Source organism: Homo sapiens, chromosome X (genome assembly GCF_000001405.40).
Source record: "Homo sapiens chromosome X, GRCh38.p14 Primary Assembly".
NCBI classification, from domain to species: Eukaryota; Metazoa; Chordata; class Mammalia; order Primates; family Hominidae; genus Homo; species Homo sapiens.
Window position 1 is genome coordinate 67953180 of NC_000023.11, and position 530899 is coordinate 68484078.

At 39.7% G+C, this 530899-nt stretch overlaps 1 protein-coding gene and 4 pseudogenes across 7 annotated transcripts, besides 4 other annotated features; 2 read left to right on the forward strand and 3 right to left on the reverse strand.

Annotated features, from left to right (window-relative positions):
- On the reverse strand, window positions 89165-480662 carry OPHN1 (oligophrenin 1). Of its 7 annotated transcripts, none has more exons than XM_011530961.2 (25): window positions 480452-480662; window positions 479688-479845; window positions 345822-345917; window positions 329877-329938; window positions 321559-321630; window positions 281308-281409; window positions 260683-260793; window positions 258929-259033; window positions 256974-257103; window positions 253394-253494; window positions 248440-248531; window positions 244007-244085; window positions 241286-241319; window positions 240711-240773; window positions 239740-239814; window positions 166069-166153; window positions 160002-160060; window positions 158675-158780; window positions 143691-143850; window positions 119973-120120; window positions 110675-110998; window positions 100466-100631; window positions 99361-99411; window positions 95237-95278; window positions 89165-93984 (listed from the first exon to the last, which is right to left on the reverse strand). In XM_011530961.2, exons 2-24 carry the CDS (start codon window positions 479839-479841, stop codon window positions 95245-95247), a joined length of 2409 nt encoding a protein of 802 aa, XP_011529263.1. In that variant the 5' UTR covers window positions 479842-479845; window positions 480452-480662; the 3' UTR covers window positions 89165-93984; window positions 95237-95244. The 7 variants fall into 7 exon arrangements, with proteins under 7 accessions (XP_011529263.1, NP_002538.1, NP_001424187.1 ...); NM_002547.3 differs by lacking the exon at window positions 480452-480662 and adding an exon at window positions 479989-480316; NM_001437258.1 differs by lacking the exons at window positions 110675-110998; window positions 480452-480662 and adding an exon at window positions 479989-480316.
- Window positions 107207-107708: an enhancer, noted in NCBI's record as "NANOG hESC enhancer chrX:67280228-67280729 (GRCh37/hg19 assembly coordinates)". NCBI's record gives its function as "activates a minimal SCP1, AML or CMV promoter by ChIP-STARR-seq in naive H9 embryonic stem cells {active_cell/tissue: H9 hESC(naive)}" and the evidence as "EXISTENCE:reporter gene assay evidence [ECO:0000049][PMID:30033119]".
- PGK1P1 (phosphoglycerate kinase 1 pseudogene 1) lies at window positions 116898-118671 on the reverse strand (annotated as a pseudogene).
- Window positions 148889-148953, reverse strand: RNU6-1225P (RNA, U6 small nuclear 1225, pseudogene; annotated as a pseudogene).
- AKIRIN1P2 (akirin 1 pseudogene 2) lies at window positions 179601-180455 on the forward strand (annotated as a pseudogene).
- Window positions 402167-402667: an enhancer, noted in NCBI's record as "H3K4me1 hESC enhancer chrX:67575188-67575688 (GRCh37/hg19 assembly coordinates)". NCBI's record gives its function as "activates a minimal SCP1, AML or CMV promoter by ChIP-STARR-seq in primed H9 embryonic stem cells {active_cell/tissue: H9 hESC(primed)}" and the evidence as "EXISTENCE:reporter gene assay evidence [ECO:0000049][PMID:30033119]".
- Window positions 402668-403168: an enhancer, noted in NCBI's record as "H3K4me1 hESC enhancer chrX:67575689-67576189 (GRCh37/hg19 assembly coordinates)". NCBI's record gives its function as "activates a minimal SCP1, AML or CMV promoter by ChIP-STARR-seq in primed H9 embryonic stem cells {active_cell/tissue: H9 hESC(primed)}" and the evidence as "EXISTENCE:reporter gene assay evidence [ECO:0000049][PMID:30033119]".
- Window positions 462148-462442: a silencer, noted in NCBI's record as "tiled region #7273; HepG2 Repressive non-DNase unmatched - State 24:Quies". NCBI's record gives its function as "represses a minimal TATA promoter and a strong SV40 promoter by Sharpr-MPRA in HepG2 cells {active_cell/tissue: HepG2}" and the evidence as "EXISTENCE:reporter gene assay evidence [ECO:0000049][PMID:27701403]".
- Window positions 521400-523012, forward strand: LOC100128467 (nuclear distribution protein nudE-like 1-like; annotated as a pseudogene).

Here is a 530899-nt window from a genome sequence, read left to right on the forward strand (position 1 = left end):
GTGATTCTCGTGCCTCAGCCTCCCAAATAGCTGGAACCACAGGCGTGCACCACCGTGCCCGGCTAATTTTTTTTTTCTTTTTTAAGTAGAGATTGGGTTTCACCATGTTGCTAGTCTCAAACTCCTGGCCTCAAGTTATCTGCTTGCCTCACCTCCCAAAGTGCTGGGTTTACAGGCCTAAGCCACCACACCTAGCCCCCTTCAACTTTTTGTTTTACATGAGTCCCAAATAATTCATAGTGTTGTGTCTTTTTTTCCACCAATACAACGCTAATTTTCACTCCAAATGTAATAGGTATTGCAGCTAACTGTTGTTTTGTCATGCAAGGATTTGGTTTCTCTGTAAAACTAGGGACTTTCCATTGCTTCCATGGGTTAAAAAAAATGCAGAAAAGTTAGAATAGCTGCCATCACTTTAGGGAGAATCTGCATATCAGCAATTGCAAAACATTGCTTGAAGTCTCCTTCAAGTCTGGATGTTCTAGCTTTACAGCTTCTTCTTTAAGGAAACATATACTCTTCTACTTTGGAAACCAGTTGCTTATTCCGACTCTTTTAGAAAGCCAAGTTGGGAACTAGCAACAGGACTATGGGAAAGGAGGCTACTTAGATCTGCCTAGTCTAGGGAAAATACAGAGTCCTCTTGGCTCTGTCAGGTTTAGCCTAGCTCACTAGGACTAGAGTTCAACAGTAAGATTTCGTCATCAGGCCTTTCATTTCCTCACACTACTCCCTCTGCATGTATTTCCCTCTTGGACTTCACAGGCTGAGAATAGGATTTTAGGATCTTGTGTGTAGGCTCTCCTCTGTTCTCTTCTCTTTTATCCTTTTCTCTTCCTTATTCCATTTCTTTCCCTTCCCTGACATCTCCTCACCTCCCCTCCCTTCCACACTTCTCCTTTCCTCATTTTTCTTCTCTTTCCTTTTGCTCTTTCACCTTTTTCTCTCTGCTCCTTTCTCTTCCATTTGTTCTGATTACAGCAGTGGCATGTTAACACATCCTTGTCTTGAATAGAGATCCTTGACTTCTTGAGACTATTCTCCAAAAATAGAACAGATTCCAAGATCCTATCACTCCCTTTCTACTCAGTACCATGGCCACATCTTTCCAACTCCTAAAAATAAATTCCCCAGTGGTAGATCCCTGCACTCTGTGGCTCAAGGAGGCAGCTGGCTAAACTGAGGTCTAAGCTAAACTTTACATTAATGAAGAATGGTCAACTGGTGAAGGAGAAAATGGATAAAATTGACTATGCCATTTTCTAAATCTGTGACCTTAGCTGTGTCACTTAACCTTTCTGGATCTTACTTTCCTCATATGATAGATGATAGATAGATAGATAGATAGATAGATAGATAGATAGATAGATTCCCTATACTTCCTGAATCTATGACCTTAGCTATGCCACTTAACTTTTCTGGATCTTACTTTCCTCATATGACAGATAGGGAAGGGGGATTTGGCAACAACAACAAAAACCTCTAAGTGGTTTTCTAACTGTAGTCTACAGATCTCTGAAGCCAGCACACTTCACTTCAATTTGTTTTTTGTTTATCTGTTGTATAAAGAGGTTCTAAGTAAAACTACATTGGAACCAAACGTATAACCACTAAAAACATTTTTAACTACTTACCCAGATAGTTTTTGAGGGCCAATCCAATCCTAACATGTTTTCATCAGGGAATAGAAGCTGATTTCAGAAGAATGAGCACATTTTTGGTTGACTTACCCAAAGGATAAATTTAATAAGTGGGAATTTCCGTCTGAGTAGCCCAGTCAAGCCATGACTGGAACGACTGGTGAGAAATATATTTGAGGGTCACTCTGTGGTCATTAACAAATCATCCTAAGCCTATGACCTCTCTTGCCCTTGTGTCATGCATTTCATAGATATTGAGCTGATCATAAGTTGTCTCCCTCACATTGGATAGTCATTTGTGAGGGCCTCATATGTGATAGGCTCATGGGTCAGGGGTAGAGGTGATATTACAAAAAGTTCATAGATTGACTCAGTTATTAGAAGAACACTTTGAGGTATCACATTCTTACTTTACAGTAAGAAAAGTAAAGCTCAGAGGGATGAAGAGATTTGCCTAAATCACATTTATTCCTTTGTAATTTATTCAACACAAAAATTCATACAACTGGTAAGTGGTGGATCTGAGATGCAAATCTATTTCTGCCTTGCCTAACAATATCATTTGTTACCTGATAAGTTCTCTGATTTTCACTTGCCTAGATCTCTTATCTATCCCTTTCTCCCTGTTCCTACAGCTACTGTCTTAATTCAGACTCTCATAATTTATCTTCTGGACCCTTCCAATTGCCCATTCCAAATGCCAAACAAGAGTTCTTGGCATCTTGTCTCTCACTTCTCCAATCTATTCTTCACCTAGTTCAGTAATCTTTATATAACAAAAAATCTAACCATGTCACTTCCCTACCTAAACATTCCCAAAATCTCCCATTGTCTTTAGAGAGAAGTCCAAACTCAACGTGAAACATAATACCACCCAGTTGTTTTAATGCCCAAAGCCTTAGAGTCATTCTTGATTTCTCTTCTTCCTTTACCACCATATCCATCAGTAAGTTCTGTCAACTGGATATTTAAAACATATTCTGAATCTGTGCACATCACACCACATTCACGGCTATGACCTCTGGCTGAGCTGCTACAATATCTGCCGCCTAGACTGTTGCAATAGCCTCCAGACTGGTCACCCTGCTTCACTCTGCCTCCTTACCATCTACTCTGCACACAATAGCCAGAGTAGTCTTTTTATTATTTTTAAATGTTTTACAGAGTATTCTTTTTAAAATGCAAGCCAGATCATGATATTCACTGGCTGAATACCTCTAATGGCTTCCTTTTAAATTCAGAGAAAATAAACTACAAGATCTTAAATAATATGCCCCCTCTTCCTGCTCTCTCTTTGCTGTTCCTCAAACACACTAAGTTTACTCCCATCTTAGGGCTTTCCCTAAGCAGTTACCTCTGCCAATAAATGGTATTATAATCTAGTGTCCTATGACTGGTTTCTTTTCATCATTTAGGTCTCAGCTTAAATGTCACTTCCTCAGAGTCCTTCCTGGACTATCCAAGTTAAGGTTCGCCCAGTCAGTCCACCATGTCACATGATTTCATTCTTTGAACGTTTTCCACTACAGAATTTGCCAGGAGTAGTTAACTATTCTTCTCTACCAGAATTTCTTCTTCCAAGCAACTGGAGACTCACTATTTATGGTTGTGTAAAGTTAGCAGATGTATTCAAGCCTGTAGTATATCAGATCCAAATATCTAACGGATGACATAGATCCAGCCATCTTCCATCACTTCCTTCTTTGCCTGGCCCACCAGGACCTTGTTATTCACTCCATAGCACCATGCCCAACCCCATAAATATAATAAGGAATACTGGACCACATTGTGGAAGAACTTCTCTACTTCTATAAGCATCCATGGGCAACACCAATATCCAGTTCAATTGATATATGTAGAAGAATGATCATGGAAAGCTGTCCCCTCCCAACTCAACAACACCCAGAAAAATGTTAAGACTTTCCAATAGGTAAATTCAGGGATACCCCTATCTTGATCCTCCAGAGGAATAGAGTAATTGTGGTGCAGTAGTAGAGAGATGTGTTTATTCTACCTCAAGTTCTTTAAGCTGGGTCATCCTATCCATCCATCATATACCCCTACATATTCTGAATCTGTGCACATCACACCACATTCACAGCTATGACCTCTGGCTGAGCTGCTACAATATCTGCCGCCTAGACTGTTGCAATAGCCTCCAGACTGGTCACCCTGCTTCACTCTGCCTCCTTACCATCTACTCTGCACACAATAGCCAGAGTAGTCTTTTTATTATTTTTAAATGTTTTACAAAGTATTCTTTTTAAAATGCAAGCCAGATCATGATATTCACTGGCTGAATACCTCTAATGACTTCCTTTTAAATTCATAAAGCAAACTTCCAGCCCAATTTGGTTCTAAGAAATCACTCAGCACTTAATACTGTCTCCTCTCCACTGTTTCTGAATTGGTCTCATGTTCTGATAACTTCAGTACCTGCTCTGGCCCTCTTCACCCGTGGTAATAAATTTCTATAACCAAAGAAACCACATCTTCTGCCAGGCTAGCCCCTTTTCATTTTCAGATAAATTGGGCTGCAAGGTTTAATTTATAAATTATGCCTGGGGCTTGGCCACATATAAAGTGATCAGCAATCTGCATAATTAACTTGACTTCCAAATCATGCTAACCTCGCATTCCCTAGAATACTATATAGCCTTATGGTCAGACTGAGCTGAGTTCAAATTCTTGCTCTGCCACTAACTAGCCATGTGCCTGTGGACAAGTGACTTAACCTCTCTGAGCCTCAATTTATTCATCTATAAGATGTGAATTCAATAGAAAAACAAAGTTGAACTGTGTTGTTATGCACTATAAGCCTTCCTTCCCCTCATGCTAACCATTGACTTGACAGCAACTCTATTTAATATACACAACTGGGTCCAGTAATGGCAACTCTCATCCAGCCCCAGGAGGCTGGTATCAAACAGACCCTGGCTCATTATTCTCCTCCATCTCTTCCCGCAATCAGTTTGTGAATTCTGAGCTCTGAAGACAATAACCCTGAATTACATCTAGGAACCAGAATTCACCCCTAACTTTCCAAATAAGACCAGCCAAAGATGCTCCTATCTCACACACAATATAAGGAAATTATCAAGGGTGACCATATCTACCATCTATTTGACAATTGTTCTTCTGACCTGTATGTATTTTTAGGTCTAGATGCTGGGACTTCAGCATGTGAGAGGCCCTGTGGCACACTGAGAAGATCATAGAAACTTTAGAGTAAGAGAGCCCTGATTAAAATCCTGTCCTAATAGCTATAGGACAAGAAGCAAGGGTAATTTCTTACCCTCTTTAAAACTTAGTTTCCTCTAAGATTCCAGTGATTTAGCCCATAATGTGTTCTTAATAAATACAAGGTTTCTCCTCATCCCTCCTCTCAAGGAGGAAATGGTTGGCATTAATCTAAATTTTGGAAGATGGGGTGATGGGAGGTGGTTGGTGAATTTGCCCTTAGAAATATAAGGAGAACTTCTGGAATTCAAAGAGGCTGCCAGAAGTATTACAATAGGAGTCAGAGTGTGAAACAAGGACCCAGGTATACACAAGACAATTAGATTCCTTTGGCCCTCTTTGCATAATTCCTTTCTGGTTTCCTTGCAGTGTCCCTTCTTTCTTTTTCCTACAGTGTTCTCTCATTTTGACTCCCTGTTTCCAAACAACACCCCGCCCTCCCCCACCCACACACACATACAATGAATAACAGTAAAACCCTACAAGCACAAAAAGTTTCTCTTGAAGAAAGCAACAAAGAGAAGGATCATCTCACTCCCAACTCTGGGAGAGTGGTGTCTTGAGAGACAGAGTGGTAGGGGAAGTTTGAAAAAGAGAAAAGCAAGCGAAGTCCTTAGGGCCTGTGACAAGGAAGAGAAGGGGAATTTGACCAAGGAAGTGGTGGCTGAGGGCAGTCAATCTGATTTAAAATATGTTGTGTCCTCCCTGCCTACCTGTGGACCACAGAGCAACAGACCAAAAGATACTCATATCTTTGGCCAGAAACCACAGTTTAACATATTTATGCATATTCATGAGGCAAAACCACTCCTCAACACACTGTATTCTTATTCCTATTGGAGTAGTAAGTACGTGTTCCTTTCCCATTTCTCCTGCTGATACCTCAGCCAATTCCTGAGCCTTTTTCCATGCTACAATTCAACCCAGAAAGACAATTTTAATTGCCAATTTATCTCAGACAACATCTCTCTACTCAGCTATAGAAGGCAACAACATTTAGTGAAAATATTTGAATAATGGGACTTTGCCTCAAATCTAAGTTTTGCTACTTAATAGGTATATAAACTTGGGCCAGATCCTTCACCTCTCTAAACCTTCATTTCTGGGTTTATAAAATTGGAATTTTGGTATATTCTTTACAGAGTTCTTGTAAGGACCGAATAAAATGGGGCTTATAAATGATTTGGCAAATGATGAATGACTGAATGAATACATGTTAATTTACCTCTCCATCACACAAAGGAGTTGTGAAACTTCAGAACACAGGCTACCATAGTTTGTGACTCAATCAGTCAAGCCCTATGGTTAAAGCATAGCATTTGCACCCAGTATACCTGGGTTTGAATCCTAACCCTATTGCTTATTAGTTTTTTCAACTCTTAAACAGGGATGATGATTATGATGATAATACTAGTAGCTATCCCATGTGAGATTTAAATGAATTAATATGTGTTAATGCTTAGAATGGTATAAAGCACATAGTATGTAATCAATAATTGTTACTGTTCTCATTCTCCTACTAGAATGTAAACTCCATAAGAGTAGGAATTTTGGTCTGCTTTATTCACCACTGTTTCCCAGCAAATGAAACATCGTGGGTACTTGGTATATATTTATTGAATGAATGAGTGAGTCAAACTCACTTAATCTCCTCCACGCCCTCCCAAGTTTGTTGACTAGATTTCAGTATTTGATACAGACTAGTAATATGAAAGTTCAGAGCAACAGAAGGCATCCCAGTCCCTAGCCCTTTTCTCACTTCCAGCTTAGCCAACATGCACCTGTCCACATCCCTCACTGGGTCCTCTTTTTGACAAGGTAGATTGCTTCTAGTTTGAGTATCAGGATATTTCAAAAGCTATTGTGTTTCCCTTTCTCTGGGTATTAACTGGGAGTTAGTAGGCTAAGACTCTGTCCTGGACATATCAATTTTAATGTCTCTCACACATGTAGCCTTTCTTAAGAAAACTGCCTTGCTGAAAGCCTTAATGAGGGGCATCGTTAGGCAGCCATGCTTTGAACTACACGATGTGCCCCCTCCCACTTCAGCCACAAATAATAGGACAAAAATAAACACTTAGCTAAGGGAAGACAATCCATACATAGTCTGACTGGTGACAAGTCATTAATGATGTAATCTAGAATTATGAGATAATCTAACACAATCACGTTCTCTCATAGGAATTTGAGTTGAGAAGTTCCTGCTGATACCTGCCATTTTGCTCTGCCTCTCCATCACTCACAGTTTCCAGAATCTGCTTCTGGCGAGGGCTTCATGAAGCTTATAATCATGATAGAAGATGAAGGGGAAACTGGTATATCACATGACAAGAGAAGGAGCAAGCAAGACAGGAGAGAGGTGCCATAATCTTTTAAACAACCAGATCTTGTGTGAACTCATTACCACTCATTACTCCAAGGAGGGCACCAAGCCATTTATGAGGAATCCACCCCATGACTAAAAGACCTCCCACCAGACCACACTTTCAACACTGGGAGTCACATTTCAACATGAGATTTGGAGGGGACAAATACCCAAACCTTATTAAGAGAAGAAAGCAGTCAGCAGCAGGAACTAAGGATGAAAGGTCATTGTGTAGACAGATTCAAAGGGCTATGGCAGGCCAAGTAATCTAGTTAGGAGAGAGTACAAAATATGAGAAAGTAAAAGCTAGTAGTAAAGCAAATGTGTAGATAAAAGGAAAATGGAGCAGATACTAGGTCATATTCATAGCAGCACACAGCAGATCATATTATCTAGTGCTTCTATAAAGAATGACTAGAGAAGGTAGTTAGAACAAAATCATCTGTTTGAAAACAACAGAGAACTGCTGAGGCAACAAAAACTAGAGGTGCTAATACTACAGAGGAAAAAGTACTTTGAAGAGGTAAGCAGAATTTGTTATCTGCTTTTATCTCGAGATAAATTTGTTTTATCCCAAATTTGTTATCCACTTTTATCTTGGGATACATGCCTATTCTGGACATGCACAGAAGAATGGGAATCCAGGATTTTCATAGTAGGGAGTTTCTTCTAGACGTGATATGGTTTGGATATTTGTCCCCTTCAGATCATGTTGAAATGTGACTCACAGTGTTGGAGGTGAGGTCTGGTGGAAGGTGTTTGGGTTATGGGGGTGGATCGCTCATAAATGGCTTCATGCCCTACCCAGAGTAACGAGTGCTAATGAGTTCGTGCAAGAGCTGTTGTTTTAAAATTATGGCACCTCCCTCCTCTCTCTCTTGTTCCCACTCTCACCATGTGACACGCCAGCTTCCTGTACAGCTTTCAAAACTGTGAGTGATGCAGAGGCAGAGCAAGATGGCATAATATAAGGCTTCACCTCTTGTCACCCCCCACCCTGTAAGGACACCAGTTTAACAATGATCTACACACACACACACACAAAAACACCTTCATCAGAACCAAAAGTCAGGAGGGCACTCACAGTACCTGGTTTTAACTTCACATCACTGAAAGAGGCACTGAAGAGGTAGAAAAAAGAGTTTTAAATTCCTAGTTCTATGCCTCCCCCACCCCCTAGTAGTGACGGCATGGTGCAGAGTATCTCACTGTGCTGAGGGAGGGACAGTGCAGTAATTGTGAGCATTGAATTCAGTGCTGTCTTGTTAGAACAGAAAGGAAAACCAGACCAAACTCAGCTGATGCCTGCCCACAAAAGAAGCATTTAAGTCAGCCCTAGCCAGAGAAAAATTGCCGATTCCGACAGTCCAATATTGACTTTCACAAGCATCACACTGTGGGCTAATGAGCTCTGGGGCTCCAAATAAACACAAAAGGCAGTCTAGGCCATAAGGACTACAACCCCTTGGTAAGTCCTAGTGCCAAACTGGGCCCAGAGACAGTGGAATGAGGGGCACAGAGCCTATTGAGAGACAAGTTGGGGCTGCTAAGACAGTGATGGCATCACCCTTCCCTAACTCCAGGCTGCATAGCTTGCAGCTCTAAAGGAGACCCTTCCTTCTGCCTGAGGAAAGGAGAGGGTAGAGTGGGGAGGACTTTGTCTTACCTCTTGGATGCCAGCTCAGCCACAGCAGGATGGGACACCAGTTAAATCCTTGAGCCCCTGTTCCAAGCCCTAGTTTCTGGACAATAATACTAGACACACACTGGGACAGAAGGGAAACCACTGCCTTAAAGGGAAAGAATCTGTCCTGGCAGCATTCATCACTGCAAACTGAAGAGCTCTTGGGCCCTGAATAATGAGCAGCCATATCCAGGTATTACATCAAGGGCTTTGGGTGAGAGCCTGAGGCTTCTGGCTTAAGGCGAGACTCAGCACATTCATGTAAGTGCTGGCTATGGGATGAGACTCCTTCTGCTTGCAAAAAGCAGAGGAAAAAGTAAAAGAGACTTTCTATTGCACCTCAGGTAACAGCTCAGCCATAGGGTGGTAGAGCACCAAGAGGGCTCTTGGGATCCCTGATTCCACGATTTGGTTCTTGGATGGTATTCTGGACCTACTCTGGGCCAGAGGGGAATCTATCATCCTGAAATGGGAGTCCCAGGCAAGGCATCATTCACCACAAGCTGATGGAAGAGCCCTTGGAAGTATTCCTTATTGGCCTGTGGTGGTGGTTCTGCCTTCAGAAAGGGGAGAAAAGAGTAGGAAGGACCGCATCTAGTGCTTTAGTGTCAGCTCAGCCATAGTACACCAGGTATACTTCTATAATTTTTGAATCTAGTCCCTGGCTTGCAGACGTCACCAATGGACCCACCTAAGGACTTGGGGAACTCACCAGTCTAAAGGGAAGGACAGGCCTGGCCAGCCTTGGAGCCTTGGAACCTGCTGGTTGTAGAGCCCCAGGACCTTGAGAAAACATAGGTGGTAACCAGGGAGTATTTACAGCAGACCTTTGGCAAGACTTGGTGCTGTGCTGGCTTCAGGTCTGAACCAGTGCAGTCTTAGTGGTGATGGCCACAGGTGTGCTTGTTTCACTCCACCCACAGGTTTAGGTGGCTCAGAACAAGGAGAGAGATGACAACTGGAAGAAAGCAAGGGAAGAGAATAAGAGTCTCGGCCTGGTAATCCAGAGACTTCTCCTGAATCCTGTCCAAGACAATCAAGAGAGTACCGCCAAGGGTCTGCAAGAACCACTGTGTTACTGGGCTGAGGGTGCCTTCTAAAGCAGATACCGTTTAGATTACAGCACCCAAGTCCTTTTGAATATCTGGAAAGCTTTCGCAAGTAGGATGAGTATAAACAAGCCAAGACAGTGAAAACAACAGTAAATACCTAACTCTTCAATTCCCAGACACTGAAGAACATCTACTAGTAGCAACACCATCCAGGAAAACATGGCTTCACCAAATGAACTGAATAAGGTGCCACAAATGAATCCTGGGAAATAGAGATAACTGACCTTTCAGATAGAATTCATAATAGCTGTTTTGAGGAAATTCCAAGAAATTAAACATAACACAGAGAAGAAATTTAGAATTCTGTGTGATAAATTTAACAAAGAGACTGAAATAATTAAAAAGAATCAAGCAGAAACTCTGGAGCTGAAAAACTGAATAGGCTTACTGAAAAATGCGTCACAGTCTCTTAATGGCAGGATGGATTAAGCAGAAGAAAAAATTAGTGAGCTTGAAGACAGGGCTATTTGAAAATGCACAGTCAGAGGAGACAAGAGGAAAAAAAGAATACCAAACAATGATGCACACTAACAGGATCTAGAAAATAGCCTCAAAAGGGCAAATCTAAGAGTTATTGGCCTTATAAAGGAGGCAGAGAAAGAGATAGGGTTAGAAAGTTTATTCAAAGGGATAATAACAGAGAACTTCTCAAACCTAGGAAAAAATATATCAATATGCAATTACAAGACAGATATAGAACACCAAGCAGATTTAACCCAAAGAAGACTACCTCAAGGCCTTTAATAATAAAACTTCCAAAGATCAAGGATAAAGAAAGGATACTAAAAGTAGCAGGACAAAAGAAACAAATAACATACAATAGAGCTCCAATATTTCTGGCAGAAGACTTTTCAGTGGAAACCTAACAGGCCAGAATAGAGTGGCATGACATATTTAAAGTACTGAAGGAAGAAAACTTTCTCCCTAGAATAGAATATCTGGCAAAAATATCCTTCAAACATGAAGGAGAAATAAAGACTTTTCCAGCCAAACAAAAGCTAAGGGATTTCACCAATATCAGACTGTCCTACAAGAAATGCTAAAGGGAGTACTTCAACCACAAAGAAAAGGACATTAATGAGCAGTAAGAAATCACCTGAAGGTAGAAAACTCACTGGTAAGTAACAGTAAGTACAGAAAAACACAGAATACTATAACACTGTAAATGTGGTGTGTAAACTATCTTATTGTAAGCAGAAAGACTAAACACTAAACCAATAAAAAATAACAACCACAACTTTTCAAGAAATAGTACATTAAGATATAAATAGAATCAACAAGAAGTAAAAAGCAAGATGATGGTGCTAAGTAGTAGATTTTTTACTAGTTTTTCTTTTGCTTCTTTATTTGTTTGTTTGTTTAGGCAAAAGGTGTTAAGTTGTTATCAGTTAAAAATAATAGGTTATAAAATAGTATTTCCCCAACCAAAAAAAGTCCATGACCAGATGGATTCGCAGCCGAATTCTACCAGAGGTAGAAGGAGGAGCTGGTACATTTCCTTCTGAAACTATTCCAATCAATAGAAAAAGAGGGAATCCTCCCTAACTCATTTTATGAGGCCAGCATCATCCTGATACCAAAGCCTGGCAGAGAAACAACAAAAAAAGAGAATTTTAGACCAATATCCCTGATGAATATCAGTGCAAAAATCCTCAATAAAATACTGGCAAACCGAAACCAGCAGCACATCAAAAAACTTATCCACCATGATCAAGTGGGCTTCATCCCTGGGATGCAAGGCTGGATCAACATACACACATCAATAAACATAATCCAGCATATAAACAGAACCAATGACAAAAACCACATGATGATCTCAATAGATGCAGAAAAGGCCTTTGACAAAATTCAACAACACTTCATGCTAAAAACTCTCAATAAATTAGGTATTGATGGGACGTATCTCAAAATAATAAGAGGTATCTATGACAAACCCACAGCCAATATCATACGGAATGGGCAAAAACTGGAAGCATTCCCTTTGAAAACTGGCACAAGACAGGGATGCCCTCTCACCACTCCTATTCAACATAGTGTTGGAAGTTCTGACCAGGGTAATCAGGCAGGAGAAGGAAATAAAGGGTATTCGATTAGGAAAAGAGGAAGTCAAATTGTCCCTGTTTGCAGATGACATGATTGTATATCTAGAAAACCCCATTGCCTCAGCCCAAAATCTCCTTAAGTTGAGAAGCAACTTCAGCAAAGTCTCAGGATAGAAAATCAATGTACAAAAATCACAAGCATTCTTATACACCAATAACAGACAAACAGAGAGCCAAATCATGAATGAACTCCCATTCACAATTGCTTCAAAGAGAATAAAATACCTAGGAAATCCACTTACAAGGGACGTGAAGGACCCCTTCAAGGAGAACTACAACCCACTGGTCAATGAAATAAAAGAGGGTACAAACAAATGGAAGAACATTCCATGCTCATGGGTAGGAAGAATCAATATCGTGAAAATGGCCATACTGCCCAAGGTAATTTATAGATTCAATGCCATCCTCATCAAGCTACCCATGACTTTCTTCACAGAATTGGAAAAAACTACTTTAAAGTTCATATGGAACCAAAAAAGAGCCCGCATTGCCAAGTCAATCCTAAGCCAAAAGAACAAAGCTGGAGGCATCACACTACCTGACATCAAACTATTCTACAAGGCTACAGTAACCAAAACAGCATGGTACTGGTACCAAAACAGAGATATAGACCAATGGAACAGAACAGAGCCCTCAGAAATAATGCTGCATATCTACAACTATCTGATCTTTGACAAACCTGACAAAAACAAGAAATGGGGAAAGGCTTCCCTATTTAATAAATGGTGCTGGGAAAACTGGCTAGCCATATGTACAAAGCTGAAACTGGATCCCTTCCTTACACCTTATACTAAAATTAATTCAAGAGGGATTAAAGACTTAAATTTTAGACCTAAAACCATAAAAACCCTAGAAGAAAACCTAGGCAATACCATTCAGGACATAGGCATGGGAAAGGACTTCATGTCTAAAACACCAAAAGCAATGGCAACAAAAGCCAAAGTTGACAAATGGGATCTAATTAAACTAAAGAGCTTCTGCACAGCAAAAGAAAATACCATCAGAGTGAACAGGCAACCTACAGAATGAGGGAAAATTTTTGAAATCTACTTATCTGACAAAGGGCTAATATCCAGAATCTACAATGAACTCAAACAAATTTACAAGAAGAAAACAAACAACCCCACCAAAAAGTGGGCAAATGATATGAACAGACATTTCTCAAAAGAAGACATTTATGCCGCCAAAAGACACATGAAAAAATGCGCATCATCACTGGCCATCAGAGAAATGCAAATCAAAACCACAATGAGATACCATCTCACACCAGTTAGAATGGTGATCATTAAAAAGTCAGGAAACAACAGGTGCTGGAGAGGATGTGGAGAAATAGGAACACTTTGACACTGTTGGTGGGACTGTAAACTAGTTCAACCATTGTGGAAGTCAGTGTGGTGATTCCTCAGGGATCTAGAACTAGAAATACCATTTGACCCAGCCATCCCATTACTGGGTATATACTCAAAGGACTATAAATCATGCTGCTATAAAGACACATGCACATGTATGTTTATTGTGGCACTATTCACAGTAGCAAAGACTTGGAACCAAGCCAAATATCCAACAATGATAGACTGGATTAAGAAAATGTGGCACATATACATCGTGGAATACTATGCAGCCATAAAAAATGATGAGTTCATGTCTTTTGTAGGGACATAGATGAAGCTGGAAACCATCATTCTCAGCAAACTATTGCAAGGACAAAAAACCAAACACCGCATGTTGTCACTCATAGGTGGGAATTGAACAACGAGAACACATGGACACAGGACATCACACACCGGGGCCTGTTGTGGGGTGGGGAGAGGGGGGAGGGATAGTATTAGGAGATATACCTAATATTAAATGAAGAGTTAATGGGTGCAGCACACCAACATGGCACATGTATACATATGTAACAAACCTGCACGTTGTGCACATATAACCTAAAACTTAAAGTATAATAAAACAATAAAATAAAATAAAATAAAATAGTATTTCCAAGCCTCATGGTAACCTCAAGCAAAAAAAAATAAAAAACATACAATGGTGCCAAAAAAACTGAAAAGTAAGAAGCTAACTTCTATCACCAGAGAAAATTATCTTCACTAAAGAAAGACAGGAAGCAAATAAAGAAAGAAACGAAAAACACAAAACAACCAGAAAACAAATAACAAAATGGCAGGAGTAACTCCTTACTTACCAACAATAGCACTGAATGTAAATGAACTAAACTCCACGTAGACAGGCTGAATAGATGAAAAAAAAAAAAGATGCATTGATTTGTTGCTTTCAAGAAACACACTTTACCTATAAAGACACCCATAGACCAAAAATAAATGGATGGAAAAAGATAGTCCATGTTAATGGAAACCCAAAAAAGTAGGAGACATTATACATATATCAGACAAAATGGATTTTAAAACAAAAACTCTAAGAAGAGATAAACAAGGTCACTATACAATGATAAAGGGGTCAATTCAGCAAGAAAGTATAACAATTTTAAATATATATGCATCCAACACTGGAGCACCCAGATATAATAAGGAATTATTATTAGAGCTAAAGAGAAAGATAGGCTCCAATGCAACAGTAGCTGGAGACTTCAACACTGCACTCTCAGCATTGGACAGATATCCAGACAGGAAATCAACAAAGAAAGATGAGATTTAATCTGCACTATAGACCAAATGGATCTAACACATATTCACAGAATATTTCATACAATGGCTACAGAATACACATTCTTTGCCTCGGCATATGGATCATTCTAAAGGATAGACCATATGTTAGGTCACAAAACAAGGTATAAAACATTCAAAAAATGTAAATAATATCAAGCATCCTCTCTGTCTATAATGGAATAAAACTAGAAATCAATAATGAGAGGAGTTTGAAAACTATAATAAATACATAAAAATCAGACAATATGTTCCTGAATGTCCAGGGAGTCAATGAACAAATTAAGAAAGAAATTTAAAAAATTCTTGAAACAAATGATAATGGAAACATAACATACCAAAACCTATGATATACAGCAAAAACAATACTGAGGTAACCTTATAGCTATGAGTACTTACATCAAAAAACAAGAAAAACTGCAAATAAAGAATCTAATGATGCGTCTCAAAGCATTTGACAAAGTTCAACATTACTTTATGATTAAAACTCTCAGCAAAATTGATATACAAGAGACATATCTTCAATGTAATAAAAGCCATCTAAGGAAAACACACAGCCAAGATAATACTGAATGGGGGAAAGCTGAAAGCATTCCCTCTGAGAACTGAAACAAGACAAGGATGCCCACTCTCAACACTTCCCTGCAACATAGTACTGGAAGTCCTCCCCAGAGCAATGAGACAATAGAAAAAAAGTGAAAGGCATCCAAATCGGTAAAGAGGAAGTGAAACTGTTACTGTTTGCTGATGATATGATTGTTTACCTAGAAAACACTAAATACTCCTCCAGAAAGCTCCTAGAACTGATAAAAGAATTCAGCAAAGTTTCCAGATACAAAGTTAATGTACACAAATCAGTAGCTCTTCCATACACCAACAGCACCAAGCTGAGAATGAAATAAAAAACTCAACTCCTTTTAAAATAGCTGCAAAAAAAAAAAAATACTTAGGAATATACCCAACCAAGGAGGTGAAAGACCTCTAAAAGGAAAACTATAAAACACTGCTGAAAGAAATCATAGATGACACAAACAAATGGAAACACAGGCCATGCTCATGGATGGGTAAAATCAATATTGTGAGAATAATCATACTGCCAAAAGCAATCTACAAATTCAATGCAATCCCCATTAAAATACCACCATCATTCTTCACAGAGTTATGAAAAACAATTCTAATATTCACATGGAACCAAGAAGAGCCCACAGAGCCAAAGAAAGACTAAGCAAAAAGAACAAATCTGGAGGCATCACACCAATTGATTTCAAACTATTTATAAGGCCTTACTCACCAAAACAGCATGGTACTGGTATAAAAATAGGCACATAGACCAACGGAACAGAATAGAGAACCCAGGACTAAACCCAAATACTTACAGCCAACTGATCTTTGACAAAGCAAACAAAAACATAAAATGGGGAAAGGACACCTTTTTAAACACAAGATGGATCAATGTCTTAAAATCTAAGACCTGAAACTATAAAAATTCTAGAAGACAACATTGAAAAACCCTTCTAGATATTGGCTTAGGCAAGAATTTCATGACCAAGAACCCAAATGCAAATGCAATAAAAACAAAGATAAATAGCTGGGACTTAATTAAACTAAAGAGCTTTTGCACAGCAAAAAGAACAGTCAGCAGAGCAAACAGACAACCCACAGAGTGGGAGAAAATCTTCACAATTTATACATCTGACAAAGGAATAATATCCAGAATCTACAATGAACTTAAACAAATCAGTAAGAAAAAAATGAACAATCCCATCAAAAAGTGGGCTAAGGACATGAATAGAAAATTCTCAAAAGAGAATACACAAATGGCCAACAAACATATGAAAAAATGTTCAGCATCACTAATGATCAGTGAAATACAAATCGAAACCTTACAATGCAATACAATGCAATACAATGCAATACAACCTTACCCCTGCAAGAATGGCCATAATCAAGAAATCAAAAAACAGTAGATGTTGGCATGGATGTGGTGATCAGGGAACACTTCTACACTGCTGGTGGGGATGTAAACTAGTACAGCCACTGTGGAAAACAGTGTGGAGATTCCTTAAAAACTAAAAGTAGAACTACCATTTGATTCAGCAATCCCACTACTGGGTATCTACCCAGAAGAAAAGAAGTCATCATGCAAAAAACATACTTGCACATACATGTTTATAGCAGCACAATTCACAATTGCAAAAATGTGGAACCAACCCAAACGCCCATCGATCAATGAGTGGATAAAGAAACTGTAATTATATACATATGAAACTGTAATATATATATGAAACTGTAATATATACGCATATGTATACACATATATATGGAATATATATATGTGTATATACACGCACACAATGGAATACTAATACTACTCAGCCATAAACAAAAATGAGTTAATGGCATTGACAGTGATCTGGATGAGATTGGAGACTATTATTTTGAGTAAACTAACTCAGGAATGGAAAATCAAACATCAAATGTTCTCACTCATAAGTGGGTGCTAAGCTATGAGGATGAAAAGGCTTAAGAATGACACAGTGAGGCCTGGGACAGTGGCTTAGGCCTGTAATCCTAGCACTTTGGGAGGCCGAAGCAGGTGGATCACAAGGTCAGGAGTTGGAGAGCAGCCTGGTCAATATAGTGAAACTCCATCTCTACTAAAAATACAAACATTAGCCAGGCATGGTGGCATATGCCTGTGGTCCCAGCTACTCAGGAGACTGAGGAAGAAGAATCAGTTGAACCTGGGAGGCGGAGCTTGCAGCGAGCCGAGATTGCACCACTGCATTTCAGCCTGGGCAAAAGAGAAACACCCTGTCTCAAAAAAAAAAAAAAAAAAAAAAAAATAGACACAATGAACTTTGGGGACTCAAGGGAAAAGGGTGGGAAAGGGGTGACAGATAAAAGACTACACATTGTGTGCAGTGTATATTGTATATTGCTCAGGTAATGGGTACACCAAAATCTCACAAATCACCACTAAAGAACTTACTTATGTCACCAAACACTGCCTGTTCCCCAATAGCCTATGAAAATTAAAAAGTTTTTAAAAAGAACTAGAAAAGCAAGAGCAATCCAGATTCAAAATTAGTAAAAGAAAAAGAAATAATAAAGATCACAGCAGAAATAAATGAAATTGAAATAAAAAATACAAAAGATCAATGAAACAAAAACTTTTTTGAAAAGTTAAATAAAATTGACAAAACTTTAGCCTGACTAAAATATCAGAAAGAAAATTGGAATAAATAGGATCAGATATGAAAAAGGAGATATTACAATTGAGGCTGCAGAAATTCAAAGGAATATTAGTGGCTAGTGGCTACTGTGAACAACTATATGTCAATAAATTGGAAAATGTAGAAAAAATGAACAAATTCATAGACACATACAACCTAACAAGATTGAACCAGGAAGAAATCCAAAACCTAAACAGACCCATAACAAGTAACAAGATTGAAGCCATAGTAAAGTCTCTGCCAGGAAAGAAATGCCCAGAACCCATTGGCTTTAATGCTGAGTTCTACCAAACATATAAAGAACTAATAGCAATTTCACTCAAACTATTCCAAAAAATAGAGGAAGAGGGAATACTTTCAAACGCATTCTATGAGGCCAATATTACACTGATATCAAAACCAGACAAAGGCATATGAAAAAAAAACCCACAGGCCAACAATATCTCTGATGAATGTTGTTATGAAAATTCTCAACAAAATACTAGCAAACTGAATTCAAGTATACATTAGAAAGATCATTCATTTTGACCAAGTGAGATTTATCTCTGGAATGTAAGGATGGTTCAACATACATAAATCTGTCAATGTGATACATCATATTGATAGAATAAAGGACAAAATCCATATGATCCTTTCAATTGTTGCTGAAAAGCATTTGATAAAATTGAATATTTCTTCATGATAAAAACCCTCAAAACTATCTCAAGGACAAAAAACCAAACACCACATGTTCTCACTCATAGATGGGAATTGAACAACGAGAACACATGGACACAGGAAGGGGAACATCACACTCTGGGGACTATTGTGAGGTGGTGGGAGGGGGGAGGGATAGCATTAGGAGATATACCTAATGCTAAATAACGAGTTAATGGGTGCAGCACACCAGCATGGCACATGTATACATATGTAACTAACCTGCACGTTGTGCACATGTACCCTAAAACTTAAAGTATAATAATAATAAAAAAATAAAAAAGAAGAAAGAAAAATAAATAAATAAATAAATAAAATAAAAAAATAAAAAACCCTCAAAACCTGGGGATAGAGGGAACATACCTCAACATAATAAAGGCCGTATATGACAGATTCATAACTAGTATCATGCTGAATGGGGAAAAATGGAAAGTCTTTTCTCTAAGATCTGGAACATGACAAGGATGCCCACTTTCACCACTGTTATTCATCATAGTACTGAAAGTCCTGGCTAGAGGAATCAGACAAGAGAAAGAAATATAGGAAATCCAAATTAGAAAGGAAGAAGTCAAGTTATCCTTGTTAGCAGATGATATTATCTTGAATTTGGAAAAATCTAAAAACACCATTAAAAAACTATTTAGACAATGGTTGAAGGATCTAGCACCAGAAATACCATTTGATCTAACAATCTCATTACTGGGTATATACGCAAAGGATTATAAATTATTCCACTATAAAGACACATGCACATGTATGTTTATTGCAGCACTATTCACATTAACAAATACTTGGAACCAACACAAATGCCCATCAGTGATAGACCAGATAAAGAAAATGTGGCACATATACACCATGGAACACTATGCAGCCATAAAAAAGGATGAGTTAATGTCCTTTGCGTGGACATGGATGAAGCTGGAAACCATCATTCTCAGCAAACTACCACAGGAACAGAAAACCAAACACCGCATGTTCTCACTCATAAGTGGGAGTTGAGAAATGAGAACACATGGACACAAGGAAGGGAACATTACACACTGGGGCCTGTCAGGGCGTACAGGGCTAGGGGAGGGATAGCAATAGGACAGATACCTAATGCAGATGATGGGTTGATGGGTGCAGCAAACCACCATGGCACATGTATACCTATGTAACAAAATTAACTACTTCTATATGACAACAGTAAATAATCTGAAAAAGCAATAAAAAAAGTAATCCCATTTACAATAGCCATACACAAAATGAAATAACCAAGAATTAACCCAAAAAGAGAAAGAACTCCACAATAAAAACATTAAAACAGTGATGAAAAAAATCGAAGAGGACATCAAAATATGAAAACATATTTCATGTTCATGAATTACAAGAATTGATATTGTTAAAATATCCATACTACCCAAAGCAATCAACAGATTCAATGAAATTCCTATTAAAATACCAATAACATTCTTCAGAGGAATAGAAAAAACAATCCTAAAATTTGTATGGAACTACAAAAGTCACAGAATAGCCAAAGCTATCCTGAGTAAGAAGACCAAAATTCGAGGAATTACATTTCCTGACTTCAAATTATACTAAAAAGATATAGTAATCAAAACAGCATGGTACTGGCATAGAAACAGACACATAGACCAATGGAACAGAATAGAGAATGCAGAAACAAATCCACACTTTTACAGTGAACTCATTTTTAACAAAGGTGCCAAGAACATACACTGGGGATAAGACAGTCTCTTCAATAAATGGTGCTAGGAAAAGTGGACATCCATATACAGAAGAATAAAACTAGACCCCTATCTCTGGCCATGTACGAAAATCAAATCAAAATGAATTAACGATTTAAATCTAGGATCTCAAACTATGAAACTACTACAAGAAAACATTGGGGAAACTCTCCATGCCATTTGTTCTGGCCAAAATTTCTTGAGCAATTTCCAACAGGCACAGGCAAACAAAGCAAAAATGGACAAATAAAATTACATCAAGTAAAAGCTTTAGCCTAGCAAAGGATACAATCAACAAAGGGAAGAGAAAACCCCCAGAATGGGAGAAAATATTTGCAAACTACCCATCTGACAAGGGATTAATAACTAGAATATAGAGGGAGCAAAAACAACTCTTTAGCAAAAAATCTAGTGCTCCAATTTAAAAAATGGGCAAAAGATTTTAATAGACATTTCTCAAAAGTAGACATGGACATGGCAAACAAGCATATGAAAAAGCATCAACATCGTTGATCATCAGAGAAATGCAAATCAAAACTACAATAAGGTATCATCTCACCCCAGTTAAAATGGCTTATATCCAAAAGACAGGCAATAACAAAGGTCGGCAAGGATGTGGAGAAAAGGAAACCTTCGTACACTTTTGATGGGAATGTAAATTAGTACAACCACTATAAAGAACAGTTTGGAACTTCCTCAGAAATCTTGAAATTGAGCTACTATATGGTTCAGCATTTTCACTGCTGAGTATATACCAAAAATAATGGAAATCAGTATATTGAAGAGATATCTGCCCTTTTGTGTCTGTTGCAGCACTCTTCACAATAACCAATAATTGGAAGCAACCCAAGTGTCCATCAACAGATGAATAGATTAAGAAAACATGGTACATATACACAATAGAATACTATTCAACCATAAAAAAGAATGAGATCCAGTCGTTTGCAACAATATGGATGGAAGTGGAGATCATTATGTTAAGTGAAATAAGCCAGGCACAGAAAGACAAACATGGCATATTCTCACATATTTGTGGGATTTAAAAATTAAAACAATTGAACTCACGGAGATAGGGAGCAGAAGGATGGTTATTAGAGACTAGGCAGAGTAGTGGGGGAATAGGGTAGGTGGAACAGTTAGTGGGTACAACAAAAATAAAAAAAATGAGTAAGACCTATTATTCAATAGTACAACAGTGTGACTATAATTAATAATAATTTAATTATACATTTTAAAAAACTAAAAGTGTAAAATTTCATTTTTTAATATAAAGGGTAAATGCTTGAGAGGATGGATATCTCATTCTCCATGATGTGATTTTTATGCATTGCATGCCTGTATTGAAACATCTCCTGTGCCCCATAAATATTTAAGCCTACCATGTACCCACAAAAATTAAAAATTAAAAAAAAATCTGTGAGCCAATATAAACCTCTTTTCTTTATAAATTACCCAGTGCCAGGTATTTCTTCATAGCAATGCTCAAGAAAGGAGAGGGAAAAGTAATAAAAAATAGATTTTAAAGAAGAATTTCTCCAGATATTTGAAATAGATAAAAAAGAATCACAAGGAAAATTTAAAACTGAAAAATATAAATCCTAAATATACAAATGAATTTGATGGGTTTAGCTGAGGATCCCTTGTACATGATATGACAACTGGATATCCATATGAGCTATAGTTTGAATGAGTTCCCTAAAGTTCATGTGTTAGAAACTCAATCTTCAACAATATTGAGAGATGAGACCTTGAAGGGATGAGGAGGTCATGAGGGTTCTGCCCTCATGAATGGATTAATGCCATTATCCCATTATCATAGGAGTGTGATAGTTATCATGGGAGTGGATTTCTGATAAAAATAATGAGTTTGGCTGCCTTTCTCTTTCTCATGCACATGCTGTCTTGCCTTTCTGCTTTCCATAATGGGATGGTGCATAAAGAAGGTCCTTGAAAGATACTGGTACCATGAAGTTGGACTTCTCAGCCTCCAGAACTGTGAGAAATAAATTTCTCTTCTTTAAACATAAATTACTCAGTCAGTGATATTCTGTTATAGTAACACAGAAAAAAATAACACAATATGCAAAAGCATACCTGACTATAAGACAAATTATTCTCATGCTGCTCTCAAGATTTTCTCCCTGTCTTTGGCTTTCAGCATTTTTACTATGATGTGTCTGTTTGTGGATATCTTTTTGTTTATCTTACTTGGAGTTTGTTGAGCTTTCTGGATGTGTAGGGAAACTCAGTAAGATTAACAACTGACTTCTCAGCAGAAATAATTGAAGCCAGAGGGATTGGGATAACATATTCAAAGGCTAAACGGGGAAAAATTGTCAGCCAAAAAATCTGTGTTCAGAAAAGCTACTTCAAAAATGAAGTCAAAATAATGACATTCCCAGGTAAACAAGTAGTGAGAATTTATTGCTAACAGACCAGTAGTGAAGCAGATTCTTCAGGCTGAGAGCAAATGGTAATTCAAACACACACACACACACACACACACACACAAATAAAAAGCACTAATAAATGTAACTATGTAAATAAAAATGATAGTATGAGTGCATATTATTTTCTTCTTTCTTCTATTGACTGATGTAAGAAAAAAATTGATAAAACTATGTATATAATGTATTCTTGGGACTGGACATGGTGGCTCACACCTATAATCCCATCACTTTGGGAGGCCAAGACAGGAGGATTGCTTGAACCCAGGAGATCAATACCAGCCTGGGCAACAAAGTGAGGCCCCATCTCTACCAAAAATCTAAAAATTAGCTGAACATGGTGGCATGCACCTGTAGCCCCCACTGCTTGGAAGGCTGAGGTGGGAGGATCATTTCAGCCCAGGAGTTTGAGGCTGCAGTGCGCCATGATCATACCACTGCACTCCAGCCTGTGTGATACAGTGAGACCCTGTCTCAAAAATAAATAAAAATAAGAAACAAAAAATAAAATGTATTGTTGGGCCTATAACATATGGAAATGTAATACATTTGACAGTTGCAGCACCAAGGAGGTGAGTGGGTGAAAAATGTGTATTGAGCTAATTAATTGTAGATGGTAACTCACATACAAAAGAACAAATGAGGAGAACAAAAATTGATAAAATTTAAAAGTTAATATAACAAAAACTAAAACTATATACTTGTTCTTCAATTCATATGAGACATAAAATTATACAAAATAACAATTATAACCAATGCAATGTTGAGTTTTAAACACTTATAGGTATAATATGTATAACAATAATACCACAAAATGGGGGAAAGTGAAACAGTGCTATGTAGGAATAACATTTTTCTATCTCGCTGGAATTAAATTGGTGTAAAACCAAGCTTAACTCTGAGAAGTGTAAATGTACATTGTAAGCTCTAGAGCAACCACTAAGGAAATAATTTAAATATGCATAGTGAAATAATCATTAAAGAAATTAAAATGCTACATTAGAAAATATTTATTTAGTTCAAGAGAAAGCAGAAAAGGAGGACTAGAGAAAAAAGGCACAAAAACATGGAACACAAAAAATAAAATGGCAGATAAAAATCCAACTACATCAATAATAACATTAAAGGTGAATGGATTAAATAATCCAGCCAAAAGGCAGAAGTTGTCAAAGTGGATAAACAAACAAAAAAATGACCCAACTATATATTGCCTGCAGGAGATACATTACAAATTCAAAGATACAAATACACTGAAGATAAAAAAGTGAAAAAGGATGTGTCACACATTTAGCAAACAAAAGAAAACTGTAGTGGCTACACTAATATCAGCAAAATAGGCTACAACAAAAAGTATTACTAGACATAAAATGTTACATTTTATAATGATAAAAGGGTTAATTCATCAATAAGATATAGCAATTATAAATATATATTCATCTAGCAATTGAGTATTAAAGTGCTTGAAGCAAAAACTGACAAAAATGAAGCAAAAAATAGGCACTTCCAATGAACTAGCTGGAGATTTCAATACTCCACTTTTAGTAATATGTATAAAACTACACAGAAGGTGACCTAAGGAAATAAAAGACTTGAACAACCCTATGAACCAACTAGAACTAACAGACATCTATAGAACACTCCACCTAACAACCAAGGTCTATATATTCTTTTCAAGTACACATAGAACATTCTATGTGATAGACAATATGCTAGGCCATAAAGTGCATACCTCAAAAAAATGTAGAACAGAAATAATACAAAGTATATTATTCAATCACAATGGAATGAAATTAGAAATCAGTGAGAAAGAAATATGGGAAATTCACAAATATGTGAAAATTAAACAATATCCTCTCGAATAACCAATAAGCCAAAAGAGAAATCAAAACAGAAATTAGAAAATATTTTCAGAGGAATGAAAATGAAGACACAACATACTTAAACTTATATGATGTGGCTAAAGCAGAACTTAGAAAACTACAGCTGTACATGACTATATTAAGAAAAAATAATTACTTCAAATCAATAACCTAATCTTCCACAAAACACACTGTAAAAAGAAATGCAGATCAAACCCAAGGCAAGAAAACAGACCAATAATACAGAATATGGAAGAAATTAACTAGTAGAACATACAAAAACAATAGAGAAAATCAATGAAATCAAAAGCTGGTTCTTGGAAATGATCAACAAAATTGAAAAAAACTTTGGTTATATTGACCAAGAAAAAAATAAAGAAGACTCAATTACTGGAACCAAAAGTAAAATAGGTGATATTACTACTGGCCTTATGGAAATGTAAAGGATTATAAAGGAGTATTATGAACAATTTTATGCCAATAAATTAGATAAATTAAATGGAAAAAATTCCTAGGAAGACACAAACTAGCAACACTGACTCAAGAAGAAATAGAAAATCTGAATAGATGTATATAACATGTGAAGGTATTGAATTAATTTTCAAAACTGCCTACAGAAAAACGCTCAGGCTCATATGGTTTTGAATTCTACCAAATGTTTTAAAAATACAGAACATCAGTGTTTCACAACAATTTTCAAAATATAGATGAGAAGGGAACACTTTCGAACTAATTCTATGAGGCCAGTATAACCTTGATACCAAAAGCAAAAACATCACAAGATATGAAAACAAAAACCAGTATCTCTTACGAATATAAGTGCAAAAACTCAACTAAATATTAATAAACTAAATCCAGCAACATATAAAAACACTGTACAATATGACCAAGTGGGCTTCATCCCAGGAATTAAAAGTTGGCTCAATATCTGAAAATCAGCTAATGTAATCCCCATATCATTAGAATAAAAAACAAAAATCACACGATCATCTCAATACCTGCAGGGAAACATTTGACAAAATCTACTACCCTTTCCTTATAAAAATACTCAATAAACTAAGAATAAAAAGGAACTTCCTCAACTAGATAAAGCACATCTATGAAAATTCCACATCTATGAAAATTCTCTCTCCTCTTTCTCCTCCTCCTCCTCCACCTCTCTCTCTTTCTCTCTCTCTCTCTCTCTTTCCTCCTGTATCCACAGCCTTTCTTTCTACTTATTTCTTTTCCTCAGCCTATAAAAAAAATCAAGTGCCTTCCATTCCTTCTAACACATAAGTCATGTCATTTCTTTGCTCAGAAACACTAATGGCTTCCCAACCCACTGCAGAGGAAAGTCAAAGTTATTACAATGTCCACAGTAACTCTCTGATCTCATCTCCTACTATGTTCCCCCTCACTCACTCCATTCTAACCACACTGTCTTGTTTTTTGGTCTTCACCAAGTATATGCCCCACTCAGGGTCTTTGCATGGATCATTCCAGGTTTTTTCTACCTGGAATTACCTTCAATACCCATGTCTTACTCTTTCACTTTCTTCCCATCTACACTCAAATGTATTCTTCTTATAGAGGACTTCCCTGGTCACTCTATTTAACATAGTACTGCACCCTCATATTTCCTCTTTTCCTTATCCAGCTTTATTTCTGTGCCTATCTCCACCACAGAAATTTGGGCTCCATGAGAATGGAGACTTTGTTTATCACTATGTGCCAGCATATTGAATAATACATGGCACTGATCAAGTAAAAGCTGACGCTGATGTCCAGAACTGATCTGATATTCACAGTTAGGCCTCACTCACAGCCAGGCCATTTTGTTATCCTGTTGGACATAAACAATGTCACAGAAAACAACCTCAGACAAGGTTACTCTGAGATTATGACAAGTGAATCAAACAAAACAAGGCTTCCTTCATAATTTTGTCTAAGTGCAGACAAAATCTAGATGACTGTGCCACCCATAAGACACCCAATCACAAAATTACCTCTGCTTACTGACAGCGTTTAATCTAAAGCTAACCTCCACTTTCTTTGACTGTCTCCAAAATAATTCAAAAAGCCCATATCCTATAATAGATTATCTTTAACATCCTCTTACTGAGACACCCAACAGTTCCCCATGGTGTATGTTTTTTCATGCTGTGATGAGCAATAAACTCAACTTGTTTAACTAAAATGTGTCCTTGGTGGTCTTTGGTTGAAGGGTCTTGACAGAATTGGAGATTCGAGTAAGGTTCAGTTGAGACTCTCACTGCCTTGGACTGGGATCCTTAGTGAGTAACAGTGTGCACATCTGAGATCCCTTGTATCTCTATATGCTTAAGTTGCCACATGCCTGTGGCTGAAAAGGAAATTTATGCTGAATTGGGCTCTTACTACTTCACTGAAGCCCATCAGGATTGGCTTTATTTTGTTTTCCTAGAAATAAATTCCTTTGAGAGATTTTTGGTTATCTGAACAGATTTTTATTATTCTTTGGTGAATTTTTCTTCTAGTATCTAATACCTGCTTGTCTAATTCATTGTCTATCTGTATGCTTGTCTAGTTTCATCAATGTTGTTTGTTTGTAAGATGAAGGGTCCACAGGGAGGGAAGGGACATTGGCTCAATAAGTCTGTCCTCAAGCTAGCCTTGGGAGCTGAGACGCTCAGAAAGTTTGTTATCAGACAAGTGCCCTTAGGACAAACTTTCCCCCAGGTCATTATAGGGCTTCTTCAGTCTTGTTTTTGTGTCCTTGAGAACTTCTGGTATTTTAGTTTTTTCTGCCCAGCATCAGGAGGTTTCTTCAGCCCCTAATCAGGGACTACTGGTCCTTTAACCAAACTCTGGAGACACAGATCATACAAGCACCATTTTTACAGACATATTGCAGTTCTCATGGGGTCTTTTTGAGCTAAAATGGCACCTCTTTCAGGAAGAACACCCATTTTATTTTTGTTTTCTCATTGTAATGTTAACTCCTTGCATACCTTTCAAACTGGCACACTCTCACCAAGAAAAATTGGGAATGATGGTGGCCACATTGGGGAGCTTTGATATGGACAAACTGTTTTTTAAAAGATGCCTTAAAACAAAAGAAAACAAAATTCTGTTTATAGTCTGCTCTGATTAACTGGTGTGAAGAGGCTTCTAAATGCAAATCAAACTAAAAAATTGCTTCCCTAAAATGTTCTTTAGTAAAACAAATGCAAAACATAAGAAACTGTCTCCTTAATCAGCACTTTCAGACAATACTTAAGATTAGCTTCTGATATTGACATACTCAATGTCCTTTCCACATTTTCATTGATTATTGAAAGTCTGAAATTGTAGATATGAGATGTAAGCAAAAACTGATTCAGAGGTTGCCCCAATATATGAACTCCAACTTTTGGCTGAACATTTTAAAGATAATGTAGATACTGGAAGATAGAAAGAACAAAACCTCATTAAAAAAAAGTGTTACCTAAAAGAGAGATTATTTGGTTTAATGTGAAAAACATCCCCTTCTTTGTTGTTTTCATACTTTGAGGTTTAATAAGTACAGGCTTTTTTATTATACAACTTGATAAAATTGTCAAGGACCCAAATTATATCAAAATGTGTATGATACTCTCTCTTTTATGCATATGCATCAAAGTATCTTTTATTGCATCTAAATTTTCTTCTCTTTCCTTACAGAAGGCAAATAATTAGCTATTTCTTCAAAGCTGGCTCCCTCTCATTTTTCTATACTATTTTCTCTTTTTCCCCTCCCTTATAGGGCTTGAAAGATTAACTGATTTAAAAATCATTCAGTTGCTAGGTGCATAGAGTAGAAATATTTAGTTTAGATAGTCAAAGTTGTTGAAAGAAAGAAAAGTAGATTGAACTATGCTTTTCATGTGTATTTATATGATAGCTTTTATAACTATAGCTATGACATCATAAGAAAATACTTCAATTTCAAGATAAAATTTTATATGACTTCATCAATAATTGAATTACAAAAAAAGTTACCATAATATTTTGGTTTGTTTAGGACAAAGGTTAAATTATTCAAATTTTGTAATAGCCCAGATTTAGTTTTGAGTTAAATTAGTTCTCAGTGTTTCTACAGTTTTTTTAAATTAAAAATTCTATTTTTAAAATTATGTTTACCAGACTACCTACAGGCTTTTCTGTGTCCCAGAACTTCTCGCTTGTAGAAAGTATCTTTCAGCAAAGGCACAGACACAGTGCTGGGCTCAGTGGGGAAGTCTGTGGTTCTGTCTCAGCAGTTGAGCAACCCAAGTGCTTATGAAGGGACTTGGAGAAAGTGACTTCTTCTCCCCCTTGCCCACCACTGCAGACACAGCTAGGGCTTCTCCCACAGGACCTCAGCCCAGGTGCACCTGTAGACAACTTTTTTGGAGCACTTCAGGATGACTGCATCCCCATGGGAGGCATAACCCCTGGGTTCACGCCTGCAAGAGAGATGTAGTTCCACTCTTTATGTACATAGAATGTTGGCATTATTTCAGATGGACAGATATATCTCTCTAATCTAATATCTGGAACAATAGGACAGGGGCATGATGGGGGAGGTGGAATGCTTTCCTTCCAGCTTGGTAGTGGAGCTGAGGGGGCTCCCTCCCTTCCTTCTGTGAAAACTGCAGCACATTTCACTAGGAGCTCCCCCAGCTACCTCTGTAAGGGCTGGGACTTTTGCCCACCATTGGGGTATTGAATATACCCATCTGCTTCAGCTACAGCCAGTTCTTACTTGTGAACACCTCCTACTTGCCTGAAGACTGAATTGTTTAATCTAGTGGAAAAAAATACTGGGGAGGAAAAAGTGCACACAATTGGGGAGTGAGACCTCTGCCATTCTGACCCCACAAGAGACAGTGAATCTGCTGTCACACCCAGTACATCACTACTACAAGCAGCATCTGACAAAGCCATTGCACAAAAATTCTCTATAACCAAGGAATTTATGCAGACTTCCACTGAAAGAACCCAGAGTCTAACCTAGGTGATCATAAACTATATATATTAATGTCACATCTTCTTCAATGGGAAAACACCCCAGCTGAAAAAAATGATTTCAAAAATAACAAGAAATAGTCTATGTAGGTGAGAAGGAAGCAGAAAAATAATTCTGGTAATATGAAAAAACAAAGCTTTACAATACCCCTGGAAGATCACATAAATTCTCTAGTGATGAATTCAAACCAGAATGAAATCTTTGAAATTCAAGACAAAGAATTCAAAAGATTGATTATAAAATTGCTCAGGGAGATCCAACAGATAGCTGAAAACCAATATAAAGAGATCAAAAAAATGGCCAGGCGTAGTGGTTCATGCCTGGAATCCCATTGCTTTGGGAGGCCAAGGTGGGAGGATCATTGGAGCCTCCAAAATAAATTTTAGAAAAATTAAAAAATTCAGAGTATGAATAAAATTTTTTCCAAAGAGATCGATTTAAAAAAAAAATAGAAATTCTGGAAATTAAAGACTGTTTTAGGGAATTACAAAATGCAGGGGAAAATTTTAACAATAGTCTAGACAAAATAAAGGAAAGAATTTCAGAGCTTGAAGACAAGTTCTTTGAATTAACCAAATAAGACAAAAATAAAAACAATAAAATAAATGAACAAAGTCTCTGAGAAATATGGGATTCTGTAAACCATCCAAACCTAAGAATCATAGATGTTCCTGAGGGAGAAGAAAAAGCCAAAATTTGAAAAACCTATTTGAGGGAATAATTGAGAAAAACTTCACTGGTCTTGCTGGAGATTTAGACATCCACATACAAACAGCTCAGAGAACTGCTGGCAGATTCATTGTAAAAAGAATCTTTACATTGAAAAAAGAATCTTTACATTGTAAAAAGAACCTTTACATTGTAAAAAGAGTCTTTGGTGGCTTAAACATCATCAAAGCATATAGTTATCAGGCTATCTAAAGTCAATGTAAAGGAATGAATTCTAAAAGCAGTGAGACAAAAGCAACAAATAACTTATAAAGAAAAACCTAGCAGACAAATAGAAGACTTCTCAGCAGAAATCTTACAAGCCAGAAAAGATTGGGGGCTTATCTTCAGTCTCTTCAAACAGAAAACCTGTCAGCCAAGAATTTTGTATTTTGCAAAACTAAGTGTCACAAATGAAGAAGAAATAAAGTCTTTCCCAGACAAAAAAAAAAAAGAAAAGAAAAAGTTGATGGAATTTGCCACCACTAAACCAAACCTACAAGAAATAATCAAAGGAGCTCTAAATATGAAAATGAAAGATTGATACACACCAATATAAAAAATGACAGGGCTTAGAAAACAGTAACACAATGGGAAAAGCAAAGGACATACATAATAGCAAACTTGATGACTGTAACAGTACCTCACATATAAAGATTAACTTTGAATGTAAATGGTATAAATGCCCCAATTAAAAGATATAGATTGATAGAATGGATTAAAAACCATAATTCAAATAGCTGCTGACTTCAAGAGAACCACTTAACTCATAGAGATTCTTACAGACCCAAGGTAAAGGAGTGGAAAAAAATATTCCATACACATGAAATCAAAATTAAGCAGAAGTATCTATTAGACAAAACAGATTTCAAATTTTAAAAAAAGACAAAGAAGGTCATTATATAATGATAAGTAAATAAATTCAACAAGAAGATATAACAATCCTAAGTATACATAAACCTAACACCAGAGTTCCAGATTTACAGGACAAATACTGCTAGACCTAAGAAAAGAGATAGATAGCAAAACAATAATAGTGGGGGACTTCAAGACTCCACTGACAACACTGGATGGATTATTGAAGCAGAAAATTAACGAATAAAAAAATGCTGGACTTAAACTTGACTCTAGTGAGGGAAGAGAGAGACACTCTCATATTGTTTTATATTGTTTTATACTGTTTTATACTCAATGCTTGTTTTAAGAAAAAAACAAGGAAGTGAAATCAAAGACAGGCAGCCCGGCGCCAGGCCCAAAACTGGATCTGGGCCTGCCTGGCCTAAACCTAGTAGTTAAAAATCAACTCATGACTTAGAAACCGATGTTATTCATAGATTCCAGATATTGTATAGAAGAACATTGTGAAACTCCCTGCCCTGTTCTGTTTCTCTCTGACCACCGGTGCATGCAGCCCCTGTCATGTACCCCTTGCTTGCTCAAATTAATCACGACCCTTTCATGAGAAATCTTTAGTGTTGCGAGCCCTTAAAAGGGACCGAAATTGTGCATTTGGAGAGCTCGGATTTTAAGGCAGTAGCTTGCCAATGCTCCTAGCTGAATAAAGCCCTTCCTTCTACAGCTCGGTGTCTGAGATGTTTTGTCTGCAGCTCGTCCTACTACACTAGAACAAATGGACCTAACAAACATTTATATAACATTCTATCAAAAAAATTGCAGAACATACATGTCACAGACGTCCATGTGAAGAGACCACCAAAGAGGCTTTGTGTCAGCAATAAAGCTTTTTAATCACCTGGGTGCAGGCAGGCTGTGTTCGAAAAAGGAGTCAGCGAAGGGAGATAGGGGTGGGGCCGTTTTATAGGATTTGGGTAGGTAGTGGAAAATTACACTCAAAGGGGGTTGTTCTCTTGTGGGCAGGGGCAGGGGTCACAAGGTGCTCAGTTGGGGAGCTTCTGAGCCAGGAGAAGGAATTTCACAATGTTAATCAATCAGTTAAGGTGGGGCAGGAACAAATTACAATGGTGGAGTGTCATCAGTTAAGGCAGGAAATGGCTATTTTCACTTCTTTTGTGATCCTTCAGTTGCTTCAGGCCATCTGGATGTATACCTGCAAGTCACAGGCGATATGATGGCTTAGCTTGGGCTCAGAGGCCTGACAATACATTCTTCTTCTCATCATCACATAGAACATTTTCCAAGATACGTCATATGATAGGTCATAAAACTAGTCTCAATAAATTTTTTAAAAATGATATCAAGTACTTTCTCAGACCACAGCAGAATAAAATTAGAAATCAATTCCAAGAGGAACTCTCAAAACTATACAAATATACAAAAATTAAACAATCTGCTCTTGAATTATCTTTGGGTCAGTGATGAAATCAAGATGAAAATTTAAACGTTTTTCAAAATCAATGATAACAGCAACATGAGTTATCAATATATTGGGGATACAGCAAAAGCACTGATAAAAGCAAAGTTCATTGTACTAAGTACCTATGTCAAAAAGACACAAAGGCTACAATTTGACAACCTAACATCACATCTCATGGAAATAGAAAATAACAAAACAAACCCAAAGTGAGCAGAAGAAAATAAATAATACCAGAGCAGGACTAAATTGAATTGAAACAAAAAAATTACAAAAAACCAACTTTTTAAAGTTTGTGTTTTGAAAAGATAAACAAAATTGATACACTACTAGCTAGATTAGCCAAGCAGAGGAGAGAAAATTCAAATAAGCTCCACTAGAAAGGAAAATGGAGACATTACAATCAATACCACAGAAATACAAAAGATCATCCAAGACTTCTATGAATACAAATTAGGGAATCTAGAGAAAATTGATAAATTCCTGGAAACACACTCCCAGGCTTGAATCAGGAGGAAATTGAAATCCTGAGCTAAACAAGAAGTAGTGAGATTGAATTAGTAATTAAAAATATTCCCACAAATAAATGCCAAGTATCAGATAGATTCACAGCCAAATTCTACCAGACAAGCTACTTACCAACACTACTGAAACTATTCCAAAAGATAAAATAGGAAGGAATCCTCCATAATCAATGTAGCCAGTATCACCCTGACACCAAAGAAGGAAAGGATACAAGAAGAAAAGAAAACCGAGATCCCTGATGAACATAGATGCAAAAATTCTCAACAAACTACTAGCAAACAAAATCCAACAACACATCAAAAAGAATTCACCATGATCAAGTGGGCTTCATTCCAGTGTGCAATGATGACTAAACATACACAAATCAACAAACGTGATTCCCCACATAAACATAATTTAAAAAACAAAAACCATATGATTTTTCAATAGATGCAGAACAAGGATTTTATGAAATCCAGCCTCTCTTCATGATAAAGACAAAAAGCCCTCAACAAATTAGGCATAGAAGGAACATATCTCAAAAACGGAAAGCCATATATGAGAAACCCACAGCCAACATCAAACCGAATGAAGAAAAGTTGAAAGCATTCCCCTTTGGAGCTGGAACAACATAAGGATGCCCACTTTCACAACTCCTATTCAACATAGTACCCGAAGTCATAGCCAGAGCAATCAGGCAAGAGAAAGAAATGAAGGGCATCCAAATGGAAAAGTGAAAATCAAACTATCTCTCCTTGCCAAAGATAAAATCTTATACCTTGAAAACCCTTAAGATTCCTCCAAAAGACTCCTAGGTTTCACATATGAATTAAGTAAAGTCTCAGTTACAAAATTCAAATACAAAAATCAGTAGCACTACTATATACAAATAACAACCATGCTGAAAATAAATCATGAACTCAATACCATTTACAATAGCTAACAATAAAACAAAATACCTAGGAATATACTTAACCAAGGACATGAAAGATCTATATAAGGAGAACAACAAAACACAGATGAAATAAATTATAGATTACAAAAACAAATGGAAAAACATTCCATGCTCATCGATTCAAAGAGTTAATATTGTGAAAATGACCATACTGCCCAAAGCAATCTAAGATTCAATGCAATTTTTATCAAAATACAAATATCATTTTTCACAGAATTAGAAAAAAAATTCTAAAATTTGTATGGAATAGAAAAGAGCGCACACAGTGAAAGTAATCCTAAGCAAAACAAACAAATAAATATGGAAGCATCACAATACCTGACTTCAAATTATGCTACACAGCTACAGTAACCAAAATAGCATGGTACTAGTATAAAAGTAGACACATAGACCAATGAAACAGAATAGAGAACCCAGAAATGAAGCTAAATGCCTACAACCAACTGATCTTCAACAAAGCAGACAAAAACATAAACAGGGAAAAGGACACACTATCCAATAAATGGTGCTGGAAAAATTGGATAGCCACATGCAGAAGAATGAAACTTGATCCACGTCTTTCACCATATACAAAAATTAACTCAAGATGGATTAAATACTTAAATCTAAGACCTGAAACCCTATCTAAAAGAAAACCTAGGTAAAACTTTTGTAGACGTTGGCCTAGGCAAAAAATTTATGAAAAAGACCCCAAAAATAAATGCAACAAAAACAAAAATAGATGAATGGGACTTAAACTAAAAAGCTTCTGCATAACAAAAGAAATAATCAACACAGTAAACAGACAACCTACAGAATGGGAGAGAATACTCACAAACTATGCATCTGAGAAAAGAGTAATATCCAGAATTTACAAGGAAGTCAAACAAATCAACAAGAATAAAAAGCAAATAATTCCATTAAAAACTGGGTAAGTGACATGAATAAATATTTCCTAAGTTATACGGATGGCCAACAAGCATACGAAACAATGCTCAACATCACTAATTACAAAAGAAATACAAATTAAAACCAAAGTGAAATACCACCTTACTCTTGTCAGAATGACCATTTTTTTTAAGTTAAAAAAAAAAAAAAGGTGTTACCACAGATGCAGAGAAAAGGCAACCATACAGGTATACACTGCTGGTGGGAATGTACAACCTCTATGGAAAGCATCATAATTTCTCAAAGAACTAAAAATAGAACTATCATTCAACCCAGCAATCCCCCACTGGATATCTATCCAAAGGAAAAATAATCGTTAAACAAAAAAAGACACTTATATGTTTATTGCAGCATAATTCACAATTGCGAAGATACAGAATTGACCTAAGTGCCTCTATATATATATATTCATATGTTGATATTTATATGTACACCTATATATGTATGTGTATATGGAGAGAGGTATATACATATAGGTACCTAAGTGCATATATATATGTGTGTGTACACCTATATATGTACACACACACACACTAAACACACACATATACACACCATGGAATACTACTAAGCCATAAAAAAGAATAAAATAAATTATTTTGCAACAACCTGCACGGACCTGGAGGCTATTATCCTAAGTGAAGTAACTCAGAAATAGAAAACCAAATATCACAGGTTCTCACTTATAAGTCAAGACTAAGCTATGGCTATACAGAGGCATACAGAGTGGGGTAATGAACACTGAAAACTCAGAAGAGGAATGGAGGAAGTGGAGTGAAGGATAAAAAAGTCACCTGTTGGGTGCAATGTACATTATTCAGATGATGGGTACACTAAAAGCCCAGAATTTACCACTGTACAATTCATCCATGTAACCCAAAACCACTTGAGCCCCTAAAGCGATTGAAATTTAAAAAAAAGAAAAAGAAATTGTATTCAACTAAATAAAATAAGGGCTATTGTTAACGGGTTTAGTTATAAAATTCATACAATGCTGCACTTCATAAAGATTTAATGTGTGAATTAAATTTTATTGTCTAGCTTTTTAACTAACTTTAAACACTTAGACCCAAGTTAATTAATAAGTAACCTTTAAATGTCAGTATAGTTTCCAAAAAGAAAAAATATATATGTGCAAAAACATATTATTAAACATAATTTATATTTGTCTTTAATTATTAAAATGCCAGTAGATAAAATATGCAAATGCTTTGGGATAACAATGCATGTATATCTAATTTTGCTTCTCAAATTTTTAAAATAACATGAGATAAATGCAGCTGGAAAAAAATAACTGGATAGTTTTTAACCTCCTGTCTTCTGGGTTTCTTTTGTGGGTAAAGAAAAAAAAAAGAACAAATTGGTTTCTACAAAGGGAGGGGGATGAAGACAGTTGGTTATTGGGTACAAAAATACAGTTTGAAGAAATAAGTTCTTTGGCCGGGCACAGTGGCTCAGGCCTGTAATCCCAGCACTTTGGGAGGCTGAGGCAGGAGGATCACTTGAGGGTAGGAGTTTGAGACCAGCCTGGCCAACATAGCAAAACCCCATCTTTACTAAAATATATTTTAAAAATTAGCCAGGTGTAATGGTGTGTGCCTGTATTCCAGCTACTTGGGAGGCTGAGTGGGGAGGATTGCTTGAGCACAGGACGTGCAGGCTGCAGTCAGCTGTGACCCCACCACTGCACTCCAGCCTGGGTGACAGAGCAAGACACTGTCTCAAAAAAAAAAAAAATGAAGAAGAAGAGAAAAAAGAAGAAGCAGAAGCAGAAGGAGGAGGAGGAGAAGGAGGAAGAGGAAGAGGGGGAGGAGGAGGAGGAAGAAGAAAAGGAGAAAGAAATGAGTTCTAGTGTTTAATAGCACAGTAAGCTAATCATAGTTAAAAACAAATTATTGCATGTTTCAAAATAGCTAGAAGTTTTGAATTGTTCCCAATGCAAAGAAATAATAAATACTTGAGGTGATGTATACCTTAATTACCCTGATTTGTTCATTACACACTGCGTGCATGTATCAAAATAATAAATACGTGCAATAATCTGTGTCAATGTTTAAAAATTAATTTAAAAATTGGTTACTTCTTTCAAACACTCCTCAGCAAATGCAAACGAATGGAAACCATAACAAACCATCTCTCAGACCACAGTGAAATCAAATTAGAACACAGGATTTTTTTAATGATCGTCATTCTAACTGGCGTGAGATGGTATCTCATTGTGATTTTGATTTGCATTTCTCTAATGACTACAGATGATGAGCTTTTTTACTATGTTTCTAGGCCACATAAATGTCTTTTTTTGAGAAGTGTCTGATCATAACCTTCACCCACTTTTTAATGGGGTTGTTTGGTTTTTTTCTGGTAAATATGTTTACGTTCTTTACATTAAAAAATCTGGAAACAACAGATGCTGGAGACAATGTGAAGAAATAGGAACGCTTTTACACTGTTGGTGGAAGTGTAAATTAGTTCAACCATTGTGGAAGACAGTGTGGTGATTCCTCAAAAATCTAGAACCAGAAATATTATTTAACTCAGCAATCCCATTATTGGGTATATACCCAAAGGATTATAAATCATTCTACTATAAAGACACAGGCACACATATGTTTATCGGAGTACTGTTCACAAGTACTTGGAACCAACACAGATGTCCATCAATGATAGACTGGATAAAGAAAATGTGGCAAATATATGCCATGGAATATAGTACAGCCATAAAAAAGGATGAGTTCATGCCTTTTACAAGGACATGGATGAAGCTGGAAACCATCATTCTCAGCAAACTACCACAGGAACAGAAAACCAAACACTGCATGTTCTCACTTACAGGTGGGAGTTGAACAATGAGAACACATGGGCAAAGGGAGGGGAACATTATGCACTGGGGCCTGTAGGGGGCTGGGAGATAGGGGAGGGTTAGCATTAGCAGAAATAACTAATGTAGATGATGGGTTGATAGGTGCAACAAACCACCATGACACCTGTACACCTATGTAACAAACCTGCATGTTCTGTACATGTACCCCAGAACTTAAAGTATAATAATAATAAAATGTCATTGCCTCAGCCATCCCCAATTCCTCTGAGTTATAGAATTCCCACATCCTCTCAGAATTTCTCCAATACCATATGTAACCAACAAAGAGGGAGTGAAGCAAGTGTCAAGCTGCTTATTAAAATATAACACTTTTTTTAAGGAACTAAGGATTAAGAAACTCAATGAAAATCGCACAACTACATGGAAACTGAACAACCTGCTCCTGAATGACAACTGTGTAAATAACAAAATTAAGTCAGAAATAAATAAGTTCTTTGAAACCAGTGAGAACAAAGGAACAATGTATCAGAATCTCTGGGACACAGCTAAAGCAGTGTTAAGAAGGAAATTTATAGCACTAAATGCCCATATCAGAAAGTGGAAAAGATATAAAATTGACACCATACCATCACAATTAAGAGAACTAGAGAAGCAAGAGCAAACAAATTCAAAAGCTAGCAGAAGACAAGAAATAACTATGATCAGAGCAGAACTGAAGGAGATAGAGACACAAAAAATCATTGAATCAAGGAGGTGTTTTTTTTTTTTTTTGAAAAGATTAACAAAATAGATAGACCACTAGCTGGAGTAATAAAGAAGAATAGAGAGAAGAATCAAATAGACACAATAAAAAATGATAAAGGGAATATCACCACTGATCCCACAGAAATAAAAACTACAATCATAGACTACTATAAACACCTCTATGCAAATAAACTAGAAAAATCTAGAAGAAATTGATAAATTCCGTGACACATACACCCTTCCAAGACTAAACCAAAAAGAAGTCAAATCCCTGAATAGACCAATATCAAGCTCTGAAATTGAGGCAGTAATTAATAGCCATCCAACCAAAAAAAAAAAAAAAAAAAAAAAAAAACCCAGGACCAGATAGATTCACAGCCGAATTCTACCAGAGGTACAAAGAGGAGGTGATACCATTCCTTCTGAAACTATTCCAAACAATAGAAAAAGAGGGACTCCTCCCTAACTCATTTTATGAGGCCAGCATCATCCTGATATCAAAACCCGGCAGAGACAAAACAAAAAAAGAAAATTTCAGGCACCACTCCTATTCAACACAGTATTGGAAGTTATGGCCAGGGCAATCAGGAAAGAGAAAGAAATAAAGGGTATTCAAATAGGAAGAGAGGAAGTCAAATTGTCTCTGTTTGCAGATGACATGATTGTATATTTAGAAAACCCCACTGTCTCAACCCAAAACCTCCTTAAGCTAATAAGCAACTTCAGCAAAGACTCAGGATACAAAATCAATGTGAAAAAAATCACAAGCATTCCTATACACTGATAATAGACAAACAGAGAGCCAAATCATGAGTGAATTCCCATTCACAATTGCTACAAAGAGAATATAATATCTAGGAATACAACTTACAAGGGACGTGAAGGACCTCTTTAAGGAGAACTACAAACCACTGCTCAAAGGAATAAGAGAGAACACAAGCAAATGGAAAAAAAATTATATTCATGGATAGGAAGAATCAATATCATAAAAATGGCCATACTGCCCAAAGTAATTTATAGATTCAATGCTATTTCCATCAAGCTACCATTTACTTTCTTTACAGAACTAGAAAAAACTACTTTCAGTTTCATATGGAACCAAAAAAAGAGCCTGTATAGCCAAGACAAACCTAAGCAAAATAACAAAACTGGAGTCATCATGCTACCTGACATCAAACTATACTACAAGGCTACAGTAACCAAAACAGCATGGTACTGGTACCAAAATAGGTATATAGACCAATGGAATAGAATGGAGACCTCAGAAATAGCACCACACATCTACAACCATCTGATCTTTGACAAACCTGCCAAAAACAAGCAATGGGGAAAGGATTCCCTATTTAATAAATGGTTCTGGGAGAACAGGCAGCCACATGCACAAAACAGAAACTGGACCCCTTTCTCACATCTTATATGAAAATTAACTCAAGATGAATTAAAGACTTAAATGTAAAACCTAAAACCATAAAAACCCTAGAAGAAATCTAGGCAATACCATTCAGGATGTAGGCACGGGCAAAGACTTCATGACTAAAACACCAAAAGCAAAGGCAACAAAAGCCAAAATTGACAAATGGGATCTAGTTAAATGAAAGAGCTTCTGCACAGCAAAAAGAAATGATCATCAGAGTGAACAGGCAACCTAGAGAATGGGAGAAAATTTTTGCAATCTATCCATCTGACAAAGGGCTAATATCCACAATCTGCAAAGAACTTAAACAAATTTACAAGAAAAAAACAAACAACCCCATCAAAAAGTGGGTGAAGGGTATGAATAGACACTTCTCAAAAGAAGACATTTATGTGGCCAACAAACATATGAGAAAAAGTTCATCATCACTTGTCATTAGAGAAATGCAAATCAAAACCAAAATGAGATACCATCTCAAGCAAATTAGAATGGCGATCACTAAAAAGTCAGGAAACAACAGATTCTGGTGAGGCTGTAGAGAAATAGGAACACTTTTACACTGTCGGTGACAGTGTAACTTAGTTCAATCATTATGGAATACAGTGTCGAGATTCCTCGTGGATCTAGAACCAGGAATAACATTTAACCCAGCAATCCCACTACTGGGTATATACCCAAAGGATTATAAATCATTCTACTATAAAGACGCATGCACATGTATGTTTATTGCAGCACAATTTACAATAGGAAAGACTTGGCACCAACCCAAATGCCCATCAGTGATATACTGGAAGAAGAAAATGTGGCACATATATACCATGGAATACTATGCAGCCATAAAAAAGAATAAGAGTTCATGTCCTTTGCAGGGACATGGATGAAGCTGGAAACCATCATTCTCAGCAAACTACCACAGAAACAGAAAACCAAACACATGTTCTCACTCATAAGTGGGAGTTGAACAATCAGAACACATGGACACAGAGAAGGGAACATCACACACTGGGGCCTGTTGGGGGGGTGAGGGACAAGGGGAGGGAAAACATTAGGACAAATACCTAATGCATGAGGTGCTTAAAACCTAGATGACGGGTTGATAGGTGCAGCAAACCACCATGGCACATGTGTTCCTATGTAATAAATCTGCACATTCTGCACATGTATCCCAGAACTTAAGGTAAAATTTAAAAAAAAATTGGTTAGTTTTTTCCCTCTATTGTAGGTTCAGGGGTATATTTGCTGGTTTGTTACATAGGTAAATTGCATGTCGCAGGGATTTGGTGTACAGATAATTGCATAGCCCATGTAATAAGCATATGCAAACTATAGAAAGCATAGTACCTGATAGGTAGTTTTTCAAAATTCACCCTCCTGCCTCCCTCCACCCTCAAGTACATTCCAGTGTCTACTGTTCCCTTCTTTGTGTCCATATGTACTCAATTTTAGCTCCCACTCATAACATGCAGTATTTGCTTTTCTGTTCCTGCATTAACTCACTTAGAATAATGGCCTCCAGCTCCCTCCATGTTGCTGCAAAGGACGTAATTTCTTTTTCATGAATGTGTAGCATTCCATGGTACACATTCCCTTTATCCAGTCTACCAGTGATGGGCATTTATGTTGATTCCATGTTTTTGCTATTGTGACTAGTGCTGCGTTGAACATACACATGCATGTGTCTTTATGGTAGAACTATTTATATTCCTTTGGGTATATACCCAATAATGAGATTGGTGTGTTGAGTAGTGGTTCCATTTTAAGTTCTTTGAAAAACTGTCAAACTGCTTTCCACAATGGATTAACTAATTTACATTCCCACCAGCGGTTTATAAGCATTCCTTTTTCTCTGCAACCATGCCAGCATCTGTTATTTTTTGACTTTTTAATAATAGCCATTCTTACTGGTGTGAGATAGTACTTTATTGTGGTTTTGATTTGCATTTCTCTAATGACTAGTGATGTTGAGCATTTTTTATATGCCTGTTGGCCACATGTATGTCTTTTGGAAAGTGTCTGTTCATGTTCTTTGCTCACTTTTAAATGGGTTGCTTTGCTTCTTGCTTATTAATTTAAGTTCTTTATGGTTTCTGGATATTAGACCTTAGTAGGATGCATAGCTTGCAAATATTTTCTCTCATTCTGTAGATTGTCTGTTTACTCTGTTCATACTTTCTTTTGCTGTGCAGAAGCTCTTTAGTTTCATTAAGTCTGTTTTTCAACTTTTGTTTTTGTTGCAATTGCTTATGCCAACTTCGTCATGAACTCTTTGCCAGGCCTATGTCCAGAATGGTATTTCCTAGGTTTTCTTCCAGGGTTTTTATAGTTGTAGATTTTACATTTAAGTCTTTAACCCATGTTGAATTGATTTTTGTAGATGGTGTAAGGAAAGGGTCAGTTTTAATCTTGCATATGGGTAGCCAGTTATCCCGGAACCATTTATTTAATAGGGAGTCCTTTCTTCATTTCTTGTTTTTGTCGACTTTGTGAAAGATCAGATGGTTGTAGATGTTCATCTTTATTTCTGGATTCTCTATTCTGTTTCATCAGTCTATCTATCTGCTTTTGTACCAGTACCATGATGTTTCAGTTACTGCAGCCTTGTGGTATAGTCTGAAGTCAGTTAATGGTGATACCTCTAGCTTTATCCTTTTTGCTTAGGCTCTTTTGCAATAGGCTCTTGGCTATTTGGGCTCTTTATTTGTTCCATATGAATTTTAAAATAGTTTTTCTAATTTTGTGAAAAACGTCATTGGTAGTTTGACAGGAATAGTATTGAATATATAACTTGTTTTGGGCAATATGACTATTTTACCAATATTGACTCTTCCTATCCTTGAGCATGAAATGTTTTTGCATTTGTTTGTGTCATCTCTATTTTCTTTCATCAATGTTTTTCATTCTCATTGTAGAGCTCTTTCACCTTCCTGGATAGCTGTATTCCTGGGCATTTTATTGTTTTGTGGTTATTGTAAATGGGATTATGTTCCTGATTTGGCACTCAACATGGATATTGTTGATGTATAGAAAGGCTACTGACTTTTCTTGCTTGCTTGCTTGCTTGCTTCTTTCTTGATTTTATTTTCTTTCTTTTTTCTTTCTCTTTCTTTCTTCTTTCTTTCTTTCATTCTCTTTCTCTCTTTCCTTCTTTCCTTTTTCTGAGACAGGGTCTCACTTTGTCACCCAGGCTGGAGTGCAGTGTCACAAACACCAATCACTGTATCCTTGACCCCCTGGGCTCAAGCAATCCTCCCGCCTCAGCCCCACCAAGTAGCTAGGACTACAGGCATGCACCACCAGACCCAGACAAATTTGGTAATTTTTGTAGAGATGGTGTTTCACCATGTTGCCCAGGCTGGAGTTCCTGAGCTCAAACAATCTGCTCACCTCAGCCTTCCAAAGTGCTGGGATTACAGGCCTGAGCTACTGCGTCTGTCCAGCTACTGACTTCTCTACTTTGATATTGTGTCCTGAAACCTTGCTAAAGTTGCTAGGAGCTTTTGGGTAGAGACTATGGGGTTTTCTAGGTAAAGAATCATATCATCTGCAAAAAGAGATAGTTTTACTTCTTCTCTTTCTGGTTGGATGCCTTTCATTTCTTTCTCTTGACTGATTGATCTGGCTAGGACTCCCAGTACTATGTTGAATAGGAGCTGTGAGAGAGGACATCCTTGTCTTGTTCCAGCTCTCAAGGGAAATGCTTTCACCTTTTCCCCATTTAGTACAATGTTGGCTGTGGGTTTGTCATAGATAGCTCTTATTATTTTGAGATATGCTCTTTCAATGTAGAATTTGTTGAGGGTTTTTAATGAACAATGAAGAGATGGTGAATTTCATCAAAAACGTTTTTTGCATCTATTGAGATAATCATGTAGTTTTTCTTGTCTTAGTTCTGTTTATGTGATTAATCACATTTATTAATTTTCATATGTTGAACCAACCTTGCATTCCATGGATAAAACCTTCTTAATCATGCTGGAATAGCTTCTTCATGTGCTGCTGGATTCAGTTTGCTAGTATTTTTTGAGGATATTTGCATCTATGTTCATTAAGGATATTAGCCAGAAGTTTTCTGTTGTTGTTATGTCTCTACCAGGTTTTGGTGTCAGAAAAATGCTTGCTTCATAGAAGGAGTTAGAGAGGAGTCCCTCCTCATTTTTTTTTTAGAATAGTTTTAGTAGGAATGGTATCAGCTCTTCTTTACATGTCTAGTGTAATTTGGCCGTGATTCCAGCTGGTTCTGAGATTTTTCTGGCTGGTACACTTTTTATTACAGACAGATTCAATTTTGGAAGCCGTTATTGGTCGGTTCAGGGTTTCAGTATCTTCCTGGTTCAATCTTGGAAAGTTATATGTTTCCAGGAATTTATCCATTTCTTATAAGTTTTCTAGTTTTTTTTTGCATAGAGATGTTCATAATACTCTCAGGGTTTTTTGTATTTCTATGGAGTTAATGATAATGTTCCCTTTGTCATTTCTGATTGCTTTATTTGGAACTTCTCCCCTTTTTTTCTTTATTAGTCTAGCTAGTGGTCTATCAATCCTATTTATTCTTTCAAAAAATCAACATAATATTGTTGATCTTTTGTATAGTTTTTTGTGTCTCAATTTCATTCAGTTCCATTCTGGTTTTGGTTATTTCTTGTCTTCTGCTAGCTTTGGAATTGGTTTGTCCTTTTTCTAGTTCCTTTAAGTATCATGCTAGGTTGTTAATTTTAGATCTTTCTAACTTCCTGATGTGGGCATTTAGTGCTGTAAACTTTCCTCTTAACAATGCTTAGGCTGTGTCCCAGAGATTCTGGTAGTTTGTATCTTTGTTCTCATTAATTTCAAAAATATTTCTTGATTTCTGCCTTAATTTCATTATTTGCTCAAAAGTCATTCTGGAGCAGGTCGTTTAATGTTCATGTAATTCTATAGTTTTGATTGATATTCTTAATATTGATTTCTATTTATTGTGCTGTGGTCTGAGAACGTGGTTGGTATGATTTTTTTAAATTTGCTAACCATTGTTTTATGGCCGATTGTGTGGTTGATTTTAGAATATGTGACATGTGCATATGAGAAAAATATATATTCTGTTCATTTTGCATGGAGAGTTCTATAGATGCCTGTTAGGTCCATTTGGTCAAGTGTCAAGTTCAGGTTCCTTGTTAGTTTTCTGCCTCAATGATCTAATGCTGTCAGTGAGGGTGTGATTATCTAAGTCTATTCATAGATCTCTAAGGTCTTGTTTTATGAATTTGGGTGCTCCTATGTTGGGTCCATATACATTTAGGATAGTTAGGATAGTTAATTCTTGTTGAATTAAACTCTTTGTCATTATTAATGCACTTCTTTGTGTTTTTCTCCATTGCTGGTTTAAAGTCTGTTTTTTTAATCTTGAAATTAGCAACCCTTGCACTTTTTTGTTTTCTGTTTGCTTGGTAGGCATTTCTCCATCCCTTTACTTTGAGTTTGTAGGTGTCATTGCTTGTCAGGTGGGTCTGTTGAAGACAGCATACAGTTGTGGCTTGCTTCTGTACACAACTTCCCACCCTGTGCCTTTTAATTGAGGCATTTAACCTGTTTACATTCAAGGTTAATATTGATATGTGCAGATTTGGTCCTCCCACCATGTTGTTGGCTGGTTGTTATGCAGACTTGATTGTGTAGTTGCTTTGTGGTGTCAATGATCTACGTATCTAAGGGTTTTTGTGGTGGCAAACCCTCATCTTCATTTTCCATATTTAACACTCCCTTGAGTACCTCTTGTAAGTCAGGTCTGATGGTAACAAATTCCCTTAGCATTTGCTTATCTGTAAAGGATTTTATTTCTCCTTTGCTTAGGAAGCATAGTTTAGTTGGATATGAAATTCTTGGTTGGAATTTCTTTTCTTTGAAAGTGCTTAATATAGGCCCCCATCTCTTTTGGCTTGTAGGATTTCTTCTGAAAGGTCCACTGTTAGCCTGATAGGCTGCCTTTTATAGGTGACTTGTCCCTTCTCTCTAGCTGCCTTTAATATTTTTTCTTTCATTTTGATGTTGGAGAATTTGATGACTATGTGTCTTGCAGATGGTCTCTTGTATCATATCTCACAGGGGTTTTCCACCTTTCCTAAATTTAAATGTTGGCCTCTCTAGCAAGGTTGGGAAATTTTTCATTGATAATATCCTCAAATATGTTTTTTGAAGTTTCTTGCTTTCACTTCTCTTTCAGAGATGCCAATGAGTTGTAAATTTGGTCTCTTTACATAATCTCATATTTCTCAGAGGTTTTGTTCATTCTTTTTTCTTTATTTTTGTCTGAGTAAATTTGAAGAACTTGTCTTCAAGCTCTATGAGTCTTTCCTCAGCTTGGTACATTCTGCTGTTAATACTTGCAATTTTGTTATGAAATTACCATAGTGAGTTTTTCAGCTCTACCAAATCAGTTTGGTACAATGGTCATTTTTCTTTTAGCTCCTGTATCATTTTATTGTGTTCATTAGCTTCTTTGGCTTGGGTTTTGAATATCTCCTGAATTTCCATGATCTTCATTCCTATTCATATTCTGAATTCTATGTCTGTCATTTCAGTCATTTCAGCCTGGTTAAGAAGCATTGCTGGGAAGGTAGTGTTGTCATTTGGAGGTAAGAAGACACTGGCTTTTAGAGTTTTCAGAGTTCTTGCACTGGTTCTTTCTCATTTATGTGGACTAACATTCCTTTCATGTTTGAAGTTGCTGTCCTTTGGATGGGGTTTTTTGCTTTTATCTTCTTTGATGTCCTTGGATGTTTGATTGTGGTATAAGGTGGGTTCAGTCAATTGGGTTCATTTATGGAAAATTTTAGGGGGCCAAGACTCAGCTGAGCACTCCTGGGCTGCACGCTCTAACACTGAGGGGCTAGTACTGAGCCCTTGGCTTTGTTCTCTGGCCCTTCAAGATTAGGAACCTGCTGTGCTGGAGAGGCTGATGTGTCTAATCCTCTCGCTACAGCACTCCGATGGAAGATGCTAGCCAAAACACTTTGTTAGGGCAGTGGCAGCAGGTTCTGTGCTCATGTGCATATGCCATTATCCACGGTGTTGCAGCAGAGTGCAAACACATCAACTGGGACAGAGCACCAGTGGAAGCAGAACAGCAGCATCCATACACGCATTTGTACCAGTGGTGGTGGCAAAAAAAAAAAAAAAGGTTACTTTAATTAAAGATAGTAACTAATGTAGATGATTGATTGTGTTGAGTACAGTACTTGAGAGTTACATGTATGAAAACAAGAAAATAGATGTGATTTTCTATTTATTTTTTAAGTTTTAAAAAGTTATTATGGTTCATTCAAATGATAGATTAATTATGGGTATTATTTTTAATCTACCAAGAAGATAATTATATTTAAAGCTATAAAGCTTTACTTTATTACCTATTTATATACTTTTATGTCTGAATATGCCTAAATGCATTTAAAAAAGGTTTATTAAAAGAGCTTTTGCTATTATTTTTAAATAAATAATGTACCAAAAGAAGAAAAATAGAATTTGGATTTTTTCTATAAAATGTCTATGTTATTTTATGCCCAAATTAGTAGAGGTTCCTTTTTGTCATTACATGATTATATTAACTCTCAGTGCTTTTAGCATAGTCTGAAATCATTTTTTTGAGATTCCCTTAGATAGCACTGACCTAGTTTTTTGTGCTCATTTTAAAAACCGCAATGAAAGACCTAAATTCACTCTTAAAATATAAGCCATTGCCAGAAATTAAATTATCTCAGATGACTAAAATAATTACTTTTACCCTGGCCTAGAAGCTGGGAGAAATCAAAAGCAAATATTTACATAGACAGTAGATGATGGTAGATATAAATATTTATATAGATAGTAGTTCACTGATATGGTTTGGATTTGTGTCCCTGCCCCAATCTCATGTCAAATTGTAATCCCCAATGCTGGAGGAGGTCCCCAGTGTTGGAGGAGGGACCTGGTTGGAGGCGATTGGATCATGCAGGCAGATTTTCCCCTTGCTGTTCTCATGATAGTGAGTTATCACAAGATTTGGTTGTTTAAAACTGTGTAGCACCACCCCTCTTTGCTCTCTTCCTTCTTCTCCAGCCATGTAGGATGTGCCTGCTTCTCCCTCACCTTCCGCCTTGAGTGAAAGTTTCCTGAGGCCTCCCCAGCCATGCTTTCTATACAGCCTGAAGAGCCATGAGCCAATTAAACCTCTTTTCTTTATAAATTACCCAGTCTCAGGTAGTTCTTTATAGCAATGCTATAAAGAACAGTCCAATACATCCACCAATTTGGAAATCTAAAATACTTTGGAAACAAAAAAGTTTTTAACCTTGATTAAAAGCAAAAAAATAAAAATAAGACAACCAGTTGAAGTACTTTTAGGTGCTTTGTTGTTTTCAAAATAGTTATTATTAACTGTGAGAGGTAAGTCTCTGATTTAAAAAAAAGGAAATGAAAAAAGTTAAGATACTCATCACACAATATAATATTTGGCTCTCTCAGGATATCCAACTGATAGCACCAAATAATTTAAAATGAATTTAGCAAAAATGTTTCATGACATTACCTATAATAACAAAGATAAGCTGGCAACAATATTAAATTATCATTGTTGGGGAAATTTTAGAGGTGTTTCAGAGCTTGTTCCAAAATATGTCCCACCTGCCAACAACGTAATTCTGGTAAAACTGGAGAGGTGAAATATGGACAGAAAACAACCTTCTGAGGGCCTATTAAACACCTTCAAAAGGACTTTATATAAATGCCTCCTGAAATAGGTTGTTAATAGGTTCTGGTTATTACTTGTTTATTCTCTGGACATTATTTGTTTATTAAAACTTTTCCTTGCTGGAGAGCTACTATCTTATTGACCACTTCCGTTTCCCAAAATGTTTAATTTCCTTTTCCAACCTGAGATACTCTCATTTATCTCTCTAATGACAGAGATGCCCATTTTACTAGTAATGTTATTAAGAAATTCTATAAATTTGGCCGTACGCGGTGGCTCACGCCTGTAATCCCAGCACTTTGGGAGGCCGAGGTGGGAGGATCACGAGGTCTGGAGATAGAGACCACCCTGACTAACACAGTGAAACCCCGTCTCTACCAAAAATACAAAAAATATTAGCCGGACGTGCTGGCGGGTGCCTGTAGTCCCAGCTACTCAGGAGAATGGCTGAACCCGGGAGGCGGAGCTTGCAGTGAGCCGAGATCGCACCACTGCACTCCAGCCTCGGCGACAGAGCGAGACTCCATTTCAAAAAAAAAAGAAAGAAAGAAATTCTATAAATTTTTGCCTTTTACCAGAATATTCGCTATTTTATCTACAGTTTTAGAAAAAATAGAAAGGACTAATAGAATTCTAAAACTGAAATTAAAAACACTCTCAGAAACCCTTGAATTCTCATGTCCTAAAGTATTACCATTACCTTTAATATACTAACAAAATTAACCTCCTCTGGGATCCACAAGTTATCTCCTCATAAAATAATAATGGTCCACACTATGCATTTGATATTACAAGCAGATATAATTAATCACTTCAAGGGACTCATATGATACCTCCACCTTTACCATCAAGTACAAGCTACATTTTCAAAACAGTCACCTAAATAGCTTCTACATGATCTGCAGCCTTGAGAGTCAATTTCTTGGAAAAGACTACAGAAAACTGTGCCCTTGAGCCCTGATGAATATGATCTTATCAGATACTGTTAACAACTGACACAGCAATAAAACTCCAAGGTATAGATTCTTAGCTTCATCATCTTTCACAGGTCAAAAATATCTGTATTTTTTTTCTCCAGACTACTAAACATTCATTACATCTAGAAATCATAAACTGAGAATTCTTAGGAATCCCCTGGAATCTACTGACTTCAGAAATAGACAGTTTCTGCCCAGGACAATGAAAAAAGATTAATTTTCTGATTCTTCAACATTTTTCCTTTCCCTCTACTACTAATCCGTCTTATTCTTCCACTTTTGTATCCTTTAAAATACTAATGGGATCTCCCTTATCATCATCCTATTACCTCCAACCACTATGATCTCCTACCACTTAAGAGAAAGCAAAACCCACTTACATATTTTTCACAGGCTATAGCTACTGCTCTGAATCTAATACTTTGCTGGACTTGTCATTCTTTATTTTACTCTCTAGACAAAAATTTAATGGCTGTTCTTTTAAATATTTCAAAAGACAAATTGCCCTTAACAAACTCCTCCTGCTACTTATGTTTTCCTCACATCATTAATCCCAAATTTAATCTTGTAAAAATTAAAGCTTGACCTCACATGGACAAAATGCTGAGGTCATTACAATCCTATAAGCAAGACCTAGTTTGTCAGAAATAGGTGCAAATGCTGAGATTTTTAAAAATTTAATTTATTATACTTAAAGTTCTGGGATACATGTGCAGGATGTGTAGGTTTGTTACATACGTATACAGGTGCCATGGTGGTTTGCTGCACCCATCAACACATCATCTACATTAGGTATTTCCCCTAATGTTATCCCTCTTCTAGCCCCTGACAGGCCCTGGTGTGTGATGTTCCCCTCCCTGTGTCCATGTGTTCTCATTGTTCAACTCTCACCTTTGAGTGAGAACATGTGGTGTTTGGTTTTCTGTTCTTGTGTTAGTTTGCTGAGAATGATGGTTTCCAGCTTCATCCACGTCCCTGCAAAAGACATAAATTCATCCTTTTTATGGCTGCATAGTATTCCATGGTTTATATGTGCCACATTTTCTTCATCCAGTTTATCACTGATGGGCATTTGAAATGGTTCCAAATCTTTGCTATTGTGAAGAGTGCCACAGTAAACATACATGTGCATGTGTCTTTATAGTAGAATGGTTATAATCCTTTGGGAGTATACACCCAGTAATGAGATTGCTGGGTCAAATGTTATTTCTGGTTCTAGATTTTTGAGGAATTGCTACACTGTCTCCACAATGGTTGAACTAATTTACCCTCTCATCAACAGTGTAAAAGCGTTCCTATTTCTCCACATCCTCTTCATCATCTGTTTTTTCCTGACTTTTTAATTATCGCCATTCTAACTGGCTTGAGATGGTATCTCATTGTGGTTTTGATTTGCATTTCTCTAATGACAAGTGATGATGAGCTTTTTTTCATATGTTTGTTGGCTGCATAAATGTTCATTAGGAGAAGTGAACTTTTTGAGAGGTGTCTCTTTGAGAGGTGACACTTTTTGAGAAGTGTCTGTTCACATCCTTTGCCCACTTTTTGATGGGGTTGTTTGTTTTTTTTCTTGTAAATTTGTTCAAGTTCCTTGTAGATTCTGGATATTAACCCTTTGTCAGATGGATAGATTGCAAAAATTCTCTCCCATTCTGTACGTTGCCTGTTCACTCTGAAGATAGTTTCTTTTGCTATACAGAAGCTCTTTCATTTAATTAGATCCCATTTGTCAATTTTGGCTTTCGTTGCCATTGCTTTTGGTATTTTAGTCATGAAGTCTTTGACCATGCATATGTCCTGAATGATATTGCCTACGTTTCCTTCTAGGGTTTTTATGGTTAGGTTTTTATGTTTCAGTCTTTAATCCATCTTGAGTTAATTTTTGTATAAGGTATAAGGAAGGGGTCCAGTTTCAGTTTTCTGCATATTCTAGCCAGTTTTCCCAATGCCATTTATTAAATAGGGTATCCTTTCCCCATTGCTTGTTTTTGTCAGGTTTGCTGATGATCACATGGTAGTAGATGTGTGGCATTATTTCTGAGGTCTCTGTTCTGTTCTATTGGTCTATATATCTGTTTTGGTACCAAGACCATGCTGTTTTGGTTACTGTAGCCTTGTAGTATAGTTTGAAGTCAGGCAGTGTGATGTATCCAGCTTTGTTCTTTTTGCTTAGGATTGTCTTGGCTATATGGGCTCTTTTATGGTTCCATATGAAATTTAAGATAGTTTTTTCTAATTATGTGAAGAAAGTAAATGGTAACTTGATGGAAATAGCATTGAATCTATAAATTACTTTGGGCAGTATGGACATTTCCATGATATTGATTCTTCCTATTCATGAGCATAAAATGTTTTTCCATTTGTTTGTGTCCTCTCTTATTTCCTTGAACACTGGTTTGTAGTTCTCCTTGAAGAGGTCCTTCACGTCCCTTGCACGTTTTATTCGTAGGTATTTTATTCTCTTTGCAGCAATTGTGAAGAGGAATTCACTCACGATTTGGCTCTCTGTTTGTCTATTATTGGTGTATAGGAATGCTTGTGATTTTTTCACATTGATTTTGTATCCTGAGACTTTGCTGAAGTTGCTTATCAGCTTAAGGAGTTTTGGGGCTGAGATGATGGGGTTTTCTAAATACACAATCATGTCATCTGCAAACAGACAATTTGACTTCCTCTCTTCCTATTTAAATACCCTTTATTTCTTTCTCTTGACTGATTGCCCTGGCCAGAATTTCCAATACTATTTTAAATAGGAGTGTTGAGAGAGGGCATCCTTGTCTTGTGCTGGTTTTCAAAGGGAATGCTTCCAGCTTTTGCCCATTCACTATGATATTGCCTGTGGGTTTGTCACAAATAGCTCGTATTATTTTGAGATATGTTCCATTGATACCTAGTTTATTGAGGGTTTTTAGCATGAAGGGTGATGAATTTTATTGAAGGCCTTTTTTGCATCTATTGAGATAATCACATGGTTTTTGTCATTGGTTCTGTTTATGTGATGGATTATGTTTATTGATTTGCATATGTTGAATCAGCCTTGGATTCCAGGGATGAAGCCGAATTGATCGTGGTGGATAAGCTTTTTGATGTGCTGCTGGATTTGGCTTGCCAGTATTTTATTGAGGCTTTTCATATCAAAGTTTATCAGGGATATTGGCCTGAAATTTTCTTTTCTTTTCTTTTCTTTTTTTTTTTTTTTTGTTATGTCTCTGCCAGGTTTTGGTATCAGGATGATGCTGGTCTGATAAAATGAGTTAGGGAAGAGTCCCTCTTATTCTATTGTTTGGAATAGCTTAAGAAGGAATGGTATCAGCTCCTCTTTGTACCTTTGGTAGAATTCGGCTGTGATTCCTTCTGGTCCTGGACTATATTTTGTTGGTAGGCTATTAATTACTGCCTCAATTTCAGACTTTGTTATTGGTGTATTCAGGGATTCGACTTCTTCCTGGTTTAGACTTGGGAGGGTGTAACACAGACTGAGATTATTCTGGCTCTGACTCAGTTTGTTCTCTTCAGACAAATAAGCTTTTTTTTTTTTTTAACAAAAACTGCTTGATTTGAAATCTGCACACATTGAGAGACACAAAATTCATTCTCTTCTATTATAACAAATGATACTTATGCTCTCAATACAAACTATGCTCCATTAGGATACTATATCTTACATGGATGTCAGGCTTACACCTGTCCACCACACACTAACTTATTCTGTGTATTAGCAGCAATTGTTAGAGATGTCTAGATACCTAAAACAGATTTCTACTCTGGGAGCCCAAAAACAAATCTAAATTCATTAACTGGGAGCAGGATAAAAGAAAAAGCACCTGGCATTCTAAAACAGACCCTGCTGGATTTGGGGACGTGTTTTCAGTGACTGGGTGTCATATCATAGCTACATGGCTTCAAGACCTGTTACAAGGACTAATAGTCATTTTGTTTCTGACAACTGCCTGTGTTACAGTTGTCTAATATATCTTATCCAGAATCTTAAACACTACTAAGCAGCCATAGTCATGTCTGATGGTTCAGAAATTAATTCCACAACAGACGGAGAACAAAGATTCACCCCAGTTTAACTATAGATGACATTCATTGGATGTTCTTCTTATTTTATCAACAAAATATTGGTAATGATGAAAATCTGCATATCATGGATTAATATCCTGCATCCTGACTTCATGTGTCTTTGGCCATAAGGGGGAACTGAGAAAGAAAATAACCAAACCCTAGCATCCAGAACTAACCCGACATTCACAGCTATATCTCAAAATTATTAAAAACTAATCTGACATTATAACCAGGCCATTTTGTCCTCCTGTTGGGCATAAACAATCTCAAAGAACACAACCTCAGACAAGGCTACTCTGAGACCACAATAGAATGAAACAAAAAAAGGGCATTTCATAATTTTGTCTAAGCAAAGACTGAAACAAAGTCATAAAATTGTCACCACTTTCTAACAGCATCCAATCTAGGCAAACCCCCATTTCCTTCCACCCTCCTTTAAATCACCCAACAAAGCCCAAATCCTATAATAGGTTCTTTCTAACACCCTCTTACTGGGACATTCCCTGGCCCCTATAGTGTTTATCCTTCCTAACTGCAAGGAGTAATAAACCCTAGCATCACATAGTAGGTTCTCAATGAATATATGTTGAAAGAAAAAATCATACAATCTTCCTTCTTTTCCCACTTCCTTTACTCAAGAAGACCTTGGAGTTGCCAAATCCAGTGGCTTTTCTTAGATTAAATCCTCTTCAACCTAACGAAACCCATCAAACTGTTGACTGCTCTCTTCCACCCTTCCTACTATCCATGATGCTACTCTTTCCAGGTCTCTTATCTTTCTAATTCCTTCGGTGCCTTCTATTGTCATTCCTTTCTTAGATATTGGAAATTTATAAGATTCTACACACTCTGCTTGGAGGATTTTATTTATTCCTAGGGCTTCAACTACCATGAATTTTGAGTGATTTCAAAATTTTTATTTCCTCCCAAGATCTTTCTTCTGCCTGCCCACTAACTCCACCTGGAGACACCAACCAACAACTGGAAAGCCATTATCCTCTTCACTTTTTTTTTTTTACAATACTTGCTTGGAATTCATTGCTTAAGAATTATATCCTTCTGTGCTGGAACATCCCTGCCTCTTACAACTCACGTCAGTTAGATACCATTACCCAATAAGGACCACCATCTAAAACATGATGTGCCACAGTCTGAATTTTGTTTTGGCTCAAGATAATTCTTTTTATAAACTCAATTCTGAAAAATAGAAATGCTGAAAATCAAACATTATCTGCAGTGGTAACAGTCTGACTTCTAAACTGCTATGTAATAGAAGAACAATAGACCTTGATATTTAAGGGAGAAATGCCCCAAAACCTTTATAAACTCCCAAATTATAAATACTTTTTAAAATTTTATTATTATTATATTTTAAGTTTTAGGGTACATGTGCACAACGTGCAAGCTTGTTACATATGTATACATGTGCCATGCTGCTGTGCTGCACCCATTAACTCGCCATTTAGCATTAGGTATCTCTCCTAATGCTATCCTTCCCCCCTCCCCCCACCCCACAACAGTCCCCGGTGTGTGATGTTCCCCTTCCTGTGTCCATGTGTTCTCATTGTTCAATTCCCACCTATGAGTGAGAACATGTGGTGTTTGGTTTTTTGTCCTTGCGATAGTTTGCTGAGAATGATGGTTTCCAGTTTCATCCATGTCCCTACAAAGGACATGAACTCATCCTTTTTTATGGCTGCATAGTATTCCATGGTGTATATGTGCCACATTTTCTTAATGCAGTCTATCGTTGTTGGACATTTGGGTTGGTTCCAAGTCTTTGCTATTGTGAATAGTGCCGCAATAAACATACATGTTCATGTGTCTTTATAGCAGCATGATTTATAATCCTTCGGGTGTATACCCAGTAATGGGATGGCTGGGTCAAATGGTATTTCCAGTTCTCGATCCCTGAGGAATCGCCACATTGATTTCCACAATGGTTGAACTAGTTTACACTCCCACCAACAGTGTAAAAGTGTTCCTATTTCTCCACATCCTCTCCAGCACCTGTTGTTTCCTGACTTTTTAATGATTGCCATTCTGACTGGTGTGAGATGGTATCTCATTGTGGTTTTGATTTGCATTTCTCTGATGGCCAGTGATGATGAGCATTTTTTCATGTGTTTTTTGGCTGCATAAATGTCTTCTTTTGAGAGTGTCTGTTCATATCCTTCGCCCACTTTTTGATGGGGTTGTTTGTTTGTTTCTTGTAAATTTGTTTGAGTTCATTGTAGATTCTGGATATTAGCCCTTTGTCAGATGAGTAGGTTGCAAAAATTTTCTCCCATTCTGTAGGTTGCCTGTTCACTCTGATGGTAGTTTCATTTGCTGTACAGAAGTTCTTTAGTTTAATCAGATCCCATTTGTCAATTTTGGCTTTTGTTGCCATTGCTTTTGGTGTTTTAGACATGAAGTCCTTGCCCATGCCTATGTCCTAAATGGTAATGCCTAGGTTTTCTTCTAGGGTTTTTATGGTTTTAGGTCTAACATGTCAGTCTTTAATCCATCTTGGATTAATTTTTGTATAAGGTGTAAGGAAGGGATCCAGTTTCAGCTTTCTACATATGGCTAACCAGTTTTCCCAGTACCATTTATTAAATAGGGAAGCCTTTCCCCGTTTCTCGTTTTTGTCAGGTTTGTCAAAGATCAGATAGTTGTAGATATGCGGTATTACTTCTGAGGGCTCTGTTCTGTTCCATTGGTCTATATCTCTGTTTTGGTACCAGTACCATGCTGTTTTGGTAACTGTAGCCTTGTAGTATAGTTTGAAGTCAGGTAGCGTGATGCCTCCAGCTTTGTTCTTTTGGCTTAGGATTGACTTGGCAATGCGGGCTCTTTTTTGGTTCCATATGAACTTTAAAGTAGTTTTTTCCAATTCTGTGAAGAAAGTCATTGGTAGCTTGATGGAGATGGCATTGAATCTATAAATTACCTTGGGCAGTATGGCCATTTTCACGATATTGATTCTTCCTACCCATGAGCATGGAATGTTCTTCCATTTCTTTGTATCCTCTTTGATTTCATTGAGCAGTGGTTTGTAGTTCTCCTTGAAGAGGTCCTTCGCATCCCTTGTAAGTTGGATTCCTAGGTATTTTATTCTCTTTGAAGCAATTGTGAATGGGAGTTCACTCATGATTTGGCTCTCTGTTTGTCTGTTATTGGTGCATAAGAATGCTTGTGATTTTTGTACATTGATTTTGTATCCTGAGACTTTGCTGAAGTTGCTTATCAGCTTAAGGAGATTTTGGGCTAAGACAATGGGATTTTATAGATAGATATACAATCATGTCATCTGCAAACAGGGACACCTTGACTTCCTCTTTTCCTAATTGAATACCCTTTATTTCCTTCTCCTGCCTGATTGCCCTGGCCAGAACTTCCAACACTATGTTGAATAGGAGTGGTGAAAGAGGGCATCCCTGTCTTGTGCCAGTTTTCAAAAGGAATGCTTCCAGTTTTTGCCCATTCAGTATGATATTGGCTGTGGGTTTGTCATAGATAGCTCTTATTTTCACATAGTCCCATATTTCTTGGAGAACAAAGCCTCCAAGAAATATGGGACTATGTGAAAAGACCAAATCTACGTCTGACTGGTGTACCTGAAAGTGATGGGGAGAATGGAACCAAGCTGGAAAACACTCTGCAGGATATTATCCAGGAGAACTTCCCCAATCTAGCAAGGCAGGCCAACATTCACATTCAAGAAATACAGAGAACGCCACAGATATACTCCTCGAGAAGAGCAACTCCAAGACACATAATTTTCAGATTCACCAAAGTTGAAATGAAGGAAAAAATGTTAATGGCTGCCAGAGAGAAAGGTCGGGTTACCCACAAAGTGAATCCCATCAGACTAAGAGCTGATCTCTCAGCAGAAACTCTACAAGACAGAAGAAAGTGGGGGCCAAAACTCAACATTCTTAAAGAAAAGAATTTTCAACCCAGAATTCCATATCTAGCCAAACTAAGCTTCATAAATGAAGGAGAAATAAAATACTTTACAGACAAGCAAATGCTGAGAGATTTTGTCACCACCAGGCCTGCCCTAAAAGAGCTCCTGAAGGAAGCACTAAACATGGAAAGGAACAACCAGTACCAGCCACTGTAAAAACATGCCAAATTGTAAAGACCATCAAGGCTAAGAAGAAACTGCATCAATTCATGAGCAAAATAGCCAGCTGACATCATAATTACAGGATCAAATTCACACATAATGATATTAACTTTGAATGTAAATGGGCTAAATGCTCCAATTAAAAGACACAGACTGGCAAATTGGATAAAGAGTCAAGACCCATCAGTGTGCTGTATTCAGGAAACCCATCTCACGTGCAGAGACACACATAGGCACAAAATAAAGGGATGGAGGAAGATCTACCAAGCAAATGGAAAACAGAAAAAGGCAGGGGTTGCAATCCTAGTCTCAGATAAAACAGACTTTCAACCAACAAAGATCAAAAGAGACGAAGGCCATTACATAATGGTAAAGGGATCAATCCAACAAGAGGAGCTAACTATCTTAAATATATATGCACCCAATACAGGAGCACCCAGATTCATAAAGCAAGTCCTTACTGACCTACAAAGAGACTTAGACTCCCACACAATAATAATGGGAGACGTTAACACTCCACTGTCAACATTAGACAGATCAAAGAGACAGAAAGTTAACAAGGATACCCAGGAATTGAACTCAGCTCTGCACCAAGCGGACCTAATAGACATCTATAGAACTCTCCACCCCAAATCAACAGAATATACATTCTTTTCAGCACCACACCACACCTACTCCAAAATTGACCACATAGTTGAAAGTAAAGCACTCCTCAGCAAATGTAAAAGAACAGAAATTATAACAAACTGTCCCTCAGACCACAGTGCAATCAAACAAGAACTCAGGATTAAGAAACTCACTCAAAACTGCTCAACTACATGGAAACTGAACAACCTGCTCCTGAATGACTACTGGGTACATAACGAAATGAAGGCAGAAATAAAGATGTTCTTTGAAACCAATGAGAACAAAGACACAACATACCAGAATCTCTGGGACACATTCAAAGCAGTGTGTAGAGGGAAATTTATAGCACTAAATGCCCACAAGAGAAAGCAGGAAAGATCTAAAATGGACACCCTAACATCACAATTAAAAGAACAAGAAAAGCAAGAGCAAACACATTCAAAAGCTAGCAGAAGGCTAGAAATAAATAAGATCAGAGCAGAACTGAAGGAAATAGAGACACAAAAAACCCTTCAAAAAATTAATGAATCCAGGAGCTGGTTTTTTGAAAAGATCAACAAAATTGATAGACTGCTAGCAAGACTAATAAAGAAGAAAAGAGAGAAGAATCAAATAGACACAATAAAAAGTGATAAAGGGGATATCACTACTGATCCCACAGAAATACAAACTACCATCAGAGAATACTATAAACACCTCTAGGCAAATAAACTAGAAAATCTAGAAGAAATGGATAAATTCCTCGACACATACATCCTTCCAAGACTAAACCAGGAAGAAGTTGAGTCTCTGAATAGACCAATAACAGGCTCTGAAATTGAGGCAATAATCAATAGCTTACCAACCGAAAAAAGTCCAGGACCAGACGGATTCACAGCCGAATTCTACCAGAGATACAAGGAGGAGCTGGTACCATTCCTTCTGAAACTATTCCAATCAATAGAAAAAGAGGGAACCCTCCCTAACTCATTTTATGAGGCCAGCATCATCCTGATACCAAAACCTGGCAGAGACACAACCAAAAAAGAGAATTTTAGACCAATATCCTTGATGAACATTGATGCAAAAATCCTCAATAACATACTGGCAAACTGAATCTGGCAACACATCAAAAAGCTTATCCACCATGATCAAGTGGGCTTCATCCCTGGGATGCAAGGCTGGTTCAACATACACAAATCAATAAATGTAATCCAGCATATAAACAGAACCAAAGACAAAAACCACATGATTATCTCAATAGATGCAGAAAAGGCCTTTGACAAAATTCAGCAACCCTTCATGCCAAAAACTCTCAATAAATTAGGTATCAATGGGACATATCCCAAATTATAAATACTAAGATGTAATATAAGATGCAAAAGAAAAAGCACCCATCGATCACTGGCTATGTGCCTGGCGTGGTGTCAAAATCTTCTATACGCACCATCTTCTTTAATCTTCATAACAACTCTATGAATCCCTAGAAGCAGTGGAACTACTTCTTAACCCTAGAGAGGTTAAGAAACTTACCCAAGGTTATATAGATAGAAAGTAGTGAAACCAGTATTTAAACCCAAGCTGTCTTGGAGGAGGCAATGATCTTTTAAACAGAATACAAAACGTGTTAGCCATTAAAAAAAATACATTAGAGCATGTTATGATTAAGGAATTCTGTTCATTAAAAGAGATCAACAATCATTACATATTTTATGCTTGTATCAAAATATTACATGTACCTCATAAATATATACAACAATTATGTATTGTTCTTCTATTACATATAGCAGTTTAGAAGTCAGACTGTTACCACTGCAGATAACGTTTGATTTTCAGCATTTCTATAAAATTTCCATAAAAATTAAAAATTTTCTTAAAACAAATTAAAGATATCAATAAGTAAAAAAGTATATATTTGCAATGCATATATTTGACAAAAGATTCATATCCAGAATACATAAAGAGCCCTTACAAATCAATGACAAAAGACATCTAAAAGACAAACAAAACAAGATGTACAATGGCCAGTCAACATATATTGAAAAGATTCTCAATTTCATTAGTCATCAGAGAAATGCAAAAGGAAACCATAATGAGAGGTCACCACATGATCACCACATTGGCTAAAATAAAAAATACCAAAATGCCAAGTGTTGGTGAGAATTTAGAGCAACTAGAACACTCATACACTGCTGGTGGAAATGCAAAGTGGTACAACCACTTTGAAAAAGTGTTTGGCAACAACTATTATATTTGAATATATGCACACAAAATGACACAGCAGTTTCATTCCTAAATATATAACAACAGAAATACATGCATGTTCACTACAAAGAATATAAAGAAATGGTTATAGCAGCATTATTCATAATTGCCAATAATTGCAAACTAATAACCATGAATAGTACAATGAATTGAATAAATAAATTTTGGTATATTTACACAATGTAATACTATACAGCAATGAGAGTTAACCAACAACAACTATTGTAACAATACGAATGGATATCACAAACATAATGTTGAGTGAAAATAATCACGAAGAGTAGATATGGTGTGATTTCATTTATATAAGTTACAAAACCAAGCAAAAGTAATCTGTGATGTTAGAAGTAAGGATAATAGTTTCTACTGGAGGGGGTGTGGTTACTGGAAGGGATCCTGGGGGTGGTCCTTCTGGGGGTGCTGCTAATGTTCTGTCTCTTGATCTGAGTGCTATTGCATGGGTGTATTCATTCTGTGAAATTCAGTGAGCTCTGCACATATGATTTGTGCATTTTTCAGTATGCATGCTATATTTCAATAAAAACAAAACAAGACAAAAAAACAAATAGTCTTCCTCTACACACCACACACTTAACCACAACACCATTCTTCCAATAAATAGAAAATGACAGAGCCAAGCTGAAATGCAGGTGCTGATCTTGCTCATTAGTAAGTAACTAATGCCAACACACCACATTTTAGTTATTTTCCTTTTTGATAGTGACAAATGACTGCAAATCACTGCAAATAGCTGAACTCTGGTTGTTGAATTTTCAAAATCAAGAGTCTTATCCCAGCCATCTGGTTAATGAGGCAGGGGTGCTGGCTTTTCTGAAACCCAAAGTAATTGTGACTATTCAATTCCAGTGACACATTGCTTGGCAGGGGCAGGAGGGAAGAGGTAGTCTGAGCTAGACATGGTTCTCTATAGAAATAGAAAGTGAAGATTGTAGAGATTCTGTAACAAGTCAACTGACTTAAAGTAGAACACAGAGAAACTTCCTTGAAGTCCATCTCCCTTGGTGGGTGGAACTCTCTTCACAGCACTTGGAGGGAGATAGATGTTAAATAAATAATCACAAAATTGAAAGCATAATTATAGATTATGAAAAGCATTATTAAGTAAATAATGGCATGATAGATCACAATGAGGAAATTGCCTGGCTTAGTTTGGGGCCTCGAGGCAAGATTCTCTGGGAAATTCACATTTAACCAGACAGCTGAAAGATAAGAAGTGACACATGCAAAGAAATAGAGGGAAAGTGTCCAAGTCAAAAGGATGTGTGCTAAGATCTTGAGAGGGAAACAGGAGAATAGGATGTTTGAGGAAAAGGAAGAAGGCCAGTGTAGCTGGAGTTTGAGTATGAGGAAAATAAGGTCGTGAGATGAGTTTAGAGAGATAATCTCTGGAGATAGTGCAGAACTTTGTAGGCCATCTTAAGGGATTTGGATTTCAAGTGAAATGGGAAACCATTAAAAGATTTAAACAGGGGAGTGGTATGATCTGATTTACATTTTTAAAAGGTCAATCTGGTTGCCCTGTGGTGAGTTTATAATAGGATGAGATGAGAGAAAATGAAGAGACCAGTTAGGAGGCTATTAAAATAGTTCAGGCAAGAGATGGTGATTGCTTAGGCTTAAATGATAGCCATGGGAAGGACAGAGTGCACATTTTTTAAATAGACTTTGCGTGAAAAGAAGTGGTGAATGAGAGAGAGGAAAATGTCCAGATGGTCTCCAGGGCTCTTGGAATGAACCATTAGGTTGATGGAGCTACCATTTCCTGAGATAAGAAAGATAAAGGAAGAGTAGATTTGGGCTAGGAGAGTAAAGAATAAATCAAGAGCTTAGTTTTGAATATGTTGAGTTTGAGATGTCAGGGAGACAATGAGATGGAGATGTCAAGCAGGTAGTTGAATTAGTATAGCTGAAGCTCAGAAGATAAGAATGAGCTAGAGAGAGAAATTGGAGAGTTTGTTGCGGGAAGTCAGGGACCCCAAATGGAGGGACCGGCTGAAGCCATGGCAGAAGAATGTAGATTGTGAAGATTTCATGGACATTTATTAGTTCCCCAAATTAATAATTTTGTAATTTCTTATGCCTGTCTTTACTACAGTCTCTAAACATAAATTGTAAAGATTTCATGGACACTTATCACTTCCCCAATCAATACCCTTGTTATTTCCTATGCCTGTCTTTACTTTAATCTCTTAATCCTGTCAGCTGAGGAGGATGTATATTGCCTCAGGACCCTGTAATAATTGCATTAACTGCACAAATTGTACAGCATGTGTGTTTGAGCAATATGAAATGTGGGCACCTTGAAAAAAGAACAGGATAACAGCAATTGTTCAGGGAATAAGGGAGATAACCTTAAACTCTGACCGCTGGTGAGCCAGGTGGAACAGAGCCATATTTCTCTTCTTTCAAAAGCAAATGGCAGAAATATCACTGAATTCTTTTTCTCAGCATGGAACATCCCTGAGAAAGAGAATGCACACCTGGGGGTGGGTCTCTAAACTGGCCCTCCTGGGCATGGTCATCTCTTATGGTCGAGACTGCAGAGGTGAAACAGACTCCAGTCTCCCATAGTGCTCCCAGGCTTATTAGGAAGAGGAAATTCCCGCCTAATAAATTTTGGTCAGACCCGTTGATCTCAAAACCCTGTCTCCTGATAAGATGTTATCAATGACAATGGTGCCCGAAACTTCATTAGCAATTTTAATTTTGCCTCAGTCCTGTGGTCCTGTGATCTCGCCCTGCCTCCACTTGCCTTGTGATATTCTATTACCTTGTAAAGTACTTGATGTCTGACCCACACCTATTCGCACACTCCCTCCCCTTTTGAAACTCCCTAATAAAAACTTGCTGGTTTTTGTGGCTTGTGGGACATCACAGAACCTACCGACATGTGATGTCTCCCCCGGATGCCCAGCTTTAAAATTTCTCTCTTTTGTACTCTGTCCCTTTATTTCTCAAGCTGGCCAACGCTTAGGGAAAATAGAAAGAACCTACACGAATAATGGGGTAGGATCCCCGATAAGAGTTGTTGGCAAAAAAAAAGGGCTGTTTAAAGCCATGAGTGTGTAAGAAGTCCTTGGGAAGATTGTTTATAGAAGAGGTAGAAGGGGCCCAGAATTGAGCCCTGAGGAAAGTTCAATATTTTTGAAGTTACAAAGAGAAAAAGGAATCAAGCTTCAGAATCAGGAGGCAGAGCAAGATGGTAGAATAGAAGGCTCTACCGATCTTCACAACAAGAAGGACACAAATTTAACAAGTATCTACACAAAAAAAGCACCTTCATGAGAACCAAAAATCAGGTGAGCACTCATAGTATAGTACCTCGTTTTAACTTCATATCACTGAAAGAGGCACTGAAGAGACAGAAAAAAAAGGTCTTGAATTGCTGGCACCACCCCTGACAGAAGCAGCATGATGCAGAGAGCATTTCTGTGTGCCGGAGGAGAGAGAGCACAGCAATTGTGAGGCATTCAACTCAGTGCTGTCCTGTTAGAGCAGAAAGGAAAACTGGACCAAACTCAGCTGATGCCCACACGTGAAGGGAGCATTTAAAGCAACCCTAGCCAGAGGGGAATTGCCAATCCCAGTGGTCCGAACTCAAGTTCCCACAAACCTTGCCACTGAGGGTTAAAGTGCTCTAGATCTCTAAATAAACGTGAAAGGCAGTATAGGCTACAAGGACTGAAACTCTTAAGCAAGTCCTAGCGCTGAACTGGGCCCAGAGACAGTGGACTGGAGGGGGCATACTAGGACACCAGCTGGGGTTGCTAAGAAAGTGCTGGCATCAGTACAAAAATTAGGCATGGTGGTGCATGCCTGTAATCCCAGCTATTCAGGAGGCTAAGGCAGGAGAATTGCTTGAACCTGGGAGGCAGAGGATGCAGTGAGCTGAGATTGCGTGACTGCACTCCAGCCAGGGTGACAGAGGGAGACTCCAGCTAAAAAAAAAAAGAAAAGAAGAGAAAAGAAAGAAAGAAAGTGCTGGCATCACTGTCCTTTAACCCCAGGCTGCACAGCTCATGGCTCCAAAAGACTGCCCTTACTTCTGCTTGAGGAGAGGGAAGAATGGGGAGAGCTTTGTCTTGAATCAGATAGCAGCTTAGGCACAGCAGGATAGGGCACCAGTCAGAGTCCTGAAGTCCCCTTTCCAGACCCTGCCTCCCGGATGACATTTCTAGACATGCCCTCGGCCAGAAGGGAACTCACTGCCTTGAAGGGAAGAACCCAGTCCTGGCAGCATTCATCACCTGCTAACTGAAGAGCCCTTGGGCCCTGAATAACCAGCAGCACTACCCAGATACTAGGTTGAGGGCTTTGGGAGAGCCTCTGAGACTTGCTGGTTTCAGGTGAGACTCAGCACATTCTCAGCTCTGGTGACTACAGAGTGAAACTCCTTCTGCTTGAGAAAACTAGAGGGAAAAGTAAAGTGGACTTTGTCTTCCACCTTTGGTACAAACTTGGCCACAAGGGGGTAGAACATCAAACAGGTTCTTGTGGTCCCCGATTCCAGTACTTGACTCTGGCATGGCATTTCTGGACCTGTCTTGGGCCACAGGGGAGTCTACTGCCCTGAACGGTGAGTCTCAGGCCAGGCAACATTCACCACAAGCTGACTTGGGAGCCCTTGGGACTAAAGGGAGTATCAGCAGTAGTCTGGCAGTACTCCGCATGGCCATGTGGTGGCAGTGGCCGCAGGATGAGGCTCCTCTGCCTTTGCAGAGGGGAGAAAAAAGTGGGAAGAGCTGTGTCTTGTTTGAGGGCCAGCTCAGTTGCAGTACAATAGAACACCAGGTAGATTTCTAAGGTTTTTGACTCTAGCCACTGACTGCCGGACAGCACCTCTGGACCCACCTGGGGCCTTGGGAACTTCATCACCCTGAAGGGAAGAACACAGGCCCGGCTAGTTTTGCCACCTGCTGGTGATAGAGCCCCAGGACTTTGAGCAAACATAGGTGGTAGCCAGGAAGTGGTAAGAGCAGGCCTTGGACAAGACCCAGAGCTGTGCTGGCTTGAGATCTGACTTAGTGCATTCGTAGTGGTGGTGGTGACAGAGGTGCTTGTGTCACTTCAACCCCAAATTTAGAAGGCTCAGAACAGAGAGAAAGACTCCATTTGATTGGGAGAAAGTAAGGGAAGAGAACAAGAGTCTCTGCCTAGCAATCCAGATAATTGCCCCAGATTGTTTCCAAGATCATCAAGGTGGTACCTCTATGAGTCTGCAAGAACCACAGCATTACTGAGCTTGGGGTGCCCCCTAAAGTAGATACAGCTTTTATCCCAATATCCAAGTCCTTTCAAATATCTAGGAGGATTTCCCAAGTAGGATCAGACTAACAGCAGATCTCTCTGAAGAATCCTTACAAGCTAGAAGAAAGCAGGGGCCAATATTCAACATTCTTAAAGAAAATAATTTTCAACCCAGAATTTCATATCCAGCCAAACTAAGCTTCATAAGCAAAGGAGAAATAAAATCATTTACAAAAAAACAAATGCTGAGGGATTTTGTCACCACCAGGCCTGCCTTACAAGAGCTCCTGAAGGAAGCACTAAATATGGAAAAGAAAAACCAGTAGCAGCCACTGCAAAAACATACCAAAATATAAAGACCAATGACACTATGAAGAAACCGCATCAACTAATGTGCAAAATAACCAGATAGCATCATGATGACAGAATCAAATTCACACATAACAATATTAACCTTAAATGCAAATGGGCTAAATGCCCCAATTAAAAGACACAGACTGCCAAATTGGATAAAAAGTCAAGACCCATTGGTGTGCTACATTCAGGAGACCCATCTCACGTGCAAAGACACATAGGCTCAAAATAAAGGAAGGGAGGAATATTCACCCAGCAAATGGAAAGCAAATAAGAGCAGGGGTTGCAATCCTAGTCTCTGATAAAACAGACTTTAAACCAACAAAGATCAAAAAAGACAAAAACGGGCATTACATAGTGGTAAAGGGATCAATGCAACAAGAAGAGCTAACTATCCTAAATATATATGCACCCGATACAGGAGCACTCAGATTCATACAACAACTTCTTAGAGACCTACAAAGAGACTTAGACTCCCACAAAATAATAGTGGGAGACTTTAACACCTCACTGTCAATATTAGACAGATCAACGAGGCAAAAAAGTAATAAAGATATTCAGGACTTGAACTCAGCTCTGGACCAAGTGGACCTAATAAACATCTACAGAACTCTCCGCCCCAAATCAACAGAATATACATTCTTCTCAGTGCCACATCACACTTATTCTAAAATCAACCACATAATTGGAAGTAAAACACTCCTCAGCAAATGTAAAACAACTGAAATCATAACAGTCTCTTAGACCACAGTGCAATCAAATTAGAACTCAGGATTAAGAAACTCACTCAGAACCTCACAACTACGTGGAAATTAAATAACCCACTCCTGAATGACTACTGGGTAAATAACAAAATTAAGGCAGAAATAAATAAGTTATTTGAAACCAATGAGAAAAAAGAGACAATATACCAGAATCTCTGGGACACAGCTAAAACAGTGTTAAAAGGGAAATTTATAGCACTAATGTGTGTGGCCAGATTTTCTTCATTTTCTTCAAACAAAACAGTATATCCTAGCAGATTGAATGCAGAAGCAGCTACAAGAATCTGGTTATTTTCTATTAAGCCCAATAATCCAGTTTTGAAAATTCAAAGATAATAACATTTATTTTACTATCTCGTATTTTTGAAAAATATAGATATTCTCCACAAAAAATGTTTTATATGTTAACACATCATTGACCTATTATTGTTAATTGTTAATTAATTTTCAAAAAATTCTCAGTTTTAATTTGCAATTTGGTAGACATCAATAGATATAAACCACAAAAACAAAGCCTCTTTGAGGTCCTCAATCATTTTTAAGAGTTTAAAGTGGTCCTGAGACCAAAAAATTTGACAGCAGTTCCTCTACACTAACCATGTCACCTCTGGTTCTTAAGCACCAGTGGTCTACAAGCATTTAAAGCCCTTCAGAGACAGGCCTAAAGCTTCCTTTCAAGTCTCATCTCCTATCACTTCTCTCCGCGTACCCTACTTGTCAGCTACATCTGCATTAGTTAACTTGCTAATCCTTCAACCTGCCAAGCCCATCCTAACCTCTATACCTAGCCTATTTGGTCCTATAAACATCACATTGTCTCTGGAGTCTTTCTTCCTGTTTGGCAAATTTAGTTGATCTCTTCTTCTTTTTCTGCAATGCAGTCTATGAGGTTGAGTTCAGAATGGCCATTAGCTCCATTTTTTAAGTAAATAAACTGAGGTCCAGAGAAAGAAAGAGACTCAACTAATTCCCATAGCAAGTGAGCAGCAGAGCTAGTGTCTAAATTCCCAGCATTATTTTTATACTTCCACTGAAGAGACTCAGAAAGTATTGGAGACACTGTAAGAAGGGGCACTTAATTGAGCTAAAACAAAGTTCTGGATTGGAACATTCTTGAAAGAAGTAACTCTTGACTTTGCCCGGGTATAAGAGCAGCCAAGCAATCCTTGCACATATTGACAGTAGATGAAAAGCAACCCATGGGAAATATCTTTGTCCTTTTTTTGCTTCTGCAAATGGTAGAGTCTATCCCACTCCAGCCAGTCATTATTCTTAAACAGAATAGCCGAGGAGCCTTCAGGCACTCTGGAGGCCACCTGAAGAGTACTGTCCTCATTTGAAGAAGGCTGCTTGAGCTGATGTTTTTGTGACACAACTGCCCACTGCCCCCACTGCCCTCAGTTGCCTCCCTAGGCTAGGATAAAAACTCTAGGCAAGGCCTTAAGCAACATTCAGACATTGGTGGAAAAATGCAACTGCCTGTTTCAGAGCACTTTGCCTTTCCTGTAATTTGTCAAATGGTGGGTATTTGGATTTTTCTTTTCAGAGAAAACTGGTTTTAAAAGCTTTTGGGAAATGCTAAGAGACAGTTTCTGCGAGGCCTCCAAATGAAGCTAACTCTAAGGGATGCTGCTTGTGCCACAGCATCTGGCTGGTTAGAAAAGGCTGCTGTCAGGGACAGAGGCCTAAGGGATATTGATGAAAATTTAATGGATGTCTGGAAATCTTGAAAACACTGCTCCACAGGAAAGCTTTTAGAATAGGGATGATCAGTTCAGTGTATCCCACGTTATTGGGGCACACCTGAGTCAAATCCTGTAATAAGGGCTTGGAACACAGAGTTGAATAAAACTCGGCTCCTTCCCGATAAATTCATGGCCTCTTCAGAAAAACAAGCAGAAATACACACAGATGCAACACAGTGTTACCAATGCTAGAATAAGTATGACTAGGGAAGGAGTGATCACAATGAAATGGAGAAGGTTTTCTTAGGGCCATGATATGTGAGCAAGCCCTTAATGTGAACAGGTGCTCATCTGTTCACAGGTCACTATAGGTTTCGGGAACCAAATATGAAAAGGATGGCAGTAGAAAAGATGAAAATATTGGTCATTTTCTGGCTATCATCCCCACCCCCAGATCCATTCCCTACCCTTCTCTTCCCTGCTCTGTTTCCCAGCAAGCTGACCTTGTAGACTGTATCAACTGGCTGCCCTTGTCTGCTGGCTTCTGGCTGGGTTTGGCTATTGGGAGGCACTGGCATATCAGAGTGGGAGGAGAGGACGGTCCTGGTATTTCTTTCCTACTCCTTCTCTGCTTTGGGCCTCATTTCTGGCACTTACTGGAATCTTCCCTGGCTACAGCTCTTAATAGAGACTTCTTCACAGTTTCAGCTCTCACTGAGCTCTGGTAATACTATCCCATGCCTTTACCCCTCCAAACCAAGGGTGTAATGGCTTCTTGCTATTATTAGACATTGAGTGCTTCATCGTCTCTTGTTGGTACCTTTAATCCTGCCCAAACTTCTGAAAACTGTCAATTTTATTTCCCACAAGGACCTTTATAAACATAAATTATAACATCCACAGGTCCAATTTTCACAGAATGTAAAGTATGTGGCTGTGGATGAGGTGATGAGGTACAGGAAGGAGCTGAGACAAGGGCTGCATAGCAAAGCGTCTTATATGACCCTTCATATGAAAAACCTTGTATAAGCTGGTCATGAGTAGCCTCTACAAATCGATTTTGTTGGAAGAGGAGAACTCCTGAAGGTGTGTTTGTCTTCCGTATAGATGATGTTCAAATTAATAGCTACCATTCTTGAACATTTATTATGTGTTAGATACCTTATTTCATTGAATTCTCACAACAATCCTCGAAGATGAGCACTTATATCAACTGTACAAGTGAAAAAATGAAGGCTCAGAGAAGAAATTTGCCCACTTATCACTAATGAATAAAAGAGAGAGGATTTGAATCCATGTCTGTCTGAGTCAAGAACTTGGGTGTTTCACAATGCCCAGTTAGATGGTGAATCTGTATACATGACTTTTAGGTATCTTTCAGCTCTAGGATTCCATACATCTGTGAGATAAGAAGCCATCTCCAACTAAGTCCACCGGCCCGTCCATTAACAAAGGGTGATGGTGGCAGACTTGTGGCCAGAGGGCTCCTTCAGCAGTGCATGCAGGGATATAAATGAGAATTCTTGGCTGGGGACAATGCTGTCCTTTCGTGCAATTATACCTCCTACTGGCCATGTCTTCCCAATGGGTGGAGAAAGAACCATATGGCTGATTAATTCTGATAGAATTCCATCTTCAGAAGTGCCATCCCCATCAGTTCCTCGGGTAGAAATCTGGCACTCCAGTAGGACTGAATGCCACCCATAGTGCCAACTCATGCATGCTGAGCACTGGCACAAGCTAGGTTGACTTGGCCACTGAATCTAGACACTAATCATAGTTTGATACCAAGCCTAAGGAAAATAAAAAGAGTCACCAACTTTGTTTTTATTCTTTTTTTTGAGACGGAGTCTCGCTCTGTCGCCCAGGCTGGGGTGCAATGGCGGCCGATCCCGGCTCACTGCAAGCTCCGCCTCCCGGGTTCAGGCCATTCTCCTGCCTCAGCCTCCTGAGTAGCTGGGACTACAGACGCCTGCCACCACGCCTGGCTAATTTTTTTGTATTTTTAGTAGAGACGGAGTTTCACCGTGTTAGCCAGGAAGGTCTCGATCTCCTGACCTCGTGATCTGCCCGCCTCGGAATCCCAAAGTGCTGGGATTACAGGCGTGAGCCACCGCTCCCGGCCATAAGAGTCACCAACTTTGAATACCTATTCCAGACAAGGCACTGAAGTATGTGTTATCACTGTCATATTACACTTGAGGAAACGAAGACTTAGAGAAGGGAATGACTTGCCAGAGTATAACAAAGCTATCAAGTGTCAGAACAGACACTGGAATCCAGGCTCTCCCTGACTACCAAAGTTCATATTCTCTGCTACCATACTATTTGGGTAGTATAATACAGTAGTTAAAAGCTCAGAATTGGCAGCTTGGGTTTTAATCTGGCTCCACCACTTCTTAGCTATATGACTTGGGCAAGTTACTTAACCTCTCTGTGCTTCAATTTCTTCATCTTTAAAATAAGAACAGGGGTTGTCATGAGGTTTAAATGCATTCATATTTGAAAAGCACTGAGAACAATGCCTGACACAGAGTGAGTGCTATATGTTTGTTAAATAGATGAAGGACCCTTTCTACCCCTTCAACATTGAATTCTTCCTTTTGCAGACCTGGAAAGGAAAAGAAAGGAACTAGCTGAGGAGAAATGCTCTCCTAAAAGGAAATAAGCTTTTCTCCTGATGCTGGAAAAAGGATAAGGCCATTGATTAACCTTTAGAAAAAGGACAACCTGTAAAGCTTGGGAAGGTTGACAGAGAAAGTACATGATGTCTGTGTCCTGGGTTGGATCCCTGTGCCCACACTCCCTTGCTCCCTCACTGCAACTGGATGTTGCTTGGACAGCTCTCTCTGACCTCCCTTCCGTCATCAGATCTGGAGACTGCTGCTGAGATAATAACAAGAATTGAGATGGTTATCTGAAAGACTGGGACCTTCACCATAGATTATGGAAGCTGGGCATAGCACTGCCTGGCTCAAAACAAAAGCTACGTCTTGGTTTCAGAAGGTAGCAAGGGAAAAGAGGGGGTTCGTGGACCACATATCCCTGACCTGGAACCAGGGAAGATATATATTATGTATAAAAATTCATATGTGTGTAGATGCCTTACAGTTTTCTGGAAGTCTGGGGCAGGGGGACAAGTGGACAATGTGGTCTCCACTTCCTGCCAAAGACACTTGCATGAGTGGGGCAAAGCTGATGGTCACCTGGAAAACCCTGGTTGCACATATGTGCCCTGTGTATTCACCATGGCCTAGGTATTGGCTATTACTCTTTACCAAGCCAGAAAGCATGAACCCTTGAATATGAGTTTTGCAGCTCTGTTTTCTCCAAGACTCTGCCACCAGCCTAGTGCTTCCAATAGACTGATTGAACACACACCCAAACACCCAACAGTTATGTTATGTTGTGAAAGTGTGATGGTTAATTTTATGTTTCAATTTAACTGTGCTATAGAGTGCCCACATTAAACATTATTTCTGGGTGTGTCTGTGAGGGTGTTTCCAGATGAGATTGGCATTTGAATCAGTGGAATCAGTAGATTCCTACCCCAATGTGGGTAGGTATGATGCAATCCGTTGAGGGCCTGAATAAAACAAAAAGGCAGCAGAAAGAGGAATTTTCCTCTTTCTCTTCTTGCCAGATTGCTTGAGTGGGGACATGGATCTTCTCCTGCCTGTTGCACTCCTGGTTCTCAGGCCCTTGGACTCAGACTGAATTACACCACCAGCTTTCTTGGATCTCCAGCTTACAGATGATAGATCATGAAACTTCTTGGCCTCCATAATTGAGTTAGCCAATTCCTTAAAATAAATTCTTTCATGTATAAATCTATCTATCTATCTAGCTATCTATCTATCTATCAATCAATCATTCTGTTGGGGTGCCACAAACTGTATATATATGCATATATATATACACACACATACACATGGTGGTTACATGGAGACATATGTATATATATGCATATATATACACATGCAAACACAAACAGAATTATGCCTCCTTTTATTTCACTTCACATTATTGTGCTTAGCAGATATTGTGTTTTTTTACAAATTGAAGGTTTGTGGCAACCCTGCATTGAACAAGTCTATCAGCACGATTTTTCCAACAGCGTGTTCACTTCGTGTCTCTGTCAAATTTTGGTAATTCTTGCAATATTTCAATTTTTTCATTATTATTATACCTGTTATGGTGATGTGTAATCAGGGATCTTTGGTGTTACTATTATAATTCTTTTGGGGTGCCACAAACCACTCTTATGTGACAGTGAGCTAAATGAGTAAATGTTGTGCTGTTCTGACTAATCTACTGACCAGCAGTTCCCTTTCTCTATCCCTTTCTTTGGGACTCCCTATGCCCTGAGGTACAACAATATTGAAATTAGTCAATTAATAACACTACCATGGCCTCTAAATGTTCAAATGAAAGGAATAATCACACGCATCTCTTAATTTAAATCGAAAGCTAGAAATAATTAAGTTTAGTGTGGAAGACATATCAAAAGCTGAAAAAGGCTGAAAGCTAGGCCTCTTGCACCAAACAGCTAAGTTATGAATGCAGCAAAAAGTTCTTAAGGGAAATTTAAAATGCTACTCCAGCGAACACACAAATGATAAGAAAGCAAAACAGCTTTATAGCTGATATGAAAAAACTTTTGGTGGTCTGGATAGAGGATCAAACCAGCCATAACATTCACTTAAGCCAAAGCCTAATCCAGAGTGAGCCCCTCTCTTCAGTTCTATGAATGCTGAGAGAGGTGAGAAAGATATAGAAGACAAGTTTGAAGTTAGCAGAGGTTGGATCATAATGTTTAAGGAAAGAAGCCATCTCCATGACATAAAAGTGAAAGGTGAAGCAGCAAGTGCTGATTTAGAAGCTGCACAAGTTATCCAGAAGATCTAGCTAAGATAATTGATAAAGGGGCTACACTAAACAACAAATTTTCAATGTAGATGAAATAGTCTTATATTGGAAGAGATGCCATGTAGCTATGTAGCTAGAGAGGAGAAGTCAATGTTTAGCTTCAAAGATCAAGCTGACTCTCTTGTTACAGGCTAATGCAGCTGATGATTTTAAGTTTAAGCCAATGCTCACTGGCCATTCTGCAAATACTAGGGCCCTTAAGAATTATGTTAAATCTACTCTGCCTATTATCTATAAATTGAACAGCAAAGTCTATATGAAAACACACCTGTTTACAGCATGGTTTACTGAATGTTTTAAACCTATTGTTGAGACTTACTGCTCAGAAGATTCCTTTCAAAATATTTCTGCCCATTGACAATGCACCTTGTCACCTAAGAGCTCTGATGGAGATGTATAAAAAGATTAATGTTGTCATCATGACTGCTAACATAACATTCATTCTGCAGCCCCTGAATCAAGGAGTAATTTTGATTTTCAATTCTTATTGTTTAAGAAATACGTTTTGTAAGGCTATAGCTGACATAAATATTAATTTCTCTGATGGACCTGGGAAAATATATTGAAAACTTTCTGGAAAGGATTCACCATTCTAGATGCCATTAACAGCATTCTTGATCCATGGGAGTAGGTCAAAATACCAACATTAACAGGAGTTTGGAAAAAGTTGATTCTGACCCTCACGGGTGACTTTGAAGGGTTCAAGACTTCAGTGGAACAAGTAATTGAAGGTGTGGTAGAAATAGCAAGAAAACTAGAATTAGAAATGAAGTCTGAAGATGTGACTGAATTGCTGCAATCTCATAATAAAAGTTTAATAGATAAGAAGTTACCTTTTATGGATGAGCAAAGAAAGTGGTTTCTTGAGATGGAATCTACTTCTGGTGAAGATGCCATGAACATTGTTGAAATGACAACAAAGAATTTAGAACATTATGTAAACTTAGTTGATAAAGTGGTGGCAAGGTAATATGATTACCTCCAAATTAGAAAGAAGTTCTACTGTGGGTAAAATGCCATCAAACAGCATTACATGCTACAGAGAAATTTTTTCTGAAAGGAAGAGTCAATTGATGTGGCAAACTTCATAGTTGTCTTATTTTAAGAAATTGACACAGCCACCCCAGCCTTCAGTAACCATTAGCCTGATCAGTCAGCAGCCATCAACCTCCACACAAGACCTTCCACCATTAAAAAGTTATGACTTGCTGAAGGCTCAGATGACTGTTAGCATTTTTTAGTTACAAAGTATTTTTAAATTATGGGATGTACATTGTTTTTCTAAACATCAGGTTATTGCACTCTTAATAGACTACAGTATAGTGTAAACATTACTTTTATATATACTGGGAAACCAAAAAATTCATGTGACTTGACTTATTGCAATATTTGCTTTATTGTGGTAGTCTGGAACCAAACCTGCAATATCTCTAAAATAGGAGATATATATATATATGTGTGTGTGTGTGTGTGTGTGTGTCCTCTTCTCTGGTTCTCTGGAAAACTGGCTAACACAGAAAAGGGAAAGCACTATTTTTGGTGTTAGACACAACTGAGGTCAAATCCCAACACCATCAATTAATATCTATGTAATCTGAAGTAAATTATTTAACTTTCCAAAGACTCAGTTTCCTCATATCTAAAATTGGATAACACTATCTCTCCCAAGGCTTTTATGAGGATTGAGAAATTAGCAGAGGTCTCTTCCCTCCTTTATTGACTATTTCTTTTCCTCAGCTGCCAATCAGCATCTTAAAGATTTTTGGGGGATTTGAAAATGTAAGTTAGTATATTTCTAATTTGAATTAAAAATCCAAAGCCCCTCCTTCCCACTAAGCCTCCATAACTCCTTCCTGAGTCACATGGGCTTTGATCTATAGAATGACCTTCTAGACCTTAGATAGATCTGAGGCACGCTCATTAATGCCCCAGTTAGTCCTATGATTATTTCACCTCCTTTGCTCTTCTGAGCATCTTCCAATGAATACACTTGTGATGGTCACATCTAGGAGTGCCTCTCACATTTCTATTGAAGATATATATTTATTACAATTATCTGGCAGATGCCCATAAAGTGTCTTGAGCAAGGAGTGTCTTTTCCAAATAACATAAAGGCTCCATATAGGCTGGAGATGGCCCTGTACCTTCCCGATTCCCAGCTTGCTTTAGGCACTGGGCACACTCTTTATAGATAGAGATTGAGATCCAGAAAGAGTATTACTTGTCCAAAGTCACATAGTCAATAAATGGAAAAAGCCAAGATAGCCATGGAGGCCTGTGAGACTCCTTAGCCTATGCAAAGATGGCATATTTTCATTACTGAAAACTTTTCTAATACCCAAAGCCCCCAAAACCCAGGGTTGAGTTGGTATTTTGGAATGCAGCTTTTCACTGGGTGTGCTATGCTGCTGAAGGTGGAGCAAAGGGAGTGTCTTAGTCTGTTTTATGTTGCTCTAACAGAATACCTGAAACTGGGTAATTTACGGTGAATGGCAATTTATTGGCACACAGTTCTGTAGGCTGGGAGGTCGAAGATCAAGGAACTGACATCTTGTGAGGATCTTCTTGCTGTGTTACCCCATGGTGAAGGTGAGAGGGCAAGAGAGGGTGACAGAGAGTAAGGAATCAAACTTACAAACTCAAGCCCTTTTATAATCAGCATTAATCCATACATGAGGGTGGAACCCTCATGAACTAAATACTTCTCATTAGGCCTCACTTCCCAACATTGCTGCACTAGAGATTAAATTTCTAACACATGCTTTTTTGTTTGTCTTGTTTCGTTTTGTTTGTGAGACAGAATCTTGCTCTGTCACCCAGGCTGGAGTGCAGTGGTGCAATCGTGGCTCACTGCAACCTCCGCCTCCCGGGTTCAAGCGATTCTCATGCCTAGGCCTCTCAAGTAGCTGGGACTACAGTTGTGTGCCACCATGCCCAGCTAATTTTTTCATATTTTTGTTACAGATGGGGTTTTGCCATGTTGGCCAGACTGGTCTCGAACTCCTGGCCTCAAGTGATCTGCCCACCTTGGCCTCCCAAAGTGCTGGGATTACAGGCCTGAGCTGCTGCACCTGGCCTAACACATGCTTTTTGGGGAACACATTCAAACCATAGCAGGCTAAGTCCCCTCCCCACTATGTCACAGTAGGAGTAGCCTACCTACTTAGCTGCCTATGCTTTATTCCCAGAGCTCAAATCCATTTAAAGGATCTTTAGACCCATTTCTTAAGATATTTTGTGATTTCTTCCTCACTTAAGGAAAAATAACATGATTTCTTGCTGAATATAAATATACCTTGGACAGTCAAGAGTCTAAGGTTAATTTCCAATTAAGTGTGAAATCAGCCAGTAGGAGGGTAGTGCTTCTGTCTCCTACAGGACCTACACACCCCCTCACTGAGTACCTTTGAAGTAACTCCCATAGCACAATTGTAATGACAGCAGGAGTACAAAATGTAGGAGAAAAAGAGGGTAAGAGTGTGGAAGAGATAGCCGCTCCCCAGGATAGCAAATGAGTTCTCAGGAGGGTGAAGGCTCCCAAGCCACACTACCAGGACCTGAACTATCATAAAAAGAAGGAACACTTCTCAGACCTCAAAATATAAGCATCTTCCAGGCCTCACTGTCGGCAAATGCACAGAGCAAAGTAGCTGGGCCTGGGTTTTGGCATTAAACTCCCACATGAAAAGAACAACGATGGAGGGAACTGGCCCAGGTATAGGAACAGCTTAGATAGGGTGGTGGGGGCAGGATGGCTAGTCACAGGGCCAAGGGACATGACATTTTCCAGTCAGACAGGTTATATCATATTGAGGAATTTAAGAATCAAGTTGTGGATAACATTTGGAAAGATCTTCTTTGGTAGAGTTCAATCCACCAGTCCTGAGTGGATAAAGAGAAGATTCCATTCCTGGATAGCAGATAAGGCAGTTGCTATCACTACCACAGTGGCTGCTGTTGCTGCCACCTACTACTACTACTACTACCACCACTACTGGTTAGTATTGAGTAGTTATTAAAGGCCAACCATGGTTATTTGGGTGAAGTAATTTGCCCATATTGATATAGCTCCCAGGTATATCAATATCAGCTGTCTCTCCCACACTCCCTTACCCTCCTTTCCTCCTACATTTTGTACTCCTGCTGTCATTACAACTGTGCTATGGGAGTTCCTTCAAAGGCACTCAGTGAGGGGGTGGGTTGGTCCTGCAGGAGACAGAAGAGAGAAGCAATATCCTGCTGGGAATTGTAATAAATTTACACATTCTGTCTCTAGGTCCCTTGTTCTTAAACCATGGAAATCCACAGTAATATGAGGAATAAGAGCAGAAGTTATAACCTGTGGACTGAGGCAAAAATGAATATAATAATGCTGCTCAAGTTCCTTCCAAAGAGGTTAGAGGCCAAGGTCTGATTGGCAGTGGCTAGTAATACACAGGGAGCAATAGAGGTACTCAGTCTCTATTAAGTCCTTCTGGATCTCAAGCCCACAAGGAGACATAATTCTGACTCCCACAGGATGATAGTAGGGGTGGGAAAGAGGTGAGGGACAGTCAGGACTGAGGTTGTCCATACTCACATCCTGATGGCTCTGGGAACTACAGTAGGATGGCACCTGCCAGCATCATGGGACCTGTATGAGAGTAGCTGAGGAAGCAGAAGCTGCAGTAATAAATCCAAGGCTGACAAGACTAGTGGAAAGTCAGTTCCCACAGGCTTGCCAAGAACTAGGAAACAGCAGGTATAGAAAAAAAACTACTGTGTAGCTCTGTTCTCCAGGACCAGAAAAGTCATCTTTTGAAGTCTTACTTCTAGGTACCTTTTTTGGGCATTCTAAGAGCCTAGGTATGCTGAGAGCCTGGGTATTCAGACTTTATAGAAGTTCAGAGAAATGCACACCAGAATAGAGAAATTCTGAGAGAGTTTCAAGATGGCTAACTAGAGGCACAGGACACCTGCCTCCTCCAAAAAGAAGAACCAAAATAGTGAGTTGATAATCAGATTCACACCTTGAATCGAATATCTAAGAGAAAATGCTGGAATTAAGCAGAGAAGTACCATATAACACCTGGGGCACTGATGAAGAAGGAGGCAAGGCAGATGGCCTGGTTAGGATAAACCAGGATCCTAGAGAGTGCCCCAGGCACAAGGGTGAGGGAGCCAGTGCCAGGAAATGGTAAGTGAGAGATCCCCAGTGGTCCACACTCACACGATGACTCCTGCAATCCTGAGCACAGACGAGTAACTCGACCCTTATGGGCCCTGGGACTGGAATAGGGAGTTCCCTGAAGCCCAAATGACATCTCCTTATATCCACCCAGAGGGCTGCAGCAGCACAATTAAGGATGAACCCATTGGGGCAGCAGGGTCCCCAGCACTCTAGCCCACATGCCATCCTGTACACTAGGAAAAGGGTGATGCAATACACTGGGGAGACTGCCCCTGGGACAAAGGGAGCCAAAGCACACACTCCCCAGAGCCTGAAACCCACCTGCCTGGGACCACTATCACTGACAGTAACCTGGCACCAACCAGCAACTGAATCACAGTACATTTGTATGTGTCCTGAGGGCAGGCTATCCCTTCCCCTGCTGCTGTCACTGCTGGTGGCAAGTGACACCCAGATGTCACCCAGATGTGTGCCCCCCAGAGCTAGAGAGCCTTCTGCCCAGGGTGGCTGCAGCAGACAGCAACCCTATTCCCTCAGCAGCAGTACTACCACACACTTGCATGCACCCTGAGGATAGATTTTACTCACCAAATGCCATCACTGCCGCCTCCATCTAAGCACACCTCCCAAGGTCTGGAGATTGCCCCATCCTGCTCACCACAGCCTGCACCTATGCACACCCCCAAGGGGTATGAAAACAGGCCTGCCCCACCTGGCACTCTCCCCCTCCCCAAGTGCCTGAGTTCATCAACTTGGGTTCTGGGGATCACTCCACCACCTCAATCTTCTGGGAAGGCATGCACTCCACAATGGGAGCCTAATAACAGGGCCAGAAAACCTGCTGCTGGTACCCGAGCATGCTGTCCAGAGGCCTGGGGATTGTTCTGCCTTATCCACCACCACTGGGATCTGCACAATCTTCCTGTGGGCCCAAGGATGGACTGGTCAGCCTGCCGCCACCAGAACTGCTGGCACCCATCCACACACTCCATTTGGGAACCTGGGGAATGGCCCACCCGGCTCAGAGCAGCCACCACTAACATTAGTGAGTGCTACCTGAGAGCCCAAGGGCTGCCCTGCCACCACAATGACCATTACCCACCCTATGCATGCTGTTCAGGGGCCCAAGGACTCACTGATCTGCCTGGCCCATGGCTGTAACTACTTGGACCCAAGCAAGCTGCCTGAGGCCCCAAAATTAGCCCACCTGGATTTGCTAACACTAACGCCCATGTATACTGCTTGGGGACCCAATGACAAGCACACTTGGCCTACTGCTGCCACCACTGGGACCTGAAGACTGGCTTACCTGGCCTCCCATCTCCAGAAGCCTCCATTAACAATTGTAGCCTAAGCTGCTGACGAAATCACAGATACCACTGACAGTGTTCATAGCCCATACAGAGACTACATGATATGGTTTGGATGTATTGTCCCCTCCAAGTCTCATGTTGAAATGTGATCCCCAGTGTTGAAGTGGGGCCTAGTAGGAGGTATCTGGGTTATGGGGGAGGATCCCTCATGTATGGCTTGGTGATAAATGAGTCCTCACTCTATTAGTTCACATGAAAGCTGGTTGTGTAAAAGAACCTGGCACCTCCTCCTCTTTCTCTCTTGCTCCCTCTCTTGCCATATGATATGCCTGCTCCCCCTTTGCCTTCTGTCATAATTGTAAGCTTCTTGAGTCCTCACTGGAGGCAGATGCCAACACCATGCTTCCTGTACAGTCTGCAGAACCATGAACCAAAATAAACCTCTTTTCCTTATAAATTACCTAAACCCAACTATTTCTTTATAGCAACACAAAATGGACTAACACACTACACTAGTGCACACACTCGGAATCAAACCTAAAGCACCATACCCAACATCATAAATACATCTACAGAAAAAGTCTTCCTCTATGAAAGCCAATACAAAAACCTGGAAGAAGCAATTGTTACACCAGTTGCACAGATATCAACAAAAGGATATAAGAAATAAAAAAAGCAAGGAAACATAACACCTCCAAAAAAAAACATAATAATGCACTAGCTAGCAACAGATTCCAATGAAAAATAAAGTCATGAAGTCCCTGAGAAAGAATTCAAGATATTGATATTAAAGAAGCTCAATGAGATACAACAGAACACAGATAAATAATATAAAGAAATCATAAAAACAATTTAAGATATGAATGAGAAATTCACCAAAGAGATAGGTATCATATAAATGAACCAAACGGAAACATTGGAACTGAAGAATTCAACAAATGGAAAAAAATACAATCTAGAGCTTCAATAAATGGAAAATACATAATCTAGAGCTTCAATAACAGACTAGATCTAGGAGAAGAATTTCAGAAATTGAAGACGGGTCTTTCAAAATAGCCCAGTTGGGCAAAAAGAAAGAGAGAGACAGGAGAAGGTTTTTGTAATATATGGGACACTGTAAAGTGACCAAATGTTGAAATTTTGGGTGTTCCAGAGATGAAGAGGAGATTAGTGGCATAGAAAACCTATTTAATGACATAATAACTGGCAATTTCCAAAGTCTAGCAAGAAATTTAGACATCTAAATACAGGAAGCTCAGAGATCCCCAAATAGATACAACCCAGAAAGGTTATCTCCCTGACACATTATACTCAAACTGTCAAAAGTCAAAGACAAAGAAGGAACTCTAAAAACAGCAAGATAAAAGTATCTAGTTGTATATGAGGGAAGCCCAACCAGACTAACAGTGAATTTCTCAGCAGAAACCTTACAGTCCAGGAGATAATGGAATGATATATTCAAAGTGCTGAAAGAAAAATATAAAAACCTGTCAGGCGAGAATACTACATCCAGCAAAGTTATCCTCCATAAATGAAAGAGAAATTAAGACTTCCTCAATAAGCAAAAACTGAAAGATTCATCATCACTAGACTAGCTCTATAAGAAATGCATAAGGGAGCCCCCTGGAATCCAAAGGTTGGTATCATGTAGACATACAAAGGTATAAAACTTACCGGTAAAGCAAACACACAAATGAGGAAGAAAATGACTCAAATGTTACCACTACAGAAAACCACCAAACCACAATGATAAAAAAGGGAGAATGAATGGAAGAAAGGATATACAAAACCATCAGATAACAACTAATAGAATGACAGGAATAAGAACTTGCATATAAATAATTACACTGAATGTAAACGGATTACATTTTCTACTTAGAAGATATAGACTGGCTGAATGGATTTAAAAACTGTCCCAACTATATGCTGTCTACAAAAAAACTGACTTCACCTGTAAAGACACATACAGACTAAAAGTAAAGGAATGGGAAGAAATATTCCATGAAAATGGAAACCAAAAATGAGCAGGTGTAGTGATACTTACATCAGATGAAACAGACTTTAAGTCAAAAACTGTAAAAAGAGACAATAGAGACCAAAAGTTCACTATATAATGATAAAGGAACCAATTCAGCAAAAGGATATGATTCTAAATACATATGTACCCAACAATGGAGCAACCAGATAGATAAAGCAATTATTATTAGATCAAAATGGAAAGATAGACTCCAATATAATCATAGTGGGGGATATCAACACCCTACTCTCAGCAACAGATCATTTAGACAGAAAATCAACAAAAAACCTTTGGATCTAAACTGCACTTTAGACCAAATGGACCTAACGGACATTTACAAGACATTTTATCCTACAACTGCAGAATACATTTGCTTTTCATCAGCATGTGGGACATTCTCCAAAACAGACCATATCTTGGGCCACAAAACAAGTCTCAACAAAATTTAAAAATCAAAATTATATCAAGTATCATCTCAGACCACAATGGAATAAAACTAGAAATCAATAACAAGAGAAACTTTGGAAATCATACAAATACGTGGAAATTAACTAATATGCTCCTGAGTGACCACTGGGTCAATGAGGAAATTAAGAAGGAAATATTAAAATTTCTAGAAACAAATGAAAATGGAAACATACCAAAACCTATGAGATACAACAAAAGCAGTGCTATGACAGAAGTTTATAACAATAAATGCCTATGTCAAAAAAGGGAAACATTTTAAATATAAACAACCTAGTGATGTACCTCAAGGAGCTAGAAAAGCAAGAACAAACCAAACCCAAAATTAGCACAAGGAAAGAAACAATAAAGGTCAGAGGAGAACTAAACAAAATAGAGACTAAAAAAGTAGAAAGGATAAACTAAATGAAAAGTTGGTTTGTTAAAAAGACACACAAAATTGATAAACCATTTGTTAGACTAACCAAAAAAAGAGAGAGGACCCAAATAAATACAAATGAAAAGGGAGACATTATAACTGATACCACAGATGTACAAAGAACAAACAATCACCAATCAACTAGAAAACCTAGAGAAAACTGATGAATTCCCAGCCACAGACAAGGTACCAGGACTGAATTAAGAAGGAATAGAAAACCTGAGCAGATCAATAACAAGATTGAATCAGAAAACAAACAAACAAACAACAACAACAAAAAAACTCCCAACAAAGAAAATCTCAGGACCTGATGGCTTCACGGACAAATTCTACCCAACTTATAAAGAAGAGCTAACACCAATTTTCCTCAAACTATCCCAAAAAAATAGAAAAGAAGAAAATTCTTTCTAACTCATTTTATAAGGCCAGCATTACACTGATACCAAAATCAGACTAAGATATAACAAAAGCATTAAACTAAGAGCCAATATCCCTGATGAATATTGACATAAAAATCCTAAACAAAATACTAGCAAATTGAATCCAACATCACATCAAAACTATAATACACCATGAACAAGTGGGATTTATCCCAGGAATACAAGGGTGGTTCAATACACACAAATCAATAAATGTGATACGTCACATCAACAGAATGAAAGACAAAATCCATATGATCATTTCAAGAGATGTAGAAAAAGTATCTGATAAAATTCAACATCTCTTCATGATACAAACTCTCAACAAACTAGGCATAGAAGGAACATACCTCAACATAATAAAACATATGTCAAACCTTCAGCTAACATCATACTGAATGGGGAAAGGCTGAAAGTCTTCCTGCAAGAACTGGAATTAAACAACGATGCCCACTTTCACCAGTCCTATTCAACATAGTATTGGAAGTCATAGCAACAACAATCAGGCAGGAGAAAGAAATAAATGGCATCCAAATTGGAAAAGAGGAAGTCTAATTGTTTAATTTGGAGATGACACAATCTTATATTTAGAAAAATTGAAAGACTCCATCGAAGTAAAAAAACCTCTTAGAACTGATAAATTCAATAAAGTTACAGGATACAAAATCAACATACAAAAGTCAGTGGTATTTCTATACACCAATAAAGAAAGAACTGAGGCTAGGCGCAGTTGCTGTAATCCCAGCACCTTGGGAGGCTGAGGAAGGCAGATGGCTTCAGCCTAGGAGTTTGAGACCAGCCTGGGCAACATGGCAAAACCCTGTCTCTACAAAAAATACAAAAAATTAGCCAGCTGTGGTGGCACATGCCTGTAGTCCCAGGTACTTGGGAGGCTGAGGCAGGAAGATTGCTTGAGCCCAGGGAGGTTGAGGCTGCAAGGAGCCATGATCACACACTGTACTCCAGCCTTGGTGACAGAGTGAGACCCTGTCGAAACGAAGAAAGCAAGAGAGAGAGAGGAGGGAGGGAGGGAGGGAGGGAGGGAAGGAAGGAAGGAAGGAAGGAAGGAAGGAAGGAAGGAAGGAAGGAAGGAAGGAAGGAAGGAAGGAAGATAGGAAGGAAAGCGAGCAAGAGAGAGAGAGAAAGGAAGAAAAAGAAGAGAAAGAAAAGAAAGAAAGGAAGAAAGAGAAAGAAAGAAAGAAAGAAAGAAAGAAAGAAAGAAAGAGAAAAAGGGAATAGCTGAAAGAAAAATCAAGGCACTATTCACAATAATCAAGATATGAAATCAACTTAAGTGTCCAGCAATGGATGAATGGATAAAACACAGTATATGTACACAATGGAATACTATTTGGCCATAACAAAATGAAATCCTTTCATTTGCAGTAACGTGGATGGAACTTGAAGTCATTATGTTAAGCCAGACAAAGTAAGACAAATATCGCATGCACTCACTCAAATGTGGGAGCTAAAAAAAGTTGATCTCATGGAGGTAGAGAGTAGAAGGATAGTTATCAAAGGCTGAGAAGGATGGTGAGGGAGAGGAGGATGAAGAGTTTGGTTAACGGGTACTAATATATGCTAGATAGAAGGAATAAGTTCTAACGTTTGATAGTAGAGTAGGGTGAGTAGTTAACTATGTATTTTCAAACAACTAAAAGTAAGGACTTGAAATGTTCTCAACACATCAAAATGATAAATGCTCAAGCTGATGGATATCCCAAATACCCTGAATTCATCATTACACATTTTATGCATGTAACAAAATATCACAGGTACCTCAAAATATGTAAAAAAAATTATGTATCAATACACAGAGAATAACCAACACTTATGTTTGAATTTTATACCAATATTAAAAACTATTAGGAAGATCCCATATATCATGGGAAGCCCCCAAGTGAAAATACTGCTCTAAAGAGGGCATTCCTGGGACCACCTCGCTTGCACTGACCGTCTCCTTTTCTTCCAGCCTCTGAGAAAAGGTCTGTCACCTTCACTTTGCATTCCATTAGCCTTATAAAACCCAGCTAGTCTCTAAATTTAAAATAATCTTTCAGTAGGCTCAGCAGTGCTGATTTGTGCTGCCAGAATGCCAGGACCCCAAGGGCAAGCTTGGAAGATTAAAGGTATGAGGAACTATGAAATCAACCTGGCTTCAATCTGTCGTCTAGGAGAATTTCCCCAGGTTGGTGGATTAAGATTTTCCCAGGTGATTAGGTAAGGGAATAGCCTGGATTTGAATCCTATATTTCACATTTCCTGACTACAAGTACTTGGACAAATGACGTAACAGTGCATGTCTTTTCACCTATAAAATGGGGCTAATACCAGTACCTACCTCATAGGAATGTTACTAAAATAGAACAAATTCAGTAAACCCATGAAAAGCACTTAGAAACACATCTATCCTGTAGTAGACACCATGTATTAGCTGTAATGGCCAAGAGATACATCAATGGGAAGCACACTTCTCATGTTGGGCCTTTGGGGAAACTGTTTCTCCCCCTTTCCCCCAGTACCTAAATAGAAGGAGACTAATTAAGTGACTGGTCACCAGCATCAAGGTACTATCTAGGAATACCATCAGCTGTTAAAGATCCCCCCTTACACTCCTGCTACCACTTCCTTTGATGTGCTGCTGAATTGTCTCTGTGTGTATTTGAGAGATGGGAGAGGTTGAACAACCCTGGGGTTTCTAACTGCCCATGTAGGTGACATATAAATGATCATTTTATCCTTCCCTAAAATTAAGGTTTCACAACCATGTGTCTTCAGACTGAAATGCAGGGCTTCTGTTGGCAGCTAATTCATGCCTGTTGTAAGCAGCTATTATGGCCCCTAAGAAGATTCTATGTCCTACTCCCCATGACTATGATTACATGGCAAAAAGAATATCGAAGATGTGACTAATGTTACTATTGACCTTAACATAGGAAGCCTATCCTGTATTATTGGGGTGAACCCAATGAAATCACCCCAATGAAGGGGCAAGGCCTTAACAGCAGAAGCAGAAGAGGGGAAGTCAGAGAGATGCAAGAGAGAGAAAGCAAAAGGACTGAAATATTGCTGGCTTTAAGATAGAGATGTCTGAGAAATGGGGACTTTAGTCACAGAACAACCAGTGAGCTTGGAAGAGAACCCCAAGCCCCAGATAACAACCACAGGCCTGGCTGATACCTTGGCTTTAGCTCAGTGAAACCATAAGCAGATAATCCAGCCATGCTATCCCAAACTTTTGACCTACAGAAATTGTGAGATAAATACATGGTGTTTTGAAAAGCTACTAAACTTGCGATCATTTGTTATAGCAGCAATAGAAGGCTAATACAATGCCTCTGGCCTCAACTTGTACATTCTTCAAATTGGGGCAAAAATACCTTGTGCTCCCTACCTCAGGGGGATATTATGAGGACAAAATAAGGGGCATTAAGGATGCTCTGCAAAGTTTGAAGTCATACACTGTTATATCCTCCAAAAGGAAAAAATAATCGGTTTCGAAGTAATTGAATCAAAGCAATTAAGAGCTGAGAGTTTGGAGTGCTGCATCTCCTCCCCTAGAGAAGCAGGGTAGCATAGGAGAAATCTGACAACCTAGGGCACAGTCTTATTTCTCAGCTATGTGATCTTGGGCAAGTTATGTCACCTTTCTGAGCCTCATTAAAATGTGGATAATCATCTTTGCTCTGACTAGATGATATGGCTGTTAAGGTTCAAATGAAGCGATCAGCATGAACATGGGATGAAAACAAAGCACCCAGATGGGAAGCCTATCAGTCCTCCCCACTGTGTGCCCTGCCACTGGAAGCAGGTATCTTGATACTGGTGATCACCCAAAAAAGTAGTGTTGAAAAACCCTTGTGCTAGTAGTACTCTGAGCACCTGTTTTCTGCCCCTGGCTCTGGTGTGTGGCCTTAAGCAAGACCCTTACCCCCCTCAGTATGTTTCTCCATCTCTAATTGATTAGGTTATAGTCAGTGGTCCTTAACTAATGGACATCAGAATCACCTGAAGATGAGTGGCAGATGCAGGGAGTGGTAGTATTCCCTGTTTTGTAAGTCCCTTTTGCCCCCTCAAAAGACCCAAGTCAGAGGAATTCATGAATCGTTCAAAGTAAAGCTTATTTAGAATACATAAATTGATTCATCAGCGTGTGATATGAAGCAGCAGCTTGTTCAAAGCAGTTTGGATGCCTTGTTATACTTTAATTAAAATACTGGCCAATTTCAAGCTGGCTACCTAGATCATGCCCCTTCTAGTTCCCTGTGATTTCCATTCATGTTGCTTTGCCATGACTGTGAACTTTCCTCCTGAATTACCCCTTCTTATGTAAACTGAATATGTGAAACTAGGGCCAGAAAAAGGCCAGTGGAGTTGCCCATGTTTTCATTACAATGTAGGCTGTGGTATAATTAACATCACAAAATAACAGAATATCAAAGCTGAAAAGATCCTTTGAGAGTACCTGGTTTAAAGGCAGAGAATTTGAGGCCTAGAGAGGGAGAGGGATTTGCTCAACATTAAGGGGAGGCAATGATAGCGCTGATTCTGGACCATGAGGGCTCCTGAAAGGAGCTCTTCCCATGGCCTCATGTTGTCTTTCCACTGCTTCTACTGCTCAGAGATTTGAAAGCCAAGTACTTTTCACTCTTCTTATTCCCCAGGCTGGTTTCACTATTCTTTGAGGTGGAGAAACTTTGTCATCAAAGCACAAGTATAAAGGAATGCAAAAAAGCAGGCAACTATGACTTAATCTTTGTACCCACTCCCAACATACCAGATCATCCTTATCCACCACTTTTGGTCTTTGTCTCACCAAAGGGACTCCTTCCTCAAGCTGCTTTGCTGTCTCAAATACCTCATATCAGTGCTTGTCATACTTTAATGTGCATAGGAGTCTCTTGGGGATCTTGTGAAAGTACAGATTCTGATTCCACATGCTGGAGTGGGTTCCGAGAATCTGCATTTCCAGTAGGCTCCCAGCTAATGCTTATGCCAAGGCTGATGACGAACCACATTTTGAGTAGCAAGACTTAAAGATGTTTATCATTCCTATTTCTAAGAATCTTCTCCATTTACCCTAGGGATTTCTTTTCTTTACTACTGGGGGCTGTGAATTGTATTAGAAATGGAAATGGGAAGGCCTCTGTAGTTTCCAGTTAACCTAGCTGTGTAATCTTGGACAAATTATTTCTCAGTTCCCTAAGCCTCAAGTTTCCTTATCTGTAAAATGGGCCTGTCACCTGTCACAAAATGATGTTGTGAAGCCTGAGGGAACTGCGAGGCCATTGTTCAAAGTAGACTGTAAATGGAGACTCCTAGGTGCAAAAGAACTCTTTACTTAGGTTTCCTTAGATTTGTAGAAGTCAACACAAGCAGTAGGTAGTGAGTGGTTCCATGTACCATCATGCCTCAATGATATGCTCAAAGATTGTTTCCATGACAAAACTGCAGATGGAGGCCACTTATATTAGACAGTCTACATACTTTATTGAAAGTCACATGAATGAGCCCCAGGATCTCGTTTGTTTTATTATTTGGATATAGCATATGTCTTTCACACAGGCAATCTTTCTAGCCCTCTACTAATGTCCTTGGCATCAAGTGCTTCATTTCCCCCAGGAAAATGAAGGCTTTTCTTTATCGAAAACTTATCTTTAAGGTATCTTGTCCTTCGCGAAGGACATGAACAGACACTTCTCAAAAGAAGACATTTATGCAGCCAAAAAACACATGAAGAAATGCTCATCATCACTGGCCATCAGAGAAATGCAAATCAAAACCACTATGAGATATCATCTCACACCAGTTAGAATGGCAATCATTAAAAAGTCAGGAAACAACAGGTGCTGGAGAGGATGCGGAGAAATAGGAACACTTTTACACTGTTGGTTGGACTGTAAACTAGTTCAACCATTGTGGAAGTCAGTGTGGCGATTCCTCAGGGATCTAGAACTAGAAATACCATTTGACCCAGCCATCCCATTACTGGGTATATACCCAAATGAGTATAAATCATGCTGCTATAAAGACACATGCACACGTATGTTTATTGCGGCACTATTCACAATAGCAAAGACTTGGAACCAACCCAAATGTCCAACAATGATAGACTGGATTAAGAAAATGTGGCACATATACACCATGGAATACTATGCAGCCATAAAAAATGATGAGTTCATATCCTTTGTAGGGACATGGATGAAATTGGAAACCATCATTCTCAGTAAACTATCGCAAGAACAAAAAACCAAACACCGCATATTCTCACTCATAGGTGGGAATTGAACAATGAGATCACATGGACACAGGAAGGGGAATATCACACTCTGGGGACTGTGGTGGGGTCGGGGGAGGGGGGAGGGATAGCACTGGGAGATATACCTAATGCTAGATGACACATTAGTGGGTGCAGCGCACCAGCATGGCACATGTATACATATGTAACTAACCTGCACAATGTGCACATGTACCCTAAAACTTAGAGTATAATAAAAAAAAGAAAAAAAAAAGAAAAAAAAAGGTATCTTGATTCTCTCTGAAATTTTTTATTATTTCTGATGTTTTTTTCCAGGCTTGTAATGTGTCAAGGCCACTTATCTGCAGCTACCTTAGAAGTAGTATAATTGATCTATGTTCTCTCAAAAGCAATTTTTTCCTAGTCACAGAACTATTTCTTCTTTTACTACTTTATTTGTTCTAGTTATTACAGAATCAAAGAACTTCTTGAAAAGAGAATACTTTCCCATGATAACCAATTACTTTAGAAATACTCTGCATGACACTATAATTGAAATTAGATGCTAAGTTTTGTCCCTCAGTGGCTGAACACCCCCAACCTTTTAAAAAACAAAAACTTCAAAAATAAAAATTCAATATTTCTTTTTGTAAGCCATCTCTTGATTTTGCTATCACCACAGAAAAATTTGTAGAGATTTGACCCCAATACATCAAGTACTGCAGAGGCACCAAGACCTTTTCTGCTTCTAAAACTGCATTTGTGGATGTCACCAGTCTCTTAGGCTGAAACTGAAACTGCCCATGCTACAACCTTGGCGAAGTATGGAGACACCTGTGAGGACCTTTTTACTTTTTGAAAAATGGCAAGCCAAGGACTTAACAACTGCCAACTAAAACACAAATCCTTCACTTCACAAAATAAAATTAGATGATCATCTTAAAAACATTACCAAATGTGCAAGCTGAATATGAAGAGAAAGCCTAACTCAGGAATATCTTCCAGCCCAGTTTGCATTTCCATATAAACTGAACCTGCACCCCCTCCCTCCTTCAAATGTTTGCCTTTCAATATTTTGTTAGGCAGGCAAGAGTCAAGAGTCATGCCAACTCTAGTAATGTGGCCTCTGTTCAAACACCTACCACAGTGTGGCAAAGGGAAAACAGCATGGGCTAAGAGTGGCCTGGATTCAAATCACAGTCCTTTTATTTACTTTCTATGTGCCCTTGAGTTGTTTACTTTAGCCCCCTGGGCCATAATTTCTTTCTCTGTAAAATGAGAATACTTGCATGAATATGAAACACTGAGCAGTTAATAAATACGTGCTTAATAAATGTTAGGTTCTTTGTTATCCCTGCCAGTTCATCACTTTCAGTTCATCCATTGCCAGATTCTCTAACTTGCTGGCCAAGGTATGTTGATAATTTCCTATAGCTGCCACTCTTCTATTATCACCCTCTTCCCATAGCCTCTGCAAAATGACTGCCCATCCATTAAGCCTAGGGCAAGCCAGTCTCATTCCATGATAGCATGCCTCGCCACAGAAGCTTTTTGCACTTTAAGTCAGAGTGCCAAAGGCAGGCGTTGAAATTCATTCTTTGGCATTCTTAAGGTATAGACCAGAGCAAAGGCAGAGCTACTCAGCCACTGCTCCCTGGCCTCCAGGCAGACTGCTGGTCCCCAGCTCTCCAAGATAGGCCCTTGATCTGTGTCCCAGGCAACACACAGCAATCTCATGACATTTCTGGGACATATTTTCTACTGGGATCACAGCAGCTTTCTAGGGCTCTCAATAATCTTCCAATGTTTGCATCGGTGATTGTGGTATTTTCCCCCAAGAAAACCAGAGTCAAACCATGTTTCTTTAAAGGGACTGTGGCCCTATTAGCCATGCTTTCATGGCCAAAATCTGCACACCTGTCTGCTTTATTCAGGATAGAGCAGGGAGGCCACAGCCCTGAAACAAGGGCTCAAAAATCACTTCCTAGGTGAGGTCAGTAAGGCCTCACAGAGACTACTATTGGGGGCAAGCAGCAGGTGAAATGATGGTCACTTGACTCTTTTACTCCTGGTTTCTTAGCAACCTGGCCTTTGAGACTGGGTACAGTGGAGTGAGTTCAACCGGGCCACCTGGATATGCCTTGATTTAGAATGGCATCAAGTTTCCACTCAATTACTTTCAAAAAGGCTCTCAGTGTACTTGGCCTTACATGTTCCTAACTCACCAATAAACCATGTTTGGAATTCAGTCTTGAAAATGACTACTGCCTTTCAGTAGCACTGTTCCAAATGCATCTCTGAGTGGGTTTGCACATGAGTGTGCATGTACTCACTCTCTATCTCTTTATCTAGGTTTATCTGTCAGTACTATAATCAGTGCACTAACAGGGCCTTGGTAGAAGAGTGCAAGTAGGAAAGCTCTTTCCCTCACACTGGGCAACATTATAATTATACAGACGCTACAGACAAGCTACGGCCCAGGCATCTGCATAGAAACAAGTACTGATGCTCTTTCCAGCAACTTCCCTTCAACAAACAGGAATTAGAAATGTCCATTCCTCAGATTTCTGCCCCATTACACCAATTTTTAGGTCCTTTCCAATAATAGAGATAGCAAATGAAAGGGACCTGGCAAGGGTTTATGTCCTAACATTTTTCACTTGGTGGCAAATATTCAAGAAAAAGGGTAAAAGCCAACCCCCAGAAATGATGGCCACTAAAGCCACAAACCACAAGGTCCCTTGCTAGATAAGTGTGATATAATGGGGAAAAAAAACTTGCATAGGAGCCTGGGACCTGAGATCTTGTACTGGTGTGATCACTACCTTGCTCTGCCTCAGTTCCCCCGACTGGAAACTGGGCAGTTGTTAGACTAAATGATTTTGAAAAGCCCTTCCAATCAAGGGCTTATATGGATTGTAAAAAGAGTATTTTACTCAAGTGCTGTGGTTCTTGACTTTTTTGGGTCACGAGCCCATTTGAAATTTAGCAGAACATTATGGACTATCTCCCCAGAAAGGGCATATTGTCATGGAATTGTGCATACCATCTCAGGGGCATCATGGAGTTTCTGAGTCCATGGACACTGGGTTAAGAACTGCTTTTTTCAGGAGATAAAAGAGTTTATGTGCAGAAGGCAAACATGAAGCAGCAGTGACAGCTGCCTGGCCTCAATCCACCTTAACAATTTTTCTAGCATTTGACCCCAAAATAGAACTCCTACAGGACCAAACACAGTCTCCTTTTTTTAAAAAGAAATGTGTTCAGCTTTTGTTTGTTTCTTGATTGCTTGACAGGAAGCTGTCAAAAAAAAGGAGAAAGAATAATCCAAATAGACCTAGGCTTTTACATGCAAAACATGCTTTGCAGATTTGTCCTAAGTGGCTGCATGTAACAGCAGGAAGGCCACCTTCCTAAGTCCACATGGAGGTGCTGTGGGGGCATCACTCATCCCACTCATAGCCTCGCAGGAGCAGACGGGCTCTTGGCAACATACTGCAGCACCAGAGCGCTGACATGGCACCAGTGTCCATATCCTCAGTAGGAGACATGTTGAGATTCTCCAATGTTCAGCAAACATTTCTATTCCCTTCCAACCAAGGTAAGCAATGGCCCCAACTCAAGTGGCCTTCAGTTCAAGGTAAGACCCCTGAGATCAGTCTTTAGCCCCAAATCTCTCAGAGTTCAATGGCCCTCTGAGGAAGCAGGAAGTTCAGGGAAGAGTTGAAAACTGAGCTCCCCTCTTCAACTCAGGTAAGTGGATATCTTGGTTTTGGCAGAGTCTGGCTTGAGGGAGTCCAGCTCTTCACAGTGTTATAGGAACTCAAAACAGACCTTCTGAGGGGATGAAGACAGAATACAAAGGAGATATAAACACCTGTCTAGGACATATGCTCCTTATTTTATGGCCTCCCAGAGAGAGTCTGAAAGTGCAAGGCTAGGAAGGAGCTGCTCTTCAACACAAAATGACTCCGCACACAAAGGTTTGAAGAAGAAAGACTCTTTCAGAACCTGGAAAGGGTCCTCTGAGGCCAAGGCTTTTAAAACCTGAAAGAGAAAGAAGAGAGTAGGGAATTAGCGAGGACTGGTCAAGTACTTAACAGCCACTGATCAGTGGGGCTTCTCTTGGTAGGTAGCTAAGCCTATAATTGGTAGCTCATCTTCTGAGCAACAGCGGATTGCTGGGCAAAGGCTCTTACAAGTCAAATCTCATGAAACAGGCCTAAGATGGTGCTATGACCAGGGCTGGACACTTTGTGCCTTTGACCTCAACTCAAACTCCCCAAAATCTACATGGAGAAATAGAAGCCTGATACTAGAACCTCTGAGATTTCTTCCCACATCATGCCCACTGCCTTTATGGTCATACAATAACTATAAACTTCCTTTTAACAGGGACTTCACCTCCATAGGGGCTGATAAGGAGAAGCTTATCTACCCACGGACCTCTGAGGACTGGCAGTGACAGGGAAAAAAAGAAGGTTAGGGAGCACATGAAAAGCCAAGCTCCAGATACTTGGATCTCATTTATGTGTGTTATCAGGTCACATCATGCCAGCAATCTGATAGTCAAACAATCAGAACTCCTATGATAGAGAAAGGAATTTCCCTGACCTCTGAGTCTCCTGTGACCTTTGCAAGTCACTTATCCCCTCTGAACTTCAGTTCCTTTATTTGTTGAGTTAGAACACATATTATCCTCCCTTCTCCTGGCATGTGATATGCATCAAATGAAATAATGAATGTGAAAGTGCTTTGCATTGGACAAACATAAAGGACTAAGAATGAAGGTTCAGGTGGGTAAGACTGAAATAATGATTTGGTCTGCAGGAATGAATCCATCTACAGACACTAAGGTAGCCTCTTGGCATCTGTTATAATATCAGAAAGCATGTTCCTGGTTTCCTTAAAGGCCCGAGAGGTGTCAGAGTTAGAAGGTTCCAACCTTCTCATTTTAGAAACTGGGAAACTGAGGCTCAGAGAAGTAAATGTACTTTCCCAAAATGTCACAGCCTAGGATTCTTAATAAATTTGATTCAAAGGCAATCTGTAAAAGCGTGCCATAGTTTGGCTAGGAGAAAAAGAAATGAAAGAGGAAGGTTACTTAAAATCACACAAAACCTTGGAATTGAAAGTCACTAAATTTAAGGGTCAGGCAGTGATAGAGTAATGAACTGAGGCGTAGAAGTGAGTTCCCACCCTTCTGATCTACATGTTATTCCAGTCCTCAAAATATCAGATCCCGTAATGAAGGCTTATGTGGAACAAGATTTTGTAATCAGGGATGGGGACTGCATACCTGTAGCCTCAACTTTCATCTCCAGGAAGTCTGCCTTGAGAACTGTGGATAAAGAAAGACGTTTCACTAAGATTCTAGAAATCAGGACTGGAAAGGTAAATTGGGGGAATGGGGGACACTTCTAGGCCAGTGCTAAAGAGGCCATTTGAAAAATGGAGAAGTGATTCAGCCCAGATGTTTCAAAACATTTAGCTCCATGCTTATAGTTGGGGCTCCTTCTCTGGCAGGCTTAAAGAGATGTGAAGACATCTTTCAGGTGCCAGAACAATTCTCTGAGTACCAGACTATGTGAAGCTTGGAGAACCCAGGGAAGCTGGCTGCAGACCACGAACTACATTCTGTGATGATCTCTAACAGGGATAAGGGTGAGGACACAGACAAGTACCATGTGAAAGATGAATCCTCCTTTGCCTAGAAGACCAAACCAACCTTGTCCAGCCTCTTGATGTGCTTGGATTAGTTCTAAATTACCCATGTCTGGGGACAGCTTGGGGAGGAGAAAATCTTGGCAAATGAAACCCACTCTAGTGTGGCCAGAGCATTACGTACAACAGCTGGTCCCCAGGGCTATGTCCTCAACCTTCTGTTTTTCTCTTCTCTCCAGTCTGTTTACACTTACTCCCTGGAGGATCTTATTCCCATCCATGGCTTCAATTGCCACCAAATACTAGGGACCTCCCCACAACAGGCTACTATTCACATTGTAGCATATGTGACTAGCCCCACTCCCCAGACTTATATAGTGGCTATACTCATATTTCTAACCCCCAAATCTATGTATACATACATCCAGCTCCAACTGCTAGCCTAAGTTGCAGTTACCCACTGAACATCTATCTCTACCTAAGTCTCAAAGTGTCTTTAAAAAATTTGTATAAATTTAACAACTGTGTCTTCAAAATCACTGTGTCCAAAATTGAGCTCAGCATCTTTCCCATAAAACCTGCTTCTCCATGATTAATTATTGTACCATCTACTTAAGTGCCCAAGTTAGACTTTTCTCTTTCTCGGTTCATCAATGTTCCATGTTTGAAAATGTAGCAAGGTCTTATTGAGTCTTTCTCAAATCTGTCCCTTCTGTTCCATTCCCACTGGGAATGCCATAGGCCAGGGCTTCCCCAACTCTTGCCAGGACAATTAGTCTCCTTAACTGGTCTCCAGTCTTTACTCTCCCATCTATCTTTCCCACTACCAAAGTGATCTTTTTACAACTTGGTCAGCTCAGAATGTGACTGTCATTCTTGAAATTCTTCCCCCCTTTCTATGACTCATCCGCATATGGACTGCAGTATAAAGACCAAGCACCTTAGTATGTTATACAATGCCTTCACGATCTGGCTCCAATCCATCTTTCTGGTCTCACCCCCAGCTAAGTTTCCCTCTTTTCACTCCCACATTCTAGCCAAAGTGGAACACTAATAACTTCTGAAACCATAAGCTGTCGGGCCTCTTTGAAATGTTCTCACCTCCTTTATGTTCTTGATGAGCCACTACTCATTTTCTTCTTAGTTATTTATGTTTAAATTGTGTAAGGGAAATGAATAAGGGGGTGATGTCATTCAAACGCTAGGCCGTAGTCAGGTATACAAATGGGGACCAAAAAGGGGCAAGACAAAGTTTAAAAAGATCATCATTTTCATTAGAGATGAGAGAAGAACTTAGCAACAATGACCATAGACGGGACTGACTATGTGACTGGTCTGAGGATCTTGATCAGAGGCCAACCTGTGGAAGCACTGATGCAAGTGGTGGTTACAAGGTGGAGGCCTAGATGGAAGGGATGCTTTCCCTATGTGGATGCTGAGTGGGAGGAGCCTGTGGGTACTCAGGATGGTAGTTCATGACATACTGGAGAGCAAGTGTACCTACTTTGGTCTTACCTACATTCCTGCCAAAATGGAATCTAGGAATAAAGAACAGGATTAAATCTAGGTTCTGGAAGCCCAGACATAGGGTGGGTAGAGTGATATTCTAGCCTGAAGTGCCTGCTTTGGCCATAGCCCTTGTAGGTTGTGCTTGATCTAAGGCTTCCTCGAGCACTGGCTGACAAAGCCCAGCCCATTGGTAGTGGCTACCAATCTTTTCACACTCTCAACACCAGTTTGGCTATAGCTTCCCTCTTGTAAGTCTACCTGCCTTAAAAGTTCTATTGGACTTTCTTCATGCTTCTTACATATTTCCTTCTCAATGCCTTGGTTTCCTGTCCAAGCTTGCAGATCAATAACTGCCCCCACAGCATTTTTTCTGTCTAGTTCTATTCTTTTTTCAAGCCCCAACTCATATATCACCTCCTCTAAAAAGCTTTCCTGTAGACATATCCAGTTCATTCCAGTTTACATCGTTCTATTTCCTTGTTATTTATTTCTCAAGTGGCTTATTCTAGGAAGGCATAGGCCACCTTATTAAGAATATTTGAGACTCTCTTCGTCTCCCTTCTTCTTTTCTTTTTCTTTTCTCAAGAGAGATATTTGATTAAGCTTACTTAAAAAACTTCTGAGGTGAAAACTTTTATCTTCATGCTATCAGTAAGAGAAATCTGGGGCCTTGATCTGACTTTCATCTGCTATGGTAGAATGAATGGTAAATTATTGTCTAAGGAGAATTTGGCCCAGCCTGAGGTTCCAGGTGGCTCACTGACAATCAGAGCTAGAATGAACTGCTGTGCAGAATCATGTCCTAGTGTGTCAGTTCCCATAGTTTTGACTAGAGGATGGAAAATCTACCCCAACTCCACTGCTGGGAAAGGTATATTGTTCTGCTTTTAACTGACCACCTAGAAGAGTTCTGCTCCTGTCACCTGTTAGGAGGAACAATTTCAAACTCTCTGATAACCAAGAAGGAACAAACTCACAAAAGAGTCCCTGAAGGCTAACCAAATATCTCTCCAGATGTTCTAGTCCAAAGGGTCCTAAATTCCAGGCCTTGGACAGTCTGTACCAGCACTTGAGAAGTTTTAATAACAAACTAATGGAAAAGAAGAAAGGGAGGGAAGGAAAAAACAAAATAAAACAAAAAAATCATATTCCCAGGCCCCACTACTAGAGATTCTGTTTTAGTGGGTCTAGAATGAAATCCAGGAATATGTGACTTTTTTCTCCATGTTTCCAGGTGACTTAGATGTGCAGCCAGTTTGAGAACCACTGCCTAAGTCCAATGTTTACCTTTGAAATGGGGGCCCTAAGGCTGTTTATCTTAGAGTGTAATATTCTACATATCCCTGTCAGCTGCCCTTTGAGTATATAATGGAATCTAAATAAGTAAAATAACAAAAAAGTAAACTAAAAAAAAAAACTAACAAAAAATATTGGGTGTAAAGTCTTTGAGATACTGCTTGGTGTGTGTTCACATGCACATGCACACACAAGTGTGCACAGACATATGTGCTTGTGAGAGAGAAAAGGGAAAGATGAGCAGAGAGAGAGATGAAGAAATGAAGAGGCAAAGAGACAACAGATACAAAGAGACACAGGAAGAGAAAAACAGAGACATATAGAGTGACATGAACAGAGAAACAGACAGATAAAGACAACTATGGGGACACAGGCAAAGAAACACAGACAGACAGAAAGAGATTGAGAATGACAGAGACACTGGCTGGGTGCAGTGGCTCACGCCTGTAATCCCAGCACTTTGGGAGGCTGAGGTGGATGGATCACCTGAGGTCAGGAGTTCGAGACCAGCCTGGCCAACATGGCAAAACCCTGTCTCTACTGAAAATACAAAAATTAGCTGGGCATGATGGCGTGCACCTGTAGTCCCAGCTACTAGGGAGGCTGAGGTGGGAGGATCACTTGAACCTGGGAGTTGGAGGTTGCAGTGAGCCAAGATCGTGCCACTGCACTCCAGCCTGGGCAACAGAGTGAGACACCATCTCAAAAAAAAAAAAAAAAGGACAGAGACACCAAGTGAGAAAAAGAATATGAGAGAAACAAATAGACACACAGGTGAACAGGTGACAGACAGATAGGGATGGAGAGACAGAATTGGGGAAGAGAAAGTGACAGACAGAGACAGAGCTGTAGAGAAACAAAAAGAGAAAGATGTTAGAGTGAGCACAATTGTATGCTAAGGATGCAGTTATTAAAAGGCGATTTGGTTTTTCTTTTGTCACCTCCATATCTTACCTTCCTGTTTTCCGGGAAGCTGTTTCAAAAAACCTGGTCCTGGAAGCCACCCTGCAAACAGAAGCCAACCAAGTCCCATAAGTTGCTTTGGTATACACGTGAGAACCAATGGCCAACAGAAAGGACAGGAGACTCTGAACCAGATGGGACACCAATGCCAGCCCCTGCCTTTGCTGGCAAAGGCCCTACACATACAAATGTGAAATGGCCCAGAGCCCATAGGCACCCCTAAGGCCATAGCTGACACTCTTTATCCCCATTGCTTCAGAATGGTCTGAGTATGTTGCTGAGTCAGGCTCTTCTTGGGGGAAATAAATGAAACCAGTCTTGATTTCAAAGTATAATTGTTGGCTTTTTGTAAATATAGTAAGCTAATTAGTCAAAGCTGTGGAGGCTTTGTTCTTCTTTTTCTCCAATTTTACAATTATGGAAAACAAGAAAGACAAGAAAAAGGAAGACCAGGAGGCAGTATACTGAGAATGGTCCCAGTCGATAAAGAGAGGACAGGCAAGCGCGTTGTGGCCAAGCAAAGCTGGTCCCTGAGCACTGCTGTGGTCCCACCCTAGCTGCTCCTTCCTTGGTTCCTTGGCTTGCGGCCCAGCCTCAGGAAGGTCTGTTGCACATCAGCTCAGCTCCCACCCTGTAAGAGACTCTCTGGAGAACCAAAGTCATTTTGAAAAAAAATTTAAATCATACCCTTTGCTTAAAATAAAAGCCTCAAGCATAAGTACAGTGAATGAATCTGTTCATTAAATTACTTTTAAAACCAGTAGAAATAACAAGAAATTTTTTTAAAAAATATCCTGAGCCAAGGAAGCTAAAATCAGAAGGTAATAATATCACCATACAGAGATAAAGGAAGCTAAGAAAAATGGGTCTCCTAGCAGGTACTAAGAATCAAAGGTTTCAGCTTTAGAGAAATCCCTCAGCTTTGAGCATTGAGTGGAATACTCCCAACAGGGCTGGCCTATGATATTTCCCTAGACTATAAAGTGAAGGATGCCCCAGGGCTGTGCACTGTATACCCTTAATATGGTGATCCTGAAAGCATTCCTAGTGGCCTAGTACAGGACTTCAGTCAACTTTGAGGTACAACCCTACTTACACAGATGATGTGATTTCCCCCGCATTGCCAGCCACAATATCTGGCTTTGGTTCTGGCTTTTGGGGAGTAGCTGCCCGGCAGGGAGGATCTGGGGGCCTCACTGGGGGGCGGATGATGGTTGGCTTTTCTCCTGGAGGCCGCACTTTGCTGAAACTGTCAGCATCCCCTGGAAGAGAAAATGATACCAGGAACTTGGATGGTTAGCCAAACAGAACACTACTCATGAGCAGGCACCCAATATGAGAGTTACCTGGGCCAACTTCCTTGGCCTCCATTTCTTCTTGGTGACTAACAACTCTGGCTATTTTTTTTTTTTTTTGTAATTTTTCTGGCAACTGTCCCTTCAGAAAGTCTATATTTGAACCCCAGCTCTGGAGTTTCAGATATCTTGGGTGTGTCATATCCATTCCCTAAGTCTCAGTTTCCCCAGCTATATAATAAAGATCCACAATATATTATCTTACAGAGATAGTGGGAGGATTAAATCAGGTACTAATATGTTTAGTGCAGGGCCAGGTACATAGTAGGTGCTTACTAAATGTCTGATGATGATGAATTTGAATTGCTTAAATTCATCATCACTGATATCCAGGTCCTTTTCACTTAGGCCTTGACTATTATAGTTGTTTTCTAACTCACTTTCCTGCCTCTGTGTCTTTAGTTTCCTTGTCAGTTAGTACAAAATAAATATAAACACTTTTTAAATAAGATGGTTCTAGTAGGACTATAGTGAAACAGGTAAACTCACACATTGCTGGTGGCAATGTGAACTGGGCTTATTTTATCTAGAGGGCATCAAGGATTCTGGAACAATGTGGATGAAGTACAAAATCATACATATGAGACGGTTCATACTCGTTGATCCAGTAATTTTGCTTTTGGGAACAGGCCCAAATGGACTAATCCAAGAGGCAAAAAAACAAAAAAACAAAACAAAACAAAAAAAACACTTAAGAAAAAGCAATTGGCACAAAAACATGCATCTTATCAGAAAAAAAATCAGACTTAACCATAAAGGCTAAACAAACAATTCAATTCATACAAGCATTTAACCAATACATATTATGTGTGAACTGCCAAAAATTTAGACCAGGTCAAAACAAAAACAGGCATACAAAATAATATCAAGTGAAAAAAAAGTCCACAGAAAGTGCTCATGGCCTGATGAAGACCATACTGAAATAGACATGTACATAACTATGCAAGGGTGTCAGTGGATCTTTATATTCATCCATTTTTTTCTACAAAAATATTTACAGTAAATGTAAAAACATACTAAATTGAATCTACATATACAACTATAAAATTTAATTTAAGTATTTTTACACTGTTTTTCTGCTCTTTAAAGACTTTCCCAACAGCTCTAAAATGTAGAAGATAAAAGTTTAAACTCCTTCACAGAAAATCAAGGCCCTCCTTGAGCTGGTCCCATATTACTGTCCCAAGCAGTAACCCTGGATTTTAACTATCAGTTCTACTCTAATCAAATTGGTCTGCCTACTGCCCCATTAAGGCAAACCCTTGACTCTTACTTCTAAGTGAGACAGAGTCTGGAGTTTTGTAGACCTGGCTTTCAGATCTTGTTCTGCTGCTTCCAGGTTGTAGGACCCTAGACAGGTACTTCACCTCTACGACTGTAAATTTCCTCATCTGCGAAATGAGTATAAAAACCCCTCCTCTTCATGCAGCCAACAGACACATTAAAAAATGTTCATCATCACTGGTCATCAGAGAAATGCAAATCAAAACCACAATGAAATACCATCTCACACCAGTTAGAATGGTGATCATTAAAAAGTCAGGAAACAACAGGTGCTAGAGAGGACGTGGAGAAATAGGAACACTTTTACACTGTTGGTGGGAGTGTAAACTAGTTCAACCATTGTGGAAGACAGTGTGGCGATTCCTCAAGGATCTAGAACTAGAAATACTATTTGACCCAGCCATCCCATTACTGGGTATATACCCAAAGGATTATAAATCATGCTACTATAAAGATACATGCACACATATGTTTACTGTGGCACTATTCACAACAGCAAAGACTTGGAACCAACCCAAATGTCCATCAATGATAGACTGGATTAAGAAAATGTGGCACATATGCACCATGGAATACTATGCAGCCATAAAAAAGGATGAGTTCTTGTCCTCTGTAGGGACATGGATGAAGCTGGAAACCATCATTCTGAGCAAACTATCTCAAGGACAGAAAACCAAACACCGCACGTTCTCACTCATAGGTGGGAATTGTACAATGAGAACACTTGGACACAGGAAGGGGAACATCACACACCAGGACCTGTCATGGGGTGGGAGGAGCGGGGAGGGATAGCATTAGCAGACATACCTAATGTAAATGATGAGTTAATGGGTGCAGCACACCAATATGGCACATATATACATATGTAACAAACCTGCACGTTGTACACATGTACTTCAGAACTTAAAATATAATTTAAAAAAAAAGAAAGAAAAACCCTCCTCACAAGGTGATTTTAAGGACTCAATTAGATGACCTATAGACAATGCCTAGTATACAGCAGAGGTAAGTAAGCGTCAGACTCTGTCCTGCTTCTTGCCCTATATGTGTCCCTATTCTTATGTCTCCTGTGTATTATAATCATTCCTCAAGACCCAGCTAAAATCTCAACCCTCTGAACACCCTAGTAGGTATATGTAATTCACATCCATGTAAATGTTCGTGAAGTTCTTATATATTAATATGTACGTTTTTTAAAAAATTCATCCATCTAGCCATTCTGGTGAGCAAGATATATATGTAAAGAAATAATGATAATACAGTGTGATTGGTGTTCTAATTAAGGAAGAAACAAAACACTATTCATGTGCACACATATGAATTGTCTCTCCATTTAGTCTGCATCTTACGTTCTGGACATGTCATTCCCCTTAACATCAGACTGGGTATACAGCATTGCAGCAGAAAAAATTAACCAAAATGATAATAATAATCCAATTCTTCTAATATACTTTATACTATTCAAAGCACTCTCCCAGACGATAACTGCTTAATGTTTACAATAAGCTTGAGAGAGATGAATAAATAGGTCTTATTATCCCCATTTTACAGAGAAGGAAACTGAGGTTCAGAAAAGTAAACTGATTCATCCACAACCATAGGTTAAATGGTAGAGTGAGGGCTGAAACCCATACCTCCTGTTTCCACACCCACTGCCTTTCCAGTTGTCTGCTGTTTTGTTATCATTGGTAATATAAAAATTATAAATTATAATAATAATAGTAATGGTAATACAATAGTACTGGCAAAATTTTTTTAGCTAACCTTTATTGAACAGTTGTTCTGTTCCAGGTACTGTGATACTGTACTCAGTGCTTTATGCACATTTTCTCATTCAACACTGGCCACAATCTTGCAAGACAGAAAGTATTATCTCCGTTCTACAGCTGAGGAAACAGAGACTCAGAGATGAAAAGTAACTTCATAGTTGATCAGTCCATCTGATTTCTGAAACCTATGTAGTCCCAACTACCACTGTTCTTCAACCCTAGTGAAACATTAGAAATATGTAAGGAGCTTTAAAATTGTAAAGTACCTGGACCCCACCCTCATACGTCCTAGTTTTATTGATTAGGATGGATCCTGAGCATGGGTATTTTTAAAAGCTTCCCAAGTGATGCTATGTGCAGCCAAGATTGAGGACCATTAAGCCATATGATGTTGCTTCCTCACTGCACCCCACAGAGTAGCAGAGCTGAGAGTGCTGCCCCATTTCCACTGGTTACTGCTGGGAGGCGGAGTTGTGGAGGGGAAGGCAGTAATTGTAAAGAAATGATATGCTGGACTGTTAGAGCTGGAAAACATGTCTACCTGAAACCATGCCTTGATGAGTGAACCAGATGACATCCCTAAAATATGAACCCTATTCATTCCCAAGTTATAGCCACATCCTAATGAACATGAACCTAGGGCCTTGGAAAACAAACATCATTAACCTCATTTCCTCTTGGGCCCTTTATTGCTACCTCCAAATGATTATTCATTACAAGTAAAGCTTTGAGGTAGCAGCAAAGGATTTTCTTGGCTGAAGACACCGATGTTGTTCTCTCTTGCCTCTAATGTGTCTCAGTCACAGTTAAGCCACAGTATCAAACTGGTGAGGCAGAAAGGGGAGAGTAATGTAACTGGTAGTCAAGAAACCTGGATTCTATGATTAATACTAAAACTAACTTTCTGTGTGACCTTCAGCGGATCATTTCCTTACCAGTATAACATGGGGATTGGACTGTTTTTCCAGATGAATGAGCCAATGATCTAAGTCTATAAGCCTCTATCTCTCCCAGCTGACTTTTTATTTTTTAAAAATATACTTCAAGTTCTAGGGTACGTGTGCACAATGTGCAGGCTCGTTACATAGGCTCGTTACATGTGCCATGCTGGCCTGCTGGACTGACTTAAATGTTAGACCCAGCTGACTTTTATAGGCTGTTTTTGAAGTACTCTACATGTACTTAACCTGCTTTAAAATAATTAATCCCTCTGTCTCTCTCTTTTTCTCTCTCTGAAACCTAAATTGAACGGTATTCAATATGGGGGTTTTGTGAGGGCTTTTGTGCCCAACCCTACACTCTAACACACACACACACACACACACACACACAAAGACACACAAATGACCCCTGCCCTCTAGGAGCTCAAAACTGAGTTGGGGGATATAAGTCATATTCATGGGAAACAAGTGTGAATACTATAAACTAGCATCCACATTAGAGGGTCAATCTTGGGTGCCAAAATATGTGAATCAAGGGAGAGCTAACTGGGGTAGGATTGTCAGAAGGCTTCATGGACAGAATGAGACTTGAGTTAGACCTTGAGGTTAGTTCGCCTCTTCCTAGGTGTTTGGCATGGTAGGGACAGGTTGTGGGTTGAAAATATAACTCTGAACTCTTTTATGCCATCTACATTTTAGGCTTGAGGCTTCTCAAAGGGCCTCGAATACAGAAGAGTAGACACCCCATCTTCCATGTCTGCCATTTCCTAAGAGGTTGTTACCTAGTAATACTACCACTTCTTAAGCCTCTATTATTTTACCAGATTCTTTGTATACCTAATCTAATTTAATCCATGCAAAATCCTTGCCTTCAATGGTGGTATTGTCCCCACTTACAGTTGAGAAAACTGGCTCAAAGAAGTAAAGCTGAACTAACTAAGATCAAGTAGCTAGTAATAGTCTCCTATGAAAGCAAAACAACTGCTATCATTTACTGAGTACTCTTGATGTGCTAGGCATGTAGAGGACTCACTTTGTTGTTATAGCAATCCTATGGGCGCAAATACTATCCTCATTATACAAATGAGAAAACTAAGGTTCAGAGAGGTTGTAACCTGCCCAAAGTCCCACAGCTAGGAAGAGGCAGAGCCAGGATTCAAACTCACATCTGGAAGATTCAGGAGCCTGAGCTTTTAACCACTAAGTCACTTGAGCCTATAGGCTTTCCACCAAGCTGTACTTCTTTTTAATTTCTTTTCAACTTTGGTCCGAAACCTGGCTTTTACTACAAACTTGATCTCCTTCTCAAGCCCCACCTGTTCCCTCTCTCTCTAATCTCTGTCAAATGACCATAACCAAAGAATCTTAACATTTGCAGAGTTCTTGGGACCTGATGGTCATCAGTATTCAACCTTAGCAACTTTTTTCCACCTTTCCTTATATTCCTCTATACCCAACCTGAAGGCACAGAGTAGGAGGAGGTTGATTCCTCTTGTAGATTCCCCCAGTCACCTAGAATTACCTCTTTTTTTCTATGACACTCCTCCATGCTCACCTTAAAGCCTTCCTGCTTCCTTAGCCATTATTTATCCTTATAAAACAATTTGGCGTTAGGCTCCAAGAAAAGTAGAGAATAAAAACCAAACAGTAGATTATTAAAGCATAAGTCCAAACAAGAAAATGTGGATAATGGCCAGCAACACCCATTACTGCAAGAGCAAGTCTGTTCCTAATACTTTTAGAGTAGATGCAAATGCCACTCATAACATTAGTCACCTCAGTGGAGAATTAATGGCTCTGTGACTGAGCAAGGCCTTACAAGCCCAAAAGCATGCCACCAGATGCAATCTTTCCTTTCCAGCCAAGACAGAGGAAAGGAGCTAAGAAGGGCCCCTCAACCCATATGTCATAAAGTCCCAGTCCATGGTGTGCTCTTCACTTTCATCTCAATACCTCAGGTAGAATGAAGGTCTCCTTGCTCCATGCTCCTACTAGAATTTCTTCTCACCCCTACTAGAACATTAATCACATTGGCTGGGACTGACTGCTTGCATGCCAGTGTCACCACAAACCTTTGGAAGGCAGAGACAATGGCTTTTCATTTTTGTCTCTCCCTTTGCATATGATTATACCTGATTAAATAAACAAATACATGTAAAGTAGATGGGATATAGCCCTCCTCCCTCTTCATTACCCAAAGGAAAGTCCTAAATCCCTTTGCGGTAGCTACATGCCTGCCCTTTGCAAAGCCAGGACACCTAAGAGGCAGTAAACTCAAATGAAGGCAGAAAAAAATAGGCTTGTATAATTTTGTACCCCCCCAAAAGTAAGTGGTCCTTAGAAAAACAGAAAGGAGAAGATGGCCAACGCTGCTGAAGAAATATGGTATAAAGAAAAAGAGTCCCAATCTTGAACCCAAGAAGCTGAGGTCAAGCCCCATCTCTGCACCTTACAACCTAGGTAACTCTGAGCAAGTTGTTTTGTGTCTGTGAGCCTCTGTTTCTCCATCTATAAAAAGGGGAGGGTAAATCATACCTCACAAGGCCTATCACAATGATTAGACGCAACAGAAGAGTGAAAGTATCAAGCTCATGTCTGGAACAGAAAAGGATCCTTGATAAAATTCCATCAGCAAACACTACTGATTCTTATTTTAAAGTTGACTGTCATGGAAAAAAGCAATTTAACATGCACCATGCTTTTGTTATTTTTAATTGCTGAGAAAAAATGTGAAGAATGTTAAGGCCACTCAAATGTTAAGTCAATGCAAGGGGTGAAGATGGGGGCAGGACTGTGGCACAGCTGGCTCACTAATGCAATGGAGCCTGTGTACTGATCCTCAGGATGGCAGGCAAAGTCCTAAACAACAGAGCTGAAATGGGGTGACAACTGCAAGGTACAGACTGGGCTGGCTGAGGTAACAGTTCCCTCCCTCTAATACTGCCATTCAGGCTACTGGCCAGTACCAGGAGCAAACAACTACCAGTTATAGCACAGGGTCAGAGCTGTGTGTGGCTTTTGCTTAACCGATAACTCTTCAGATGCCAGGGAATCTACTAGGAGAAGCAGCCAGAATCAGGAGGGGAGCAAGGAGGAAGTAAGAAGTGAATAGATAGTGTAGGTTAGGTTCAAAGAGGCAACTATACCAGAGGTTTGGGGGGTTCTCCACCAAGGCCAAAACCACCTCAGTTCTGCTTTCTGTAGCCAAAGCTGGAAGCATGGGGTTTTGAAAAAAAGCTGCATCGTGCCAGCCTGTTGCTAACTGATTGAAAGCAGAAAATGAAGCCAGGCAAAGCTGAGGCCCAGATTTAGATAGTTAGGCTGATACTGAACAAGTCAGATCAGTACTTACATTAGCTGAGACCATTAGATCAGAGTAGCTGCCGCCAGCAGCCCAGGGTAGGACTGGAGGAAGGGGAAGAGGGGAATGCCACTGGGATTGAACTTTGCAGGAGGGAGGGAAGGAGGGCTGAGTTACTGTGTGCGCTGAGCTGATAGAATCTGGCCAGTCTCAAGGCTTGGCAACAGACAAGACAAATTTTACTGTGACGAGTATAAGTTGAGTTACCCAACCTTCTACCCAGATTGATAGGAAGGTCACGACATGACTTAAAAACAGAAGCAGAGGTCTACATTAAAGTTTTCCTTTTCTTGGCTATGTCTCAGAAGAGCCAAGTCATAGTGAGAAGAGGGACAGGGGAGGGAAATCAATATCATATTTTGAATGCTGATTATACGCCAGATATTTTGTCATTCCTTTTAATCCTAGCAATAATAATTCTAACAGGTGAACTGTTTTCCCATTTTACAGATCTGGAAACCAAGGTACAAACAGCTTACATAAATTAACTGTGATCGCATGAGTGATCACATCAGCATCAGTGGATCAAACCAGAGCATTCAGAGTCAACTACTTGTGGAAATTGTACTGGACTTGTAGAAATTGTACTGGACCCCCTCCCATCCGCACACTGAATAGCTTTTACTAAATTGTGCTCTGAGACAATGCCATTGGTTCATACTGAGGTTGTTATATGAAATAATCCATGGAAGAAATTTTTCCCTGGCCTCAAAACCAGAAAAGTTATGGCTTACCTGAACAATTGGCTTGCTTTTACCTTAGGAACTTAGTTATATAACCATTGGTTTCTCTCTTTTTGTTTTCTCTAGAAAGTTTGGAACCAAACCTGTGACACTGCTCCACCAAGTGTTTAAGTATTCATGGCAAATATTTTGTATACTAACTCCATTCCTGCCATTTCCTTGCTATCCTACCTTCTCCCAACCTCCCGATTCCCATTCTGGGCCTCATGTTTTCTTATCAGTACTCTAGAATCTAAGGTAAAGGCCAGCAAACTTTTTCTGTAAAGTGTCAGACAGTTAATATTTTAGGCTGTGCAGGCCATGAAGTCTTTGTTGCTACTACTCAATTCTGCTGTTGTGGCATGAAAGCAGCCATAGACAACATGTAAATGAAGGGGTGTATTTATGTTTATGGACAAAGTTTGAATTTCACAACATTTTCATGTCAAAAAATATTATTTCCTTTTTAATTCCAAACATTAAAAAATGTAAAAAAGAATTCTTAGCTTACAGGCTATATAAAAAGAGGCAGTGCAGTGGGCCCAATCGGGTCCACAGGCCATAGTCTGCCAAGCCCTCTTATCTAAACCTCAAGAGGACAGGGACTTCATAAGTCTTATTCATTTCTATGTCTTCGGCATGTAGAATGGGGCCAGGTACATGGTCAGTACTCAATAAATATTTGTCAAATAAATTATTCTTAACCATTTTTTAAGGTTTTACATTTTGCTATATTGTGAAATTCCTTAAAGCTACAAAGTAAAAGAGCTAGGATTTAGATCCAAGCCTTTCTGATACTCAAATCCTTATTTTGTCCATTATATCTTACTATCTTCATAGAATTGTGTCCCCTAAAACTCCCCTCTGGATTAGCCCCAGTCTCTCAACATAAGTCTCAACATGCAATAGTTAATTAAATTTGCTGAAGTCAGCCACACCTTGAATTTGCAATAATTTCAAAAATCCAGAGTTTGGCAGAAGTTGTGCCCCTTTGTCCCTATTTCTCCCAAACTGGAAAGGGAGAATGAGAAAACAAGGGTTCACAGATTCATAGCTTCTTATAGGAAGGTAAAGTGATAGTTCTGCCTCAGTGGAAAGAACGCAGGCTTTGGTGCCTGTGAGACATGGTAAGATTTAGATCCCAGCTCTGCCAGTTATTAGCTGTGAATCTTTGGCAAGTCACTTATCTACAGCAGCCTCCATTTCCAAATTAAAAAAAACAAACAAACAAAAAAAAAAACAGGAATAATACATTCTTGGCCAGGTGTGGTGGCTCACGCCTGTAATCCCAGCACTTTGGGAGGCCAAGGCAGGTGGATCACCTGAGGTCGAGAGTTTGAGACCAGCCTGGCTAACATGGCAAAACCCTGTCTCTACTAAAAATACAAAAATTAGCCGGGCATGGTGGCAAGTGTCTGTAGTCCCAGCTACTCAGGAGGCTGAGGCAGGGAAATCACTTGAACCTAGGAGGCGGAGGCTGCAGTGAGCCGAGATCACGTCACTGCACTCCAGCCTGGGTGACAGAGTGAGACTCCGTCTCAAAAAAAAAAAAAAAGAAAATATTAAGAATAATACATTCTTTACAGTGGGATTGTGAGGATAAGAAATAGTATATCAGCAATTAGTACAGTGCCAGGCACATAGCACTTGGGATATAGAGGTCAACAAAACAGGTAAAAAATCCCGGCCCTCATGGAGCTTACATTCTAGTGATTATTGTGACTGATTATTGTGATCTTGCCCACTGTTCCAATATTAGTGGTAGTAAACTGGAACATATTTCCACTTAAATATATCTCCAAACTCAGAAGGATCTCAAGGTGAAAAGTAGTTAGGGTCAGCTCTGGCTCCCATGGGATTCCCAAGCACTTACCCTCCTTGTGGTGGGCCAGGGGCCGGGGAGCTGGTCTCTTTATGTGGAAAGAGGGGGTCTTGGTGGGCCCAGAGCCTGGCATGGGTCCATTGGTGGCCTTTGGGGTGATCTTGGTCCCTCCATCCTGCAGCCTAGACACCAACTTCCCCACGTCCACCTCTGGGCAGGGCTCCAACTTGCCATCCAAAATAGGCCTGCTTGGGGACTTCCTCCCAGGATCAGTTTCCCCACTCCTCTGAATAGGTAGTTTGGGGTGTTGTGGTGGCTTGGGGGGTTCTATGCTGCTGGTGATAGTACCATTCGGTGTTTGATGTTGGATTTCATCTAGGAAAAGTTGGTGCCAAGAGGGAAGATTAATGATAACTTTTAAAACCTTTTCATTTTGATACATGCATACATACTTAATTTTGAAAATTTGTATACATTTTCAAAGCAGTTATGTCACTGTGGCACAAACCAACTATATCCCACAAAATCATTCTCTACCCTTCCCAGTTCATGTAAAGCCACAGATCCAATCCAAATAGGGAATTCAAGATCCGCGTATGATTTTCACCACCACAATTCAATAAGCCACAGTAAACCAAGAGGTTTTATTAAAGGAATATGTCACTCAAAAAAGACTTAAAGTCCCCAGTCAATGGCATATTCTATTCTTTGCAAATGAAGACATCATCAGTTAATTCTTAACCACTTCTCTGAAAAGTATTTTGTTAAGGTCTCTCAAATTTTAAGTTAATCAACATAACATACTTTAACTTCGTTCTCCAACCCGGAAGGAAACCTCCAACTGTTCTTTCCCCAGCTTTTGTGGTCTACAATTTCCTCTGACATTAGTACATGTCTTTCAGTGGTTCTGAGACTTACTTAAAGCTTTTGAGACCCTAATGAGACCTAGGGACCATCTCTCTAGAAAAATTAACCCACACAAATATAGCAAAAATTTTGAAAACTAATTTTTTAGTGATTCACAGAGCCTTCTGAAGCTGTCAATAAACCCCAGATTGAGAATGCCTGCTGTAAAGAAATTGTCACCTTCCATAGTCATAAAAAACTTCGAGTGCAGTGGTTAAGAACAGAGGTTCCAATGAGAACACTTGGACACACGAAGGGGAACATCACACACCAGGGCCTGTTGTGAGGTGGGCGGAGGGGGGAGGGAAAGCATTAGGAGATATACCTAATGTAAATGATGAGTTAATGGGTGCAGCACACCAACATGGCACATGTATACATATGTAACAAACCTGCACGTTGTGCACATGTACCCTAGAACTTAAAGTATAATAATAATAAAAAAAAAGAACAGAGGTTCCGGCCAGCAAATTGAAACCTGAGATATATATCAACCAATTGCAATACATGGATCTTATTTAGATCTTGATATTTTTTTTAACAAAATGAGATAATAGGAGAATGTGGATACTGACTGGATAGCTGATCTTAAGGAATCACTGTTTTGTTTTATTTTAAGTATGATGATGATATTGCGGTTTTGCTTTTAAAAGAGTTCCTTTCTTTTAGAGATATACACTGAAACATTTACAAATGAAATGACATGATGAGTAGGTTGGGGGAACGGGTAGGGGTATAGATGAAATAAGACTTGATATATGTTTTTAAATGCTGAAATGTGGGGAGTTCAATACGTTTGTTTCCAATTTCTGTTTATGTTTGGAATTCTTCGCAATAAAATGTTAAAAGAAATGCAGGCTCTGAAGCCAGGTGGCCAGGTCTGAATCTCAGTTCTGCTTCTTACCGACTGTGAGACCTCGTACAAGTTCCCTATTCTCTCTGTACCTCAAATTTTCTCCTCAGTAAAACGGGAATAATAAAGAATACCGGTCTCATGAGGTTATGGTGAGGATTACAGGAGATGGTAGGTATACTTATTTCAGTGCCTGGCACATAACAGACACTCATTAATTGGTGGTTATTATTTACACTATTATGTGGTGGGTGGGCAGTGAGGCAAAAGTTTCCATGGGGGAAGTCTTGCTGCAAAGGTTTTTGTCCCCTAGACAGTTTTATTCTCCTTGGGAATTTGCCACCACTGATGCCACTGCCAAAGGGGCCGGAACCAAGGGGAGTTCCCCTATAGTCTCCCTAATTTTGTCCCAAAGTAGACACATAGCCCTTTATTTATTAACCCTAGCATAAGTGCAACCAGACAGAGGCCATCAAACAAAAAACTACCAAAGGCTCACAAATAATGGCATGAACATGAGCACAAGAGCGCCAAATAACTAGAGCCTCTGGCTTCCAGGACGTGCCTTGTGGCAGAGGCCATCTTTAAACACAGCACTCAGGAGTAACTCAAGCACATCTACTCTCTCCAAACAATAAAGTGCATGGTGACATAAATTCTTTCCCTCACATGCTTTAGCCCAACATCTCAGCTGCATGTTCCTATCTGAATACTTTCTTCTGGACAAGTGACTCCATCTCTGCTCTCCCTTAGGGAAATAAAGGTTGCCTGTGCCCTACAGGCCATAGAGTAACATCACCATCTCAAGAGAGCCAATCTTCATAAAGAGGACCCACATACACAGCCTCAGAGAGGCTGCTACCTTCCACTCAGGAAAGTATCTTCTGCTGGCTCGGGAAAATAGGAAATGTAATGATAGAAGCCATGATGACTTCGGAGCCAGGCCTTTCAGCAGGGAAACTATTTCTAGGTTCTGGGGTATGGTGAATAAAAATAATGATAATAGTGACAATGACAGTAATAATGAGAATAATACTGATAAAGACAACACATACCATTACTTGAGCACTTATACCATGGCAGACCCTGTTCTAAGTGCTTTACCTGGATTATCTCATGTAATCCTCAAAACAGCTCTATAAAGTAGTACATTGTTACTAGCCCCATTTTACAGATAAGGAATCTAAGACACCCGCAGTCTCCATGTCACAAAACTACTAAGTGGAAACGCCAAATTTCAAATCTTGAAGTCTGCTTCCAGAGTCTACTTACTCTTTCTGAAGAGAGTTCATTGCTCTGTCAGGTAATAAAAGTTCGGTGCCATCCCCTTTCCCTAACCAGCCACCCATTTCTACAGGAAAACACACAGACAAGTCTCAGGGACTACGAAGAACTGGGAGTGAATCAGGATGAGACAGGGAGGCCTCATAAATAGGCGTGGGGCCAACCCTTAAAGTGGAGGCCTCTCTTCCATGGGTGGGTAAGAGGTGGGGAGAAGCTTTGAGAGGATACACACTGGTACAGTAATAGAAATAAATCAATTATTATAATACATGTAGATTCATGCAAATAAGTGCTAGGAGTAAGACAGTACTAATACTGACTGCAAGGATTAGAGAGGGTCTTTATAAAACAGGTAACTTTTAAGCTGGGCCTTGAAGAATTCCAAAAGGTGGAGCAAAGTAGAAAGGGCATTCAAACAAAAAACAACTTGGAGGAGTGAAAGACCATGCTTTGCCTAAGAAAATATAATTAAAAGTTTGGTTTGGCTTGAGCATAGGGACCAATTACAGATGAAAAAGTGTGGGTAGCTGGAGGTGAGGTTGTTGCAATAAGTTGGGGCTATATCATGAAGTCCATGAATGCCATGCTCAGGAATACAAACTCTGCCTTTGAGTCACAGAAGACAATGATTTTGGGGGGCAGAGGGCTGTGGGTGGGGAGAAGTGGCATTATCAAATATGCATTTTTAAACATCCCTTTGGGTTCATTACGAAAAGTAATGAAAAATAGGCTCGTTCCAATGAAAAGTAGCTTGGACCAGAAAGACTGGTGGCAGAAAGACAAGCTAGGGGACCGCTGTTGAGAAGGATCCAAACTAGAGCTGCGTCAGAAAAGAGAGGCAGATTCAAGAGAGGTTAAAGAAGTGGAATAATCAGGGCTTAGTTATGGAGGTGTGATGGAGTCCATGACGAGGGTGAAAGGAGTCACTGACATACTATATACAAAAGGGATATCAAATTTCAGAGTGAGATAATGAGATGCTACTGGTGAGCAGGATTGGTTCCTTCTCAGAACAGTGTTCAGACAGGTTATAGGAAGTGTGATATTATAGTAAATAAATAAGCTTTAGGATAAGATAGATGAGTGCAAATTGTTCTGTCATTTAGTAGCTGTGTTAGTTGGGAAAACTACTCATCATCTTTGAGCTTCCAGTGCCTTCACTATAAAACAGAATTCAGCATACCTACCTCGCATGGGAGTGCTGAACATTAAATGAGATTATGGATTCACACTCACATAGGATGGCTAGAATAAATAAGACAGACTATACAAAGTATTGGTGAGGATGTGGTGAAATTGGAGCCTTCATTCATTGCTGGTGGGAAAGTAAAATGGTGCAGCTGAGGCCTGGTGCAGTGGCTCATGCCTGTAATCCCAGCACTTTGGGAGGCCGAGGTGGGCGAATCATGAGGTCAGGAGTTTGAGACCAGTCTGGCCAACACAGTGAAACCCCATCTCTACTAAAAATACAAAAAATTAGCCTGGTGTGGTGGTATGCACCTGTAATCCCAGCTACTCGGGAGGCTGAGGCAGGAGAATCACATGAACCTGGCAGGCGGAGGTTGCAGTGAGCTGAGATCGCGCCATTGCACTCCAGCCCAGGCGACACTGTGAGACTCCATCTCAAAAAAAAAAAAAAAAAAAAAAAGGTACAGCTGCTTTGGAAAACAGCCTGGCAATTCTTCAAAAGTTTTAATATAGACCGACCATATAACCTACAATTCCAGTCCTAGGTATATACCCAAGATAATTAAAAACAGACATCCACACAAAATCCTGTGCATGAATGTTCACAGCGGCATTATTTATAATAACCAAAAAATGAATACAATCCAAGTGTCCATCAACTGATCAATGGATAAATAAAATGTGCTACATCTATACAAAGGAATATTATTTGTCCATAAGAAAGAATGAAGTACTGATACATTCTACAATGTGGATGAACCTTGAAAATATTATGCTAAGAGTAAGACGCCACCCAAAAATGTCCACATATTCTATAATTATATTTCTATGAAATGTTCAGAATAGGCAAATCCGTAGAGGCAGAAAGTAGATCAGTAACTGTCAGAGGTTGGGGGAGAAGTAAATTTAAAAGTATTGGGATTCTGGGATGATGAATATGTTCTGGAATAAGATAGTTGCACAAAATTTACTAAAAACCATTAAACTGTACGCTTTAAAATGGTGCATTTTATGGTATGTGAATTATAGCTCAGTTTTTAAAAAAGTTAAAAATAAAAAATGTCTAGACTGGGTAACCTCATTGGAGATCTTCTGTCCCAAAGCCCTCATCACCACAGAGGGGCAAATTGAGGTCCAGAGAGGGGAAGTGACTAGCTCAAGTTATTCAGCAGGCTAGTAGCCAAGATTAAATTAGACCTTCTATCTACTGACACACAGTTCATTCATTTTTTGCACTCATTTATTAAGGAATTACTATATGCCTGGCACTGTGCCCATGCTTTGGATATAGTAAAAAAAACAAGTGGCCACTGGCATAGAGTTTATATTTGGGGAGACTGTAAATAAACAAACCCATTCTGTAAAAATGAGACTATGGAACAACAGACAGGCATCCAATGTTCCCCTCCACTTTCTCCTGAATGCCAGCTCACCTCCTCTGTCAAAGAGTTGATCCCTTAACCTAAGTGATAATCTCTTCATCATTCCTTATACATCCACTCATTCATTCTTAGAATATTTACTAAATACATGATATGTATACCAGGAGTTGTTCTAGGGCCTGGTAATCAAATAGATTTTACATTCTAATGGGAGAGAGAGATAATAAACATGTGAACAAACAGAAGCAGGGGATATGAGTTGCATTAAGCCATATAAAGGGATAGGGAGTGATTGGAGGAGGAGAAAGAACTATTTAAGTAGAATGTTAAGAAAAGGTCTCTATGAGAAGAAAGCATTTAGTAGACACCTGAATGAAAGAGTGAGCCTTGTGAAGTTCTGGAGGAAGAATGTTTAGGGCCAAGAGAGTAGCAAATGCAAAGGCCCTTAGGTAAGTTTGACACAAGTAAGGACCTGCAAGAACAATGAGATTACAGTAGAGAGCAAAAGAGACAGTGAGAGAGCAAAGTTCAGAAATGAAGGTCACAGAAATAAGCAACAGTCATATAATGAAGAATAAAATGCAAATTTTATTCTAGGTATGAAGGGAGGTTACTGAAAATTTGGCACAGAGGGAATGATGTGATCTGATTTCCATTTTTTTCATGGTTTCAATGGACACTTTTATTGTCTATTTAATGGATCATCAATTTCGTCTCCCTACCTACAAATGGAATTTCATCTTGTTTCCACGCTGAGTAGTGAAACAGTGACAAAGCTAATCAGGATAAGCTACATCAAAAGAGAACTAAGCTAACACAGCTCACTTTTTTTTTAACAGGCAAAATATGCATATATGCATTCTAGAATGCACAATGGTTTAGTCACTAAGAAATTCAAATGGGATCTTGAAGAATGTAGGCAAATCCAGGGTGCAGTAAAGATGAGCTGAGATGCTGTGCAACTGTTTAAGGGTTCCTGGCACTGCATCTCTTGGCCACTAGCTGAATCTTGACATGGAAGGTTTTAGCTAATGCCAAGTGGAGATGCAGAAAATGCTAAGTTGACTTAGGGGCTGTGCACAGGAACTAAAAGGCAGAAAAGTACTAAATATTGCCGAGAGCATCCACCCCAGGAAGGACTTTACTGTCCAGGAGCTCTAAACTGGCACCACCCGTAGTGCTCACATGTCTGATTTTATCCTCTGTGTTCCATTTGGCACAGCAAGTGGCAGTGTTTCCACCACCTATGATGGTAATGCAGCCCCTAGAAGTGGCTTTCACCACCTCATCCATGAGGGCTTTGGTTCCCTGGGCAAAAGCTTCCCATTCAAATACCCCCCACAGGACCATTCCACACAATCTGCTTAGCCCAAGTGACAGTCTCAGCATACTTCTTGCTGCTTTCAGGACCACAGTCCAAGCCCATTCAGCCAGCAGGTATGCCAGAAGCCACAGTGGCTTGGCCAGTCTTGGCATTCTCATCAAATTTCTCAGCAGTGACAAAGTCAATAGGCAAGGTAATCTTCACACCATTCTTCTCAGCTTGGGACATTAGGTCTTTGACAATCTTGGCTCCCTCTTCATCAAACAGAGAAGTGCCAGTCTCCATGTTGTTGAGCACCTTAAGGAAGGTAAAAGCCGTTCCACCACCAATAATCATCTCATTGACTTTGTCCAGCATATTATTGATCAGGTGGATCTTGTCTGCAAATTTAGCTCCACCCAGAATGGCCAGGAAGGGTCGCTATGGGCTCTCCAAGACCTTCACAAAGTAGTTCAGCTCCTTCTTCATCAAAAAACCACCAGCCTTCTGTGGCAGACTGACTCCTACCATGGAGCTGTGGGCTCTGTGAGCAGTGCCAAAAGCACCATTGACATGCACATTCCCTAGCTTGGAAAGTGAAGCTCGGAAAGCTTCTATTTTGGCGGGCTCACTTTAACCTTGTTCCCAGAGTTTTCCCTTCCCTTCTTCTTCCACATGAAAGTGGAGGTTCTCCAGCAGGATGACAGACCCAGCAGCTGGGTTGGCACAGGCTTTCTCCACTTCTGGGCCTACACAGTCTTTCAAGAACAGAACATCCTTGCCCAGCAGAGATTTGAATTCTACAGCAAATGGCTCTAAGGAGTATTGTCAGGCATAGGGACACCATCAGGCTGGCCTAGGTGGCTCATAAGGACTACTGACTTGGCTCCATTGTCCAAGCAGAATTTGATGCTTAAGACAGTAGCCTTAATCCTCTGGTTGTTTGTTATCTGGTTATTCTACACAGGAACATTGAAGTCCACTCTCATAATGACCCGCTGCCCTTTGACGTCTGGTTTGTCCAATGTCAGCTTGTTAGAAAGCGACATTTTGGAAATGGAGAGAGGTCGATGATTCAGACAGTAAGGGAGCCGGCTGCTGATGTGTGCTTGGGAAGCTTGCAGAATCCTGATTTCCATATTTTAAAGGATGTGCTGTTACTGGCTGCCGGGGAGAATGAATTACAGGCAAGGAAGAAGGCAAGCAATGATACCAGGTAAGAGATAATAGTGGCTTACAGTGATAGAAGCAGTGGGCAGTAGTAGAAGTTAGCATATAATGTGCAGGTAGAGCTGACAAGAATTGCCAATGGATTCAATATGAAGGAAAAAGGGAAAGTAGTAACCAAGGATGATTCCAAAGTTCTTGACCTTAGCAACTGGATGACTGCTGCTGCCAATTACTTAGATGGAGGAGACCAGAGTAGGAGCAGGTTAAGAAAGAGTCAGGCATCAAGTTATGTTTTGCACAGTGTAAACTGAGATGCCCATGAGTCATCCAAGGAGAACTGTTGAGCAGGAAATTTGATATGACAAAAGAGGCAAGATATCAATCTTAGATAAATTTGGAAATCATCTTTAGCATTTAAATGATATGTAAAACCATGAAATTTAATGAGATCACACAGGAAAAGAACATGATCAGAGAACAGGACTAAGAAAAAAGCTCTGGGACCTTCTAACATGTAAAGTTGGGAAGAGAAGGAAAACCAGGAGAGAAGACTGAGATGGATTATCTGGTGAGATTAAAGGAAAATCTGGTATCCTGAGAGCCAGGTGAATAAAGTGTTTCAAGAAGGAGGAGTTAGTCAACTGTGTCAGATGCTACTCACAAACTGAGTATGATGAGAACAATGTTGTAGCTATTTGGTTTGGCCTCATGGAGATTATTGGCAAACCTGACAAAAATGGTCTTAGTGGAGTAGGAGGGCAGAGGCACATTTAGAATGGGTGTAGTCTCCACACTAGCAATTATTCCACTGAAGGCATTTATTTCTTCACTTATCTATGTCTCCATTTCTTCTGTGAGGGCAAGCAATGTATCTTAATTTCACCTAGCACAGTACCTGGCACATAGTAGTTATCCAATCCGTGTTTGCTATATTTGAATTTAAAATTTCACAACATTCACCTTGCTCACCCATTTCAATATATTGGGGGCATAAATCTAAGAACACCTTGGATCCTGCACTGGCCTTATAGGGATCCTCCACGTGGTAACTTCCTTTACAAGCTCATCACCATCCTATCTGCTGTCAAAGGCTTAATCCCCTCTCTGAGCACAAACTACAAACCCTGGCTGCTTTTAAGCTCAGGAGCCAGGAAAGGTCTACTTTTATAGAGAGAAAAATGGTCATGCCACCGCTTCTGCCCTTCGATATCCTCTTTGTGTCTAATCACCATTCAGAAGCTAAAGGTGAACCTCAGTACTGACCTTCGCTTTCATCCAGGGAAGAAGTATAGAAAACCGTCCTTTCTCGCAGCAAGCGCTTTGAAATCGTGATTGGTTTGTGCCTTCTTGCTGTCACCCGAGGCGGAGGCACTGGCGGTGCAGCGCTTTCCTCAGGTGGACCTAAATAGATCTGTGGAGAAAGAAGGAAGATATCTAGAGAATAATTAGATCAAGTTTTTGTCTTCTGAATGCTACCCACCAGTTGATGCTTGTTGGCCTTATATCTAGAGTTTGTAACGTGAATACTAACATGACTCAAAGAATCAGAGATTTTCTTAATCACTCTAGCTACAGGTAAATGTTTAGGTATCTCCTACTATGCTCAAGGCACAGAACCTGGCACTTCTCAGTTTGGAAGAAAAAATGCCTATAAAAGATGGCATTAGTCCTGGATTTTCCATGTCCTTCCTGGGAGACCTTAGGCAAGTCACCTCACTTCTCTGAGCCTTGGCTTTCTCATCCGTAACATAGGGACAGCATCACCCACTTCACAGAGTGTGGTAAGAAAGAAATTAAAGGAGCTGTCAAGGTGCCTTCTATGGGTGGGGGTAGGACATGGAAGGAGACTAAACACAATTACATGCCCATATGCCTTAAATAGTTCTGAAGGGATACCAAAGAATCTGATTACATTGTTTGTCTCAAGGTAGGACTAATGATTGGCTGGGGAATACAGGGAGAACAACTGTGTTTTCCCTCCTATGTCACTTTGTTCTTTTATAATTTCATGCCATGGTACATTATCTATTCAATAAAAAGTAAAATAAAATTAAAAAGCAACAACACAGTGCCTTGGATGCTATAAGAAGTGCCGAAGGCATGCAGAAGGAGCTGTGATTAGAATTTTTATATAATGTCTCATGTGTACTTAAGGATTTTCCAGTCTCCATGGAGACCAACCTTTTAGCCCAAGTGCATACACTATGGGATGATACACATATGTGATGGAGAAAGGAGACCACTGTCTAGCCAGTGAGACTAACAAAATCAACCCCAGTGATTAGTGTAAAGAGAAATGTCAGAGCCCAATATCCCATCAGGCAAGGGTCAACACAGACTACATGGGCATGGAAATAACATGATTGAGAACACAAGGCAAGCTGTGTAAAAGGTGGACAATGATAAGAAACAATGCATGAACAATCACAAACCGTGAGTATATGCCTCATGATTGTAAGGAAGACAAAATGTAACTTAACAGCAAGCAGATTAATGTTGAGGCCATACGGTTCTAGGTCATATTCCTAATTCCACCATCATTAGTAATAATAGTCTAAAGAGCCACCATTTTGTGAGCTCAAACACTGTAGTAGTTGTTACAAATATTCCTTGCTATTTTTCGAATACATGAGGTCGTTGCACTGACTGTTTCTTCCACCCAGACTGATCTTCCTTCAGATATCCATTCTTCTAGGATTCTAATCAAACATACTCTGCTCAGTAAGCCCTTCCAGGTCAATATATTTAAAACAATGACATGCCTCCCTCTACGCAAGCATTCCTATCTTCCTTCCATTTTAATTTTTTTTCTCTTCAGCATTTCCTATCACTTTCTAACATATAACACGTTTTACTTATTGATTTTGTTTGCTGTCTGTCTCCAAGCTAGATTTTACACAACATAGAAGCATGTCTGTCATGTTCACTGCTCTATCTCCACCACCTAGAAGAGGGACTGGAATTGCTGAGGCAAAAAACAAATACATTTGCAATTCTAATGTAAAAGGCCAAACTGTCACCTGAAAATACTACTACTATTAACAGCTACTAACTACTACTACTAAAATACTACTACAAACAGCTACTATCTTATTCCGGCCAAGATAGGGCACAGAAACTAGTTTTACTCATTTAGCCTGAAACAAGTAAAAACAAAACAAAACTAGGAAAAATACATGCAACAGTAGTTTTAAAGGCATTGGAAATCCAGCAGTGAAGGACAGTGAATGCTGAGAGACTGAAAAAAACAAATGAGGTCAGCCCTATGAGTTTCCCAGCTTAGAGTTTTGCAGGCTGCAGTGCAGGAAGGGGAACCCAAGTGGAACCCAGTAGTATCCCTACGTTGAGAAGACTGAATTGGGAGTATGGGAAAGACAAGGAAGTGAGAATTTGCAAGGCAAAGTGCCAGAGAGATTTTGTACACTAAAATCTTCAAAATATTGCTGAGAAATATTAAGAAAATCTAGATAAACTGAGATATATTTTGTTTGCAGGTATAAAGACTCAATAGTGTTAAGATGTAAATTCTCACAAAATTGATCTACAGACTGAACACAACCCAAATACCAGTAAGCTTGTATGTAGACATTGACAAGCTGATTCAAAAATGTATAAGGACATGCAAAGAACCTAGAATAGCCAAAACAATCTTGAAAAAGAAAAACAAAGTTGGAAAGCTAACACTACCTGATTTCAAGTCTTATTATAAAGCTACAACAATTAAGACAGTGTGGCACTGATGTCAAGATAGGTGAATAGATCAATGGAACAAAATAGAAAGCCCAGAAATAGACCCACATCTATACAGATAAATTTATTTATTTATTTTACAAAGGCAATTCAGTGGAGAAAGGACAGCAATGGTACTGGAACAATGTGATATACATAGGCAAAAAAAAAAAAAAAAAAAAAACTTCAATTCGTATCTTATACCACAGAAGAAAACTAACTCAGAATGGGCTATAATCAAATTTAAAAGCTGAAACTATAAAATTTCGAGGAGAAAAATCTTTGTAATCTTAGGTTAGCCAAAGATATCTTAGATACAATGATTCATAAAATAATCAATAAACTGAACATCAAATTTGAAAACTCATGATTTTCTAAAAGACACTGTTAAGAATGAAAAGAAAAACCACAGACTGAGTTAAAATATTTGTAAATCATATGTCTGATAAAGAACTTGTATTATATATATATTATATAAAGAACTCCCAAAACTCAATAACTCAATAATAAGAAAACAAGTAAATCAGTTTTTAAAGAATAAGCAAAATATTTGAATAGACACTTTACCAAAGAAAACATACAAATGGCAAACATAAAAAAAGTTCAACATCATTAAGTCAATAGGGAAATGCATGCTAAAAACATGATGCGATGCCACTGAACACCTATTAGAATGGTTGAAATTTTTTAGACTGACCATACCACATGTTGAAAAGAATATGGAGGAACTGGAACTTTCACTGCTGATGGGAATGTAAAATCATACAATGTCATAGTGAATTAAAAAAAAAAACCACCCAATGAAATAGATCATCTGAATAGTCCTATAACCATTAAAAAATTTCAATTCATAGTTTAAAAACTTCCAAAGAAGAAATCTCTAGACCCAGAGAGTTTAGCTGGAGGATTCCACCAAACATATACAGAATTAACATGAGTTTTACAGTCTCTTCCAGAAAGTACAATGATACAGTTACTTAAGAAAAATGTTTTACGTTTTCTTTAAAAATTAAATGTATAATTACTATGTGACTCAGTCATTTCTACTCCTTCATGTTTACTCAAGAAAAAAGAAAACATATAGTCGTACAGACTGTACACAAATGTTTGCAGCAGACCCAAACTGAAACAACCCAAATGTCCATTAACTAGTGAATAGACAACCAAATTTTGGTATATATGATGGAATACTACTCAGTACTAAAAAGGAATGAACTATTGACTCACTATAACAACTTAAATTAATCTCAGAATAACTATGCTGAACCAAAGAAGCCAGACCAAAAGAAAAGTATATACTGCATTATTCCGTTTATACAAAACTTTAGGAAACACAAATTATACTAACAGAACTGATTAGTGGTTGCCTTAGGTGAAGAGTTTAGTGTGGGAGTGGCCTGGAGAGGGGAGGATTTTGAAGCGACCAGCCACTGAAAAGGACATACAAAGGAAAAGAAAATGAAATAGCTTGTGAACATAAAAATCAACTTCACTAATAATTATAAAACTACAATTCAAACAAGATATCACATTTTGCCTATTAGACTGATAAATTAAGAAAAATCGATATTGTCCTAAACTGACAAAGAAGTGGGTAAAAACAGTCACCTTTATAAGCTGTTATTGGGAGGATGATTTGGTTTATCCATATTGGGGGTCAATCTGGTAGTAGCAATCATGATTTTAAATAGGCAAGACCTCTGATCTCCCTACTTTTAAAACCCCTATTAAGCAGAAATCCTGACACATACACACACTGATATCTATGCAAGTTCCATGTACCATAAAAAAAATAAAACTACATAAATATCTATTAACATGGGAAAGTTACATAAATTGTGGTTCACTCACTGAGGAATATTACACAACTGTTAAAAGGTGGTGATGTAGATTTGTAAGAACTGAGGTGGAAAGATTAAATATTTTAAAGTAGCTTATGGAATAGTATATATAGTATGATGTCATTATTCAAAAATAGTTTTGTGTGTGTATGAATGCACTGTCCTTTGTCATTTATAATTGCAAAGAAAAGGGTCTAAAAGCATACACATTAAATTGTTAACAATCACAATCATAACCTCTAGGAAAGTGAATAGGATTACAGAGGAATGTCAACAGATACATTCCTGTTTTAGTCTATACACTTCTATATTATTTAAATTTTTGTGCTGAATTTTAAGTTTAGTTTGATTTTTTAAAACATAATAAAAATGAAAACAAGGACACCCTCTAAAATATTTTTTATTGTTGCTTAAGAAAGAACCTAAATTGTAGGGATCTAACACACATGAGTTCAAACCCCAGCTCTATCACTTATGGCCTCTGTCATGTTAGGCAAGTCATTTAACCTCTCTGAGCCTCAGTTGTCTAATTTGCCAAAAGAAGATCATGTCTATGAGTATAGTTGTCATGATCAACTGATAAATGTACATGAGTATTTGTCTAGCTTAAATCCCCCTTCTCTCTCTCTCTCTCCAGGGCCCTTCCATTTGGTTTTGAATACAACCTCTTAAATGGGGCCAATTCTATTTTCCAGGGGACATTTCATGACATCTGTGAAAATATTTATTGTCACAACTGTGGAAGGGGGGTTGGCATCTAGTGGGGAAAGGCAAGGAATCCTGCTAAACATCCAACAATGCCCAGGGCAGTCCCCACAACAAGAATTATTGGCCCAAAATGTCAAAATAATACCAAGGCTGAAAAATGTTGGTCTAGAATAATGAAGAGGAATAACAAATGAGAATATACTTACTTAATGCAGATGGGATTCAAGAAAATTTTAACCCTGAACTAAACTTCTAAAAAAACGTTTTGAAAACATTGAGTGGAGGAAAACAGAATACATATTTATTATGTTTATAGGCATCCATCCATGCATCTGTCCATCCAACAATCTCTTCCGATTGAACCCAAGTGAGTGTTATTAATGGAGATAAACGCATCATATATTATTTCCCTTTGCTCAGTTAGAAGACATCCTTGCTGAGCCATTCATAATATACCAGACCATAGACACCCTCCCTCACAGATGGCGTCACCTCATACTTCAGAGAAAAGGGAGGTCATTAGAAGTAAACTTCTTCAGCTGGGCGCGGTGGCTCATGTCTGTAATCTCAGCACTTTGGGAGGCTGAGGCAGGCGGATCCCTTGAGGCCAGGAGTTCAAGACAAGCCTGGCCAACATGGTGAAACCCTAGCTCTATTAATAGTACAAAAATTAGTCAGGCATGTTGCAGCATGCCTGTAATCTCAGCTACTCAGGAGGCTGAGGCAGGAGAATTGCTCAAATCTGGAAGGTGGAGGTTGCAGTGAGCCCAGATTGCACCACTGCACTCCATCCTGGACAACAGAGCAAGACTGTCTCAAAATAAATAAATAAATAAATAAATAAATAAATAAATAAATAAAGTAAACAACTTCAACTTTCTGTCCCCATACTGACAAACTCATTGACATCCACACTTATAAACCTACTTTATCTCTCCTCACTTTCTAAGGAGAATGCCTCTACCTATGCTCTGGATCCCATCTCATCTCTTCCTGTTTCTCAGGGACCTTCCTCCATCATTCATCTCCTTTCTTACAATACTGTTTCTCAAAAGCATTTAAATGAACTTAAGTCTCTCCTGTCTGAACCCAAGCTACTCTCCACTGCCATCACATTCATTTTCTTCTACACTTTCCAGACAGTTAAGTCTCCATTTCTTCATCCTCCAGTTGATCCTCAACCTTGTCTCTGCCCACATCACTCCTCTGTAACTGTTTTTACAATGATCACCACTGGCCTGCTGATTGCTGACTCCAACAGGTACTTTTTCAATTTTTATTTTGACTGTGCTCCAACATTTAACACATTTAACCAATCCATTTCTAAAAATTCCTCTCTCTTTACCTTTCTGCTTCTCTGAACACTGTCGTCTCTTTCACTGGCTCTCTCTGAAATTTAATGTTCTCCAGGATTATGTCCTCAACCTTCTAATGATCTCACTTGTCTGCACTCATTCGCTTTCTCAACCGTGTCATCCACTCACATGGCTTGCACTACCAAGTTTCTCTACTGGTTTCTATACCAATATATCTAACTAACTGCTCAATGTTGCCTTCTGGATATCCCAGAGGTATCTCAAATTCAACATTTCTAGAATTAAACACTTTCGTCCCTTAAAATTTTTTATTATCTAAAACAATGCCAATGTCCAAGCCACAAATCTGGACATTATTATCTTAAAATCCTCCCCCTCTCTCACATCCCACATCCATTTAGTCACCAAGTTCTATCAATTATACTTCCTTAATGTCTCTCTAATCTGTCCCCTCTGCTCACTACCACTGACTTGGTTGAGTCTCATCATGTCTCTCTATGATTATAATAGTCTCCTAATTGTTCCTTCTGTCTCCAGCCACTCCTGTCTTTAATCTGTCTACCCAAGTGCAGGTAGAGTGATCTTTCTCAACTCTAATCTAATTGTGTTACTCCACTGCTTAAAATGTTTCAATGACTCTTCACTGTCTTCGGGACAAAGGCCAAATTCCTTAGTTAGCACACAAAGTACTCAATAATCTGGCCACATCCTGAAATCTCCAGCCCCATCTTCCCCATCTTCCACTATTCCCCTACATTCACCCTCCACTATAGCCATGCTGAATTATTAAAGTTCTTTAGTCTCTTAGTTATTTAGTTCTTTGGTTATTTTATGGAACTTAATTTCTCTGGTGTCTCATTCCTGTATGTATCCAGAGTGATCTATACACAGAACACTTTCACTCTTACCCTTTATGGAAGAGACTGCTAATTGCTTACTGGTACCCACCTTCCCCTTCTTACTTTTACTAATGGAAGTCACTGAATGGTAGCTGGGCACCCATGCCTACCTTTCTTAGTCTCCCTTGCAGCTAGGTAAGGACATGTGATTAAGTTTTAGATAACAGAATACAAGTAGAAATAATGCATGAAAGCCTCTGGGTCATGCTTTTATGAAGAAGCTGTCTGTATTACATTCTGTCTTTTTTTCCCTTTCTCTCTGGCTAGTAAATGGGGACAAATGGAATAGCTATCTAGGATCAAGAAACTGAAGCCAAGTGGTGAGGATGGCAGAAGTATGTCATTGATCTTGGACTATTCACTGCTAGACTTTTATGTGAGAGAAAAATGAACTCCTCTCCATCATATTTAAGCCAAATAATTTGCAGTCCTCTGTTATAGGAGGACTTTTCTTACAGAAGGTTAATCAATTAATCTACTCCTCTGATTTTCAGGACTCACATCATGCATTACCCACTGTATGAAGACTTCTCTGATTCCCAATAGAGAGGTAAGTTCCCTTTCCATGGGCTCCCACAGCATCCAATGCACATCTTCACCACAGTCTTTATTACACTGCATCCTGAGTGTTAGTTGGTTCCAGATACCCCCAAGTCCCATAACTTTTCTGACAGCAGAGATTTTTTTTCGTGATTCCTCTCTAGAGACTAGGGCTGAGTAGGGCACGAGGCAAGATAAAGCAGCTCAATGACAGTTTTTAAAATGAATGGATGAATTTTGGCTACCAGGCCCTTTAGAGCATATTAAATAATAGAACTTTTTTTTTCATTTATTCCTTCACCAACTATAATTGGGAAGAGAGAGTACAAAATAGAGGTGAGAGAGTACAAAGTAGAGGTCAAAGAGTCAGGACAGAGTCAGAGTCAGTTGTGTTGGAGCTTTGCTATGTAACCAGGGGCAAGAAACTTAAACTATATGAATCTCAAACTTGAAGCTCAGTTTGCATTTTGAAAATGTCAGCTGCAAAATGAGAATAGTGATACCATCTACCTCATAGGGTTGTTGTGATGGTTGAATGAGGTAACATACAGACATACCTAGGAGATAGTGTGGATTTGGTTCCAGACCACCAGAATAAAATATGTATCACAATAAACTGAGCCACACAATTTTTTCTGGTTTCATGGTGCTTATACTATACTGTAGTCTAGTAAGTGTGCAATAGCATGATTCCTAAAAATAAGGTATACATCCCTTCATTAAAAATAATTTATTGCTAAAAAATGCTGACAATCACCAGAGCCTTTGGCAAATCATACCCTTTTTTGCTGGTGGAGGGTCTTGCTTCTATGTTGATGACTGCTGATTGATCAGGATGGTGCTTACTGAAGGCTGGAGTGGCTATGGCAATTTCTTAAAAGAAGACAACAATGAAGTTAGCTGCATCAATTGACTCTTCCTTTCACAAAAAAAAATTTCTCTGTAGCATGCCATGCTGTTTGATAGCATTTTACCCTCAGAACTTCTTTCAAAATTGGAGTCACTCCTCTCAAACCCGGCCACTGCTTTAGTAAACCAAGTTTATGCAATATTCTAAATCCTTGGTTATCATTTCCACAATGTTCACAGCATCTTCACCAGGAGTAGATTCCACCTCAAGAAACCATTTTCTTTGCTCATCCATAAAAAGTAACTTCTCATCCATTGAACTTTTATCCTCATATGGCAGCAATTCAGTCACGTCTTCAGGCTCCACTTCTAATTCTAGTTCTCTTGCTATTTCTACCACATCTACAGTTACTTCCTCCACTGAAGGGTTAAGCTCCTCAAAGTCAGCCATGAAGGTTGTAATTAACTTTTTCAAACCTCTGTTATTTTGTTGATATTTTGACCTCCTCTCATAAATTATTAATATTCTTAATGACATCTAGATTGGTGAATGCTTTCCAGAAGGTTTTAAATTTACTTTGCCCAGATTCATCAGAGGAATCACTATCTATGGGATCTAAATCCTGATGAAATCTACTTCTTAAATAATAAGACTGGAAAGTTACTTTATTCCTTGATCCATGGGCTGCAGAATGGATGTTGTATTAGTAGGCATGGAAACAACATTCATTAATCTCCTTGCACATCTCCATCAGAGCTGCTGGGTGATTACTACATTGTTAATGGGCAGTGATATTTTGAAAGAGAGCTTTTCTTTTGAGCAGTAGGTCTCAAGAGTGGGCTTAAAATATTCAGTAAAACATTCTGTAGACAGATGTGTTGTCACTTAGGCTTTGTTGTTCCACATATGGAGCATGGGCAGAGTAGATTTTGCATAATTCTTAAGGGCCCTAGGATTTACAGAATGGTCAATGAGCCTTGGCTTCACCAGCTGCATTAGTCCTTAATGAAAAGAGTCAGCCTGTCCTGTGAAACTTTGAACCCAGGCATTGACTTCTTTGCAGCTATGAAAGTCCTACATGGCATCTTCTTCCAACAGAAGGCTATTTCATGTACACTGAAAATGTGTTTTTTAGTGTTGCCACCTTCATCAATGATCTTAGCTGCATTTTCTGGATAACTTGGTACAGCTTTTACATCAGCACTTGTCGCTTCACCTTGCACTTTTATGTCATGGAACTGGTTTATTTCCTTAAACATCATGAACCAACCTCTGCTAGTTTCTTTTTTTTTTTTTTTTTTTTTTTTTTTTTGAGACGGAGTCTCGCTCTGTCGCCCAGGCCGGACTGCGGACTGCAGTGGCGCAATCTCGGCTCACTGCAAGCTCCGCTTCCCGGGTTCACGCCATTCTCCTGCCTCAGCCTCCCGAGTAGCTGGGACTACAGGCGCCCGCCACTGCGCCCGGCTAATTTTTTGTATTTTTAGTAGAGACGGGGTTTCACCTTGTTAGCCAGGATGGTCTCGATCTCCTGACCTCATGATCCACCCGCCTCGGCCTCCCAAAGTGCTGGGATTACAGGCGTGAGCCACCGCGCCCGGCCTCAACCTCTGCTAGTTTCAAACTTTTCTTTTGCAGCTTCCTTACTTCCTCAGCCTTCACAGATTGAAGAGTTACAACCTTCCTGTGGATTAGGCTTTGGCTTAAGGGAATGTTGTGGCTGGTTTGATTTTCTATCCAGACCACTAAAAGTTTCTCCCTATGAGCAATAAGGCTATTTTGGTTTCTTATCATTTGTGTGTTCACTGGAGTAGCACTTTTAATTTTCTTCAAGAATTTTTCCTTTGTATTTACAACTTGGCTAACTGTTTGGCACAAGAGGCCTAGCTTTCAGCCTATCTCAGCTTTCAACATGCCTTCCTAACTAAGCTTAATCATTTCTAGCTTTTGAGTTAACATGAGAGACATGCAACTCCTTCTTTCACTTGCATACTTAGAGGCCTTTGTCGGGTTTTTAATTGGCCTAATTCCAATATTGTTGTGTCTCAGGGAATAGGGAAGCATGAGAGGGAGAGGGATGAGGAATGGCTGATCGGCGGAGCAGTCAGAACATACAACATTTACTTATTAAGTTTGCTATCTTGTCTGGGTGTAGTTCATGGAGCCGCAAAACAATTACATAGTAACATCAAAGATCACTGAACGCATATCACCACAACAGATGTAAGAAAGAAAAAAAAGTTTGAAATACTGCAAGAATTTTCCTAATGTAACACAGAGACAAGAAGTGAGCCCATGCTGTTGGACAAATGGCTCTGATAGACTTGCTTGAAACAGGATTGCCACCAACATTCAAATTGTTTTTAAAAATAAAATATTTGCAAAGAGCAATAAAGTAAAGCACAATAAAGCAAGGTATACCTGATGTAAAGAACCTAGCCTGGAACATACTGAGCACTCAGTAAGTGGTAGTTATTGCAATTATCATGAACCCTAAAAAGAACTTAAACCTATGTTTCCTTAGAGAAAGAGAAAACACAAGACACACAAAGAGGTGGGGAGGGGGGAGGGAGAGAGGGGAGAGGGAGGAACGGGGGGAGAGGGAGGAACGGAGGGAACGGAGGGAGAGAGAGTGAAAGAGGGGGACAGGGAGAGGGAGAGGAGAGTGGTAGAGAAAGGGAGGGAGGAACAGAGAAATTTTCAGACCGGAGCAATAGGGAGTGAAGCAGTTACATGCTATGCAAATCAGGTGATATGAACTTAATTGCTCTTCAAGCTCTCTGTCAGATTAAATGATCTTATTTCCCTGCTCCAGTTATAAAAATTATTCACTTCTCATTGAAAAAAAAAACCCTTCCTCACAGGTTGTTCTTCTTCAAGAAGCTACCCAGGCCTTAAGATAGATATGGGCTCACTGACTTCTACGATTTATAATGAGAGCTGACAATTCCACCTGGACAGGGTGTTGTCCACATGCCCTGTCTCCTGAAAATATACTGAAAGGCTCATTGGTAAGGAGCTGGTTGAGAGCAGTTTTGCCAATGTGGCAGTAGGCAGAGCTCAGAGAAGGTGCTTGGTAGGCTTAAAACCACACTCTCTTTAAGTGAGAAAAGTCTAGAAAAGCAAAGGGGAAACTTCCTGTTGTGTGTCTTCTCTAAAATTAAAATGTGGCCTGAATAACCCTGCAGTCATCACGGATTGCAACATCCTTCCCAAAGCTGGCCTACAGATGCAAACATTCAAGCCAAACTTTAATGTGGAAATATTGGCAATTGCTGTAGTAAGAAGAATCCACTTACCTCTTTTTCTGGTCTGTGGCCCTCCAAAGGCCTCACTTCAAAACTCTTTTTTAACAATGGGCATTAACCTGTGTGTTACTGCTATTCCTTTTGGGAAGAGAAATGGAGCAGATTGTCATCCTTGCTCCCAGACACTCTGGTTTCTTTGCTGTTCAACATGCCAAGCACACTGCTGCCTTGGGCCTTTCTACTAGGTTTTCCCTATTCATGGAATTGCTCTTCCCAAAGATATCTACCATACTTTGTACCCTTACTTTATTCAGTTCTCTGCCTAAATAACACATTAACAGTAGCCTTGTCTGACCATCTTCCATAAAGGAACAACCCACTACCTTGCTTTACTTTTTCTTCAGAGCACTTGCCACCACCTGATGTATTGTTTATCTCCAGCAGAACATAAGACCCACAAAAAAGGGCCTTTGTTTTGTTTGTATCCCCAGAGCCTAGAACTTCACCTGTCCATAGTAAGCATTTAGTAAGTATTCATTGAATGAAGGGGTGACATTGGTACCTTAAAAACAGGATTATAAACTACAGATATAACTAGTGGAATTGGGAAGGGCAACTTGCGGAAAACTCCACAGTTTCTATTAAGAAAGGAGGAAGGAAAGAGAATATGGGCCCAAGATCTCTTAACTCACTGTTGGCAGTCCAATATTAATGAGAAAACTTTCAGAGCTGACAAGGGAGTTAGAATAGGTCCAAGAAAAGAAACCTAGCAAGCTCTACCTAATGCCCCAGTGGCTTCTTGTGTATCCATGAAAGGACTTATTCTAAGCAGGTTCTGAGAATGGAATAACAACCTACCCTTTTACAATAGCAGAAATAAAACCAGGCATGGTGGCTCAAGCCTGTAACCCCAGCACTTTGGGAGGCTGAGGCAGGAGGATCACATGAGGTCGGGAGTTCAAGACGAGCTTGGCCAACATGGTGAAACCCTGTCTCTACCAAAAATACAAAAATTAGCCGGGAGTGGTGGTGCACACCCATAATCCTGGCTACTTGGGAGGCTGAGGCAGGAGAATCGCTTAAACCTGGGAGATGGAGACTGCAGTGAGCTTAGATCACGCCACTGCACTCCAAACTGGGTGGCAGAAGTGGAGACTCTGTCTCCAAAAAAAAAAAAGCAGAAATAAATCCTAAAAGAATGGGAAACTCATAGCATATGGAGACTTTCTAAAGGGTCAAATACTAGGTGGCACAGGATGCAAAACCAGTTCCTATGCATCTCATGCAATCATTGTGAAAAGGTAGTGACAGCAGTAATAGAAGGTGGAAATGGTGGTACTAGCTGCTGACCCAGAAGACTGACTAAAATGGCTTTGATGGAATAAACTTTTTCCAAGTTCAAGCCATGGGTCAGAGTTAGTTTTAATGGTCAACTCTTCTACAATGTTTACTACATGTCAGGCACATGTCTAAGTGTTTTATGTATATTAACTCATTTATTGAGTGTTTACAAGTTCCTTTCTCTGAACACAAATTCCTTTCTCTGCAAAGACAACCTGGGCTTGAAGGACATGATTGAACAACTAGCGCATTAGGGTAACCACAAAATAAATCCCTCTATCTACCCCTTTCCACAGGATTAAGGGAGGAAAGAATAATTAGAAAGCTGAATGAATGGAAAGTTGAGAAAATTATCACTAGAACTTGACAGGGTATAGGCCTTCATTTTCCCTCCTCTGGACACTGTAGTGGTTCTTCTGTAGCTGAAAAATTAAGTAGGAATTCCTAACTCATAGACAGACTAGATCAACTCACTGGGGAGAAGACTAGAAAGAGGATGTGAGGCCAAAGGCTTGGCTGGGAATAAAGAATGTGCATTGTCCAAGGCCACCTGATAGTAAGAAGCAGGGCTATGATATGAACTCAGAAGTGTCTGACTTCAAGGCTAACACTCTTTCCACTATAAACCATAGAAGGAAACATTTTAAGTTTAAAAATAACTCCTCGGGTAGAAACAGTATCAGGCAGAACTTATTTTCCCACCCTCCAAAACTCCAGAAAAAGGACAGACTGATTTGGCTTTCTGTGGACTGGTTAAGAACAATTAGGGCTTCATGGTCTCTGATAGTGACTTCAGAAAAAAATCCCAGAAGGTGGCCAAAGTAGAGTCTGGGGGCAAACCAGTGCTTATTTGTTTTCTGGGCATATGGTTGGCACTGAGTGCCATTCTAAAGGCCTGGTCTAAGAGAACTCAATATCCGAGGAATATTATTTCATTCTGATGGGCCTTGGCTGTTGTTTTGGGTTGTATTCAGGAAGGAGCCCAACTCCTGGAATCCCTCTCCTGAAGGCTTCTGGGAACTAAATCTGGATAATTTGCTGGGCTTTGAGACACTGCCAGGAGAGCGATCACCTCCATTGGGAAGAGGGTTAATGAACTGCTTGCCTGAGTTTGGTCACATATTAACCCCCTTACGGATTCTTCTCTGTCATGTCTTTAGGTGTGAAAGAGAGAAGAAATTTAATATAAGATGGTCATTTCCAATTGCCAAAGGCCAAGAGATCCAGACCCATTCTAACTCTTGGAAATCTTGGCAGAAATGAGCAACTATCCAGATTCTTTCCAGATGTCGCTTCAGGGCTGCAAATATCAGATTGTACAAAAAAACATTTTGCCTTTCTATAAATCAAAGCTACAAGACTTGGCCCTGATGAATCCCAGCTTTCCAACTGAGTCTCCATTTACACTCTGGCTAAGGCTATGTTGAGCTTTCTGGGTTCTGGTTATATTAGCAAAAACCATACTCTTAACTACACTAGAAACAAAGGTGGCAAAGGGTCAAAAGTAATGAGCTCTTAGCATTTGGCACAGACCACATTAAACATCAAGTGTGTCACCGAGTTTGCTTAGAGTATGTAGAGAACTTTGAAAGTATCACGTCTGTTGTTACCAAGAGCCAGCTTTTTATAAAAGGGCTGTCACTAAGGCTGTCTTTGGTCTCAGCAACACATAGTCTTTAAGGCCTTTTTAGATGTAACATTCCAGAATCCTGTCTAGTCCTACTCATCCAATATACTTATGGGAAAATCGATGTCCAAAGAGGGGGAAGTGACTTGCCCAAGGCCCCAAAGCTAGTAGGTGGTAGAACTGAGACTAGAATCCAAGAGTTCTAATGCCCAATCGGGTGTCATTTCCCCTAAAAACCAGTACCTCCTGCCTGAAACAGCTGTAGACTTCCACTGATTATATCTAACCGGTCTGTAATCCGTGTTCTAATTGTCTGTTCATTCCCCTTCCCAGTTGTCTTGGGAAGAAAATATCAAGGGGGAGAGAAGATAAAGTCAGATCCTGTTAAGGACATCTCTATCTACTCAGCATGGATTGTGAGTTTTCTACTAAGAATGAGATGGCAGATTCCAAGTGCAGTTTCTTTTTAGATCAACTTAAGATGCGTTTAGGTTGGGAAATTAAAGAGTTTCTCTATCATTTAACAACCATAAACAATGGTGTAACAGCTACTAAGAAAAGCCTCTTTTGACTACAAAGACTTAGTAGATACCAAGGTATTAATAAAAGTATTAGGAGGGAATGCCACCACAAAGACAGAGCTCATCTCCTGTCAATACAGCAAAGGGGTGGTGGTATAGGGCAGGGGCAAGTACTAAAATTTAGTGGCCAATGTACTATGTACAAAGTACTTGAAACATTTATCTCAATGACTCCTCCCAAAAACTCTATGAAGTATGTCTAATTATTGGTATCATTTTTTTTTAATGAGGGAAACAAGGCTCAGGGGGGTAAACTGGCTTGTTTAGATGACCACCCAGCTAGTAAAGGATAAAGTTGGGATGTAACCCCTGGGCTGTCTAGTTTAAAGCTATTTTTCCATTCTTTCCATTATTCTCACTCTAGGGATATCTGAAGAGCTCACAGAGGTAGCCTGGACATTTTCAGAGTTCTTGGTAAGGAGTCTTAATCTAAGAAAGTAGCAATGACCCAGTTTTCACTCTCCAAATCTCAGAGCAAAGAAAAAGTCCACCCGATCTCTCATTGCTCCTCAATTGATTCCTGTTTTCTGAAATTCCTATTGGCCTATCACCAGACTGCTGAAGCTCAGTCTGCTTTAAGTCTAGCTGCCAAAGTACACCTATCTGGCCCTCTGGCACACTGGCCCCAGTCTTACTGTATTATCTAGACTCTGGTGTTCCAACCTGAGACCTCAGGCCACTCAAAGGAGAACAGCAAAGGAAAAAATATATGATACAAGAAAATCGCTGGCCATTGAGGGGAATGGACAATATGACCTTGGAGATATTTTCGATTCTCAAAAATCTCTGATTCTATATTCTTCCCCACCCACACACACTCGAAGCCTCCAAAAAGAAAATAAAAACAGATATTTGATTTTGATAGTCCATAGAAACTTAACCTCTGTAGACCGCAGTTTACCTGTAAGTAAATACTACATAAAGTTGTGAGAAATCGAGGAGATGCTTTGTGTCAAATGTATAGCACCATGTCTGACACATAGCAAGCTGTCAAAAAATGCTATCATTTTTACTGTGATAATTATTATTACAGCCCCAGCTAGAGAGAGAAAAAGGGAAGGAGTGGATATTTTCACCTCATTCTGAATCATCGGCATAATTCCCAGAATCAAAAGGGGAATCTTTTCTGCTCTCTGAACATTGGAGCAAACCTCAGATCACAACTGCATCCTACATTTATCACCCTATCTCATTGGGTTTGGACATGCTTATTCACCTCAAACAGGGCCTGACTTCACTTCAAAGCTATAAGTAACTGGGCATTTGAAGAATGTGTGAAAGACCTCCACTTAGCCAAGGTGGAAAACTTGAAGCTACGTTTTCAAAGATTCATTGTAACTAATAAATACATCTGAAATCTCCCAATCTTAATAATTCTCTGCTCAAAGATATTTTTTCTCCAGGTTACGTTTTGATCTTAATATTCAAACTTAAAGATATTTTTTCTCCAGATTCAATTGAGAATGTTTGCCAAATTCCAAGCTAAATACATATTAGATTCACATGTAGAGACTAATGAAAATATCCTTACATGTACAGATAATAAAAATGTTATTTTCAATAACCTTTAGCTTAACCTTATCATTTCAGAAATTAAATGTGAAGTAGAGTCTTGGCTTAATTAGATTCTCTCTCTTTACACATACTGACGCCCACCCCCCACCAAGTGTGTGTGTCTGTGTGTGTGTGTGTGTGTGTGTGTGTGTGTGTAGGTAGGTAGATATAGAGATACATTCTAAAATACAAATGTATAAAATATAAATCTATACAGTAAAATCTATAAAGTATAACTATATATTTACATTTACTTATATTTTAAAATATCTATCTATCTATCTTATTCCAGAAATCAGTTGGAGGGACACATTCATCTGTTCTCTTGCTACCCTCTGGTGGCAGACTGAAATTCACAAACACCACCTTTTAGAGAAAGGAGAGACAGACCAGGACTGGAAGGGTCTGTTTCCTCTAGGTTGCTAGACTGGGTGTCTGAAAAGTATATAAATCAGAGCCATTTCTTAACAGGGTCTCTTGTTTGCCTTCTCAAATCCATTACATTGCTACGACATGGGCTTTTTTCCTGGATGAGGTCCCATTTGGCCATTTGGGAACATAGGCAACACTGGAGTTCCCACAAACTCCACACTGAGAATAACCCAGCTTTCTCCGGCCAGTTTATAGGAAGAACTGCCTTCAACCATCCATGTCTGCAGAAAAGACTATACCATTCAGTCTTCCATTTCCCTGAACCATATATCTTAAGCAGTAAGACTAAAATCCATTTTGACATACACCGATAATAGATTTTCTAATTATCTCAAAAATAATCAACTATTCTCCCAGAAAACTATACTTAACACAGTTAGGCAAGATCCTTCCTGTATGATTAAAAAGCAGATGCCCACCCACTAAAAAGGAAAGACTGGAAATAAGGAGGGAACTCAAGAGTAGCTAGAATAGCTAAGTCATCATCAATGATGCAAAGAAAAGCACAGCTCACATCTCAATAAAACAGGTCCCCCTTTCCCTGAGGGGCAGCCTTAACCTGATAGACCTAAACTTAAGTCTCAGCTTTGCCACTTACTACACTCAATGCCTCCATTTCCTATCTCAGAAATGGAAATACGATCCATCATTCACAGAGTTAGAAAAAGGACTAAACGAGCTGGAAATACGCTGTCCCACACTGATTCCATGTTCACTGAATACAAATCTAAGTCTACAGGGGCAGAACCACTGCTTTCTAGCTCTTTGAGAGTGGTCTTGGGAGCAATAAAGGAGGAAAACAGCTGATGCCAGGTTGTGTAGGTGAGAAAATGAGTTTGCAAAGCACAAGTTAGACAACTGGTAAAAGTTTGTGGCTGGTATCCGAGTTCTTTTATAAACTAGTTGGGAAGAACTGTGGGGGAGAGCTGATGTTCCAAACAGTAGACAAGCAGGAATGGAGCTGCAGAAATGCAAACCTGTTACCACTACCATGGCATGCGAAAAGAGGCTTCATATAAAATGAAAAGCTTGGACCTGAAGGTCTTTAGGGCCCCTTTCCAGTTCTAAAATTCAAATGGATCTACCCTATATTTTGTCCCCTTAGGTGAAATAGCTCTGTCCTCAAAACTAAATTGCTAAGAACCGCCTTCAGAGATGACCTCTCTCTTCCCCACTAATTCCTGGCAGCTCCCCAAAACAAAATGTTCGGAAAACAGAAGTCAACCTTCCTCTGTCAGTCCAAATTACCTCTATGCCTCAAGCCAACAACATGAGGTTCAGGCACCCTGATACATACTGCTAAGTGAGATGGGAAGAGAGAGAACTTCAGAATAATTGGCAATGTTGTTCTAGGGAATCAGTGTAGAGGTAGATCTTCCCCTATTATTTACCTACTTTCCAACTTAAAAAAGAAAAAAATTAGAAAAGATCATTCAAGTTGTTAAAAAAAAATTTTAAGCAAGACTTAGTAATAGACTCCTTTAAGCATCAACTCTTCTGATTCACTTACACTGTATTTACAGACCCTGGATGCTCTTAAAAGAGAGACTGAAAGAAAGGAGTAACAAAGAAAACTTAAAACCAATGTGTTTAAGCCCTTTTCTATTAAAGAGCAAGTGTAAATGGAAAAAACACATTACTGAAATTATAATATATTTCAACTGAAAAATCATACCCCATTAACTGAACAACTTGCCAGGAACATATAATCCCTATGTGTGAAGCAGCAACAGCTCTCACACATATTATCTCTTTTAATCCCACAACCACCATGTGAGGTTACACCTACATAAGGTCTAGAATTTCTGGAACATTCTCACCCATATATCATTCTGCTATTTTTCAAAAAAGGTAACTTGATAAGTATTTAATAAACTGGGATTTCATTTCATATCTCCATGTAAGATGTTTCATTTGAAATAAATTCATAAATCAGAAAAGATCCTTGGTTACCATGTCTTTGTTTGGAAAACATGGTCAGCGTACATCTCTGGTATCACACAAAGGTCAGAACTTCGACTACTTAACACATATTAACAGGTTACAACGGTGTGAAAATCTCACTTAACAGCTGACCACTAGTTAATAGAAATGGCCTCCTATTATATCCTGGGAATAAGAGATAACTAGCATTTAATTGCTTTTCAAATCATGCCACATAATATGCTTTGGACATAGCAAAATCACACTTTTATGAACTAGATTGGGATTGAGGTCATTTGCCAACCAACACATTTTCTAATAAAATTTAAGTTGGCATTTGCCCCTAAAAATGCATAGAATAAAAACAAAAGAAAAATTATTTTGTTATACTAATGATGAGATGCTGTGTCACTCCTTTATCCACTTATAAATGAATTAGGACATTTAAGATGCAATGAATCATCATATAATGAATGTTCAGAATATGCTTCCAAGGCTCCCTACTGCCTTCAGGATAAAGACCAAACTCCTTAGCCAAGCATACAAGACCCATGATCTGACCACCAAATGCTAGGATTAGAAAATTATTTTCTATCAAAAATCTTTACTATGTGGATGACCCTTCAGCAACTCTTGCCTCAAAGTTCCTTAGCTCTCTCATCTATAATGACCCTCACCTTCACTTACTTCAGGTACCCATTTGCAAAACACATAACAAAGATCTAGAGGTGGTAAAGTATACATTTGAACTGCCTGATTTCAAATTTGAGCTCCAACATTTACTTACTCCATGACCCTGGACAAGTCACTTAACTTCTCTGTACCTTGGTTTCTTCTTATGTGAAATGAGGTGTAAATGTGCTAATATGTGTAAAATGCTTTAAATAACTTTTTTTCAAATATTAATTAACATCCCTATAAAGGTTTTGTGTGGACATGTTTTCATTTCTTTGGGATAAATGCCCAGGAGTGTAAATGATGGATCCGATAGAAGTGCATGTTTAGTTTTTAAGGAACTCCAAAACTGTTTTCCAGAGCAGCCGCCCCATTTTATATTCCTACCAGAAATGTGTGAGAGATCCAGTTTTTGTGTACCCTTGTCAGCAGTTGGTATTGCCACTATATATTTTTTTAACGTTACCTATTCTAATAGGTGTGTAGAGATCTCTCATCATGGTCTTAATTTGTATTTCCCTAATGGCTAGTGATCTTGAACATCTTTTCATATACTTAATTGCCACGCATACGTCATGTTCATGTCTTTTGCCCACTTTCTAATTAGATTGAATTTTTGTGCTGTTGAGCTTTGAGAGTTCTTTGTATAGTCTAGATATTAATCCTTTGTCAGATACGTGGTTTGCAAATATTTTCTCCAAATCTCGGTAGCTTTTTTTTCCATCTTATTAATAGGGTCATTCACAGAGCAAAAATTTTTAATTTTGATGAAGTCAATTTATTGATTTTTTTTCTTTAATGGATTATGCTTTTGGTATCATGTCTCCTCAATAAGTCCTAGGCTCTAACAGTTTTCTATATTATCTTCTACAAGTTTTAGTTTTATGATTTATATGTAAATGTATGATCCTTTGTGAGCTCATTTTTATATAAAATGAGAGGTTTAGGTTGAGGTTCACTTTCATTACCTATAGAGCTGCAATTGCTCCAATACAATTCATTGAAATGACTACCCTCTCTCCCTTGAAATGCTTTTGTACCTTCATGAAAAATAATCAGGCCATACTCTGTAGGGCTATTTGTGGATTCTCTATTCTGTTCTATTTGTTTATGTAAGAAGTAGACAAGAGGACTTATCGGGTTACCTCTGCCAATTGTACACTGTCTTGACTACTGAAGCAATACAGTAAGCATTAATATTATTAATACCTACCTCCAGTTTATTATTTTTCAAAATTGTATTAGCCCTTACAGTTCCTTTCCATTTCTACATATATGTTAGTATTATCTTGTCTTTATCTACAAAAGCTCTTGCTGGGATTTTGATATTGATTACCTTAAACTTATAATTTTTAAAGAATTGACATCTTTATCATGTTGAGTCTTCCACTCCATGAACACAGTATGTATCTCAATTTATCTAGATTTTCTTTGACTTCCTTCATATTCTCCACATTGCAGCCAGAATAAGCCTGTTAAGCCTAAATCAAATCCTGTCACTCCCATGCTCAAAACCCCCCTTCTATCTTACCCAGGCAGAGCAAATCTAAAATTCTTCCAGTGGATTATAAGACTCCACTACAGGATCTAGTCTGTCCCTCTCCATTATCTCTTCGAGCCCATCTTTTTCTATTTCATCTTTTGCTTAATCCACTCTAGCTAGTCTGGCCTCCTTGTTGTACCGTGAATATGACAGGCACACTTCTGCCTCTGGGATTTTGCACTTACCATTTCCTCAGCCTAGAATCCTTTCTCTCTGGATAGGTGAATGAATCATTCCTCTACTCCCTATCGATCTCTGCTGAAAGGTCATCTTCTCTGTGAGGCCCTCCTCATTTCCTTATTTTCTCCTTTCCTATCTGTATTTAAAATTGCAAAACCACTTTCCAACCCTTCCTATTTCCCTTCTCTGCTTTTCTCCTTAATGTTCATTACAATCTAAAATATTATATACTTTACTTACTTTGAATACTATTTGTTTACTTTTTCTAAATATAAACTCTATGAAGATGATATCTAGAGTTCCTGAAACAGTACCTGGCATAAAGTGGGTACTCGACACATATTTGTTGGATGAATCAATTGATTTATCAATTTATCACATCTGGGCTCTAGAACAGGGGTCAGCAAATTACAGCCCACAGGCCTGTTTCCCATTTTGTAAATAGAATTTTACTAGAACACATCTACAACCATCTGTTTCCATATTGTCTATGGCTGTTTTCTCACTACAATGGCAAAGCTAAGTAGTTGTGACAGAAATCCATGGCCTGCAAAGGCTTAAGTATTTATTATACGGTCCTTTAAGGAAAAGCTTTCTGATCCCTGCTTTAGATTCACATAGTCAACTGCTCGCCAGGCATTGCTCCCTGGATGTCTTTCACAAATCTCAAATGCGACCTGTTCCAAACTGAACTTTCCTCTATCTCCCTCAAACTTTCCCATTCTGAATTTCTTATATGTATAAGGACAGCCCCATCCACCCAGTCAGCCAAGTCAGAAAATCAGGATTCAGAAATCTCCCTCTCCCCCATCCTTGGTGACTTCCAGTCACCAAGTCCTGCTGCTTTTGCCTCCCTGTGCTTCTTTATTGAATTATGCTTTTCCCTAGGATGGCACTAGCTGCTATGAAGCTTATACCCCAGTGTGCAGGGCCATCTGTTGCAAGTGTACAAGAATTTGTCAATAAATATTTGTCTTAACCTCATTCTGGGCATCATTTTCTGACTCTACCTTTGTTTTACCTTTTGTACTTGACCTGATTATAATGTATGATGCCTTATATTTTATGTGCAATATAAAATATGCTACCATATATACTTTTGGAATGAGATGGGGTTCGAATAAGTGTAAGCATTGATTTCTTTTTAGTTTTGATGGAGTTCAGGACCTGCTATCCCAAAATATGGCACTTTGGCGTTTGTGGAAACAGCAGAAGCAAGAAGGTTTCTCTACCTTCTCCCCTGGAGCAGGCCATAAAAGAATTCTCTGACCTTCCTCTGAAGTAGGTCATTCCAGAGGTACCCTCCCTATAACTGAAGGAAAAGAACATCCCTATCCTCGAAGACACAGAAACACCAAGAAGAATCTGAACAAACAAGCCTTGCTAAGATCCCCCTAAGTTTATTACCATTAGATCATATCCTTCTGTCTTCTAATCACTAATCTTCACAACGATCCATTTCATCAAACTTAGTATAAAAAATGCAAGAGTTTACCTGCTTCTTTGGGTCTTCATTTCTAAAGGTTCTTGTGTCATGTAAAACTTATTAAATAAATTTGTATGCTTTTCTCTTGTTAATCGGTCTTTTGTTATAGGGATCTCAGCCATGAAACTAGCAATGGGTGAGAACATAAATATCTTCTCCCCTACAGTTTCATTGTATATAGACTACTTTTATACTATCATTTTCCTATTTACCCATCTGTCTCCATACTACACATTGTTAACACCTTAAAGGCACAGACAGTGACTTTTTCTTCTTCATTACCCCCAGTATTTAGCATGGTGTCTGAAAATAATATAGTTATAAGCTTAAGCAATGTTTGCTGAATGAATGAATTTCCCAGGGTCAGAGTTGCCATTAAATGTCATTGTGTCATAATGGGATTTCCTTTCACTGTCAACGTGAGCCAAGGAGGAAGACACAGCACTAAAAGGCAGTTGGGGGAAAGTGTCACATGTTTGGAAGACAGGTAGTGAGAATAGAAAATGCATACCTTGCCAAAGTGCTCGATTAGTATTTCCACCACTATGTTCTGGAATTTGATGTTCATCATGGCGGCCACAGTGTCCTCCTGAGCTCTCATCAGGGTGGGCCCAAAGATTACTCCCATGTTGGAGGGGGTCATAAGATTCTCTTTGCTGTGCTCACACACACTGCCAGAAGAAAAGGGGCAAGATTAACAAAATTTGCTCCAGTATCCCCTTACAACCAAGACTGTTTTAGGTGCTGTAGAGGGTAAGAGAAACTAAAATGTAGAAGGAAAGGAGCACCTAAAGTATGTATTGGAAGGCAAGATTACAAAGGAAACAATCAGCAAAGAATACAAGATAGTATAAAATTAGGAATCAAAGTGGTTAGACATAGCTAACCTAGCTAACAGCATTGAAGGAATTAAGAGACAGACAGGGATGTGGGGAGGGACTAAAGCTAGTGGGATACTATTTGGAGAGGCAGGAGGGAAGCAAGAGGACATTCAAAGCAAGAGGAACAGCCCATATAAGTATAAAGCATGTACAAAGAACCACAAAGCACATTGAGAGAATGCCTACTAGTCTCTTAAATCAGCCCCTTCCTGACCCCCGTTAGAGAAGCAAAAACCTGAAAGAGCTGAAAGGGATCATTAAGACTTGCCCTTGATCATCTTCCTTATTTTACAGATGAAAAAACATAGGCCCAAAGAAGGAAAGGAATTTGCTCGAAGTCACAGTCAATTAGCTGTAGAGTAGAACGTGCAATCCCAGATTTTCTGATCCCTAGTCACTTTCATTGCTTAAATTCCCTTTAGTGGCTTCCTACTTTGGGATAGGGCCAATTCTCTTCAAAGTGACAAATGAGGCCTTCCATAACTTGAGTAACTTGACCCCTATTTCCAATCCCTACTCACTGCTTAGGCTCTGAAGCTGGGTTTGAATCCCAACACGGCCACTTACCAGCTGCGCAACAGTGAGTTCACTCACTCTAACCTCTCTGAACTTCAGTTTTCCCACCTGGGAAAATAGCACCCACTTCAGAGAGTTGTTGAATAAATAAAGATAAATTGCTTCAGCATGGTACCTGGCACCCTGGGAAGTATCTGTTGTTATTATTACCTCTCCAGGAGCCTTCAGGTACTGCTGACCTCTGACACTCTTGTTATACTAAACTGCTTAGATTGGGGTTGTCTGGTTATACCACATTGTTTCAGACCCCCATACCTCTCTGCTCATGTCGTTCTCTCTACCTGGAATATCCCCCCTCTCCCTACATCTACAAAATGTCTATCTATCCTTGGAGATGCACATAACGTTACATCTCCTTCAGGGAGACCAGAGCCCACTGTGCTCATCTTAACTAAAACCACTGGCAAGCAGAGTAAGTTGCAATTTTCCGTTTACTTATCTGCCTCTCCTACTAAATGATAAACAACTTCCAAGTGTGTGTGCCTGCCACACAGCAGGTACTAATGAATTATTTGTAAAGGAATTGAGCTCCCTAGTGCTGTTTCAAACAGTCCTGGAGGCAGCCAAGTAAAAGGCAAGAATCTCTTTTGGTCAGTTTGGCTGTAGGAACAGCCCAACTGACTACCCGAAACACTCACTCTCCACACCTACCAAGGCTAAGGCCCAGAAGAGAATGGCAGGTTCTTAACACTGAGTGGGTAATTGAGGAGGACAGAATCCTTAGACAAATCTTAATGTGAAGTCTGTTAAGCCCTAGACAAAGCTGAGTACCATTCAGATGGAAATGAACAGCAACCATTCATAGCTTTTGATATTGCTGGGCTGGTGATGTGTTCCTTTTAACAGTTTCAATACCCCTGCAATTAATCTTTATTCTTTAGTGACGGAAGTTTTTTTCAGATATTAAAATGGAAAAGTATCTCCATGCTAACACCAAGTGACCCTAAAAGGCTAAACCACAAGGGCACTTGTGTATCTCCTTTTGTGAACTTTGAAAGGAACTGATCTTTGTTCAGTGTCCCAGCAGCTCACAGAATCATCACAACTCCAAAAAGCAGAGTATTTTAGCTTTGAAGCCTAGGTTTACCAAGAGCAAAGCACTTGGCAAGGTCATATGGCAAGGCAGAGATTCAAGCCCATATTTGTTGCTCCCCAAGTCTTATAGTTATCCCATTGCATCCCACTGCCTGCTTGTCTAACTTTTCTGGAGAAATCAAAACTCATATGTGAGCTCTTCTAAGCTAAAGCCACCTTCTGATTCTCTGAGGGAGTTACTTGGCATCCCATTTAGGATACTCTTCCTTCTTGGCCTTCTTATGAGATTTGGAAGTTCACCTATTCTTTGGGGAAATTGCTTTGCATTTAGTGTCTCTCTTTTTATTATATATTTTGAAAATCAGTATGGGGGATAAGTAACATTCCAAATTGTGGGTTAACAAGATGAATGAAACCAAAAACAAGAGTATGTGATGTTATTTGACAGCAAAGGAATCTTGAACTCTCTAGTCCACTGAGGTTGGTTGTGAGAAGCCTCCAGTACAGAATAAAATGATTCTGATTGCATGGTTTAGATTAGAGGTCATAAATTTAAATGTCTAGAGGGGCAAGGCAGGTAACTTACATGAGAGAAATGGGCCTGGTGAGAAGTGGCTGCCACATTTAAACAAGCAGACATTCTTTAGACCACCATTTTCCCGCCACTCACTTAGAGACACACCATCAACAGAATAACTTCTAGTTTTAAGAAAGGGAAATTCCTAGGTCACATCTAATGTAACTCTAATATAATATTTGTTAAAACACTTGGGAGTGGTGAGGGCTATGGCAAATTAGAAGCTTGTGCCCATTCCAAAGCAAGAAACCATTACTCAACCCCAACTGATTGCTGCCACGTGGGCATGCAGATCCAGTGTGCTAACATCCTCTTTTTTTCCTGAAATGTATATTTTGATGTGAACTATCTGGATTTTTTAAATGTTGAAGCCAAATCACTTTTTTCCCAAAACACTGCAGGACAAATAAAATATATTTCTGGTCTGGACCTTGTCAACAGATTGCCAGACTGAGACCTCTGGCAGAATGAGAGGCTATCTGTATGAACTTTTAGGTCTCGCCCAGCTTTAGCATCCAACAATTCTAAGAACTGTGTGCCCTCTGACTCCTAAACAAGGAAGCTACCTTCAATATTTTTTGGTTCTTTTACTAAAGTATTGTGTCTCTGGGCCTATCTTTTTCCATCCTTAGGTATCTGTTCCCTCATCTGTAAAATGAAGTTATTAGGTGATCTAAGGGGACTTCCAGCTCTGACAATTAAGTGAATCTCAGAAAGTAGTGCTCTCGAAAATAATTGGGGGCAAAGACAACCACACACTGTGTGTCCCCTGTTAGAAGAACATAGAACCATCTATTAAGTATGCTTGCCTTTCCCACCCTATACATACATACATACACGCACACACACGCACACACACATACACACACACACACCCCAGAAACACAAAACTAAAAAGGAAGCAGAAATCTGAACACAGAATAATGGATAATATTATTACATTATTACTCATTTCTTTTTAGATGTGATGTTATGTTTATAAACAGTTCTAATCTTTTCAAGACAAACTGAAATATTTGTGGATGAAATAATATGATGTCTTAGATTTGATTCAAAATAACATGGGAGGAGGGGAAATGGGTGGGGAAATAGATGAAACAAGATTGGCCATGTGTTGATTACAGTTGAAGGAGGGGTGATGGACACATAATACTTCCCTATACTGTTTCTTCTATTTTCATATATACTTGAAATCTTACATAATAAAAAATTCTTCAAAAGGAAAAGACAATAGTGAAGGCGAGAGTGAATCAGTGTCACAAGCAAACAGGTCCCTATCCCCAAGGATGGTGCCTTTTTTTTATTTTTTATTTTTATTTATTTATTTATTTATTTTTGAGATGGAGTCTCACTCGGTCACCCAGGCTGGAGTGCAGTGGCGCGATCTCGGCTCACTGCAACCTCCGCCTCCCGGGTTCATGCCATTCTCCTGCCTCAGCCTCCCGAGTAGCTGGGACTACAGGTGCCCGCCACCATGCCCGGCTAATTTTTTGTACTTTTAGTAGAGATGGGGTTTCACCATGTTAGCCAGGATGGTCTCAATCTCCTGACCTCGTGATCCGCCCGCCTCGGCCTTCCAAAGTGCTGGGATTACAGGCGTGAGCCACCGTGCCCAGCGAAATGGTGCCTTTTTTTAAAGGGCTGACAGCTTTGGCTTCCTCCACTGGTGTTATATTATCTGTCATTTACTTTAAATACTTCAACAAAGTCCATACGATGTCATGAATTTCATCAGTCATCAGTTACGAGCACATTATTTATGTACCACTAAGAAAGAAAAGTAATTTCATTGTCATATCATCATGTAATATTTTTGAAGACATTTTAAATAGAAAATAAACTCAACAATGAACATAATTTAACTTAAGTGACTATAATATGAGCAGCTATTACAAGTTCATGCATATGGAGGCCATGATAATTACATCAAAACTGCTGCCTGATAAGTGTAATTTTAAGAAACCATTGATTTTCAGATGTGTACAGAATTCAGATTACAATTTGAGAAAAAGTGTTATTAGAACTGATGAAATTTGGTTTATGTGCTTGTTAGTTTTCATGTATACTCTAACATGTATAACGTATTAGTTATAATTGTAGTATTCTAATTGTGAATACACGCATACTCTAGGGGTGATTAATGAGTATTTAAAGACTCAGGTAAAAGTCAGAGGGGCTCCTGTAAGTTTCAGCTAACATTATCTCCAACCAACACCAAAGGCTTTGTTAATGAGCATAACATAAGGTAAAAATGAATTATCATTGCCTAGATGTATTAAAGACATATGGACTAGCTGAAAATATTGTACAGACACTCTCAGCCCTGCATTGACAGGGTAGAAAAATATAGCAATGGTTAATCTTAACATCAGTAAGGTGAATCAACCAATCTTATGCATCTTCAGATGTGATGCAGCATATGGTGTATACAACATCACATGTGATTTGTTCCAGCCAACAAATAGTTAACTGGAATCCATCTAGCCTTTAGATATAACCTCTACTTTACAAAACATACAAGAAGTAGAGTAATTAGCTGAAATATATGACAAAGAAGAAAGCAGACAAAACTAGGAAGTAACATTCTACAGGACAATTGGTCTTCTCTTGTTGGTAAAACAGTATCATAAAAAAAGGCACTGGGCAGGGGCCATGCTAATCTTCTCTGTATCGTTCCAATTTTAGTATATGTACTGCCAAAACACTCCTCAGCAAATGCAAAATAACAGAAATCATAACAAACAGTCTCTCAGACCACAGTGCAATCAAATTAGAACTCAGGATTAACAAACTCACTCAAAACCACACAACTACATGGAAAGTGAACAGCCTGCTCCTGGGTGACTACTGGGTAAATAACAAAATTAAGGCAGAAATAAATAAGTCCTTTGAAACCAATGAGAACAAAGACACAAAATTCCAGAATCTCTGGGACACAGCTAAAGCAGTATTCGCAGGGAAATTTATAGCATTAAATGTCCACAGGAGAAAGCGGGAAAGATACAAAATCGAAACACTAACATCACAATTAAAAGAACTACAGAAGCAAGAGCAAACAAACTGAAAAGCTAGCAGAACACAAGAAATAACTAAGATCAGAGCAGAACTGAAAAAGATAGAGACACAAAAAATGCATTAAAAAAAATCAATGAATCCAGGAGCTGGTTTTTGAAAAGATTAACTAAACAGATAGACTGCTAGCCAGACTAATAAAGAAGAAAAGAGAGAAAAATCAAATAGACACAATAAAAAATGATAAAGGGGATATCACCACTGATACCACAGAAATATAAACTACCATCAGAGAATACTATAAATACCTCTACACAAATAAACTAGAAAATCTAGAAGAAATGGATAAATTCCTAGACACCTACACCCTCCCAAGACTAAACCAGGAAGAAGTTGTATCCCTGAATAGACCAATAACAAGTTCTGAAATTGAGGCAGAAATTGATAGCCTACCCACCAAAAAAACCCCAGGACCAGACGGATTCACAGCCAAGTTCTACCAGAGGTACAAAGAGGAGCTGCTACCATTCCTTCCAAAACTATTCCAAACAATAGAAAAAGAGGGAATCCTCCCTAACTCATTTTGTGAGGCCAGAATCATCCTGATACCAAAACCTGGCAGAAGACACAACAACAACAAAAACTTTCAGGCCAATATCCCTGATGAACATTGATGCGGAAATCCTCAATAAAATACTGGCAAACCGAATCCTGCAGTGCATCAAAAAGCTTATCCACCACGATCAAGTTGGCTTCATCCCTGGGATGCAAGGGTGGTTCAACATATGCAAATCAATAAATGTAATCCATCACATAAACAGAACCAATGACAAAAACCACATAATTATCTCAATAGATGCAGAAAGGGCCTTTGATAAATTTGAAAATCACTTCATGCTAAAAACTCTCAATAAACTAAGTATTGATGGAACATATCTCAAAATAATAAGAGATATTTATGACAAATCAACAGGCAATATGATAGTGAATGGGCAAAAGCTGGAAGCATTCCCTTTAAAAACCGCCACAAGACAAGCATGCCCTCTCTCACCACTCCTATTCAACATAGTATTGGAAGTTCTGTCCAGGGAAATCGGGAAAGAGAAACAGAAACAGAACCAATGACAAAAACCACAGGATTATCTCAATAGATGCAGAAAAGGCTTTTGATAAAATTCAACACCCTCCATGCTAAAACCTCTCAATAAACTAGGTGTTGATGGAACGTATCTCAAAATAGTAAGAGCTATTTATGACAAACCCACAGCCAATATTATATTGAATGGGCAAAAGCTGGAAGCATTCCCTTTGAAAATAGGCACAAGACAAGGATGCCCTCTCTCACCACTCCTATTCAACATAGTATTGGAAGTTCTGGCCAGGGCAATCAGGCAAGAGAAAGAAATAAAGGGTATTCAAACAGGAAGAGAGGAAGTCAAATTGTCTCTGTTTGCATATGACATGATTGTATATTTAGAAAACCCCATGGTCTCAGCCCAAAATCTCCTTAAGCTGATAAGCAAATTCAGCAAAGTCTCAGAAAACAAAATCAATGTGCAAAAATCACAAGCATTCCTATACACCAATAACAGAAAGCCAAATCATGAGTGAACTCTCATTCACGACTGCTACAAAGAGAATAAAATACCTAGGAATACAACATGCAAGGGACGTGAAGGGCCTCTTCAAGGAGAACTACAAACTGCCACTCAAGGAAATAAGAGAAGACACAAACAAATGGAAAAACATTCCATGCTCATGGATTGGAAGAATCAATATCATGAAAATGGCCTTACTGCCCAAAGTAATTTGTAGATTCAATGCTATCCCCATCAAGCTACCATTGACTTTCTTCACATAATTAGAAACAACTACTTTAAATTTCATATGGAACCAAAAAAGAGCCCATATAGCCAAGACAATCCTAAGCAAAAATAACAAAGCTGGAGGCATCATGCTACCTGACATCAAACTATACCACAAGGCTACAATAACCAAAACAGCATTGTCCTGGTACCAAAACAGATATATAGACCAATGGAATAGAACAGAGGCCTCAGAAATAACACCACACATCTACAACCATCTGATCTTTGACAAACCTGCCAAAAACAAGCAATAGGGAAAGGATTCCCTATGTAATAAATGGTGTTGGGAAAACTGGTTTGCCATATGCAGAAAACTGAAACTGGACCCCTTCCTTAGACCTTATAGTTAACACAAGGTGGATTAAAGACTTAAATGTAAGACGTAAAACCATAAAAACCCTAGATAAAAACATAGGCAATACCATTCAGGACATAGGCATGCGCAATGACTTCATGACTAAAACAGCAAAAGCAATGGCAACAAAAGTCAAAATTGACAAAGGGGATCTAATTAAACTAAAGAGATTCTGCACAGCAAAAGAAACTATCATCAGAGTGGACAGGCAACCTACAGAATGGGAGAAAATTTTTGCAATCTATCCATATGATAAAGGGCTAATATCCAGAATCTACAAGGAACTTAAATTTACAAGAAAAAAACAAACAACCCCATCAAAAAGTGGGCGAGGGAAATGAACAGACACTTTTCAAAAGAACACATTTATGAGGCCAAGAAACATATGAAAGAAAGCTCATCATCATTAGTCATTAGAGAAATGCAAATCAAAACTGCAATGAGATACCATCTCACGCCAGTTAGAATGGCAGTCATTAAAAAGTCAGGAAACAACAGATGCTGGAGAGGATGTGGAGAAATATGAATGCTTTTACTCTGTCGGTGGGAGCATAAATTAATTCAACCATTGTGGAAGACAGTGTGGTGATTCCTCAAGGATCTAGAACCTGAAATACCATTTGACCTGGTAATCTCATTACTGAGTATATACCCAAAGGATTATACATCATTCTACTATAAAGACACATGTACACGTATGTTTATTGCAGCACTATTCACAATAGCAAAGATTTGGAACCAACACAAATGCCCATCAGTGATAAACTGGATAAAGAAAATGTGGCACATATACACCATGGAATACTACGCAGCCATAAAAAAGGATGAGATCATGTCCTTTGCAGGGACATGGATGAAGCTGGAAACCATCATTCTCAGAAAACTAACATAGGAACAGAAAACCAAACACCACATGTTTTCACTCATAAGTGGGAGTTGAACAGTGAGAACACATGGACACAGGGAGGGGAACATCACACACTGGGGCCTGTCGGGGGGTGGGGGGCTAGGGGATGGACAGCATTAGGAGAAATACCTAATGTAGATGATGGGTTGATGGGTGCAGCAAACCACCATGGCACGGGTATACCTATGTAACAAACCTGCACGTTCTGCACATGTATCCCAGAACTTAAAGTATAATAATAATAATAATAGAAACAAGCACTGTGCTAGATTAAAAACACAATAAGGACATAAATAAAATGTGTTCCTATATTGAATACCAGATTGGACAAACACCTATAAAAGGCCACTTTTGGGTCAAATGGGAAAAAGTTAATATGGTCTGGAAAAGTCAAAATTGTTAAAATGGAAAAAGTAGACTAAAGAACAGCATAATCTCATTTTGGTAAAAAAAAATGCAAACAGGTATGTGTATACAAAAATGCATGCACACACACACACAACGAGAGAGAGAAAAAGAGGGAGAGAGAGAGAGAAGAGAGAGAGAGAGAGAGAGATCCGAAAAAACCTGAACTATATTAACAGTAATGATTATTGAATGTTGGGAATAGAAAGCTTTTCCTTTTTTTTTTTTTTTTTGCTTTTTAAAAATTTTCTAATTTATACAATGCACAGTATTGCTTCTCAAATAAGAGAAGTATTATTACAAAAGTAAAAAGAACCTAGTAAGCTAATAACCCATACCCTTCAGAATGGTAGCCCAGGCCTAAGGTTACATAGGGGTACTAGATGGTAGGATTTTATTGTCTGACTCCAATCTTATCTGCCTCCAGTGAACCTTTCATCCAAGATGTTGTCAGGCAGGGCATCTGAAAGGACAGAGAGCTGGGACTTCATTTGAGTTTGCAGAACAGGTTGTTCAAGTCTTTTTTCGTCTGCCTGCTGATAAATAGCTATAAGAATGGCAGAATTAGGCCTGGAGCTTGCTTCCATTGTAATATTCCACTGGTAGTAAGATTGCCAGGGAGGTGGCCTTAGAGTTCTCCTACTTCTGACTAATAGAAGCTACAGATACTAACCAAAAAGAACTGGATAACTGAGAACCTCAAATTGGCTAAGGTCAGTTTGGTTCTGCCTGTTATTAGCCTAGAAAACAGGCTGTCAGTGGAAACACAGTACAAAGGCATAGATGTACTCATCATATAGATGATGAAAGCAGCAGTTGACAGGCAAGATAATTATGTGCATTTTAAAAACACTTGAATTTTCTTCTCCTGTGTAAATTTCTCTATTGAAACTAAGCCTATTTTTTATTTACATTTCCCTACAATTTTCATTATAAACATTTTCAAACATACAAAACAGTTGAAAGAGTGGTACTAGGAAGACTCATACTGTCTATACCTAGACTCAAAAATTAACATATTGCCATATTTGCTTTTATTCTGTCTATATTTTTTCTTAATCCTCTGAAAGTACATTGCTTCAACCCTAAATACTTCAGCATTCATCATCAAAGAATAAGCACATTTTCCTACAAAACCACAATAACATGTTTGCATCTTAGAAAACGTAGATTCTATATCATCTAATATCTAGTCCATATTCAAATTTTCTCAAATGTTATGGGAGAAAAAGTCTTTTATAGCTGCGTTTTTCAAATTTGGATCCAAACAAAGCTCTTATACTGTATTTGTTTGTTTCTTTAGTCTCTTTATGTAGAACAGTACCTCTACCACTTTTTCCCACAACATTGACTTTTTGAAAAGTCCAAGCCTTTTCAAAAGCTTTATAGACTGTCAAATACTGTGTGTTTTTCTATACTCTTTATTTCCTGCAAATTGGAAAGAATTAATTTGATTCAGGCTACGTATTTTTGGCAAAAATATTTCACAGTTAATGTTTTATAATTTTTATTATGTCTAATTAGGAGGTACATAAGGTGGTTTGTTCCATTATTTACAATGGCACAATCTCGGCTCACTGCAACCTCTGCCTCCCAGGTTCAAGCAATTCTCCCACCTCAGCCTCCAGAGTAGTTGGGATTACAGGCATCCACCATCATGCTCAGCTAATTTTTGTGTTTTTGTGGAGACGGAGTTTCACCATGTTGGCCAGGCTGGTCTCGAACTCGTTACCTCAGGTGATCCACCCGCCTCGGCCTCCCAAAGTGCTAGGATTACAGGCCTGAGCCACTGCACTTGGCCTGTTCCGTTATTACTGATGCTAACTTTGATCAATTACTTAAGGTGGTGTCTGCCAGATAGGTTCATTGTAAAGATACATTGTTTTTTATTTGTGATTAGTAAGTAACTTGTCAGTAATACACTGGAATAATGTGAACATCCTATTCCTCAATACTCTTGCCCAATAGTTTTGATTCATGTCTAAAACAGATCACTTAGATTGCAAACTAATGATTTTTCTAATTCTGTCATTCCTCCTATGTTTATTAGCTGGTATTCCTTCTGCAATAAAGAGATTTCCTTCCTCTACCCACCTCCAGGAGTTTTGTTTTTCAACATGTAATAATCAAATACATTATTTATTGTTATTGATGTTCAGGTTGGCTCAAACATCATCAGTGTCAGCCCTTTCAAGGTTTCTACGTCCTTTGGACATGACACTATTAGTGTGACTCTGTTCTTTCTTGCTTGGTGGTACTATTTATCCAAGACTAACTTTGTATTTTCCTTGCTCCAGACATGCAATCAGCCATTTCTCTAAGCACCCCTGATTCCTTTGAAAAGGAAATGCTATTTAAAAACAAAAAACTGGGCACTAAGTGTATTCACTTCTTTTTGGGTAGAATCCCTTCGACACTGTTTCAGTGGATAAAGTTTTTTCTTCTTGTTGCTTTCTCTTTAAATCATGAATTCATATTAACATTCTTAATTTAATTTTAATGTTAAAATTTTTTTTCCTTATGTCTTTTTTATCAGTATCTCTTTTGTACACTATAAACTTAGCTTGTGATAACATTAACATATTTACTTTTTTGCTTTATCTTTATAAGATCTGTGTGTTTGTTTCAAGTTAAATTATATTACTACTATTAATAAACCTACTGAGTGTTGCTTAAAATTTTGCTCTTCTTGTTTCTAGAGTACATCTCATTAAGGATGAGTCAGAGGACTGTGTTGACACGTTAGTTGAAATAATTGCTTTCTCTCTGTAATTATGCTATCAAGTTGATAAACACTTAGGTTCATTAAAGTCATTTGCTTTTATTGGTGTTCAGTTTTACGGTTTATAATTTTTGATTTAATTTTCTTTTTTGGATATGTAAAACATTAATATGGCTTAATAGTCATAAGTATATAAGGAGGTATACTTAGAGGAATCTAGCTCTTACCCCTATCACCTCCACCCTACTTACCACACCTATCCAGTATAATAACCACTTTCATTAGTTTATTTTTATAATACATTTATTGAAATATATTTTACATATCAGAAAATTCACCTTTTTAAAGGTTATAATTAAGTGGTTTTTAGTATATTCACGGAGCCGTGCAACTGTCACCCCTTATATAATTCCAGAAATTTTCATCATTCCAAAAAGAAACCTCATACTCATTATCAATTACTCCCCATTACTTCTCATACCCCCACTTCCCAGACCTTGCCAACCACTCATCTACTTTCTTTCTCTATAGATTTGTCTACTCTGAACATTTCATATCAATGAAATCATATAAAATATGTACTTTTGTGTCTTGTTTTTTTTCACTTAGCATAATGCTTTTAGTGTTTATCCATGTTGTGGCATGTATCAGTACTTCATCCTTTTTTATGGCTGAATAATATTCCATTGCCTGTATATCACATTTTGTTTACCTATTCATTAGTTAACAGACATTTGGGTTGTTTCCACTTTTCAACAACTATGAAATAATGCTGCTATGGACATTTGTGTACAAGATTTTGTGTGGAGACATGTTTTCATTTATCTTAGGTATATACCTAGGAGTGGAGTTGCTGGATCTATGGCAACTCTACATTTAACTTTTGGAGTCATTAGTTTTTTTTAAATTTATCTTAGTGTATGCTTCATTTGACAAATTTTTTTAAATGTGTGTGTATTCTTACATATTCTTATTTTCCTCTTTTTTCTTACAAAAGAAAAGCTAGCATATTATAAACCTTGTTTTACAGCCAGAGATTTTTTATGATGTTTGTTTTACGTGCTGGAAAATTGTAATATATCCCAGAAAATCACCACAAAACAAAGTTCATAGAGATCTTCCTCATTCTTTTCTTAAATTACTGCATAATACTACACTGTTGAATACACCCTTATTTACTCGACTAGTCCCCTATTTTCAGATACTTGTGTTGTTTCCAATCTTTTGCTTTTGAAAATTGTGCTGCAATGAGAAATCTTGTGCATGTGTTGTTTGTATTGGTGGAGGTGTATCTTTAGAGTATACGCCTTAAAAAAAAAGCTAACATATCATATACCCTGTTTTACGCTGTTTTGCTGGGTCAAAGGATAACTGAATGTGTAGATTTGTTAGGTACTGCCAAATCCCCTCTTCTGGAACTGTACTGCATTAATACAATAAATGTATTAGAGGACAGTTTCCCCATAGTCTAATTAATAAGCATTAGGATTTGACAATAAATGGTAGCTCAGTATAGGTTTAATTTGTATTTTTGTTACTATGAGTGAGCTTGAGCATATTACCACATACTTAAGAGTATTTGCCATTCTATTTCTGTGATCTATTTGTTCATGTCTTCTTTTGATTTCAAGATTTTGAGGACTAAGATTCTTAAAGTAAGCCAAGCAGCCAGCCTTTGGGCAGATAGAGGCAGGCACCCTGATGCTCACTAAGCACGGGCATCCTCAATTGAGTCCTTGGGTCTCGTCACATGTTGAGACTCTCAGAAAGTCAGAGCTGAGAAAACCCTTTGAGATTAGCTGCTTCAGTCTCTTCGTGTTATAGATGCACAAACCTGTGGCCCAGAGAGTGGGAGGAACTTTCTCTAGGTCACACAGCATATTTGTGACAGATCTGGAACTTGGACTCAAAGACTCCTCCAGGGCAACTTTAAATTAACATGCAAATAGCTTCTTTGCTGATTTTTGTACATTTACTGAGATGATCACAAACTACTTTTTGGAGACCACATGCCTCTTAATGTTCTCTATTAGCTCAAATTGCAAACACTGGCAATAAATATAAAAGCCATTCTCTCTTGTTAATTCTGCTTATTACCTACATCAGTGTCCACAATATTCATTTGCTATAGAAGTGTAGAAAACAGTCTTTGAAAGTCAGAGCTGAATCAGATCTTGGAGATCTCACATATAATAGGAAAACTCGAGGTCCAGATAGGCAAAGCACTCAGGATTTATTACAGGGGGAGGCCAAAAGAGCCATTAACCTGGAAACTCACCTTCATTAAAGGCCTCAATTTTAGGTGTTTCAGAGCCTCTCCAAATGAGGTTAAAATGTATCATTACTGCATCTTTTGAGTATGCAGACAACTGCACTTGCTAAATATATACACTTAAAATACATTACAATTTTTTAATATATATACCAAGAGAGGCCTCAAGAGTGACCTGTCCCTGGTCACAAAATGAACTAATAGCAGAAAGCAGAAATGAAACTAGAGCCCAGGTCTGCTGGCTCCTGGACAGAATGCTTTCCGCCTTTTTTAAGCCAAGTAAATTCATCTTGATTCACAATATTAAATCTTCTGGCCAGGAAGCACCACTGTGGGACACAAGTGCCCCTTTCACCTGCCTATCTCAGTGCCTGTCACCAGGACTATTCTCCAGGATCCCGCTGTCTGTTACTGCCAGCCACACCATGGCAAGAAGTTGACCAGAATCTTAACAAAAAGTGCCATTTCTTGAGAGCCTCTCATGTGACATGCATTTTACCTGTGTTCATCCTAATCCACACAACTGGCCTTCATTGTAGGGATTGTGCAGATGACCAAACAGACTCAGAGAGGTTTGCCTGAGATTATACAGCAAATAAGTTGGAGAGCTTCAATTCAAAACCAGGCTCATCTGACAGCAAAGCCTGTGTCCACCCCACTCTACCTTGCTGCTACCTTTCAACTGAGACAATCCACATGCATGATGACTCTAAGAGGATATGTACATGGGTCAAGGCAAAATAGCCTTCCTCACAGAGCATTCAGCTTCCAAGGAAGCACTTAAGGGCTGGGGCTGAAAGAGCTGAGAGGCAGTTTCTGTGTAGTCCAACCACATGGGCCAGTCCTCTAATAGGAACTTTTTCTGAAAATCCAGCAGTTACTTACTTGACCAAGTGTCTTATCAGAAGTTCCAGCATCTCTCGGTTCTTTTCTGGTAGCTTATATACCAGGGAGTGAATAGCTCCTAGGCGGTAATCCAGGTTGTCAGACTCTGGGATAGAACAGTAAGAGATAAATGGTTTGGCTTTCTGGGCAACTGGATTGAGCAAAATTCTCACATATATATGCACAAACACACACACATGCACACATGCACACACACACACACACACACACACACAGAGAGAGATTCGGAGAAAGACACCCAGAGACACACACAGAGAGAGAGATAATCAATGAGATGAAAAGAGACAGAGAGATAAATAGGCACTGAAATACAATAAAAATTAGAGACCCAGAAACAAAGACAAAGACATAAAGAAAGAAAAAAGGCAGAAAAAGAGAAAAAAAACACACACAAAGAAACAGGTCTAAAAAGATGTAGAAAATAGAAGATAGAAAAGAGAAGGATGAGAAGAGAAGACTGTCTCAGAGGGAGTCAGAACTCTGAGCACAGCAGGTTGTTCCTGAAGTCTCACAGATAAACTTCCAGCTGGAAACCTATTCCCATCCACCTTCCTTGTGGTACTGAGAAGTGTGCTGCTGCCTCTGGATTCCTGTTAAAATCACTGAGAGAGCCCAGAAGTAAAGAACAAAGCTCCCTTGTTTCAACAAAGACGCATTATGATGTTAAGTCCCCTGAATCTTTTTCCTCTACACCACACAGGATATGATGCAGAATAAGGGTCACATTGAGGTGGAGAGGGGCACTCATACAGTGGCCTCAGCCAAAACTTTCAATGCTTCTTTAATCGCCAACTTTTGGGAGTGATTCTCTATGCCTTATTTCCTATGTACTGACGCCCTCTCCCTCAGTTTTCTCATCTAGAAAATGTGATGCTGGCACTAACAGATTAAGGACAATGGTTCACAACACAGTCGAAAAGCATTTGAACAGGCAAAATGCTGAAGGAAGTTGAAACGGCAACTGTCGTGTAACCATTTTTCTGTCCCCTGGTAATGTGAGCCAATGTTCTTGTTCTGATGGAAGAGGCAATGAATACATATATAAATAAAGCCTTTATATTCACACAACCCTCAAGTTAACCAATTTTCTCAAGCCCACTTAAGTAACACTAATTATGAAAAATAATAGAACTCTTGAGTTAGACAGCAAGCAAGAATACTTTCATTTGGCAGTTGTGCATAATTTGTGTATGTGTTTTAGGTTTCTGTGCCCTCAATCACTTCCCCTCAAACAATTTTCTAGGCTTATTGCAGTAAACATTAAGAAACTAGGACAACACAGTTAATTAGTAACATAAATACTTACTGGCAGCAGAGACCAGCTCTTTGTGAAGTCTATAGGTCATGACAGGTTCAGAAAGATTCCTGAAATGAATGAAAATTGTCAGTTGCTTTGGGAAGAAAGCAGCTGGGTATTGGATTCTTAGTTCTGGGGACAGCAAGGCTGAAGTTCCTGAGCCCTACAGCTTAGTGGGATTATATACATTTTTCTCTTCACCTGAAGCTTCGTCAGGGAATCCAAGTTGCTAGTAATTCAACAAAAGACCTGCAAAAGCATGGGCTGAGCCCTCTAGCAAGGTCTCCAACTAGCTCCCAGAAGTAAAAAGAGGCACAAACCAGTCCTGCAAAATTCCAGAGGGGACCCATGCTGAATGCTACCATGAATCCCTTACGATTTGATAGATCCTTAGAATTTCCGAAGTGCTTTTGCAATTGTCCTCCCAATAATCCTGTGAGGTGGAGCAGTTATTCAAATCCCCATTTACGGGAGGAGGAAACTCAGGCTCAAATGGGTTTACTCATTTAGTCAAAAAACATTCTCAGTAAACTATCGCAAGGACAAAAAACCAAACACCGCATGTTCTCACTCATAGATGGGAATTGAACAATGAGAACACATGGACACAGGAAGGGGAACATCACACTCTGGGGACTGTTGCGGGGTGGGGGGAGGGGGGAGGGATAGCATTAGGAGATATACCTAATGTTAAATGACGAGTTAATGGGTGCAGCACACCAGCATGGCACAAGTATACATATGTAACTAACCTGCACATTGTGCACATGTACCCTAAAACTTAAAGTATAATAATAATAAAAAAAAAAAGAAAAAAAAAAACATTGGCTGAGCATTTACTTGTACCTGGCATTGTGCCAGGTACTGGGGATCCAGAGATGAATAGAAATAGTCCAAACCTCCAACGAGCTAATAGTTTAGTAGAAAAGAGCACCATACACAAAATTTGCAATGCAGTGGGACAAGTACGATGACAAAATAAAGGTATATGGTAGGTGGCTCAGAGGAAGTAAGTAATCAACTAATAATTATAAGAATAGCAAACTCTGTACTGCTCTAAGTGATTTACATGTATTAACCCATTTAAACCTCATAACAACTCTGTGAGGTAGGTACCATTTCCAGTTCATCGATGAGGAAACTGAGGCCTAGAGAAGTTAAAAACTCATCCAAAATTACACAGCTAATAAGTGGCAGAAGCAGGAAGTCTGTCTCCTGAGTCCATGCTCTTAATTACTATACTATACTGCCTGCCACTGTTGTTACTGTAGTAATCCAAGCAAAAGATAATAAAAGACAAACAGAGGGGCTAGTCATGGTGGCTGACATCTGTAATCCCAGCACTTTGGGAGGCCAAGGCAGGAGGATCACTTAAGCCCAAGAGTTCGAGACCAGTCTGGACAACTGAATGAGACCCCTACCTCTTAAAAATAACTTAAAAACAGTAGCTGGGCATGGTGGTGCGTGCCTGTAGTCCAGACTACTCAAGGGGCTGAGATGGGAGGACTGCTTCAGCCTGAGAGAGAGAAGGGTGTGGCGGGAGGGCAAGCCTGCAATGAGTCATGATCACAACACTGCACTCCAGCCTGGGTGACAAAGCATAGAAAGAATAGGTGAGGAGACTGTTTTGAAAAATATTAAAGAAAGAACTCCTTCTTTGATTGGGTATGATGGCAAGGGAGCAGTTTGGTTTGGGTGAGTGAATAGAATAAGAGTTGATTAAGAGGGAAGTAGAGATGCTAAGTCAGGGAGGCCTCAGGAAGGTGATATCTACTAAGAAGCTGGATGCAGGGCTCTGCTAGATCAGAGAAGCAGATGTGAAAATCAGGAACCTAGAGAACAGATGACGAAACCACAAGAACAGATGCCACTTCTCCAGGGGAGCTGGCAAACTGGCAGTCAAACAGCTACATGAGGTCTTCCGATATTTCTTCTTTGTCCAGCACAGTGTATAAAAGTGAAATGGAATTGAATCAATGATCAAAATATTTTAAAATGAGATATTTCATATACAAACCCATATCCCCTGTCCCTGTTGAAAAATGCAAAGATCTGGCTCTATTGGTTCTTTGTAGAAGTAAACAACACTGCTGTTTGTATGTAAACAAAGGGCTTGTCATACAAATAAAGGTTCAATGTGCAAAGTGTTTAATATGAAAATAGTCTACTTCATTCAGTTTTATTTCCTGGTCCCTGTAGATATTTCAGTTTTCAGTTGTTCTACTATAGTAAAATGAGCAGAGAGCCCAGGAAAATACCAAATAGAAAGCCCATAAAGGAGATTGACTAAAATGACCAAAGAGGTTAGAGAAAAACAAAAAGCAAGTGATTCAGCAGAATCCAAAACAGAAGAAAGTATCAAAGAAGGCTTGTTAACAACTTCAAATGTTACAAAAAGGTCAAGTAAGGTAAAGACTGACAACTGTGCTTTGTGTGCAGCATTGAGGGTATCCCTGGTGACCCTGGCAAAAGCAGCTTCATTGGAGCAGAGGGGGTAAGAGTTAGATTACAATGAGTTAAGAAGGAACTGGGGAGTTAAGAAGTACAGACCAGGAGTGTATATTACTTGACACAGAAGCTTGGCTGATGTTGACAAAAAGAGTGAAACTGTGTACAATATTTTAAGAGATTTATTCTGAGCCAACTATGAGTGACCATGGCCTGTGACACAGCCCTCAGGAGGTCCTGAGAACTTGTGCCCAAGGTGGTCAGGGTACAGCTTGGTTTTACATATTTTTAGGGAGGCATGAGACATCAATCAAATACATTTAAGAAATACATTGGTTTGGTTCAGAAAGGCAGGACAACTCAAAGTGGGGGCTTCCAGGCTATAGGTAAATTTAAACATTTTCTGGTTGACAATTGGTTGAGTTTATCTGACGACCGGGATCAATGGAAAGGAATGTTCAGGTTAAGATAAAGGATTGTGGAGACCAAGTTTTATTGTGTGGAGGAATCTCTCAGATACCAGACTTTAGAGAGAGTACGTTGTAAAATGTTTCTTATTAGACCTAAAAGGGCACCTGGCTCTTAGTTGATTATCTCCTGGATCTGGAAAGAAATGAAGGAAAACAATGGGGGAAGGGGATTCTCTATAGAATGTGGATTTTTCCCACAAGAGACTTTGCAGGGCAATTTCAAGGTATGGCAAGAAAATATATTTTGGGATAAAACATTTTCATTTTCTCCCTTGTTATGCCAGAGTCAGATTGGAAAGTAAGTCATGATATACAAGGTTAAATAAAACCCATCTGATGAGAATTTATGGCTTGGAGGGCATGACTCCCCAGACCCCTTAGAAAGGAATTTGGGCAAGATGAAAAATCAGAGTTTAGTCCTCACCGAGTAAAGTATCTCATTAGGCAATCTTGTTTAAGTTCCTGGCTGTAACTATCATCTATATGGTCAATGATCACCAATTTTTTAGTTCAAGCCCTGAACTCATCACTGAGTTTCAGACCTATGTATTCAATTGCCTGCTTAATATTGTGCCCTGATTTCTTCAAAGCTACCCAAATTCGACATATCCAAATTCCAACTTATTGCCTCCCTCAAACTTAGTCTTCTTGTGTTTCTCAAATCAGTAAATGCATGACCATCATTTGGTTGTATGGGCCAGAAACATGGAAGTCACCTTTTTGTCTCCCTATCCCTAATCCTCATATCCAATTCATGAATTGTACTTCCCAAATCTCTTGAATATGCTTACTTCTAGGAATATCTACTGCTACTCCCTAGTCCAAGCATGAGCATCATCTCTTGCCTGGACGACAGCCATAGCCGGCTAACTGATTTCCACATCTCTGCCCATTTTATATCACTGTAATCTAATCTCCATCCTTTTTTATTTCAAAATACAAATCTCAATATGCACCTCATGTTTAAAATCTTTCAATATAGTCCCATTACTTTTAAGATAAATTTAGACCCTAATTTTTAAAAGATCCTTTAAAGCCATGAATGATATGGCCCTTACATACCTCTCCCTCCCTCTCTACACTCAATACTCCCCCTATACTGATTCATGTAGTTTGTTGAAGGGGCCTTCTTCCCTCCTGCCTCAAGTCTTTGCGTATTCATTTCCCTCTGTCTGGAACCCAACTCCTACTTAGTTGATTCCAACTTACAGTTCAAACCTCAGTTTAAACCAAAATGGGTGACGTCTTCCTATTAAATGCCTTCATAGCACGTTATACCTTTCCTTCAGAGTACTTATTAGAGTTTATTACATTTGTATGATTATTTGTCTTCTGACTGTCCCCTTTACTAGGCTATAAGTTCTTTAAGGTCAGAGACCATATCTATACACAACTGTTTGCCTAGTGCTTAACATCACACTGGGCATAGAATAAGCAGTCAAGATATTTTTACTGAATCATTTACTGATTTAAAGATGTATGTGGCTGGAGCATAATTACATACTCGGAAAAAGAGCCAGTTGAATGAGAGAGGATAAAAATAGGGGAGAGAGAAGGGATGATTTTTAGAGGACTTCTCTGGAAAGGTTAGAGATAAGGGGTGATTTAGTTACCTAGAACAGAGTGTGGAGACCTGTCCTGGAACACAGCTATCTTTGAGAATTCTATAGGGTATTTACTGGCTGGTATATATTACAGAACCATGGATGAGAGTCTCGAGAACAAATATCACTTACTGGGGGTGCCGCCCACTCGCACTTTCAGGCTTGACCCTCTCATCTTTGAAAAGGGCCACCCTGCCTATTATAGGATGAGCTGGGAATAATGCAATGTGGGGAAGGCCTTACAAATCTAAGAAAATGTTGAGACTCCTTTGAAGGAAGCTAGAGATACAGAATCACTTATTCCCACTATTCTCATCACAACAAGTCTTCTTAAAGTATTTGTAACAGATTGCTCTCTGTCTTTACTAAATTACCAAGCCATCCAAAGAAGGCCAAAGCTCCTGGGAGTAGGGGGCAGGAGAAGAAGATGCCCCAGTACCAGGGGCCTTATAAGTCAGAGACACTGAGATTTAAAAAATACAAGCTGGGACCATGGCTATTACTTAATGGAGAAAGTGGTGCACCTTGGTTTCCTCATCTGCAAAACGAGTCAAGTACCACCTAGTACACTCGGTTAATGGGAGAAAAAAACAATGACACTATCAGTGTAAACAACTAGCCGTAGCCTAGTACAGAATAAACCCTCCAATAACAGTTCTTTTCTTTATCAGCAGATGCAGGAGAAATATTCCTGGAAAGAACATTCAAGTTTATGGAAAGCTCTAAGATGATGCTACAGTAGCAAAATATTTAACAGTAATATCTGAAACCCAATCTATTTTAGATTAATGAGATTTCCCAGAACTTATGTATCAATCTTAATGGCTCAAGAACACAATCATTGAAAAGAAGAGGCTTTTGCACATAAAGTATGATACATACTATGAGACATAAAGAGTGGTAAGAAATCAATGTGTTTAAAAAATATATATGTCTTAAGCACCTTTTGCATAATATAAATTTATGCCAATAAACTGAACAATATATTCATTAATATTGCACATTCCCAAATTTTGTTGGTGAGCTAACTTTTTTCCATACTGCTGACAGTTCATTTAGCTCCAATATTATTACAGTTGTATTTTCTTGGTTTTTATTTCCATTACCTGGATTAAGACATGATACGTAGCACATCACACACATATACCATTTTTGCCCAAATGCAATTTGACATTTCAAAATGGTTATTATCCTCTAAAACATGTTAGCCACCCTGAATAGTCCCAGCTCCTGATTCTACTAGTGAATCCATCACAACATCACTCTATCTGTGAAGAGCAAAACGTATTCAATTATTTCAAGTGCATGTTTTTTGAACATAATCTTTTTAGCCTTTTTTCAGTAACAATTCTATTATTTTTATGCTTCTCTTGCTTAAACTCTCAGATTTAAAAAACAGTCTTTGCACATTCTTGGCCAGAAATCCTCTTCACATGTTTTTTCTTAAGCAATTCTATCCAAACTCCTGGAACTGAGACCACGTTAACTCCGCTCAACACCCAGAGAAATTTCACCAGCTATGAAAAGCAAACTCCCAATTCAAATCAGGCATACCTGAGGTAGAATTTCAAGGAGCTGGTGATTGTCTTAATGTCCCAGTCACTATTATGAAAATCAACATCTCCTGGGCATTTAGGATCTATTTGAGAAAAGTAAACAAAAAACAAAAGTTAATCATCAAAAAAATCTTACATTTTCCCTCTTTTAAAAGAAAAACAAAGTATATTACCCTAAGTAGTTTTTAAGAGATCAAAACTTTAGAAGAAGCAAATCTTTGATATTTCAAAAACATGACTGCATTCTGGTCTGCCATATAAGAAATAAGAAAGTAATCTATCCAATTCACACAACAAGAAAAAACTGAACAAACAAAATCAACTCTTCTTAGATTCATCAGATAACTGGGGTCATAGGGTAAATGGCTGTCCCCAGAAGTGAGGAGATAGATAGAGAGAACCAAATCTTACAGTAACAGAAGGCCAGGAGTAGAAAACTCCTTGCGAACCAGCACTGGGATAGGATAACCTAATCTGTAATTTACAAATTGCTGGAGGCTTAATATGCTCGGATTTGAGAGGTAAAAACTCCAATAGGGCCCAGTCCAAAAGGGGCTCCCAAACTTTTGTGAGTTTTACCTACAAGAGTCCTATCAAGTTTTGATGGTGAAAAATCCCCTCATGCTTCCAGCAGGGGGGAAAGATAAGTAGTCATTTAAAAATATTCACAGACCCTTCTCTTCTTCTTAACAAGGTCTTCCCTCAAGAGAAACTATTTTTACCAGATCAAAACCTCCTGGAGTTTTATCAGAACCTAAGCGAACGAGGTGAAGGGAAATACCGAATTCCAGACCCAATTTGCCTTCCCATCTCTCCCAAGAGGGGGAAAAAAAATTCCTGAGAAGAACTTAAGTAAGTCACAGGCCAGGGGCACAGCTCACTAAAAGACAGAGACATAATCTTATAGAAGACCTCCCCACCCATGACACCTTACCACCGTATCAACTGGGCTCATATGTAACCACGGAAATATGACTAAAAGAACTGTGCTTCTCAGATGATATTTAAGTCTTTAGGCCAAACCAAAAATAACAGAGGAGGCAAAAACAAGAACATCAGAGTAATGTTTAGCCTCTATCAGTCGCATTTCTACAGACTAACAATGAACTATTTGAAAAAAATTTCAAAAACAATCCCATTTACAATAGTATTAAATAAAGAAAAAACTTAGGAATAAATTTAGTCAAGGAAGTGAATAACTGCTATACTAAAAACTATAAAACACTGATAAAACAAACTGAAGACACAAATAAATGAAAAAATAGTCCATGTTCATGGATTAGGAGAACTAATCTTGTTAAAATGTCCATACTTCCCAAAGCTTTCTCTGGGTTCAATGCAATTCCTATCAAAATTCCAATGTCATTTTTCACAGAAATAGAAGATAATCATAAAATTCATATGAAATGACAAAAGACCCTGAATAGTCAAAGCAATCTTTAGCAAAAGGAAAAAACATGAAGGTATCACATTCTCTGACTTCAAAATATATTATGAAGTTATTATAATCACATATAAACAGCATGGTACTGGCATAAAAACAGACCAATCAACCAATAGTACAGAACAGAAAGTCCAGACGTAAACCCAAGTACTTAGAGTTAATTGATTTTTTGACAAAGGTGTCAAGAACACTCAACAGGGAAAGGATACTCTATTCAGTAAATGGTGCTGGAAAAACTGGATATCCTCATACGGAAGGAAATTGGACTCTATCTTACACTGTATACAAAAATCAACACAAAATGAATAAAGACTTAAATGTAAGACCAGAAACCATAAAACTACTAGAAGAAAACATAGGTGAAAAGCTCCATGACATTTGTCTGGGCAATGATTTCTTGGATCAGACTCTAAAGACACAAGCAACAAATGCTAACGTAGACAAATGGAATTGCACCAAACTAAAAAGCTTCTGCAAAGAAATGGAAACAATTAACACAGTGAGGGGACAACCCACGGATTGGGTAAAAACATTGGCAAACCATAAATCTGATAAGGGGCTGATATCCAAAATATAGAAGTAACTCAAACAACTAAATAACAAGAAAACAAATAACCCAAGTAAAAAATGGGTAAGAAAATATGAGCAAACATTTCTCCAAAAAAAGAGACACTGGAATGTGTGCACTTCAGAAAGAGAGAGTGCAGCAATTGTGAGACACTGCATTGAACTCCGTGCTACCCTGTCACATGGAAGAAAGCAAAATCAGGCTGAACTCAGCTAAGGACAACCCACACAGGGAGCATTTAAACCAGCCCTAGCTAGAGGGGAATCACACATCCTAGTTCTAAGCCTTGACACTGCAGGCTAAAGTGCTCTGGATCCCTAAATAAACTTGAAGGGCACTCTAAGCCACAAGGACTGCAACTCTTATATTAGTCCTAGTGTTGAACTGGGCTCAGAGCCAGTGAATTTGGGAGGCATGCAACCTACTGAGACACCAGCCATGGTGGCTATGGGAGTCCTTGCACCACCCCACACAGCACAGCTCAAGGCTCCAAAAGATACCCCTTCCTTCTGCTTGAGGAAAAGAGGGGGCAAGAGTAAAGAGGACTTTGTCTTGCATCTTGTATATTAGCTCAGCCACAGTAGCCTAGAGCACTCATCAGAGTCCTAAGGCCCCTTTTCCAGACTCTAGCTCCCAGACATTTCTACACACACCTGGGGCCAAAAGGGAACCCACTGCCTTGAATGGAAGAACCCAGTCCTGGCAGGACCCATCACATGCTGACTAAAGAACCTTTGGACCCTAAATAACCAGAAGCAAAACCCAGATAGTACTCATTGGGCCTTAGACGAAACTTTGTGGGCTTCAGGTATGACTCAACACGTTCCCAGCTGTGGTAGCTGTGGGGAGAGACTCCTTCTGCTTCAGAAAAGTAGAGGGAAAAGTAAAAGTGGACTTTAAAAGTAAAAGGAGAAAGTAAGGAAAGAAAACAAGAGTCTCTGCCTAGTAATCCAGAGAAGTCTTCCAGATCTTATTCAACACCATCAAGGTGGTACCGCTACAAATCTGCAAGAACCACAGAATTACTGGGTATGGGATGCTCTCTAATGCAGATATGGATTGGATGAAAACACTCAAGTCCTTTCAAATATCTGGAAAGTCTTCCCAAGAAGGACAAGTACAAACAAGCCCAGACTAAAAAGACTACACTACTTAACTCTTAGATGCCCAGAAACAGATGAACATTCACAAGCATCAGGACCATTCAAGAAAATATGACCTTCCAAAATGAACTAAATAAGGCATCAGAGACTAATCTTGGAGAAACAGAGGTATGTGACATATAAGACAGAGAAATCAAAATAGCTATTTTGAGAAAACTCAAATAAATTCAATATAATATAGAAAAGGAATTCAGAATTCTATCACATACATTTAACAAAGACATTGAAATAATTTTAAAAATCAAGCAGAAATTCTGGAGTTAAAAAATGTAAGTGACATGCAGAAGAATGCATCAGAGTCTTATAATAACATAATTGATCAAGCAGAAGAATTGATGAGCTTGAAGACAGGCTATTCGAAAATACACATTTAGAGGAGACAAAAGAGAAAAGAATGAAAAACAACGAAGCATGACTACAGGATCTATAAAATAGTCTCAAAAGGGCATATATAAGAGTTACTGGCCTTAAAGAGGAGGTAGAGAAAGAGACAGGGGTAGCAAGCTTATTCAGTGGGATAGTATCAGCGATATCAACTTTGAAGTACAAGACGGTTATAGAACACCAGAGACATTTAACCCAAACAAGAATATCTAAAGGCATTTAATAATCAGATTCCTCAAGATCAAGGATAAAAAAAGGATCCTAAAAGCAGCAAGGGGAAAAGAGACAAGTAACATAAAAAGGAGCTCGAATATGTCTGACAGCAGACTTTTCAGTGGAAACCTTACAGGCCAAGAGAGAGTGGCATGACATAAAGTGCTGAAGAAGAAAAACTCTTACCCTAGAATAGTATATCTGGTGAAAATGTCCTTCAAACATGAAGGAAAAATAAAGACTTTCCAAGACAAACAAAAGCTGAGAGATTTCATCAATAGCAGATCTATCTTACAAGAGACGCTAAAGAGAGTACTTCATTCAGAAAGAGAAGAACAGTAATGAGCACTAAGAAATCATCTGAAGATATAAAACTCACTGGTAATAGTAAGTACACAGAAAAACACAGAATATTATAACACCGTAACTGTAATGTGTAAACCACTCTTAAGTAGAAAGACTAAACAATGAATCAATCAAAAATAATAACTCCAACAACTTTAAAGACATAGAGAGTACAACAAGACATAAATGGAAACAACAAAAAACTGAAAAGTGGGCAGAAAAAATTATGGTGTAAAGTTTTTATTAGTTTCCTTTTTTCCTTGTTTGTTTGTTTATGCTATCAGTTATAAGTTGTCATCAGTTTACAATAATGGGTTATAAGAGAGAATTTGCAAACCTCTTAATAACCTCAAATCAAAAAAGATACAATGGATACACAAAAAATAAAAAGGAAGAAATTAAAATCATACCACTAGAGAAAATCTACTTCACTAAAAAGACAGGAAGAAAAGAAGGAAGACAAGACCACAAAACAATCAGAAAACAAATAATAAAATGGGACGGAGTAAATCATTACTTATCAATAATAACATTGAATATAAATAGACAAAACTCTCTAATCAAAAGACATACAGTAGCTGAATGGATAAAAAAAAATAGATCAAATGACTCTTGCCTACAAAAAACACATTTATCCTGTAAAGACACACATAGACTGAAAATAAAAGGGTGGAAAAAAGATACTCCATGCCAATGGAAACCAAAAAAGAACAGAGTAGCTATACCTATATTAGAAAAAATAGACTTCAAGACAAAAACTGTAAGAGACAAAGAAGATCATCTGTCTTGTAGGACAGATCTCGTATTGATGAAATCCCTCAGCTTTTGTTTGTCAGGAAAGTCTTTATTTCTCTTTCATGTTTGAAGGACATTTCCACTAGACATACTATTCTAGAATAAAAGTTTTTTTTTTCCCTTCACTACTTTAAATCTTCAGAAGATCATTATGACCCCATAACGATAAAGGGGTCAATTTAGCAAGAGGAAATAACAATTTTAAATATAATACACCCAATGCTGGAGCACCCAAACATATAAATATTATTAGAGCTAAAAGGAGAGGTAGATTTCAATAGGATAATAGCTAAACACTTCAACACCCCTACTTTCAGCATTAAACAGATCTCCCAGACAGAAAATCAACAAAGAAGCATTCGACTTAATCTGCACTATGGACCAAATGGATCTAGTAGATATTTACAGAACATTTCATCCAATGGCTACAGAATACACATTCTTCACCTCAGCACATGGATCATTCTCAAGGACAGACCATATGTTAGGTCACAAAACAAGTCTTTTTTTTTTGAGACAAGGTCTCACTCCACCACCCAGGCTGGAATGCAGTGGCTCACTGCAGTCTCAGCCTCATAGGTTCAAGCAGCCCTCCCATCTCAGCCCCCACTAGTAGCTGGAACTACAAGCGTGTGCCACCACACCTGGATAACTTTTTGTACTTTTAGTAGAGACAGGGTTTCACTATGTTACCCAGGCTGGTCTTGAACTCCTGGACTCAAGCGATCTGCCCACTTCGGCCTCCCAAAGTGCTAGGATTACAGGCGTGAGCAACTGCACCCACCCATAAAGCAAGTCTTAAAACATTCAAAAAAACTGAAATAATATCAAGTATCTTCTCTGACCACAATGGAAAAAAAAGCTAGAAATCAATAAGAAGAGGAATTTTGAAAACTATACAAACACATGGAAATTAATATCCTCCTGAATGATCAGTGGGCCAATGGTAAAATTAAGAAGAAAACTGAACATTTTCTTAAAGCAAATGATAATGGAAATGTAATATACTAAAACGTATGGGATACAGTAAAAGCAGTACTAAGATGGAAGGTTATAGCTATAATGCCTACATCAAAAAGAAAAACTTCAAATAAATAACCTAATGATGTATCTTAAAGAACTAGAAAAGCAAGAGCAAACCAAATCCAAAATTAGTAGAAGAAATAATTAAGATCAGAGCAGAAATAAAATGAATTTGACATGATAATAATACAAAAAGATCAATAAAACAAAAAGTTGGTTTTCTGAAAAGATACATAAAATTGACAAACCTTTAGCCAGATTAAGATAAAAAGAGAGAATATCCCAATAAATAAAATCAGAGATGAGAAAGGAGACATTACAACTGATACTGCAGAAATTCAAAGGGTAATTAGTGGCTACTATGAGGAACTATATGCCAATAAATTGGAAAACTAGAAGAAATTGATAAATTCCTAGACACACACAACCTACCAAGATTGAACCAGGAATAAATCCAAAACCTGAACCGACCAATAACAAGGAACAAGATCAAAGGCATAATAAAAAGTCTAACAGCAAAGAAAAGTCTGGGACCCAATAGCTTTACTGCTGAATTCTACCAAACATTTAAAGAAGAGCTAATACTAAACCTATTCAAACTATTCTGAAAAAATAGAGGGGGGAGGGAGTACTTCCAAACTCACTCTACGAGGCCAATATTACCCTGATACCAAAACCAGACCAAAACACATCAAAAAAACAAACTAACAAACAAACAAAAAGCTATTGGCCATAACCACTGATCAATATATATATATATATATATATATATACATACACACACACACACACACATATATACCCTCAACAAAATACTAGCAAGCCAAATTCAACAAATTTTAAAAATCCTTCATCATGACCAAGTGGGATTTATCTCAGGGATGCAAGGATGGTTCAACATACACAAATAAATCAATACAGTACATCATACCAATAAAACGAAGGACAAAAACCATACTATAATTTCAATTGTTACTGAAAAAGCATTTGACAAAATTCAATATCCCTTCAGGATAAAAACCCTCAAAAATCTGGGTATAGAAAAAGCATGGCCCTGCCCAAGGCCTGTTCCATTCTCAGTGAAAATAAACACCAATTTAGCCATGTGTCTGTTTAGGATCCCTAATATTCACAAGACACTGTCAACTCCAATTTCAGCTTGATTGTATAGCATATTGGTCTACATTTATCTGACTAGATGGTGATTTGTACATTATAATTACTTCTCAGAGAATGGCAATTCCAGATTTATAGTCTGCAATTCAATTTTTTTTTTTTGAGACAGAGTCTCACTCTGTTGCCCAGGCTGGAGTGCAGTGGCGCAATCTCGGCTCACTGCAACCTCTGCCTACCAGGTTCAAGCGATTCTCGTGCCTCAGCCTCCTGAGTAGCTGGGATTACAGGTGCGTGCCACCACACCTGGCTAATTTTTGTATTTTTAGTAGAGGCAGGGTTTCACCATATTGGCCAGAATGGTCTTGAACTCCTGACCTCAAGGGATCCACCAGCCTTGGCCTCCCAAAGTGCTGGGATTACAGGCATGAGCCACTGTGCCCGGCCATAGTCTGTAATTCTTACATACATCTTTGTGACAAGACAGTATTCATAGAGGATTGCCTGAAGAACATGCAGTCCATCTTTTCCTCTAGGTTGGTCACTGTGAACCACTCTTTTCCACCCAAACACCCTACCTTCTGAATCCGTGGCTCACCACAGCAGTGATTATTAGAAGAATTTTAAACTTTTTTACTCATTTGTATCTGGAATTTTTATGCAAGAACTCACACTGATATCTTACAAACTCAAATTTGACTCTTGCTTGTCTATAAACCAACCAAAAGAACAAACTAAAAAGGTTCTTAGGTCTGTAGATCTCATGAAGATAGAGAGTAGACTGGTGAGTATCAGAGGACAGGAAGGGTAGGAGGAGGGAAGATGAAGAAGAAAAAAAGTTTCCTCCATAAAAAGAGTTATTAGGTTTAGGAAAAGTCAATGTAGTTTAATAGAAGGAAAACTCTCTGAAGAATCAGAATACAGGAATCCCTCTGGAAAAAAGCATTTACAGTGAGAAACACAAGGTTTTAGAACGTGGCTGATATAAGGTGACAATGTGATTAAAAGGTGGTTGCAATGAAATGCAAATGATAATGAAGGACAAAAATTATTCATAGCCTAATAATAAAAGAATACTTCTTATTTTTTTCTTTTTTTTAAAAAAGAATACTTCTTTAAGCTAATAAAGATCTACTGTGATGTGCTGGCAAATAATGAACAGGTTGACAGAGAAGGTGGGGAGCGCTGATTTTAGCATTTGTCAATTTCCATGTGAATCAACCATGGCTGATTTGAAGTGATCAACATAATGTCAATGAATGTGAAGTTGGGAAAATATGTGTACAGTTACACCTTTTGAGCAGGTACCAGCTGCCTCCAACACACCACTGAGTCAATCTCAAATGATCAGCTCATATCACCATTAATGGTGCAATACTAGAAGCTTATGATCAGAAGCCAGAAAAGGATGTCTGCTATCACTAGTACTACTTATCATTTGGTCAGAGTGTCTAGAACAATGATTCTCAAACACAGCTTCTAGAAACATCTGAGAAGCTTTTAAAAATGACAATACCCACATTCCCCCTACATCAGGTAAACCAGAATCTCTGATTCAGGTGAGTCCTGATACTTTTTAAAAAACTCTTCACCGAGTTTAATGAACAGCAAAGGTGGTGAGGAACTGGGTTCTCAATGTAATTTTAAAAAGAAACAAAAACAGAAAAGTTAAACCTATTGGAAAGGAGATAGAATAATCATTATTTACCTATCATATAACTGTCTAACTGAAAAATGCAAGAGAAATTACTGATACTTTTTTTTTTTTTCCAGAAAGGGTCTCACTCTGTCACTCAGGCTGCAGTGTAATGGTGTGGTCATGGCTCACTTCAGCCTCAAACTCCTGGGCTCAAGGGCTCTTCCCTCCTCTGCCTCCCGAGTAGATAGGACTATAGGCCCGCACCACCATGCCCAGCAATTTTTGTATTTTTAATTTTTGTAGAGATGGGGTCTCATTATGTTGCCCAGGCTGGTCTAGAACTCCTGGGCTCAGGCGATCCTCTCGCATTGGCTTCACAAAGTGCTGGGAATACAAGCATGAGCCACCATGCTTAGACCTATTGATAATGTTTTTAACATTAACAAGGAAGCCTGTTAAAATTCCTGGTCAGTGAATGAAGATATAAAAATCATAAGCATCCTATATATTAGTAACAGACACTTCAAAATTGTAATAGAAAAAAACAGTTGCACTGTATGTGTGTGGGAGAGAGAGAGAGGAGAGTGATTTATTTAAGTCTCAGAATTAATATAAATAAAAGTATTACACACACAAAAAGACTTCCGTAAATGAAAAACAAAATTTTGTGATCCTGGATAGAAAGACTAAATATTGCATGTTGTCAACTTCATTCCAATTAATTAATAGATTTAGTATAATTGTAATCAAAATGCCAACAAGCTAATTTTCTGGAATGTGATAAAATAATTCTAAAGTTTACATGGAATAATAAACTAGCAAAATGAGTGAAACATTTTTTAAACAGAATAATTATGGAAGGTTTGTGCTACTCAAAAGGAAAATGATTATGTGGCATGGTCATAGTAGTATAAGAATAGTTAGGTCAGTGGAAAAAATGAAAGCTCACGATAAGACCATCGTATAAATGTAAGAACTTAATGTACAATAAAAGCGGCATTTTAAATTGGTGGAAAAAAAGCAGAATTGTTCAAAAAATGGAACATGGACAATTAACTATTTGGGAAAAAAATAAGTTAGATCTCTATTTCACAACCAAACAACATATTCAATTTCAAGTGCATGGAGGAGATAAAATGTAAAATAAAACCACTAAATAATACAAATAAAACATAAGTGGATTTTAATAGGTTATTGGGTTAAGGAATGACTTCTAAACATATGTAGAAAATAACGCTTTAAATGCACCCTGGAGCATGCCATGTATATACAGCAAGGGTGACAAGCTCTAAAAACTAGCACAGAGATGACCACTTAAGAGGTGCACTGGGGTCATGATTTGGTAGGGTATGCATTAAACTTTGCATCTCAAAAATAAGTCTACAGTCAGGTACCAAACTGCATGAGAGTCACTTGGGCAGATGTTTAAAATGCAGATCTCTGGATCCCAATGCAAGAGATTAATTCATTGGGTCCATGATGAGGCCTGGCAGTTTGCATTTAAAAAAATAATAATGTCTCAAAGGTGATTCTAGGATGAAAGTGGTTTGTGGAATTACTGTCTAAATATTGCTAAGCCATCTACCATGTAATGTGATGAATAATAAGATTGAAAGTAAAAATAATCATAGAAAATATATTGGTAAAGACCCTAACCACCACTCTCAAATGTGTTCTCACACAATGCTATTTTTACATTCAGAGGCAAACCAAACAAAACAACTATAGAAAGTTACAATGGCTTACCTAAAGTACACAGATCATGTCAGAGTGTCTCAATTAATTCAGGAAATGGTAGATAATATAATATTACTGAGAAAAATCTAGTTGCATGAATAGGAAGCCCAGCTTTGATTAACTGAAGTTGATAAAACAGATCAAGTGAGAGGAAAAACAAGTGACTAACAGAAAGCGTGAGCAGAAATAAGCCCATCATGCTCTGACATAAGCCACAAAAGCAGTAATGACTAATGTGAGGATTGATTAGTTTCTCCAAGTTAAGGTCTTGCCAGTTGTATTTTGGGCTCTTAAATATCACCCCTCTTCTTCAATTATAAAATCCAGGGATGCCAGACTAAAGGACAGCTGAAAGAAAGGCCATTGGTTCTTTTGTTATTGCTGAATATAACACAAGTGTGTGTCCTAAGTAAAGAAAATCCAACCACAGAATAACAAATGTTATAATCTGTGGAGGTGGAAGATCTCCAAATACTTAATAACTAATATTGGCACAAAGTTCTATCACTCAACAGAGATGCTGGCTGTAAACACCAGAAACAGCCACACTGGTACCTACTAGCTATTTCAGGCCAGGCTCATGATATATATGTAAAAGAGGAAGGTGCTACCTGAAAAAAGGATGGAGGCTACCCTAGTTAGCAGCTTAATATAAATCCATATGCCAATTGATTCTCCCTGTATTCAAACTATGTCAAGATTATTAATAATATTTATAACCTTGAGGCAAAAATTATATTTTGGCAAATCTACCCAAAGTATGTAGTGGAATTAACTTATGCACAAATACGTCATCACATAAAAGGAAAAAACTAACATACTAAAGAGGGAAATTATTGGAAAAATTTGGTATATTTTTGTATCATAGTATATAGCCATTAAAATATTTACAAAGTATTTTTAACCATATGGAAAATATTATGTTAAGACAATGGTGACTATGTAAATCAAAATTTCCAAACATATCCTCCACAAAACAATATAGAGCCACCAGAACAACATAAAAGTACATAAAGCCATGCCCTTCACATAACAAAAAGAAAGAAAACACCCACATAATAAAAGACTTAACTATTAAATTGTAAGTAGAAAAAAAAAGAAATCTCAGCAAGATATCACTCATATTCCCTCTTCAAGTCTTTCCAGGGAGCAAGGACAATGCTGAAACAGGAGAGTTAATGAGAAAAGAAGGGGCTAGTAGCCTAAGAGTAATCTAAATCACAACCAGAAAGACAAAGTCCACACAAAGCGTAAAAATAATGACAAACTGGTAGATTCGAGCCTTGGGGAAGAGCTTTCTATGCAGTTGTCAAAAGGCAGACTTTGAAAGGTATCATTTGTAAGAGAGAAGATGGCAAAAAATAAGGGAGAGATACCCTGTGAAGTCTGGGAGTTTAAAGGAATGTGAAGCAAAAGAGGAAAATTTAGGAATGGTCAAAAGTCTACCAGGCAAATGGAATCAATATCAGACAAAATAGATTTCAAGCCAAAAAGCATTAAATTAAACAAAGAACACTTTTATTTATTTATTTATTTATTTATTTATTTATTTATTTATTTATTGAGAGGGCGTTTTGCTCTGTGGCCTAGGCTGGAGTGCAGTGGTGCAATCTCGGCTCACTGCAACCTCCGCCTCCCAGGTTCAAGCGATTCTCGTGCCTCAGCCTCCCGAGTAGCTGGGACTACAGGTGCCCACCACACCCCACTAATTTTTGTATTTTTAGTGGAGACGGGGTTTCACCATGTAGGCCAGGCTATTCTTGAACTCCTGGCCTCAAGTGATCCGCCCACCTCGGCCTCCCAAAGTGCCGGGATTACAGGCATAAGCCACTGTGCCCAGCCACAAAGAACACTTTAAATGCTAAAAGCCATTCTCCAAATAAAGATATGGCAATTATGAATATCTGTGCATAAAGTAATACAGACACCACCTTTATAAAGCAAAAATACAGGCGATGTATATAAAAGCACACTAAAAAGAAACTTTAACACATCATTTTCATTAAACAACAAATCAAGTGGATAAACAGTAAGTAAAGATGTAGAAGACTTAAATAACAATCTTACAGATATATATCATATTTTATGTCCCGGTAATAGAGACTATACTTCTCAGTTGCACATGAAATACTCACAAAAAGTGATCATATATTAGGTTACAAAGAAAACATCAGTAAGTTCCATAAAGTTGACATGTTATAAACATTGTCTAATAATAATACTACGATAAAGCTAGAAATCACTTTTTAAGTCCATTCCGCATGGAAAATTATAAGCTTTCTCTTAAATAATTCTTTAAAGAAAGAAATACAAATTAAAATCACAGAATGTCTTTAAAACATGATCATGAAAACACTACATATCAAAATCTGTGGGATACATTTAATGAGGCGATTAGAGGAAAATTCAGTTTTTGCCCATTCAGTCTGATATTGGCTGTGGGTTTGTCATAGATAGCTCTTATTATTTTGAAATACGTGATCTAGAACTAGAAATACCATTTGACCCAGCCATCCCATTACTGGGTATATACCCAAATGACTATAAATCATGCTGCTATAAAGACACATGCACACGTATGTTTATTGCGGCATTATTCACAATAGCAAAGACTTGGAACCAACCCAAATGTCCAACAATGATAGACTGGATTAAGAAAATGTGGCACATATACACCATGGAATACTATGCAGCCATAAAAAATGATGAGTTCATGTCCTTTGCAGGGACATGGATGAAATTGGAAACCATCATTGTCAGTAAACTATCGCAAGAACAACAAACCAAACACCGCATATTCTCACTCATAGGTGGGAATTGAACAATGAGATCACATGGACACAGGAAGGGGAATATCACACTCTGGGGACTGTGGTGGGGTCGGGGGAGGGGGGAGGGATAGCATTGGGAGATATACCTAATGCTAGATGACACGTTAGTGGGTGCAGCGCACCAGCATGGCACATGTATACATATGTAACTAACCTGCACAATGTGCACATGTACCCTAAAACTTAAAGTATAATTAAAAAAAAATAATAATAAAATGTTGAGATACTAAGTGTCAAAAAAAAAAAAAAAAGAAAAAAAGAAAAAGAAACAATAGGGCTTGGCTGGCGAGCCCCACTGAGGAGCCGGAGCTTGGGCCGCACTTACCCGAGTCCGCTCCCGGTCCCTGGCCCGTCAGCGACCTGGCGAACCAGGCGACGCTGAAGCGGCCCATGGACTTCGGTACAAAGCTGCTGAGTCCCTGCTTCCCCGAAGCAGCCGTGCTGCACCCCTCTGCCCAGCCCCACTCCGGGCCTCAGGCCCCCGGACGCCAAGCCGCCGCCGCTTCAGACGCAGACCCTACCGCCAACTCTGCAGCAGTCCGCCCCACTCGGCAGCAAGCGGCGCCTTACAATTCCGGAGAAAATTTTTCAGAACATAAAACTAGAATACAGTCGTTATCAGAGGTGGAGACATTTAGAAATTGTTCTTAATCAGAGTGAAGCTTGTGCTTCAGAAAGTCAACCTCACTCCTCAGCACTCATAGCACCTAGCTCTCCAGGTTCCTCATGGATGAAGAAGGACCAGCCCACATTTACCCTCTGACAAATCGGAATAATACGTGAGTGTGTCTTAGACTATGAAGACAAGATTCAGGAGGAGTATGAGCAAATCCTCAATACCAAACTAGCAGAACAATATGAATGAATCTTTTGTGAAATTCACACATGATCAGATTATGCAACGGTATGGGACAAGGCCAACAAGCCATGTGTCCTGAAGCTTTGTTATGTATCTGGGTACCAGGTTTAACCTCAAGAGATGCCTGCTGTACACTTTTTGCAACTGGTTTGACAACACATTTCAGCTTCAATTTTGCATCCTGAGAACACTTAAACGTTTCTGTAGGTCCATTTTATACAACTTGAAAGACCTTAAAACTTTTTGGTTGCCACAAGCATATCTCCCTTTTTCTGCTCATCCAGTAAACAGCTGTGCCCTACTGTGATAGATTTTCCAAAACAAAATACTTGGAGAAGCAGTTTAGCAAAATATGCCTTCAGTGGCACTCAACAAATGGAGCTTCCCCAAGCACAGTTCTGTAAGAAGTGTGTATGAGAGCGTGTGTATGTATATTTCAAGTTATTATTTGTATAGTGCAATTTTTTTTTGATCTTGGGGATTCTGGCTGAGCTTGATTCATGACAATTATGGTTAAAAACATTTGCTTGGCCGGGCGCTGTGGCTCACGCTTGTAATCCCAGCACTTTGAGAGGCGGACGTGCTTGGATCACCTGAGGTCAGAAGTTTGAGACCAGCCTAGCCAATATGGTGAAATCCCGTCTCTACTAAAAATACAAAAATTGGCTGGGCATGGTGGCAGGCACCTGTAGTTCCAGCTACTCAGGAGGCTGAGGCAGGAGAATCACTTGAACCAGGGAGGCAGAGGTTGCAGTGAGCCAAGATCGCGCCATTGTACTCCAGCCTGGGTGACAGAGTGAGACTCTGTCTCAAAGAATAAATAAATAAATAAAAACAAAAAACAAAAAAAAAATTGCTTGTTCTACAGAAGATCATTTACGTTTTGTGACCATATAAGTTGCAACAGTGGATTGTTTTTATGTGTAGGTTTTATTGTTAAATACAGGGACTGTTTCCAGGCATAGAATATGAATCATAAGTTAGGATGGACATTAGCTGTGATTATGATAATACAGCAAAGGTCTGTGGTCCTAGATCTACAAATGTGTGGTGAGAAATATCTACAAATGTGTGGTGAGAAATTAGAACAAACTGGAGATGGGCCATTGACACATGGACTCTGCCTAAGCGTGTTAGAAAAATACTTTGACTCCAAGCCTTAAAATACTCACATGGAGTCGGCGCTCACCTCATTCACACAATCATAGAGCTCCCTGGACACTGAACCTCTAAAGGGAAAAGGTCTGCCCTGGAGCAGAAGGATCATGGTTTGCTTGGGAGCATAGCAGGTAAGCTCAGAGCTGGGCCTGGGCCTGGGCCAGGGCCAGGCCCTGGCAGCACTGCTACTTGGGAAGAGCCACTTCACCTTTGTATCAGTTATTAAAAATAGAATTTGGATCCTTTGGTGAGGTTCTCCCAAATTCATTTGAGGTGTCCATGGTCAACTGCTTGAGCTGTTTTGGCAACCGCCTGCCCGAAGTCACATTTAGGCTGTTCTTCACCTTGTTTCCAAGACTGAGGAAAAGAAAGTAGCCTCTGTTTTGAGCAGGTAGAAGTATACATTTATTTTTTTACTGCAACTTGCTCAGGACCATATTTTACAAAATGCCTTGTTTCCTTTATTGTTTCTGGAAAGGAAAAGTTCTATTTATATTCTTTTAGTTTGAATATAGAATAGTTTTTTTAATCAGGACTTATTTTGAAAAAATCTGAGTTTAATTCAAATGCATGCCAATACCTTACAAAGTAAGGTAATACTCAGAGACAGTTGTTCTGATCAGATGGCTTAGAGAAATTTCTGGAATATTCACGTTCGAAGATTCCTTATTAATGAATATCTTTGACTTAAATCTAACCGAAAACTGCAACATTATTCTTTGCACATTTTCATTATATAGTGTTAACAAGCTTAGTTGCAAACAAATAAAAATACTTAAGCTATTTGTTTACCTTGCCTTCTTAAAAAAATAAACAATAAGGAAGCCAGTGAAAGTAAAGTGGAATAAAGAAGGGAGAGTATTAAAAATGATGAGACCAAGAGAGAGAATAGGGTATTGGACAGGGGAGCGGGAGCTATTATATAGGCCTTTTGGGTTATTGGAAGGACCTTTGCTTTTACTTTGAATGAAATGAGAAACCACTGGTGAGTTTTAAACAGAGGAATGGTCTGCTCTGACTTGGCCTGAATACAGAAGAACAGTCTAGCTGCTGTGTAGACAACAGTAAGAGCGTAACTGGGACAGCAGAGAAAAGAGACATATAAAAGGTCTATTTCAATAACATGGAACAAAAATGGCTGTGGCTTAAATTTTAGTAAAACTGGTGGAGATGACTAGAAGTGGTCAGATTATGTATATAATTTGAAATAAGACCCTACAGAATTTGTTGGTAGATTAGCTGTCAAAAATCATACATGACAAAAGTTTTTAGTCTGAGAGAGTAGAAGAAACTGAAATGGAGAAGCTTATGGATGGAGTATGCTTGGAGAGAAAGATCAATAGTTCATTTTGGACATGAACTATTTGGAAATGTCTTTGGAACTGTCTAATAGATGGTTTGAAAATGTCTAATAGAAATTCAGTGAAGGTGCCAAATAAGAAATTACATACATAAGTCTGAAGGTCAAGGGAAAGATCTGAGCTGGAAAAATAAATCTGAGAGTCATTCCTTCCTTAAGCAAATATGTATTGAGTGTCATCCCTAAGTTACGTGTTGTGCTGGAATCTGTGCTGTCCAATAGGGCCACTACTGGCTACATATGGTAATTCAAATTTTAATCAAATTAAATATTATTAAATATAAAGTTATTAAATATATGTGTGTGTGTGTGTATAACAAAGAAACAAAGGCAAGTGTAACAAGTCACAATTTTAGTAGTAAAAATGGCAGTGTTTAAGAGCACAGATACTAGTATCAAAATATCTTTTCTTTTTTTTTTTTTTTTTTTTTTTTGTTTTTGAGATGGAGTCTCGCACTGTCACCCAGGCTGGAGTGCAGTGGCGTGATCTCGGCTCACTGCAAGCTCCGCCTCCCAAGTTCATGCCATTCTCCTGCCTCAGCCTCCCGAGTAGCTGGGACTACAGGTGCCCACCACCACGCCTGGCTAATTTTTTGTATTTTTAGTAGAGACGGGGTTTCACTGTGTTAGCCAGGATGGTCTCGATCTCCTGACCTCGTGATCCGCCCGCCTCAGCCTCCCAAAGTGCTGGGATTACAGGCGTGAGCCACCGCGCTTGGCCTAGTGTCAAAATATCTAAATTCAAATTCAGGGTCTACTTTCTGAAATTTACTTAAATTTTGTGCATTACTTTCTTCATCTGTAAAATGGAATAATAATAACACCTAACTCATAAACATGATGTGAGGTTTAAATAAGCAAAAATTTACAAAGTGCTTATTATAAACCATGGCATATAGTATCAGTGGTATGTTTCTGTGTTGTGATTAAACCACAGTGACGAATTTGTTGGTTATAGTATTTTGAATAAGAAATTAGATGGACAAGTAAATATGTGTAAAAATATTTTTGCTGTACATAAAGTTCTTGAATACTATATGTATTATGAATATGAGGAAGTGCATATGGGAAGACTGATACAATATGAGGCAGGATGGGCCAAGATGTTACAGTGACTTCTGCATTTGCCAGGACCAACTCTGCCAATTTACACTGTATCAGCAAAACATAACAGCAATCTTTTATACAATGAATGGTTATAATATTAAATGTGCCTGTATCAACAAAAACATGAGTTAAATCATAGGAAAGGAAATACAAGGGGTTGATTTATGAGGAGCATTTTATATGTCTGCTTTGGAAACACATATATAAAGAGCAATCTGAACTTGCATTTCTTTACCTGAAAAAGCCTGGGTAAAGACGTGTTGGGCTTGTGACCCATCTGCCAACTCTAGTCAACAATATGGGGACCTTGGAAGATACAGATTAACAAATGTGTACCTGTCTCTATCCCCATATATAATACACAATAATAAATGTAATTATTTTTCTGAAAACCTGAAAAAACAATGACTTCTATCTCGAAATCAAGTATTTCTGGCCCAACCTGACATTGATGGATAAAATATATTAGCCAAGAGAAAAATGAAATCATCAGAGAGAGCTGAGAAAGTTGCTTGGGCTCTGACTAAAGGCTCTTTGAAGTCAGACCTTCCTAAGCACATTCCATCTAAACTACTCCATGAGCTAAACCTGCTACTGGTTTGATTAAGACTAGAACGGACATCTTGTAAAGGATTACTATAATTATATATTGTTTGGCTAGTTGGGCATGTATGTATGTATATGTGTACATATGAGTGAAATAGTTGTGCATTAGAAAACTTTAAAAATCGGGATTCTGTATTATTTAATTCCCTAGTGTCACATCTGTAGAAGTTATATTGACTTATTAAATTAGAAAGGATATGAGTACCATTTTATTAATGACCTAATCTCTTCTCCCCTGTGCACAGGCCTACCACCTCTCAAGTGCAGCATAGAAAGGTATACTTTTCCATGAATGCCTTCTATGTCAGATCTAAGGAGGAGACACACACACAATATTATTTTTTTTCACAGAGAAACTATTAAACTTGACAAAAATGATGTCCAGATTATCATGGGTCACCCCATGGGGTCCTAATTCTGGAAATATCTATCTCATATTGATTAAAATACCAAGAACCTTGGCCAGATCCCAAGGACAGATCATATAACAACATGAGGTTTGTGGGCATGTCTACACAGTCCCCAGGCATGCTGCTAATCGATTCACTTCCTTTTTGTTGGTAGCTGGCTGATAGCCTCAACTCTCCATAGATGTGTTAAGTGGAAACCAGCATAAACTACATAATCTTCACATCACTCAGTTGGAAGAGAGGTTGTAAGAGGAATACTATTTAGCTTTGACTTTGAAAATGCATGTGGTGTGTATCTATGGGCACAAACACATGTATATTTCAAGGAAGAGGGGTACAGAAACAAAAAGGCAATGTGATATATGAGTTTGCGAATAAGAAATCCAGATAGACACTAAATCCTGTTTATAAAATAGTAGTGCTATGAAAAACATAAAAGAGCTGAACAACACAAGTTCATGTATTGTATGACTATATGGGCTGCTACATATGGCCACACGGACTACTCATTGTACAGCACCATAAAAAGTATCATTCAAAAGCCTACAAGATAAACAGTGAACCCTGGCGTAGAACAATACAGCAGCCCTGGCTATACCGTACAAGACAATGGAGAAATAAAAATATAGTACCACAATAGTTAATGTACACTGAATACCTACTCAAAGACAGACACTGTTCAAAATGCTCTACACACATTGGATTTGGTTATTCCTCACAACAGTACTATGAATTACATGCTACTATGATCCACAATCTACAAATAAGGAGAAATGCAGTGAGTTTGATAGGACTTGCCCAAGGTCATACAGCTACTAAGTTGTGGAGCTGGAATACAAACCCAGATAGTCTGACTATAGAGCCCGTGTACTTAAAAACCATGTTGTAAACAAAACAAAACAAACAAATGAAAAATAACCAGGAACTTACCTGGCTTAATCTGTAAAATTAAAACTGAATACCACCTCTAAAGTATTTTTGCCAAAAAATTAAACCTACAACTGATTAAGCGTCTAGATCAAAATACCAATGTATAGAAAAAACAGTCACCAGACTATATTTGGTAACAGAATCAGAAGAACGCGGAATAATTCTACAGAATAAACAACTCAGTTATTTCCACAAATAAATGAAAAAAAAGTGAGGGGAGCTATAGATTAAAAGAGGCTCGAGACTTAACAAAATGCAATGTGTGGACCTTGTTTGGATCCTGATTCAAACAACCAAACTGTAAAAGAAAAGAAAATACATCATTGAAAAATTTTAAATGCAATGATATTAAGGAATTATTTTTGCTTTTTAGTGTGAAAATGGTATTATGGCTATATGTTTTTTAAAAGAGGCACTATCTTTTAGTTATGATGTCTGAAACATCATATGATTTTAGTATGAAATCCACTTCAAAATAATCCAAGAAAGTGGGTGGGAGTAGAGTTAAACAAGATTGGTTATTTTTTGATAATTGTTGGAGCAACATGATGGATACCAGGAGGTTCTTTATATTATCCTCTTCCATATACATTTTTGATTTTACATAATAAAAAGTTATTTTTAAAAAATACTGGAGCTAGAGAAACTGGTAACTATGGTTGCTTCCTGGGATGGCAATGGGGTGGCTGGGAGCCAGGTGTAAAAAGTAGACTTTCTTTTTATTGTTTACCTTTTGTACTTTTTAAATTTTGTGCTAAGTACATTTATAATCTATACAAAATTAATTAAATTTACTAAACAAATGCAAAGTTCAATGCGGGCAAGGCCCTACCAAGAGAGTGCATGTTGGCTACCTGCAGTCCATTGGGGAGTTGGTTATAGATTCCAGCAGCGAATGCTAAGAAAACAGGTAGGGGACTAAGAAAACTCTAACCCAGACACCAACCTCTTAAGAATAACTAAACATAAGAAATGAAATAACAGCTTCACTGTAGGCTTGAGCAAGTGCCAGCTGACACACATTCCCAGTGGAATCTTCCCTGGAGCTGTATCAAATAATCACTGAGTAAAGAGGGAAACTAAACCCTAAGGCAACTCCATTTAGACTTGCTATACATAATTCATTGAAAAGTTTGACAAAAACAGATGCAACGTATTGGATACAGGCAGTATGAAGAAAACCTCTGAGAAGTAAATGATGAAGGCATGAAGGAGGTAAACCACCTTCAAGTAGTCAACCCAAACTGTTACTCTACCCATACAGGGTCACTGGATACAGAGTCCTAAATGATCACCCAGAATGGCTCCTTCCTTATGTAACATGGAAACATTAAGAAATCTAGACACCACAGGAACAACAGAATGATCTGGCCTATGATTGGGCCATTTTATAATGCTAATGGTTAACACTATTTTAGAAGAGTCTATAATCAGAAAAGCAAAGACCATGTACGATTTTGCTCATCTTTCTCTCCAGTAGTTACCACAATTCTTAGCACACAGTACATATCCAATAAAGATTTAACTGAAAGACTCATGAGAGGCCAGCATAAGCAGAACCACTTGCAGGTCAGCATGAAGCAACCTGGTGAGGGTGATACAGAATGGCTGGGCTCCTGGCTAAACCCCACCCTCAAGCCTGGAACCTTGGCCATAAGTGAAAACAGCTGACCCCTGAAGGGCTGGGCTCCCGGCTAAACCTCACCCTCAAGCCTGGAACCTTGGCCCTAAGTGAAAACAGCTGACCCCATTTTTCCACCCAAATAATTGCCTTTTTGTCCTACCCCGCCCCCTATCCAGTGCCCATAAAAACTAGATCAGCTGGCAGGGAAAAAAAAAAGAGCAACACAAGCAGCTGATGCAAGTGGTTGGGGATGCAAGCTGCTGAGCCTCAGGGATACATGTGGCTGAGCATCGAAGACTACTGATAGATGCAGCTAACTTCAGACAATGAGGCTTCAGGGAAAGATCACCTTCTTCCCACACCATCCCCTTTCCAATTCCCCATCCTGCTGAAAGCCACTTTTATCGCCCAATAAATCCTCTGCATACACTACCCTTCAAATGGTTTGTGTGACCTGATTCTTCCTGGACACCAAACAAGAACTTGAGTGTCAAAAAGGGCAGGTGCAGGAGCCTGTCACTCTGACCCTTTACTGGGCTGTTAACACTTGGCCATCCACAGACTGCAGGCTGGGTGAAATGAGCCACTCCAGTTCCTGCCCACAAAGGGGGTAAAGGTCAAGGGAACAAATCCCATCTCAAGGGCAGGAAAGAAGAGAAGGACTACATGCAAACAAAACTTCTGTGTGTGAAGGTTACCAGTCAGACTTTGTAAACTTTCTTAAGCCTCAGCTACTTAAGTAAAAAGTAAAAATCTAAGTTGCCTTTAATTATAAGTCCCATCATTATCATTTTTATAATACTAAGGAAAAAGATTCACCAATTATACTGTGAGATACTATGAAGTATAAGATGAATCCCAATTTAAGAGATGTTAAAATGTGGAAAAGTGTATCTTAGAATCAATGAAATGTGATGTTTATGTTCACTTAGGCAGGCCCTTCCCAACTAGGTCTATAGTACCTTGGCCACAAGATATAAACTTTAAGTTGTTTTAAGAAGTTTCATAAATCACAAAATATTTAAGTTATAGTTCAAGTCTTTTTGAATCAGCTATTACCTGAAGTTTGATAAATAACAATGAAGTCATAAGGTGCCATAAAAATACAATTTTTAGAGTTGCAAGGATTGTTTGGTTTTAATAAAATGTAAATTCTATTTCAAAAGAGAGAGAAAGTGAAAGAGAGAGAAACAGAGAGACAGAGAGGTCAAAGGCTGAGATTTATGGAGATTGGATGCTCCAAAAGAAACCAGAAGTACACTCTGGCCGGGAAAGTAAAGGCCAAAAGAGGGAGAGAAGATCAAGATGGTGACAGTTTAATAGCAGAAAAGATGGTGATGTTAATTAAAGAAAGAAAGAAAGAAAGAAAGAAAGAAAGAAAGAAAGAAAGAAAGAAAGAAAGAAGAGAGGCAAGAGCCAAGACGGAAAGAGTCACAAATGACAGGGAGTTGCCCCTGTGTCTGGACAGTACTGAAAATGATGTTCACAACCGGGGCCCCTGGCAAACAGGCTTCAAGTCCCACCATCATCACCTGCCGTTAATTCTCCCACATAGTTTCTCGAATGTTGATTAAACATCTACTCAGATGACTGAAACCTAAGAGTGCCTAGTCCATGTTTTAGATGGAATTAACAAAGGACAAAAGCAGCAATATTTCAGTCTGTATGACCCTGGAAAATTACGAGCATGCTCACATAGGTGTTATATAAATGTAAAAGACAAAGAATAATTCAAAGTCTTAAAGAACATACAGTGTAGTGGAGACAGACTAAAAATAAAATATTACTGTATAGTGAGATAGGGACAAGCATGTAATTACTAGTTAAAAAGAATGACTTTTTTCCCAGCGGGCTTTATGTTGGGATAGGATGGATATTCTGTTAGTAAACAGCATCATTATTGTGGAAGCTTATGAAATCAAATCTTCAGATAACTTATCAACGTCTGCTTGATAATTTGTGACGAAGTACCAGTTATTAAGGAATGAAATTATGTGAAAAATATGGATCTGGCAATCACTCTAAATAGGACTCCTCAAATAAAATCTATTATGTTATACATTTCCCTATTCTCTGCTTTTGTTTGACTTAACCTCTGGGATGTTGACACAGGTGATTAGGGATTATTTGCAACAATATTGAGAATATCTCAGACATGGTATGTGTGTGAAAGGTTTGCTAGGATAGGTTGCAGTCAGCACTCGAATTGTGGCTATGCTTTATTTTATTTAAATTATAATCTACGATCAAATTCAATCTATAAAGAATAAGTGGTCAAATGGAAATTACATAGCTTAAAAAACTTGGATGAGAGTTAGGTACTACTACTGGTATATATTCTCCAGCAAGGATCTTTTTGTTACATCTGATTGAAATTTCTCAGTTTCTACAAATTTGATTTCATTATTTGTAGCCTCTTATCTTCTATTTTAAGACTCCTATAGAACAAGCTTTTCATTTGAGTTCCTGTATCCTGGATTCAGACTTGAAAAACCTCTTTTGCTAAAGAAACATGGGCTCTTCAGGAGGATTCTGGAACCCCCAAGGGCACTTCAGATAACAAAAACATACATTAATTCTCTTTGGAGTCATGCCCCATCTCTGACAAGTAACCTGACTGCAGGGAGAAACTACCCAATGTCAGGCCTCAGTACAAATGTTTTAAAAAACATGTTGCTGTTTAATAATTTACTAAATATAAAACCAACAACCTCCATACAGGGTTAGGAGGTCAGAAAAGAAATTTTCCAATTAGTTACAGAGAGAAGCTCCCTAGAAGTTTGAAACTATGCTTGGTGGTAAAGGCATTAGAGTTGAAGATGTCCAGGAGAGGAAAAATGTTTTTATGTTTTTGACACCAAGAGACAACAAAATGAAATCAAATTTCTTCATCTTTGGGAAACGGGTACCTTGGTGATGACAAAGGCCCATCCACAGCTGTTAATGGGGCTAAGTGAGGAGACAGTGACTACTAGAACTGACAACATGACTCACTATGCCTAGAATGCCTGTACAATGTGGTTTATGCTGAATACCTGCATTCCTTCTGGGGGTCTAGCATTTTCATATGTGCTGGACAGAGGTTGCCTTCATAACTAGCCCCCAATAAACCTGTGCCAATTAATAATTTAATAATATCCCCCGGTAGACAACACTTCATATGTGCTGTCACAAGCAATACTGGAGGAATTTTGTACATCCTGAGTGACTCCACTAGAGAACTCCTGGAAGCTTGTGTCTGGTTTCCTCTGAACATCGCTCTATGTGCCTTTTCCCGTTGCTAATTTTGTGTTGTATCCTTTGACTGTAATAAATCACAGCCCTGAGTAACAATATATGCTGAGTCCTATGAGTCCTTTTAACAAATTACCAAACTGGGAGGTTATCTTGAAGATCCTCAATGCATATGGGAAAGACATTTCAGGACTTGTTCAGGAAGAGCTACAATTTTCTTTTCTTTTCTTTTTTTGAGATGGGGTCTCATTCTGTCAACCAGTTTGGAGAGCAGTGGCATGATCACAGCTCACTGAAGCCTTGACCTCCTGTGCTTAAGCAATCCTCCCACCTCAGCCTCCCAAATAGCTGGGAGCCTCCCAAGTACAGGAGAATGCCACCACACCTGGTTATTTTTTTTAATTTTTTTATTTTTTTGGTAGAGACCGGGTTTTGCCATGTTGCCCAGTCTGGTCTCAAACTCCTGGGCTCAAGCAATCCTCTCACGTTAGCCTCCCCGAGTGCTGGGATTATCGACCACGATTTCCTTTTTAATCTTTTGGTAACTCAACTGACTAGGCCATGTTGTACCATAAAGGGTAGCAGTGATAGAAAGTGAAGGACTAAGAACAACACTGAAAAAACAATAGCACAGATAATAAGCATTAAGTATAAAGAAGGTTTGCATAGTCACACAAATAAGTTTCAGTTGAGAAAAGGAACCATAGTTGGAATTTAGACATTAACGTTTATGAAAAAAAGTAAAAAGAAAACATCAGGAACTTAGAAATCAAATTATATTAATGTAAGAAGTAAAAACTTAGGGAACACAGGGTGAAACTCCAAGTTAATAAATCATAAACTCAGAATTCTGAAAGTTTCCTTCTGCCACTGCAATGTCTAAAGCTGCCTTTGGAATAACACCACATTCCACCAGAAACCATGTAAAATTATATCCTCTGAAAAGAATAATGGCATTCATTTATTTATTAACTCAACACAAATTTATTGAGTAGCTATTCTGTGCCAAGCCCTGTTTCAAGGTGCTAAGGATACAGAAGTAAACAAAACAAAACCTCTGCCCTTCAATAAAGCTCAATATATGGATCATTTCATGACTCGTAACTAAATGAGTTTGAGATCAACAGAAAAGTATGCCATCCTTGATCTTGGCACAGGAAAAACAATAATTGTGGAAGATCATATTATTAGAAATGTACAATGCTTTGCAGGTTTTCTAGGACAGTACTGAGGAAAGTCTTCGATGATGAGTAGAAATGGTAAATTGGATTATGAAATAATTAGATCTAATAAGAACAAGCTGACACTGTATAAAACTCTGAGAAACCTCAGAGGGAACAGAAAGATACTATGAGGAATGCTAGATAACAAGGTCATTAAAAAGTAATTATAATATATGTACATTGTCAAGAAGTTATGCCTGATTTTGTAAACAGAAATAAAAGAAATGATATAGGTTGATGAAAACCAGCTTACATCTTGGTTATCATTCATATCACCTATCACAAACTGTTATTGCATTGAAAACCTCCAAATATATGGGTAGTAGATTCCAACTTGTTGACATAAAGACTCATCATTTTCTACAAAGCTGATATCCTTAGAATGCTTGCACGCATGAACAGCAGAGGTTGTTCAAAATGATGGCATCTGAGTCAAATTAAGTCTGCAGACATGTTTTGATTGCCTTGCATACTAATGTTTTTTATTCGTAAAGTATTTCAAATATAAAGACAAAAAGGTGGGGGGAAGCAAACACCCATGTACTAATCATATTTTAATATCATGCTGTATTTCCATCAGATCCTTTTTATAAAGAAATTAAATACTGTAATCAATTCCTCTCTGGACCCACATCCTTCCCTCTCCAGAGACAACCACTATCATAAATTCAATCTTTATCATTCAAATACATGCACATACCCATAAATGCATTTTTTAGCAGGTTTTTACATTTAATCCAAATGGTAATAAAATGTTTGAATCCTTCTACAGCTCACTTTGTTTAGTCAAATTATGTTTCGATACTTACACATGTTTGATACATCTTATTTTAGTTCAGAGGTTGGCAAACTTACCACCACTGGGCCAAAATAGGCCTTTACCTGTTTTTGTAAATATTACTGGAACACACCATTTTCATTAGCTTATTGTCTACAGCTGCTTCCATATTACAACTGCAGAACTGAGAACTTGAAACAGAGACCATACAGACCTCAAAGTCCAAACTATTTACTAACTGACCCTTTACAGAAAAAAATTGTCAACTCCTATAATAGTTTATTCATTATATGGCATCGTATTTTAAAAATTAGAATTAACTGCTAGCATTGAAAAATTAGTTTTCATACAAATATCTGGATTCCAAACGTTTCTTGAAAAATCAGAAGCTCTGGCAGCATAAAGTCCACATTCTAGTAAGGCTAGTGTGTGGAAATTTTTAAGACATGGCTGCCCTCTTTAGGCAGAGTATATGCTCTACAGATCACTACAGTCCTTAACCAGCTTAAGTGATTCATTCACTTGCCTGTCCTGTGGAGGCCTGTGATATCCACCAGTTTTCCTTTTGTTGTGTTAATAATATAAATATTAGTTAATTAGTGAGATAACTGGATTACAACAAGTGAATCTTTATCAGGAATAGAATAAAAAGAAAGACCAAACAACATACCAACCTTATCTGAGAACCTGACTTTGTACTTTATTTTATATAAAGCTGGCCAAGAGTTAATTTGTATACTCTGGGATATGGATTAATACATCTGACCCTTATCCCAAATTTAAAAGTATCCTGGCTCCACCTGACGGTGATAAAACAGATTACCCCGATAATTAGGTCAGCAGAGGGGCCTAGGAAAGCTTCTTGAAACTTTCCATAAAAGGGCCTTGATATTGAGAGTTCTTGGGATTAATGTATTTGCCATGCCATAAATGGAAAGTACACTCCTCTTTACAAAGACCTCAGATGCTTACCACAGAAAGATTATGGTTACCTCAAACTATCTTTGCAGGTGTGTGTGTTTGTGTGTGTCTGTGTGTGTACACAAAGGCGTGTGTCTGTGTGTGTACACAAAGGCAAACATGTTCACAAGCAGGCATGCATCCACACACAAGTCTGTGTACATATATGTACATATGGCAACTGAAAATTGGAATACTGTATGATTAAAAACAGAAATTCTATGTTCATTAGTACTTCTCCTAAGATCTCCATAAGGCCTCATAGTTCTACAAAGTATATTTAAGAAGATGACTGAAAGAACATGAGTAACATGTTAGAACTGCAAGACCCCTTCACCCTCCAAGCCCATGCCTGTCCACTCAGGATAAGTAAGCTACAACGGTTTCAAGGTGTTGTGGGAGAGGTCTTTCTTCATAAATGTCCTCCCTAACTAGATCTACTCTAACAGTAGGAATTAGAAAGGATGTCATTCAAGGAGATCCCCAAGTTGGCAGGAATCAACCCCAAGGATAACCTTAGTGAAGGAAATGGGATAAGGAATCATAGAATTCAGTGTGATTGGGAGAGAGTCATATAAAAGCAGTTCCCAGTTTGCCTTGATCATACACTTGATATGAGGAACACAGTTCTTGATTTCTATGTCTCTGCTGAATATTTGTTTGTAACAGGTTTTCCTGATGTGCTAATAATATGAATTAGCCTTCACAGAATAAAACTGAGATTTCTTAAGCTTCCTGAAATAGAAAACAGCTTACAAGATGAACAGGAGATGATAAATCCCCACTTACTTGCTGAGTGACTTAGGGCAAATTATTTGATTTCAATGACATGAGGTAAAAAATAGCACCCAGTTTATAAGAGTTATGAGAATTAAATAAGTTCATAAATGCAAAAAGCTTAGACTTTGGTACTCACTAAACACTATATAAACATTTGTTACTATGAATGATGATAATAATGTTGCTATTCCTGTTATCATAAAAATGTAAAGGAAGTTATGATGATGAAATAGAGCCTAAGAATCAATGCGTGGATAGTCAATGCCTTAAAAGAATCGTTTTAACATCAATTTGATTAAGCTTCATGGCTAGCTCCAAAAATTAATGGTTTAACATGACCTGTGGCCTGTTTTCCTGTAATCAAGGATCTCTAAAGAATTTGCTTTCTATGTGAGCTCCTATGCTTTTGACTTGAGCACCATCTCTCAGTAAGGGAAATGAAGGTTTCCTGAGAGATCTGTTATTTCCAGTTATGAGAAAGGAAGAAGAAAGGCTTAGTGCTATGGACTGTGGCTTGAATGAGGAAGTGGGATTTTAAATGACATTGCTAGAAGACACTAAGACTGGCTTATGGGAAAGGAGAAAGCAGATCATTAATAAAAAATGCCAGTGATGGAAGGAAGATGATGACAGGCAATGAGATTTGGAAAAGTGAACATGGAACAAGAAAAAAACCACAAAGGATGTTAAAGGATACGATAATATGATAACACCATAAAAAAGAAGAGTTAGCAATAAACTTGTATACTATCCCAAAGCTAGTCTGTTCTCCTTGCTAGTATCAGGGTTGTTTATGCCAACACTGTACAGAATGCTCTTTATGAAATTGGAATTTTTCTTTTCCAGCCTGTGTTATCATATCTCCTCAGGGCTGCCAGTGGAGACCAAATGAACACTAAACTTCACCTTCTGAAACCAATTTAGTGAAACCTGTTATCCCCAAAGACCTGCTCTGGGAAGGGCTTTCCAGCAGCTGAGAGCTCAAATGGTAACAAGCAGAATATGAGGAGGAAAATGCAAATAAAATTGAACAAGCTGAGACGGCTGAGCCCATAATGAAAATGAGGAAAAAGGGCAAGTTTATTATGATCTGAGTTATATGAAATGGACATTTCAAAGTAGCCGTAAAGAGCACATTATTATTAGGAAGTAATCACAGTAACTGTTAAGAACTCACACATCAATGATAATAAAAATCACAAAGGGCTAAACAAAATCATGATAGATATCTTCAGATATCCAGGGCCCACATCCCACTGCACAAAGCAAGCATAATGCCTTGGGCCCAGGATACTGTTAGAGGTTCTGTAATGTTTTAATTTCTTTTAAAATCAGAAGAAAATATGAATACAAGACAGCCTGTAAAATATTCATCTCTATAGCAATGTAGACAGAAAATAGAATTATAATATTTTCATGGAAATTTTTAGTATTTCTGAAAGATATTTTAATATCTTTTATGTAGCAAAATTTTTCATGGCCCACAAAACAAAAGTACCTATTGCCCATGAAAGCCATAATGTGGTCCTGCAGATACTTTGTCAGAATTCCCAAATTCAGAAATGTCATTATGAAGAATAACAAAGCCATATCTGAGATATGTATTTTAAGGACTCTGCAAGACTCATTCCAATAAATGACTCCTTGCTCCTGCAGCTTTCATAATTCAACCAACCAAATGAAAAATCACCACATACACTGACCTTTCCAAATCCCTTGCAAATAGTCAAAATAACAATTATCACATCTTTGAGTGGAAGGCTCTAATGAATATGAAGCAAACCAATTTATGAGAAGTTTTACCAAAGTTTTAGCTAACAAGCATTAAATTAACCTCCATGGTAGATATGAAGCTACTGACCTGAAGTCTCAAGATTTTCCATGACTATGATTTTTCTCATAATTAGTATCATTTATATATACCCTGTCTTCTCCAGTTGTGAAGGAAAAATAAGATGAACAAGAACATATCAGCAAAGAAGATATACAAATGGCCAAAAGCACATGAAGAGATGCTTGACATTAATCTGTAGGGAAATGCAAATCAAAACCACAAATAGATACTGCTTTACACACACAAGGATGGCTATAATCAAAACACTAGAAAATTAGAAGTGCTGGTGAGGATATGGAAAAACTGGGATCCTCATACATTGCTGTTGGGAATGTAGAATGGTTCAGCTGCTATGAAAAACAGTTTCATGGTTCCTCGAAAACTTAAATATGAAATTGTCATATGATCCTGTAATTCTACTCCTAGTTATATACCAAAAAAAAAAAATTTAAAACAGACACTCAAACAAGTACATGGACATTGATGTTCATACCAGCACTATTCACAAGAACTAAAAGGCGGAAACAGCTCAAATGTTCATCAATGGATTAATGGATAAACAAAACATGGTATATATAAACAAGGGAATATTATTAACTATGACAAAGCATGAAAAACTGAACATGCTACAATATGGACAAAACTCATAAACATTATGCTCAGTGAAAGAGGCCTAACATAAAATATCACATATTACACACCACACAGAATCATCTAGATATGGGTGAGATATCCAGAACAGGGAAATTTACAAAAAAAGAAATAAGACGGGTGGTTACCAGAGTAGGAGAAAAACAGGAATGAGGAGCAAATGCTTAAGAGAAATGGAGTTTCCTTTTAGGGTGAGGGAAAAGTTTTAGCATTAGATAGAGGTGGCAGCTGCACAACACTGTAAGGGTATGATATGCCACTGAACTTTTACTTGAAAATAGTTAATATATGAATTCCACCTCAATAAAAAAAGAATGTCACACTGAAATATGTAAGAATCATTCTGTACAGTAATCTTGAAGAAAGGGTACATAATGTACGGTTGAGTGGGAAAAAATGGAACATAATAATAAGTTGTGAGCACAAATCTAACCTATCATTATTTTAATATTAAAATTCAACAGCAAAAGCTTGTACAATAATGAATAAGATATTAACAATTAAACCTACATCTGAGTATCTGAGAACATGAACTGGCATTTGTTTACTTAAGACTAAAGTAGATGAAAAGGTAATAGACAGATGAGTACACTTGGGCTTGCCAAGTGTTGACTAATGAAATGGATTAGCAAATATAATTAAGCAAGTAGAGTCAGCAAAGTAAAAAGATTCTAGGACTTTGAGGAATAGTTGTGAAACTATAACTTTTTTAAGCCATTTCATCTAAATTACCTCCCAAAGAGGTGAGGCCAGGAGAAATTAAGTAACTCAGAAAAATTTGTACGGAAGAGTACCTACATATTTGTCAGTAATAGAATTTTGTGATTAAAAAATGAGTCTGAAATTGGAATTCTATGTCCATTATTATTATAACACTTCTTATTTATTAATTCACATTGGCAGAACTTATTGAAATATACATGTCTCTCTATCTCTCTGTGTGTATGTAAAATTTATTTAGTGGAAGAAAAGAAAGTACTTGAATCATATTTAAGTAAGGAACTAGATTAAGAAGCCAAAAATGCAGGACTATGACACCACCTAAGGGAAAAAATGTCAGTAAACAGCACACAGTGTAACAGTGGCTTCAGGATTCAGACAGCTGCCTAGAGGCCAGAGGTTGGCAAACTTTTTCTGTAAAGGGCCACATATACACTTTAGATTTTGCCCGCCATATAGTTTTTATCACAATTATTTACCTCTACCATTGTAGGAGAAAAGCAGCCATAGACAACAAGTAAAAGAATGGGTGTGGCTATGTTTCAGTAAAACTTTTATTTTACAAAAACAGGCAGCAGATAATAGTTTGTCATCGTATATTCAAGAGGTCAGCTGGCTGGAGAGCATGCCTTTCCAGTCTTAGTAGGTATGAGTCAATTGAGGCTGAAAGACATATCGAGACCCATCCTCCAACAAACCATCATGAAAATAAAATGATGCTGAGCAAGGAAAGACCTTAAACTTCATAGGCAGTAACATTCAACCTGTTATGATTTTATCAACAGTTTTTAGTCCACCCCTGGATGAGGTGAACCCAGCATTGACAAGTCCTGCACAGGGGCAGCTAGATGCTGCTAAAAAAGTCACACAACAGGTAAGACTGGTGTCACCATATACTCACAATCAACAATCTCCCCTGGGCATTTAACACCTTCTAGCAAGTCTGTGTTCTCAGGTCAATGTACTCCTTCCCTCCCTTGAAACGGTTATTTCAAACTTCCTCCAATTTCCCAAGACCTGAAATCCCTCACATCTTTACTTCCTTGTATTAGTCTGCTCTCGAACTGCTATAAAGAACTACCTCAGACTAGGTAATTTATAAAGAAAAGAGGTTTAATTGGCTCAGGGTTCCACAGGCTGTACAGAAAGCATGGCAGCATCTGCTTCTGGGGAGGCCTCAGGAAACTTATAATCATGGTGGAAGGTGAAGGGGAAGCAGGCGTGTCTACATGGCCAGAGCAGAAGAAACAGGGGTGGGGTCAGGGGGTGCTACACACTTTAAAAACAACCAGATCTTGCGAGGACTTACTCACTCACTATCACAAGAATGGCACTGAGGGGATGATGCTAACCCACTCATGAGAAACCATCTCCATGATCCAATCACCTCCCATGAGGCCCCACCTCCAACATTGTAGATTACAATTCAACATGAGATCTAGGTGGCAACAAACATCCAAACCATATCACCCCTCTCAGCAGGTAGCCTTACCATACACTTCATAGAGAAGGCAGAAACCACCATACAAACACGTCCTTCTCTTTTCTTTCCCAAATTGACAAAGTTTCTTGTGTTTACTAAAACCTCTCCTCTTAACCTCCTGTTACAATGAAAGAGGAGGCCATCCTCCTATCAAAGGCTCATCTCTCAATAAGTGCTCCACATCTCAGACCCTTTCTTCATTGTCCTCAGAACCTTATCCTATTTTTTTATTCTTTTTTTTTTTTGAGACAGAGTGTAGCCCCGAGACTGGAGTGCAGTGGCAAAATCACAGCCCACTGCAGCCTCGACCTCCCCAGGCTCAGGTGATCCTCCCACCTCAGACTCCCAAGTAGCTGGACCACAGGCACATGCCACCATGCCCAGCTAATTTTTGTATTATTTGTAGACACAAGGTCTCACTATGTTGTCCAGGCTGGTATGGAACTCCTGGACTCAAGTGATCCACCTGTCTTGGCCTCCCAAAGTGCTGGGATTACAGGTGTTAGCCACCCCACTTGGCCTGACCTTACCCTATTGATTCCCTCTTAATATCTCCATCCACTTCTAATCTGCTAGCTCCTTACGGTCAGCAAGTAAACATGCTCATGTTGACTTATTGAAGAATGTACATGTATAGAGAGTAGGGGAGGCTATAGGGCAGACAATAGCTGTTAACAGAATGTTGTAAATTAGAAAGTAAATACACAGGCCGGCTGTGGAGGCTCACATCTGTAATCCCAGCACTTTGGGAGGCCAAGGCAGGTGGATCACGTGAGGTCAGGAATTCAAGACCAGACTGGCCAACATGGTGAAACCCCATCTCTACTAAAAATACAAAAACCAGCTGGGTGTGGTGGCGGGTACCTGTAGTCCCAGCTATTTGAGAGGCTGAGGCAGGAAAATCACTTGAACCCGGGAGGCGGAGGTTGCAGTGAGCCGAGATCACGCCACTGCACTCCAGCCTGGGTGACAGAGCGAGACTCCATGTCAAAAAAAAAAAAAAAAGAAAAAAGAAAGAAAGAAAGCAAATGGGCAAATTATTAATAGCTTGTTGTACCAGAAAAATCTCAAACCAACTTAAATATTTTGACACCAATAGTAAATAAGCTGTCTTGTGGCACCAAACCTCAGAAAGCCATACCAATCAGGATTACTTATGTAAGTGGTGAGTTTTGGTAGAGCTGAAAATAGGAGAAATGACTGAAATTCTGTAGAAGAAGCAGTTAGACCACCAGATACCCTCTCAAGCACTTCAAATAATATGACTGAATACCTTCTTTTATCTGTAATTGTGGTAAGTATGAGGCAGAGAGTGTGACCAGCCCCCAAGGAAAACCCTGAACATTGAGTGTCTAATGGCCTTCCCTAGACAGAAACATTGCATGTGTTGCTTTCTTTTTGTTACTGGGGTAAGAATGTGCTTTGTGTGACCCCTTGTTGAAGGGAGAGAGCGTAAGGAAGCTTGCACAAGGATTCCTGCACATGCCACCTGTGTCTTTTTCCCTTATGATTTGGCTATATGTTCTCACTTATGCCATTATAATAACCCTCAGCCACTAATACAAGTATATGCTGAGACCCCGTGATTCCTTCTAGTAAATTTATGAACCTGAGACAGGTCTTGGGGATTTATGATATAGTGGTCATACACTGTAGCCCTGGACTACTATTTTGTTTCTATTACCATTAAAGAATAATATTAACATTTTTCAAAATTATATGTATACAGGTTATAGATCTTTGATTTTCATTCCATAATATTAAAGGAGGAGTTACCAAATGTTCGTTATAAGAGAAGGACCTTATGTCTAAAAAGGTTAAGAAACACTGCTGTAGACAAAGAACAACATTGGCAGCAATTTTATTAACAATCATGAAAATAATAGCAGCTAATATTTACAGAGTGCTTACCATATGCCAAACATTGCACTAAGTGCTTTCTGTGAATTATTTCAGATGTTCCTCACTATAACTCTATGACATGGGCACTATTATTTTCCCCTTTCACCTGTGGAGAAAGAGAGGCTCAGACAGGAGAGCCAACTAGACTAGCAGCATAACTAGCAGATGGCAGGGACAAGGTTTTAAGGCAAGTATCTAGATTCCAGAGCCCCTTTCACCTATTCAGGCATGGTGTTGCCACCAAAACAACACAGCAGAATCCAAATAAATATATCACCTAAGGACAGCTCATAATTTGTGAGGACTGATAAGCAAATATGTTAATAAATTCTGCCAGCTAAAATTATATCGATTCTTCCTCATCTCTCTTGGAATAATTCTCTCATATTTAATGTTTGACACAGAATGCAAATACCGGGATCATAAATGTGAAGCATACCTTTTTAGATAGTGCATTTTATAACTGGTCTACTATGATTCTTATTTTGAAGTCACAGTTCTTAGTCCTTTCTTTACAAATAGAATATAAATTCCCACAACTTTTCAGATTGCTGGAAAAGGTTAGAAGCCATAGCAATTTAGAAATGGTCAGGTCAATACGTCTATGTATTTCATATTTTCTGTGAAAGGTCAGAGGTTACAGGTATTTAAAATTGTAATACTGTTATCCCTATGGTTTTATGGATTTATAAGAAGGACCAAAGCATAAAAGAACATTAGCAGAACAATAGTACACACCACACACACACACACACACACACACACACACACATAAACGGAGTAGCAGAGATTTTTTTTAAGTCTATTAAAGGTGAAGTCTATGCTGACCAAGTTAAGTAGTGTAGAAATCGGGAGTAGAGCCAGGTGACAAAAAGCATGCTAGAGGGTGCAAAGCACAGTTTTTATTAGACAAGCAAGATCAAGTAGAGAGGCAAAAATCAGTTTCAAGTGAAACTGCAAAATTCTACCCATCCCAAGAAAAGCAAATATAATGACCAAGTTAAGGAAGAATCAGAATGAATTTTAAAACTGTTCTGAAGTTGTGTATTAGAGAACATAAAGGCACAGATCACTACATAAATCAGTGGTTCTCTCATCTACAGTTTTGGCACACAAAAAAAGGAAAATGAAAAATTTACGTCAGTTGCTCTCAGACTTCAGTGGACATGATAGTAACCTGTATACTCAAGCTACCTGATATGATTAGCCTTTGTGTCCCCACCCAAATCTCATCTTGAATTGTAATCCCCATACTCCCCACATGTCTAGAGACAGACCTGGTGGGAGGTGATTGGATCAGGGGGCAGTTTCCCCCATGCTGCTCTCCTGCCACCATGTGAAGAAGGTCCTTGCTTCCCCTTTGCCTTCCGCCATGACTGTGAATTTCCTGAGGCCACCCTAGCCATGTGGATCTGTGAGTCAATTAAACCTTTTTCTTTACAAATTACCCAGTCTCGGGTAGTATCTTTACAGCAGTGTAAAAACAGACTAATACACTACCTCTTCAGAAATTTTGATTCTCAGATCCCAGGATATTTAACAAACATTCCAGATGATTAAGACACAGATTGCCCACCACCACATGTTGGACATACTCTGCCCTGTGTAGGCTGTGCTTCTGATATCTTACTAGAAAACCCAACCTGATAAGCAGCTTACAAAATGTGAAGACTGGGATAATGTAGAGAAAGAGTTCTTGTTTCTCTACAATAGGTTTCAAAGTAATGGTAAAACAGTTGTAATAACAGAGGTTATGGTATGGCAAGTACCAAATCTATTTTTTAAAGAAAAATACAAAGAATAAGAAGAAATTTCAACTGATAAGATAAAGCCATCTGAGTACCATACAGCAATTGAGTGTCCTTATATGTCTAAAATAGCAATGGCATGCCAAATACAGAGAAAATGTGTCAGCATCATCAATAACTACAAATTTCAGTTCAAAATATAACCATGGTATCAGGGAGGCCAGGATATTCATATATAATTAGGGGAAAGATATGCATTTCCCTACTTTATCAGAAATTTCTTAAAGAAAGATTAATAACATCCTTGCCTAAAGCATTGTTTCTTAAAGAAAAAAATCTTTTGGCAACCTAAATCAGAATCACTTGGATTGCTTGTTTAAAATGCAGATTATCATCTTAGTTCTGATGAATCAGAATCTCTGAAGGAAGAGGTAAAAAAAAAAAAACACATCTCAGATTCTGGGTAATTTGAAAAAAAAAAGATAAAAAAAGAAAAAAGATAAAATAAATATAAAAATATAAGACATGCATACACACACAAACATACTGAAATATGAAATTCAGAGGCTTTTAGTATATTCACAAATTGTACAACTATAACCATAACTAATTATAGAACATTTTCATCATGCAGAAAGAAAGCCCAAACCCTTCAGCAGTGAGTCCCCATTTCCCCTATTCCCCACCAGCCTGGGCAACCACTAATCGACTTTCTTTCTCTGTAGATTGGCCTATTATGGAAATTTCATATAAATGCACTCAAACAACATTTGATCTCCTATCACTGCCTTCTTCCATTTAGTATAATGTTTTCAAGGTTCATTCATGTTGTTATGCATCAGTACTTCATGCCATTTTATTGCAAAAACAATATGACTTGAAAAAATTTACAAAATGTATCACATATGAAAGAAGAAATGAAGAGACAACTAGATGCTTATTTCCAAAATCAAGCAAAATTAAGGATGTAATTTCATTTGTAGACAAATCCCGATAATTGAACTCTTGTTTATTGACAGCAAGTATAACCAAAGGGAGTTTCTATAAAGACCCAAGATGCTTACAGTGCACATAGTATGTAGTAAAAATGATGACAATACCAGCAATGCTAGAAGTAACTCCATGAATAGGAATAAAAGGTAAAAATTATGCCTTGAAAAGATGCCATGGTAAGGCGGACGACTTTTTGGAGTTGTGCTGTAAAGTAACCATATGCACACTTGGCCTAATTTAATCTGAATTTATATTAAATAAAATTTAAAATATATTTCCTCAGTTGCACTAGCTATCTTTCAAATCCTCAGTGACCACATGTAACTAGCATCTACCACATTGGATAACTCAGACAGAGAACATTTCCATCATAATAGAAAGTTGTATTGGACAGTGCTCCTCTGGGGATAGATAAAATTGCCATACTGTAACTCATTTATTCACTCTAAAAATATTTATTAAAAGTATACCATCCAATAGTATGTTGGATAAAGAAACTGTAGTACATATACACCATGGAATACTATGCAGCCATAAAAAGAACAAAATCATGTCCTTTGCAGCAACATGGATGCAGCTGGAGGCCATAATTTTAAGCGAACTAATGCGGGAACAGAAAACCAAACACCACATGTTCTCATTTATAAGTGGAAGCAAAACATTGAGCACACCTGGACATAAACATGGGCCCAATAGACACTGAAGACTATTAGACGGGGGAAGAAAGAGGAGGGCGTGGGTTGAAAAACTAGCTACAGATACTATGCTCACTACCTGGGTGTAACATATGCATGTAACAAACCTGCCCACGCACCCCCTGTATCTAAAATAAAACTGGAAATTTAAATAAATAACAAAATAAAATAAAATAAAAAGTCTACTTTGTGCATGGCACTGATCTACATACTAGGCATACCACAAAACACAAAACAGACAAAATTCATACCCCTATGGAGCTTAAGTACTAACGATGGCAAAGAAAGGATAAACAAATAATTAAAATATATGACAAAATACATTAAGTATTGGTAAAATGAAATATGAGGGATCAAGAGAGATAAAGAGGTGCTATTTTCTTTTCTTTTTTTTCTTTTTTTTCTTTGAGACGGAGTCTCGCTCTGTTGCCCAGGCTGGAGTGCAGCGGCACAATCTGGGCTCACTGCAAGCTCCACCTCCCGGGTTCACGCCATTCTCCTGCCTCAGCCTCCCAAGTAGCTGGGACTGGGACTACAGGTGCCTGCCAAAGAGGTGCTATTTTCTATCCAGTGATATGGGAAAGTTTCTGCAATAAGGTGAAGTTTATGTTGAGATCTGAAGAAAATGGAGAAAGAGCCTTGCGCAAAAGCAGTGTAGAAAGAGAAACTAGCTAGTGCAAAGGCCAAAGGCAGGTATAGGCTGGACCTGTTTTCAAACACAGGTAGGTACTGTGGCTGCAGGGCAGTGACATATACAAGAGTACAAACAAAATATAAGCAACTGTGTATCAAACACAGATGTTGGAGGAAAATCCTGCTGTTGTCTGGAAAGTTTGGTTAGACTGTTATTATTACAGTATACTTTTTGTATGTCAAATGTTTCTCCACGTTAGAAGAGATACATGTGCAATGGCAACATGAGGAGCTCCCAGCAAAACAACCACAACTGGGGAAAATTATTTGTTTGAAAAATAACCATTTAGAGTCTCTAGAATCTGTCCTGATGGTATACGGCAAATGGAGAAACATTTTTAGTAAAATCTATGAAATCTCAGTAAGAAGAGCAAGAGTCTGTGGCATCTGAGCCACAACCTGCTCCCTCCCCCTTCCCCTGGATGGCTTAGCAGGATAAAGTTTTGCTTATGGCTGGGGCAGCCAAAAACCAAGGGCATGCACTTTTCCCTCTAGCAGGTGATTGGAATTTTTCATCCTACCCTCAGCTCTAGGTTACAAAAGCTCTATGGAGGCAATCATGTTATAGAGGTCTGGAGCTCCTTTCCTCAATCAAGTGACCAGTCACAGGACGGAAGCTCTACCCTAGGAAAAGTAATCTGAGAATACTAGGCCCCAATCAGCCCTGCTCCAGCTAATTCACAAGGCAGAGGTTCCATGCAGGGAGGGGGAAGCCAAGAAGACCACGGGTTACTGTTTTTACCCAATGTCCTCTTCCTAGAGCATGGATGCCATTCTGAGAGAAGGATGACACTGTCCCCACCCCTACCTCCCAAAGCTTTAGTGCATATGTTCTGCCCACGGGGAGAGGCAGGCTATTAAAAAACAGGTCCAAGGCTCTCTAGAAGGGAACTGATTTTTATTTAAAACAGAGTGTAAGGAAGTTTGAGCCTAAGGGAGTCCCTGAAAACAGTGTAGATTTTTGTGGTAAGCAATTATGAGGAGGTTAGTAGTTTAATGAGCTCTTTAAATCATAGGCCAGCCAGTTTACAAGTGAGAAACAAACACATAGCTGAGAAAAGCCCACCTATGGCTGGAGCAAGCATGAAACACTGGCCTCAAAGACTATTCCTGCAAAGGGGTCCAAAAATAAATGTATCACTGTGGAGCAGATTATGTCCCAGGAAACTGTCAAAGTCAATGTAGCAATCGGTCAACAATTACTCAGGGATAACAGCTGGGTATGATACCAAGAAATGAAGAACATTAGAAATAGTAAATGAGAAGTTTAATCAACAAGTTTTTAAAATTATATACTTGCTCTCCATTCCTCTCTCAGGTTCAGTAAAAGACAAAAAAACTATCAAAAGTAATCATTGTAATAATGTATTGTTGGAGTTACATAACGTATTTAGACGTCATATGTGTAATAACAGCACCAAAAAAGGGAGAAGAAATAGCTACAGCTCAGGAAAATTTAACATCTGAAAGAAATTCTGGTAAGTTCTCACATAAATTGTTAAGTCCTAGAGCAACAATTAAGAAAACGAGTAAAATAAGAAAATACCATTAAAGGATTAAAATGTTACAACAAAAAATTTCCATTTAATACAAACGAAACCAGTGAGAGGAACAGAGGAACAGAAAAGATTATGCATATAGAAAACAAAGAGACAGACATAAGTGCACCCATGCCAATAATGACATTAACTATTAATTGATTATACAAATTAATCAAAAGGCACATATTTTCAGACTGGAAAATTAAAAAAAAAAACAAGATCCAGTTGTATGCTTTCTATAGCAAACACATGTTAGATTTAAACATATAATTATGTTAAATGTAAAAGGGAGACATATATTATACAAATAGCAAGCATAAGAAAGCTGGAGTGGCAATGCCAATATAGAAAAAAATGGACTTCAAACCAAAAAATATTAGTAGAAACAAAGAGGAATATTTAATAATAATAATAAGGTCAATCCATCCAGAAGACATATAAAGTATAAACACACATACAACTAACAACAGAGTACCAAAGTACATTAAAGCAAAACTGACAGAATTGAAGGGAAAAATAAATAATTCCACAATAATAGTTGCACACTTCAATACCCCACTTTAAATGATGAATAGAACAACTAGGCAGAAGATGAATAGGAAATAGAAGACATTAATAGGCCTATAAACTAAGTATACATAACAGATTATCTATAGAACATGCCATTCAAAAAAAGCAGAACACACATTCTCCTCAAATACACATTGAACATATTCCAGAATATACCATAAGCCAGGTCATAAAACAAGCATTAATAATTTTAAAGGACAGGAATAATACAAAGTATGTTCTCTGAGCACATGGAATAAATTAGAAATCAATAACAAAGAAATTTTGAAAATTCACAAATGTGAACATTAAACAATATACTCCTAAAAAACCAACACATCAAATAATATTACAATGAAAATTAGAAAATATTTTCAGATGAATAGAGATGAAAACATACCAATACTTCTGTGATACAGGTAAAAGCAGTGTGTTTCAGGGAAATTTAAAGCTGTAAATGCCTATATTACAAAAGAAGAAATATCTCAAATCAATCACCTAACTTCTTACCTTAAGGCCCTGGGAAAATAGCAAAGTAAACCTAACAGCAAGAAGAATAAAGGAAATAATAAAATTAATGAAATAGAGAATCAAAAAATAAACATAATTAACGAAATATGAAAAACATATGACAGTTCAACAAAATTGACAAATCTTTGGCTACAGTGACCGGGAGAAAAAAAAGAGAAGACTCAAATTAGTAAAATCAGGAACGAAAAAGAGAACATTACTACCAACCTTACAGAAGATCAAAAAGATATACCAACTGTATGACACTCAATTAGATAACCTAGATAATATGGACAAATTCCTAAAAAGATGCCAGCTAAGAAAATAGACTCAAAAAGATATAGAAAATCTGAATAGGCCTGCAATGAGTAAAGAGATTAAATTACTAATTAAAAATTATTAATTTGGTGAAGTCTACCAAAAACTTCAAGAATTAATATGAATCCTTCACAAACTTCCAACAATTGAAAGGAAAGAACACTTCCCAATTCATTCTATGAAGCCGATATTACCCTAATACCAAAACCAGAATACGACATGAGCAGGTCATTCAAAATGGAGGAAAAATGAATGGATAATAAATGTATTTAAAAATATTCCACTTCATTACTTCATTAATAATTAGAACCTTAATTAGAACCTCAATTAGATACCATGCAAAGTCAAAGGTCAATTAAATACCACATAATATCCACCAGAGGAGCAAATATTAAAAAACAGAAAATAAAAAAATGATAAAGATTTAGTACAAAGGAACAATCTTTACACTGATGGTAAAAGTATACTTTTGGTCAATTACTTTGGAAAATTAGTATTGTTTATAAAAATTGAATATGTATATGCCCTAGGTCTCTGCAATTTCACTACTTTATATACCTACCTAGAGACACTTGTTGGGATATGTGAAAAAAGAAGTATGGCAGCATTACTTATAAAAGTCAAAACACCAAAAACCTGAAAGCAGCAATAAACGTCCATAAACAAGAAAATTTATAAAGTAATTGGGGAATATTCATATAACGGAATACTATATGGCAGCACAAATTTATTAAATAGAGCTTTGCACAGCAACATGAATGAATCTCTAGGTGATAATGTTGAGTAAAAAAAGAAAGTAGTGGGAATACTACACTGTAACATCACTTATATAATGTTCAACAACAGGCCAGTGTGTTTGGGAGTGTGCATGTGTATGTGTGTACTCAGCTGAACCATATAAAATTCCTATAATTATAGACCAAAAATGGTTGAGTAGTGGCCATTTCACTTAGCACAAACTAAAACATATAGTAAACCTATAAAAAGAAAAACAAGTAAAGGAATGTTAAATACTAAATTCCAGATACTGGTTATCTGTATCAGAACAGGAAAGCAATATGATCTGGGAGGGTTATGTGAAGGGGTATGCAGGAGGCTTTCAAGCTATTGAAAATGTTCTGTTTTTTATGCTGAGTTCTTATAGACTCATTATATTATTGATTATACCTTATATATGTTATTTAAGATCCTTCATATAAACCAAATTTTATTATAAATTAATAGTAATAAAATAATAAAAAAACTAAATGAAGAGATTATTTTTTGAAAGCGTATGACTGAGCAATATATATCCATGTCATCAAAGGCAAACAGCCTAAGCCTCTGGATAGTATAAAAAACGTAAGTAACACTGCAGGAACAGAAGAAAGAAGTAGACAACATTAGAGTACATACAGAGTAGGAGGGAAGAATTGTCTCTCTATGGAAATTATTCTACTTAAATTGCCAAGAACCTTAAAAATATAGAGGTATATAATTTTAAATTATGCTTTCTAAAATGTAAATTCACATGTCATTATATGGAAACAGTGGCATTTGAAATTTCAAAGCTGAAAAGGGTTTTAGGAATATGTTTTATATTGTAAATCAGCTAATTATGTTACTTAATCAAGTGAAAAAATAGGCTCATGTAAGTCATAAACTATTATTTTAGAATACGGACAAGCTGATCACATAATAAAATGTATTTACCAGGCATTTAGCTTGAAGAAACAACTTCTTTTATTATTAAATAATAAAACATATTTTTAAGTTAAAGGATATTTTATGTCTCAGTTCAAAAACAAGAAAATATAATAAATCATGTATTATTTAAAACCTGCTAGTACTTTAGTCTGAATCTTTGCAAAGGAAGACTTTGCCTAAATAATAGGCTTTCGCGAACTCCAACTATTTTTGTTAACAGATAAATGTACTTGAAAAACATGCACCTCTCTCATAAAAAAGAATAAAAATTAAGTTACAAAGGGCATTTTGATATCTAAAGGTTGTAGTTCCAAACTGAAGAAAAATAAAAATGGTTCTTAAAATGCACAGTTAGAAATATCTTGCTAATTTAAAGTACTCTACCTTGGATCTTCTATTGTACTAATTTACACAAAAACCACTGAATTTTTTTTTGTTGTTTAAATTCCACATATAAATGAGATCATGCAGTATTTTTCTTTCTCTTTTGGGCTAATATCATTATGATGTTCATCCATGTTGTCGCAAATGGCACATCTCTTTCTTTTTTAAGGCTGAATGAAAATCCATTCTGTGTGTGTGTGTGTGTGTGTGTGTGTGTGTATATATACCACAATTTATCCATTCATTTGTCAACAGACACTGGTTATTTCCATATATTGACTAATGTGAATAACAATGCAACAAAAACGGAATGCAGACATGATTATGAGGTGCTGATTTCATTTCCTTTGGGTATATAACCAGAAGAGGGATTGCTGAGTCATATGGTCATTCTATTTTTAATTTCTTTAGAAATGTTCATACTATTTTCCACAGTGGCTGTACTAATCTACCTTCCTACCAACTGTATAGAAGGTTTCCTGTTTCTCCACACTCTCAAAAACACTTGTTATCTTTTGTCTATTTAATAACAGCCATTCAAATAAGTGTGACGTGTATCTCATTGTGGTTTTGGCTTGCATTTCTTTAATGATTAGTGCTGTTGGTATAGGTATTGAGAAGAAATGTGGTTATATCCTATAAAGGGTGATGCTGAGGTAAAAAAAATCACAGGATAAATTATAAAATGAAATTAAAACATAGAATCATAAAGATCATAATGGTGATTATACCAACAACATTTTTTAAAAAACTCCTTCCATTTATGGACGGTTTACTGCAGACATTTTCCATATAAAATGTCATCTAATCCTCACAACGGTCATATGAGGTGGGTACTACTGTGATTCCCATTTTATAGATGGAGATCAGGCTCTACATTAAATAATGTGTCCAAGGTCAAAAAGCTAGATAATCTAGCCAAAAGCACTCATAGTGTAATAGAATTCATTGAACTGCTCATGTTCCCATGAATCACAAATGTTCTTAATGGCATCTACAATGGTGAACCCTTTCCAGGTTTTCAATATACTCTGCCCATATCCATTAGAGGAATCACTGTTTATGGCAGCTATGGCCTTACAAAATGTATTTCTTAATAAGACTTAAAGGCAAAATTACTCTTTGATCCATGAGCTACACAGAATGGATGTTGTTTTAGGAGGCAGGAAAACAACGTTAATCTCCTTATATATCTCCATCAGAGCTCTTGGGTGACTAGGTGCATTGCATATGAGCAGTAATGTTTTGATAGGAATCTTTTTTTCTGAGTAGCAGAGGTTTCAAGAGTGGGCTTAAAATATTCAGTAAATCGTGCTGTAAACAGATGTGTTTTCATCCAGACATTGCTGTTCCATTTATAGAGCACAGGCAGAGTGGCTTTAGCATAATTCCTAAGGGGTCTAGGATTTGCAGAATGGTCAATGAGCACTGGCTTTAACTTTACATCACAAGTTGCATTAGCCACTAACAAAAGAGTCAGTCTGCCCTTTGAAGCCAGGCATTGACTTCTCCTCCTCTCTAGCTATGGAAGTCCTACATAGGACTTTCACTAGAAAGCTGTTTCATCTACATAGAAAAGTTGTATTTTACTGTAGCCGCCTTTGTCAATGATCTTAGCTACACCTTCTAACTACACCTTCTAGACAACATGCATCTACATTAGCACTTGCTGCTTCACTTTGCCCTTTTATGTTATAGAGACAGCTTCTTTCCTTAAACTTCATGAACCAACAACCTATGCTAGCTTCAAATTTTTCTTCTGAGGCTTCCTCACCATTCTGAAGCTTCAAAGAATTGAAGAGTTAGAGTACTGCTCTTTATTAAACTTTGGTTTAAGGGAATGTTGTGGTTGGTTTGACCTTCTATCCAGACCACTCAAACTTTCCCCATGTCAACTATAAGGCTGTTGTTCTTTCTTATCATTTGTGTCTTCACTGGAGTAGCACTTTTAACTTTTTAGCAAAAAACAGTTCCTACAAGGATTTCTCATTTGCATTCACAACTTGACTATTTTGCACAAGAGACTTAGTTTTTGGCCTATCTCAGCTTTCGACATGCCTTCCTCATTAAGCTTAATCATTTTTAGCATTTCATTTAAAGTGAGAGATGTGTGACTCACTTGGACCCTAAGAGATGATGGTAGAGTTATTCGTTGCCATAACTGCAATATTGCTGTCTCAGGGAACAGGGAGGCCCAAGGAGAGGCACAGAGATAAGGAACTACTGATTGGCAGAGCACAGCACAACATTTACAGATTAAGTTTACCATCTTATATAGCGTGGTTTGTGGCACCCTAAAGCAATTACAATAGTAACATCAAAGATCAATGATCACAGATCACCATAACAGATATAATAAAAATTGTAAAGTTTGAAATATTCCAAGATTTACAAAAATGTGACATAGAGATAAGAAGTGGGCACATGCTGTTGAAAAAATGGCACCAAGAAACTTGCTCAGTACATCGCCACAGTGCTTCAATTTATATAAATAATTGTTTAAAAACACAATATCTGCAAAATGCCATGAAATGAGGTATGCCAGAATAAAGCTAAGTGTACTAAAGTGAAGTATGCCTATATAGAGTTAGTTATGAAGATGGTGTAAACCAGGCATAAGGAAAGACATATAAATCAGTATGATAAAATTCAAAAACTACATTTATAAGTTCATTGAATTCTAGCAAAGGTGCCAAAGCAATTCACTGGAGAAGGGAAGCCTACTCGAGGAATTGTGTTTTATATAATCACATGAACAACTGCAAAAAGATGCATTTAGATCCACAATGCATGCCATATACACACATTAACTCAAAATGCATCAAACACCTACATGAAGGGGTTAGAAGATTTAAATTTTTACAAGAAAACATATTGGTAAAAATCTTTCAGATGTTGGGTTAGGCAAAGATTCATTAGATATGAAACCAAGGGTGTAGTGAATACTAGAAAGAAATAATAAATTATGTCTTGTCAAAATTCAAAACTTTCACACCTAAAAATAAGCCATTGGCCAGGCACGGTGGCTCACGCCTGTAATCCCAGCACTTTGGGAGGCTGAGGCGGGTGGATAACCTGAGGTCAGGAGTTCAAGACCATCTTGGCCAACATGGTGAAACCCCATCTCTAATAAAAATACAGAAATTAGCTGGGCGTGGTGGCGGGCGCCTGTAATCCCAGCAACTCGGGAGGCTGAGGCAGAAGAATCGCTTGAACCTGGGAGGCAGAGGTTGCAGTGAGCCAAAATTGCACCACTGCACTCCAGCCTGGGCAACAAAAGCAAAACTCCATCTCAAAAAAATTAAAAATAAAGAAGAACTAAATGAGAAAATGAACAGAAAAAAGACCTAATCTAAAAGAACAAAACTGGAAGAATCATATACCTGACTTCAAATTATACTACACAGCTATAGTAACCAAAATAGCAAGGTGCTGGTGTAAAAACGGACACACAGGTCAGTGGAACAGAATTGAGAACCTGGAAACAAATCCATACATCTACAGTGAACTCATTATTGATAAAGGTTTCAAGAACATACATTGGGGAAAGGACAGTCTCTCCAACAAATGGTGCTAGGAAAACTGGATATCCATATGCAGAAGAATGAAACTAGAACCCTATCTCTTGCCTAAATCAAATTAAAATGTATTACAGACTTAAATCTAAGACCTCAAACTATAAAACTACTAAAAGAAAACATTGGGGACATTCTCCAGGACACTGGACTGGGCAAATATTTCTTGAGTAACATTCCACAAGCACAGGCAACCAAAGCAAAAATGGACAAATGGGATCACATAAAGTTAAAAAGCTTCTGCACAGCAAAGGAAACAATCAACAAAGCAAAGAGACAACCTACAGAATGGGAGAAAATATCTGCAAACTATGCATTTGACAAGGGATTAATAGTCAGGGTATATAAGGAGCTCAAACTACTGTGTAGAAAAAAAGTCTAATAATGAACAGACATTTCTCAAAAGAAGACAAATGGGTATATGAAAAGGTGCTTAATGTCACTGATCATCATATAAACGCAAATCAAAACTACAAGGAGATATCATCTTATCTCATTAAAATGGCTTTTATGTAAAAGACAGGAAGTAACAAATGCTGGCAAGGATGTGGAGAAAAAGGAAACCTTTGTACACTCTTGGTAGGAATGTAAATTAGTACAACCACCATAGATAACAACTTGGAGGTTCCACAAAAAATCTCAAAATTGAGTTACCATATAATCCAGCAATCAAATTGTTGGATATATATGTGTGTATATATGTGTGTGTGTGTGTGTATATGTGTGTATATGTATGTACAGGTATATATATGTACATATGTATATCTGTATACATATACACATGTATACATATCTGTATACATGCGCGCATGCATGCATATATATGCATACATATATGCATGTATACATATATATGCATACACATGTATATATGTATATATACACATATGTGTATATGTGTGTGTGTATATATATATATATACACCCAAAAGAAAGGAAATCTGTATACTGAAGAGATATCTGCCCATCCATGTTTGTTGCAGCACTGTTCACAATAGCCAAGATCCTGGAAGCAACTTAAGTATCCATCAACAGATGAATGGATAAAGAAAATGTAGTACTTATACACAATGGAGTATGATTCAGAATGAGATTCTGTCATTAGCTGCAACCTGGATGGAACTGGAGATCATTACGTTAAGGAAAATAAGCCAGGCACAAAAAGACAAACATCATATGTTCTCAAGTTATTTATGAGATCTAAAACTCAAAACAACTGAAATCATGGACATAAAGAATAGAAGGATGCCACCCCACTGTCAACATTAGACAGATCAACGAGACAGAACGTTAACAAGGATACCCAGGAATTGAACTCAGCTCTGCACCAAACGGACCTAATAGACATCTACAGAACTCTCCACCCCAAATCAACAGAATATACATTTTTTTCAGCACCACACCACCCTTATTCCAAAATTGAACACATAGTTGGAAATAAAGCTCTCCTCAGCAAATGTAAAAGATCAGAAATTATAACAAACTGTCTCTCAGACCACGGTGCAATCAAACTAGAACTCAGGATTAAAAAACTCACTCAAAACCACTCAACTACGTGGAAACTGAACAACCTACTCCTGAATGACTACTGGGTACATAATGAAATGAAGGCAGAAATAAAGATGTTCTTTGAAACCAACGAGAACAAAGACACAACATACCAGAATCTCTGGGACACATTCAAAGCACTGTGTAGAGGTAAATTTATAGCACTAAATGCCCACAAGAGAAAGCAGGAAAGATCTAAAATTGACACCTTAACATCACAATTAAAAGAACTAGAAAAGCAAGAGCAAACACATTCAAAAGCTAGCAGAAGGCAAGAAATAACTAAAATCAGAGCAGAACTGAAGGAAATAGAGACACAGAAAACCCTTCAAAAAATTAACGAATCCAGGAGCTGGTTTTTTGAAAGGATCAACAAAATTGATAGACCACTAGCAAGACTAATAAAGAAGAAAAGAGAGAAGAATCAAATAGATGCAATAAAAAATGATAAAGGGGATATCACCACCAATCCCACAGAAATACAAACTACCATCAGAGAATACTACAAACACCTCTACGCAAATAAACTAGAAAATCTAGAAGAAATGGATAAATTCCTCGACACATACACCCACCCAAGACTAAACCAGGAAGAAGTTGACTCTCTGAATAGACCAATAACAGGCTCTGAAATTGTGGCAATAATCAATAGTTTACCAACCAAAAAGAGTGCAGGACCAGATGGATTCACAGCCAAATTCTACCAGAGGTACAAGGAGGAACTGGTACCATTCCTTCTTGCAAAAATCACAAGCATTCTTATACACCAATAACAGACAAACAGAGAGCCAAATCATGAGTGAATTCCCATTCACAATTGCTTCAAAGAGAATAAAATACCTAGGAATCCAACTTACAAGGGACGTGAAGGAACTCTTCAAGGAGAACTACAAACCACTGCTCAATGAAATAAAATAGGATACAAAGAAATGGAAGAACATTCCATGCTCATGGGTAGGAAGAATCAATATTGTGAAAATGGCCATACTGCCCAAGGTAATTTATAGATTTAATGCCATCCCCATCAAGCTACCAATGACTTTCTTCACAGAATTGGAAAAAACTACTTTAAAGTTCATATGGAACCAAAAAAGAGCCCGCATTGCCAAGTCAATCCTAAGCCAAAAGAACAAAGCTGGAGGCATCACGCTACATGACTTCAAACTATACTACAAGGCTACAGTAACCAAAACAGCATGGTACTGGTACCAAAACAGAGATATAGACCAATGGAACAGAACAGAGCCCTCAGAAATAACGCCACATATCTACAACTATCTGATCTTTGACAAACCTCACAAAAACAAGCAATGGGGAAAGGATTCCCCGTTTAATAAATGGTGCTGGGAAAACTGGCTAGCCATATGTAGAAAGCTGAAACTGGATCCCTTCCTTACACCTTATACAAAAATTAATTCAAGATGGATTAAAGACTTACATGTTAGACCTAAAACCATAAAAACCCTAGAAGAAAACCTAGGCATTACCGTTCAGGACATAGGCATGGGCAAGGACTTCATGTCTAAAACACCAAAAGCAATGGCAACAAAAGACAAAATTGACAAATGGGATCTAATTAAACTAAAGAGCTTCTGCACAGCAAAAGAAACTACCATCAGAGCGAACAGGCAACCTACAAAATGGGAGAAAATTTTCACAACCTACTCATCTGACAAAGGGCTAATATCCAGAATCTACAATGAACTCAAACAAATTTACAAGAAAAAAACAAACAACCCTATCAAAAAGTGGGCGAAGGACACGAACAGACACTTCTCAAAAGAAGACATTTATGCAGCCAAAAAACACATGAAAAAATGCTCACCATCACTGGCCATCAGAGAAATGCAAATCAAAACCACAATGAGATACCATCTCACACCAGTTAGAATGGCAATCATTAAAAAGTCAGGAAACAACAGGTGCTGGAGAGGATGTGGAGAAATAGGAACACTTTTACACTGTTGGTGGGACTGTAAACTAGTTCAACCCTTGTGGAAGTCAGTGTGGCGATTCCTCAGGGATCTAGAACTAGAAATACCATTTGACCCAGCCATCCCATTACTGGGTATATACCCAAAGGACTGTAAATTATGCTGCTATAAAGACACATGCACACGTATGTTTATTGCGGCATTATTCACAATAGCAAAGACTTGGAACCAACCCAAATGTCCAACAATGATAGACTGGATTAAGGAAATGTGGCACATATACACCGTGGAATACTATGCAGCCATAAAAAATGTGAGTTCATGTCCTTTGTAGGGACATGTATGAAATTGGAAATCATCATTCTCAGTAAACTATCGCAAGAACAAAAAAACCAAACACCGCATATTCTCACTCATAGGTGGGAACTGAACAATGAGAACACATGGACACAGGAAGGGGAACATCACACTCTGGGGACTGTTGTGGGGTGGGGGGAGGGGGGAGGGATAGCTTTAGGAGATATACCTAATGCTAAATGACGAGTTAATGGGTGCAGCACACCAGCATGGCACATGTATACATATGTAACTAAACTGCACATTGTGCACATGTACCCTAAAACTTAAAGTATAATAATAATAAAATAAAATAAAAAGAATTGAAGGATGGTTACAAGAGTCTGGGAAGAAGCAGGGGAGTGGAGATGGTTAATAGGTACAAAAATATGGTTAGAAAGAATGAACAGACTTAGTATTTGCTAGCACAACAGGGTGATTATAGTTAGTAATAATCTAATTATACATTTTAAAATAACTAAAAAATATAACTGGACTGTTTATAACACAAAGGATAAATGCTTGAGGTGATGGATACCCTATTTCCCATGATGTGATTATTATGCATTGCATGCCTGTATGAAAAGATCTCATGTAACTCATAAATATATATACCTACTATGTACACACAAAAATTAATAATTTTAAAAAAAATTTAAAAAAATGAAAACATATATATTGATTTTTAAAAAAAGAAAGAAAGAGAAAATGAAAAGGTCAGTTACAGACTGTGAGACAATATTTGGAAAACACTTATCTGATAAAGAACTTCAAACCAGAATTTAGAAAGAATCTTTAGAAGTCTACAGTAAGAAGATATGGCTGGGCCCGGTGGCTAACGCCTGTAATCCCAGCACTTTGGGAGGCTGAGGCGGGCAGATCACTTGAGGTCAAGAATTCAAGACTAGCCTGGCCAACATGGTGAAACCCTGTCTCTACTAAAAATACAAAACTTAGCCAGGGCTGGTGGTGCATGCCTGTGATCTCAGCTACTTGGGAGGCTGAGGCAGGAGAATCACTTGAACCCGGGAGGTGGAGGCTGCAGTGAGCCAAGATCACACCACTGCACTCCAGCCTGGGCAGCAAGAGCAAAACTCTATCTCAAAAATAAAAAAAAAAGAAAAGAAAAAACAGAAAATAAACAGTCCAATCAAAAAGTGGACAAAAGATATGAACAGACATTTCATAAAAGAAGATATATATATCTGGCTAATGAGTACATTAAAAATGTCCAAGACCATTAGTCATAAAGGAAATGCAAATTATAACCACAACACATTATCATTTCAGACCCTCGTAAATAGCTATAATAAATATAAGACAGAAAATAATGAACGTTGGTGAGGATGTGTAGAAACAGGAACCCTCTCCTCATGCATTACTGGCAGGAATGTAAAATAGTGCAGTCATTTTGGAACAGTTTTTCAGTTTCTCACAAAGCTAAACATAAATTTAATATACAAGCCAGAAATTTTATTCCCAGGTACATACCCAAGAGAAGTAAAAATATATGTTCATACAAAGACTTGAACAAAAGTATTCATGATGATTTATTATTCAAATGAGACAAAACTACAAATAACCCAAATGCTCAGCAACTCATGAAGGGAAAGACAAGCTGTAGAATATTATTTGGCAATAAAAAGGAATGAATTCCTGATGCATGGGTATATCATGGATGATTTCTGAAAATTATGCTAAGTGAAAGAAGGTGAACACAAGATACCACATAGGTATGGATCATAATTCCATTTTTATGAAATGTCCAGAAAAGGCAAATTTGTGGAGATAGAAAGATAGGAAGATTACTTTGGCTTGGAGCTGGGATAAGACAGGATATAACTGTAAATGTAGCTGAGGGATCTTATTGGGGGCATAAAAATCTTCTATGACAGATTTATCATATGGGTATAACACTCATTAAAGTTGGTAAAAATTACTGAATTGCACACTTCAAATCAGTGATTTTATAATAGGTAAAAAAAAATTACCCAAAGAAAGCTTTTTAGAAACCCAAATATACATATACACCTTGATCCAGCAATCTCAATCCTAGATATATCTGCAAAAGAATTGAATACATATGTTCACCTAAAGACAGGTACAAGAATGCTCATAGCAGTTATATTTGCAGTAACCCCAAGTGGAAACAACACTCATAGTGAATTCTTACAATTTTATGCTGTCTCGGTATCCGTTCTGAATATAAGTTTAACTTTCTCACACCGAGCCAGGCTCCATATTATCCTTGACAGTTTCCAGTTCTCTGTCTCCTCCCAATTCCTTAATGTGTTCCCTCCAGATATGTATCTTAGACAATTGCCTCCTGATGACCACCTCCCTATGGAACACATAGATATAACCTAATTGACTTGGCCCATTGATCCCTTACACCATGCATGGACTGTGCAGATATGCCACGGTGACAACCTCCCCATCGAGACGTTCATCCAGTATAACTCATGCCTGCTTGCTCTACACCCACTAATGAGAACTCATCAGAGGTAACCTGCTTTGGTAACATACTGGACCCAATAAAGGCCTCAACTCATTATCTCTCCACCTGCTGGTTGAGCACATTTCCTCTACAGTATTTCCAACAGCCCCTGTCGGTACCCCTGTTTTCCCATCAACCTGTGAATAATAAACTGTCTACATTATTTCACCTGTTTTTGTTGTGCTGTCTCCTCTGTATAGTATTACCCAACTGACACACCTATATCTCCCCAGACTGATACATTCAGACTTAACTTTTCTCCCAGTTAAGCCTCTCCTACACAGTGGCTATCTTGACAGGAATAAACGGGACACAGGTCTGATAATAGCCACAAGCATCTGCCAGTATAAAATAATTTCTGGTGAGAAAGACACTTGTTCACACCTCAGACAATTAGGCATCATACCATCTGCCAGGATAAAGAAGTATCCTGTGAAAGGCACATTGTAAACATCCACAACCAAATCCCTTGGAACCTGTTGGGGAATAAAGTTTATAGCTACTTTCCAGAGACAGACTGCAAGACCAAATTAGAAAAAAAAAAATACAACCCTAATATCCATCAACACAAAATGAACAAATATGGTACATTAATGACTCAGAATATTGTACAGCATTGAGAATGAGTGAACTATAACAACACTATAACCACCATGGCATGGATGAATCTCACTTAATGAATTTCACTTAATGTTAAGTGAAAGAAGCCAAAACAGGAGAGCATATACTATTTATATAGAGTGTAATTTTATTTCTATATAAAAAAACTAATCTATCCTGTTAAAAGTCTTGATAAAGGTTAACCTTTGGTGGGATTGTGATGGGAAGTGTCAAAAAAGGACTTTTGGGGTACCAAGAATGATCTGAGTGCCGGTTACATGGGTTAGTTCATTTTTTGAAAAATCGCTGAGATTTCTGCACTTTTGTGAATCAATGAACAAATGTCTTGAAGTTTCCCTTAAAATGCACAGTTAAGATCTTTACATTTCACTGTGTATTAATTGTACTTCAATTAAAAAATGGGGCAAAAATGCCCAAAAGAAATAAGCTGCCTTACTTTGCTCTGAAAGAAAACCACAAACCTGAAAAAGATCAACACAAAGCCACCCTTTATAACAAGAGGCAAAATTCAAGAAAAATTTAAATGAGAGGGCTGTAACAAAAGAATATGACTGCAGAGTTAGCAAATATGTTTTCAATAGGAAAATACAGTCAGCCCTTCTTGATAGTAAAAAAGAAGTTTCAATAATTCAAAAGTAGGAAAAAATTAAAACTCTAATATTTAGGATGAGAATTTAAGGCCAGTCTTCCCAGGAATGTTTAGTTTATTAACTTATTCTTTTTTTTTTTTTTTTTTTTGAGACAGAGTCTCACTCTATCACCCAGGCTGGAGTGCAGTGGTGCAATCGCAGCTTACTGCAGCCTCGACCTCCCGTGCATAAGCAATCCTCCCACCTCAGCCTCCCAGGCAGTTGGGACTATAAGCCCAAGCCACCACACTCAGCTAATTTTTTTATATTTTGTAGAGACAGGGTCTCCCTACATTGCCCAAACTGGTCTTGAACTCCTGGGCTCAAGCAATCCACCCACCTCAGCCTCCTAAAGTGCTGGGATTACAGGTATGAATCGCTCAGCCCAGCCTGGAATGGTTAGTTTAAAATCCAAAAAAATGGCCGGGCACAGTGGCTCACACCTGTAATCCCAGCACTTTGGGAGGTCAAGGCAGGTGAATCACCTGAGGTCAGGAGTTCAAGACCAGCCTGGCCAACATGATGAAACCCTATCTCTACTAAAAATACAAAAATTAGCTGGGCGTGGTGATGGGTGCCTGTAATCTCAGCTACTCAGGAGGCTGAGGCAGGAGAATTGCTGGAACCTGGGAGGCGGAGGTTGCAGTGAGCCGAGGTCGCACCATTGCACTCCAGCCTAGCGACAGAGCGAGACTCTGTCTCAAAAAAAAAAGAAAAAAAATCCCCCAAAACCTGTAAAATATTCAGAATTGTGTGAAAGAATTACAAATTCTTCCCTACAGAGAGTAGATATAAGCATCATTATGTGTAAGATTGTTTCAACTATAAAAATGGAAAAAGTTTTAGGAGCAAATTTATACTGCATACCTAATAATTATGTTCCTTTAAGTATATTTTTTAAAATGTCTTCTGAGTCACAAAGTATTATTTTGAAAGGCAGAGAGAAATTTGAGTACATAATTGGTTATATTTATAATATGTGTGGTGGGAAAAATAAATTGTAGAGTTGCTGGAAAAGAAATGTAACTACTTAAACCAAACAAGAATTTTTTTTCCTATTTAAATCTTCGAAAAAGGAAAAAAAAATCATTGTCTATTCAAAGTCCAGACAAAAAAAGTTTACTAAACTGTAGTGACCATGATGAACTTCACTTGAACCCTGTGCTCCAAGGAAGCATCAATGGTTTAGAAATACCACACCTCCCCGATCTTTTTGTGTCCTCAGAAACAAGTAACTTCAAAAGTCTACCCTGTCTTTGCATATAGGACACATCTCCATCCTACCTCATGACTCATGTAAGCCTCATGATGACTCTCTTGTAATCTGCCTCTAAAAAGCCTTAAATCTCCTTCTCCTGGGAAATATTCCTCAATAATGAAGGTTCTCCCTATTGCAACAGTCTAAATAAAGACATTCCCTAATGGTCTGGAACATCTTGTCTTTGACAAAGCAATCGTACTCAAAACAATGTGGTACTGGCATAAAGACAGACCTGCAGTCCGGTGGAATAGAACAGAGAGCACAGAAAGAATCCCTAACATATATGGTGCAATAATTTTCAACAAAGATACCAAGACCATCTAATGTGTAAAGGACAGTCTTTGAAACAAATGATGCTGGAGAAACTGGATATCTACATACAAAAGAATTAAGTTGGATCCTGACCTTATACCATATCAAAAATTAACTGTAAATGGATCAAAGACCCAAATGAAAGCAAAAGCTTGAAACTTTTAGAAGAAAACATAGGGGAAAACTGTATGACATTTTATTTAGCAATAATTTTTTGAATATGCCACGAAATGCACAAGAAAGAAAAGGAAAAAATAGATAAATTGGGCTACAACAAAATTAAAGACTTCTGTGCATCAAATGGGAGAAAATATCTGTAAATCGTGTGTGTGTTAGAGATGAGGGGTTAATACTGAAAATATATAAAGACCTCCTAAATCTCAACAAAAAATAAACAAACTGATTCTAAAATGAGCAAAGAATTTGAATAGACATTCCTTAAAAGAAATAAATAGCCCGTGAGCACATGAAAAGATATTCAACATTGTCACATGGAAAATGCAAATCAAAACCACAATGAGATACCACCTCACACCCATTAGAATGGCTACATATCAAAAATAAATAAATAAGGAAAATTCAAAGTGTTGGTGAGGATGTGGAAAAACTGGAACCCTTGTGCACTGTTGGTGGCAATGTGAAATGGTAAAGCCACTATGCAACATAGTATGGTGGTTCCTAAAAAACTAGAAACAGAATTACTATATAACCCAGCAATTCTACTTTCTCGACATATACTTAAACCCATTTATGCTGGCAGTTGCAATTTTTTTGAATTTTTGCAATCAGACCTTGATGATGACCTTGAGTAGTAAGATATAAATAACTCCTACATGCTTAGCATTCCAATAATGGAACACTAGGCATAAATGGGTTAAAGAAGTAAAAGCAGCTTCTTGAAGGGATATTTGTATATCCATGTTTACAGCAGTATTGTTCATAGTGGACAAAAGGTAGAAGCAGCCCAAGTGTCTATCCACAGAAGAATGAATGAACAATACATATTGTTTTTATATATACATATATATATATATATATATGCATACATACATAGACACACACAGTGGAATATTATTCGGCCTTTAAAATGAAGGAAATTCTAAAACATTCTACAACATGGATGAATCTAGAGGATATTACACCAAGTGAAATAAGCCAGTCACGCAAAGACAAATACAGTTTGATTTCATTTATATGAGGCACTTAGAGTAGTCAAACACATAGAGACAGGAAATAGAATGTTGGTTTCCAAGAACTAGGGAGAGAGGAGGATGGAAAGTTGTTAATGTTGTACAGAGTTTCAGTTTCCCAAAATTAAAAGAGCTCTGCATATTTGTTGCAAAATAATGTGAATACAATGAACATTAATGAACAATAAACTTAAAAATAGTTAAGATGGTAAATTTTGTCATGTATATTTTACCACAATTAAAAATAAAAGTAACAAAAATACTCCCTAAATGGGGGCTTGATTAACCCTATATGAAATTTTAAGAATATACAGTCACAGCTAGATAATCTGGTCAGTTGCTGTATTATTCTTGCATTATTATAAAGAAATACCTGAGATTGCATAATTTAATTAAAAAAAAAGAGGTTTAATTGGCTCACGGTTCTGCAGGCTATACAGGAAGCATGGTGCTAACATCTGCTCGGTTTCTGGGGAGGCCTCAGGAAGCTTACATCATGGTAGAAGATGAAGGGGGAGTTGACACTTCATGTGGCCAGAATGGGAGGAAGAGAGAGAGTGGGGAGGTGCTACACACTTTTAACAGCCAGATGTCACAAGAACTGACTCATTATCACTGGAACAGCACCAAGTGGATGAGGCTAAACCATTCACGAGAAATTCACCCCCATGATCTAATCATCTCCTACTAGGCCCCACCTCCAACATTGGAGATTACGATTCAACATGAGATTTGGGCAGGGACACAGATACAAACCATATCAGCTGCTCATAGAATAGACCTATATTTTAAGAGGAATGTTATGCCAATTGACTGGCAGTGTATATGTTATTTTGTATTATCTCAATTAGAAAAGTTTGGAGATTTTAACATTAATACTTACATTTGGGAGAATTTTATTGATCTCTGATATATCCATGTCAAAATACCCCATTACACACTATATTAGGTAGGTTTTGTTTTCCTATGGCAGCATTTTTATTCCTTTGCCTAGTCTGTGAACATGGTGAATTGACAGAGACAGACAAATATACATTTAAAAATTTCCTAATCATATCAACCCTTTAATTTATTTTTTAAACTAGCTCTTTGTTGAAGAGTTCAAAATTCAAATTGTGCAAAGGGTTTTATAAGGTGAAATGTATACCTCCCCAAATGTATGGCCAGTTATCAACACTATAAACTGAATTAAACACTTCATTCCAAATGATCTGAAATTCTACCTTTATCATACGCTAAATTGCCACATATATTTGAATCTACTTTTGTGGTTTTTTTGAGACGTAATCTCTCTCTACCACCTGGGCTGAAGTGCAGTGGCGTGACCTTGGATCACTGCAAGCTCCGCCTCCTGGGTTCAAGCAATTCTTGTGCCTCAGCCTCCCTAGTAGCTGAGATTACAGGTGCGCACCACCACATCCAGTTAATTTTTGTATTTTTAATAGAGACAGAGCTTCACCATGTTGATCAGGCTGGTCTCAAACTCCTGACCTCAGGTGATCCACCCACCTCGGCCTCCCAAAGTGCTGGGATTACAGGTGTGAGCCACTGCGCCCAGCCCAGGTCTACTTTTGAATTCACTATACTGTTTTCACTGTCTAAGCATGTACAAATTCCAAATTGTTTTTGTCAATTGCAACTTTCTTATATATCTTACTTCTAGGTATGGTTCTTCTATTTCAAATATTTCCTGACTCTCGGCTCAAGGTGATACATACATATAAACATCAGAAGCAGATTGTTTAGTTCCAAACAAATTAATTTCCAGATATTTTTCATCGTGACTGCATTATATTTATACAGTAAGAAACTGACATATTTACCACACTGGATATCCCAATTCAAAAAGTGGCTCTGTGTTTGTATATATTCAAGCCTTCTCTCTAGTTCCCTTTTAGCATTCCAAGCTTTTCTCCATATAGATGTTACACATTTCCTGCTCAGTTTAGACCTAGGTATTTTATGTTTGGTTAATTTCTTCAAAGGGAATTTTTCTTCCATTTTATTATACAATTTATTGTTGTATATAGGAAAGAAATTTCAATCAACTATCTCACTAAATTCTCCTTCTCAGGAATTTTTTAGGTGAAGCTCTTGATTTTTCTAACAAGTATAGCCTCTCTAACATATGGATATTGCCTCCTCCTTTCCAATTTTTATGATTCTACCTTAGTTCTATGTTTCTTTTATTAGTCCTTACAGAATATTATTCTCTGAGAGAGGCAATAATGTATATCTTTGTCCAGTTCTCTGACACTGCTGAGAATATAAAACATTTATATTATGAAAAAGATTCTCTCCTTGAGCAAACTTGAGTCAGATTCCTCTGAATTCTCTTTCTGATTAGGTCCCAACCTTGGGTCCTGTCTTTGGCCCACATAGTCTGGTTTCAGTAAGAATCCTGCTGAGTCAGTTTAGTGAAAATCTCCTACTCTAGGTATCTGATCACTGTATCCGGCTTTGAGCAAGTATCCTATCAAGTCAGTTTACTCACAATCTCTCCTTACTCCTGATGTTTCCTCTTAGCATTTCTCCATCCACTGCTTCCCACTGTCTTAGTCAATTTTCTGCTGCTATAACAATACCACAGACTGGGTAATTTATGAACCAGTTTATTGGCTCATGATTTTGGAGGCTAAGAAATCCAAGAGCATGACATTGTCATCTGGTGAGGGTCTTTATGTTCATCATCCCATGACAGCTGGGCAAGTTGGTGGTCAAGACAGAGTGAAAATTAGGCCAGACTTATTGTTTTATCAGGAGCCCAGTCTCACAGTAACTAACCCATTCTCATGAAAATACAGCCCTCATGACTTAATCACCTCTTAAAGGCTCCACCTCTTGATAACATTATAGTGGCAGATACGCTTCAGTTTGGGAGGGGATATTCAAGCCATAACACCCATCCTGCTCCTTGGATATAAATTTCCTTGTATTTGGAGTTGAGCTCAATCTCTCTTCCTACTATAAAACCCCAATGCAGTAGTCTCTGTTGAAAAAATGTCTACCTTACTATATCCAAGTATCATGGATAATTCTTTCTTCATCAATTATGATCTAAATTTTCTAAAATAGTTTATGTGTATACTCATAGAAATATACTTAGAATAAAGGCCACCAAGTTAAAAAATAAGTATTCCTGGTGAGTAGGATTTGGGGTGAATTTTCACTACGCTTTCTGAACACATTTTAATGCTTAAAATTTTTTAGGATGAGCAGGTATCTTTTTTATTAAAATCGTTATTTTTAATATTAATGTTTCTGAAACATATTCAGCATTAAAAAGATTATAGGGTCATTTAATGACAAGATAAAAATACTTTCAATAAGAATGATATGGCTACTAAGTTGTGTGAATGTGCAAACTTACTAAGTTGGTTCAACTTAATTACTTAATAAATGGAGACGTTAGGTACATCTCTTGGACTACAGATACCCTGGCAAATTACTTAGACTGAAACTAAGTGTGCCATGAACATACAGTTTGTGAAGCTCATCTAAGACTGAAGAATAACCAGCAGAGGCTAAAGAGAACCGGAACCAAAGGCAGGCATACAGTTTACCACCCACATTAATATGACGTTTCTATTTAATACTTTGCATTAACTTCAACTACTATTCCAGGAAATTTCTTCCAGTAAGAGGAAGTTGTGAATAGCTTTGTTTCAGAAACTTCCTGGAAATCAATTTTTCTGAACAATGCTTATCAAGCAGTCCTCATCTGAGTAAACAGCCACTTCTCAGAACATCTCTCAAATGGGTTTATCAAATGACTGATACTCTTCAAAGTTTTACATAAAAACTATTGAAAAAAATATATCACAAACTTTGATATAATTTTGACATAAAATTATATCATGAAGTTTGTCCAATCTCAATCATTCAGGCCCCAACAATGAAAGACCTGCCACAAACCAGACTCCAAAAACCTTATAAATATGAATCCCTCCACATCTGATTTTCCCCTTCTGAAAGGTTATTAAGACAATATTGCAATGGTAGTGGCCTTCCTTAGTGCTGTAAGTAACAAGCCTGAATTTGTTTGATCAGAAGACTATTTTGGTGGCCTGTTCGAATCATTATTTGACAAGATACAAATTCCCTGTTTAAAATCCCTCTGCCGTTTCTCATTGCTATTATACATACTAAGGACTAAAATCCTTCACATGACTGATAAGATCCTGCAAAATCTGGAACCAGATTAAAATTGCCAGATAAAATTCAGAATTTCCAGTTAAATATGAATTGCTTATAAACAATGGCTATTTTTTTCTTAGTGTAAGTGTGTCCTAAATCTGTTTATCTGAATTTGAATTTTAACTGAGCATTCTGTATTTCGTTTTTCACCTGCTAAATCTGGCAACCCTAGGTTTTTCACCTGCTAAATTTGGCATCCCTAGGCCAGGAATGGTGGTTCACGCCTGTAATCCGAGCACTTTAAGAGGCCGAGGCAGGTGGATCACTTGAGGTCAGGACTTTGAGACCAGCCCGGCCAACATGGTGAAACACTGTCTCTACTAAAAATTTAAAAAAAATTAGCCGGGCATGGGGCCAGGTGCCCATAATCACAGCTACTTGGGAGGTTGAGGCAGGAGAATTGCTTGAACCTGGGAGGCAGAGGTTGCAGTGAGCTAAGATTGCGCCACTGCACTCCAGCCTGGGCAACAGAGCAAGACTCCATCAATAAATAAATACATAATAAATAAATTTGGCAACCCTATTCCATCTTTATCTTAGTGTCACTTTCCACTTACATCTAAATCCTGAGTTCAAGTCCATGGTGTTCACAAATCCTATGTCTAGAACTCTGGCCAGAGGCTAGATGGCCAAAGCCATTAAAGCAAGTATTTCATCTCTGCAGAAGGCAAATTAACTATCAAACTCAACAGTTGGCTTGATAGTGGTAGGATCTCCCGGACGACTGGTGGGTACATATGGACATAGAACAATGGCTACACCTTAGGCACCGGAGTGAGGAACAGACTGGGAGTGTACAAATAATTACAATTTGATAAAATCTTGGGACTGACATAGAAGCTCTGTAGTTTTTTTTTTTTTTTTTTTTTTTCCTATGATGGTAGTTTCTCCACTAGGGGGTAGTTGAAACAACCAATACCCACTGAGGGGGTCCTACCCATGTTCCTCTCAGGAACATGCATGGTCCTTGGATAATGAACTGCTGGGGAATAAAGGCCTCTCAGGACAGGAAGACTCTGAAGAGTAAGAGGATAATGAGAGAGAGACAGAGAGAAAGAGAGAGGGGAAGGGAGGAAGGGAGGGAAGGAGGGAGAAGAAAGACTCATAAGAAACAAAGAAGTGGAACTACAAGATCTTCCTTTGGCCTTTTCAGAAATCTAAGAGGTATGGGTTGTTAATGTCTAAAAGGTACCCAGAGATAAGAGCACCAAGCTGAGGCTGTGAAAAGATAATGAATGGGCCTAGGGAACTCCATGGAAATACTGAAGTTGTTGAAAACAGAGGGTCTGGCCGGGCGCAGTGGCTCACGCCTGTAATCCCAGCACTTTGGGAGGCCAAGATGGGCGGATCACTTGAGGTTAGGAGTTCCAGACCAGCCTGGCCAGCATGGTAAAACCCTGTTTCTACCAAAAAATACAAAAATTATCCAGGCCTGGTGGCGGGTGCCTGTAGTCCCAGCTACTCTGGAGGTTGAGGCACAAGGATCGCTTGAACCCGGGAGTCAGAGGTTGCAATGAGCCAAGATTGTGTCACTGCACTCCAGCCTGGGCAACAGAGTGAGACTCTGTCAAAAGATAAAAAGAAAAAGAAAAAACAGAGGCTCTGCCCAAGAAGCTCTGCCACCCCTGCTTTTTACATATCCATTCAGGTAACTTGCTGACAACAGTATCTGTTCCAAATTTCAGACATTTCCAGGAATTTCAGAGGGACATGGAAAATACAAAGGCCCATAATAACACTCCATTAAACTAAACATTCTGGAAATTCTGGATAGGATTGTCAATCAAGATTAAGAAATTCTACTCAAGATGCTGAAGTGTGAAGCAGAACAGATATACCCAGAAGTAACTACATAACAGCAAGAAATCTACAATAATATAAATTACACTAAGTACATAACTGGTAGAGAAGAGGAGGTGATTAACTGTTTTGAGTAAGATGAGGTTTGGCTTCAGAAGATACAATACTATGGAAGGTCATAATATGCCACCCCAAAATACAAAGAATTGTTGACCTGAAGAAAATTAAGAAGCAGCAGGTACAGGAAAGCTCTCTGCCCTCCCTCTATTTGCCTAAAAGCAGAACATAGATTTACAAAGACGAAGGTATCCCAACCCAACACCCCTTTCTACCAGGGAGAACAAAGGTTAAAAAGGTTAACCACTAAAGACAACTTTAGACACTTATTGGCCTAGAAATGGTAGCAGAGGAATTTATATAAACAAGCCTTACTAACTAGCTGTCATCTCTCATTTATTTGGCTTCCCAGATGTTGCTGCCACTAGAGATTCAAAGTCCTTTTACTTTGTCTTGTCACATCTTTAAAAAAAATACAATTAAAAAATTACTATTCTTTGTTGAAGGTGATCTATAACCTGAAATTTAAAGCTACCTCTTTGAGAATTACTCATTTCCTGGGTATCCCCCATGTATGCATGAAATATACGTATTAATTAGCTTGTTTTCTCCTACTAATCTTGTCTTTTGTTACAAGGGTATGTTCTGACTAAGAACTTACGAGAGTTGAAGAAAAATTGTTTTTTACTCTACAACACCTAAACAGAAAATTGACTGATAAGCAGCAATTTACAAGGTGTTCAAATATAAAGGCATAACAAATATAACCTGACTCTAGGCTGTGAATTTTTTTCTTTCTGAAATGGCAATTTCTCCACTAGAGGGAGACCACAGCATGCTTTAAAAGGCAATGAGTCGGAGGGGGGAGGGATAGCATCAGAAGATATACCTAATGCTAAATGACAAGTTAATGGGTGCAGCACACCAACATGGCACATGTATACATATGTAACAAACCTGCACGTTGTGCACATGTACCCTAAAACTTAAAGTATAATAGTAATAAAAAAAATAAAAGGCAATGAGTCAAAAAGAGGAATGGGGCCGGGCGCTGTGGCTCATGCCTGTAATCCCAGCACTTTGGGAGGCCGAGGCTGGCAGATCACCTGAGGTCAAGAGTTCGAGACCAGCCTGGCCAACATGGTGAAACCCTGTCTCTACTAAAAATACAAAAATTAGCCAGGTGTGGTGGCACATGCTTGTAATCCCAGCTGCTTGGGAGGCTGAGGCAGGAGAATCGCTTAAACCCAGGAGGCGGAGGCTGTGGTGAGCTGAGATCACGTCACTGCACTCCGGCCTGGGTGACAGAGCGAGACTCCGTCTCAAAAGAAAAAAAAAAAAAAGGAAGGGGTGGGAAGATGGATCAACACTGTATTCAGATACAAATGTTTTTGTTTTGATTTGTTTTGTTTTGTTTTGAGAGAGTCTTACTGTTGTTGCCCAGGCTGGAGTGCAATGGCATGATCTTGGCTCACTGCAACCTCCGCCTCCCAGGTTCAAGCGATTCTCCTGCCTCAGCCTCCAGAGTAGCTGGGATTACAGGCGCCCACCACCATGCCTGGCTAATTTTGTATTTTTAGTAGAGATGGGGTTTCACCATGTTGGCCAGGCTGGTCTTGAACTCCTGACCTCAAGTGATCTGCCCGTCTCGGTCTCCCAAAGTGCTGGGATTACCGGCTTGAGCCACTATCCCCATGAATGGTTTTAAAGCTGGATGTGATCATCTGGTCAACACAGGAAGCACTGGGGAAAAGATGAAGGCAACAACAAGAAGAAATAAAACATGCCCTCCAACAGAGAAAAGAAGCTACAATTTCCCTTTGCCCATTATCATCTACACAGTTTAAATGAAGAATCACCTCTGACTAGGATGTAGAAATCTTTGAGAAATATGGCTTCCCATGGGAAAATCCTACTGATTTGCTGCTTATTATCGTTATTTGCAAATATTAATTACATGTCAGTTCAGATAACTTGGTGGTCCTAATACTATCTGCAGAGATTAACAAAAGCTATATTTTGTGAAACTACATACAACAGAAACTCTGTGCAGTAGCATAACAAAATACAACCATGTATGGAATGGCTCATGTTTTTGAGAAAAACAAACATTCTCTAGGAAGAGACATGCATCACAAAAAGTATTCATTAATTCCACAAATATTTCCTACGTGTCATCCACTATGCTGAATACCAGATTCCTAGAGATCCAGGCATCTAGTAAAGAAACATGGACAGAGAAATGTCAGAGCATGTACTACCCACCTGGGCATTTTGTAAATGCAGTTTTCCCAGATGACAGCTACATTTGATATAGGGAAGACTAGTCTTTCATTTATGATCACCTTGTCTGGCTACTTGTATCTAGAAGGGTTCCAATGTATGCTCATAGAAAAGATTTTATGAAAGCGGGTTGCTAGTCATAGTATAAGCATGTCAGAATAGGAGGCAAAGGAGATATGTGAAGAATAAGAGAAAAAAAAAGAGAAAGGGAGGTAAGCAGTAGCCCTAAACACTAGCGTATGCAGTGAATAAATGTTGTGTGAATCAGTGAATGAGAGAGAGAGCTGTAAGACAAGGCTAAAGAAAAGGAGAAAGGGGATCATGAGGCAAGGCAGAAGATAAACAATAAGACCTGGAAAAAATTGAAAGCCAATGGAGTTCAAGCAGATGAAATAAGGTATACATTACACATCAGAAAAAGGAAAACTGTTACAGTCTCCCAAAGTTAATATATTCTCCTTATATGCTTTACATTAAGATGGTGAAAGATCTTGGTTTAAGAAATAGGCTGCTTTTTTCCAAGGGGAAGACTATGGTTTCTCTTTTCCAGTTGCCTATACTGCTTCATGTCCTTATGCTGCCAGTGAGGATCAACAGAATCCCAAATCTGGGATATTCCAGAGTTTATTTTGGGAGAAAAATATGTGACTGTATCTATGAACTATAGCTGCTGCTAGACACTAAGTTGCAGGAGGCTGGTGATTTCTTTCCCCATTCTTCACTGTTACATCCCTACCACTTGATACAATATCTGGCACTTAGGAGGTACTCAAGATTACTATGTTGAATGAATGAAAGAATGAACACTGCAGGACATAAGAGATGCTCAGGGCATAGTTCATCTGCCTAACCTGGCTCAAAATGGGGGCTCTGGGGATCCTAGTATTACCAACAGAAATCAAGAGGGTAAATTGGTTGCTCTGGGTCCACAATCCATTTCAGGCAGATCACCTGAAACTGGCTCTGGGATACAGCATGTTTGACAATATTACAGTAAAAAAAAAAAAAAGCTAGTGGCAAAAAGAAGTGCCATAGGAAAAAAAGTGAACAGACTGAGTACAGAACAAGTTTCTCCAGAGAAAAGTGTAAATGATACTCTGGCTGGCAAAGAGCTGAGACATCTTGGAAAACATGGTATCTTAGTCATTTCAGGCTACTATAACAAATTACCAGAGACTGAGTGGCTTATAAACAACAGAAATTTATTTGTCACAGCTCTAGAAGCTGAAAGTCTAAGATAAGGGTGCCAGTATGGTTGGGTTCTGATGAGGGACCTTTTCCAGGTTACATCTTCATATGGTGTAAAGAGAGTAAGCTAGCCCTCTGGCACCTTCTTATAAGGGTATTTATCCCATTCATGAAGGCCCCATCCTTATGATCTTATTCAACCCAAATTACTCCACAAAGGCCCCACCTCCAAAACCAATACCAATACTGGGGAGTCACTTTCAACATATAAATGGGGGAGGAAGTACAAACATTCACTCCCTAACAGATGTCATATGCCAATGAAAGGAATTTATTTCTGCTCCTTTTGAGGAAGTAAGTGAGAACGTCACAATGAGTCATAAGTCAATAAGATAACCACTGCCTAAAGGTCTTACCACAGATTCCAAAAAGGAAGAATCAAGAATGACCTCGGGGTCCACTTAACAGCATCAGAGGGAGTGTCCTAAAACTCTGAATGGAATAGTGTATGTAGTAGGCAGATTTCTGGTTCCCAAAGGTGTCCACATACTAATATCAGGAACCTGGGAATATGTTAAGTCACATGCCAAAGGAGAATTAAGGTTACAGATAGGTTTAAGGTCACTAATCAGATGACCTTGAGATAGGAAGATTATTCTGATGATCTGGGTGGAATGAATGTAATCACAAGGGTCCTTTAAAGCAGAAGAGGAAGGCAGAAGAGAAAGAACCAGAGTGATGGCAGCATGAGAGGGACTCTGCCTGGTGTTGTTAAAGTGGACCATGAGACAAGGAAAGTTCTAGAAGCTGAAAAGGTAAGGGAACAGACTGTCTTCTCCAAAAAAAAAAAAAAAGTAGCCTTGCTGACACCTTGATTTTAGCTCCAGAAGAATGATTTTAGGCTACTGACCTCCAGAACTATAAGAGGATAAATTCGTATTGGTTTTTTGTTTGTTTGTTTGTTTGTTTGCTTGTTTGAGGTGGAGTCTTGCTCTGTCGCCCAGGCTGGAGTGCAGTGGTGCCATCTCAGCTCACTGCAAGCTCTGCCTCCCAGGTTTACGCCATTCTCCTGCCTCAGCCTCCCGATTAGCTGGGACTACAGGTGCCCGCCACCACACCCGGCTAATTTTTTGTATTTTTAGTAGAGATGGGGTTTCACCATGTTAGCCAGGATGGTCTCGATCTCCTGACCTCGTGATCCGCCCGCCTTGGCCTCCCAAAGTGCGGGGATTACAGGTGTGAGCCACCGTGCCCAGCCAAATATGTATTGTTTTAAGCCATTAAATTTGTGATAATTTACTACAGCAGCACTAGGAAACTAATACAAACAATCCCCTGGATCTTCATTCATGGTGACATAGCTGAAAGACTCTCCCCAAGTCAGAAACCCTGCAGCAGGAAGCAGGTGGGATAACAGCATTGCTAGATTCATATGTCAACAACTGAAATTATTTTTGCTAAGTTAAAATACCTTTAAGAGAAAAATTCCTATCCTACTGTTTACATACTTACAAGAATGCTAGGAAATGGCATTATGTCAGGTGAGAACTAAAGATGAATTTGCTATCAATTATTCACATATTGAGAAAATAATAGAAAAGGAACAAATATTCATATCACAAACTTTATTTCTAAAAGTTTTTGAACTCAGTTTCATAGTCAAATGCAAATAGGAAATAATTTGGAAAGGGTAACAGTAAATATCCATTGATAAATTACTTCAAACTCTAGTGGTACTATTTCAAAGCAAGCATGATTTGAGAATAATCAATGTATTTAAAGTAGTAAGTATAGTAATGATTAATGAACCTATATAAAATCTATTTATGACATACATGTATACATATACACACATATACAAGGATCTGGCTTTATGAATAAAGTATCTTGATATGTATGGAAAGCTAAAGATCACATCATACGACAGTATCAGAAAAACGGTTAACATATACAGTTGCTTTAAAGATTAACATATAGAGTTCAAGTTCTGCAACTCCTGAAGTGGAGTGTGGTATATTTTTGTTTTATTTGCTAGGGGACTCTGAATTTCTCATTCAAACAAAGAGGTCACATAACTTGAAAGTATTTCTGATTAATGTATTTATTATCTATTTGTCCGAATATATGTGAATTTAATGCTAAAGTTAAGTCTCCAGATGCTGAATAATTCACATTAATTATGAAAATGGAAAAATGACTGTATGCATATTCCTACTCTATTATCTGTCTATATATATTAGGTATTCCACTTAGTTTCTGAGAAGTCCACGTATCTTATTCTAATGCCATAATGATGAAATAAGAAATTTAAATATCTAAACAGGAAATGAAAATAACATAAATAACATCTTACAAGTGACTTGTTACTTCACTCGTTACAGCAGGTCCTCTTCTGTTTAGATCCATAGGCCTCTGGCATGGTAAGGGGATTGTGAGAACAACACTTTCCTGTTTATGGCTGCCAACCAGGCTCAACTCTATCAAGAGCCCCTGCTGATACAACCAGTCTCATTGCTGTCCATGCCCCATCTCACCCATCTGCTCCATTGTGAAATACTTAAGAGTCTCTGGAGCACAACATGATTATTAAGACTATAACGACAATGGGGGGCATTTTCATTAATAAGATAGTTATAGCTTGATAAAGGAAAGAGAAACAGAACTCTTTTTTTATGATTTAAACTTTTTTTTAATTTTTTTTTTATACTTTAAGTTCTAGGGTACATGTGCACAACGTGCAGGTTTGTTACATATGTATACATGTGCCATCTTGGTGTGCTGCACCCATTAACTCATCATTTACATTAGGTATATCTCCTAATGCTATCCCTCCCACCTCCCCCAACCCCACAACAGGCCCCAGTGTGTGATGTTCCCCTTCTGAAACAGAACTCTTACACGAGGTTCCAAGTTGTCCCTGAGATAATCAGATTGGCTTCTCTGTGCCAAGGTGGCTTACAATGGATCCAGCACCAGTGAAGATTCTAATCCTCACATAAAACCTATTAACATAAAGCATCATACAAAAATCTGGTGTAGGCAAGGAATGTGACCAACCAACCAACAGCGTGATTGAAAATAACTATTGATTATGAATGTATTGCCTTTGACTTTATACTCTGTGATATATTTTATTTCCCAAAAAGACAAACTTTTGTCTAGGGGAAGAAGAAAAGGCTTTAGTAAACGATAGAAGAAAGCCTACAGTTACAAGTTATAGGAGATGTCATAGGGAAAGAAGTCTGAGGGTTGTTTAGGTAAAAAAAAATAACAAGAAGTATCCTTTTGACTAGCACAGAGCATGAGACATAAGAAAAAAAAAAAGAGGGAGAGATGTTACGTAACCAAAAGGCAATGGATGTTCACCCTCCAGGATAAATCATGATGGGTCCACATGCAGCCAAGGCAACAAGCCCCTAGTGGTATGAGACTAGATCAGGAAAGGGTGAAAAGAAGCAAGACAGCTTTGAGGATCCCAGTGAGACACGCCAGAGGACATCACATGAAATAAACTTAGAAGGAAGGTCTCCCCACATAACTAGACATTGAAAGGTAACTGAGAGACAGTTTCCCAGTAGAATGTAAGCCCCACAAAGGTGGAAAACACAGGGAATATGTTCACTTTTCAATCCACTGCCCTAAACACAATGATTGATGCCCGGGTAGGCACACAAATATTTGCTCAATGAATAAATGAATGAGGATCATCACCACATCTGGAGTTTCATACATTTGGGGCAGGGATCGGGGTTGCCACTTTCATATACAAATAAGGAAGTTAACAGTTTTATATTGCATCTATCAATATTTATATCTAGAACTTCCTGGTCTATATTTTAGATATTCCTATGAGAGTTAATATTTGGAGGATGGTTTTGAATAAATGAAATACACCAACTCTACCACTTTCCTTAATACTTGAATCAAATTCTACTGCCGTGTGTGATTTGAAGGAGCCACTTCAGTCCTATTAAAGCCCATAAGAGAATCAGTGGGATGCCTGGCATGGCATTTTTTAGCTTATTATACAACAGATATAAGAGTGATACTGGAAACAGAATTTTCAATAGTTCAATAGTTATCTGAATAAATATCTGAGTTCAATAATTTTTCAGAGATTCAATATGCTGGACCACGATGTCAGCTGATTTACATATGAAAAAGTGTCCTTAGCTAATGAGATGGGTTGCAAATTGACCAGGAATAAGCAATCCAAATTTTTAAAAGTCAAGAATGTAAGGTGATTAATGAAAACAGATGATGAGGTACTAATGATGTAATCTGGAATTCAAAAACCACACCTGCTATGACTGAGTGCTGTAACATCCTCAAATGTGAGTAGGGTTGGTTGTCAGACCTGCAGGCTTGTGAGAGATTAGCTATGCATCACAGTAAGGACCAAAAAATATGTATTTTATCCAAACTGCAGTTTTCCACACTCAATTTGTTCTCTGACACTGTGAAAACTCAGCTTACAAGATGCTTCACTGCCACCCACGAAAGGAAGAAGGGTAGGTTTGCAGGGAGAGAAATGCAGGTAGATACCTGTGAACCATCTATGTAAAGAGAGCTTGTGCAGAGACTCCAATATTGACTCCCTCAGCCTTTAGGGCTTCTTGCCTCAGTGATGTCCATTTACCCGAGCATGCTATATAAAGATGATCATTCTGATATGTGCCATGACCTTAATATGACTGAGAAGCACAAGTGCAGTGGGCAAGTGAATATTTGCATTTAGAACTCATCAGATGATGTCTGGAACAGAGATTTTGTGAGTTGTCAGCATAGAGGTGCTAGTAAAAAGCATAAAGAGAGAATACCACTGCCAGCCATGGTGGACTAACTGGTATCAGACTTGCCTTCCTGCTGTAACAACTAGAAAACTGGACAGTATATAGGAAACTCCTGCATGTAGTTATTGAGCAACAGACAAAACAGGACTATGACTCTGAGAAGAGGGATACAAACAAGATAACTGCTACCTTCTCCACAGCTTGCTTCTTAAAAGCACTTTTTAGATTGCAGCAGATGGAGTGGGAACTCAAGCTGAGCATGGAAGTCTTGCTCAGCTGAAGAGATAAGGATCAAAGTTTAGGAAGGTTGAAGCAGCTATAACTAGCAAGGCACAGTACCAGAGAAGAGTGAGCTATGTGGAAAAAGAGCTCAACAACCTTACCTGGGGGTGGATACTTTATATCTGGCCCAACAAAGCTTAAAAAGAAGACTCAAATAAATCAAATTGATCCACAAATAACTGCCCACAAAACAAAATTCAGTCCTCTTTAAAAGAAATCAACAAAATCAAGACATTCAGTAAGTCACAACATCCAGCAACCAATAAAGATTACAAGAAATGTTTTTTAAGAAACAAAAATGTGAGCCATAACCAGAATAAAAAAAAATCAATCAATAGAAAAACATATTAAAAAAAAAGAAGTAAACCAAGAACAAAGATAGAACTGTAGGAAACACACAGTCAAGGTGTAAAAAACAGAAAGATAAAGGTTCAGCAAGTTATTGAAAAGGAATCCTATAAGATGTTAGAAGAGGTCAGGCATTGTGGCTCATGCCTGTAATCCCAGCACTTTGGGAGGCAAAGGCAAGAGGATGATTGAAGGCCAGAAGTTCAAGACCAGCCTAGGCAATATAGTGAGACCCCATCACTACAAAAAAATTAAAAATCAGCCTGGTGTAGTGGCACACGCCTATAGTCCCAGCTACCCAGGAGGCTCAGGTTGAGGATGCAGTGAGCCATGATCATGCCACTGCACTCCAGCCTAGGCGACAGAGCTAGACCCTGTCTCAAAAAAAAAAAAAAAAGATGTGAGAAGAATCAGAAGAGTGCTGATGTGTTATGGAAGTCACGAAGTCATGTAAGGAGAAAGTTTCAAAAAAGAGAAAGTGGTCAACAAGGAGATCAAGTAAGACACAAACTCAAAAGTATTCACTGGATTTGGTAAGAAGATACCGACTAAGCCTGGCCACACAGTTCCAGTTGAGATGTAGGGAAAGAAGTTGTATTGCTGAGGGTTTCTGGAGTGAATGGGATACGAGGAAGGAGAGATAACAGCCATTTTCAAGGTACGATTGACTCTGCCCAGGGTGGGCAAGTATGTGTATGTTTTACTTTAGAAAATACTTTTTTCAACTATTCTACCACATTTTAGCAGTGTCTCCTTTCTCTTCCAGTCACATTTCTTTGTAACACATAAAGTACTCCCAATAAGAATTATCAAAGTAAAATTGTTACCAAAAAAGGCATTCAGCAGCTTCTGAACCTGAATATTGCTGCCCACAGTGCGGTACAACCCTTCTGTCTTGATCCCTAGTGGAGGAAAAAATCAGGTTAATTTCACTTGTATAGCTAGAGTTGTCATCTCCCCTTGGTACACTAGGGTCAATTCAGATAGGAAGGGGTCACACTACATACTCCAAGTTCTCCAGCCTTCCCTGTAACAGGGGAATAGTCCTACAGCATCTCTCCAAATTATCCATCCTTTCATTTGGAGTGTACCAAACCCTCATTAATCTGAAGAGAAGAAAACAAACTCTATAGTAAATAGAAGCATATGCTTAGTTTGGGCGGCAGCAGAAAGCTGAGAATGGTGCTGCCATCTTAGAAAGAAGTTCATTCAATTGAAAAAGGAGGAAGGATCAACCCTCAAGTTGCTTCTAAGCAGTGATATAAATCACGAGAGGGCTGGAGTAAGGCAGCTGTGAAACAAAAGGCCATTTCCTGCACCAAGAAAGACTAAAAAAACATTTCAAAGAACAAAGAGACTTGATTCACATACCACACTTGCCCACAGTCTAAATATCCTCAGAAGGAAACCAGGGAGTATCGGCAACCAGGAAGAATGCTGATTCCACATCTCCCTGAGTTTGGCTCTGCCCCATCAATTTTCATACCAGTATGTACTGTGGCAGAAATTGAACTCTTGATCATTTAGGATAGAACCATCATGACACTGCTTAAGGAGTGCCAGGTACTGTTTGAGAATACTTTATAAACTTATAAGCTCTTTAAAAGCAGGAATCCAAATTATCCAAATATGCTTGCATACCACTAGTTTAGAATTTTCTGAAATTTTCTAGCTTGCATCTACTACACAAGCTTTATAAACAGTCTTCATTCCTAAAACGCTACTTCAGAGAAATTGCCCAGGATAAAATCAGAGTGACGAGATTCAGACAATGCCAAGACTATGGTTCAGATCTTACCTTTGGTCTCAATAATATTGATGCACTTCCTGACAAACTTGAAGCCCACTTCATTTAGCTCCACTGTTTCAAGCAAAGGAAAAGAGTTAGATCCTGCTGCAACAGGTGTCACCTATTAAACATTTAATGACCATGCAAAGGGACTGCATTGAGAGAGCTAAGGGTTTTTAGTTGCTCATTTCTAGTCACCCTTAAATGGAAAGAGTCATTTTTTCAGGGGAGGTTTAACATTTTAACTCTTATAACACAAAATACTTATATTTAGCCCTTTGAATTGTCTGCTTTCAGCATGAGCAAAGTCATATGTGAAATGTTAGCCTAAAAATACAATTTCTATCATGCTTCCAGAACAGGAAGGATATGTTTCTCTACCCACGATGTAAGCTAACACCAAGTGTCTACCTTAGTTCAATTACCAGACACATTTAAAAAATATATGGCTGAATTTTATTTCACACAAAGGCATCCATATTCAGACTTGCGTTAGTAGTACACATCATTAATGATGGTATTTACTATGAATCGGACAGCTGGCAGTTTATAATGCTAGTAGACCAAAAACTTAAGTGACTCACTTTCTTGCTGTTTTGTTATAGGGCTGTGGTAGATCTACAAAAGAAGATAAACAGAAAGATCCATGGCTATTGTCAATCAATATAGGAAAACAGAGAACATAATATTAAATATCTTTCCCCAGATAGGCATTAAAAATGATTAGAAACTCCAGGATGTTAAAAAGATAGCCAAGTGGGCTAAACATAATTGCTTTGCCAAGATTGCTAGAAAATACTTGAACAGGCCAGGCGTGGTGGCTCATGCCTGTAATCCCAGCAATTTGGGAGGCCAAGGCAGGCAGATCACTTGAGGTCAGGAGTTTAAGACCAGCCTGGCAAACATCATGAAACCCCATCTCTACAAAAATCCAAAAATTAGCCAGGCATGGTGGCGTGCACCTGTAATCCCAGCTGTTTGGGAGGTTGAGTCAGGAGAATCTCTTGAACCCAGGAGGTGGAGGCTGCAGTGAGCTGAGATCACACCACTGCACTCCAACCTGGGCAACAGAGCGAGACTCTGTCAAAAAAAAAAGAAAGAAAGAAAGAGAGAGAGAGAAAGAAAGGAAGGAAGGAAGGAAGGAAGGAAGGAAGGAAGGAAGGAAGGAAGGAAGGAAGGAAGGAAGAAAGAAAGAAAATACTTGAACAATCCCTGAAAATTACACTGAATTTCACACAGTTCACCATAGCTACAGTTTTAGCTAATCCATCTTAGATATTTACTTATGTAACACCTGGGGCATTTTTATGATAAAGCAAGAGACCAGGAAAGTGTTTTCCTCATGGCTATGTACCTGTCTAATGGGCATTATAAAATTTAAATGTTCCTAACACCAATCTCCCACCCTCAAAGACTGGTTGATGAATACTTCTCTGTGGAAAGGCAAATGTCCATCTGAAAGAGATCCATGAATACACCAAGATTTGTCTGTGTTGTCTTGGAGTATGTGCTGTGATAGCTATGTGAGAGACCAGAAAGAAGACTGTTGACTCTTGAAGTCTAGTCCTGGCTCTACCTCTACCTCTTAGGAAATTTTGGGCATGCCCTTTCCATTCTCCAGATCTCAAAATTTATATCAGTAAAGTGATCAGGGTTGGAGTAGACATTCCTTCAAGCCCTGATCTTCTTTGACAGTTTAGGCAAAGGCATGGATGAGATTTGTAAGACTAGTGAACTGGAGTGTTTAGTAAAGGAGCAACAACATTAGTAATGTGAGGTTGCAGGAAATGAGCCCTCTATATGCCATCTGTTAAGAGTCTGTTTGAACAGCCTCTCCTTAAAATAAGTTCTGCATATGTGTGTATGCCCACAGATATTTCAGTGGGAGATATTTTTGTGCCAGCCAGCCTTTTCTGCTACTTTTCTAAACAAGGGATTTGTGGAAAAATCTGCCATGATCAAGTTGGTATGGATCCACATTCAGTGGGCCCATGTGCTCACATCATTCTCCACAGAAAGCCATCTGCATCCTTTGATTCTTGAAAACCTAAAGGGAGAGCAAACTTGGGAGAGGGAATTGAAAGATAAATGCCTTGCTGAGCTTCCCAGCATCTGCCTACAGAAATGTCACAAGCATGAAAGAGTTCAGCAGCAGGTTTCTGGAAGGTGACAGAAGGAAGACAGTGCTGGAATATTTTCTGGATGGCAGTCTTCAGAATACCAAGTCTCTCCTGCTACCTTCCAGTTTACTATAAGTGCAATCTGGGATCTAGTTACCCCTCTAAATTCTCCAGGATACTGAGGACACATAGAAAGAAAAACCTAGAATGCATTTTCCCTCCTAGCCAGTTTTTCACTTGAATACAGCAAAGAAATAAGACTGTATCTGAACACTGCTGGATCTTAGGAGTTTTGTATCCCATCATTCAGATCGGCTAGCACATTGTGGTTTACAAGATGACTTCCATCTGTTTTTTCTAAGCAACCCTGTGAGATAGGTAGAAAGAAATTATTAAAGCCCTTTTACTGAGGAGAAGAAAACTGAATCTCAGAGAGGTGAAATGATTTGCCCAGAGTCACATAGCCATTTAATGGCAGAACTAGTACCTATATCCAAGCTTTTGGAATTCCAACACCAGGAAGCTGATATTATTTAATATGCCACTAAGAAACCAGAATGTTTTTCAATTATTTCCAACTGTTTCTATTGGTCGCTTGATGATAATCAGTAACCCTTTCAAGGGATTGCTTGTCCTCCTGCATAACCGTGTTCTAAATGGAACGGTACATCTTGTGATACAGGATGGCAATGCCATCTCCGCTACCAGCTGTACCCTCAAAGAGAATAAGCTGAGTTGGTGGTATAAGGGTGAGGCAGAAAAATCATTCTGAATAAATGTTTAATAAGTGCTTATTTATAACTATGGCAATTATTTTTCATATTAACACATATTAATTAATTAACACATATTGATTTTATAACCTGAAAAATGGCTTCATTCTTTCTGAAGAAAAGCTCATGGGCATAGCTACATAGTCTAACACTAGAGCAGGGAGCTGAGAGATCTGCATTCTAAGCCCGGTTTTGGTGTCTTCTCTGAGGGTGGTCTCAGAAAAGTCCCTCAACCTTTCTGGAACTCCAGTTGCCTTACCTGCTAAGAGATGTGGAAACAATTCCTTACAGCTCTAAAACTGAGACTAAACAATCCATTACCATTTAATTGTCTGAGACCCACTGATACCACTAGAGGGCACTCATACACTGGCATATGCTGGGGAGGTTTCCCCAGTGTCAGGTAACTTACAGGTTCTTTCCCATCCATGGCTTCCATCCATAGCCTTCTGTTAGCTTCTGAAAGGGCCTGCAGAGTGATGGTTCCTGGCCTGAGGGGGAAAAAAATGGTAAGTATAAAGCAGAAAATTCAACTGAGAGAATGGAGTCTTGTGATCTAGGGTCCCTCTCTGCCCTGGAGTTTGTCACACTGAACAAGCATAGGCTTACAGAATACTAATTTTTCAAAATCTCTTTTACTCAAGAAAACAATAGGCAATTTACAGAACAGTAACTTTGGGAACCATGGAGGCGGGGGTGGTATCTTGGTGGCCTTGTGCCCAGATCCTGCAAGAAATAGGAAGGTAACTGTCAAGACGCCTCCATAATGCACACTTAAATTGGCCCCATTGTGCTTGAACCAAACAAAGGCTCTCACTGCCTTACTCTGTTGGAAGCCAGCCACTTTGTCTGAGCTCTAGGAATGAGCATGAACATCAGAGGCACATTATCTCTCAGTAAAATGGCTTTGCTTCTTCCAGCACCTGCGATGTCCAAGAAACATTTTGAGTTGCAATAAATTCAACAACATGAGTACTGGCTAAGACACAGGGAGGAGGCGTTTTGGCTAATAAGCAATTTTATGACTAATAAAAACAACTAATATTTACTGAATGCTTACTAGGTGACAAATTTTGTTCCAAGTAAACTATGTATATTAACTCAGTTAATATATATAATAAGGCAGTTACAGTAATCATCTCTATTTCACAGAAGGGGAAACTGAGGCACAGAGTAATTATCCAAGGTCATATAGCAGGGAACTACTAGAGACAGGAATTAAATCCAGAAAGTCTGGTCCAGCAGCCATATTCTTCATTACTACAATATAAGGCCTCTTCTGCCTGGCACACGGCTTCGAACCCTGTTTTATTCTATTTATTTGCAGGCTACCTGCTGTGGTCTGAATATTCCCCAAAATTCATAGGTTGAAAGTTAACTACCAATGTGATGATATTAAGAAATGGGACCTTTAGGAGGTGAGTTAGTCATAAGGGTAGAACCTCATGAATGGGATTAGGGCCCTTTTACAAAAACTTGAAAGAGTAGGTTCATTCCCTTCCATCTCTTCTGACATATGAGGACACGGTGTTGGTGCTCTCTGGAGGGCACTGCAACAAGATGCCATCTTGGAAACAGAGACCAGGCCCTCACCAGACACTGAAACTGCTTGGACTTCCAGCTTCTAGAAATGTGACAAATGAATTTCTGTTGTTTATACATTACTGAGTCTCAGGTATTTTGTCATAACATCACAAATGGACTAAGACACTACTAACTACCCAGAGATATCCCAAGCTGTTATGCTCTTTATGGTCTTTTTAGATCTTTGTGACTCATCTGGAATTTTGAGATTAACCATACTTTATGCAAGGTATAAAGTCTCCTTGCATTCTCCTGGCTTGCTGAGCCATTAGGAAAACATTGTTCCTTCCACAAATTCTGTGATAAGATGAGACCTCTCCTAGAGTCATAGAATGATAAAAGCAATGCCAAGAGAGTTCAGCCACCCTGGATAAGTAACTAGGCCTTTCTAGACCTCAGTTTCTTTATCTGAAAGGGTTCTGGAACACAGGAGCTGGGAGGTCCTTTCCATTACTGATATCACAGGAATCCTGTTCTACCTGCTGGAATCATGGGGTTCCTGTCCTACCTTCTCTTACTTCATTAAAGCACCTCTTAATGACAGTCTTGTGGTTACTGGCAACAATATATACTTCCACAGCCATCTTGAATGGGGTCATCCATTGTTAACACAAAAATGATACAGATTCACAAACCAAAATTCAAATAACATCACCTCCCTCATGTGACTGTGGTGACGACTAAAGGAAATTATACGCTTAAATGGCTGATAACAGTGCCTGTCACAAAGGAGGTACTTGGCAAATGTTAGCAATTGTTTTTATTATTATTACAATTATTGTTGTTGCTGTTATTAAAACATTTCAAGCTCTGCCTTGCTATGAGCCTGTCATTTTAAATACTGCTAAGAGCCTAAATTTAGAACCAGGTGCAGTGACTCACACCTGTAATATGAGCACTTTGGGAGGCTGGCACAGGAGAATCACTGCAAGCCAGGAGTTGAAGACCAGCCTGGGCAACATAGCAAGGTCCCATAGCTATAAAAAATAAAAAATTAGCCAGATATGGTGGTGCACACCTGTCAGTCCCAGCTACTCAGGAGGCTCACGCAAGAGGATCACTTGAACCTGTGCCACTGCAAACCAACCTGGGCAACAGAGTAAGACCCTCTCTCTAAAAAATTAAAAGTTAAAAAAATAAAAAATCTTATCCTCTCTTCCTGACATAGAAAAAGTGGCTCCAAGAGCCCTTTGCTCTGTGCTCCAGGGAATGTGAGTACAGCTGCCTGATGCCTGCTAGGAAGCCTGACTCTGTTCCTTATATCAGACTGACTAGCCAGAAAAGCAGATGTCATGTCACTCAAAAGACTCCACATGCAGAGAGGGGCCTCAGCACCTGTTCATTATTATATTTAACGCTCTACTTTGCAGCTTGTTTCTTCTGCTTATAATAGACAATATAAAAAATTAAAAACAGCATGGAGCCAGGCATAGTGGCTCACGCCTATAATCCCAGCACTCTGGGAGGCCGAGGCAGGTGGATGTCTTGAGGCCAGGAGTTCAAGTCAAGCCTGGCCAACATGGTGAAACCCCATTTCTATTAAAAATACAAAAATTAGCTGGACATGGTGGCACACGCCTGTAGTCCCAGCTACTCAGGAGGCTGAGGCAGGAGACTCGTTTGAGCCCAGGAGGTAGAGGTTGTGCAACACTGCACTCCAGCCTGGGCAAGAGAGAGAGACACCATCTCAAAACAAACAAAAAGAAACCAGCATGGGCTTTGGAGACCTACAGACCAGGGTTTGAGCTCAGCCTCACCATTTCCTATGTGACTTTAGTTGGGCAAGTCAGTTAAATATATGTGGGTCTCAGTTTCCTCACTGGTAAAATGGGGGGGGTGTAGATTAAATGAGGGAATGTTTTGTAAAGTGCACAGTATATGATAACTAAAAGTGTAGATGCATCAAAACTTTAATCCCTGGGTTCTAGTGTCGAAAATTCTTCAGCATTCTAGGATAAGAAAAAAACACTTAAAAATAAACATCAAATTTAGTACTTATCATGAGCCATGCATAGCACCAGGTACAAGAAACATAAATTCATCCTAGCCCCTAACCACGGGGACAAACTGTTTGCAACTGCTTGAGTTGGGGATATTATTTGCAAAAAAGGGAAGCCACAGCCAACAATAATTTTCCCCTTCCTACTGGAACTGAGGCTATCAGGAAAATGAGTGACAGTCTCATGGTTACTGGCAACAATACGTACTTTCAGAGCCACCTCAATTGGGATCATCCATTTTTAACAAAGAAATGATATAAATTCACAAATCGAAATTGTGAGGGTCAAATAATAATCTCTCAATTTTGAAATAATGAAACAAGCTAAGTCCTTTATTCCCCAATTTTTTTAAAAATGCCCTCATCATTTAGTCTGATTGTTATGATCCCAGTCACTGCTAGTTTTGTTCACATGATATTGTAATTCACCCTTCAAGTTCCTTTCTAGCAATCTGATCATTTTGCAAAATTCTATTCTATTACTAAGTATCTAACATCTAGAAATAAAAGGTTGAGATAAAATCTAGAAACAGATTTATTCTGTTTATTTTGGTACAACCACCCAACTATAAAGCATGTCTTTCTCCACAATAATGCCAAATGCATTCATTTGAAATTTTAATGGTTAAAATTCTCCTCTGATAAAACTGCTCAGGTTCAAGTAAAAAAAGAGGGCACTGGGGAGAAACAAACACAACGAAGTCCAAAATGTGCAAGCCTTAGCTGTAAGATCTGAAAGGTGATAATCACACTATTTCCAGTTCATTGAGTATCTGTAAAGTAGGGAAGGTCTGCATCATTTTTGCACCAAATGGGGGGAAATGACTTTCTAATAACACCACGACCCTCCACCCCATCTTCCCTCCCTCAAAAATGTGTGCCAATTCATTTGTTCTTTTATGTGATATTAGGAGATTTAACAAAGAATGAGCTTTGTTATCCTTTCCTTCTTGCAAGATCACCAAATGTTGACCTTTTGCACATCTGATAGCAAATTAAATCCCAGGAGAGACTTTTTCTTCCCAGAGCAAGTGAGGCAAAGCTGATAGAAGCTTGCACAGAGAAAAGCAGCACTGGGCCAGGTCTAGCAGGGATCCCTGGGAAGGGCAGCCAGAAGAGCTGGCTTGAATAGACTCACAACAAAGTCCTGAATAGACTTACTCATTGTCATCAACGTGGGATGACGGAGGAAAATAAAAGACCTACCCAGGCTAAGCATCTGGCACGTGGGGACATTGCCAATTCACAGCGGCACAGCTTACCTTTCATTAGTTTCTATGTCAAAACAGAACCTCTTGTCGATAGACTCCGTCTTCCTTCTCACACAGTACTTCAGTGTTAAGTCCAAGGGCCCCTGATATGAAACAAGAATTAACAGGCAATTTTTAAAAAAAGACACAGAAGCTGTTTCTGCTTCCTACAGTGTCTTCAGTGTCACTTGGAAGGCGTCTGGTCAAGGCAGCAGGAGCAATGTGTAGACTCACTGAGAATCTTGTCCCTTCAAACAGTATTTGCAGCAAGATGGCAGATGGTTTCTCCCCGCTCCAAGAATCAATGGCTGAGACCAGGAGAAATTGTTCAGAGTCATCCAGCACTCTTTCCCAAGACGGAAGACTTAATAGGAAGCTCAATACATATCATGTAAGGGGAGTGTAGGAGAAATGGGCTGACTGAATGGCATTAAGTGTACAGAATAAAATTTTCATGAGGCCTCTGGGGAGGGAAATTGTGACGGGGTAAGTGGCTGTCTAAAACCTCCCTTAGAAAGTCAGAGGGTAGCTGAGCAAAGAAGCTTCCATTAAAGTGGCAGATGAAGGAGGGAGAAAAACATTTCTGTCTCCCAACTCTAGACTCTTTAGGATGACAGAAATCACAAATGTAATCGCTCCAAAGGTAGCGCAAAAGTAGAGGAAATAGCAAATGTGTGTATTAGTCATGGTAGCATTTGATATTTCATATGTGCAGCAAGGACAGTGTGGCCCACTTTAGTCCTGTAGGTAATTAAGGGAATTAAAACCCACTGTGTCCACAGACTAAAATTCTAGTCTCACCTTGTTCAGATTCCCTCTCTTATCTCAACAGAGACCATGTGATACAGGAAAGAGAAGTAACATTTATCACTTACTATGTGCCATATATTACGCTACATTTTTTTTTTTTTGAGACGTAGTCTTGCTCTGTCACTCAGACTAGAATACAGTAGTGCGATATCAGCTCACTGCAACCTCCGCCTCCCGGGTTCAAGCGATTCTCCTGCCTCAGCCTCCTGAGTAGCTGGGATTACAGGTGCGCACCATGCCCGGCTAATTTTTGTATTTTTAGTAGAGACGGGATTTCACCATGTTGGTCAGGGTGGTCTCGAACTCCTGACCTCGTGATCCACCCACCTCAGCCTCCCAAAGTGCTGGGATTACAGGCGTGAGCCACTGTGTCCAGCCTATGCTAGGTATTTTTAAGCCACTTTTATTGTTAACAACCATTATAGAGAAGTGACACTTAAAGAAGTAAAGCAGCATACCCAAAGTCATCCAAATTGGTATAGTGGAAATAGCAACACACTAGAAAGTTTAAGACCTAGGGTCTTGTCTCAGTTATGCCATTTACCAGCTATGTGACCCTGGCCAAAACACAGCAGGTCATGCCTGTAATCCCAGCACTTTGGGAGGCCAAGGCAGGTGGATCACCTGAGGTCAGGAGTTGGAGACCAGCCTGGTCAACATGGCAAAACCCCGTCTCTACTAAAAATACAAAAATTAGGCACAGTGGTGGGCGCCTGTAATCCCAGCTACTTGGGAGGCTGAGGCAGGAGAATCGCTTGAAACCGGGAGGCAGAGGCTGCAGTGCGCCAAGATCGTGCCACTGCACTCCAGCCTGGGTGACAAAGTGAGATTCTGTCTCAAAAATAAATAAATAAATAAATCATATTCCATCTCTAAGTCTTAACTTCACAATCTATTAAATGGGAATAACAAAACCCACTGTGGTATCTCAAGTTAGGTAACACTGCCCAGGTGCCTAGATACTATGACATACAAACTGGCCCACGTGGCTCATTACCCAATACTTCTTGCTCATCAGCATACTCAGCCACTTGCAGGCCAATCTTTCCTTGCTCCTGCACTATAACAACTCAACTCTAAATTAATCCTTCAGTATGCCTTCCTACCCCTAAATGTGGGATGTCACACATTAGTCTTTCAAAATGAGAGTTATGAGCAAAGTCACAGACTCACTCTATCTCTTTAAATTCTCAATGTCCTCAGCTTCAATGACATTGCAGCTCAGGGACCTAGGCCCTGCCCACCATTCCAATCTCATCTCCAGTGACTGCTCACCTGTTTAATGCCCCTACAATGCAAAAGTACTCTTATTTCACATACATATCATGCTATTTCATGATTGCATGACTTTGCCTATATTAATCGCTCCACCCAAAATGACCTTGTCTATCTGCTTTGTCTGACTAAACTCTTACTTATTCTGCAAACTGCAGTTCAGCTTCCACTTCCTCAAAAATCCTTCTTCAAACCAACACATTGCCCACTATGTGCTTTGCACGTAATATTAAAATGTCCTGTTTTTATGTTTAATTTCACCACTTGACTAGGAAGTCTTCAAAGACATGAACAGTGTTTTATTCATCTTTATACCTCCAGTATCTTGCAAATACTTAGTGCTCAATGAATGTTTATGAACTACTTTATCATCCTTACCACTTTTCTGATGAGGAAACTAAGACTGAGTAACATTAGGCAATTTACTCAAGGTCAAAAGCTACCAGATCACAGAGCTAAAATTTAAACACAGGTCTGAAGATTCAGAATGCAGTACTCCTTCTTCTGACCACAAATTCCTAACAGGGAAGGGATGAAGATCTAATAAATTATCATTTGAGAAGATGATCAGAAAATTGACCATGAAAACACAGATGAGAGCTGACAGGCTAAAGTAGTGGGACCAACGCTATAGTAAGTGCCATAGTCAGAAAGATGGCCAATTCCTGCATCTTCAACTTGGTCTCACTTCCTACACAAATTGGGGGCACTGACTTCACATAGCTGCTAGGAGGGTAAATGAGGAGCATGAATATGACAGAAGGGTCTAGCTCAGTGTCCGGCACACAGCAGGTATTCAAGAAATAGTGGCTTTTGTAGTGTTCTTATTATTATGGTATCATTTATTTGTAAAATTTATAATTGTAAAATACAAACTAGTATTAAGAAGTGAAACAGAGAACTGACAGGAAGAAATCACTTCCAACTCCAATTTGGGGAAATCCAAGTAACCCCCACCACCTCCCTCTGCCTTGTGAGTAACTAAGTTCTTCTTTCCATTCCATAAGGAATACCACATCAAAAATGCTCAGGCCACCACCATTGCAGTTTTGCAAGCAGCTACTCAATGAAAAGAGAAGAGGGAAAGAAAAACTAAAAGGAGGGCTTGCTGGCATCTGTCAGGAGGATATGAAAGTGGTATCTGCTGACTCTGTCTTGGAGTTTGCAATAAGCACCTCTGAGCAGCCTCAGAGAAAGTGCCTAAATGAAATTACTGCCTACAAAAGGAGCTTTCCTCTCCGGTATTTGAAAAGTAATGTGTGTAGAAAAATAAAAGAAAGAGACTGCAGGCCAGTGTTGCTTATAAGCACTTCCTAGTCAGATTAATCAGCTAAGTTCTGACTGACTTGGAACAAATCAGTGCTAAAACACAGGATGAATTTATTGGAACCACACTGAAAGGTGCTTTGGCAACTGGCGGACTGGAAACTGAGGAGGGTTTTGAATGAGTAACTGGCCCATGATAAAAGCACAGTAACTGGCACCGTGGCTCACACGTGTAATCCCAGCAATTTGGGAGGCCAAGGCGGGAGGATCACCTGAGGTCGGGAATTCGAGATCAGCCTAGCCAACATGGTGAAACTCCATCTCTACTAAAAATACAAAAATTAGCTGGGTGTGGTGGTGCACACCTGTAATACCAGCTGCTCAAGAGGCTGAGGCAGGAGAATCGCTTGAACCCGGGAGGTGGAGGTTGCTGTGAGCCGAGATTGTGCCATTGCACTCCAGCCTGGGCGACAAGAGTGAAGCTCCATCGCAAATAATAATAATAATAATAACAATAATAATAAAGCATAGCCGAGGATTCCAGAAACTCTGTTTGATACAACATCTTTTACAAGTCCATCCCATCACCAAAGCACATTAAAGCAGGGAGCTAAATCTTGTGGTTAAAAGACCACTCTCACTCCAAAAAAATTTCAGTAGCCTGAAAGCACATTTCCATCCTCTCTAATTCAACATGAGCAAGCCACACAAGAGAGATCTTCCATGAAAAGGATCAGCAAGGGAGAGAAACTGTCCCAATTTTTCTCCAAATTCCTCCCTACCTAAATTGGGTCTTCATGTACTACTTTCAGTGCTAACAAATAACCCTTGAAGCACTTCCAACAAACAATTTGTAAAGAGTGCAAATGCTTAAAAATCATGCACTAAGACCCTGTCTGAGAGCCAGTTAAAGGGGAAAGAGGCACATTGAACTACTTTTAGAATATAAACAATCTGTCTAAAGATCAGCTTTTATCTTAAGGAACCCCCATGTGTGTATCTGTGTGTGTGAGTGTGTGTGAGTGTGTGTGTGTGTGTGTGTGTGTGTGTGTGTTTGTAAAAGATCAGGTTCTTCCAGGTAAGTAAACTATTTTTTTCAGTGTGTTAAATTTATCTTGTCATTTTCAGGAGTGAGAGAAGGTTTGGAGGGCAGAAAAAGAGAGATTAACTGCTTAAAGATATTTGAGTAGTACATAGAATGTGAGTATCGGTTATTCCAACTGTGGGCCATAAACACACTCCTGTAAAAAAGGAATTTTGGAATTCAATTCATATTTTTAAAACTTGCTATTTTAAAGAATCCAAGAGTAGAGCATTCTTAAAAGTAATTCATCCATATTTTTACATAGTTGACTGTACAATGTGACTGGCACTTGTAAAAATAACTGGTTTGAAAGACTACCGGCACTTTCAAAAGGCTTGCTCTAATCAACAGAGAAATTTTTCACTCAACTCAGTGCTATCTGACTCAAACTTAGGCCAAGGTGTACATATAAAGTCATGGCCTCACGTAACAGTGATGAACTTGATGATTTGATACTAGGTCAACATATATTCTTTTCTGAGAAACAGTCATAGATCCATTTCCAAAAATATGGTGCAAACAAGAACTGACCTGCTTAGCACCTGGCTTCTGCTCCATAGGCGTCATGGTCAGTGTTTTGGTCTCTTTCTCATACTGGCAATAGTATTTCACCCAGGATATTCCTAAAGCCCCTACAAGGACAAGTAAAAGTGAGCAGACAGAATAACTATTTTAGCTGTATAGGAAGTCAACCCTAAGATGGAAGCTATTTACACATTGCTCTTCAGAGTCAAACTTCAGATCCAGCCCTGCCCTTGCCCTGACCGCCCTCCTTCCATAGCCACCTACCTACTGCACACAGGGAGATTCTAACCTTCACCAACTGCTTCCCACAGCTGCTTCTGGCTTGCTCAAAACCTACTCTCCCTGCCATGTTCCCTATAAATTGTATCACCATATATCCCAGAAGCTGGAGACTATTGTCATTTACTTTGCTGTCTCTATAACTGTTCCATGTCATTGGTCATTGGGTTATGCCCCTTCTAACCTGTACATGACTCTACACATCTCTCTTTTAACTGTCTCCTCCTCTCCATTCCTTTTTAACACCGAATTAGTTAAGAACCCTATCAGTGTTGTTTTTGTTTTAATTTTTTTTTTTTTTTTGACAGAGTCTCGTTCTGTCACCCAGGCTGGAGTGCAGTGGCGCAATCTCAGCTCACTGCAAGCTCCACCTCCCCAGTTCACACCATTCTCCTGCCTCAGCCTCCCAAGTAGCTGGGACTACAGGCACCCACCACCACGCCCGGCTAACTTTTTGTATTTTTTTTAGTAGAGATGGGGTTTCACCATGTTAGCCAGGATGGTCTTGATCTCCTGACCTCGTGATCTGCATGCCTCAGCCTCCCAAAGTGCTGGGATTACAGGCATGAGCCACAGCGCTGGGCCCAGTGTCTTATTTTGTATTTATATTTTATGAAACATATTTTTAAAAAACAAAAATTTACTATCTCACCAATTAATTATTTCATTGGCCTTCTCTGATTTCCCTATTGTCCCCATCTCTGATCACTCCACTCCAATTCATTCTCCACTCTTTTCCTAGATTATTTTTAAAATATATCTCTATTTTTATCATTCCCCTCATTAAAAACCATCCACGGCTTTCCCACTATCTCCACACTCCTTAGCCTGCCTACAATGCCCTTGATAACATGATCAAAACTTACCTTTCTAGCTTTTTCTTTTGGCACCTCACCTCTATGTTCCTGTCTCAATGAATTACTTTTAGTTCCCACATAAAGAGGTAGCCATATAATTTCTAGTCCAAATCCAAGACTTATTTAAGACTGAATGAGGCAGTATTATTAATAATTACATCAGGACAACAGGGGTAAAGCAGGACTATTCTTGGCAAACAAGGGCCCTACAAATCAACTATGTCTATCCACAACCCTGCCTTTACTCATGCAGTGGTATATACCTGGAATTCCCTTCCTCCTTTTCCTTCTTTCTTTCTCTCTCTTTCTTTCTTTCCTTTCTTTCCTTTCTTTCTTTCCTTTTTCTTTCCTTTCTTTCTTTTCTTTTCTTTCTTTCATTCTTTCTTTCTTTCTTTTATTCATTTTTGAGACAGAGTCTCACTCTGTCACCCAGGCTGGAGTGTAATGGCACCATCTCGGCTGAGTAAAATCTCCACCTCCCAGGTTCAAGTCATTCCCCTGCCTCAGCCTCCCAAGTAGCTAGGATTACAGGCAAGCATCACCACATCCAGCTAATTTTTGTATTTTTAGTAGAGACGGGGTTTCACCATGTTGGCCAGGCTGGTCTCAAACTCCTGACCTCCAGTGATCTGCCGTCTCAGCCTCCCAAAGTGCTGGGATTACAGGCATGAGCCACTGTGCCCGGCCATTCCTCCTTTTCTTTACCTATCAAACTCCCACTCATCATTCAAGTTCTAGTTCAAATATCACTTTCTTTGTGAAGCCTTTAGATATATGCCCCAAATACAGTTATCACCACATTTCATTATAATTATTGATATACTTGTCTATCTCTCCCATCACTTTACACTTCTTGGTGAAAGAAATCATGGTTGATTCAGTTTTTCAAGGGTGTCCCCAATGCATTGCACAGTATCTGGCAGAAACAGTGCTCATTAAGCATACATTCAACTGAGTAGCAATGTTATGCCCATATGACAAATCAGAATACTGAAGCACAGAAGGATCACACAGCATACAGCAGTGGTTCTCAACTAGGGGTAATTTGGCCTCCCAGGGGACATGTGGCAATACATTAGAGACATTTTAGGTTGTCACACCTGGAGATTACTATGAGCACAAAGTGAGGAGGCCAGGGATGCTTCTAAATATACTATAATACACAGGACCACTTCCCAGAACTAAAAATTATCCAGCCTGAAATGTCAACAGCACTGAGATCGAGAAATTGTGCGACACACAGTTGAAGAGATGAACCTGACAAGTGGGAGAACACATCTTTGAAAATCATCACAAGTAAACTGCTCTATGCAAAGAAAAGTGTGATAATTTCACTACCGTAGTGTCATGCTTTTTGAATTACAGTGATTTTTGCTACTGGCAGCCTCTGGGTGTGTGTCCTCTGTTTATTCCCCAGATATAATAACTCTGGGCAAAAACTGAATAACAGGTTTGGGGAGTATTGGGTCATAGTTCAAAGGGCAAATAAAATCAAATCACACATACAGGTGTGCATAATGTTACTGAGGAATTAGGAAAGATTGAATGCTCTGCAACATTCAGTGACTAAACAAGTTAACCCACTTTACTTAGTCACCAATGAAAAACAGATACTGTCTTTCCCACTGGAATCATGATGTTCACTAAGTGCTATAAGAGCATCCATGAGCCTGAGCAACATAGTGAGACCTTGTCTCTACAAAAAATTCAAAACTTAGCCAAGTGTAGTGGTAGGTGCCTTTAGGTGCAGCCACTCAGGAGGCTGAGGTAGGAGGGCTGCTTGAGCCCAGGAGTATGAGGCTGTAGTGAGCTATGATGGTGCCATTGCACTCCAACCTGGACAACAGAGCAAGATCCTGTCTTAAAAAAAGAAAAGAAAAGAGCAAACATATGACCCTAATGCAGACGAAGATATAGGGTACTATAGTAGGATCATGGGCTTTGGCATTTCATAGACCTGAATTTAATTTTAGTCCTGACACTTGTTAGTTGGGTGACTTTCAAATGGTGACGTCTCTGAGCCTTAGTGGCCTTATGTGTATGGGTATAAATTGGTTGCAAAGATTAAATGAGGCAGTGTTTTAAATGAACTTAGCACCATGTCTGGTACATAATAAGTATAAGAAATATTATTTTTCTACTTCCTTTCCTCTACTTCCCTTTTTTCCAAAAGAATAATCAGAAGGATTAAAGAACAAATAATACCCATTTTGAATCTCAGAGAAAACCTTAGGTCTTATCACTACACAGCCTTTGTAAGACAAATCTTTAACTTCCTCTCAGTTTCTCCTTTTTTTTTTTTTGTTTTCAGTATTCCCTGCCTGCGTTCCAAGGGAATTTTAGCTATCAGGGGTCTATGAACAGTAAGGGTGCCCAAAATTCACAGCCGACAAGTGGCAGTAGTTCCTGGCTTATTGAAACCCAATGGATACCCCTATGTCCCCACACACATTTCTCTTGTGTATAGAGATAGCCTTCAATAGTTGGCTGTCCTGGAAGTTTGCATGTCTGGGGAGCTTCTTTCATCCTTTTCTTAAGTTCTTCCATCTCTTCCCGGGTACTGGAGAAATGATTTCTTGTCTGTCAAGACATCATCATGAAAATCATTATTATCATCATCATTATCATGAAAAAGTATTTCTTGGTCAGAGACTCAGTACAAAGTTTTCCCTGCTTACAGCATGTGCAACCACAAAGCAAAAAAAGAAATGGTGAATGGCATAGTGAATGGAAAACAAGTTTATAGAGTCTAACGGTCCTAAAGACTGCATAGGAAACAAAAATATAACGAGCAATATACTCATAAAATAACAACTGGGAGGCTTTTTACTAATACGAATCACATAAGGCCCTAATAAATAAGCAATCTTAGAATTCTGAACATGACTGATACCCTGCTTTACAACAAGGGAGATGGCAGACAAGGTTCCCAAAGGTAGCATTCTCATAGCAACTTCCAAATTGTGTCTCAAAGTTACAGCCTAGTTGATACTGAATCAAATTCTGGCCAAGAACATAAAATATACGAGAGGGTGCTCTCTTGGGAGAAGGGCCAACAGTAGCTATGTTTTCATACTCACAAATACCAAAACCTAATGATGAGAATAAATCTATTTAAATCTACACAACTAAAACACAATGGTAAGACATGTGTTGAAATGTGGGTATGAAAATCACTACAGATAAGTTTTTAGTACCCAGTCTTAAAATTATGACATGATGTTAGTGAGAAAGGTGATCTGTGCTGCCCATCTAGTTGGCTCATGTTTATCCTGTAAATAAGTCACCCATATGTACACATTCAAAGGCTTATTGTTACATTTGTACATATCAAGTAATATATAGAGGAAGATTCATGGGATTAACTTGGTTGTAGTAGGAAGATGTTGTAAATCAGGAAATTCTGGAGAATGTGAGAGCCCCTAGTTCCTTTCTGCAAGGAGAGTATATAGAAAGAAAAAATAATAACAACAACTGTAAATCCCAATCCTCCTAAACAACCAAGGGGGGCTTATTTTTCACTATAACTTACCAGCATTTTTCATCTAAAACTACATCTATATATTTCATGCAATTTAACACCCATTCTAAAGTCACCAACTCAGTAATGCCTTCTCTGACTCTACCAGGTAGCCAAATGCTCTGAACTTTTTAAAAACCTTTGGCCTTGATTCTATTATAGCACTTATCATAATGGATTATAATTTATCTCTGTTTATTTGTCTCCTACAAGAAACTGTATGTTCCTTCAAGACAGAAAAACTTGCATGCATCTTCATGGCATGTCCAGTGCCTTTCACATGCCTGGCACAGAGCTTATGTTCATTTTTTCCATAAACATTTGTTTAATGTGGGTTGAATAAAGGAACATGTAAAGGAATATATGTGAAAAGGATGGGAACACTATGCCTACATGCCCATCTGTAAGAACCAGCATGACAAAGAAGGTAGAGAAAACCTTTAAAAGTAATTTATGTGACTCTACTAATAAGTACTGAGAAAAGAAAGAGAAGATAAAATGAGTGTTTGTGGTAATAAAGTCTACAGTGAGAGTGTTTTGACTGAGCAGGGAAGTAGCTTAAGGCCTGGGCTCAAATAAGCCTATAGCTATGTCCTGATCTGAGAGAGATGCAGCAAATTAGCAATACTTAATAAATATTGCATAGATGAAGGTGTTGGTGTGTGGAAGGGTGGGTTTGAACAGCAGTCAGCCTCAAAAACAGGAAAGATGTGAAAGTGGAAGAGCAAGAACAGTCTGATATACTAAATATTTGTGATCCACACCAGTATATTCTAACAAATTGGCTAGGATGCAGTAACCTAGAATTCCAAGAATCAAGGTCGCTAGGGCTGAAATTCAATCGGAATGGAAAGACCGGTGAGAAAAATCCACATGCAAACTCACATTCTGTAAACTGAGTTGGAGCTGTTGTTTGTATGGGAGGAAATCCTGTGTGAGCTCCACAGTCAGGCTGTTAGAAATGAACAGACTATGAAGAAAGGCCAAGACCTAGGGAAAACATGTAAAAATAACTTTATCACCAGCATCTTCTAATAAACTAAATAAAAGAAACATGAACTCACCAAAAAACTCCATGGTGTGGCTGGGTGTGGTGGCTTATGCCTGTAATCCCTGCACTTTGGGAGGCCGAGGCGGGCAGATCGTGAGGTCAGGAGTTTGAGACCAGCCTGACCAACATGGTGAAATCCCATCTCTACTAAAAATACAAAAATTAGCTGGCCGTGGTGGCGCACGCCTGTAATCCCAGCTACTTGGGAGGCTGAGGCAGGAGAATGGCTTGAACCCGGGAGGCGGAGGTTGCAGTGAGCCAAGATTGCATCACTGCACTCTAGCCTGGGACAGAGTGAGACTGTCTCAAAAAAACAAAAAACAAACAAACAAACAACAACAACAAAAAACTCCATGGTGTTTACCCAGTATAGCGCTAAACGCAGTCAAACACAAACCAGTCTACACATCACTGTTTTCATATCAGGTTGAACATTTACCCTTGACTCAGCTTCAGAAAAAAAGAACTATTAACAAATTTATTAACCCTGAGCTTGTTCAGATCTCATATAAAGACATTCATCATTTGAACAGTATGTAAATGAACTGCATCTTTCCTCTATATATCCTCAGCAACCACAAACAATAGGTGCTCAATAAATATTTCTTGAATGAATGAAAGTAAATAGATAAATGAATAAAGCAAGATTTTCTACCTAACTTTAATGAAGACTGTCATAATGCTAAAAGATCAAAGGAGTCTAAACCAACTTTAAAATTAGAAATGTTTCACAGGGTTGCAGAAAAAGACATATAAATGATACACAACATATATTGGTGTAAATTTTCAACCCCATTAAAAATCAAATACACGGGCTGGGTATGGTAGCTCATGCCTGTAATCCTGGCACTTTGGGAAGCCAAGGCAGGGGGATCACTTGGGCCCGGGAGTTGGAGACCAGCCTGGGCAACATGGTGAAACCTTATCTCTACAAAAACATACAAAATATTAGCTCGGTATGGAGGCATGCACCTGTAGTCCCAGTTACTCAGGAGGCTGAGGTGGGAGGATCACTTGAGCCCAGGAGACAGAGGTTGTAGATAGCACCACTGCACTCCAGTTTGGGTGACAGTGAGACCCTGTCTCAAACAAATATATGGAAATGGAAAAATCTACACAAAACGAAGTAAATGGAATGAAAAAACGTGAAATGGGAAAAAACTACACAAGACAGAAGTAAAAGTAGTAGAATGAGAAGTCACTGACTGCAAGAGACATGAGTCCCTAGCATAGTATCTGGTATATGAGAAAGACTTTCAGAAGCTTCTGAAAGCGCAAGAAGAAGGAAGGGAGGGAAACAAAGTAACAGGAAGAGTTGTAGAGAAATTCCGGAAGGGGGGAGGAAAGAGAAAGGAAAAAAAGGAAAGAGAAAGAAAATAGCCATAGAAAAAGAGAGAAAAGGGTTGGGGGGAAAGAGAGAAAAAAAGTATACTAAAGAACAAGAAAAACGTAAGTTAGACTACGTTCTAGACATTTCCACTGATTATCCTTCACGTTCTTTGGGATTCTGTTTTTATGATCAAAGTTTGTACATTTACCAGGCATTTGATAAATATTTTTAGACCATTCATCAACAGAGAAAACTTACAGGCTCCACAATATTGAACTTCTTGGACTCCTGAACTTCCTGGATTTGATAAACATAATCAAGAGAGGACTCGAAAAAATTGTGCCTCTCCTTGTCCACCTGTAGGTCTGCCTGTAGAAGAAGGAAAACAAACATTACATATTGGGATATTCATTCATGAAAGTCAGTACTTAAGGATTGAACAGAATGCTAGAGCTAGATGAGCATTTAGCCACCAACTAGTGATGTTACCTTTTATTTTAGAAATAGAGAACCTAAAGCCAAGAGATAAAAAAGTGACTGATACAGGATTCCAGTTTCTGGTCCAACACATAAAAAGCTTGAAGTCATTACATCCACCCTGACAAAAAGAAAAAAGCTGAACAAGTGTAAAATCCACACATTTTATTATATTCAACAGAGAACTGAAGTCAGAGGAAAATCTGCTCCCTCAAACACTACAGAGACATGAATACAGAGAATAAGAAATTAACAAGGGCCAAAGCCCAAGAACAGAAGCATGCTACTATGGCCAATACTGAGGGGATTACAACAGAAAGAACTGCAAGTCTCAAGTCTTATTTAACAAGAAATGGTAAAATCTGAGCACATAAACAATGATGCCAGAGAAAATTTTAGAGTCAGACAATGACAGCTACAGCAAACTAAGCACAGCCTAGCTCCTAGCCAGTTCAACACAAAACCTCACATTAAAGACCTGTTTCACTCAGTTCCTTTCATCTGAACATCACCGCTAGCTTTCAACAATGAACTACAAGGCATATTAAAAGGCAATAAACACAGTCTGAAGAGAAAAAAGGAGCATCAGAATCAAATGTAGGTAAGGCAGACATTGTAGAAATATAAGACTGTAGGCCAAGTGCGGTAGCTCACACCTGTAATCCCAGCACTTTGGGAGGCCGAGGTGGGTAGATCACCTGAGGTCAGGAGTTCAAGACCAGCTTGGCCAACATGGAGAAACCCTATCTCTACTAAAAATACAAAAACTAGCCAAGTGTGGTGCTGTACTCCTGTAGTCCCAGCTACTCCAGAAGCTGAGGCACGAGGCTCACTTGAACCTGGGAGGTGAAGACTGCAGTGAGCCGAGATCGTGCCACTGCACTCCAGCCTGGGTGACAGAGCGAGACTCCATCTCAGAAACAAACAAAAAAGAAACATAAAACTAAATTTAAAATAATTATAATTAATATGATAAGGGCTCTAATATAAAAAACAGACAGCACCTAAGAACAGATGGGTAATAGTAGCAGGCAGATGAAAACTGCAAGAGAGTATACAGAGAAAACACTAGAAATCAAAAACACTGTAGCAGAAATGAAGACTACTTTTAAAGGGTTCACCAGTAGATTGAACAAGAGTGAGGAAAGAACCAGTAAGCTTAAATACATGTCAAAAAAAATGTGGGAAACTGAAATGCAAAGAGAAAAAAAGAATGACAAACATGGAGTAGAATATTCAGGAACTGGTGAACAATTACAAAAGATGTTAATATACGTATTTTCAGAGTACCAATAGGAGAAGAAAAAGAGACAGAAACAGAAGAAATACTTCAAGCAATAATGACTGAGAATTTTCCAAAATAAAAGACAGGTATCAAACCCACATCCAGAAAGCTCAGGATAAATACCAATAAATACAATAATATAATAAATACTAATAAATACCAATCAGGATAAATACCAAACAATCCCCATGTAGGTATATGATATTCAAAGCTGCAGAAAATAAAATACAAGAGAAAATCTTGAAAGAAGCTAGAGAGAAAAACAAACAACTTACTATACAGCAGGGCAAGGATAAAGAGTTATATCAGACTTCTCTTAAGAAACCATGCAGAAAGAAAAGAGTGCTATAAAATATTTGAAGGTGTTGAAAGAAAAAAAGTTAACTACTTAACAATGTGTAAACTGTGAAATTATCCTTCAAAAGTGATGGTAAAATAAAGACTTCCTCAAACAAACAAAAATTAAAGCACTTTGTCACCACTAAACTTGTCTTGCAAGAAAGGACAAAAGATCTCCAGTAGAAGAAAAATGATATGTCGGAAATATAGACCTAAAAAGAAAGAAAAAAAGAGCACTAGAAAAGAAATAAATGAAGATTAAATATTTTATTTTTCAAATTCTTAATGGACCTAACAGATAAGAATTTGTCTATAATAATAATTGTAATGATACATTTGGTGATTGTATCTTACAAATAAGTAAAAAGAATGATAGTACCATTATAAGGGACTAAATGGAGAAATTGGAAATAGTCTGTTGATCCTGTACAACCCATAACTACGTTACTGGAATTTGAAAAGTGGACATAAACTAACCACAAATGCATATTGCAAGCTCTAAGGCAACCATTAAAAAATGAAAAAGAAGAAGTATAATTTACATGGTAAGAGAAGACAGAAAATAAGATCATATAAAATATTCTCTTAAAAAAGAGAAGTCAAAAGAAGACTGAAAGACAAAAATAAAAACAAAAACAATAAGTAGAAGATGGTAAACAATATAGTAGATACTATTACACCATTATCTATGACCCTTTTAAACGTCAGTGATCTAAAAAAATTAAAAGATAGACTGTCATAGTGCACAAAAATTAAGAGCCAACTATGTTACCTAAAAGATATCATTTTAAATAAGATACACAAAAATGTTAGACCTGAAACCATAAAACTTCTAGACTAAAACACAGAAAAATGCTTCTAGGAATTGGCCTAATAAAAAAAAATTACTAAGACACCTAAAGCAAATGCAACAGAAACAAAAATAAATAAATGAGACTTAATTAAACTAAAATCTTTCTGCACAACAAGATAAATAATCAACAGAGTAAATAGGCAACTTACAGAATGGGAGAAAATATTCACAAACTGTACAGCTGACAAAGGGCTAGTGTCCAGAATCTACAAGGAACTCCAACAAATCAGCAAGAAAAAAAAATCCCATTTAAAAGTGGGCAAACGACATGAACAGACATTTTTCAAAAGAAGATGCACAAATGGCCAATAACATGAAAAAATGCTCAACATCACTAATCATCAAGAAAATAGAAATTGGGGAGGAGCCAAGATGGCCGAATAGGAACAGCTCCGGTCTACAGCTCCCAGCGTGAGCGACGCAGAAGACGGGTGACTTCTGCATTTCCATCTGACATACCGGGTTCATCTCACTAGGGAGTGCCAGACATTGGGCGGAGGTCAGTGGGTGCGCGCACCGTGCGCGAGCCGAAGCAGGGCGAGACATTGCCTCACTTGGGAAGCGCAAGGGGTCAGCGAGTTCCCTTTCTGAGTCAAAGAAAGGGGTGACGGATGGCACCTGGAAAATCGGGTCACTCCCACCCGAATACTGCGCTTTTCCGACGGGCTTAAAAAACGGAGCACCACGAGATTATATCCCGCACCTGGCTCGGAGGATCCTACGCCCACGCAGTCTCGCTGATTGCTAGCACAGCAGTCTGAGATCAAACTGCAAGGCGGCAGCGAGGCTGGGGGAGGGGCGCCCGCCATTGCCCAGGCTTGCATAGGTAAACAAAGCAGCCAGGAAGCTCGAACTGGGTGGAGCCCACCACAGCTCAAGGAGGCCTGCCTGCCTCTGTAGGCTTCATCTCTGGGGGCAGGGCACAGACAAACAAAAAGACAGCAGTAACCTCTGCAGACTTAAATGTCCCTGTCTGACAGCTTTGAAGAGGGCAGTGGTTCTCCCAGCATGCAGCTGGAGATCTGAGAACGGGCAGACTGCCTCCTCAAGTGGGTCCCTGACCCCTGACCCCCAAGCAGCCTAACTGGGAGGCACCCCCCAGCAGGGACATACTGACACCTCACACGGCAGGGTACTCCAACAGACCTGCAGCTGAGGGTCCTCTCTGTTAGAAGGAAAACTAACAAACAGAAAGGACATCCACACCAAAAACCCATCTGTACATCACCATCATCAAACACCAAAAGTAGATAAAACCACAAAGATGGGGAAAAAACAGAACAGAAAAACCGGAAACTCTAAAAAGCAGAGCGCCTCTCCTCCTCCAAAGGAACACAGTTCCTCACCAGCAACGGAACAAAGCTGGATGGAGAATGACTTTGACGAGCTGAGAGAAGAAGGCTTCAGATGATCAAATTACTCTGAGCTACAGGAGGACATTCAAACCAAAGGCAAAGAAGTTGAAAACTTTGAAAAAAATTTAGAAGAATGTATAACTAGAATAACCAATACAGAGAAGTGCTTAAAGGAGCTGATGGAGCTGAAAACCAAGGCTCGAGAACTACGTGAAGAATGCAGAAGCCTCAGGAGCCGATGCGATCAACTGGAAGAAAGGGTATCAGCGATGGAAGATGAAATGAATGAAATGAAGTGAGAAGGGAAGTTTAGAGAAAAAAGAATAAAAAGAAATGAGCAAAGCCTCCAAGAAATATGGGACTATGGGAAAAGACCAAATCTATGTCTGATTGGTGTACCTGAAAGGGATGGGGAGAATGGAACCAAGTTGGAAAACACTCTGCAGGATATTATCCAAGAGAAATTCCCCAATCTAGCAAGGCAGGCCAACGTTCAGATTCAGGAAATACAGAGAACGCCACAAAGATACTCCTTGAAAAGAGCGACTCCAAGACACATAATTGTCAGATTCACCAAAGTTGAAATGAAGGAAAAAATGTTAAGGGCAACCAGAGAGAAAGGTCGGGTTACCCTCAAAGGGAAGCCCATCAGACTAACAGCGGATCTTTCGGCAGAAACCCTACAAGCCAGAAGAGAGTGGGGGCCAATATTCAACATTCTTAAAGAAAAGAATTCTCAACCCAGAATTTCATATCCAGCCAAACTAAGCTTCATAAGTGAAGGAGAAATAAAATACTTTACAGACAAGCAAATGCTGAGAGATTTTGTCACCACCAGGCCTGCCTTACAAGAGCTCCTGAAGGAAGCACTAAACATGGAAAGGAACAACCGGTACCAGCCGCTGCAAAATCATGCCAAAATGTAAAGACCATCGAGACTAGGAAGAAACTCCATCAACTAACGAGCAAAATAACCAGCTAACATCATAATGACAGGATCAAATTCACACATAACAATATTAACTTTAAATGTAAATGGACTAAATGCTCCAATTAAAAGACACAGACTGGCAAATTGGATAAAGAGTCAAGACCCATCAGTGTGCTGTATTCAGGAAACCCATCTCACGTGCAGAGACACACATAGGCTCAAAATAAAAGGATGGAGGAAGATCTACCAAGCAAATGGAAAACAAAAAAAGGCAGGGGTTGCAATCCTAGTCTCTGATAAAACAGACTTTAAACCAACAAAGATCAAAAGAGACAAAGAAGGCCATTACATAACGGTAAAGGGATCAATTCAACAAGAAGAGCTAACTATCCTAAATATATATGCACCCAATACAGGAGCACCAAGATTCATAAAGCAAGTCCTGAGTGACCTACAAAGAGACTTAGACTCCCACACATTAATAATGGGAGACTTTAACACCCCACTGTCAACATTAGACAGATCAAAGAGACAGAAAGTCAACAAGGATACTCAGGAATTGAACTCAGCTCTGTACCAAGCGGACCTAATAGACATCTACAGAACTCTCCACCCCAAATCAACAGAATATACATTTTTCTCAGCACCACACCACACCTATTCCAAAATTGACCACATAGTTGGAAGTAAAGCTCTCCTCAGCAAATGTAAAAGAACAGAAATTATAACAAACTATCTCTCAGACCACAGTGCAATCAAACTAGAACTCAGGATTACGAATCTCACTCAAAACCACTCAACTACATGGAAACTGAACAACTTGCTCCTGAATGACTACTGGGTACATAACGAAATGAAGGCAGAAATAAAGATGTTCTTTGAAACCAATGAGAACAAAGACACAACATACCAGAATCTCTGGGATGCATTCAAAGCAGTGTGTAGAGGGAAATTTATAGCACTAAATGCCCACAAGAGAAAGCAGGAAAGATCCAAAATTGTCACCCTAACATCACAATTAAAAGAAATAGAAAAGTAAGAGCAAACACATTCAAAAGCTAGCAGAAGGCAAGAAATAACTAAAATCAGAGCAGAACTGAAGGAAATAGAGACACAAAAAACCCTTCAAAAAATTAATGAATCCAGGAGCTGGTTTTTTGAAAGGATCAACAAAATTGATAGACCGCTAGCAAGACTAATAAAGAAAAAAAGAGAGAAGAATCAAATAGACGCAATAAAAAATGATAAAGGGGATATCACCACCAATCCCACAGAAATACAAACTACCATCAGAGAATACTACAAACACCTCTACGCAAATAAACTAGAAAATCTAGAAGAAATGGATAAATTCCTGGACACATACACTCTCCCAAGACTAAACCAGGAAGAAGTTGAATCTCTGAATAGACCAATAACAGGAGCTGAAATTGTGGCAATAATCAATAGCTTAGCAACCAAAAAGAGTCCAGGACCAGATGGATTCACAGCCGAATTCTACCAGAGGTACAAGGAGGAACTGGTACTATTCCTTCTGAAACTATTCCAATCAATAGAAAAAGAGGGAATCCTCCCTAACTCATTTCATGAGGCCAGCATCATTCTGATACCAAAGCCTGGCAGAGACACAACAAAAAAAGAGAATTTTAGACCAATATCCTTGATGAACATTGATGCAAAAATCCTCAATAAAATACTGGCAAAACGAATCCAGCAGCACATCAAAAAGCTTATCCACCATGATCAAGTGGGCTTCATCCCTGGGATGCAAGGCTGGTTCAATATATGCAAATCAATAAATGTAATCCAGCATATAAACAGAGCCAAAGACAAAAACCACATGATTATCTCAATAGAGGCAGAAAAAGCCTTTGACAAAATTCAACAACCCTTCATGCTAAAAACTCTCAATAAATTAGGTATTGATGGGACGTATTTCAAAATAATAAGAGCTATCTATGACAAACCCACAGCCAATATCATACTGAATGGGCAAAAACTGGAAGCATTCCCTTTGAAAACTGGCACAAGACAGGGATGCCCTCTCTCACCACTTCTATTCAACATAGTGTTGGAAGTTCTGGCCAGGGCAATTAGGCAGGAGAAGGAAATAAAGGGTATTCAATTAGGAAAAGAGGAAGTTAAATTGTCCCTGTTTGCAGACGACATGATTGTATATCTAGAAAACCCCACTGTTTCAGCCCAAAATCTCCTTAAGCTGATAAGCAACTTCAGCAAAGTCTCAGGATACAAAATCAATGTACAAAAATCACAAGCATTCTTATACACCAACAACAGACAGAGAGCCAAATCATGAGTGAACTCCCATTCACAATTGCTTCAAAGAGAATAAAATACCTAGGAATCCAACTTACAAGGGATGTGAAGGACCTCTTCAAGGAGAACTACAAACCACTGCTCAAGGAAATAAAAGAGGATACAAACAAATGGAAGAACATTCCATGCTCATGGGTAGGAAGAATCAATATCATGAAAATGGCCATACTGCCCAAGGTAATTTACAGATTCAATGCCATCCCCATCAATCTCCCAATGACTTTCTTCACAGAATTGGAAAAAACTACTTTAAAGTTCATATGGAACCAAAAAAGAGCCCGCATCGCCAAGTCAATCCTAAGCCAAAAGAACAAAGCTGGAGGCATCACGCTACCTGACTTCAAACTATACTACAAAGCTACAGTAACCAAAACAGCATGGTACTGGTACCAAAACAGAGAGATAGACCAATGGAACAGAACAGAGCCCTCAGAAATAATGCCGCATACCTACAACTATCTGATCTTTGACAAACCTGACAAAAACAAGAAATGGGGAACGATTCCCTATTTAATAAATGGTGCTGGGAAAACTGGCTAGCCATATGTAGAAAGCTGAAACTGGATCCCTTCCTTACACCTTATACAAAAATCAATTGAAGATGGATTAAAGACTTAAACGTTAGACCTAAAACCATAAAAACCCTAGAAGAAAACCTAGGTATTACCATTCAGGACATAGGCATGGGCAAGGACTTCATGTCTAAAACACCAAAAGCAATGGCAACAAAAGACAAAATTGACAAATGGGATCTAATTAAACTAAAGAGCTTCTGCACAGCAAAAGAAACTACCATCAGAGCAAACAGGCAACCTACAAAATGGGAGAAAATTTTCGCAACCTACTCATCTGACAAAGGGCTAATATCCAGAATCTACAATGAACTCAAACAAATTTACAAGAAAAAAACAAACAACCCCATCAAAAAGTGGGCGAAGGACATGAACAGACACTCCTCAAAAGAAGACATTTATGCAGCCAAAAAACACATGAAAAAATGCTCGTCATCACTGGCCATCAGAGAAATGCAAATCAAAACCACAATGAGATACCATCTCACACCAGTTAGAATGGCAATCATTAAAAAGTCAGGAAACAACAGGTGCTGGAGGGGATGTGGAGAAATAGGAACACTTTTACACTGTTGGTGGGACTGTAAACTAGTTCAACCATTGTGGAAGTCAGTGTGGCGATTCCTCAGGGATCTAGAACTAGAAATACCATTTGACCCAGTCATCCCATTACTGGGTATATACCCAAAGGACTATAAATCATGCTGCTATAAAGACACATGCACACGTATGTTTATTGCGGCATTATTCACAATAGCAAAGACTTGGAACCAACCCAAATGTCCAACAATGATAGACTGGATTAAGAAAATGTGGCACATATACACTATGGAATAGTATGCAGCCATAAAAAATGTGAGTTCATGTCCTTTGTAGGGACATGGATGAAATTGGAAATCATCATTCTCAGTAAACTATCGCAAGAACAAAAAAGCAAACACCTCATATTCTCACTCATAGGTGGGAATTGAACAATGAGATCACATGGACACAGGAAGAGGAGTATCACACTCTGGGGACTGTTGTGGGGTGGGGGGAGGGGGGAGGGATAGCATCGGCAGATATACCTAATGCTAGATGATGAGTTAGTGGGTGCAGCGCCAGCCATGGCACATGTATACATATGTAACTAACCTGCACAATGTGCACATGTACCCTAAAACTTAAAGTATAATAGAAAAAATAAATAAAAATAAATAAAAAGAAAAAAAAAGAAAATGGAAATTAAAACCACAATGAGATACCACCTTACTCCACTCAGAAAGGCCATTATTAAAAAGTCAAAAAACAAAAGATGCAGATGTGGTTAAAAGGGAATGCTTATTCACTTTGGGTAGGAATGTAAATTCATACAGTCTCTATGGAAAACAGTATAGAGATCTCTCAAATAACTAAAAGTAGAACTACTATTTGATCCAAGATCTCACTACTGAGAATCTACCTAAAGGAAAAGAAGTCATTACATCAGAAAAGACACCTGCACTCCTATGTTTATCTTCACACAATTCACAATTGCAAAGACAGGAAATCAATCTAAGTGCCCATCAACTGATTAGTGGATAAAGAAAATATAGTAGGTATATATGTGTGCACACACACACTCACACACAATGGAATACTACTCAGCCATGAAACAGAACAAAATAATGTCTTTTACAGAAACTGGAACTGGAGGCCATTATTCCAAGTGAACTAACTCAAATCAAATACCTCACATTCCCATTTATTAGTGGGAGCTAAGCTCTGAGTATGCAGAGACATGCAGAGTGGTATAATGGACATTGGAGACTCAGAAAAAGGGTGGTGAGAGGGGGCTGAAAAATTACCCATTGTTCGGTATAATGTACACTATTCGGGTGACAGGTACACTAAAAGCCCAGACTTCACCACTATACAATTCATCCATGTAACCAAAAAACACTTATACCCCTAAACCTATTGAAATAACAATTAAAATGTAAAGAAAACAAAGACAGATTAAAAGTAAAGGTATAAAGAAAGATATATCATGCTAACATTAATCAAAAGAATGCTAGAGTAGCTATATTAATTTCATAAAAAGCATACTTCAGAACAAAGAAAACTACCAAGGAAAAATATTATGATATCAAATCATAATATAATAATAAAGATGGCAAGACTCTAAGAAGACATAACAATTCTTAATGTGAATGTGCCTAACAACACAGCATCAAAATACATGAGGTAAAAATTGAGAGAATTACAAGGAGAGACACACCTACTATTAGAGTTGGAGACTTCAATACTCCTCTAATAGTAATGGACAGATCCAGCTAGCAGAAAATCCGTATGGACATTGTTGACCTGAACAGCACCATTGATCAACTGAATCTAACTGACATCTTTGTAACACTTGATACAACAGCAGAATACACTTTCATCTCAAAGTCACACAGAAAAATCACCAAGATAGACCACATTCTGGGACATAAAATACACCTGAAGAAATCTAAAAGAATAGAAATCTTATGAAATATACAATTAGACCACAATTAAATTATACCAGAAATCAATTTTTAAAAGCTGAAAATGCCCCAAATAATTGGAGATTAAACAGTACATTTATAAATGAAACCTGAGTCAAAGACGCAAAGAAAAGTAAGGCTGGGCATCATGGCAAACACCTGTAATCTCAGCAATTTAGGAGGGCAAGGCGGGAAGATCACTTGAAACCTGGAGTTTGAAACTCGCCTGGGCAACATGGTAAGACCTCAATTCTACAAAAAATAAATAAAATAAAATAAGAAATGTTAAGACATTTTGAATTAAATAAAAATGAAAACACAATTTAATATTTGTGGGCAACAAAAGCAGTGCTTAGAGAAATATTTATAGAATGAAATGCATATAATAGAATAGAAGAAAGATCTCTTATTAATAATGTAAGCTTCCTTCTTAGGAAACTAGAAATAGAAGAATAAATCACATCCAAAGTAAGCAGAAAATAAGAAAAAATAAACATTAAAGAAGATATCGACTGAAGGTTCCAAGATGGCTGAATAGGAACAGCTCCAGTCTACAGCTCCCAGTGTGAGCGACACAGAAGATGGGTGATTTCTGCATTTCTAACTGAGCTACTGAGTTCATCTCACTGCGGCTTGTTGGACAGTGGGTGCAGCCCACAGAGTGTCAGCCGAAGCAGGGCAGGGCATCGCCTCACCCTGGAAGCGCAAGGGGTTGCGGAATTCCCTTTCCTGGCCAAGGGAAGCTGTGACAGACAGTACCTGGAAAATCGGGACACTCCCACCCTAATACTGCGCTTTTCCAACGGTCTTAGCAAATGGCACACCAGGAGATTATATACCATGCATGGTGCAGAGGGTCCCAAGCTCACGGAGCCTCTCTTACTGCAAGCACAGCAGTCTGAGAGCGAACTGCAAGGCAGCAGCGAGGCTGGGGGAGGGTCGTCCGCCATTACTGAGGCTTGAGTAGGTAAACAAAGCAGCTGGGAAGCTCGAATTGGGTGGAGCCCACCACAGCTCAAGGAGACCTGCCTGCCTCTGTAGACTCCACCTCTGGGGGCAGGGCATAGCTGAACAAAAGGCAGCAGAAACCTCTGCAGACTTAAATGTCCCTGTCTCACAGCTTTCAAGAGAGTAGTGGTTCTCCCAGCACGGAGTTTGAGATCTGAGAACGGACAGACTGCCTCCTTAAGTGGGTCCCTGACCCCTGAGTAGCCTAACTGGGAGAAACCTCCCAGTAGGGGCCAACTGACAACTCATACAGCTGGGTGCCCCTCTGAGATGAAGCTTCCAGAGGACGGATCGGGCAGCAACATTTGCCATTCTGCAATATTTGCTGTTCTGCAGACTCTGCTGGTGATACCCAGGCAAACAGGATCTGCAGTGGACCTCTAGCAAACTCCAACAGACCTGCAGCTGATGGTCCTGACTGTTAGAAGGAAAACTAACAAACAGAAAGGACATCCACACCAAAACCCCATCTGTGCGTCACCATCATCAAAGACCAAAGGTAGATAAAACCACAAAGATGGGGAGAAACCAGAGCAGAAAAGCTGAAAATTCTAAAAATCAGAGCACCTCTTCTCCTCCAAAGGAACGTAGCTCCTCACCAGCAATGGAAGAAAGCTGCATGGAGAATGACTTTGATGAGTTGAGAGAAGAAGGCTTCAGATGATCGGTAATAACAAACTTCTCCAAGCTAAAGGAGGATGCTCAAACCCAACGCAAAGAAGCTAAAAACCTTGAAAAAAGATAAGACGAATGGCTAACTAGAATAAACAGCATAGAGAAGACCTTAAATGACCTGATGCAGCTGAAAACCAAGGCATGAGAACTACATGACACATGCACAAGCTTCAGTAGCCGATTCGATCAAATGGAAGAAACGGTATCAGTGATGGAAGATGAAATGAATGAAATGAAGTGAGAAGAGAAGTTTAGAGAAAAAAGAATAAAAAGAAACGAGCAAAGCCTCCAAGAAATATGGGACTATGGGAAAAGACCAAATCTACGCCTGATTTGTGTACCTGAAAGTGACGGCGAGAATGGAACCAAGTTGGAAAACACTCTGCAGGATATTATCCAGGAGAACTTCCCCAATCTAGCAAGGCAGGCCAACATTCACATTCAGGAAATACAGAGAATGCCACAAAGATACTGCTTGAGAAGAGCAACTCCAAGACACATAATTGTCAGATTCACCAAAGTTGAAATGAAGGAAAAAATGTTAAGGGCAGCCAGAGAGAAAGGTCAGGTTACCCACAAAGGGAAGCCCATCAGACTAACAGCTGATTTCTCGGCAGAAACTCTACAAGCCAGAAGAGAGTAGGGGCCAATATTCAACTTTCTTAATGAAAAGAATTTTCAACCCAGAATTTCATAACTAGCCAAACTAAGCTTCATAAGTAAAGGCGAAATAAAATACTTTACAGACAAGCAAATGCTGAGAGATTCTGTCACTACCAGTCCTGCCTTACAAGAGCTCCTAAAGGAAGCACTAAACATGGAAAGGAACAACCAGTACCAGCCACTGCAAAGACATGCCAAATTGTAAAGACCATCAAGGCTAGGAAGAAACTGCATCAACTAACGAGCAAAATAACCAGCGAACATCATAATCACAGGATCAAATTCACACATAACAATATTAACCTTAAATGTAAATGGGCTAAATGCTCCAATTAAAAGACACAGACTGGAAAGTTGGATAAAGAGTCAAGTCCCATCATTGTGCTGTATTCAGGAGACCCATCAGTGTGCTGTATTCAGGAGACCCATCTCACGTGCAGAGACACACACAGGCTCAAAATAAAGGGATGGAGGAAGATCTACCAAGCAAATGGAAAACAAAAAAAGGCATGGGTTGCAATCCTAGGCTCTGATAAAACAGATTTTAAACCAACAAAGATCAAAAGAGACAAAGAAGGCCATTACATAATGGTAAAGGAATCAATTCAACAAGAAGAGCTAACTATCCTAAATATATATGCACCCAATACAGGAGCACACAGATTCATAAAGCAAGTCCTTAGAGACCGAGAAAGAGACCTAGACTCCCACAAAATAATAACGGGAGACTTTGACACCCCACTGTCAACATTAAACAGATCAACGAGACAGAAAGTTAACAAGGAGATCCAGGAACTGAACTCAGCTCTGCACCAAGCGGACCTAATAGACATCTACAGAACTCTCCACCCCAAATCAACAGAATATACATTGTTCTCAGCACCACATCGCACTTATTAAAAATTGACCATATAGTTGGAAGTAAAGCAGTCCTCAGCACATGTAAAAGAACAGAAATTATAACAAACTGTCTCTCAGACCACAGTGCAATCAAACTAGAACTCAGGATTAAGAAACTCACTCAAAACCGCTCAACTACATGGAAACTGAACAATCTGCTCCTGAATGACTACTGGGTATATAACGAAATGAAGGCAAAAATAAAGATGTTCTTTGAAACCAACGAGAACAAGACAAAACATACCAGAATCTCTGGGACACAGTTAGAGCAGTGTGTAGAGGGAAATTTATAGCACTAAATGCCCACAAGAGAAAGCAGGAAAGATCTAAAATTGACACCCTAACATCACAATTAAAAGAACTAGAGAAGCAAGAGCAAACACATTCAAAAGCTAGCAGAAGGGAAGAAATAACTAAGATCAGAGCAGAACTGAAGGAGATAAGAGACACAAAAAAAAACCTTCAAAAAATCAATGAATCCAGGAGATGGTTTTTTGAAAAGATCAGCAGAATTGATAGACTGCTAGCAAGACTAATAAAGAAGAAAAGAGAGAAGAATCAAATAGTTGCAATAAAAAATGATAAAGGGGATATCACCACCTTTCACACAGAAATATAAGCTACCATCAGAGAATACCATAAACACCTCTACACAAATAAACTAGAAAATCTAGAAGAAATGATAAATTCCTGGACACATGAACCCTCCCAAGACTAAACCAGGAAGAAGTTGAATCCCTGAATAGACTAATAACAGGCTCTGAAATTGAGGCAATAATTAATAGCCTACCAACCAAAAAAAGTCCAGGACCAGATGGATTCACAGCCAAATTCTACCAGAGGTACAAGGAGGAGCTGGTACCATTCCTTCTGAAACTATTCCAATCCATAGAAAAAGAGGGAATCCTCCCTAACTCATTTTATGAAGCCAGCATCATCCTGATACCAAAGCCTGGCAGAGACACAACAAAAAAAAAAGAGAATTTTAGACCAATATCCCTGATGAACATCAATGTAAAAATCCTCAATAAAATACTGGCAAACTGAATCCAGCAGCACATCAAAAAGCTTATCCACCACGATCAAGTTGGCTTCATCCCTGGGCTGCAAGGCTCGTTCAACATACACAAATCAATAAATGTAATCCAGCATATAAACAGAACCAAAGACAAAAACCACATGATTATCTCAATAGATGCAGAAAAGGCCTATGACAAAATTCAACAGCCATTCATGCTAAAAACTCTAAACAAACTAGGTATTGATAGGATGTATCTCAAAATAATAAGAGCTATTTATGGCAAACCCACAGCCAATATCTCACTGAATGGGCAAAAACTGGAAGCATTCCCTTTGAAAACTGGCACAAGACAGGGATGCCCTCTCTCACCACTCCTATTCAACATAGTGTTGGAAGTTCTGGCCAGGGCAATCAAGCAGGAGAAAGAAATAAAGGGTATTCAATTAGGAAATGAGGAAGTCAAATTGTCCCTGTTTGCAGATGACATGATTGAATATTTAGAAAACCCCATCATCTCAGCCCCAAATCTCCTTAAACTGATAAGCAACTTCAGCAAAGTCTCAGGATACAAAATCAATGTGCAAAAGTCACAAGCATTCCTATACACCAATAACAGACAAACAGAGAGCCAAATCATGAGTGAACTCCCATTCACAATGGCTTCAAAGAGAAGAAAATACCTAGCAATCCAACTTACAAGGGATGTGAAGGACCTCTTCAAGGAGAACTACAAACCACTGCTCAACAAAATAAAAGAGGACACAAAGAAATGGAAGTACATTCCATGCACATGGATAGGAAGAATCAATATCGTGAAAATGGCCATACTGCTCAAGGTAATTTATAGATTCAATGCCATCTCCATCAAGCTACCAATGACTTTCTTCACAGAGTTGGAAAAAACTACTTTAAAGTTCATATGGAACCAAAAAAGAGCCCACATTGCCAAGACAATCCTAAGCCAAAAGAGCAAAGCTGGAGGCATCATGCTACCTGATTTCAAACTATACTACAAGGCTACAGTAACCAAAACAGCATGGTACTGGTACCAAAACAGATATATAGACCAATGGAACAGAATAGATCCCTCAGAAATAATACTACACATCTACAACCATCTGATCTTTGAGAAACCTGACAAAAACAAGCAATGGGGAAACGATTCCCTTTTTAATAAATGGTGCTGGGAAAACTGGCTAGCCATATGTAGAAAGCTGAAACTGGATCCCTTCCTTACACCTTATACAAAAATTAATTCAAGAAGGATTAAAGACTTAAATGTTAGACCTAAAACCATAAAAACCCTAGAAGAAAACCTAGGCAATACCATTCAGGACATAGGCATGGGCAAGGACTTCATGTCTAAAACACCAAAAGCAATGGCAACAAAAGCCAAAATTGACAAATGGGATCTAATTAAACTAAAGAGCTTCTGCACAGCAAAAGAAACTACTGTCAGAGTGCACAGGCAACCTACAGAATGAGAGAAAATTTTTACAATCTACCCATCTGACAAAGGGCGAATATCCAGAATCTACAAAGAACTTAAACAAATTTACAAGAAAAAATCAAACAACCCCATCAAAAAGTGGGCAAAGAATATGAACAGATGCTTCTCAAAAGAAGACATTTATGCAGTCAACAGACACAGGAAAAAATGCTCATCGTCACTGGTCATCAGAGAAATGCAAATCAAAACCACAATGAGATACCATCTCACACCAGTTAGAATGGCAATCATTAAAAAGTCAGGAAACAACAGGTGCTGGAGAGGATGTGGAGAAATAGGAACACTTTTACACTGTTGGTGGGAGTGTAAACTAGTTCAACCATTGTGGAAGGCAGTGTGGTGATTCCTCAAGGATCTAGAACTAGAAATACTATTTGACCCAGCCATCCCATTACTGGGTATATATCCAAAGGATTATAAATCATGCTGCTATAAAGACACATGCACACATATGCTTATTGTGGCACTATTCACAATAGCAGAGATTTGGAACCAACCCAAATATCCATCAATGATAGACTGGATTAAGAAAATGTGGCATACATACACCATGGAATACTATGCAGCTATAAAAAATGATGAGTTCATGTCCTTTGTAGGGACATGGATGAAGCTGGAAACCATCATTCTGAGCAAACTATCGCAAGGACAGAAAACCAAATACTACATGTTTTCACTCATAGGTGGGAATTGAACAATGAGAATACTTGGATACAGGGTGGGGAACATCACACACTGGAGCTTGACGTGGGGTGGGGGGAGGGGGGTGGGATAGCATTAGGAGATAGACCTAATGTAAATGATGAGTTAATGGGTGCAGCACACCAACATGGCACATGTCTACATATGTAACAAACCTGCACGTTGTGCACATGTACCTTATAATTTAAAGTATAATAAAAAAAAGAAGATGAAGATATCAACGAAATTAACAACAGGAAATCAACAAAACCAAAAAGCTGGTTCTTTGAAAAAAATCAATAAAATTGTTAATATTTTAGCCACATTAAATAAGTAAGAGAGTAAATACACAAAGAAGTGGCATCAGAAATAAAAGAATGAAAAAAATGAGATCCCGTCATTTGCAACAACATGGATGGAACTGAAAGTTATTTTGTTAAGTCAAATAAGCCAGGCACAAAAAGACAAGATATTTAAGAGGAGAACTACAAAACACTGATGAAAAAAATCAAAGGTCAAAATAAATGGAAAGATATTCCATGTACATATTAGGTTGGTGCAAAAGGAACTGTGATTTCTGCCATTACTTTTAATGGTACAACGCAGAATAGTGACAAGGATGTGGAGCAACCGGAGCTATCATTCATTGTTCATGGAAATAAAAACTGCTACAGTCAATTTGGAAGACAGTTTGGCAGTTTCTTACGACACTAGATAAAATCTTACCATATGATAGCAGTTGTATTATTTGGTATTGACTCAAACAACATCAAAATGTATATCCCTAAAAGCCTGCACACAATTTTTTATCGCAGCTTTAATAACTGCCAAAATTCAGAAGAAACCAAGAAGTCCTTCAATAGGCAAATGGATAAACCAACCGTGGTACAACCAGACAATGGCATATTATTCAGCCCTAAAAAGAAGTGAGTTATCAAGTCAAGAAAAGATATGGAGAAACCTTAAATGCATCTTGCTAACTACAAGAAGCCAATCAAAAAAGGTTACAAACCATATGATACCAACTATATGACATTTTGGAAAAGGCAAAAGTATGGAGTCCATAAAAAGATCAGTGGTGTCAGAGGTAGAGGTAGAAGGAGGGAGGGATAAAGTCCAGGGATGTTCAAGGCAGCGAAACTGTCCTGTACAATATGGTAATGCTGGATATATGTTATCATATGTTTTTCAAAACCCATAGAATGTTTAATACATTGGCTCCTCAATTCTAACAAATGTATCACACAAATGCAAGATGATCCTAAAAGAGGAAATGAGAAACTGTGTGAGGGAGTAAGGGCATATGAGAACTCTGTACTTACTATTTAATTTTCTGTAAACCTAAAACTTCTCTAAAGATGAAATCTAAATTTTTTGAAAGTGACTAACTCAAGATTGCCCTGCTCATTTTTTTATTGAATAAGTAATAAAAGGACATCTAGATATAGCACCAAACACCTAGAACACTCCAGAAGGTGTCCTAGCAAAAGTCTCCAATAGTTTGGATTGTGTCCAGGGTCCAGAAGACCACCCCAATTTTAATAATTCTTTAATAAATCTTTTTTGAGCAGGACTCAAAGTACTCAACATAGTAGTACTCACAGCTAAGATTTATTTCAGTGAAAGCGTACACAGCCGACTGAGCAAAGAGAAAAGGTGCCTGGGGCAAAATGCAGAGGAAGCTAGGTAAAAGCTTCCAAAAGATCTCTCACGGTGGTGTCACCCAAGACACATTTAATTCTTCCTTCAACAAGTTGTAACAACACAGAGAAAATGTTATCAGTCAGGGAAGCTCATAAGAGAATGAGTAGCTTAGGGTTTTACTGCGGGGCTAGTTACACAGGCACACTCTGCCCAGCACAACCAAAATTCAAGAGTACCAGAAGAAAAAGGTGTTCGACATAAGCTACATTATTTGCAGAGCCAGGCTTGGCACAGTCAGCCATTCTTACCCATTAAGGGAAACTTCTAAATCAATGTTGGGAGCTGTTTAACAGTGAAGTTCCCAGATGCCATTCCAAGGGCTAATTTTGTAAACAGGTCTTTCTAAGCATAGCAGTCTCAGGCCTGTTGACTGTTTTCTGCATAGAAACCGCGACACAGAATAGATAGAAAAGGAAAAAAACAAAAGTGGGCAAAAGGAAAATGATAGAAGATCCCAGACTCAATTCTAGTTTATGGAAGGAAAGTAGTCCTTCTCCTTTGCAATACTAACTCCATCCACAACTAAGGCTTTTTTTTTTTTTTTTGAGACAGAGTTTCGTTCTTGTCACCCAGGCTGGAGTGCAATGGAGTGATCTCAGCTCACTGCAACCTCCGCCTCCCGGGTTCAAGCGATTCTTCTTCCTCAGTCTCCTAAGTAATTGAGATTACAGACATGTGCCACTATGCCCGGTTAATTTTGTATTTTTAGTAGAGCTGGGGTTTTGCCATGTTGGCCAGGCTGGTTGCAAACTCTTGACCTCAAGAGATCCACCTGCCTTGGCCGCCCAAAATGCTGGGATTACAGGCATGAGCCACTGCACTCGGCCACACTGAGGCTCTTGACCTATTACCTTCAAGCACCTCAGATGATGTGATGGATATCTATGAAACCAGTTATCAGGAGATGAGCTCCAGCTCTGCCACAATCTGTGTGACCATGGACAAGATGACAGCTCCTGCCTATGATATTATTCCATCAGATATCTCTTTTCATACTTGAATCTTTAAAATCTCCATTATTACTGAATCTTTCATTGAACATATAGACCCCTCCTTCCATTAGAAAAATTCTCAATCAGTTTATTCCTTCTTTTCCTTCCCTAGTGCCTCTCTTACGGCTCTGTCACTTTCCCCTAGATCGTTTCCTAGATCAATAGTTTCCTAAACTGTTTATCCTGCTTCTAGTCTCTCCCTGATCTAATTCACCCTACAACCTATGCCAGTTTGAGATTCCTAAAATAGAATTCTACTTATGTTCCTTCCATCCTTGGGCCATTGGTCTCTGTTTGAAAGGTCCATTTATCCATTTTCACCTGTCAAACACTTTACCTATATTTTAATGACCACGTCAAATTGGAAGGGCAACATTCTTCCACAAAGGAAATTCCCCACATCCAAACATAAGTCTTCTATTCTCATTTCCCACTCCCAACAAAAGCACCATATACACATTAAAGTATGTAAAAAAAATCTATTTGTATAAGAGTAATGTGTTTTCTTATTTAGTAGCCCAACAGTAAGCTGCAGAAGGGCAGGAATCATGTCTCATTGTTTCTGTAGCCATGTTGCATCCAGTACAGTTCATGGCATGTGGTAGGGTCTCACCGAATGGTAGCTTATTTGAACTGAAGGCACTGCAAGTCCCAGGTAAGCAGTAGTCCCAAAACAGAACATTCCCCTAACCCCTCACCAAAAAAAAAAAAAAAAAAAAAGGTTGTGGAATCTCTCAGGGAAAAAAGTAGAAGATCTGTTCCTGATTTCTACCAAATACAACACTAGTTTAACTTTATCCTCGCATGGATTTTGGACTTGCAATTGAAAGGGACTCTCGACTCCTCTTCTTACAGATAATGGAATGAGGCAAAGAAAGAAGTATCCTATCCAAGGTCACACCCTGAGTTAGTGGAAGAGCTGGCTTAGTATTCAGGGCTTCTGAGTCTCAGGCCACAGTTTTGACTACAAGTGCTACTATCACATGAGGTTCCCTGCTGAGACGGGGTATGGGAAAAGCCTTGCAGTACAAAATTCACACTGTTTCTAAGGCATAGCTAGCAATGGAAGGCAGGGGCAGGCTTTGTGAACATACCTCTTGTAACTGAGATTCTTTCTTTTTTGAAGACAGGTGTAAGTGCCGATCCAGTAAAGAATAAAACCTCTCACCATCCTTTTCAAATTTCTTTTTCCGCTCCTAAAGGTGGGAAAGAAGGGCAAAGATTAAATGTCTGTAGTTGTAACTCTGTCTGCTTAGAAAGGAGAATGAAGGAGATAGTGTCAGGTTTCAGGTGGTCAATCCCTCTAGCTCCTGGAAGGAAAAAAAAGCAACGGAGAATTAACTTTGTATTGGTCTCAGCAGTTTCAGCTTCCTGAAATATAACCCCAAACCATTCTGCCTGCAGAAATGGCAGTCCCTATTTTTACAGCTGAAAGCTATGGAAGCTGCTCCTTAGAGAATGATACCTTAAAAGGGCCTGTGCAGTAGATATATTTTCTTCCCTCCAATATTTTTCACATAGATTAACCACTCATTCAAATTTTCTTACAAAGGAAGAAGACATAACACAAATGGAAGTAAATATTTGTCATGAAAAGGTTAATCTACAATGCACTTAGACAGCTAATAATAAGTAAAACATTTCCAAAGAAATAGGAACCTGGGATTGTCTCTTTTTAATAAATTACTTGGTATTATTTAAGCACTTCACTCCAAAAAGCTGATATTAAAAACAGAGAAAAAAAATCCTGGAAAGTTTAACTAGAAAGCAAGGGTTGTAAAGATTTGTGGCAGATGAAGGACTCAGCCTTTACTCTTCTCGAGTATGAAATTTAATTAAGTTCTCTGCTACTCAGCACAACTGGAAGAAACACAGCATCTAAAGTAGCACTAACAATGTTCCTTTGTCACAGACTAATGCTGACACTCTACTATTCTCTTAGCATCATGCTGGAAAATCAATGTAAATGGCTTGTGCTGTCTCATGCGAAATCCAAAATCACTGAGCACCTGCAATGTGCCAGGTAGTAGAAGAGGCACAGCAGGGGACACACGGATCAAAGAAAAAAAAATCACCCATGGTTTATTGCTACAAGCAATCTGTTGCTGGGCAGGAAGCTAGGGCAGAGCTGAGTGACCTGTGACATATAAGAAATGTGCTTTTGGCCGGGCACAGTGGCTCATGCCTGTAATGCCAGCACTTTGGGAGGCCGAGGCGGGCGGATCACCTGAGGTCAGGAGTTCGAGACCAGCCTAGCCAACATGGTGAAACCCCATCTCTACTAAAAATACAAAAAAAAAAAAAAGAGAAAAAAAATTAGCTGGGCTTGGTGGTGCACGCCTGTAATCCCAGCTACTTGGGAGGCTGAGGCAGGAGAATTGCTTGAACCTGGGAGGTGGAGGTTACAGTGAGCCGAGATTGTGCCACTGCATTCCAGCCTAGGTGAGAGAGCAAGACTCTGTTTCAGGCGGGGTGGACAGGGAAGAAAGAAAGAAATGTGCTTTTTACTATTTTTTTTTAATGAAGGGAAACGTGTAGGGAGGAAGCTAACATTCATTAACCAAGGCCTACATCAGGCCAGGCACTATGATAGACACTTAAAGTCTATTATCTCATTTAGACTTTACAACACTGAGAAGCAGATATTGTAAAGGAAATTAAGGTTCAAATAAGCTGAACTAACATCCAAGATCACAGTCCATGTAGCCCAGATTATCATGGGTGGAATAACATTCATGGGGCTTATAAATAATCAAGACGTCTTAGGAATACAACTCGAGAAGTTCCATAGCCCAACCCTAACTCAGATACCAAAACACAGGAGGTAGACATTTTCACACAAAACATAGGAAGGACAAACTGTTCCTCCAGCTGTTGAATCAATTTAAAGTACCAATTATTTGAGAAAAGCATGGGCCAGAAAACCTTACTGCCTTCACCAAGGACCGATAAGATTCTGTGGAATACTTTCTCCTTCAAATTCAATTTTTAAATTAAAAACTGAAATATAATTCTCATATCATAAAACTCATCCTTTTAAAGTGTACAATTCAGTGGTTTTTAGCATATTCACAAAGCTGTGCAACCACTGCTGTTATCTAATTCCAAAATATTTTCATCACCCCAAAAAGAAATCTTAATCACATTAGTAATCATTTTCCATTCCCCCTTCCACCCACCTTCAAAAAGCCACAGTCTACATTCATCTCTATGGATTTTCCTATTCTACATCTTTCATATTAACTGGAATCTGCATTATGGCCTTTGGTGACTGGCTTCTTAAACTTACATAATGTTTCCAAGGGTCATCCATATTGTAGCATGTATCGGTACTCCACTCCTTTTTATGACTGAATATTATTTGGCTGTATGGATGTACTATGTTTCCTTTATTCTTTTGCAAGTAAATATCCGGTAGTCCCAGCACCATTTATTCAAAAGAGTATTCTTTCCCAACTGATTGCTTTTAATATCCTTGTAAATTATTAGTGAACCATAAATGTTTGTTTCTGGACTCTTTATTCTATTGATCTATATGTCTATCTTTATGTCAGCACCACACTATCTTGATTACTGTGGCTTTGTAGTAAGTTTTCTTTTGTTTTGTTTTGAGATGGAGTTTCACTCTTGTTGCCCAGGCTGGAGTGCAGCAGTGCGATCTCGGCTCACAGCAACCTCCACCTGCTGGGTTCAAGAGATTCTCCTGCCTCACCCTCCCAAGTAACTGAGATTACAGGCATGTGCCACTACACCCAGCTAATTTTGTATTTTTAGTAGACACGGGGTTTCACCATGTTGACCAGGCTGGTCTCGAACTCCTGACCTCAGGTAATCCACCCACCTCAGCCTCCCAAAGTGTTGGAATTACAGGCGTGAGCCACAACGCCCGGCCTGTAGTAAGTTTTGAAATTTAAAAATTTGCCTTTGACATTTTTTTCTATTCTGGTCCTTTCCATTTCTATGTGGATATTAGGATCATCTTACCAATTTGTGTGAAATGGCCAGCTGGAATTCTGATAGGGCTTGCATTGAATCTGTAGATCAACTTGATGAGTAATGCCATCTTAACAATATTAAGGCTTTCAATTCATGAACACAGCTTGTCTTTCTATTGATTTAGGGCTTCTTTAATTTCTTTCAATGATGTTTTGTAGTTTTCAGCATATAAGTCTTGCACATCTTTTGTTAAATTTATACCTAAGTATTTTAATCATTTTGATTAAATCAGATTGTTTTCTTAATGTTCACATTATTAATGTCAATAGACATACAATTTTATTCCAAAGTAGATAGAAATAAAATTTATTTTTATATACTGATCTTGTATCCTACACAATGTTGTTGAACTCCTTCATTAGTTCTGTGTGTGTGTGTATGTGTTTGTGTGTGTGTGTTCCTTAGGATTTTCTATATACAACATGAAGTCATCTGCAAATAGAGATAGATTTACTTCTTTCCAATTTTGGCTAATTATGCTAACTAGAACCTCCAGTGCAATGTTGAATCAAAGTGAAGAACGTAGACATCCTTATTTTGTTCTTTACCATAGAGGAAAAGATTTTAGTCTTTCCCTTATGTGTGATGTTAACTTCTAGTTTTGGTTACAGCTGCCATCAATCAGGTTGAAGAAGTTCCCTTGAATTCCTAGTTTGTTCCATATATTTATCAGAAAAGGGTATATACACAGGACAGAAACAACCTTTGAGTTTTGCCTTTCACTTCTAGGCCCTTCATCCGCCTGGAATTCAGCATTGTTTGTGATGTTACGTAGGAATCCAGCTTTATATTTCTCTATATAGAGATTCATTATTCCTATAATCACCTATGAATTTTTCCACTCCCCATTAATTTGGAGTGCGATTTTTATTTTATATTAAATTAATATGTGAGTTTGAACTTCAGCTATCTATTCTGTTTGACTAGCCTTCTGTTTGAGGACCAATATCCGACTGTTTTCACTCCACTGACTTTGTAATATGTGTGCTGCCTGGTAGAGAAAATCTCCCTTCTTTTGTCTTTTTTTTTTTAAGGTTAACTTAGCTATTTGTGCATATTAAGCTAAAAACCCAACTAAACTTTAATTTATAGATTAATTAGAGGAGAATTAACATCTGTATAATATTAACGAAATCCATTTGAAAAGAGGAAAGGTCTAGAATTTATTTATATTTTCTTCCATGTCCTTTACTAGATTTTAATGTTTTTCCCAATAGAGATCTTGTGTATTTCTTTTGAAAATAATTTCTGCATATTTTAGTTGTTATTGCTAATGTGAATGATATTGAAACGGGAAAAGTTCCCTTATCCCCTTCACAGGGCATGAGACTGGGCTGTGGCTCGCTTCTTCGGTGCCCCTCTGCTCAAACCTCTAGGGGGCGCATGCAGATGGGCAGGTTGTGGGGCATGTGGGCTTTAACCCCAAGGCAGCATCTAGGGGCAAATGCTTACAGCTCCTTAAGCCCCAGTGGGCGTGCGTTACAGTGTGCTCTTTTAGTTTTGTTGTCTATAGGCAGCTCGTGTTAATCAGCTAAATTAGACCCTCTGCCTTATCACAAGGAGAGAGGGCTTTCTGTATCCCGGGTTCTTGCCGTGGTGTACCGGAAAAATCAGATCATACATGGGATTGGAGAATGAGTGCAAGGTTTTACTGAATGATGGAAATAGCTCTCAGCAGATGGATGGGGAGCCAGAAGGAGGATGGAGTGGGAAGTTGGTTTTCCCCAGGAGTCAGGCCGCTCAGCCGCCGAGCTCTCCTGCCTCTCCTCTGACCGCCCTCGGCTGAACTCAGCGTCTTCCCGCCATAGATGACCTGCTGGCAACTGCTGGTGTCTGCCGGTGTCCTCCTGGTGTCTGCCGGTGTCCTCCTGGTGTCTGCCGGTGTCCTCCTGGTATCTGCTGGTGTCTGCGGCTGTGTTCTTCCGCCTGTGTGTTCCTCTCGATGTCCAACCACTTGTGTCTCTGCCCTCTAGGGTCTTGGGGTTTTTATAGGCAAAGGATGGGGGCATGGCGGGCCAGGGTGGTCTTGGAAAATGCAACATTTTGGCATGAAAACAGAAATGCCTGTCCTCACCTAGGTCCGTGGGCACAGGCCCAGGGGTGGAGCCCTAGCCAGGGACCGGGCCTTTCTCTTCCTAGCACTTGCCTGCCCCCCTCCCGTATCAATATTACTTATCACATTTACTGGTTACTTATTGCACGTATTAAAAATAATATTAACTTTGGCAAATTACTCGTGTCATTGCCAATCTGGTGAATTTCTTATTAGTCCTTATAAAGTTTACTGATGCTGCTGATTTTCCCAGTTATATAATTATATCATCTGCAAATAACACCATGCTGTTTTGTAATGTTTTTCAAATAGTAACCAATTTTAAATCTTTCCTTCCCATCTTTGTGCACTTATTTAATTTTCTTTCCTTTTCTATTTTTTTTTTTTTTCTTTAGAAGGAGTCTCACTCCCAGGCTGGAGTGCAGTGGCGCAATCTCGGCTCACTGCAACCTCTGCCTCCCGGGTTCAAGCAATTCTCCTGCCTCAGCCTCCCAAGTAGCTGGAACTACAGGCACCAGCCACCATGTCTGGCTAATTTTTTGTATTTTTAGTGGAGATGGGTTTTTGCCATGTTGGCCAGGCAGATCTCAAACTCCTGACCTCAGGTGATCTGCTCGCCTCGGCCTCCCAAAGTGTTGGGATTATCGGCATGAGCCACTGCGCCCGGCCAATTTTCATTCTAACAGTATTAGTGGGGCTCTCCAGTACTGGGTTAAACAATAGTAGACAAATGGGTATCTTTCTCTTGTTCTCCATCGTAAGATGAACATATTTAAAGTTTCTCCATTTAGTATAATGTTTGCTATAGGTTATCATATAAATATTATTTACTTAATTTTCCTGCAATTCTAATTTGATTACAATAAGCACATGTTTTTCTCCTTTACACTAGTAATGAAAGGATTTGAACCGACTCATTTCTAAGGTTAAAATTTTTGGGGACCACTTTTTCTGAGGGAGTGAAGGGGAGGGGAAGTATGAATTCCATTTCAATATCTTTAATATATATCCGTCTACTCAGTCTCCCTCTTTCCTTTTGCCAACTTTTGGCCATTTACATTTTTCTAGGAATTAACCTCATCTCTTTTTTTTCAAATGTGTTATAATTCTTTCGTCTTTTTAACAAATCTGTTGTGTCTGTAATATTTCATTTATTTTACTCTATATTCTCTACTGTGTTTGTTTGCATTTTCCTACCAGTCTACCTTGTTAATCCTTTCAATAACTAATTTTTGGCTTTGTTAATTACCTCTACCATTTTTTATTGTTATAGTTGTTTTTTAATTTATTTCACTTCTGCCCTTAAGTCTTATATGTCCAGCTGTTTTGTCACTTCGGGTAGGTTTTGTTGTTGTTATCAATTTTTTTAATTTAAATGCTCAATACATTTGTTTTTAATCTTTCTTATTTGTTGATCAATATATCTAAAGCAATGAACTTCCTTTCTACATAATGAACTGTGTCCCACAAATGTGGATATATACTGACTTCATTGTCATTTCATCATAAAATATATTTATTTTTTTAACCCAAAGAATATTTGCCATTTTGTTAGTTCCCAAATATGGAATGTTTTATCATTAATTTTTAATTTTATTTTCTTATGGTTAGAAAACATACTCTATGTGATATAGAATCTTTTGAATTTTTGAGGCTTCCTTTATAGCCTGATGCATAGTTTATATTTCTTAATGTTGTCTGTGTACCCAAAAGAACATGTATCCCTGTTTCTTGGATACAAAGTTCTGTGTATTCTATGTAAATAAAATAGCTCAAACTTATTGTATTGTTAAGATTTTGATATTGTCACTTATTTTTCCTGGGCAATTATTATCAGTTTCAGAAAGGCAAATGTTAAAAAGTTCCAATGAAATTGCTGTTCTATCTGCTTCAGTTCATGTTTCACGAAAATGTTTGCTATACCATTATTAATAATAGCAAAGTGGAACAAAGAAATAAAAACAAACTAAATTATAATTCATTTATGTAATGGAACATTATGAGTCATTACAAATTGTAAGAGAACATTTATTGACCTACAGGGGTATCCATGATATTAGTGAGTATTAAAAAAAGTTACAAAACAGAACGCTATATGATCACATTTATATAAAATTATACACAATTATGCATATATATTTGACAAAGGTCTAGTATGCAAAACATAAAATGAACTCTTAAAACTCAACAATAAGAGGCTGGGCACGGTGGCTCACACCTGTAATCCCAGGACTTTGGGAGGCTGAGGCAGTCAGATCACCTGAGGTCAGGAGTCCAAGACTAGCCCGGCCAACATGGTGAAACCCTGTCTCTATTAAAAATACAAAAAATTAGCTGGGTGTGGTGGTGAATGCCTGTAATCCCAGCTACCTGGGAGGCTGAGGCAGGAGAATCACCTGAACTTGGGAGGCGGAGGTTGCAGTGAGCCGAGATCGCGTCATTGCACTCCAGTCTGGGCAACAAGAGCAAAACTCCATCTCAAAAAAAGAAAAAACTCAACAATAAGAAAATAAATGAGCAAAACTTGAATAGACATATGGCCATATCACAAGATATAGAAATAGCCAACGAATACATGAAAAGATACTCAACATCATTAGTTATTGGAAATGCAAATCAAAATCACAATGAAATATGACTTCACAGTTATTAGGATATCTAAAATAAAAAATACAGAAAATAGCCTGTAATCCCAGAGCTTTGGGAGGCTAAAGCAGAAGGATCGCTTGAAGCCAGGAGTTTGAGACCAGCATGGTGAGACCCCCATCTCTACAAAAAAAAAAAAAAAAAAAAAAGCTGGATGCAGTAGCACATGCCTGTATTCCTAGCTAGTCAGGAAGCTGAGGCGGGAGGATCTCTTGAGCCCAGGAATGCAAGGCTGCAGTGAGCTATTATCATGCCACTGCACTCCAGCCTGGGTGACAGGCTGAGATCCTGTCTATAAAAAAATTAGAAATGAAAATTATATATGTGGAAAATAAGTGTTCTTGAGGATGTGAAGAAATTGGAACTCTTGTGAACTGCTGATGGGAAAGTAAAATGGTACAGGCACCCAGGTAAATATTTTGTCATGTTCTCAAAAATTTAAACACAGAATTACCATATAACCAGGCAATTTCCCTCCAAAGTATATACCCAAAATAATAGATAACAGGGACTCAAGCAGATACTTGGTGACCAATGTTCCCTGTAGTATTTACAATGGCCAAAAGGTGGAAAAAACCCAAATGTCTATCAATTGATAAATGGACAAAAAATATGTGGTATATACACTAGATGGAATATTATTAACCCATAAAAATGAAGGAACTTCTGATACATGCTACAACATGAATGAACCTGGAAAACATTATGCTAATTCAAATAGGTCAGACACAAAAAGAGAAATATAGTATGAATTCATTTATATGACATATCTAGAATAAGAAAATTCTTTTTTTTTTTAAGATGGAGTCTTACTGTGTTGCCCAGCCTGGAGTGCAGTGGTGCGATCTTGGCTCACTGCAACCTTTGCCTCCTGGGTTCAAGTGATTTTCCTGCCTCAGCCTCCCACGTAGCTAGGACTACAGGCATGTGCCACCACACCTGGCTAATTTTTGTATTTTTAGTGCAGACGGGGTTTTACCATGTTGGCTGAGGTCTCAAACTCCTGACCTCACATGATCTGCCCATCTCGGCCTCCCAAAGTGCTAGGATTACAGTCATGAGCCAGCAAGCTTGGCTAGAATAAGAAAATTCATAGAGAAGACAGAAAGTAAATTAGACTTTACCAGGGCTGGGGAAAATGGGGAGTCATTCCTTACCGGGTACAGAGTTTCTGCTTGGGGTGATAAAAGGGTTTTGGAAATATTTGATGGTGATGGTTGCATATCATTTTTAATACAATCAATATTTCTGAATTACACACTTAAAATGATTAAAATAGCCAATGTTGTTATATGTATTTTATTTATGTATTTATTTTGACCTGGAGTCTCGTTCTGTCACCCAGGCTGGAGTGCAGTGGCACGATCTCAGCTCACTGCAACCTCCACCTCCCAGGTTCAAGCAATTCTCTTGCCTCAGCCTCCTGAGTAGCTGGGATTACAGGCACCCACCATCACGCCCAGCTAATTTTTGTATTTTTGGTAGAGACAGGGTTTCACCATGTTGGCCAGGCAGGTCTCAAACTCCTGACCTCGAGTAATCCGCCCGTCTTGGCCTCCCAAAGTGCTGGGATTACAGGTGTGGGCCACCATGCCTGGCCTGTTATATATATTTTAGCTTAATAAAAGCCATGTAGGCTTAGGATCAGATAAACTCAAACTCAAATCTTGGTTCTATAAATAACAATAATTTTGTGACCTTTAAAAAATTAACCTTACTAAGCTTCAGATTTCTTAATCTCTAAAATAATCACAAAAATAACATCATATTTTACTGGGTTATGTGAAGACTGATGAAATATATGCATGTAATGTGCTTATCACTGTATCTGTCCAATAAACAAAAGCTATTATTATTATCAAAAACATATAAATTGATCATATCATTCCCCACAGTTAAAAACTTCCAGGACTCCACACTGTGCTTGGGATAAAATCCATAGTTGTTACTATGACCTACAAAATCCCCTATGATCTGGCCTGGGCCAGAACACTCTCTCATCAGTGTTCACTTCAGACACAATGGCCTTCTTTTAGTTCCTTAGACAAACCACTAAGCTTGTTCCTACCTCAGGACCTTTGTGCGCTTGCCATGACTAGAACACTCTTTCTCCAATTTTTCTCATGACTGGCTTCTTTTCAATGTTCAGGTCACACCTGAAGTGTCACATTTTCAGAGGCTGTCCATTATGACTCCTTCTAAAGTTGCCCTAGACCAACTCCACCCCCACAAGTAACATCGAATCACCGATTTTATTGTCTTCAAAGCATTTATTGCATTTGTTGCAATCTGAAATTATTTATCTAATTATTTGTTTAACATCTGCCTCCCACCCTCTGGCACACCACTAAAATGTAAGGTCTACATAAGCAGAGACTTCATCTGTCCTGTTCATTGTACAAGGAATGGTGTCAGGTACAGAGTGTGGCCAAATTAACATCTGTTTAGTGAATCAGTGAATGAACACATGAAGCAAATTTGCAACCTCAGTGCAGAACAAGCATGAATTCCTATCCAAATATGACTATAACATCAGAATACTGGATCAACTCCTTTTATTCTACATATTCTGAGTTAACTTTTTCAAGTAAAAACACATTTTTCCAATATAACTTTAATGTAATACTAGAAATAGTTACCACTTATTGAGTATTATTTGTAAGTTGTTATGTTAAGCACTTGATATGCATTACCTCTTTGAATCCTCATACAAGCCTGTGAATGTTACTATTCTTATCCCAATTTTACAGAAGAGGAATGAGCCTGAGCCTCAGAAAACGAACTGTTCCAAAGTTGCACAAGCTAATAGAAGTAAAAGAAATGGAGATTCAAACCCATAATTGACTCTAAAGCCCTTACTTCTAACCTCGACAATATACTAGGTTATATACTAGGAAAGGGCACTAAACCACGTTCAAATTCTGCATTTTCCATTTACTACTTACATTACCTTAAACAAAAATCTTAACCTTCTGACTCTCAATATTCCCAATGTAGAAGTAGATAACCTTGTGAAGAAACCACCATATATTTTATAAGGAAAGGCACTAAGGAAATGCTTTAAGGACACAGCACACCCCTAAATGAGATCCCACAGACACCAGGTATAAGACAGTACTAGTAGACTTAACTCAGTACCAAGTATAAACTCTTTAGCCTCGTATTCAAGGCCCTGCAGTCTCACGCCAATCTACTCTCCAGTTTCACCTCTTGCACTCCTTGTATGAAACATGTATATTCTAATCACACCAGATTACTATATGTTCCCCAAATATGCCACACTTTTTCATACTGTGCTTTTTGTTCATATGATTTCCTCTATATAAAACATACTTTCTCAAAGATTTCCTTATTTAAATAGTAAGGCATTTAGCAGACTCGTTTCTTCTTTCAAGAGTGGAGTCTACTTAATTTGCTCATATAGGTCTACCTTGGCTCTAGTTGCTGAGACCAAGTCTACAATGAGACAGGGTAGATTAAGAACTCCAGCCCCATACACTAGATTTACTGTCATGTCAATGTGGCTACCAGCCTGACTCTGACTTTGTGTCCCATTTGAAACATCAGGACTTCTATCTGGTTCAGAATTCCCAGTCTCTACCTTGCATACCACTTGAGTGCCAGATGAATTTTGTGTGAATCACACCCTCCATTGATAGTCATGCCCTCTATAACTGGATCATATTTGGTTATGGAAAATCTTTATTTATTATTTATTTATTTATGAATTTTTGAGTTGGAGTTTCACTCTTGTCACCCAGGCTGGAGTGCAATGGTGCAATCTCCGCTCACCACAACCTCTGCCTCCCAGGTTCAAGTTATTCTCCTGCCTCAGCCTCCCGAGTAGCTGGAATTACAGGTGCAATGCCACCAGGCCTGGCTAATTTTTGTCTTTTTAGTAGAGACGGGGTTTCACCATGTTGGCCAGGCTGGTCTCAAACTCCTGCCCTCAGGTGATCCACCCACCTCGGCCTCTCAAAGTACGGGAATTACAGGCGTGAGCCACTGTGCCTGGCCGGTTATGGACAACTTTGACACTTGCCATTATCCCCTTCCTACCACCACTGAACTAAGCACCTTGCTCCCTGCTAAAAAACCATCCTGAGGTACCATACCTCCGTTTTAAAATAATGTCAACTCTTGAGTTCCTATTGCTACAATGTGTTGACTATCATCATTTAGCCAAAACTGTTATGCTGTAGTCCTTCCAGGCCTTGACAGTAAGAATGGGGCTCTGTTTTTAATGCAAGAGGGATTTAAGTGTGTTGCTATATGGAGGGAGAAAAAATAAGAAAATACAAGGAGTGGGATAAAAAACCCAAATGAAGAGATCATCTATGGGCAGGAGAAGGGCCAGGATGTTTTCTGGGATGAGAGATAAAAAGGCAAAGATAGGTGAGGATAAAGAGGAGTTTTGCAGAAGGCTAGAAAATGAGTGGGTCGATGGTTGCCCAGTGGCACAGAGGAGACAAGAAACCATGGTCTTGTGGTTAGAATAGTTAGTTTACATAACTTGTAGCTCCATAAAGTCAAGGACGGTATCTTATTCAACTCCATCCCTAGGGCCTAGCATTGAAATAGGCGAAAATGGGTGCTCAAGATACACTTGCTAAATTAAAATATAATGTAATACAGGAAATCAAACATGAGTATAAAGAGAAGAGAATCTGTTATTTTCTGAGTAGCTCTAATATACTATGCATAGTCTAGATATTTGACCCCCATTTAATGATCAAAGTTGCTGTATAATAAACTTTAGTAGTACTGTTTTACAAATGAAGAAACTAAACCTCAGGAAGATTAAATATCTTACCCAATGCAAAAAACCAGTAAGAGGTGGGTTAAACTATCTAAAATTTACTACATTCCCCTGCTGCAAAGCGTTCCATATCAACTACAGGACTAAGTATACTCACCTTGAGAGGATATACATGATCCCTCATGAGATGGCAACGCGTACTTTGAAAACTTTCTTTGTACAAGCTGAGCCCTCCACTTAGCATCCTTGTACCTCACACTCCACTTCACTGGCTAATTTCAAATCGTCCTTCAAGATTCCATACAAGAAGATGTATCATCTTCTCAGTGGTGTCTTCTCTAAGTCTTCCTCAATATCCCCATATCCTATCTTTGTTTGCAGTCCTTCCTGTACTCTCTCTGTGTACACGATCATATTATAACCCCGACCTCACATACTGTCCTTGTAAATTTGTCTGTCTCCAAAGTATTTAAGGCCGTAGGCAAATTTTCTCTTTACTATAGTTTTGCTTGTCAGGCATAAATTTAATATTCCATCACATAGATTTCTTATCTGTGCTAGCTATAAATATAGTAACTAAGCTTGTAACAGGCATAGACTTAGTTCTGAGGGGAATCTACAGAGGACAGGCCATTACAACTGGCTTTCAACACCCTTATAGTCCACCAAGGACAAGAGATGCATCCCAAAAGCCCAATATTCCTTTCAGTTGTAAAAAGAAATGTTGACATTAAGTTATGTGCTAGCCATGTCCTTCCCAGAGTTACAGTAAATCAAGAATAAATTGCCAGGTGGAGCGCAGTGGCTCATGCCTGTAATATCAGCACTTTGGGAGGCCAAGGCGGGAGGATTGCTTGAGCCCAGGAGTTTGAGACCAGCCTGGGTAACATGGCAAAACCCAGTCTCTACAAAAAAAAAAAAAAACACACAAAAATTAGCTGGGCATGGTGGGGTGTGCCTGTATTTCCAGCTACTCTGAAGGCTGAGGTGGGAGGTTGCAATGAGCTGAGATCACGCTACTGCACTCCACTCATCTCAAAATTTTAAAAGAATAAATTGCCAATTATTGTGGAAAGATGCAGAGCAAGATGTCGAAATAGAAGGCTCCACCGATTGTCCCCCTCCACTGCAGTGACACCAAGTTAACAACTATCTACACAGAAAAAAATACCTTCATCAGAACCAAAAATCATGTAAGCACTCATAGTACAAAGTACCTGGTTGTAACTTCATATCGCCGAAAGGACACTGAGGAGATAGATAAAACAGTCCAGAATTGCAGACACCACCACCCTGCCAACTCCTGGCAGCAGCAGCATGTTTCAGAGAACATCTCTGGCTGCTGGAGGAGGGAGAACACAGCAATTGTGATGCATTGAACTCAGTGCTTTCCTATTGAAGCAGAAAAGAAAACTGGACCAAAAATGGGCAAAAGATTTGAATAGACATTTCTCAAAAAAAAAAAGACATACAAATGGCAAACGGGCATATGAAAAGATGCTCAACATCATTGATCAAAGCAATGCAAATCAAAACTATAATGAGATATCATCTCACCCAGTTAAAATGGCTTATATCCAAAAGACAGGCAATAACAAATGCTAGGGAGGATGTGGAGAAAAGGGAACTGAGGTACACTGTTGGTGGGCATGTAAATTAGTACAACCACTATGGAGAACAGTTTGGAGGTTCCTTACAAAACTAAAAATTGAACTACTATAAGATCCAGCAATCCCACTGCTGGGTACATACCCCAAAGAAAGGAAATCAGTGTATCAAAGAGATATCTGTACTCCAATGTTTGTTGCAGCACTGTTTACAATAGCTAAGATTTGGAAGCAACCTAAATGTCCATCAACAGATGAATGGATAAAGAAAATGTAGTATGTGTACACAGTGGAGTAATTATTCAGCCATAAAAAAGAATGAGATCTAGTCACTTGCAACAACATGGATAGAACTGGAGATCATTATATTAAGTGAAATAAGCTAGGCACAGAAAGACAAACATCACATGTTCTCACTTATTTGTGGGATCTAAAAATCAAAACAATTGAACTCATGGACATAGGGTATAGAAAGATGCTTACCAGAGGCTGGGAAAGGTAGTGGAGGGATGATGGGGAGGTGGGGATGGTAAATGAGTATAAAAAATTAGAACGAATGAATAAGACCTACTATCGGATAGCAATACAGAGTGAATATAGTCAATAATAACTTAATTATACATTTTAAAATAAAGAGTATAATTGGACTGTTTGTAACACAAAGGATAAATGCTTGAGGTGATGAATACCCCATTTACCCTGATGTGATTATTATGCATTGCATGCCTGTATCAAAACATCTCATGTACTCCATAAATGTATATACCTACTATGTACCCCAAAAAATTAAAAATAAAAAAATGGCCTATGGAGATTGCTGTGTTTTATATCTGCCTTTTGAGAACTTATTTTATTCTTTTAGTTTAATGTAATGAAATGGATACTGATGCAAGAGCAACTGCCCAACCAAAAGTCTAAGGGTAATGAGCTTTGCACCATTCCTTGAGAATCTCCTATAGATGAGCAGCTGGCTGGGCCCAATTCAGGATGACACAAAATGCCTCGAGAACACCATGTCCAGGCAGCCAGAGCCAATAAGCATCTGTCCTAGCCAGAGGAAGTTAGCACAAATTGCCAAAGTTTTAAAACATTGGCTCTGGATCAGCAAATCTCCCCTCTGTGTACTGAGAAGCCTTCTTCTCTGATCAAATAAAGTTGGAATCACTTGGGCTGGCAAGACCAGCTGTGGAGCTGACAGCTGTTGTCCCTCGCCTCTTCCCACTTGGAAGGAGATGTGAGCTTATATAACCTCCTCCACCCACTTGCACCAGTCCCCGAGGATCCCAGCATGCGGAACAGGCAGGGCTGTGAGCTCTGAGTGAATACTGTATCACTCTTTGTATAGGAGGAGAACGCTTCTTGTCAGCAGGACATGGTACTTTGGCATGTAACAAACTAAGGCCTTTCTTCACAAGGGCACTCCAGCAAAGGTTTCCTAAATTCTTGCTGGGGTGTCAAGAGAAAAAATAACGAGCATAATGAATGAGAACTCTAAAAACTATAATGTCAGATTCACCTTCAACACTATATACAAAATTCAGATTCATGACTATTTTTAAGGTAAGGATAAATGTGGAAAAAGGAGATGGCACAGTTCAGCAACTTCTCAGACAGCCAAGATACATGGGGTCACTGGCTCTTAATCTCCGCCCCAAGGGAAATTGCCTCATTGCTCTTTTCCTATGTTAGACAGAAATGGCAAGGCCAAATTGTCTTACAGACTGCTAAGGAATCAGTCATACAGATAAATCAATCAAGCCAAGGATTATAAACCTTGTAAGAGTTCATAAACTATAAGTTAAAAGGAAGACTTATAAAGTCATCTTTAAAATGTATAGAAGTATTTCACGGAAATAGAACTAATGTTTCAATGCCAAGCATGGTTTTATGCACTATCTCATTGAATCCTCACAATAACCCTGTGAGGCTGATATAATTATTGTTCACATTTTAGAGTTGAAAACAAGGCTCAGAGGAGTGAAGTACTTCACTCCATGTCACAGAACTAGTAAGTAGCAGAGTTGGCCTGCTCAGTTCTGATGCCTATGTGCCACGTGGCTAAAGGCGTGGACTCTGGAATCACATAACCTGGGTTCAAGTACCAGCTCTGCTCCTTTCTAGTGCTTGACTGTGCCAAAGTTATGTCACCTCCCTGTGCCTTAGGTTTTTGTTGCTGTTGTTCCTTGTTCGTGTTTGGTATTTGCGTTTATTTTAATCTGTAAAACAGAAATAAGTAAGACTCCCTGTCTCATAGTTTTGAGGATTAAATGAATTAGTACCTGTAGACTTCTTAGAAGAATATCTGGCACTATATGAGCATGATATGAATGTCTGACAAATAAACACATATAAATATGTTATAATAGCATAAAGACAGAAGAGGCCATGAGTCATATCTAGCCCACTGTGCTTCTTTCAGGAATAACTCCACTTAACACATCACATAGCAACAGATGCCTCTCTAAAAGATCTTTGGGGACAGCAATGTTACCAGTTTCCCTAACAATATATAACATTTAAGTACAGTTACATGCAAAAAGCACTTACTCTGCCTGAACTTCAGTTCTTCCTATTATGATTTTGGCCTACTTCTCCTTGTTCAGGGCTTTGAAGAAATGGAAAACAGATAAGCATGGTAATGTGGAAAGAAGAATTGTAGTAAAACAGCTTTAATTTCATGAGAAAAGGAGGAGAGCTGAAACCTCTCCCAACACCCCTCCTCAAATGTTTTTTTTTTTTTTTTTTTTTTTTGGAAACGGAGTCTCACTCTGTTGCCAGGCTGGAGTACAATGGCGCAATCTCGGCTCACTGCAATCTCCACCTCCCAGGTTCAAGCGATTCTCCTACCTAGCCTCCCGAGTAGCTGGGATTACAGGCACGCACCACCACACCCAGTTAATTTTTGTATTTTTAGTAGAGACGGGATTTCACCATGTTGGCCAAGATGGTCTCGATCTCCTGACCTCGTGATCCACCTGCCTTGGCCTCCCAAAGTGCTGCGATTACAGGCGAGAGCCACCGCACCTGGCCCCTCCTCAAATATTAACTATTCTTCTAAAGCAATGAAGATTGAGGAATGGAAAAAGAACTCAAAGTTCCAGTCTTTACTGATTCAACCTAGCTGTTTGAACATAGACTAATCATTGCATTCATTTACTCTACATCCTTATCTAGGTAAGTGAAAATATAAGATGAAGACATCACATGGACCCTTAATGCTCAAATATCAAGGAAAATGACTTGTTCAAGGTCATACTAAAAAAGTGTCACAGTTAGGACTCAAAACCAGATCTCCTAACCATAAGGATCTTCCCACTACACCTCTCACTCTCCATCAGAGTATCTTTTCTAGCTCTCATCTTCTGACTTCCTACTGCCACTACTTTTCAGCCAAGGCATGGCAGATTGAATTATTGTTCCCAAATTTCCCCCCACCTCTCTGTATCCATGTACTCTGCCATGTGACCTTGCAGTTCTGCTAAAGGAAGAATGTATTTCACCTCCTTACTGATGTTGGGCTTGGCCATATGATTTGTTTTGGCCAACTGAATTTGTAAGGAAGCAATGGTAGGCTGGCTTTGAGCCTAGCTTTGAAAGACCTCACGTGTCTCTGCTTACCCACCATGCACTTCTGCCACCATCCTGAGAATAATCTGCCTCAGGTGACCCTCTGATCCCTGAAAAATTGAGACACATACAGCAGACCTAAATGGAACTTGTGGCCTGAGCCAAGCCCCATCGAACCTAATTGAAAAAAAACAAAGCTACCTCAGCCAACCCATAGATGTGTGAGCCAGAAATAAATGCTTATTGCTTTATGCCACTGAATTTTGGGATGCTTTGTTATGTTATTCTTATGATATCTAACCAATATGCAAGGTTTTCTGGGGTTCTCAGAAAAGTATTTCCTGGCAATAATACTGTCTTAAAGAACTAAAAATCTGAGCCCAAATTAAATCGCCATACATATCATCAGGCAACATCATCTACCAACAATTTCCCATTTTCCAATGAGAGGGTTTACCCATGAACTCAAACACCAGCTTGTTTAAAGTTCTTATTTTCCTGCCTCAGTTTCCTCACAAAATAAATGTTACAGTAGGGACTGCATCATAGAGTTGTCGAAAGGCTCAAAAGAGATTGCATGATAAATATTTAATACATATTGAGTGTTTCATAAGAATAGCAATGATGATGATGAATTGGCATCTTCCTTGATACAATCAAGGAGAGGAAAGTAAATGCTTTGAAAACAATATAACAATTTCCTTTTAACTATTGAATTCTGGTTGGGGTGCAGGGCTTTTCCCCCCTTACTTGCCTACTAATGCCAGCCACTTCCTAATTGTCAACGGAAGTGAGAAGCAGCTTTATCTCACACACACAGAGGCTACATAAGTAAATAAGAAAAAAAATCCTCTGGACATGCATATCCTACTGTGAGCAGAAGCCAGTTTCCTGGGGAGTTTTTTTTTAGAGGAAGTCTGGCTTTGGAAGATGGACCTCCTCGAAGATTGCTGTGCCTGGTGAGACTGACAACATAGTGCCAGTTGAAAGACAAATTTTTAAACACCCACTTTGGTTAAAAAACAAGCAAGTAAAAAAAAAAGTTATATTAACTAAGTTGTCTGGATAAATATTGGCTTAGTAGTTTATTAAAATAAAAATACACCCCTTGATTTTCAAAACAGAAATCTGGAGACTCAGCTAGGCTCTAGTCTTGGCTTGTATTAATCATAGAACTTTATAAGTAAAATAAACCATATAGTTCATTATCCTCATTTTTTTTCAGATAAGGAAACTGTGATGCAAAAAGGTGCATCTGATTCTTTCTGAAGAGAAATGGCTAAAGCAGGAATGGGTTAAATGAGGGCCAAGACATTGGGTCTACAAGGTTATCTCAGCATAATTTGAACAAAAATAAAACTCATACAGCTCTGCCCAAAATATTATATTTATGGAATATCTCTGAAGAACTGGTGATTACATCTGACTAGGAATCAGGCGACCTGGGTTCTGATCCCATCTCCCCTGCTAACCATCTATGCTCCTGGGTCAGTCACTTAACCTTCTAAGCCTCAGTTCCCCCAACTGTAAAGTGAGGTGGGACTAATAACTTTGAAGGTCTCTTCTGCTGCTAAATGTAAGCTACAATATAAATGGATAGTAATAAGTCAATTTCAGTTAAATTTTTTAAAATTTTTAAACCACAATATGCTTACATCATATAGGCAGAAATCACTGCCAAATATGTTCTTAAAGTGCCTGTAGAAGCTAAAGCAACTCCATCTTGGATGCAAATCTACTATATTGACTTCTGATTAACCTCTGTTCTGGAAATGCCTCTAAGATTTCTACTTTATCTACTGTTATCAGTCTTGCCCGTAGATCAGAATAACTTTGACCATAGATCCTGCCCTTAGAAAGATTCACACAGCATTCTTGCCTTTGCCGGGCAGGTCAACTTCAATTGTCCTACACATTCCGTCCCTGTGGTATGTACGCCCTGCGTCTAGGGGGTAACGGCACAGGGATCCACCATCTTGTCTCACTGCTGCCCAAGACTATGGCTTCTATTTGTAAACATCTATTACATGTTTCTCTCTCAGAAACTGGATATGTCAGCTTCTTTCTTAAGCCTCTCAGCTTTCTTAGACTTCAGGGGTAGGTGTGCATAGACCTGCTCACTGTGGAACAGTGCTTAAGACCTGCTGGAGGAACAAAAGTGGTACAAGCAGCATGAAGGTAGCAAAAGAATATGAGTATTATTCCTTGCTCTGCCACTAGCTTCCCGTAGGACCTAGGAGGTGTCACATTCCCTCTCTGGGTCTTTGAGGCAATCTCTCTTTGGAAAACAAGATATGGTGAAAGTGCCTCTGTGATTATTATATTAAAGTACTATAGATAGATAACCAGTATTTTTCTCTTTCCTGCCCTTTGAATATATTCCAGAGGCTCCTGGTTAGAGTCCAGCATCTCTATTCTCAAAAGGCCATTATGACAGTCACTGTTCATTGCCAATTCAATAGCCATCCTCTTTCTTCCTATTTCTTCAGATATCAGGCAGGCAAGCAACGTTCTCCAAAAAAAAGTGAGCCCCCCTCCCAGGCCAAAGGGGAATTTTAGTACTCCTATGTCTTTTTCCTAAATATTGTCCTAGGAGTGGGCCCACAACTCCGCTATTGCCAATGAGTTATTAGGGAAAGTCAGGTGGCAACTTTGGTAAGACATTTTTCTCTTGGATAAAAGACAAACTATGCCATGTGAAAAGAGCCCTTTATGGCTGGGCATGGTGGCTCATACCTGTAATCCCAGCAATTTGGGAAGCCTCGGCTTCCCAAACACCTGAGGTCAGGAGTTCACAACCAGCCTGGGCAACATGGTGAAACCCCGTCTCTGCCAAAAAATCCAAAAATTAGCCAGGCGTGGTGGCATGTGCCTGCAATCTCAACTACCTGGGCGGGGCTGAGGCATGAGAATTGCTTGAGCCTGGAAGGCAGAGGTTGCAGTAAGCCAAGACTGCACCACTCCAGACTGGGAGGCAGATCGAGAATCTGCCTCAAGAAAAAAAAAAAAAAAAAAAAGAGCTCCCCCACTTCCTTTCTGCTTGGGATGCTAACATGTGAGTATGTAATATGTTGAGCTGTGACAGCCATCTTATGACCCTGAGGTGAAGTCTAAGAGAACCACGGAGAAAAGACCTGGAGGACACTGACTGAAACTTCTAACTGCCTGCCTCAAGAGTTCTTAAGTCACTTACCCATACATATATATGATACAGTTAAATTTATAAATTAGCGACAGTAAGAGATGAGCAACAATAACTACTAAAATAGCACAACAAAAATTATAACAATATACTGAAATAAAAGTTATGTGAATACGGAAAAGGAAAGTAATTAAATCAACAACAAAAGTTCTCATAGTGTTTGATGATTAACTTTATGTGTCATTGTGGCCATGCCACGGTACCTAAACATTTGCTCAAACACTAGTCTAGATATTTACTTAGAAATAGTTTTTAGATGAGATTAACATTTAAACCAGTAGTCTTGCGGATATGTGGGCCTCATCTAATCAGTCAAAGGCCTCAGGAGTAAAAAGACTGAGGAAGACGACTGAGGAAGAGGAAGAGGGAATGCCTTTGGATTTGAGATGCAACATCAACTCTTCCCTGAGTCTCCATCTTGCCAGCCTGCCCTACAGATTTTGAACTTGCCAGCCCGTACAATCATATAAGAGAATTCCTTAAACTAAACCCCGCTCTACATACACACACACACACAAACACACACACACACACACACACACCCCTTGTTCTGTCTCTTTGAAGAACCCTAAGACATGGTATAATGATTTTTGACTAAAAATATACAAAAAGCCTAACTGACTCATTCAATCACTTTGTTCCTAGGCATTTATTATTCCTCCCAAATATCCTAGGACAGAAAGTCATTACTGAAGTGGCTGTGTTGTCTGGGGTTTGTCATCTCTTGCCAGGAAAATTTAGGAAACGGACACATACGAGGAGCTTAGGAGCAGAGGTTTAACAGGCAGAAGAGAGGAGAAAGAGAAACAGCTCTCTCTACAGAGAGAGGGGGGTCTCCAAAAGGAAAGGACCTGCTCACTGCGAATGCACCAGATTTTATGGTCCAGCTTGAGGAGGTAGTGTCTGATTTAGGTAGGGCTCACAGATTGGTTTGATCAGGAGCAAGGGGAAGGCTGGTCTCACCGCCCTAATCTTATTCCACAAATGAATTCTCCTTGGCGGGCACTATCTTGTCTGCTTCTTACTGTACACATGGCTGGCAGAGAAAGGATGATGGAGGAGCCATCTTGAACATATCTAGTCTCTAGTTCCTGCCAGCATTCACTCATGCAAGCTCTCAGCTTGCTTGTCTATGTCTGCAGCTCGACTTTACAGGCTGCGCATTGTTAGAAAATGATTTGAGGCTGCTTTTCATTAAAAAGAAAAGTCTTACCAAGGACTCCTATACCCTTACTATCTGCCTAAGTGATTTCTTCTTAACTCCTATATCATTACCAAAGTCCCTGGAATCTTAATATACAGGCACACCTCATTTTTATTATGCTTTGCTTTATTATGCTTCACAGTTACTGAATTTTTTACAAATTGAAGGTTTGTGTCAACCTGGCATGGATCAAGTGTACCAGCATCATTTTTCCAACAGCATGTGCTGACTTCATGTCTCTGTGTCAGCATCATTTTTTTAGCAATAAAGTTTGTTTTTTAATTTTACATATACATTTTGTTTTTAGACATAATGCTATTGAGGGCCAGGCACAGTGGCTCACATCTGTAATCCCAGCACTTTGGGAGGCCGAGGTGGGTGGATCACTTGAGGTCAGCAGTTTGAGACCAGCCTGGCCAACATGGTGAAACCCCGTCTCTACTAAAATTACAAAAATTAGCTGGGTGTGGTGGCACACTCCTGTAATCCCAGCTACTCGGGAGGCTGAGTCAGGAGAACTGCTTGAACCCGGGAGGCGGAGGTTGCAGTGAGCTGAGACTGCACTATGGCACTCCAGCCTGGGTGACAGAGCGAGACTCCATCTCAAAAAAAATTAAAAAAAAAAAAAGACAAAAAAAAAGACATAATGCTATTGAACCTTTAATAGACTACAGTACGGTGTAAATGTAACTCTTTTATGCACTTGGAAAGCAAAATTTTTGTGACTCATTTTATTGCACTATTCACTTCATTACAATGGTCTGGAACTGAACACACAATATCTGCAAGGTATGCATTTATTAGAGCTTCCAGAAACCCATTTGCTAATGCAAATTAACAGTTAAGAATATGGAATTACTGTTAGAAGGCATTCAATTTTAAGCTTTTCTGGCATATGGCTGAAGCCAAGTAGCAAGAACAAAATTATACCACCCTGTTCAGGATAAAGAGAATGGACTTTGGAATTGGAGAGACCAGAAAGACCTGTATTTAAATCCTGGCTCTGCCATTTTGTAGCCTGTGTGACCTTGAACAAGTAGGTCATCCTCTCTGAGCTCTGGTTTCCTGTTCTGTAAAATGGGGGATAAAATCTTCACAGGGTACTGTAAAAATTAGATGGCAGTATAGACCCCAATGCATAGCAGGTACTGAAAAAAAAATATTAGCTCCCTTACCTTCCTCTACCAACAAAATATTTATTAGACCTACACAGCTACCAATAGCCACAGGTGGCTACATTACCTTAAATTAACTAAAATCAACTAAAATTTAAAATACAGTTTTTCAGTTACACTAGTAACCTTTCAAGTATGTAGTAGCTACACGTTGCTAGAAGCTATTGTAGTGGAAAACTCAGATATAGAACATTTGACATTTCCTCCAAAAACAGGGAATCCCCAAATTACAATCCAATTTAGGGAGATACATGCTCTTGATTTCCTGTATCTCCTGTCAACTCCAGACATGACTTTGAAGCCAGCTAATATTAGGAACCGAGTTACAAGCTCACAAAAGGAAACCTCATTTCAGCGAGATCACCCTTGTAATTACAAAAATGCTCTCAAATAGTTCAAGTAGAAAGGGCACCGGGATAGGGAGAAGGGGCAGATAACAGTTTCACTTTGGTTATAGACGGGAAGAGAAAACTAGTGTCTCTCCGCTCTTTGATGCAATTCCCTTCTACTCTAGTGAAGGATGGCAAGGGAGATGGAAAAAATATGACCTCATCCTGGGTCATGGTCCATTCTATGTCACTGACAACAAGATAATATTCCCTTTCCACCCTCTACTCTTCAGGCTAAATGTGGCCATTATTCTTTTATTTATTTATTTTTTTATTTATTTAAGTTTTAGGGTACATGTGTACAACGTGCAGGTTAGTTCCATATGTATACATGTGCCATGTTGGTGTGCTGCACCCATTAACTCGTCATTTAACATTAGGTATATCTCCTAATGCTACCCCTCCCCCCTCCCCCCTCCTCCAACCCCCCACCCCACAACAGGCCCCTGTGTGTGATGTTCCCCTTCCTGTGTCCGTGTGTTCTCATTGTTCAATTCCCACCTATGAGTCAGAACACGCAGTGTTTGGTTTTTTGTCCTTGCGATAGTTTGCTGAGAATGATGGTTTCCAGCTTCATCCGTGTCCCTACAAAGGACATGAACTCATCATTTTTTATGGCTGCATAGTATTCCATGGTGTATATGTGCCACATTATTTTTCAGACATAGATTACCTTGTAAGAGGGTAATAACATTACCACATCAGCTGTGTGGGTACATTCCCAGATTGCTTGAGCAAAGGGGTTTACTCTATGCCAGATACTTTACATATGTGGTTGGTATTAAGTAGAGCTGCTCTGTGTCTGTACAGCAAATTTCTCTTCCACCAGTGACTGCTTCCTTCTCTATATACAGATTAGAGACACAATACACACTTGCTGAATCAAATTCTCTTGCATCTTTCTGAACTAACTCATTTTCCTTGGATATGCAGCAAATAAAACACTTTTATACTGCTAGTGATGAGTGATGATATAAATTGACACAACCATTTTGTAGACCAATTTGGCAACACATCTAGTAAAAATGCATAGATTCTACAACATAGAAATTCTATTTCTAAGTATATACCCAGGAGAAGAGTTGAAATATGCACAAGGAGACATGTAAATCACTGTCACAGGAGTATTGTTTGCACTCACATAAAAAATGGAAGCAAATGACTCATCCATCAATAAGAGAATGAGCCTGGCACAATGCCTCACAATCCAAACACTTTGGGAGGCCAAGGCTGGAGGATCACTTGAGACCAGGAGTTCGAGACCAGTCTGGGCAATACAGGGAGACCTCATCTCAACAAAAATATTAAAAATTTGTGAGGTTTGGTGGTACATGCCTATAGTTTCAGCTACTCGGGTGGCTGCAATGGGAAGATTGCTTGAGCCTGGGAGTTTAAGGCTATAGTGAGCTGTGATTGTGCCACTGTACTCCACCCTGGGCAACAAAGCAAAGCCTTGTCTCAAAAAAAAGATAATTGTTTAAGAAATCATGAGAAAAAAAGCAATATATAAAAGAGCACCTGCAGATCATTCCTTTTTTATAAATATGAAAATCAGTAGTAGCAAACATTTGTATGTTATGTACTATATGTACCAAACTATTCTGAGCATTTTACACATAATAAGGCATTTTATCCCCACAACTCTATGTGGTAAGTACTATAATTTATCCCATATTATAGATAATGAAACTAAGGCAAAAAGAAGTTAAGTGACTTGCCTACACTCACCAGCTACTAAGTTGAAGAGCCAAGATGCAAACCCAGGTAGTCTGGCTCCAGAGTCCACTGTCTTAACCAGTATATTATGTAAAACAATACTATATACTGCTTAGGGAAATTCACCTATGAGATAAAAGGGAAGGAAAGTCATCATAGAGGAAGAAGGTCCATATATGAGGATAATCAGGAGGATAAACCCATAAAGCCATTGTCTCCATGTATGAAGAAACACGGATTGCTGGTGGAAGGTGCTACAAAGGAGATATTAAGGTTTTCTAATGTTCTTTTCCATTTTTTGAAATTATAACATATACTCTGAAAAATACACTATACAAATGTCAAAAAATTTTCACAAACTGAACACACCCATGTCATCAGCACCCAAGGTCAAAACAACAAAATATTACCTGAACCCTTGAAAGCCCCTTTGTGATTCTTTTTTTTTTTTCAGTAACACCCCGACTCTTGGAGGTAACCACTAACCTGGCTTCTAACATCATCACTTAGTTTTACCTGTTTTTGCACTTTATAGAAATGGACTCATATAGCAGGTAATCTTTCGTGACTGTTTTTTTTTAACTCAACCTTGTATTTCTCAGATTCATCTATGTTACGGTGAACAACAGCTCTAGTTCATTTGTTCTCATTGCTATAGAATAATGACAATTTGCCACAATGTATATATCCATTGAACTGGTGACAGGCATTATTAATCTTTTTTTTAATCTTCTGATACGAGCCCCACAAAGCAGGGTTCAGAGTGCAGGGTAGTAGAAAGAGCACAGTCCCTGGAGTAACAAAAATCTGTTTTAAACTAGCTTCTGTTAATAACTATGTGTCCTTCTACAAGTTATTTGGCCATTATGGGTCTTGACTTCCACATCTGTAGGATACAAATAATAATAATTGAAAGGACATAAACCAAGTACCTAGTACATGGTAGTTATTATTGTAAGGCTTATAAAATGTTTGCTACAGACTTGGAAATCACTTACGGATTACTGTCACATAGCTTAATTCTTTAGCACCTTGGCCACTTGATCTTCCCTGCTAATGCACTCTGGTAGCCATTGAAACCCAAACATGGAAATTCAAATTATTTGGATCTATCAATGGGTGGTTTGCTGATGTTTCCTTCCCCTCTTTCCCAGAGCAAGCACTGGCCTTTGGAATGCAGACCAACACTAACACCTTTGTCTTCATCTACACTGTCAGGTTTGTGCCATCTTTGATACGTTTTCAGTCTCATCTACCTCCAGAACAGGTCCTTTTCTTAAAGTTCTTTCTGTGATAACTGTACATGGATGAGAAACATCATTAAGACTGACAATCCCATGTCCTGTCATCAATGCCCTCTTGCCTGCCATCTCTTGGGTGAGAACACACTATATCATAGCTTCCACACTAGCTCCCACTCTCCATGAAGTGGGTTAAATGCAGACTCAGATGTCTTAGTCAGACAATTTGGCCCTGGTCCCACCAGAAACCACAAAAAAGCTCAATTCAGTGGCTGTTCCTCTCTGGCAAGGGCACCCTTGAAAAAGAACTGAAAACATCATACTGTGGGCAACTCTGACAAGACCCAAAAAATATGAATCAAAGGGTACAAATACCCTCCCTGTCATAAGGCTAGAGGGGATGACTGAGTCTTTATTCTGCCATCCCTACTGGACAGTCTAGCATTCTACACTGCGGGATGAAAGACCCATTATAAACAGAGCTGGACTAAGACTTGCTTGTCCTCCCTTAATCTTGGGTCAGAGAAGTCGGTGGGGGGAGGCGGGGAAGTTGCATGATTATAGGAAGGCGAATAGTGGTGAGAACAGTTCTGCAAATCAAGTGATAAAGTGTACACATGGGGAAGGATGCACAAACTTTGCATGTGTTGGGAATTTTGAGAGGTGGGAGGGATAGGAGTGAACCAAAAAGAAATCTAGAGTGTGGCTGCTCAAAGAACTTTAAACATAGTAGAGAAGAAATTAGGAAAAAGGGGCAAAGAAAGGAATCATCCTTCATCTATCGTTGGCTCCAGAAATTAACTCTTACATTAACCCAATATAAGATATGTCAAAATTCATGGACTCGCAGCCAAAGAACTTGGGTTCAAATCCTGGATTGTCCACTTCTTTTTGCCACTGTCAAATAAGTCTATTAATAATATCAATAAGATTACATTAAGGTTCCAGACTAGAATAGTAATGTTATAACCCCTAAAATGAAAAATGAAGGTGTGGTTGATGGGAGTTGAGGGCTAAAAGGGTTAAGCAAGACAGAAGTGCTAATATCTTCATCTTACAAAGCTAGAGTCAAAAGTTGATGAAATAAGAAATAAGAGTTTAAGTATATTATTTAAAATAACAGAAGTAAGCAGTACAAGAAGTAAAATGGTCTTATAATTATCAAAGAGTGGAAGAAGAGGGAAAGTAAGGGGGAAGTGTGAGCAATGATCTCCTGTATTCTCAGCATGGAGAAATAATTTTTAAACTAAAATAAAACATAGCAATATAAGCATTTTAAAATATAAAAATAACTAAGAATGAAACATAAATGGTTAACAGTGGATACCTCTGAGTAGTGGATAAACATGAGAAGACTTTTGATTTTCTTTGTGGACTCTGTATTACTATTTTATTTTTAAAAATATGTCTATGCATATATCTGTTATAAAATTTTAATTTTTAAAATGGAAAAGTTAGCATTAATTATTTTCTCAAAAAGTAAGGATTGTGAAATAGGGTTAGTCTGATGAAACTGCAGATCACACATTAAAGTTAGAAAAAAAACAAATGTCCAGCTGGGCGTGGTGGCTCACCCCTATAATCCCAGAACTTTGGGAGGCCAAGGTGGGTGGATCACCTGAGGTCAGGAGTTCGAGACCAGCCTGACCAACATGGAGAAACCCCATCTCTACTAAAAATACAAATAAAATTAGGTAGGTGTGGTGGCACATGCCTGTAATTCAAGCTACTTGGAAGGCTGAGGGAAAAGAAGCGCTTGAACCCGGGAGGCGGAGGTTGCGGTGAGCTGAGATCACGTCATTGCACTCCAGCCTGGGCAACAAGAGCGAAAGTCCGACAGAACGGAAAGGACAGGACAGGACAGGACAGGACAAGAAAGGAAAGGACAGGACAGGACAGGACAGGACAGGACAGGACAGGACAGGAAAGGAAAGGAACAAATGTCCATCTCATTGCATAAATATACCAACTCCATACAGAAGTTGAAAGACATAACCTATTTAATTGAAAACAGGAAGATCTATCTGGTTTAACCATAAGGAGGTGGTTTACAAATATTTTTAACCAATAGAGTTCTGTTATAAAAGACATGTTGCCCCCAAATTCCACTATAGAAAACACATCCAAGGTAAAGTGCCACTTGAAGCATCAATGCCACTTGAAGAAGTTAATCCTGCTTGAATAACAGGATGAGTTTATATGGAATGTGTTCACTATTAGTTCAGAGCATTCTCTGTGTTATTTTGTTCCTTCCTTCATTGCTTTCATCCTTCCTCCCTACGAACCTCCACTTCTATGACAAAGAGATATCCTCCCACATCCTGCAAAGCCAGAGACACATACTGGGAGACCTAGTAATATGAAACCTCTTCATATGCCAGTAGCCACTTGGGAAACACTCAATGTTCAACACCCCTATCCCTCTGTTCCTGCCTCATTCATTAACTTCTCAGTTCTTTTTTGATTTTTAATTCACAGTAAGTCCATCGTCAATCGGACAGTTTCATGGAGCACTTTCTATCCTCCCTATTCTATTACCAGTACTAACAAGAATTACAGTGATGAAAGAAAATTTTTTAGCACATATAATTGATGAAAGAAACTTATTTAGTGCATATTATTTGCCAGGTACTGTACTAAGAACTTTATATATGTTAACTAATTTAATTAATTAAATAACTATCTGTATATGAATTTTCATCAAATACTTCCTCCTCTTGATTCTAAAGCCTGATAAAGCCCATGAACTATCTACCAAATGGGCAGGAGCTACCTATCAAATGTAATTTCTTTGTCTAGGTCAGTGTTATCCAATAGAAAGATAATGCAAGCCACACGTAATTTTAAAATGTTTAGTAGTCACATTTCAAAAAGAAAAAATAAATAAGTGGTCAAATATTATCACTTAAACATATAATCAAAATTAAATGTTAATATTTTCTATTTTTTCAAACTGTCTTCAAAATCCAGAGTATATTTTAGGGTATATTTTCCACTTACAGTGCAACGAGTTCTGTGTACTGTATTTCTAGTACTCAGCGGACAAATATTTAGTTAATTACCCTCAGAATCTCAAACTAGGTGCTGGGAAAACTGGCTACCCATATGTAGGCAGCTGAAACTGGATCCCTTCCTTACATCTTATACAAAAATTAATTCAAGATGGATTAAAGACTTACATGTTAGACCTAAAACCATAAAAACCCTAGAAGAAAACCTAGGCAATACCATTCAGGACATAGGCATGGGCAAGGACTTCATGTCTAAAACACCAAAAGCAATGGCAACAAAAGACAAAATTGACAAATGGGATCTAATTAAACTAAAGAGCTTCTGCACAGCAAAAGGACCTATCATCAGAGTGAACAGGCACCCTACAGAATGGGAGAAAATTTTTGCAATCTACTCATCTGACAAAGGGCTAATATCTAGAATCTACAAAGAACTCAAACAAATTTACAAGAAAAAAACAAACAACCCCATCAAAAAGTGAGCAAAGGATATGAACAGACACTTCTCAAGAGAAGACATTTATGCAGCCAAAAGACACATGAAAAAATGCTCATCATCACTGGCCATTAGAGAAATGCAAATCAGGGTAAAGCCAAGATGGCCCAATAGGAACAGCTCCAGTCTACAGCTCCCAGTGTGTGCGACGTAGAAGATGGGTGATTTCTGCATTTCCAACTGAGGTACTGGGTTCATCTCACTGGGGAGTGTCAGAAAGTGGGTGCAGGACAGTGGGTGCAGTGCACCAAGCATGAGCCAAAGCAGGGCGAGGCATTGCCTCACCCGGGAAGTGCAAGGGGTCAGGGAATTCCCTTTCCTAGTCAAAGAAAGGAGTGACAGACAGCCCCTGGAAAATCGGGTCACTCCCACCCTAATACTGTGCTTTTCCAACGGTCTTAGCAAACGACACACCAGGAGATTATATCCCATGCATGGCTTGGAGGGTCCTACGCCCACAGAGCCTCACTCACTGCTAGCACAGCAGTCTGAGATCAAACTGCAAGGCAGCAGCGAGGCTGGGGGAGGGGCGCCCGCCATTGCCCCTATGCTTGAGTAGGTAAACAAAGCAGCCGGGAAGCTCAAACTGGGTGGAGCCCACCGCAGCTCAAGGAGGCCTGCCTGCCTCTGTAGACTCCACCTCTGGGGGCAGGGTATTGCCAAACAAAAGGCAGCAGAATCTTCTGCAGACTTAAATGTCCCTGTCTGACAGCTTTGAAGAGACTAGCAGTTTTCCCAGCACGCAGCTGGAGATCTGAGAACAGACAGACTGCCTCCTCAAGTGGGTCCCTGACCCCCAAGTAGCCTAACTGGGAGGCATCCCCCAGTAGGGACAGACTGACACCTCACACAGCCAGGTACTCCTCTGAGACAAAACTTCCAGAGGAATGATCAGGCAGCAACATTTGATGTTTGTCAATATCTGCTGTTCTGCAACCTCTGCTGCCGAAACCAGGCAAACAGGGTCTGGAGTGGACCTCCAACAAACTCCAACAGACCTGAAGCTGAGGGTCCTGACTGTTACAAGGAAAACTAACAAACAGAAAGGACATCCACACCAAAACCCCATCTGTACGTCAAAATCATCAAAGACCAAAGGTAGATAAAACCACAAAGATGGGGAAAAAACAGAGAAGAAAAACTGGAAACTCTAAAACTCAGAGCACCTCTCCTCCTCCAAAGGAATGCAGCTCCTCACCAGCATCAGAACAAAGATGGATGAAGAATGACTTTGACGAGTTGAGAGAAGAAGGCTTCAGATGATCAAACTACTCCGAGCTAAAGGAGGAAGTTTGAACCCATGGCAAAGAAGTTAAAAACCTTGAAAAAAAATTAGATGAATGGCTAACTAGAATAACCAATGCAGAGAACTCCTTAAAGGACCTGAAGGAGCTGAAAGTCAAGGCACAAGAACTACATGATGAATGCACAAGCCTCTGTAGCCAATTCGATCAAGTGGAAGAAAGGGTATCAGTGACGGAAGATCAAATGAATGAAATGAAGTGAGAAGAGAGGTTTAGAGAAAAAAGAATAAAAAGAAACAAACAAAGCCTCCAAGAAATATGGGACTATGTGAAAAGACCAAATCTACGTCTGATTGGTGTACCTGAAAGTGACGGGGAGAATGGAACCAAGTTGGAAAACACTCTGCAGGATATTATCCAGGAGAACTTCCCCAATCTAGCAAGGCAGGCCAACATTCACATTCAGGAAATACAGAGAACGCCACAAAGATACTCCTCGAGAAGAGCAACTCCAAGACACATAATTGTCAGATTCACCAAAGTTCACATGAAGGAAAAAATGTTAAGGGCAGCCAGAAAGAAAGGTCGGGTTACCCACAAAGGGAAGTCCCTCAGACTAACAGCTGATCGCTCGGCAGAAACTCTAGAAGCCAAAAGAGAGTGGGGGCCAATATTCAACATTCTTAAGGAAAAGAATTCTCAACCCAGAATTTCATATCCAGCCAAACTAAGCTTCATGAGTAAAGGAGAAATAAAATCCTTTACAGACAAGCAAATGCTGAGAGATTTTGTCACCACCAGGCCTCCCCTACAAGAGCTCCTGAAGGAAGCACTAAACATGGAAAGGAACAACCGGTACCAGCCACTGCAAAAACATGCCAAATTGTAAAGACTATCAATGCTAGGAAGAAACTGCATCAACTAACGAGCAAAATCACTAGCTAACATCGTAATGACAGGATCAAATTTACACGTAACAATATTAACCTTAATGTGAATGGGCTAAATGCTGCAATTAAAAGACACAGACTGGCAAATTGGATAAAGAGTCAAGACCCATCAGTGTGCTGTATTCAGGAGACCCATCTCTCGTGCAGAGACACACATAGGCTCAAAATAAAGGGATGGAAGAAGATCTCCCAAGCACATGGAAAGCAAAAAAAAGCAGGGTTTGCAATCCTAGTCTCTGATAAAACAGACTTTAAACCAACAAAGATCAAAAGAGACAAAGAAGGCCATTACATAATGGTAAAGGGATCAATTTAACAAGAAGAGCTAACTATCCTAAATATATATGCACCCAATACAGGAGCACACAGATTCATAAAGCAAGTCCTTAGAGATCGAGAAAGAGACTTAGACTCCCACACAATAATAATGGGAGACTTTAACACTCCACTGTCAACATTAGACAGATCAAAGAGACAGAAAGTTAACAAGGATATCCAGGAATTGAACTCAGCTCTGCAGCAAGCAGACCTAATAGACATCTACAGAACTCCCCACCCCAAATCAACAGAATATACATTCTTCTCAGCACCACACCACACCTACTCCAAAATTGACCACATAGTTGGAAGTAAAGCACTCCTCAGCACATGTAAAAGAACAGAAATTATAACAAACTATCTCTCAGACCACAGTGCAATCAAACTAGAACTCAGGATTAAGAAACTCACTCAAAACCGCTCAACTACATGGAAACTGAACGACCTGCTCCCGAATGACTACTGGGTACATAACGAAATGAAGGCAGAAATAAAGATGTTCTTTGAAACCAATGAGAACAAAGACGCAACATACCAGAATCTCTGGGACACATTCAAAGCAGTGTGTAGAGGGAAACTGATAGCACTAAATGCCCACAAGAGAAAGCAGGAAAGATCTAAAATTGATACCTTAACATCACAATTAAAAGAACTAGAGAAGCAAGAGCAAACACATTCAAAAGCCAGCAGAAGGCAACAAATAGTTAATGAAGATCAGAGCAGAACTGAAGGAAACAGAGACACAAAAAATGCTTCAAAGAAATCAATGAATCCAGGAGCTGGTTTTTTGAAAAGATCAACAAAACTGATAGACCGCTAGCAAGACTAATAAAGAATAAAAGAGAGAAGTATCAAATAGATGCAACAAAAAATGATAAAGGGGATATCACCACCGATCCCACAGAAATACAAACTACCATCAGAGAATACTATAAACACCTCTATGCAAATAAACTAGAAAATCTAGAAGAAATGGATAAATTCCTCGACACATATACCCTCCCAAGACTAAACCAGGAAGGAGTTGAATCTCTGAATAGACCAGTAACAGGTCTGAAATTGAGGCAATAATTAATAGCTTACCAACCAAAAAAAGTCCAGGAGCAGATGCATTCACAGCCGAATTCTACAGAATACAGAGGTACAGAATACAGAGGTACAGAATACAGAATACAGAGGTACAGAATACAGAGGTACAAGGAGCAGCTCGTACCATTCCTTCTGAAACTATTCCAGTCAATAAAAAAGAAGGAATCCTCCCTAACTCATTTTATGAGGCCAGCATCATTCTGATACCAAAGCCAGGCAGAGACACAACAAAAAAAGAGAATTTTAGACCAATATCCCTGATGAACGTAAATGCAAAAATCCTCAGTAAAATACTGGCAAACCGAATCCAGCAGCACATCAAAAAGCTTATCTATCATGATCAAGTGGGCTTCATCCCTGGGATGCAAGGCTGGTTCAACATATGCAAATCAATAAACGTAATCCAGCATATAAACAGAACCAATGACAAAAACCATATGATTATCTCAATAGATGCAGAAAAGGCCTTTGACAAAATTCAACAACGCTTCATGCTAAAGACTCTCAATAAATTAGGCATTGATGGGACGTATCTCAAAATAATAAGAGCTATCTATGACAAACCCACAGACAATATCATACTGAATGGGCAAAAACTGGAAGCATTCCCTTTGAAAACTGGCACAAGACAGGGATGCCCTCTCTCACCACTCCTATTCAACATAGTTTTGGAAGTTCTGGCAAGGGCAATCAGGCAGGAGAAGGAAATAAAGGGTATTCAATTAGGAAAAGAGGAAGTCAAATTGTCCCTGTTTGCAGATGACACGATTGTATACCTAAAAAACCGCACTGTCTTAGCCCAAAATCTCCTTTAGCTGATAGGCAACTTCAGCAAAGTCTCAGGATACAAAATCAATGTGCAAAAATCATAAGCATTCTTATGCACCAATAACAGACAGAGAGCCAAATCATGAGTGAACTCCCATTCACAATTGCTTCAAAGAGAATAAAATACCTAGGAATCCAACTTACAAGGGACATGAAGGACCTCTTCAAGGAGAACTAGAAACCACTGCTCAATGAAATCAAAGAGAATACAAATAAATGGAAGAACATTCCATCCTCATGGGTAGGAAGAATCAATATCGTGAAAATGGCCATACTGCCCAAGGTAATTTATAGATTCAATGCCATCTCCATCAAGCTACCAAAGACTTTCTTCACAGAATTGGAAAAAACTACTTTGAAGTTCATATGGAACCAAAAAAGAGCCCACATCGCCAAGTCAATCCTAAGCCAAAAGAACAAAGCTGGAGGCATCATGCTACCTGACTTCAAACTATACTACAAGGCTTCAGTAACCAAAACAGCATGGTATTGGTACCAAAACAGAGATATAGACCAATGGAACAGAACAGAGCCCTCAGAAATAATGCCACATATATACAACCATATGATCTTTGACAAACCTGACAAAAACAAGAAATGGGGAAACGATTCCCTATTTAATAAATGGTGCTGGGAAAACTGGCTAGCCATATGTAGAAAGCTGAAACTGGATCCCTTCCTTACACCTTATACAAAAATTAATTCAAGATGGATTAAAGACTTACATGTTAGACCTAAAACCATAAAAACCCTAGAAGAAAACTCAGGCAATACCATTCAGGACATAGGCATGGGCAAGGACTTCATGTCTAAAACACCAAAAGCAATGGCAACAAAAGCCAAAATTGACAAATGGGATCTAATTAAACTCAAGAGCTGCTGCACAGCAAAAGAAACTACCATCAGAGCGAACAGGCAACCTACAGAATGGGAGAAAAATTTTGCAGTCTACTCATCTGACAAAGGGCTAATATCCAGAATCTACAATGAACTCAAACAAATTTACAAGAAAAAAACAAACAACCCCATCAAAAAGTGGGCAAAGAATATGAACAGATGCTTCTCAAAAGAAGACATTTATGCAGTCAACAGACACAGGAAAAAATGCTCATCGTCACTGGTCATCAGAGAAATGCAAATCAAAACCACAATGAGATACCATCTCACACCAGTTAGAATGGCAATCATTAAAAAGTCAGGAAACAACAGGTGCTGGAGAGGATGTGGAGAAATAGGAACACTTTTACACTGTTGGTGGGACTGTAAACTAGTTCAACCCTTGTGGAAGTCAGTGTGGCAATTCCTCAGGGATCTAGAACTAGAAATACCATTTCACCCAGCCATCCCATTACTGGGTATATACCCAAAGGATTATAAGTCATGCTGCTATAAAGACACATGCACACATATGTTTATTGCGGCACTATTCACAATAGCAAAGACTTGGAACCAACCCAAATGTCCATCAATGATAGACTGGACTAAGAAAATGTGGCACATATACACCATGGAATACTATGTAGCCATAAAAAAGGATGAGTTCATGTCCTTTGTGGGGACATGGATGAAGCTGGAAACCATTATTCTCAGCAAATTATCACAAGGACAAAAAACCAAACACCACATGTTCTCACTCATAGGTGGGAATTGAACAATGAGAACACATGGACACAGGAAGGGGAACATCACACACTGGGGCCTGTTGTGGGGTGGGGGGAGGGGGGAGGGATAGCATTAGGAGATATACCTAATGTAAATGACGAGTTAATGGGTGCAGCACACCAACATGGCACATGTATACATATGTAACAAACCTGCACGTTGTGCACATGTACCCTAGAACTTAAATTATAATAATAATTAAAAAAAAAGAATCTCAAACTAACAGAAGATCAGATTTGGAATATTTGTCCATTGTTCTTGTTGTCATGAGCCATGAGAAAACTAAGGTTCGGAGAGAAGTGCTGTTTCCTGCAAAGTGAAATGAGCCCTAGACTTACAACCAGATCTCAATTCATATCCAAGCTACTGAGTGACCTTAGAGGCTACACCTCACTGAACTTAGTGTCCCCACCTGTTAATGGGGGATAATAACTTTTGCAAGATTGTTCTGAGGTTCAAATGAGAACTGGATATGTATGAGTAAGGGCCTAATATAGCACCTATCACAACCAGTGAACTCACAAAGCCAGCTAGCAGCAGTGCTGGGTATACCAGGCTAAGTCCAATCAGGAGATAGAAAACCTTACAAATAATTGACATATAAGAAAACTCTATATGGTACTCTAAGTTTAAGGAAAAGTACTCAAATAAGGAGAAATTTTAATGGGGTTCAGACCTCACTTGAAAAGCAGTAATTTGGTGGGGCGTGGTAGCTCACGCCTGTAATTCTAACACTTTGGGAGGCCAAGCCAGGAGGGCTGCTTGAGCTCAGGCATTCGAGACCAGTCTGGGCAACATGGCGAAACCCTATCTCTACAGAAATTACAAAAAAAAAAAAAAAATTAGCCAGGCATGGTGGTATGTGCCTGTAGTCCCAGCAACTTGAGAGGCTGAGGTGAGAGGATCACCTGAGCCCAGGGAGGTTGAGGCTGAAGTGAGCCATGATTCTGCCACTGCACCTCAGTATGGGTGACAGAGTGAGACCCACCCTGTCTCACAAAAAAAGAAAAGGAGTAATTTAACACTCCGGATAGCAGAATGTTTGCTGATTTGGCCCGGTGGTTCATAGTTACTATGTAAGCAGGAGGCAACTCACCAGATTACAAAAAAGCAGGCCAACAGTGACCAGCGGAGAAGGTATAAAGAGAAGGTGGGAAAACTGAGTTGCAGGTGAGCTCAACGGGGCCAGCCTTGTTTGGTGAGAACCCCCTAGGGTGCAAGCTCAATGTATGAGGGCCCTGCAGAGAGGGTAATAGCTGCATGATAACTCTTCAGCCAGCAAGTGGGCCATGTGGGGTAGGGGGTCTACAGAAGGAAGCTGAGGGACAGCATGGTCATGAAGGCTTCAAGGAGATTGAGGCACCATGTGTCTGGGTGGGTGGCTGGGTCAGAGTTCCATCAAGCTGTCCTCCCCACCCTGCCCCAACCCCGCCTCAGCTGGAAACTTCAAGAGATCCCCCTTCCTCCTGCAACGTCCTCCAGCTCCCTCTACTGAGAAAGTTTAAGAGTGTGCTCACTATAAAGGAAAGATGCTTAAAGAAAATCTGTCCATTATCACAGAGCAGGTATTGAGAGGCTTGGAATTGATTGGCAATAAATTGATAACACACAGGGGTAGCCTATAAGCTTCATTTTGACTATTGGAATTCTAGATAGTTTATTGGAGACATGACTCATACTAAGTTGGTCTTCTTTGTAGATATGCAGGTTGGCCTTACTGGTAAAGAAGTATGAAAAAAGATAGATACATATTTAACCTTTCTGAGACTCACTTTCTTCATTGAGACAATGGATATTAAAAATCCTACCTCACAGGTTTGCTGTGAGAATTAAGGAAGAAAGCATATGTAAAACCCTCAGTGCAGGCATGGGCCATAGGAAGTGCAGTCATGCACCACAAAACAATGTTTTAGTAAACAATGAACCGCATATACAATGACAGTCCTATAAGATTATAATACAGTATTTTTATATGTATGCTTTATATGTTTAGATAAACAAATACTTACCATTGGGTTATAACTGCCTATATTATTCAGTACAGTTAACACCCGTACAAGTTTGTAGCCTAGGAGCAATAGGCTATACCATATAGCCTAGTTGTGTATTAGGCTAGACCATCGAGGTTTGTGTTAAGCAAACTCCTATGAAGTTCACACAACCATGAAAACATGTAATGATGCATTTCTCAGAACAACATTAGGCGACGCATGACTGCACATAATACAAATTCATTTCCATTTGCTCAGATAATATGAGGGCAACCATGGTAGCATATCCTTACTTTCCTAGTGTTATTCTTATAAGGGAATGAAAGTAAATCAAATTGTTTCACAAGTGGTTAAGTATTTTTATCCTCAGTTGTAATTTTAAATATACTTCTATTCTTCAATCATATCCTCTCCCAACTAAGTATTGATGTTAATGAGACTCCAGTGAAACAAGTATTGCTGGGCTATGAGGGGAACTCACTTTGCTTGAACACCAGTCATTTCTAACAATGCCCATGTCAATCTGATGATAGCAGGTAGTGGGAGCTCAACCACTAATTTGCTCTTTCTTCTCAAAATTTGGTACTTTCATGGCCAGGCATGGTGGCTCATGCCTGTAATACCAGCACTTTGGGAGGCTGAGTTGGCAAGAAAGTGTCTTTTAAAAAAAGAAAAACTTGCTGTTTTCAAATTCTTGATCCAAACTGATTGTCATCATATTCCAAATAATATCTACTGGTTGGTATGCTCTTAGTCCTAAGAAAACTAGATGCTTGGACAAGATGCTGTATTTTAGCCCTGGTAGAAGAAACTACCTTTGCTACATGGTGGATACACATTGAGAGCTCATGAAACAGACCTACACCTAGCTGAAAAGATTAAAAATGAAAATTATTAACATCCCTTCAACAGACATTGGAGAATCACAGAGATCCATGTGATGGTCAAGCTGAAAAGAATGAAATTAACTGGCACTCAGTATTGTCCAACGGAACTTTGCACAATGATGGAAATGTATTTTATCTGCACTGTCCAACACAGTAGCTACTAGACACAAGTGACTGCTGAGCACTTGAAATGTGGCTAGAAAGAATGAGGAGCTGAGTTGTTAATTTAATTTTATTTAAATAGATAGTAGTTACCATAATAGACAGCAAAGATCTAGACAGCATAGCTTAATGTAAAGAGTATGGAACGTAAAGCTAAAAAGACCTTTAGGTCTAAATCCAGGCCACTATCACTTACTAACCACATCAGTCTGTTCTAGCACTGCTATAAAGAAATACCTGAGACTGGGTAATTTATAAAGAAAAGAGATTTAATGGGCTCACAGTTCTGCAAGCTGTACAGGAAGTACAGCAGCTTCTCCTTTGGTGAAGTCTCAGGAAACAAAATCATGGCAGAAGGTGAAAGGAAAGCAGGTACATCTTACATGGCCAGAGCAGGAGCAAGAAGTGGGGGAGTTGCTACATACTTTCAAACAACCAGATGTGATGAGAACTCACTCACCACTAGGAGAACAGCATCGAGGGGATAGTACTGAACCATTCATGAAGGATCCACCCCCATGATGCAATCACCTCCCACTGGGCCCCACCTCCAACACTGGGAATTACAACTGAACATGAAATTTAGGTGGGGACACAGATCCAAACTATATCACCAGCTATATAACTTTGGTCATGTTATTTATCTTGTCCAAGGCTCAGTTACCTCATTTGTGAAATGGGGAAAATGCCAGAAGCACACAAAGTCCTTGTGATTAAAGAATGAACGTAAAGCACCTAGCCTAGTGCTCAATATAGCAGGCAGTTGATACATGATAGCTAGCTAGTTTTCCAGACAAAACAACAAAAACACCAAAAGAAGAAGAAACTTATGCACAGATACAGAGCCTGTTGGCCACAAAGTCAGAGGCCAATTCTAGATTTTCTTACTCTCTTTCGTGATCATTTTCTCATAGAAACTAATCACCCACCTCCCCACCCCCTTTGTCATGTTAGCTGAGGCTACTATAACAGAATGCCATAGACAGGGTGACATAAACAACAAACATTTATTTTGCACAGTTTAGGAGGCTGACTAGGCCAAGAGCAAAGCACCAGCAGATTGGTGCATATCTTTGTAAAGTGAAGAATAGTAGCCCATACAACTATTCGATTGCTATTTTAAAAAATCTTATGCATATACAGAAAATGTACCTTGGTGAAGCCTATTTGTTCCTTCCGGAAATTTTCCAAGGGTTTAATCAGCAAATCACTAGCATTGTGTACCTAGACAAAAAGGAAAAACAAACAAAACAATTTCTAGGTTAACAAGGTTCAGATACAAGATTCCTTGTTACTACATTTTCATTTATATACCAACCTGCAAAATGTTAAATGGTTTGCTGATTTGTTGGGTTTTGTTACTGTTTGTTTCTATATTGTTTCTGAAAAATCAAATGCATTGAGAAGAAATGGGAGAAAGAATAAGAGGGGCATTTCTCTGTAACTTTAATGATAGTCTGACCTGAGTTTTTAATCGATAAATATCTGAAGTGATGTCCAGCAGAGGACACAGGAGACCTGAAGGACAGGTGAAAAAGAGAAGAGAAAGAGAATGGCAAATACAAGAAAAGGACAATTGCAGCAAGTGCAAATCATTTCATCAGAGGCAAATGAGTGTGCAGTGATAGCATTAGGATAAAACATTTACAGTCCTGCCTGTGCCATAAAACCAGAACATTTCCTTCAGAATATGGAGTGCATTACAGCATCGCAGAAAACACTAGACTAGGCTTTCAAATTACCTAAATATAAATGCTCAGAAGCTAATAGGAATGGCCTGTTCAGGGACTATTAATATTGGCAATAATAAATATGTTCTGGAGATATGAAAACATCAAAATCAAAGAAGACCCCTTGTTCTTTGGGCAGGTAAAGGTATACAAAGCTTTTTCTTCATATAAACCTCTTATGAGATTGTATATGTTCAAGGCAACAAGTGGGGTTTGTGCCTCCATGGTGAGAGTTAGAATCACTAAAATGGAAGACCCTAGAGAAGGCATCTAAAGGGCTGCATTTTGGGAATCATTGCATTAATTTTTATTAATTACAAGACAGAAAACTAAAAGACAAGTTTCCTTGTCATATGAGACATAGGTGTCAGTAAGACAAGATATATCTTCATAACAAAAATAGACAACAGAGGAAAAAGCCAGTTTTGACAAGATCTGAGTTCTCCAATCTAAGAAGCAATTTTTAACCTACCTCCCCAAAAGTGTGGAAAGTTGTGGGGCATTAGTGCATAGGTTATACGTGTCTTTCAGGTAATTTGGGCCTCTTGTTCTGTGTATAGGTATGATTCAAGGTTCAACTAAATGGGAAAACTCCTAAAATGGCACTGCCAGCCTTTGTATGAGAACATCTTGGTGAACCCTGACATTCTGATCTACTGCAGCTCCTAATGCTATCATCCAGGACAGCCAGCACCCAGCAAAAAAAAATATAAAACTAGGCAAGAAAAAAAATGTTTTCCTTGAGAACAGAGTCATTCTCTATGTCTCCTGATCACCAGTGCTTTTATAGTTGGCTTTCTAAAACTTGTTTGCTACAAGCCTAGACTTAAAAAATCATGAAACCCTTCCCAAAGTTTGCTGATTTTTACAAAATCAGACCTCTTGCCTGCTAACATTTCCAGACCCTGTCTGATTCTCATCACATCTCTTCTCTTCTACTGGATCTATGAAACCCCATTGAGTCCTAATCGTACTATAACCTACCTCCCAGTACGACACTTAACATTCTCTTTATCTCTGAGTGTGCTCATTTGCCAAAGGCAGGAAAGTCTATAAATTCCACCCTGCAAGAGCCCCTAGTAAAGACTTCTCTATGCAGGTCTGATTCATAGAAAGATTCATTTTGGTTGCTTAGGAAATCAAAGCTCCACTAACAATTATGGTATCAAAAAAAAATTACACCAGTGACTCTCCTTAATTGAAAATAAGACTTCTTCTACTAAAAATACCCACAAATTAAGTTATTGGTGTCATAGGTCCAGTACAGAAAGTCATTTTTCTCCTTTACTATTGTGGAAGCTTTAAAACATGGCCACAAACTCTGACATACCTTCCATTGAGAGGTGAGGTCTATGTCCCCTCTACCTTGAATGTGAGTGGGCTTGTTAATATTTTGAACAAATAGAGTACTCCAGAAGTAACACTCTGTGACATTTGAAGCTAGGTCATAAAAGGCCAGCACCAGTTCTCTCCCAGTTCTCTTGGAATACTCCCACTAGGAGCCTTGAGACAGTACATAAGAAGTTTAATTACCCTGAGATTACCAAACAGAAGAGGCCAAATTCTAGTCAATGTCTCATACCAGCTGAATCCGCCCTTCCTGCCATCCCCACTGGAAGGTGCCAAACATTAGGAAAACCATTTTGGACCCTCCATATCAACTCATCTGCCAGGTAAATGCCATCATTTGGAGCAGAAGAATCGCCCAGCTGACCCGTCTGAATGCCTAACCCAAAAAATAATTACAAATAATTAGTTTTAGTTTAAGCCAGTAATCTGCAACCTTTTTGGCACCAGGGAGCAGAATCATGGAAGACAATTTTTCAATGGACCCAGGGTAGGGGGAGGTGGAGATGGTTTCAGGATGAAACTATTCAACCTCAGATCATCAGGCATTAGATTGTCATAAACAGCATGCAACCTAGATCCTGCATGCCCAGTTCACAACAGGGTTTGCTCCTATGAGAATCTAATGCTGCCACTGATCTGATAGCAGGCAGAGCTCAAGCAGTAATGCTCCCTATCCTGCTGCTCACCTCCTGCTGTGTGGTCAGGCTCCTAACAGGCCACAGACTGGTGCCCTGCAGGCTAGGGGTTGGGGACCCTGGTTTCAGCCACTAATATTAGAAAAAGTTGTTATGAAGCAATAGATAATTAGAAAGACAATTTGCAGTTTAAAAAAATGTAATACAGGCCAGGTGCAGTGGCTCACACCTGTAATCCTAGCACTTTGGGAAGCCGAGGCAGGTGAATCACCTAAGGTCAGGGGTTCGAGACCAGCCTGGTCAAAATGGTGAAACCCCGTCTCTGCTACAAATACAAAAAACTAGCCGGGCGAGGTGGCACATGCCTGTAATCCCAGCTACTCGGGAGGCTGAGGCAGGAGAATCACTTGAACCCAGGAGGCGGAGGTTGCAGTGAGCCAAGACTGTGCCACTGCTCTCCAGCCTGGGTGACAGAGTAAGACTCAGTCTCAAAAACAAATAAATAAATAAATAAATGTAATACCTAAGAAGTGGCCAACTGTGAAACATTGAGGAAGTTTTCCTTTGAATAAGAAGTGTACATACTACTTTCTAAAGCACTGTATGGAGCTGGGCCCTTGCATATTCAGGAACCCCCAGGAGGGCAGAGTTGCTGGCTTTTCATGCTCCAAAGGGGATTGTCCTGCATAAGCAAGTGTGTCAGCAACTTCTCTCACAGGGTCCATAAGGCCACTGACTTTTACATGTTTGACCCCAGTTCAGTCTGAAAAATAGTCCATGCTTTACTAGAATTGCAGGACATCATTTTCCCTTAATCACTTTGGCAACACTGCTCCCAGTCTCCTACAGCACAAACAGATACTCTGAATCTTTTCCTCTCTATGACACTCATTGGTTATTATACTATTTTCTGGTCAGAATAGAGACTTAGGAATGTAGAAAAAAGTCACATTGAGGATTTCCTCTTTTTTCTTTTTCACTCCATTTTATTCTTAAACCCCTTAGAACTCTAGCAATGACTCCCCTTTGAAGTAAATTTGGCCTTTAATCTCTTTTCTAATCACTGCATTCATTGTGTGAGCTCACTGGGGACAAAAACTCCCACCTGCTACCTCAGGTAGACTCTTCACCATAACGAGTGACATCCTAAACTCATTAGTGAGTTTCTATCATCAGAATCCTATTGAATAAAGGCCAAAGTAACACTGAAGGTGTTGAGCAGAATAGAGATGATATTCAGTCCAGTATTGCAGGACTGCTCAGGAATCTTTGATGGTAAATGAAATATCAAAAGAGAGCACTGGGCCAGGCGCAGTGGCTTGCGCCTGTAATCCCAGCACTTTGGGAGGCCAAGGCGGGTGGATCAGCTGAGGCCAGGAGTTCCAGGCTAGCCTGGCCAACATGGCAAAACCCCATCTCTACTAAAAATACAAAAATTAGCTGGGCATGGTGGTGGGTGCCTGTAGTCCCAGCTACTCAGGAGGCTGAGGCAGGAGAATCACTTGAACCCAGGAGGCGGAGGCTGCAGTGAGCCGAAATCACGCCACTGCACTCCAGCCTGGGCAACAGAGGGAGACTCCGTCACAAAAAATAAAATAAAAAAAATTTTTTTTTAAAAAAAGAGCACTAAAGACAGGCTGAAATATTATGGGGGCCTCTTTAGGTCACTTTTGGCCGTCTTCAAAAACAGACCTTGCACATTGCCAACAGAGGCCCCTTCAGAGTCAGAAAGGAATCTAGGCAAGCTTCATAATCATATAAGAAGTGTGCAATTCAGACTTTTCAAGGCCCTCCCCCGCTCTTTTTTTTTTTTTTTTTTTTTTTTTTTTTTTTTTGGCAGGGCCTTACTCGCCCAGGCTGTAGTACAGTGGCATGATCATGGCTCACTGCAGCCTTGACCTCCTCAGGTTCAGGTGATCCTCCCACCTCAGCCTCCCGAGTAGCTGGGACTAGAGATGCACGATAACGCCCAGCTAATTTTTGTATTTTTAGTAGAGACGGGATTTCACCATGTTGACCAGGCTGCTCTTGAACTCCTGGCCTCAAGCGATCTGCCTGCCTCAGCCTCCCAAAGAGCTAGGATTAAAAGCGTGAGCCACCGCACCCAGCCCCAACAGTATACTTTTGAGAACATCACAGGGATGCCCTTCCTCACTTCTCCCCATCATAATTCCTTCCCCAATTTATATTCATTTATGGAGATGACCAGACACAGGCAATTTCCATGCTTGAGTGCTGTGAACTTTCTTACTGTTATTCTAAAGCTTACTTTGGACTCTTCTTTTACAAAGGATAAAATGCAATATAAGACCCACTAAATTATCCAGACTGGGGTAGAGGGGTCCTTTTGCTACAAAGCCAGGAAATGGAAAAGTTATAATCAAGCAATGAATTCCTGGCATGGGGTGAAAGGCACTCATTAAGCCTAACCATCTCAGCATTCCTGGAATTAAGTGGGAAATAGGGAGCAAACACTCAATATACGATTGAAAAGTTGTTGGGACAAAAGGGCACAACATAATTAAAGACAGAAGAAAATGAGTCAGTCATGTGGCAAAGTATCAGCAGGAAGGGTGAGAAAAACAACATCTCAAAAGATGAATACTACTTCAATATGTGAGGGCTTTGTTATTGGGTAAATAAAAGAGATGGAGAAACAACTAGGGCTAAAGAGAAGTACAGCTGAGCTTTCTAGTGCTATCTGAATGAAATGGGGGCAAATGCCTTTGAAAACAACATAGGCAGCAGTCCACAAACCCTGTGGGCAGAGAAGAACATTTAGTAGACTGTGTATTAGCAAGGGGGCCATCTAAGAGGGTCCAGGGAAACCACACATATTGGTCTCTTCTTAGTACATTTAAAAGCAAATATTTTAAACTAAGAAAATTCCCAAATCATATTTCCACAAGCAGAATCCTGTGAGTAACTAAAGATAACTAAAAACCATGCTTACATAATCAGTATTTTCCCCTTATAAAACACGTCCATGTTTACTATGTTATTTGGAGCACTTTAAACAACCATAAGAGATGGGGATTATTTTCCTCACTCTACAAATAAGAAAAAGGAGCCCAGAAAAATGAAGTAATTAATCTGAAGTCAACAAGTTAGTGACAGATCCAGAATTAGAGCCTTAATTCTCTAATTCCCCTACCTCCAAGTCCTGCCTTCATTCCTACTTCTCTAGGAGTCTAGATTCTATGAGCAGTATTTTGAGAAGTCAGTACCACACTGTTGAAAAGAAAGGGATTTTATAGGTAAATTAGTTCTGGCTGTTGGAATAAATAGCTTTAACAAAACTGAGAAGCCCACAAAAAGTCATCTGATGGAGAAAAGTAAAACAGAATTCCCATCTTACCATCATGCCCCTAATAAAAATGAATATTGATCAACGCATACATTTCAACATTTAAGTCCCCAATAAGTCTGGGATGGGTACAAGGACCAGTATTTCCAATAATTTTCTGCTGGTGCTGGTCATGATGGTACTGCCGGTCTAAGGACCACACAAAAAGATTATTTTTAGGCTGTTAAAATAATTAGACTTCATAAAAATGAAACACTTAAGTAGAAATCTAGCAAAATACATAAAATATCTATATAAGGAAACTACAAAACTCTGATGAAAAAAATCAAAAAAGATATAAATAAATGGAGAGATAACCCACGTTTATAATTAGGAAAAGTCAATATTTTTAAGATATCAGTTTTTCCCTGGTAGCTTAAAAGCAAATCCTAATCAAAATCAAAAAGATATCTCTAGGATCTTAAAAGCAATCCCAGTCAAAATCCCAGCAAGTTATTTTGTGGATATGAACAAACTGATTCTTAAGCTTATACCTGACTTCAATGCTTTTTACTACAGTGCAATTACTACCATGCTAAAGTAATGAAGATAGTGTGGTATTTGTGAAAGAATAGATAAATAGATCAATGCAACAGAAATAGAGAGCCCAGATACAGACCCATATAAATATAGTCAAGTGATCTTTGATAAAGGACAAAAGGTAATTCAAGGAGAAAGAATAGTATTTTCAAAAAACAGTGTTGGAGCAACTGGATATCCACATGCAAAACAGTGAATCTAGACACAGACCTTATATCCTTCATAAAAATTAATTCAAAATGAATCATTGACCTAAATGTAAAACAAAAAGCTAAAAAATTCCAAAAATATAACATAGGAGAAAATCTGGGTGACCTTGGATTTGGAAAAGACTTTTTAGATATAACACCAAAAGTATGATCCATTAAAGCAAAAATGTGTAAGTTGGACTTCATTAAAATTAAAAACCTATGCAATGCAAAAGAGACTATTAAGAAAATAAAAAGACAAGCCACAGACGAGGAGAAAATCTTTGCAAATGCCTATTGGATAAAGGTCTGGAATCTAAAATATACAAAGAACTCTTAAAACTTAACAAAAGAAAATCAATTTAATAATAGGCAAAAGAACTGAACAAATACCTCACCAGAAAGGATATACCGATGGCAGTTAAGCATATGGAAAGATGCTCTGCATGATATGTGATTAGGGAGTTGCAAATTACAACAGTAATGAGATACCACTACACATCCGTGAGAATGGCTAAAATCCAGAACACTGACAACAGCAAATGCTGGTAAGAACATGGAGCTGGCGAGGACATGGAGCAACAGGATCTCTGATTCATTGCTGGTTATGCGAAATGGCACAGCTATTTTGGAAGTTGGTTGGCAATTTCTTACAAAATTAAACATACCCTGACAATTTACACTCCAGCAATTACACTCCTTATTATTTAACCAAATCAGTTGGAAATTTGTATCAACACAAAAACCTACATACAACTGTTTATAATAGTTTTCCTTATAATTGCCAAAATAACCAAGATGTCCCTCAGTAGGTGAGTGGACAAACTGTGGTAAATCATACAATGGGATATTACTTAATGATAAAAATAAATGACAGGAAAATAAAATGCATATTGCTAAGTCAAATACGCCAATCTGAAATGGCTACATACTGTTTGATATCTACTATAAACATTCTGGAAAAGGCAAAACACAATAAAAAGAAAGATCAGTGGTTGTCAGGGTTTCAGGACTGGAGAAGGAAGAGAAGGATGAATAGATTGGACAAAAGAAATGTTCACGGCCATGAATCTATTCTGTATGGTGACACTGTAATGGTGGATACATGTCATTATATATTTGTCAAATCTATAAAATGTATAATACCAAGAGTAAATTCTAATGTAAACTATGAACTTTAGTTAATAATATTGTTTCAATATTGGCTCATCAATTATAACAAATGTATCACATTCACATGATGTTTAATAATAGGGAAAACTGAATGGGAGAGAGAAAGGTGGTATATGAGTTCTATCTTTATTTTCTACTGATTTTCTCTATAAAAGTAAAACTACTCCACAAATTAAAGATTAACAAATGGATAATTTGGCTAAAAACACTAAAGACCTCAATTTCTGTCAACATGTTCAAAGGCCCAGTTTAATATCCACTGAAATTATTTTTCACTGAAATGAACACAGATGGGATTTGCACGTTAATTTCCCTCTATCTAATGCCAAACTCTCAGGGTGGAAGCTTGAGACATAATAACCAGATCTATTACCTAACTATTTTTATAGCACCAAGAAGCTATCTGACAGAAATCAAAATAGTATAGGATCAATCCAAGCATAAAGGAAAGGAAAAATCCCCTATATCACCCATGAACTCAGCTTCAGTGACAGCGTTAGTGACTTACCATCATCATCCTCTCATTTTCTACCTCGTTGAGCAATTCAGCAAATTCCTTGAAGGATTCAGCTGGAAGGAGAGAATCAAATGTAAAACAAATTAATCATGGTGCTTGACAGACAAATGGATAGAGATCTGTGCAACAGGAAGTAGGGACCAGTGCCCTATGCCCACATGGCCACTAGAGGAAGGTGTCAAATCGGAGGACAAAAGCAGGTGTTCAGCACCTGTTGAATGTTTCTTTTCTTTTCTTTCCTCTTTTATCAATCCCCATACACTTTAATATTTTATTTAATCCTTACAGCCACTCAGGAGTAGCTAGAATTTCTCTTATTTCATAGACAAGCTAAAAGATTAGGGAAGGGGCAAGAGGTTTGCTGTGTAATTAATTGGCAGCTATAGAACCCTGAAACGAGTTTGGATCCCTGTTCCACTACTGACCAACCAGAGACTATTGCTGTAAAAACTAAATTGGATGGTGAATGTAGTGTCAACACAAAGTAAATAATAAACATTACCCTTTCCACCCTCCCAAACTTTCTACTCTTCTAGTGCCAATTGTGCCACTTACTGGCAGGATGACTGGGCAAATCACTTCCTTTCTCAGAAATTCAATGTCTTTATATACAAAAAAAAGTAAGTTAAGCTAAATAGTCTTTAGTGCCTATTCAAATTCCTCAACTTCTCTCCAGAAGCAGGAAGTATATTCTCGACTGGCATCTGAATGAAAGCCTGGAAAAACAAATTTGTCTATACTAATATTTTTAATCAAAAATTGAGTTTCCTCCTTAAAACAACTGAACAAGTCCAGCATTCCTGGTGTCAAGGAAATGAATTTTGGAGTCAACACAGGATGCAAGGCAATGACATTTCTTTCTTCTTCTGAGGATTAAGTTGCTGCAAATACCCAGGGAGATCACCTTTGAAAACACTAAATTCATTCAGAGCTCAACCGTAGCATAGAAAAGATAAACACCATACTCAGAAAGAGTAAACAGGAAAAAATGGAAATGTTTATTGACCTTCTGTCCCCAAATACTTTATGCTAAGAAAAGAGTCAGAGATTTTAATTGGCATTTTTCCAGACACGATCAGTTTACCTCTAAAGGAAATGTGACAAATATCATATTCAAACATTTAAAGGAAAAGACTAAATTTCATGGACATTAAATGTGCCAAGCCTTCTGCTTGAGGGTTTAATTGTGACAATATCTTTATTAGGTGCTTATTATTATCACTGAATTGATATCACCATATAATATAGTTTGGGTATCTATCTCCTCAAAATCTCATGTTGAAATTTGATCCCCAATGTTGGAGGTGAGGTGTGACACACTGACTCCCTTTCTTCTTCTGCCACCACTGGAAGCTTCCTGAGGTGCTCACCAGAAGCAGATGCTGATGCCATGCTTCCTATACAGCCTGCAGAACCATGAGCCAAATAAACCTCTCTTCTTCATAAATCACCTAGCATTGGGTATTCCTTTATGGTGACACAAATGGACTGAGACATAATAAAATGCACCATTTTAAAGTGTACAATTCGGGCTTTTAGTATATTCACAAAGTTGTGCAACTATCACCACTGTACAGTTGCAGAACATTTTCATCACCCCCAAAAGAAACCCAAACCCCATTAGCATTACACCCCATTACCACTTCCTCCCAACACCCAGATAACCACTAATCTATTTTCTATTTCCATGAACTTGCCTACTCTAGACATTTCTCATAAATGGAAACACATGTGACCTCTGAATCTGGTTTATGCAACCATGAACATTTGTGAACAAGTTTTATGTGAATGTACGTACATATGAAAAGTTGGCCCTCCATGTGTGTGAATTTCACATCCCACAAATACTGTATTTTTCTATCCAAATCAAAGAGAAAAAGTCTGCCTGTAACTGGACCTCTGCGTTTTGAACCCATATTGTTTGAGGGTCAACTATATTTAGTATTTCATTATAATCAGTTTTATTTCTCTAGGATTAGTAGTAATGTCCCCTATTTCATTCCTGATTTTAGTAATTCAAGTAGTCTCACGGTCAGTCTAGCTAAGGGTTTGTCAATTTTGTTTAACTTTATGAAGAACAGATGTTTGGTTTCAATGACTGTCTTGTTATTTTGACAAGGCTGCCTTATTATTATATTCTTTTTCTGTTCTCCATTTCATTTATTTCCTCTTTAGTCTTTATTATTTCTTTACTTTTGTTTCTTTAGTTTGCTCTTGTTTTTCAAGTGTCTTAAGTTGGAAAGTTTGGTTATTGATTTGATATCTTTGTTCTTTTTTAACATAGGAATTTGAAGCTACAAATTTCCTTCCAAACACTGTTTTAGCAGCATCCCATAAGATTTAGTATGTTGTGACTGTTTTCATTCATTTCTCTTCTTTCATTTTTCTCTTATTTTTTACAAGATTATCTCTGTTATTTTCTTTCATTAGACTCATATGGTTAGGCATGTATCTCTAAATTTAACTTCTTGGATGTGCAGATTCATGTTTTTCACCAAATTTGCCAATTTCTTGGCCATTATTTCTTCAAATATTCTTTCTTTCCTGTCTCACTCTCTTCTTCTGAGGTTCTCATTCTGTATATGCTCTTATGCTTGATGATATCCCACAGGTATCTGAGGTTCTGTTCATTTTTCTCAATCATTATTCTTTATTTCCCTCAGATTGAATGATCTCAATTCACTTGTCTTTAAATTTGCTGGTCATTTATTTTCCCAGTACAATATGGTGCTGAACCCCCAGTAGTAAGTTTTTCATTTCAGTTATTATACTGCAACTTCCAACTGCAAGTTTCAGTTGATTCCTTTAAAAAAAATCTATCTCTTTATTGATATTGTCTATTTTGTGAGACACTGTTCTCATTCATTTCTTAAGTTCTTTAGACATGGTCTCATTTATTAATTTAAATATATTTAAATAGGTAATTGAAACTCTTTGTCTAGAAAATCTAATGTAAGGGCTTCCTCGGGGGCAGGTTCTATTAATTGCTTTTTTTCCCTTGTTCAAGGGTCATATTTTACTATTTCTTTGCATGTCTCATAATTTTTTAAAAGTTAACATTCTAAATAGTGTGGCAACTTTGGAAATCAGAACTCCTCTCTTTCCCCAGAGCTTGTTGTTCTTGTGGTTGCTTGTTGTTACATTGGCTTCATGGACTCATTCTATAGTCTGCATTCTTTGTCATATGAAACCACTAAAGTCTCTGGTCAGTAAGCTTACTGGTCAACAAGTGATTGGACAGAGATTTCTTTAAATGGTTTGAACAAATATCTCCAAGCCTTTGCTGAAGGGCTCTCTGTGTATTGTGGGGTGTGCCTTCAACATTCAGCCAGACAGTTTACAACTGTGCCTTAGCCTTCACTCCTCCTTGCAAAGAGCTGAAGGTCAGCCAGAAGTGGGAGATTAGATGTCTCAAGTCTAATCTCCTTGTTTGTATCTTCTAGACAGATACAAACGCTGGGTATGTACAAAGCCCCTCTCATGTGCATGACTCCTAGATTTCCAGGAATATCTCACAGCTCTTCAAAGCTCTCCAAGGATAATTCATTCTCCATTTTGTCCTGTTTGGTTTATTGTTCAGCTTCTTATTTGCTACTTTATTCTTTTTGTTGTCTGTGGAAACTGTAGTACTAAACAACTGCCACTGAATGGTTTTAGAAAATGCCCTAGGGGCAGGTGTGGTGGCTCACACCTGTAATCCTAGTACTCTGGGAGGCTCAGGCAGGTGGACTGCTTGAGACCAGAAGTTTGAGACCAGCCTGGCCAACGTGGAGAAACTTGTCTCTACTAAAAATACAAAAATTAGCTGGGCATGGTGGCAGGTGCCTGTAATTCCAGCTACTCAGGAGGCTGAGGCAGGAATATTGCTTGAAATCGGGAGGCAGAGGCTTCAGTAAGCCAAGATGCCACTACTGCACTACAGCCTGGATGAGAGAGAGAGAAAGAGAGAGAGAGAAAGAAGGAAGGAAGGCAGGAAGGAAGGAAAAGAAATTAAGAAAGGAAGAAAGGAAGGAAGGAAGGAAGGAGAAAGAAAAAGAAAGGAAGAAAAAAAAGAAAGAGAGAGAGAAAGGAAGGAAGGAAGGAAGAAAGAAGGAAAGAAAGAAAGAAAGAAAGAAAGAAAGAAAAGGGAGGGAGGGAGGAGAAGGGGAAGGGAAGAAAGGAAAGAAGGAAGGAGGGAAGGGAAGGGAAGGGAGAAAAGAAAAGAGAAGAGAAGGGAAGGGAAGGGGAAAAGAAGAAAGAAAGGAAGAAGGAAGGAAGGAAAAGAAAAGAAATTAAAAAAAAAAAAAAAACAATCACAAGTGGGTTGCAGTGACTCATGCCTTTAATCTCAGAGGCCAAGGCAGGAGGATTGCTTGTGAGGCCAAGGCAGGAGGATTGCTTGAGGTCAGGAGTTCTGTCTCAAAAAAAAAAAAAAAATGCACAAAAGAAAGAAAATGCGCTAGTAAAACAACAACAACAACCATTTAAAGAGTAAACTCTGAGTCAACTCAAATAACATAAGCCCTGTGAGTGATATTTCTCAAATTTTGAGTAACTTCACACCCATTCTACCCTCACCCATGGCTGCTAGAATGGTGGTTTGCACACATTGCATGATTATACAGACGTTAGTTTTCAAAGCTACTATGGAACTGCAGAAAGGAATAGGAACATGGCAAATTAAAATGTCATAGAGCTCAGTGTTTTCTCAACTATTCAGCCATTTTTATTTAATAAACATGCACTGTTTTGTTGCAAAATTTTGGTTCGTTTTTGGAGTTTTAAAAAAGTTGATTTTGGAAATTTCTGCCAGTGTTTTTGCTGCTTTTATGAAAGATCGAATTTTTGGAGGTCATTTTTCAACTATTCCCACCGTGGTAACCTGGTCAGAGCTTCTTGATCCTTACTTTCAATTAACATACAGCTTCAGTAATTGTTAAATCACTTTAAAATTAAGTTGCTGAGTCAAGAAAAACCTCATTGCTGAATATGTGGCCTGAAAAAGCCCTATGAGTACATTTATTGCTTGATCGGAAGACTGCAAATGCCTAGAGAAGTATGTGGCACAGGGCAAGAAGCATGTAGCAAAGTCAAGATAGCCTCTTGATTCTAAGATTGTAATCACTTGCTTTCTAAAAAGGTTAAGACTTTTACAGATCATCTATCTTAGTCCAACTATGTCATTTTATTCCTGAGAAAACTGAGGCCCAGAGATTGGAACTGACTTGTTCAAGGTCACACAGCTAGCTGAACAGTCAAAAGAGGACCCCATTTCAATGTTCTATCTACAGTCCCCAGTCATAGTGAAAGCACTATGTCACATTGTTTTCACTGTCCCTCCAACTGGCCCCACAAATGGTGTTTTCTTCTCCAAATATCCTCATATTCACTCTCCCTTGGTCATATCTATAGCAAATCAAGAAAAGGGCAAAAGCAGAACCAGGCACAGTGGCTCACACCTGTAATCCCAGCACTTTGGGAGGCCAAGGAGGATGGATCACCTGAGGTCAGACGTTCAAGACCAGCCTGGCCAACATCGTGAGACCCCCGTCTCTACTAAAAATACAAAAATTAGCCGAGCGTGGAAGCAGACACCTGTAATCCCAGCTACTCGGAAGGCTGAGGCAGGAGAATTGCTTGAACCCAGGAGGCAGAGGTTGCAGTGAGCCAAGATCGTGCCACTGCACTCCAGCCTGGGGGACAAGAGTGAAACTTCATCTCAAAAAGAAAAAGAAAAAGAAAAAAAAGACAAAAGAAAAAGGCAAAAGCGGAAGGTTTGGACAAGGGTTATTTCTGACTCAGAATCTTGAGGTCCTATAAAGCCTCTTACGGATCTATTTTTAACCAAATATCATGGATAATTAATTACAGCATCTTCTAAAAACTAACCCTGCAGACGGCTCTGTAGAATTAATGGGAAGGCAATAAAAGCTTTAGTGAGGAGATCAGACTGTCCATTACAGAGTGTGGGAGAGAATAGTCATTAAGGAGCCAAAGTCATTAGAGTCCTTTTGCCCTCTCTTCAGATACTAGGACTGAGGACTAAGAAAATTGGCTAAGAAATGGAAGAAAACAGCCCTGCATAACCATAACAAACAACAACACCATCATCAATAATAGCAACATCCCCTGCCGCAACACCACCACAAAGCAGGGCTTATAAAACTTACTGCAAAATTCCTCAATAATGTTTACCAATCCAAGAATTTTCTTTTTAAAAAAAGACCACAGCAAGAGAACATTATCCTTGGAAAATTTCAAAGAAATTACAAAAAATTCGGAAAAGTGAGATGGGAAAAGCAATATGGTAGATGTTTCTCAAGTGTTTTATTATTCATCATTACAATTTCAGTGATGAGAAAACTGAGGTTTAATTTAGCAAGGTCATATAAATTACAGTGTTATGCACTGTCTTCCAAACAATTGTAAAAATTGACAAATGTGGATCAAACAGCTTAAAATTATCTATACCCTTTTACATTGTAAATTCGTATCTGGGAAACCATACCTAAAACCTAATCATGGCATGGTCATGGTGGAAAATACCTGTAATCTCAACACTTTGGGAGGCCAAGGCAGGAGGATTGCTCAAATGCCTGATGGCAACAGTGAGCCATCTCTACAAAAGTGAGACCCCCCATCTCTACAAAAAACAAACAAACAAACAAAAAGAACTAATTCTGAATACAGAGGGATAAACCTTTATATCCAAAGGTAGGCATTCAACATTATTGCTGATGATGAATAATTGAAAACACATAAAATGTCCAATGATTGGGAAATTATTAAGTATGTCCACTTAATGGACTATTATTGAAGCTATTAAAAAGGAAATTACACAAAATTTTCTGTACATGACAAAATAGCTAGAGTGTCACACTATTTAAAAACAGAATATAAAAATCTGTATGCAACAATTGTACACAAGTACAGCTATATGCAGAAAATTGTTTCGACCCCCAAAAAAGCCAAGAAAAAAATACATCAAAATAATTGATTCTTTTTTTTTTAATTAAATCTAGCTCTCAGGCTTAACTATTTATTGATTATTTACTATGACATTAACACGGTTATGGAGTGCATATATGTATAAATTTTAAAGTCAAAAATGAAATGATTTAAAGACCTACTTAAAGCTGGGCATGGTGGCTCATGCCTATAATCCCTTCACTTTGGAAAGCCGAGGTAGGCAGATCGCTTGAGCTCAGGAGTTCACGACCAGTCTGGGCAACATGATGAAATTCAACTCTACGAAAAAAGCTACAAAAATTAGGGCCAGGTGCTGTGGCTCACACCTGCAATCCCAACACTTTGGGAGGCCGAGGCAGGTGGATCACTTGAGATCAGGAGTTTGAGACAAGCCTGGCCAACATGGTGAAACCCCATCTCTACCAAAAATACAAAAATTAGCCAGGGGTGGTGGTGAGCACCTGTAATCCCACCTACCCAGGAGGCTGAGGCAGGAGAATTGCTTGAACCTGGGAGGTAGAGGTTGCAGTGAACTGAGATCGTGCCTCTGCACTCCAGCCTGGGTGACAGAGCAAGACTCCATCTCAAAAAAAAAAGAAAGAAAGGGAAAAAAAAGCGACAAAAATTAGCCAGGTGAGGTGTGCTTTCTGGCTGCTCAGGAGGCTGAGATGGGAAAATCAAATGAGCCTGGGAGGTCAAGGCTGCAGTGAGCCACAGTCCTGCCACTGCACTCCAGCCTAGGTGACAGAGCCAAACCCTGATTAAAAAAAAAAAAAATCCCACTTAAGCTACTTATTAGCTATGTGATCCTGGGCAAGTTTCTTAACCTCCATTAGCCTCATTCACCTCCTTAAAATTGCTCTGAGAATTAGATAGTGTACACAAAGCAGTAGGCACACAGTAGGTACTCAGTATACGGAAGCTAATAATAATCTTTTTGTTCATTTCCATATTTTTATAATAAAGCATGTTTATATTATAATGCAAAGATACCAATAAACTCAATTATTACTTTTTTTAATGAAAACTGCCTAAGATCATGTAGTCAGTAAATAAACAGGTCAGAGTCTGAACTCAGGTCCAGCCAAATCCAAGACCATGTTTCTAAATCCTACCATATCCCCATGAAGAAAAGTGAGCCAAGATATAAGGGTCATTGCTATGGATACAATATGGTGGCAGGAACAGGATAGAGAAGAGAGCTCAGAGTGAAAGATTACTGGAGTCCAAGAGACCTTAATGAGGGAGAAAGAGTAAATGGCAGACAGGCCTGAAGCCTGGGCCTGCCAAATGATGCTCCTGAGAAAATGACATTCACTTTGCTAGATCTCTCAACAAATAGGAACGTCTTGGGATCATTTTGTACCACTTACTTGACCCTGGCTGGCACTTAACCAGCAGTCAGTCTCCAGATCAGTCAGAAGGGAAATGGGCAAAAAGGTACAAAAAGCCTATGAGAATAGGGGGCTCATGTTCAGCAGTCTCCTCACTCTGCATGAGTGCCATCTTCTTCACTCAAATTCCCCAGTGGAACCTCAGAGGGCCTGGGAGCTTTGAAAGGACACTGGGTTGTGCCCTGCTTTGTGAATCCCGGACCACTGAGTGTGGAACTGAGACCAGGGCTCCAAGAAAGCAGCCAGTGTTAAGACATCCCACATCCTTCTGTGTTCTGAAAAATGGTTAGACTGCAAAGTCTATATATAGACTTTGCACCTCATATATAGCATCAATCTCCATTCTTCTTCATGCCTCCCATAAGACTTGCAGGTGACTCCCTTGTTTACCTGCCTCTACAATACCCCAATTTTCTTCCATTTCTTTGAGATGTTCCTCATTAATAAAGGTTCTCCCTATGGCAATAACTTCCTTAATTGTCCAGTGCATAGTTTTGGTGCTTTTTGTTTTATCGTCTGAGTTGCACAGGAAGCACCATGAAATCAAAAGAGATGTTCAGACTTCCCTAGCTTAAATGGGCTAAACGTTACCAATGTACATATTTCAGAAATTGAATGCTATACAGGAAGTTCTTAGAGAACGATCAATGTTCTTGCTTTCCACAGTATGTTTTATTAAGATTTCTCAATCTCTTTACTTGATATTCTTTTGGGTGGCTGGGGGTTGTTCAATCAATCCTCCCACCTCAGCCTCCTGAGTACCTGGGATTACAGGTATGCATCGCTGAGCCCAGCTTTACTTGATATTATTGATATATTCTTGGTATATTCTAACTATAAGCTTGCTATGTTCATGGTATATTATGTCAGAATTATTATGTTATGTCTGAAGACTTTTTTCTTCATAAAGGTTGTTTACCAATTTTTATAAATATAATATTCACTCTTCCTTGAAAATAGTGTTATTATGATTATAGATTTTTTGTAAAATCTTTTTATGGATTGATATTTCTTTTGTTTTATATGCCACATAAATCCCATGTATTTTTCAGTTGCATTATTCTTCTGGTAATAAAATTTCATCAAGTCTTCCACTTTTGAAAATGATCAGTAATAAGTTGGCCACTGCCATTTTAAGTCCTTTCTCATCTACACATAGGTTTTTATGTTTTAATCTGATGCTTCCCTGAAAGCATTTAGAATCAGCTCCTAGGCTCAAGTGAGTCACTCACATTTGCCTTCCAAAGTGCTGAGATTACAGGCATGAGGCACCGTACCCAGCCCAATTATCACCTTCTCATATGACTTCGAGTCATGGAGAACTAAAACCTGACGGCCCAGATCCCAATAGAGACTTCTGATTACCTTGTATTTTCTCTTTTCCTCAGGATCTGAGAAGAAGCCCTATGCACTCAAGCCCAATAACTTGATATAAACCTCTAAGGGCTTATCACCACAGCAGAAGGTGCATTGGGCTAGAACTTTCCCCAGAAAAGCTATTGCCTGTGCTAAGAAAGTCTGGCAAAATATTTGGTTCATGCATGCCCCTATATGAAAGATAATCAATATTGTGAACAATGTCACCAACTGACATATGAGCTTAAGAGCTTCAAGATGTATAACCAAAAGATTTTCCCCCCACCAATCTCATGAAAATCACTGAACCTTCAGAATTCAACTCCTGGCTCTTTACTTAAATACAATCTTTTACATTAGTGCTTCTTTTTTCATTTTAGCCATTCCTCTTTTAAGATGCCTGACCTCCAGGACTCTAAAACAACTGACATTTGCCACCACTTCTCAAAAGATACTTCAACTGGTTTTGTAGAAAAAAATACCAACAAAAGCCCTCAAGAGACTATTTCTTAGTCCCTTCTTTATCTCAACCAAGAGGTTTATGATCTGCTGTGAGTTGTTTAGCAATGAATAATATTCACATTAAACAAAAATCAGGATCAGGGGACTGACAATGTTAAACCCTCATGTCTCAGAAACCAGTAATGGGTGGCTGATGGAACTTTCCATCTAGAAGTCTGACCTTAAATCAATCTTCTTGGTCCACAAAGGTGTTTCTTTAAATATGTTAGCATAACTGGGGTGGAAATGTGATTTACAGTCTGAGATTTAGAACATGACTTTTATTCCCCCAGGCATAAACAAACAACCCACTAAAACCCCATGGGTGACATTTTCTGGAAAAGATGTAGCAAGGTAGATGCACAGAATAAAAGAACTATGCTATCAGGGTTCACCTAATGGATGCCATGCTCTGCTGATGACAAGATTGAAATTTGAAGTTAAAATACGAGGCCCTCTGAAGATCCTCACCAAATAATTCCCAGGTACCCAGGCTGTAAACTTTAAGGAGGTATATTCACTCTCAAGTGCCAGCCTGTACTTGCACAACCCTGAGAGTAAGTGCCTCCTTAAATCTGAGCCCTAGCCACCTGCCTTGTTTCACCTTAACCCTGGAACTGACTCAGATATCACTTCTCTGAGAAGGCTTCCATGTTTATTCTCCGCATCATCCCGTCCCCCAATACATATACACACCAGTCTGAATTAGGGGCTACCATGTGCTTACCTCTACCATAGTCCTTATCACATTGTGTTACCATTGCCTATTTAGTTATCCACCTCCTTTAATAGACTATGAGCTCCTTGAAGGCAGGAAGATGTGTTCTATGTCTCTGAATCCCTTGTTTATGTCATTTAGTGGACACGCTACCTATTTACTAATGAACAAAAATACATATAAGGGATCCTGAGAAAAGAGTAACCTGGCCGGGTGCAGTGGTTCACGCCTGTAATCCCAGCACTTTGGGAGGCCAGGGTAGGCGGATTACCTGAGGTCAGGAGTTCAAGACCAGCCGGGCCAACATGGTGAAACCCAGTCTCTACTAAAACTACAAAAAATAGCCGGGCATGTATTTACGCATGCCTGTAATCCCAGCTACTCGGGAGGCCGAGGCAGGAGAATCTCTTGAACCCGGGAGGCGGAGGTTGCAGTGAGTCGAGATCACGCCACTGCACTCCAGCCTGGGTGACAAGAGTGAGACTCTATCACAAAAAAAAAAAAAAAAAAAAAAAAAAAAAGTAAGCATATTCTCTTAAGCCTATGTGGCAAACAGGCCTCTTTCTAGCTCATGGTGCTATGGTGACATTGCAAGTCATTTGCCTATGCCAAAACTTGTATGATTGGGAAGTCCATGAGGACAAGCTTTATAGCAGATGCTCAATAAAATGTTATTGAATGAATCAATTGGGCCTTAGGAGATTCAGGCTCTAATAGTAAATCTGGTACTATGTAGCTGTGTGGTACCTTCCACAATCACATCCCTACCTCTGGATCTCAGTTTCTCCATCTGTTGAATTGAGGGATAAACTTGCTACTATTCTGTCTCTCTTTCTCTCATTAGTCTATATAAAGTGCTTACAATGACATCTGCTATTTGGGAGCACTCTAAAAGTGTCTGTTTCTCTCGTTTAATCTACAAATCCCATTTTTCAAGCAAATTCTTACATGAAAGCCCAATATAAACCGCTGTTTCATTTGATCATGAAAGACGGGAGACACTGAGGATCCAAGGAGCACAGTTTGGAAAAGCTTGAGATCTGTCCTGGGGTTACAAAATGCTCGCTGATGTTATAAAGACTATGTAAAAATCAAGGCCCTGGGCTCCGCTATAGAAATTCTGATTCTTTAGGTATAAGGTAGGTCCTGTGACAGGATAAACGAGATCCTCAGGTGACTCGGATATGAAGTTATACGAGAAATAATGAACTAAATACTATTTAAGGTCCCTGCCAACATGGACATTTTACAATCCTATATTTTCCTTTGGTTAATTTGGGAAATATAATTTCAAACCAACACTGTTTTCCACAAATTACCTTCTATAGTGTTCCTAGTAGAATCAATAACAATGAATTATTGAGCACCAACTATATGCCAGACACTGAGCTAAATGATTTACAGACACTCTCTGATATAAGTATTATCTGATTTGCTCCTCATGACCTTGTGAGGTGGATTATACTCCCCCACTATACTGATGTGGAAAACAGATGCTCAACAAGCTCAATTAATGTTACCAAGATCCCATAGCTAACATATAAAACTCAAATCTAAGCAGACACAAGACTTCTTAGACACCTGGGATTTCCTTTGGTTACAGAGACATAGAGGTAAAGACAAGGCAATGCCAAGAAGGCATAGATGTCTAACTCTAAAGCAGTGAAAAAAGTCACGGTCAGATCAATGACACATGGCCTCCCACTTGTCCCTGTTAGACATAAACTATTCAGGGTAAGTCCTAGAGCTGATCGTCAGGGGGAGGAACTCTTCAGAATCCTCAGGCTTTCTCCATGAGCTCTAGGAAGCACTGTCATTTCTGCTAAATAACGAGTACCTACAATGCTACTGAGTGACCTTTTGGAGCCAATAATGAAAAATTTTTAATGAGAAGGCCCTCTGCACATATAATGTGAAATCCAAAAGGGTATCACAATTCCATCCAAAGTGTGCTTTAAGCAATTTTTTTTTCCAGTGAAACAAGATGTATTGACTCAGGGCCAGCAGTATTGGCAATAGGAGGGCATGGCACACTCTGCGTTCTCAGCTTCCAAAGCAACTGCTCTTTCCCAACAATAGCCTCCCAGTAGGGTCCCCAGTATTTTTTTCTCGAAGCCTCCAGAGAGCCTCAGCCTCAGCTGTTGGAGTACTGGCTCTTCCTCTCACTACCACCACAATTCCCAGCTTTCAAAATGAGATTCAACAAGGACAATGACCATGACAGGCCAATGAATTTTCAAAACCTCTCTTTGGTCCTCAATAATGAAAGTCAGTTCATTAAGTCAGCATCCTTAAAAGCAGTGTTCAAATGATAAGTAGGAGCTTCTGAAATTGGCAGGCAAATGATCACTGAGTTAAAGAGTTATTATAAATCATACATTAAGAAGCAAAAAGGCCGGGCACTATGGCTCATGCCTGTAATCTCAACACTTTGGGAGGCCAAGATGGGTTGGATCACTTGAGGTCAGGTGTTCGAGACCAGCCTGGCCAACGTGGTGAAACCGTGTATCTATTAAAAATACAAAAATTAGCCAGGCATCATGGCGGGTGCCTGTAATCCCAGCTACTCGGGAGGCTCAGGCAGGAGAATCACTTGAACCCGGGAGGCAGAGGTTGCAGTGAGCCCACTGATCTCCAGCCTGGGGAACAGAGCAAGACTCCATCTTAAAAAAAAAAAAAAAAAAAAAAGAAGCAAAAGACTGGGTGTGGTAGCTGATGCCTGTAATCACAGAGCTTTGGGAGACCAAGGTGGTGGGAGGATAGCTTGAGCCCAGGAGTTCAAGACCAGTCTGGGTAAACAGAGCAAGACCCTGTCTTTCTTTCTTTTTTTAAAAAAGCAGCAAAGATGTCATAATCAGCAGCTCTGATGGAGCCCCACAGACCCCCACAGGAACCTGGCATCACCAAGGAGTCATTTTTCTTTTGTTTATAAGTCATTTTGCCCAGGCTCACACACCCTTTTTCCTGCATAGCACTCATTGACATTTGCAGTGAGGTTCATGGGATTAAGAGAATTAAGGCTCAAAGTTCAACATAAAGGAAGACATGAGAAAAGTCTCAGATCTGTTGGTGGCTTTGGTATCAATAGGCACCTGTTCAAAATCAGACCCTTATACCAGAAAAAGGAGCCATTTATATAATTTCATGTACCATGTATCTCCCAATCTTCCAACTGATAGGCAAGTAGCAGTTATTTTTAAAAAGAAGTACAAAAATATCTTATATTAATAATAATGTTGAAATACCTAACATTCATTTAGACACTATGCACACTTGGCATTATCTCATCCCCATTTTACAAGATAAGAAAATTTAACACTTAGAGAGGTGAAGTTACTTGCCAAGGTTACAGAGCTATTAAGATGTAGAGGTAGAGTTCAAACTTGGGTTACTTGATTCCAGAGCCCATAATGTTAACTTTTAAATAGTCATGCACTTGGACCTGGATAGATTTACTGAAGTAAAATAAAATGGAGTGAATAAGAAAATAATACAAATACAAATATCTGACTCACTAGTTACACAGTCACATTTAACCAAAATGGTCACCAATCTAAATCTAAAAAATGTTCATTGAAATATTACTTATAATAGTGAAAAATGGAAATAAGCTATATTTCCAAGAATAGCTAAATATTAAATGAAGTATAGCTCTCATAATAATGAAATTTGAATGTATCCATTACTCATTCATTTACCAACATTTCATTGAACATCTACTGTATGCCAGGCACTCCTTTATGTGCTGGGAAAACAGTAGTGAACAAAACAAGGCCATACAAACCACCCATAAAACTTGTGAAAAATCTTAAATTACATGGGAAAATGCTTATAATAAAATATTTGGTTAGAAAGATAATATTATATATTTAATATGAACTACATTGCATACAAAGAAAACAGATATATGTAGAGAAAAAGACTTAAAGGATAATATAAAAGTATGTCCAAGATACTATTTCTGTGCAGGAATATCTTCCTATCATAAGTAACTTATACTTTTATATATTATTAAAATTGACTATAATAGGCATTTATTAATAATAATACATTTTCACATTTTAGTTCCAGGGCTAATAAATATAACTGTGTTACTAACTTGTTCCAGTAACAATAGATCATTCATAATAGCTCTTTGGTTCAGTGTTCTCATCTAGCAAATGCTCTACACTAACCCTTTAACTCAGGAATCAGCAAACTTTTTCTTAAATGGCCAGAAGATAACGATTTTAGGCTTTGAGGACCATCCAGTGGTGGTCACTAACTACTCAGTGCTATTCTTGTGCCACAAAAATACCCATAGAAAACGCTTAAATAAATGAGTATGGGTATGTTCCAATAAAACTTTATTTACAAAAGCAGGTGGTGAGCTGGAATAGGCCCAGGGGTTTGTTAACCTCTCCTCTTTACCTTCATAACAAATAATACAAACGCAAACTTCTTTTGACTTCTACTATTCAACCTCCTCTTTTTAACATCTTTGATAGATATTAACCCCATTTTAACAGAGGACAAGATGAGACTCAGAGACAGAAATATCTTCTCCAAGATTATACAACTAATAGAGTGAGTTGTTAAATCCAATTCCCAAGAGAGATGCTAAGCAACCTGTTCCTGATAAGTTGTAGACACACAAATGCTAATTTAACACTTTCTAGGGAAATTTGATTCCTTAGAAGAATCTAACTCCAACCATTTTGGGAAATAAACCAAAAAAGTCCCCCTTTTAATATATCCTTTAGGAAAATAACTATGCTTTAAAGAAAAGGTCGCTTGCAGACTGTCTGAGTCAAAAATCTCAGTAGAAGTTTAAGGGTATCTTTTGATTGCTGTCGTGTGAGGAGGAAATGGGACTGGCAGGGAAAGTTTCCTGATCCTTCCTAATCAACCTCCCAGGGCCTTGGCATTGGACCACAGTGGATGAAGATGTCCAAGTGCTCTGTATCCACAAATCAAAAAGACTACATGGTCTCAGGGCTGCCTCAACAGGTATATGACCACATGTAGCTGAAGACTTACCGATGTTAATTTCATCATCAGTCAGAGTGTCTCCAATGAAATCAAACTGAAATGACTGCAGCGTCTGGGAAAATTTCTGAACAGCAGAAGAATAATCTGCAAAGGAAGGGTAACAAGAGAAATGTTCAACAATGCTATGCTTTGATCTATTTCCTCATCTCTATAAGAGCAGATAAAAGAAAACCAAAGGTAAGTGCTCTGAGCAGGTTGCAACTAGCATTTAATGAAATAAAACAAAAGATTAGATATGCAGTAGAAGAAAGTTTGAACAACTAAAATCACAAGAAGAAAGGATGGGGCATCTCAGTAAAGTCCTTAAAAGTTACGGGACATGTTTTTATCCTCAACACCTCTCCTCTCTGACCTGTTCCACTCAAAGCATGGAAGACATGAAACTACTTAGATATACTCTTAAGAGGGTCTCCTTACACATTTCCTAAACCCCTATTATGGGCAATACACTAGATGCTTTCCATTTTATACGTGTGGAGTTCAAAGTCCCAGAGCTTGGTGGCAAAGCTGGAAATAGAAGCCAGGTGGTCTGTCTGCTTCTCCAGAGCCCTATCCATGATGATACAGGTACCACCTGGACATTTTACATGTTAACCAGATGACAGCCTGGGTTAGGATGCTATCTGGAAGACGAAGACTCCTTAACTTGTTCACAGAGTATTTATCAAGAGACCTGACCTAAGAAAGCAACGAATGAAAACAATCAGGGTGACATGGCCAAACAAATGCTTTTATTTTTGGTCAATGATTTTGAATTTTAGAATATATTTTAGTGTATAAGTTGGTATAAAATTAAATCATGTTTAGCTATACTTTTGAGAAGTTATCTTTATTGAGATTTTTTAAATATGCCCCCACCAAGAGGTCCAACCCAACTTTTGACCCTTGTTGCACTCCAAGAGTGGTTCTAAGGCCAGCAGCATCATCATCGCCTGGGAGGTGGAAGGAAATGCACATTGCCAAGCCCTACCCTGGACTTAACAAATCAGAAATTACATTTTTATCCAAGCCCCAGGGCATTCATATACTCCTTAACTTTGAGGCACACTGATCTTACCAACAAAGCTAACCTGTTAGACCATGTTCTAGGAAAGCTTAAGCTTGTTGGTTATTTTTGGCTCTCTTTTCCGATTTCTTCTTTCTCTCCCTAGTTTCATCATCCTCCTCCATCCTGCATTTTCAAACCTATCATATGCATGGACTTACTGAGCCTGAGTATTTGCTCTCAGACCAAGGAAAATGGAGACAAGGCAAGCAACCACACTGAGTCCTTTTAATGAAAAGCTGACATCGTTAAGCAAAAACACAATAAAACAAGTTCAAGCATTTGGCTGAAACAAATTATAAGCCAAAAATTTTATTAGCATTTTGTCTTTGTCTCATTTTCAGAAATACTTATTATCAGAATTTTAAGTCTTAACTCTTTGAACGAATCACTGAAAATAGTAATAATAACAATAATAATGACATTTTTACACAGACCAGGTTAGCATGGCTTCTCACAATTTTGACAATCTAGAATAACATTTTCCACTACAAATCTAAGCCACATGAATGTGACAAGTGCATGCACACCCTTCAAATCCTTTCACAGTACATCAGCAACGAGAACACAAAACTGGCTCCATGTCTGGAAAACAATTTATTTTTTCTGCTCTCCTTGGCTAACAGTAAAAAAGGGCAGGCCCAGAATTCCCCATCTGCTCTCTGTTATGCTCAGGGAAATTAAATAAAAACATTTATTGTGTTGCTCTTCCACACCTACTAGTATTTCCTAAATATTATTTGAGCCAAGGAAGGAACAGTTATTAATTATTCCTCTTCTTAAAATTATCTCAAAATTTCAGAAACCACAAATACTATAATATTCAACATTTATAGTATTTTGAAAATAAAGGCATGGAATAAGGAAGAAGTTGCATCTAGTCTCCCTTTTCATTATTTGTACCTATCTCTTCTTTTCTCCAGACTCTGGGCCTTTAAAACACTATATCTACAAAAGGCCTTGAAATTTTATGAGGAGCTTTCCACAAACATTTCCATTTACTGCTCCCAACTACATAAAAGTAGGAAATACTGTCCTCACCTTAGAATCAAATGAACAAAAAATGAAACAATGCACACAAATTCCATTCAAAAATATGAACAAGCAGCCGGGTGTGGTGGCTCACGCCTGTAATCCCAGTACTTTGGGACACTGAGGCGGGCAGATCACCTGAGGTCAGGAGTTCGAGACCAGCTTGGCCAACTTGGTGAAATCCCATCTTTACTAAAAATACAAAAATTAGCCAGCTGTGGTGGTGGGCTTCTGTAGTCCCAGCTACTTGGGGGGTTGAGACAGGAGAATCACTTGAACCTGGGAGGTGGAGGTTGCAGCGAGCCGAGATCATGCCACTGAACTCCAGCCTGGGTGCCAGAGCGAGACTCCATCTCAAAAAAAAAAAAAAAAAAAAAAGAACAAGCATAAATTCACAGCTCTTCTTGAAACAAGGTCCAAGTTCCCATACATTTGTCCCTTGTGCTGAGAAAAGTCCTGGAAAAGACTCATATATTTTAGATAAACAAGTGAAGTGGATGACTTCTAGACTACAAAGAATCCATAGATAACCTAGAAATGCTTGTCGTGTGTGACACATTTAATTCTTCATCATTTTAAATTCACTACATCACTCCAAACAATGTGAACTCATCATTTTATCTTCCCCATCCCCGTCCATTCTGCCACTATGTCAATATTTTTCAGTCCAGCTTTCAGAGTCCTCTCTCCATCACCTTATTTATGTATGTGTCTTCCACAATGTCTTTACTTCACCTTTCCCTTACACATTATAGAATGTAGTTGGATAGTGCTTTTTAGGCACTTTGAACTTTAAGGGAATGAGACAGAATATGAACAAGATTGATTAATTAGTGTAGACACCTGTTTTTCATCACAATACTTTTCGAGAGTTTCATGAAAATAGAATCATATAAAATAGACTCCTTTGTATCGGACTCATTTAGGTCTGCACAATGTTTTAAAATTCATCCACGTTATCGCTTGTATCAGTAATTTTTGTTTTTGTTGCTAAGTAACACTCCATTATGTAAATATACCACAATGTGTTTATTTATCATTTCTTCATGGACATCAGTGTTTGTTTCAGTTTTTCACCATTGTGAATAAAGTTTCAAAGAAAATTCATGCACAAGCCTCTTCAGGGCGTATGTTTTCATTTCTCCAATGCATGGGTTACATGGTAAATTGGTAAGTATACATAACCCGAGTGCCACATTTAGCTAAAAATAAATCAAGAGCCAGGCGCAGTAGCTCATGCCTATAATTAAGCACTTTGGGAGGCCAACGCGGGCAGATTACTTGAGGTCAGGAGTTCGAAACCAGACTGGCCAACATGGTGAAACCCCATCTCTACTAAAAATACAAAAATTAGCCAGGCATGGTGGCATGCACCTGTAGTCCCAGCTACTTGGGAGGCTGAAGCAGGAGAACCACTTGAACCCGAGAGGCAGAGATTTCAGTGAGCTGAGATCCTGCCACTGCACTCCAGCCTGGGCAACACAAAGAGACTCTATCTCAAAAAAAAAAAGAAAAAAGAAAAAAAAGAAATTTAAAAAGCAATCACGACGGGTTGCAGTGGCTCATGCCTTTAATCTCAGAGCTTTGGGAGGCCAAGGAAGGAGGATTGCTTGAGGTCAGGAGTTTGAGATCAGCCTGGGCAATATAGTGAAACCCTGTCTCCACACAAAAAAATTTTCTTTAAATTAGCTATGTGTGGTGGTGCAAGCCTGTAGTCCTAGCTACTTGAGAGGCTGAGGCGAGAGGACTGATTGAGCCCAGGAGTTCAAGGCTACACTGAGCTGTGATCATGCTATTGCACTCCTGTCTAGGTGAGAGTGAGACCCTGTATCTTAAAAATATAAAAATTTTAAAAAAGAAAGCAATCACATTTGCAATAGCTACAAAAAAATAAAATACCTAGGAATAAATTTGACCAAGGAAGTAAAAGATCTACACATGGAAAACTATAAAACACTGAAGAAGGAAAGTGAATAGGATGCACAAAAATAAGGAAAAGACATCCGATGTTCAATAATTTTAGAAGTTAATATTGTTAAAATGAACACACTACCCAAAACAATCTATACTTCAGTGCAATCCCTAACAAAATGCAAAGGGCATTCTTCACAGAAATATCAAAACAAATGCTACAATTTATCTGGAATCACAAAAGACCCCAAAAGCAGTATATCAAAGAGATATCTGCATCATTTTTATTGCAGCACCTATTCACAATGCCAAAATATGGAATCGACCTAAGTGTTCATCAATATATAAATGAGTAAAGAAAATGGGCCAGGCACAGTGGCTCACGCCTGTAATCCCAGCACTTTGGGAGGCCAAGACGGGTGGATCACTTAAGGTCAGGAGTTTGAGACCAGCCTGACCAACATGGTAAAACTCCATCTCTACTAAAAAAATACAAAATTAGCCAGGTGTGGTGGTGCATGCCTGTAATCCCAGCTACTTGAGAGGCTGAGGCAGGAGGATCGCTTGAACCCAGGAGGCGGAGGTTGCAGAGAGCCGAGATCACGCCATTGCACTCCAGCCTGAACAACAAAAGTGAAATTTCATCTCAAAAAAAAAAAAGAAAGAAAGAAAATGTAATATATATACACAGTGAAATATTATTCAGCAATTAAAAAGCATGAATCCTGGCATTCATGGCAACACGGATGAGCCTTGAAGACATTATGTTAACTAAAATAAGCCAGGGACAAGAAAGATAAATACCACATGCTCTTACTCGTATGTGAGAGCTAAAAAAGTTGATCTCATAGAAGTAGAGAATAGAGTAGTGGTTACTAGAGGCTTGGAAGGGTAGGGAGGAGCAGGGGATAAAGAGGAGTTGGTTAGGCCTGTCTCAAAGAAACAAAGAAGAGTTGGTTAATGTATACAAAATTATGGCTAGACAGAAGAAAAAGTTCCACTTTCTATTGCAATGCAGTGTGACTATAGTTAACAATATTTTATTGTATACATTCAAATAGTTAGAAAACAGGATTTTGAATGTTGCCCAGACAAAGAAATGATAAATATTTTAGGTCATGCTAATTACTCTGATTTGATCATTACACATTATATACACATATTGAAATATCACACTGTATCCCATAAATACATACAAATATGTATCAAATAAAAATGTTTATCAATCTTTTATAAAATAAATGACCATTTTTTTTCAAACATGATTATACCATTTTGCATTCTGTAGGATAATTTCAGATGATCCACATACTTGCCAACACCTGGTTATTTATTTATTTATTTTCATTTTAGTCATTCTAATGGGTGTGTAATAGTATCTCACTAGTTTTAATTTGCATTTTTCTGGTGATTAATGATATAAATGTCATATATTTATTATTTGCGTATCTTTTTTTCAAGAAGGGTCTGTTCAAATCTCTTGCCCATTTTATAATTGAGTTGTCTTATGACTAAACTATAAGATTTCTTTATGTATTCTGGAAACGAGTCTTTTGCCAGATAAATGTATTGCGAATATTCTTTAAATTAACAAAGGGCTTAGCATTCTTTAAATTAACAAAGGGCTTAGCAATCTGAATACTGTTTATTTAATTTTAAAAAGACTGAATCTCTATAAGAACAGTGACCTTTTTGGTATATTAAGGTATGCTAATCAAAGCACCATCTCCATCTCTGCAGTAACACTGAAAACCCACAGTCATACAGCTACAACAGCTGTGAAAATCAACAGCTTAGCAGCCACTAGAGAAGGCAGAATGTGGTTGAAGTTTCACAAGGCCCTACCCCCAGAAAATTGCCATCCGGTTTAATATGTCCTATAAGCTCTATACTCAAAATTTGTCTTAGTTTGTTCTGACTTTAAGTTCATTCTGTGAAAACAACACTGCTATTGGGGAATTTGTCAAAAACAATCATCTGAAATAGTTTAAGATTATGGTGACCTGAAGCAGTGTGACAAGCTGAAATTAACAAGAGGCTGACCAAAACACTTGGTAAAAAAAAATAATAATAATTAATTAAATAAAATCAAGACACGCCAGGCTTGGTGGCTCATTCCTATAATCCCAGCACTTTGGGAGGCTGAGGCTGGAGGATGGCTTGAGCCCAAGAGTTCGAGACTAGCCTGAGTAACATAGTGAGAACCCCATCTCTAGAAAAAATAAAAATAAAAAATAGCCGGGTGACGTAGTGTATGCCTGTGGTCAAAGCTACTCAGGAGGCTGAAGTGGCAAGAGGTCGAGACTGTAGCGAGCAGTGATCATACCACTGCACTGAAGCCTGAGTAACAGAGAGAGACCCCATCTCAAAATAATAATCATAATAATTTTTAATGGACAATGGCCTGCCCATGGGGGCTTTGAAAAGTTGCAATGTAAAATCTAGAAAGACATGGGTCATAAAAAAGAATATGTGCATGTTCCAGGCTATTCATAGGCCCATGAAAGACTTAAGAAGTTCCTAATCTCTCACCTCTTGCTTAGCCTTGAGGTTCTGCACAAGCAGGAAGAGAAACATAAGGCATAATGGTCATCTGACTAGGTGAATGTCGTTGAAAGCATATCCCAATTCACACAATGACCAGCAGCAAAAGCTGGAAGGCTATTGGTTCAAAGTATTTAAATTAAATCATTGTTCAATCATTAGCTGCCCACTAAGCAAACCTACCAGAGGCTTCAGTGGCTTCTAACAACAAAGAATACACACTTTATAGAATTAGTCCAAAAAGTCAATAAATAAGCATACAATAACAAACAACCACCCTGGGGAAGGGAAAAATCTAATTTCCAGAGTTGCCACATGATTTTATATGTTCACTTTTCAACAAAAAATTATGAGACAGACTAAGACACAGGAAACAATAGTCCATGCTCAACGGGACACCATGCCTAAGAACTAAGGAAAGACTGAGAACAATGTCTCACCAAAGAGAAAATATCAATAAAACAATGGAAATAATTTTGAAAGAACCAATTAAAACATACAGTGGTGAGGGAGCTGCTGAATAAATTCTTCCACTCTTCAGTCCCCAGCTGGATAGTTCTCAGTCATATTTCATAAGGCCCTTCAGAGGCTACAGCATGATTAAACTAGTTGTCTGAGCATTGGCCAACTCAATAATGCATCCAAATATTGGCTTTTCCTCCTTTCCCATTTCACTTCTTTTCCACTCCCTGCATTGATCATTTCCTTTGTCCCTCACTCTTGCTTCCACTTAAACTACCTCTGCTCCCAAGCCTCTGCATCAAGCTCTCTCTGCTTTTAGGGGGAAGCCAGGTAAAGATAATGAGCTCTTCATTACTGGAGCTGACTACTACTCGTTACTGGAGCAAATGTTAGAAAAAGATTCTAGGCATTAGATTATAACAAACTTTATCGAAAGATTGGGGAGGAATCAGTAACTAACTGGAATGGGAAGTTGGGAGATACAAAGAAGGGGAGCAAGAATGAAGGAGAAGGAAAATACATGAGCTGCTTCAGAGAAAAGAAAAGCTTTTCTTATCCATAATCTCAAAATCTAAAATAATGTCCAGTATAAAGTAGGTCGTCAATGTTAGCCAAATGAATGTATGACTTTAAAAGAGTAAATCAACTTTTTAATTTCTAAAGGTCTAATTTAATAGATGGAAGCTGTCCGAAAAATTAAATCTACTTTTTCCCCAAATTCATCTTCTTTTTTTGAAACAGGGTCTCATTGTGTCACCCAGGCTGGAGTGCAGTGGCATGATTGCAGCTCACTGCAGCCTTGACCTCCCGGGCTCAAGTGATCCTCCCACCTCAGCCTCCCACATAGCTAAGACTACAAACACACACCACTCCACCCAGCTAATTTCTAAAATTTTTTGTAGAGACAGACCCTTGCTTTGTTTCCCAGGTTGGTCTTGAAGTCCTGGCTTCAAGTGATCCTCCCACTTTGGCCACCCAAAGTGATGGGATTACAGGTATGAGCCACTGCACCCAGCCCCAAAATCCACTTTAATATATAAGCAGTTTACTACCATTTCAGTGGTCCCAGGAATATTAAATAAATGTTGCAAAAATTTAGCACAGCTTACAGTTTCATTACTATAGCTGTATTACATTAGGAATTTATAGAGTGGGTCAGATGTGGTGGCTCACGCCTGTAATCCCAGCACTTTGGGAAGCTGAGGCATGCGGATTGCCTGAAGCTCAGGAGTTCAAGAGCAGCCTAGGCAACATTGTGAGACCCTGTCTCTACCAAAAAAAAAATAATAATAATAATAATAGCCGAGCATGGTGGTGTGCACCTGTAGTCCCAGCTACTCAGGAGGCTGAGGCAGGAGAATTGCTTGAGCCCGGGAGGCAGAGGTTGCAGTGAGGTGAGATCACATGCCATTGCACTTCAGCCTGGGTGACAGAGCGAGACCCTATGTCAACAAAAAAAAAAAAAAAGGAATTTATAGCGAATGGATATACGAAACTCCATGTGAATTGTGCCAGTAATCCATTATGCCATAAAAGCTGCATAAGGATAACCTATAGAAAATTGTTCTGAGATATTAGTGCCAAAGGTACTGATCAACCCAGGGAGTGGAAAAAGGGTGTATCAAGAAAAGGAAATAATGAAGCTCAAGTCCTAATTAGTTTCCACTTATAGAGGAGACAAACTACAATGCAACATGTATAGAACAGGAAAACATGTATAAAACGTTATCTACAAGTACAGGTATATATATTTACCTGTATTGTGTATAACTCCATTTGCACCTAGTTTTTAACTGGGAAGAAACTTAGGTAGCTAAGTTTCAATATGACTCAAAACTTCATGGATGCAACTCTAATTCTAAAGCAGATTACACAATAAAAATGCCCGAGGGATTCCTAGGCTTTGTGGTTTTGACTACTTTCAGTTTGAAATAAAAAATGTTCTCTTAACACATGCATCCCTTTATACTTATGAATTTATTAGTTTCAATGACTCATCACATTACCACCTGGTAAGGTTATGTGCTTTTCCAAAGCAAAATGAGGTAGTGGAAATATCACTAAGACAGGAGTTTTAGTCTTGCCTCTGGAACAAATCAGTTTCATGAGTTTGGGCAAGTTAACTTGCCTCCCTGGGCCTCAATTAATCAAAAACAAAAAAATGCTACTACTTACCAGTTACTGTGGCTTCCCTTTAGTTCCTACAGTTGTGAAAGAAACATAATATCATATACCTCATTGGCTTGTGGGGGGATTAAAATAAGATGTCATGGTGAAGTTCTTTCACAAAAAATAAATTGGCTGGGTGCGGCAGTGGCTAACGCCTGTAATCCCAGCACTTTGGGAGGCTGAGGCAGGCAGATCACTTGAGCTCAGGAGTTCGAGACCAGCCTGGCCAACATGGTGAAACCCCGTCTCTACCAAAAATACAAAAAATCAGGCAGGCGTGGTGGTGTGTGCCTGTGGTTCTAGCTACTCAGGAGGCTAAGATGGGAGGATCACTTGAGCTCAGGAGTCAGAGGTTGCAGTGAGCTGAGACTGTGCCACTGCACTGCAGCCTGGGTGACAGAGTGAGACCCCATCTCACGAAAAGAAAAAAGAAAAGAAAAGAAAAGAAAAAAGAAAAGAAAATAAATCACTTTCTAAATGTAGTTATTTTTATTTTAAAATTTGGCTAACGTTGCTATTAACTAGACTGATATGAACTAATGAGGATATACGCAGTTAGCCTATAAATTTGAAGTGAAACTAGACTAGGACAGTGGTTCTCGCACTTGTTTTTTTGTTTTTTGAGACAGGGTCTAGCTCGGATGCCCAGGCTGGAGTGCAGTGGCATGATCTCAGCTCACTGCAGCCTCAACCTCCTGGGCTCAAGTGATCCTCCCACGTCAGCCTCCTGAGTGGCTGGGACTACAGCTGTGCGCCATGACACCTGGCTATTTATTTTTTTATTTTTTTCTTGTAGAGACAGGGTCACACTATATTGAGGAGGCCGATCTCAAACTCCTGTGCTCAAGCAATCTTCCTGTCTTGGCCTCCCAAAGTGTTGGGATTACAAGTGTGAGCCACTGCGCCCAGCCTGGTTCTTGCATTTTTAAAGGGTTATAGACCCCTTTGAGAATATAAAAAATACTTTCTTCCCAGAAAGATATATGTAACATAAACTTCTGTACAATCTCTACAGTTCCAGATGCCCTAAGAAACCCATGTTAAGAACCAATAAACAAGATAATCCTCAAGGTCTCTTCTCTTTAACACTCTTGAGTATATGTTTTTCCTTTTTAAAATGAGTAAATGAAGTAGCTACTCTATAAATCAGATTGATTTAACCAAAATATCTTCCTCCTAATCCAAATACATAAAAATACTGGGTAAAAGGGCAACAAACATGTGTGTATTTTTAAAATACATAGCAAACTGAGAAAGCAAGAAAAAGAAGCTCCCAAGTACTAGAAATGAAGAACAAATTCAAAGCCATAACAGAGAGCAGCAGCTGAGGCAGTAGAGAGATTAGAACTAGATATACTCAGTTCTCATTATTTACGGATTCTATATTTGCAAATTTGCCTAGTCAATAAAATGTACTTGCAACACCAAAATCAATACTTACGACATTTTGCCCACTCATTCATGGACATGCAAATAGCTATGAAAAATGTGAGTCACCAATATATACATTCTGAGCTTGAAAAGGGGGATACTGCCTTCTTGTTTCAGCTCTCATACTATAAAACAATTGTCCTTTTCCTGGTCTATTTAGTGCCACATTTGTCACATTTTTCTACTTCTTGTTGATGGGTTAGCTGTTTAACATGGCCCCTTAGCATAGTGCTGAAGTACTATCTGGTGGTCCTAAAGGAAAGAAGGCTGAGACATCCTTACAGAGAAAACAAGTAGGTGCTAGATAAGCTTCGTTCAGCCACAGCTTCTAGTGCTGTTAGCCATGAATTCAATGTTAATGAATCAACTATATATATGATAAAATATGGGGTCTTTAAACAGAAACCAGGTAAAACAAGTTTATGTATTGATGGCTGCTGAAAACGTGGAGAGGCTCACAGGTACCTAACCCTGTATTTCCTCTAGGAGAAATGGTTCAGTATTCACTAACTAAATGTTTACATTGACTTTACAGAGCATAACTACCATGAATAACAAGAATTGACTATATGTGGTAGTTGGAATTTTATCAGCAGGCAAAGGGACATTACTTAGGAGCTGGGAGCTTGGAATGAGGTCCCTTCATGAGGTCTACTGGCATATGACACTGTAGGAATACACTAGAGAGTCTCCCATTGTGGTAAAATAAAGTTATCCAGAACCACAAGCTTTTGCTAATTAGAGTTCAAGTTTATACTGCTCACAAAGGTTTCTAAAAGTTAATTTTAAAACTAATCCTGAACCAGCACCACGCAAGCTCTAAGAAGAGGAAAAAAAAAATGCCCCATAAGAACACCTCTATAACCCAGGGCACATAAGGGAATCCCAAAGAAACAACTGCCACCCAGAACTTCACAGTTGAAAATTATAAACCACACTAGGAAACCAATATGAGAGCCAGGCAGCAGTCAAGGCAAATAAGTGGGTTCTCTTCTGTAAGATCTAGGATTATATTACACTCCAAAAAGTAATTTTTAAATATGAATAATTTAAATATTCAAAAAAATAGTAAAAATTAGAATCCATATACCAGTCACAGATTATCTCAAAAGAAACAAGAATCAGAATGACAGCCATTTGCTCAACAACAACACTGCCAAAAAATGGATTATTAGTTTTTACTTGCTAAGAGAAAATAACCATCAACATACTAGTAGCAAACTAGAAAACAGATCTGAAGAAATCATCCAGAGCACAGCACAGGGAGAAAAACAGCTGCAAAATATAAAAGAAAAAATAGAAGATAAGGCTAGGAAAAGAGGCACTGATAGGAAAACCCAAATAAGGGAATAAAAGGCATGGGGGAGGCCAGGTGCCATGGCTCATGCCTGTAATTCCAGCACTGTGAGAGGCCAAGGCAAGCAGACTGCTTGAAACCAAGAGTTCGAGACCAGCCTGGGCAACATTGTGAGAAGTTGTCTCTACCCCTTCAAAAAAAAAATTATTTAAAATCACCAGGAATGGTGGTGCATGCCTGTAGTCCCCAGCTAAGGTGGTTGGAGGGAAGTTGAGGCTGGAGGATGGCTTCAGCCTGGGAGGTCAAGGCTTGCAGTAAGCTATGATAGTGCCACAGCACTCCAGGCTAGGCAACAGAGCAAGACCCTGTCCCCGCTCCCAAAAAAGAAAGAAAAAGAACAAAATGGGAATATCAAACAAAATGGATAATATATATTTAAAAGGGCAATTCACGTAGAATACACAGCAATTACAAACATACAAGCAACAAACATGAAATCCCCAGAATACATGAAGCAAAGGTATGTCTTTGTTTGTTTGTTTGTTTTGAGATGGAGTCTCGCTCTGTCACCCAGGCTGGAGTGCAGTGATGCAATCTGGGCTCACTGCAACCTCCGCCTCCTGGGTTTAATCGATTCTCCTGCCTCAGCCTCCCGAGTAACTGGGATTATAAGCACCCGCCATCGCACCTGGCTCATTTTTGTATTTTTAGTAGAGACGGGGTTTCACCATGTTGACCAAGCTGGTCTCGAGCTCCTGACCTCAAGTGATGCGCCCACCTCGGCCTCCCAAAGTGTTGGGATTACAGGCGTGAGCCACCGTGCCTAGCTGGTGAAGCAAACACTGATAAAACCGAAGGAAGAAACAGATAGTTATACTATAATAGATACAATAATGGATGAAACAACCAGACAGAAGATCAGTAAGGAATTTGTGTACTTGAACAACAATATAAGCCAACTGGAACAAACAGATATATAAAGGATACTCCATCCCACAACAATAAAACACACATTTTTTGAAATGCACATGAAAATTTCTCCAGGACAGACAACATGTTAGGCCACAAAACAAATGTTAATACATTTTAAAAGCTTAAAGTCATGCAAAATATTTTTTCTGATAAAAATGAAATTAAACTAGAAATTAATAATATAAGAAAACAGGAAAATTCACAAACACATGAAATTATATTCTATTTTTTTTTTTTTTTTTGAGACAGGGTCTCATTCTGTTGCCCCAGCTGGAGTATACTGGCACAATCTCAGCTCACTGCAGCCTCAAGCAATCCTCCCACCTCAGCCTCCCAAGTAGCTGGGACTACTGGCATGTACCACTAGGCTCGGCTAATTTTTTTTTTTTTTTTTTTTTTTTGTAGAGACGGGTTCCCACTATGTTGCCCAGACTGGTCTGAAACTCTTGAGCTCAAGCAATCCCACATGCCTCGGCCTTCCAAAATGCTGGGATTACAGGTGTGAACCTGTGCTCCCGGCCAATAACTCACTCTTAAACAACCAATAAGTCAAAGAAGAAATCACAAGATAAAATAGCAAGTATCTTGAGATAAATGAAACCAAAAACACAACATAATTTTCAAGACGTATGGCATGCAGTAAAAGCAGTGCTGAAAGGGAGATTTATAGCTGTAAATGCTTACATTAAAAATGAAGAAATATCTTGAATCAGTAATCTAACTTTACACCTTAAGAAACTTGAAAAAGAGAAAACTAAACATAAGATAGTAGAAGAAAGAAAATAAAAAATAGTCCCCAGATCAATAAAATAGACAATAGAAAAACAATAAGGAAAATCAATGAAGCCAAAAGATTAAAGAGATCAACAAAATTGACAAACTTTTAGCTAGACTGAATAGGAAAAAATAGAGATGACACAAATTATTAAAATCAGGAATAAAATTAGGGACCGAGCACGGTGGCTCATGCTTATAATCCCAACATTTAGAGAGGCCAAGGCAGGAGGATTACTTGAGTCAAGGAGCTCAAGACCAATCTGGGCAACAGAGTGAGACTCATATCCACCAAAAAATAAAAATTAGCTGGGTGTGGTGGTACATGCCTGTAGTCCCAGCTACTTGGGAGGCTAAGGCAGGAGTATTACGTGAGCCCAGGAGCTCGATGTTGCAGTGCGTGATGATCCTACAACTGCATTGTGGGCTGGATGACAAAGCAAAACCCTATCTCAAATAAATAAATAAATAAATAAGAAAGAAAGGAAAGGAAGGCTTTTATCCAAAAGGCAGGCAATAATAAATGCTGGCGAGTATGTGGAAAAAGGGGAACCCTCGTACACTGTTGGTGGGAATGTAAATTAGTACAACCACTATGTAGAACAGTTTGGAGCTTCCTTAATAAACTAAAAATTGAGCTGCCGTATGATCCTGCAATCCCACTGCTAGGTATATACCCAAAAGAAAGGAAATCAGCATACCGAATAGATATCTACACTCCCATGTTTCTTATAGCACTCTAAGTGTCCATCAACAGATGAATGGATAAAGAAAAAGTGGTACATATACCACGTCATTCACAAATACCACAAATGAGATCTAATCATTCTTTTTTTATGGCTGAATAGTACTCCATTCAACCATAAAAAAGAATGAAATCCTGTCATTTCCAACAACAATGGATGGAACTGGAGATTGTGTTAAGTGAAATAAGCCAGGCACAGAAAGACAAATTTCACATGTTCTCACTTATTGGTGGGAGCTAAAAATTAAAACAATTGAACTCATGAAGATGGAGAGTTGAAGGATGATTACCAGAAGCTGACAAGGGTAGTGGGGAGTGAGGGAAGAGAGTAAGAATGGTTAATGGGTACAACGATATAGTTAGAATGAATAAAATCTAGTACTGAATAGCACAACAGTGTAACTATAGTCAACAACAATTTATTGTATATTTTAAAATAACTAAAAGAGTATAATTGGTTTACAGTACAAATAAATGATAAATGCTTGACATGATTGAATACCTCATTTACCCTGATGTGATTATTAACCATTGTATGCCTGTATCAAAATATCTCATGTACCCCATAAGTATATATACCTATTATGTACCCACAAAAATTAAAAAAATTAAATTTTTTTAAAAAGAAATAAATGAGAGGACATTACTACCAATTTTACATGAATCAATAGGATTATAAGAGAATACTATAAACAATTGCATGCCAACCAATTGGATTGCCTAGATCAAAAGGACAAATTCCTTGTAACACACAACCTACAAAAACTGAATAACAAAGAAACAGAAAAACTGAATAAATGAATGCCATTAGGAGATTGAATCAGTAATCAAAATCCTCCCAACCGGGCCAGGCACAGTGGCTCATGCCTGCAATCCCAGCACTTTGGGAGGCTGAGGCGGGTGGATCACTTGAGGTCAGGAGTTCGAGACCAGCCTGACCAACAAGGTGAAACCCCATCTCTACTAAAAATACAAAATTAGCCGGGCGTGGTAGCGCATGCCTGTAATCCCAGCTACTTGGGAGGCTGAGGCAGAAGAATTGCTGGAAACCAGGAGGTGGAAGTTGCAGTGAGCCGAGATCGTGCTATTGCACTCCAGCCTAGGCAACAAGAGCGAAACTCCATTTCAAAAAAAAAATCCTCCCAACCAAAAAAAATAAAAATAAAAATAAAAGCCCTGGACCAGGTGGTTTCACTGTTGAATTCTACCAAAAATTTAAAAAACAATAACACCAATACTTCTCAAACCCTTCTAAAATATTCAGATACCAAAGCTAGAGAAAAACACTACAAAAAAAAACGAACATCTTGGCCAGGTATGGTGGCTCACACTTGTAACCCCAGCACTTTGGGAGGCCAAGGCAGGCGGATCACCTGAAGTCAGGAGTTCAAGACCAGCCTAAGCAAAATGGTGAATCCCTGTCTCTACTAAAAATACAAAAATTAGCTGGGCATGGTGGCACATGCATATAGTCCCAGCTACTCAGGAGGCTGAGGCAGGAGAACCGCTTGAACCCAGGAGGTGGAGGTTGCAGTGAGCCAAGATCGTGTCACTGCACTCCAGCCTGGGCGACAGAGCAAGACTCCATCTCAAAAAAAAAAAAAAAACAGAGAGAGAAAGAGACACAGAGAGAGAATCAGTCGATATTATACATCGTTTAATAAAAACAAAGGGAAGCCTGTCATGGTCACGTGCATCTTCCCAGCTACTTGGGAGACTGAAGCAGAAGGATCAATTGAGCCAAGGAGTTCGAGCCTGCAGGGAGCTATGATCACACCACTGCACTCCAGCCTTGGTGATCTAGGTGACAGAGTGAGACCCAGTCAGAAGACAGAAAAGAAAGGGAAGAAAAGGAAGAAAGGGAAGAAAGAAAGAAAGAGGGGGGAGAAGGAGGTAGGGAGGGAGGAAGGGACAGAGAGAGAGAGAAAGACAGAAAGTAAGAAAGAAACATACTCATCTCGATTTATGCGAAGTCATTCTACACATTTCATTTGATGAAATTCAACACATTTCATATTAAAACAAACAATAAACTATGAATAGAAGATTGCTACCTCAACATGATAAAGGTCATATATGAAAAACACACAGCTAATATCATACTCAATTATTAAAGTCTAGAAGCTTTACCACTTCTATTCAACACAGTATTGGAAGTTCTAGCCACAGCAATTTAACAAGTAAAGAAAATAAAATGTAAACTTAAATTGTAAAGGAAGAAGTAAAATTATCTCTATTTGCCAATGACATGAACTTAACATGCAGAAAATCCCTAAAATTCACAAAAAATATTATTAGACCTAATAAATGAATTTAGAAGTTACAGGACACAAAACCAACACAAAAAAAACAGTTGCATTTCTATACACTAAAAAATTAACAATTAGAAAAATTAAGAATATAATTCCATTTACAGTAGCGTCTCAAAGAATAAAATACATAGGAATAAATTTAACCAAGGAGACAAAAGACTTGTACAATGAAAACTACAAAGCATTAATGAAAGAAATTAAAGACAGAAATATATGCAAAGACATCTGTGTTCATGGATTAGAAGACTTAATATTATTATAATGACAGTCTCATAATCTGGTCTCTAAATAAATAACTAAAAATTAAAAAAAACAGGAGTGGTTATATTAATATCAGATAAAGTAGACATCAGAGCAAATAAATTAATAGGGATACAGAGGGGCATTACATAATGTTAAAAGTGCCAATCCACCAAGAAGATATAGCATTCCTAAATGTGTATGCACAAAACAACAGATGTTCAAAACACATAAAGCAAAGACTGACAGAACCATAAGAAGAGACAAATCCACAATTACAATAGGAGACCTCAACAGTCCTCTTTCAACAATGTATAAAACTAGACAGCAAGGTTATAGAACAACTAAGCAACACCATCGGTCTACAGGATCTAATCAAAATTTATAGAACACCCCAACCAAAATTAGCAGAATAGACATTCTTTTCAAGCGTCCATGATATATTACTGATATAGACCATTATATTAGTTTTCTATTCGCTGCCATAAGAAATTACCATAAACTTGGTGGTTTAAAACAATACAAATGTATTGTCTTACAGTTCTTGAAGTCAAACCTCAAAATGGGCCTCACTGAGCTACAATCAGTGTCAGCAGGTCTGTGTTCCTTCTGGAGGCTTTTAGTGAGACTCTCTTTCTTTGCCTTTCCCAGCCACGCACATTACTTGGTTCCTGACCAAAGATTTCTCCATCTTCTACATCAGCAATGTCAGATCAAGTCCTTATGACACCTCCACCACTCTGGTTCTCTCTTTCCTGCCTCCCTCTTCAATGTATAAAGACCGTTATGAAAACACTGGGCACAATTGGCTAATCCAAGATATGCTCACATCTCAAAATTAGGCCATCAGCAAACCTCATTACACTTGCAACCTTAATTCCCTTTTGCCATGCAATATAACATTTATAAATTTAAGTGAGTAGAATGTGGACACCTTTGAAGGGCTATTATTCTGCCTACCACAGCCATATTCTGAGCCATAAAACCAACCTCAAAAAAAGTTTTTTTATTTTCAATTCCACAGGGAATATTCTGTGGTCAGAATGAAATCAAACTAGAAATCAGTAACAGGCTGGGCACGGTGGCACAAGCCTGTAATCCCAGTGCTTGGGGAGGCTGAGGCATGTGGATTGCTTGAGCCCAGGAGCTCGAGAAAGGCCTGGGCAACATTACAAAGCCCCATCTCTACAAAAAATACATGAAATTAGCCTGGCGTGGTAATGCATGCCTGTAATCCCAGCTACTCAGGAGGCTGAGATGGGAGGACTGCCTGAGCCCAGGAGGTCGAGGCTGCAGTGAACCCTGATGGTGACAATGCTCTGCAGCCTGGGCAACAGAGTGAAAATCTGTCTCAAAAAAAAAAAGAAAAAGAAGAAGAAGAAAGAAAGAGAGGAAAGAAAGAAAGAAAGAAAGAAAGAAAGAAAGAAAGAAAGGAAGGAAGGAAGGAAGGAAGGAAGGAAGGAAGGAAGGAAGGAAGGAGCGAGGGGAAAAGAAAAGAAAAAGAGAAGAAGAAGAAGAGGAGGAGGAGGAGGAAGGGAGAGAGGGAGGGAGAGAGGGAGGGAAAGAGAGAGAGAAAGAAAGAAAGAAAGAAAAAAAGAAAGAAAGAAAGAAAGAAAGAAAGAAAGAAAGAGAAAGAAAGAAAGAGAGAGAAAGAAAAAAGAAAGGAGGGAGTGAGGGAAGGAGAAAAGAAAAGAAAAAGAAGAAGAAGAAGAGAAGGAGGAAGGAGGAGGAGGAGGAAGGGAGAGAGGGAGGGAAAGAGAAAGAAAGAAAAGAAAAGAAAAGAAAAGAAAAAAGAAAAGATCAGTAGCAGTAAGAAATCAGGAAAATTTCCAAACACATGGAAACTAACACATTCCTAAACCTATAGGTCAAAGAGGAAATCTCAAGGAAAATTAACAACACACTGAGGCCAGGCAAGGTGGCTCACACCTGTAATCCCAACACTTTGAATCCCCATCTCAAGTAAAAAAACAAACAAACAAAAAACTATACATTGAACTAAAGTTACAACGTATCAAAAGTGTCTCTATTTCAAAGCGTCTGTATTTCAGATGACTGATAGTCTGTAAAACAACACCAAGCAATCTGCCACAAAATTCCTAGAACTAATAAATCAGTTCAGCAAAGCTGCCCCATACAAAATCAACATACAAAAATCAATCGTATTTGTATATACTAGCAATTAACAAGTAGAAACTGAAATAAAAAACACAATACCATTTACAATGAACCCCCCCAAAAAACAAGTACATGTAATTCTAACTAAACCTATTCAAGAATTGTATACCGAAAACAAAACACAGACAAAAGAAATCAAAGTCTAAATATATGGAGAAGCTTACCATGTTTATGTATTATAAGACTCAACATAATAAAAATGTCAATTCTCCCCAAATTGATATACAGGTTTCAGGCAATTCCTATCAAAACCACAGCAAGATTTTTTTGGGGCAAAGACAGACAAAATAATTCTAAAATGTATATGGAAACATAAAGGAACTAAAATAGCTCCTTTTTAAAAAATCAAAGTGCTGGGATTAAAGGCATGAGCCACAGTACCCAGCCCCACTGATTATTTTAAATAAACTTTAGAATGATTTAGATTTATTGAAGAATTTCAAAGAGAGTACAGTTCCCATATACACTACACCCAATTCTTCTGTTATTAGCAGTGTATAATAGTATGGTACATGTGTCACAACTAGTGAATATTGATACATTATTAAAGTCCATACTTTAATCAGATTTCCTTGGTTTTTACCTAAGGTCTTTTTACTTTTCCAAATCCCATCCAAGATCCCACATTACGTTTAGTCATCATGACTCCTTAGGCTCCTTTTAGCTCTGGTAGTTTCTCAGACTTTCCTTGTTCTTGATGACCTTGCCGGTTTTGAGAAGTACTGCTCAGGTATTTTGGAGAATGTCTCTCAATTAAGATCTGTCTTAAGTTTTTATCATGATTACACTGGGATTATAAATTTTGGGGAGAAATACCACTGAGATAAAGTGCCACTGTCATACATCATACCACAGGTATACACTATCAACATGATTTATCACTATTGATGTTGACCTTGATCACCTGGATAACGCAGTGTCAGGTTTCTCCACTCTCAAATTACTCTTTCTTTCCTCCTTTCCATACTGCATCTTAGGAAGAAAATCACCATGTGCAGTCCACATTTATGCCCTCCTGAGGGTGAAATGGAATATCTACACAAATTATTACCCAAGTGATTTTTATCAAAGGTACAAAAGCAATTGAATGGAGGAAATATTACTTTTCCAATAAATGGCCCTGGAGCCACTGAACATGAGACATAAAAATGAACCTCAACTTAAACCTCATACCTTATTCAAAAATTATCTCAAAATGCATCACAGACTTAAACATTAAACAACAGAATTTTTAGGAGAAAGTTTGAAGAAAATCTTTAGATCCTAGGCCTTGACGAAGAGTTCTTAGACATAATACCAAAATCATGACCTATAAAAGAAAAAAAAAATGACTGGGCATGGTGGCTCATGCCTGTAATCCCAGCACTTTGGGAGGCCGAGGCAGGTGGATCACTTGAGCACAGGAGTTCAAGACCAGCATGGACAACACAGTAAGGCCCCATCTCTATGAAAAATGCAAAAATTGGCTGAGTGTGGTGGCGCTCACCTGTAGTCCCAGCTACTCGAGAGGCTGAGGTGGGAGGATTGCTCGAGCCTGGGAGGTGGAGGTTGCAGTGAGCCGGGATCTAGCCATTTCACTGCAGCCTGAGAGACCAGAATGAGACTTGCTCTCCAAAGAAAATAAATAAATAAATAAATCTACAACCTAAACTCCAACAAAATTTTACAATTTTGCTCTACAAAAGACCTGTTAGGATGAAAAGACAAGTTGTAGATTGAGAGAAAGTATTCACAAACCACATATCTCACAAAGGACTCATATATAAAATTCTTTATACATATAAAGAATACTCAAAGTTGAAAATTGATAACAATCCAAACAGAAAACGGGCAACAGATATAAAAAAATATTTAACTGCAGAGGATATGTGGATGGCAAATAAGCATAAGAAACAATAGTCAACATAAATAGCTGATCAGTAAACATAAAGAATAGAAAGAGAAGCCGGGCACAGTGGCTCACACCTGTAATCCCAGCACTTTGAGAGGCTGAGATGGGTGGATCACTTGAGGTCAGGAGTTCGAGACCAGCCTGGCCAACATGGCAAAACTCCATCTATATTAAAAATACAAAATTAGCCAGGCATGGTGTTGGGCGCCTGTAATCCCAGCTACTCAGGAGGCTGAGGCAGGAGAATCGCTTGAACCCATGAGGCAGAGGTTGCAGTGAGCTGTGATCACGCCACTGCACTCCAGCCTGGGCGACAGAGTAAGCCTCCGTCTCAAAAAAATATATATAAATACAAAGAGATATTGAGATATTACCACAGAGCTATCAGAAAGGCTAAAACAAAAAACAGTGACAATACCAAATGCTGGTGAGGATACAGAAAAACTGAATTTCTTATTACATTGTTGCAAATGTAAAATTGTGAAACCTCTCTAGAAAACACTTTGACAGTTTCTATGAATGAACCCCCCCCCATTTTTCTATATTCTCACAACACAGCAACAATCAACATGCATGACTTCTGTGACCAAATGGTTGGGAATTTTCCCCCATACCCCAAATAAGCAATCAATTTTGCAGTGGACACCAGCTGGGCATCATCCAATTCAATTATGACACTATCTACCTGGAGATAGCATCAGATCCCACAGGCTGGGGGCTCGGTACCACAACACTACCCCAATTCAGACACCAGACCCAAGTCCAGGTCTCTGGAACATCTCACTGACCAGATTCAAGTTGGGGTACCCATTACCCCCTCTTTGTGTTCTATTAATTTGATAGAGCGGCTCACCAAACTCAGGAAACCCCTTATGTTTACTGATTTATTATAAAAGATATTACAAAGGATACAGGTGAAGAGATACATAGAGCAAGGCATGTGGAAAGAGGAACAGGGCTTCCCTTCCCTACTTGGGCATACCACCCTCTGGGAACCTTCATGTGTTCATCTATCTGGAAGCTCTACAAACCCAGTTCTTTAGGCCTTTATGGAAGCTTCATTGTGTAGCCATGATTGATTAAACCATTGATTATTGGTGACCAACTTAACCTTCAGCCCCTCTTCCCTCCCTGGAGGTTGGGAGTGGGACTCAAGTCCCAACCCTCTATTCCTGCCTTAGTCTTTATGGTGACCACCCCCTATCGTGACGCTACCTAGAAGGTGCCAGGCATGGGTCCATTATTAGCATACAAAAAGACATCACTTACAAGATTCGAATGATTTTAGGAGTTGTATGTCAGGAAACCTGCTCAAAGACCGAATACATATTTTGCAATATCACAAGTCCCTACTCTCTACCCCTTAGAACCCTGCTGGCCTTACATCAGAAGGATACAGAATTCAAAAGATACTGGCACATTACTAGAATCCCATTCAATCATTAATAATTAGTCCAGTCCATCATATTACATGAAAGTCTCCCAGCATGAAGCCACACAGGTTTGCAGGCTTCCATTCTACCCAAAGTATGAGTGACAGGAATGGAAAACCCAAATGTCGTATGTTCTCACTTACAAGTGGGAGCTAAGCTATGAGGACTCAAAGGCATAAGAATGACATAACAGGCTGGGCATAACACGGTGGCTCATGCCTGTAATCCCAGCACTTTGGGAGGCCAAGGCAGGTGGATCACCTGAGGTCAGGAGTTTGAGACTAGCCTGGCCAACATGGTGAAACCCCTTCTCCACTACAAATATAAAAATTAGCTGGGCATGGTGGTGGGCGCCTATAATTCCAGCTACTCAGGAGGTTGAGGCAGGTGAATCGCTTGAACCTGGGAGGTGGAGGTTGCAGTGACCCAATATCGCACCATTGCACTCCACCCTGACTCTGTCTCAAAATAAAGAAAAAAAAAAGACCAAACATATTTTACATTCTAAGAGTTTGTTTTTATTTTATTTTATTTTATTTTTCAGACAGGGTCTCACTCTGTCACCCAGGCTGGAGTGCAGTGGCGCCATCATGGCTCACTGCAGCCTCAACTACCTGGCTCAGGTTATCCTCCCACCTCAGACTCCACAGTAGTTGGGACTACATGTGTACATCACTGGACCCAGCTAATTTTTTGTACTTTTTGTAGAGATGGGGTTTCGCCATGTTGCCCAGACTGGTCTCAAACTCCTGGATTCATGCAATCTGCCCACCTCAGACTCCCAAAGTGCTGGGATTACAGACATGGGTCACTGTACCTGGCCCTCAGTTTCTTTTAAAACACTTATCATACAACCCAGCAATTACGTTCCCAGGCATTTATCCCAGAGAAAACAAAACATATGACTGCACAAAATCCTCTACAGGAATATTCATAACAGCTTCATCTGTAATAGCCAAAAAATGGAAATGACTAAAATGTCCCTCAAAAGGTGAATAGTTAAACAAGCTATGATACATCCATGCCATGGAATACTATTCAATAGTTGCACCACTTAGCTGGGCACGGTGGCTCATGCTTGTAATCCCAGCATTTTGGGGGGTTGAGGCAAGACGATCACTTGAGGCCAGGAGTTCGAGACTAGTCTGGTCAACATGATGAAACCCCGTCTCCACTAAACATATAAAAATTAGCCAGGAGTGGTGGTGTGTGCGTGTAATCCCAGCTACTTGGGAGACTGAGTCAGAAGAATCGCTTGAATCCGGGAGACGGAGGTTGCAGTGAGCCAAGATCGCACCATTGCACTCCAGCCTGGTTGAAAGAGTGAGACCCTGTCTCGAAACAAAATAAAACAAAACAGAAAGTTGCACCACTCAATACCAATACAAATAAATCAATTATTGACATATGCAATAACTTGCAAGAATCACCAGAAAATTATGCTGAGAAAAAAGAAAAAAAAATCTTAAAAGGTCACATACTGTATGATTCCACTTATATAATACTCTCAAAATGACAAAAATATAGAAATGGAGAGCATGTTCTTAGTTGCCAGAGGATACATGTGGTGGCAAGGAAGTGTGTGGGCGTGAATATAAAGGGGTAGCATGAAGGAAGATATTTGTGTTGATGAAATCGTTATGTATATTAACTAAGGTTAAAGTCATGCAAATCTACACAGCTTGATAAAATGCATAGAACGATACATATACATTGTACCATTGTCAGTTTCCTGGTTTTTATATTACAGTATAATTATGTAAGATACAATTACATTTTTTAAAGAGAGGGAAAGCTACCCAATTTACTTATTGGTCTGATAGTAAAACAGTCTAGCTACAATGGCTTCCTTTCTCTTTCTTGAACCTACCAGAAACATGCTTACTTCAGAGCCATTATACTTTCTCTTCCCTCACATGTCTTTCCTAAAATGTCACCTTGTAAGAGAGCTGTTGCTGTAAATTCTTTTCTGAGATTGCATACCCCCCTACACACACACACTATGTATCCTAATTTCTGCTTATTTGTATCGTTAGCATTTGTCAACATCTAATATACTACATATTTAATAAATTGTCTTGTTTATGGTCTGTCTTCCCCATAGTAGAATATAAGTTTCATGAGGGCAAAGATTTTTATCTATTTTATTCACTACTATATCAACATTCACTAGAACAGTACACAGAACACAGTATGGACTCAATAAATACTTGTTGAATGAGTAAATGATAAAATGTACAAGAAAAAAATTATAGACCAATCTCATTCATGAAGATAAATGCAAAAATCCTAAACAGAATTTTGGTGAATAAGCAACATATAAGAAATTGACTATACATCATGATTACGTATGGTTTAAGACTTTAAGGATAATTGAACATTAGAAAACCTATTATTGTAATTTATCATACATACAGACTGACAATAAAAAGCATTTGATTAAAATGCAGTACTCATCCATGAGGATCATTACAAAAAAAGGCATCCTCAGACTAGAAAGAACTTCATTAACCTGATGACCACTATCTATTAAAAGCTTACATCAAACATCAAATTTAATGGTGAAATTGTAGAAGCATTCCTATTAAAGCACAGATGAAGTCCAGAGTGTCCCTATAGCTCTTACTAATAGAAACTGTATGGCCATGCTAGCCAATGCATTTGGACATGGAAAAGTTAGATAAAGTGTAAAGGTTAGAAAGAAAGCCATGAAGTAATAAATATTTATAGGTGACATGATATTACCAGTAAGAAAATACAAACAAACCTACAGGCAAACCATTAGAAATAATGACAGTTCATCAAAGTTACTGGATACAAGATCAACAATATGAAAATCAATTGAATTCCAAATGTTCAAAATAAACAATTAGGCTGGGCATGGTGGCTCTTGCCTTTAATCCCAGCAACTTGGGAGACCCAGGCAAGAGGATCATTTGAGCCCAGGAGTTCAAGATGAGCCTGGGCAAACCGGTAAGACTCCGTCTCTACAAAAATTAAAAAAAAAAAAAAATAGCCAGGTATGGTGGTGCGCGCTGTAGTCCCAGCTACTCCAGAGGCTGACGTGGGAGGAGGATCACTTGAGCCTGGGAGTTCAAGGCTGCAGTGTCAGATGTGTTCATGCTACTGCACTCCAACCTGGGCGACACAGTGATACCTTTTCTCAAAAAAAAAAAAAAATCTAAAAATAAAAATAAATAATAATTAGAAAATACTTTAAAGGGGTTCATCATAGCAACTAAACATGTAAATTACCTTAAAATGAATTTAAGAAAAAATGTGCATGAATTTCATATTAAAAATTTTAGACAGACTGGGTGCAGTGGCTCACGCCTGTAATCCCAACACTTTGGGAGGCCAAGGTGGGAGGATTGCTTGAGCCCAGGAGTTTGACACCAGCCTGGGCAACATAAGGAGACCCCATATCCACAAAAGTAAAAAAAAAAAAAAAAATTTGATGGGCATGGTGGAGTGCACTTGCAGTCCCAGCTACGCGGGAGGCTGAGGTCGGAGGATCACTTGAGCTTGGGAGGTCAAGGCTGCAGTGAGCTATGATCATGCCACTTCACTCAAGTTGGGGCAACAGAGCAAAGCACTGTCTCTTAAAAAAATTAAACAATATTGAAAGATACAAATGACCCCTGATAGTTGAAACAATTACCCATATTCATACATGAGAAAACTCATGGGGTCTGTTCTCTCAATCAATCTATAAAGTCATGCAATTCTAATCTGTAGGTTTTTTTTTAATGGAACTTGATGAACTCAGTCATTCAATAGAGAAGTGCCAATCTAAAAACAGTTAAGAAAGTACTGGAAAACAATTTAATCAGACTCTCCAATAAGCTAGACTTCTTACAAGCTACAATAATCAAGACAGTCTAGTTGCCGGGATAGACAAATAGCCAGGTGGACCAGAAATGGAAATCTCTGATATAGATGCACATATATATAAAAAATTATGATATGACACAGGAAACATCACAAACTATTGAAAAAAGTGAATATTATTACATAAAATATGTTGGATTAATTGGCCATCTATATACAAATCTAGATGTCTATCTCATACCATACACAAAAATAAAACTACATGGATTATAATCTAAATGTGAAAAGCAAAATTTTTAAACTTTTGGATAAAGACCACAGTCTCCCTCTCCCTCTCCCGTCTCCCTCTCCCTCTCCCGTTTCCCTCTCCCGTTTCCGTTTCCCTTTCCGTTTCCCTTTTCCTTTCCCGTTTTCCTTATCCGTTTCCGTTTTCCTTTTCCTTTTCCGTTTTCCATTTCCTTTTCCATTATCCATATCCTTGTCCGGTGTCCTTTTCCGTGTCCGGTATCCTTCTCCTTTTCCCGTATCCTTGTCCATGTCCCGTGTCCATGTCCAGTGTCCATATCCATCTCCCGTCTCCATATCCATCTCCAGTCTCCGTGTCCATCTCCCGTGTCCATCTCCCTCTCATGCCGAGCCAAAGCTGGACGGTACTGCTGCCATCTCGGCTCACTGCAACCTCCCTGCCTGATTCTCCTGCCTCAGCCTGCTGAGTGCCTGCGATTGCAGGCGCGCGCCGCCACGCCTGACTGGTTTTCGTTTTTTTTTGGTGGAGATGGGGTTTCGCTGTGTTGGCCGGGCTGGTCTCCAGCTCCTAACCGCGAGTGATCCGCCAGCCTCGGCCTCCCGAGGTGCCGGGATTGCAGATGGAGTCTCGTTCACTCAGTGCTCAATGGTGCCCAGGCTGGAGTGCAGTGGCGTGATCTCGGCTCGCTACAACCACCTCCCAGCCGCCTGCCTTGGCCTCCCAAAGAGCCGAGATTGCAGCCTCTGCCCGGCCGCCACCCCGTCTGGGAAGTGAGGAGCGTCTCTGCTTGGCCACCCATCGTCTGGGATATGAGGAGCCCCTCTGCCTGGCTGCCCAGTGTGGAAAGTGAGGAGCGTCTCTGCCCGGCCGCCATCCCGTCTAGGAAGCGAGAAGCGCCTCTTCCCCGCCGCCATCCCATCTAGGAAGTGAGGAGCGTCTCTGCCCGGCCGCCCATCGTCTGAGATGTGGGGAGCACCTCTGCCCCACCGCCCTGTCTGGGATGTGAGGAGCGCCTCTGCTGGGCCGCAACCCTGTCTGGGAGGTGAGGAGTGTCTCTGCCCGGCCGCTCCGTCTGAGAAGTGAGGAAACCCTCTGCCTGGCAACCGCCCGTCTGAGAAGTGAGGAGCCCTCCGTCTGGCAACCACCCCGTCTGGGAAGTGAGGAGCGTCTCCGCCCGGCAGCCACCCCGTCCGGGAAGGACGGTGGGGGGATCAGCCCCTGCCTGGCCAGGCGCCCCGTCCGGAGGTGAGGGGGCCTCTGCCCGGCCGCCCCTACTGGGAAGTGAGGACCCCTCTGCCCGGCCAGCCGCCCCGTCCGGGAGGGAGGTGGGGGGGGTCAGCCCCCCGCCCGGCCAGCCGCCCCGTCCGGGAGGGAGGTGGGGGGATCAGCCCCCTGCCTGGCCAGCCGCCCCGTCCGGGAGGTGAGGGGCGCCTCTGCCCGGCCGCCCCTACTGGGAAGTGAGGACCCCTCTGCCTGGCCAGCCGCCCCGTCCGGGAGGGAGGTGGGGGGAACAGCCCCCGCCCGGCCAGCCGCCCTATCCAGGAGGTGAGGGGCGCCTCTGCCCGGCCGCCCCTACTGGGAAGTGAGGAGCCCCTCTGCCTGGCCAGCCGCCCGTCCGGGAGGGCGGTGGGGGGGTCAGCCCCCCGCCCGGCCAGCCGCCCCATCTGGGAGGTGAGGGGCACTTCTGCCGGGCCGCCCCTACTGGGAAGTGAGGAGCCCCTCTGCCCGGCCACGACCCCGTCTGGGAGGTGTGCCCAGCGGCTCATTGGGGATGGGCCATGATGACAATGGCGGTTTTGTGGAATAGAAAGGCGGGAAGGGTGGGGAAAAAATTGAGAAATCGGATGGTTGCTGGGTCTGTGTGGATAGAAGTAGACATGGGAGACTTTTCATTTTGTTCTGTACTAAGAAAAATTCTTCTGCCTTGGGATCCTGTTGATCTGTGACCTTATCCCCAACCCTGTGCTCTCTGAGACATGTGCTGTGTCCACTCAGGGTTAGATGGATTAAGGGCGGTGCAAGATGTGCTTTGTTGAACAGATGCTTGAGGGCAGCATGCTCGTTGAGAGTCATCACCACTCCCTAATCTTAAGTACCCAGGGACACAAACGCTGCGGAAGGCCGCAGGGTCCTCTGCCTAGGAAAACCAGAGACCTTTGTTCACTTGTTTATCTGCTGACCTTCCCTCCACTATTGTCCTATGACCCTGCCAAATCCCCCTCTGCGAGAAACACCCAAGAATGATCAATAAAAATAAAAAATAAAAAAAATAAAAAAAAAAAAAAAAAAAATTTTAAACTTTTTTTTTTTTTTTGAGACGGAGTCTCGCTCTGTCGCCCAGGCCAGACTGCGGACTGCAGGGGCGCAATCTCGGCTCACTGCAAGCTCCGCTTCCTGGGTTCACGCCATTCTCCTGCCTCAGCCTCCCGAGTAGCTGGGACTACAGGCGCCCGCCACCGCGCCCGGCTAATTTTTTGTATTTTTAGTAGAGACGGGGTTTCACCTTGTTAGCCAGGATGGTCTCGATCTCCTGACCTCATGATCCACCCGCCTCGGCCTCCCAAAGTGCTGGGATTACAGGCGTGAGCCACCGCGCCCGGCCAAACTTTTTTTTTTTTTTGAGACGGAGTCCCGCTCTGTCGCCCAGGCTGGAGTGCAGTGGCGCGATCTCGGCTCACTGCAAGCTCCGCCTCCCGGGTTCACGCTATTCTCCTGCCTCAGCCTCCAGAGTAGCTGGGACTACAGGCGCCTGCCACCACGCCCGGCTAATTTTTTGTATTTTTAGTAGAGACAGGGTTTCACCATGTTAGCCAAGATGGTCTCGATCTCCTGACCTCGTGATCCGCCCACCTCGGCCTCCCGAAGTGCTGGGACTGCAGGCGTGAGCCACCGCGCCCAGCCAAAACTTTTAAACTTTTAAAAGAACACAAGAAAACATCTCTAACTTCAGCATAGGAAAGAATTTCTTAAATAAGATGCAAAAAGTACAAGTAATAAAGGAAAATAAATATATTTTAACAGTTAAAAACTTCTGCATGACAAAAAATACAGGAAATAAAATGAAAGGAGGATAAAAATTAACAGTATAGTTGACTTTGGCAATGGGGAATACTAGGAATAGGGGAAATTATTTGTAACATATATAACAAATAAAATACTAACTTCTAAAATATAGAAAGGACTCTTATAAATCAATAATGAAGACCAAAAACCCAAAAGAAAAATGGGCAAATACTACAAAAATAAGCACGTCACAAAAAAGAAAATATGAATGGCTAATAAACACATTGTAACATACTCAATTAGTAGTTAGGAAAACAAAAATTAAGGAATAATGAGATACCATTTCACATCCGTCAGATTGGCAAAATGTTTAAGGTCTGGCCATTTCAAATCTTTTTATTTTTTGAGATGGAGTCTCGCTCTTGTTGCCCAGGCTGGAGTGCAATGATGCGATCTCAGTTCACTGCACTCTCCGCCTCCTGGGTTCAAGTGATTCTCCTGCCTCAGCCTCCCAAGTGACTGGGATTACAGGCGCCCACCACCACGCCCCGCTAATTTTTGTATTTTCAGTAGAGACGGAGTTTCGCCATGTTGGCCAGGCTGGCCTTGAACTCCTGACCTCAAGTGATCCACCCACCTCAGCCTCCCAAAGTGCAGGGATTACAGGTATGAGCCACTGTACCCAGCCTCAAATCTTAATGATGTGAACAAATGGATAAAGTGGATAGTCTTATATTTGTTGGTGTAAGTATAAATGTGTATAAGCACTCAGGAATACAATTTGGAAATATCTGTAGTATTAACAATGCTCATAATCTGAGTAACTCTTGCACACTGCCCAGGAAGGCATAGATAAGGATGTTCATTGGCATATTATGGGAAATAATGAAATATTAGAAATAGCCTACATGCCCATTTATAAGTAAATGAATAAATAAATATGTAGTATATAGTAGGATTGAATGTTCCCAGTTGCTGAATAGGAAAAGGCTTTTCCATTCTTCCTTTTCTTAGAGCATTTCCTCAAGAAAAGGTTATTACAAAGCCACCTTCTATCTTTTCTATAACTATGCAAATGTTCTAAAGAGCTAAATAAGCCTCTTGCCAGCATGACCACCTAATATTTTTCTTAAGGACCTGGGGATCCATCTCTTTGAAACATTAACATCAAGATAAATATACCTCTATCTCCTTGTTACCTCAGGGAGTTTAGCTTAGGTACCTTGCTTTAAATCTTAAATGCCTGCTGGGCATATAGACAAGAGAAGTTATATTTTTTTCTTTGGATAAAGGCAATTAGCTAACATATGGCCACCTCAACTACAAGGTGAATATTGCCTGAACTATGTAAAATAAAAGTGCTGTCAAATCTAACTGGAGGGCAAGTTATGCTTTATATTGAGAACACATATGTAAATGGATCATATATTCTTGCCTATGTAAAAGTGTGACATTTCTTTCTATGCTTACAGTCTCATTAGTGTATTACCTGTCATTCACATCCCCGTCTGATTTAATGCTTTCAGTAACACAATGGTTTTCTTTCTTTTCCTTTCTTCTTTTTCTTTTTTTTTTTCTTCCTTTTTTTGAGACAGAGTTTCACTCTGTCGCCCAGGCTGGAGTGCAACAGCAAGATCTCGGCTCACAGCAACCTCCACCTCCTGGGTTCAAGCGATTCTCCCGCCTCAGCCTCCCGAGTAGTAGGATTACAGGCACCCACCATCATGCCCAGCTAATTTTTGTATTTTTGTACAGACAGGGTTTCACCATGTTGGCCAGGTTGGCCTCGACCTCCTGACCTCAGGTGATCTGCCTGCCTCAGCCTCCCAAAGTGCTGGGATTACAGGCATGAGCACAGCGCTCGGCCAGTTTTCTTTCTTTTCCACATTTGTGAAAAGGATTTTCTAAGTTAGCAAGAGATTTAATTTTTAATTTTCCCAACAATATTCATAACAGAAGTGTCCTAGTGAGTATTATAAGTTAATGAATCCCAGCATGGCAACAAGTGCCTTTAGTTCCAGCTACTTGGGAGGCTGAGGCAGGAGGATCATTTGAGCCCAGGCGTTCGAGCCCAACCTGGGCAACATAGTGAGACTCTGCCTCTTTAAAAAAAAAGTGAAGAATGAATTATATCTATATACTGTATATCAACATGAAAATATCTAAAATTCGAAAAAGAACAATGCTAAGTGGAAAAAAAAACAAGTTGAAGTACATATAGTATGATTCCACTTGTAAAAAAAATTTAAATATACAAAACATTTCCAGCACAAATATATATTTATATCTCTATATAATATTCATAGTATCTATAAATATAAGCATTTATATATTTATATAACTAAAATATTTAATATAACTATTAAATATAGATTTATTAAATATATTACATATTAATATATTTAAATATATATTTGGCATGCATTCTTCTTGGCCATGTTTTCTATTCCATATATATAGACACAAACAACAAATGTATACATCTAGTATATATCTAATATATATCTCATATATAATATACATAAGATGTATAATTCTGTAAAAGTATACTTATATAATGTACATAAAATTATATATATAATTTATATAGTTATGTTTATATAATTTATGTAAAATTATATTGTACTTGTATAATTTATATATGATTATATACAATATAGTACATAATTATATAATAGTTATATCTTATAATTATAATGTATTGTATTAATTATATATTAGTAGATATATGTATTAATATATAATTATATTACATAATGATTATAATATTATATATAAACAGAAAACATTGCCAAGAAGGATAAATACCAAATTCAGCATTGTGGCTGCCCTTGGTGAGAGAAAGTAATAAGGACTGGGGAAAGAGGTAAACGCAGATTTCACTATCTCTATGTTTTACTTAGAAAATGAGATCGATCTGGGCCAGGTGCGGTGGCTCAAGCCAGTAATCTCAGCACTTTGGGAGGCCGAGGTGGGTGGATAGCTTGAGGCTAGAAGTTCGAGACCAGCCTGGCCAATACGGTGTAACCCAGTCTCTACTAAAAAAACAAAATCAGCTGGGTATGGTGGCAGGCACCTGTAATCCCAACTACCTGGGAAGCTGAAACACATGAATCACTTGAATCCACCAGACACAGGTTGCAGTGAGCCAAGATCGCACCACTGCATTCCAGCCTGGGTGACAGAGCTAGACTCTGTATCAAAAAAAAAAAAAAAAAAAAAGAGGCCGGGTGCAGTGGCTCCTGCCTGTAATCCCAGCACTTTGGGAGGCTGAGGCAGGTGGATCACGAGGTCAAGAGATCGAGACCAATCTGGCCAACATGGTGAAACTCTGTCTCTACTAAAACTACAAAAAAATTAGCTTGGTGTGGTGGTGCATGCCTGTAGTCCCAGCTACTGGGGAGGCTGAGGCAGGAGAATCACTTGAACCTGAGAGGCAGAGGTTGTGGTGAGCCGAGATCGCACCATTGCACTCCAGCCTGGTGACACAGTGAGACTCTGTCTCATAAATAAATAAATAAATAAATAAATAAGAAAAAAGAATGAGAACGATCTGAAGCAAACATGACAGAATGTTTATCTTGAGGACATGTGTACACAGTGTCTATTTTATGACTCTGTGCTTTTAAATTTGCATTAATAATGATGATGATGAAAATAACTAGCTTTTTGCTGTGTCTCCTGTGCTCTTTCCAAGGCAGAGAACTTTTTTTTTCATTTCCAACATGACGTTTGTGGCAGCAACTGGCAGTTAAGCATTCACTAGCAGCTGGGGTTAGAGACATGGTGAGAAACCCAAAGAAAATGTGAAAATCTGGCACCCAAATAGGCGCCTGGTGTTGCCAGTGCTTATTGCTTGCTGTGACTTTTGAAGCTTGTATTGGATTCCAAGTTCAGAGTGATGACTTTTGGGAGAATTCCACCTTTGTGATCCGTTCTTAAAGTTATCACCAATAGTTAAGAACCTGGCCACAGCCGAGGGAAAGGTTATACCACTTGGGTATTTAATCTGCCTTGGAGACTGCAGAGCTTCCTGGGTCCTGTTTAGACTTATTAACATCTGAAAAGCTTGCCTTTTTCAAATTTGCTGAATACTGAGCCTTTCCTCTGATTCCCAAGGGAAAACTCCAGTTCTTTTTGGCAGAGCCTCTGCTAAAGACTCAGCCTTTGAGAGAACAAAGCAGGAGATTTCTGGGCCAAAAAACGATAGGGGGAAAATCTTTATAACCTCCCAACCATTTCTATTACCTCTAAATGATAATTTATGGAAATTAAAAAAAAAAAACAGCAAAGAGCTTAAAGCCTTCAAACCATAGGAACACAGGCTGCTACTGTGCCTGTACACGAATCTTCAGTAAATAAAGCAAACAGATTCTGCTGCCTGGATGCAGGAATAATAGAAAATGGGAGCTAATTTGTTTCTTTAGTGCCAAGATAACAATATTCTTCAGAAACTGACCACTCCATCACTAGCTAGCCTCATTCAAATTTACAGAGAAAGGAACCGAAACACTAAAACTTCAAGTTCACATTCTAGCCCCTGTTAAGCCATAGTATATATAACGGTGGCCATAAAATGCATGCAAAAATAAATAAATACTTATTTTTTTAAAAAAAGGCCAGGCGTGGTGGTTCATGCCTGTAATCTTAGTACAGGCAGGAAGATCACCTTAGGCCAGGAGTTTGAGACCAGCCTGGGATACATAGTGAGACCCCCATCTCTACAAATAATAATAATAATAATAATAATAGAATGCATGCAAATGTCATATAATGTAATAATATTCATCCAATAAGATTAGTGGTTTAAAGCACACACACATGCGGCCGGGCACGGTGGCTCACGCCTGTAATCCCAGCACTTTGAGAGGCCGAGCAGGCAGATCACCTGAGGCCGGGAGTTTGAGACCAGCCTGGACAACATGGCGAAAACCCGTCTCTACTAAAAATACAGAATTAGCTGGGCATGGTGGCACATGCCTGTAATCCCAGCTACTCAGGAGGCTGAGGCAGGAGAATCACTTGAACCCGGGAGGCGGAGGTTGCTGTGAGCTGAAATCGCACTATTGCACTCCAGCCTGGGCAACAAGAGTGAAACTCCGTCTCAAAATAAATAAATAAATAATAAAGCGCGCGTGCGTGCACACACACACACACAGACACACACACACACACACACACGCACCTCCATATATGAAATGGCTGTGACAAAACATCAAAATATTCTCATGCACAGTGAGTACCTCTCTATTGGGAAGCAAGTGTTATTAATTTCAGAATAAAACCCGTGACTTCTGAGAGCTCCTAATCACACTCTTAAGGACCAATGTTGGCAGGGAAGTTTTCTCTAATTTCAAATGAATTTTTTTTTTTTTTTTTGGGTTGGGGGAGCCAGAGTCTCTCTCTGTCCCCACGCTGGAATGCAGTGCATCATCTCGGCTCACTGCAACCTCTGCCTCCCGGGATCAAGCGATTCTCATGCCTCGGCCTCCCAAGAAGCTGGGACTACAGGCATGCGCTACCACACCCATTTAATTTTTGTATTTTTAGTAGAGATGGGTTTTCGCCATGTTGTCCAGGCTGGTCTCAAACTCCCAGCCTCAAGTGATCTGCCCACCTGAGCCTCCCAAGGTGCAGGGATTACAGGCATGAGCCACCATGCTGAGCTGTAACAGCATGTTTTAAATAGACTAAGGTAAGAATTATATTTTAAAGATTTTATTTCTGTAAAACCACTAATTTTAAAATAGAAAGATTAAAGTACAATCCAGTAAGGAAGTATGACTTCCCCTAAGTCAAAGAAGTAACTAGTTTAGTGTAAGAGCTAAGTGTTAACATGCTTTAGCTACTGATATGACAGGACAAGATTTTGAGCTTTTGTTGGTGAGGAGGTGGGAGAATGCAACAAAATGCTCTTAGTATTTTAATATACACAATTTTTCTCCTAGCTCTCCTGTGGATTTTGATGCAGTTTGATCTTTGTGTACTTACATTTTGATATCGATGAATTTCCATATAGTTAGACTTTGATGCAGCTGGATTGATGTTGAATTTCAATGTATAAATTCCAATACAATTCAAAAACTAAATTGGATTTCTAAATAATTATTTCACTACATGTAGAGTGGTTATGAATTAAATAAAATAATAAATATGAAATTCCTGGCTGGGTGCAGTGCCTCAGACCTGTAATCCCAGCACTTTGGGAGGCCAAGGTGGAAGGATCCCTTGAGTCCGGGAGTTTGAGACCAGCTTGGGCAACATGGTGAAACCCCATCTCTACAAAAAATACAAAAATTAGCCAGGCATGGTGGTGCATGCCTGTAGTCCCAGCTACTTGGGAGGCTGAGGCAGGAGGATTATCTGAGCCCAGGATGCAGAGGTTGCAGTGAGCCAAGATTGCACCATTGCACTCCAGCTTGGGCGACAGAATAAGACCCTGTCTCAATTAATTAATTAATTAATTAATTAATAGTTCCTGTCCCAGAAGAGATGCTTAATGAATTGTACTTCCCTTGCTCACAATGACTCCTTGTGTGTGCCTACATGCTTCGCAGTTTACAAAGGGGCTTTGACATAAGCGCTCTAGCCTCACAACAACCATGTGAGTTAAGAAAATGCAAATATTCTTCCTCTCCTTAAAAAAAAAAAAGCGGGGGGGTGCTCAACGAAGATACGTTAGGTGCCCAAAATAACTGGTCATTTATACATACCTCTCCAAGACTAATGAGAAGTCCTCGGACCCCAAAGCCCACAGTTCTCTTTCTCTATGCCAGTGGTTCTCAAACTTCACAGTGCAATAGAATCACATGGAGAGATAGAGTTTGTTAATACACATACTGCTGTGTCCTTTGCAGGAATGTCCATTGCTGATTCATTCCACGTAGAGTGGTGCCTGAGAATTTGCAATGTTAACATTTTACCAGGAGATGCTGATGCTGTTTTTCTAGGGACAAACTTTGAGAACCACAGGCCTCTGTCAGACTGATATGCTACGAAGGTGTGGTCTAACATGAACTACGAAATCTATCCACAGTGTCACACGATGTGAGAGCTACATGAGACCTTGGAAATCATCTAACCCTGTGGTTATAGTCCTTGGTTTATTATCAGAATTTGCTGGGCACGGTGGCTCACGCCTGTAAAATCAGCACTTTGGGAGGCCAAGGCAGGTGGATCACTTGAGGTCAGGAGTTAGAGACCAGCCTGGCAAACATGGTGAAACCCCATCTCTACTAAAAATATAAAAATTAGCTGGGCACGGGTGGCGTGCACCTGTAGTCCAATCTACTTGGGAGGCTGAGGCAGAAGAATCACTTGAACCCGAGAGGTGGAGGCTGCAATGAGCAGAGATCATGTCTCTGCACTTTAGCTTGGGCAAAAGAGTAGACTCCGCCTCAAAAAAATAAAAATAATAACATGGTACAATTTTTTAAACTACCGTTGCCTAGGCTCCACCCTCAAAGATGCTGATTTTCATTGTATAAGTTGAGACCCAGATTCTAGTGAGAGAGTCCTCTGCTAGTGGACTCACAAGAAATACTGAAGGACTTCTTGAATCTCAAAGCAGTTGACCACAGAGAGTAATTCAAATTCACATAAAAAACTGAGATCTCTCTTTCACAGAAATGCTTGCTAAAAAAGTAATTAATTAATTTTTTTAAACTGAGATGTCTTGTAAAGGAAATTTTATAATTATAAAAGACAGTATAGGCCAGGAACAGTGTTCACGCCTGTAATCCCAACACTTTGGGAGGCCGAGGCAAAAGGATTGCTTGAGCCCAGGAGTTTAAGACCAACCTGGGCAACAGACTGAGACCCCATCTCTACAAAAAAATAAAATAATAAAATTAATTAATTAATTAATTTAAAAAATTAGCTGGGTGTGGTGGTACACACCTGTAGTCCCAGCTACTTGGGAAGCTGAGGTAGGAGGATTGTCTTGATCCTGGGAGATCAAGGTTGCAGTAAGCGAAGATCACACCATCATACTCCAGCCTGGGCAACAGGGCAAGACCGAGTCTCAAAAAATAAAAAGGAAAAAGACAGTATAAACATATGTATCTTCTTCTTTCTTCTCTTAACCGATGTAAAAGGCAATTATATTAAACTCTATGTGTGTACGTGTGTGTGTGTGTGTGAGAGTGTGTGTGTGTGTGTGTGTGTGTATTTCGGGGCCCATGGCTAAAAAAATTTATTTTCCAATATGATCACAGAAGTGGATTAAAGCAAAGCTATTATGGGCCAGGCGTGGTGGCTCATGCCTGTAATCCCAGTACTTTGGGAGACCGAGGTGGGAGGATCACTTGAGGTCAGGAGTTTGAGACCAGCCTGGCCAACATGGTGAAACCCCATCTCTACCAAAAATACAAAAAGAAAACATTAGCTAGGCATGGTGGTACGCATCTATAATTCCAGCTACTCGGGAGGCTGATGCAGGAGAATTGCTTGAACCCGGGAGGGAGAGGTTGTGGTGAGTCAAGATCACACCACTGCACTCCAGCCTGGGTGACAGAGTGAGACTCTGTCCCAAAAAAAAGAAGTAAGAAAATGACACAAAATGGTAACATGAACCCACAAAAACAAATGAAAAGAACCAGAAATTGCACCCAAAAATGTTACTATAACAAATGCTATAAAGGTACACTTGTTCCCTTCCTTCAACTTTTTTAAAAAATTGTTTCTGTATGTTCATTTTTGTCTTTTTCAATTTTTTTCCCATTCTTACGCATCAACTTCTTTAAAAGTTACAAAAACCTCTAGGATAATTATTATAAAAACGTATTGTTCGATTTTTAAATATTATAGATAAAATATGTATAACAATAACAGCACCGAATGCAAAATAAAGCAGTTAAGGAGGAATATAGCAACGAAAAAGCATGAGACAAATTTTTAAACCACAATGGCAGATGTAAATCCACCTATGTCAATAGTAACATTCAACAGAAATACATTAAACAATATAAATTTGTTTAAGTGCAAAACTTAATTTTTGGTTTTTTTTCTAAAGACAAGGTCTACGTTGCCCAGGCAGGCCTCAAAATATTGACCCCAAATGATCCTCCTGCCTTAGCTTCCTGAGTTGCTAGGATTACAGGCATGAGCCCCCACAACCAGCTAAATTTTTTTTAAAGAGACAACTATATGCAGTCTACAGGAGACACATCTCACATTCAAAGACACAAATATGTTAAAAGCTAAGTATGAAAAAGATCAGAAACCTGGAGTGGCTATATTAGAATAGGACAAAATACACTCCAAACCAAAAAAAAAAAAAAAAGACAATGGAAATCAGGAGAGATATTTTATAATGATACGAGTCAATCCATCAAGAAGATATAACAATTATAAACATGTATGCACATAACATCAGAGCATCAGAGCCCAAAATACATAATACATAAAATAAACAATGACAAAATTGAATGGAAAAATAGACAATCCAACAATAGACATTGAAGAATTCAACGATTCACTTTCTTTTTTTTTATTTATTTATTTTTTTTAGAGACAGAGTCTCACTGTGTTGCCCAGGCTGGTCTTGAACTCCTGAGCTCAAGTTATCCGCCCACCTCGGCTCTTCCCAAAGTGCTGGGATTACAGGCGTGAGCCACCACGCCCAGCCAGTAACTCACTTTCAATAATGGTTAGATCTAGATAGAAAATCAATACTTCAGAAATATAAGACTTCAAAAATATGAAAAGCTAACAAGACTTAACAAACATCTATAGAACACTTCACCCAACAATAGCAGAATACACATTCTTCTCACGTGCACTAATAAAATTATCCAGGATAGATTATATGCTACTTCATTAAACAACCATCAATAAATTTGAAAGAACTGAAATCATAAGAAGTATGTTTTATGGCCACAGGAATAAAATTAGAAATTAATAACAGAAATGTTAAGAAATTTACAAAGATATGGAAGATGAACAACATGCTACTAAGCAGTAAATGGGTAAAACAATAAATCACAAGACAAATTAGAAAATATTTTCAGATAAATGCAAAATAAAGACACAACATACAAAAACTTCCCAACTCAGTCTGTAAGGCCAGTATTACCCTAATATAAAAATTAAACTAACCACAAGAAAATAAGTCTAAATACAAAAGTCTGTTATAAATATTAAAACAACACCTTCAACAACAACAAACAGCAAACTGATTCCAGAAATATATAAAAAGGACTCTACATAATGACAAAGTGGAATTTATGCCAATAATGCAATGTTGCTCCAACATACAAAAAATTCTGGGCGCAGTGGCTCACGCCTGTAATCCCAACATTCTGGGAGGCCAAGGCAGGAGGATCCCTTGAGCTCAGGAGTTCAAGACTGGCCTGGGCAACATGGTGAAACCCCATCTCTACTAATAGTAAAAAAAAAATTAGCCAGGCATGGTGGCACAAGCTTGTAGTCCCAGCTATTCGGGGAGCCAAGGCGGAAGGGTCACTTGAGCCCAGGAGGTCAGGGCTGCAGTGAGAGCCCTGATTGTGTCACTGCACTCCAGCCTGGGCAACAGTGAGACCCTGTCTGAAAAAAAAAAATATATATATATATATATTTATATATATATGAAAATTAATGTAATATACCACATAAATAGAATATAAGAGAAAAACCACATGATCATTTCACCAGATGTAGATTAAGTAATTGACAAAGTCCAAAATCTTTCTTTATAAAAACATTCAACAAACTAGGAACAGAAGGAAATCTCCTCCACCTCATAAAGAAAATCTATGAAAAACACAACAGCTAACCTCATACTTAATGGTGAAAGACCGAATACTTTCCCCATGATATCAAGAAGGAGACAAGGATGTCTGCTTTCACCAGTTCTAGTCAACACTGTACTAGAGATTTGAGCCAGGACACAGGCAAAGAAAAGAAGTGAAAAACATGCAGATTGGAAAGGAAGAAATAAAACTATTTGTATATGCAGATGACATGATCTTGTATACAAAACAATCTAATGGAATCCAGTTTTTAAAAAAACTATTAGAAGTAATAAATAAGTTCATCAAGGTTACAGAATATAAAATCAATACAAACACAAATGTATTTCTTTTTCTTTTTTTGAGACAGTCTCACTCTGTCACTCAGGCTGGAGTGCAGTGGCAGAATCTCAGCTCGCTGCACCCTCTGCCTCCCAGGTTCAAGTGATTCTCGTGCTTCAGCCTCCCAGGTAGCTGGAATTATAGGCATGTGCCACCGTGCCCAGCTAATTTTTATATTTTTAATAGTGACAGGGTTTCTCCATGTTGGCCAGGTTGGTCTCAAACTCCTGACCTCAAGTGATCTGCCCGCCTCAGCCTCCCAAAGTACTGGAATTATAGGCATGAGCCACTGCACCGGGCCACAAATTGTATTTCTATACACTAGCAATAAACAATGCAAAAATAAAGAACACTGTTTCACGTACAATGGTCTGAAAAATAATACTTAGAAATGAATTTAACTAATTAATGCAAACTTTGTATACTGGAAACTACAAAACACTGGTGAAAGAAATGAAAGAACACCTAAATAAATGGAAAGACATTCCATGTTCATGTATCAGAACACCTAATGTTGTTAAGATGGAAATATTCCCTCAAATTGTTCTACGGATTTAACTGCAATGTCTAACAAAATCCCAGCTGTCTTTCTGGCAGAAGTTGACATGGTGATCTGAAATTCATATGGAAATTAAAGGGACCAAAAATAGTCAAAACTATCTTGAAAAAGAACAATGTTAAAGAACTCACACTTCTAAATTTAAAACCTTACTACACAGCCACAGTAATCATGACTATGTGGTCTTGGCATAAACATAGACATATAGATCAATAAAATAGAATTGGGAATCCAGAAATAAGCCTACACATTTGTGGTCAATTTATTTTCAAAAAAATGTCACAACAATTCAGTGGAGAGAGAACACTGTCTTTAACAAATGGTGCTGGCACAAACATATTACCTGCAAAAGAATGAAGTTGTACCTTACCTCATACTACACAAAAGTTAACCCGAAATGGTTGACAGACCTAAATACAAAATCTAAAACTATAATACTCTTAAAAGAAAACATAGGGATAAATCTCTTGACCTTGGACTAAGCAATGATTTCATAGGTATGACACCCAAAACACAAGGAACAAGAGAAAAAAAAATAGTTTTAAAAATGAAGAACTGGCCGGGCACCACTGTGGGATCACACCTGTAATCCCAGCACTTTGGGAGGCCAAGGTGGGTGGATCACCTGAGGTCAGGAGCTTAAGGCCAGCCTGGCCAACATGATGAAACCCTGTCTCTACTAAAAATACAACAAATTAGCCAGGCATGGTGGTGGGTGCCTGTAATCCCAGCTACTCGGAGAGGCTGAGGCAGGAGAACCGCTTGAACCCGGGAGGTGGAGGTTGCAGCGAGCCGAGATCACACACTCCAGCCTGGGCAACGAGAACAAAACTCTGTCTCAAAAAGAAAAAAAAAAAAAGAAGAAGAACCACCACCATGTGGCCTGCCTCACATCAATTAAACATTTTTTTACTGCAAAAAAAAAAAAAATGAAGTTGTAATAGAATTAAAATATCACCATTGTGCAACCCATAATTAAATAGCATATCTAAGCAATAACTGCTAAGACCATTAGGTGAAAGAAAAGCTGATGGGAAATTTCAAAATGCAAGGATCAAGCTGAAAACCCCTACAAACACTGATGAATCTTAAGATCACAGAAAATAGAAGAAGATAACCAGATATTATGAACCTCCTATATCAGGCAATATAATACACACACTTTCAAAAAAAAAAAACCCTAAACCTAAATCTGATCAAACATCCAGATCTATATTTTTCCTATAAACATATAGGAAACAGGGGAACATGTAAAATGACAACATGATTATGCGATCAGTAAAATGTAGAATATGGCAAACTCTATAGGTCAAACTACCAATTTATTCAACAAGGAAATTGTAGAAAGAAAAAGGAGGTGGCATTTTTAAAACAGATTTAAGAAACATATTGGCAGGGCATGGTGGTTCACACCTGTAATCCCAACACTTTGGGAGGACAAGGTGGGTATATCACTTGAGTTCAGGAGTTCAAGACCAGCCTGGGCAACACAGGGAAACCCCGTCTCTACAAAAAAATATATAAAAAATTAGCCAGGCATGGCGGCACGAGCCTGTAGTCCCAGCTACTCAGGAGGCTGAGATGGGAGAATCACTTGAGCCTGGAGGTCACTGCTGCAGTGAGTCATGATCGTGCCACTGCACTCCAGCCTGAGTGACACGGCCAGACCCTATCTAAAAAAAAGAAAAAAGAAAAGAAATATATCAATCTGGCACAATGTATGAACTCTGAATCCTGATTTTCAAATTTAAAAATTTGCATATTTATTCTTTATTTGATTATTAATGAAAAAAAGTTAATTTTTGGTGTTTTTTTTTTTTTTTTTTTGAGACACAGTCTCACTCTGTCATCCAGGCTAAAGTGCAGCGGCACAATCTCCACTCACTGCAGCCTCAACCTCCCAGGCTCAAGTGATCCTCCCACCTCAGGCTCCTGAATAGCTGGGACCACAGGTGTGCACCACCATGCCCGGCTGATTTTTCTATTTTTTTGTAGAGAAGGGGTTTCAGCATGTTACCCAGGCTGGTATCAAACTCCTGGGCTCAAGTGATCCACCCACCTCAGCCTCCCAAAGTGCTTGGATTACAGGTGTGTGCTACCACGCCCAGCCAAGAAAATATTTTAAATTGCCTTAGGTGTGATAAAGGATTGTGGTATGGTTTCTCTATGTTCTTATTTTGTGAGGTAAATACAAAAATGTAATATGTTATTTGAGACTTGCTTCAAAATAATCCAATGGGAAAAGGGAAAATAGGTAGGTATACAGATAAAACAAAAGTGGCCATAAATTGATAACTGTTGAAGAGGGGTTGATGGACACATCAAGTTCATCATACTATTCTCTCTACTTTTATGTTTGATATTTCAAAATAAAATGTTTTTAAAAATAAATGAATACAAATATATACAATAAAAATTAATTACACTCAAAAAGTAAAAGAAAGCAGTAACAAAAGATCACATGTGGTTTGATTCCATTTATATGAAACAGACAATTCAGGCTGGATGTGGTGGCTCCCATCTGCAATCCCAGCACTTTCAGAGGCCAAGGTGGGAGGGTCGCTTGAACCCAGGAGTTTGAGACCAGCCTGGGCAGCATGGTAAGATACCATCTTTATAAAAAATAAAAAATTAGCCAGGTGCAGTGGCACAAACCTGTAGTCCCAGCTACTCAGGAGGCTGAGGCAGGAGGATCACCTGAGCCTGAGAGGTCAAGGCTGCAGTAAGACAAGTTTAGGTCAATGCACTCTAACTTGGGTGACAGAGTGAGATCTGTCACGAAGACGAAGAAGAAGAAAAAAAGAAGAAAGAAGAACGAAGAAGAAGAAAAGTCTGGGTGCAGTAGCTCATGCCTGTAATCCCAGCACTTTGGGAGGGCGAGGCAGGTGGATCACCTGAAGTCAGGAGTTCGAGATCAGCCTAGGCCAACATGGCAAAACCCCATCTCCACTAAAAATACAAAAATTAGCTAGGCATGGTGGCAGGTGCCTGTAATCCCAGCTACTCGGGAGGCTGAAGCAGGAGAATCGCTTGAACCCAGGAGGTGGAGGTTACAGTGAGTCGAGATCATGCCATTGCATTCCAGCCTGGGAGACAAGAGAGAAGCTCTGTCTCAAAAAAAAAAAGCGGGGGGGGAGGGGCGCTGGGCATGGTGGCTCACAGCTGTAATCCCAGCACTTTGGGAGGCTGAGGCGGGCAGATCACTTGAGGTCAGGAGTTCGAGATGAGCCCGGCCAACATGGTGAAACACCGTCTCTACTAAAAATACAAAAATTAGCCAGACATGGTCGCGTGCCTAGGTGACAAAAGCAAAACTCTGTCAAACGAAAAAAAAATAGGCAAATCAAATCTATAAAGACAGAAAATAAGTGAGTGATTGCCCATGGTTGTGGGTTTGAAGGAAATAATAGAAACCAATGACATGTATGGTATGTGAATTATATCTCATTAAAACTGTCATATAAGAATTGATGTGGGTTGCAATGAGGATAAGAATACCTAAAAAGTCTCCTTAAGGGGATGATAATGAAAAAAAAAAGGTTGTGAAACACTGACTCAAACGATGGACATGGAAGTCCTTCGTATACAGAAAAGCAATATTTGCCATGTCTTGAATAGCTCTTGTGACTCAGAAATGAATAGCATAGTTATAACCTCACTGGATCAATAAACACACTTAAGTAATTCCCATCCTGAAATAAAAAGAACCCTCCCTTGATCCCTCAACCCAATGCAACTACTGATCTCTCTCACTTTTTCACCTTTAAGACTGGCGTATAGCCTTGCTACTCAAAGTGTGTTCCCCAGATCTACTGAATCAGGCTTCATTTTAATACATCCTAGGTGATTCACATACACATTTAAGTGTCAAAAGCACCATTATAAAGATCCTATCAATTTAGTAAGTCTTAGCAATGATGTAAGAATGTGGGAACTATCCAAAGGTGTTGTCAACCCTTTGGCCAGGTCAACCCCATTTTTGGAAAGGTAAAATGTGTAGTTTAACTTGCTTGTCACTGAACCTGTTTAAATGTTATTCTAAGAAAGGAAAGATACAACATCTATGAAAACCCCATCCCTTTCATCGACCAACCAATGGGTATTTTCTCACTGGCACATTCAAGAGAAGCCCCAACCAATATATATGCAAAATTTATGTAAGAAATAATAGCTGGGCATGGTGGCTCACATCTGTAATCCCAGCACTTTGGGAAGCCAAGGCAGGCAGACCAATTGAGGTCAGGAGTTCAAGACCAGCCTGGCCGACATGGTGAAACCCCACCTTTACAAAAATTACAAAAATTAGCCAGACATGGAGTTGGGTGCCTGTAATCCCAGCTACTCAGGAGGCTGAGGCAGGAGAATCACTTGAACCCAGGAGGCAGAGGTTGTACCGAGCCGAGATTGTGCCACTGCACTCCAGCCTGGGGGACACTGGGCAACGTGGCTCACACCTGTAATCCCAGCACTTTGGGAAGTCAAGGAGGGAGGAGCGCTTGAACCCAGGAGTTCAAGATCAGCCTGGGCAACACAGTGAGACACCCCCTACAAAAAATAAAAATTAAAAAAGATAATAAAAACATAAAATGCTAATTAGACAAGAACACATTAAAATAGCAGACAGCAGAAAGGTTTTATTTTTTAATAAAATGCTATGCTTATAGGACTGCAAGAAAACACATATAGTTTTAAAATTACTGCTGGTACTATAAATTATTATAACCTATGACATTCATCTATTCGATTAATATTTCTTCAGTACTTTCTTTGCACCAAGTACTGTGTTAGGTGCCAGAGACAACATAGGGACCCAGATAGACAACATCCCTGCCCTCCTGGAATTTACAATCCAAAGAGGAGAAAATCATAATACCTATTGTCATAATGTGCTAAATTTACTACATAAGTTTTTCTCATTTAAACTTCAAACAACTCTGTGGAGTACAAATTGTAATTTCCATTTTTTCAAATAAAGAAAGAAGCACTCGAAGTAGAAGACACTTGAGAGAGATCACACAGCTGGCAAATGTTACAAACAGGACTTTAAACAAGGTCTGTCTCATTCCAATACTTCTGCTTTCACACATTGTGTAAACTTCCTCTCAAAAGAATGGAGTTCAGCTTACCAAAGCCACCAAAATATCTATACCCTTTGACCAATAACCCTCCATAGGAATGTATATCTTAAAGAAATAATTTGAAAGGAGATTAAAAACCTATATCTACAAAAATGCACACAGCATTACTCAAAATACCAAAACAAAAAATGATAATGTTCTCAATGTCCAAAAATAGAGATTACTTAATTCATAGCAAAATCTCAGTGGAGGTGGGTTTTACAAAATGAGATTTGTTTTAAAAACCTCACAATTGGTAAATTTTGAATAAAGTCTGTAGATTAGAAAATAGTCTTGTATCAGCCGGGGAGCTCATGCCTGTAATCCCAGCACTTTGGGAGGCTGAGATGGGCAAATCACTTGAACCCAGGAGTTCCAGACCAGCCTGGGAAACACGGCAAAACCCCTTCTCTACCAAAAATACAAAAATTATCCAGGTGTGGTGGCACACGCCTGTAGTCCCAGATACAATTCAAATATGTATACAATTCAAGAAGAACTGTGCTTATGCATAAAAATATTCTCCAGTATTTCTACAAGAATGTTATAATAGTATATAAATGTCCTTTTTGGCTGGGTTAATCGGCTCACGCCTATAATCCCAACACTTTGGGAGGCTGAGGCGGGTCCTTTGAGTCCAGGAGTTTGAGACCACCCTGGGCAACACGGTGAAACCCCGTCTCTACAAAAAAATATGAAAAATTAGCCAGGCATGGTAGTGCTTGCCTGTAGTCCCAGCTACTAGGGGGCTGAGGTGGGAAGATAGCTTGAGCTTGGGAGGTTGAGGCTGCAGTGGGCCGTGATCGCACCACTGCACTCCAGCCTGGGCAACAGAAAGGGACTCTGTCTCAAATAAATAAATAAATAAACAAATGTCATTTTAAAAGAAACCACAGAGACTAACTATCAACACAGGTACAAATTGTATGGTCTTGAATACACATACTGTTATATTTGGAGGCATCTCAGATTAAATAAAGCAAGAGTGGAGTCCTCTGAGCACTGAATGAAAACACAGTTTTCAGAACTGATGAACTGAAGAGAGAAGTGACCAAGAAGACAAACTTCTATTAATAGGAGGCTGTATCAAATAACAATAGAGTCCAAGGATAAATCAACCAGAAGCAAAACAACTGGGAAATCCAAGAGAAAACAAAGGCTTCTGCATAAATGAAAAGCACAGCATGTCCATCAGTCTGTAGTATACAACAATCTAATTAGGCAATAAGGAGAGAATGGAGACCTCTCTTGGAATACAGCAAATAGCTGAGAGGAGTGACTGCTTCAGCAGAAAGCTGAAAAAATGACCTTAGAAATAAGATATCAGCACAAGAAAATCCATGAAATGAACAAATGTAATCTCTGATTTTACATAACAGGAAACTGAGGCTGGGAGAGGGAAAAGGTCCCTATTAATTGTCCACAATAAGTTTCCAGCAGGACCAGTATTTAATCCCAGGACAGACCTCTTTCCATCAACTCTAGCTGCTTTCTGCAAAGTGTGTTTGCTGAGAATATTAGTTTGCACACGGGGAACCCACAGCCCCCAAATCATTATACTCCAAATTCTGTTCATCGTAAAAAGCTGACAAAGTAAGCTCAATTTCTCTGCGAGAATTCTTTTGGGAAAACAATCTAATTTGTTTACCTACCTTGTGACAATCCTTCATGTGTATATACAACACAGAACTAGAGTGTACGAAGCAAATGTTATTTTTGTGGACCCCTTCCCATTCACAAATATGACACATGCTATAATATGTCAGAGGAAAAGACACATATCCCAAGACTTTCTTCTTCACCTACCTTGTGGCCCTGCCTAATATATTCTCCAGTGTCTTTTAGTATTGGAGGCCTGAGGCTCCTGCTAGTACCTTCCCCACCATTTACAGCTATGTGACCTTGGGCCCTCTCAGGACCTCATTTCCTTCATCAGTAAAATGGGGCTGCACTACAGAACTTCAAAGGCTCCTCTCAGTTCTAACATCTTATGATTCTGTGAATCCTGAATTAACATTGCCAGTGATCAAATTTTAACACCCATATATTTATATCTTTAGACAGGGATTTGCCCTGTCACCCAGGCTGGAGTGCAGTAGCACAATCTCAGATCACTGCAGTATCAAATCTCATGGGCTCAAGCTATCCTCCAATCTCAGCCTCCTGAGTAGCTGTGACCATAGGTGCACGCCACCATGCCCAGCTAATTTTTGTATTTTTTGTAGAGATGAGGTCTCTCTATGTTGCTCAGGCTGGTTTCAAACTCTCAGGCTCAAGCAATCGTCCTGCCTCAGCCTCCCAAAAAGGTGGAATTACAGGCATGAGCCACTGTGCCAAGCTAACACTCACATATTGATTTCTATATTTCCTGATTAAAAAAAAATGAGGAACTCTCCTCAGAGAACTCAGCTGGCTCTCATGGCCTAAACTGAAAATCTAGACATTAGAAGATATGAATATTATTCCTAGCTCTGCTAAGAAGCTCTCTGGGTGAGCCTGGGAGAAGTTCCAAAGCAAGGAACCATTCTATCCTGGGTCAGTTGGTCAGTCAGGCTAATGTGTGGGGAACATTAATTTTGCAAAGCACTTTGGTAAGAGAGAAAAGACACATGGATTTTGGAGACAAAAGTTATCTTCAACAACCAAATAACATTTTAACAGAGCAACCTATCAAGGAATATAGGTTAGCTTAGGAATCAGTTAGACCTGGACTCTAGTCCTGATGCTGCCAATTACCAGCTATAAGACCTCAGTAAGAACAAAAGGCTAGGAATAGGGAGGGCCCTACTACACACTTACCACCACCTATGTGTGGGGCACATGAGTTATCTGAAAATGACAAGGGAGGACTAGCCTCCCCAAGGTCACTTACAGCTTAAATATCCATATTTAATTTCCATCAGTGTTAGAGGATCAGGTAGAGAAGTAGATGGGTTCAATCATGCAAAACTCATTGTGACTATTGGTTTGATAACAGGTTTTGATGAAAAACAAGGTTAGTGAAGGTGGAGGACATAGCCAACAAAGAGAAACACATCTAATTAGGTTTTTGAGGAGGGAACTAGCAAGTGTGCAAGTGGAAGATGGGGAGGAAAGAGAATATAACTATATGAACACAGCCAGAGCAAGAAGACCATCAGGGGATCATGAAACATGAGTGGAAAGAAGTAATAAAGAGAGCAATTTATCAACCTTTTACCAAAACAATCTCAACCATCTACAAAATATATGATATACTTAGAAAAGACTAGAATATGTCAAAAAAAAAAAGTGGTTGTTACTGCGGCTGTGCATGATTGCTACTTTCTTATTTATATTCTTCTGTATTTTTCAAATTTCCTTAGGGAGCATATTTGCTATTATAGTATGAAAACGAATGAACCTCATGCAAAATGTTTACTCAGCACCTATTTGGTGACAAGCATTGTGATAGGCACTAGGGCTACAAAGACGAACAACAGAGTAATTGTTTTGGCATAGGAAAGGCTCCACAGAAGAGTGACAGATATTTGGCTATGACTTCAAGGATAAGGAGATGTTCACACAGGTGAGAATGGAGGAGGAAATTCCAGGCAGAGGAAACAGCAGATAAATAGACAAGGAATCCAAAAGGAAATTAGAAATATTCTGAGAACCCAATGCATTTGGCAAGTAGGAGGTGTGGAGGGGAGAAATAGAAGATAAAACTGGAGAAGTGGTACAAATAGAAGACAAACTGTGAATAGCTTGAATGCCATCTAAAGAAGTTTAAATTTCCTAAGACCTGATGCTGGATAGATTAATTAACATTAATCTATTGTGCATTTCCAGCAAAAGAAACTATCATCAGAGGGAACAGGCAACCTACAGAATGGGAGACAAATTTTGCAATCTATCCATCTGACAAAGGGCTAATATCCAGAATCTACAAAGAACCTAAACAAATTAACAAGAAAAAAAAACAAACAACCCCATCAAAAAATGGGCAAAGGATATGAACAGACACTTCTCAAAAGAAGACATTTATGCAGCCAACAGACATATGAAAAAATGCTCATCATCACTGGTCATTAGAGAAACGCAAATCAAAACCACAATGAGATACCATCTCACACCAGTTAGAATGGTGATCATTAAAAAGTCAGGAAATAACAGATGCTGGAGAGGTTGTGGAAAAATAGGAATGCTTTTACACTGTTGGTGGGAGTGTAAATTAGTCCAACCATCGTGGAAGTCAGTGTGGTGATTCCTCAGGGATCTAGAACTAGAAATACCATTTGACCCAGCAATCCCATTACTGGGTATATACCCAAAGGATTATAAATCATTCTACGATAAAGACACATGCACACGTATGTTTATTGTGCCACTATTCACAATAGCAAAGACTTGGAACCAACCCAGATGTCCATCAATGATAGACTGGATGAAGAAAATGTGGCACATATACACCATGGAATCCTATGCAGCCATAAAAAAAGGATGAGTTCATGTCCTTTGCAGGGATATGGATGAAGCTGGAAACCATCATTCTCAGCAAACTATCACAAGATCAGAAAACCAAACACTGCATGTTCTCACTCATAAGTGGGAGTTAAACAATGAGAACACATGGACACAAGGAGGGGAACATCACACACTCGGGCCTGTCAGGGGGTGGGGGGCTAGGGGAGGGATAACATTAGGAGAAATACCTAATGTAGGTGACGGGTTGAGGAGTGCAGCAAACCACCATGGCATGCGTATACCTATGTAACAAAACTGCACGTTCTGCACATGTAATCCAGAACCTAAAGTATAATTTTTAAAAAATACAAAAAAATCTATTGTGCATTTCAAAACAGCTAGGAGACAACAATTCAAATGTTCCTAGCATTAAGAAAGTTAAATATGTAAGGTGATGGATACCTTAATTACACTGATTTGATTATATGAAAGTATCAAATTATCATATGTACTTTGAAAATATGTACATCTATTATGTATCAACAAAATAAATAATTTTTAATAAGTTTAATTTTCAAACTATGAACTATTTTAACAACCAGTGAATAACCAAATCATATTTACATAGTAGGAAGAGCCTGCCTTTCTTTCTTTTTCTCTTCCTCTTTTGCTTGCTTGCTTTTTCTTTCTTTTCTTTCTTTCCTTTTTCTTTCTCTCTCCCCTCCCTCCCTCTCTCCCTCCCTCTCTCCCTCCCTTCCTTCCTTCCTTCCTCCCTCCCTCCCTTCCTCCCTTCCTCCTTTCCTTCCTTCCTCCCTCCCTCCCTCCCTTCCTCCCTTCCTCCCTTCTTTCCGACAGAGACTTGCTCTATCACCTAGGCTAGAGTGCTCACTGCAGCATTGAACTCCTGGACTCAAGACATCCTCCCCCACTCAGCCTCCCAAGTAGATGGGACTACAGGCACATGCCACCACACTTGGGTAATTTTTAAATTTTTTATAGAGACAGGGTCTCACTTGTTGCCCAGGCTGATCTCAAACTCCTGGACTTAAGCAGTCTGCCTACCTTGGCCTACCAAGTGTTGGGATTACAGTTGTGGGCCATTGCACCAGGTCAAAAAAAGCCTTTAAAATGCCAAGTGTTACTAGGGCATAGAGCTGCCTCTGCCATATTTTCATACCCCTTAGACCACACAGGGTCTTTTAGTGACTTTATTTTTCTGAAACTGTTTTTTGTTTTGTTTTGTTTGAGATGAGCCTCACTCTGTTGCCCAGGCTGGAGTGCAATGGCATGATCTCAGCTCACTGCAACTTCCGCCTCCCAGGTTCAAGCGATTCTCCTGCCTCAGCCTCCTGAGTAGCTGGGATTACAGGCGAGCACCACCACGCCCAGCTAATTTTTGTATTTTTAGTAGAGACGGGGTTTCACTATGTTGGTCAGGCTGGTCTCGAACTCCTGGCCTCGTGATCCACCCACCTCGGCCTCCCAAAGTGCTGGGATTACAGGCGTGAGCCACCACACCTGGCCTATTTTTCTGAAATTCTTTTGATGTCCCCTCAACCAGATTTCACCCACCTGAAAATGTCAGGGGAGGAGTAAGAAAAAAGCAAAGAAGTCAGTAACACTGTTTCCTCTTACCTCACCACTGACTGTAAACTCAGGAGTACTCTTGAACAAGAGTCACAAAATTTCGATTTATCTGTATATGATACTATATATCCCAGAAAATAAGGAAGGCCCCAGTTTAAAATATTCCATCTCATTGTTACCATAAGCACATAAGTACACTGCTATTAATAATGACCATATATTCCAAATTTGGTTCACTAAACATGGTCACCAAAGCACAGCTGGTTGTGAATTACCCTGTCTCTCTCATCCAGCCGTGGGACACCTGTAGGCTGGCACTGTGGTTGCTTCATCTCTCCATCCCCTGGGTCTAGTACAGGACCTCCCAGCAGCCACCAAAGAAATGTTTGGTTTTCTGGTTTTTTGTTGTTGTTGTTGTTGTTTTTGAGACAGAGTCTTGCTCTGTCGCCCAGGCGGGAGTGCAGTGCCGCGATCTCGGCTCACTGCAAGCTCCGCCTCCCGGGTTCACACCATTCTCCTGCCACAGCCTCCCGAGTAGCTGGGATTACAGGTGCCTGCCACCACGCCTGGCTAATTTTTTTTTCTTTTTTTTTTTTTTTTTTTTTGAGACGGAGTCTTGCTCTGTCGCCCAGGCTGGAGTGCAGTGGCGCGATCTCGGCTCACTGCAAGCTCCACCTCCCGGGTTCACGCCATTCTCCTGCCTCAGCCTCCCAAGTAGCTGGGACTACAGTTGCCCGCCACCGCGCCCGGCTAATTTATTTTTGTATTTTTAGTACAGACGGGGTTTCACCGTGTTAGCCAGGATGATCTCCTGACCTCGTGATCTGCCCGCCTCAGCCTCTGAAAGTGCTGGGATTACAGACGTGAGCCGCCACGCCCAGCCAGAAATGTTTGTTAAATCCAACTCCGCACCCAGAAGGTAAAACCTTCTTAAGGGGCTTAAACTTTGGAAAATTTTCCAAAGAATATTAATATTATTCCTATAAAATTTTCCCTGTTCAGAAGATTTGGTAGACAGTCTCCAGAAAAATCCTTTAGAGGCTTTTATTACAATTAATTAACAAAAGAAATGAAAAAAAAAAAACACCCAGCCCTCCTCAAAACACATCACTATTTGATGGAAACTAGATTATCAGCCGGACAGTGCTTTGATCCCAAAGCCCAATGATTTGCTATGCATGCATTTCTTGTAAGCTTTCACCTTAATGTAAAGAAATAGTATCACTGGAGCTACAATTATAACATATTTATTGGCAGAAAGAGGAGAATGAGGCCTAGATGTTTCCCCCAGCTATGGGAAAACATTCACTTATTAAAATAAACACCAGGCTTAGAATGGAAAGCAACTTAGGTTTCATTGGGAGACTTTGATGAAACTAAAGCACAAAATCCTTCATAAAGTCCTTCCAATGTCAGAACTAGAAAGGGTTTTACTTTCTCTAAAATTTAGACAACTATTTTTAAAACTAGTTATAGGAAAGAGCAACGAAGCAGGAGGAACATCTCAATGCTTTATGGTAAGAAGGGAAAAAAGTCATCCACAGAGGGAAAGAAAAGTTTCTTCAGAAGAAAGGTGTATCAGGCCCGGTGCAGTGGCTTACGCCTGTAATCCTAACACTATGGGAGGCTGAGGCGAGTGGATTGCTGAGCCCAGGAGTTCGAGACCAGCCTGGCCAACATAGGAAGATCCTATCTCTACAAAAATTCAAAAAATTAGCCAGGCGTGGTGGCTTGCACCTGTGGTCCCAGTTACTCAGGAGGTTGAGGTGGGAGGATCACTTCAGCTCAGGAAGCCGAGGCTGCAGTGAGCCATGAACGCACGTACCCCTGGACTCCAGCCTTGGAGACAGGGAGAGACCCTGTCTCAAACAAAAAAAAAGAAGGTGCATTAAGAAAAATCAGAACAACAGGGAGATTAAGTGCAGGTTCTTATAAATACTTTTATTGAGACATACTTCATATACCATAAAATTCACCTATTTAAAGTGTAAAAAGTAGGCCGGGCATGGTGGCTCATGCCTGTAATCCCAGCACTTTGGTAGGCTGAGGCGAGTAGATCACCTGAGGTCAGGAGTTTGAGACCAGCCTGGCCAACATGGTGAAACCCCGTCTCTACAGGAAAAAAAAAAAAAAAAAAAAAAAGCCATGGTGGCGGGTGCCTGTAATCCCAGCTATTCAGGAGGCTGAAGCAGGAGAATCGCTTGAACCCGGGAGGAGGAGGTTGCAATGAGCCAAGGTCACACCACTGCATTCCAGCCTGGGCAACAAAAGCAAAACTCCACCTTAAATAAATAAATAAATAAATAACGTGTAAAAAGTAAATTTATGCTGTTTTTGTTTCCTACTTAAAATGACAAATGCTTTTGTAGAATATTAAAGCATAATAAGATCAAATAATCAAGAAAATGATAATACCTTATAATTATTTCTCATATTAACTTATTTGTAAGATTCCATTCTACTTTCACAATTTCCATTGCTCAATTTCTTCATTTCAGCAACCATGACTGTTTTAATATACACTCAAAGGAGCTACACCACAAGGCATAAATTAGTCTTTTTTTCTTCCTAAAATATAATATTGTAAAAAGTTAGTACTAAAACAAAATATACAGGCAGACCTTTCAATATTATTGACTTAACATCCTAGACCATAGTGATGAAGACTCAGCAAAACAGATGCTGAAATCGAAAAAGTTAGAGTACATTATTTCAAAGAATAAGGTTCCTATTCACAGATACTCATTTTAAATCCACTATTTATACAAACTCAGTATATACATAGTTTAATAAAAGAGCATTAAAATGATATTAGCCATTGATAATGTCTCTGGACAAGGCATTGTTGAGCAGTGTTTGAGAAGTTATGATAAGGCCAGGCTCAGTGGCTCACACCTATGATCCCTGCACTTTAGGAGGCCGAGGCTGGCAGATTACTTGAGGTCAGGAGTTTGAGACCAGCCTGGCCAACATGGTGATACCCCATCTCTACTAAAAATACAAAAATTAGCTGGGCGTGGTTGCAGACACCTGTAATCCCAGCTACTCGGGAGACCGAGACCGAGTTCAAGAATTGCTTGAACCCAGGAGGCAGAGATTGCAGTGAGCCGAGATCACACCACCACTGCACTCCAGCCTGGGCGACAGAGTAAGACTCCATCTCAAAAAAAAAAAAAAAAAAAAAAAAGTCGGGCGCGGTGGCTCATGCCTGTAATCCCAGCACTTTGGGAGGCCAAGGTGGGTAGATCACCTGCGGTCAGGAGTTTGAGACCAGCCTGGCCAACATGGTGAAACCCCGACTCTACTAAAAAAAAAAATAGCTGGGCGTGGTGGCACACACCTGTAGTCCCAGCTACTTGGGAGGCTGAGACAGGAGAATCACTTGAACCCAGGAGGCGGAGGTTGCAGTGAGCCAAGGTCACGCCACTGCACTCCAGCATGGGTGATAGCGAGAGACTCCGTCTCAAAAAAAAAAAAAAAACTAAAAGAAACGTCATGATGAGATAGAAAGAACACTGAGTTTGTAGTTCAAATTCTGGCCATACCTCCCACTACCTCTGTGATCATAAGGCTCTGCTCATCCCTAATTATTTCCTATCTGCAGTCAAATATTCTTTCTGATTTTATGAGTACATATATCTTAGGTAAATATTCTGGGGCCTGGAATGGACATCCAGATCCTGTCTTCATAAACCCAACTGTTGGGCCCAGGAAGGTGCCTATAACTCAGTGGCATCAGACTGGAGACTCTGAGTGACTAGGCTAGTTTCCCCTACATATTAGTCAGCCTGTATTTATTTAAGCTCTGCAGAATTCCTTCATTTGTACTCAAGAGTTTTACATTTTACATGACTGTGACTAGAGAAGCTTTCTCTTGAAATGCAGAGACAAAGGAAAATCTTTCTAGTTGTGTCAGAAAACTTAATAACTGCATCTAGAATCTGCAAGAAAACGAATTCATTTTAAGAAAGTAGGAAAGGAAATTGCATAGGACAGAGGCAGGGATAAAATACAGAAGTACATAAAACATTGCATCTGTCCATTGTGGAAGATTAATGTCTGCTGTGGAACGTAGACCAATAAAACCTGAAGGTAGTCCTGACATTTGATCATTTGAGTTTCTGGCTGATACATGTAGTTAATCTCTCTCTCTCCAGTTCATATGCTGATATAGGCTATCCAGGGCAGGAAGAAAGGCTCAGATAGTTTCAAGATGAAATATTTTCCTATTTCAAGAAGACAGAAAAGAACTCCTTTCTTTACTTAGCTTTGAGGCTACCGTGCAAGATCCATATTCTTTCTGGGTCATTTCAAAAGTCATTCTTTATCTCAGAGTAGTTGTTTACACAAAGAGATTCAAAATACAGCAATTGCTGGTGCTAATTTTAAATTGCATATGCTTCCAAGAAAGACAATCCTCAATGTTAGGTTTGTTTACCTATTCACAGGATAAAAATAGCGAAGTGTGGCCAGGTGCTGACTCACACCTGTAATCCCAGCGCTTTGGGAGGCCGAGGTGGGCGGAACACCTGAGGTCAGAAGTTCAAGACCAGCCTGGTCAACATGACAAAACCCCATCTCTACCAAAAAATAAATAAATAAAAGAATTAGCTGGGTGTGGGTGGTGGCACATGCCTATAATCCCAGCTACTTGGGAGGCTGAAGCAGGAGAACTGCTTGAACCCGGGTGGTGGAGGTTGCAGTGGGCCGAGATTGTGCCACTGCACTCTAGCCTGGGTGACAGAGCAAGACTTCTTCCAAAAAAAAAAAAAATCGCCAAATGTTACAATTTTATGTGTCATTTTGGCTGGGGCACGGTGCCCAAATATGTGGTCAAACGTTATTCTGGATGTTTCTGTAGGGGTGTTTTTGGATGAGATTTATGTTTATATCAGTGGACTTTGAGTAAAACAGATTGCTCTCGTGATGTGGGTAGGCCTTAACCAATCAGTTGAAGGCTTAAATAGAACAAAAGGCTGATTTACCCCCAAGCAAGAGGGGATTCTCCAGCAGACTGCCTTTGGACTCAAAGTGCAACTCCTTCCTGAGTCTTCAGCCTGCCTGCCTCTCCCATTAGGTATTTGGACTTGCCAAGCCTCCACAATCACATGAGCCAATTCCTTAAAATATTTTTTTTTTTTGAGACAGGGTCTCACTCTGTTTCCCAGGCTGGAGTGTAGTGGTATGATCTTGGCTCACTGCAACCTCCACCTCCTGGGTTCAAGCGATTCTCCTGCCTTGGCCTCCCGAGGAGCTGGGATTATAGGTGCCTGCCACCACGCCTGGCTAATTTTTATATTTTTAGTAGAGGTGGGGTTTTGCCATGTTGCCCAGGCTGGTGTCAAACTCCTGACCTCAAGTGATCCACTTGCCTTGGTCTCCCAAAATGCTGGGATTATAGGCATGAGCCACTGCGCCAGGCCCCTCTTTCTGTATATATATATAGATACATATCCTATTGGTTCTAAGTCTCTGGAGAGCCCTTCTGAATACACTGAGGTCTGACCTCCAAATGCAGAGATTTTTTAAAACAGTCTCCACAATAGGGATGAACCTGGTAAACATTATGCTAAATCAAAGAAGCCAGTCACGAAAAACCTCGTGTTGTATGATCCCATTTATATAAAATGTCCAGAATAGGCAAATCTACAGACACAGAAAGATTTGTGGTTGCCTAGTGCTAGCAGGAATGGGGGAAAATAAGGAGTTACTGTTATTTGGTATGAGGCTTCTTTTTAGGGTGAAGAAAATGCTCTAAAATTGATTGTGGTGATGGTCGCAAAACTCTGCGAATATACTAAAACTCAGTGAATTGTACAATTTAAGTAGGTGAATTATTTGCTCTGTGAATGATACCTAAATCAGCCAGGATATATATATTCTCACAGCTACTTCTAGGTTTTCCGCAGCATTTCTCTAGCTCTCAGCAAAACAGAGTGTATCTGTGTTTTGCTTTTGCTTTTGTTTTGTTTTTTATTATACTTTAAGTTCTAGGGTACATGTGCACAACGTGCAGGTTTGTTACATATGTATACATGTGCCATGTTGGTGTGCTGCACCCATTAACTTGTCATTTAGCATTAGGTATATCTCCTGATGCTATCCCTCCCCCCTGCCCCCACCCCACAACAGGCCCCTGTGTGTGATGTTCCCCTTCCTGTGTCCATGTGTTCTCATTGTTCAATTCCCACCTATGAGTGAGAACATGCGGCGTTTGGTTTTTTGTCCTTGCGATAGTTTGCTGAGAATGATGGTTTCCAGCTTCATCCATGTCCCTACAAAGGACATGAACTCATCATTTTTTATGGCTGCATAGTATTCCATGGTGTATATGTGCCACATTTTCTTAATCCAGTCTATCATTGTTGGACATGTGGGTTGGTTCCAAGTCTTTGCTATTGTGAATAGTGCTGCAATAAACATATGTGTGCATATGTCTTTATAGCAGCATGATTTATAATCCTTTGGATATATACCCAGTAATGGGATTGCTGGGTCAAATGGTATTTCTAGTTCTAGATCCCTGAGGAATCGCCACACTGACTTCCACAAGCTTTTGTTAAGATGCCTGTTGATTTTGTTTGACTGTTTTTATTGAGATAGATAATATTTAAAGGCCAAAATAGGCCAGAAAAGTTGGTTACTCCATGAAAACATACTATTTAGGGACCCAAGCAATAAGTAGCAAGTACTAATTACATTAAGAAATAGTCCATTAGGGCCAGGCACAGTGGCTCACGCGTATAATCCCAGCATTTTAGGAGGCCGAGAGGGACAGATCAATTGAGGCCAGCAGTTCAAGACCAGCTTGGCCAACATAGTGAAACCCCATCTCTACTAAAAAAAAAAAAATAATAAAATAAAATAAAATAAAATAAAAAATTAGCCAGGCATGGTGCTGCACACCTGTAGTCACAACTACTCGAGAGGCTGAGGCACGAGAATCGCTTGAACCCAGGATGGGGAGGTTGCAGTGAGTCGAGATTACACCACTGCACTCCAGCCTGAACAATGGAGTGAGACTCCATTTCAAAAAGTAATAATAATAATAATGAAGAAAGAAAGAAAATAAATAGTCAATTTGGCTTATAAGTCATTGTACACAGGGACTGTCTACCTTGGGAGGTCATGTGCTCGTTTTCCTAGATATCTTTTCAAACAGGATTTATAACAAAGGGAATACTGAATTTTGAAGTTTGTCTGACAAGAGGCAGAGCACAGAACTAAATAACCTCTTGAGGTCCATTTGATTCTTTCCAAATGATATAAAGAGGTCAAAGCTGTTAAGAAATCAACTAGAACAACATAGTAATTCCCAAGTCACTGTTGTCTACCATACTAATACTAAGCTCTTTGACTAATGCCTTTAGAGGATTCTTACTTTGTCAAATATCTAGTTTTGTGTTAGGCACTTTTACATCCATAATCTTATTTATGACTTCATACCATCAAAACTCAAGTTCTTGGCCACTTTATTTGCTGGGTGACCTATTTTGTGGTTTACTTTGTAGGTCAGGAATTATATTTTTCAGATAAGAAAGCTAAGGGTTGGAGAAATTGAGTAACTTGTCCCAAATCACACGACTGTTAAGCAGTGGAAATGTGGTTCAAATCCAAGACTACCACTGCCAAAAGCCCCCAATGCTAGTGTTCTGACTACCAGTTCACAAATGTCATCATTTTCTATTCTCTCAAAATGGCAGCCCTGGTCTACAGTTTGGAAAAAGTTTTCTCATCTGGAAGAGCCAGTGTGGCTAGGATTCCCCTTTTTAACCCAAGGTTTTTGTTTTTACTTATCTCTGCTTTTTAAAAAATTTAATTCACAATCACCCTCTCTCTTGAGCAACATTTACCTCCTATTATGTATGATGAACTATTTTTCATACCTCTCAATATTTTTTACCCTCTCATATGATTATAGCTGTAATTTTTAATATTTTTTAATAGTGCACACATTATTATTCTGCAGAAAAATTTGGGGTACATATGGATTTGTAAATTATTTACAATAACTACAAGCCTCCAAGCATCTCATACTCATGGGTTTTACAGCTTTTATGAACATATGTGGCTAGAAGATGAAACTAATGGCTTTCTGTTTTTGTGAGGCAGCACAAAAGATCATAGAAGGAAAATATAAGAGACAATTGAAAGGAAATTTCCCTGGGGCGTGAGCCTCCTGGAACAGTTTATAGAGAGACCCAAGAAATAACATATCCATCCCATCCCATCCCATCCACATTTAGTAGTGATGTCTCACCACCAGCTAAGAATTACCTAGTACAGGCCGGGTGCAGTGACTCAAGCCTGTAATCCCAGCACTTTGGGAGATCAAGGTGGGCGGATCACGAGGTCAGGAGATTGAGACCATCCTGGCTAACACGGTGAAACCCCGTCTCTACTAAAAATACAAAAAATTAGCCAGGCATGGTGGCGGGCACCTGTAGTCCCAGCTACTCGGGAGGTTGAGGCAGGAGAATGGCGTGAACCCGGGAGGCGGAGCTTGCAGTGAACGGAGATCGTGCCACTGCACTCCAGCCTGGGCGACAGAGCGAGACTCCGTCTCAAAAAAAAAAAAAAAAAAAAAAAAAAAGAATTGCCTAGTACAGCATGAGAGCCAGAATGCCTAAGTTCAAATCACCAGGCTGAAATGTAATTGCTCTGTGGCATTAGGCAAGTTACTTAACCCCTCTGTTCCTCAGCTTCCTCCTTTGTAAAATGGTCATCCTAACAGCACCAACCTTATAAGTTTTCCTGTGAGGATTAAATAAGTTAATATGTGTAAAGTGCTTAGAACAGTGTCTGCAATTACATATACAGGAAAATATAGTTGGGTAGCACTACGTAAATCAGCTCAACTCTTAAAATGAGTGGCTCGAGGTGCTTTGTTTTGTTTTGTCTTTTTTAGAGATGAGATCTCACTCTGTCTCCCAAGTTGAAGTGTAGTGTCACGATCATAGCTCACTGCAGTCTCAAACTCCTGCGTTCAAGTGATCCTCCCACCTCAGCCTCCAAGTAGGTAGGACTACAGTGACGCGGCACCAAACCCAGCTAATTTTGAAAATTTTGTAGAAATAGAGTCTCATTATGTTGCCCAGGCTGGTCTTGAACTCCCCGTGGTGCCTCACACCTAGGCTTAAGCAGTCCTCCCACCTCAACCTCACAAAGTGCTGGGATTACAGGCATAAGCCACCATGTCCAGCTGTTGATAAAATAGATAACCAGCACAGTAGCTCACAACTATAATCCCAGAACTCTGAGAGGCTGAGGTGGGAGGATCGCTTGAGCTCAGGAGTTCAAGACCAGCATGGGTAACATAGTGAGACCCTGTCTCTACCAAAAATACAAAAAATCAGCCAGGCACATGCCGGTAGTCCCACCCACTCGGAAGGCTGAGGTAGGAGGATGTCTTGAGCCCGGGAGGTGGGGGTTGCAGTGAGTGAAGATCATGCCACTGCACTCTAGCCTGGGTGACAGAGCAAGACCCTGGCTCCACCCAAAAACAAACAAACAAACAAAAACCACCAAAAACAGAAACAAAAAACAGATGACCATTTGCTTAAAATAATGATAGGGACAATGTATTCAGTGATGACAGTGCATGGATAGCTGAAATGAATGACAACAATATCATAAGGGACTCGAGAAAGAAATTGGTAATCTTCTGCTATAAGATACTAACACTACCTGTGAAATAGTGTAGCGTTATTTGAAAATAGATTTGGCTCTTTCTAAATGCACATTGCAAACTCTAGGGCAAACACCAAAAAAAGTTTTAAAAGAAGGGCTGGTCTGAGGGTAGTGAGTTATCTCAACTGATTGTTCACAGTCAGTTACAAATCAAACTTCTTGTTCTACTCTTTGCCCCCTTCTCACTACTGCACTTGAGTAGTCTTAAAAATAAAAATAAGGCCAGGCACAGTGGCTCACACCTGTAATCCCAGCATTTTGGGAGGCCAAGGTGGGCGGATCACAAGGTAATGAGTTCGAGACCAGCTTGGCCAATATGGTGGAACCCTATCTCTACTAAAAATACAAAAATTAGCTGGGTGTGGTGGTGGGCGCCTGTAGTCCCAGCTACTCGGGAGGCTGAAACAGGAGAATCCCTTGAACTTGGGAGGCAGAGGTTGCAGTGAGCTGAGATTGTACCACTGCACTCTAGCCTGGGTGACAGAACAAGACTCCATCTGAAAAAAAAAATAAAAATAAAAAATAAAAAAAATATATATGTATATATGTAAAATAAAATAAAAAGATTTAAAAGAAGTATAATTAATATGCTGAGAGAAAATGGAACCCTACAAATGCTCAATTAAAATTACAGAAGCCTGAATACTATTTTGTTGTGTATGCATACCACGTTTTCTTTACCTATTGATAGATACTCGAGCTGATTACAAATATTGGCTATTGTGAATGATGCTGCAATGAACACAGGAGTGCAGACATCCCTTCAACAACCAATTTCATTTCCTTTGGATAGTTCTATTTTTAATTTTTTGAAGAAATATCATACTGTATTCAATAATGGCCATACTAATTAACATTCCCACAAAGTGTACACACTTATCCACATCTTCACCAACACTTATCTCTTTCATCTTTTTGATAATAGTGATTATAACAGGTAGGAGGTGGTATATGGTTGTGATTTCAATTTGCCTTTCCCTGATGACTACTAATGTTGAGCATTTTTTTCATATACCTGTTGGCCATTTATATGTCTTCTTTTGAGAAATGTCTTTTCAGGTCCTTTGTCTATTTTTAAATCAGGTTATTCATTTCCTTACTATTCAGTTGCCTGAGTTCCTTACATATTTTGGATATTAAACTCTTATCATATGTATGGTTTGCAAATATTTTATCCCATTTCATAAGTTGTCTCCTCATTCTGTTGATTGTGTTCTTGCTATGGAAATCCTGACATTTGCAACACAGGGATGAACATGGAGGACCTTATGCTAGTGAAATAAGCCAGGCACAGGAAGTGAAAACTGCATGATCTACTTATATGTGGAATCCTAAAAAGTCTAACTCATAAAAGTAGAGAGTAGAATGATAGTTAGCAGGGGGATGAGAAGAGATTGGGAAGATGCTGGTCAAAGGACACAAAATTTCATATTGACAGGAGGAATGAGTTCAAGAGATCCATTGTCAAGCATGTGATTATAGATAATAACAATGTCTTGTATACATGAAAATTGCAAATAAAGTAGATTTTAAATATTCTCACCATAAAATAAGTACGTGAGGTAACGAGTATGTTAATTAGCTTGATTTAGCCGTTCTACGTGTATACATAGATGAAAGCATCATGAAGTACATCCAGGAGCTCAAAGGGAAAGAGGAAGGGATAACTAGGTGAGGCACGGGGTTGGGGGTGGGGTTTACAGCACTGAAACTATTCTGTATGATACTGTAATGGTGGATACATGTCACTACGCATTTGTCAAAAGTCTTAGCATGTAATTCAAAGTGTGAATTCTAATGTAAACTATGGACTTTAATAATAATGTAGCAATCAATATTGGTTCATCAATTGTAACAAATGTCTCACACTAATGCAAGATGTTAATAGGGGAAACCGGAGGAGGGGGCTTGGGAGGTATATGAGGACTCTGTACTTTCTCCTCAATTTTTCTGTGAAACTGAAACTGCTTTGAAAAATAGAATCTTGGCTGGGTGCGGTGGCTCACATCTGAAATCCCAGCATTTTGGGATGCCAAGGCGGGTGGATCACTTGAGGTCAAGAGTTCAAGACCAGCCTGGCCAACGTGGTAAAAACCCATCTCTACTAAAAATACAAAAATTAGCCAGGCACGGTGGCGCGTGCCTGTAGTCCAAGCTAGTCAGGTGGCTGAGGCATGAGGATCGCTTGAACTGAGAGGCAGAGGTTACAGTGAGCTGAGATCACACCACTGCACTCCAGCCTGGGCAATAGAGCAAGACTCCATCTCAAAGACAAATTTTTTTAAAAAAAATTTAAATAATAAAAAAATTAAAAATAGGATCTATTAACTTTTTTTTCTTTTTTAGTGAGACAGAGTTTCACTCTTGTCACCCAAGCTGGAGTGCAATGGCACGATCTCAGCTCACTGCAACTTCTGCCTCCCAGGTTCAAGCAATTCTCCTGCCTCAGTCTCCCAAGTATCTGGGATTACAGGCACGTGCCACCACACCCAGCTATGTTTTTTTTTATTTTAGTAGAGATGGGGTTTTACCATGTTGGCCAGGCTGGTCTCAAACTCCTGACCTCAGATGAGCTGCCTGACTCAGCTTCCTAAATTGCTGGGATTACAGGCATGAGCCACCATGCCTGGCTGTTAACTTTTTTAAAAAAGACAGTTTGAAACAATTGGGAGAGTATAGGTATAGACTGGCTAGTGGATGATAGTAAGAAATTACTGACAATTTGTATTGCATATGATGATGTCACAGTGGTTATATATACTAAAACAGTCCGTATCAGAAATGCATACTGAAATATATATGGGTATAATGACATACCTGGGATTTGCTTTAAAATACTCCAGAAGAAAAATACCATGTGTGTTTTGGGTGGGGGAATTGAGGGTACCTGAAATGAGATTGGAAAAAAAGTTGGGTGATGAATCTAGAGGGTTCATTATATTAAAACTCTCTGGTTTTGTGTATGTTTGAAATTTTCCATACTAATGTTTTTAAAATATGTGTGAACTGAAATACAAGAAGAGCCCAAAGAATTCTTTGAGCACTAAGGTTCCTTGAACATGCCCAGTTCTTATTCAATGCATATGCTGTACGAGAGACTGGATTTTCTCAATGATTAATAAGAACGCATTCTTCATCTATCTCTAACATCTACCCACAAGAACAGCCTGTCTTGGATTATTCTCTAGGACCTCTTGACATGTCAACAGTGACTTTAGGCACTGAGTGCTTTTCATAACTTCCTGTTCCTTCAGCCCAACAGCAAGTGTCTTTGATGGGACACTTCTAGACTGTAGTATCCCTGTGATTTTAAACTTCCTTTGGAATAATTATTTTTGCCTATTTGTGTGTTAGCCAGAGAAGTAACATTTTTCCCCCAGAAATCTATTGCAATCTGTTTCATCTTTGTACTTTATACTTAATATAGTCGAAAACTGGGTTTAAGAGTGATGACAACATTTATTCCCAACAACTTTTCCAATTTCTACAGCCTTAACACCAACTCTAAATAATAACGATAGACTGCTAAAAGATACATAACTGTCTTAAGAAAAGGAGATCATTCTGTTTCCATCAGGATGTAATTCAGTTTCTTTAATAGAGTAATTGATGAAATAAGAACAGTTGAGAGAAATTCTGAGTTAAGGCTAAAAGAAAATGCTAGACAGCCATTAAGAGATCAGAGTTCAGTTTTCTACATGTGGCTATTTAAATTTCAACTCATTAAAATTTAATAAAATTAAAAATATATTTCATCAATCACACTAGGCAAATTTTAAGTGCTCAGTAGCTATATTGCAAAGAACACACAGACATTTCCATAATCACAGAAAGTTCTATTGGACTGCACCATGCTAGAGCACAGAGGTTAACAGCATGACCTTGGAGTCACAACAAATTTCTACTACATGCTCCTCAATCACCTTGCCCTGTGATCCTTGATGATTTACCTAACTTCTCTAATCCTCACTTTCCTCATCTGTGCAATGGGAATAACAACAGTATCTACTTTACAGGGTGAGTGTGAAAGCCTGTGAGATAATATGGACAATAGTAAACTTCAGCTATGATAACTGCTCCATGTGCTAGGCCTGTGCAATACAAAGAAGAAATAAACATGGCCACTGTCTTCAAATGAACATAGACGCTAATAGAGGAGAAATGCATTTAAACAAATAAATTATACCATGCGGTTCCAGATATAGGAATAATGTTACTCTTCAAAAGAGTCATTCAACAAGGCCTTACAAAAGAAATGACATTTGAGCAGAGACTTAAAGGATATGTAGGAGTTTGCTAGGTACAAAAAGGAAAAAAAAAAAATTGGAATTTGAGAGAAACCACGTGAGCAAGGTATAGGAGATGAAAGAGCCTACGTAGCATATTGAAGAAGCTGGAACAAGACCAGTGCAGCAAATGGGTAGGGGCATGTTTAACATAAGGCAGCCACTGAAGAAAACATCAACAAGAGCAAAAGTCTCAGAATGTACCAGCTGACACGAGGCAATTACCATTTTGTTCATTTTCCACAAACAGCTGTGCTCTCCTCCTCACTCAGCAGTAGGAATGTCTCTCGAGAGAATTACAGCATCCAGCTGCTACCTTTCCCTCAGCCACTAACAAATCCGCCACAGAGAACAATGTTGATCTAATTCTACACACTCATAAACATAAACAAAGTTTGAGCTGAGCAGGGAGAATGTCACTGAGCCCACTTCTCTCAAAGGAGTAGAAAAGAGAACCAACACTGAGTGGAAATCTACCATGTGCCAGGCAGTATTCTTAGAAGTGATGCCATTTCACACTCTGAAACAACTCTATGGAGTAGCAATTATTCCCTTTTTTTTTTTTTTGGAGATTTCTAACACTGTTTGGCTCAAAGAGACTAAGTGACTATCCAAGGTCTCATGGCAAGAGAGTGACATCTGATTTTTAATCCCACACTCATGCTCTCAGAAAAGACTCAACTTACCCAGCTAGACTTCAGCAACTTTTTCTCCAAAAAAAAAAAACAAATTCCTCCTATTCTTCTCACTTTGAGCACATTGCTGACGAAAATCTAACACACCTACAACAGTGAGACATAACAGAATAGTATTTATAATATAAACTACTAGTTGTGAGAGACTGGGGCCCCAGTCTCTCTGGGTACCCAGAATAAGAGTCAGGGAACCTGATCCAGATCTGGCTATGACATAAATGCCTACAAATCCATGAGCAAGTCACTTACCATCTCTAGGCCTAGCTGCCTTGCCTGCAAAATGTAAAACCTGCACCAGGTGAGGCCTGGCAATCATAGTGATAATGATGGTGATATGATAATTAATCAGTTGTAAAATACACCTATTTGACTTTTTTTTCTAAATTGAGACAGGGTCTCACTCTGTCTCCCAGGCTGGAGTGCAGTGGCATAATCATGGCTCACTGCAGCTTTGACCTCCCAGGCTCAGGCAATGTTCCCACCTCAGCCTCCCAAGTAGCTGGAACTACAGGTGTTCACCACTATGCCCAGACAATTAATTTGTGTGTATGTGCAGGTATGTGTGTGCCCGTGTGTAGAGTCAGGGTGTCACTATGTTGGCCAGGCTGGTCTCAAACTCCCGGCCTCAAGCAGTCCTCCTACTTTGGCCTCTCAAAGTGCTGGGATTACAGGTTTGAGCCACCATGCCCAGTCATCATATTTTACATTTTAACATTTTTGAAATTACGATACATTTTACTATCAATGGCATGCCACATGCTAACTGACATTTTGTTCTTTCTTAGTGGTACATATAATTATGGTGTAATTTCCAAAGATAACTAACGTTTATTGAGCACTTAACTTACCACACACTATACTAATGTCTTTACATGAATTATGTTATTTAATTCTTACAACTATCCTTTGAGGTAGGTACTATCTTTATACCCAACTTTGCACTAAAGAAAACAGAGAGGTTAAGTAACTAGTTCAAGGTTACAGAGTGGAGCCAGGACGCTACTGTAAGTTAGGGAGTGTGGATTAAAAAGAGTAGTCAGAGTGACATCAGCAAAATGGTGGACCAGGAAGCTCCAAGCTCTTGTTCTCCCACAGAAACATCAAAAACACATGCAGAGGCCGGGGATGGTGGCTCACGCCTGTAATCCCAGCACTTTGGGAGGCTGAAGCAGGCAGATCACTTGAGGTCAGGAGTCTGAGACCAGCCTGATGAAACCATGTCTCTACTAAAAATACAAAAAAAATTAGCAGGGTGTGCTGGTGTGCACCTGTAATCCCAGCTACTCAGGAGGCCGAGGCAGGAGAATCACTTGAACCCGGGAGGCAGATGTTGCAGTGAACCGAGATAGCACCACTGCACTCCAGCCTGGGCAACAGAGCAAGACTCTGTCTCGGGAAAAAAAAAAAAAAAACACAAGCAGAAACTCTCAGAATCAACTTTATTGAACTCTGGAAAAAAGTCAAAACTTTACGTGACCCAAGTGAATGCTGAATCATAAAACAGGTCACCTCAAAATGGTAGGAAAGTTTTGTGGCATTTTTACTTGCCTTTAACCCACCCTTTCTCTAGCACAGTGGCATTTTTTGTTTTAAAGTGATGGTAGCCTACGTTCCCAGTGTGCAACCCTGTACCCTGATTCCAGAGGGAATAGAGCAAACCTTAAATACAAATTATTGTATACTTCTTGATATGGTTTGGCTCTGTGCCCCCGCCCAAATCTCACCTTGAATTGTAATAATCCCCACCTGTCAAGGGATAATTGAATCATGGGGGCAGTTTCCCCCCTGCTGTTCTTGGGCTGGTGAGTGAGTTCTCATGAGATCTGATGGTTTTATAAGGGGCTTCCTCCTTCACTGGGCACTCATTCTCTCTCTTGCCACTCTGTGAAGACGTGTCTTCGGTCATGATTGTAAGTTTCTTGAGGCATCCCCAGCCATGCAGAACTGTGAGTCAATTAAACCTCTTTCCTTTATGAACTACCCAGTCTTGGGCAGTTCTTTATAGCATTGTGAGAACAGACTAATACACAACTGTTCAAACTAGTCTGGAGGCTACCTGAAGAACTAAGGCCAGGCACTTGTGTTTGTTTTACCTAATACAAAACTCAAGCTAGAAATGGTGAGTAGTGCCCAAAAACACTGCACGCTGACCTAATAACCCTCAGATGTCTGGGCCATATTATTATAGTTGAAACAAACAATACACTGGCTAAGACATGGGAGAAAAAGCTGATGGGGGGCAGATGAATGGTTTCCTTGGACAATGAGGACGTTCAAAAGCAACTGCTGGCCAGGTATGGTGGCTCATGCCTGTAATCCCACCACTTTGGGAGACCGAGGCAGAAGGATCGCTTGAAGTCAGGAGTTGGAGACCACCCTGGGCAACATAGCAAGACCTCATCAGCACAAATAATAAAAACAAAAAACAAATATTAGCTGGACATGGTGTTGTGCACCCGTAGTTCCAGCTATTCATGAGGCTGAGGCAGAGAATCACTTGAGCCCAGGAGGCAGAGGCTGCAGTGAACCATAATCACACCACTGCACTCCAGTCTGGGCAACACAGTGAGAACCCCCATCTCAAAAAAAAACGCAACCATGTATATGGGGAATTTAGAAAGCCACATGCATGCCCCAGAAAACAAGCATACTCAGAAAATTCCTGAGAGGACTAAGCTTTCACCTTGAGCTAGTTTATAAGTGCAATGCAAGTCTGGCTAAGTGCTGAAGGAGTACCCACACACACAACCAATCAGGAAAGATGAGTAGAGGTGGTTTTTGTTTGTTTATTTGTTTGTTTTTAGCTCCTTGTATTTCAGAAACTCTGTGTCAAAATTCTCACTGAACACAATTTAAGGAACAGAGACTTCAGTGACCATACAGGACAAGATATAGTCTTTGCAGAAGTAGCTTGGAAAAGTAAGTAAACCAAAATACTACTAAGAATTTTAACAATAAGAAAAAATTGCTGGGCACAGTGGCTCACGCCTGTAATCCCAGCACTTTGGGAGGCCAAGGCAGGTGGATCACGAGGTCAGGAAATTGAGACCATCCTGGCCAACACAGTGAAACCCCATCTCTACTAAAAATACAAAAAATTAGCCAGGCATGGTAGCACGTGCCTGTAGTCCCAGCTACTCAGGAGGCTGAGGCAGGAGAATCGCTTGAACCCGGGAGGCAGAGGTTGCAGTGAGCCGAGATCTCACCACTGCACTCCAGCCTGGGAAACAGAGTGAGACTCCTCGAAAAAAAAAAATCTAGTCATCTCTTAGTCCTAGCTACTCAGGAGGCTGAGGCAGGAGGATCACTTGAGATCAGGAGTTCAAAACCAGCCCAGGCAACATAGCAAGACTTCATCTCTACAAAACAACAACAACAACCACAGAAAAAACCCCAGCAACTCCTGGAGAAGGGAGAGAATATGATATCCAGGGTTAACACATTATAATATTCAAACATTGTTTTCAACAACAACAAAAAAATCACAAGACAAACAAAGAAACAGGAAAGTACAGCCTACTCAAAGAACAAAATAAACTGACTGAAACTGTTCCTGAGGAAGTCCAGACATCAGATTTAGTAGACAAAGACTTCAAAAACACTGCCTTAAATATGCTAAAAGAGCTAAAGGAAAACATGCAGAACAAAAAATCAGGAAAATGACAATATCACTAAGATAGAGAAATTAAAGATTAACAGTCTAAGGGTCATTGAGACATCATCAAGCAGACAAAATTACATACTGTGAGACTGCCAGAAAGTGAAGAAAAAGGGACAAAAGGAATGTTTAAAGAAATAATGGCCAAAAATGTCCCCAATTTGATGAAAGACATGAATCTAGACATCTAAGAAGCTTAAACTCAAGAAAGATAAATTCAAAGAGATCCACACTGAGGCATCCTATAAACAAATTGTCAAAAGACAGACAGTCTTGAAAGCTGCAAGAAAAAAGCAACTTACCATGTATAAGGCTCCTCATTAAGACTAACAGCCAATATCTCATCAGAAACTACAGAGGCCAGAAGACAGTGGGATGGCATAAATTGCTGAAATATATATATATATATATATATATATATATATAGAACCTGTCAACCAAGAATTCTGCATCTGGCAAAATGGTCTTTCAAAACGGAAGGAGAAAGTAAGACCTTCCCAGATAAACAAAGGCTGCAGGAGTTCATTACCAATAGACCTGCCCTACAAGAAATGCTAAAGGGAATCTTTTGAGTGGAAATAAAAAGATGCTCAACCGGCCAGGCACAGTGGCTCACACCTGTAATCCCAGCACTTTGGAAGGTGATCCCAGCCAAGGCAGGTGGATCATTTGAAGTTAGGAGTTTGAGGCCAGCCTGGCCAACATGGTGAAACCCCATCTTTACTAAAAACTACAAAAATTAGCTGGGTGTGGTGGTACACACCTGCAATCCCATCTACTTGGGAGGCTAAAGCAGGAGAATTGCTTGAACCGGGGAGGTGGAGGTTTCAGTGAGCTGAGATAGCACCACTGCACTCAAGCCTGGGCAATGGAGTGAGACTCCGTCTCAAAAAAAAAAAAAAAAGAGATGCTAGACAGTTACTCAAAACCACATTAAGACATAAGGATCTCTGGTAAAGGTAACTACACAGGCAAATATAAAAGCCAGCATTATCGAACTTTTTGTTTATAACTCTACTTTTTTATATCCTACTTTGTTTTTAAGTGCTTTAAAATAATTATAAATCTATGTTATTGAACATAGTATGTAGAAAGATGTAATTTGTCACAACAATACACAGGAGAGGGGACAGAGCTGTAAAAGAGTGGAGATTTGTATTTTATAAGTGTGAAGTTGGTATCAATTCAAACTCATTTGTTATAAATTTAGGATGTTAAAAGTAATCCCCATGGTAACCACAAATAAAATATAAACATAAAAAGAAGAAGGGACTCAAAACGGTCCACTACAAAAAAATCAATTAATACAAAAGAAGGCAGTAATCGAGAAAATGAGGATGTAAAAGTTAAAAGATATACAGAAAACAAAAACCAAAATGTCGGAAGTAAGCCCTTCCTTATCAGTAATTACTTTAAATGTATGGTGTGAACTCTGCAATACAAAGGCAGAGAGACCCACAATATGGATTAAAAAGCAGGATCTAACTACAGTTATATGCAACAATGTTTCAGTCAATGACAGACCACATATGCAACAGTGGTTCCATAACATTATATAACCATATTTTTCCTATACCTTTCAAGTTTTTTCTTTTTCTTTCTTTTTTTTTTTTTTCCAAAAAAAGGTCTCGTTCTGTCAGCCAGGCTGGAGTGCAGTGGCGTTATGACGGCTCACTGAAGCCTCAACCTCCCAGGCTCAATTGATCCTCCCACCTCAGCCTCCTGAGTAACTGGGACTATAGGCGTGAGCCACCACACCAGGCTAATTTTTGTGTTTTTTTATAGAGACCGAGTTTTGCCATGCTGCCCACGCTGGTCTTGAACTGCTGGGCTCAAGCAATCCACCCGCCTCAGCCTCCCAAAATGCCAGGATTAGAGGCATGAGCCACTGTGCCCAGCCCTCTTCAATGTTTGGATATATAAATACTTACTGTTGGGTTATAATTACCTATAGTATTCAGTACAGTAACATGCAGTATAGGTTTGTAGCCTAGGAGCAATAGACTGTACCATATAGCCTTGGTAGGTTTATAGTAGGCTATGCCATACAGGTTTGTGTCAATACACAAAACAACAAAATTGCCTAATGACGTATTTCTCAGAATGTATCCCCGTTTTTTGTTTGTTTGTTTATTTTTCACGGAGTCTCACTCAGTCACCCGGGCTGCCGGGCTGGAGTGCAGTGGCGCGATCTCGGCTCACTGCAACCTCTGCCTCCAGGATTCAAAGAATTCTTCTGCCTCAGCCTCCCAAGTAGCTGGGACTACAGGCATGTGCCACCATACCCGGCTAATTTTTGTATTTTTAGTAGAGACGGGGTTTCACCATGTTGGCCAGGCTGGTCTCAAACTCCAGACCTCAGGTGATCCACCCACCTCGGCCTCCCAAAGTGCTGGGATTACAGGTGTGAGCCACCATGCCCACCCATGTATCTCCATTGTTAAGTGACACATGACTGTATATGTTATCTACAACAGACTCACTTTTGACCCAAAGACAAAAATAGATTGAAACTTAAAAGATGCAAAAAGCAATTCCATGAAAATAGTAACCAAAAGAGAGTTGAAGTGGCTCTGCTAATATCAGACAAAAGAGACCTTAGGTCAAAAATCGACACAGAAGGCAAATCCATTCAACAGAGAAAGAAGAGTCTGTTCAACAAATGGAACTGGAACAACTATATTTCCACATCAACAGAAATCCACAGCCGGGCACAGTGGGTTATATTGCATTATGAATGTAACCAATGCCACTGATCTGTATACTTACAAATGGTCAAAATCAAAAATGTTGTTATATATTTTACCGAAATATGCCTCAGAACCTATGCTCTTGACCACTGTGTACCCCTCCAACTCTGCCTCCCTGACAGTTTCGGCATCTGTAAAACATGAATAATAATCCCTGTCCTATCTCTCTCATTCTTATTGTAAGAATCAAATTAAATAGGAAACATGACAGGACTTTCTAAACTACGAAGGGCTGAAGTCAGGTGCCATTATTATCTTGGAGATGTACACATAAAACACCAAACTAAGTTGTGTCTTCGGTGCTGTACAATAAAACATTTGTTTTGCCACATCTGGAAGCTCAAAGACCATGTCAATTGCAGTGTCAGTTTCCAGTGACACTACTCCAAGCAGGAGTGACTTGACCAGACTGATAATGATCTCTGGTCACACTGGTTGTGACTACAACTTTTCCATAGCATTACTTCCTTTCTGCGTATCTTGCACATGCTTGTCACAAAAAACGTATTCACCTAGGATCTCAAAACACTGATCAAAGAGGAAGTTTAAGAAAAAAAAAAGACATTGCAACTGTCAGCTCTTTCTCGGGGAGACAAAGGAGAGTTGCTGGGGAGCCTACATGGCATGGAGTGCCAGGGAGCATAGTGAGGATGGACAAAGTAGCTGTGGTATCCAGCTTTGGAAATGGCTCCCAGACCAAGACCTACCACAGGCACAATCACCTTCTGGAGAAGGTTCTTCAGCCTTTTCAGCTCTGCTGAGCAGTATGTTTTAGAAAGCCTCCCCAAAGGGGAACTGGCACATTACCAGGTTTTGACACCAAAGCAGCAGAGCTCACAGCAAAACATGGTCTTAGACTGAATTTGTTTGGAGAACAGGGCAAGAGGCTCCCAACGCAGTACTGAAGGGCATCTTGAAGAGAAAAACCAAGTTCGACACTTTTAAACAAGAATAAAGGACCAGTGTTCCTTCTGTAAGAGGGAGCCCCAACATCTTGCTTTATTCACAGTCAGGGTCCAGAACCCTTTTCCTTTACCCATTTAATCCATCACATATGACTTCATTTTTCATTTTGTGTTTCTGGCTACACACTCTTGCCTTTATTGAACTGACTCTGGCCTCAGTTCCCCTCCCAGCTGGAAACTACTATCATTTCTTGACTACAAGTGGTTTCAGCCATCATCCCAATAAAACCCATCTACCAGAACCCTACCTCAGCACTGGCCCACGTACTCCAACATCCTTGGAAGGGATGAAAAGGGACAATGTGTATTACATGTTATCAAAGTTTGTCAATCATGAAATTAAACCTCAAAATTTGAAACTCTATAAAATGAATACTAATAATAACTGTTTGTTGTGTGCTAGGCATTTATATATGTAAATAGTAGTCTGGAATCTTTCCTTTAACCACATGAACTACATGCTATTATTATCCCCATTTTAGAGAAAAGAAGAGTGAGGCCATGACAGGTTAAGTGATTTCTAAGTTGTCACAGTTAAGTTGTGGCAAATGGTGCTAGTACAATTGGGGGAAGAAAAAAAAACTTCTAAATAAACCTCACACCATACACAAAAATATAACTCAAAATACATAACAAATCTAAATATAAAACCTAAAATGCTAAAATGTCTAGAAGAAAACATAAGATAAAATCTCCATGATCTAGGGTTAGGTGAAATATTCTCAGGCATCCATAAGCACAATCCAGGGCACGGTGGCTCATGCCTGTAATCCTAGCACTTTGGGAGGCCAAGGCGGGCGGATCACGAGGTCAAGAGATCAAGACCATCCTGGCCAACATGGTGAAACCCCGTCTCCACTAAAAATACAAAAATTAGCTGGGCGTGGTGCCGCACGCATGTAGTCCCAGCTACTCAGGATGCTGAGGCAGGAGAATGGCTTGAACCTGGGAGGCAGAGGTTGCAGTGAACCGAGATCACGCCACTGCACTCCAGGCTGGCAACAGAGTGAGACTCCATCTCAAAAAAAAAAAAAAAATCACTAAATAAATTGAACTTCATCAAAATTAAAATATTTTGCTCTATGAAAGACCCTAATAAGAGGATTTGGGGTTTTGTTTTGTTTTGTTTTGTTTTTGAGACAGGGTCTGATTCTTTCACCCAGGCTGGAGTGCAGTGGCATGATCGTAGCTCACTGCAGCCTTGATCTCTCCAGCTGAAGCAATCCTACTGCCTCAGCCTCCCAAATAGCTGAGACTACAGGCATGCATCACTATGCCTGGCTAATTTTTTTCATAAGACGATTTTAGAAAAGACAAGCCACCAACTAGAAGACAATATTAGCAAATCGTATATCTGACAAAGAACCCATACTCAGAATACATAAAAGATTCACTAAACTTTATTATTTTGTTATGTAAACAGAATACATAAGATTCAATAAAGAAAATTAACAACAAATTACATTAGTAGGCAAAATATTTGAACAGATATTTGACCAAAGATACATGGATGGCAATTAAGCACCTGAAAATACGTTCAACGTCATTAGTCATTATGGAAAAGCAAACTAACACCCAGTCAAGATTCCACTTCACACCTATTAGCAAGGCTAAAATAACAAAGTGGCCATACCATGTGCTGCCAAGGATAGAGAGAAGCTGGAATTCTTATACATTGCTAGTGGGAATATAAATTGTCACAGCCACTCTAGAAAATGGTTTGGCAGTTTCTTATAAAATTAAACATGTACATATATGAGCTCACAGTCCTGCCCATGGGCATTTACCCTCTAGAAATAATGTGTGTTCACACACAAAAAAAAACATATAATAATGTTTACAGCAGCTCTATCTGTAATCATGAAAAACTGAAAATGTGCCAGACATGGTGGCTCATACCTGGAACCCCAGCACTTTGGGAGGCTGAGGCAGGAGGATCACTTGAGGCCAGGAGTTGGAGACCAGCCTGCCAAACATAGCGAGAACTGGTCTCTTTACAAAAATATTTTAAAACTTAGCAGGGCATGGAGGTGCACACCTGTAGTCCTAGCTACTTGGGAGGCTGAGGTGAGAGGATTCAGAACAGGGATCTGAAAAAAAGATTCAGAACAGGGATCCCTGAGGAGAAAAAAATGATCTCTAGACTTATTCCAAACTTCCTTTATTTGAATATGCCTCTATTTTACTTAGATGAGAAGAGCTAACATTTACAGAGTGCTTGCTAGGTGCCAGGAACTGTCTCCGCTTTTTCTTCTCTTTCTATGTAGATGCAGGGTCTTCCTCTGTTGTCCAGGATGGTCTTGAACTCCTGGGTTCAAGTGATCATCCCATGTCAGCCTCCTGACTAGCTAGGACTACAGGCACATGCCACCACACCCAACTAATTTTTTTTTAATTTTTTGTAGAGACGGGGTCTTCCTATGTTGCCCAGGGTGGTTAAGCATTTTATGTATATTAAATTATATAATTCTCAAAACAACCCTACAAAGTAGGGACTATTATAATCTTCATTTTATGGATGAGAAAACTGAGGCACAGAGAGATGAAACGACTTATTTCCAGGTCCCACAGCTAGGAAGTGAAGGAGCTATAACGTAGTCTGACTCTAGAATTATGTTTGCAATACTTTGCAATATAGCCTTATTACCATATTCTATAGCCTCCCCCTGATCTGCTCTTCAGTCACTGGATCTGTGGTTTATGATTCAGTTCATAAAAGATGTATAAATAGAGAAGTCTTGAAGGAGTTCCTAGATAAATCTTGGTTATCTATATAGTCTTCCACTTTTACAATTATTTCAAGTCAGCAAGCATTTCCTTAATGCCAATCCTAGCACTAAGAACCAGGGACCCAGAGACAGACAAAGCACAATCCCTGCCCTCAAGGAACTCATTCTAGTGAAGGAGACTCAAATGGAACAACTGCAATTCAATGCAATCACTTGGACAGCAGAAAGATCAGAGAAGGCTTTCTAGAGGAGGGGAAACAGAAGCTGAGGATGTGAACTTAAAGTTTGCCTGGAAAATATGGCACGGAAGAGCACTTCAGGCAGATGGAAGTAGGTGTAAAGGAATGAATTGGGGATTGGGGGAGCATAGAGAGATAAATGAGATGGAAAGGGAGAAAGAGATAGGAAACAGAGATAAAGAAAGAGAAAGATCATGGAACTACACATGGTTCTGTTTGGTGGGTGTGTTACTGGTTGCTATAAAGGGCAGAGGCAAGGCCACAGAAGGAGTGTGGCCACACTGCATGAAGCACCTACTCCTCAGTCATGCTTCCCTTATTCCATGCTGGCAGACTTAAACATAGCACAAAGAAAACTCCCTGAAGGCTGCCTTGGCCACCACTACCCTCCCACCATCTAGCTCAGTACCTCTTATAGAGTGCCTTGTACCAACTGTGCTTTGTGATTTAAAATTCTGATTTATGACTTTGTTGACATGAAAAATTCAATTACCACTATCAGATTCCTGGAAAGACTTAAAAGAACAGCATTACAATTTTCACAGGCACTGTCCACAAGGGCTAACTTTTCATATTTGTAGATGACTATACAACTAATGAAGGTTTCATTCACATTATCTCAAGTAATCTTTTTTTTTTTTTTTTTGAGATGGAGTCTCACTCTATCACCCAGGCTGGAATGCAGTGGCACGATCTCGGCTCACTGCAACCTCCGCCTCCCAGGTTCAAGCCATTCTCCTGCCTCAGCCTCCTGAGTAGCTGGGATTGCAGACTCACGCCAACACATGCAGCTAATTTTTTTTTTTTTTTTTTGAGATGGAGTCTTACTCTGTTGCCCAGGCTGGAGTGCAGTGGCACGATCTCAGCTCACTGTAAGCTCCACCTCCCGGCTTCACACTGTTCTCCTGCCTCAGCCTCCCGAGTAGCTGGGACTACAGGCGCCCGCTACCACGCCCGGCTAATTCTTTGTATTTTTGGTAAAGACAGGGTTTCACCACATTAGCCAGGATGGTCTTGATCTCCTGACCTCGTGATCCGCCCACCTCAGCCTCCCAAAGTGCTGGGATTACAGGTGTGAGCCACTGCACCCAGCCTTCTCTTTTTTTTTATTTTTTTATTTTTTATTTTTTATTATTATTATTATTATACCTTAAGTTCTAGGGTACATGTGCATAATGTGCAGGTTAGTTACATATGTATACATGTGCCACGCTGGTGTGCTGCACCCATTAACTCATCATTTAGCATTAGGTATATCTCCTAATGCTATCCCTCCTCCTCCCCCCACCCCACAACAGTCCCCAGAGTGTGATGTTCCCCCTCCTGTGTCCATGTGTTCTCATTGTTCAATTCCCACCTACGAGTGAGAATATGCGGTGTGCGGTTTTCTGTTCTTGCGATAGTTTACTGAGAATGATGATTTCCAGTTTCATCCATGTCCCTACAAAGGACATGAACTCATCATTTTTTATGGCTGCATAGTATTCCATGGTGTATATGTGCCACATTTCCTTAATCCAGTCTATCACTGTTGGACATTTGGGTTGGTTCCAAGTCTTTGCTATTGTGAATAATGCTGCAATAAACATACGTGTGCATGTTTCTTTATAGCAGCATGATTTATACTCCTTTGGGTATATACCCAGTAATGGGATGGCTGGGTCAAATGGTATTTCTAGTTCTAGATCCCTGAGGAATCACCACACTGACTTCCACAATGGTTGAACTAGTTTACAGTCCCACCAACAGTGTAAAAGTGTTCCTGTTTCTCCACATCCTCTCCAGCATCTGCTGTTTCCTGACTTTTTAATGATTGCCATTCTAACTGGTGTGAGATGGTATCTCATTGTGGTTTTGATTTGCATTTCTCTGACGGCCAGTGATGATGAGCATTTTTTCATGTGTCTTTTGGCTGCATAAATGTCTTCTTTTGAGAAGTGTCTGTTCATATCCTTCACCCACTTTTCGATGGGGTTGTTTGTTTTTTTCTTGTAAATTTGTTTGAGTTCATTGTAGATTCTGGATATCAGCCCTTTGTCAGATAAGTAGGTTGTGAAAATTTTCTCCCATTTTGTAGGTTGCCTGTTCAATCTGATGGTAGTTTCTTTTGCTGTGCAGAAGCTCTTTAGTTTAATTAGATCCCATTGGTCAAATTTTGGCTTTTGTTGCCATTGCTTTTGGTGTTTTAGACATGAAGTCCTTGCCCATGCCTATGTCCTGAATGGTAATGCCTAGGTTTTCTTCTAGGGTTTTTACGGTTTTAGGTCTAATGTTTAAGTCTTTAATCCATCTTGAATTAATTTTTGTATAAGGTGTAAGGAAGGGATCCAGTTTCACCTTTCTACATATGGCTAGCCAGTTTTCCCAGCACCATTTATTAAACAGGGAATCCTTTCCCCATTGCTTGTTTTTGTGAGGTTTGTCAAAGATCAGATAGTTGTAGATATGTGGCGTTATTTCTGAGGGCTCTGTTCTGTTCCATTGATCTATATCTCTGTTTTGGTACCAGTACCATGCTGTTTTGGTTACTGTAGCCTTGTAGTATAGCTTGAAATCAGGTAGCATGATGCCTCCAGCTTTGTTCTTTTTGCTTAGGATTGACTTGGCAATGCGGGCTCTTTTTTGGTTCCATATGAACTTTAAAGTAGTTTTTTCCAATTCTGTGAAGAAAGTCATTGGTAGCTTGATGGAGATGGCATTGAATCTATAAATTACCTTGGGCAGTATGGCCATTTTCACGATATTGATTCTTCCTACCCATGAGCATGGAATGTTCTTCCATTTCTTTGTATCCTCTTTGATTTCATTGAGCAGTGGTTTGTAGTTCTCCTTGAAGAGGTCCTTCACGTCCCTTGTAAGTTGGATTCCTAGGTATTTTATTCTCTTTGAAGCAATTGTGAATGGGAGTTCACTCATGATTTGGCTCTCTGTCTGTTATTGGTGCATAAGAATGCTTATGATTTTTGCACATTGATTTTGTATCCTGAGACTTTGCTGAAGTTGCCTATCAGCTAAAGGAGATTTTGGGCTAAGACAGTGCAGCTTTTTAGGTATACAATCGTGTCATCTGCAAACAGGGACAATTTGACTTCCTCTTTTCCTAATTGAATACCCTTTATTTCCTTCTCCTGCCTAATTGCCCTGGCCAGAACTTCCAACACTATGTTGAATAGGAGTGGTGAGAGAGGGCATCCCTGTCTTGTGCCAGTTTTCAAAGGGAATGCTTCCAGTTTTTGCCCATTCAGTATGATATTGGCTGTGGGTTTGTCATAGATAGCTCTTATTATTTTGAGATACGTCCCATCAATACCTAATTTATTGAGAGTTTTTAGCATGAAGGGCTGTTGAATTTTGTCAAAGGCCTTTTCTGCATCTATTGAGATAATCATGTGTTTTTTGTCTTTGGTTCTGTTTATATGCTGGATTACATTCATTGATTTGCGTATATTGAACCAGCCTTGCATCCCAGGGATGAAGCCCACTTGATCATGGTGGATAAGCTTTTTGATGTGCTGGATTCCGTTTGCCAGTATTTTATTGAGGATTTTTGCATCAGTGTTCATCGAGGATATTGGTCTAAAATTCTCTTTTTTGGTTGTGTCTCTGCCCGGCTTTGGTATCAGGATGATGCTGGCCTCATAAAATGAGTTAGGGAGGATTCCTTCTTTTTCTATTAATTGGAATAGTTTCAGAAGGAATGGTACCAGTTCCTCCTTGTACCTCTGGTAGAATTCGGCTGTGAATCCATCTGGTCATGGACTCTTTTTTGTTGGTAAGCTATTGATAATTGCCACAATTTCAGAGAGCCTGTTACTGGTCTATTCGGAGATTCAACTTCTTCCTGGTTTAATCTTGGGAGGGTGTATGTGTCGAGGAATTTACCCATGTCTTCTAGATTTTCTAGTTTATTTGCATAGAGGTGTTTATAGCATTCTCTGATGGTAGTTTGTATGTCTGTGGGATCGGTGGTGACATCCCCTTTATCATTTTTTATTGCATCTATTTGATTCTTCTCTCTTTTCTTCTTTATTAGTCTTGCTAGCGGTCTATCAATTTTGTTGATCCTTTCAAAAAACGAGCTCCTGTATTCATTGATTTTTTGAAGGGTTTTTTGTGTCTCTATTTCCTTCAGTTCTGCTCTGATTTTAGTTATTTCTTGCCTTCTGCTAGCTTTTGAATGTGTTTGCTCTTGCTTTTCTAGTTCTTTTAGTTGTGATGTTAGGGTTTCTATTTTGGATCTTTCCTGCTTTCTCTTGTGGGCATTTAGTGCTATAAATTTCCCTCTACACACTGCTTTGAATGTGTCCCAGAGATTCTGGTATGTTGTGTCTTTGTTCTCATTGGTTTCAAAGAACATCTTTATTTCTGCCTTCATTTCGTTATGTACCCAGTAGTCATTCAGGAGCAGGTTGTTCAGTTTCCATGTAGTAGAGTGGTTTTGAGTGAGTTTCTTAATCCTGAGTTCTAGTTTGATTGCACTGTGGTCTGAGAGACAGTTTGTTATAATTTCTGTTCTTTTACATTTGCTGAGTAGAGCTTTACTTCCAACTATGTGGTCACCTTCTCAAATAATCTTGATAACACTTGTTGGTTAGGTGCTCCTATCCCCACTATACAGAAGAGGAAACAAAGCTTAGAGAAGTGAAGTGACCTAAGGTTCCTGCCAGAGTTCAAAGTGTATGTATCCAAATCCAGTGCTTTTTCCACTGTACCACAGCTGCAAGACTCAGAGGCTACACCTGGCTCCCACTTGCCCTAGAGCTTCCTACCTGCCTCTAAGCCTCTCCAAGACTCACTTCTCACTTCTAAAGCTCTCCTTCTCTTAGGCAATCGCAAGGATAAACACCATGCCAAAACATAGTATGAGAAGTTTGTCAATGGCTGTCAGCTATCTAAATGAAAAATTTCAAAATCCAAATATGTAGCCACTACCCCCTACACATGACACTTCCTATGCCCCCTTCTTTGTTTTTTCACATTATCTGATCATACAACTAACTTATTTGTTTTTCATCTATTTCCCCAAATAGAATTCAATTTCCTTGAGGATAGGGATTTTTTTGTATTTTGCCCACTGCTCTACCCCCAGTGGCTGCAAGAGTGCTTGGCACATAGTAAGCGCTCAACAAATGTCTGTTAAACATTCATTTAACAAACTATTTTGTCTGACATGCAAGGCCCTCCACAGTCTGATTTGCACAAAGGTCTCCCAACCATCTCCAACCTATTTCAAGGTCCTTCCAACATACTTCCTGGCATTCCCACTCCTATCCATTTGATTTTATTTCCACCTAGGTTCACCTAGGTTCTGCTACAGACCACTTCTTTCAGGAAGCCTTCTCTCATCACTCCAACCCACATTAATGTCTCCTTCTACAGAGCTTAACAGTACCAACCATCTGTGGCATGTGTATGGCATCTCTCAAGTGTGGCTCTACAAGGTGGACCAGCCATACCAATTAGATGGCAAGCTTCTTGAGGATAGGGCCAATCTCTCTCTCTCTTCTCTCCTCTTCCCTTTCTTTCTTTCTCTCTCTCTCTCGCTGTCTCTTTCTTTCTCTCCCCTCTCTGCATCCCACATTGCTTCTGTCCCAGTGTATGGTATAAGTAACAAGTGATTAATAAATACTGACTCAGTGACCTGTTTATGACAGAAAATCTCAAATTATAGTTCATGTAAATGAAAAGGAGTGAAAACTGTGCTTGGTCCCATCCTATAAACAAAATGTGACAGTGTTATGATTTGTTAAAAGCAATGCCACCAGGCCAGGTGCAATGGCTCACACCTGTAATCCAAGCATTTTGGGAGGCCAAGGCAGGTGGATCATTTGAGGTCAGGAGTTCAAGACCAGCCTGGCCAACATGGTGAAACTCCGTCTCTACTAAAATACAAAAATCAGCCGGGCGTGGTGGTACACACCTGTAGTCCCAGCTACTCAGGAGGCTGAGGCAGGAAAATCACTTGAATCTGGGAGGCAGAGGTTGCAGTGAGCTGAGACTGGGCCACTGCACTACAGCCTGGGCAACAGAGTGAGACTCTGTCTTAAAAAAAATAAAATAAAATAAAATAAAATAAAATGCTATGGCACCAGATGGCCTAAGTTAGAATCTAGGATTCACCATGTACAACCAGTTTGGATAGGAACAAGTTTTAAACTGCTACATGCCTCAGTTTCCTCATCGTAAAAATGGGAATAATATTAGTCCCTAATTCACAGGATGGTTTTAAGTATTAAATGAGATAACAAAGGCAAGTACTCAGCCTAATGCACAGAATAAGCCCTCACCAAATATTATTATTATTGATAATGAACTAAGTTTAAGAGTAGGCCGTCTTCATAATGGGTACAAGGTTTCTTTTTGGAGTGATGAAAATACTCTAAAATTGATTGTGGTGATGGTTGCACAACTCTGTGAATATACCACAAAACATTGAATGAGACACTATAAATAGGTGAATTTTATGGTATGTGAATTTTATCCCAGTAAACCTGTTTTTTAAACCCCCACAAAAAGAATAGATCTTGTATCTATAGATGAGTTGCAACAGAGAGTAGAACAGAAAAGGGGCTCTCCCCAAAAGCAAGTTATTAACACTATTTGGTCAAAGCCCATAGAATTCATGAAGTCCACTTTTGTTTTCGGTGATAGGCAAGATCTCTGTAGCGTGTGGCCCACTTGGGAGGAAGAATGAGGGTCATCATACTAAGGATGGAGCTAACACTGAAAATGCTACTGAGGCCAAGTTCAGTGGCTCAGGCTTGGAATCCCAACACTTTGTGAGGCCGAGATGGGAGGATCACTTGAGGCAAGAGTTCAAGACCAGCCTGGACAACATAGACAGACTCCATCTCTACCAAGAAATAAAGAAAAAAAATGCTATTGAATAGGATCAGAAATGAAGGAGGAGAAAAATAGGTCACCTCTCATCTCAGACCAAGTGCAGACTGCTAAGTCATCTCAGAGAGCATTTTGGCATGACAAAAAGGAATTAAACAGGCAGTGTTTGGCTGGGCGTGGTGGCTCACGCCTACAATCTCAGCACTTTAGGAGGCCAAGGTGGGCAGATCACCTGAGGTCAGGAGTTTGAGACCAGCCTGGCCAATATGGTGAAACCCCGCCTCTACTAAAAATACAATAAGAAAATTCGCCAGGCATGGTGATGCACTCCTGTAACCCCAACTACTCAGGAGGCTGAGGCTGGATTCAATTCCTTGAATCCAGGAGGTGGAGGTTGCAGTGAGCCGAGGTCATACCATTGCAATCCAGCTTGGGTGACAGCGAGTCTCCATCCCAGAAAAAAAAAAAAAAAAAAAAAAAAAACAGGCAATGTTGGAGGAACATCCTCCAAAGCGAAACTCAACATGGAAAACAAGAAAAAGTAAATGGAAAACAACTGGCCCTCCAGAAGAGGACAACCCCCTAGGGATCCCCAGAGAGCTCCAACTTGTTCTTTCAATTCTTTCTCTCATCCATGAGAGAACGAATTGCATTTTGGTAGTCTGAGGCAAAAATTCCATGGCAGAGAAGACTGTTCCCTGTTTATATCTTTGCCTCAGTGTTACTGGTGACAAAGCCAAGATCTAGAAGCAACTTGACCAGGGAGTGAGTTTGGAATTGTTTCCCTAAGGAGGAACGTTTGCCAGTTACCTGATCACTCTTCACTCTGACCTGGGCTAAATAAACGGAAAGTGGGGAGAAACGTATATGGGGGAGGGGTGACTGAAGAAAAAATAAAGAAGCTGGTGATTATACTTGATTCCTAGAAAATAAATAATCCGGTATGAAATAAGCATTACATTGCATTTCAACTTTTAAAAACTGGTCACCCTCTAAATTGTTAAGTAATTTCCTTCATATGACCACCCCATTCCATTTATATTATTTCAAAAGTAGAGGGTTATGAGACTACCATTTTCCCAGACTGTCACATAGCAGACATTCAACAAATTTTCTTGATTAAATTAAAATGAGGGTGTATTATGCTCTAGGTAAATTCCATATTCCACCACCTTTTGATCATACTTATGCCTAGGAAGGCCCTCTCACTAGTCAAAAAGCTCTAAGGGCACAAAAAACATCAGAATAACCATGGAATACTACTCAGCCATAAAAAGGAATGAAATATTGTCTTTTGGCCGGGCACCGTGGCTCACGCCTGTAATCCCAGCACTTTGGGAGGCTGAGGCAGGTAGATCACCTGAGGTCAGGAGTTCGAGACCAGCCTGACCAGTATGGTGAAACCCCATCTCTACTGAAAAACTACAAAAATTAGCCAGGCATGTTGGCAGTTGCCTATAGTCCCAGCTACTCGGAAGGCTGAGGCTGGAAAATTGCTTGAATGCAGGAGGCAGAGGTTGCAGTGAGCCAAGATCGTGCCACTGCACTCCAGCCTGGGCGACAGAGGGAGACTCCATCTCAAAAAAAAAAAAAGAAGAAGAATATTGTCTTTTGCAGCAACTTGGACAGAGTTAGAGGCCATTATTCTAAGTGAAGTAACTCAGCACTGGAAAATCAAATATTGTATGTTCTCGCTTATAAGTGCGAACTAAGCTACGAGGATGCAAAGGCATAAGAATGATATAACAGGCTTGGGGTCTCCGGGGGAAGGTTGGGAGGAGGGTGACAGATAAAAGACTACATACTGGGTGCAGTGTACACTGCTTGGGTGATGGGTGCACCAAAATTTCAGAAATCACCACTGAAGAACTTATCCATGTAACCAAAAACCACCTGTACCCCAAAAACTATTGAAATAATTTTTTTAAAAAAAATCAGTATAAATGTATTTAAATAAGCCCCTCAAAATATATTGGGAGAAAGGACACTAATCTAGGACTCAGAAGAGCTAGGTTGCAGTCCAGTTATGTGTAGCTTTGAACAGGTCCCTCTGGACCTCGGTCTTCCCCTCTGAAATAGGAAGGGTTTAAACTAGATCAGTAGTTTCAATCTCAAAGGAGTACTACTCCTGGGGGGCATCTGACAAGATGCAGAGTTGATTTTGCTTGGCACAATGGCTGCGGGTATTTAAACATCTAGCAATGCCCAGCCCAGACAAACAATGAAGAACTATCCTGTCCAATGCCAAAAGCATATTACCCACCCTCCCCCAGAAATAACTGGACAAAATAATTAAGATCTCAGCAACTTCTAAAATTCCTTGCCATAGGCCAATATAACAAAGAATACTGTTAAACTGTGACTGTCCTATTAAGTCTGAAGAGTGATGAAACAGTCAGTCATGTTTTGTTTGGTAAACAGAGAATGAAATGAAAAAGGAAAAGAAAAAATTCCTCTACATTTCATATTCTGAAACTAGTGTGATTAACTAGTTATCTTCTGGAAACCAGCATGACAAGAATAAGACCTGAATGTGGCAATAAGCCTTACAACTTAAAACATATCTCACACATATACACACACACACAGGAGGAACTTTATTAACTATAACCAGATGTTTCTTAACAACCATTTGCTTAAAAAATCACAAACAGTGAATTCTGTTAGACTCTGTTGTTCACATTTGAAATCTAAGTAAGTCTGAGTTAGGGGCAAGTAAAAACAAAGACTGGAAAAGTGTGCATAGAGCAGCAAGTTGTTCGCTCTGCTGGTTGCATGTGTTTGGAGCCAATAAAAGAACATGGATGGTTGTTTATCAGTTTCATCCCAAGAGTCAAGAGGGTGGAGTTGGATAGGCTTTGCTTATTAATATAATTTACTATTTTTAATGCCTGCTCTGAAATGCTTCCCACCAATCTGCATTATTTATTCTGCCTTATAGATTAGAAACAATGAACCCTTTCTTTCTGCTACTCGTCAACCCAAAGGTAAATCAGTTGGAATAAAAATTCTAATTCCAAGGACTTAACCATAAACTGTTGTGAACCAGCAATTAACTTACTGATACAATACCACAAGCCAGAGAAAGAAGAACATCAAAGCTTTCAGCCCCTGAGAGAAGACGGGCCAACATTTCAATAGAATCTTTTGAGAAGATGGCTTTGGGAAAAAAATAGCTTTTCTGATTTTTCTGGACACAATTTATGATAACTCCATCCAAACCCACTACTAATCAAAGCCAAATTTAACCCCTTCCTGAAACTAGACAAGAAACTACAATGAATAAACCTTTTCTTTTAAAGATTTATTTTTTTAAAAAGCAGTTATTTTCTATGGCATAAAAGGCAGACCTCTGTGGCCAGGCGCACCTTGGCAGCAGTCTCCAAGAATATAGCGTAGAGTTCCAGAAATATAAAAATCCTGAATCTGCACTAATAGTGTTTGCCAGTGGCCTCACTGGGCCAGTATCCAAACTCTAGGGTCTAATGTTTCAAAATAAAGCCAAACCCAATACTGAACAATCATCTTTACTGTTTAGCAGTGTCTTAATTCTAAGATTCATTTGCTACCAGCAAGTTGTCATATATACTGGGGAAACTAATATCCGTATTTGGCTCTGATGAAGCCGTTATTTGCCCTGCCACCCACCAGCTGACTTCTCTTAGCCAATCTATCTGCAACTGTTATTAAACTTCGCAGACCTACACAGCCCTTGCTAAGGGTCAGCTGTGTGGGTCGGTTTATTTTATAAACCAAAGAAGGAAGGAGAGGGGAGAGGAACAACACCTTGTTGCCATCTAACATTTGGAAAGGGTGGGATAGAAGAAAACCCTAGGTAAACTGTAGCGACTTGAATGTCACAGAGAAATGATTTTCTTCCTTCTATCACCCCTGTTCCCAAATATCAGAGAACAATAAACAAAGGGGAATGAAGCCAGACCACCAAAAGCTACTCTTGTTTTATTCATTTCAAATAGGCATCTCAAATTTATGTCCAAACAAAACTCAACTCTTTTCTCTTCTCTTCCCTTCTCTTCTCTTTTTCTCTTTCTTTCTGTTTCTCTCTCTCTCTCTCTCTCTGCCCTATATCCTCTCCCTTGCTCCCCTCCATGGGCAAGTCGTGATGATTCCACTTTCTAAGTATATCCTAAATCCCTACGCGTTTCTCACCATCTCCACCACCACCACTTTAGTTCAAGCCACCATTCTCTTACTCAGATTAATGTAATAGCCTCCTAAACTGATTGCCCTGCTTCCACTCTCATTCCTATAATCCATTCAATGCACAGAGCCAGAAGTATCTTGAAAATACAAACTATATGATACTCTTTCATCATCCTGTTGTTTCTTTATTGCATTTATTCCTGTAAGAAAATACTGTATCTGTTTGTTTACTCGTGTATTTTATGTCTCTTTCTATGAAAATTTAAGCTCCATAAAAGGGACTTTGTCTCTTTCACCAACATATCTGCATACCTAGGACAGTGCGTGGCATACAGATATTCAATAAATATTTGTGGAATTAATTATTATTTTACAAACTCTTAGTGCACACTTACCTGACATATCTGTGCTAGGTGCTATGGTCTGATGAAGACAAATAAGACATGTTCCTGCCCTGAAGGAACTCATAGGAGGAGCAGAAACATTAAATAATTACAATACAATATACTGAAAACAAAAATAAAAGTATAACTCAAAGGCACTGCAAGTAAGAAGAGGGATCATCTGACTATGTTTGAGTGTGATGCAGAGAGCTTTACAGAAGAGATTTGAGCTGGAGCTTGAAGAATGAGTATTTCCAGACGGAGAAAATGTGTGATGGGCGTGGCATGCAAAGGGAACAGCACAGGCAAAGAATGGAATCTTAAGCAAAGATAGGGGTCAGAAGAATGTGGACTACAGTCAGGAAACAAAAAGCAGTTTGGTGGGTGGAGTGGAAGATATATATGGGAATAAATAACAGAAAAGGAAGCTTGAAGAAGTGGGCTGTGGTCAGAGTATAAAGGGTCTCGTATGCCTATTTAAGAAGTTTGGGCCAGATGCAGTGGCTCAAACCTGTAATCCCAGCACTTTGGGAGGCCAAGGTGGGTGGATCACTTGAGGTCAGGAGTTCGAGACCAGCCTGGCCAACATGGTGAAACCCTGTCTCTACTCAAAATACAAACATTAGCCATGTGTGGTGGCATGCACCTGTAATTCCAGCTACTTGGGAGGCTGAGGCAGGATAATGGCTTGAACCCAGGAGGCAGAGGTTGCAGTGAGCCGAGATCGCCCCACTGCACCCCCGACTGGGTGATAGAGGGAGACTCTGTCTCAAAAAAAAAAAAAAAGAAGTTTGGTATTAATTCTTTTAGACAGTAGGGAGTCAGCTGCATTTTCAAGCAACCAGGGAAAGGGATTAAGCCATTCAACAGCTATTTATTGAGTGTCTGATCAGATGTGTTTTTTAGGAAGATAATCCAGGCAACTGAGGCAATTTTATAGTATAAAAATAGTGTTTAATGCTAAAGTATTCACAGATGAAATGATATGATGTCTGAGAATTTGCTTCAAAGTAATCCAGGCCCAAGGTGGAAGGAACTAGGTGAGGGGCATAGATATAACAGATTGAAGCTGGGTATGGAGACACATGAGTTCTTTATACTATTCCCTCTACTTCACTATATATTTGAATTTTCCATATCAAAAATAAAAACAAACTGAATTAAGTTTATAATGGAAATAATCTAAAATGTTTAGTAATAAGACCTATTTAGTAGTAATAAGATCGTACTGAGAAATTATGGTAGATACAGACAATGGAATACTAGTCAACATTTTTTTTTTTTTTGAGACAGGGTCTCATTGTTACCCAACTTGGAGTACAGTGGTGTAATCATGGCTCACTGCCACCTTGACCTCCCGAGCTCAAGCAATCCTCCTGCCTCAGCCTCCCAAGTTGCTGGGACTATAAGCACACACCATCAACTCTGGCTAATTTTTTTTTTTTTTTGGTAGAGACAGGGTCTCGCTTCATTGACCAGGCCAGTCTCGAACTCCTGAGCTCAAGTGATCCTCTCACCTCAGCCTCCCAAAGTGCTTGGATTACAGGCATGAGCCACCACACCTGGCCAGAACATGTTTTAATGATAGTTAAAAATGGGCCAGGCACGGTGGCTCATGCCTGTAATTCCAACACTTTGTGAGGCCGAGGCAGGCAGATCATTTGAGATCAGGAGTTAGAGACCAGCCTGACCAACATGGTGAAACCCCATCTCTACTAAAACATAAAAATTAGCTGGACATGGTGGAGGGTGCCTGTAATCTCAGCTACTCGGGAGGCTAAGGCAGGAGAATCGCTTGAACCCAAAAGGCAGAGCTTGCAGTGAGCCAAGTTTGTGCCACTGCACTCCAGCCTGGGCAACAGAGCAAGACTCCCTCTCAAAAATAAATAAATAAATAAATAAATAAATAAATAAATAAATAAATAAAATGTGTAATGACATGGGAAGATATTAATATGTGTGATTTAGTAAAAAAAAAAAAAGCCATAAAAATCAGCATGTACAGGATGTTCCAATATTTAGCAAGCTGTAGAGTGTTGTGGTTAAGAGTGTTGAATCTGGACCCTGAGAGATCTGGGTTTCTGCCACTTACTCACTATGTGACTTTGGGCGAGGGGGATAATAATAGCATTTACCAGTCATGAGGTTTTTGTAAGGATTAAATTGAGATAATGTATGTCTATTAGTCTGTTCTCACACTGTTATAAGGACATACTTGAGACTGGGTAATTTATAAAGGAAAGAGGTTTAATTGACTCACAGTTCCACAGGGTTGGGAAGGCCTCAGGAAACTTACAACAGAAGGGGAAGCAAACACGTCCTTCTTAACAAGGCAGCAGCAAGGAGAAGTGTAGAGCAAAAGGGGGAAAAGCCCCTTATAAAACCATCAGATCTCATGAGAACTCACTATCACAAGAATAGCAGCATGGCAGTAACTGCCCCCATGATTCAGTTACCTCCCACTGGGTCCCTCCAGTGACACATGGGGATTATGGGAACTATAATTCAAGATGATATTTGGGTGGAGACATAGCCAAACTATATCAGTACGTAAAGCACTTAAACGATTATTATTAATATTATTATCAGCTATATATGGCAGGAGCTACTTAAAAAGGAAAACACTGGGGCCGGGTGCAGTGGCTTATGCCTGTAATTCTAACGCTATGGGAGGCCAAGGTGGGCAGATTGCTTGAGCTCAGGTGTTTGAGACCAGCCTAAGAAACATGGCAAAACCCCATCACTACAAAAAATACAAAAACTAACAGGGTGTGGTGGTGTGTGCCTGTAGTCCCACCTACTCAGGAGGCTGAGGTGGGAGGATCACTTGAGCCCAGGAGGTCGAGGCTGCAGTCAGCAGAAATTGCGCCACTGCACTCCAGCCCAGGTGACAGAGTGAAACTGTCTCAAAAAGAAAAGTTAGATAAATTGTGGTGTATTCACTGATTTACTAAATGAATAATTATTAAGGGCCCACTGCAGACAAGACATTGGAAATATAATGGTGATCAAGACGTAAATGGTCCCTGCCCTTGTACAACTTGCAGTCTAGAAGAATAAACAGCAATAACATTAAAGAGCTATTACAGTATTCACAAAACATGTTTTAGCATGAAGGAATGCTTATTAAAGACATAGTATTAATTGCCTAATGCTACCGAAACAATTTACCACAAATTTAGTAGCTTAAAATGACACAAATTTATTATCTTACAATTCTGGATGTCAGAAGTCCAAAGGTGTTGGTAGGGCTGCATTCTTCCTGAAAGCTCTAGGGGAGAATTCAGTCCTGGACTTTTCTAGCTACCAGAGGCTACACATATTCCTGTATCCTAGACAGCTACTTTTGCCACCACATCATCTTCTCTCTATCTGACCTTTCTTCCTCCCTATTATAAGGGCCCACCCCAGATAATCCAAGATAATCTGTTCATCTCATGATCCTTAATCACATCTGCAAATTTCCTTTGGGTACTTAGGGTAACGTGTTCACAGATTCTAAGGATTAGGACTTGGATATTTTGGGGAAGCTATTATTCTATCACAGACATAATTATGAATAGAAATAACATAAGGAAATATATAAAAAATATTAATAGTGGCTGAGTCTGGGCAGTTGCACTATGATTAATATTTTTGTGTTTTTCTCTTTTTTTGCAATTTCTAAAATATCCACAATGAGCATATTTCACTTTGTGACAGAATACAGAGACACAAACTCAAAAAATACAAAGGGGCATTCAGTAAAGCATACGTTTTTGTCTTACCCTTGTCCGTCAGCCCCCAGCTTCCTATCTCCAGAGGCAACTACCCTCAGCAGTTTTTTTCTTCCAGAGATAGGGTATGCAAGAACATATCTGTGGTAGGCTGAATAATGATCCCTCAAAGATATCCACACCCTCATCCCCAGAACCTATGAATGTGTTACTTTACATGCCAAAAGGGACTCTGCTAGTGTGTGGTTGAGCTACAGATCTTGAGATGTTAGGATTATCTTAGATTACCCAAATGAGCCCAGTGTAATTGCAAAGATACTTAAGAGGGACGTAGGAGGATCAATGGAGGAGAGAAGTCAGTAATGTAATGATGGAAGCAGAGATTGGAGCAATGTGCTTTAAAGATGGAGGATGGCCCACAAGCCAAGGATCGCAGACAGCCACTTGAAGCTGAAAATGGCAAGGAAACAGGTTCTCCCCCCAGAGCCTCGACGAGGAACCAGCCCTGCCTACACCTTGACTTTAGCAGTGAAACTCATTTTGTACTTCTGACCTCCAGAACTATCAGATAATATGTGCATGCTTTAAGCCACAAAATTGTGCTAATTTGTTGCATTAGCAATAGGAAAACAACAAAAGGTATACATATTATCAAAATAGACAATTGACCCTTGAACAACACAGGTTTGAACTTCACAGATCCACTTATATGAAGATTTTCTTCCTCTTCTGCCACCCCTAAGACAGCAAGACCAATCCCTCTTTTCTCAGCCTAACTCAACATGAAGATGAACACCTTTATGATGATCCACTTCCACTTAATGAATAGTAAATATATTTTCTCTTCCTCATGATTCTTAACATTTTCTTTCCTCTAGCTTACTATATTGTAAGAATACCGTATATAATACATATACAAAATATGTGTTAATCTACAGACCAGATAAGCCTTCCGGTCAATGGTAAGCTATTAATAGTTAAATTTGGGGGGAGTCAAAAGTTATAAGGAGATTTTTTACTGCATGGTAGGAGGATGGCTTGAGTCTAGGAATTCAAGGCAGCAGTCAGCTATGATTGCACCACTGTGATACACACAGGAGACAGGCAAATACTGGATGGAAGAGAGTGGTTCCCCAGCAAAGGCCCCACCCTCAAGCCTGGAGACCCACGGCCCTAAATGGGGACAGTCATTCCTGTTTTCACGCCCAAAACATTGCCTTTTGGCCCACAACACTCCCTATCCTGTACCCATATAAACCCTGATCTCCAGGCTCCAGAAGCAGACGAGGAGACAAGCAGATGAACAGCAGAACAATGCAGCAGAGAAAGAGAGAACAGGAGGAATGTCTGAAGGCCAAGAGGAGTTCAGCTGGGAGTGGTCAGAGAAGAGTTTGGCTGCTGGACAGCCAAACTCCAGGGGAAGATCATCTTCCCACTCGATCCCCCCTTCCAGCTCCCCATCCGGCCCACTGAGAGCCACCTCCACCACGCAATAAAACCCTGCATTCATCCTTCAAGTTCGTGTGTGACTCGATTCTTCCGGGACACTGGACAAGAGCTCGGGATACAGAAAGCTGTCACACTGGCCCTCTGCCCTTGCAGAAAGGCAGAGGGTCCACTGAGCTGATTAACACTCAAGCTGTCCATGGATGGCAGGGCTAAAAGGGCACACTGTAACACATGCCCACTTGGGCTCCTCCACCTGTTCACCTGCATGCTCCGCTTCCCGTAAGGGGTTTGAGCAGCGGCAGCGACTGAACAGATGAGCCACACCTCTGTTGCATGTCCTGCAAGTGGGGTCAGGGAACTCTCCCGTTTCAACTGCACTCCAGTCTGGGCAACACTGCCTCTTTAAAAAACAAAACAAAACAAACAAAAAAACAGTGATTTTGTTTGTTTGTTTTTAGACAAAGTATCACTCTTTCACTCAGGCTGGAGTGCAGAGGCTCGATCACAGCTCAGTGCACCCTCAAACTCCCAGGTGCAGGCAATCCTCCTGCCTCAGGCTCTCAAGTAGCTGGGACCACAGGCACACACCACCACACCCAGCTAACATTTTAAATTTTGATTGAAATTGCCAAACTCCCTTGAAAGAGATTCTGTCAATTTCTACTGCAGCAATGCATGAGGGCTACCAATTTGACATTTGCATTTATTCATGATACTTTTTCCATATACAAATTGGAGTTTCATGCGTCAAACATATCATCCTTTCCTTTCTGTTTTTTTCAATTATACTTTAAATGTCCCTTTTTTATTTCTATTTTTCAAGTTTACTTCCTAATTTTGTATCATATAAGTAAGGCTTCTGCACTCTAAAATTAATTTTTACATACTCCCTTTTTTACCAGAAGTTTTATGGCCCTATTTTTCACATGTAAATCTTTGATCTATCTGAAATGTACCTGGGTGTCAAGCATGAGGTATGGATACTAATCTCTTTTTTCCGAAATGGCTATCAAGGTGATCCAATAGACTTTGTTTTTTTTTTTTTTTTTTTTTTTTTTTTGAGACGGAGTCTCGCTCTGTTGCCCAGGCTGGAGTGCAGTGGCGCGATCTCGGCTCACTGCAAGCTCCGCCTCCCGGGTTCACGCCATTCTCCTGCCTCAGCCTCCCGAGTAGCTGGGACTACAGGCGCCCGCTACCACGCCCGGCTAATTTTTTGTATTTTTAGTAGAGACGGGGTTTCACCGTGTTCGCCAGGATGGTCTCGATCTCCTGACCTCGTGATCCGCCCGCCTCGGCCTCCCAAAGTGCTGGGATTACAGGCGTGAGCCACCGCGCCCGGCCTGACTTTGTTAAATAATACGTCATTTCCCCACTGCTCTGAAATGCCACCTTTATCAGACATGAAATTTCTGAGTTCAATCTATTTCTAGACTTTCTGGTCTGTTCTGTTGTTTTTAGAATCATGCATCAGTACCACACTGCTTTAACTACTATAGCTTAATAGCATGCTATATTTTAATATCTGATAAGATTAATTTCCCCTAATTACTCTCCATTGACTAATTTCTCTGGGTTTTCATGCTTGCCTGCTTTTACATACAACTTTTAGAATCAGTTTATCTAGTTAACAAAAAATTGTATCTTTATTTGCACTGAGTTTATTTTAATAAATTTACTTAGGCAAGTTAATATTTTTATGTTATTATCTTTCTATTCAAGAATACCTGAGTCTAAGTCTTTTATGTTACTATGTAATATTTTTTCTTCATGTAGAATTTACATGTTAAGTTTTTTTTGTTTTTTGTTTTCTTGAGACTGAGTCTCATTCTGTTGCCCAGGCTAGAATGCAGTGGCACATTCTCGGCTCACTGCAACCTCTGCCTGCCAGGTTCAAGTGATTTACCTGCCTCACCCTCCCAAGTAGCTGGGACTACAGGCACGCGCTACCACGCCCAGCTAATTTTTGTATTTTTAGTAGAGACGGGGTTTCACCATCTTGCCCAAGCTTGTCTCAACTCCTGACCTCAAGTGATCCACTCACCTCGGCCTCCCAAAGTGCTGGGATTACAGGCGTGAGCCACCACACCTGGCCTATGTATTTATTAATTTATTTATTTATTGAGACAGAGTCTTGCTCTGTTGCCCAGGCTGGAGTACAGTGGCGTGATCTCAGCCCACCGCAACCTCCGCCTCCCAGACTCAAGCGATTCTCATGCCTCAGCCTCCTGAGTAGCTGGGATTACAGGCATGCACCACCACACCCCGCTAATTTTTTGTATTTTTGGTAGAGATGGGGTTTCACCATGTTGGCCAGGCTCGTCTCAAACTCCGGACCTCAAGCAATCCACCCACCTCGGCCTCCCAAAGTGCTGGGATTACAGGCATGAGCCACTGTGCTTGGCCTTGTTTTTTTGTTTTTGTTTTGTTTTGTTTGAGAAAGGGTCTTGTTCTGTCACTCGGGCTGGAGTACAGTGGTGCAATCTTAACTTGCTGCAATCTCCAACTCCTGAGCTCAAGCAATCCTCCTGCCCCCACCATCCGACTAGCTGAGACTACAGGCACACAACACCATGCCCAGCTAATTTTCTCTCTCTCTTTTTTTTTTTTTCTGGAGATGGAGTTTCACTCTTATCACCCAGGCTAGAGTGCAATGGCACGATCTCGGCTCACTGCAACCTCTGCCTCCCAGGTTCAAGCGATTCTCCTGCCTCAGCCTCCCAAGTAGCTGGGATTACAGGCATGCACCACCACACCTGGCTAATTTTGTATTTTTAGTAGAAATGGGGTTTCTCCATGTTGGTCAGGCTGTTCTCGAACTCCCGACTTCAGGTGATCCACCCACCTCGGCCTCCCAAAGTGCTGGGATTACAGGCGTGAGCCACCATGCCCAGCTGCTAATTTTCTCATTTTTTTGTAGAAATGAGGTCTTACTATGTTGTCCAGGATGGTCACAAACTCCTGGGCTCAAGCGATCCTCTTACCTCGGCCACCCAAAGTGCTAGGATTATAGGCATGAGTCACCACGCCCAGCCATTAAGTTTAAGTATTTTCTCTTTTCTGTTCTTATTAAAGTGGAATCTTTCCTTCCATTATATATTCTGATTGTTACTTGTTTATATTAAGGCAATTGATTTCAGGATGCCTAAGGAATCTAAGCTCCCTATTTGAAGGTATATCCGGGATTCAGAGCAATAGATTACTGGCGGTGGAGGCTGGCTGGTGGGACCCTCAAGCATTCCTTCCTGAAACAGAACAAAGCAGGACTTCCTTGTATAGCCAGTAAGGATCAAGGCTGTGGACGAGGAATGGCGACTCATGCCTGTAATCCCAGCACTTTGAGAGGCTGAGGTGGAAGGACCACTTGAGCCCAGGAGTTTGAGATGAGCCTGGGAAACATAGTGAGGCTGTCTCTACAAAAAAAAAAAAAATAGCCTGGCACGGTGGCACACGCCTGTGGTCCCAGCTACTTGGAAGGCTGATGTGGGAGGGTCGCTTGAGCCCAGGAGTTGGAGGCTGCAGTGAGCTATGATTGTGCCACTGCTCTCAAAAAAAAAAAAAAAAAAAAAAAAAACAAGGTTGTGGAGGCTAGGTGAATCTACATGTCTCTCCCTGTGTTTAGGGCAAGAGAACTTGTATGAGGGACAATCAGGGAGTCCTTGACTCTGAATACGAATGAGTTGGCCAGGCGCTGTGGCTCACGCCTGTAATCCCAGTACTTTGGGAGGCCGAGGCAGGCGGATCACCTGAGGTCAGGAGTTTGAGACCAGCCTGGCCAACATGGTGAAACCCCATCTCTCCTAAAAATACAAAAATTAGCCGGGCATGGTGGTACGTGCCTGTAATCCCAGCTACCCGGGAGGCTGAGGCAGGAGAATCGCTGGAGCACTGGAGGCGGAGGCTCCAGTGAGCCGAGATCACGCCACTGCACTCCAGCCTGGGCGACAGAGCGAGACTCCATCTCAAAAAAATAAAAATAAAAATAAAAACTAATGAGTATCCTGCTGTCACAGGATGAGCCCTTGATAAGTAGTAAGTGGCTGGAAATTTACCCGTTACTCCTCTCCCATCCCAGGGGAGCTTCCCCCCAGGGGCATAGGACTCTCTCAGGACTGAGGAGCAAACAGAAACTGCAATTACCTGGGTCTTGAGGTTAATCTTCTCTGGGTGGCTAGCGAAAACTGCCTCCTGATTGCAAGCTGCTCTTGCCTTGGAGCAACACCAGGACTGCTCAGCAAGAGCTGTGCTGGAACACCCTCCACCCTCCAGCACAGTTCACCCAGATTTCTTTAATCTTCTCACAGCCTGTAATGGAAGTTCTATTTAGATAAAATCATAGCAGCTGTTAACAACTTTTTCCTTTGGTTGTTTTTTCCATTTTTCTTTCTAACTTCTAATTGGCTATAAACCAGGGACCACAGTGGCTGGCTAAAGGATTCCCAGAGTTACAAAACAGGCCTTCTCAGTGCCCCAGGCTTCTTATCGGAGAACATCATTAACTTTTTCAATTGCAACTCTGCAAGTTTCCCAGGTAGCTGAATCCATTTCCATACTGCAGCCTTATCACATCCTGAATCCTGACAGCCTGTTTCTGTTTGTCTTTTATGTTCTTTTTTTTTTTTTTTTTGGTCTGTTATGTTAGGTTGACACTTTTTTCTTTTATTTATTTATTTATTTTTTTTTTTTTTTTGAAACAGAGTCTCACTCTGTTGCCCCAGTTGGAGTGCAGTGGCACAATCTCGGCTCACTGCAACCTCCACCTCCCAGGTTCAAGTGATTCTCCTGCCTCAGCCTCCGAAGTAGCTGGGATTACAGGCACCCACCACCACGCCCAGCTAATTTTTGTATTTTTAGTAGGGACAGGGTTTCACCACGTTGGCCAGGTTGATCTCGAACCCCTGACCGCAAGTGATCCACCCACCTCGGCCTCCCAAAGTGCTGGGATTATAGGCATGAGCCACTGTGCCTGGCCACAGGTTAACCCTTTCTTAATTCCCTGGGCTTTTTTCCCTTATTGCCACAGTCTTCCTTTTATCACTGGCAGGTGTAACCCTGTTCTTCCTTACTTTTCTTTTTCTCAGATTAGGCTCCTCCCATCGTCCCTTAACAAAAGGATGATTTAATGATCTTGCTTGGGGTGTGGGGACTGCCAGGAGAGACTGAGAGCCAGCCCTGGGGCCAGCTGGTTCCTGATCAGAGCATCTGTAGAAAACCTGCCAGAGTGGGGGCACAAAATGCTGCAAAGAAACAGAAGCTGTCTTTGATCTTATATTGTCCCTTGCCTTTTATTTTTCTCCACCTCCATTTATTAGCTCACTATTTGCTAGTATTTTGGGGAGACACTTTAATACTTGCTCATGACTACATGTGCACTTTTCTCAATTTATGCCCTATCCAATGGTAGAAAGGCCCACCTAAATGATCCCCTTATTCCACAGTGCCCCAATGCTTGCATGTTTTGGTTTTTCATCTGCTGCTCCATTAATTGTTTTCAGCTGCAACTATAATAGCCCAGTGGAATAGTTTCCAAAGATTTCAATCCAACATATTTTTCACTTGAAATTTTTAAACCCACGAAATGTTCTCCAACCCCTTCTATGTATTCCACTGCTGTGGTGATGATGCATTTAATGGTGGAAAAGAAACCACACAGAAACACAGGGCTATCAGGTTTATAAAGAAGTCACTTGCTCTGGTCCGCCTGTCTTGAATTAGGATCACATTTACACAATATCAGACAGCTAAGGCCCTAACTTAAAGGCAATGTGCTACCTTAGACTGGGAATCAGGGAGGGTCCTAAATATATACAAAATCTGGCCAGGCCCAGTGACTCACGCCTGTAATCCCAGCACTTTGGGAGGCCGTGGTGGGCGGATCACCTGAGGTCAGGAGTTCGAGACCAGCCTGGCCAATATGACGAAACCCTGTCTCTACTAAAACTACAAAAATTAGCCAGGCGTAGTGGTGGGCGCCTGTAATCCAAGCTACTCAGGAGGCTGAGGCACGGGAATCACTTGAACCCAGGAGGCAGAGTTTGCAGTGAGCTGAGATTGTGCCACTGCACTCCAGCCTAGGTGACAGTGCAAGACTCTGTCTCAAAACAAAAAAAGTGTGTGTGTGTGTGTGTGTGTGTGTGTGTGTGTGTATAGTAATAATATGCCAAACCTTCTCCACAAAACTGGTCCTCTCCAGAATTAACCATTTCAAAGAATGGCCCCACCATCTATTTACAAACCAGTGAGCCATCTTTGATATCTCCATCTCCCCAACCTTCCATATCCAATTTATCACCAAGTCCGATTTATGTAAACTCCTAAATATCCCATTAATACAGTTCTCTCCATCTCCACCCTCATCCAAGCCATCAACTTCTTCCACCTATACCACTGCAACTACCACCTAACCGGTCTCCCTTCACCCATTCTTGCCTGTCTTGAATTCATTCTCCACTGTGCAGCCAGAGTAAGCTCAAAATATAAAGCACATCACTTGAATCTTCCTATTTAAAACCATCTGAGGGGCTGGACAGTAGCTCATGCCTGTAATCCCAGCACTTTGGGAGGCTGAGGTGGGCGGATCACTTGAGGTCAGGAGTTCAAGACCAGCCTGGCCAACATGGCGAAACCCCGTCTCTACTAAAATTACAAAATAAATAAATAAATAAAAATTAGCTGGGCGTGGTGGCACATGCCTGTAATCGCAGCTACTCAGGAGGCTGAGACAGGAGAAATGCTTGAACCCAGGAGGTAGAGGTTGCAGTGAGCCGAGATCGTGCCACTGCACCCCAGCCTGGGCGACAAAGCAAGACTCTGTCTCAAAATAAATAAATAAAAATAAATAAATAAATAAATAAATAAAACCCTCTGAGGGGTTCACGCTATATCTCCCTAGCATGACCTATAGGCCCTGAGTGATTGGGCAACTACTCCATACCTTCCAACTACATTGGTCTTGTTTTAGTTTCTTTTTTTTTCTTTCTTTTTTTTTTTTTAAGACAGAGTTTCGCTCTCATTGCCTAGGCTGGAGCACAATGGCACTATCTTGGCTCAATGCAACCTCTGCCTCCCGGGTCCAAGCAATTCTCCCGCCTCAGCCTTCTGAGTAGCTGGGATTACAGGCTCTGATTGGTTGCTTTCTGTAACCAATAGGATGTTTGCAGAGGAGTGTGAGCTTTGTAACTTCACTTCAGCCTCTGGTCGACTGCTTTCTGCAACCAATCAGACTGACTCTGGGCTACCACTTCATTTACATGAGGTGAGCATGAAATGGCCAATGGGAAACTTCTAGGGGGTATTTGAATCCAAGAAGATTCTGTATCTGGGCCCTTGAGCCACTGCTTGGGTCTGCTTCCACACTGTGGAGTATATTTTTGTTTTCAATAAATCCCTGTTTCGTTCTTTTGTTGCTTCATTCTTTCTTTGCTTTGCAGGGCGTTTTGTCCAATTCTTTGTCCAAAACGCCAAGAACCTGGACAACTTGCAGTCACAACCCTCTACCGGTGATATTATGAGCCAGGTACTGTGCTAATCAGCATGAGATATTGTATTAGTCTGTTCTCACACTGCTATAAAAAAAATGCCTGAGACTGAGTAATGTATAAAGAAAACAGGTTTAATTGGCTCACAGTTCTGCAGGCTGTACAGGAAGCATAGTGGCTTCTGCTTCTAAGGAGGCCTCAGGAAACTTACAATCATGGGGAAAAGCGAAGGGGAAGCAGGCACGTCTTTCTTCTCTCTTTTTTTTCTTTTTTCTTTTTTCTTTTTTTTTTGAGATGGAGTCTCGCTCTGTTGCCCAGGCTGGAGTGCTGTGGCATGATCTCGGCTCACTGCAACCTCCGACTCCTGGGCTCAAGCAATTCTCCTGCCTCAGTCCCCTGAGTGGCTGGGATTACAGGCGTGCACCACCATGCCTGGCTGATTTTTCTATTTTTAGTAAAGACAGGGTTTCGCCATGTTGGCCAGGCTGGTCTCGAACTCCCAACCTCAGATGATTCACCCGCCTCTGCCTCCTAAAGTGCTGGTATTACAAGTGTGAGCCACTGCACCTGGCCAGGCATGTCTTTTGTTGTTGTTATTTTTTCTTTCAGGCACATCCTACATGGCCAGAGCAGGGGCAAGAAGAGGTGGGGAAGTGCCACACACTTTTAAAAAATCAGCTCTCACAAGAGCTCACTATCATGACGACAGCACCAAGGAGGATGGTGTTAAACCACAAGAAACTGCCACCATGATCCTTTCACTTCCCACCAGGCACCACCTTCAACATTGGGGATTACAATTCAACATGGGATTTGGGTGAGGACACAAATCCAAACCATATTAGATATACAGTAATAAATCAGAACCAATCCCTCTCCAAAGAAGGAAGGGAGATATTCACAATACAGCTAACTTAGTAATGAGACAGACAGCTACAAGTACAGTGTAAACAACATGTAAGTGAACATCAAGGAACAAAGGGTTAATTCTAACTGAGAAGATATCCTCAAAGGTGGTGGCATTTGGCCCGCTCTAGAAAGATTCTAGATAGACTACCAGGATTACAAAGAAAGCTAAATAAAACTCTACTCAATTCCACAAATACTTTCTAAAAGCCTGATACACACAAGGCCCTAAGTTTCAAATTGTACCGTAACACAATTGTACAGTAACGCAATTGTACAGTAACACAATTGTACAGTGATACAAGACTACTAAGAGACAACTTTTATCTTCCAAGAGCATCCAATGTAGTAGTGAAGATGAGTGCATAATACCAAGCATTATACAAACATCAGGAGATGTAGATTGTCCCAAGAGAGTTCAAATGAGGAAGAAATCATATTCGGTTGGGGAGATCTAGGAAGAATGCAAGGAAAAGGTAAGATTTGAGATGGGCCTTGCATGATGGGCAGACTTCAATAAACAGAGATGTATGGGGGTAAGAGCATTCCAGGAAAAAAGAATGGCCTGAGCAAAAGAGACCGAGGAGAACCAGAGCTGAACACAGGTTTGCAGAACAGTGCAGAGTCCAATTTAGCTTGATAGCCAAAGATATAAAGGGAAGTAAGAGGAGATGATGCTGGAAGACCCTTAGGCCCATAATCTGGAAAACCTTGAAGGTCAGGCTGCACACTCTTTTCTTGAGGAAGCCGGCAGTGTGGAAAACCACTGAAGGTTTCTGAACAGGAAGTGGCATGATGAGTGCTTTAGTTTCAAACAGTTCATCTGGAATCAGTATGGAATGAACCGAAGGAGAAAGGGATAGAAGTTGGCGGCTAGTGTTTTCTCAGGCAAAAAGTGAAAAGTGTTTGAAATGTAGCAGTAAGAAGGAGCAAGAGAAAGGTGGAGACGAATGCAAAAGACACTGCTGGAGGTAAATCTACCAGACTTAGGCATTTATTGGATGTAAGGGTCATGAGAGAGGAAAGAAAGAAAGAAGGGGAGAAGAAAGAAGGGAGAAAGAAAAGAAAAGAAAAGAGAGAAAGAAAGAGAAGGAAGAAGAAAAAGAAGAAGAAGGAGGAGAAGGAGAAGGAGAAGAAGAAGAAGAAGAGAGAAAGAAGAGAAGAGAAGAGAAGGAAGAGAAGAAAAGAGAAGAGCCTGTCTTTGAGGTTTCCATTCTTGCCAACTGGTAGGCTACAAATACCATGAACCAAAATAAAGAAGTCAGTAGGATGTGGGGAAAATGCTTAGCCGGATTTTGACTCAAAGCAAAGGCAAAGTAAATAATGCCTAATGTCAGTATGAACTGAATCATTAAACCCCAAGTATAAAGAAATCTTATTGCATATCTTATGTTGATGGGCCTCATGATCTGTTCTCTTCAAACAGCCCAGTTAGAGTTATAGGTAGTGCCATATCAAGAACCAGAAACCAAAGAAATAGGTCCTGATAAAATCTTCAGAAGAGTGCTTATCAGGTCAGGTTTGCAAATGACTTGAGGCATTGTGATAATGGAAAGGGCCAAGACAGGTTCCACATATGGCCAGTAGTTTTTAAACTTTGGGAGTCAACTAAACTCTAGGGAGATACCATCTTTCTCTCCGAGAAAAACAAACATAGGCACATACTCACACGTTAAAAGATAAAATTGGGGGAGAGGTTTTCACAGAGAGGTGTAATCTGAGGTGTACAGGAGTATCTGAAGTAAAGACTGAACATTTTGATAGCCTGCCTAGAAAGAATGACAGTGTCCTAAAAGATCAGAATTTGAACAAGCCAACACTGCACAAATCAGAAATGGGTGAGATGGGAAGATGATGAAGAAAGCAAAGCCAAAGATGGAGAATTAAGATACAGTCCTAGCCGCCAAATGTCCCTGTGTGTTAAATAGGAAAAGCAGCACAGCTGCCAAATGTTTCAAGTCTACAGACTCCAGCAAGACACTTGATTCAGGAATCTACAGTTTTGGGAGTTTGTCTTGGAAGCTTTCATACCATTAGCCTCAGAGCCCAGATACAGAACCGGTGTCAAATGCCTTTAAGTGGAATAGAATATTGAGATGATCTCTAGGAAGGAAAAAGGCAGCAAATAAGTTTAAACTCAGAGAGGAGACACAACTCCTGGCAGGAAGCTTTCCTAGAGAGAAGGGTAGTGTTAATTACTACTGAAAGATAAAAATCATATGCCTTCTTTTTTGGAATTGCTACTCTTCCCTACAGATCAGCAATTTTTTGAGCATGTGCAAGCGTGTTTTCTTTTTGAAGGTGTTGATGTTGAAATGATAGCTGCTTTCAATTTGCAGAAATCTAAGCAGGGGGTCAGTGTTCAGCAACTAAATCAAAGAGCAATTGTGCCTTTCGACTTTAAAAAATAAACGTCCCTATCATAGACCTACTGCTGTAGAGACTCACAGAGCCGTGCCAATTGGCTGCTTCCTCAAATGTGCCTTGTGTACGATCCTAGGCTCAAGAGAACAAGGCAAAAGGGCAATGGTGAGTCTAAACAGAGGCAGCATTCTGAACTCAGGTACTGCACGAGATGTACTGCTTGATGGGGAGGGCATTTCTTGAGCAAAGGAAACAGTTGTACCATCTAGACTCAGAAAAATGCTAAAAGTGAAGTGCCACAGTCATGTCTGAGGAGCGCTGGAGGGGTGGCACAAGCAGAAGAGTAAGATAAGAGGAAATGAGATGCTGAATGCAGAGCCAGGAGACCTGGGTTGAAGTCTCAGTTTTACATTACCGCTGCGTAACTTTGTATATATGTAAGTCATTCAGCTTCTTTATCTGCACAATAGGCTTAATGATAACAACTCTACCTATTTCAGAGAATTGGTATGGGATGCCAAAATGGTGCAGCCATTATGGAAAACAGTATGGTGGTTCCTAAAAACTTTTTTTTTTTTTTGAGACAGAGTCTCACTCTGTCGCCAGTCTGGAGTGCAGTGGCATGATCTCGGTTCACTGCGACCTCCGCCTCCCAGGTTCAAGCGATTCTCCTGCCTCAGCCTCCCGAGTAGATGGGATTACAGGTATGCACCACCACACCCAGCTAATTTTTGTATTTTTAGTAAAGACAGGGTTTCACCATGTTGGCCAGGATGGTCTCCATCTCTTGACCTCATGATCTGCCTGCCTTGGCCTCCCAAAGTGCTGGGATTACAGGTGTGAGCCACTGCGCCTGGCCAAAACTTTTAAATAGAATTATCATATAATCCAGCAATCCCACTTCTGGGTACATACCCAAAGGAATTCAAAGCAGGATCTCAAAGGTGTATTTGCACACTTATGTACTCTGCAGGATTATTCACAATAGCCAAGAGTTGGAAACAACCCAAATGTTCATTGATGGGTAAAAGGATAAACAAAATGCGGTATATATACATACAAAGGAATAATTATGCAGCCTTAAAAAGGAATGAAATTCTGACACATTCGGGTAGGAGAATAGAAACTTAAAAAAGAATAAACCAAAAAAAGAAAGAAAAGAAGTTCTGACACATGCTACGTGAAAGAACTCTGAGAATGTCAAGCAAAATAAGCCAGTCACAAAAGACAAATACTGTATGATTCCACCAATATGAAGTAACAAAAGTTGTTAAAATCATAGAAAAAGGAAGTAGAAAGGTAGTTGCCAAGGCTGGGGGGAGAAGGGGGAATTAGCATTTAGTGGGTATAGAGGTTCATTGTTGCAAGATGAAAACAAGCTAGTGATCTGTTGCACAACAATGTAAATCTACTTAACACTACTGAACTGTACATTTAAAAATGGTTCAGATGGTAAATTTAATGTTATGTGTTTTTTCACCACAATTTTAAAAAAAGAATTCGTATGTGATGCAAACATTATCATAAAAGTGATGCACATTTGAAATAATAATGTCCTACATCAGGTACAGCATTTGCTCTTCCATCTATTCCCCTAGTCTGCTCATTACAGTCTGTTTGTTTGTTTGTTTGAGTCACTCTGTTGCCCAGGCTGGAATGAAGTGGTGTGATTATAGCTCACTATAGCTTCAAACACCTGGGCTCAAGTGAGCCTCCTGCCTCAGCCTCCCATACGAGCACATGACACCACCTGGCTAATTTTAAAAAAATTTTTTAGAGCGGAGGTCTCACTATGCTGCCCAGGCTGGTCTCAAACTTCTGGGCTCAAGTGATCCTCCTGCCTTGGCCTCCTAATGTGTTGTGATTACAGACATGAGCTACCATGCCTGGCCCATTATAGTCTTTGGGGTGATTTTCTTTCTTCCCTAGCTTGGCACAGCCACACTCCTGCATTACAGCTCAGATCAGACCTGTGTACACCTGGGATTTCCTAGATGTCAGCAGAAAAGCTTGGAGGGGCCCAAATCCCCACTCTGTTGGAAGCAGAAGCTGCTGCAGAATAAGTGATCTTTATCAGGTCTAAGTGGTAGATGAGTTTTCACAAAAAAATGCAAGCAACCTGAGGTGACTGAAAAGGAAAGGGTCCACATTCCCATTTTTTAACCTCTATTTTATGCACTTCTTTCATCCAAGAAATGTTTTCTAAACTTTTGGGACATAATGGGCTAAGAGAAGCAACAAGATATTATATAAAGGGCAATGAGGCTGGGCGTAGTGGCGCACACCTATAATCTCAACACTTAGGGAGGCTGGGGCAGGTGGATCACTTGAGGCCAGGAGTTCAAGACCAGCCTGGCCAACATGGTAAAAACCCCATCTCTACTAAAATACAAAAAAATAGCCAGGCGTGGTGGCACATGCCTGTAATCTAGTAAGCTACTCAGGAGGCTGAGGCACAAGAATCGCGTGAACCCAGGAGGCAGAGGCTGCAGTAAGCTGAGATCACGCCACTGAACTCCAGCCCGGGTGACAGAGCAAGAATCTGTCAAAAAAAAAAAAGGCAATACTCCAGTGATAACTACATGCAACTCATAATCCTGTTTTCTGGGTCAGAAAATAAAACAGATATTATTGGGACAAAAAGGATATTATTGGGACAATTAGTTAAATTTTAGTATTGACTTTAGATTAGATAATAGTATTATATCAGTGTTAAATTTCCTGACTTTGAGGCCAGGCACGGTGGCTCACGCCTGTAATCCCAGCACTTTGGGAGGCCGAGGTGGGCAGATCGCCTGAGGTCAGGAGTTCGAGACCAGCCTGGCCAACATGGTGGAACCCCATTTCTATCAAAAATACAAAAATTAGCTGGGCATAGTGGCGGGCACCTGTAATCCCAGCTACTCAGGAGGCTGAAGCAGGAGAATCACTTGAACCCGGGAGGTGGAGGTTGCAGTGAGCCAAGATCACACCACTGCGCTCCAGCCTGTGCAACAGAGTAAGACTCCATCTCCAAAAAAAAAATTAAATTCCTGACATTAATACTTCTACTATGCATATGTAATAAATATCCTTATTCTTGGGAAATACATGCTGAAGGATTTAAGGGAAAAGGTCGTAATATATGCAACTGAATCTAAAATGATCCAGAAAAAATAATATGTAAATAATCAGAGACAGAATAAGACAAATAGAGCAAAATATTTTTTAAAAATCAGTGAATCTGACTGAAGGATAAACTGAGGTTCTTTGTACTATTTTTGTAACTTCCCTGTAACTTTGAAATTATTTCAAAATAAAATGGTTTCTAAAATAGATACTGGGGCCAGGCATGGTGGCTCATGCCTGTAATCCCAGCACTTTGGGAGGACAAGGCGAGTGAATCACCTGAGGTCAGGAGTTCAAGACCAGCCTGACCAACATGGTGAAACCCGGTCTCTACTAAAAATACAAAAATTAGCCGGGCGTAGTGGTGTGCACCTGTAATCTCATCTACTCAGGAGGCTGAGGCAGGAGAATCACTTGCACCTGGGAGGCGGAGGTTGCAGTGAGCCCAGATCATGCCACTGCACTCCAGCTTGGGCAACAAGAACAAAACTTCGTCTCAAAATAAATAAATAAATAAATACATACATACATAAAATAAAGTAGTTAATGGTCCAGAAATCGACAGACCTGGGTTCTAGCCATCATGTGTCCATTGGGCAGCTCACTTGGTATCTTTCAGCTCAATTTGCTCATATGGTAAAATAGGGATAATGATGCCTATATGTTCTTTTTTACAGAATTGTTCCAAAACACAAGGCATAATGATGATACCTAAGTGGAAGACTTAGAAAAAACAACAGCTTTAGAGTCAAAAGGCCAACATTTAAATCCATTGCTCTACCACTTTTATGAATATGTTGATCCTATCTTAAGCCTCAGTATTCCCATCTGTAAAATGCGGGCATCGATATGTACCTCAATGGATCATTATGGAGGTAAAATGAAACAATGCCTATAGGAAAACCTTATACAATTTATAGCATGGTAACATATCAGAATAAATAAGAACCATGTATTCCTCTCCAAATGATGCCATAAATTTGGCATAACCATACCTTGTCAATGTCCTCTACTATAAATTAGGTATAACAATACAAAATTATCCAAATGGAGAAAATAACAAAAATACCTTTGTAATATAATGGTCAAAATATTAATACAATAATGTTCTGTTTATTCAGCATTATCAGATAATAATCCATTACAAAAAGTTAATTTTCAATTTAAATAAAGTTTATCCCTTCAAACATTTAGAACTTTTGTAATTTAACCATTTTAATGGAAAGCTAAGCTAACATTTAATTTTCTGCATTCTTTTTGTTGTTGGTGGTGGTGTTGTTTAGAGACAAGGTCTCACTATGCTACCCAGGCTGGACTCGAACTCCTGGACGTAAGCAACCCTCCTGCCTCAGCCTCCTGAGCAGCTAGGACTACAGGCATATGCCATCATGCCCAGCTTTCTGCTTTCTTAAATGGTTTTTGGATGACTCCACTTCATCATTGTGACAACATCAGTCAATCTGAGGCTGTCACATACTCAAAGAATGCTCAGGTATGTAGGACTATTGAACTCTACATAAAATAGACACAAAGCACAATGCTTTATAGGCCTTATATCTGTTTTCCCCAATATTTTCAGGCTCCCCCAATACATACACACACTTCAATTCAATTCCATTGTCACTTCTTTTTCATATCAAAGTTCTGGTGCTAGACTCCTCACTTCACCTCCAAATCCCTAGATTCTGCTTCTAAATTTCTAAGGGGTAGAAACCACATCAGAATTTAAATGAAGAGCCAATAAAATCAGGACAACATTCTCTCCCACGGAATAGTGCACAGCGAAAACCACTTAAGCTATTAGAGACCGTTTTTGGAAAGGCAAGCCTCTAGACTCCCAGCTTTATTCTGGATATTGAGATTATTAGAAATCTGACCTTCAAATGTCCAGTAGTATTAACATAATGAGGTAACAGCAGTGACAATATTCTAACTGATGTGCATGTTAAATCACTTATTCTACTTAGCAACTGGGCCAGACACAGTGGCTCATGCCTCTAATCCCAGCACTTCGGGAGGCCGAGGTGGGCAGATCACTTGAGGCAAGGAATTCGAGACCAGCCTGGCCAACAGGGCGAACCTTGTCTCTACTAAAAATACAAAAATTGGCCAGGCGTGGTGGTGTGTGCCTGTAATCCTAGCTACTCAGGAGGCTGAGGCAGCAGAATCACTTGAACTCGGGAAGCGGAGGCTGCAGTGAGCCAAGATCGTGCTACTGCACTCCAGCCTGGGAAACAGAGCGAGACTCCGTCTCAAAAAAAGATAATAATAATAATTAGCAACTAATCCATGGGCTTATAAATAAAAAAATTAAGCCAGAAAAGCAAAATTACTTGATACACCCTATAGTCTTTAAGTCTCAATCGACATTTCCTCTAGGCATACAGCACTTAATTAGAAAGAACTTTCATTTCCATGATCTCACTTGATTCTCAGAATAATCTTGTGAGGGGAACAGGGTAGGTGTTCTTGATCCCATTTCACATATAGGGAAATTGAGGCACCAAAAGGTGAACTGTACCTAAGATTGCGTGGTTAGCAAAGATTTAAGACTAGAATCCTAATTCTATAAACCCTAGGCCAGTGCTTTCTGCTGGGCCACACTGACTCTCATGAACACACAGGAGCATCTGTCAGTACCCTATCTCTGGAGAACATTTTATTGGCTACAGTCCTGGAGAGGAGGAGTTGTGAACTGTCTCCAAAAAACCCAGGCCCAACAATAAGGTGATTATCACTAGGCAGGGGATTATAAACTTTGCAGACCAAAATCTCTTTTATAGGCTTCAGCAATGCCCTAGAATGCTGAGGACAATGTTCAGAATGTCATAAGACAGCTGGAGATGATCCAGAAAGAGGACAAGAAACTCACCAAGCAAGGGATGTGTTTTTAAGTGAGGTTGCTAACAGAAAAAATACAATTCTTTTGTATGCAAAGATGAGGAATGAGGGCTGAGGGCTGAGGGCTGAAAATACAAATCTTTAAAATCACACAAGGTAAGGATATGTGAATACACTTTTCTTTTTTAAGCAAGTCTAAAAAACCAGAACTTGGAAATTCCTCTTGAAGTTTCAAAGAATCACTTCTAGGACAAATCAAATAACGTCATATTTTCATGAGTAGACTTAGGAAACTCCTTTATGTGGGTTAGAGTTATAAACAGGTTTAAGAAGGAGTTAGAAAAATTAATATGAGGTCAAGATGTAGAGAAATTCGGACTTCCAGGGTATCTAATCACTGTGTGAAGCAATATCATTCTTTTCATCAACTATCTCCTAATGCCACTGTCCAAAACAAAACCCCTGGCCGAATGAATCATGGGTTTGAATCAAAGTAGCAAATCCAACATTTTTATGAGTCAGTTCATGCAAATATTATGGATCCTGAAGAAAACTTTAAAATTATTTATCAAGTTATTCAAAAAATTAAAAATAGAATTACTATATGATACAGCAATTACACTACTGGATATATCTCAGTCCATTTCTGATGCTATAACAAATTACCACAGACTGAGTAATTTATAAAGAACAGAAATTTATTTCTCACAGTTCTGGAGGCTGGGAAATATAAGACCAAGGTGCCGGTAAATTAGGTGTCTGGTGATGGTCCAGGCTCTGCTTCCAAGATGGCACTGCCTCCATAGGGGAGGAATGCCGTGTTCTCACATGGCAGAAGGCCGAAGAGCAAAAAAACAACAACAAAAAAGGCCAGTGCAGTGGTTCACGCCTGTAATCCCAGCTACTCAGGAGACTACGGCAGGAGAATCGCTTGAACCCAGGAGACGGAGGTTGCAGTGAGCCAAGATAGCGCCACTGCACTCCACCCTGGATGACAGACTGAGACTCCACCAAAAAAAAAAAAAGTGGAAGAACAAACTTCTTCCATCAAACCCTTTTATAAGGGTATTAATCCACTGATAATAACAGGGGCCTCATTACTAAACATCTCAGGGGCCTCATTACTAAACATCTCCCAAAAGTCTACACTTCCTAATACTGTTGCATTGGGGATTAAGTTTCCAATACATGCATTTGGGGATACACATTCGCACCATAGCAGGGTATATACCCAAAAGAGTTGAAAGCCAAGGTCTCAAAGAGGTATTTGTACACTCATATTCACAGCGGCATTGTTCACAATAGCCAAAAAGTGGAAGCAACCTAAGTGTCCATCAATAGGTGAATGGATAAACAAAATGTATATGCACATAATGTAATATTATTTCAGCCGTAAAAAGAAATGAAATTCTGACACATGTTACAAGATGGATGTATCAGGGCTAAGGGAAAACTCCCTCCATCCTTGCTGGTTCTCTGAAAAATCAACTGACAAAAGGCAAATTAATAGGAGAAAAGGCATACAATTTATTAATGTGCACAGGAATCATACAAAATATAAGAATTCAAAGAAAGGCAAGGTAGCTGGTGCTTTTATTTTTTTAACTTTTATTTTAGGTTCAGGCATACAAGTGCAGGTTTATTATATAGTTAAATTGCATGTCACGGGGGTTTGGTGTACAGATTATTTTGTCACCCACGTAATAAGCATAGTACAATAGGTAGTTTTTCAACCCTCACCCAATAATTTCCCAATAATGGGATTGTTGGGTCGAATGGTGGTAGTTCTGTTCTAAGTTCTTTGAGAAATCTCCAAACTGCTTTCCGAAGTGGCTGAACCACTGTATAAGTGATCCCTTTTCTCCACAACCTTGCCAGCATCTGTTATTTTTTGACTTTTTAATAATAGCCATTCTGACTGGGGTGAAATGGTATCTCACTGTGGTTTTGGTTTACATTTCTCTAATAATCAGCGATGCTGAGCATTTTTTCATAGGCTTGTTGGCCCCGTATATGTCTTCTTTTGAAAAGTGTCAGTCGTGTCCTTTATACACTTATTAATGAGGCTGTCTGTTTCCTGCTTGTTAATTTGTTTAACTTCCATATAGATTCTGGATATTAGACCTTTGTTGGATGTGTAGTTTGCAAATATATTCTCCCATTCTGTAGCTGGTCTGTTTACTGTGTTGATAGTTTTATTTGCTGCACAGAAGCTCTTTAGCCTAATTAGGTCCCATTTGTCAATTTTTTTGTTTTATTGCAATTGCTTTTGGTGTCTTTGTCATGAAATCTATGCCTGTTCCTATGTCCATAATGGTATTTTCCGAGATTTTCTTCCAGAGTTTGTATAGGGTTGACGCTTTTATACCATCTTGAGGTTACAGAAAGAATGGAAACTCCCTCGAGGCATGGCCAAAAACAGGTTATGGTGGAAAATCAGGTTATGGTGGCAGAACAGGGGGAGAAGAGGAGGCCTGGCTAGCAGAAGTGGTCTTGTTATATAGATAAAACTTCACAGGCAGAGCCCTCAGAGAGAATAGATGGTGAATGTTTATTCAGACCTTTATAGGTGTCAGACTCTCAGTTAATCTTTCCTAGATCTGGACAAGGGAGGGCCTCAGAAAAAAACCTGGCTATATCAGTGCAGATTTTCCCTACAGCTGCAAATGTCCCCAAAAAGACAGCTTTGCAGGGCTACTTCTGTTTACTGGTGCTCTGAACAGTCATCTTAAAATATGACAAAGACGTATATTTTCAGGTGAAATATTTTTGTTTCCTTCAGATGAACCTTAAGAACATTATGCTAAGTGAAATAAACCAGTCACAGCAGGCCAGCCAAAAACTGTATACTTTCCTTTACATGAGGTACTTCCATTTATAGAGTAGTCAAATTCATAAAGACAGAAAGTAGAACAATGGATGCCAGGGGCTGAGGGCAGCTGGGAATGGGGAGTTAAAGTTTAACGTGTATAGTTTTAATTTTACAAGACGATAAGAGTTCTGGAGATGGGTGGTGGTGATGGTTATACAACAATATGAATGTACTTAATCCCACTGAACCAAAGACTTAAAAATGATTAAGATGGTACCTTTATGTTATGTATATTTTATCACAATTTAAAACAATTAAAAATTATTTATCAGACTCTATTAAACAAATCCTTTTTCTTGCCCACATAAGAAGGGTTGAGAATGAAAAGTCTATTTATAAACTGAGAAGAACTTGCCTAAAATGGTACATAAAAAGAAAGACACTAGACCCATCTCAGCTATATACTTGGGGCCTGAAAAGGGAAGAATGCGACTAAATATGGTTTATCATGTGAAAGTTTTTATTTTGTTGTTCAATAGTAATCTTTTGGAGTATTTCTTCATTTATATCAGTTTCAGAAGCATTCTGAAGGTACTGCAGATGTCAGGTGAGAAATTTGAATTCCTGGGTCCTATTCCCACATTGGCCAAGGCTCCCTACAATCACAAAAAGCTTCTGCAGTCACTCAAAGCAAGGCAGGAAGCAAAGGGAGAAGAAAGACAAACAAGTAAAATAGCCTGCCATCAAATGTGAAATTATTCCTCTCCAGCTTGTTCAGGCCCAGTATGCAATAGACCCTATTTATATATTTCTTCTGGGGTTTCTAAATTACTTCTGTAACAACTAGGACATAGTGAGAAGTTCAAAAAGAGGCCAACTTTCTAGAGACAGAGGATGTCTGTATATTCTGTGAGATGATTTATACACACATCTCCATTAATGTACATTAGCCCTGCCCTGCAGCTTCGTCTATCAGAATAACCAACATCAAGGTAATCAAAGCCAATTCTCAGGGGAAGGTGGGCAGATTCAAAGATACAGTGCTGGAAAAGAAGATATCCCTCTACACCCACACCCACATGTTACTGTTACTGTGATTTTCTTCCAAGCCAACACCATCTGCCTATAAAATCCATGCCGTAACCACCTATCCTTCCCCACACGCCCACCCAGGGCCCTTTGTTCAACCTCAGCTCTGACAAAACATGCAAAAAAGGGGTTATCCCTCTCTGTTGCAATTCCAAAAACTAAGAAATCCTAGATAGGGCAGGTTCAGTGGCTCATACCTGTAATCCCAGCACTTTGGGAAGCCAAGGCAGGAGGATCACTTGAGCCCAGGAGTTCAAGACTAGCCTGAGCAATATAATGAGACCCCCATCTCTACAAAAAAACAACAAACAAACAAACAAAATGAAAGAAATCCTAGAGAAAACATTATACTTTGAATTGCCATAAAGCACTCTCATTGCATCTTTAACCTACTCTCTTAATTTAGGTACAAGCAAATCACCAGCTCATAAGGGGGAAGGAAGTCTCTTTACAGTGTATTACACAATATTCATGGGATAAGACAGCCTGGAAAGGGAAGAATATGTGTTAAGAACCAAGGCAGTAGACCAGGTCCCATTATTGACAAGAACTCTGTCTCTCTTAATCCTTAGATGAGCCACTTAACCGTTCTGTCTCAATTTATCTCCTGTAAAATAGGGTCTTATTAATTCATTCAAATAAAATACTTAGAGACTACTGAGGGCCAGGAGTTATGTTAGGCACGTTGACCAGAACTAAAGATTGTTCCCTTTCTCAGTGCCAGTAGAACCACAATGATATAACATCAGACCCAAGAGCACTATAAATAACAATGCTAATCTTTCTCAAATGGTTATTACTGAAAAGGAGGAGAGGATCAGGCATACCAATACCTTATTGGTGAGTGTGGCTGCTGTTATATGCTATCCCAGAAGGCTTTCTGATCAGTCCCCACTTTACTGTCATTGGAATATGGGTAAGGCTGTGTGACTATGAGAAATATGCACTCATATTCCTTTTCTCTTCTCTTTGTGAAGTATATTCTTGAATTTTCAAGTCATAAGCCATATCCAAACACCAATTAAGTTATTAATTACTACAATTTAAGTTTGTTTATGGCACAAGCACTGTCATAAGTATGTTTTTTTAAAATATATACTTAAACAGTAGAGACTAACATTTATTAAGAGTATATTACTTTCAAATATGTTATTTCATGTATACCTTCTATAACCAAGGTTGGTATTACTGTCTCCATTTATAATTGAGGAAACTGAAACTTTAAGAAGTTCATAGCTTGTTCAAATGCCACCCAGATAGTAAATAGGGAATTCAAACCCAGATCTGTGTGCCTCCCAAGCCAATGGTCATTCTGGCAACTAAATGCCATTGTGCTAAGCCTTCCCATTACCATTACTTGCTGATGAGCTCAATTTCCTAGACAGAGAATATGCTGAAACCTAAGCTCAGTAACCTAACTTCAACCAAGACTATGTCTTTAACCACTTTAGTCCCAAATGTTCTTTAGGTGCATAAGAATAAAAAAAGAAGAAGACTTAATTAAAGCCCTGCAGTCCAAAAGTTAGCATTTCCCCTTCCAAACTAGTTTCTACTGCTCTCAAAAGGACAGAGTTAAAGATGGAAGACATCTACAAGGCAACAATCTAATTCCATTCTTTCTCTAGCCACGTCTGTCTTGGCTGATTTAGGTGGCTAGGAAGCAGAGGAGTTGACTCCATGACCTCTCAAGACTCTTTCTAATATTGTAATTCTGATTCTCTTTGCCCTACTTACACATGGGAACCTGTGATTATTCTCTATAGCTAGATTTTGGAGGCCAGATTGCTCCATTTTGAAAAGGTACCATGAATAACATGAGATAGAAACTTATAACTGCCATATTTTTTAAATCTGTATTAAATCATACTAAAATAATCATCCTGAAATAACAAGATCATACCAATCAATCAGAAGGAATTAAGAGTCAGGGAAGCAGAGAGTTGCTCCTGTTCATAACATTTCTTCTCTTTAGACCTCAGTGAAATATTATCTGACCAGCTGGAGAAAGCTTGACTGGGCAATGTGCCCTGTGGTGACTTCTGTGGCTCCTGTCCTGTAGCCTTCACTACTTGGTGTATTACATCATTATTAACTATAAAGGGAACTGCTGTCTGGCCCCTTTAATAAAGAACTTCCCAACTGTGTCAAAGAGAGAAAAAGGTCCCTGTTAGCTTATGACAAATAACATATCAAAAACCATGGGTTTCTCTGCCAACGGAGCTTCAGACTGCTTATATATTACCCAATTGTATAATACACTTTAGGGCTTAATATACCAGTTCAAGGCTGGGTGTGGTGGCCCATGCCTGTAATCCCAACACTTTGGGAGGCCACCGCAGGCAGATCACCTGGGGCCAGGAGTTTGAAATCAGCCTGGCCAACATGGTGAAACCCCATCTCTACTAAAAATACAAAAATTAGCCAGGTGTAATGGTGAATACCTGTAGTCCCAGCGACTCGGGAGGCTGAGGCAGGAGTATTGCTCGAACCCAGGAGGTGGAGGTTGCAATGAGCTGAGATCGTGCCACTGCACTCCAGCCTGGGTGACAGAGCAAGACTCCGTCTCAAAAAAAAAAAATTATATAATATATATATATATATATATATATATATATATATAGAGAGAGAGAGAGAGAGAGAGAGAGAGAGAGAGAGAGAGAGAGCGCTCACTGAAACTTCTGCCTTCTGGGCTCAAGCCATCCTCCCACCTCAGCCTCCTGAGTAGTGGGATTACAGGCGACCATCACCATGCTTGGCTAATTTTTGCATTTTTTTGTACAGGCAGGATTTCACCATGTTGGCCTAGCTGGTCTCGAACTACTGAACTCAAGCAATCTGCCCCACCTGGGCCTCCCAAAGTGCTGGTATTATATATATACCAGTTCAAAGTTCAAAATCAACAAACACATACAAACTATTCAAGGGCTTTGTGAAAAATCCCATCGACTATCTATAATGGGAAAGAGGAAAAAGGAGTTCGTGACCAAATACACAAAGACAGACAGTCAAAAAGGATGAACTGTTTCTGCGCTAGTGAACCAGTGTGTTTCTGAATGCCCACTGGGAAAAGCAAAACCCCTGTATGAGAGTTTCTTGAGATCAGAACTGAGACTGTGTCAGGCCCCGGGGTAGGCAATAGGAATACATCTCTGATGATGAACACTTTGCCCATTCAAACAGGAAAACACCTCATAGCACAACCTGCATTCCAAGCTTTCATTATGTATGCGGGAATAGGTCATTTCCAAAACCACTTCCCTGCATACCTCTCTACACAAACTCAGCAGAAGCTGGACACAAACAAGAAGGTCCAAGGAACACTTAAGGAACTCAATGCCCTGCCCCACCCAACAACAGCCAATTAATGTTGCACAGCCTGTTTTAGTCTTGGAGGGCTATTCTGTATCTATTGCAATGACTCAATTCTGCCACTTTATTGCAAAAGCAGTCACAGACAATATATAAACAAATAGGTGTGGCTATGTGCCAATAAAACGTTATTTATGAAAACAGACATTATTTACGAAAAGAGGAGGTGGACAGGATTTGGCCATGAGCCACAGCATGCTGGCTCCTGCTTTACTACAAATAGATCTCCTTGAGAAATCGAGTTACTATTCCTTTTTATATTTATTTATTTATTTATTTATTTATTTATTTATTTTGAGATGGAGACTTACTCTGTCATGAAGGCTGCAATGCAGTGGCGCGATCTCGGCTCACTGCAACTTCCACCTCTGGGGTTCAAGCAACTCTGCCTCAGCCTCCCAAATAGCTGGGATTACAGGTGCATGCCACCACACCCAGCTAATTTTTGTATTTTTAGTAGATACGGAGTTTTGCCATGTAGCCCAGGCTTGTCTGGAACTCCTGACCTCAGGTGATCCACCCATTTGGCCTCCCAAAGTGCTGAGATTATAGGCGTGAGCCACCACGCCCAACCTCAAGTGACTATTCCTTATCCCCTCTCTCTTCTGCCCAGGACTTCTGGAAAGGAGCAAAAAGCAAAGGTGCAAGGCTAAGAAGTTTCCCTCTATCAGTTATTCTCAAAAGCAGAAGCTACAAAAGACTTCAAAGTAAAAGATACCTGTGGGTATCCCATATACTTATTTCTACTTATCACCATTAAAAAACAAAAATCTTTGCTGGTTTAATGGAGAGACCAGAGCTGCCTTCTCTGGTGTGCCAATAGGATGACACATGTTTTCTATTAAACATCACATTATTAACTCCTGCCATTAGAAATATTAAAGGCACAGTTGACCAGCAGCTTTCAGAACAACTGGAAGCCACTGGGTGGAAGGGTGGGGAAACACACTTTGGGAAAGCCAGTTCTAAAGGGAGCTGCTGACTCCTTAGAGGTAAGACTGCTACTAAAAAAGGAAACCCTCCCTGAAGAGAAGAACTGCCAAGCAACCGCCTCCTTGCCCAGTGGCCAATTCAATGAATGCTTCAATCAGCCAGACCTTGCTGGACTTGTTAGACCTGACAAAACAACGGCAATAGCTTTGGTAATAATGTCAGACAGGGGCTTGTACAAAATTGCCTGCTGCAATGGAAATCTCTATAATGAGCTCTGCTGAAAACACATGCCAATTATGCCCATATTGCCAGAGGAGCAGAAGCTGATTAAAGGCATATGGGTAAGAAGGAGGCAAAAGAACTGGTCCTAAATATACTACCATAGCATACCTATATTTATGAGCCCCTCTGAATGTCAGAGGCTGCCTAACACATGGCATAAGAAGATCCAAAAGACTTGAAATCACAGTTTGAAGGTGAATCATTAGAGCAGGGATGGCTGGCTAGGAGGGCAATTTTCAAAACAATGCACAATAAGGCAAGGTCTCTAAGAGGGCTTCCTCAGGTCCTAGAGGGAAAAGGAGATACTGGCAGACACAGGCAACCCCGAGGAGGATACATGACAGGGTTTTACAGAGACTGAGCTGTGTGCAAAGATGGTATTAGGAGGAGAGGCTCAAGGAGCAGGAGAGGGCTGAGTGCAAAGCCAGGCCAGCTGGGACAGACATCAGGGAGAATCAGGTAACTACAATGGCAAGACACCATACAGGAAGGCCCAGAGACGCAGACTTCCCAAACGCACCCTACAAGGCATAACCATTGACCTCCTTCTATAATACATCATAATATAGTAAAAAATTTTCCACCTCTAGGAGCCAGAAGATCTGGGTTTGAATCCCAACTTGCCACACACTAGTGGAACAATTTTGAGCAAATAACTTCTCTGAATTTAAATTTCCTCATCTGTAAAACAAGGGACCATTATCTGCCCTTGGTGACTTCACCTGTCTGAGAGCACTAATAATGCCCTGCCTGATTAGTTCAAAGGGTTGTTGTAAAGATCAAATCGAGATCATAGGTGAAACTTGTTGAACTGAAAAATACTAAGAAGGAAATTATACTGTGATTATTTTTACGAAGTATTATGTGTGGTATCACTACAAACACACAACTCCATTTAAGGATGAAACTGGTTCCAAGCAAGATAGAAGCCCCAGCTTTCCCTCCACTTCTTTTTTTTTAAATTTTTTGTTGTTGTTGTTTGTTTGTTTTTTTGAGATGGAGTTTTTCTCTGTCACCCAGGCTAGAGTGCAGTGGTGCGATCTCGGCTCACTGCAACCTCCGCCTCCCGGGTTCAAGCGATTCTCCTGCCTCAGCCTTCGAAGTAGCTGGGATTACAGGTGCCTGCCACCATGCCCAGCTAATTTTTTTTTTGTATTTTTAGTAGAGACAGGGGTTTCACCATGTTGGCCAGGCTGGTCTTGAACTCCTGACCTCAAGTGATCTGCCCGCCTCGGCCTCCCAAAGTGCTGGGATTATGGCCTTTCTCTCCTCTGCTACTCTGCTAGCGTGGCCATCCAATTCCTGGCTAAGTTGTTACTCAATTAGCACACTGGCACCCCGCACTTCCCCATTTAGTACCATTACAGAACAATCATCCCCAAACTCAACATTCACAGGTAACTTGGGCTAAATGATGTCTGCACCATCTATGAAACTTCTAGAATAAAAAAGCAAGTAGTCTATAAAATACCATCCTACTTTTCCTCTTTCTTAACTCCTTAACAATTTTTTTTTTTTTTTTTTTTGAGACAAGGTCTGGCTCTGTCAACCAGGCTGGAGTGCAGTGGTGTGATCACGGCTCACTGCAACCTCTGCCTCCTGGGCTCAAGCCATCCTCCCACCTCAGCCTCCTGAGTAGTTGAGATTACAAGTGAGCGCCACCATACTTGGCTAAATTTTGTATTTTTTGTACAGGCAGGATTTCACCATGTTGGCCAGGCTGGTCTCGAACTACTGAGCTCCAGCAATCTGCCCCATCTGGGCCTCCCAAAGTCCTGGTATTATGGACGTGAGCCACCACGCCCCACCACTACTTTATAATTTTCTAGTTTTTTTCCACCCTAAAGACGTAATGAAAAATGCCCAAGGTTACTCCCTCCTTTATCACCAATATGCATCTTCCCCAATTTTTTTTAACCACCTCACTGGCTTCAGGCAATTCTCCTTTAAAGACATCTACCTTGGTCTGGACTGTCTTCCTCAGCAGCCTTCACAGAATAGCACATAGAAATTCTTACCACAAGCTCAGGTGTCTCAGCCCTGTCAGCTACCCACTTCTCTAATGCTGTTCTCCAGCTTTCAAACATTTTCTAATGGCCACCACTTCCTATGGGTATGTGTACAGACGGCTACTTCCGTTTCTCTACAGAAGGCCCCAGATGTCTTCTTGACACTTCTACTTTCTGAACTATGTATTCTTCTGTACAGCACTTATATTCTCTTTCATCACTAAAGGGAATAAAAACAATGGGGAACCGTGGAAAGAATACACAGAAAATCTAAGTCTTGGCTCAACTACTGACTAGCTATGCAATCTTAGGGAAGTACCTAGGTTCTCTAAATCTTAGTTTCCTCATCTATAAATTGGAGGTAATTTAACACATTTCTTCCCTGTTTAGTTATAGAATGTATGTTAAAGTGCCTGGTATACTGTAAAGAGCTTTGCAAATGGCAGTTTATACCTACATCTACCTATATATCCACATCCTAAAACCCAACTCAATTTGTATTAGAGTTGCTTCTTCCTCATTCATAAATGGATTCTCTAGATTTCACATATTTGGGGGAAAGATCTATTATAGAAGGTCTGTCTCTTGATCTTCTATTTTTATCAAGCTCCTACTAGGCAAAGGCTAACCAGAAAAACTCCAGAAGTAACTTCAGACTCCCTGAACCTTCCCCTACTTCATTCCTGCAGGTCTGTAAAATGCTTGGCTGCCTTCAGGCTGACACTGAACGTGCATTCTTGGCAAGATGCATTGAAGAAAAAACAACTCTTTTCTTTCTTTCACAAGCTGAAAGTGATTCTCAACAGAAAAAAAAAAAAAAAAAAATCACAGTCTCAGCAAAGAGAGTTCCTGAAGGGTAGAAACTGTTTTCATGAAGCACAGTAGGACCGATTATTGGTTTCAGTACTGATTTTGTGACTAACTGGCTCTGTGACCTTGGACAAGGAACACCCCTCATAGGCTTCGGTTTCCTCATCTGAAATATGAAGGCATTAAATGAAATGTTGAAAAGGCCCCTCGAACTCTGAGTCCAATTCCAGCAAGATACTGCCGATTAGTCAAAGAAAAGGAAATTGTTAAATACAAATAGCATCTGCTCTTCACAAAGCAAAAGCAAACAAAATTCCAAGAAGCCCCAGCTTTCCCTCCCCTTCTACTCTGCTTTCATTGTTATCCAATCCCTGGCTGAGTTGTTACCCAATTAGCACACTGGTACCCCTAGCTTTCCCATTTAATGCCATTACAGAACAATCATCCCCATAATCCCTCAAATACTGGGCATGGATTCTAGAAGACAAACCTCTCCACATCAACCAAACAGGGAAAAAAATCAATATTTCCCATGTTTTAGAGCAAAAGAAATTCAGCATAGTGATGATGGTGGCAGAGGCATTTTCTTTACAATGCTCCAGGTTTGTTTTTTGTTTTTTTTCTGTACTCAACAAAAGTTGTAAGGGGCAGCTATAAAACACCTCAATGCCTTATTACCCACCCTCTTCCTCCCACCTAATGAATTCAGGATGGATGAATTCAAGATTAGTCTCCAGCTGTCAATTGCCACATACATAATATATATTTTTCCAATCACAGAGAAAAGCTTTTCCATGACAGCCTGGCTCTGGAAAGAGTTGGAAGTTGAAGTGTGGCCCTCCTGCTTCTGGGAAGTCCTTAATGAAAACCTTTTGTAAAGAACTGCCTTGGAGTTCCTCATATGGCACTATAGTGCTGGACTTACTGCTCACCACTTGTGAAAAATTCCAAGCTGCCTTAGGATAAAAATAATATGGGGAAGGACTTTGTCACTCGTTAGTAATGCCACACGTTTCCCAATATATACTACTCACTACATGAAAAGCAGCTGTGTTTGCCCTAAGAGGTCGACAGATGAGCAAAGAGGGGAGACTTTGGGAACTGCTCAACCAGCTGGTGTAGGCTCTTGGGGCAGAAAACAAAGAGGACAGGTATCACACCACCAAGATGTATTGCCATTATTCTATGACAAAGGAAACAGAACACAACCAGACCCTAATTAAACTGAGCTAGATTGCTCAACAGGGAAATCACTTGATCCTAGCCCTAATGGGGAGGAAATACTGAAAAGAAACCTTCCACTAATGCAATTTTTGCTGCCATCTGGGTCATTTCAAACAAAAGCACCCCTAGCCCCGATAAAGAACATCAAGACAGTTGAAATGCAAGCTACCTGCTTGCAGAAAGAGCCTTGGACCCAGCACTTTGGGAGGCTGAGGTGGAGGATCGCTTGAGCCCAGGAGTTTGAGAGCACCCTGGGCAACAAGACAACAAAATCCCATCGCTACAAAAAATTTAAAAATTAGCCAGGCATGGTGGCACGTGCCTGTGGTCCCAGCTACTTGGGAGGCTGAGGTGGGAGTATCGCTTGGGGTTGGGATTCAAGGTTGCAATGAGGAAAGACAGACAGAAAGAGAGAGAGAGGGAGAGAAAGAAAAAGAAAGAGAAAGAAAAAGAAAGAAAGAAGGAAGGAAGGGAAGGAGGGAGGGAGGGAGGAAAGAAAGAAGGGAGGGAAGAAAGAAAGAAAAAGAAAAGAAAAAGAGAGAGAGAAAGAAAGAAAAAGGAAGGAAGGAAGGAGGGAGGGAGGAAAGAAGAAGAAAGGGAAAGGGAAGAAAGAGAAAGAAGGAAAGAGAGAGAGAGAAAGAAAGAAAGGAAGGAAGGAAGGAAGGAAGGAAGGATGAAAGAAGAAAGGGAAAGGGAAGAAAGAAAGAGAGAGAGGGAGGGAGGGAGGGAGGGAGGGAAAAAGAAAGAAAGAAAGAGAAAGAGGAAAGGAAAAGAGAAAAGAAAAGAAAAAAGAAAAGAAAAGAAAAGGCCTTGGAAAGGGAAACCAGGAAATCTGATTCTGGTCACAATTCCGACTCTAGCTCTAGGTCTCTGGAGAAGTAACTCTCTGTCTTGACTTTCTTTTCCCTACATATAAACCCAGTGGAGTAGATATGTAGCTTTCTTTTTTTTTTTTTTTTTCTTTTTTTGAGACGGAGTCTCGCTGTGTTGCCCAGGTTGGAGTGTAATGGCTCGATCTCGGCTCACTGCAAGCTCCGCCTCCTGGGTTCACTCCATTCTCCTGCCTCAGCCTCCTGAGTAGCTGGGACTACAGGCGCCCACCACCACGCCCAGCTAATATTTTGTATTTTTAGTAGAGACAGGGTTTTGCCGTGTTAGCCAGGATGGTCTCTATCTCCTGACCTCGTGATCTGCCCGCCTCGGCCTCCCAAAGTGCTGGGATTACAGGCATGAGCCACCGCGCCCAGCCATAGATGTGTAGCTTTCTAAACAACCTTCCAGGTCTGATGTTCTATAAGATAGAGCTAAAGGAAGATATAGGTATATAAGACAAGCGCCTGTCACCTGTTTCTCCAAACACAATGTTTTTTTTTTTTTCAAACAGCTCTGAGATACGACTCACACACCATAAAATGGCTCACAGAGCTGTACAACCATCACTGCAATCCAATCTTAAAAAATGTTCATGACCCCAAAGAGAAACCCTTTACCCATTAGCAGTCCCAATACATTCCAACCCCCCAGCTTAGCAATCACTAACCTGATACTCTCTCTAATAGATCTGCTTATCTGGACATTTCATATGAAAGGAATCATGAACAATAGGTAGTCATTTATAACACTTTTCTCACTTATCCTAAGGTTTTCAAAGTTCATCCTTATTGTACCATGTGTCAGTACTTCATTACTTTTTATTGCCAAATACTATTCCATTGTATGTCTATACTACCTTTTATTTATCCATTTTTCAGTTGATGGACATTTAGAGGTTGTTTCCACTTTTTGGCCATTATAAATAATTCTACTATGGGCCAGTCATGGTGGCTCACGCCTGTAATTCCAGCACTTTCAGAGGCCGAGGTGGGCTGATCACCTGAGGTCAGGAGTTCGACACCAGTCTGGCCAACATGGTGAAACCCCGTTTCTACTGAAAATACAAAAATTAGCCGGGCGTGGTGGCGGACACCTATAATCCGAGCTACTCAGGAGGCTGAGGCAGGAGAACCGTTTGAACCCAGGAGGCGGAGGTTGCAGTGAGTCAAGATCGTGCCACTGCACTCCAGCCTGGGCAACAGAGCTAGACTCCATCTCAAAATAAATAAATAAATAAAAATAAAAATAAAAAAAAAATCACACACTGAATTTCCTCTTCATACTCTTCTCACAATTGTAATTAATTATTTAAGAGGGTAATTTGATATTTAACATATGTTCCAAAAGGGCAGAGTCTATAGTATTCTTATTCACCACTGTATCCCCAGTTTCCAGGACAGTACCTGACACATAGTAGGTGCTTAGTAAAACCTTCTTGAATTAAACTGAATTGCCTTTACATTGCCCAAGGTTTAGCACTTGATACAAGCCTGGTAAAGGATCATGAGGGCCTTCCACTCCACTAGAAAATAAAATCAGCTCAAGATTTCCAGGGTACTCCCATGGAAAAGTGTGTAACTTTCCAGATCCTCATAGGCTTTTAGGAAATTTCTGTAGTAACTGATTAGAGAAACAGATGCCAGATTAAACAAAAGGTTTTGGCTATGCTTAAAAAAAATAAGGCTATAAAAATGAGGCTGAAAGGTAAAGTTCCTTCATCACTCTAGAGTCTGATTGGAAAACTTTTCTTAACAGGCAAGTCAAGCTAAAATCTTCCCTACCCCAGCCTGGCACCATCCTCTACTCCCAAATAAGAATAGTTTCTTATAAATGGACACACTGAAAGGTTGGCTTGGTTCACTTTTCAATCCTAGTTCCCACAGCAGCCACAGTCCAGCTACTCTGGAATCTGGTCTTGTGAGGAACTCCAATGAATATGGCAATATATCACCTCTGTCAAATTCCATTTAGCATTGCTTCACATCTATTAATACTAACAGCAGTACCAAATGACATACCCATTATATTGATCTGAGTTACTCTGGAGAAGATGTAAAATAACTCCATGTGCTCAGAGGCACTGATTAAATATCACTGGGAAAATGACAAGATACCTGCTGAGCAAGAATGCATATTATATCACCAACTCCTCCCGCACACCATGGCACTACACCCATCCCAAAGGGATTAAAAGCTTTGGGGTCCCTCAGTATAGAGCTATTCAGAACAGAACTGAAGGGAATCAGGTGGAGACCTACCAAGAAGCATTCAATGAGAGGATAGTCAAGTAGGTCAGCAAGTCATCTACTCATGCTGGACATACTACTTGGATTTTCCCTTTGCCTATTCTCCCAGAGTGAAGATGAATTGGCTCCTAAAGTTTATGATAGAATCAATTCACATTGTTTGACCATTTGACTAGCATGGTGGTAGCCAGAAAACAAAATAATAAAACCAGAAAGAACCGTAAATATTATTGACCAAGCCTCTAATTTTATAAAATGGGAAAACTGAGACCGACAAAACTAAAGACATGTTTAAAGTCATATAGCTAGCTAGTGGCAGAATTGGAATCAACCCATCCTTCCAGGAAAGCAACCACTCACCAGATAGGTGCTCCGGTTGCCAAAGTGAAAGCTGCAAAGGTACCCCAAAAGGTGACCTTAATGTAAACATCTAAAACTCTAACTTTAAAAGCAAAGAATGTAAGACAGTGACCTTTTTTTAAAAAATTAAGATTGAGTTATTAAAACTATAGAATTATTTCTACTTTATCAATTTTATGTACATTTAGAGTACTGAATGCATCTTTTGGATTTTTTTTTTTTGAGACAGGCTTGAGCCAATGCACCTGGACTGGATTCTTTTTTTTTTTTTTTTTTTTTTTTTTTAGAGAGGGAGACAGGGTCTCACTCTGTAGCCCAGGCTGGAGTGCAGTGGAGTGATCTCTGCTCACTGTAACCTCTCTGCCTCCAGGGCTCAAGCAATCCTCCCACCTCAGCCCCCTGAGTAACTGGGACTACAGGCACGCACCACCATGCCCAGCTAACTTTTCATATTTTTTGTAGAGACAAGGTTTCGCCATGTTACACAAGCTGGTCTCAAACTCCTAGACTGAAACGACCCACCCGCCTTGGCTTCCAAAAGTGCTGGGATTACAGGCGTGAGTCACCAAGCCCGACCCTGGATTCTTTTAAAACATAAGTTTTCAGCTGGGCACAGTGTCTCACGCCTGTAATCCCAGCACTTTGGGAGGCCGAGATGGGTGGATCACTTGAGGTCAGGAGTTCGAGACCAGCCTGGTCAGCATGGTGAAACCCCGTCTCTACTAAAAATACAAATATTAGCTGGGCGTGGTAGCGCACGCCTGTAATTCCAGCTACTTGGGAGGCTGAGGCACCAGAATCGCTTGAACCCAGGAGGTGGAGGTTGCGGTGAGCCGAGATGGCACCACTGTACTCCAGCCTGGGTGACTGAGTAAGACTCTGTCTCAACAACAACAAAAAAAACATGAGTTTTCATTAGTCCAAGAGAGCCTATGTATGTGTGGTTGTGCACGTATATATGTGGGTTTAGTGATATATTTTTTTTCTGACATCTGTTTTATATATATATATATATACATACACAGAGGCTGGGCGTGATGGCTCACACCTATAATGCCAACACTTTGGGAGACTGAGGTGGAAAAAACATTTGAGCCCAGGAGTTCAAGACCAACCTGAGCAACATGGCAGGACCGCATCTCTCCAAAAAAAAAAAAAAAAAATTAGTTAGCTAAGATTGGTAGTGTGTGCTTGTAGTCCCAACTACTCAGGAGGCTGAGTCCGGAAGATCCTTTGAGCCCAGGAGTTCGAAGTTGCAGTGAGCTATGATGGTGCCACTGTACTTAAAAGTATGCCACTCTGGGTGACAGAGTGAGACTCTGTCTCTTAAAACAAACAAAAAAAAAAAAACAAAAACATACTTATAAAGCACATTATCCTTGGTTTGGAAAAGGGTATTTAGAAATTCTCTTTTAGGCCAGGCACAGCGGCTCACACCTGTAATCACAGCACTTTGGGAGGCTGAGGCAGGCAGATCACTTGAGGTCGAGAGTTCGAGACCAGCCTGGACAGCATGGTGAAACCCCATCTCTACTAAAAAAAAAAAAAAAAAAAATTACAAAACTTAGCATGGGCATGGTGGCATGCGCCTGTAGTCCCAGCTACTTGAGAGGTTGAGGCATGAGAATCACTTGAACCCCGGAGGCGGAGGTTGCAGTGAGCCGAGATTGCGCCACTGCACTCCAGCCTGGGCAACACAGTGAACTCTGTCTCAAAAAAAAAAAACAACAACAACAACAAAAAATTCTGTTTTAATTTTTTGTTAAATTAAATACTGTCATTTACACTAAAATAATGTGAAATTTTATGTAAGCGTAAAATAAGGTCCTGTAATTGGGTTAGTCATTCCTTTCTCAAATCATGAAACTATAATATGCCATGCAAAACATAGTAAGTCATAGAATGTTAGAGCTCAAAGTGGGTTTATAAACCTCCCACCCCAGCCCCATCTTTGTAAAGCCACAGACCCTGGGGTCCCAGTGAAATCGCTTATCAAGGTCACAGATCCCATAACAGAACCAGCACCTTACTCAGGTATCTAGATGCCATGTCCAGGGTTTTGTCCCATTATACCATCATTTCGCCTCTGCTCATTTGCAAAGAGTATCCATTGTTGCTTCCCCAGGAAAGCCCCTATCTGAAGACTGTCATCCTCTATTTTCCTAGCCCATTAGAGTCCAAGAGCCAGACTTGTAGAGCTGTATCATTTAGCTCAGGGGTTGCAACCTGATTGAATCTGGCCTATGAAAATGTTTTATTTAGCTAGCACAATTAAAAAAAAAAAAAAGAATGTAGGCTGGGCGTGGTGGCTCACGCCTGTAATCCCAGCACTTTGGGAGGCTGAGGCTGGTGGATCACTTGAGGCCAGGAGTTCGAGACCAGCCTGGCCAACATGGTGAAATCCTGTCTCTACTAAAAATACAAAAATTAGCTGGGCATGGTGGCTGTAATCCAGCTCCTCAGGAGCCCAAACCTCCCTTTCTGTTGCCTATACCCCAGATGACTCAAATTATTTGCTGTCCCCTTTATATTCTGTGTCACTCCCGCTACATGAAATGCCCTGTCCTGAATAGTGTCATGCAGTAGGATAAGCAGGGCCTTTAGAGTCAGGTCTAGGTTCTAATTCAGACACTTGCCCTTACTAGTTGAGAAAGTTACTTAACTCATCTGAACTTCAGTTTCCTCATCTAAAAAATGGGAATAATAATCCTTATCTCAAAAATCTGTTACAAGATGTAATGCCTGACACATGGGAACAGCTAAACAAGTGATAGTGTTATTAATTCTACCCAACTCTGATGGTGCTTCTTCCTTGGCTTCTCCCTTGTGCTCCCACTGGGAAATCAGCTTTCCCTCTCATGTCATATATCATCAGGTCCACCTGTTCCCACTTTTATGGCTCTCATCTGTATCTACTACCTTATATGACAATCATTTCTATCCACGTCTTGTCTCTCCCACCAGCCTAAGAACCTCTTGAAAGCAGTATCCATCTGTGACTCATTCTGTATGCCTGACAGCTCCAAGAACAATGACTTGAACACGGTATGTGTCCAAGTATGTATTGAATGAATAGTATGCATTCGCTAACTATATATAACACTTATTAGATGTGTCATGCTGCTTTGTGATATGAGCAGGGGCCACATCACTTGTTCTGAATAATGCCTAGCCTCAGGGCTTAGCAAATATTCAAACAACATTGGGGACTGAAGCTACCAATATAAAAATAAAGGACAAACAGAAAAGTTGGCAATATAGTCACCTTTCAGAGGGATGGTATTTTTATTTTCCATTAGTTTAAGTTATAATCACCTTGCACTTCAACAATTATGAAGAGATCACATTTAAGCAAGAGGAGTTCCAACTACTTCTGCTTATGCATTTCCCTTCAGAAACCTACAGAAAATGACACATTCACCAACAGATATATTAAGAATCCGAAGATGTATTATCAACAACTTTGTTTAGCCATTTCCATTTACAGATCATTTTCATAATCCATTAATTTCTTTGAGCCTCACAACAATCTTGGGAGGTGGGTATAATTACCCCGATTTTACAGACGAAGTAAAAGTGATTTGGGGCCAGGCACGGTGGCTCATGCCTGTAATTCTTGCACTTTGGGAGGCCAAGGGGGGGCGGACTGCCTGAGCTCAGGAGTTCAAGACCAGCCTGGGCAACAAGACAAAACCCCGTCTCTACTAAAAAAAATACAAAATTTAACTGGGCGTGGTGGTAGGTGCCTGTAATCCCAGCTACTCAGGAGGCTGAGGCACGAGAATTGCTTAAACCCGGGAGGCGGAGGTTGCAGTGAGCTGAGATCATGCCACTCCACTCCAGCTCGGGCAACAGAGCATGACTCTGTCTCCAAAAAAAAGTGATTTGGCTGGGTGTGGTGACTCACGCCTATAATCCCAACACTTTGAGAGGCCGTGGTGGGAGGCTTGCTTGAGCCCAGGAATTCCAGATCAGCCTGGGCGAGATCAGTGAGACCCAGTTTCTAAAAAAAATTAAAAATTAGCCAGGCATAGTGGCGTGTACTTGGAGTCCAGCTACTGGGGAGACTGAGGTGGGAGGATCACTTGAGCCCAGGAATTAGAGGTGACAGTGAGCTATGATTGTGCCACTGTACTCCAGCCTGGGCAACAAAGCAAGACCCTGTCTCTAAAACAAGAAAAATGAAAAGTGATTTGTGGGACCAAGTGCAGTGGCTCATGCCTGTAATCCCAGCACTTTGGGAGGCCAAAGTGGATGGATCACCTGAGGCCATGAGTTCGATACCAGCCTGGCCAATATGGTGAAACCCATCTCTACTAAAAACACAAAAACTAGCCAGATCTGGTGGTGTGTGCCTGTAGTCCCAGCTACTCGGGAGGCTAAGACACGAGGATCACTTGAACCCAAGGGGCGATGGCTGCAGTGAACTGCGATCATGCCACTGCACTCTAGCCTGGGTGACAAAGCAAGACTCTGTCTCAGAAAAAAACAAAAAAAAAAAAAGTGATTTGTGTTAGATCCCAAGATGGAGAAGCCAAGAACATAATCCTGATCTTCTAACTCCGATTCCAGTGTTCCTTTTTCCTTTTTCCTCAACACAGAGCAAGAACATAACTTTGTTTTGCTTCCACCCTACCTACTTTCAGAAAGTCGCTCCGCTGGCACAGTGTGAGGAAGGAGAGTGGGAGTATAAACATCACTGTGGTCAAGACAGTAGGAAACATCCTACCTTTGCCTCTAGCTAATCAGACTTTTAGAATCCATGCAATTGAATGGAAAGAAATGGAGAATGGGTTAGCTGCTGGGTTTTATTTTCTACCTGTCCTATTTTTGGCTTTCTGTGTATACTCAGAAACAGAAAACTACCACAAATTTCAAGGAGCCCCTAATCTAGAATATCTCTTGGATCTTCTGCTCATATGCAAAATTTTAGATCTGCTTAACTGTTGACTCTTATCACTTTGAGTCTTAGAAAAGAAGGAAAGAGGCCAGGCGTGGTGGCTCATCCCTGCAATCCCAGCACTTTGAGAGGCCAAGGTGGGTGGATTACCTGAGGTCAGGAGTTCAAGACCAGCCTGGCTAACGTGGTGAAACCCCATCTCTACCAAAAAATACAAAAATTAGCCAGGCGCAGTGGCACATGCCTATAGTCCTAGGTACTGGGGAGGATGAGGCAGGAGGATCGCTTGAAACCAGGAGATCCAGGCTGCAGTGAGCTGAGATCATGCCACTGCACTCCAGCCTGGGCGACAAAGCAAGACTTCATCTCAAAAACAAAAATTGAAAAAAAAAGAAAGAAAAGGAAAGAATAAAAACCTTTACTTGCCCCTAGCTTATGAAACTTTTGCTCTTCCACCATGTTTTATTGAACTACTTTTTTTCTTATAAATCTTAATCTCTCTGATATGCCTTAGCTGGTGATTTTTAGCATGCTTTTAGTTACCATCCACTTCACAAAGCCATTCTGTTCCTAGGGCTTATGATGAGATTCGTTTTACTGGGGACACAGCACCAAGCAGTTTACTGTAATATATAAACAAAACAAAACAAAGCTGAAACATTCCTCCTTTTCCTTTCCGTGAACTCTCACCTTTCTACTTATGTAGCACAACCTGCATATCCTTAACCTCTTAAGGATCAGCATTTCAGATACTACTAGGAGTTTACTCTTGGTCAGGCCACAATAAGACAAATCATTAAAAGATCAAACACAATCAAATGACCTGCAGGAACTTCGACAGTGTACATATTCTGACCAAAAGTGGGCAGAGAGCATGTGAAGGAAAAGCACCGACTCCACAGGGCAAATCAGAAGGGCTGCACAAGAAATACCAGCTGGCAGCAGTTACCAACACACTACCACTTTCTTTTCTTTTTTTGAGATGGAGTTTCACTCTTGTTGCCCAGGCTGTAGTGCAATGGCACGGTCTCGGCTCACTGCAACCAACATCTCCTGGGTTCAAGTGATTCTCCTGCCTCAGCCTCCTGAGTAGCTGGAATTACAGGTGCCTGCCACCATGCCCAGCTAATTTTTTTTTTTTTTTTGTATTTTTAGTAGAGACAGGGTTTCACCATGTTAGCCAGGCTGGTCTCGAACTCCTGATCTCAGGTGATTCACCCGCCTTGGCCTCCCAAAGTGCTGGGATTACAGGCGTGAGCCACCTCGCCCAGCCTCGCACTACCACTTTCAAATCTTTCTTTCTCCCTGCTCTTGGTTGACTGCATCCGCCTAAGAAGGTTGCCACACTGGTCCTAGACCCTGTATTTGGTGATAAATTCACTCAAAACAAAGTTATAACCATATAGGACATACTTGCCAATGACTCTGAGTTTATTTTTCACAATCATCTTTCAGCCAAGAGAAAAAATTAATTATCACTCCACCCAATCATTACCCTCCATTCTTCTGTGTATATGCTTTGGCATAAAGGGTTGGCTTGCCTGCACTCTCGTTGGGGATGTTTATTATTCTTTCTTTTACTCCAAGCCTCCTACCAACAAGCAGAAAAAAAACCTCCACACACAATGGGGGAAGGAGAGAGCTTCCCACAGCTGAGTCAGCTGTGAGCACTGGAAAAGCGAAGCTAGGTGAAGTTCCTTCAGCCCAGCAGCCCCCAACCCTATCCCTATTTTACTCCCTGGGGGCTGGGCCCCTTGTGGCAGGGACTAAGTAGTCAGCTCTTTGTTCCACACTCAAGCAGAATTCAGTGGCAGGTGAAGCCATCCAATAATCCTGAACTTAGACTGACCTTGACCTAAACCATAGCTCAGTGTGATAAAGAAAATAATTCACTGGGGCAAAGGTGCTTTCCTTAAAAAATAACTTGCCATGGCGAATTTTTTACTGCCCCCCACACTTATCTGTAGCAACCAGAGACCAGGACAAAATTATTATTCAAGCTGCTGACCTTAATCCCCAATTGTTTAGGAGGTGCTGGGGCAGTTCCTTGGTCAGCTTGGATGTCACTTTGCCCCAGACAGGGGTGCTGAATATGTCTAACAGTACAGCAGATTGTCCCTTAAGAACAATCATCTGCCAAGTAAGGGTAATTGCTGAGCAAGAGGGTCCCTGGCACAGCTACGGATCACGTCTTATAAGGTCAAAACCACTAAAGGAAAAGGCCCAAAGTTCTGGTTGTATCCACCACTTTCCACTTCTACTATCTCCACTCCCCAAGTGTGGGAAACCCATTTGCCTCAGAGATCTGGGCTGGGAGTCACCCTGCAATCTCCCTTCCCCTGGTGGTGTGGAAAGGCTTAAAGGCCAGACACACCAGCTCAGAGAAACAGCTCATCGAAGCCTTGCACTTACTTCTCATAGCGCTGATAAGCGCGTTGCCGTCTTTGATTACGTCTTTGATGAATTTGTTGGTCCTCTCCAGTTCCTGCTCATAACACTTGAGCCTCTCGCGGAAATCGGGGCTGTCCAGGTAGCAGTCGCTGAACTCCAGCGGGGGATGACCCATGGTTCTGATGGCCGGGAGTAGGGGGAAAGGGGAAAGACACAAAGACCGAGAGCATCAATGGCACAGTAGAGGAAGTAGAGGGGACGGACTGAGCGCGCGACCCGCTTAAGGAAGCTCATAGCCTCCGTCCCTTTGGAGGACAGGTACCTGTTTCAGTGAGACTCCTGAGGAGCGCTGGCTGGTCCGGACAGAGAACAGGCGCCCCGGCGATGGCTTCAGGGCCAGGGAGAGCTAACTATCGCAGTCGGATCCCGGCAGGGTGCTGCCTAGCAAGCAGCATGTCCCTTAGGCATCGCCTTCCCAGATAAGCAGCAAAAACCGCAGCCCGACTTGCCTCCGGAGACGGGCCGGATCCTTCCTGAGCAATTGCAAACGTGACACTTGGGCCCGCCCAAGGTGTAGGCGAGGTTAGAGCTGGAGCTGGGAACAGCCTCTCTACAGGCTCCTCGCTCCGGAGCGAGCGGAAGACTTCCTTGGCCGAACTCCGCGGGCAACCCGGATTGCACTGTCCCCTCCCCTTTCTTAAAGCCAACGCCTGCGCCCCGCCCCAGCGAAGCCCGAGGACCAAACCGGAGCGCTCTGGCTCCTTCCTCAACTGTTTTCCTTGTACCTTAGAGTTTCCTGACCAGGGCCCGCTGGCTGCTAAGACTTCTTCCTGGTGCAAGGGAGCCGGCCGGCCGGCCGTCCTTTTAGGCGCCGGAAGGGTTAAGCCAGGGCGGCAATGAAACGTAGCCTCGCTCCATAGACACTGCAGCGGGAAGAGGAGGGCGAGAGCGCGACGCACAATAGCCGCGGTAGCCCAGCGCTTCCCTACGGAAACTGGGGAGCAGTCAGCGCCCTAGGACTCCAGCTGGAAAGCGTGGCGGCCTGGGAGATGTAGTCTTTCCGTTTGCACTCCCCAAGACTCCTCCCTGCAGTCTCCCCACCACCCCGCCTGGGAGGCTGCTCTCCCAGAACGGCATTCCCAGCCTGCCGCAGGCTCCTGCGCAGGGACCGGCCCCAAGGGGCAGGTGCGCGGCGCTGGACTCTGCGGGGGAAGTTTCCGAAACTAGAGCAAGAACCCGCAAGACTAGATTGCAGGAAGCCATCTCTCAATTCCCATGATTCGGCTGGGTTGTGTATTCTTTTGCCTTCCCCTCTTTCCAGCCTCCTTCGGACCTACCAACTTCTTTTCCTCTTTCTTTTCCCATGTCTCCTGCTCTAAGTGCTCTAATTCCCTTGGGCCTTCGACCTGAAGGGTTGATTCCTACTCTAGGGTCTCCGTGAAGCTCAGTGCCCCCTGCCAAAGAAAGGGAGGCCATAATTCAGAGTTAATATTTTCCTGAATAGGACCTCAGAGCATGGCTTTTGTGGCAGACGCCGATAATGCATATGATTTTCCATGTGTAAGTGGAAAGTCTAAGAATAGGATGTTATAAATTGTCTTGCAGCTTACCTTAAAGGCAGCTGTCTTGAGACTAAGGGTAGGTAGAGGCTCGAAAAACTAAAAAATAGTTTGTGCGTGGGCAAAGAGATCCCTTTAATTCTGCAGAAGTGTTTACATTAGATTGCCCTGTGAAGAAAGCCAGAACGGAAGGGGGTTGTAAATAGAATAATAGTGGCTGACCCACCTGAATTAGGGTCCTGTTGCTGCTGTGACAAATTACCACAAACTTGATGTCCTAAATCAGCATAAAGTTATAATCTACAGTTCCAGAAGGCAGAAATCAGAAATGGGCCTCACTGGGATCAAATCAAGATGTTAGAAGGGTTGTGTTCATTTTCAGATAGTCTAGGGGTAGAATCTGGTTCCTTACCTTTTCCGGCTCAAGCTGCTCACATCCTTTGGCTCATAGCTCCCTTCCTCCGTCTTTAAAGCTAGCACTGGCCAGTCAAGTCTTTCTCATGCTACATCACTGTGATTCTCATGCCTCCCCTTAAGGACCCTTATGATTACACTGGGTCCACAGGATAATCTCCCCCATCACATCATCCTTAATCACATCTGCAAATTTCATTTTGCCACATAAGATAACGTAGCCACAGGTTTCAGGACATGGACATCTGTGAAGGAGGAAACATTATTCTACCCACCACACAACCTATCGCCCATCTCACTAATCTTCAAAACAACCCTATGAGGATGGTTTTATTATTATACCCATTTAAAGATGGAGAAGCTGGGTCAAAGAGAGTTTAAGTGACTTGCCGAAGGACAAACAGCTAGTTAAATGGCAGCACTTGAACTTGAGCCCAGCCTGGCTGGCTCTAGAGGTAGTGCTCTTGACCACTACACTATATAGCAGAATGGCAATGAGAAAACGCCCTCTGAAAATAAATAAGTAGCCACATCTCAGGGGAAAGTTTTGTTTCTTACTCTTTTTATCTTTAAGGTTAATTTATGGGAAAATGTCCAAAATGAGCTTTAAATGCACCATGGGTTGAAAAATGCAGGTACTAAGGGAAGGTACCCATTCAATGGGTATATGGTCTTTCACACTAGTAAGTTTCCTTTTAGCATTCATTCACTCGTTTAACAAGCATTTTTTGAACACCTGCTATATACTTTTATTTATAAAGCCTATACATATATTTTCATCACTATAAAAATTGCCATTGACATTTTTTAAAATTTTATTTATTTATGTATTTTTTTGTTTGAGAAAGGGTCTCACCCTGTTGCCCAGGCTAAAGTGCAATCAATAGCTCAATCACGGCTCCCTGCAGCCTCGACCTCCCTGGGCTCAGGTGATCCTCCCACCTCAGCCTCCTCCTGAGTAGCTAGGACTACAGGCACATGCCACCACACCTGGCCAATTTTTGTATTTTTTTGTAGAGACGGGGTTTCACCATGTTGGCTAGGCTAGTCTCAAACTCCTGGGCTAGAGGGATCCACCCACTGCAGCCCCCACCAAAGTGCTGGGATTACAGGTGTGAGCCACCATGCCCAGCTGCTGTTGACATTATTGATGTTAGATTCAATCATACTCATCTGAGTTCCTATACTCAAAGTGTTTTACAGTCATCTGTGTTATCCTTTATCTAGACAATGAAACTAAAGCACAGAAATAACAAATTCCCTAGACCAAATACCGAAGAAGAAACAGGGCTAAAATTAGAACTCACACGGCGTGGTGGCTCACGCTTGTAAACCCAGCACTTTGGGAGGTCAAGGCGGGCAGATCACCTGAGGTCAGGAGTTCAAGACCAGCCTGGCCAACATGGGGAAACCCCATCTCTATTAAAAATAAAAAATTAGCCAGGTGTAGTGGTGTGTGCCTGTAATCTCAGCTACTCAGGAGTCTGAGGCAGGAGAATCGCTTGAACCCAGAATGCAGAGGTTGCAGTGAGCCAAGATTGGGCCACTGCACTGCAGCCTGGATGACAGAGCAAGACTCCATCTCAAAAAAAAAAAAAAAAAAAAAAAAAAAAAAAAAAAAACTCAGTTCTTCAGATAATACTTGCATTCATCAAGCACTATCTTAATTGCTTTGCACAATTTCTCCCTGACCCTCACAGCTAACCCTATGTCACTGAGAGTCTTTAAAATTTTGTTCACATAACCCCTAAAAGAATTTTGGGAGCTATGTACTCCTTCGTTTTTAAGTGGTATCTTTTTTTTATTTTATTTTTTTGAGACAGAGTCTCACTCTGTCACCCAGGCTAGAGTGTGGTGGCACGATCTCCACTCACTGCAACCTCCACCTCCCAGGTTCAAGCAATTCTCCTGCCTCAGCCTCCCGAGTAGCTGGGATTCCAGGCACATGTCACCATGCCCGCTTTATTTATTTATTTATTTTTAGTAGAGATTGGGTTTCATCATGTTGGTCAGGCTGGCCTTGAACTCCTGACCTCGAGCGAGCCACCCACCTCAACCTCCCAAAGTGCTGGAATTACAAGCATGAGCCACCACCCCTGGCCTAACATCTAAATTTTTTCATTATGCTTAAATAGTTGCAAAAAGTTTAATTTCTAACATACTAGGAATATTGACGTTTTAAAATAAAACTGTTACATCACTCTTTTAAAAGTATTCAATCTGACATCCATCATCAAACGCACAAAGCAAAACAAAGTGTAAACACATCTTGAATCTTCAAAAAATTTATTCTATTGTTCATTTTTTCTTCTTCAAATCAATTATCTATACGTTTTCCCCACAGAAATTTTATCCTTTTTTTTTTTTAAACAGTCTTACTCTGTCACCCAGGCTGGAGTGCAGTGGCACAATCTTAAGTGCACTGCAGCCTCGAACTCCTGAACTCAAACGATTCTCGCATCTCAGACTCCCAAGTAGTTAAGAGTATATGCCTGAGCCACCATGTCTGGCTAATGTTTTTTGTTGTTGTTGTGTTGTTTTGTAGGGACAGGGTCTCACCATGTTGTCCAGGCTGGTCTCAAATTCCTGGCTTCAAGCAATCCTCCTGCCTCGACCCCAAGCCCTGGGATTATAGACATGAGCCACCGTACCTGGCCAACCATCATACTTCCATACTTAAAGTCTATTGATCACCATATTGAATTTCTCTGCAACAAAAATATGCTCACAAACATAATTTTTTTTTAAACCGGGTCTCACTCTGTCACACAAGCTGGAGTACAATGGTGCAATCACAGTTCACTGCAGCCTCAAATTCCCAGGCTCACACAATCCTCCCACTTCAGTCCCAAGTAGCTGGGACTACAGGCGCACGTCACCACACCCTACTAATTTTTTAATTTTTAATAGAGACAGGGCCTCCCTATGTTGCCCAGGCTGGTCTCTAACTCCCGAGCCCAGGAAGCCAAGGCAATTCTCCTGCCTTGGCTTCCCAAGGTGCTGGAATTACAGGCATGAGCCACCATGCACAGCTCATAAATAGAAAGTTAATTCTTTTTATTTCCTTGTGACCATAAGGCTTCATGGATTAAAAAGCTTCTGTGATTATTAAGCATACATAATAGAGTAAAATAATGCGAACACATTGTAATTATTATTAAATATAAAATTTTATTGGGGCTGGGCATAGTGGCTCACTTCTATAATCCCAGCACTTTGGAAGGCCAATGCCGGCAGATCACTTGAGGCCAGGAGTTCGAGATGAGCCTGGCCAACATGGCGAAACCCTATCTCTACGAAAATACAAAAAAAAAAAAATAGCCAGGCATGGTGGAGTGAACCTGTAATGCTAGCTACTGAGGAGGCTGAGGCAGGAGAATCACTTGAACCCCGGAGGCGGAAGTTGCAGTGAGCCGAGATCACACCATTGCACTCCAGCCAACAGAGTGAGACTCTCTCTCAAAAAAAAAAAAAAAAAAGTTTATTGGAACTGCATCTCTTAGTAAGATGGTTAAGAAAGAGGTAGGTTTCAGGGCATTGAGTTAAAGAAGATTCCTGAACACCAATATTTTAAATTATTTCTATGTTTAGCCCCAAGGGTTTTTATACCTTGGGCCAAAGCACCATAGTAAGATTCTTGATGTTTAAAAGGTATGCTTTCCCTTTGAGATATTGAGCAAGGGAGGTAGGAAAGGAAAACTGGAGGTGAGTTCTCAGACAAATGATTTTTAGAAAAAGTGCTAAAGAAAATTGCGTATCCGGAAATTGGTTCACTTTCGGCTACCTGGTGACCTCAAAGCCGTTGGACAGTTTCCATGTGCCTTGCTCTGGACTGAGTATTTGTATTCACCCAGTTTATATGTTGAAATCCTAACCCTCAAGGTAATGGTATTAGGAGGTGGGGCATTAAGACTTGGTTAGGTCATGAGGGTGGAGCCTTCATGAGCTGGATGAGTGCACTTGTAAAAGAGGCCTGAGAGAGCTCCCTTATCCCTTCCACCATGTGAGGACAGAGATAAGACAGCAGTATACAAAGCAGGAAGCAGGCCTTCAGCAGGCACTGAATCTGCAAATGCCTTGATGTGGCACTGAGGCAGGGGAATAGGGTCTGGAGGCAGGGAACCTAAGGCCGTTTCACACTGACTTCCTATAACTAAATTGAAAGGAAAATCCCAACTTTCCACGCCTAAGTAACAAAAGGACCAGAAGCTACTCCCTTTGCAAACTCCCACCTTTTCTGAGGGGCAGATGGAAAATTGAAAGTACCTCTGATTGACTGCCGAAAGCATAGGAGTGTAACTTTGTAACATCACTTCAGCCTCTGATTGGTTGCTTTCTACAACTAATCAGACTGATTGGGGGCCACCACTTTATTTACATGGGGTGAACACCAAATAGCTAATGGGAAACGTCTAGGGGGTATTTGGACCCCAGAAGATTCTGTATGGGGGCGCTTGAAAAGCTTGCTCGGCCCACTTCCACACTGTGGAGCGTGCTTTCATTTTCAATAAATCTCTGCTTTTGTTGCCTCATTTTTTCCTTGCTTTGCTGTGCGTTTTGTCCAATTCTTTGCTCAAAATGCCAAGAACCTGGGCAACTTAAAGTGAAAACCTTCTACCTGTAACAGGACTTCTTAGCCTACAAAACTGTAAGAAACAAACTTCTGTTGTTTATAAGTCTCCCAGTCTATGATACTTTTGTTATAGCAGCCCAAATGGACTAAGACATACCTTCAGGGCTAGGCATACCCCAGTGTAAAGACAGCTGCTACGGTATTATCATCCTCACTTTATATGTGAGGGATGGTAGGCTCAGAGAATTTCAGTAATTGCCTAGTCTCGTGTAACTAGTAAGGGTTTAACAAGCTCCACTAGTTCGATGCAATTTGAGTCTGTGACAGTAAAAAGAATACACATGCACATGCACTTATAAGCAGGGTTTGCCACCATTTTACAAGGAAGCGAAAGAAATCCCATTTTAGGAGGGGCCCAGTGGCTCACATCTGATATCCCAGCACTTTGGGAGGCCAAGGCAGGCAGATCACTTGAGGGCAGGAGTTCGAGGCCAGGAGTTCGAGACCAGCCTGGCCAACATGAAGAAACCCTGTCTCTGCTAAAAATACAAAAAACTAGTTGTTCGTGGAGGTGTGAGCCCGTAATCCCAGCTTCTCATAAGGCTGAGACATGAGAATCATTTGAACCCGGGAGGCAGAGGTTGCAGTGAGCCGAGATCACACCACCGCACTCCAGCCTGGGCGACAGAGCGAGACTCCGTTAAAAAAAAAAAAAAAAAACTGGTCTGGGAGGCTGGAAAGAAAAGGTAATTTTCCAAATGTCATTTTTAGACTTCAGTAATTTATTAAATGTGTTTTTAAAAAGAGTTTTATCCTGGTAGATGTGGTGGCACTCGCCTGGAGTCCTAGCTACTCAGGAGCTTGAGGCAGGAGGATCCCTTGAGCCCAGGAGTTCGGGTCTGCAGTGAACTATGATCGCACTTGTGAATAGCCACCGCTTTCCAATGTGGGCAACACAGGGAGAACCTGTGTCTGAAAAAAAAATGTTTACCTAAAGATATAAAGTAATATTTTATAAACCCTATGCTTCTTATAAAGGATCCTAAAGGTCTTTGTCCTGAAATGTTATAATCCTTCCTTCACAAAAAGGTAGAAAAAATATAGAAGTTACTGGCCTGTATCCAATAACAAGAAGAAAACCTGGAGGTGAAATAGAGGTGGCAGGTGGAGGGAGAGGGGACAGCACAAGTTGATGATGATTTCTCCTATGCCAGGCACTTTACATAAATGATCTCATTTACAGGCACTTTACATAAATGATCTCATTGAGGAAGGTGCTATTGTCCCTTGCATTTTACAGATGAAGCAACTGAACCTCAGAGAAGTTAAGCTACTTGGCCAAAGTCACCCAGAGAATAAATGATGTCCTAGAGATTCAAATCCAGCTCTGAATTCAAAGTCATGTTTTGCCATTGCATTACAGTACCTTCCAGCCTAACTCATCAACATCTAATCTCCATTCCCTCCTGCTTATGTGACTGGACGTACTTGGAACTGTAATACAGAAAAAATAGTTCTGGGTCACTTGCTGTAACTTCAGCAAATGATTTGAAATTATCCCAGGCTGAATATTAACAGAGGCTTTATGTTGAACTTCTCTGAAGAGCTAGCTGACAAAACTGGCTCCCAAGCTACATATGCTCAGCTGTCTAGAATTTCCAGACTTGCACTGCATGAGACAGAAGACAAAGTAGATAACTGCCCCTCAGCACAACAACACTGCTAGCCTAGCCCCTAGTTCTAGCCTGGTCTAAATCCTTTACTACTGTTGGCACCATTCCCAGCTCTAGTCTTGGCTCTGGTCCATTCCCTGCTTTGACTGAACTTGGCTTAGTTTTTTTCCTCAGCCTACGCCAAGATTTTAAAACTTTTAGGAGCTAGAAGTGGCAAATGGTTAGAAAGGAAAAATCCTCTTTTATAATTCTCTGTACATCCAACTCTCCATTTACCCACTCCCTTCAAGTTTCTCTTTATGGAGTTGCTTGGTGGAAAAAAAAGCCACCAATTTATAGCTTTAAAAATATAATCTATTTCAGTCTATGTGATTAAATATCCACCAAAATTCTTTATCCATAGAATTCACCATTTTCATCACATTTTCACACCAGCAGCACCATATCAAAGCTATCTATTGGTAATAACCTGGGAATTTTTTCCTCGTGACCATTTTATGTGTCCATTTTGATTCCTAATAAGCCACATTTCAAAAAAAATTCAAACAAGGTTTATGTCAGTTCTAAAAGGCTTTATAAGGGCAATAAAGGCACAGTTGTATTACTTTTTAACTCCCAGGAAGATATCAATACCCAGCATCCCAGCACAGCCTGCTGGGCTATGCCATTTTATAGCATCTTAGAAGATACCATGCTCTACTGAGGGGCCAGAAATTTCCCAGCAGTTCCTAGAGGGGCCTGCTGAATCATGGAAACTAAATTATAACGTTCTACTAATGATTCTTGAACTTTGGTTTGTATGAGAATCACTTAGGGTGCTTATTGAAAATGTAGATTTCCTTGGACCCCTCTCCCAGCGATTCTGATGGTATGATGTGGATTTAGGTAGGGGCTGAGGCCAGACAATATGAACTGAGGCTTGAAAATAACAAAGAATCAGAAACTAATGTGGGTGGGGGAGTGGGGTCTTAGGTAAGGCCTTGGGAAATCTAAATTTTTTATAAGTACAACAGGTGATTCTGATGGAGGTGGTCCAAAATGTAGGCATCCAGTCTTATGCACTGATACGGTTTTAGGGGGGATTTTTTTGAGACAGGATCTTGCTGTCTTGTCCAGACTGGCCTCAAACTCCTGGGTTCAAACCACTCCCTCCCACCTCAGCCTCTAAAATGGCTGGGACTACAGGCACATGCAACCACACTCCACTCGACATGAGATTTTATCTACTAAAAACTGGTCAAAAACTGATCGGGATATGACAGTCCTCATACAACAATGGTTTTGATTAATAACATGAGTGAAAACTTCTGTTCCTCATATTGGCAGCATTAGGCTTTCTGACTTCCATACTACTTCAGTTTATTTTGCATCTGACTCAAAGCTAATAATTAAATAAACATGATTAACTGTGGAATTTGCATAACATTTTTTTTTTTCCTTTGGAGACATTCGCTCTGTCGCCCAGGCTGGAGTGCAGTGGCACAATCTCGGCTCACTGCAACCTCCACCTCCCAGGTTCAAGCAATTCTCCTGCCTCAGTCTCCCAAATAGCTGGGATTACAGGTGCTCGCCACCACACCCGGTTAATTTTTGTATTTTTAGTAGAAATAGGGTTTCACCATGTTGGCCAGGCTGGTCTTGAACTCCTGACCTCAAGTGATCCACCCGCTTCGGCCTCCCAAAGTGCTGGGATTACAGGCATGAGCCACTGCACCTAGCCTGCATAACATTTTATATGTGGTCATTTTCACCAGCATCACATAGCACATTACATACTCTTTAGCAGAATTACTAGAATACCTTGAGAAAAGTATACAACTGAAATGTATTTCAACAAGTTTCTGGCCCTGGGGGTGGGAAGACGTGAAGAAACCTTCAGACAACTGAGCCCCACAAAGTTCTTTTAGTTTCTTTTAAAGTAAAATGACATAAGCTGAAATATGCAATTATTTCCAATTTCTAATTCTCTTCCTCTTTCAGCAACAAAACAAGCAATGGACAAGAGTCATAACTTGTCATGACTGCAAATGGATGTGCATCTATACTTAGAGTAGAACAAAACAGATACAAAGTAAAGCATTTTAAGAAAGGATTCTAAGGGCAACATTAATTTTTTCCACAATATTAATTTTTCCCACTGACTTACAATAATTTTCATGCTAGTAAAATTTTCATGCTAGTAATTTTATAAATGGAAGCACCTCACAAGGCAGTGGGTGCTGAGATCGTTGTCAAAAGAATGCAACAGTGCAGTGACAATGCTCTGGCAAGGCCCCAGAACATGCCAATCATGCTTTCTCTCTCACATGGTTAAACCGACATTACCACAGGAAGGAAACTGGTTTCAGAACCTTACTAAGAATTAATTGTGGGTGAATTCACATTTCAGCCTTCAAAAAGCTTGATTAGACCACTAAGTTACTCTACCTGTTTAGCTTAAGAAGAACAGTTATGAATATTAAGTTAATAATACTGAATGATAAACAAAACACAAACGTCAAAATTTACTATGTCCAAGGCACATGCTTAATCTTTACAACCACCACCCTTTTAAGTAGGTACTATTATGTCATTCCCATTCTCCAGATGAGAAAACTGAGGCTTAGAAAAGTGAAGTAACTTGTCCAAAGCTGCTGAGGCCCTAGAACCTCACCCTCACTCTTTAAAAAAAATTTTTTTTAGAGACAGTGTCTTGTTCTGTCATCCAGGCTGGAGAGCAGCGGTGCAATCATGGCACATCGCAGCCTCAAGCAATCCTTCTGCCTTAGCCTCCAAGTAGCTGGGACTACAGGCGCAAACCACCACACTCAGCTACTTTTTTAAATTTATTTTTTGGTACAGATGGGTTTCACTATATTGCCCAGGCTGGACTTGAACTCCTGGCCTCAAGTGATCCTCCAGCCTCGGCCTCCCAAAGTATTGGAATTACAAGCATGAGCCATCACATCCAGCTGTGAGAACCTCACTCAAGTATTGTGCTAGCCTGCTTCTGTGCTGAGATACCATTTTCATAACATTGGACAAGCTTTGCTAAAAATTGATGTTGACAAGGAGAAACAGGAGTTCTCATAGACTTCAGGGATGTAAACTGGTATGAACATTTTTGAAGGCAATTTGGCAATACCTACCAAAATGTTAAATCTGTGTACTCTTTGATCCATCAGGTCTAATTAAGAATTTGTGCTATAGATTTCTCCACAAAAGCATGCAAAGAGATAAAAAATGTATCGGCTAAGCGTTTTTTTGTAGTGTTGAAAACTGGAATCCCTTCAAATGACCATGACTACAGGAATAGTTATATAAATGATATACATCCATGCAATGGGAAATTATGCACACATGAAAGAGAATGATTTATTATGAAAATATATCCAAGGATGTAAATGAACAAAATTAGTTAAAAATAGCTGCACATTAGTATCTAGATTTTTTTTATTATACTTTAAGTTTTAGGGTACATGTGCACAGCGTGCAGGTTAGTTACATATGTATACATGTGCCATGTTGGTGTGCTGAACCCAGTAACTCGTCATTTAACATTTGGAGTATCTAGATTATAATCATCTTTTGTGTGTTTTTAAAGAAGTCATATACGCATATATAATAATTCAATAAAAATGTGATACCTGGGCCAGGCACGGTAGCTCACACCTATAATCCCAGCACTTTGGGAGGCCCAGGCGGGAGAACCACATGAGCTCAGGAGTTTGAGACCAGCCTAGGAAACATGGCGAGACCTTGTCTCTACAAAATATTTAAAAATTAACTGGTTGTGGTGTTGCGTGCCTAGTCCCAACTACTCAGGAGGCTGAGGTAGGTGGGCTCACTTGAGCCCAGGAGTTCAAGGTTACAGTGAGGTGTGATGACACCACTGGACTCAACCTGGACAACAGAGTGAGACAGTGTGTCAAAAAAGAAAAAGTGGTATGTGTATGTGTGTATATGTATTTCTTCATAAATGATTTTAATGGTTTTCTGATCTGGGGAAGTTGAAATGGGATAGAGAGAGGGAGATTTTCAATTTACTCCCTTCCAAACAGTTTGAAATTTTACTATGAGCATGTGACTTTCATATTAAGAATGAAATTAGGACCCCCCCCAAAAAAAACTTCAAGGAGCATCATCTAATTCTGTAACATTTGAACTTTTGTGACCATGAACATAGTAAGAAATACTTTTTTAGGCTGGGCGCAGCGGCTCGCCCCTGTAATCCTAGCACTATAGGAGGTCAAGGTGGGTGGATCGCTTGATCCCAGGAGTTTGAGACCAGCCTGGGCAACATGCAAAAACCCCATCACTACTAAACATTTAAAAATGAGAAGGTCCTGTAGTCCCAGCTACTTGGGAGGTGGAGGTGGGAGGATCGCTTGAGCCCAGGAAGTCGAGGCTCCAGTGAGCCGTGATCACACCACTGCTCTCCAGCCTGGGTGACAGAGCAAAGCCCTGTCTCTACAAAGTAAATACATACATACATACATACATTTTACACCATAGACTAGAACATACATACATATATACATAAATATAACTAAAACAGGTTTCACAAAACAATATTTACTATATGCAATGTGCTCTCATATTTTTTATTCTAATCTATCCTATCATTCTATTCTTCTATTTCATTTTATAAAACACTGGTCACTACCTACTAAAATGACTTCATATACAAAGGTAAACCTCAACTTGGCCTGCTGTCACCAGTGCAGGCTGAACTAGATGACACATCCAGAGAGGACTCCAACATACCCAGCAGACCATCTCTAGCCAGGCCAGTGTATACCTAACCCCAAATCCAGATATTCTCAGCCAATCAACACCACTCAGAGATTTTGTTTTTTATTTTTTTGTCTTTAGAGACAGAGTCTTGCTCTGTCACCCAGGCTGGAGAACAGTGGTGTGATCTCAGCTCACTGCAACCTCCACCTCCTGGGTTCAAGTAATTCTCCTGCCTCAGCCTCTCAAGCAGCTGGGATTACAGGCACCCACCACCACACCAGGCTAATTTTTATATTTTTTAGTAGAGACAGGGTTTCACCTGATCTCGAACTCCGTACCTCAAGTGATCTGCCTGCCTCGGCCTCCCAAAGTGCTGGGATTACAGATGTGAGCCACTGTGCCTGGCCAGATTTTGCTTTTTAAATATAGGAAAAAAAGAAAATAAATAAATAAATAAATAAATAACACACCAGAAAAATAGAAAAAACAAAGAAATTGGACTGACACAGTTCGAGATCTCTCTCTCTCTCTCTCTCTCTCTTTTTTTTTTTTTTTTTGAGACAGACTTTTTCTCTGTCGCCCAGGCTGGAAGGCTGGAGTGCAGTGGCATGACCTTGGCTCCCTGCAACCTCTGCCTCCCAGGTTCAAGCGATTTTCCTGCCCCAGCCTCTCTAGTAGCTGAGATTACAGGTGTGTACCACCATGCCCAGCTAATTTTTTTTGTATTTTTAGTAGAGATGGGGTTTCGCTATGTTGGTCAAGCTGGTATTGAACTCCTGACCTCAAATGATCTGCCCACCTCAGCCTCCCAAAATGCTGGGATTACAGGCGTGAGCCACCACCCCCGGCAGTTTGAGATCTTTTGACTGAAAGACCTACTTCATTACTCCTTTTCCCAACCTCATTCTCCAGAAACTACCTAGATTTGGTACTGTGTTGGGTTCTCTGCTTGCCAGAAAAGTTTTTTTTTTTTTTCGTTTTTTTTGTTGTTGTTGTTGTTGCTGTTGTTGTTGAGACAGGGTCTCACTCTGTTGCGCAGGCTGGAGTCCAGTGGTGCGATCTTGGCTCACTATAACCTCTGCTTCTCAGGTTCAAGTGATTCTCGTGCCTCGGCCTCCCAAAAAGCTGGGATTACAGGTGCACACCACCACAGCAGGCTAATTTTTGTATTGTTAGTAGAGACAGGTTTTCATCATGTTGGTCAGGCTGTTTTTGAACTCCTGACCTCAAGCAATCTGCCTGCCTCGGCCTCCCAAAGTGCTGGGATTACAGGTGTGAGCTACTGTGCCCAGCCAAGTTTTTTCACTTAATACTCAATCGTTAGTCTTTTGTTGTTGTTGTTGTTCTTTTTATAGAGATGAGGTTTCACTGTTTTGCCCAGTCTGGTCTCAAACTCCTGGGCTTAAGAGAGTCCTCCTGCCTTAGCCTCCCAAAGTCCTGGGATTACAAGTGTGAGCCTGGCCTTTTTCTTTTCTTTTCTTTCTTTCTTTTTGACAGGGTCTTGCTCTGTCGCTCAGGCTGGATGGCAATGGCTTGAACATGGCTCACTGCAACCTCGACCTGCTGGGCTCAAGTGATCTTCCCACCTCAGCCTTCGGAGTAACAGGGGTTACAGATGCAGGTCACTATGCCTGGCTAATGTTTTAATTTTATTTTTTGTAAAGATAGGGTTTCACTATGTTGCCCAGGCTGGTCTTGGAACTCCTAGCCTCAAGTGATCCTCTCACTTTGGCCTCCCAAAGTGCTGGGATTATACGCATAAGCCACAGTGTTCAACTTTTTTTTTTTTTTTTTGAGATGGGGTCTCGCTCTGTCACCCAGCCTTGTGTGCAGTGGCTCGATCATGGCTCACTGCAGCCTTCACCTCCTGGACTCAAGTGATGCTTCCACCTCAGTCTCCCAAGTACCTGGGACCACAGGCATGCACCACCACACTGGGCTAATTAAAAAAAAAAAAAAATTTGTAGGCCAGGCGCAGTGGCTCACTCCTGTAATCCCAGCACTTTGGGAGGCCGAGGCAGGTGGATCACCTGAGGTCAGGAGTTTGAGACCTGCCTGACCAACATGGAGAAACTCCATCTCTATAAAAACACAAAATTAGCCGGGTATGGTGGTGCATGCCTGTAATTCCAGCTACTCAGGAGTCTGAGGCAGGAGAATTGCTTGAACCCAGGAGGCGGAGGTTGCGGTGAGCCAAGATTGCGCCATTGCACTCCAGCCTGGGCAACAGGACAGAATCTCCGTCTAAAAAAAAAAAAAAAATTTTGTAGAGACAGGGTCTCACTATGTTGCCTGGGCTGGTCTCAAACTCCTGGACTCAAGCAATTCTCCCACCTTGACCTCCCAAAGTGCTGGGATTACAGGCATGAGCCATCATGCCTGGTCCTGTTAATCTTTATTTTTTTAATTTAACAACCCACTAATGATTTATGACATGTAGTTTGATAAACACTGATCTAATTGACTAGGGAATTAATAGATGTCTGTTCTGTTGCTCACTTGTTTTAATGCAACTTTTCCATTTGCTTCCCAATGTACTACCAGTTTGCCTAACCAAATTCTTATTTCTTGATACCAAAAACAACACATTTTAAAAAACCCAGTGGGCCGAGTGAAATGGCTCACGCCTGTAATCCCAACACTTTGGGAGGCTGAGGCGGGCGGATCACGAGGTCAAGAGATCAAGACCGTCCTGGCCAAAAAAAAAAAAAGAAAACCCAGTGAACCCAGAGGTAGAGAGGGTTTGGCTGACAAGGAAATTTAGGAAGAGGCATTAGAATATTTAATGAGGAGTCAAATTTAAATTTTTACTTTAAGTAGTTAAGAACATTTGGGCTGGGAGCGGTGGCTCAGGCCTGTAATCCCAGCACTTTGGGAGGCCAAGGTAGGCAAATCACTTGAGGTCAGGGTTCGACACCAGACTGGCCAACATGGTGAAACCCCGTCTCTACTAAAAATACAAAAATTAGCCGGGAGTGGTGGTGCGCACCTGTAGTCCCAGCTACTCAGGAGACTGAGGCAGGAGAATCATTTGAACCCAGGAGGCAGAGGTTGCAGTGAGCCGACATTGCTCCACTGCCCTCCAGCCTGGGAGACAGAGCAAGACTTTGTCTCAAAAAAATAAATAAATAAAATAAAATAAAATTCTTAGTTATTTTTTATTGTTGATGTGAGCTTATGTAAAACTGCCTTGTTAAACTGTATTAGTAAAACAAAAATAAATAAATAAATGGGACATTTATTTATTTGGCCCAGGAAGGTGGCTCACTCTTGTAATCCCAGCATTTTGGGAGGCAGAGGTGGGAGTATTGCTTGAGCTCAGGAGTTTGAGGCCAGCCTGGGCATAATGGCAAAACTCTGTCTCTACAAAAATACGAAAATTAGCTGGACATGGTGGCACAGGCCTGTAGTCCCATTTACTCAGGAGGCTGAGGTGGGAGGATGGCATGAGTAGAGGTTTCAGTGAGCTATGATTGCACCACTTTACTCCAGCCTGGGGGACAGAGGCAGACCCTGTCTCAAAAAAATAAAATAAAATAAAAATAAATAAAAGGTACAATTCAATGCTTTGAAGGTTATTCACAAAATTAAGCAATCATCACCACAATACATTTTTGAACATTATTATCACCTCAAAAATACCCTATATCCATTTGCAGTCACATCCTATTTCCATCTAAACCCATCCTCCCCAGCCTCTAACAAACACTAATCTACTTTCAGTCTCTAGAGAGTTGCCGATCCTGCATATTTCATATAAGTGGAATCATACAACGTGTGATCTTTCTGTGTCTGGCTTCTTTTACTTAGCATGATGTAATCAAGGTTCATCCATGTTTGAGTATGTATCAGTACTTTATTTCTTTTTATTTTTGTTGATTGATTGATCGATTTTGAGACAGGGTCTAGTTCTGTCGCCCAGGCTGAAGTGCAGTGGCACAATCTCGACTCACTGCAACCTTCACCTCGTGGGCTCAAGCTATCCTCCCACCTCGGCCCCCCCAGTAGCTGGGATTACAGGCTGGTGCCACCATGCCCAGCTGATTTCTTGTATTTTTAGTAGAGATGGGGTTTTGCCATGTTGCTCTGGCTGGTCTCGAACTGCTGGACTCAAGCAATCCACCCACTTTAGCCTCCCAAAGTGCTGGGATTACAGGCATGAGCCACTGAGTCCAGCCGCTGGCTAATTTTTTAACTTTTTTAATAGAGACAGTGTTTCACTATGTTGTCCAGGGTAGTCTTGAACTCCTGGCTCAAAGTGATCCTCCCACCTTGGCCTCCCAAAGTGTTAAGATTACAGGTGTGAGCCACCCAGTCCAGTTCCTTTTTATTTTTGAATAACAATCCCTTGTATAGATATTCCATACTTTGTTCATGAATTCATCAGTTGATGGACGTTTGAGTTGTTTCAACTTTTGGGCTATTATGAATAAGACTGGTATAAACATTCATGCAATAAAATTAGAAATTAATAACAAAAGAATTGCTAACAGAATCACCTATATTGGGGAATTAAATTACATATACATAAATAACCTTTTCGTTTAAAAGGAAAACATAAAGAAAATTAAGAAAAACTAGAATAGAATCATAACAAAACTATACAGGTCAAAATTTGTGGACCATACCTTAAAAAGTTATATAGGGCCAGGCACCGTGGCTCATGCCTGTAATCCCAGCAGTTTGGGAGGCTGAGGCGGGTAGATCACTTGAGGTCAGGAGTTCAAGACCAGCCTGGCCAACTTGGTGAAACCCTGTCTCCACTAAAAATACAAAAATTAGCCAGGCATGGTGGGGCATGCCTGTAGTCCCAGCTAATCGGGAGGCTGAGGCAGGAAAATCGCTTGAACCCAGGGAGGCGGAGGTTGCAGTGAGCAGAGATCGCACCACTGCACTCCAGCCTGAGACTCCATCTTAAAAAAAAAAGTTATATATAGAGGTAAAAAGGGCAAAATTATGTCTTTAAGTAAGTTGATCAATTATGTCTTTAAGTAAATTGATCAGGAAACAAGAAAGATTAAAAACAGGTTGAACCCAGTGCCTCACATCTGTAATCCCAACACTTTGAGTGGCTAAGGCAGGAGGATCACTTGAGCCTAGAGTTTTTTGTTGTTGTTTTTGGTTGTTTTTTTTTTTTTTTTTTTTTGAGATGGAGTCTCACTCTGTTGCCCAGGCTGGAGTGCAGTGGCATGATCTCGGCTCACTGCAACCTCTGCCTCCCAGATTCAAGTGATTCTCCTGCCTCAGCCTCCTGAGTAGCTGGGATTACAGGTGTGTGCCACCGCGCCCCACTAATTTTTGTATTTTCAGTAGAGATGGGGTTTCACCATGTTGGTCAGGCTGGTCTCGAACTCCTGACCTCATGATCTGCCCGCCTCGGCCTCCCAAAGTGCTGGGATTACAGGTGTGAGCCACTGCGCCCAGCCCAAATTTTCTTTAACAAATTAGTTGTGTGTGGTGGCAAGCCTCTCTAGTCCCAGCTACTCAGGAAACTAAGGCAGGAAGATTACTTCATCCCAGGAGGTCAAAACAGCAGTGACCAGTGAGTGTACCACTGTACTCCAGCCTGAGTGACAGAGTGAGACCCTGTGTCTCACACAGACACACAAAGCATTAAAAACAAAAAAGTTAAACAGTCAACTCATAAATTAAAAAAAATGCATAGAGCAAATATAAGAAATAAGGGATAAAAAGTATAAGAGAAAATGTAATACAGAAGAGAAAAACAACAAAGATTTATAAATTTTGAAATTGGGCTCTTTAAAAAAGATTTATAAGAAAGAACTTCGGCAAAAGTCATTCTTTTTTTTTTTTTTTTCTTGAGACAGGGTCTTGCTCTATCACCCAGGCTGGAATATAGTGGGGAGAACAGGGCTCACTGAAGTCTTGACCTACTGGGCTCAAGTGATCCTCCTGCCTCAGCCTCCTGTGTAGATGGGACCATAGGCATGGGCCACCACGCCCAGCTATTTTTTTTTTTTTTTTTACTTTTTGTAGAGATGTGATCTTGCCATATTGCCCAAGCTGGTGTCAAACTCGTGGGCTCTAACTATCCTCCCACCTCGTCTTCCCAAAGTGCTGGAATTACAGGCATGAGCCACTCGCGCCTGGCCAAAAGTAAATAATTTTTTTTTTTTGAGACAGAGTCTCGCTCTGTTACCCAGGCTGGAGACAGAGGTTGCAGTGAGCCAAGAATGCGCCACTGCACCCCAGCCTGGGCAACACAGTGACTCCGTCTCAAAAAAGAAAAAGAAAAGAAAGAAATATATAAAATGCCAAAACCATCACAAAAAGAAAATAATTTAAATAGAAAAACTGAAGTGGTAGTCAAAGACTTTGCCGCTCACAAATCTCCAGGTGCACATTGTTTTATAAGTGAGTTCTAGCAAACTTTGTAGATCTCTAAATCACTATCTTATACAAGTTGTTCCACTAATAAAAAAGGAGCAAAACCTGCCCAGTTAATTTTATAAGGCCCCATACTCTTGATTCCAAAACTATGCAACAAATAACAAACACCAGAAAGGAAAAGTGTAGGCTCAGTTTATAAATAAGTGTACGTACAAAAATCCTAAAGAAATTGTTAGCCAACAAACACAAGAATATATATATATATATATATATATATATATATATATATATATATATATGTATATATTTTACACCATCCATCATGATCAAGTATGGGTTCTCCCAAGAATAAACAATGATTTAATATCATCAAACTTATTTACATAGTTTAATGTATTAATTGTATAAGTAAGAAAAATCAAATGATATAACTTTTTCTTTTTTTTTTTTTTGAGACAGTGTCTCCCTCTGTCACCCAGGCTAGAGTGCAGTGGCACAAACCTGTAGTCCTAAGTGCATCTGTGGTCCTAGCTATTTGGGGGAGGCTAAGGTGGGAGGAATGCTTGAGCCCAGGAGGTAAAGACTGCAGTGAGCTATGATGAGTCCATTACACTCCAGGCTGGGTGACAGAGCAAGACTGTTTCAAAAGAAGAAAAAAACACACGCACGCACAGAAAACAAACAAATAAACATGAAGCCCAAAACAAAAAAACACCAACACCAAATAGACTAGTGGAACAAAATAAACCATGCCCAAGCATAAAACCATGCACATGAGAGTTAATATATAATAAAAGTGAAATCACTAATCAATGGAAAATAATAGATTCCTTCATAAAAAGTTTGGGGAAAATTGGCTTACTCTAAAAATAGAAGCAAAACTGCTTTTCTTATCTAAGGTCACATATCATTATGGGCTCCAGGTTTAATAAAGTCATAAATGTGAAAGGTAAAACTATGTTGTGTTTTCTTTGTTTTTTGGGGTTTTTTTTGTGTTTGTTTGTTTGTTTGTTTTGAGACAGGGTCTTTCTCTGTGGCCCAGGCTGGAGTGCAGTGACGTGATCTCAGCTCATTACAGTCTCAGTCTCCTGGGTTCAAGCGATTCTTGTGCCTCAGCCTCCCAAGAAGCTGGAACTATAGACGTGCACCATCACACCCAGCTAAATTTTGTATTTTTAGCAGAGATTGGGTTTCACCAAGTTGACCAGGCTGGTCTCGAACACCTGACCTCAAGTGATCTGCCTGCCTCGGCCTCCCAAAGTGCTGGGATTACAGGCATGAGCCACTGCACCTGGTCAAGAAAGGTAAAACTATGTTTTAGAAGAAAATATAAGAGAATTATTTTGTGATGCAGATGATAAAGGACTTTTTTAAAAAAACCTAAAGTACAAGTTATATGGCAAAAAAATTGATGAATTTTGTGACATAGGCTGGGTGCTGTGGCTCACACCTGTAATCCTAGCACTTTTGGAGTCCAAGGAGGGTAGATCACTTGAGCTCAGGAGTTCAAGACCAGCCTAGGTAACAAAAAAAAAAAAAAAGGATTTAATGACATAAAACTTAAGGATTTCTGTTTATATAGCAAACAATGGATAAAGTTAATAGGGTGATAACAAATTGGTAGAAGACATTTCCCATGTCTAAAATCAACAAGGGACTAATTATACAATATGGCAGGAATGGCAGATCAGCAAGAAAAACACAGGAACCCCAATGGAAAAAATAGACAAAAGGATATAATCAGGCAATCTATAGAATAGAAAATCCAAAAGGCTGAAAAGCATTTGAAGAGATGCTTTAATTATTTAATAATCATGGCCGGGCACGGTGACTCATGCCTGTAATTCCAGCACTTTGGGAGGCTGAGGCGGGTGGATCACCAGACCACCCTGGGCAACATGGGGAAAACCTGTCTCTACTAAAAATACAAAAATTAGCAGAGTGTGGTGGTGAGCACCTGTAATCCCAGCTACTTGGGAGGCTGAGGTGGGAGAATCCCTTGAACCTGGGAAGCGGAGGTTGCAGTGAGCTGAGATTGCACCACTGCACTCCAGCCTGGATGACAGCAACACTTCATCTCAAAAATAAAAATAAAAATAAAATATATTTAATAATCAGAGAATAGCAAAATGAAATAACAATGAGAGGCTGCTAGTGGGTTATCAGAACTTATGATCATTAATGTCACTAAAGTTGGTATACAGCCCCCCACGTCTAAATTTGACTGGCTTAAAAAAATTTTTTTAAAGAAATAACAATGAGAGGGACTTCCACTTCCAATAACATAAACTAGGTAATTCATATCAACAGTCTTTTTGAGGACAAGTAAAAATGCTTAGTAAAACAAGAAAAAAATCAATTTTCTTAAAAGTATAAGTTTACAAGATAGTAAGAATTATCAGGTCAAAATCTAGGAAAAAAGAAAAACTCAGAGTTAAGATCAGTGCTCAAAGGCTCTTTTACCCTGAGGATATTTGCCATTTCCAAGTAAACAACAGGAAATCTGAGCTTTGTGTTTAGTAGCCTTGTTTGGCAAAGGAGACAAAAGTCAAAGCCTAGGGCCCTCCAAAAAGGGATTTATGTATTTATTTTTTTAGACAGGTCTTGCTCTGTCACCCAGGCTGGAGTGCAGTAGTGTGATCACGGCTCACTGCAGCCACAACCTGAGCCACCGAGCCTGGCCTAAAAAGGGATCTTTAGCAAACTTTCCCCTTACTTTAAGATGGCAACCTTTACTCCACGTTTAAGGTGTTAAAAGATAAACTCTCGCATGTTAAAATTTTAAAGGGCTGGTCGGGCACCATGGCTCACGCCTGCAATGCCAGCACTTTGGGAGGCCGAGGCAGGCAGACAACTTGAGCCCAGGAGTATAAGACCAGCCTGGGCAATATGGCAAAACCCCTTCTCTACAAAAACTACAAAAAGGAGTGGGTGTGGTGACTTACATCTGTAGTCTCAGCCACTCAGGGGACTTAGGTGGGAGAATCACTTGAGCCTGGGAAGTCGAGGCTGCAGTGATCCGTGATTGCACCATTGCACTCCGGCCTGGGTAACAGAGTGAGACAGTGTCTCCAAAAATAAAAAAATAAAAAATAAATAAATAAGGTTTATTTGAACAGTAAATCAAGCAGCTTCAAACCAAAGTAAATGAGGAAGCAAGGCAGAGAAAATATTTGATCAGCTAAGGTGGAGCGGTAGCCTTATTTGTATCATTCCAGTGGAAAGTTTCTAGTTAGAGGATAGTTAGAAGGGCTCTGGTTGGTTAAGCTTCAATTTGTTTTCCGATAATATGACTATTTACAGAGTTGGGTTTCAGTTTACATACATAGGGACCCAGGGTGCTGGCATCCCATTTAATTCTTTCTTTCTTTTATTATTTTATTTTATTTTATTTTATTTTATTTTATTTTATTTTATTTTATTTTATTTTATTTTATTTATTTTGAGACAGTCTCTCTCTGTTGCCCAGGCTGGAGTGCAGTGGCGTGATCTTAGCTCACTGCAACCTCCGCCTCCTGGGTTCAAGCAATTCTCTTGCCTCAGCCTCCCAAGTAGCTGGGATTACAGGTGCGCGTCACCACGCCTGGCTAATTTTTTGCATTTTTAGTAGAGATAGAATTTTGCCATCTTGGCCACACTGGTCTCGAACTCCTGACTTCAGGTGATCTGTCTGCCTTGGCCTCCCAAAGTGTTGAGATTACAGGTGTGAGCCACTTTGCCCAGACTATTTTATTTTATTTTTTAAAAATTTTTCTCATAGGAAAATCTTCATGAATATTTCTTTCTTTCTTGTGTTTTTTCTTCTTTCTTCCTTCTTTAATTCATTAATTTTTTGTATTACTTTTTACTTTATTCCTGAAACACCACCATTTAGTTGTTTCAACAAGGGAAACATGAAGCAGAACTAAACCAGCACTTCCATTGGGTTTGCAGCCTACCATCTGATTGGCTTACAAATACCAAGTCTTGAAATTCAATTTAAGTAATCCCCGACTGATAGTGTTCCCACACACCAAACAGAAGCAAATAAAATACCTCTCTGGAATAAGAATGCATTTTCTAAGCCTCTACTTTTTTTTTTTTTTTTTTTTTTTTGAGACAAGGTCTCACTCTGTTGCCCAGGCTGCTGGAGTGCAGTGGCACCATCTCGGCTCACTGCAGCCTTCTTCTCCCAGGCTCAAACGATTTTCCCACCTCAGCCTCTTGAGTAGCTGGGACTACAGGCGCCCGCCACCATGCCGGCTAATTTTTCTATTTTTTAGTAGAGACGGGGTTTCACTATGTTGGCCAGGCTGGTCTCAAACTCCTGACCTCAAGTGATCTGCCCGTCTCGGCCTCCCAAAATGTTGGGATTACAGGTGTGAGCCACCATGCCCGGCTGCTTCCACTTATTTTTACAAATATATTATACCACATAATCAAAGATAAACATGCATACAACAAAATAAGAAAAGTATCTTTAGAAACAATAGCCAAAATAAACAGAAACAGATCCACACACACACACACAAAATTAGATATTATGATTATCAAACACAGGCCATAAAATAACTATGCTCTCAATGTTCAAAGTAATAAAAATCCAAGCTTGTTATTTTTATCAGAGAACTGGCAACTAAAAGGTGACATAGCAATTAAAAGAAAATATGAATTAATTCCTCTATAACCTAGGAGTGGGAAAAACTTTTCTTATTGTGCCTTAAAATCCAGTAGCAATTAGGGAAAATAATCTATCACAAAGACACACTAAAAAAGTATGAAAAGATGTATGCATAAGGCAGGTATCAAAGCATTAAGGCTAATAGTCAAAGACTGGAAACAACGAAAATGCCTATCCACATGGGACAGGTTGAATTAATTATGAAGTATCCAAATAATGAATTACTGAGCAGCAATGAAACCACTGAGGAAAATAATAGGGAATATCTTTATATACTACTGTAAAGTGATCTCCAGGATATATTTTTAAGTAAAAAAAGAAGCAGGATGGGTAATAGCTGGGTGCACTGGTGTGTGACTGTAGTCCCAGTTACTCAGGAGGCTGAGGCAGCAAAAGTTGGAGGCCAGCCTGGGCAACATAGTGATTATAGGGATACCCGCATCTCTAAAAAAAAAAAAAAACTAAAAGAAAGAAAGAAAAGTGGAGGAAAGTGTGCATACTATGCTATTGTTTTTAGAAAGGAAGAGAACATGAATATATTCTCTATAGATATAGATGTAAATATAAACAAACAGAGAAAAGGTTAGCTATAGTTACCTATATGAGAAGGGAGAGAAAGATAATAGGATGGAAGAGACAGGGAAAGAAACTACCCTTCTCTGAGTACATACTGTTTTGTAGATTTGACTTTGGGACCATGTAAACATTTATTTTTAAATAATATAAAATTTTAAAACATCTTCATCCATGTCCCTACAAAGGAAATGAACTCATCATTTTTTATGGCTGCATAGTATTCCATGGTGTGCAAGGACAAAAAACCAAACACCACATGTTCTCATTCATAGGTGGGAATTGAACAATAAGTACAATTGGACATAAGAAGGGGAACATCACACAACGGGGCCTGTTGTGGGGTGGGGGGAGGGGGAGGGATAGCATTAGGAGATATACCTAATGTAAATGATGAGTTAATGGGTGCAGCACACCAACAAGGCACATGTATACCTATGTAACAAACCTGCACGTTGTGCACAGGTACCCTAGAACTTAAAGTATAATGAAAAAAAATACAAAAAAAATTTAAAAAAAAATTTTTAAAAAAACAAAAAAGTCAAAAGCAAATGAACCTGTGCATCATATTGGTAGCATAACCCATAAAAGTGAATTATTTTAAGTAAATTTGAAATATAGTAATTTTTCTTTTTTTTTTTTTAAGATGAAGTCTGGCTCTGTCACCCAGGCTGGAGTGCAGTAGTATGATTTCAACTCACTGCAACCTCTGCCTCCCGAGTTCCAGTGATTCTCCTGCCTCAGCCTCCTGAGTAGCTGGGATTACACGTGCGTGCCTCCATGCCCAGCTAATCTTTGTATTTTTTAGTAGAGACTGGGTTTCACCATGTTGGCCAGGCTGGTCTCGAACTACTGACCTTAGGTGATCCGCCTGCCTTGGCCTCCCAAAGTGCTAGGATTACAGGTGTGAGCCATTGTGCCCGGTCGAAATATAGTAATTTAACTTTAAATTCCTGGAGGTATAAATTCTTAAAATAATGAACAAAGTAAGTCTTAAACTGTTGTTCAGAATAATATTGTTAGTAACGATAGCAAAACTAATAGTATAACAATAGGATAAAGAAAATATATAATTACGTTAATGATGTTGGGAACCCCCAGATTTGCAGTGTAAAACAGATACAATTACAAACTCAAAGAACTCAGTTAAAAACTTGTTTTTCATTTTATTATATATTTTTTAGAGATGGGGTCTCACTATTATTGCCCAGGCTGGTTTTATTTATTTATTTTTTTTTTTGAGACAGAGTTTTGCTCCTGCTGCCCAGGCTGGAGTGCAATGGCACAATCTTGGCTCACTGCAACCTCTGCCTCCTGGGTTCAAATGATTCTCCTGCCTCAGCCCTCCCAGGTAGCTGGGATTACAGGTGCGCACCACCATGCCTGGCTAATTTTTGTGTTTTTAGCAGAGATGGAGCTTCATCATGTTGGCCAGACTGGTCTCGAACTCCTGACCTCAGGCAATCTGCCTGCCTCAGCCTCCCAAAGTGTTGGGATTACAGGCATGAGCCACTGCGCCCGGCTGAGGCTGGTTTTAAACTCCTGGTCGGTCTAAAGTCATCCTCCTGCCATGGTCTCCTAAAGTGCTGGGATTACAAGCGTGAGCCACTAGTACCCAGCCCTAAAAACTCATCTGACTTGTAAATATCAGTGTTAAAATGTGATGCATTTTCTCTTAAAAATGTCTTTGTCTACATATATATATATATATATAGAGAGAGAGAGAGAGAGAGAGAGACATATATATATATGTCTCTATATATATGTCTCTATATATCTATCTTTATGTATATCTATGTGTAGCAATATCTACATCTATCTACATACATATATACACACGTATTTTTGAACTCTGATCACTAAAATGGCCTAAAAGCTATGATGCACCCAATAACAGTGTACAGGAACCAGGATTCATTGGAGAAATGGTGATTCCATGTCTGAAGAAGAAAATGTAGGCCAGGCACGGTGGCTCACGCCTGTAATCCCAGCACTGTGAGAGGCCTAGGCGGGTGGATCACGTGAGGCCAGGAGTTCAAGACCAGCCTGGCCAACTTGGTGAAACCCCATATCTACTAAAAACACAAACATTAGCCGGGCATAGTGGCATGTGCCTGTTGTCCCAGTTACTCAGGAAGCTGAGGCAGGAGGATCGTTTGAGCCCAAGAGGCAGAGGTTATAGTGAGACGAGATCTCGCCACTGCACTCCAGCCTGCTCAGTGACCGGAGTAAAACCCTGAAAAAGAAAGAATATGTAAAAGATGGGCTGGGTGCACTGGTTCATGCCTTAATCCCAGCACTATGGGAGGCTGACGAGGGAGGGTTGCTTTAGCTCAGAAGTTTGAGATCAGCCTAGGCAACATGGCGAAACCCAATCTCTACAAAAAGTACAACAATTAGCCCAGTATGATGGCAGGCGCCTGTGGTCTCAGCTACTGGGGAGACTGAGCCAGAAGGATCGCTGAAGCCTGGGAAGTTGAGGCTGTGATGAGCTGTGTTTGCACCCCTGCACTCCAGTTTGGGTGACAGAACGAGACCCTGCTTCAAAAATAAATAAATAAATAACTAAATAAATAAAATAAAATAAAATAAAAAGAAAGAAGAGTATTCCAACTAACAAAATTTAAAAGGATGATAGAATTAGAGCATCACAATTTTGCAACTCCCTAATAAAATAATGGCTCTGGGCAATGATCATCATTGACTACTAACATCACAGAAAGAGAAACAATAGCACATTATGTTCAAATCTGAATCTGTTTAAGACTAGAATTTACTGCCAGTTTTCAGGAAATGAAGGATGCAAAGGAACATGTTAAACAACATCATAGGAGCACAATTACCAAAATACAGACTGTGGAAATCTCTGGAGGACAGTTTCTTCAATAACAAAAAATGGAGGGCAGGAAAAAAAAGACATGAAGAATTTATAGATTAAAAGGAATTTAAGGTCGGGTGAAATGGCTCTCGCCTGTAATATTAGTACTTTGGGAGGCTGAGTACATTCCGGCGAATGGCTTGATTCCAGGAGTTTCAGACTAGCCTGGGCAACAAGGCAAAACCCCATTTCTACAAAAATACAAAAATTAGCCAGGCATGATGAGGCGTGCCCTGTAGTCCCAGCTACTCAGGAGGCTGAGGAGGGAGGATTGCTTGGGCCCAGGAGGTGGAGGTTGCGGCAAGCTGAGATCTCGCCACTGCACTCCAGCCTGGGAGACAGAGTGAGACACCGTCTCAAAATAAAAAAAAAAGGAACTTAAAAGGCATCAATCAATCATACTGTATGGACCACGATCAATCACACTATATGGACCACTTTTGGATTTTGGATTTTCACTTGAACAAATTGTTAAAAAAAATGAGGCTATTGGAGAAATTTAAACACTAACTCAATGATAGTAAAGATTTATTCTTTATTGGTTAAGATAATGAAGATTGATATTTATTTACTTATTTATTTAGAGATGGAATCTCGCTCTGTCGCCCAGGCTGGAGTGCAGTGGCACGATCTCGGCTCACTGCAACCTCCACCTTCTGAGTTCAAGTGATTCTCCTGCCTCAGCCTCCGAGTAGCTGCAATTACAGGCATGCACGAGCACTCCCGGCTAATTTTTGTATTTTTGGTAGAGACAGGGTTTCACCATGTTGGCTAGGCTGGTCTCAAACTCCTGACCTCAGATGATCCACCTGCCTTGGCCTCCCAAAGTGCTGGGAATACAGGCATGAGCCACAGCCCAGGGCTTATTTATTTTTGACAAAGAGTTGTAGTGTTACCAGTTGAGGGTGTCCTGTCCAGGTTCTTGGCGTTTTGAACAAATAATTGGACAAAAAAGGACAAAGCAAGGAAAGAATGTAACAACGAAAGCAGAGATTTATTGAAACTGAAAGCACACACCACACGGTGGGAGTTGATGGAGCAAGCGGCTCAAGGGCCCGGTTACAGAATTTTCTGGGGTTTAAATACCCTTTAGAGGTTTCCATTGGTTACTTGGTACATGCTCTAAGTAAATGAAGAGGTTAAAGTGAAGTTACAAAGTTATTTACTTAGTGTACACTCTATGTAAATGAAGAGAATGAAGTAAAGTTACAAAGTCATTTACTCGGTGTGTGACCTATGTAAATGAAGAGGATATTTCCTGTCATAGCTGAAGTGTTTCCCTTTGATTTAGTTCTAGGAAGTCCTTAGGTTCCCTGCTTCCAGGCCCTGTTCTCCTGCCTCAGTAGGAGACCAGAATATGCCACAATAAAATATGCCTCTTTGACACAGGATTATTTTGAGTTTATTACTTTCAGAAACTGCAGACCTAGAAGTTCTGAAAACATAATAGTTATCCTTTTGTAAAGGAAATTTAAAGGAAATTTCCATTTATAAGGATCTCTCTCTCTCTTTGCTCCAGTAAGAGAAGGATGACTAAATCACTAGACATTCATCAATGGAGAAGTCAGTGACTTAAATATGCATAACAAATCTTATCCTTCTTTACTGTACTTTTCCTGGGTACCTCACCATAACTGGCCTTGTCTGCACCCTTGTTTCTTTGTTTTAGTGTATGATAATATTTAAGCCAGAATTCAAAGCCACCTCTTTGAAATTTACTATTTCTCTTGGTATCTCTTATGTATACATGAGGTATACATGTTAATAAACCTCCATTTGCTTTTCTCTTATTAATCAGTTTTTTACAGGGGTCCATCCCAATTAAGAACTATGAAGTTTAGAGAGAAAATCGTTTTTCCTCCCCTACGGAGTTCTTGTATAAAAATACATATGGAAATACATATAGATAAAAAGATATGGCATCATCTGTCACAGTCAAGAGGAACCTAAGAAGACATGATGACTAAATGTAATGTGGTATGCTGAATAACTTCTTGGAACATAAAAAGGACATTATGTTAAAACTAAGGAAATCTGAATAAAGTGTGAAATTCAGTTAATAATAATGTCAGAGGCACTCGAACCAGAGTGACTCCATCTTTAATAGGTGCTGGGTAAAATAAGGCTATGACTTACTGGGCCACATTCCTAGGAGGTTAGGCATGCATAGTCACAGGATGAGATAGGAGGTCGTTATGACATGTACGTCATAACGACCTGTACAACATACAGGTCATAATGACCCTGCTGATAAAAAAAGAATGCAAAGGCCGGGCACGGTGGCTCAAGCCTGTAATCCCAGTACTTCGGGAGGCCAAGTTGGGCTGATTGCTTGAGCTCAGGAGTTCGAGACCAGCCTGGAGAACATAGCGAAACCCCATCTCTACTAAAAATACAAAAATTAGCCAGGTATGGTGGCACGAGCTACTTGGGTGGCTGAGGCAAGAGAATCGCTTGAACCCAGGAGGTGGAGGCTGCAGTGAACCCAGATCACGTCACAGCACTTCAGCCTGGGCAACAAAGTGAGATCATGTCTCAAAAAAACAAAACAAAAACAAAACAAAAACACAGTGTGATAAAGAAGCTGTCTGAAACCCACCAAAACCAAGATGGTGATGAAAGTGACCTCTGGTGGTCCTCACTGCTCATTACATGCTAATTATAATGCATTAGCATGGTAAAAGACACTCTCATCAGCGCCATGACAGTTTGCAAACGCCATGGCAACGTCTGGAAATTAACCTATATGGTTTTAAAAGGGGAGGGAACTTCTTCTCCGGAAATTGTCCCCCCTTTCCCGAAACCTCATGAATAATCCATCCCTTGTTTAGCATATAAGCAAGAAATAACTATAGGTATACTCAGTCAAGTAGCCTGCATTGCTGCTCTGCCTATGGAGTAGCCATTCTTTTGTTTCTTTACTTCTCTAATAAACTTGCTTTCACTCTACTCTGTGGACTCTCCCTGAATTCTTTCTTGCCCGAGGTCCAAGGACCCTCTCTTATGGGTCTGGATCGGGACCCCTTTTCCGGAAACAATAATATATGAATACTGACTCACTAATTGTTTAAAAAAAAAAAGTACCATACTAGTGTAATACAATAATAACAGGAAAAACTGGGTTTGCAGTATATGGGAATTCTCTATATTATCTTCTCAATGTTTCTGCAAATCTAAAACTGTTCTAAAATAAAAGTTTATTTTAAAAAAGATACGATATATGGGATTGGTTGAAAATAACCCAGGTCAGACACAGCAGGGAAAATAAATTAAACAAGAGTGGCCATGAATCAATTACTGTTGAAGCTGGTGATGAGTACAAAGAGGCTCATTATACTATTTTCTTTTTTAAAACAGTGCCTTGCTCTGTTGCCCAGGCTGGAGTGCAGTAGTGCCATCTCAGTTCACAGCAGCCTCAACTTCCTGGGCTCAGGCAATCCTCCCACCTCAGCTGGGACAACAGGTATGCTCCAACATGCCTACCTAATGTTTTTAAAAAAATTATTTTTAGTAGTCAAGAGTGGTTGCTCAGGCTAGTCTCCAACTCCTGACCTCAAGCAATACTCCAGTCTTGGCCTCTCAAAATGTTGGGATTACAGGCATAAGCCACCGCTTCTGGCCTATACTATTTCTTTATTTGTTTATGTTAGACATTTTCCATAATAAACATCAAAATAGATATATCCCAGATTTGCAAAAAAGGAAGAAATAGAAATTCTAGAACTAAAAAGTACAATAACTGAAAATAAGAATTCAGTGAAGCTCTTCCTCTTCCACTTCCATTTCCTTTTCCCTTTCCTTCTCATCCTTCCATTTCCCTTTCTACTTTCCCTTTTCTACTCTCCCTTTCCTTTCCCTTTCTTTTTCTTTCTTTCTTCTTTTTATTTATTTATTTATTTGAGATGGAGTTTTGCTCTTGTTGCCCAGGCTGGAGAGCAACAGTGCAATCCTGGCTCACCGCAACCTCCACCTCCTGTGTTCAAGTGATTCTCCTGCCTCAGCCTCCTAAGTAGCTGGGATTACAGGTATGCACCAATACACCCGGCTACTTTTGTATTTTTAGTAGAGATGGGGTTTCTCCATGTTGGTCATGCTGGTCTCAAATGCCCAACCACAGGTGATCTGCCCACCTCGGTCTCCCAAAATGCTGGGATTACAGGCGTGAACCACTGTGCCCGGCCTTCCTTCCCTTTCTTACTTTGCCCTTTTCTTTCTGAATAATTCAGCTCAGAAGACATTAAAAGTGATGAAGAAAAGCAGGTTTCTGAACTAGGCTTAAGGGAAGCTATGGTGGCTCAAAGCAGGGTGTTTCAGCCAGATCAGAGTGAGGAGGGTGGACCGGGTGCAGTAGCTCACACCTGTAATCCCATCACTTTGGGAGGCTGAGGAGGGTGAATCACTTGAGGTCAGGAGTTCAAGACCAGCCTGGCCAACATGGCAAAACCCCATCTTTACTAAAAATACAAAAATTAGCCGGGTGTGGTGGTGGGCGCCTGCAATCCCAGGTACTCGGGAGGCTGAGGCAGATAGAATTACTTGAACCTGGGAGGCGGAGGTTGCAGTGAGCTGACATCATGCCACTGCACTCCAACCTGGGCGACAGACTGAAACTCCATTTCAAAAAGAAAAAAAAAAAAGAAATATGAGAGTGAGGAGGGTGTTTATGTGGAAGCAATTAATGACCTGTCACATAGTGTCAGAGCCCATATGCGATGATGAAATCATCCACGTATATTCCCTAGCTCTGCTCACTGAGACAGCTGAGAATAGCAATATCTCCATAGCAACATGCACACTTAGCACCCAAATTTTGCATTCTTTTTTTTTAAGAGGAAATCTCGCTCTGTTGCCCAGGCTGTAGTGTAGTGGCACAATCTGGGCTTATTGCAACCTCCACCTCCTGGGCTCAAGTGATTCTCCTGCCTCAGCCTCCTGAGTAGCTGGGATTATAGGCATGATCCACTGTGCCCGGCCCCAAATTTTGCTTTCTAAATCTCATTCTCTACCCCTAGAAGTGGGGATGCTTGGAGAAATGACTGAGTCCTGGGCTGGGGCAGGGTAAATACAAAACGAGCCTGGAAGATCTTATGCCAGAAAGCAAAGGAATGCTCAAAGAATGAAGGGATCTTATCAAAAGGACATAGAATCAAGCTTCAAGGGACTCCCACTGGCCAAGTTTAGGACAACCTGAATATCAAAACAAATAATGCTAGTTGAGAAGTATAAACTCATTGAATAAAATGGGAAAATATGAAGCTGAACTTATATTGAAAGAGTAAACTGAAAGTTTGATAAGTAATGGACTATTCACATAGGCTCAAAATACCTCCTAACAAAAATACATATTAATTACAAAAGAAAAAGAGTAATATTACAGCAGAACACCCTTCCAGACACCACCTTAATCAAGTGATTCAAGTCAGCATCTTTTTTTTTTTTTTTTTTGAGACGGAGTTTTGCTTTTGTTTCCTGGGCTGAGTGCAGTGGCACACCCTTGGCTCACTGCAATCTCTGCCACCCGGGTTCAAGAGATTCTCCTTTCTCAGCCTCCTGAGTAGCTGGGATTACAGGCACACACCACCAGGCCTGGCTAACCTTTTGTGTTTTTAGTAGAGACAGGCTTTCACCATGTTGGCCAGGCTGGTCTCAAACTCCTGACCTCAGGTGATCCGCCTGCCTTGGCCTCCCAAAGTGCTGGGATTACAGGCGTGAGCCACCGTGCCCGGCCTAAGTCAGCATCATTAATAAAGAAACAAATCAGGCTGGACGTGGTGACTCACACCTGTAATTCCAACACTTTGAGAGGCTGAGGTGGGAGGATCATTGAGACCAGAAATTTGAGACCAGCCTGGGCAACATGGCAAGACGCTGTCTCTAAAAATATATAACAAATTAGCCTGGAGTGGTGGTGCATGTCTGTAGTCCCAGCTACTGGGACAGCTGAGGTGGGGGGATCATTTGAGCCCGGGAATCAGATGTTGCAGTGGGCCATGATTGTGCCACTGCACTCCAGCCTGGCTAACAGAGCAAGATCCTGTCTCATAATAATAATATAGAACAAATAAAAATCATGTGACATCTCATAGGCTGCAATAAGAATGCAACATCATTTCTGATTAACTTGCCAAAGATGCATAATTTTCACCTAATCATGAAGAAAATTAGAAGATCCAAATTGTGGATTGATCCTGTAATCTTTAAAAGTGTTAAGATCATGAAAGCCAAGGCAAGACTGAGAAACTGTTCCACTCTGAAAGCAGCTAAAAAGACAAATAATACAGCACATAATCCTGACCTGAATCACTTTGCTCTGATGAAGAGTATTGGAAAACTGAAGAAACTTACATCAGGTCTGGGGATTAGATGGTAGTAGTGTATCAATGATAATTTCCTGATTTTGATGGCTGTACAGTGGTTGTGCATGAGAATGTCTTTGTTTTTATGAAATACACACTAAAATATTCAGGGCTGATAGCATATCTTGTTGGCAACTTAATCTCAAATAGATCAGGAAATAAAACAGCTTTATACTGCACTTTCAACATTTATGTAAGCATTAGGTGAATATGGTGATGTGTGCCACGTAGTCGCAGCTACTCGGAAAGCTGAGGTGGGAGGATACCTTGAGCCTAGGAGTTTGAGTCCAATCGGCAATATTATAGCAAGACTTCATCTTACAAAAAAAAGGAGAACCCCCTTCCACATTTATATAAGCTTAAGATTGATACAAAACATAGATAAAAAAGAAGAGACTGGGTATTGTGGCTCACACCTGTAATCTCAGCACTTTGAGATGCCAAGGTGGGAGCATCACTTAAGACCAGGAGTATGAGACCAGCCTGGGCAACATAGTGAGATCCTATCTCTAAAAACAATTTTTTTTTAAATAGCTGGGCATGGTGATGCACACCTGTAGCCCCAGCTCCTCGGGAGGCTAGGGTGGGAGGATGGCTTGAGCCCAGGAGGTTGAGGCTGCAGTAAACTGTGATCACGCCACTACACTCCAGCCTGGGTGACAGAGCAAGACAGTCTCAAAAAAAAAAAAAAAAATGTCCAAGCACTGTCATGCCTGTAATCCTAGCACTTTGGGAGGCTGAGGTGGGCAGATCACCAGAGGTCAGGAGTTCGAGACCAGCCTGGCCAACATGGTGAAACCCCGTCTCTACTAAAAATACAAAATTAGCCGGGCATGGTGGCACGTGCCTGTATTCCCAGCTACTCAGGAGGCTGAGGCAGGAGAATTGCTTGAACCGGGGAGGTGGAGGTTGCAGTGAGCTGAGATAGACCATTGTACTCCAGCCTGGGCAAAAAGCAACACACCGTCTCAAAAAAAAAAAAAAAGGAAAAGAAGTAAATTCCGTGAATAGGTTAAGATATTAAGAAACTGATTAAAAACAGTGAACTGATATTAAGAAATTAAGGAAAGAATCAGTAATCTGGTAGAGTGTAGAAGAAGCTATCCAGAAAGTGTCAGAGAATGTTCAAAGACAGAAGGGAGGGTAGTAGACATAGACAAATCAATGAGAAGGTCTAGTCTGTGCTAAATTTGAGAGCAAATGAAAAAAATCTCGGGAGATTGGGAGAGAGAATAAAGAGATAATAGTTGAGGTCTACCCAGAGCTGATGAATATATCAATCAACAGATTCAAGAGACCCAACAAATCCAAAACCGGAAAAACATAAATTCTTGACAAGAGTCATAGTTAGAATGCAGAACATCATCAAAAGTTACCATTACAAGGCTGGGATCACACCTGTAATGCCAGCACTTTGGGAAGCTGAGGTGGGAGGATCACTTGAGGCCGAGAGTTCAAGACCACCCTGGTCAAACAGAGCAAGACTCCATCTGCCCCCATCCTCGCCAAAAAAAAAAAAAAAAGGATGGACTTGGTGATGCATGTCTGTAGTCTTAGCAACTGGGGAGGCTGAGGCAGGAGGATTGTTAGAGTCCAGCAGTTAGAGGTTGCAGTGAGCTATGATTGTAGCATTGCAGTTCAGTCTGGGTGACATAGTGAGACCTTGTCTCTAAAATAAACAAGCAAAGAAACAAACAAAAATGAATGAAAAGATAATCCACAGGCTGGGAGAAAATACTGTATATGCAAAGCAACTATCTTACCAAGGGCTGGTACCTAGAATATATAAGGAAGTGCTCAACTCTATAATGAAAGGACAAACAACATAAATAAAAATGTACAAAACACTTAAACAGTCACCTAACAAAATGCAGCTATATGAATGGTAGATACATGAATGTCCACAATAGAAGGTACACAATGTCATTAATCATCAAAAAGTGCAAATTAAAACTTCAAGAAAATACTGCTACATACCCATAAGAGTGGGTAAAATGAAAAAGTATGGCAAAAATGACACTATTAGAATAACTCATAATAAATTAATTTAGCAAGGTCCTAAAATGTAAAGTTTTATTTTTTGTTTTTTGCTTTTTTGTTTGTTTGTTTGTTTTGTTTTTTGACACAGAGTCTTGCTCTATTGCCAAGGCTGGAGTGCAGTGGCATGATCTGGGCTCACTGCAACCTCTGCCTCCCAGGTTCAAGCGATACTTGTGCGTCAGTCTCCCAACTAGCTGGGACTACAGATGCGCATCACCACGCTTGGCTAATTTGTGTACTTTTGCTAGAGATGGGGTTTCACAATGTTGACCAGGCTGGTCTCAAACTCCTGACCTCAAGTGATCAGCCGGCCTAGGCCTCCCAAAATGCTGGGATTACAGGTGCGAGCCACTGAGCCCAGCCTAGAATAGAAGGTTAATATATAAAAAAACTGTTTTATATTCTAGCAAATGGAAAGTGGAAAATGTTTAACAAATTCCAAATACAGTAAATATGAAAGATAAGGAATAAATATAACAAAAGTCATCTAAAATCTCTATAGTAGAAATTTAAAAATATTAGTAAGATAAATTAAAGATCTAAACAATCAGAAAGCTACCCTATGTTCATGAATTGAAAGACAATATTGTTGCCAGGGCGTGGTGGCTCACGCCTGTAATCCCAGCACTTTGGGAGGCTGAGGCAGGCAGATCACTTGAGGTCAGGAGTTGGAGATTAGCCTGGCCAACATGGCGAACACCCATCTCTACTAAAAATACAGAAAAATTAGCCTGGCGTGGTGGCATGTGCCTGTAGTTACAGCTACTCAGGAGGCTGAGGCACTTAAACTCCTTAAGTTAAGGATCACTTAAACTCAGGAGGTGGAGGTTGCAGTGAGCTGAGATGGCATCACTGCACTCCAACCTGGGCAACAGAGTGAGACTTTGTCTCAAAAAAATAATAAAATAAAATAAATAAATAAATGAAGGGAGAAACAAATAATTCAACAACAATAGTTGGATAGGCCAGGCACAATGACTCACACCTGTAATCCCAACGTGGTGAGAGGCCAAGGCAGGAGGATCACTTGAGCCCAAGAGTTCAAGACCAGCCTGGGCAACATAGTGAGACCCTGCCTCTATAAAACTAAAAAATTTAGCTGTGTGGTGTCACCTGCCTGTAGTCCCAGCTACTTGGAAGGCTGAGGTGGGAGGATAGCTTGAGCCTGGGAGGTCAAGGCTGCAGTGAGCCATGATCATGCCACTGCACTTGAGTCTGGACAGCAGAGTGAGACCCTGTCTCCAAAAAAAAAAAGAATTGTTGGATACTTCAACACACTACTTTAAATAATGAGTAGAAAAACTAAGCACAAGATCAACAAGGAAATAGAAGATTTGAACCACATTATAAACTAATTATATTTAATAGACAGCTACAGAACCCACCAATCATGCTTCTTAACTGCATGTGGAACATTCTCTAGGATAAACCATATGCAATAAGCCTCATTTTAATATAAAGGTTTGAAATAATATAAAGTATATTTTCTAAATATGGAATGAAATTAGAAAATAACAGAAGAAACTTTGGGAAATTCAAAAATACATGGAAAGTAAACAACATACTCTTTAATAAACAATGCTTCAAAGAAAAATTCACAAGAGAAACAAGAAAATACTTGGACATGAAGAAAAGGGAGATATATCACCAAAATTTATCAGATCCAGCTAAAGAAGTACTGAGAGGGAAATTTATAGCTATAAATGTCTTCATTACAAAAGAAAGCTCTCAAATCAATAACCTAAACTTCAACCTTAAGACACTGGAAAAAGAAGAGCAAACTAAACTTTAAAGAAGCAGATAGAAGGAAAAATAGAGATTAGAGTGGAAATTAATTAAATATAATATATAGAAATACATAGAACAATAAACAATAACAGCAAAAGTTGGTTCTTTAAAAATTAACAAAATTCACAAACCTTTAGTTAGATTGATCACAAAAAAGAAGGAACAGTCAAATTCCTAAAATTAGAAATGAAAGAAGACACATTATTTCCAACCTGATAGAAATAAAATGGACTTGGCTAGGTGTGGTGACTCACGCCTGTAATCCCGGCACTTTGGGAGGCCAAGGCAGGCGGATCACCTGAGGTCAGGAGTTCGAGACCAGACTGACCAATGTGGTGAAATCCCATCTCTACTAAAAATACAAAAATTAGATGGGCGTGGTGGCAGGCACCTGTAATCCCAGCTATTCAGGAGGCTGAGGCAGGATAATTGCTTGAACCTGGGAGGCGGAGGTTGCAGTGAGCTGAGATCCTGCCATTGCACTCCAGCCTGGGTGACAACAGCGAAACTGTGGCTCAGAAATAAATAAATAATAAATAAATAAATAAAATACATTAGAAGGGGATACTATAGACAATTCTATGCCAACAAATCAGATAAACTCAATGAAAAGAACACATTTTTATGAAGACACAAACTACTGATACTGACACAAGAAGATATTAAAAACCTCAATGTACCTGTAACATATAAGGAGATTGAAGAGGTAATTTTAAATTTTGCCACAAAGAAAATCATAGGCCCAGGCAGGGCACGGTGACTCAGGCCTGTAATCCTAGCACTTTGGGAGACCGAGGCAGGTGGATCATTTGAGGTCAGGAGTTCGAGACCAGCCTGACCAACTTGGTGAAACCCCATCTCTACTAAAAATACAAAAAAAATAGCTAGGCATGGTGGTGGCCACCTGTAATCCCAGCTACTTGGGAGGCTGAGGAAGGAGAATTGTTTGAACCTGGGAGGCGGAGGTTGCACACAGTGAGCTGAGATTGCTCCACTGCACTCCAGTCTGGTCTGGGGAAAAAAAAGAAAGAAAAAGAAAGAAAATCACAGGCCCAGATGGCTTCACTAGTAAATTTATTTTCATATATGTAAAAAAAATTTTTTTTGAGACAGAGTCTCACTCTGCCGCCCAGGCTGGAGTGCACGGGTGCCATCTCAACTCACTGCAACTGCCGCCTCTCAGGTTCAAGCGATGCTCATGCCTCGGCCTCCCAAGTAGCTGGGATTACAGGCACCCACCACCATGCCCGGCTAATTTTTGTATTTTTTGCAGAGACGGGGTTTCTCATGTTGGCCAGGCTGGTCTCAAATTCCTGGGCTCAAGTAATCTGCCTGCCTTGGCCTCCCAAAGTGCTGAGATTATAGGCGTGACCCACTGTGCTCAGCCTAAAAAGATTTTTTTTTTTGAGACAGAGTCTCACTCTATTGCCCAGGCTGGAGTGCAGTGGCGTGATCTCGGCTCACTGCAACCTCCAACTCCCAGGTTCAAGCGATTCTCCTGCCTCAGCCTACCAAGTAGCTGGGATTACAGGTGTGCACCACCACGCCCGGATAATGTTTAGTATTTTTAGTAGAGACCGAGTTTCACCATGTTGACCAGGCTGGTCTCGAACTCCTGACCTCAGATGATCTTCCCTCCTCGGCCTCCCAAAGTGCTTGGATTACAGGAGTGAGCCACCGTGCCTGGCCCAAAAGATTTTTTAAAAAGAATTAATACTTATTCTTTACATGTACTTTCAAATATTAGAATAGAAAGAATCACTTCACAATTCATTCTATGAAGACAGAATTACCCAGACATCAAAACCAGAGAAGAAAATTAAAGGAAAAAAAATTACAGACCAATATGACTGATGAGTACAGACACAATAATCTTCAGCAAACTACTAGCAAAATAAATTCATTAACATATAAAATGGATTTTATAACATGGCTAAGTTTTATTTATCCAAGGAATCCAAAGTTGGCTTAATATCTAAAAATTATTATACTACATAAAAATCAATAGAATAAGGGACAAAAACATGATCATCTCAATAGAAGCAAAAAAATGCATTTGACAAAATCCAACAAGCTTTCATGATAAAAACACTCAACAGATTAGGAACAGAAGGGAACTTACTCAACTCGGTAAAGAGCATCTATGAAAATCCCACATATTACTTTACATTTTACTTAAAAGAAAAAGACTGAATGCTTTCTCCCTACAGTCAGGAACAAGACAAGAGTACTACTTCCATTCAATATTGTACTGAAGGTTCTAGCAAGGACAGCTGGACAAGTAAAAGAAGTAAAAGGCATACAGAAATGAAAGGAAGAAATAAAACTATCTTTATTTGCCAAAGACATGATATTGTATGTAAAAAATCTGGCCAGGCACAGTGGCTCACACCTGTAATCCCAGCACTGGGAGGCCGAGGTGGGCAGATCACCTGAGGTTGGGAGTTCGAGACCAGCCTGGTCAACACGGAGAAACTCTGTCTCTACTAAAAATACAAAATTAGCTGGGCGTGGTGGTGCATACCTGTAATCCCAGCTACTTGGGAGGCTGAGGCAGGATAATCATATAAACCGGGAGCGGAGGTTACGGTGAGCCAAGATCACACCATTGCACTCCAGCCTGGACAACAAGAGCAAAACTCCATCTCAAAAAAAAAAAAAAAAAAAGTCTTAGTGAATCCATGTGGGCACAGTGGCACACACCTGTAGCCCTGGAGACTTGGAAGGCTGAGGCAGGAGGATCACATGAGCCCAGGAATTCAAGGCTGTGGTGCACCATGATCACATCTGTGAATAGCCATTGTACTCCAGGCTGAGCAACATAGTGAGACCCCGTCTCTTACAAGAAAATCATAAGGAACTCACAAAAATCTATTTTTCTTTAGAGATGGGGTTTCACTGTCACGCAGGCTGGAGTGCAGTGGCCACACTGGAAAGCAGTGGTGCGATCCGGCTCGTTGCAGCCTCAAGCTCCTGGGCTCAAGTAATCCTTCTAACTCAGCCTCTCGGGTAGCTGGGATTACAGGCGTGTACCACCATGGCCAAATAACTTTTTTATTTTTTGTAGGGATGTGGTCTCGCTTTGTTGCTCAGGCCAGCCTTGAACTCCTGGCTTCAAGTGATCCTTCCATTTTGGCCTACCGTAGTGCTGGGATTCCAGGTGTGAGCCACCACGACTGGCCTACAAAAAAACTATTACAACTAAAAAAAAAAGTCAACCAGTTTGTAAGATACAAACTTAATATACAGAAAGCAGTTGTATTTCTATACACGTGTAACATACAATCCAAAAATTAAATTAAGAAGGTATCCCATTAAAAGAGCTTCAAAAAGAATAAAACGCTAAGGAATAAATTTAACAAAAATAAATAAATAAAAATCATACTCTAAAAATTATAAAACATTGTTCAAAGAAATTAAAGATCTAAATAAAGTGAAAGGTAGATATACCATGCTCATGTATTGGGAAGACTTAATTTTATTTATTTATTTATTTATTTTGAGATGGAGTCTCGCTCTATTGCCCAGGCTAGAGTGCAGTGGGGTGATCTTGGCTCACTGCAACCTCTGCCTCCTGGGTTCAAGCGATTCTCTTGCCTTAGCCTCCTGAGTAGCTGGGATTACAGGCATCCGCCACCATGCCTGGCTAATTTTTGTATTTTCAGTTGAGACGGGGTTTTGCCATGTTGGCCAGGCTGGCCTTGAACTCCTGATCTCAGGTGATCCTCCTGCCTTGGCCTCCGAAAGTTCTAGGATTACAGGCATGAGCCACTGTGCCCGGCCCAAGACCTAATATTTTTAAGATAGCAGTTCTCCTCAAATTCATCTACAGATGCAATGCAATCACTACCAAAATCCCAGTCACGGCTGGGGACGGTGGCTCACCCCTGTTATCTCAGCACTTTGGGAGGCTGTAGTTGAGAGGATTGCTTGAAGCCAGGAGTTCGAGACCAGCCTGGGCAACAAAATGAGACCCCAATTTCTGCAAGAAATACACACACATAAAAAACAAACAAACAAACAAAAAACACCAAACCAAAAATACTCAGTCAACTTTTTTTTTTCAGAAATTTATTTGCTGATTCTAAAATTCATATGAAAATTCAAGGGACCCAGAATAGCTAAACGACCTCAAGAAAGAGGAACAGAATGGAGTGGAGCTCAGAGCTGTGGAGAGGAATGAAGCTGAGCAGCTGGGTTAGCCTGGCCAAACCAGTGGAGCACAGACGTGGGTCAAGCGCTGGTGAACATATGCTTTTGACACATTAGAGACTTTTTTGATCATGGATGATGAACATATACCAGATTTTTCAAGTTTAAAGGATGAAACTGCTTATTGGAAGGAAATGTCCTTGAAGTACAAACATAGCTTCCAGGAAGCTTGAGATGAGCTAGTTGAATTTCAGGAAGGAAGCAGAGATTTAGAAGCAGACTTGGCAGCACAATTAGCACAGCCTGAACAAAGAAATAGAGACTTGCAACTTTATAGCCAAAGTCTGAAATATGAAGTGGAGGCATTGAAGGAGAAACCAGAACATCAATATGCGCAGAGCTACAAGCAGGTCTCAATATCAGATGATTTAAGTCAGATGTGGGCCATTAAGGTGTGGTTGCTTAAGTATGTGAGAGAGCTGGAACAGGCCAATGATGACCCGTAGCAAGCAAAAAGGGCAATAATAGGGCCGGGCGCGGTGGCTCACGCCTGTAATCCCAGCACTTTGGGAGGCCGAGGCGGGTGGATCATGAGGTCAGGAGATCGAGACCATCCTGGCTAACAAGGTGAAACCCCGTCTCTACTAAAAATACAAAAAATTAGCCGGGCGCGGTGGCAGGCGCCTGTAGTCCCAGCTACTCGGGAGGCTGAGGCAGGAGAATGGCGTGAACCCGGGAAGCGGAGCTTGCAGTGAGCCGAGATTGCGCCACTGCAGTCCGCAGTCTGGCCTGGGCGACAGAGCGAGACTCCGTCTCAAAAAAAAAAAAAAAAAAAGGGCAATAATAGTTTCACTAAAAGACGTTGTTTTTGTTTTGTTTTGTTTGAGACGGAGTCTCGCTCTGTTGCCCAGGCTGGAGAGCAGTGGTGAGATCTCGGCTCACTGCAACCTCCACCTCCCGGGTTTGCTGTGTTGACCAGGCTGGTCTCGAACTCCTGACCTCAAGTAATCCACCCGTCTTGGCCTCCCAAAGTGCTGGGATTACATGTGTGAGCCACCACACCTGGCCTTCACTGGAAGACTTTGAACAAAGGCTAAATCAGGCCATTGAACGGAATGCATTTTTAGAAAGTGAACTTCATGGAAAGGAATGTTGTCGGTCTCTGTACAGAGGTTAAAAGATGAAGCAAGAGATTTAAGGGCAAGAACTAGCAGTTCAGGAAAGCAAGTAACCAGAAAGTTGGCTCCTACTTCTCCAACTCTAGATGGTGAAAAGATAGATTCCACTGTCCAGGGATCACTCTTTTTGCCAGCCACTCCTATTGGCAAAGGAAAGGAAAACAGTTTTCCTTCCCGAAAGCTACACTAAGTGGTTTTGGTACCAGTCCACTAACTCCTGCTGGGCTATCAGCATTAACGACCATGGGGGATCTCTTAGGAAAATTAGGGACTTTACAATCCTAATTAGCAGCTTGCAGAAATTTTGCAAAGGACCAAACATGAAAGTCCTATATTTCAGGAAATGTTAACAGTGGGGTGCTGAATGCCAATTGCACAAGAGTCTCCCAATCAGATGAAGGGCAAGAAAAAGTCATATTTCCGGTCAGGCAGTAATCCCAGCAATTTGGGAGGCCGAGGTAGGCGGACCACTTAAGGTCAGGAGTTCGAGACCAGCCTGGCCAACATGGTGAAACCCCATCTCTGCTATAATTACAAAAATTTGCTGGGCATGGTGGTGGGCACCTGTAATGCCAGCTACTCAAGAGGCTGAGGCACAAGAATCGCTTGAACCCAGGAAGCGGAGGTTGCAGTGAGCCTAGATAGCACCACTGCACTCCAGCCTGGGTGACAGAATGAGACTCTGTCTCAAAAGAAAAAAAAAAAAAAAGGCCAGGCGCCCTGGCTCACGCCTGTAATCCCAGCACTTTGGGAGGCCAAGGCAGGCAGATCACTTGAGGCCAGGAGTTCGAGAACAGCCTGGGCAACATGGTGAAACCCTGTCTCTACTAAAAATACAGAAATGAGCCCGGTGTGGTGGCGCATGCCTGTCGTCCCAGCTACTGGGGAGGCTGAGGCAGGAGAATCGCTTGAACCCAGGAGGTGGAGGTTGCAGTGAGCCGAGATTGTGCCACTGCACTCCAGCCTGGGCGACAGAGTGAGACTGTCTCAAAAAAAAAAAAAGTCACATTTCCTACATTGTTCATAATGCAGTAAACGGCTTTAATCCAGCTCCTCCTTCTCCTGGTCTGCACTCCTCATGCCTGCTGCCAGCACCGGGTATGCTGCCTTTCAGTGTGAGTGCTTGGCCTCCAAGTGGGGGCTCTTGCCCTCCTCCAACAACCCAATACGCCCATGCCTCACCCCTTGGTGCCGGGGCCCAGCCCCATGCCCCTCCAACTGCCTTCCCACCGCTGGCAGGGGGCTGGCTGCATGCAGCGGCGGCTGCTGGGCCCTGCCTAGCCCCAGGACTCTGCACAATATCAATACTGGCTATTTTCTCTTCTTACCATAGTGAAGTTGGCTTCATATGATTGCACTTGTGTGGGTCACAAGGTGATGCATCTGTGTATTACTTGGTCACTGGATGGAGAAGTACCCATTCATCACACCTGCTTCATAGCCCCCACTCTGCTGTACTGACAGGATTTAGTTGTGTTAGGACATTGCAAATCTTCTAGAAGTTCTCCACCAAATCAGGTCAATGTGTGCCTTCTTTCTGAGCTCCCACTCAAGCATCTTCAGTGCTCATGATCATGTGTCCCCCAGCTCCACCCCTCACTGTTCGGGCCTGTTTCTGGCAAAAAGTCAGGAAGGTTACTGAATTAGAGAAAATTTTCTGGACCTTCTGATTTTACTTAAGCAGTTACCATTCCATGGACTTGCCTCCTAAAGCAGCAAAATGCCTGTCAGAGCCCCAGATGGCAGGAGCCTCTGGGGCCTGGGCACACAGACTAAGCCTCTGTGCTGTCTTCTTCTCTGTGTGCCTCAGACTCGGTGGGTGGAGAGCTGGCAGGCAACCTCTCACCAGCTTTCCAGTCCTTCAGGTCTATGACATCTTCAGACCTTTTTTCTCCTCTGAGGGCTAGCCCAGTTAGTTTTGGAAGGGTTGAGTAGCCTGACTCCAGGGCTGGCTGGTGCCGGCTCCTGGGGGGCGGACTCACCAAAAGTGGTTGTCTCTGTGCATTGCTTGATCACTGTCATGCTGCATTTAGTGTTTACATTTGCTTCATTGTATTGGGTTGGTGCAAAAGTAATTGCAGTTTTGCCATTACTTTTAATAAATGAAATTCATTTTTAGAAAGTGAACTTCATGAAAATGAATGTTGTTAAACCAAACACCGCATGTTCTCACTCATAGGTGGGAATTGAACAATGAGAACACTTGGACACAGGAAGGGGAACATCACACACTGGGGCCTGTCGTGGGGCGGGGGGAAAGGGGAGAGATAGCATTAGGAGATATACTTAATGTAAATGATGAGTTAATGGGTGCAGCACACCAACATGGCACATGTATACATATGTAACAAACCTGCACGTTGTGCACATGTACCCTAGAACTTAAAATATAATTTAAAAAATATATTAAAAAGTCAAAAAAAGTCTCAAATAATTAAATAAAGTCCTCCAGTATTTCTCATCCTCAAAAAAAAAAAAAAAAAGAAAATGAATGTTGTTGGTCTCTGTACAGAGTTTAAAAGATGAAGCAAGAGATTTAAGGGCAATTACTGTCGCACCAACTTAATACACAGGTTTGTAAACATGACTAAGATATTTATATATAACTTGTGTTTTATAGATTTTATTTATTCAGAACTCATACGGCATGTTAATGACTTACGATAGTGTCCTACTCTGGGCAGCTGTGTAGGATCATAACACGGTTAAAAAAACACTTCCCCTCAAAAAAAGTCTTTTAGTGTAGATACAATAAATTTCATAGAAAAAAAAGAGGAACAGAGTTGGAGAACTGACATTTTCTGATTTTAAAATTCACTAGAAAAGTACAACAATGAAAACTGTGTTGTTTTGGCATAAGAATAGACATATAGATCAATGGAATTTAATTGAGAGTTCTGAAATAAACCTTTACTTTGATGGTCAGTTGATTTCAACAAGGATACCAAAACAATTCACAGGAGAAAATAAGTAGTGTTTTCAACAAATGATGTTGGAATAACTGGATATCCAGCTGCAAAAGTTGAACTTAGACCTTATCTTATACCATATGTGAAAGTTAACTCGGCGGCCCCGTCTGGGAAGTGAGGAGCACCTCTGCCCAGCCGTCCCGTCTGGGAAGTGGGGAGCGCCTCTGCCCGGCCGCCCCGTCTGGGAAGTAAGGAGCGCCTCTGCCCGGCTGTCCATCATCTGGGATGTGAGGAGTGCCTCTGCCCGGCCGCCCCATCTGGGAGGTGTACCCAACAGCTCCGAAGAGACAGTGACCATCGAGAATGGGCCATGATGACGATGGAGGTTTTGTCGAAAAGAAAAGGGAGAAATGTGGGGAAAAGAAAGATCAGATTGTTACTGTGCCTGTGTAGAAACAAGTAGACATAGGAGACTCCATTTTGTTCTGTACTAAGAAAAATTCTTCTGCCTTGGGATGCTGTTAATCTATAACCTTACCCCCAACCCCGTGCTCTCTGAAACATGTGCTGTGTCAACTCAGCATTAAATGGATTAAGGGCAGTGCAAGATGTGCTTTGTTAAACAGATGCTTGAAGGCAGCATGCTCGTTAAGAGTCATCACCACTCCCTAATCTCAAGTACCCAGGGACACAAACACTGTGGAAGGCCACAGGGACCTCTGCCTAGGAAAACCAGAGATCTTTGTTCACATGTTTATCTGCTGACCTTCTCTCTGCTATTATCCTATGACCCTGCCACATCCCCCTCTCCGAGAAACACCCAAGAATGATCAATAAATACTAAAAAAAAAAAAAAGAGCTTATCAATCAGAAAAAAAGAGAAAGTTAACCCAAAATCATAATAAACCTAAAAGTAAGTGCTAAAACCATAAAATTTTCAGAGGAAAATATAACTACAAATCTTCATGACCTTAGATTAGGTATGATACCAAAAGCACAAGCAACAAAAGATAACCAATAAATCAGGATTCATCAAAATTAAAAATTAAATATCAAAATTAAAAATACTGCCATGTTTTATATGTGTCTCTAAAAGTTTATGTGTCAGAAACTCTTTTTTTTTGAGACAGAATCTCACTCTGTCGCCCAGGCTGGAGTGCAGTGGTGCCACTATGACTCATTGAGCTCACCTGGAATTCCAGGTGTCAGCCACTGTGCCTAGCCTATGTATTGGAAACTTAATCCTTCTTCCCTCATGAATGGATTAATGTCACTATCATGGGAGTGGGCTTGTTATCATGAGAGTGGCTTTGCTATAAAAGCAAGCTTTCTGTGGCCTCTTGCTCTTGTCCTCTAGCCATGTGATGCCCTCTGCCATGTTATGACACAGTAAGAAGGCCCTCACCAGATGCTGGTGCAATGCTCTTGGACTCCCTAGCCTCCAGAACCATGAACTAAATAAACGTATTTTCTTTATAAATTACCCAGTCTGTGGTATTGTTATAGCAACAGAAAACGAACTAAGATAGATACTATAAAGAAGTTGAAAAAGCAACCCACAAAATGAGAGAAAATATTTGCAAAGCGTATTTCTGATAAGAAACATGTACCTATAATATATAAGGAACTCTTAAAAACTCAGCAATAAAAAGACTACTCAATTTAAAATAGGTAAAGAATTTGAATAGATATCTCTCCAAAGAAGCTACATAAATTGTCAATAAGGAAATGAAAAGATGCTCAACACCATGTAATTGTGATATCTGTGACATTTGTGAAATGCAAATCAAATCCAAAATTATATATCACTTCACACCCACTAGGATGACTATAATTAAAAATATATGCAATAACAAATGTTGGTAATGATGTGAAAAAAATTGAAGGCTTCATACATTGCTAGTGGAAATGTAAAATGGCATAGCTATTTTGGTAAATGGCTTGAAAGTTCCTCAAAAGGTTAAACATGGAGTAACCATAAGACCCAGCAATTTCACTCCTAGATACATACTCAAGAGAAATGAAAACTTATGTCCATGTACTACATGCAAAAGTTCACAGCAGCATTACTCATAATAGCTGAAAAATGGAAATAACCCAATGTTCATGAGCTGATGAATGGATAAGCAAAATATGGCATGTCTGTACAATGGAATATTATTCAGCTTTAAAAAGGAATTAAATGCTACATTCATGCTATAGCATGGATGAAACTTGAAAACACTATGCTAAGTGAAAGAAGCCCACATATTTTATGATTCTATTTATATAAAATGTCCAGAACAGGCAAATGTATGGAGACAGAAAATAAGTTAGTAGTTTCCCAGGGCTGGTGGTGGGCAATGGGGGATTTGAGGATGATGGTTAAGGGGTGCAGAGCTCTTGTCTGGGACAATGAAAGTGTTATAAAATTGATTGTGGTGATAGATGCATATCTCTGTGAATATATCAAATATCAGTCAATTGCACACTTGAAAGGAGTGAATCATAGGACATGTGAATTATATCGCAATAAAGCTGTTACAAAACCCCTGAAGTTTCATTTATTTGCTTAGTTTTTCCAGGGAAGACATCAAACTCAGAATTAATTTGTTTTTTGAGACAAGGTCTCATTCTGTTGCCTAGGCTAGAGTTCAGTGGTGCAATTGTAGCTCACTGCAGCCTTAACCTCCTGGGTTCAAGTCATTCTCCCACCTCAGCTTCCTGAGTAACTGGGACCACAGGTACGCACCACCATATTTGGCTAATTATTAAGTTTTTTGTAGGGACAGGTTCTTGCCATCCTGCCCATACTGATCTCAAACTCCTGGCTCAAGCAATCTTCCCGCCTTTGCCTCCCAATGTACTGGGATTACAAGCACGAGCCACCACACTTGGCCCTGAAGTTTTTCTTTCTTTCTTTCTTTCTTTCTTTCTTTCTTTCTTTCTTTCTTTCTTTCTTTCTTTCTTTCTTTCTTTCTTTCTTCTTTCTTTCTCTTTCTTTCTTTTTCTTTCCTTTTTTTTTGTGACAGGGTCTCATTCTGTCACCCAGGCTAAAGTGCAGTGGCATGATCACAGCTCACTGCAGCCTCAGCCTCCCTGGGCTCAGGTGATCCTCCCACGTCAGCCTGTGGAGTAGCTGGGACCACAGTCACCATGCCTGGCTAATTTTTTGTATTTTTTGTAGAGATGGAGTTTCGCCGTTTTTCCCTGGCTGGTCTCAAACTCCTGAGCTCAAGCAATCCATCTGCCTCAGCCTCCAAAAGTGCGGGGATTATAGATGTGAGCCACCATGGCTGGCCCCGCTGAATTTTTTTTTTTTGAGACGGAGTCTTGCTCTATCGCCCAGGCTGGAGTGCAGTGGCGCGATCTCGGCTCACTGCAAGCTCTGCCTCCCAGGTTCACGCCATTCTCCTGCCTCAGCCTCCCGAGTAGCTGGGACTACAGGCGCCCGCCACCAAGCCTGGCTAATTTTTTTATATTTTTAGTAGAGACGGGGTTTCACCATGTTAGCCAGGATGGTCTCAATCTCCTGACTTCGTGATCCGCCCACCTCGGCCTCCCAAAGTGCTGGGATTACAGGCTTGAGCCACCGTGCCTGGCCTGAAGTTTTAATAAAGCTATTTTCAGACATGAAGCCACTGAAATAATTCATTTCCAGTAGACCCACACTACAAAAAATATTTTAAAAATTTCTTCAAGTGATAGACAAATGGCACCAGCTGGAAACCTGGATCTATACACAGAGCACACAGGAATGAAAAGCCTTAGAAAGGGTAATTACATGTGTGAATAGAAAGACCTTTCTTTCTTATTATTTAAATAAAATAATAAGTGTTAAATAAAATAATAACAAAAACCTTAATAATTAGCCAAAAATGGTGGTGCGTACCTGTGGTCCCGGCTACTCAGGAGGCTGAGATGGGAGAATGACTTGAAGGCTGCAGTGAGCTACAATTGCACCACTGAACTCTAGCCATGGCTGGGTAAGGTGGCTTACCTGTAATTCAAGCACTTTGGAAGGCTTGAGGTGGGAGGATCACTTGAGCCTAGTAGTTTGAGACCAGACTGGGCAATATAATGAGGCCCTGTCGCTACAAAATACATATATATATATATAATATATATACACACACTATTATATATATACTATATATAATATATATATAGTGTGTGTATATATACTATATATAATATATAGAGAGTATGTATATATATTATATATACTATATATAATATATAGAGTATGTATATATATTATATATACTATATATAATATATAGAGAGTATGTATATATATTATATATACTATATATAATATATAGAGAGTATGTATATATATTATATATACTATATATAATATATAGAGAGTATGTATATATATTATGTATACTATATATAATAGAGAGTATGTATATATATTATATATACTATATATAATGTATAGAGTATGTATATATATTATATATACTATAAATAATATATAGAGAGTATGTATATATATTATATATACTATATATAATATATAGAGAGTATGTATATATATTATATATACTATATATAATATATAGAGAGTATGTATATATATTATATATACTATATATAATATATAGAGAGTATATATATTATAGTGTGATATGTATATATATTATAATTATACACACATTATATATTATATACATACTATATATAATATATATAGTGTGTGTGTGTGTATATGTATTATATATATACATTAGCCTGACATTGTGGTGCGTGCCTATAGTCCCAGGTACTTGGGAGGCTGAGGTGGGAGGATTGCTTGAGCCCAAGAGGTCGAGGCTGAAGTGAGCCGAGATTGTACCACTGTACTCTGGCCTGGGTGACAATGTGAGACCCTGTTTCAAAAGAAGAAAAACAGCAACAATGTATGACAGAATTTATAACATGTAGAAGTAAAATGTATGACAGTAAGGGCACAAAGACCAGAAGGGAGAAATGGAAGCATCCTCATACTGGTAAATACAGGTCTCATACTGTGAATCTAACAGCATAAATTATTTGAAGGTAGACTGTGATATATTAAAACTATTTAACATAAACCCTAAAGCAATCACTATACCAACACAACAAAGAGTTATAGCCAATAAATTAACAAGGATAAAAAAATGGAATGATTGGGGCCGGACATGGTGGCTCATGCCTGTAATCCCGGCACTTTGGGAGGCTGAGACTGGTGGATCACCTGAGGTCAGGAGTTCGAGACCAACCTAGCCAACATGGTGAAACCCCGTCTCTACTAAAAATACAAAAATCAGCAAGGGGTTGGGTGCCTGTAGTCCCAGTTACTTGGAAGGCTGAGGTGGGAAGATTGCTTGAACCTGGGAGGTGGAGGTTGCAGTGAGCTGAGATCATGCCACTGCACTCCAGCCTGGGTGAGAGAGTGAGACTCCAT

Excerpts from the sequence above, each read along its gene's own strand:
- OPHN1 (XM_011530961.2), bottom strand. The coding sequence starts at position 479,841 with ATGGGTCATCCCCCGCTGGAGTTCAGCGACTGCTACCTGGACAGCCCC. Across the intron at positions 260,794-281,307 it reads AAGAATCTCAGTTACAAGAG|GCAGACCTACAGGTGGACAA; the intron begins GTATGTTCACAA and ends CTTCTTCTACAG. Across the intron at positions 240,774-241,285 it reads TATAACAAAACAGCAAGAAA|TGGAGCTAAATGAAGTGGGC; the intron begins GTGAGTCACTTA and ends TGCTTGAAACAG.